This window comes from Solenopsis invicta, chromosome 1, assembly GCF_016802725.1.
Source record: "Solenopsis invicta isolate M01_SB chromosome 1, UNIL_Sinv_3.0, whole genome shotgun sequence".
Taxonomy (NCBI): domain Eukaryota; kingdom Metazoa; phylum Arthropoda; class Insecta; order Hymenoptera; family Formicidae; genus Solenopsis; species Solenopsis invicta.
Genome location: NC_052664.1, coordinates 28,046,001 through 28,622,716, shown reverse-complemented (window position 1 = coordinate 28,622,716; position 576,716 = coordinate 28,046,001). Strand labels below are relative to the sequence as shown.

Below are 576,716 nucleotides of genomic sequence, written 5' to 3'. Positions count from 1 at the left end.
TGGTGCGGTCTAAGTACTACGCGAAACGGCGACTCTGCTTTTACGAGGCAGGCGCATCCGGAGAGCGCAACAATCGCGCCTGGCGAGTATATCGGCGAGCTACCTCGCGGAATCGGTTTGGTATTCGGCGCGAGAGGAGAGCGACCGCGTTTACGAGGACGCGGAGCGAGCGTAGCTGCGGAGAGGCTCTTGGTGCCTTGCTCACTCCGCGCGATAATCGTCGCCGTTCGCTTTCACCGCGGCCTCGGCTCGCACGGCGCGCGGCAGCGGCTGCTGCGAGGTATTCCGTAATAAATCTAATAGCAAGCTCGGAGTAACGGTTTACGACGAATATTATCCGGCGTGAGCGGGACGCGGCGCTCATCAGCGATCCCGCGAGAAGAGCCGGCGAGCAGATTGCGCGTCTTACGAAATTACGCGCGGCGGTAACTCGAGGAGGATTAGCGCGAAGCGAGAGGCGAGCCTGCGCAAGTGGGTCGCGATAGAAATTTATTTTCACAAGAGTTCACGAGGTCCCACGTGAAAAGAGTGACCGACGACGATTGGATCGAATCTCTAATTCGCGCGCTGATCGCAGCGCGAATTCGACTCGTCGACGTTCGAGGAGCAAACACGGAGAAAATCGAATAGGATCCCGACGAAGGAACGAGGCATAGACGATCGCCCGAATGCGCGGCAGGACATTGCCGAGGTTATCATCGCTCGTCGTGTGTACGAACGCGATTTACCCGGTCGATCGATCAGCTCGGCGATAAGAGAGGCGCGAGATTCCACCGGGGTCAACCGCGTCGCTGGCGATGTCACCGGCGGCGGTGTGAAGATACGAGTCGCGAGGATCGCGAGTTGCTGCTGGCACAACGTGTATCGCGCTTGGTCGGCTGACGCATCGCCTCTCTCTCTCTTTCTTTCTCTTTCTCTACCTTCTCTCTTTCTCTCTCTCTCTCTCTCTCTCTCTCTCTCTCTGTCTCTCTCAGAGAAGCCAAGCAGCGCAGTAAAAAGCCGGCAAGCTGGATGCTACAGACGGTGCCTCGCCCCCTCCGCCCCCGCCCGACATTACTGTCACGCAGGATGACCGGTGAGAAACTTTAAATCATCCTTAACGACTCGAACGAAGGTAGCGCGCGCTGGTGCGGCGATTAACGACGTTATTAAAAATGCGTGTACATGACAGGCGAATGATCAATTTTTTTCACACTTTGGAATTAACTACTCGAGAACGTGTGCAACGCGATAAAATAAACGCTGCACATTTATGCAAGCTCAAGGAAAGCTTAAACAAAGAATGTTTAACAAATTTTAATGGTTCCTTTTTTTTCTGTTTGGAAAGTTACATCGCCGTAATTACTTTAATAGTAGGATTAATTTTCGTTATAACGAGCGAGTTTTTTTAATTCATCGATTGATCAATTGCATTATGCGCTAATGCAACTTTGTTTTATAAAAGTTGCATTTGCGTATAATACGATTGATCAATCAATGTGAATTAAAAAACTCGCCCAATATAACAGGTTTGAGGATCATCCGGTGTTAAATTGAAATAGATGTTTTTAGTGCAATTTTTATAATTAAATGCTATAGAGCACAAATAGTACAGTCATCAATCGATTACGTTCCCTTAAAACAGACGCTCAAAATTGTGTTTGATAAAATTAAAATTGCGAACGAAGATAATACGCTATTAAAAATCTGTGAAAATAATATAAAATAAAACATGAGGAAAAAAAGATTGCTTTAATAAAGATAAGGAAAAAAGGTGAGATATGCATTATTATGATGCACGTGTTAAGAATAATATTGATGTAATAATTTGTATATATGTACATACATATACATATGTGTATGTATATACATATATACAAATTATATGTATATTTGAAACTTTAACAATGATTAAAAAATAATTTTTAGTTGATAAAAACTAGTTTTATATGCGAATAAAAGTAAATTAACACGACACACACAAAAATTCATTGGTCGAAGGTGTTTCTTTCGGCAAATTATCCAGAATCACATACCAAATTATTGCCGATTATATCGTAATGCATTCGATTAGTGACTAGAGATGGATATTGGACAGGAATTTTGAGTGAATAATTTGATACGCTCCTTCTGGTTGAGCGGCTTTGATCCACAGGATAATGGGATAGCGATCAATGGGGTTCAGCTGCGATACATTTCTGTCGTTTCGTGGTTAGCTTTCGGACGGGTATTGTTTCGTAACTGTCACGGGTGCGTGCACGTGATATGAAATCGTCAATATCTCGCGTCACGTTTCACTCCCTTTTAGTAAACAGTGTAGTATATCGCGTTACGGTAAGGTTTACAGAACAGAATGGCGCTGATGTGCCGATCAGGGGAGTCACGTTTCGAGTAGGGTGAGAATCTTAGAATTGCGTCTGTTGTATAACGGCGAAGATTCCCAATTATAGAACTTTTCCATCTGCGTTAAAGATTGTGATCGTTTGTTCAAAAAATCTGTTTGCGTAATTTCTAGAAAACTTGAAGCGTTTTTAAGTCTTTCATAGAGAATTAAAAAGTAAAATTAATTACATAGTAAATTGTTAAACAAGGATAGATTAAAATGCACTGTTTGAAACAGTAAGTCCATGTTTTAATGAGGTAAATGTAAAAATATTTGAAATTTTTTGCGCAAATATTAGATAAAATAATTTTTAAAGTTTGTTTTAAAAGAAAGATAATACGCAATTACACGCAATATTTATACGCAATTACATTAGAGAATTAAAAAAATAAAATCCTGATGCAAATCATTTTTTCCATCTGAGTAAGATCGTTTTTGAGGTCAGTATTTTTAAAGTTTTTGCTTTTAATTTTTTTTTTATTTTTTGCTTATCGACAGAATTCATTTGTGGATGTAAATAAATGTACATTCGAAAGTGTCATGTAAAAATATCGTTTTTATCTTGTCACGGCGTTGTAACGAAACATTTATAGCAACAATTGTTACAAAGGGTCAAAGTTCTTCATTGACGTTTAATATTTTTGGAACGAAAGTAGGCTTTCATTCAATTTTAAGAAGATAGATATAAATTCGATTAATTGCTATGCTTGTATTTTCACATATTTCTACCTTTATCGCTGAAAAGTGTTCTATTAAAGATTTCACGGTTTTAGCAACTGGTTTTTCCCACGATGTTCAAATGGAAAATAAGTCGGGTGGGGGATTTTATTGTCGTAAACTTCCGGCGCGATCTTTTTGATATTGCTTGTACAATAATGTATTAATTATTCGGCTGACTGAATATATCACGCTTTTTCTAGCCGTTTCGCCATGATTTCAGAAAAAGATATACAGGACGGAATGACGTTGGATATACCTACGTAGTGGTCGTAAATAAATATGAGTCTTAGGTCGTTCTTCCATAATAGAATTTGCCCCAATTTTTTTTTTTTTATTTAATGAGTAAGAATACTTGGTCCATGGTGAGAATACTTATAACTTGGTCCTTAATTTTATTTATACGAAAGTGATTGGAATATTTTTTAGTACACTGAAAAAAGTTTCAGCGATGTTTCTGCCGATCAAATCGTTTTCTTTGATTTAAATAAATATTAAAATAAATAATATTTTTAAATTTAGGAAATATTATTTTTTTAATCAAAGAAATAATGTTAAAAAAGTACATGCATTTGAAAATGAATGTTTTTTTCAGTGTAATAAAACGCTACTATGTATGTATACATATTTATCTTTTTCTACAACACCCGATGTATTCTGTCTCAATGTGACGCAAGTAAACTAAAGTAATTATTGGCTCTCGCAAAACAATTAGACGGCTTACAATAGTTATCATTGTCATTGTAGTGTACAGTGCGTAATGAACGTTACGTTGGATACGATCTTCTATTGTTACCTGCTCTTTCTATTCGCTCCGCCAACGACTGATACTCGAGGTCGAATTGAATACACAACTCGTTCTATATTCGACAGTACTCGATTTGCATGATTAATGTCCTTCCTACAGCATTCACGTTAATTTGTAGCTCTACTAAATGACATTTGCAGGAAAATAGAGCAATGAAAAATACACAGGTAGTCCTTGCCTCTTTGCATTTTATTTAAATCCAGATTTTCCTAATTTAGAAATCTAGATCCACATTTTCGATATTACAAGAAAAATTATGACGATGGAAAATTCTTTCACTTTCATACATTTAATAGATTCTCCAATGTGAAAACTTTCACAAATCTAATTGAATAGTTTGTATCGAAGTTGAAATGATTTTTGAAAATTTACGATTAAACAGTAAAAAGAAAAACGAATAATAAAATCTTCCTTTTTATTTAATATTATACAATTAACGTAGAAATTGTTCATGAAGATCGTAAAAACGAATCGTTAGAGCGATCACGGTTCGAGATGCGGATCTTCTGAATGAGGTTTCTATCGTCGGTTCGTTTAATGCTCCACTCACTATGCATAGCCCCAACGTCAGCGTCTGTATCGACCGACTTCCAATCTAAGCCGCGGTGGTTTGAGCTCGGTACGAATAGAGCGCAAAGTCGATAACTCGGGCTACGATCTTTGTATCGAAAAAAAATGACAGGGTCCACTGGACGATCTAATAATAGCATGAGCTTTATTGCTCGTGATACGTAAGAGGGTTCGTGGGCACGGATAGATGCGAAACGGGTACGTTGTCGGTGGGTATTTTGTTTGCTAGCGGTACGTGAGACGTTCCGCATCCTATCGATCTCCCAGCCAAATTAAATGCTGCGCTTGCCGTGAGAGAGTTTGATCTCGATTATTCATAACGATCTGCGAAAGGTTTGTCGCACTTCATCATGTATTTTTGACACCTTTTTAATTATCTCATATTTTCTCTTATGAATATATCGAGACGTGATGCATATTAATATTGCCAATTTTTAATAAGATAAACTATATCTTGTTATTAACAAAAAAAAAAACAAGTGCAATTTAATAACAGATTTGATTTGATTTAAGAATGCGCGAGATATTTAAATCACATAAATGTTTAAGAAGAAATAAATATTTATTTTATTTTTTAAATTTTTACTGCGCATTAATAAATATCTACGCTGTGTAAGGTTCTTCTCAAAGACTAAACTTGCAGGAAGAAAAGACGTGAACCTTCTTGCAGAAGGTGCTCGAGATTTCATGGCTCCATGTATACGCGCTCTCGCGCAGAACTTAAACCCGTCTTACGAGCCAAGGTTATCGAGTGCATTCCGCAGGCATGCTTCTTCGGGAAACGATATCTTCTAAGATCCTAATTTCACGAGTGCACTATTCGCATCGGTTGTACATTTTGTTCCTGAAAGAACTTTGAACCTCGATTAAAGTACCAAAATGTAGATGTGAAAAGAATGTGTGAAAACACCAAACCAAAAATTTTTGTCGAGTAAATATTAGAGTATTGCTGTAATTTTTATTAAACAGAAAGTATGTTTAAAAAGATCTATTGACTATTATCATCTGTTTAATTTTGAATAAATAATTGTGTTACTAGTGCTGGAAATATTCAATAACTATGGCAATATTCGTTACAAAAAGTTGTCAGCCTAAACTATATCTTCTCGGATATTTTCCTGACTTTCTAATGCAATCCTAGATTGTTGGAATGTTTGCGGTAACGTGCTGTGATTTCGTAAGAAATCGTTATGCTTTTGTATGCTTGAATGTCATAGTGAAATTCTAAGTGTACGTGAGTAGGATAGAGGATAGACGAAAGAGGAAAAACATAATAAACGAAAGAGGAAAAACATTGAATAAGCTTATTATACGGTGACCGGTGGATCCTCAGCTGATGATGGAAAAATAGAAATTATCTGTTATTACGTTGCATAATATTCTTTCCGCGTTAGCGGCATGTTGAATTAATAATTTCAGTAATTTATCATTTTCAATGCTATCGATTAAATACCGCGTTTCGAGATTTGAATGACATTTTGAGGCTGATACGATGCAACGCGTCATGTTATGCCGTATCGCTTCTATTTACCAACAACAGACGTGGAGATTCGCGTGCATGGCTCACACGTGCTAATTACTGCGAACCCGAGAGAGATAACGATCCGCCATTTTTTCTTTTAGTTCCGGAAAAGTTATAAAATACAATGATTAAATCGCAACCGTTATCCCACTGCGAGAGGTAGCGACAACGAGTAAAGGTATTGAGCGTTCAAACAAAACGCGAGAAAATTGTAGATTTGGAGTGACACTGATGTGTTAAACAGCGGTAATAGCTTGTTCTTTGAAGTACTCAACAATTTTCCGTGAAATCGATTCTAGCTGTACTAGAGAAATACTTACATAAACGGGTTACGGGATTTTCACCTGTTCCTCATATTCTAATAATTATAGAGAACTGTTCTAAAATATTATATATAAGAAATGTCTTTGATTATTCTGGTAAGACATAATAACTGTAAGTCGAAAGTGTATGTGTATATATATATATATATATATATATATATATATATATATATATATATATTTAAAAATATATTGAATTTAATGACATTTGTAACAATGTATATATTTATTTTGAGATTTTGTAAATATATAAATTGTTCTTTTTTTCGAATTAACCCTTAAACACGTAAGTGGATCTGAAAGACTCCATATGAACTTTCGATCGCTTGCTGTGTGAAGACGGAATGAGATAGGAGGTTCGGACCAAGACGTAAAAAAAGTTTGAAATCCCCTCTTTCGATTGATATGGTTGATCAACTTTTTTGGTCAGCTAGAATTCGAACGGCACGGCAGCAAAGTTTTGTTAAGGTCAATGCGATCCATATAGTGAAACTTTTTTTGTGAGTAGTTTACATAAAAAAGCTGGACAAAATACGTTCGAACAGGTCGGTTCACAGATGTTACTCGCATATATTCTGTTTAAAGTTAGAATACTAGAAAATGCTGTAGAAAAGGGAGTTTTTCTGAAATATATCATGAAACACATCAATTTTCAATTTTAGACACGATTTAATCAAAAATATCTCATATTCGTCTTGTTACATAAATACAGTTTTTAATAGAAATGACAATGATTTAAATTTTTTTTTGAAAGTATGAATCTTTAGCTCTGAAACGCCGTATTGTAAAGTCCTTAAAAATTTTTTGTTGCAAAGATATGATTTTTTTTTTAAGTGAATTTTTAGATGCCCAAAAATACCTCATATTCTTCATGTTAAATAATTATACTTTTTAAAAGGAATGACTTTGCCAAATTTTATTTTGAAAGTGTGACTCTTTAGCTTTGAAACGCCGTATTTGAAAGTCCTTTAAAGTTTTTTGTTGCGCAAATATGATTTTTTGAAGGAAAAGTGGTTTTTTGACCAATTTCTCATTTTTGTTTAATGGTTTTTCCTTTATAACTTCACAATAAATTATTTTTCGGCAATGCCGATTGTGCAGTCACACTCCTGAGATTTAGAACTTTTATTTAAAAACAAAAAAAAAATGTAGAAAAATATTGATTGTAACCAAAATTATAGCTTCTCAAAGTTGAAAGTCTTTCAAATCCGAAAATGTGTTTCCGTATTTTACAGGATCGGTGTGTTTAAGAGTTAATTACTGCTTCAACATTTTTATAAAGGTATATATTGAACTAGAAAATTTAATATAAAACAAAGATTAAATTAAATTAATTACAGAAAACTAAAGATCTGTCTAAAAAAACTGACTAAATTCGAAGAAAATTGAATTAGAGAGTTATGAAAAAATGGATGATATGCAAAATTACCTCTGTATTATTTTCGCTTTTGTGAAATTGTTTTTCAAATGATATTGAAATCTAGATGGCTGATGAGATCGAATATTCATTACGTTCAACGATCTCACCGATCCTATCTCGCTGTTATCCACCGCGTGCTTGTTGCACGTGCCGCCGTTGCAATCTTCGGCCCGGTGCATTACCGTGCACGCGCCACGTGCCATGTGAACGCAAAACGCGAGCTTTGTGAAAAATGTCCGTTATGTAAATGTGGCTGGCGAAGTGAAAAAATCTTGCGGCCTAAGCTTTTTGTCTGTTGTTTTGAGTAGCATGTATCGATTTATATGGGCGCGTGCCGGTTACGTTCCTCCCTTTAGAAATTCCCTGCGTTTCTAAGGACCATTGACATTCAATGAAATGTTTAAACATGCTTACGTCGTAAAGAACCCTTCGCGGAATCCCCTTTCTTTCGAGTGTTGAAAACATTTTTGCATGAATTAACAATTGAGATTATTATTATTCGAGTTGTTTTCTTTCTTCTCTAACAATGAGCCTCACGAGGTGCACAGTAGTTCATAATAGTAAAACTCTCGACGATCTGGTCTGTTGTCTCTTTATGAAGGTTGTGGTTTATTATTAAATTCTGCAGTTTATAATATTTCTTAAGAGTAGCAACGTTTGATATTTATGATGATAATATAAATAATATATTAAATTAGTATGTTAAATTATTTAGAAGTAAAATTTATTTTTTTTTACTTGCTTGTGTAACATTTATTATTTTTAATGAATTTGTTTTATTCCAATTTAATTTTTTTGCCGTTATTTGCAACTCTACTGTCACAATAGAATTCGTTATTATTTCTTGAGTAAAATCGATGATTTTATTTCAAAATTTTGCAGTACCACTGTTCATTTCGATACAATAGTTGATAGGACAAAACTAAACTCATTCGGAAACCTTGAATTTTCGTATATTGCGTGCCGTCGAGACGAAACACGATGTTTCTCTCGACATAAGTACGATCGATAGTACGGTGCCGTTCCCCTTGGGAAAAGGAGCGACACGAGTTTCCTCCGACTCGTTTTCCGCATCTGATATACAGGGTGTCAAATAAATCTCGATAGAAGTATTTCAGTCTTTATTTCAGTTTTATATTTGAATCTTATTGAGTTCTGTTCCGTTTGTTTGAAATTTTGGATGACAATAACGGAACAATATATGCAATAAAAAAAGTAACAAAAAAAAATATAAAGAATATCAGCTTTTTAGAATAAAATTTAGAATATAATCCCAAAAGTTTTGAAAGTTTCAATTTTTTTTCTTATCAAAACAAACAATTTCTCTCTCTCTTTCTTTTCCTCTTTCCCTTTTCCTCTTCTTTTTTTGAAAGTAATTTTCGTCTTAAACGAAATCTCGATGAAGTTTACTCTTGCTTGAAATTTTGCAAAAAATATAATTTCATATTCCATATTTATAAGACATCTTGTACGTATCGCACACCGAAGTTTTTCTCAATTTGTGCTGAACGTGGCGGAAAACGAGCCACGAACGAAGTTCAGTGAGACGTAGAAACGAAAAGTTTTTTAATATACGACCCCAGAAATATTTTTTCTTTTTTCTCGTCGTATCCCTTATTTTGCTGTGCGTTCGCGGGAATTTTTTTCTTAATGAAGAGAACGCGATAATCGCTCAAGGAACCGAAGAAAACGAAGGAATGAAGTTAAGATTGGTGGTACATGTAAACTTGAATGGTTCTTTAATGAGGGATTTTTTTTCGGATCGTTACGCACGCTTAAGGTAAATTCTGCTAATACGAATCTTTAATCCCATTTTATTTCTTCGTGAAGACTTCTCGCTGCTGTGCGCACTTCAAGTTTGTTCGAGTTTAAAATCGATTTTCGATTTAATATTATGATATTACTATTCTCGTTCAACTCAGAACTTCTCTCGAGACCGAACAATTTATCGCTGCGCAGTTTGGAGAGTTTGAAAATATATATGTATATATAAAATCGCACAAGAAGTGGCACCAAGATCTAGCTAAGGCCGTTAAAGCTCTTTAATTAGTTGTGCTTTTACATGTCGATCTACGTTCTTTCCAAAGTTTTTAAATTTAAAAGCAATGCTCATTCATCGAATATTCCCAACTTGATTTGCCTCTTTACAGTACCATGTGACGAAAGTGTGAATAGTCGCAAGCAGAGAAAGTCTGCGCAGCAAATTAAATTGTCGTAATCTGCGACTCTCTCTTTGTGACTGATTGTGAAAAAAATGGGTTGATGTACGTTTTCATAAGTTGTCGTCAACATTGCCTTTCCATGTAAATCTTTATTCTACATGTACACAGTAAAAAATACAATGTCCCAGAAAATCCACTCTAAATTTTAAGTTAAAATATCTCTTATTTTAAGTTCTTATTAAGTTCAAATAAGAGTTATTTTAACTTAAAATTTAGAGTGGACTTTCTGGGACATACAAAAGTGTCGATTAGCATTTTATTTTTTACATACGAGCATTATTCGCGAAATCATACTGTTTTTCAAGATCCAGCTTATACAACAACGTGTGCTTTTCATTTGATATCGCGCGCGTTTGCGAGACTTTATTTTATTTTTTCGGAGTCTCGCTCACGTGGCCGTATGGAACAGTAATTCACACGATTCCGCAGAGAGACGGCTGTCTACCTACGTGGCCCACTGTGTTACGACAACGGGAGCATTGTGCACTGGCGCACCGTACAAAGTAAAATGCGCAGCGAGGTGCAGCGAAACGCCCGATTGGCTCCGAAGCCATCGTCGGTGTTTTATAGTGTGTATACACTATATCTCGCGACGACTACGCCTACCATGGCGCTGTTACTATCCCGCTTGGAGCACTAGGCTCCGGTGGCACCATGGTGCAGCAGCCTTTTACCTGCTGACGTTCTCGAGCCGAGAGCGTAATTAGCATGAAACGTGTTGCGTCCTGCAATGTGTAGCTACCGCACGCTCCGACCTCTATTATTTCTTTGTGATTCTGTAAAAGTTCGTATTTTTATATCGGTGAGCTCACGAGTTCTCACGCCTCGGTGGGCCCCGCGCTATGGCGGCGACTATTACGTAATTAAAGTATTTTTAATCGTGCCCTAGGAAGCCAGCCGCCCTTTTGCGAAAGAAACTTTTAGTTATTCTTCGACACGAAGCTGCGTAAACGAGTTTATTTCTATCGTGAGATAGATCTTATCTCGCGGGATACAGTTAGGCTTGCGTATAATCGAACGATTGCGTACTACTTTTCATTTATTGTTAGTGGTATTTAAAAGAGTGAATATTAAGGGAACATTGTTTGGAAACGTCACGCTTTAATTCATCGTTGCTCCTTTCTTCGCTTTTCTCTACTCGCTCTTTTGCAAATCACAAATATGAATTTGCTATAATTTAATCAACAATAAGATTTTTGATCAAATTTCAAATTAATATTCGATTAATTTAAGACATCGAAATTCTTTCCTGTGACAAAAAATTAAAACATTTATAAATTTAATGATTCTTATGAATTATGTCTTGTTTGTTCATTCATGTTAAACAAATTTACATTTTAAACGAATAACAATGGTTATAAAAATTTAAAAAATATCTAAATCTAAAAATCTAAAAAATATATCGCGAGATAAAATCTCGCAATATGTTATACGTAACAATATATGTGCACTTTATCATAAATTTCTCATCATATTGCTATTATGTTAAAAAGGGAGGCAGAATTTATCAAATCACGAAGTAGCATCAAAAAGTATCAAGTGCTGATTACGGAAAGATACAGAAAACGAAGCTAAGCGGGAGATATTATCATAACATGTACGTCGAAAATTAAAATTTCAGGAAAATGTTAAACAAGAAAAATGAAATAGCAATAACTGTGCAAAATAACGGTACATTTTGTAACCGTTAAACTCGCTGAAATAGAGTTCGCATTTTCTTCTACCAATCTCTGTAATAGAACGTGCTGCTTTGATCTGGAGCACTGGTTTCATCCATCTTGTACTCACCTTGAATTACCTTGGAATTACCTTGAAATCTTGGCATTGCCTGTTACCTTAAACGGCGGACGCGAATAACTTATTATTCTTGCATGTCCTATCATTTTTATTTACTAGGATGGTCACTTTAATAGCCACAAATCACTGACAACTCCGGCAAATTCTTGATACTTTCGACTCGATTTTACTATCCTCTTGTTTACTCTAGTTTCGCCAATTAGGTCACGCTGAATGATTTTAAGAGAAATTAGGATTGATTGAATTTCTCATGAGATTTCGTATATTTTTTTATTTATATAAAAATAAACAAATTAATTGTATCAGATTATAACTAGTATTTTGAAAATGATACATCTTTTTTCCTAGTATTTTTTTAATTTAGTAAATGGATCTTGGAAAAAATAAGATTGACTAATATAGAAAAAAATTTTATATATTATTATTTATTTAACATTATGAGAGAGAGAGAGAGAGAGAGAGAAAAAGAGAGAGACTGAGTAAATGAATAAATGCAATGAATTTAACTTAAATGCTCGAGATTGCAATTGCTTTTTTTTAAATTTTAATATGTTTATTTAGAGAACAAATAATTAAATCCAAATTCTACAAGTTTTTGTTTTCTATTTTCAAATATCAAGAGACAACAGAAAAGGTATTTCTTCTTTGATCAGCGCTATTTGTAATCATTTTTCTTTCATAATGTTACATTTTGTCTATGTTTTTTGCAATTTTTATCGTTCTTATTAAATTAAAAACTTTTTTATCCCAGGCATTATATAATCCTTTTTCGTCACAGCCAACGAATTTCATTATTCTGTGTGTGACGGAAAAAAAAGCATGTAACAATACTGAGACATGCGTGCGACGCATTCTATATATACACTATACTGCTTGACGCAGATAACAATATGCGTGTACATGGCGAAAAGTAAAGGAAAGCTTTGGTGAAATCTCGCTTTTTATGTCCGTACTTAGATGAGCGACAGTAGTTACTTGGACATGACATTTCTATCCATCACCGAGCATCATACTTTATTTAAGCAAATTTCTAAATGTCTCTTGGGTCATTACGAAAGTACAGCGATGATTATAAAGTTTTGAGAATAATCTCTTATAGAAAGTTGTATGTTATTATATAGGGATATCCGATGGGATTATAGGAATTAATTAGTTAGATTCAGGATTATCTTGTTCTTGGAAAAATAATTAATGGAGATCTTATATGTATGTTAAAATTATAATTTCTGTTTTGTTACGCGTTATGTGAGTAAAAAATATTTTCATCTCAAAAATATTTATTTAAAAGTGGATTTTACAAAAATTATTTGCTAACATTTCTTTCCTCACTTAAGAGCGTTTCTCATTTCCAAGTAACTTTACCAAACTTTTCATTGATAAGATTCACATTAATGTTACAGGTACATTTTTATTATAATCAAGAATTGAAACTAATGTGCGGAACGCTTTTAAGTAATTAAAATTATAATTAGTTCGCGTAACATGTTAACCGTATATCAGATTATACGCTTGAAATTCCAAAACAGGCAAAAGTTTAAAATTATTTTTGAAAAAATTACGCGCAAGCTTTTTACTGTAATTGAAATTAATGTACTACTAAAAGAAATTTATATATATTTTTAAAACAGTTTAAAACGTTCTCTGATTATTGTGTATACGTTTACATACAAATCAGAAAACGTTAATTAATTTTTAAATACAAAGACAATTTTTTTAAAAAAACAGCATTGATTTTACAAACCATGTATCCATCATTTATATAAAATTTATGTAAATTATTATTTATACATGTATAATATAAATGATGGATACACGGATCATAAAATCGATGCTGCTTTTTTTTAAATTGTCTTTGCATTTAAAAATTGTAACAGAACTGCACTTTCTATTTGCATGACGATAATTTATTTAATTAGAGTGTACTTTACTAAAGAATCATAATTTCCTTTCGGTCATAATCGCTTGGTAATAACCGGTAACTACTTAATTTACATTATAATTATGTGATATTATAAAAAATAGGAGGAAAATGTTACACGTATGTAGAACGTTCGACCTTTTATTTTCAGTGATACAACAACAATGTTCACATTTCAAGATGTTAGTATATACTATATTCATATATATAATATTTTCATATATATTGTGCACGTATATAATATTTTCATTCTCTTTCTGAACAATAAGTTTGCTCTATGCTGTTGCTGGCAAATGAAGAAATAAAAGTATTTAAATTAAAATAGTGACTTGAAGATAAGTCGGGTTTAGGATTTTAATTTCGACGGGAAATATCGTAGTTAGTCATTCATGTCGCATTTTTAACCCAACATGGCCATATCCGTCAATCAAACTGTCGAGATGTGTGCTAAGTTTCTAGAACTGGAAGTGACACTCGTGTGCTCCACTTTGGAGCGAAAGCCCTTGAACTCCATTTTAAGATCCCACACGTGATCGCCTACTATCGAAATTTGCAGGATGTAACGCAAATTACATAAAAGCCACTTTACGTGACTGATGCGAAGTTCTTACGAAGATATTTGCGTTCGGTGTTACTTTTCTTTTAGTTTTCGTATTCAGGTACTTTTCAGATATTCAGAATAAGAGTCATTACGTTGAAAACAATTTTTTTCAAATAAATATATTTTTTAATAATTTTTAATTTTTTGCAATTTCCAAATCAAACTGCACGCCGCATATTCGTCTTGAAACGTCTCACAGTCATGAAGCCGGAATAGTATAATATTAATGCTATAAGAGATATATATAATACCCCCTGGATCCCCTCGGAAAAGTTGTAAATTATTTTATTGCGAAAAAATATCTCAGCCAGGATTCGAACTTGGATCACCCGAATTCCGTGCGGACGTCTTACAACTTGGACCACCGAGGCACCGAGGAGACCGGGCTCTCTCATCTTTATGCTTTTTCTTATTTTACTTTTATTCCGTAACGTATACCTGCTGCTCGTCAAAAGCGGGGAACAGCGGCGAAGATTCCCTTGCGCAGCAGCGAACGCGTGCGAATACACCGTTGAAGCCGCGCGAGAAGAGCGCGGAGGTGCGTTTTGCGGTGCCAGGCCGCGGGCTAGAAAGTAGCTGGCGACTTATTGCGTTTGTTCGGTCCGTCATATGTCGTGTATCTCGTTTTACTGCTTGGAGCCGGTTGCAACGGCATTTGCGTCGGACAGGATCGGTAAGAATCGGATCGCTGTCCGCGCCGCACTATCGCGGGATCGAGATCGATATACTGCCCTCGATATTCCAGTTTTCCTATTTCCCAATTACGTATTAATTAAAAAAATTCGACAAGCTACATTTCACATTCTACCGCTTTATGGATTGTTGCATTTATTATATTAGCTAAAGTTGAGTAATTAGAACAACGTTTTGGAACTATATAATTGTATAAGATAGAATTGTTCTTTCCAAGAGTTGACAATTTCATATTTGATACTATTTGTGAATTCTTACAACTTATAGCGCTTAATAATGTCATATTTTTATGTTTTATTTAACTCAGTAGGATGTGTTCATATTCGAAAAAGTGCAGTTTAAAACCATACTGCTGTTAAACTGCTAGATGCATCATGTGCAAGTTGCAAATTATTCCTTTTAATCTTCCGATACTTTTGATGATTTCGAAAATATCGTGATCTTTCGTAATATAATATAAATTGTTGTGGTGACAATATAAAAATAACATATGTGACATATATAAAAATAAATATAACCTTAAACTAGAACTGATCGATATCAATTAAAGATTCTTCACTTCCTGTCCATTACATCTTGATTCATTTCTGCATTAATCGAAATTGATCGATGACGTTATATCAGGATAGGAAGATATGATTGAGTTGCGATTAGCTGGTACAATAATCTCCAATATTAAGGATTATTTCGTATGGGTTAATTATGCTTTATTTAAGAATTTGACAAGTGCAATTTATAAATACGATTTAAATATATACTTCTATAAATGCGATTTATAAATTGACAAAAAACGAGATTCTAAATACGATAATAACAATAGATTATTTTTAAAAAATTAAAGTTTAGAAATAAAAAATATGAATGTTGTTTTTAATATATCTTGATAAAAAATAAAATTATGTATAATTTTATTCAGATAAATTTTTAGATGTATAATATATTTTATTACATAATAGAATATATATTATCTAAACATTTTATAAAATATAATATATTATATAATATATTTAAATAAATTAATTTGCTCAATAGCAATGTTATCCAAAATTAACAATTTGTAATTTAGCTTATAATCTGAATCTAGTTAATTTTAATTTAGCAAAGCGCAACACTATCAAAAACAATAATTATTATTCGGTTACATTACTATCAATATATTTTTTAATACAAAAACTTACTATTTTTTTAATTTAATTTTATATATTTAATTCTGAGAAAATATTAGATAACGATAAGATATCTTTGAAAATAATTCAAGAAAAAATTGGATAATTTTGATACATATACTGCACTTTAATCGAAACAATCCATATTGTAAGTTTTTTAATTAAATAATTATATAATTGATCAAATACTTGTGCATACTTTTCAGCAACAATTGATTTATTGTATACTTATATAAATTGCCTCGTCGTATTATAATGTATTTATCTCCTGAGCGCGTAAACAACGATCGGTAACGAAACTGTCGATGCAATTTGCCGATGGTAAAGAATGTTTACTATTTTATCGTGTATCGAAAAGGAAGAGAGCTGTGATTCATTCTTGCTAACGAGCTGTCAGATTCCATCAGCTGCTGCCACGTTAAAAGATACATAATACATAAATATTTAAGAAGTAAAGGTCAAAAATAAAAAATAAGTAGAAATGAAAAAGGTATCTGCACATGGAATTCTAGAATAAAAATTATTTTCAAGAGTAAAGTATTAATTATTTCACATTATAAACTTCGACGTGGATTATCATATGACGTAGCTGCGCAAAGTTAAAGTATTTAGCCGAGATCAAATGAGCTCGCTCAAATTCATAGTCGGATATTGGAAGGAGGAAGAAAAAAAACTATGCCGGCTTATTTGCAGGCGAAGCACTTCTCGCCGCGGGCTTCATCGAGCACGTCGTCGAGTACCTTTAGAAATACTTGTGAGTCGCTTCTCCTCTCGTTGCAAAACCGCTTCTCACGGCATGGCGGTTGCCTTCTCTCTCTCATCTTTTTTTTATTCTTTTAATTAAAAAAAAATGAGAAACAAGAAAAGATCGATGGTCTGACGCAGTCACCTTGCGCTTCCCCAGCTACTCAAGATTCTCTTAGAGCCTCTTTATTTTGAGATCCAATACATGGGTCGAGCGAGGAGGAATGTGTACTCGCGATTTATCGATCGCAGAAAGATGTTGACTTTAGATTTGAGAGATGTATTTTTACAAACTAGATATTATGTATGGGATTCTTTAAAACTTATAATCTCTGCATGATTTATTAATTACTGTATAATTGTTGAATGATGAAATATTAGAATGATATAAATAACGATGTATGATTATTGATTTGCAGTTTATTAAATCAATTATAATATTAAAAATGTATACTTTTAATCTATTTATTTAATATATTTACATAAAAACAACGTAATATTTTGCTTTAGTAAAAAACAATAACGTGATTTATTCCGTTTTTTGAAAATATAACAATTTTATATTTTTTATAGAAAAATGCGTATTTAAAAATTGATAAAAAAATATTATTGAGAACCACGATCTTTTTCGACTAATAGCACTTCTTATTTTTTAGGCTATTCACACATCAGTCTAATTCAATTTTTTAAATATATTTCTGTACTGTGTATGCCCATATGTGTGTGTGTGTGTGTGTGTGTGTGTGTATACGTAAAATTTTATTTATATGAATACGTTACACATACAATAATTAAAATTGGAATATTATTAGTTATATAAATACAGCTAATAAAACTAGGAATAATGTGACAAATGTTTTTAATTCACATTTCGAAATTTTGATGGAACATTTACAAAAAATATTTAAGAAGAAATACAGTGGAGAGCTATAAATGGATGACGGTGGATGGAATATTCGATGCGGAGAGTCAGTCTAATCTAATTAGTCGTTCGCTCGAAGTGAATTTCCTTGTCGATCAGCTGTCAGATATGTTCCAACGTCTCATTCTCGAAATACTGCATACTTCAAATCGATTTTACTCCACCCCTTCAAAATCGATCGTTTATTATAATGGAACCACTTTCTGCCTTGATATATACCTTAAATATATTTACTTTGAAATATTCATGAGATCGTTGCTTCCATCCAACGCGCGAGACCTACTATATTCAGCAGCCGCAGGAATCGCGATATCGACCTTGTTTATCCTTTCACATTATATGATAACAACACAAAAAATATCTTGGATAAAAAAAGGATCTGTTTTTCTCGTGGATTCCTCGGCTTTTCCTCCATCTTTTCAGAAAATCCATTCTCCTAACTCACATTCTTTAAGCGAAGCACGTGTTTGCCATATGATATTTTTCGGCAGTCGGCCTTCTACAGGATATGTTTGTAAATCATAGAGGTCTATTTAACCAGGACAGTTCAAGGTTTATACGGATTTTTAAAAAAGTACATCTCGTAACGTTAGCCAGAATAAAAAGCGTTACAGTAAGCTTTTAGGTAAAAATAAAAAATGTATGTATAAACAGATACAAAATAATAATAGATACAACAATAGAATATCGTATTATTTTTATTTTCAAATATTATTTTCATAGAACTTAAATTGATAAGTGCGATGCGTAATTTAATAATGCGTTACATGGACCATGTTTACATTTAACGTTTTGGACTTACAAACTTGACGTAATTTCTAATTATCCTGATATAATTCGTAGAAAAATTTGTCACCTTCATAGCATGCGTTTTTGCAATCATTGAAGCAAACGCGTTTATATGATGTACTGCACTTGTAATAAGTTCGGGAATAATATACTGTAATTACGAGACAAAAAGCCCCCCTCCCTTCATTCACTTGTTTAGGTCGTAATACTTCGTTATATCCGGTTGTGCTGCTAGAAAATCCTGCTACCGCTTCGTCGTCGGTCGGTATTTTTCTTGAAGTGGCTTCGACCTAATAACTTCCACGACCGGAGCGTGCGACGTTCACAAGACTTTATTCTCTGTTCGCTCCTACACATCTTACGTTTCTCTCGAGCTGCTACGCAATTTTTTTTTCCCCCGATTTAGGAAAAATTTCGAACTTTATGGCTCGTGCCGTGTTTAATATTCCATAACCATTCACGGCTATCGTTCATATTTTATTATATCTCTTCGTAGTTTTTTTTTTCTATGTTCTCACGGTTACGTGGTTATTTCGCAATGCTGGTATCGACAGGTTCGGCGTATCGAGAGCAGAGAACGAATTACGTGACGATTTTATAGCTGGACGTATTTCACAGCTACCAATTCACGAGAAAATAGTATGTTGTCGTTTTTGAAATTTCTTCCAACATTCGGGCGATGCAGTATCCGATTTCGGTTGCATAACCAGATTAGATCAAATCCGATTGGGATGTACGCTTAATCAGAGAGACAACGTCGTTCGCTCGTTAACGGAGATTATCCGAAGATCAAAGTCATTTTCAGGAGAATTCGCGAATTAGCGTATACTCCATTAATTATGCAAATGTTCTAGAAGAAAATGGTTTGCAGATCTCGTCAATTATTTTATGCGTTTATTTTAAGTTCAGCGCAATACAAATAGTGCACTGCATTAATTTTATTATAATATGCGTTACAAATAGTAAATATTTTTGTATGATAATCGTACCTTTTGTAAAATTATATTGAAATTTTAACGCTGAAAACATTTTAAAATTATTCGTGAAGCAAAAAATTTTCTGTGTACAGAGTGTCCCAAAGTTTGCGAAGCAAAATACTTCAGCAAGAAAATTTTCAAAAAAAAAAAAAATTGAAAACTCACTCGAAAATTAAACACTCTCACTCACAAATTAACACACAATAAACACGAAAAAATTGTCTTGCAAATACAACCACAATTTTTCCAAAAAATTAACCAAGATAAATAAATGATTAGCAAATATTGTGATATCATATACGTTTGGTACTTAACCAATCCAAATAACAGAGTTTATATCTCAACTGTTTGTGAAATTTAGAAAGAAAATTTTTCTGTGGCGTATGATTGTTCATGTCATGTTATGAACAATCATACTTGTTGTAAAATTTAACTGCTATAATTAGTAATGAGACCTAAAATTTCTAGAAGGATGTTAAAATGTTGTTGCTACAAATTTTATATGTGACAATGTTTTAGCATTTCAGATACAAAAAATAGCGATAAATTTTAGGACATTAAAAATCTATCTACATCAGCAAAACATTTTTTTTTAGTACACCTGGTGCACATTATATACAATATATATACATTTTTCGAATTTTCATAGAATTGTATATTATCTTTCCGCGGCAATATAGAAAATGTCACTTCAACGTTTTTGATGTGTTTTTATGTACATATACGTTTTTACAAATTCATGAGCTCTCGTGCACGTGCGAGTTTCGCCATTCCGCGACATTGTCACGGCGCGGCGGTCGTTTCATTTCACCGTTCTCATCGAGAGGTTCCACGCGCGTACATCGAGGACGAAAAAAAGCGAGCGTCGTAACGGTACCGGAGTCCGTACGTTGCCGGGTCGATCGGCATGGTATTCCGGTGAAGGTCTAGTCTAGACGGCGGCCAGGTCGATATGGCACCACCAGTCCGACCAGGACGAACCGTCGCGAGAGAGGAGGATACCCAATATCAGGAGCAGAATGCGATCATAGTCGAGGAGCGTGGGAGGGAGGGGAAATGACAAGCGGAACATGCACGTGCGGCAGATTGGCAAACGATTTGCGAAAGCTCAAGCACGAGAAGACATCACGGTCGGTACACACGAAAGGGACGCGGTTCCGGCCCCGTTAGCGTGATCGATAGACGACTGGCGTCAAGGAGAGGATGTGCTCTGTGTCGTTGCGTGCGAGAAACATTGAGCCTTTGTCGGATGAGCGTCAGTAATTTCCCTGCATATACAAATGTCGAAATTTGATCGAGTTTTTCAAGTGTTCTCGTTTTGGGACGGCTACAGAGGAATTTATTAAGATTTTACCTGAAAGAAACTGACCTTAATAAATCTCGATTAAAGCTTTCGATGTGATCAATCTGTGAAAGCCTGACTGACGCGATTCGACAACGGATACTGATCGTACGAAGAGTGAAGAATTCACTTCCTTCTAAATTCAATTTTTCACGGACTCGGGAGATTATCGTATTTACCGCGCCGCATTTGCTTTAACACCGTTCTCACGCTGTATCACATCACCGTTACACTTTTCATGCGATGTTGGTGTATTACAAACGCGGGATTCGGGCGCTGTAAGTTACAATTAATGACTGTAACGGAGGCGAAATGAGCCAACTGTTGCTGGCAAATGGAAATGACGCAGAGATGAATAGCCGCCATTGATCGATCGCGACGCTTATCAAGATTAACATGTTGCATCGGAACTTCTTCATTTAGCATCGCGCTATTAATTTAAAGAATCAATAATTTCATATGATGTGGATAATGAATATATATGGTATTATCAATTCACATCTGTACACTGAAAAAAATGTTTTACTATACAACAAGACATTATGCGTGACTGAGTGCGTTTTAGTGAAACCAAACTTTTTGTTTATTATAATAGAACTCGGAATTTTATAATCAGAATGTTTGGCAGACTTTACTACAATCTGGTAATTTTTTATTTGTACGTTTTTAAAAAAATGTAATGGTTGAATTCATCAGATTTCTAAATAATGCAACAAAACTCTTTTTCTCAATGTACGTGTACATTAAATAATACGTATAAGAATGTTCCGAAATTTGTAAATCAAAATATTATATAGAATATATAGCAAAATTCTCGAAAAATTAAGTAAAAAAGTTATTTGTAAATTTCTATTTCAAACTGTAAAATTTTCTAATTATAAGGATTTAAAACTAGCCAATTATAGACTTTATCTGTTTAAACAGACACCTATCGGTGCGTGTGGTAGTATTAACGATTGCATGACCAAACGCAATCTGAGAAACGATACTGTTTGAAATAAAAATTTGTATAAATTAATAATTCATATAAAATACATGTTTTACTTAATTTTTCAGAAACTTTTATATAGTATTTTAATTCGTAAATTTTAGGACATTCTCTCTCTATACATATTTTTTATAGATTCTATACAAGAAAGTTATTTGTAAACTATTGCTATCCGTGAATTGGTACATAGTGCAAAGATTACGCAAAACATTGAGAGATTTGAATAGTTATAAAATTTATGAGAATAGGCGGTTGTCGTCACGTATTTTCGATTTCTCCAGTACTCACGTAGTAAAATGCACGTCGGCGAAACGCTGTTTTCATGTTCCGACGTACTTTCACGATGCCGTAATGTAGGCAAAAGCAGATATCATTCGTATTTTATAACCGGGACATCGTTCGGCATACTTTAGCACGGCGGAGCCAATAATTGCATTAAGAAAGTAGAAACGTTTTTTTGCTCTACGCTCGGCGCTAGCGTGACTCCGGAGTTTAATTAGCTTCTAGCGCGAAAATTGACGTAATTACGGGGCAAAAATTATTTAAACGGATCGCAGATGCGGGAGCAACGTGACGTTGCGAACGGAAATGAAAACGAAACGGTATGTTAAGCTATGCTTTATATCTCGTGAGCATCAATTCCTGGAAATTTCATACAAGGACGACGTGCAATTGTCATTTTGACTGGTCTGTTTAATGGACGTTGCATAAGTTAATGGATTCAGGGAAATTGATGGGAGTAGACGCCAGATAGATGACGTAGTTATTGCCCGATGCACGCACGATTGCTTTTCAATAGAATTCAACAACTTGTCATCAGGAAGTTATTTAAAAAAAGAAAACTTCAGATTTTATTTATTTTTTATTCAAAGGGAAAATAAAAATACGTTCTCTTGAGAAGCAAATAAAATAATTTTGACTTTTGACTTTTGATTATGATTTCCTAACATGTAATTTTTGGTTTTGGTGCAAAGAGATCATCGCTATCGATTTTTGTATCTCTCGATATTTGAAAGTAAATGATCCTAATTCTGTGGGCAATCGACTTTGTGACGACGCGACGGTAAAATAATCCCAGCTAGCTCATTTGCACAGAAGTTGGAGGAAGCGGAACCGGAAGTAACTATCGTTTGGATAAAAAGGCAAACTCGCCTAATTAAGGTTTCATTAATGAGCGAATTGCGATGAGAGTAAAATAACGAGCGTTTTGTACGCAAGTGGAAGAGCAGGAACCATGAAGTGAGTAAAGGCAGAATTTACCGCGAATGATTTTTACGTATTAATTTCGAATTAGACATGTGCGAACAACATCTACGAATACAATCGAATTGAATCAAAGATAAAATTCGATTCGTATCGGATTTGAATCACTTTTAATCGAATCCTGAAAATTCGAACACATTACATGTTAAGAGGTTCGAATACGAATTGAATATTAACAATCTTATAAATCATATATAAAATTACTTTTATCATCTGATCAATATTACTCTTACAATATAGAAGTCTTTGGTCATTATCTATTTTAATTTGATTATTATCTATATTAATGTTGAAGCTAATAATAATTATATTGTTAATTAAAAGTATGTATCAATGATTCGATTCGAAGTCGAAGAAAGAAATTCGATTCGATTAATAAATATTAAAATGCAATTTTTCCTTATAGGTTTACTTAAATATTTTTATTACTTAAAAAAATTAAATTAACGTGGCAAAGATGATTATGTTTTCTAAAAAAAAAATGAATAGGAATACATCTACAGATGTCTTAGCACACAAAAAAAAATAAATTCTTAATTCACGTATATTTTTATTCTTGAATGCTATTTGTTTTCATTTAAGTATGAAATGCTCCCTTCAATTACAACTGTTCACTTGCATCAATAATAAATACATGTGTGCGAAGTATATTTTATTCTTAAGATCGTATTCTTTTTTTTTTTATATCATATTGTTCTCACGACAAGCTCAATCACATTATTTGAAAGCTATTTATGCTTGAATTAAGAATTACATATTTGAAAGTGCGCTCGACCTTTACTCGAAGCTCACTTGTTTCGCGTTCATGAGCAACAGTGTGCAACCCAGTATCAAGCAAGATAATTCACCCTTTGATCGAAAATAAGTTTTGTTATTATTGGTAAAAATAATGCAGTTGACGGAAGTAAAAATTACTGGCGTTGCGTTTTGTTTCTTCCACCATTAAAACCAGTAGACGATCCCAAATAGTCCGAAACGTCATAAACATTTTCAGGTTTAAAATTGTGGACATTTCAACGTTACCGCAAGCTTGTAGTAACATTGCACAATTCTTTTGTAACTTCTATATAATATTACAATGTTTCAATGTAAGGTTTATGCAATGTTTCTTTAATCTTTCAATGCTGGATTATGATTAAATCATTTAAAATTAACTAAGTTAAGTTAAAACTTATTAACTTTATTATTTAATTTTTAATTTTTTAATTACCCCACTCTACAAATGAGTTACGAGAATTTGTAAGACTGTGCGATGCAAGATTTCCCTAAAAGTCGTTGCGGTGGTTTCGCGCAGCGAGAGAAACTCCGCATTACCCGAGCGCACGTGCACACTGTCTCTGTTAAAGTCCCCACTCGGGTCGTTGACCACACGCGGTCCCGCCAGGCAGGCGCACGTGCGTACCATCTGGGCCGCCTCCCCACTCTCCTCGACCGACTGAGAGTGGGGAGGCGGCCCAGACTGCGCGCACGTGCGTTTGTCTGACGGGCCGTGTGCGGTCAACGACCCGAGTGGGGCTTTAATAGAGACGGCGGAGTCTCTCGCTGTGCGAAACTACCGCAATGATTCTTAGGGAAATCTCGCATCGCACCGTCTTACAAATTCTCGTAACTCATTTGTAGGGTTGGGTAATTAAAAAGTTAAATAATAAAGTTAATAACTTTTAACTTAGCGTAGTTAATTTTTAATAATTTAATTTTTAACTTTAACTAGTTATTTTTGAAACATATGAATTTTAATTTATTAACTTTTTACCAAAGTTAAAAATTTATTTATATAAAAAAGATTATAAAAAAAAATTTTTTTAAGAAGGAAAAACAAAGAAAAGAAAGAGTTTCGGACTATTTGGGATCGTCTACTGGTTTTACTGGTGGAAGAAACGAAACGCAACGCCAGTAATTTTCACTTCTGCCAACCGCATTATTTTTACTAGTAATAACGACACCCACTTTTGAACACTGTCAATAATTATGAAATAAGTGAAAATAGTTTTGTAAGTGAAATATTATATTCATTCAAATATTATATTCACAGAGCATGCCTCCAAAATATGATTCAAACTTTTAAAGATAAGTAAAATGTTCAGCTCATCTTACCCAAGCTATGTCCATAATTAACAGACGGCCGACTTTGTCACAGCGATAGAGAAACGCCTTACCTGTACACATAGGCGGATCTGCCGCAGCGGATCTGCTACAAACAACATGAGTGAAATATGTTATGAATCCACCGCAGCAGACCCGCCCGCATTGAAGAAAAAATAATCCTAATACAAACATATTTAATGTTAAACAAACGCAATTCTATTCTTTAAATAAAGTAAAATTTGTTTTCAATGAAAAATATCTTTTTGCTTTATTTCAAGAATAATTTATTCTTAATCGAAGATTATTTATTCTTGGCACCATTCTAAGCATAAAATATTCTTAGATTAAAGCATTTATGCATTTCTTGAAGAGTTCATTTTTTTGTGTGTGAGGAAGGATTATCGCCATATTTGCGATATAACGGAATTAATTCTGCGTACGGTTAATACTGCGGAGAAATTCACTACGATGCAGGGCCTCAGAGGAAAGAGAGGAAGCTTCTGCCTCCGTCCCTACCTCCGTAATCGCTTTTCTAATTGGCACTTGCGGTAGCCTCGTCGTGTCCCGGAAGAACGACGAAGAACCGCGGCTCGTGTACGCGCGGTGCTCATGCGGATTTAAATAAAATAATTAACAAAAAAAAGGAAGAATGGAGGAAGCTTTTTCTGATACGCGCTACAGAATTGTTAAAGCGAGCGAAAGAAATTGCGCATCCGCGTTTCTTCGTATTTGCCCCTCGTACCCTCGACTTCCCGCATCTTCCCTCTCGGCCGGGGATTTAATTTGCCATAGGAAATCTACTCGTTTCCGTGCGCTACGTGGACTATCCCTTTCTGCACCGAGCAAAAATTGCTATATCGCTCGTTTGCTGTAAATCAAAATATCCGTTGGAGCGCCAGCGAGGAATTGCTACTCGAGAACGGGATAGAAAATAGTAAAGTGGAGGAGCGTTTCCCCTTTAACATTACGTCTTCAAGAGCTCGTTTAGAAACGAGGGAAAACATTAATTGAAAACGTAAAGGATAACCTAAGTAATTGCAAAACATTCAGAACCCGTAGGATGTATTTCGTGTGTTATTTTCTGCGAGAGAACGAATTTTTTTCTCGACAACAAGTGATCTCGGTTAAAGTCAGTGGTTATACTGACGAAAATACAAACAGAGAGCCATTTCGGATCGACTTCGATTTAAACAGCCGTAAATTTCAAGATCTTATATGGATAATTTTTATGTATTGTTTTCGTTATGTTTATACTAATCTTTTTCATGTAGACAATACAATGAAAATTATTATAAATTGAACAACATAATACGGAAAAAAGTAATTGAGAAACAAAAATATTAATAGTATTAATAAAATAAAAATCAATATATTCTTTAAAAATAAGAAAACGGAATTTTATTATAAAATCTAAATCTTCTATGAGCTATAGATTATAACATGCGTATGTAAAGTTTTGCGTATTACCTAAAAATTTAATCTTCTTTTTTTAACATCTCTTTATAATACTGAAAGTACTCGTCGGAAAATACAACTGCCTCCTATCGATTGAAGTGATTATCCAACAGCTCTCTGATTATCCAACAATAAGAACCAGTCTCATTATCTTCAATTAGCTCTTGTGATCGAACAATTAAATTTAAAAATAGCCAACTTTAAAAATTGATCATATCTTAATAGACTTAATATTGATTATTTTGTTTTTCTTGTTTATTTTCTAATTATAATTTATAAAAAATATAATATATTTTAAATTAATAATTAAGTAATTTTTTATTAAAATAATTAAAAAATTAAGTCAGGGATCGTCAATTTTAAGTTTTGCAGTTGGCTTTTGTTAAATCGACCGATAAAGCTAATCGGAAATGGTAAGATCGATTCTATGACTCTAAAAGGTGGTATTTATAGTAGATGCTTATATATTTCAGATTGCCTTGTCTTAGGGATGTTTTGGCAGTACCAGATCAAAGTTTACATAGATAAAAATATCACCAACAATTAAAAAAGTTTCATAGATTATTCTATTATTCGTTAGAGTATCTGTGTAAAATCTAAACATGGCTCTCTTATTAGTTTAAAAATTATTTAATTTTTTTTTTTGCTTATTTCTTTATTCTCGTGTAAAATCGCGTTTTGCAATATTTATTCAATCAATCACAGAGTTGTATCAGCATCTTGAAGTAAATAAGAGCCGATTATAAATATCAGCCGAATTAATCGGAGCACTGGACAATCTCGTCGCGTCGTAATTAGTCGGATTGATCCGCGAGGCAAAGTGCCGATGCATCTCCGAATTTACTTTCCAAAGCATCCAGCAGAGCGCGTGAACGAGGAACGAGGGATGGATAGGCGGAAGGACGGACGGGACGAACGTACGTACGTACGTACGTACGTACGTACGGACGGACGGACGGACGGACGGACGGCGTCGCATCGTGGTGCGCGTGAGCGGCGGCGCGCGGGAGCGGCGAGCGCCAGTATACTTTCGGACGTCACGGCGCGTGTCTCGTCGTTGGCTGCGTGGCTCCCGGTTACGAAGAGCCGGGTATCGACGATTCCGCCCGCCTTCTTCTCGTCGATCGCGAGCCGAAACTGGTGGTCGTTGTGCGCGGCAGTGCGCGGCAGGGGAAAATAGTTGGGCGCGTTCTCGACGTTTTCTCTCTCTCTCTCTCTCTCGCTCTCTTGATTTTCGGAGTGTCAATCTTGGAGTTTGAGTGCCGCCAGTGGATTACACGAGCGCGCGGCAGCGGCAGCTGCAGCCGAACAGGACGAGACAGAAGAGGAAGGACGAGATAGGATAGGACAGGACAGGTTGTTTGGGCGGCGGGTAGCCTGCAATATTCCGAGATTCGCGAGCCGGCCTCATCGATCGTATCATTAATCCCGTTCGCGCGCGAGACGTGCTCTCGCGCGCAAAATTTCTATTTATCTTGATTTATTTATATTTCTTTTATTCCAACGTTTACTCGCGATTGTTGTCGCGCAGATCGACGGCGCGTCGTAGTAATTATGAATTTCCGAGGTACAACGCGCGTTATTATGTCGAGGTCCTGGCAGCGTCGATAGCTTTCGATAGCGAGAACGCTATTTACGTGTGCGTGTACGTGTGCGTGTGTGTACGAAGCGCGCGCTTCGTTGTTGTGCTATTAATACAATCTCATTGATGTCGAATTTCAAAATACCGTTGGGAGTATTATTAAAAGCACGAAAGCCACAATTACATTTCCGTGATAATCTTGCCGCTCCGAGAGCGGCACTCGTTATCTAACCGGAACTATGTATGCGCTGGTTTTGAATATAACACTTGGGCTATTTGTTTCCGGTCGATTGTTTCACGTGACTGACATTCGCCGCAATTATTTCTGCATCATTTTCGATTTTTGTTCGCGTGAAATTCAATGGTCAGAGCAGCTTATTTGTCATCGATCCGGCATTGACATAACGAAATTTGGAGAGGAAGTGGATGCGGAATATTTCAAAAATTCCCCTTTTGCTCCGGGATTTTTCTTTGGAAAATTTTTCACTCTGGAAAAAAATTTGCATTTCATTGACGTTTTCCAATTAATAAATTCAATTTAATTGCGCGTGTATTTTTGATTACGAGAAGATGGATTCAATCGATAGCCCGTCGAATATCATTTCATCTCAAGCGGGATGGAGTAGAGCGAAGCATCATAGTAATAAATATGCATAACGAAACATATATATAACATGTATATATGTGTACATGTAACGAATTGAAAGACTCACGGTGGGCAACGCGCGCTTGTAATTAAAAATAAACATGTAACGCGTTAATGTACTACAGGGAAGAGACGTTGAAAATAGTCGCCTAGTTTTATGAATCGAACACACACGTAGTTTTATGAATGAAGGCCGGAAACGTTTGTAACGTGAATGTGGAAGGTCATAGGCGATAAGTTCGAAGATATCGTTGATAGCTCGAGCCGATCTCTGGAGGCAACGCGCCGCACGTATTCCCGGAATGTTAAAAGCGTGCAAGGAAGCTTTTATCTCGCCGATACTCGTCGCTGAGCACACGATAAATTAACCGTGAGCGTATAAAAATTAGTCGCCGATGTGTCTGTATGGGTGTATTGTTGCCGCAACGGGAATTGCGTAACACGCAAAAGGGACGCATCGGTGAGCGCTCATTACGCCACTGTGCTTTATATAATTTCCAGAATACCGAAGATGATTATCCCCCTTGTGCCGCAATCATTTCGTATCTGTTCGAAGAGCAAAACAAAAAGAAAGAAAAAAAAAAGGAAAACCGATCGGAGATACACGTTGTTTTATTCCTTTCGAGAATTCGTTACGCGCAACCTTTGATATTTCACGAAGCTTTCGAGATGCGAGCGGTGAGAGAGGGGAACTGAAAACTTATGCATAATTTCCAGGCAAATCTGATTCCGCGGTTTAACGAATTTACGCGCGCTCGACGTGTGGAATTGTTTAAACGCGCGAGATGTAATTTTACATTGTGGGACTTGCGTGTTTCGCGTGTCGAAAGCGGGTCTCGCATTTCCGCCGGAAGAAAACGTTTACCGCGAGATTTTCTCGCGGATCAAAATGCCATTTCGTGCACGCGTCGGCGGACCTTGACCCAGCTGACGCTGCCGAAACCACGTGCCGTCGCAATGATTTTCGGCAGAAATCGCAGAGTCGCCGCGTCGGGGGCGGCGAGACGGCGCTGACGATGCAAATTTTTCCGCGCTCGCTAACACTCGCGCGCGGAATAATCTGGCGTATCTCCGACGCTTTTGCGCCAGCATTACGCCGTTTTTTTAATTAACGTTACGTTATTGCGCCGCGCGCGTACGTAACACCGGCGAACGGAAATTGCGAGCGATACGAAATATTTGCAAACTTACGTTATTTAGCGTTCCGCACGCTACGCCGGTGCAATCTGCACTTATTTATCCAACACGCCGGACTTGCTTTTCAGAATGACGCGGTCGGCGAAGATTATTGAGGAGAAAAGCGGATCTCCCCTGACGAAACTTTTCCCTTTCGCGGACGAGCGATTCCGTCGAGACCCAATCTCGTTGAAAGCGTCCGAGTTCGTTTGCGCGTACGAGAGTAAACGAATGTCGTTACTCCGATACGAAAATGCATTTTTGCAAATCTGTGGAAGTGGACGCGTCATCGCGTGATTGGAAGAGATGGTTTCGACACGACTCGCAAAGAATTTTTATCAATCGCGCGTATTGTAATTTCATGATTTCATCTGATCTTTTATGTCATTTTATCTAAATATTTAGTTGAATACAGAGCTGAAAATTATTTTGCACCATCAAAATAATTGTGATGGTCGTTCAGGCGTGATGAGCAAGACTGTAAAAAGTTTTGATATTCCAGCAATTCAGTTTGAGAGTCCGGTATAATTATTTTGATGGCCTAACGAATGTATCCAACTAAATTTTTGAGAAACTTTAGCAATACCGTTCTTCCCGTGTATTTTTAGTTCACGTACGACCGATTAAGTATACGACTGAAATAACTATGATAGCAATGGTGCAGGGTCTAGTACTAGAAATGAGAACGAGAGAGGAATCTCAAACTCGAATCTCAATCGATTCGAGTTTTCCGAATTTTTCCATCACATTTGCATTACCATTTTTTAATAGTTTATTCAACAATTTTACTACAAATGATTAATGTTACTGTATTTTCTTAGTTCATACTTATTATTGTTTTCATTACAACTTTGTAATATTATAATACATAGTTGTAGTGCTTTATTTATTCACAAATTTATAGTTGCTGATACGATTTTTTTCTCGGCATAAATGTACACTGAGAAAGAAATTCAAAGTGTTAGCAAGTAAATGTTACTTGTGACGTTTGCCTTGATATTTATTAGTTCTAAAGGAATTAACTGTGATGATGAAATATTCATTTCTGTGAAATATACATATCTCATTTTTTTTATTAATTGATTTATTTGCTAGGAATAAAATTTTATTTTGCCGCATATAAATAAAGATTCGTTTGGATCAAATAAATTTATATTCCGCAAATAAATTTTGAAGTATCTTTTTTTCTCAGTGTAAAAAGGAAAATTCTGTTATGTGTGAGAGAATTGGAAATTTTAACGTACTTTCGGCACGTTTCGTTTTTACACTACCGCCTTTTCTATATTTACCTCCTGCCGATGGCAAACAGGTAGATGGTACGGTTCACCTGAAATGTCTAAAAATCTCCAAAATATCGAGAAGAAGAATTTCAGTCCCGATAAAAGCTCGCGCGCTATTTTCCGTCAGTTTCCCTCGTTAATTTTCAAACGATGATGATCGTTGACGACGCGTCTTCTCCTCTCCGACGTTATTTTCGCGCGCGTTCGTTTCCCGCTGCTTCGATCGGCACATTTGCTGTTCACGTACGCGTTTTGTTACACGTCGTTGCCCCGCTTCCTCGTTTCTCTCGCCGTTTCGACGCTGTTACGAACAAGCGGGAGTTACCGTTTCTACTCCGGTAACGGCGGCAGACGCGTTTGTCGGACAGCAAAGTGAAACAATACGGCTTGTCAGGCAACGATAATTAATCGTTGACGGCGACCAATGAGAATCGCCTGGGAATAGCGACACTCACATCGTGACAATTATTCCGCGTCGGCGTATTCGGTTGATATTAAACATAGATTGGATATTCACTCCCTTGCGAAAGTTTACTCATAGTTGTCGGAAAATTCGGAACTCGAGGTAGAACTCGTCATTTTTTTCACATAATTGTATTGACGTGCAATATACATATGGGACAATCGATTTTACAATATCTTCTCGATTTTAGAAATATCACACATTGTAGACAATTTCGTAAATGACCGTTGCACGAAGAGCAGACATGGGCAAGCCTATTAAAAAAATTAAAATTATAATTTTACACGGAAAGAGAACAATTTCGCTGAAATAATTATGTTGAGCCATTAAAACATTTATATTGGACGTTTAAGCTAGTTGCTACAATGTCAAAACTTTTTGCAGCAGTATCATTATCCTTGAACGTTTTACATAAATTATTTTCTGATCTGTATCTATATAGCTCAATTTTTAAATGCTATGAGAAAATTGTTCTTTCCATGTTCGTAACAAGTTTTGAGTCCCTCGGTTACTTTGAAATACACTGACAAAAAAAAATCAAAATATTAGTAAGCAAATGTTACTTTTTTTTTACGACGTTTTCTTCGATATTTGTTAGATATAAAAAAAATTCGATTGCGATGATAAAGTATATATTTTTGTGAAATATATCTCGTTTTTATTAATTAGTCAATTTGCTAAGAATACGATTTTACTTCGCCATATTTAAACAAATTAAATAAGTTCATGTCCTACAAATGAATCTCAGATATAAAAAAATTTGATTGCGATGGCAAAATATACATTTGTGTGAAACATATCTCGTTTTTATTAATAAATCAATTTGCTAGGAATAAAAATTTACTTTGCCATACTTAAATAAAGATTTCAATTAAATAAGTTCATGTCCTACAAATGAATCTCAAAGTAGCCTTTTCTCAATATACCATAAAAAGCAAGTATCGTTCTGACATGCCTTCGCACACTGCAAGTCTAAAGCGGCAAGTTTTGCTTTCGTATACGATATTTCATTCCGATACGATATTCCATTAACGAGCAACATCACTGAAAACAATTCCATTTGTGATGGCTGCGCCTATTATGATATAATGACAAGTGATTGACGTTTTAGTATATGGTTTTGTGGAAGTTTAATTGTCACGTTTGTATCGCGAAATGATGATCGATGCATCGAACATATATTAAAGTTGCCATGCTTCGATCAGAGATGCAGAAGAAAACTCGCTCACTCGTAATGCTTTTTATTACATCAATTTATATAATTTTTCAATGCGTAATAATTAATTTTAAAGACACCCTCCCGCCGCTTAATTAAATAACTGCAGTCGTTTAAGTGAGATTTATTTTTCACAATAGTATCCTCCAGAAAAATACAACCGCCTGTATTTTCTGAAGACACGTGACTCGCATTAGAGCGAATCCTTCGAAGACGTTGCGTCTGTCAATTAATTGTGAAAGGACACTGTGCGAGGACACACGCGGCGCTTCCTGCCGAAGGACAAACACGTGTCCCAAGTTCTCGAAATCACTTTGAGCTGATGTTCCGATATACTTCCCCTCGAGTCTTACATAAGACAGATGTAACGCTCGTTTCCTCCTTTTCTCATCTTTTTCTTTCGGCTTCTAGGATGTTCAATTGCATCTTGCGCATCCATTTATTTCTTCTGCGATATCCATTATATTTGCTCTTGCTCTTCAAACGTATAATGCAGGAAATAATAATAGAAATGATATTTTTACAAATAACAGTATCAGTAGCCGCCTTATCACCAGCCATTTTAATACTCCCAAAGGGGAAGACGAAGATTAATCGACTAACCGTCTATTACATTGATTGTGCAGCAACATGGCGCTTTATTGAATTAACTCGATATCGATTCGTACGAGGATAATCGTCGGTTTCACTCCTTCTTTTTCCCCCCCGATGTATAATATTCTCCAGAAGAGCAGATATGTGGTTTATAGAGGGTTAACTAGCGATACCACACACATCACATGCCAGCCATATCATCGCATTATCGGATAAATTCCGCTAGCCGATACCGACGCCGCGCCGGTGTGCTGAAACGATTGCGTCATCGATTTTTGCACCTATTTTCCCGTTTCCCTCCCTCCCCTCCCCCCTCACCTCGGTCACTGCCCCACGAAGGGATAGCTTATCCGCGTTCGAGCGTGAAGGATCGATTTGTCGATGCTCTCTGTAAATATTTGCGACCGGCTTGCCGTCCGTGTCGCCGTGATGCACGCGCGTAAAGAAATCGCGACACGAAACCGCACGATATATAAATGTTATCCCGCCGATGCATGACGCGCGCGTTCTTCCTGCACAATGAACTCGCCTCTCGCGCGCGCCTTACGTCGCTTAACACAAAGAAATGGATTATTTCTGACAGCCGCCGAGCTCGTTACGTAGCGAATCATGCAACGCGAGCATTCGCGGTGCGCTTTCTTGGAACGAAGCGTCGAAAACGGTAAACGCTAAAATATTGAAGCACGATGAAAGTAACTTTGAAATTCCACGACGTTTCCGACGATATTTGCTCGGATGTTCGAACGTACGAAATTTCTTTGCGTCGGACGTACGGTATAATTGCTTCCGGAATCAATATCATGTTTGTTGCCGGACAATATCGTTTATGCAGCGCGATTTATTTTGCGCCACGTATTTTCTACTCGTCTCTCTTTTTTTTTTTTTTTTTTCAAACCTGCCTACGCGGATCGTCGCGACTCGGAAGTAACACGAGCCGCTCAAATCGATCGCCGCCGCCGTCACATCGATACACGTAAATGTAACGTGAGCATCGACGGAGAGGCGCGACGACCAGCGACGACGACGTCGACGTCGACGACGATGCGTTTAGACTTTGGACGGGGACTGCGAAAGGGAAAGAGCGAGCGAGCGAGCGAGGCTGCTTTATTGACATTTTTTTCCATCGCCTCTCTTGCGATAGGTACCCCGCCCGCATATCCAGGCGAACGCGATACCTCCGCCTCGATTTATGGTCTCCAGATTGCTCCAAATAGCGGCTGTGCGGCACTTACGCATTACTGTATACACCCACACGCGGTGTCTTCGTTGCGGACACACGTGTTAAGCAGCGCGCATTCTAGCATGCACGCCAGAAGCGATGCGGTGCGCGAATGCACGAGAATGACACACCCAACGGTTTGACCTGTGTTTGGTTTCGGTTCATCCGTTGATTAACTGCGTGCACGCGTCCAGACTTTGCCAAATTGACGATGCAACGCGGATAAGTGCGTGCACGTGCGTGCGTGCGTGCGTGCGTAGGGGACACACGGGAAATTGGATTGTTGTCAAATATGGAAATGCGTACTGTACACTAAGAGAAATATTTGAGATAGACCAAACGTTAGTTAAATAGTGATCATGAATTGTACAGCTATAATTACTAAACGTGCAGTTGGCCAAACAATGTGTACCCTTGACCAAACAATTGTTTTCATGCAACTTGCAACCAAATGTTTCGAGTGTAACCAAGTTTTTCGTATCGGTAATTACAAAATTCATTTGATCACTATTTAACTAAATATTTGGTTAATATTTCTCTCGGTGTATTTACTGCCGTCTGAAAATGACTAGAGCACACCGTGATTTAAAATTGAGACTGTTCGAGCGTAAATATTTTAATAATATTCTATATATTATTCTGCGAAACGAGAAGCATTAGTCACGTTTTTAAAAGGTCATCACGCTTTACATCGATCGATGTAATAACAATTAATAGTTCGAAGAAAATGCAGCACCTTGAGCTAAAATTATTACGTCGTCAATGTCAACCTAACTTAGTCGGGTTAATTGATTAATTACAAAAGTAAAGAAGAATATAATTGCGATACCAAACTTGCGTGTGTGTACATAAATCTCGCACGCGCAAAAGTATTTAACGACATTTAATTACTGCCAAGATTAGAAAATGTTAAAAACGATTTTTTTTTTAATTCACTTTTCAATGAGCGCACTTGTTTTTTTAAGCTCAGATATGGATATTAATAACGAAGTTCACTCTCTCAATTTTATTATCGCGTATTCATTATTCTATCACAGAATTTCAAACAATTTTCTCGTCTCATTTCATAATAAATTGAAATATATTCGAATGAATTTTGCATACTATATAAATATAAATATTTTAAATGTATCCTTTTATCCTTTGTATTAGAAGCTTCCACGTCACGCTTGATCTTTAGAGCTATCTGACAGAAATGCGGTGAGCGTTCAAATACAGTATTTGTGTATGTGCAAAGCTGCATATTTAAGGCTTAAAAGCAGTTTCTCGTGAATACTATACATGACAGGCTGTATGGGGTATTCTATCTCAAGTTCCGTGGCTGCCTATCTAAAAGGTAGTAAAGACGGGACAGATGATACCAGAGGAAGTATCTTGATGTCGAGGAGATTACACGATCAAATTATCTATTTATCTTCTAGATTGAAATCTACAATATTGCTTTTCTGCTTAAAACTTGCGGATGTTCAATCTGGATATAGGATTCTATATATTCGCCATGAATTCATTAGAAGGTAATTTAATTCGCTCGATTTATCGATCCGGTCGTAATCCGGACATTAGAGTCGAGCAGAGACAAAAATAAAAGGCAATTCAGGTAGAGAATAGTGGTCCTCCCGTCTCATTCTCTCTTTCCTTTTCTCCGTTTCTCGATGTCCCTCGAAAGGATAGGGATGTTTCTTTCGTTAGTCATATGTTCTTTTTCTCGTGGCGAATGGTTCCAGCTATTATACCAACACTGAAAAAAAAAGACTTGTAATAACCACCAAATGTATAGTGAAATAGTATCAATTAAATATTTGGTCAATGTAACTAAAAATAATTATATCTTTCTGAATATTTAGTAACTTATACCAGATTTGTCAATACTTATTAAATATTTAGAACAATAAAATTATTTTTGATTATACTGACAAAATATTTAATTGATACTATTTCACTATACAGTGATAACCAGACTTTTTTCAGTGCACTCTCAATCGCGTTTGAATTGAAGGCGTCGGAAAGCATTTATCACGCTCGAGATAAGCATTCGTTATAATATTAACGAATTTATATTCGTGATTAATATAAACACGCGTTATTCTTTCGCTTACGGTTTCGCATTAACGAACAACTCGTGCTCGAATTGATTCCAGCAGTTATGAATGTTCTGCTCATTTATCATCATTACATTCCTTTCTCTCTTCTATTTTCCATATTTATTCACGATATTTTGTGAGAAATTGCGACCGATGTTACAGATATAATAATTTTGCGGATCGGAGGGTGTAATAATTTAAATATCCCATTTAAAAAGAAGTGAAAGAGTTCGGGCAGCTAAATAAAATCGAATTAAAAAAAAGAGAGAGAGAGAGAAGCGAGAGCTGAACGCACTAAAACATAAAATTTTTTCATTATTCCCGGTTACGGTTCTTTCAGCTGGGTTTAGTCGATAGTAAAGTTCGTTGATGATGATGACCGGGCGATGAAATGTGTCGCCTATAAAAATATTCGAGTTTGCAGCCAATTTTCACCGCTAGTGCGCAATAAGAGTGTACAATATACAAGTTTCTAAATACTGTTAAACTCTGCCAGTCTTTATTACGACTTGTAATTCGAAAAATTCAAGAGTCACTTATGCAATGGAAATGCTCGTGGCATTTACTGCGTTAATCCTTTCAAAGGACCGAGTGACATAGACAGGAATTTAAAATTTCATAACACTGTCAAAATTTTATGATTTCCTTGAGTGCTATTTAAAACTTGGTCATAATCGTTACGCGAAAGGAGAGTACTTCATTTTATGGAATACATTACCTGTATCTCCCTTTTTCTCTTCTACGTATTTCTACGTATTTCTGCAGCGAACTACGTAAAATATAATCAACGTAATACGGGTTAAGTACGATATATAAATAAATTTTGCGCAAAGGGAAACTAGACGAGGAATAAAATTGATAAATTCGAGCGGAAGGATTGACTTTCTTGCGAAAGTACTGTCGCTAATTCAATCGAAAAATCGTGCGAATCGCCCGTAAGGTAACAGATTCTAAGCGTAATCGGATCACATTAAACCGATTACTATTGCCGAGCACGATCGATACTTATGGCGCCCTACGGCAGAGCTCCTACGAGAATGGAATTGTGTGCAAGTAATTCCATTAAATCGTATACATCGCATATTCTTTTATCCGATTTTGCGCGATTATTCTTCGATCGTTTCTTCAGAAAATTTGTAATTCGAAATGTCGATTAATTTAAAAATGTTTTACAAGGAGATAACGAAAAAAATTTTTCTCATCCAAAAGAAAAATACTTTCCAGACTTTGCGGAGAACTTCTTTTAAAAAGTTATTTTATGCAACAGTTTTTTTTTAATGCACATTCAAGTTTCAAGCTCCTAAATTAGGTTCATTAACGACATGTCACTTCGTGTCTCTCTGTAATAAATATTGTCTCTTCTCTGTAATAAATATTGCTATTAATTGCAACATGCAATAATATAATTAAACGTCGCTTTGTATATCATTGTAACAACTTCTGTCGGCAATATATTGCAATAAGAATGTTTTTGGCTCCGTACACAAATAGAGATGATAATAGCATCGATCGCATTTAAGATTTTCAATCTCCGTTCGCGCTGCTCGCGCAAGTTTAAAGTCGGCAACACAAATACGGACCCGTTGTTAAGACGGAATCGGTGATCGACTGGCAATTCCATTAGAGCGAGCTACGGCTGCTCCGAGAATACGCATTGAATCGTCTCTCCTCACTTTCATCGCAGGAAGTCTGGTAGTTTCTAAGGCTTTCTACGTCCCAGGTTCGAGTCGAGTAGACTTTTATCAAACATCGACTTTTTTTTCCCGTCTAGCTATTGTACATAGTCTTACGCAAAGTATTTTCGATCAAACGCGCGGGGAAAAATCGAGTCCATTTAGTTTTAAAGCGAGTCGATTTCATATTCGATACACTATTGATTTCGACTTTATTATCTCTCTTTCTCTGGCACAAATTACGTCGTCGTCGAAATTCAAAATGGAAATTTGATATACTTGTAATTGGTTTCTCCAAGCAATTCTATTCTCTTATCAATTAATACGCAGCGAGCGCTTCTTCCACAACTCGTTAATTAGTGCGTCGTCATGTCATAATTAGCAATCATTGTATTACGTAGGGTTCAGAAATGTATAAATAGATGTGGATACTGTAATGGAGCACGGATGTCTGTAAATTAGATGCTTACATCTCAACTTGTACTTAGCGGCGTATAACTACATAATTTAATGACACTTAATGACGAATAATTAAATTGTTTTTCCTTGATGCAATATTTAAATGACGATTCCCAGTGAGCGCCGAGAAAAGATTATTGTTAATCGAAAATTTATCTCACATTCTTCGTGCCTGGCCAATTTATTTGATTCGATTCTTGATCGAGATTACGATCCGCCTATCTGAATCTGTAACTTTTCTCACGTCGCACGAGGAAAATGATCTCGCGGCGTCTGTCCCTCCGAGAGAATTTTAAACGTGCATACCGTCATAAAAACCAATATTCGATTCTCAGCTCTATTTTGCCTTTGGATAGTAAGCGTTGATTATATTTTATATAAAGCCCTAAATGTGAACACGTTGAACTTTTTATGATTGAAATTGTGAAGAGTGCACTTTTTCTTTTGGATGCGGTCGATCGCGCGGTTTAACGGGAACGATAATAAGGCCTAAGCATAAAAAGGATTTCACCGTTACGGTGTCCTTCGCGATCAATTTGCCTTTTCGACGGTCTTTTCGTCGCGCTCTCGTTTCTCTTGCTCTTTTCTTTTTTTTCTTCTCGGATCCGTCCGCATCCATTGTCGTGATCGCCCTCTTTTTCTATCCTTTCCGAGAGCCTCGACGTATTAGAATCAACCCGTGGAAACTACTTCTGCGAACGGTGAATTTCCCTCGGGAATATTCGAGAAATGATCTCCGTTGCGTCGACACTGCGAATAAATGGGAAACCGCGTTAAAATTGTTGCTGTTGCTGCCGCCGCAAGTCGCTATGCTAAGGCGATTCGTTATGCTTAAGTGCCGTCGAGGTTAGTAATAGCGCTTCCAGATGGAGAGTTTTTCCTAGATCTGCCGAATCATCTGCGGGAAGAAAGTGTACACCTGAGAAACGCGTGAGAAACCTTCCTCATCCTTCGCGCGTTCGATTTTGTTCAGCGACGATTCTGACGGGAGAACTTTTTCTGGCAATCTCTCCATTTAATTTAAATCGGAAAACAAAGTTTCTCGCGGAATACCGAGAAACGGACAAATCAATTTTGTTTTCTAATTCGCGTGCACGGAGCAAAAGTGCAAATATTTAATTAGCGTTTCATTTGAAATTTAATTTGCGGAGGCGTCGTTTAATATCGAAAATCAATCGGTTACAACGCGCGCGCAAAGTGGTCTCAAAGATTAAATCTTCACTTCACTTTAAGGGAAAAAAAAAAAAAAGATCTTGAAATCTCACTGGGAATACAAAATACAACATGTATCGCGCGTTTTTACTTTCGTGTATTAAAAGAGAGATAGATTGTTTTTTGTATTCGCGAAGCAACAGATTATCGGTCACAGGATTGTAAACACACAGAGGAGAGAGAGAGAGAGAGGAGGAAGTTCGTTGGTGGCTTAGGTGCGCTGAACTTTGCACCGCGCGCTTCTTCCCTCGTACCTTTCCTTCGTGGATTCGCCGGTGGGAACTCTTCTGACGACTTCGCCTCAATGGAGAGGCCGACTCCCAAGGCGATCCAGGGTCGTTCTCTCACGGTGCGCGCACGTTTTGTGCGTGTGTAAGGCAAAATGGGATCTGCCAGCGACGGACGCGTATGTAACGTGCGCGTCAGCCGCGCGTCCACTTTCACCCACGTTGTGCATTTTAACAGCACACACATCGCCTGCCGTTATCGGCTAACGTTTCGGCTACCTATCCTAGGTTTCGACCAGGTTTAACCGCAGCGCCCGTGATTGACACATAATTTACGAAACCGCGGAACTCGCAGTGGGATCAAATGTAAATCATACGTATCGCATCTGGAAACGGATCAAACGCCAGTGACGATCCATCAGAAAATTTCAAGCACACTTTGAACGTGAAATTACGTACACGGGATATTTCTGAATTGCGATTCTCCTTTGAATTGTTGAAATTTCGCAAAATTTCCTTCGGTTCCATATTTTTCAAATGAAACCGATGATATCGTCCATTGCCACATCTCCATTTTCCGTATATAGAATAGAAGAAAATTATTAGTCACTGTTCATCCTTGCTTCTCGCCTCGTGTTACAAAAATATATTAAAAAAAAATATTCTTTTTACTATTAATTATTTACGAAGCACGTTTAAAAGGAAGCAAAACGCTGCCAGTCAGCGAAGTCTTACAACAGGCGTCTCGTCACAGCGGTCTAATATTAGAGGCACCAGGTCCTCTTGGAGGGCCCCATGGAACATTATCTCATCCCTTTTGAGCGCATCCCGCGCATCTCCCCTTAGCTTTTTTCCCTTTCGCTTCTCCGCAGCTCTTCACATCCATCGCTCCAACAATCTCATAACTGTACCTTTCAGAGCATTACGATGGAATTCGTGGTGAACGAGCCGGGATGATCAAATCATACTGATGTTTCTTATGAAAAGACTCCGAATCTCCACACACGTTTCGTACGATTCCTCTCTCTCTTTTTTTATCTTGCTGTTAAATTCTCCATTAATTAGTAATTAATAATAATTTCCTTGTGTGTCCTTGAATTAATTTAGCTCTTTATTAATACTAATTTAGCTTCCGTCGTCGTCTATTGTAATTCAAAAAAGTGTTAGCTTCTATTCTTTTGTCAAAAATAATTTCTTTTTCATAAAGATAATTGCGTCTTGAAAAATGGGAAGAAATAAAACACAATGAATGCACAACACACGAGAAATACAGCGTAATGAAAATTTTGATATTTCACCTCGATCTCACTAGTCACAATAAAATATAATGACGTAAGGTACTTAGAATCGATTGCTATCGAACGACCTTGGTTAATTAGCTCTGCTATTAGCGATATGATGTCCTTCTATCGTGGCCGTAATGTAATAGTCATCGTAGCAGTAATAGTGATAAATTTATTTAGAATCCGGCACACACGTGCGCACGATTATGAACGCCTGAACGAATGAAAAAGTATAAATTAAATAATTTGAGAGCTTACATATTTGACAAGTCGCTTCGCGCGCGGCATTCTCTGAAATAATGACAGCTTTTTTTCAAGTGAACAAAGAAAAAAGAACTTTCTTTAAACAAATAAAACAATTGAGAGATGAACGCGTATGCGTTTAAACATGCCTGGATGCTTCTGCTCACGTATCGTATATATTTTGTAATGGGTGATGCATCAAGCGAACGATGCGTCGCAGTTGCTGCACGGGTTGCATCGCGCGCAACAGCACGGCGATGCTGAGAAGAGTTGAGAGAGAGAGAGAGAGAGAGAGGAAGAGAGAGACGCACGCGCCGAACATGACACGTATGCGGGCACGCATGCACGCACGCACGTATGTGCACGTGCGCGTGCATATTTATGGTCACGATTCGAATTACGATACGCATTTCCGTTAACGAGAGCGAACGACGAATCCGAGCGGGAGTAGGTCTCTCTTCGAGCGCGGAGAGGTAACGAGAGGAGAGGAGAGACACGCGGATTTCCAGCCTCCGACAAAGGCCGGCTCTAGAGAGAGTTGAAAACCTGGTCAAACGAGGGCGGCCGGCTAGCTTTACGGCTTTACACGGTGGCCAACGCGACGCGCATGCACTTTCCATGCATCTCTGCGTTCGCCGCGCTTCGCGCCTCGATGCTCCCGGCAATCCCTGCACGTTTTAATCATATAAAAAAAAACAGATTTCGAAACAGTTGCATCGGAAGCAGGAATGTGAGATAACACTTTTGCGAGTCAATATTTATTCTTTGTAAAGTACAAAAGTGCGAAAGTTGATTAAAAGTTTTTTGTGACGCGGAAAAAAAATTAGTAACACATCGACAACGTGTGAGCAAGAACGTTGTATAAAATCTTGAAAGAATTTAATAATCTTAAACAGACATAACTTACATGAAGAAATTTTGCTTCTTCGCAAGCAAATTATGTCCGTTCAAAGATTATAAAAAAAATTCTTTTAAGATTTTACATCGTTGCTTATATCTGAGACAACGATTGTTGATTTAATGCAAATTTTTTCCGTGTAGTAATATATTACAAACTTCGTAAAGAGAAAAAAAGTTACGTGAGATTTTTATTAAGATATATTTTTTTCCCCAATTTTAATTTCAGTAAAATATAAAAAGCTGACGTACTTTGCCCGTGATTCGAGAGATACATAGATTAACAGTACACGTTATTCGTATTTGATAAGATTTTCTCACACGTTGCTCGCTAACAGTTCGCTGCAGGCTGTTACTCAGTATGCGTCGCAACGAAGCCTCGAGGCGTATCAGCCGCGCTATCGAAATCCGCGCAAACAGCAGCATAAACATCGATCGAAACGCAAAGCTATGCACTTAACGAGTATCGACGAACATCCTCTCCAAGAACAGCTCTCCAAGAACGACGTCGTGGTAGCGGCGTGGCGAGGACTTATGGGAATAGTGCTCGTTAGTAGAAGCGCAGCGAGAAAGAGAGAGAGAGAGAGAGAGAGAGTCGCGCGCGGGGATCGCTGGGATTAGGGCGTGCAGCAACAATGGACGAGTCTGTCGTCCTTGTATGGCAAGGATCTTCTTCTCTGCCGACTTTCCTCCGTCTCGCTTCATCTCTTCCCCGTTTCCTCTCACCCTTTTCTTCTCGGTGCTCGCCTACTGTTACCGTTTTCTCCGATCTCGCGGCTCTTTTGTTACATGGTGCTGCATTGTCGTCGCGAAGACTATCCGCCATTATCGTCGACAATAGCAACAGGCGATTGTTTCTTAACCCATTGAGCCCGATAATCACTTATTCAGTCGTCCAGAAATAATTATTATATCTCGTAGATGATGGAGTTTGAAGAATCTGCGTGTTCGGAATACCGAGAGAAAGAATCATCTATGACAATTCTCTCCTTGAATTTAAATATATATTTATTTAGGTCTGTGATAAATAATAGTCTTCATTAAATTTGATTCTTCTCATCTTCTCCGTGATATTATAAAATGTAATATTGTTAATATTGTATATTATTATTTTTTGCGTTATAGCGCATAAACTCTGATTGATGTGCTCTCGATCTTAATTAAAAAAAGGGAAGTTGTTAAATCTAATTAGTGTAGCTACATAAAAGCGTGATAGATGAGAAATTTTTACATAAGTGAAAGAAAGCAGGATTCCGTTAAGTAATAAAGTGAATACACACTCGTTTGAAATCCGTTATTTGGTAAATTGATTGCCTTTTCAGCTGACGTAAGTTCGACGAGGATAGGCAGAGGACGTTAGGCAGAGATTAATTTTACAATTACTTCCTAGCTATAGCTTGGAAAGCGTGGCCGTTTTTCCGAATTTTTCCCTCTTTTGCCGGCGCGCGTTGCGAACGTGCGACGCGTTGTTCACAAAGCAGACTTTCGTGGCAGCGAGGCAGAAAGCACGCGGGGTGAATATGTACCAACACATAACTAATAATCGCGCCGCTGGATCGCTGTACCGGAAGGCACGCTCTGCGTGTTCCGCTGGAAATGGAAATTCTTCCTGCCTCCGTTCCATCGCCTCGTTAATTGCCATCTTCGTCGATTAGGTTCACGCGCTTCTTGAGTTTCTCATTTCTCTCACCTTGAGTTTCTCATTTCTCTCCCAGCGTTCGTGCAGTAGAATTTTGATTGACCTTCTGCTACAAGAGTAAATATGCTTTTCTACCATTAACATTGTTTCATAGAATTAGCATATATATTTAGTTCACACATTAATACAAACATTTGATGTTTCGCGCGATCGTCAGAAATTTAGTACACTTAATTGCAGTATTTTTTTTTTTGCAAATTTGATGGAAAAATAGTATTAGCAATTAGATCAAAATTTTTACATATACTAATAAAACTCTAATAAATATTCGTGCAAAAATTCATTTAAATCCATTTATGATTTAAAAGTTGTTTATTTAAAACTGCAGCAAAATATAGTAATTTTTGCGGCAAAAACCATTATAAATCAAATTTTTCATTGTTTTTTTTTGCGTTGCAGCTAGTTTCAGGGCCAAAATTCGGGCATTTGCAACTAAAATTTTTTTTTCTTGATTGGGAAAAAAAGAATAAACCTAGAGAAGTCTTCAGTTTTTAAATGTCGATAAGTTTTAGCTCGTATGTAAAACCAAAACATCCTCCCATTTCACGTAGCAGAAAGTGAAATATAGCTATCGGATGATCTCCGCGTGGAATTAAACGTATGACGTTCCAAGTAGTAAAACTGGAGATTCCCTTGTTACTATTTCCCGTCGAAATGCTAGAAAACGAGCGACCTGAAGCACATTGTCTGTGCCATTAAGACGATTCGTGTCGTTCTCTCACACAAGGATATTTCGCAGAATTTTACTCGTGTGCCCGTAATTGAAGTAGTTTAAAAGGTTATTTCACCGATTTGTTCAATATTGACAACTCCGAGTGATTTCAGCTCCGTCGTTTGCACGTTCGGTGGATAATCTCTTACGTTGCGTAACGTGAGCAAATTGATCAGTCGTGACTTTCGTTCCATCGCGCGATTATACTGGACGATTCTCTCACAGCTTTTTCCCGGGGGCGACGAGAGGAGAAAACGATGAGCCGCTCCTTTTCGAGCGCGTGCTCAAGAGCTTCCGTAAGCTCGCTGAATTTCTACGCCCAATCGGGGAGGCCTATCCAGCAGTGCTCTCCAAACCCATTCTTCCGCCGGGACTTTTTGTGCGCTGGATTGCACGCTGTTACCGGAGATTTTCCCACGACGATACGAAACGTCGGTAAACCTTCGCGAAATCGTTAAGAAGAAAAAAAAAAAGAATTCCAGTAGGTAGGACGCGGCGTAAAAGCGTTCGTGCGCTGCGTATCAGCTTGTTTTATTGGACAGAGGCGGTTCTTTTTTTTTTCTTATTGACGTATCATGACAAATCGTCGTTGGGGTGCGGCCCTTGGCAGATTGTCAGATGAATAATGATGCCTTGAGTGATGCGCGCACGTTGAGCCGCGTTAGGAGGCTCAGAACTTAGAAAGCACGAGCCGTAGAGTTTGGCAAAAACACGTACGAGTGGAAAAGAATTAAGTGGCTTTATCTTTTCCTTCGGTCGCTCTCGATACATTCCCACTTGTAAGCAGATCTGGAATTTGTATCTACGCGAAAATACTAGTATTTATAAATTTAAAACTTTTTTATTTAATACAAGGGCATCATTAAATAAAAATGAGGAAACCTTTTTCATGGCTTTCTAATAAATAATGATCAGAGCCTCATGTTACGTAAGATACATTTCTATAAGGATAATTGTTTCTTCTTATTGGAAAAGAAGAATTTATTGTATGAACTCATTTTCCTGTCCCCTTTCGAGTCTTTAGTCTCTTGACGTTACAAAATTATTCATCAAACTCGAGAATGTTAATAAATAAAGAAATCGTGTGTAGAGATTATATTGCACAATATAAGACTCAATTGCAGTTCCTAACAACGATGGGGAAAAAGCGGACGGGGGTTATTCGCGTTACTTTGTAATGACACGTTGCAATATGGCACTCTGGACGCTCCCGAAATTTGAGGAAGGTGATGCGCCGCGTTTATCGCACTTTGATACGATAGCCCGCAGCTATCGTTGCATCCGCGTGACATTCCATTCCCTTTTATACCTGGATTTTATCGGCGACATAAACCCTTCTCTCCGCTATCGCATTTCCGCGTAAACGTGCAGAGACGTGATAAGGTCAAGAGAAACGGCAGACGACAGCGCGACGCCGCCGCCCGTTAGTCTTCAAGTCGATCGTGTCCCATAAGTCGCGTAGTAAACGTATACGAGCCACGTACGAAAGAGCTACTAAGAATCACTTGACTCTACTCGACCCCCGTCGCCGACTCTTGGTCCAAATATCACGCGTGCGCGCGCGCGCGCGCGCCATGGGAAAAAAATTATTGTGTGGTATTTCTTTATAACTGCGCTCTCTACTTGTGAGAATTGTCTGCTCCTTATGTAGGAAGTGTGTGATTCTTTCCATTCTTCTTTACGTTTTTTTTTCCTTTTTACACATAGAATATTTATAGACAATATTTTTGCACGAAGGGAGAAGAGCGAGATTAGAATTACGTTAATAAATAAAATAAAAATCGAAGACGCGGTGGTCTTATCGTTAGATACAATGCGGCGCAATTGAAACTTGGAAATAAACGATCGATGGCTGGTTCGCTGATCTCCGAATTCGAACGCAATCCTAAGAATCCCGGGTTTACTTTAGAACGCTACTTGTGGAGCTACCAATCCGGCGTAATCCGTTTTAAGAGGACAGGGGCATTAATTTTGAACTCTCGCCTCTCGTGCGCTCGATATTTCCTCAAGTTTCCAAGAGGCTGAAGAGAAAACGATGAAAAGACATCGAGAATATAGTCGATTGACGCGAATGGGTATGGTCACGATATAGACGATGGACGAACCTATCGCGTCCTGGCGAAAAGATCACTGAGAGGATGCACAAGCACACCAGCCAGCTTCGCGGTCCAGGTGGCCATAATGGCGGCTATCACGGCGCTAACAGGGGCCCGGTGAGGAGATGGAACAGCTTTCATGGTGGTGGCGGCGGCGGCGGCGGCGGTGGCGGTGGCACGGGCACGGGCTCGGGCATGAGCAATTTCAACGATGGCGTTGGGAACGGCGGCATAGTCACGAAAGCCTGTCAGGAGCCCTTCAGGGCCGTGCCTAAGGCGGTGCAAGCCCTCAGAAGCGAGTCCGTCGACAGGGCTCATCGAGCTCAGCCGCCGCCACCACCCGCATTTCCCAGGAGGAGATTTTCCGTGTGGTGAGTCCTCGCAGGATTACGTTGAGGAAATTTTCGACTTTCAATTGCGAACATTATTTATTGCTACTATTATTATGATTTTTGTGTGACGAGAAAAAAAACGAATGTAGAATTGTTTCTTAAATTGCATGGAAAGTTAGGAGAAACGAAATTGAATAGTCGCAAGTAGTTTCAGTGTATTAAGATAATTATTCTCACACATTAATGAATTTTCTATTAGCGTTTGTGATATATTTTTTTATTAACTATTGATATACAATTGATGTTACGGAATCAATATGTAAAGTCATACTTGTGTGATTATTAATTATCTATGTTGTACATAAATGTCTGAGTTATCTATTGTTTTCGTATCTGTGAATCGATAAGTAAGTTAAACTGCAATCTTGGTTTAATAATTGTTAAATATCGATAATTTCTTTTATCTTTATTTCTCTCTCTCTCTCTCTCTCTCTCTCTCTCTCTCAATCTTTCTCTCCAATGTGGATACAAATAAAATTTTTCTATGACGTCGTTAGAACTTATTAGGTTTCGTTCTTTTAAATCTTATTCACCGCACTATCAGGCTCCTCTTTCATGCGGCCAAAAGCGCGAAATTGGCCATCAACTACTTTCATTAGGTGGCAAATTAAATATCTTTTTGTAATTCAGCAATGCCCGCTACTTTTTAAAAAATATTTTAAAACGAAAGTTTAAACTAGTAATTTTAAATGAAAAGAAATTATTTTACGCGAATTTAATTCCCACATCAAATATTTTTATTTTGTTCAGGTTTCTAAAAATTTCAAAATTATGAAATAAAAATATTTGATGGTAATAAAATTTGTGTAAAATAAATTCTTTTCGTTTAATATTGCTTTTGCATTCGAGATAATTTTTTTTTTTTTTGAAAGTAGCAGGCGTTGCAATATATTACAAAAAGATATTTAATCTGTCCCTGGCGGAAGTTGTTGATGGCCAATTTCGCGCTTTTGGCCCCGTGAAAGAGGAGCCTAATAGTGCGGTGAATAAGATTAAAAAGAAAGCATAATAGGAAGGGTAATAAGTTCTAACGACGTCATAGAAATATTTCATTACGTTGAGTAGATCCACGTGGCTTAGTGTTGTGAAATGACACGGATAATTTCGCGAAATGGACGTCGTCGAAAAGCGAGAGAGAGAGAGAGAGAGAGAGAGAGAGAGAGAGAGAGGGAAAGCGAGAGAAAGAACGCTTAGACATGCGGGATCGTCGACAATGAGACGGCCGGCTACGTCGTCGGTCTCCGTTAAGATCAGAGCGAATTATAACGAGCGTCCCCTACGGGTGTATTTCGGGAAATGGGAACAGAAAGGCGCGACCGGACAAAAGTTTGCGCCGAGGCTTCACACGCCGTTGTGGAAATAAAGCGGACGCGGCATTCGATGCGACGCGCGCGGCACTTTGATTGTTTCCGTTACGAGCATTGGCGGAAAACAAGTTAAAGGTACGCGGTGAATCGCTCGCTAAATTGTTGAAAATATCTGTACCACTTCTGTTAAGTTGCACTACCTGTGTTCGGTTACCAGTTCTCTTTTTTTTCCCGCGCTCTCTGTGTGCGTGTATAAAAAATATATGTATCCAGCATACACCATCTAGAGAGTTATATTTCCAATTATATCGTTGTATAAAGATCTGTATTTTATATCACGTAACATTTATTATTTTTATAAATATTTTTAAGATTAGACTTGCGATAGAGGCCAGTAATATAAAATACCCATTTTAATATTGGCACACACGTTACTCTTGAGAAACCTGTTAGCTATAACGTCTAATCATTGAAAGTCTCTAAAATTTAAATCTAGTTTCAGTACTAACAAAACAAGTAAAAAGCGTGAAAATGAGAGGAGATTTAATAAAATGAGAATATGTATGATATGGAATACGAATCAAATTTCGGGAACAGTAATAAATAACATTAATTGCAAACTTATTTGTTTATTTATGTAAACTGTTCGAAATATAGTTAGATATATCATATCTTTAATGTACAATGTCACATAAAAAACAAAATACCATTATTGCACATGGACCATAAAAAAATATAAAATTAAATAACATTATTATCTAAAATGAATATTATTATTCACAACCAGAATAAAACTTAACATTTTTATACTTGAGTAATCTAAACTGATAATTTGTATAAATTGAAAACTTTTGCACATGAGAGATAAATTTAAAATATGGAACATTTACGAGATTTTAAAATTATATTTTTTTATAAGAAATAAAAACGTATTCCGTGTTCTCTGTCTTTAAAGTATTTTATATTATCTGCATATTTTGATATGACACATAAAATTTTCTCGTAAAGAAGCCAAGAATCGCAATTAAATAATATAATATTATTCATCCAATATTATTATTTTAAAAGCATCTGTGAAACATAAACATTAAGGCGGAAACGTGTCGGTGCACGTGTGGAAAACGAATGACCTACATGCTTAACGAAATAATTATAATCCTGAGGAAACGGAACGAGCAGTGCGACGTTAACTCGCGATAGGCTTAAGAGATGGAGAAGTCGAGGAACGTCATTCACGTCGAATTCAATTTTGAGTGATATACGAATGCATACACATACACACGCTGCCGTGATGCGTTACGCATGCGTTACGCGTGCGTTACGCATCGCGGCTCCGCTTGGGTGTTTAAGTCGAGGGAGGAGCGGGATAACACGCGGGTCAACAGCCTTCGACAACCTTACGGCCTTCTGCAACCTCTCTTTTCTCCTTCCCTCTATCCACCATCGCGGTTTTCCGATTCTCGGTCGGTCGAGCATCGACGTTCGATTCACGGTCGTCACCGTTAAATTGAGAGGACTTTCCGTGGTAAACGATATCTTCGGGTGTGAAAAACGCTTCGAAAATGAGGAAAGTCTTTTTCTTATCAGCGATATAATTTGTAGGAATGTTCGCTTTTATCTTATAGTATTTCTCCATTAACTCTTTCGGGTCTATAGTGAGACATGTATGTCCCAGTGTTTAAAAAGAAAAATCATATATCTTAGATAAATATTGAGCTATTCATTTTAAATGGGATTTTTTTTAAAATTTAATTGAAAATGTTACATAGAATCATAAAATATAAGAAATTATTTACTCAGTAAGATTGGAAAGTTTTCGTACTAAATGGAAGGTTCGTCATGATGTGTAATATTACTTTCGCATAGCGATTACTCAACTGATGATATAAATTTCTGATGATATTTGTACGATACGTAATGTGTAAGCGCGCATAATTTTTTCATGCCTTTCGCATTTCAACAATAGACATAGTAATCATCTATGAAGAAATGCTATTGATTGATATTTATTATTGTATATATGCGAAAACAAAACGTTCATAATAATGTCATTATCATTTTGTCCAATGAACGTCAAAACACACCTAATTCAAGCGGCAGTAATAAATAATTTTATTAAAATTTAATATTTTATCATTAAATTGAAAATATATGAGCTAATAAAAGAATATCGCGGTTATTGATGCGCAAGTTTAAACAATTTATTTTTCTTCACACAATGTAGAACGTTTCGACTCCGTGAAGAAAAATAACTTGTTTAAACTTGCGCATGAATAACCGCGTTATACTTTTATTAGCTTATATATTTTCAATTTGATGACAATTTGGGAGTACCACATTTTAGTGTTATTTTGATTAATATTTTATTTTTTAGATCATATTAGATCTGTTATTTCGAACTTTTATGTTTCGACATTTTCATAAAAATATCAGTAAAAAACGTCAAACAAATATCAGTAAAAATTTCAATAAAAACTATAAGCAATTTTATTACAATTTAATAATATTTTATTTCTTGGATATATTACATATTAGATTCATTATTTTGATTTTTTATGTTTTCAATTCATTTTTATATTGATTTTCCCCTCCAAATCTTTAAAAATAAGCAGACATTATACGTATTATATTTCTCAAAAAAGTCTGACCTAAAAGAATTAAATAAATAGAAAATTAACATATTTTTTACAATCCACTCTGTACAAATTAATATATGTAAGTTTTTTTGTGATACTAATTTCGAATAAATTGATAGTTACCTTCAATGAAAATTTTATTTCTTAATTCGCTATGGCACTGTAGTTGAACTACGATACAGAGAAGTTTAATGTTGAAATACTTCCCATCGAGAAAAACGATTTCGATTTGGGCAATCACATTTCGACGGCTTCTATTTCATATATAACCGCAGATTTTCGTATATCACCGAAAATTGGTTGCGCTTTTATGGCTAATTTGGGGAGTGCCCTTTTTGACGATGGGAAACATCTGTCGATGGCGTCGTAGGAACCAATATTGGTCGTAGAAGTTAATGCTGGGGCGTAGAATGGCGTCACGGAATAATAGGTGTGTGCACGAGCGTATGAACACCCTCGTATTGTCGTTCGATTCGAAACGATGCGAAATTGAGGGGTTTATGTGATGAATTTTAGTGTCTCCCCTTTTGATCTCCACGAGATCACAATATACAATACCAAAAGAAGACAGACTGTTGACTTTTGACAAAATGCTATTACTCTTATAGTCAGGCACAACATACTTGATTCCCTTCCTATCAGGATTTTTTCTAGAGACGAATAGACATACTATATTTAATTATTAGATTTTGAAAGATTTACTTCGATATTTAATTTATAAATTTTAATGTAACGTGTTCCATTCTGTTATGGAGTTCCTTAAATATAAACGTAAAAATGTATACACAGAAATGATGTAACGATATCTATACAATGCGATCAATTTTTTCATCGAAAAATGTGTTTTTATTGCTGTTACAGCTTCGGGAAGCGGACGGGCGGCAGCGCCAGGCGACCCAACGAATGCTTCGTCCTCGAGCCCTCCGAGATGATTGTCGTGAGTAGATTTTTGTTTCGTATTCGCGCGTAAGACGGTAGAAGAAACGGTAGGAGCGAATGGATCATTAACACTTTCGAGAAAGTTTCACCGCAAAAAGCAACGCTTTATTTCAGTTTTACGAAAGAGCGAGTTACTCACGAGTCTCCGCGCGCACGCACACTCACAAGTTTCAATCAAAACTGGGCGAGCAAGCGTAATGTTTTTTTTTTTCTGGTTGGTTCACCGCGAAACGCGAAGCAGCCACAAGCGTTTACGACAGATATTCTCCGAGTGCCACGCTACGCGAAGTGCCGGTATAAGCGGCGATATCGCGCGGCGAAAAGACAATGCGCTCCGGACGCGCGCGAGACGTAACGTGGCGGACAGTTAATCGATAGTTTCTCTCTCGGTATTATGCTCAGGCTGAGAAGAGTTTTGGAATCCCCCGTCACGCTTCCACAGTTAGCTCGCTTTATTTCGTTTCCAACGAAGTTCAGTCGATTCTCCGTACATACCGAAATTAGGGCAAACTCTTAGACGTGCAGATCTGACGATCACGAACCTTTCGAAAGCTGCTTTTTTTTTCTACAAATCTCAAGGATTAATTATTGGACGTTTCACAGAATTTTCACGATGGAGATGTTGCGATTTTGCTTTCAGTATACTCAATGGTTTCTATCATTTAGTTTGAATAATTAAATTTTCAGTCATAGGAAAGAGACGTCGCTCATTGAGATTAAATTTTAACATAATACGTTTTATATTTCATTATTCATTTTTTAAATAATGTATTTAATGCATTATCTCGCGTTTCACTGATTTTTTTTCTTACTGAATAAATTCTTATTTTTTATTTTACAAAGGTAGATTTGTATTTTATTAAGCCTTGGAAATGAAAGAAGCGAATAATAAATAATTGAAGCGGTGTTGCGATTTTTCCTATAAAGGAAAAGTGGAATACCATTGCAATATGCTACATTTCCTCTTTCGCATCGCTTCGTGCGTTTTTTATTAGATTATTCTGAAAATGTGAAACGATCGCGTAAGCCAGGTTTAATTACGTTTGTAGTCGCAACATTAATTGCAGAGTTGCACGGAATGCACTGATATTGCAGGTGAACTTTATTCGAACATACGAAGTTGTCGGAAGCGTTGGTTTGCGTCTCTAATTACACTGTGTGGACAGAAAATTAAGTTTCTGATTCGAGCTGCCATCTGTTCGAGCGTTCTAAACTGCTTTACCGACAAATTGCATGACACTACTTGCTGATGGTCGATTAAGCCACATTATGACGGCGATAACATTGTTCGGCACGAAAAATAAACCACGAATCAAATTGGTCAGTTTTTACCAAATTTTTTGTTCGCTGAAAACGAATCAGAAAATGAAATTGCTCGATCACGTTACACTTTTGAGAAAATTGGATTTAAAGGTATCGCTTGAATACCTTTGAATTAAACTAAAAAATGTGACGCGATAAAGCAATTTCATTTGCGGATTAATTTTCAGCAATCAAAAATCGATAAAAATCACCTATCATATTAACTGCTTATGTAAAATTTCCACCTATACAATTTAAATAATCATCTAATTTAAATAATCATTTCCTTAAAAATGTGACATGATAGAGCAATTTCGTTTGCGAATTTGTTTTCAGTGACAAAAAATTTATAAGAATTGATCGGTTCATGGTCTAAAAAAAAGAGTTTTGTCAGAGAGTAATAATATTAAAATGTAAGTACAATTATGTACGGAAACGATAATTTTGTTGAATTACAGATTTGAAAATAATTATATTAAATCATTAAAAAATTTATATTGGATATTTAAGCTGGTTGTTAGAATGTCAGAACTTTTTGCAGCAGTATCATCATGTTTGAATATCTTATATAATTATTTTAATAGCATAAACGTAACATAAAATTACTTTTTGATCTGTATCTATTTTAGCTTAATTTTTAATAAAAATTAAAATAAAAATTGTAATAAAATTTAATACAAATTGTAACAAAATTGTTCTTTCCATGCACTAAGGAATAATCGAGAGAAATATTTTGAACTATCTGTACTTGGGATTTATAGCAAAATTATATATATTTTTTAATATTATTTACTATTAATTTTTCTTCTTTCTTTATATACAGATTATCTTATACAAAGCATCATTAATTGTATTACAGCAAATATTTATTAAAAGAAGAAACTTTTTTAGCATAAGATAACTTTTAGAATTAGATTTAAAAAAATTAATATTTTCCAGTCTTTTATTCACGATTTGACGAGTGAAAAAAAATCTATTAATATTTTCTTAAAAAATCCAATTGAACGTTTTTAATTATATAAATCCGTGGAAGTTCAAAGTATTAGCATTGTATTAATTGTATCCAACTTAGTTGTACTAGAAAAACATAAATGCTATAGTCTATCGGATTGAATTGGTTTAGTTCGGTGTTCTATATCAATCAAATTTAGCTTTCAATTACATGCTCGGCTTACTCGAATACAATTTGTATTCGAGCTTTGTATTAATCGCACCCCATTCCTAGTTTTGCTTTACCTAGTATAGTTTACCAATGGTTACATCTCTCGTAATAACTGCGCATATTGTTTTCCGTTCGCATTGAACTTTGAAATTTCGTAGCGCGAAACACTCGTTTTGCAAACTGCTATTTCGAAAACGTTAATTATAAAATTTACTCACCTCCAGCCAACGCGAGCTCGCGGTGAAACATTTTCCACCGATAACGGATGTTTTTCTATTCAATAGGAAAATAACGCAATTTTTTGTTATAGAATTTGAATATAAACACAATACAGGGTGCTTCCTACGTTTACCGGTTGTTATCAATTTTTACAACGCGCGTTTCATTTAATAGAAAGGTCACAGAAATAGTTTATTTAAGTTGTCAGGGAACATAATAAAAAGTGCGAACAAGTTCTTTGATTTATTCAATTTTTTCGCACGCACGCACACACGCGAGGACGCGAGACATCGACGGGAATTTTTATCGTCGAGATAATAGCAACAACATTTATCGGTTTTGACAAGTTCCGGCCGCGTGTTTGCCGATGAGTGGAATTTTTTTTTTCTTTTCACGCAATGTCAGAAAAAATATCGACAGTACGATGGCAGGTGGTGTGTACATGCACGCGATTTCACGTGTGTCCTCGGGCGACTCTGTGACCTGTACGCGAATTGGACGTCTGACCTTTAACCTTCCTCCCGTGCTACCGTGGCACTTTATCCCTGTCGCTTCGCTCATACACGCGCCACCCGAGAGCTCATTGTGTGGGATTCCATCGCCGACGCTTCGGATGAAGATTAATCATCACCATGGAGTCTCCTTGCGGACAAATATCGTACCCTAATGCTAAAAAAAGTACGAATGTATATTTTATGTGGATGTTATGGAAGCTCAGATGTCTCTCTCTCTCTCTCTCTCTCTTCGCTTAGAATCCTTAAATTAATTAGGAGTTATTTTGGACGTGTCGTTTCTTTTAAATGTCAAAGGACCAACAATCCGAGTTTATAAACTGAGGACGAGAAATCTTTCAACGATTCTTCGTGCTATTTTCTTCGCGCCGCTTGTTTTCCTTACTCACCTTTCCAATCAATATTTATTTTTGCAGCTAACGAACGACAGTTATTAGTTTTAGCGCTTTAAGACTAAGGAAACAGAGAGCATGGCTTGGAACGTACTTAAACTGAAGCGTCGCGCAGGATGCGGGCATTAATTGCATAAGCGAGCACGTCCCTCGCGTGCACCCTCTTCGATTCGTTAGCGCGTGCAATTTTCAAGAAGCTTATCTCTCTAGTGGCGAAACAACGTCGGGCGCCTGAATCACATCGGCGCCTGACGCTGCGCGTTTATGATACATAAATCGCCTTTGTTCCTTGTGGAATTCAGATCGCCGCGCGCCAGTTACGATTCATTCGCATGCAACGGAACGAAAGGAACATCGTCAGATTGAAAAACCGCTGATGAATATAACATTGCCGGTGCCTGTTAATATTTTTTTAATTTCATTGGTGGCTCGTTCAATTTTACATATTCCGATGAATTCCGTTTTGCATTTGAATTTTTTTTTTTTAATCAATGTTTCTCGGCTGTCTGTAAATGAATGTAACGTCTTTTTGTAATCGTTAAAAATTCCGATTACGCGCCGTTCGCACATTTGTAAAATATGGAAAAAAAAAACGAACATTCATCATTTTATTAAAGTTATGAGGGCGATGGATCGATACTGCGTATTGTACTCGCAAAAACTGTAGGTCTACGCTTCAGTAGAAGTTACATGAGATTCTCGTTATCGGAAAATAACGATAATTAAAATGAAGCTCCATCGCGGCAATTTTCGTTGTCCGTTGTATCGAGAAAGTAAATTGTCATTTATACGTTCGGGAGGGAGGGGGGGCTTCGACAAAACTTCCAGGAAGATAATACCGCTTTTCATGAGAGCGGAAAGTTATCCCTCAAAGGGAAACCTCCTATTTACGCGGAAAAGTACGCGCGCATCGGCGAGGCTAATTTCCATAGGAAAACCGATAACCGGAGGCGAATCGATCATTACGGCCGCCGTATACGGAACGAACAAATACGGAAACTTCGCTTCCACGGAGACCAACAAGTTGCAGCTGTAATACCGCTGCGCCGCGAATAATCCGCTCAGCAAGCATTACTCCGTTTCCGATCGCGTACATTTCTCTCGTTTTACCGTGCAAACCGTCACCGAGTGCCGGGTTATTCGGTGGAAAAGTATCCTGTGCGCAGTTGCAAAAAAAAGAGGAAAAAAATAGAGGAAAATGCACTGATACAGTCGCAATAATAGACGTGGAAAAAATAATTGCGCGCGATTGCAGTGTTGCTATAATTTCTGTACCGGTCCGTTCCACGCACATGCGCACGTTTCTTGCACTCAATTATACAAATTACGATCTTTGTCCCACGATTATTTCTCACCGACCCAGATGCGAGCGAGTCCGCCGCGCCGAGCCGCCTTTCCTATCCGCGAATAACGCGCGCGGGAGGTAAATCGTACAATTTCCGAGTCCGCGTCCAATAATCGAGCTGTCGCATAGCTGTTCTTGTTTTTTTTTTTCTTTTTTTAGTTTAATAGCGGTTGTATCATAAATATACGATCATGAGAATATTCGATATAAATATAACGCGCGTTTACGTAAGAATTCGCGGCGAAGCATGCCACATCCGCGATACGTAAGTGCCTCTGGATAAGGATTCATTACGAGGATCTCTGCGTACAGGAAGTTTGAGTATGTATAATCGGGGCCGTGACTCGTCATGGTATTACTCAGATTTCAGTTTTATCTCCAGGCTCTTTTAACACCCGCCGCTATCCACGGAGGGACGTTTTTCTGCGGGATATTTATACGCGACGTGTACTTAGCGCTAAATGTAGCCGCTACTTAATATTCATGCCCTGCTGAATGAGATTTTCATATTAAATAAGGAAAACTCGCATTCTAAAGGCGACTTAACTTGATTCTGTAATTTTTTGGTCACTTTTTTCAAATCGCTTTCAAAACTTTAAACAAGTTCGTAATATCGGAATAATTTAATATCTGTATCAATTTTATATTCTATAATATAATCATATTTCATACACATACACGCGCGCGTTTTTTATATCATACATCATATTATATTGTTTTTTTTGTTTTCATATATCACAATGCAACTAAATCCTGAACAGTAGCATTGCCACGATAATTGATTTTCGGTGTAAGATGTGAAGTCCGAGTTCCGAGGTTACGATTTGTTCGGGTATACTCTGACATACTTTGGATGAACTCTGACCGCGCCTTCTGCCCTTTGACATACTTAGTTATATCCAACAGGTCTGACATTGTATTGGAGTTTACTTTAGCTGTTACTGTGAGATATACCAGCGTATTGTAATGCAGTTGATATTTCAATTATGATACATGTTAGATCTCTTTTCTCTTTTTCCTCTGACATTCTTCTCGTTACATATCGCATTATAATTCTTTTCTAAATGTACAGTAAATGTCAATTTTCGTTACACAAATATCTCGCGATTACGTAAGTATTTTGATGCTTGTAATTTTTATAATTTATTCATAACATAATGCACAGTTCCATTAGGTGAGCGTGATACCGGCTCTTGTACTAGAACCTCGTATGGTTTTCATGCGAATTGTGTAGTAGCCATAACTCAATTATAAATTATAATACCGAAGGGAGGATGGAACTCCTTCGTAGTTTATACTTTGTGTAGTTACGGGGGCGAGAGAAAATGTCAAGTAGGGTGACAAAGAGACGCCTGTAACGCCAACCTATTTTGAATAGCAAGCTCGGTTGACATAACCCGACGGTACAAAGGGGGCTCATTAGCCTCGTATCGTAAGGGTTTTGTTCGTTATGGTTAATATTTCTCGGAATTGTGTGGCGCCACGACGACGGATAGAACGCGGGATTTCTCTGACCGATGCTAAATCTCGCGTCGGTTTCGCCAGAGCGGAAAAACGGAAAAAGCGAAAGAAAGCGACCAGATCTACTCCGAAAATAAATCTCCGCCCAGACAACGCGTGTCCTCTCCTTCTTTTCCTTTCCTCTCCCCCTTCTATGTGTGCGTGACCGTGCTACAAGAGCTGCAAGTCTTTTTTTCCCTCGCTTATAAATTCCACTGGATGTCTACGCGATTCTTTACATTTTGTCTGAATGGAAACGCATTTCTGTCGCGTGAACTCTTGATACAAGTTTGACACGTAATATAAGTTTGTTGGCCAAGAGTTTCCGTACATTTCAACATTTGTTTCGATCATTTATTCACGGAGTACTTTGCATAATATATTGCATATGCATTGTCCACGTGCGTAATCGTTTTTTCGATGGAAAAATATCAAAATTTTAACAAATTCTTCATTATAAAAAATTTATTCACTGATTGCTTAAATCGTATCTGTTTTTAGCATGTTGCTAAAATGCTTGTAATAATTTAATTTGTTATTAGTGAAAAGGTTAAATATTGTAGCAATAGATACCTGAAACATCAAGCTATAATTTCCAACGTTCCTTTGCATATAAATTAGAACCGAATGAGAAATATAAAAATTAACTTAAGTGGTACGTATAAGTTCGGTAGCTGTCCCCTATTTTTTAAGCTATCACCTGTTCGATTTAATTTTGTCATGTAACGTAATATATAAATTTGTAATCTAAGATTTGTAATCTAAGATTGACCGACGTACAAATAATTGTTTTACCAGTGAAATTATTAATCAGGTCAATCGGAATTGTCGGTACACTTCGAACCCATTCACCGTGGTCGCGAATATCATATCCTCTGGCCCCTTTTAAACGCGCCTACCAAATCGGCACACTTCCGGCGCAGGATGTGCGCTGTCTCTTTTCATTATTGAGAAACATGTCTTTAATTTCCTCAGTTTAAATCACTCGGATACCACAGAATTATTTCCCGTTATCTTGCGCTCACGTGTCTTGCAACTTCATCGTGCGATTCAGGGAACTCGCAGAGCACACGTGAATATCCGTATTACCGTATTATTCTCACGACGAATAATTTTCCGGAAACGTTGAAATTAGTTTATCGCATAAATGGGAAGTATGAATGAATGTAACGCTTTCAGAAACGAATAATCCACGAACGGAAAGAACAATTTTACCGTAGTATCTAAAAGTTTCTTTTTTAGCTAGTTATAGATCAGAAAATTACTTTATGTTGGGCCATCGAAATAATTATGTAAGACGTTCAAGCATGCTGATACTGCTGTAAACAGTTTTGACATTCCAGCAATCAGTTGAAACGTCCAATGTAAATTTGTCAGTGATTCAATAAAGTTATTTTCAAATCTGTATTAAAATTGTTTTTTCCGTGCGGAAAGAACGATTTTCCTTAAAATACAGATTCGAAAGTATTATTTGTGTTAAACCTTAAAAAAGTTGTGTCAAACGTTTAAGTTGGTTGCTAGAATGTCAGAACTTTTTGCAGTAATATTATTATGCTTGGGTTTCCTGCATAATTATTTTGATGGTCCAACAAAATTTTTTTTATCTGTATCTAGCTAAATTTTTAGATAGTGAATAAAATTATTCTTTCCGTCGACTCTCTTATCCGTGCCATTCATTCGTCTCTATTGATGCCGTGATTTAAACAGCGCCGAGTTCTAAAACTCCAAGTGAAACAACGTGCACTTATTCCTGATACTATAATCCTATGTTGCGTCTGTGCGCCATTTAAGAGCTGCACAAGATCGTTCGGTGATCTTGGAGGCGATGAAGGCAAACCGTGGTCAACGAAGGCATGCGACGTGTCGACGTGACCCAGATCTCTTTTCCCAAGTACCGCTTAGATGCACCTGCAACCTGTCGCCGTTGCCTGCTTACCTGCCTACGTTCCGAGACTATTGACGAGGCACGACCGGTAAGCAATGTTACCGCGGCACGCTCGACCGATTATGGGTTACGATTGGGCTTGCGCTCTGCTGGAAACCGTTGGTACATTGCTCACACATTAACGCGATTGCCCCATGCGACTTCTATGACGCGAGTGGGCGAAGGTAGGACACATGATACGGCTTGACTGGCGGCCACCGATGCATCGACTGTATCGATTCCCCGAAGAGCGGATACGTATATACATAACGTGCGTGCGTATGCACCGTATACGATAGACTTCTCTCATTCATGCCTCACGACCGGACACACGTGTGCGCGAGTATACGTAGAACCGCGTGTGAGCAAAGTAGTCGCGCAGAGTAATTCGGTAACTATTTACACTCTTATGAAAACGTTTTCTTAATCGTTACGATAACACGCGATAACGGTGACGTGTATAAGCAGGAATCGCGTATGAGTTAGGGTGCATTGCTTAATATCTCGTTTCTCTCCGTTGTCCGCTTTGCGGCTTATCTTATTGTATCCTTCTCCTTCTAAACTCAAGAATAACGAGATTCGTTTTTTTTTTTCTTTACTTTTATGACACCGAGAACGTGCTGTGCTTTATCTCTCACTAACAAATCTCATTTCAGATATCGCTCGTTTGCTGCAACAATGACGTACTTGACTCGAAAAATTAAATTTTTTTTTAGTTTGAATGTTTTGAATATAATATTACAGTTTTTTAAATATTATTTTTTAATGTGATTTCGATGAAACAATTCGGTCTATTGATTGTAGACAAACAAAAGTATCGTCAGTTCTTTACTCAATACATTGTGAATTTTTATCAGAATTCTTTTTCTTTTGACAATTAAAAAATTATAATTTTTATGTATCGTTGTACGAAGCACGATGTACATACAGCTTGCACGTAAATAATTCCTTAATTAAAATTCTGCTAAAAACTCGAGTCTACTTGAAGAATCTGATAAAACACACGATTTCGTTATCCGAAGCTCATGTAGTTCGTTAATGAAAGCAGATATGCTAAACAAGCAGGATGTTATAGCTTATAAAAAATTACGACAAATGAACACACGTCGGCAAATTAATGACACGACCGGTCCATTTTAAGCGGGGTGCATAAATCGATGTTGCCTCGGACGATCTCCCCTCGAGCGGTTGACACTGCATTCCCCTGCTGCACGCCTGATAGAACTGTCTCCCGTGCGACGATTGCGCTGGTGATTAAGTGTTCGTGCACGCGACAAAAAATGAACATCCGTGAAGAAGAAGATAGCATGCTTATCGCGTACGCCGGACGAATGTGGCACTCCACACACAGTCGCTTTTCGTGTCTCGTTTCGCGTGGTCGACGACGCGCCGATCGTCAAGTTGTCTGTATCATTTTGGACGTGACATGTAGCAATTGATCGAAAGCACGAAGTGACGGTTGATTGAGCGATTAACGGAGAGAGGCATACGGAGCGTTTTGCAAAAGCCGATTGTGAATCAAGGAGACGAACACTCTGTGGCAATCTCGAGTAGATTTTCGAGGGTGCGGATTGCGGTAGGGTAGAGACCGAGGCGAATCGGGTCACAGAGCGAATCGGATCGTTATAAGTTTTGAGACAGTTATCATTAGTTTTTTATTTCATACGATCTGTTTCACGCTAGTTACTTCCGCACGCTCTCTTTGCAGCGGAAACAATAGACAATAATTTTGTATTGCGTGTGATTCAGGGTCAGTCGATAGGATACAAGTGCGGAGATCGTGAGTGTGCGAAAAAATTTTATCTCATATCAAATCACGGTCCCAATTTTGTGAGTTTGAAACCAAGTGGACTCTTTCGAAAAGTTTATTTATTTATTTTTATTTTTTTTAGATTTTATATTGGCGATCCGCTTCGTCCCCAATGTTGGGGCGAATCGGACAATTTCTTTTTTTATATTTTTTTATTGTATGGTAAAATGGGAAGTACCATACTTATGTAAAAACTCAAGCCAAGGATGTAAAGATTAAGAATTTAAGAATTATTACTAGTTTATTATTATTTTTTTACCTAGGGAGAAAAAATTGATTCGATTCGCCTCGGTCTGCCATAAAAGGATCCGCTTTGGCAATAGCGTTTGTCAGTATCTTGCCGATAGACTCCTTTGGCATCGTGTCGACCATAAACGATTTTTTCGGGGGCCCTTTGAAGCCGTCCTATCGGCCATAGCATTTCCCGGTAGCGCGACAGGGTTTGATAGTTTTCGTCTCTATTCAGCGAACCTTGACCTCTGTGAAGTTAGCATCTGATCTTTCAAAAAATAAATTTTTTGTCATAGTTCTGAAAGCATCCCGAAAAGAGTTCTAAAGTTCCTTTCTAAAAGTAAAAATAATTCCGGCAAAATAAGAAAAAGAAATCAATGAAAAAAATGTGAGGTGCCAACAAAGAAAAACAAAACAAAAAGTTGCGATATCTCCTCAATTGTGAGCATTGATTTTAGAGTTTGGAGTGTTTAAGAACCTTGGAAGATTTTAATGCACCTGGGAAGGAGAGAATTTAACAGGCGCAACGTACGCAAATGACGATCAAGCTTTTAACGATAATTATTCAGCAATTTGTATAATTGGAATTCAGATTGCTTCCGTTCGATACATCTCAATTTCTGTGCAGAAATATCTGTATTTTATCTTTCTCTCTCTCTCTTTCTCGTTATCGCATCACATTGAGATTCCTCGAATCTAGCAATGTTTCGTTCGACGATTTTGTGTATTTTTTTTTAAGGAAATATTTATTTTTTTCCAATTTGTAAAATATTTTTTCCTCCGCTGGTGAAAAATATCTTATCATTTTTTTTCCATCACCATCCCTTGGCTATGAATGATAACTCGTCTGTTTTGGTAATCTTTTCATCCTACATTGGAAATGGAATTTCTTTTTCGATTCTGCGCGCTATGCAAATTTTCGCCTCCCGTTCGATTGGAATGCAGCGCTGCTATTTTTGCCTCTCTCTATGACCAGCCGGCGATGTCTCCTTTTTAATGGATTCCACTGGTGTTTGCATGCACGCCTAGAGTTTTTAGGATCAAGCGTGACGCCAATGGTGCATTGGCAGCGCAGGAAGAACCGAAAATAAAGTAGACAGGCGCCGCGCCGACCCGCGCGCTGCACGAATACCACATCGTGCGTCGCTCGTTCGCGGAGGTCCCGCAGAGAGAAAGAAATTTTTAGCCGGACGCATCCGTGTGTAGCCGCGCCGTAATGCAGACTCCTCGTAGGACACGACTCGGGAGACAGTTTATGCACCCGCGTTCATCAACGCGCCCTTTCTCCGCCCGTGCAACGCGCCGTAATTTATATTTCATCCGACATTCAGCCTCTCGATTTTTTTTTTTTTTTCCATGCATATCGTTGAATCGCGGCCTCAAAATTTGCGGACGGCCTCGCGCACCACGGACATCGCGTATAATTTTTGCAACATTGTCCAACGAGATGCTAAACGATGTATGAATGCTTTATCGACCTCGAATTGGCCAAGAAACACGTCTACGTATCAAGAATAATGCTTTTTCGCGCGACGGCTTTCCGTACAAAATGACGAGATTTCGCAAATAGGAAGCGTCGTATATATGTAAATTAAACCATTTTATGCATCTCTTGAATCTTTTCAGCTGTCGCACCAAGTTCACGAGTTTGACTAATCTGCTCGGAACCCGCCCAAAATCAGTCACAAGATTTTTTTCCAAGAGGCCTCCTCCTCGTCTTTGTTTCACAAGTGGCTTGTCTCCGATTTTAAAATAACACGAGAGTCCCATATATATTTTTTTTAATTATTCGGAGAAGCGGTATTGCCTTCTACATTTAACACGTGTATACGATATTCGATGCCTATTTCTTCAGGCAACACCGGAAGAACGTTATTTCTTTTTTTTTTATTTTTTACGTCACGAAATGTCATAAAGCATTCAACATTATCGTAAAGAAATATTTCTGACGTCTGAAAAACTAAGAATAGCAAATTTTATTATTTATCGAGTTTCCACATAAATACGATAATAAAGTACACTTCGTGAGAAGAGCATTTCTTTCTTTATTATTTAATTTTACCTTTTACACGTATTAAAAGTCAACTATGTCACACTCAATTTATTGAGTATCACATTTACTTCTTAATTCTTAAGACTTCAACGCTCGTTGCTTAACAAATTAAATTCTTTACGATCTCGAGTTATTTGGAATGAAATTTTTTTTATTCTCCATTAATTCCATACGAGATTTTATAAATTTCCAGCGTCGACAGGAAAATTATACGTTGCGACACACGATAAGCCTTTCTACGTTCCTGAGCGCGTAAATCACGTGACCGCAGCAGGTCGGTCTTTGGCCCTCTTCAAGAATCGTGAACGATTCAGTTCTCCACGAGACGCGACGTATGTGGGAGCGTGCGTACATCTAACACGAAACACCAATCCAAGCCTCCATATAATTGCACTTAACAATTTTATGGAGGCTGATTCCGTCGACGTCGACGTCGACCTCGAGATTATAAAGTTTGCAAGGTCTCGCTCGTGAAACGATAGAATCGCCGCGATTCCACGGTAGATGAAGGCGTTTATGTTGGTTCCCGTAAATCCCACACAGTCGTTCATGCGAGATATTATTCGACGTTTACAGCTCAGTGCACGATTTTTGTACGCGGCGCGTACGTGTTCCTGCAAAGTGTTGTCTGGCGAGTGATTAACATGGAAATGTACCGGCAAATTGCTAAAAACGTTGGGAAGTAGATATCGCGTGAGACGTCGAATCTGTTTAGACCATGGTTGATCGGTCTGTTGACACAGTGTGAAATACGATGTCCGCAGATCAATTTACGTAGTGATGGCAGTGAACGAGTCACGTGAACGTGGTGTGCAATTCAGACAGTAATTCTCCGACTAAAATATCCGAGTGTTCGCGATGTTGAAGCACACGAGTAGGACTGGACGGCCTCGGGTCGTTGTGAGAAAACGGAAAGGACGCTCGTTGTCCAGAAGCTGGCCTGGTACACCGAGAACTCTATCGATCGTGTCGTCCGAGGTAAAAGAGGCCCATCTCGTCAGAAAGTTTTGAAAAGTCAATTCATTACGATTAAATTATATGATGAAAGTTTGTTTTAATAATTGCTCGTTATAATTACTTTCTAATTTGAGAACAAAGACGTTTGCGTAATAATTGTAACGACAATAGCTAGTGAAAAGCGTTTTTCCTTTTCGTAGAACGTTTCAAATTAAAATTAAATTGTACAAACGAATCCGTTATATAATTCATTGATTTTTATGCTACTATAATTTTTCCATTTTGATTATTTTCTTTTAATGTAATTTAGATTATTATAATTTGGTCGTACAGACCGAATAAGAACAAATTAATAGTAAGTAAAATTAATTTTTTAAATCGTATTTATTTTTCAAGGTCATCAACATTTTTTTAAATGGAATTATATAATTTTTTTTATATAATATAGTTTACCTCTGATTATTCTGCACATAAAAGTATTAAGATAGAGTTATCGAAAAAATGCGGAATAAAGTATAAAATATCTCTTGTATAATTTTTTGATAACTTTGATACTTTTACATGCAAAGTATCACATTATGTAACATTTATATAATTTCATTTAGAAAAATGACGATAAAAAATTGATTTTATTCGAAAATAATTTTATCATTATTTGTTCAACTGTACAGTTTTTGTATGAAACTTTTTTCTCAAATGTTTTGTTCTTGAGCTATTTTATCGATCTGAAACTTTTTGCTGTATATATGTCGCATTGAATTGCACAAATTCTACGTATGCGTTGCATAAATTGTAATACTCGTTTAAATTAGCGACAATAATACTTAATTTAATTGAAAAAATATATTCACATCACAGAGCATTATCATAAGTATACAAAAGTATATAAAATAAAAATAACTACACTAAGAAAAAAATATTGTTAAATTGACAAAAATTTTTCAACCCGATTAAATTTCTTCAGCTCAAACATTTCTACACTATTTCACCGTAAGATAAAATATTTGAATTTAAAGAAATTTAATCAAGTTGAAAAATTTAGTCAAGTTAACAACTTTTTTCTCAGTGCAGATATTTCTTTCTGTTTTTTTCTTTCTCTATTTCAAGCATCCGGCTGCGGATAGAGCGCGCGATCTTTTATCTTTTGTAATGATTTTAATCGCTGGTTTTATCTTCTTCCGTTGCGGAAGCAGTCGTTTATTTCGTATCAAGTTTCGATTACACAGCGATATCTTGATTCAGGGCGTTTATTCCTCTTGATAACCTTGCGCATTGGGCGATACGCGCGATCGTGTCTACGAACGAGGTCATTAACGCTCGAAATCGATGTGAAAAATAACGAGAAGGTATAAAGCGTAACAAACCGTGTTGACATCTCCTCGCGATCGTACGTCTTGTTCGATCCACACGCGTTTGCGTACATGTAAACGTATGCCGCCTACGCGCGCGGGTCGAAGGTCCCACGCAGAGATTGAGCGCACAATGTAGGAGAACGACAAACGGAATGAATGAGAGCGTATAATTGAGAAAGTATTTCTCATTTAACCGTAGTTAGCCGCTCGTTAAGAATGGATAACGTGGAAGCAAGTAATGTTTTTAACATCTTGAAATAATACTTTCTTCCGTATTTCAGTAATCCTAAAAGATGTGTGTCATTCATTGCATTAATAATTTATATAAATAATTGATGATTAGCTATTTATAAAATTTTTTCTTTACATGCTCTACATAATTTTGAGCTTACATATGAATAAGTAATACCTTTATTTTCTCGGAATTGTTAAAGAACACGATGCCAGTTGAATTACAAGAATAATGCATTTTTTTAAATATTTCTCTTTTTTTATCCTTATAAGAACTTTATTCGTAACAAAATATCGATTTTATCTTTAATTGGACATTTGACTTTTTGCCATTACTTATTATGCATTTGATAAATTTTTATTTTTTTAATCAAGAGGGATTGAGTATATAATATTTGATAAAAACATTATATTTTTCCAACACTTATCGTTTATTTTTTTACAACAACGTCATAATTTAAAAGCAAATTAAGTATTGGAAAACGGTCAAGGAACGAGCTTAAATGAAGGATAAATAAAGTAATTCTTTATTATTTCTCAAATTGATGGAGAATATATAAGCTAAATTGATTTTCAGTTCAAGTCAATACGTTCTCCATCAATTTGAGAATTAATTACTAAAAAATTTACTTTGTTTCTTCTTTACTTAGCTCGTTTTTTAATCGTTTTCCAATACTTAACTTGTATTTGCACAGTTTGAATAAGATAAAAGTATTATATGCTTTCAGTGTATTAAATTTTTATTAGATTTTTTTTTAACAACTCAAAAATGACAATTACGTACAATACGTTGTTGTTGACGAATGAGCGGTATGCGCTGAATGCAGTGTAATTAAACGCATCATAAAACACTTTTGCTTAAATAATTTGCCATTGTTTTGCGTTTGTACTTAATATACGATAATTGTTTACAATTCGCTCGTTACGTCAGAAACTCGCACATATTCTGCAATGGCTTGTTTATATATTGCGTTACAATTGCGTTACGCTTTTGATTGTTGATAATGAATATTACGTGTGCTTTTAAAATCAAGCATTATTAAGCAAGAGGAGGACGGGGACGGATTATAATTGCAAAATGTATTATTTGGTTACAGCTATTGTACGAGAACGTTAATGTTGACATAACATCGGGATTAGTTTGCGATTCTTTGAAGGATTACGTGGCACAAAAATAAATACGTTTGAATCCTCCGGGAAAAATGTGCAAGTAACGTGTTATATCACTTTTTATACGTTATAACGAATAATACGTCGGACTATTTGTATTGAACTTTTTGTATAGTGACGATATATGTGACCGCGCAAAATGCCGAATCAGAAACGTCGTACCGCTCGATCGATCGATCGCCTGTGAAAACTGCACTTTCATCTCGGAATTGGCTAAACATTCGTTATAACAATCGAGTCATGAGGGAGCGGTTCCGTGAATGGAACGTATAACCAGCATATCTACCGGAAGTCCGGCCTACGAGTTCCGGCCCGAAGCGCACTCGGCTCATTGTCTCTCTTTCATCCTCTTTTTTTTCGTTGCTCAGTAACGAATGCTGTTGCCTGTCAACCGAAAAAGACTGTCGCGAAAAGTAAAAAGCAGCTGACAGGGTCGTAACTGGCTGATAATTAAAAGTTTAAAATGATAACTTTTCGATAATACTGTGATATTCAATTAATATCAACGGTTCTCTCATAATAAATTTACGAATTTATTATTAATAAAACAATTATTAGTTTTTTCTTTTTTTATTATTTTTCATCGAGAAATTCGAGAAATAGATCAACAGATGAGTTTAGTAATACTATCATAATGTTTTCTAATTTAGAATTAAAATTGTAGATAAAATATACGTTAGAGTACGTATATTTGTATGGAATGGGATTTGTTAAACATCTGTTGTTAGATAATAAATCTACGAGTATATCGTGCACTCATAATTCAGCTTTTAAATTTATTATGGATACCATCTGCTACTATCATGTTATATTATTTTCTATGCATATTATCTTGTAAAATCTAGGATAATTAAATACTGCAGATTATTGTGCACAATATTAAGTACAGTCTTGTAATTAATTTATTGTATTTTCTATTTGTTAAGTATTTATTTTGGATTGCGTATTATCTGTATTAGGATGAAGATATATCCATGATTAATGTTATAAATATATTGTACCGATGTTATTATTATAAACGTTATTATCTTAAATATCACAACTTAAAAATCTATTTTGTATCATTTTGTGTTGTCACAGAAAAGTTAGATTATATTTAAAGTAGACTATCTAAATTTTATTTTTTCTAAATGTGTATTATTTAAAAACGATTTATAATATACGTATATATGCACGAATTTAAATACTAATAGTTTTTAAATAATTAGATAATTAAAAAGAATCTTTTCGTAAAATTAATTCAATGTTATTCAAATTAATGAAACCATTCTTTAGTCTAATTTTATATTGACTTTACTTTTACAGTTTAAAATTTTAATTTTAATTTAAAATTTGATTATGAAGATAACTGACTGAAAGTAAGCATAAAAATCGTAAAAAATGATAAACTTTAAAATTTGTGTATTGTTGGTAATAAGGTAGCTGCAGCACTCGACAAATTAGTAAAAAAGATAAATGATTAAATAGCAAGCACAAGATGTTTGTATACATTTTATTATCAACATTTTAACTTGAAACAAATATTTTTCGGCTTTATTTATCCCTTTTTAGTGTTTATAATAAATATTCAAAATGTTATTTTATGAATGTTTTTAACAATCGCGAATAATACAAATAATGGTTTTTATTGTATATAAATAAACATTCGGTGAAATTTCATTCATCGAAACAGAGCGATTATTTAATTGAAAGCATTAAATAAATTTGTAGATATATGCGAACTTCACAACATGCGCCAATTGTATAAAAATTGTATATTAGAACGAACAAATAAGAGGTCATGTTGCTAAATGTTGCTAAATTAATTTTCATCTCTAGAGTTTTTTAAATATAATTGTTGAAGTGAGATGTAAAGGTCCTGTGAATCAATTCCATGATCACGATGTAATAAAACATTCTATCGTTAAATGGAAAATTGAGAATTAGTCGGAAGAGAGTCAAATAAACATTTAAAACTGGAAACTTATAGTGTGTAGCAAAACTATGTCGATATAGTCAAAAGCATTGTCTAGGCGTCTTATTTGATTGTATTAAATTGTATGGAAAAACGTCTACAAATTAGATCATCAGCGGGCGTTCGTAGGGAGATATATTAGGCGCTTCATACTAGAAATTATTTATTATTATCTTTATATAAATTGCGATTTATGTTTTATCAACGGTTCTGTACAGTTGAGTATACGGTTCTATGCTTGATTCAGAAAGTAATTACATAAAATTGATACATTAAATATAAAAAATGTAATCATCTTAGGATTGATTGATAGGATTTCATTACTATTATGCTCGCAAGAAACCCTTAGAATATACAGTATTTTTTGAAAATATTGCTATCATTTAAAACCTTTTCCTGAGTTTGCGATGGAACTTTCTATAAAACTATAACAATATTAATAGATAATGGATAATTAGGAAAATGTAGACGATGAATTTTGAGAGCAGAAATAAATATCTAAAATCTTTAATTATTTTTTAATGTAATTTAATTTATGTTTTAACTATCAAGATGTTTAATGAAAATTAAAAGACTGTTTAAATAGATGATTTGCTATCAAATTTGTGTCAAGAGAAAGATCGAAACGTTAGACTAATAAAAACCGTAGGCAACATCTATCTTTGAAATATCGTCATACACAGCACTTGTCTCGGTTATGTTGTCCTAGTTTGTAAACGCGGTATCAGGTTACGCTTGCAAATAGACCATTCCTCGATGATTATTCAAATGCTTCATTAAACACGCGCATAATCGCTTGCTAACCAAGATCAATAGATTGTACGCGCTGTACATAATTTATTTATAGTTCAATTATCAGTTTATTATAAACTGATGTGTCTTTTGCAGATCGACTACCCGGAAGTTCATGGCGGAGGGAGGATGCATCGACCACCGCATCCCCATCCTATAACCGACCACCGTCAGGTCAACCTGGTCTTCGATGACACGGTAAATATTTCTCTACTTTTTATGGCAATTTTTAAGTCTATCTTGCAGTCTTTACTTTTCAATATTTTTTCTTTCACTCATATGAGCAAATAACGTCTAGTAAGCGTTGTTTCAACCTTGCATCGAAATTCGGATACGAGGAAACCATTCTTGTATTTCAAGGAAATCTCGTTGGCTGAATAAATCACTCTTCTCGAGCATTCACGGTTGTGTGTGGCTTCTTTTTCATGAACTATTATTCCATCTGGTTCCGCAGAGCTTGATGAAAACGCATTTTTTCGTTTCTATCTGATATTCAGTTAGGGGACATATGTCAACTAAAATTCGACTAAAATTAAAGAAGAACCTTATTCGGTCATAGCTGGATCTTCGTGTTGATATTTCTATATGATTTTATGTGCCTTTTCAAAGTTCAACTAAAATTATTCGCATAATTGCTGTGATTAGATACCTATAAAAAATTCTATAAAATGTATGCAATAATTTTAAAAAATTATTTTCATTAAAATCAGTGCCGAATGAAAAAAAACTAGTCGGTTCGTTTCCACGTAAATGATCACAAGAGGTTCACGAATGATTTTGGTAATCAGGGTTTCGTCGATCTCTGGCGTCTGAGCGCGTGCGACCGAGTACCTGCAGAACCGCCCTTCCGGCGGGCAAGAAGTTGAATGGGAGAAGCAATTTGGAAAGTAGTGTGTGGCGCGGGACAAAAGGAAAAGTGAGATACACGGACACGAACGACATAACGGGTCGTATAAATCATCCGTCGGGTCGGACAGTGGCCTTTGAGCCGGTTACTATCCGTTGCTGGATGGATGCTTTGAGCGAGCCAGCAGCGGCGCTTCTCTATCCTCTCATCCGCCTGCCTCATCTCCTTCTTTTTCTCCGTCTCTCCCTTTCTCGTTTCGTTTTATTCTCTTTCTCTTTCGCTCCTTTGCAACTCGCTCGACCGTCCGTCGACTCCTTAAGCACATTTCACACGATCGTTCAGCAGTGACTTTCTATAGAGAGGCCTGTAGCTCTTAAGATCAATTCAGGTGTCGTTATTGGCGTCAATTTACGTCATTGTGTGCTTATTGTTCCGCATGGCGATTAAGTAATCGCGAAGGCTGATGAATATTAATTGCGGGAGCATCGGCGCGTTCTTTCTCGATCAGCTTCTCGAGCGTGTTTTGCAATATTCTTATGACGTTGTATCGGCCGCTGACATTCGCGTGGGTATGCAAATCGAAGAAGGCTGCATTACGTGTCAACCTTTATCGTATTTTTTAATCTCAGTTATTTTTGTTACGTCTTATTATATTATCATTATTAATGGAATTTTTATTATACACTCTAAGTAATTGTGAAATTAATTAAAAATTTCTCTTTAATTTCGAATGTCTTTTTCAAATGCTGATCATCGTGTATCAGTGAAATTTGAAACTGGAATTTTGTTAAGGATGGTATCATCCGTGTATAGTCTCTGCAAAGTGATTGGAATTGGATATGTGTCAATATTTGCTCGTATAAAAATAAATGTTATATAAAACTATTCAATAATGTCAATATTTATATTTAACGACACAATTTTAAGTTTATTTTTTTTATTTGTTATAATTTTTTATTTTTATAATACTTTCGAGGGAAAATTTTGCATATAAATACGCCCTGAATCTAAGATATCTTCAAGAAAATAAAATACCAATACAGAAACGTCATTTTTTACAACAGTTGTGTCGAAAATATCGACAAAAGCGTTAAATATTGAAAAATGTATAATACGTAGCAAGATTTACTTTTAAATTTACGAATTTACGATTTAAACTTTATTTATTTACGGAACAACTCAGGATTATAATGAAACTTGACATAAATCATCTTGAGTATTTAAAGAACTTATAAAAAAAGACCAAGAATTTTCTTATCGTATTTTCAATATTTTTCTTTTCGTGTCATATGCTGTAATGTCACATATTCTTAGACATATAGTTCATACAAAATTGGAACAATAAGCACACAATGACGTAAATTGACGTCTTTTGCAAAAATATCTGTAAAACGTCTTTTAAACGTCTGAAGTCCATGTTGTCTAGGTTTCCATTAAAGCATAGGCAAAGACGTAATATTTCTTATTGAAATAACTTTAGATCTAGGTAGAAAATCGCTGCTAAATGTTTTTTATTTTTCAAATTTAATATAGAATAATCTATAAATTTTTTCATAATTTTTAAAATAATTGTACATCATCCTTAACTGCAGTTTTAATTTTCAAACCTATAAACATATGACTCAAATAATTCCATTATTTAATTAAAAACAAGTTGGTGTTTAACTAGTTACGATGACTTTTACATCCAACTTGACATATATATTAAAAAAGTTCAAGTGTGGGAGAGAATTTTATGAGTCACAACCTTTATTCTTTTTTCATGCAAGGTAAACTAATGATTCATAATTATTCATTGTCAAATCGCTTCTAAATCCCATCAAGTAAATCTCCCACGAAATCAGTCGGTTACCATTATTTATATTCTCTTCTCCCCCTGTTGTAACGTAAATTACGTTCAACCTTTTTCTCCCAGCGTACAATAGCTATATACTCGATTGTAAGCATTAATAATTTATTCAGATTATTATTATATAATTTTCACTTGTTTTTAATTTTCGTCTGAAATCCTGTTTTACGTACGGCAACTGTTATAACGAGGTCAGTTCCGTAAAACAATGGTTTTATACACTGTGTTAACAAGGTAGAATGCGTCTTTATAATATAACGGCTGCAATATTGCTGTAAATATTGAGATTATAAAGATGCAAATCCGTGCCGCGTTTACGAGCTACTGCGAAATTACGAATACTGATACTGGATACACCGGAGATACGCGTGTGTATTCGGTGTAACAAAATTTAATTTAATCCCCCAATGCAATATGGATAACGAAATTTCATTAAACTTTAATTATCGCTCCAGCCTTATGTGGTGAAACAGAATTTAATTGAATTTCCAGTTGATATTCAAATAATTTTTAATATAGTGATATTAACTCCGTTTTATTTGATCCTTCCTTTAGTTTCTTTTGATTTATCTCACGAATTAATTAAATGAGTCTGTACAATATTGAAATATATTTCCTTTTATTCTTTGCACACCTATTAAAAAATAAAATCACACGTAGCAATCAAACACAAAACTTTTTGTATTATAAAAAATTATTTCATATAGTAAATTCCAACGGAAAAGCAAATATAATTTGAATCTTTGACACATTGTAAGTCTCTAAAGTTCCGATATCAATTCGATATATCAGGTTTAATCTCCTAACTTTGATCACAATTGTAATCGGAATCACCTGCATATTCATGATCAAAAAGTGATCCCAGAGATTCACATCAAAGATCCGCAAAAGAAAAAAAAAGAAAAAAGAAACGTAGTCGCACGTGGAAGCTACAGGTGGCCCGGCATCCCCTCCATCCCCCGCAGCCGGCGTGGCGCGCCCCCCCCGTTGACACGGACCTGAGGAGCCGTTCACGGCGCGGCGGATCACGTGACTACGCTGCGATCCGCTGGCGAAGGGAATGCCAGCGGCACGGCGCGACGCGATGAGCGTACACGGCGCGACGCGGTGAGCGGTGCGGGTGGCGGTGGGACGAGACGAGGCACGATCCTACGTCCGCTGAGCTGACGAGTACGACTGGCCGCGACGACGGCGACAACAGACGGACGGACGGGGACTGACGGACGGTCGGACGCATCACGAGTTTCGTGCTAAGCCATACAAGGAGGGTCACGCCGCGGCGCGTCGCGTCGCGAGTCCGCGAGTCCGCGAGTCGCGTCCGCTTCTATTCGCGTTGCGGCACGCCAGTGAGAGAGAAACGTTCTCGTCGCGAACGAGGTGGATAAGACCGCGTAGGAAAATGCGGACGCATCCCGTGGCCGCGGACGATTCGTCGACTCAGTCGTGATCGTGTCTCCGCCAACGGGAGAAGACGAGAGAATAGCAACGACGAGGATCGTGGGTTCCGCTGACGCGATGGACGCGTTCGGCGTGTATCAAGTGAGTGCCTCTCCTCTCGGAGATCTACTCAAAATGGCCTTGGCTGTTTCTCTCTCTTCGTCTGCCTCTCTTTCCCTCTCTCGGCCGCCCGTGTCCTGTTGGAAGCGAGCGGCTTCTTCGAGAGCGCGGGACCGTACGCTGCGACTGTCTCTCGTTCGATGACATGACAACACTCGTCGTAGGTGTCCTGTTTGGATGACGAATGCGTGTATGGGCGCGCGCGAGAAGTGCATACATCCGTGCTTCGATGTACAAGCTGCACAGTATACACAGTACATGTATACATGCATGCATGCGTGCGTGATGTCGCTGTGACCTAACCTAACCTAACCGCGAACTAGAGCCTGTCTCCTAATCACGCCCATTCCTGGTATTTCCTACTTTGCGCTGCTGGCGAGCAAGCGGCGTCGTCGTCGTCGTCGTCGTTGAGGATGTTTTTGTTTTTGCATCTGGAGCTATGCAGGTACAGGTTGTCTCTGATGCTCAGGAACAGCATTGCAGATCGTTTTAATAGGTCCTCCTTGCAGATCATCGTTTTGGACAGTTTTTGATTAAGCGCATTCAGCGCATGTTTATTTCAACTGTTTATCATACTCATTACATTGAAAAGAGCTAAAGAAGAGTTAGATTAAATGAGACAGGTGTTGACTTAGTTATTGCTAGTTGTATTTCACGTCAATGTACTTTTTTTTATGATTTATATTATACAACTTGTATAAACTTGCTTGTGTAAGTGACAGATGAATCTTTTTATCAGCTTGTTTTCAAGTCTTGTTCATTCTTGTTTTTCTTATTAGCTTCATTATATCTGTTGAATATACAGGGTGAGTTTTAAGCATGTTTTAAAATTTCATGAGCGTTTTTTGAAGATAAAAGAAGAACAAGGTTGTAAATGCTTTGTCAAAATAATGGACATGAATACAGTAACATTAAATAATACTTAGAGGTCTGCTTCATTGTTAACTGATATTTCATGGATGATAATCTTTAAATGAACATTTAAAGAAATTGATTTATTACTCGGTTATTATTTCAATTCTATTTGTATACAATTATTTTGATAACAAAGCATTTTCAGTCTAATGCTCATAAAAACATTTTTCTTTTTTATAGGAATCTACTCACGAAATTTTAAAACATTTTGATTAAAACAGTTTGATACAAATTATTTCTTATTTATAACAATAATACATGATCTGTAGATCATAACATGATCTAGCAGAAACTACGTATATAAATTTTTAAAAAATTTAGAAATAAATAAGTTGAAAAATTGTGTTTCTTTTGTAGTTCTCCCAGGGCCTTACGGGAAGGCCGGAACTGTATCAGAAATCAAATAGGAGCAGTCATTCAAGTGATACAAGTTCAGCATATAGTGGATCCGACACAATGACATCTGTACAAAGTTCGTTAGACGCGGATCCTGATGAGGTGGATCTGTCAGGTCTTGTGGAATCCATTGTTGATAGCGATGAGGAGGAGGATCTGGCAGAGAGCATGGACGTAAGTATTATGATTTATCTAATTGTTTTTTCAAGAGATACATTAGATGCGATTCTAATTTTTAATTTTATGATATTTTAGAGTTTAACGGTGCGTGATCCCGTACGAGAATGTTTAGAAAAGGATCCTGTTGAGAGAACAGAGGACGACATAGAGACGCTTTTAGAGTTCACGCAACAATTGAAGGCTTTCACAAACATGACTTTGGCTGTCAGAAGAGCGCTGTGTGCTGTCATGGTATTCGCGGTAGTCGATCGTGCCGGCATGGTGGTCTTAAACGACGGTGAGGAACTCGACAGTTGGAGCGTGCTGATCAACGGCGCTGTTGAGATTGAACACAGCAATGGCGAGATTGAACAACTTGGTCTCGGAGATAGTTTTGGTATCTTACCTACTATGGAGAGGCTGTTACATCGTGGAGTTATGAGAACAAAGTTCGTAATGTGATTTTTTCTTCCTTTTGTATAAGTCATGATACCTGGAAAGATATAGAAAAGCAAAAATGGGATTTTCTATCTACAGGTGCGACGATTGCCAATTTGTTTGCGTCACACAAGCAGATTATTTTCGAATACAGCATCAAGGCGAAGAGAACACAAGGAGGCATGAAGAAAATGGAAGGGTAATTCTAGTGACTGAATTGCGGGGAGCGTTGGATGGTGCAGCGCGAAGGGGTCACGTGGTGATTCGAGGAACGCCAGAGCGTTTGATGTTACAGCTCATTGAAGAAAACAGTATTACGGATCCTACTTATGTGGAGGATTTCTTATTGACTCATCGAACGTTCATTGATAGTCCGTTGTTAGTTGCAAGTCAATTGCTGGAGTGGTTTGATCAAGCGCAAGTGCGAGATCGCGTTGCTCGCGTCGTACTCTTATGGGTGAATAATCACTTTACTGATTTTGAGACTGATCCAGCAATGATGGAATTTTTAGAAGCATTTGAAACTGGCTTGGAAAGAGAGAAAATGTTAGGACAACAAAGGTAATTTTCTGTTTTTTTATTTTATTTTTTCAAACACAAATATATTAAAACATTAAGGAAATTAACTATTAACTCATGATCGAAATTTCAGGTTGCTAAATATTGCATGTGCGGCGAAAGCGAGAACACGGAACGTAACGTTAGCTAGGCCAAACAGGGACGAAGTCTTAAATTTTAGCATTTTAGGAGGATTTGAGAGAGGTTTTGGTATATTTATCTCAAAAGTTGATAAGAGATCTAAGGCTGAAGATGTCGGTTTAAAAAGAGGTGATCAGATTTTAGAAGTGAACGGCCAAAGTTTCGAACACGTAAATCATGCAAAAGCTCTCGATATTCTGAGAGCTTCTACACATCTCAGTATAACTGTAAAATCTAATTTGCTTGGTGAGTTTAATTTACAAACTAGAAATAATGATAATCTTTTTTTTTATTTTAAATAATTTGACGATGTTTTATAGCTTTCAAAGAAATGCTTCAAATGCCTGACAATTCTCCGAGACCCCGAGGTAGAACAAATAAGCCGGAAATACCCAGGCTTCCATCGGATCCACGAGTTAGACTGTCAACACACGTAGATCCCATGACTCCTGTGAATCCTTTAAATCCCATGATCGGTGGAGTACCGTTATTAATTCCGGACAACAATGTGTCGCCGTGCAAAGATTCTAAAAAAGAGCACAAGGGATTTATGACTCTTGGACCTAAACGGCGATTACAGAAAGCACTTATGAAAATGAATATACTGCCAAAGAATACGATCAAGTGAGTGCATTGAAGCATGTAGTACAAATAATAATTGAGTGTACATGATCCTTTGCTGATGTAAGATATTTGTTAATTTTAACAGCGACGGTGTACATGTGGATGACCCTCTTGCGCCACCACACACACCACCGGGAACAGGGCTTACGCAAACTACCACTAATCTATACCATTCGAAGAGTAATCCAGATCTTACGTCGCTTTATTGTTACGATGATTTGAGAGCAAACGATTATCCTGAACATGTGCTCAAAGTATATAAAGCTGATCAAACCTGCAAGTATCTCCTTATTCACAAAGAAACGACTGCTCATGAGGTAAATAAATTTATCCTGCTGACATTAACAATTGAAGAAAAATACTTGTGAATTTATATAACGATTCATCAATTTATTATAGGTGGTGATGCTTGCACTTCAAGAATTTGGCATAACAGAGAGCAGTTCAAATTTTTCTTTGGCGGAAGTGAGCGTCGGCGAAGGTGGCATGATCAAACAGCGTAGATTGCCGGATCAGTTGCAGAATCTTGCAGAACGAATCGGATTAAGCTCTCGATACTATTTGAAAACTAACGGGATTTCCGAAACTTTAGTAGCTGACGATCAAGCCCCAGAACTCATTCGAGAGTCCCAAGTACATTTTTTGCAATTGAATGCTGTGGAAGTAGCAATACAACTGACTCTACAAGACTTTAGTATATTCAGGTAATTCGATATTTCATGAAATGTTTAAGTCTGCTTAATACAGATTGAATCTATAATTTCTACTTGATTACATGTTTTGTAATAATAAGCTTATTTTTTATTGCAGACAAATCGAATCCACAGAGTACGTGGATGATTTATTTGAATTGAAAAGTAGGTACGGTGTGCCTATGCTCAGTCAGTTTGCAGAACTAGTCAACAGAGAAATGTTCTGGGTCGTAACAGAAGTTTGTTCCGAACATAATCTCGTACGGCGCAGTAAGATTATAAAGCAATTTATTAAAATAGCGCGTAAGTATTTGGAATCTTTTTTTTTTATTTTACCTCTTATTTACTTTACATCAACAATATTTTTCTGCGTAGGCCAATGCAAGGAGTGCAAAAACTTCAATTCCATGTTTGCGATCGTATCCGGTTTGGGTCATGGTTCGGTATCGAGATTAAGAGCTTCGTGGGAAAAACTGCCAACTAAATATCAAAGATTATTCAGCGATCTACAAGAATTAATGGATCCCAGTCGCAATATGAGTAAATACCGGCAATTGGTGGCGTCTGAACAAACGCAACCACCAATAGTGAGTCATCTCTTTATAACAAAATTATCTTCTATTAATGTTTATTTTTGTACTTTACTGTTTGCTATTTATTTCTATAATATCTATAATTCTATATCTATAATTATCTATAACACTTTTATAATTCAAGCATGCATTATCTATTTCCATTTTTATAGCGAGTTAAATGATTATTTCAGATACCTTTTTATCCGGTCGTAAAGAAGGACTTGACCTTTATACATCTTGGTAATGATTCAAGAGTGGAAAGTTTAGTAAATTTTGAAAAACTCAGGATGATCGCGAAGGAAGTGAGAACATTAACAAACATGTGTTCGTCACCCTATGATTTACTTACTATGCTGGAAAGGGGCGGGCAACCTCCAAGTTCCGCGATGGTAGCTCTGAACCAAATGACCACTGGCAATCAAGGTGAGTTTCTTATATTGTTTTTCTTTCTTTCTCCTCTCTCTTTCTCTCTCTCTCTCTCTCTCTCTCTCTCTCTCTCTCTCTCTTTGGATTTACTTCTAAATACAATATTTTATCTGTTTTATCACGATTTATAGGCGGCCAAACTGCGACGGTGAAACGACGAAAGAAATCTACAGCTGCACCAAATCCGAAGAAAATGTTTGAGGAAGCACAGATGGTTCGAAGGGTGAAGGCCTATCTCGCAAACATGAAAGTGATCACCGATGAAGAACGGTTGCATCAACTTTCTGTCGATTGCGAGCCACATGCAGGAGCCGTTGCAGTTGCAGCTGCAGTACCGCTGGGTGGCAGTCGGGGAAGGAGGCATCCGTCGCCTACTTTGTCGACTACAAGTAGCGCTAGTAGTACCAGTGAAGGCAGGAAGAGTATACAAGGTTGGTGAATCTCTACAGTTGCGCTTAATATAAAAGATTTTGTTATAATTTTTAAATAAAAAAAAATAACACTTTAGTATACAATTCATCCCAAGCTATCTTGATTGAGACTACTTAGAACTTAATCGATTTAGCCATTACTGATAATCTCGAGTGCTCGTTGGCTCGCGTAAAGGAACGCGACTTCTTTCGCTACGCGTTCACTTGGCGCGAGATTTTACCGCATCTCTTGATCAATTATTAATTTGTTAGGTACAAAATTCGGCGCTGCGTCGCCGCAAGCAGTCAGGAAGATGTTGGCTTTGTCCGATCCTCACAAGACACGACCATATCAACCTAAACACTGTCCGCCGCCGCTACCTGTACCGGGATTGGCGCTGCATTCGAGCGGTTTGGAACCTAGTCCAGGTGCACCTAGAAGAGTAGGATCTGGCAGCAGGGTACCGATGCACGAACGGTCTCACAGCGATACTCCTGCCAGCCTACCGCCACCTGTCGACCTCAGTGCGGAGAGTAGTAGTGTAACTAGTTTGAGCAATCTTCAGCCACTGAGGAAAACTTTGACAAGTGGTGAGTACGGTTTTCTTCTACATGATATGGTATGAAGCGAGATGCTGTCCGGTACAGTGATACATTCTTTAAATTTTTCTAAAAGACATATTTAGATGGATTATTCCGTTTAAATATATTTCCAAGTTATTTTATTTTGCGGTAACAGCTTTTCGTTTATAACTTTCTAGACCGTATTGACAGACCGATAGATTAATCAATTAAATATTGACTCAGTAGACACGCATCTCGCGAAGCACCATCACGCACTTTCATTGCTCGTACATACACTGGTCAGGTCTCGCAACAAGGAGTCTCATTATTATGCACGCTGCACAGCCGTTTACGCAATTCATAAATGTTCCATGTTATTTAGTTGATCCATATATACACGACACACACACGCATCTTGTACGCCGATTACTATAGCGCGAGCTTTTCTTTTTGATCAGACATCACGAATACCTCGAACCTAACTCCAAAACGAACTGAGGCTTCGACTCGGAACTCTCATACCATGGGACATACGGAGTCGTACTTTAATAAAATCGATATCTATAGCGCTGCTTTTATGCATTCGAAATAAAAAAATCGATAAAAATTTTGACAATTCGCAAATGTTTTAAAAAATTTAAAGAATAATTTGGTCAGCCGTAATCTAAATTGAACGTTAAATTAATCATTTAAATGATCACAATCTAATTTCTGAACGTCGTATCAATCAAGGGATCAATAAATACCATCAGTTATGACTTTAACATGACGTACAGTCGCGAACAGATAAGATATATTTGTTGATTACGCTCTGTCAATGATAGAATGTAAATGTTTATAAACGGCAAGAAAAAGATATATAGATAGGAACGTGCGAGAGATGTGCAATTAGAACGTGACGAAATGATCAGCTTACATTAGGTTCTCGCGTCGGCTCTCTCTGTGAGACTGTTTACTTTAGAAAGACAAAAAGACACGGATTACGAATGAGAGGCGAATGTGCGTCGCGACTTAGACAGTAGGATCGTTTAGCAATCGTGTCAGGGCGTAATCCCTCGGTTAGAACGTGTGTAGTGATAGAAGTGTCTTGGGAACCTGTGCGTAGGTTCGGTGACGAGCAGTGACAGTGGTCATAGCACTCAACTGGACAGCCACAGCGGGAGCAGCGTGGAAGCGGGCGGCAGCCCACCGCCACCGCAAAGACGGCACTCCGCTCTGCAAGGTACGTAATCAAAAACCACGAGAGTGAAACGAGAGAACGGATTATGACGAAGTGTGCTCGTGTGCTGTTCCTCTTGCCCGATCCGTAGAGACACACCGTAGTAGAGTAGTCGAGACATAGTACTTTTTTTCGCGGTGTCCGGTGCCGTCGGACCGGCAATCGGCATCGAAAATCAAATTTTTCTTGGCGCGCTCACGATGAGAGCTGGACACATTTTTACGATGTGAGATTATACGGTTATTTACAACCCCATTCGCTGCTCGTTTTTACATGATTTTACGTTCGCTTTGAGTTTTTGCATTATTTGTTTTTATGTTGCCAGGTGATTACGTGTCAGTCGTTTTGTGTTGAGTGATAGTACTGTTGATAGTATTTAGAATCGAAATTAGTGTATAATTTTGATGTGTCTAGATTTTAATGCCATAGACATATGAAAGTGATGTTCGTGTTTATGCTGTAGCGTTGAGAAAATTAAATTGATCGAAGTTTCAATGCCTAGTCACGATTTGAGTTTACAAAATCATTTTGTAATAAATACGTATATGATTTTAGTTATTGAGTTTTGAATATATTAGGAATTTTCGTTGATGTATTATATTATTATTTTGCATAATTATTTGCCATTTATGTCGCTGGTTAAATTTCATCGCTAATAAACGTATGTCCCATGGCCACGTACCTTCAAGCGTTAAACAAATTACCGTAAATATACGAGCGCATAAAGAATTAAATATTACTAAACATTGCGTGCCGTATGTTTTCTTTTTTTATTGATATATCGCGTCATCGAGCACTGCGTAAATAATGTATAATAGCTATGCTTTCAGTCGCTTTTTAAGGTTCCGCCGCTTGTAAGATTCGCTTCACAGCTTATTACTATACTCGCTTGATCTCGCAGGCGATATTTCATGCGTTTCTCGTCGTAATCGTATGCTTTTGAAAATATTTGCATCGCATAAAGGCGATTTATTCCGAGAATCTCTTCGCGTTTTCAGTGTCGGTTCAAGTTTGTAGATTTTGTAAAAAAAAATATGTCGTATGTGGCCTCTGTATGGTGCAGGGTCTGTTATAAGAGGCGGAGCACCCCCGTTTCCTCACGCGGTAGCAGTGTTACCTCCGCTTCCTGCCAATCAGAATCAGAATCAGAATCACAACCACAATCATCATCACCACCATCACCACCACCAACATTATCACGATCATCATCTTCATCATCACCAACCCCCAACTCCTCAAGGTGAGTTCGCGACTGTCTGCCTGTTTCGTCTGTCTGGCTTGCACTGACTCATCGCGTTGATCTTGTCTCTGCTGCGAAGCGGAATATATTATTTTGAGGATGCGTATACACAGTATGGCTCATGCATGCGGAACATGTCGAAGTATTGTGAATAGTGGTAGAAAGTAATCTTGTTGGTCTTTGGTATACTTTATACAGCTTGAGCTTTGTCCGAACTTGACAAGGAGATTGTTTCCTCCTCGAGGAAAAGTGACGTATTTGGTTTCTGGTGCGTGACGTTGTCGTGCGTGTGTAACAATCATTTGTCGAGTGGGTCTGCTAGTGCGCACACTGGTGACAAATGTATAGCACTATCGTTCGTTTCTAGTCTGGCCTAGAAAAGCGCAACGCATTGTATTGAGCTTGCTCCATTTGCGTGTACTGTATTAGTATTAGTGGAGATAATTGACTATTCTTTTCAGGATACTAACGTAAAATAATATATGTCTGTGCTTCCTTCCTCTTGGGCAGGTATTGTGGCGGGTAGTGACGAATGTTTTTTGCGGTTTTCATTAAATTCGCGTACCTTTCGTGGATCTCAGCTGTAAGCAAGCGCGACTATTTTATTTCTCCCAATGATAAATTGATTACTGATTAATTTTTTATGCTATTTCTAAAGGATGAAAAAGATAAAAGAAATTTTATTTTATATAATTGGACATACTGAATATTGACAGAAGAGACGATAATAACAATGGTAATGAACAGCAATAATATTATACGTTGCAAAAGTGTAAATAGTAAATATGTAGAGAATGAAGCTTTATGTAGAGTACTATAAAAATAAGATCGTTTTTTACTTTTATATTGCTCTATTTTTTATTTTATTTTTTATGTAATTCATTTTGCAAGGATATAATATATTTAATATCTTATGTATAAGGTATTCAGGTTCTCTTCATGTCAATTTCGTTAATTAAAATTCTATGTAACGAACATAATTAATAGATTAATAAACGGGCATAAGTTTGCGATGATCCTGACACTCTCGCTTACAAACGCTTTATCCGCGGTGGTAGGCGAATTAGTTTGTCGACGAGAGAGAGGAGTGTTGCAAAGGCGGATGTTGAAAGGCGGAACGAAGAGAAAGAGATCGAGAGAGTCGAGGGTTTTCAGGTACTACGGGATTAGGAGTAAACATGGGCCTAGGGATGCCAACCCCGTTGCCACCGCCTGGAGCGGGGACTACGACCATAATGACGACGATGAGTGCCATGGCGGGCAACATGACATCGTCGTCGATGCGATCCGGCATGAGTAGCGTACCGCAATGCCGTCAACCACCGGCGTACAAAGTCGCGCAGCAGATGGCAAGATTGCACAGACTCGGTCGTGCTAACAGCCACGAAGGGGTCACCTATCGGGGCACCGATCACGAAGATGGTACTAGCCAAATCGCTCTACCGTTTACACACGGTTCACACTCACTCTCATACACACGTCTATTCGATTTACGCTCGTTGAGGCGCTTCTTCTTACGTTCTCGTTGTCAACGTTCACGCACGGCGAGGAGTTTCGATTTGTTGACGAAAGCACTCTGTCAGTTCACTACTGTCAGAATAGCTTTCGTAAAAACTGTACCTCTCACGACCATCAATTTGCGCGATATTTTTATTGATTTTTGTCGTCTAATATTTTTTATCATGTTGTTGAAAATGACTCTCTTATCTTGATGCTATGCATTTTCAATTTTTGTGTATTTATTTAAATGATAATGATAATTTTAAAGCTATTGTTTTTTTTTCTGATATGATGCTAGTTTAAAAAATGTTTGCAAGCCATCTTTTTTGAAATAATCTTTTCTATTTCTAAAAGAAACTTGTGGTATGACATAGTTGAAACGAAATTTTGAACATAACAGTAAACACGATTAAGAACACAATTTTAAACACAATATTAAACATAATTATAAACACAGAGACAATATTACCATATTGACAGATGTTATATGATTATAGTACATAGTGTAAATAAATATTATATTTACTTGTAAAATGAAAGAAATGCCTGCAGAACGTGTTTGTAAAGTTTGTGTTTAATCAATGTGCTCGTCATATAGCATTCATTAAGCATAATCATATAATTTTGTAATGCATATTCATATTTGTTTGCATTATATCAATATTTACATTAGTGATCATTGCATAAAACACTAGCTTGCCTATATCATCATTGAATTTTGCAATATTACAACATATTATAAATTTTGCATTTTTTTTGTTTATTTTTTGCGTGATATCAAAGCATGATTTGTTGCTTGTCTATGTCGCACGTTTTACTCTTTTATTTTTTTGCATTAATTGTTCATTTTTTTTAAATTTATCTACTTTAAAATATTTATAATTTTAGAAAAAAATGCAATATGTTATGTTTATAAACATCGCATTAGCGAGAGACTCTAACATGTAAAGATATAAAAAATAAAATTAATTATATATAAAATTAGCTGCATATATATCATATAGCATGGAAGTTTTTACAATAGCTTTTAATTTTTAGCAGAAATACATCTTCTCATTATCGAACATTGTACCATTGTATTGAAATATTTTTGTTTTTGCTCTAGTTTAAACCGATTATTATTAAATGAAACAGAATTGCACGCGTATTGATCCAAATTAGAGTCCCTCGTTCTCCAGTCATCACATTTGGCACTTTAGTGTGCCATTTACTAAGACACATTTTGAAATGTTGCAGATGACGAAGACGCCCAAGTGTCGGCGGTTTAAGTGGTCCACGAGTTTCGCCGTATCGATTACTATTTAGTTAATTTCGTCATACGATTTCAAAAGAGAAATCGTTTCTAGATGATACCATATACGAGTCGTTAAAGAAAAGAGAATGCAAGAAAGATCGACGACGCTCGTAAACTTTCTTCGTGAATATTGTTTTGCATTCGTGATGGTAGCATTCTAATTCGAAAGCTTTTGGTCGTTAATATGTAACATTCTTTCTTGAGGCGCGGGCCAATTTTCGCTTTGGTGGAACCTACTTAGACTTTACTACGTGTAAAGGCGTTTATTCTTATTTAAACAAAACGCTTGTCTTCCAAGGGTCCCCACGGCGAACCTGAAGGAATCACCGAGAATCTCAAGCGTTAAAAATATTTGTACAACGTATATCGTGGAAAGCGACAAATAAATGATAAGCGGGACAAGACGGTAGGAGAATACTTTTCTTTTATTAGACTGAAGAAACGCTTCTCGAATAAGCGCTCGTGAGCTTTCACGAGATGGCGAGAAGCAAATTAGCTGAGAGAGGAGAGAAAACGATCGTAATATTCTATATAAATGTGTAATAAAACCAAGTCCAAAGATGTGTTATATATACTGCGTGTCGCCAGAGAAAGTACGAATATGACAGCGTGTCCTGTAATATATACTTGGTAGGTTAATCTTTAGTGTCCCATAATAGTGTAAGTTGGTGTAAATAGCGTAGTGTTATAGTATTTAGGGAAGAGGAGCAAAGGGACTACGAGAGATGAGACAAAGATTCGTTGTTTAGAATAGTGCGGTCTTGTGTTTAACTCAATGGTTTCACAAGCATTATATATTTAAGAAGTAAAAAGATTCGTCTCTTTATCGGTAAAAAATGGAAACGTCTCATAATCGTTTTAAATTTCGTTTACGCGTTATTCGAAAACGGTTTATTCCATTTTAAGCGCCTTCCTTTTAAATAAAAATTTCTATTGCCAATCTGGCTCTGGTACAGACTATTCAAATTTTAGAAGGAAAATTGTACTTTTACGCTTTTGCTGAATTTTAATGCTGACACCGTAATCAAGTACAAAAGAAAAAGAATTTCTCGACGGCTACGATTGAGATAATTGTTTTTCACAACAGCGCAAACTTTTTTAAGCGTCACTGAGCTTTACACGTTAGGAAACTATAGCTCCATTTATTTTTATAGAACGCATAACGAATTTTAACTTGTAAATAAATTATTTTTCTAATTTCAATCTTTAGTTCGATACTTAATCATCGATGTTATCATCGTGTTTATATTCGTTATTTTATGAATGCCGGGATTATTTGTTTAGTTTTACGGATGTAATAATCCACAATGTGCGAAAAGATCTTCAGATCGTATGCCGTAGAATTCGAGGGCAAACACAAAAGGAAGAAATAACATTTTCGCTACTTTACATGTCGGTACGAGAGAAACGGTTGGCTTTATTATAGTAGATTTATCTATGTATATTATATATACACACAGATACAAACATGAGCGTACACATGCATGAGTGCGTACGCATGCATACACACACATACGCTCTTGTCTATTTACACGAGACTCAAGCCCTTTTACAAGTATTATAAAGAAATTGTAATTCACGTGCACGATATGTATCGATGCGTTAGCAAAGAGGGCCTAATTACCCAGGCACCGTTTTTGCGATTGCCAAGTATGCGGAAATCGAAAAAACGCGCGAGAGAAAATAAGGAAGAATGCAAAAGAGTGTGAATGTGTGAGAAAGATAAAAAGAAAGAATATCGAGGATCAACACAGTACTTTTTTGGATACTTGGATCTCTGTTATTAATTACATTCCAAACTTTGTCTTGCCGTGTTTACATTCATCGATAAATGCTTTCCTCTTCCGATCATCCAAAAAAAGTGAAGTCTCGTTTATTAAAATGCTGTTAAATAGTCATATTATTAATATTAGCATACTAATTTTCTTCTCCTCGAAATCCATAAAGACTGTGTTACTCTTCGACATGGTTAATCCCGAAGGATCGGAAGGGAATGTGTGATCCAGCTCGGTCTTTTGGGACAGGAATTCAATATACTTACACACATACACACTTCATATTCATATATTATATCTCTTTGTACATATCCTAACGACTTTTAAATATTAATATCCAACGTTCTCGAAAAAAATTTTTAAGCGTATTTACCAGTAATTAAGGTTCTTCGTAAAGCAGTATAAAAAAAATTAAATCATTTTCTTTTCTTCAGATTTGACTCGACAAATCTACTTTTATCTTTGTTCTTTCTCTCGTCATCTTTTGCATTTTAGGCGTACCAGGTTTTTATGTCATTCCACGTGCATTTATAATACTCTCAAAAAGAACCGAATTTTTATCGAGAATTCTGGATATCGCGAGAATATTATTTTGCTTACGACGATTGAGATATCAACATGTTTCTAACAATTTTTTTTTTATGCAAGAAGTTTTTGCAAGAGACAAAATTTTTATACAAGAGTGTATAAAATATATACTATTTGCAATACAAATTGGAACGCAGAATTCTCGGTGGAAATTTCAATTTCATATTATTCCAGTAAAATCATGTAAACAACTTTTTAATGGCGTCATAAATTTAGTCTCGAATTAAAAAGGAGTCTGGACGCTTTGTAGTTAACACACACACTTGCTCTTTTCTTTTAATAAAATTCGATAAGAAACAATACAGTGCGAACACGCGAGAATGTTTATTGTTCGAGAAATGTAAGTTAAGACGGGCCGCATTTTCTTCCGTCTCTTTCTTTAATTTTATTTATATCATGCCTCGTTCTGTTGTTTTAATTATTTATAACCCCGAGATATATTCGTCTATATAACGCGGACAGCAAGCAACAGAAAATCTTTTGTATTTAATTTGTTTAATAAAACTTGAATCATAGTACAATGTCTCCCGTCTTTTCAGTTTCGTTCGTTCGTTGTGATCCTATCCCGCACATCGAGATCCATCTTCCACGCTTATTTGTTACCGATTTATAGTAGTACAAAAACCAATACTTTGACAAACAATTCTTCAAGGTTTATACACGTATACACATTTCTACTTCGCGAAATACAACAAAGAAAAAGCATGACAGAGAAGAAGATTTATATTTTAAGAATTAGTTCTCTGTCGATATAGCGCGAAAAGATAGCACACGTCTGAAAGATGTGCTATGAAAAGAAGATTATTGCGTCTCTAAGTAGAGCACTAATCTTATCTTCAAGTCGTATTTTCAGAGTCGTTTAAATGTCATATGTTTTTCTAGAACTCGAAAATTGTTCAAAACAGAGATGTTTGTTCCTCAATCTTGTTTTTCTTTTTATGCTAAAAGGGAGATTATAATATCAACAGGAGATATTTATATGTACGCCTGGGTCGCCTGTGTAACTTTGTACAAGTATCTAAGTTTCGAGATTTACTTTGTATTAACAAAACCACTACGCACGGAATTTTTTTTCAGCGATTTCAGAGGAGGTACATCGAATTTTTTAATTTAATTATCCTCCGGAATGTGTATTCATTAAGAAGCGAAGAGCCAGGAGCTTTTCGAGACACAAAGGACCACAAAACTCGTTAATTTCTCTAGTCGTGAGAATATGTTTCTTAAAATTCTCGCGCGTTCGAAGAGTGAAGCGCTTATAGTACTACGCGACTGAATGTAACCGGTACCATGCGTATAGCGGGTCGTCCGTTGGAACGAAATTGATAAATGATACTACTACTACTATTTTGTACGACACGATGTTTTGTATAATCTGTCTACCGTACGTGTAGAGAGGCGGAGAGAAAAGTCTACCGATCACTATATAAGTGGCAAAATATTATATCGAATGCATATTTAAGATCACCATTTGTAGATTTTGCGCGCATAGGTGTTATGGTCCCATTAATGTAAATCCCTCCCAGCAAAACAATATATGAATAATTAAAGGATTGATAAGGAATCGGCGGGCAAATTTTTTATCATTTCTTTACGTCTCCCCTCCTTGTTCCCGAGATGCATAGACACGAAAAAGTTAGAAACGTTACAAATAAAAACATCGTACTTCTAAAAATATTGAAAGAGTATACCAAAATTTTTTCAGGTTTTTTTTTGAGTTTAAAAACCTTTTGAAAAATAACGTTCCCACATCGACCCACGGTGTGTGGAGGGTTAAAAATATAAATGACTATTCTTTTTGCGACCCAAAAAAATATCGTAACTTGAAATGTAAGAAACGCGTGCTACTTTACGTTCGTGCGGCCAACCACATGGCAGCGGTTGACGAGCACCTGTTGCTTTAGACAGGAACCAACTGACAGTCGGGGGTTAGTCGACTCACTGCGCGTAAAATTGCGACTGCAGTTGTGTACGCTGCATGTAGTATGCTTTTTTCCCAAAATATATTTTGTATTTTTTGTACGTATTATTTCGAGATATTTTTTTTACTTAAAAATATTACTAAATATTTTGATTGGAAATTGCAATCGCGCTTAGTAATTTTTTTTACTTAAAAATATTACTAAATATTTTGATTGGAAATTGCAATCGCGCTACTTAAAATTTTACTTGGTTTGTGATGAACTCGAGTTGAATTAAAGCACACGTTATGTGGTGCATAACTCACAAAAGCGATTAAAAAAAATTCTTGTTTATGAATGAAATGTAAGTCCAAAAATCACACACATATATATTTTTTTTTATTTATTTTTTTTTAAATATTATATGGGGAGATTTTTTCAATCGCTAAAGGAGTTAGTCGTAATTTTAGCAAACAACCCATACAACATAACATTGCAAAATATTGCTGCAATATTTCAGCAACATATATAATATCGTCTCAACGTTGCTGCAATATTGTTGAAATATTGTAGCAATATTTTGCAATATTTTTGCTATGCTACATAGGAAGTGTCCCAATTTTTACGATCCATTTGTCAGATAATTTCTGCTCAATGAACAAAGATAGTTATTAAAAAATCGTTAAAATATAAGTTTCCATAAAAGTGAGGCGGTGAAATTCCACGTGAGAAGTGCCGCCGGTGTGGCGTGGCGGCGAGGTCGACGGAAAACCGATAAAAACGTCGGAGGGTGCTCTCGTCCTTTCTCTCTCGCGACACAACACAGCCACCGGCCGATCTCGATCCACGGGGTCTATCATAGATCCTCGCTCGTATCCCTTCCCCCGCGGCATTTCGCAGCAGCACCTCCACCTTCTCCTACCATGGTTTCGCCATTTCCCTCTCTCTGCGGCGAGCCGATGCACGATGCAGGGGAGAAAGAAACGCCGCCTTCCGACCGGCACGTAGTTGTTCGAAAACCGTTCTTACCTGCGCCGTGTGTGCGCTCGGTTTATCGTGTGTTCCGCGAGCGCCGTGAACGGCTCCGAGAGATCCGGGATCGCGAACGGCGCCGGCGATTTTCCGTCTCGTTAGCGACGACGACGACCCCCGGCGAAAGGGTGTGCGCGCCACCGACCCTCGCGATTTTCGATCGTTCGACGATCCGCTTATCGGGGACATGCGCGCGCCGCCGCGGAAGATCGGCGATCGATCGATCGGATAGATCGTCGCGGAGGAATTGTCAGTGAGACAAAGTGTGTGTGTGTGTGTGTGTGTGTGTGTGAATGTTGCGCGGTGTCGCGAGTTCGGGTAATGTGCAGGATTACTAGTTCGGATAGTGGAGAAGCTACTCGGAGAAATTGCGCGGGGAAACGGACAGCTCGATCGTCGTATTCAAAATTGTTTTGTGTAGTTGGAGACTCGCGGGGAAAACAAAAAAAGAAAAAAGAACGAATTGGTTCGGTCGACCCGTGCACCCGCGATTCCACTCGAAATTAGCGAGATATCAGCGAAAGGCGCGGTACGCGACAACTTTTGCGCCGGCAATCGTTGAGTGACGCGAGTGTGCCATAATCGAATCCCATCCCCCTGGCGCGGTAGGATCTCTTCGGTAGAACGTAATCTCGACTTAATCTGCCTGAATGATTCGACGGGACGAGGTAGTAGCTCTCGCCCGACCAGTCCGCGGCCGCATCCTCGGCAATCTGCCGTCATTGAGAATCTCCGTCTCCTCATCCAGGGCTCATTTTCCTCGTTATTGAAGGCGATCTTCTGTTATTGAAGAGGCTCCGGAGCGAATCACGTGGAAGGGACTCTCGGGGAACGAACGTGCGGAAGTACCGCGTCTCGGGAGTGCGCCTTGGAGGACAAAGTGATCGCCACGTCCTACACGATCTCTCTCGATCTTCTCGCCGCCGGTGATTTCTGCGAGAGAGTGACTCGGATTTATCATCCGTCCCACGTAAGACATTTAAACGAAAAGCTCCTTCGTCGAAGCGAGCTCGCGGAGGAAGTGGTGATTTCCAATTCCTCGCGCGAACCTCCTTGATGCGAATCTCGGTCGGACGTGACGAGGACACGTTTCGCGGAAAGCTCCTTTCTTCCGAGGTGTCTCGCGTGGCACATGGTGTCGGGCCTGGCGTGATCGTCCCCCGGAAATGAAGTGAGACAAATCTAGATCCCGCGCCACCCTTCGACCCCGCTATCGTCAAGAAAATCTTGCAAGAGACGCACGAGACGTGTAGGACCTTCGGATCCCTCTGACCGTTATCGCGCATCTCGGTGATCGTTTCATCGAACCGAGAATCTCCTCGCTCATCGAAGGTCGTGAAGCGAAGCGGGAGAGAAAAAGAGAGGAGAGGGAGAGAAGACCTCGCTCCCTCGCGTGTGAACTTTCGTCGATTGTCGGCCCGGGGGATCAGCCTCCGGCGTGATTCATCGAGGTCGCCGGTTGAGCGGGTCAGGGACGGTGGTGGATCGCGGCTTCAGGTCGACGCGCGACCAACCTGGATTTCCGCGCCATTTACCGCGACAGCGACGGACGGCTTCGGGCACGCTCGGACGCGTCGCTCGCGCTATCTTCATCGTGTCGCGACGATAACGTTTCGCATCGAAAGTACGAAACGATAACGAGGCTGTCGTCGAGCGTCTACGAATAATTATCGTCGCGAGCAGCGCGCGCGTTCTATCGATCGCGCCGCGTTGTCCTTCGCGATCGCCGGCTGCCGATCGGAAAACAGTGCGCCGATTTCTCGAAGGAAAGAAAGAAAGCGGGGAATCCGTCAATAGCGTGTTTTCGTGCGCGAGATATGCAAACGATGCGCGATAATTGATCGTTAAAATTCGCGAACTGTTCGTGCGAAAAAAAAGATAGAAACTTTTTCCGCATAAGATTGTTACGTGATTAATCGAGTAATTGTGATTTATCAGTGATTTATCAGTGTCTCACGGCAAGCCCTCTAAGAACATGCGTTGAGAGAAGAGGTAAAAACGAACACAGCACAAAAATCAAAATTACAAAAAAAAAAACAAGAAAGAGAAGAAAAGAACAATTTCGCCGACAATCGCGTTCGATCGCATCGTTGTCGCTCACCAGCAGTTACGTAAGGACAAAGGATCACTCGCGATTCCTTTCTGCCTGGAACAAATGCACGATGTTTATGCGTCGGTAATTAAAAGATCATTAAGAGCGCACACGCGCGCGCGCGCAATATCGACGCGTAGCGCAATAACGGCGCGCCGTGAGGAGCGAGGAGCGAGGAGCGAAGCGGTGGCAAATCGTTCCCGAGGACACCTTTATTATCTATTGAACAGCGATAACGTCGCGCACGCCGACTGGCAGGTCATTGTCAATTACCTGCACGAGCGCTTATTAAGGCGCTCGGAGGTTCGTTAAAACGGTATCCCGCCGATTAGACTCCGCCGTGGAACAACGTCTGAGCGCGCCTCCGTTTCGTCGTCGTCCCCGCTCTTCTTCGGTTCAACCCTCCGTCACTCTCCGCAGTGTACGTGCGTGTGTGTGTGTGTGTGAGAGAGTGTCCGTGTGTCGTGAGAGATTACTCTTTCCGTCACGCTCTCGTCGCCGATCGTCGCCGATCGTCGCCGCCGAGTCAAAAGGACGACGGATAATAAAGGTGTAAAGACGGACGAAATATCGGGTTGAGGAAATACCGAGGCGACACGCAAAACCGATGCGATACGCGTCTGTGTTTTCTCAGCGTTTCTTCGGTGAATGGTGAACGTGGTCCCCGAGGGAGAGATCTCTTCCTCGTGAAAGGGAAACAAAGCGGAGAGTACGACGTTCGCCGTACTTGCGCCGTTGTGCGCAAGCGAGAGGAAGCGAGCTCGTCGAGGAAGATTTATCGTCCCACGATTCGACGTCTCCGCTGAGAAGACTGCGACGTGCCGTACAGGTAAGCGCGTGCTCGCGAATCCGATATGTTATTTATGCAGAATGCAGATATTTTTACACGCAGATTTTTGCGTTGCCTCAACCATTTTTCTTCGTTATTGTTTCGATTTAATTCAACTTTGATATAATTTGGAAACAAATTGTGAAAGCAGATTTTTTCAGTAAAATTAACATTTGTGATATGTTGACGTGTACATTGGAAAAAAAATTTTATGTTGAAATAAATATATTTATTATTTTATACGTCGTTTTCGTGGTTTAAATAAGTATTAACTAGTATAAAATAACATATTTTTAAACTTGGGAAATATTCATGCATTTACTCATAAATTACTTATAAATTATTTTGATACTAAAAAATGTTGAACATCAATTAAAAAAAAATATTTAAATACTATAATCTCATCATGTTAAATTAGTACTTGAGCATGTTAAAAATTCAACGCGAATATTTTAACGAAGATCGTTTTTAACATAAATATAAAATGTTTTTACTGTGTACTTGCGATTTATTAGCGTTGATATATTCGATTATTAAAAAATCGGTAATCTCTTCGCGTAATGTGGTATATTTTCTCTTATCTGCCTAGATTCTCTTTACTTCTTACACACAGAAAAACATCATTTTTGCACTTAGAAAAGCGATTACACAATTTTTACTTATTTTTCTTTTAATTAACTGTTAATTTTATAAAGAATATTTTCTTAAAAGTCTTAACACATACATTGTTCACCTGAAACAATTAATATTTACTTAAAATAAATTTCTGTGTGTACATAAAAGCATACATACTGTAAATTTAAATGAAGTAAATATTACTTATTTCTTAAGTTCGTATATCCGCAATGTGTCGCGAATTTATCATACGCATTAAAAATTTTATATATTGAATCCTATTAATTTAATATATTTGAATAAAGAATATTAAATTAAAACAAAATTTTGATTTACTCATTATTCTGATCTTTCTTCGATACAATTTTATAACATTCTCAAAAAAATATAAATTCTTTTTTCACGTACATGGAGATGAGTTTCTTCTAAAATTTATGAGCATATTTTAATTGATTAAGAAACTCTTTGTTAAAGATATTTGGCTTATTACGTGCAAAAGTTCTTGGCCAAATTTCTTAAAGAAGAAATTTAATTAATTTGAAAAATTTAGTCAAAAACAATTTTTCTCTCAGTGCAAGAGCAAAACGGATCAAGACTTTTGCGTCGACCCAACAGAAAAAAATAACAAATTGAGTAATCGCTTTTCTTAATAGTAGAATTGATACCTAACTGTGTATAGAATTTGTTAGATTGCGCATTACTAGTGCGATGCCACGTATCCTGCTAATTGCGAAGCAGTGCGTACAAGCGCACAAGCTGGCGTCGTGTCGCGAGCCCCTTTTGAAAATTTGCGAGAGCTACTCGCGGATTAAATGTGCCTCGTTTAGCCGTGCGCGATACGTCCACGCGGTGAAAACGAGCGGCGCATTGTGTGCCATTTGCAGTCGCAAGGTCTAGCTTGCGGAATCGCTCGCGCAGCCAGGCGGGTAAACGCACTCGCTCGTTACGGCCGAGGCGAGCTGCAGACGTAATGGCCCGTTCGTAAAACGCGGACTTTCGTATTCGGTCGTTATTTCCGCATCAGTCGGCCGGATAATCTCCGCGGATGGCGGCCGCCATAAATATCCTACGCGCCCGGCCACATAAATCGCCAGACGCGCGCTATTTTCGCGCGACGAAAATCATGTCCGTCATCGCGGCCATCACTTTCTCTCTCCGGTAACTAACCGAGCGATGAGCTGAGCTCGATGCACATATACTTTGAGGCTTTATTGATCTTCGTGTCCCCTCTCCCCCATCGGCTTCACTTTTCTTCTTTCGCGGATTCCCATGCAAAACGCTCTTGCCTATCCCATTCTGATTCGCGAGGAAAGATTGCGTAAATCGAGGACTATTAGCGTGGGCGAAATGTACATTGGAAAGCATAGAAAGTGCGATATTATCAGATCTGTCGGGGCTGAATCCCATGTGCGCTACAATATTATTTAATGTTAAATAATATTCCTGGAATATTATTTAATATTAATAAAACGTAGTTGTATGTTCTTTCTTGATAATATTATATGAAAAGTAAATAATATTATTTACTTTTCATATAATATTCAAATAATATTGTTTACTTCAATATTTTTAATCATCAAGAATATTACAACTTTTAAATGTAATAATTATAAAGTTTATGAATATTTTATGCATAATAATTCAAATTAATTTTTGAAAAATAATAATATTCATAAAACACTTTTATAATATTCCGAATATTGAAATCATATATCACGAATATTAGATAAAGAGGACGTTAATTCCTATAATATTAAAATAATATTAAAAATATTGAATAATATTCTCGAAATATTATTTTAATTTTTACAATATTTGTACAATATTCTAGCGTTTATAGGAAATGTTCTTCCGACTTAAACACCACGATACGACGTGATGTCTTTGCAAAGAAAAAACAGTTTAGAACCCTGCCCATCGCGATGCGCCCATGCTAATCACGATGATTATGCCGTCCGATAATCGGTTCTGGAGAAAGTATTAACGAGTACAATGAACGGGACAATTATCGTTTGTATTACCCATCGTTGAATCGTTCGCGGCTGTAACAGCAATAATGCGGTACCGCGGGTGTGATTACATAAAAAGTAATTAGCGTCCGTTACGCGGATGTCTGAGCACGGTTGAGTGAGTTATCAACGCCGGCCGATCTTATTCGTATCATTATTAATCATTAACATCGCGTTTATAATACTGTTGCAAGATTCCGCGACTGTAGGTGTGTACCCGACGCAGCGATTTCATTTTGTTAACGGAACTTTTCGTCGCTTCGTTTACTGAAACGTTACTTCTCGCGGTCTGTCCGATGCGCAACGTTAGCACATCGCGAGAAAACGCGATGTTTGGAGCGTGATATGCGAATCAGTTATTACTCTCGAGCTCCATTATCATCGTGTGCCGAGCTCATTATACTCATGGAGATTCGGGACAGCGGTTAAATCTGAAATTAAAATGAAGTGACTGATTGTTACGAATGAGCTCGAGTAACAAATTATAAAATCGTAAATAGTATAGATTGAAATTCCACGAACACCCAGTACACAAGTAAATGCATTTCTTGTAAAAAGAGGGCTTTCACGGTAAGATCGCGTTCGTGGTTCTTGAACTTGCTCGCACGCTCTGCGATTGAATCATCCATTATATTGAATCAGGAAATATTGCAATATCGATGCTGAACTAGCAATCTTGAAAGATTATTAAATTTTTTCTTCCTTATCTTTATTTTTCACTTGCAATTTATAGATATAATGCAAGATAACGTTTAAATATTTTTTTTCAGATTTATAAAATCAATTTTCAACCTCAACAATTTTTGATAATTCACACAGAAAAATACTGTCGCGAAAAAAGAGATTACTTAATTTACTTCTTTTTTCCTTCTAAGTAACAGTTATCTTCGATAAAAAATATTTTCTTGATAATTGTCTTAAAATGTACTCATCACAAATTTTAGAAAAAACTCATTATCGTATATTTGAAAAAAGGATCTATGCTTTTTCGAAGAACATTATAAAGCACAAAAAAAATCAAAATAACGAGCAACTCGATTTTTCGTTTCAACTTAATGTGCTTGATTAAATTATTAGGATTCAGAATATATTTTGAATAAATTTACGGATGAGTTTACGAAATTTTTGAAAGAAGCATTACTTATAATCCAAGTATGCATATTTTTCTGTATGCATTCAGAAGTTTATTTTAAGTGACTATTACTTATTTTAAGTAAATGATAAGTGTATTTTAAGACTGTTATGCAATTATGATGCAAGATGATAAACAAGAATAATAAACTTTTCTCACATATGATATTCCATTATATTTAATTACATTTAAACAAAAACATCAAGATACTTTTGTAGAAATGATTATTTCTCGTATCTCTCTCCTTTCTCACAATTACATTTATTATCTGGTTACTTTCAATACACGTACAAGGTTAACTTCAATCAGTAAGCACACACTCTGAAATTATTTTATTTGAACGTAAAATATTCCGTTCTCGTTAACAAGTAGCATTTTATTGTTGGTACATCATTTTAATAAATTTACATAACTATTATTTGCTGGATCGAAACAAGATCGGGTTTCGCTCGTGTCTGACCAGTGACGGGACGCAATCGTGTGTGAGGCAAGCCACGACGAAGCGGCGCGGCGCGACAGTGGTATTAATACGCACCGCAAGTTACTTAATTTTATCACGCTTTTATAGGCTGAATAATCCATTTGTGTCTCGCTCTGATATTCTCTCTGGATTATCGCGTTGAGAAATGCGCGCGGTTAGGCGCGACCACCCGTTAGACGAACGGGACGAGGACTGTACCATAAAGTAACGCCACAGAAATTCCTCCGCGCGGCACCTGTCGATCGGCCCGCTCGTTTTCCCTTCGAGCGCGCTTCTCTCTCGCTCGATAGTTTACTCTTCCTCTCGTCTTTACTCCTCTCGTTCGTACTGTCGTATCGTATTCGCTTTTATCCTCCCGTGCGTTGTCTGTTACGCTAACGGTGCGCTTTTGTCAGCTCTCATGCCCCGTTCTTTACGTTCTCTTCCTGCCTTCTCGTTCCTCTTTTTATTCAGCATCTTCACACTTCGTGACGCACGCATTTTGCTTGCTCGTTCCTTTCTTTCGTCAGTTCAGTGCGATTCCTATCTTCCTGTTTTCACACATTTATTTTTCTAACACGTGCGTTTATATTGCTGAATTTTTTCCTCAATCTTATACCATTTACAGTGATTTTATATCTGTGCTTTCAGCTCCTACTGTTCGTGTTCCTTGCACGCTCGTTACGTCTGTTTTTTTTTTCTTCTCGCTGCTCGTAATGCTCCTCGCTCTAACGCGGTTTAATTTCTTTCACGTTTTTTTCTCTCTTACTAAGCACTTTCTAATCTTTTTCTTGCTCGCAACCTGTTCGCCACTGTGATTTCTGCAACTACGTGTTTAAAGCGACGTTTCACAATATCGCCATCTTTACGTCCATTCTAATATGGGTTACGGTTGGTCAATAGCGGGCGATAGAGCGAAGCATTGGACGATTAGGATGACGACCCACCGTCCCATTCTTTGCCGTACTGTTTTCATAATCATAAACGTCAGTTTTGTAATACATATGCGCATCGCTTGACGATACGACGGTACGTATCCCTAATACAGAATTATCATTTTCATTGTTGTAACTGAGCTTGCGCTAGATCACATATAATAGCTCATTAAACTCTTAAAGATTTGTTATTGTCGGCGACAGTATTTGATGGGAAGATACCAAGAATTACGCTTTTATGATCCAATAAAAGTTGCGCAAAGTCAGCGAAAACGAAAGCGTCAGCGAAGCTAAATGCAAATGACGTTGCGAAGATAAATAACAAGTGAGAAATAAATTTCTTAATAGGGTCACAAGGTGATCAACTCGGGATTGAACGCTGTCTGGATGTCCATTTATTTGGACAACATATAAATTTAATGATTCAATTTCCGATTATCTCGAGCTTCAAATTTCTCAAGAGAATGAGATAAAAGTGTCGAAGAGAAATCCTTTGCCAAAATGTTTCTCCAGAATCTTAATACGAATTGGAATACTTTTCAGAAATACTGAGAAAATATATAGCTTTTCTCAAAATTTTGTATTATACGTGAATTATAAACTATTCTACAATTATATTTAAAAAATCTAACAAGTTTTCTAAAAAGTTTAAAGTTATACAGAAATTCTATAAAATTCTTAAAATTTACATAAAAGTCTGAAAAATTATATTACGAATTCTAAGAAAAATTTTATAACTGGAGAAAAGATGCAGATTTTCTCATTATTTCTGAAGTGTTCCCATTCGTACACAAGTTCTGAGAAAAATCTTTACCGCGGAATAGAAATATGAGAAGTCCTTAATTTGATTTATAAATGTAATGTTTCAACATGAAACTGTTTCTTTTTTTCAATTATATAAAATTATTACTTTTCATTAATATATAATATATGATGTACAATCTCTACTCAGAAAAAAAAACATTCTTATTTCGAGAATATCTTTATTTTCAAAATGTTAAATATTGAAATAAGATTATAAAGCATTAAATTTACTAGGCATAGCTTGCTTACGTGAAGATTTTATATCACATAAAGAAAAATACATTTTCATTACTTCGTAATAATTCTTATTGAGTTGAGAAGAAAAAGTATCGGATATAAAATAGTAATATCTTCAAAGTCAAGAATTAGAATATTTTAATATTATCATTATTAAAATAATTACATTGTACTCTTTACACGATTATTTTGCTGTAATTCAAAATTGTGAAAATTTTTTAAAGAAGATTGAACTATATATAATAAGATTTTCATTCACACAAGAAATTATATTTTTACCTAAATGAAGCAATTATTGTTGAATACAATTATTCATTAGTTTTAGTTTGATACTGTTTTTTTTGTGTAATATTGAAATGTCGAATGCATTGTCTTCTCAGTTTGCTATAAATCGCGAGGATATTTTTGCAGAAGCGTAAACACGATCAGCTGAATTATATTTTTAAAGTAGCAGATTCAATCGAATTCACATCACTGAATCGTCTGCTTCGCGCGATTCTCGACAGGAAGAATGGAGAGATGAATGGAGAGACGATTCCTTTGCTCGCTCGTGGAGCCCTTTTTATTTTCCATCGACGAATTGCCCGCGCGTGAGATGATTACGCAACAGGTGTTAAGAACAGTACTGCGCGTTGTTGTCGATCATGTAGCGCATAGGCTTGTTGGTAATGACGGTATTATTACGGGAATTAATATAGCGAATGTACATAAATTGAAAGCTGATACGTGCACCTATCGTGGTGAATTATGACGTCAGAAGTGGCGAAATCCACGCAAATCATACTTGCGCACCTTACATTCGCATATACATTTTTCGTTGAAACCGGTTTAGCCCTATAAAACGGGTTTACACGTCAGAGATTCTGTCAGTTTGATATATTACCTGGGTTGACACAATGCCAATTATATATTTTTTATAGTTTTACCAGGCAATTCTCCTGGTAGCTGCAGTTTTTTCCATTTTATAAATCTTTTCATTTTTAATCTTCTATTTTCATATACTTGTATACTTTCTATAGCATAGAGCAAGTTTTATGACTTATTTGTTCGTGCCACAAGATCCTGCTGTTATCACGTTACAGCTTTTTGTTTTTTAAAAAGAATGATTTATTGTAGCTTTTAGTGCATCTATAATATGTGCATAAAGGCCTTTTTTCAAAAATAATCAAGAAAATTTAGTCGTTTCATATTTTATTTCAAGTCTATCCATTGTCGGTAATATTGTGCTAGCGTTGACGGCCGATGGCAACGAAATACATTATTCTCTCAAAAACATTAATTTTTTTACATGTTACACAGACAAGATCGTTATCCATAAGATTATAGAACTCTGTGTGTGATTATCTAAAAAATATTCTAAGAAAGATACATTTATAATATTAAAAACTGCTCGATACACATCGGTTAGAGTTAGGCTTGACTTTTCTTTAATAGACCTTCAAATCGAAACTAGGCCTTGCTCAGTCGATAATTATTACAACATTAGATATTATTTTCATTAAATTTCATTGCGCTGCCTTCTGACATAAATAGATGTACATAAATATACGAATAAGAAGCATTTTAATAAATGTTTTTTTAAGAAACTACGTACTCACTGCATCTATATTTAAAAGAATTGTTAACAAAATAGTAATAATGTAAAATTTGAAAGAAAGGCACTATTATTTTCTATTCGAAAATATAAATTCGATGGTGCAGTAAGATATTTATAGTCGATGCCACGAAAACGTAATATACACCGACAATAAGTTTTATCTAAATGTTCTCTTGGACAAGATCAATTTTAAATTTGTTTTTAACATTAGCGTGGACGTAACTTTGAAATTTTTCTGGAATAATTCTGCGTGTGTTCACACTACATGACGGTTTGTCTTACAGTTCGTATCCGCATTGCTTTACGCAAGCATAGTCGAGGCGCGTGATTCTCTCGCGAATGACAATCTTCTCCCGGAGGAAACCGCCGTTTTACGACGGCCATTCGAGCTTGTATCCTACTGTCCGTCGACGACAATTTATCGTCGATGTTCGTCCCCGCTTTATGACTCCTCCGTTTCCTACGAGCGTTCTTTCACTTTCATTCCAGATATATCTGCCCGTATTGATTATGTCAGTAGTAGTCTAAGCGACGTGTTAGTATCGATCGGCGATATATAGCAGGTGTGGGCGGAACGCGCACGTTCCACTTCTCTCGACCCGAATTGTTCGATTTTTTTAATGTCTATTTAAATGTCACATCGAATTTTTGCGAGCCAGACCGCTGCCGTGACTGCGATCGGTAGCCCAATAAAAGTCGCATTCGCTAGAACTTGATCGGAAATTTTTAAAAAGGATCCAAAAGATTGCCATGCGGTAAAACGTATCTGATTTTTCTGATCGAAATATTTCTTGATTTTTCTTAATACAAAATTACAATTTGCACAGGAAAAAAATTTAATATCAAATCAACAATTCATCGTTTCACATGAAAGCAAGTATATAAAATCTTCTTGGAAAAGTTTATAATCTTAAACAGACATAATTTGCTTACGTGAAGAGAAAAATTGTCTTAATGTAAGCAAATTACGTCTGTTTAAGATTATAAATTCTTCCAAGAAGATTTTATATTCTTGCTTATGTATGAAACAATGAATTGTTGATTTGATACTAAATTCTTTTCTGTGCGAGTACGATTGTATCAAATCGAAAAGATTTCAAAATACAAGACGTAAAAGATTAACAATAACATTAAAAAATAAATATATTTAGTATATTATAAACATCTTCCTTACTTTTATTATGCAACAATACAAAATCTATCGCGATTCTTGAAGCAATTAATTTTCATAGGCTCAAGCAGATTTTAAGTAGATTCCGGTTTTAAAACTTAGTCGTGCTTTATATTGTGTCACAAATTAGTCACAGATTAATCATTCAGATATCTCAATAAACTCATAACACATGATGCAATAAGTGATAATAATTTATCTACAGCGATATACCTTGAAGATAATATCTTTATTCACTTTGCTTTTTTAACAAAAACGTATGTACTTCAGAAAAGATGTTCAAGTGCGCGCGCATTTCTATACTATTTAACTATTTTCTACAATAACGTGCGTATTCAACTTAAAGCAACAGCTTTGTAATTTGTACTCGTTGCACAATTTTTTCTTGTAAAATTCGAATGATTTTTTTTCTGATGGTATACACCTTAATTAACTTGCCAGAAGAATCGCGGTGCACTGGCAGGCAACAGTGCTTCTTCCAAAATCAAGCCGTACCGTCGCCGCGTCGCGTCGCGCTGATAAGGGGGGTGGTGGTATCGGTCGGGGTGGTATCGAGCCTAATGACGACGGCCGCGTCGCGCAGTGCAACCCTTCCTCCCTTCGCGTTCGCGTCGCAGGGGTGGGAGTTGGAGAGGATGGGGGGGCAACGGGGGGACGCTCGAAAAAGGGAGCGCAGTCGCGCGCGGCGAACGAGCACCCCCGCACGCGGCGCGTCAGCCGCCCCGTCGTCAGTTTCGGCCGGTCGACGGCGGCCGAAAGTCGCGGTCGCAGATGGACGAGGGAGAGAGCCAGGGGGCGGCAGACGGACGACGCAGAACGGACGACGAGGAGGAGCGACGAGCGAGAGCCGACGGAATCACCGATAAGCGGGAGAAGAGGAAGCGGCGACCGGCGGCGCGCGCTCGGAAAGGCTGTTCATCGCACAGTGTCGTACGTTGTTTCCGTTTGGGATCGGACGGAACCGAGAGCGGAACACCGCGAGAGAGTCAGAGGCGTCGTCGGGGGGAGGACGAAAGCGGAACCAGACGCGCTTTTTCGTGCTCATTTGTCAGTACGCGCGCCGCGCTCGATCTGTGCGCTGTCGCTGTCGCTGTCGCGTCCGCGTGCTCGAGATATCTCTGCCAGTGCTCATCCCCCGCGTAAGATGGGTGAATCGAAAGGAATTGAGCGTTATGTGAAATTTTATCTAACGCCAGAGAGAGTTTCTCTCCGAACGTTCTCTGTAAATAATCGGCTGCGATGTAGCCGGATTGAAGTTGATTCATCGTTTTTTTTTTGTATATTCTTGCTCAGAAGTTAAATTTATTATATAATCTCCGGTCTGCCTCTGTTAAAAAAAATTAAGATTAAGGAAAAGGAATAGACAGACATTTTTTTAATTTTGTAAGAATACGTTTAATTTTAGAAATTGAGTAGTCCAAGTTTTTATTGCGTCGATCTTTATCAATTCCTTTCAGTTTACCTATCTTTTCGCGAGACTTTCGCGAAACTCGTCAGTCGGCAATTAAACGAGCCTGGAATCCTCATATTTTATCAGTAACAATTAGTTCGTGATTGTTTGCACGTGTATCGGTTTTATCACGGAAAGACAAGCTCGATAAAGTTATCGTATCAAAAACATTTGTAGCGTTTACTCGAAGAAATTTCTTTAAAGTTAGCGCGATTTAATGCTGGCTGCATCGATAAGGTTCGTCATTAATACGAAAATTTTTGCGTTAAGAAATACACTGCGTAAGGATATTTTATGAAACATGAAACGGCCGTTGCGCGAAAAACGTGTGGAAATATCCGTTCTTTTTCCAGGCCATGTGTGTGAGAGAAAAAATTCACGACGACAATCCGCGGGTAACATCATTGCGTCTATCGATTAGTTGGGCAATTAATCGAATTTAATTGTATATATTTTTTTAATTTAAACAATTGAGCTTCATTATGTATTATGTGTTAATGTCCAAGTAGCTTCTCCTATTTTCCTCTACGAAGTGAAGACTAAGTACCAAGAATTCACGGGGAAGAAAGACGATAAAGTAAAAGTCAATATTTCACATGTCGCAGGACAAATTTGTCGGACGCGTTGGCTCGGTGTCAAATGGACCTCGAGAAATTCTTTTGGAAACCACAAGAATTCCTCTAGAGTCTAGAGGTTCGCGAGTTGGACAGCTGAGCGGCGCATCCGGTGAATTTGACGTATGAAACATTAGCCGGTGAAGCGGCACGAGCGCGAAAAGAGGGGCGGCCTCGACACGTGTGATACGCAGACACGTGGTGGACGGACGTTGAGCGTTCGTAACGCCATTCGAGGAAACGCGTACGTAGTTGACGCTCGGCTTCGCCAAAGGCTTGACAAATCGCGTTCGACCGCTCGTAACGGAGAGGCCTCGCGCACGGAATTTAAATTCGACGCCGCTTCGACGCAATTATTATTCCTCTTTCCACGGGGTATTTCTTGAGCGTTATCTGTCTTCACGTATCGAGAGGCCTCCCTTTATATCGCTCCTCCATTTACATAATTCATTTTTGATTGAAATCAGTGTCACGCTTGAAATTCTGCGCTCGTCGTGTTTTGGTACCGCGTATTTCGCCTCGTTTCGCCTTGTTTTCGTGACCAGCTTTTTCGTACGTCCTTATTCCTTCGAATCAAGTTAAAAATTGAAATTAGAGAGATATGTATATATATAGTTAAAATTTTGAAGCTATAAATATGTGAAACTTTTTATTTTACTAACAATGGAAATGGATAAAGACAGTAAGCTGTAAGGTTTGTATTTTTACATGTATAATACAGAAGATAGAAATCTCGTAATAATATCCATTTCCTGATTTCTGATTTCGAGCAACAAGCTACCACTAGCAAAATATGTACCGTATCACTGGCACGGGAAACGAAATGGAAAGTTCTCTGCGGAAAACCAGTTTCTTCGGAATGAGTAATGGATAATAAGGTAATAAGGTCTCTCTTACACCACCAGGTGTTTTGGTTCGACGTCACAGTGAGGAAAGAGTTTACCGACCCCATGGGAAACTCGTGTAACCATTCGATTGACGGTTTAGAATTTCGTTCACCCGGATGCTATTTGTTGCTCCGGAGGGAAAAGAATGGAGACATTCCTGTAATTGTATACAGTATGTATTAGCCACGGCTCGCGAACGGCCTTGATAGAATTGTTGCGATCGAATGGTATCAGATCTAATAGTTATGTAATCGGCTTTTAACGTTGCGACACCGCTGACGTATACAAGCGTTGTCGCGTTCACGGTGCTTTATTTCGTTCGAACGATTTTGTCACCATCACCGAACCGTTTCAGTAATCGAAGACAATTTTGCGCACACTCCTCACATATTTATAGCTTTGTAAACGCAATTTTACTGCAAATCCAAAAAGAATATTTCTCCTAAAACGTCCTCTTCCGTCGCTTGCGATCAATTTCGATCAATTTCGAATTAATTTATCAACTTGCGATAAATTATAATTGTGATAAATTAATAATTTTGAAAATTGCAACATTCGGATTTCACATTTTTGTATGAAACACTCAGGTTCCAGCTCGGCAAAATTGTAGCAGGACACTTTGCATCTCGCATGAAAAAGACAATTGCTGTTTGTACGAAGTCAAGGCTTTCGCGCACGCGAATCTGTAACGTTACATAAGAAACGTCGGTCATGCCAAAAATGGTCGTCGCGAGACCTTGGCCGTTTCTTTCTCCTCTTCCCTCGCTTTGCATCCGTTTCCTTCGCTCAGCGTGCATTACTTGATCGAAATAACATTGCGTTATTCGTAGGCCGCTCTTCCCGCGAATCGCAATGCTCGTGCCGTTTTTACAAATAAACGGCGGCTTCTCGGTAGGATAATATCACGTGTTGTATATAAAACAACGATACTTTATAAGATTGCTAAGCTAAGCGTTGAAAATTATGGCGATCGATCTGCGAGGTGAATCGACGTCGCCGCGAAGGTTCTGGCGGGTCTTGGCACTGGAAGAATTCACAGATGTGCAGTGTGTAATCGTGGATCATCCAATGCCATCACTTGCTGGATACCGGCTCATCGAAGGATCATCGCCCTTCAGCGCAGCGCGATCAGAGATTTCCGACTCTTGGCCATTGCTTCACCTAGGATTTAGCGAGACCGATCTGTGAACCGATGTTGATCCGTGGATCGTCTACCGAATATCTACCGTAGGCCTGTTCTGCAACTATTAATGACAGCTCACAAACAACCACGACTATTTAGCGCTGATATTATATATGGTAAAAAAGTAATGGTTGCGTTAAATAATCGTGGTTATTTGTCGTTAAGAGCTGTCGTTAAGAGTTACAGAATACACCTACTGGAAATCCACGGCGAAAGATGTAATTTGGTTTACAAGCGAATCGTACAATTTGAAAAGACAGGTAACATTATGGAGATCGCAGTCGTTGCACGAACAATTGCCTCTTGTTCGATTTCGTGAGTCGAATCATTCGTCGAGATTCGTGCCTCCGCGGTCCCCCGCGGTCCCCCGCGGTAAGCGAAGCGATCTATAATGGATATCACCAGACGCCATGGATCATTAGTTAGAATCTCTCGAGCGTGTCCTACGCCTGCCCAAGTGAAAGTAGATGCACTCCGTTGGAGCCGTTGCTGTTGCAGCTGCTTCCGTTGCCGTAGTTATTACTCCCGCTGCCGATGCGCCCGATTAAGAACGGACGATACGGTGAACGGTAATCCTTTCCCATCGGGCAGGCAGTGACGACCAATAAATTGCTCGAGGATGGCGAAGCGTTTTCCCGAAGAAGTGGATTATCGACGATTCGTATTGAACCACTCCGGTGGTCCGGCATTACTATTCCGATCACTATTGTTTCTAGGATTCTCGAGGCCCCGAGGCCGATTCGAATCTATTTCGCCAAGTGGAGAAGCAATTCCGGTCCCCCGGAATTGGAATCTACCTGGGCTCGCTGATTTTCAAAGAACCGTTGCTTTCATTGCGCCGAATGACGGGAATTAGTTTCCATAGCTCTGAGGCAAAGTTATCGCGTCACGGCGAACTGTATCAAGATATTCTGCGTGCGTGATTGTATCGATCGTAGCGTTAAAATAGGACTCGCGTAGAGAATGATATATAGCAACGATAACAAAGTGATACCGTAGAAAAATAATGTTTTTTTGCAGCAAAGCGACGATATCTGCGGATAAGATCGAACGATTGTATTTCCTCTCTGAATTGCAGAAATAAACAATAACAAGAAAATACTATTTATTTTTATGTATACAATACGCTACACCTTTATGTGCCCTCGAATTTTTGTTGAAATCGAAAAAAGGCGGAATTTTCTAATTTATTTTACATTTTTTCCCTGCGATAAAGATACTTCAGCATACTTAATTACTCAGATTTTTCACTCGTTTGATATAAAGTATACGTAATATAAATCGTGTGCAAACTCCAATCTCGCGCGCAATTCTTCGCGTTTATCACAGTCGTAATTTAAGACAAATCAGATTTCAGACCAGAGAGCTGGTTCGATACTCGAGATTTGCCGTGCAATTGATCATTTAAATCCGTCGCGCTATGACGTCATACAAAGCCACGATCTCCCTTCAACTTTGTTCGGAGAACGCCTCTTGTGTGGGATTAAAGTTATCGAGGTCGAGGTATCGGATGTTGCCTCGCGCGAACAGAAACGTCCCGAGTGTTCGATTAAAGGAAAAAAAAGAGAGAGAGAGAATCGGTTTATCATGGCGCTACGTGCAGTTTCGCCCACATTTTCTCGTAGCCGCGCACCTGCCACAGATAAGAAGTCCGTATCGCGACAGGTAAATGCGGGATCGCGACGAACAGCGGCGCTTCTTTTCTAAAATCTAGCTTCGATAGTTTCGAGCACGAAATCTACGGAGAAATATGGAAAGTGTCGTGCCAAGGATAAACCAAGAGATTTACGCGATATTTTTATACCTTCGTGACAAAGAATCCCTGCCACTATAGCAGGAATTAGAGCATATTTATTCTTAACTTTTAGCAGCTTTTTATCGATCCGATAAAAATTGCACACGTCATAGGTCATAGGTTTGCCTACGTAATTTTTCAGGGTTGTGAGAGAAGGGGAGAGAGAGATAGAGAGAGAGAGAGAGAGAAGCAGGGGAATATATTTCTTGCGTGAAATTGCGACGTAAAGTGGAAATTACGCTTGCAGCAAAAAGAGTCTTATACTGTGCTATAAAGATCGAAATTGTCGAGGGTATAATCGATTGCACGAAATGATCGAATTTCAACTGATCAAAATGCTAACCAATGGATTTTCGATATCGCGCGAGCAACAAATGGCGCTTATATCACCGCTTAAAATCCAGAGATTCGCTCCCTAAAGGCGAAAAGATGCAACGACGTAATATATTGTATTAGAAGGTTTCCTCGTAAGGAATCCTCGATGACAATCGATCCATCGCTTCCGAGTAGCGCAGGAGCGAGGCGCGAGGCGCGAGGCGCAAAGCGCCCAGCGTCGTTAGCCAGGAAGATCGCGCAAACTCGCCGACGACGAGGTGGTTGGACAACGCGGCGCGGATCGCCATGGTTTCGAAATAACGCGGCCGGAGGGGTCGGCCGGAGCGTTGCGAAGAAACGTGGCGCTAATGCCACGTTAAGGCCGAATTACAGGGCACGCGGGTGGAATGCCGGCGCGCGTTACGACGACGAGCCGGGCACGGCAGCGTCGACGATGAAATCGGAAGTCGGTGCCGTGCCGGGGTATTTATCGACCCCGTTGCCATGCCAGCCCCACGTGTACACAAGACCACCACCCGGCCGTCATTATGGATCACGGTAGTCCGGCCGACCCCGGCCCGCGTGCACACCTGCGCCCGCTACCCGCCTGCGTGCGAGCGTGCGAGCGGCGTGCGTGCCCGCGTGCGTGCCCGCGTGCGTGCGTGCACGCGCGAAATCAGATTGCTTATAGCCCGAGGTAAGAAAAGCGACGATTAATCGCGTCGCTTGCGGAAAGGCCGCCACCGCCACCGCTGCTTTTCCGCGTGCCCGAGATAGCCGAGCGTCGACATCGATTCGTTGCCAAGTCGGCACGCACTCGCGAGAGTGTCCGCAGCAATCGTATCGATACCACTGTACTTTTGTTCATGGAAAGTCTGTTCCGAACTAATTAAGAAATTTGTGGATGAAAGAAGGGGGATCGCAGAGTACCCTATATATGTACGTTCTGCATGCACAAGTTTGGGAGTCAAAGGGGGGCGATCATGTACATTGAGCCATATGGAATGAATTGAGGAAGGTCGTAAATCATTAATGAACAGCAGCGCAATTATTTGCGCTCTTCTTTAATCTTATTTTTGAAACAAACAATATGCACGAGTGCGTTAATTAATTATAAATTTTTAAATGCTGATTTTGACTAAATTTTTGATTATTAGATAAAATTATTATTTTAAAATAATAAGCCTAAATATTAAACCGATTTGCGAGAATTAAGAAGTATCGTTTTTTGCTTGAAGCGGATCTTGCTTAATATTTTTATATCGATTATTAAATATATTTTTTAATTCTACAAACTGCGTGCCTATATACACAGAAAAAAATTAGAATCAAATCAATAATTTATTGTTTCATATATAAGCAAGAATATAAAATCTTCTTGGAAGCATTTATAATTTTAAACAGGCATAATTTACACGGAAAAAATTTTTCTCTTTACGTAAGCAAATTACGTCTGTTTAAGATTATAAATTTTTCCAAGAAGATTTCATATTCTTGCTTATATATGAAACAATGAGTTGTTGATTTGATACTAATTTGTTTTCTGTTGCCAAACTTAATGAATTATAAACTAAAGTTAAAGAAACGTTGTCTCGAATTATATTTGACCGCCAAATTTAATAATTTTTTTCGCAATGAGTTTTTCGCAAATGTTTTAAATTTATTTTTGAGGTGGCCGTATTATCATAATACTTGTTTTTTCAGCCACCCATTACGCAGTGTCGTCACATTTTTATAAATCCTAAACGTCTTAAGTAATAATTATTTCGTAATTTTTAGTCTAGAATCTATTAAACAATAAAAATCTATTAATCGTTCAAGTTTCAGTATAAAATAATGACTGTTAACAAAGTTATTGAAATGTAAATCGATGTCATATTACTACCTTTTCCTCTATGAAAATATTAGTCACCAAGATTCGCTTCGACTGAAAAACGGCACTTTTTATCTTCCGTGTTATTTTTTACGTTACAATAACTATATAAGAGAGGCATAAAAATTCTTGTAGATACTAAACTGGAAGAAAGCATTAGCATTTGATGGCGATCGATTTCATTGGCTACAAAGTGATCGCGTTAATGCTACACGACCTCGGCTAGGCGGCATCCGGAAATGGGAAGTGACGTCAGCAGGTAGAATCGGTGTTTACTGCGGAGGTAATTTGAATCGACGAGCAAACGTGAGAGAAGAGTGACAGCGACTGAGAGATGCAGCGTATAGTGGGGGTGTAGTGGAACAATACCTATTCAAAGATTCAAACTAATCTCCGCTGCAGTGGCGTAGCCAGATATTAACTTTGGGGCTCTGTAAATTTTGATATTGATAATAAAATTGCACGAAATAACGAGAGATTGTGATATATTTTTCCGTTTGTTATTAGATACGCGACGCCTGTAATTATACTTTCTTTTTTTACATTTACATAACGCGTATCTTAACAATGAAAGTTAAAGTTGCGGGCGCTTGGAGGTGCAAATGTATTCTTGTGTCCTCACAGCCCTCTCTTCCGTTTTCCGTTCCGTAGCTGCGTCCTGGTGATATATCTGCCCAAGGCTATAATGAAACTGTTATTTATTCGACTTTCTCTGTCAACAGATTGTAAATGCCAAAGGCGTCATCGTTATTTTTTCTCATTCAATCCATTTATTTAAAGTAAAAAAATAGAGTATTTTGTTCTAGACAAATATTATTTTTAATATCGCTTTTACATACCATCTCTCTTCTCTATATTTAGTTTTAAAATCTTTCCAAACAAAAGTGACACGAGCTTTATTTTAGAAAGCTTACTTTGACAACGGTAACGTTATAAATGCCAGATGATGGTACAAGATATCGACGTCATAACGAAAACTGATGTTAACTGAAATTAATATCGCGGCCAATGACTGTTGAAATTTGAATATTGATATTATGGATCGAATATGCGTTGCAGTCCGATTCCATTATTGCAGAAATACGCAATTTTCATTGCAAGTTAGCTGAAATTCTGTTTATTCATCTCGACCATCAGTTCATTGTCAAGTTAACAGAGAGTAAAGATAATAGAACGATACTATAAAATATAATAGAAAGCATCGGCGACATTTATACGTTCGCCGAGAATCTTTCATTTTGCGTTATAATTTATCGCGCGTCAATTTATCAAAGTGCTTCAGGCTGTGCGAGAAAGTTCGATAACCCGATACGATGTATCTTTTTCCGATAGTAATAACCTGGCTGCCTAGAAATTTTAATCATTTTTATTCAGAACGTTAACAAGAAATTATTTTGTTATCTTTCGTCCGTCGAGGACGAAATCTGTCGTAAATACGGTTCGAAGAGCTCGCAATCGAACGAAGGTGCGAAGGATTGGATAGATGTGAAACGGGAGGTCAACGCGTAAAGCAGGTGGGTCCACTCGCACCTGATGCTTGTGTATCGCTTCCGCCCAGTTGTATTCCAACCGTAAATTTACGATTCTGCGTGTCCGAGGCGTGACCGATTGCACGAAGTATATTCATTTGTAAAACCCACAGGCTTCAGTTGCAATTAAACATCACTGTTATAATTGCATGCCACTAATTACTCGAATAACGTTAGATAGAGTTTAAGAGTGACGGCTGCGTGATGCTGTTACCAAGCGCGGCTAAATCATAAATCAGTTGCTCGGTGTGTGTAAAGCAGCGTGTGTAAGCCGTACGGCGTCGTCGCGCAGCATACAATATTTAGATACGTACATCATATGTAGCGAAACATCCATTGTCTTGGAATTTGATAGTCAAAGTAGAGAGTTCAACCAGTAAGTTATCTTATTAGGCATTATATTTTGCAATGAAATTTGCATTTGTTTGTTTAAAGAAATATTTAAAATGCAGCAAAATTTAACATAATAATTTTATATATATATATAGGTAGGCGTAAATCTCTCCACAACGATCGATTCGTGAAATAAAAGATGCATGTCTCTCGCCGATCCGGTCTGCCGGCTCGAAGCGGCGAATCACGAAAGAACTCACAATTGCACGAAGGAGCGATACGCGTGGGACGGCGTATTACGTGTGGTTCGACGATAGTTTGTAATCGCAAACGCCGTCGCAGGAAATGTTTCGGATGTCGTGCTCGGCGTAGCTGCTAACCCGCTCGCGGAATTATTAATCACCCTCTGGCGTGCATTACGGTATCGCCGTTCTATTGTTCGCTCCGAGCGAATGACGGAAGCGAAGAGAGATGTACGAGAGAGGTACTCGAGAGAGAGAGACGCGAGAGAGACGTTCGACGGCCGGGTAACGTATGAGAGAAGGACGCGGAGGAGGTAAAGTGATGATGAAAATGCAAGAGGAAAAGTTAGGTGCGGTCTATAAGGGCCTATAAAGCAAACGAAGAGACCATTGAATAGGAACAACTGCGTGTAGATTTCATGAAGACAGATCGAGAGAAGGGCAGACGGAGGAGCGAACGTGGAAGCGAGAGCTGAATGAAGTAAGTGCGCACGCGGCCGTGCTTCCGGTTTCTCCTCTTCTGCACCGTCGTCCTCCGTCTCCCTTTCTGTGGCGACTGTTCCTTTTTCTTCTCGTTGTATTCGCATTAATGCGCGTGCAGCAATGCGCCTCTCGTATGCGCACTCTGATAAATTATTATTTCGCTGTCTTACGTTAGGTTGCATTCCTTAAAGCCGCGGTTAGGACCAACATCAGATAATACGAAGGAAGTGCGAGAGGTAGGTGAAGAGAGAGACAAAGAAAATTTATATTCTATACCTCTATTATAGTATGCACGCCTACAAACATATACGAGATAGGCATCACGTACTTTTTGTGGACTATGAATGCCAGCGGTCAAGGACAAATAAATAAAACTCCTATTTCTTGTCTAATTAGACAAAATTTTTGTATGCGATTTTTATTTATTGGGATATTTGTGAGGTTGAAAATTAATTGCGAAGAAAGATGGATTTCTATGCTCTTGTTAAAAGAATTTAACTTTTAAAACTTTGTAAAAAATGCGATTTCTACGATAAATTTTATGTTGTGGTGAGGAATGCCAAAGTGTCTAGATTTATAATATCTTGAAATGCAATTTTATTAAGCGAGGTATTTATGCGTTTTGTTTATTGCTGGAAAAGTATGTTGCCAATTTTACTTTAGAAATTTGTCGGCCGGTTTCCTTGTGACTATAACACTGTAATGATCTCGTCTAGTGGTTCGTACTTGACACGCATGGTCTCGAGTCGCTTGATTTTTCAGGTTTGAGCGTAATCCCGAATTGGAGCACGACGACTCCTAGAAAACGTGTTAACCGAGTTGACCGATCTGTAGGTCGTCGGATCATCGTGTCACGTGAGAATTTAGACTGCGAAAACTATCTTTTTAATTTATCTCTCCTTTCTTTATCTCTTTGGAGCTTCCTGAATTTGGGAGAAATAATACTACAAACTTCCCTTGCTAAACCTAAATGGTTATTTGTTTAAAAAGAGAAAATTTTTATGGCCTAATTTTTATCATACTTAAAAAAAGTCGAAATCTTAGCAAACAATTTTTACTTGTTTGCTTCCTTCGATCGACGTGATGTTTCCTTCGATATTCATTGGTTATTAAAGAATTTGATTGTGATAAAATATATACATTTCTATGACATATTTCTCATTTTTATTTATTTTGTATTGATTTATTTGCTAGGAATAAAATTTTATTTCGCCGTATTAAATAAAGATTTCAATGAAATAAATTTAAATATTCCATAAATAAATTTTTAAATATCTTTTTCTCAGTGTAAGAACGAAGTTGAAATTTATTCTGAGTAATTTTTTTATAACTTTAGGTAAAAAAGATAGATATTAAAAAATGTACAAATACGCTTAAATGTAAATTATAGTGTCTGAAACAATTTTATTTATAGCACATTATTACAAATTAAGTATATTGAAAGAAAAATGGAAATGTTAAAAAGCAAGTGTTACTTGTTATTTTTTTTTTTAGTATTTATTGCTTATAAAAGAATTTGATTACGATAACAGAATATCCATTTCTGTGAAATATATCCCATTTTTCTTATCAATTATCTTATCAATTTTCTTATCAATTATCTATTTATTATGAATAAAATTTTACGTCACCGTATTTAAATAAAGATTTATTTCGATGAAATAAATGTATATCCCATAAATAAATATTTAAGTATGTTTTCTTTAGCGTATACAAAGAAAAAATGCTAAAAAAAAGTTTATATTCAAGTAAATATGTTTATATTTACATCTATTCCCCCTTAGTTTAAAAACAAATTATTTTATACTAGCTAATATTTATTTAAATCAAGGAAATAATTTCAACATTTCCTAGGAAACTTTTTTTCAGTGTAGTTATTACTTATATTTGCAGTATAAATGTTTTAATTGGCAATATAACGTACGACACGTAAAGACAATATTTATGTTTCATTTAGGTTATACATGTACGTTGAAAAATGATTAATAGTCAGAAATAAAACATCACGCGATTAATATTTGGTTATAAATGAGCTTATTTTCACATATATACGCACGCCTTAATACACGCGAATAAATGCATGAGGATAGTAGCGCGCGAGGGTCCGGCCTACGAATCGATATGCCTTTGCCAAGAAAACGTCACGAAAAAGTCCATCAATCATTGCGTACACAACCGTAATGTGGATGAGCGTACAACTCACACGTATGCGCGCTCACTCTCTTTCTCCCTGGATATTCGATACAAGATACCAGAGCGCGGCAATTTATTTATGCTAGATACAACGGAAATCAATGGCGGAGTCAATCGAGCTGGTTGACTAAACGCTACTTTCAGCGATTTTCATGAGACGGTCAAATTATATTGTGGAAATGTTCTTTCTATAATGAGTATAGAATACATACATAATTTCGCAACACGACACGTATATTAGAAAACGTTTAAATACATTTTAATTAATAATATACGCGATTAAAAAAAAATAGCTTAATACGTAAATCAGTCAAAGTAAAAATAAATTGCGAAAATAATTTATAATTATTATTTTTTTTGAGAGAAGAAAAGCCATGCATTTGTGATGCATTAAAGAACATTGTCTTACTGTCATTAAGTATGTATATATATTTTCTAAAGTGTCTGGTATATTTAACACAGTAAAACGGAGCTTTGAATTAGTTATGGGGGATATAATTTACGTTAGCGTCAGGATACGTGACATAAACTCGACATTACAAAATTTCTGACGGAAGGGAGGAGTCTAAAATCCTCTGAAGTGTCAGAGGGCTCGCAAGCTCGTAAGCTCGTACGCACGCCATACGTCCAATAAATGAACGAGTAAAAAGAGTTTCGAGCTTGTCGTGTTTCCAAGAACATTTTGTTCGATCGATACAGCCTGCCATTACTGCTGGTGGATAGGCTGTGCTGTTACGCTCGTCTCCTCTCTTGCATACGTGTATCATCTACATATTCACGCCGCACATGGTATGATAATAACGCTTGTTTTATTATTCTACCGCATTTTGTAACCGATGGAAAAAGAGATTTTCATTCTTTCTGATTACGACATGACATACGACAATAATCGTTATTTGATGTTTTGTAAAGATATCTCGCAATATTTTCATAAAAATAGCGTGTATTGAATTGATAACAATAATGTTATTTGCCAAATGTCATAGGTTTCCTACGATATATGAACAATTGGTTCAATAAAAGTAATATGTTCTTTGGAAAGATATACGTGTATATAATTCTTTTTAACACATATTTCTGACTAATACATTCCCAGAATATCAAGTGTCATGGTAAAATTGAAATAATTGAAGCAAGTTTTTATTAATTTGTACAAGGAAAGAACATTTTTGCTATATCTAAAAATTTAGTTTGATACAGATCTGAAAATAATTTGGTAAGGCCATTGAAATATTTATGTCGGACTGTCAAACTGAATTGCTATAACGACCAAATTTTTTGCAACATGCTCATCATGCTTGAACATCCGTCACAATTATTTTGATGATTCAATAAAATTATTTTCAGATCTGTATCCAGCTAATTATTTAGATACTTCAACAAAATTGTTCTTTCCGCGTATCTTCTATTAAAATCATATGCGTGTTTTATTCCGCAAATCAAGATAGATGAAAAATTATGATATTTATGACTGACAAAAAGATTGCTCCGTAATATTATATGATTAGATACTTGACGACGAACCCATTTGTCCGCACGCACAATACTAGTGAAGAAACGGTAACTACGTTACTTTCCTCGATCAACGTGAATTTATAATCCAGGACAAGTACAGGGGTGGCGGGCCGTACTGGCGCCGGCCATTGCTTGGAAAGAATACCTGCCACATTATTGCCACATAGTTCTTCTACCACTATGAAAATTAGCACAAGAGCTGGGACGATCGATCCGTTTAGTACAGATGTCTACGTACACGCGTAGTTCAAATATTCTTGAGAATTAATCCGACTCTAGTTTGTTTCTTCTTCGTAACTATACTAAAGTGAGTGTAATATTCTCCAATGACTACATTATTTTCAATCTTGTTTTGAATAGTCAATTAAAATTGATTGCCTATTAGCATTTATTTTTATTTACATATAAAGCGGTAAAATATATTTACTCCGTATTTTATATGCATTATCATGTGAAATGTTCTACGCCAGATAGTTTTCAATTTCGAGAAGTTACATTTAAATCAAAACTTTTTATACTTTTTTTTCCAAACTTTATTACGAATATATTTTTGACTAATTTTATAAAAATTTTCTTTTAAATTTTTATGATAAATTATACTTTTTACTGATAACTTGTATTGAAAAAAAACACAACATTTCAGCTTAGGTTATATATATATATTTAATCTCGACGTAATAAGAAATTAAATTTCTTTATCTCGAAGAATATGTATATCCTAGGTTTACCTAGCTTCTTGATATTACAGCTAAGATATAGAAAGAGAATCGCAACTCTGATTTAATAGTTATCTTATATCCAGAATGATTATTATTATTAACATACCGTCAAGACGGAATATACACCAAACTCCGTAAGAATTTGTTTAACACTACCTTTTTACCCTCGACGGTAGAAAACACCGCCCAAACCAGCTCGTAGAAGCCAACTCCTGTTCCTACGTATACGAGTAAACTATTGATCCATGAGTAGTCACGCGATTCTGTCGTATAATGCCACTCAAGCCTTTCCTGAGCCTTATTCCTCCCTAGTCTCCTTTCTTACTTCTTCTCTGTCTTTATATCCTTGAACGTTCGAAATCTTTATGTTTCAGTCGTTCTTAAAAATAGTTTCACCTTTCCTAAAAATCGTACAGTTACCTAAAATTTCGATTGTCAAGTTCTGCGTCACTAAATATTTGTACATAGTGATTGACAATTGTCTGCTTATTATAAATTCCGTTGATAACAAATCGGTGTGTCGTAAAGGCGTAGATCGATCATTCAAATAACGGTGTAGAGACTAAATTATAAAAAATACTGCAAGATTATTGAACTTAATACAAAGACACAAGAGGTTTTCCAATCGCAAAGTCGTCCGGCCGCCTATCGAATTAAGTCTCTCAGAACAGGGAACGTCGAGGTGTGGACAGGGCGCAATATCAAGCCAGAGAAAACCTTTTATTTCATTCACGCATCAACCCTCTCCCTCCGTTTTCCCCCTCGTTGTCACGAAGTCTCGACGAACACCAACCATCGCCGTTACCATCGCTGGCGAACAGCAACGGCTACCTTCGCCAACTCCGTCGACTTCGCCAACGCCATCATCACCTTCTCGTCCTACCTCCACCCTTAACTCACCCCATTTCCCTCGCTTTATCACCTGCCATCACCGACCAGCTCGCGCGCGGTATATACCTACCTACCTACGGCGGCGCGCCTCGGTTAGGTCTTATCGGTAATGGTCCTATTTTTGGAATCTCCGCCCATTCTTTGCGTGACCCACCTCCGCGGCAACCTCCCCCTCGCGTAGTCCGTGCTTTACAACCCCTCGAACGAGGGGTTTAGCCGGATCTCCATGAGTGGTGGCGCGTGAGGAGACCCCGCGGGATGTCCCTTTTCGTGAATTAAAGAGATCGGTGGGGAATGTGCACGTCCGACACATGGGGTCGCTGGAACAAGTCCGTGGCGATCCTATGTAAAATTTGCGATTTCTTCAGATTATTCTACGACACTGGCCGATACGTTGATATTGAGTGGTGATCGATAGCAAATTACGATTCATACCTGGCAATTTCTTTTATCCCTTAGGGAGGTACTGGAAGAATACGCGAGCGGATGCTTGGTCTCTTCGGTTTCCGTGAAAGAAATTTGAATTAACGTTGCTCGAATCTTCGAGGCGAAGGGTCGGTTGGCGTGACTCGGTTCACGGATCGATAAACAGACCGGAGGTTCCCGACTAACCAGTCTCGGGTCACGAGAATATTATTAAGCGCGCCACGCCGGTGCTTTTCCGACGGGCCGAGCGAATCCGACTCTTATCGGTAATTTCGTTTCACATCTCAAGAAAATCGTTAAGACGCGGTATTTTAAGCTGCTTGCGAGTGCATTTGTTTCGCTCAAATTACTTTAAAGTCTTGGCTCTAATTGAAATATTGCGATCATCATAGTTATTATCAGCGTATCTGTTATCAATTTTTAGCAATATCCAAAGTTGATATTGCAGAAAAATCATGAAGAAAGAAAAACGTAGAGATTTCGTTTGCCGCGATAATAAAACATTTTCTAGAGATATGTTGATGAAGTTTAAACAACAGTTAATCTTAACAACTCATTTCTTTTTTTTTTGCTTTTCTTTCTTCAACAAGCAATAAGCTTCAGTTTGATTTTTGCGATAATGATACTTCGATATTCGTTACTTTCCGGAATTACAATTTAATTTTTGAGGGTATCATCGATCACTATTGAGGGGACGTTTCGATCGCGAGCGCATGTCGAGGAAGTAAAAACAAGGGGACGTTCAATCATTTCGATTGCAAAGAAAGTAGGGATGTAGAGAAGTGAAAATATGCACACAGCGTGTGCTTAGGCGCCATATGTCGCGCGGTCATTCATGTCCACGTATGTCTCACGTAACTCTTCCTACGTATGCACTACACGTGGATATACGCGTCAAGCGTTTGAACTGATCTACGTACGTGAACTATCTTTTAATATCGGCTGTAAGCGCGATACCGTGGTTAGGTAGGGTTACCCGTAAGATAGATATTAAAAGGAATATCGTTCTACTCGGCGCTGCTATAACATGTCCACAGTAAATTAAAAAAAAAAAAAAAAACTATTATACAAAACCAACAAGAAGATACACAATATAACTGTATCTTTCATCGAAATGCTTGCTGCAATTCCTATATGTCCCACGTAAGCTTATTTATAACTTCCTACGTAAATCTGGCGAATACAGTGTTTATGTGGAAATTATTATCCACCTTTACTTATCTTACTCGATGTAATCGTTCATTCTGCTTCCGAATTTACGCAGTAAAAGATAACGTAATGCGCTTGATATGGGACAGTGTTGGCTAATTGTTATGCATCACCGCGCTGCTACTATATACGCGCGAAGAGAATAGCGAGGGAAGAGCGCAAAAGAGGGTCGGACAAGAGGGTGGAACCAACCGCTGTGTAATAACCGGCTGTCTTCCTCTCCCCAAACAAAACTTGTTCCTGGCTTCCACCACGTTGTTTCCAAACGGAATATTCGCGGGGTCGAATGATTTCATTTGTTGACCGATGGATGCATTTCTTCTACGAGCAGGCAATAAGGAAATTCAATGATGAAGGAATTTACGAAGCATGACATTTGCTTACTGTGGAAAACGACAGCAATGACAAGCGAAAGGTCTTTCACTCGTTGAATCGATTGCTCAAATTCGCAGAGTTATCGCAGACCAGAAAACCCGGGAAATTTAAATCGATCACAGAAAATCAGGAAAAGTTAAGAAAAGAAACACTGAGAAAAATGTCTGAAATAAACGGATAATCCGTTTAAAAAGTGACGAATAATTATTTTTTAAACAGATTATCCTTTATTTCTGTGCATTCCGATCTAAATAATCGGAAATATCCCTTTGTTACTTTTTAATGGGATAATCCGATCGTTATTCTCCGGACATTTTTCTCGGTGTAGAAATATGTCTGGAATTCAAGCTTTGTTCACAATATCTTTAAATGCTCTTATTCTAAATACGAGTATTCTAAATACGTAGTATTTTTAATATTGTGTCTTACATTTCTTTATAGTCAAATGCGTTTAAAACTATTGCACTTTACAAATCATATCTTACATTAGAGTTGCTCAGAGTCGTGACATATAGAAAAATTTCAACAGTAAAGCGTAAGCAGTAAAAAAAGTAATCACTCAGTCGATTGCTCCTCGACTATAAGAAGATTGGGATGTCGTGTTTATTTCACTGAAAGATTATACAATACTTTTCTCTATTTGGCATTTGAATTTTATGCGGCATATGTGGCACTTGAATTGAATTTTAATATATTTGAATTAAAAAGAAATTATACGTAATGGCATCATTATTTAAATAATATTTTCAAAACGTATAACCAATATATTTTAAGGACAGCTTAATTTTATACACTTTTTTATAGATACTATTATAAAAACTAGTGCTTAACATAGGACTCTTTATGATAATTTTTTTTGTCAAAAGAGATAAAATTTATAATAAGAAATAGTTATGTTGACTTCAATTGGCCAGCATTTTATTTAAATACAATATTTAAAAAAAACGGTGTTAGATTTAGTACTATTAAAATCAAGAACTAAATTTATGTTTCAATTAAGATTAATAAAGATTGTATCATTTTACACTTTGTCCTGTGGAAGTGGTCACCTTAAAGAGCGTTTTTAAAAACATGATTTAGGAAAAAAACTTGAAAGTGACTGCATTTTATATCGTTTTTTTTAAATAAAATTCAAATATCGAGAAAAGTATAATAATCTTTATGTAGAATAAGCATTACGTTTCTATCTTTTTCCGTTTTTCCATAAAAAATTTACAAAGTTAGATCTTGTTTTGACTCGTCTAGGCGTGTATGTCCTCTTAAGATTATATAATGTCATGGAACATTCTTTACTGTCTGGAAAATATGGAGAAGTAAGGGAATTTCAAAATTCATTTCTGTGGTAACCCTGAACTTTAATTAAAGTTAAATTAGAATTTAAATTAAACTTTTATTGTGTGAGCAAAGATATACACACTGCAAAAAAAAACACTGATTTATAATAGCAATAACATTTTATATTTGAATCTATTATAATTTTGAGACAAATTCTTCAGCGATACGTCTCTTTATCGCGACTATCAGAGCAGCACTAGTAAATTGCAACTCATATTTAATAATACTCCGGAACTGATTTCTTTCTAATTATTAATTATCATAAATCATCGCAATGTTACGTCTTGCGTAATGTTATGCCTGCAAACTTATTAGAATGCGGATACTTTTCAATTTATTGATGTAGCGATATCTCCATCAACGATCAGAATTTTTTGCTCGCAAAAATGAAATTATCGCTGTTACACGGTTTCCTTTTATACTTCCAGGAAAAGAAATTATGCGATTGAGTTTCTTCGCAATTGCGGTCACAGAAATGTAATAAAAACAGTCATGGGATTCGCGTAAAAATTGTTCTTAGAAATTTGCGAATTTGTTATGGAATAGATATATAGATATGTCTTATCGCGATATATTTTTTGAGTAGCTTCAATAAATATATTAATAAATAAGCTATAACGCCGGTGTGAAGATGGCATCTCATTCTGAAAAAATAAACATTTTAATCAGAATTCCATTTGCACCCACAATAGTTCTACAGTTCCTGATAGATTAAAACGATCGTTCTGTCGATTTGAACAAAAAAATTCAACTTTAAAGATATGGGATGCCAACTTTGCGTAACCTCCCCGAGTTACGAAAAAAATAAATTAAATCACAAAATCTTATAGTTCTCGAAAAAGTTCTATAGTTTTTGATCAATTTTAAGAATAGTTCCGCATATTTTTTTACAATTTTTTAATTTGATCGCTGACACTCTCTCCTTCGTAGAATGCGGTGCTGACAGTTTCGATCGATTCCTTGGAATTCTCGGTAGTTCCCGCATACGTCCGACAATTTCGAAAAGAATTCTATCGTCGCGGTTATTTATTTCTAGACAATTTTTAAACCCAAGCGTTGGCATCTCGTCACAAGTAAAGTACCATTTTATTGAATGTTTTTACATTTTTTTTTTTTTTTCTTAAAGATTAGCAATTCATTTATATGGATATGTGAATGTTAAAGTAACTTTTCTTCAAAGATAATTTATGCATGTACACACAATTGCGATTTTGTCAAAAGAAAGCATAAATCCTGATCGTGCAACCGATGAAAGAAAATTCCATCCGCAATGCGGTTGACGACGGGCACCTGCGAAATTATGCCTGACGGATCGACGGTTTTTTTGAAGTAGCATGAAAAGTCACGCGATACAACGTTGTGGTCCTCGTGCTTTGAAAGGCCCTTGCGGTTTAATTCAATGCCCGGTACGATGACCGCCATTTTGAAAATTATTTCATACATTTATTCATCATTTGTGTGTGTGTGTTGCATTAAGGTATATTGAACGACTAAAAAATATTCTTAAAATTTTTTACGCGTAAAGTAGTGCGCATGCGCATTACATGGAAAAGGTATATCTCTAATTTTTAAAATTTTATTAACTTTATATTAATTTTTTTTCACTGAAGCACGATGTATTTTCACGATATATATATATTTAATATCACAGACTAAAATACTGAATATTAAAAAGAATTACAAAATTATTTAGTTTTTATTTTTCAAATATAAATAAAATATTAATTTAAAAAAATAATTTTTTGTTCTCAATTACCTTTTTTGAGATTTTTACTTTTGCTTGTAATTTTTAATGTCTCAAAGCAAGTCATAAAAAATTAGTAATAGTACAGTTTATTTTAATCGATGAATTATTTCTCTGATATGTATAATTAGTCATCGATATTATTTCCATCAACGATTAAAAATTCGCCATAATTTCTTTCGATCGAAATCGGATCGGTAACTGAAGTACGAGGCTGATACGGTAAAGACGAGGATGTCGTCGGCGAAGCTTGGTTTCGGTAGTTGGTAGCCGCAGTGCTGGCGCAGCGCCCTGACCTCAAAACACCGGCATGGATCGATAGAAAACTTCCTTCCTACGCTTTGCGCCACGTTCACCATGCAGACTTAACGGACTTCGTGGTAGGCCGAAGGAGGTGCAAGAAGATGAATATTGCGCGGTGAAACTTGAGACGCGCTTGTTTAACCGACAAAGATTAGTGCGATAGAGAAAGTGCCAAGTGGAAACACTATCCACTTTATTTATATGTAACATTAACTCCGTAATCACTGCCGGTGCGCATATAATTTCGCAAATAATTGTGAAGCAGTTCTTTTCTTCTTGATCGCAAATCGCTCGAAAAACAGAAAGAAAATGAAAGAAAGCCAGTAGTTAATAAATTTAAAAGCTGCAGAGAAGAACGCAGGTTTTTAATGATTTAGACTCTTTCAATTGCTTGTCTGTTCGTTGGATGTGGCACAATACATTATCACGTCAAGTCATTCAATTAATTAATTAAATAGAATTAATTATCCTAAGATATCGATCGTATTTTCTTTACTTTCCTAACTGCTGATTTGATCTTTAAATGCAATATCGGTTTTACGTACATAGAAGCGAGACTCGATAAGATTGCCAGTGCGCGATTGACATTGTGGTAATCAACCTTTGATGCGAATCGATGCTTATTCGGACAAGGTCGCGAAGCTCCTCTCAAGGATCATCGACCTCCCTCGTTCTCTTTCCCTCTTATTCACGACGGCCAGCTCTCACGGTCTTTCGATCCTTCCGCGCTCGTTGCCGAAGAGACTCGAAGCGTAACCACGTGTGTTGGCAAGCGAGGCGTGATTCTCCTCCGTTCTTGGTGCTACAGCGACGACGACGGCGAGGTGTCTGCTATTTAAACGCATGCACGTCGTTTTTCTACGTGTTTTCTATGCATTTCTTTTCGCGTACGCTATAAGAGCCCGTGTTCCGGAAGAAACATCGCGAAGACGCAACAGCGATGGCGGTGCGCCGCGTCGAGTCGTTTTATTGCAGCGTGCACGCTCGACAATGAGACGACATTGTTGTTTACGAGGTGCCGATGCTACACCGTGTTCATGTTTCCTCATGTATTTCCTCCTTCCTCCTTTGAACCGCAGTGACCGTTCTCGTCCCTTTCTTCTTATGAAAAACTCTTTCCTATTCCTTTTCTTACGCCTCGTTTTATAGACTGTAACGATCTCTCGTCCAATAAATAAATTAATGAAAGCTTAATATATGATTTATAGCTTCGCTCAGGAAAAAGTATCAAATTACTTCGCTCTAAATGGGATTCAAAGCGACTCGTCGAATCTATTATTAAATTGTCTCAAGCGAATAGAAGAGAATTACGAATGTTTAAATATGCATTGCCGAGAGCAGTGTAAGGCAGTATAAATATTATTATCGGCAATTTTCCTTCCGCGTTACACTCGCCTCTCTACCGTCTATGCCGGATATTATTCCAAGGATGTTTTCGCACAAACTCGCTGCGAAATACGGCTGATCGATATTTTTGTGTGCCCATACACGCGTCGGCGACAGGCGAGCGGTGACAACGGCGAAATATGTTCGTTTTATTAAGGCGCGCGCGTGTAGCGAGAGGTACGACTTCCTCCTGGTTTATGAGGTGTCGATACCGCGTCCCGTGTAAACGCATATAAAGCGGGTTTACTTTGCTAACACACATACATGGATGGGTCCTTACACGATCGAAGAGGCGCATGGACACCAAAGTGGAAAAAGTAAGATATATAGGAGAACGAAAAGACACATACGCACACAAGACCACACTTATCGCTCGCTTATTGCGAGAGACTTTACGACTCACGACTCGACGACGACGACGGCGGCGGCGCTCGCAGATTTTTCGTCTTCCCTGGTTTTCTCACTTGCGGTTCTCGGCTGCAATATTATGGACTACGCCGGAGAACAGTCTTAATATCCGCGCGAGGCACTGTTATCTTTCAATAAAAATTTTAATCGAGGTTTATGGTAAAAGCTCGCAAAAGCTATTTGCTCTGCTTGTTGAAACAGAGTTCAAGATTATGTAACAAAATATAGTAAAGAAATCTATTTACATTCGCGTAAACAGTTCTGCTAGATTATATCTTGATACAAATCGTTATAAAGTGACGTAGGTCACTTTAAATTTCGTGGATAATTTTTATTCAGCAAATAAGGTGATGTCTAATGACGCTAGAGATGTCATTAAGATGTTAATAAAACGTCACTTGACGTCACCTTATTTGCTGGGCAATAAATAATAAAAGAATACACTTCACTTACTTCGACAGAAATTTTAGGAAAGTGTCGTGTAAATGTTATAATAATTGGTTTATTTAAGATGATTGTGTATATACGCCTTATAAATATTAAAGAGGTTAAAAAATAGTTTCTAACTGATGCGGTTAATTTTCATAGATAAATAGTTGAATAGGTGCAAATGTCTTTGCAAATGTCGTTTATATTTAGCCTGAACAAGCAACGCGGTATACGTATGGCCCGGCGTTGGCATTTTAACGAATTGTCAACGATTACCCTTTTGCATTCTATGATCGGGGTTGCTGCTCGTGCCGTTATAAGGGTTCGTTGACATTTAACGGCAATGGAACGTGTCGCAACGTATACGAAATTAACGAAACGAGATTTTACTTGAGGTACTTAATATGGCGTATTTGATGATAAATATTAATATTACTTTTTCTTTTTCGCTTCTTAATTTCTTTTTTCAATTCTTCGCTTCGTTGTTTACGTTCATCTTCGTATAAGAAGAAAAAAGCCTTCAAGCCTTATATAAAATTGATGTTGAGTTGTCATAAAGCTAAAATGAATTTAAATTTTTAATTCTTTATTTCATTTTATGTGAGTTCAGATTTTTCCAAAGAAACTTTTCTCAAATCTTAGTATACAAGTAACAAATACCTGCTGTTTGTTTTGTTTTTTCAATGTTTACATAATACAAAGATACAAAAACAATAAAAATATGTAAGAATTTTGTGGAAACATTTGCCGTTAGATTTACCGTTTATTTAATGCACATCTTTGTTACTTTCTCTTTCCCCTTTACTTCTCGAGAAGTACTGTAATAATGATATATTCGTAAGATACAAGCCTTTGAAGACGTACTATAATAATAAATAATGCCTTGCGCGGAAGAGGGAAGAATTTATGGGCGATTCATAAATGGTATTGTTATATAATGATCATCATATAGCTGTTAAATTCGAAGATATTCTTACTTAGTTTTTATATAATTCAGATGTAAAATGTTTGAAACATTAAGCCCCCTTTTGCACGATTTATAATTTGCGACAGAATTTTATTTATAATTTTATATCAAATTATGTATGGGATATTCAATTGTTTCTTTCATTTACATAGTTAGGTTATTAAAAAATATTACTTGGTTATTAAGAAATACATGTAAATATAATAAAAATACAACATGGAAAATTCTTTACATCAGTTTCAATAATATACAATTATAGCAATAACCGTTCGTAGAAATAAACTTCTTAAATATAGAAGAAATGTTTGGTACAAATTACGACATATCAGAAGAGAGCAAAGTATACTTAAAATGCTACGTAACAAACTTTTAGTCGAAGATCCTATAGCATACCAAAATATTTTAAAATTAAAATTTAATTTTAAATAAATTAAAAAAAATATATTTTTAATTTTTAAAAATAAAAAAAATTTTAAGATTAAAATTTAATCATTAAATAAACAATTTGAAGATTTATTTAAGTAATATTTTAATTTAGCAAGAATCTTTTCTAATGCATTGGCACGTGCATTTAATTTTGTAATTGTTAGATTTTACTACACACAGGCAAGAAGCTTCTTACGTTCAGTTAATTAACAAGTTAATAAACTTGCTTCCGGGATCAAGACATTGTCACGTAAATGTTCAAATATGTCAGTAAGTTAAGTTGTAGTTTATGTAATTTGCAATTCACAGAAAATTATGCACTACGCATATATCATACGTCTTGTTCGTTCACTTATTTTCTGTATAAAATTAAATCCATCTCAAATTCTGTAACAAATTATAGATCGTGTAAAGTGGGCTCTAAAAATAGAAATATATTTGCTAATAAAAAGATTATACCTAAATAATTTATTTTGAATGAAATAAAAAAAAGTATAATATTCATTGAAGATTAAAAAAAGTGTTCCGTTAGTGTGCATTGAATGAGAAAGATCATAAAAAAAATCGGATTTGAAGATTTAAATAGTTCTATTATATAAATTTAATCTATAAATAGTTCTATAAATATTAACATATTAGAATAGAAAAAAATATAAAGTAATTAAGTATTCAATGACGTATTACAAAAAAGTTTGCATGTAGAGTCATACTATCTTTTAATTGTATAACTTTAAATTATATACTATCTTTCATCATTTAACTATCTTTCATCTTTAATACTAATTGAAGTGAAACTTATCAGCATAACATTCATAACAGATACTTTTTCCTTTTTCATACTGTAATTATAATATAGAATTGCATGATATGCTGTACTAGACAATCTCATCACAAACGCATTAAATTAAAATATATGCGGTATACCGATGAAGTACTGAGACAATACCCATCTCTTTGGTATACCAACTTTTACGGTCGTGCATCCTCGTGACATTGCGCTCTGACAAGATCAGGATGAAGAGTAGGTCGGGCCAGGTTAATGTCGAGACGTCTAGGTCAAGGAGTGGTCACTGGTCTCGATCGCTCGTTTGTCTCGACAGTTGCGACCTACTTGGCACTACCGGTAATGCTAATGTCGTCATTTTTCAACGCTGGCATTCGCCACAATGATGCTTCTCTCAATTTTGTGCTCCTCGCTTGTGGCAAATCGAAAGAAGCTATCACGTATCTCGATGAAGCGATCAGACGATTAGACGAAAAACGACCGATCGATTTAACCCCCACCAATCGTTGGAGATCAAAAGAACTGCGTGACCGCTAGTAAAGCCGGGTGACCCTATGTTCTTTGCCTTATCCGATGGTCAACGCGATAGTTTCGTTTCTGTTCACTGGTAAATGCAGAAAATAAATGCAAACCGTGCATTTGCATGGTCTTCTTTAACAAAATCAACTGACTCGCGTGCTAACGGACGTGTGGGCGTTCTCGGAAGCCGGCTACGGACGAGCACGCTAATGCAAGTCCTGCAATTCCATGAAAATATTCTATAAAAATAGTCTCTATTTCTACTAACCTTTCTTGTATTTTCTAAGTTTTCGCATTGTGATAAAATTATTTTTTTTTATTACCGTTATATAATCAAAATTTACCGTTTGTTAAAAAAGAAAAGAAAAAGGAGCGAATAGGTATAGAATTCACAAATTTAGGAAGAAATGTATTACATACAGATCGAAACCAAACCTCTATAAATTAAACTCCCTAATTTCGGAGATTGAAAACTTGTAGACACCGCAGAATAAATTTCTATCGACGTTATTTTTATTCGTCAACTTTTTTTTCGCTAGACGCGAAGGGCTCGAGAGTTTCTATGAAACAAATGCTAATGCCGATCCACCGTGTTGTGCGACATTTACATGCGGCCAAGGGTAAAAGATAAGTGAATGTAAAAGAGGGATGGCAGTTGCAACGATATGGCTCGTCAAGATCGCCAGTTACGATTAGACCCACGGCCATCATGCGCTGGCACATTTAACGTCGCCACCACATTGCTATTACTGCTTATTATTTGTCCATCGTCTGGTAGACGATGCATACGCATCGGAATATGACAATGACAAGGGATGGCGTGTTGTTTACACTGGGGAACGCTGCGTGACACCACAGCGGTAGTCGTAAACTTTAATTATTCTGCCTCTTGAAAAAACATCCTTTCCTATCGATTGGTGGATCCACACGTCGCTAATGATCGTTTCGCGTAATTGGCTGATACTTGAGCGAGAATATAAAGCGAAATATTGTTTACGTTTCCAATGGTCTCTTAGCAATAACTCTTAGTCTCCTTGATGGGCCAAACGAGTTCTCGTAGGGAAGTAGTAGAAGAGAAAATGACGACGCATCGCGGTAAATCGCTATCGCAGTCGTTCGTGTACCTCCGACTTTTTACAGCAGCGGAAATCACGTGACGTTTCACGATGACTCAGGAGACGCTTCGCCGGCGCGGAAATCGAGGGAAGAAGGTTTCTTCCCGTGACGCAGGTGATTTTACAACAAGCGAGCGCGCGCGCGCGCGCGAGCGCGTATTCCTCGCCGCTTCGACGCGGCGCGGCGATGCGCGGTCGCGTTAGAATATGCTCGTTCGTAGATTAAACAGCGCTAATGATCCGTATCGCGATCCCGTTAGGGCTGGCTCGCCTCCTCCAGCGTATACCGCGCGCCGCCGCCGCCGCTTTTAGCTTCCGCTTCTGGTTTCGCGCGCGCGTGGGCACCGTGCGGCTAGGAGAATCCTCTCCGCTACTACGGGATAGCGCTGTAAATCCTTTTATGCACACAGCCCGTACCGTTGATAACCGATGGCTCTAATTCCTATACGCTGCCCTGTCGGAAAGTTTCACTCCTCAATTAACTTGATCGTCATGGGAACTGGAGCAACCAGTACCAATTTGCAGTTGGAAATTACAGAACTACTGGGAGAAGCAGCATTCGAAACAGAACTCCGAAGTGAAGTTTAGCAAAAATTTAAACGAGACTGTTGAATGATGGTGCTATTTTCGAAACTGTCGTTTAGTATTTGCGCTGACTTTACTGACGTCAGCGAATTCAGTTTTAACTCCAAAGGAAGGAAGTAAGTGTGAAAAGGGAAGATTACGTGAGACGTAACAGAGTTATGGCGAATGCAATCATTTTGTAGCGCGAGGTAACACGGCGCGATGTGCTGTTAGGATAAGGCGTGGAACGGGCCAAGATAGTCCAGTAGTCGTTAACTATTAATTATGCACCTAATTACGCGACGCATTAGAACGCTCACAGAAAAGAGATAATAATAATGCAATTACAAATTATATGGAGAAAGCAATTACGTTCGGCGCGCAACGACGTTCGTTACAGCGTTAACAACTGATGTAGTAACGCGATAGACGATAAACCGCCATCCCCGCACCTATCTCTACCTGACGAAGAGGAGGACGCTGATGTCCTGGAGCGTCGGAGCGTCGGAGCGTCGCTCCCGGTCGCGCGCGCGCGCATGCGGTTCTGCGATTAATTACAAATAATTAGCGGATAATTCCGCGGCGAGTGAGATAACGGTACAAGGACGTACGCGCCGCGTATCGTCCATTGTTCGCGCGCGTTACCCAGACGCATTGTTGCGGTGCATCCTGGCTGATGCATTGCCCGCTCCACCCTCCCACAGCCGTGCGCGCATCGATCCTCTTCTTTGAATCAAGACGCTTTTCGTGACTCGTGAAATCACGCGATTTCTGCATGACGCTTTTCTACCGCTGTTGAAATCGCATTCGCCAATCCGCGAACGTTTAAAGGCGCCGAATGATTCACGTCGCGGGAAACTTTGCCAGTATCATATCCGACACAGTCGGTTTTTCTCGCGAGTCGCAGCGCTCTTGGCTTTATTGTTTCCTCGGTGTCGGATTGCCAGACAATGCACCGTGATTCGCACGCTTTGACGACGGCACGGCGCGGCGTCGCGCGCTATTCCCGGCGCTGCGGTAATGACCCTGCTTCGTAATTGTTTTAAATGCCAACGGAGTAATAGCGCTTACGCGAAAGTGTCATGTGTGAAATGAGAGGAAGAGCGTAACATTTATGAGTTGTTTTCACGCTTAGCGGACGAGGGAAAATATGAATTTAAAAATGTAAATTAGCTCTCACACTAATCTTTACATTACAACATAATCAAATAACTTATTATGTAATTATTAATAACGGATACGAGAAACGAGAAATGCCATTTTTCGATCAAAGCGAATCTTATTGATGCTTAAAATATTTTTGTATCAATTATTAACATTTAACAACCAGACTCAATTTACTCGCGAACAAGAAACGAATCAATCACAACTACGTTTTACATATACAGTTTTGACTTATTTTGATTATATTATTGACATTACTTGCAACATGACTTGTTTCTATCTATGTATCAAAACGTTTTTTATACGTCTAAATTATTGAAATATCAATATCTAAGATTTTATTGTTAAATCAATTTATATTATTATAAATACCGAAGAGGACTCTGTGAAGTCGAAACGTCGTACACTATTTATTGTTAAAGATTAAAGACACGTTATTATTTTAACATCTAATTATTTGTTCGTTTTACATTGCCTTTTTATATATCGTTTATTATATTTTTTTTAATTCATACGAGCTGTTATTAAAATTATTAAAATATCGGACTTAAAATGTAAGCATGAACTGAAACTAGAAATAATATCTCAAATTAATTTGATCGTTAAATTTAATAACGATGACATTTTTAAAAAACTGCGAAGAACTTAATTAATAATGAATTTAATAATAAACTTTCTGAAATACACATTTGTTCTTTAACGTTTAAATGGATTAAGATATTTCGTTGTATTGTTATTATATGTACATTGTATAAATTAATTCAATACGTAAATGCTTTTCTACTGTTTTAAATTATACATCATCAATATCTTTTCTGTAGAGGTGTTTAAAAATATCATTATATGTAGGAGCGAGGGAATTTTTTAGCACTCTTAATGTAGCAAAATCGTTGGTAGCTATCTAGTTCTCGTTTCTTTAATTGCTTTTCCATAAAAACAAGATTTGTCTCGGCACACGTCATGCTTGCGGACATTTAAATGCGTTTGTAACTGTTATATGTCTTTCTCCGTCAAATGATTCATGTTTCGCTACAGAATGCTCCGTATATCAAACGCGTCTTGTTTCTGTTATAGTTGGTTTACTTTGCATAGTTTCTCTAAGAAAACTTCTGATTTAGCTTTGCCATATATATCATTTTATGATATATATCATTTTTATGATGCTTAACAGTTTCATAAAAGTCGAAGAAACTAGAAACGGATGTAATATATCATGGTGAGAGAAAAGCATATTTGTTAAACTCAGTCATTGTAACGTTGCTATTTGCGCTATTTTGTTGGCGTCGCAATTAATAATTCATATATCATAGCATTATTCTGACCGAAGAAAAAAGCGTTACTAATCAATGAAAATTTTATAAATATATTTCTTATAGGTACTAATTTTGCAAAGCTGTTGTTGTAATATTGGAACAAACTGATCTCTATTAATATTCTTTTGTCATGTTACAACATCATATTATGTTGTTGATATGATAAGAATAAAAAAATTTCAATCTTAATTGAAGTGCAATTAGACTGAGAATTTTGTCGTATGTTTTCAGTTACCCTAAAGAAATGGGACTGGTAGAACGAGAAGCCGAGATGCAAGAATTGAATGCTCCTAGACCTGGAAGATCGAGAGATCTCTTTGGAGTGCAGTTGGAGGTAAGATTCATGTGGGAAATTTATTCAATTAACTGAAACGTGCAAAGGTTCACACGATAAGCTTCGCGAAACTAAACAAGTTCTAAAATAATTTCTAAGATACACACACTAAGTTTGTTAATACAGAGAGTCCTTGAAAGTCAGAACAATCGGGAAAGAGGAGTGAAGCGTAACTTAATGCGCGATCTCCGGTATCCTTGTCGAGGGTGAGACTACATTCGATCTAGGATTAGCTATCCATTCACCTGAGAGCAGACTGGTTGACTTCAATGGTCACTTTTGCCAGCGATTGTAGTGTAGGCCAGTGAGAGGCTCGACCCAGATAACTCGTATCGGTTCTGGTACGGCGGTCAGCCACCTGAAACCGAAACGACCAAGGAAAGTTCGACCGTTGCACTCTCCTCCCTGTCGCGGTGATCAATCTGCTATACCTTTCTCCGCGTGTGTTTTGGCGGATAGGTCGTACGAGGTACTATTAAAGTCAGATGTGTCTTGTCGATTGCCACTACCTGGTCTTGAGAATTTGTGCCTTGATGAAGAATGCTTTCTAATCACGCTTTCTTGTATTTCACTTTTCCATGTCTATTTCCACTGTCATGTCTATCTTTTTATAACAATAAAATAAATATTCGATTATTGATTTTTTTACAATTCAATAGAAAGCTCAATAATTTATAAATAGCATATAGGAGTATCATTAAAATATTAAATGAATGGGTAAAGTAAAAAAAGATACAAACACACATAGAAGAGAAAATTATCAAATAAAAACTGATTAAACAAATTTGTTAGAGAAGGAGTTAATAATAAAAAATGTTTTTTTGTGATGAAAAAGTTGTGTTTGAGAAGATAAAAAAATTTGAAACATTGCATAAACAAATTTATAGGAGATAGAAATGGAAAGGTGAACAAATGATCAATTTTTCTTTTGCCTTAAGATCTTAATTGTAAAAAATTTCTTATAGATTTTTAGCTGCTAAACATAAATCTGAGCGTAAAATGTCCATCAGGATTCTGAGAAATCTGTTATAAAAGTTGGAAAAAACCGCAATTTTGCTATTTTTCGATAATTAATAACTCTGGAATATGCCATAAACTTCCACAAGAATAGAAACCAAAAATTATTACTATAAGATAGAAAATAGATTAAATAAAGTTTTAAGGTTATATCTAATTTTGTTTAAATTAGCTTTACTTAATTTATAAATCCGTTCACATGTAATTCTAAAAGATTTTTTAATATTTCTACATTGTATTATAGATTCGTCCAGATTCGTGTTTAGCAACGAAAAATACACAAAAAATGATTTAAATCTCAAGATAAATTTCGTATTGCAATGTGTTAGGTAATAATTAACAAAGCTCTACGACCACAAATAAATGACATAATTACTAGGTAGAAGCAGTTATGTGACGACATTTCGTGAATTATCGAACAAAAGTACGTCGGTACAACCATTATTTTAACAGAATTTGATGACAGCAAAGATATGACTTAAGCAACGGCTTCTCGACGTTTCGCCGTCATTAGCAGTGTTTAATGAGCGTCAATTTAATTGATCGATGTGCTCGTAACAAATTGATATATGTATATGAGGTATACATGTATGATGCAAGAAGCGAAGCAAAACCACAATTGAATTTTCGGAGGACATTGCACGCTGCTGAACTCCCGTTTCTCACTATTATACAGAATTATAATTCATACTTGATCGATACTCACATTCGATAACTCGCGAGGTACACGATCTATCTTGCAAAATTACGTACCGGAATATCGTGCCGTTGAAAGCAAAATACGAGCAAGAAAAAAAAAGAAGCTGACACATTTCGTAAGTTTTGCGCACGTGCGTATCATCAACCTAGTTACGGTCCGTGAATCCAGGATTGTTTTCACTTTAGCATTAAGCACGAAGAATCATTGTAAAGGTCAGAGCTCTTCAAAGAGCGAGCGAGTCGTTCGTTTTTCGTGCGTTTCTCTATCCGAACTTAAAGACACATTTTTATGGAGAGAAAAAAATTAATGATTATTTTAAATAAATATGTTATTCGTACTATTCAAGTAACTATTTTATATCAAAATAATACCGTTTATTTCAAACAAGTAACATTTCTTTGATATAAATAAGTTTGAATAGTACTTATTTGAATCGAGCAATCTTTTTTATCAGTATATTAACAGATAAGCTCGAAAAAACTGATTGATTATTTAAATATAATAAGATAAAAATATAGAATATGAAAATTATTACAGCCAGTTATGCTAGTCAATGTTCTGAATACTGCTCTCTCTCCTCTCTCCATTAATTTAACATTAAAACATTTTTAACACATAACACTTTCATTTTATTATAACAATTCACTTTTTAGTCTAATACTACGATTGGAAAAAAAACGACAATAATTGAGATACTGGTAGTAATTGAAATAGTTATCCTAAAATGAATCATTCATGTGAAAACATTATGTGCATATTGCGCACTGTTTCTCAATCTTCTGTTTTTAATAATACGCTTCCAAAGCAGATTAATTTTTGTGGCATGCATAATGCAGATTAAATGTTTAGCAATCCATTTTACCGAGATTAAAAGTAAAGTTTTGTTAATTAAATTTTGATATAATTTTAGTACAATTAAAACTGTTTGCTTTGAAATTTGTTTTGAAAAAAAATGTCATTTCTTCACTTGATAATTTTGTTAATTATAAATTTGCTATCGAATATTCGATGCTCTTGAGACAATTTAATCCATCTTATCGTGACATATAGACGAATAATGGTTCTGCAGACCTGCTCTGTAATTCTTAATGACAGTTTTGTTATCACTACAACGTCGTTACGCAGTTTTTTTTTATCATGTATTATTATATCTGCAATGACGCGGCGACATTATAACGATAACGAAACTATCGTTAAGAGTTACAGAAGCCTGCCAAAGAAAAAAACAAAGGTAGAAAGGAAGAAAGAGTAAATGAGTCATGGGGACTTCCTACGGATGAACGAACAGATCCAATTAGATTAGCCATCATGACATATATTTCAATGTTCTCTTTTCATTGCGGATGTACGTTTCGTTGGCGACATTAATTGTTGGATGTTATTGGACCACCGGTAATATTGTTTAGATACTTGCGCGCGCAAATTACATCCGCGAGTGATTTTACGAGCGAGTAATAAAAAAATTTCGCTCTCTCTTCCTTCGTTGTTCCTTCATGCCAGATTTCTCTGTGGATGTACCAGTTAATTCGCTTCATCACGGATAATATTCTGTTTCAATCGCCGCGTCGTGCAATGTTCCAGCATAATAGAATCGCAATTGAGGAGATCATCAAACTAATCAAAAGCGAAATTAAGGCTCGTGTTCTACCGCTGGTAAAATGAATCAGCGTGAACGCTTGCTTCAATCGAATCAATTATTTCGAGAACATGGGTCAGTAATTTTTAGAAATCAAAGTCGCATAATTTAATACATTATAGAAATGTAAATTTTTCTTTCTCTCTCCCTATATCTAAATATATATAAAATGAAAGAAAGGGGGTGGAACCATTTCGTTTTTTTAAAATAACTTTAAAATATTAACGCGACACAATTCTTATCAATATCAATTTGTTAACCATAGAGTTCTATCAATCACCCTATAGATAGAAGTTCATTGAGTATATAGAACGAACGTAATTTACAATTTACTGAAAAGAGGAAAAAATAATGCGTTTGTGATAGCAAGGGAATCGTGGAATACTAATAACTAAAGTCATAAAAGTCACTCTTAATTATTAAAAAAAATCACTAATTAATGATCCTACGTAGATCTTACACATTAATAAATGCCACGAGGCAAGTTTTTATAAATATATTTAAAAACAATTTTTTTAAATAATTTCTTTGGCTTAAAAAATAACTTTTTGAAATTATTCCTTTGCTGTTAGTAAGCATTATGCAACGTCACTGTGAGGTTGTAAAGTTCGGTTTTACGCTCGTAATGCAAAATTAAGTTAGCTTTATACGTGCTGACTTTTTAGTTTAACATACGTTTAAGAGAGAGTAAAGATATCTGTGAATACCTATCCAAGAATATTATGATCGAGCATCATCGTAAAGATTCTACACGCATAAGTATTCATAAAGATTTTATATAACCGGTGCTACCGAGATTTCACAAATTCTACCGAGATTGCCGGTGCGTATGAATGTTGTGATAAATTATTGATAACAATTTAATTACGTGTAATTAAATGGCTGTGTGCAACGTTTGCCTAAAAGTAATTACTTCTCGATCTCGATCGGCATGGCGTCCGCAAAGTTAGCGAGAATGCGCAATTACGATAGACAGGATAATAGCTCGGTGCACTCATAATCAGCATGATATCGCGGCGATCTTTAATAAGCGGAGCCGGTGCTCCAAGAAGTTACGTAAAGTTTTATTTCGACAGACGGTTGAGCCCATGCATCCCGTCGTATATCCGTTTTACGATGCACCGCGGCGCATCCGTCGCCGGTGCTATTTGGAAAATCTCATAGAAATGTTTCAATAAAATTCGCATTCACTATAAAGAAACTCGCGAAGGCAAAACAACGACATAAAGATTCATTATCGGACGGAGTAGTAAACAATATTTGCGCACTGTGTACACGGAAAGAACGGTTTCTGCTACGAAATTTCATTGGATATATTTCTGAAAGCAATTTTGTTAGACCATAAAAAATTATTATGTTGGACTCTTAAACTGGTTCTCAGAATGTCAAAACTTTTTGCAGCATTGCTCATCATGCTTGAGCATTCGTATAATTATTTTTACGATCGAACAAAATTACACTGATTGTGAGAAAAAAGTTAAAGTATTAGCAAGTAAATGTTACTTGTAATATTTTCTTTGATATTTATTAGTTATAAAAAACATTTGATTGTGATGATGAAATGTATATTTCTGCGAAATATATCTCATTGTTTTTTATTAATTTGTTTATTTGTTAGAAATAAAATTTTATTCCTAATTTCAATGTGAAATAAATTTATATTCCTTAAACAAATATCTTTTTCTCGGTGTATTTTCAGATTTGTAGTCAAGGAAGAATCACGGAAATTATTTAATAAACAATTGGACATAAATATTTTCGAAAACAAGAATAACGCGGCGCTTTTAATCCAGTCTCGTTAAAAATTCCTTTCGGAGCGATTCAAGTCCAACGAAGGAACTTCGCCAATAAAAGTTTGCGCTGACCAAGTCTGATTTGACATCCGTGCTATCGCGAGACCGGTGGTACAATTCAAACTGACTTATCGCTAAACTTCGCTCAAACTAAGATAGTCTGGTCTGCAATAATGAAGCTTTGGCAACGAGCGCTCGCACGCGTTCCGGTTCCGGTGGCGTTCGGAAACTTCCGGTGATCGCGTGAACGTAATCGACACGTTGCGCCGCTGCGATTCTTGACTGATAGCGGATTGAAGGGTTCTCCCGCAGATCCAACTTTCTCAGAAAATATCTCGCAAGGAAGATCGAAACAAAATCTCGTGATCCTCTAGACATCTCCTGTTGAGAGCCATCTCTTTCAGAAACTTCCCAGAGACACTCAGTCGAACAATTGAAAATAGCGGGATGTATCCTGGAGTGGAGCAAACATATCTATCTGCACGTTTGTTGAAATAGACTTTTAAGTTGTAACAAGGCACGTAGACGTGAAACGAAATTTTGCTGCGGAGAAGTTTTCTTTCGAATTCTTTCTACGAATCCGCTATCTGCATTGACGTACACGCGCGATTCCTTATAACGCAATATTCATAACTGACTCAATTTCAAGTTTTCACAATGCTATGAGATTTTATCATGCATCATGTTCCTGATATTTCCTCCATGTATTTTTAAAATTGCTATACTTTGACAACTATTCGAAAGATTCGATATCAAAGGATTCATGTAATAAGCTAACAGAGAAGTCATTTGTATTTTTTTTTATTCTTTAGAGACTATTTTTACTTTCTCTTATTGGGGGGGTTTCTTAAAATATTAATGCGCAAATCAGATGCTACTTCTGTAACGTATGAATGTAGTAATTTCCGTTCTGTCTTTCATCACATTGCAGAGCAAACGAAACACTCGCTTGGACTTGAAGAAATTTTCTTATCGTTTCAGATTATTTTTATTCATCGCGGAACGTTACGCGATGCGCGAACCAAGATAAATTCTAAATCTTTATTATACGCGTAAAAAAAGTGTCGTGATTTATTTATCGTATAAACACTTGGATCAAATTTCCCAGTATCGGCTGCGGCGTGATACAATTTAAATTCCAACTTGGAGCACAACGTTTAACATGCCATGACATGGTCATTAAACGTTGGATGCTTCTAATTCTTTCGCGACCGCTAGTGTCCATACATGGATCTCCGCAATGCAGACATATATGTACAGAATTCTTTTCAACGAAAGTTGTTCTCTCGACGTATTAAAATATGTGAAAAAATATTGAAAGATATAATTAGAGTAAAAAGAATTAAAGAAATTAAAAGTAATAATATTAATAGTAAATAACTAATTATCACTATACCAGTGAATCGATAACCCTGTACAAGATTTCCTATATATGTGTGTGTGTGTGTGTGTGTGTGTGTGTGTGTGTGTGTGTGTGTGTGTGTGTGTGTCAGTTTAATTTTTTTATAACTTTTAATATCGATGAATAGAAGTGAGTGTTAGTATTTATTATATTATTTAAACTGAATTTGAACAATTATTCGACATGACTCGTCCACGTTTCTCAAATGTATCTCTCAGTTTCGGATGGACTATCCATTATATTGTCACTTGGCATTGCAATCGGTGTAGACAAGATGCATCCATCTTCGTGAAGCGAGTCTGTTACTTATTGTTAGTATTAAAAAAAGAATTGCATAAATTACATAAAATATATTTAATGTAGAAAAGAAAAGAGATAAGGAATGTAGAACATCCTGAAGGTATCTCTTGATTTTAATGATTCCTAATGATCTCTTTGTGAAGGTGCTAGTTAGTAGCGGTACCAAAGGAGCAACACACGCATTCATGAGCGCGTATCCACGCGAGTTTTCATTTCTCTTGTAAAATCAGCATAATCTGGCAATAATAAGTATATAATCGTAGGAAGTCCAGTGCTTTCGGCCAATTATTATAGAGTATACACATTCGTACGCGCGATCCTCCGTCGAGCGCAACGAGCTTAGGGGCGAGTCGCCGCGGCTCGCGGCTCGCATCTTCCTGCGTTTATCTATCCAGGTATCTCCTTGCTCACGTGTGTACACGCGTAAATATACGCCCATGCTTGTATCACAAGCGCAAGAACGATTTACATATACGAGCGCGCGCGTGTGTATTTGCACGCGTCGCTGCATACGAGGTACTCGCGCGCGAACTACGATGTGCGCGCGTGAAATCGAAGGTGCGCGCTTGATGCGTATTATACGATTTATCGCGCTCGTGTGGACGCAGCAGGGAAACTGAAATCGTTACGAGATATAAATAAAAACATGAGGTTCTTTTTTACGCTGGCCTCTTTCGAAGCATTTATAAAGAACACGTTTCTTTAACCCATTAATTTTGTTTATGCTCGGAATTGATGGTAGCGTTTTTAGTAGAAAGTGTAATAAGAAAACTACGCCGCGCAAGTAAAGTTTTATAACTTAATATAGCAATCATTATGTTTCTTACTTATAAGAGCGCAAACTTTTACTTAGTGTGTGTGTGTATTCCATTTTTTTTATTTTCATCATTATCTGCAAGATTTTTCTCTTTTGATGTTTGATTTTACAAAAAAATATTCATAATAAAAATTAATTGTTGGAATGTATTCTTGCTGTCATTTAATTAAATAAAATAAATTGGATTTTTTAATAAATTATTATGTATTAAAAACCATTACATTTCTGTATAAATTTTCAACTACACTTACGAGATACACAAATGTATCCATTGCACACAATTACGTAAATATTTCTCGTGGCGCGGAATTGTAGTCTAAGGCTCTGCGCCAATGGAAGAATATTAGATATTAGGAATAAGAAACAAAATTTTAGGATCAGTTTCTTCAACAAATATTAATAAGATGAAACATATATATAAGTGTGTTGTACGAAATACAACATAACTTATTATTTATCCATACTATTTATTGAGGAAACTGATTCTAAAACTTTAATTCTTATTCCTAATATTTTCTTCCATTGTACACGGGGTTTGAGATTATTATTATTTAAAAAAAATTTAGAGTTAACATTGTCAAAAGTTAAAAGAAAATTTGTATTTCTGTTACTTAGAGTCCTATTTTATTTTCGGATATATTTGTAATAAATGATTGTCTTTAAGCTTTAGAAAACGTTTAATTATTACATCAGATTAAAAAAACATCAACTTTTTAAATTTTATTTTAATTAAAACTTTTCTCAAAATTTGGAATTTAAAATTATTTCGCGAGCGTAATTCGGCTAGTGTGTATATTATATTTAAGGGTTAAATATATTTACATATTTATTATATTTTTTTTGTTTCAAAAAATATTGAGGGATAACTAGAATTTGGTAGAGCTCTGTCGATAGACGAAGCATCAAATCTTATATACCAACACACGATTATTGATCAAAGAACTGTATTGCCATCAGCTGATGTATTCTCTAACATTCTCTCCTTTATCATGCGCGTTCTCAAGTTCTCAGGCGGTAAAAGCAACAGTTTCTTCTTTTGCACCTATGGTCTATAACAAAAAGTTATAGACTAATAGGAGAAAATTTGATAAGCTTTTTTTCGTAGAAAGTCATGTTATAAGAATCCTACAATCAACTACTATTTATAATAGAATTAGATCTTTACAGTAATTGAAATTTTAGCACTTTTTAAAGACATTCCCTATCGTAATATTTTAATATGAATGATGGATTTCTTAGAAAAATTTTTTCTTTACATTCTTTTGTATTGTTTTTTGAATAACAATTACGATAATACCACTGCGTTCCAAAATTCACTGTCCTGAAAATCTGTAGTATACGTCGTAACATAAATTACAGATTTTTAGAATTGGCAATGTAATATATCGGAATGCATCTGACAGTCCATCATTGTTAAGTACAATGATGTAAAATAGTTAAATAACCAGTTAAATAAAATTATCTTTTAGCAATCTTCTTTGTTTTTTTTTACTTTTTATTTTGAAATATGTTGCATCAAGAAACCGAAATATGTTTCGCTAAATGTTTAATTACTGCCATCGAACGAAGTAGCAAATAATCTTTATTTTGCTTCAGGTTACTTCATTACTCTTGGAGGGTGAGCGCCGCAAATTGGCAGTCTTGCAAAGGGAATTGCAAGCAGCTCTTGAGGAAGGTGGAAGCGTAAAGGTGAAGGAGAAGCAGCGACAGGAATTGCTGCATGCTATATCGTAAGTTTCCTCTACAAATATCTTTTAGTCGTATAAATATAAATATTGTTGATGTATTATTAAAAGTGAAAATTGTTGAATTAGCATGTGTGAAATTGCAAGTTTTCTTTCAATTTATGGCGTATTTTATTGTCTTATTTATACTGTGCAGTCTTTTATATGTAAATTTTTATGTGCAAGTCAATTTTTTTTATAATAAACACATTGGTTTTTATGAGATTTTAAAAAAAAATTGTTTTACGTAAATTTCTATTCGCAGAGATAGTTCTTGCAAATTTCATATGTGCTAAGATAAGTAATTGCTTGTGTAATAAAGATCTTCGAATAATACATTCACTAAAAGGTAGCTAAAAAATGCGAGATAAACGCAAACTTTATGTTAGGACAGACTCCCATGGGAATGCGAGAGCTTAACTTCTAAAAGATTTAGCGAGGGCGGTCCCGTGACGGAGTAATAATTTTATCGCAGCACTTTTTACTCCCATCGCAGAAAATGTTTCATCGCGTTACCGTCAGCATACTCTGCATAATGCTCAAGCGAACATAACGAGCGAAATTACGTCTTAACGAAGCTTAACTCATTAATATCAAGGTTTAAACTAACTTTTCAGTTTACAGTACGCAGCATCATAAAGTTTCGTAACTTATGCATTATCTTATCGCACCGTGGAGTTCAATTACGTATTTTACCGTAAATACTTCGCGTTGATTTTATAATGAATCGAACTCGGAAATGGAAACGGCAACACAGTTTTCGGGAGCGCATGTTTTATTTAATTTTGCAAGCTCTCTTTCGAAATTATTCCTTCGTCCTTTGCGTTGTACGTGACAAAAAAGGGCGTATACCTTGAGAAGGAGAACGGGTCAGCGAGATACGAGACTCTTTTTCACGCGTACGAACACGAGGCTGTTTGCATAGCTTCATCCCCGTGTACGCGGAGTCTCGCCTCGTGTTTGCACACGGAGTGAATCTCTTGTACTCGGCTCTTTGATTATGCGGCATTGATAAATTTATGATATGATGTTACTCATACAGTGCAAAATTATCTTTCAAAATAAAAAGGTGCTAAGGGTGTGTGTATGTGTGCACTTCTAATCTTTTTTTTTCTCGTAAAACCCAAGTGGTAGTATCTTTAATTTTTTTACAAAACTCAAGTGGTATTATCTTTGTATCTTTATTGAAAAGTTTTCCTATTCAATTCAAGTGGTACGTATAAATCCTCAAAAAAAAAATGATACTACTAAATTGTATAATCTAATTCAACCTAAGTAATGTATATTTTTCAAAAAATGTATAAAATCTTTTAACTGCGCCATTGCAATTACAAAAAAAATATTGTTCTTTAAAATATATGATTATTTTATCACTTTTAACAAATAAAATCTTAAAATTAAAAATATGAGACCAATTGTAAAAGTTTACCCGTAATTTGTATTGTGGGCGCAGACATAAAATACATTAACTTCATTATGGATCCAGATGTATTCAAGTATAACAGAGTTATAAGATAAAAATGATAAATGCAACATAACTTGGTATTGATGAGAGCTTTTACATATTCATTATTCCGCGGTTGCTACAATGATCCCGGCCGAGATACGAGAAATTGTACGCAAAGGGGAAAGATTCCTGATCGTAGAATATCCAGCTACTTTACGGCGGAAATCGAATGGGTAACCTTTACTTAAATCGATTCTGGCGGCGTAGAAAATCTTTTGAAGAGAAAGTCTAGAGCAAAAGCGAATTTCTCGATAACGCTTATGTAAATTTATCCGATGAAATATTACTATATAATATTATTTCGGTATAATATGTTAGCATATATTATGAAACCTATTAAAGGAGGAATTATATCCGTAGTAAATTCTGTTCGCTACATGAAAAGTTACCGGAGATGGAATGAATCTCACATCCCACTGTCGACTATATAATTCAACTGTTTGCTTTGTTCTCAAATCCCTAAACAGTTTTGTTTCTTTGCCATCTTAACACGAGTGTTTATCTTCCAGTATAACACAATGAGCATTATGTCTACTTGAATAGATTTAATTTATTTTGTTCAAATACATTCAACTCGACATTCTATAATATTATTTTCTTTCTTTGAGGATAGGGTGTTATGTATTCCTTATAATTACGTTTGTCTACGTATTTGTATCAATTTACTTAAATGCAAAAATAAATAATAACCGAGCATAAACATTGCTACAAATTTTTAAAAAATTTTTTGTTTGATTATTTGAGATTGTACGTAAATAATAAATCATTATATTTTATTTAATTTGAAATGCTCTATCTCCATGTTTTAAAGGTGTTTTATTATTAAAAGATTATTTTTATTAAATATTATTAGAATAATTAAAATATTTGTATGAGAAAAATCGTGAAACAGATTGAAAGCAAATAAAATAATCAACACGACTAATAAATTGGAAAAAGTTCGGGAACACCTATATATTAATTATAAACTTATTCTCAAATTTGATCAAGTTCTCATATAATACGAAAAGACTATAGAAAACCACTTTATATATCTCAAAATGCCTATAAAGTCATAAAGTATTATATACAATTTTGTTAATATTCCCTTATACCTCTTAAGCAGAGTATTTCGTATACAGTCTACGGACGTTAGCAAAGTCTTTGTAGGCAAGATTAGCATGTTATCGTCGTCGCTCGACGTGTTAAAGCGTCCTGCAACCGCTTTCAAAATCAGCTTAATCGACAAAAAAGCTCATGCGATACCACCCGCCTGCGCAATTAATTCCCTTCTGAACTTTACCGCGCCGTCAACCTCCGGAGAATTCCCCGGATAGATGGAGAACTCCACGGCTTGCTCTTGCACTACTCCGTCATGTGCTCGCGATCACATACGAGTGCACGCGGGTGCATAGGATCACCCTATGCGAAAAGACGTGCGGGAGAGAACCCTAATTTATAAGATTGTTTGCTTTCTCGTAATTACCAAAGTTGCTTCGCGCGAGAAACTTTTTTAGTTTATGTATAAATCACCGGCTAGAAGTCCCTCGAAAAATGTGCCAGTTGGTCGTGAAAGTGCCATCTTGTTCTCGTTACAGCGACTTAGGCTCGTGGCCAAAGAATCTAAGGGTGATAGCCAAACTGCTTTTACACTCCTGTGTTTCACACGAAAGTCGTGCTTGATGGATTCTTTTAGACAGATATTTTCTCAATGTAAAAATTAAAAGAGAATTTTTACTTTTAACAAATTTCATTCATGATTATTTTGGTATATATATATATTGTTTATGCTTCTTTCTCAGCTATTGTGGCAACTTCTATTATAATTTTATCCATTAAGATGCATTATTTAGTAGCTTATAGAAAGCTCGTAGGTATGTTTTGTATCCGCCTTTGTGAGACGCTTTTAAATTAATCTTTCTGCTAAATTCTTTGTCTGCAGGAAAATTCAAGGACAACACGAGCAACTCGACAAAGAGTACAGGATTCACGCTGCCGGCGTTCTCTTATGCAACTCGAGAGGCTCCGGAAAGGTAAGGACAGCAGATGGCCATTATTCTTTCCTTTTTATTCGCAATTCGTAGAAGACAAATGATCTTCTCGATTATTGCAGCGCGACGAATTATCGTCCTCCGTGAAATTCGAGCGCTGTCATTCGTTGACATTTGACGCCCGGGTTTTCTCTGTTGCTCCTTGAATCGGATCGATAATTCCTTCAAGCTAACGATGTCGCACTAATCGACATTTTCATCAAAGTATTCTTGCAAATGCTCTACCTCCATCCAATTTTCATGAATCGGATAATGTAAGATATTTCTAACTAATCATGTTTCCGTTTAATGGCAAACTGTGAATAAGTAATGAACTAACTTTTCAGAGATATATGTATAAATAGAAGACAATGGAAATAAGTTATCGATGAGGTATAAATAAATCCAAATAATCCGTCAAAAGATAACGCGTGATATGAAACGTGATGTAAACGATCACACGTAATGTAAAATATTTTAAAATCAATTTTCATTTTAAAACATTTCAAAATTAATTTTAATTTTCTGGGACGAAGGGGCTAACTCAATAGGTATATGCTATTACTTTCGGTCTTGAAACACAGTTTTTAAAATGGAATCAAAATAGTAATATGGCAATATTAAATTGGCGATCAATTTAATGATACCGATGCTAATATTCATTATATTATATTGTATTAATAAATCTTTCAAAATGACAAAGAATTTATTACGAAAAATCTTGATTGAGATAATTTTCTCCGTAAAAAGTTCTTTCATGAACACTAAGTTCGTGCTATCGTTCGTTAACCTTTTCTCGATTTTAATTGTGCCATACATATCTTACATTTAATGTGCACATATTTTTACAACCATAGCATTTATTTACACAATAAATTGATTTGGTTATTAACCGATATTAATGTTTTCCTCTTTCGTAAAAACTGTTAAAGCTAATTTTTTGAAAATAAAATATTTTTTTATTGGCTATATTACGATGAATATAAATTGCGGTTAATCGAACACCCTTGTAATATCGGGAATCAAGCAAATATTGATACGATTTATCTATATGCTCGTTTTGTACAATTTCCGAATCGTGCCGATTAATTTGAAAAGCTCTTTCAGATTCTTGCGTAATTACAAAGAATCAACGTTCGCAGAAATTACTATAAAAAGAAAGAAGCTCTTTAACAAACTTTTTTTTTTTTAAATCCCATTGGCCCTACCTCTTTGTTGCCACGCTCGATATCTGTAACAATCACTTCGCTTCCAGGAGCTCTCAGGAAGCTTTAGTAAGCTCCGGTAAGCTGTTATTAGACTCGGTACATAATAGACTACCTCCCTCGCTTTCGTTTCGCTTTGCATCGTCGGACCTTCAAACGACGCTCGTGCTGCTTTATTCCTTTCATTAAATAATCTTGACGCATTAATAATCTAACGCAGAAATTCATAAGGGGCCACTAAAGCTAGGAGTGCTCTTTTCTTACTTATTCGTGTCAATAATTGCGTTTTGCGATGCATTAGCATAGTTTCTTATTATGCATTCTTGTCGTCATCATTATAATTACGTTCTTTCTTAAGAGCACGCTTCGGGGAGGCTAACGACACTATGCAGATATAATGAACGATAATGTAACGGTATCTACTTACTAGATTTTGTAAAAATAGCCGCTATTACAGCACATTAATTTTTTATTGTTAACTATTTTGAAGTTTTAAAAATTCTACATATACTTATATACATAGATTTCCAATAATTCTTGAATTTTATCCTCATGTTAAAAAAGTTTCCCTTAAAATTATTACCGCGGAATTTCATTAATGTTCAAGAAGTTTTTGATCAATGTTGCTTTTAGTATCTTAAATATTACATAAATATAAAATAAAAAAGTCTGTGTTTGAAGCAATTATATTATAAATTCAATAATTTTTAATTAACAAACATATACAATTAAATTTAATTATGATATTTACTTCACTTTTATGTGAGATGTTTTACATTCTCTTTAACTCGAATCACATAGTTTACCTCTTCGGGCATATAGAAAGCGCATTTCTATCATTGTAGTCTACTCGTTCTTCATGTTTAGATTTAATTCACTTCCATTTAAAATGTTTTAAATTTGTTTCTTCTTTCAATATTATTCTTTCAGTGAAAAAACAATTGTGGTTTTTTTCTTCCATTTTTGAGAGACCTCGAATATAGTACCAGAACAACTAAAAATGGAAGCTATTTTTTCCAAGCAAACTCGATATGTGTGTATATATGTAATTTTGATTAAACATTGCCGACACTGTAAAAACATTTAAAAAATAATAAACGGTTTACGATATTTACATTATTTTATAGAACTATTCATCTGGAATTTTTCGAATTTAAATTCGATTCAAAATATTGACAAATGTTATGTTACATAACATAATGCATTTTTTTACATTGCAAGACATCTCTGAATTCAAGCGATATTTTCTTAGTGTAGATTTATCCTATATTTGATTCAACATGTTAATGTAACTTCAAGGGCAATTTTTATCTTCAGACATCTTTGCAATAAAGTCCATATGAAGATCACAAATATACATAAGAAAAGAATGTACATTTCTTCCTTTTATCTCGTTACTATTTTCTGGCATATTTATATACATATACAAATTATAACACGTTAAAATTAGATTAAGAAACAATAATTGAGATAAAATCATGATATGTATAACACATTAAAAAAAAGTTCAACGAACGGCAGGATTTTATTGCTCAATGATGCTTTATATACAATATGATTTTATGAGAATTCGAGAAGATGCAACTGTTTTCTTACAAACAATTTATGCAATTACGTTGAAGAATATGCTTTTGTTCAAGTTTATCAAATACAGTTTACATAGAAAGTTATTGAGATTAAAATATTGTTAATAAATGCATATGCATGATACGCATAAAAGTTGCCTGTGAAACAAACAAATTTGCAAATAAAATTTGCGAATGGTTTATTCGTCAGTAATAAACGTTGTATAGCGGGCAATATTCTGTCAAGTTTAAAGGCGATATGAATGCATCGTCTAAGGAGCGAACGAGTTTGCCAAGAAAATCAGTAAGATAGACGACCCAGCGTTATATAGCGACGCTTCAGCCGTAATATATTCAATTTCTATTCCTTCCTGCACCCGAGAGCTCGTCTCACCTTTTAGTAAACGAAGCACTAGTTATCACTGCGCCATAAATCGATGTACCCTCGAACTTTTTAGCCTGTTAATATCAGTTACTTGATTCACTGCAAATACCGTGCAAATATCAATTGAGAGAATCAAGATTTTTCCATATTTATGTACAGTATTTTATAAAGTGGTAAATTGCTCGTAATAAGAGTTATAGAATTGCAAATATAATCGATGATATAAACTCGTTTACTCTTTCCTTAAACGATATCGAAGAAAGGACAATAAAATGGGATAGGATAGACTTTTTATCATTAAATTTGGAATTTTTTTAATAAGAAGTCAATGTGACGTGACGTTGAATCACTCACATTATAACGAACGATCTAATTGAGTTTCTTGTTATCGAAGAGGAAAACGTAATCCAGAAGGATACTTAACTTTCGAGACCATCGGCATGGTACTCGTGTATAAGATAAACCCTGTCGGGATTTCATCGTCGGATCTATCGCGTAATGGATTCAATTTCTTTGGTTCTGTCTATCGCTACCATCCTCTTTGGCTTTTTCTCTCTTTGTCTTCGAGTACAAGTCGGGCATCGTCTTCGGTAAATGAAAGTTTGGTCGGATTATCGCGCTTTCGCGAGAACGAAATATGGCCATGCCGAGTACCATCGCAAACTCTTGAAACGTTCGAGGGTCGTCGATTTTATCTCGAGCTTAGCATCTTCGAGCCGCGAGAGAAACTAAAGCTCCCAGAAGCTGCGGGCTCTGAATCGGAGCACGGCAAAGGACGTTATAGCATCGTACAGCATCGAACGATAAGGTCGTATCCAGGTCATCGCAGTTGGAAGTGGGCAGCGACGCTCTACATTAAAGTAGACGCTGAAGAATAGGGATTGAGTCTGGAAATAGGAAATATACGCCGACAAGATGGGAAGGGCAATGGAAAAGGGGTGAGGTTGGCGGGAAGACAAGTCGAAAAAGTGTGCGCATTGTGGCAGGTGGAACGAACGAAGCGAACGTCGAACGGATGAAAGAAAGGAAACCTCGCGGAAAATAAAAATGGTAACCGTGGAACGGTCGATGTAGATACGAATGGAAACGCAACGGAGTGCATTATGCGGTGAAGAAACCACGTAAAAGCGATGGCTGTTGGACGACGCGCGGTGCTGAAAAAGTCGAGAGAGTGATACTGAACAGAAGTGTCGACAGAGTGTCGAGGGCGAATCGAGATGGAAGGTACCACGGAAGATACCACGGAGGGAGAATAGATCGGTTGTGCGATCAAACTAAATAACGACGCTTACCGCATTGGCACGTGACACCCATTCTCGCGTCTCTCTCTCGCCATCTTCCCTTCGATTTTTCCATGGCTCTTTTACAGTCATCTTATTCCGTTCACGTTCGACGAACGAGGACAGGATGCATTAGCGGTGTCCAATTACAGAGTAGTACTTTGCCTGCGGGTCAGGCGCATTATCTCGTTGTACCCGTAAAGAGAGGTGGCGATACTCGGTTATCCCGAGTGCGAAAATAATAAACTAATTTGCAAGTCAAGGTCCTTACACATAGATTATTACAGCCCGCTTCCTGGAGTTATGCAGGAGCATGCTGTTTCTACATGCGCTGTTAACATATCCTATAACATTGTCTTCATGCATGTTTGCGTATAATGTCATGCACATTGCGCATGTTGATAGAATATTAATTCAACATTTATCATTGTGTTTGCAACAGTACACTAAATTTCATCACTACTATTCTCTTATTGTTTGCAAATGCGAATCTGCATATCTTCCGAAAGAAATGATTAGGACCTTTGTGGTTAATAATTAGAGCTTTTTAGAACATAAATGTACCTAATGTACCTGTGTCATGGTCTACATTATTATTGTGATATCGTTATGTTATACATTGTGTTATTATACATTAAAATTATTATTACATTGTTTGTACGTTGTAATAATACCAAAGAAATAAAAAAAAAATGCATTCTAGTAATGAAACGTCAAACTGTGTGATGAAATTGGACTAACCGATGGAAAGATTAATAATTCGATATCGAATCGCTTTACATCTATGGCTCCGTGCGAGAGAGCTGGATTACTCGACATAGTTTATTAAAATGGGCAGTGAGTGTAAATGGAAAATCCACTTTTCGTGCGCTATTTATCAGAGAGTGGCACATGTACAATATAACGAGCGATGTAACAGGTGATTTTATTACAAAATAAGAGAACAAAAGAGCTTTCCTCCTTCATTAAGAAGGAGAGCTCTTTTGTTTCTTTTTTTTGTATCTGCTGAGTACGGATTTGAATTATTATTATTATTTGGCCTGCACATGATATTACCGTCAAAATATTTGTTTGATTTTTATGAAAAAAATTAATAGAGGAAAGTCGCTGATACTGGTATAGGTATCTTAAAGTTCATCCTCATATTTTATGGTAGCACTGCACTATATGAATATTGATAAAAACATGATTTACTTAGATAATTAACGCGTACATATACTTTTTATAATTGATATATATTAGAATTTATCCTCACCTCCTATATTTCAAAAACAGTTTAAAATTATGAAAAATATGTATTCGATCATTTAAAAAAATTATTCTTTTATGTGAGTTAAAAGGGTAGAATAGCTCCTCGAAACGCACAAACACGTGTTTTGCATAATTTTAAATAGTTTTTTTTTAACATTGAAGGTGGAGACAGACTTTAAAGACACCCTGTATGTACATAATAATAACAACTGCTAATAATATGTATTTCGCACAATTGAAAATCAAGAAATCCCGCTTCTATTTGAAGTAAGAAATGTCATATTTAAAAAGAATACGATCAAGAGAAAATTACCGTCACGTAATTATCATTTCCATTTGAGCTGCACGGAGTTCGTCGCGATATCACGCGAAAATCGATATTTCAGATGGCACTTTGAAGCACACATACGCGCACAACGCCCTTTGTTAGATTGTCTCTGTGATCAAACTTTGCATTTCTACAGTTCACGATGTGGAAATTCACATTCAACATAGCATCGATGACAGTCAGAGACGGTGTTTTATCCCGATTTCGATCAAATTTTCCTCGAACATTTGTCGCGCTCTATTTTTCAATATTTCGCGAATTGGAGAAACAAGTTTCAAATATAGTATATCGATTTGTAAACTCACTTCGATATTCTCGGAATTCAATATTTTCATTAATTGAACGAAAGATATATACGCATTCGTAATTATATTTATGAAAGATATGCTGATAGTTGCATATTTAGAAGTTTCTTTCATCTATAATATAGAAAAAATTAAAAGAATAATTAGTTTCTATGTGTTCAATATCTTAAAAAAAATACAAGTAAAATAATTTTGAAGGTTAGAATTTGTTTACAGATTAAATTTTAAAATAATATAAATATGTAATAAAGAATATTACTCTACATTTTTGAAATAATTTTAATCGTAGTAAAAAATTTTAATTAGAAGATACAAATGTAAAAATATTAAAATTTGATTATCATAAAGACAAAAAGAAAATAAGATCTTCTATAATTAAATTTATGTGAAATAGAAAAATATGAAACTATAAATTACCATGTAATCTCAGTCTATTGAATTGAAATGGAAATTAAACCTTTTGTTGGTGAGATCTCTAAGAAGCAGAGAGAGAGAGAGAGAGAGAGAGAGAGAGAGAGAGAGAGAGATGAAAATAATTATTAAAAAGCATATGCTACATTATACAAATATTTGTATGAAAGAATATTACGTAGTATGATGATTACGCAAAGCAAATTAAAAAAATAGTTGTGTAACATCTCGCATTTTGTGTACAAAAAACAAGTATATGTGCATACGTAAAATTCAAAAATAAAGATGTAAATAATAATGCAAAAAAAAAAAAAAAAACGTAAAGAAATCGAATAATAGAAATTAAAAGTAAATCTCGTAATGATACTTGCTTTACTTTTTTAGAAATTCTTAAAGAGTATTTATAGAATATTGAGTTTCAACTATCACAAGCTGTATAAACAATATTTCTATTTTCTCTATTTATTACTATCATATTTTGAGAAAAAAATTACTTGATATTTTTGTTTTATTTTTCGCAACAAATTCTTTACATTATTTGATCGAGAAAATGTAAGAGATGTTTAGCATCATTATTATTAAATTAATTATTAATTTACTATTACAATGTTACTATTTTCGTTCAACTTAAAACTGAGCTTCATATAAAAAATTAATTTTAAAGAGATTTATAAAATCACAAGAAATATATCACGAAGATTCAGTATGATCAAACACGGCTCATCTTTAATTAGTTGTGTTTTTATATGATGTGTTGCTTCTTTGTTAATTTTTTGCTTTATTTAGAATTTTTTAGCGAAACAGCTAGAGCAAAAAAATTGTAAATAAAACAAAAAATGAGCAAAAAAGAATAGCAAATAATTCGTGTATGAGTCGCATTTGATTGTGCGGATATAGCTGTGCCAGATTAGTAGAAGTATGTACGTTCTTACTGCATTTTAGTTCATTATTTTATAAATAAGAGTAATAAATTCTCTCGGAAATTTAATTTACTTTAATTTAAATTCAAAACTTATAATGTATATACTTGAAAAAAGTGCAGATTATTTTATATAATTATTTTATATATTTTATGTTATATTTTATATGTTATATTATATATTTTATGTATTATTTTAGATAATGAATTTTATTATAAAAAATATCTCATAATATTCTTAATTTTCTGAAAATCTTGGATATAAGCGCTTAAGCGCCAATTGGCAAAAAGTGTATAAGAATATTTTTTTACACGCGTTTGAATATTTATTCTTCAAATTTCAGACGAGTAAAATATAATTTGTGAATTCTACGTTTTCACGTAACATTCATCAATATGCGTTAACAGATTAATGTAACAAGTTTCATTTTATGTACTGAAGTGTATATCTACGTGCAATAATTGGATGGAAATATTTTCAAGGATTAAATGATAACATTAATCTACTAAAGAGCAATGGATCTCTATTGTTATATTCAACAGAGATTCATTAGAATTCACTAGATTAAAATATAATATGTCACTCACCGATACATGATGCGCAGCAGCGGAGTTTTCAACGTCGACCTGTAAAACACAATAAATAAATATTATTCACATTATAGTAGCGTCCGCAGTAATTAATAATGTAAAAACTGATTACGTTACATGCACAATGAGTTTTTACTCATCTCTTTCAAGCACAAATTATTACCTCGTGGTTGCTCCGCTGTTGTCTGGTACCTCCCAGGTTCTCCTCCTCCTCCTCTATTGGTCCTGCTTGTTGCTTTTTTATGGCACTCATAAAAACACTACTACTTAGTTTTAGCAATAATTATCTCGACGATCGCGCGACTTCCTGGACGGCACTCGCGTTGACGGTGCACAACGATCGCGTGACATCCTGGACGACACTCTCGTTAACGGAGCACGACAATCGCGCAACATCACGGACGGAATTCGTGCACGACGCGCAGTTCATTACATTACGACGACGGAAAGTTAACGAGAAAGCGTTATCCACATTCACCCGCCACCCGCGACACCATCGGGGAAGCTAACCCGGCAGACGACCAATCCCGAACGCCAAGAAATCGCGCAGCGTCGCATTCACGGCGTACCGCGCGGCGCAACATAACCTTTTGACCGGCCGCGGCGGCCACGGCTGTTGCTAACAAACGAATACACGGGCGTCTCCGGACGATTGTTATGTCCGCGATGTCACTTACGCTGATAAACGTACGAATGGAGACCGAAAACAAACAGCCGCGGATTGAAAAATGCGATCGACCGACGTGGTGACGCCGTCGCCAGCGCAACGAGCTTCGGTCGAACGGTGTCTCACGAAATTCGCAATCTAACAAGTGCTCGTCCGGTGTACTTGCGAGTACGGCGGTAACCTAACCACTTGGTATGAAGATCGCGCGGCACTCTGTACTTGCACGACACTTTCGATGTGCGCGATGCGCAATTTATTATGTCGCAACAACGCTAAACGGCAAACGAGATGCGATTCGCGTCACTCGGCAGTCTCGGCACCCGACGAGAATGACGTTAGTCGACGGACGACTCTCGAACGATGGGGACGCGCGGACAGCTTCACACGGTTCGTAATCGTCAAACCGTTGGGCCATTGGGCTGGTTAGCCGCAACCGTTGCTAACGCATGCCACACGCGCGTCTCTGGACGATCGTTATGTCCGCGTTCTCACGTATGTTGATAAACATACGAATGAAGACCGAAAACAAACACTCGCGAATCGAAAAATGCGATTGACCGACTGCCAACGCATCACCGACGCCGTCGCTCTCGCAACGAGTTTCAGTCGAACGGAGTCTTACGATACTCGCGGTCTAACAACAGATTGCCGGTACAATGGTGAGTACGACGACAATCTTCTTTATATAAAGATCGCACGGTATTTTGAACGATGCTTCCGATGTCGACCGACGCGCAGTTTATTAGCGCCATTAGCAATCAGTGTGGTCATCTTCACGCGACTAGCGCAACCACCTAGTAACTACTAACTACTTGTTAGTAGGGGGGCGCGCCGAAAGATGACCACACTGATTGCTAATGGCGTTAAATGGCGCTAAATGAACTGCGCGTCGGTCGACATCGGAGGCATAGCGCAAGATACCGTGCGATCTTTATATAAAGATGATTGTCGTCGTACTCACCATTGTACCGGCAATCTGTTGTTAGACCGCGAGTATCGTAAGACTCCGTTCGTCGACTGAAACTCGTTGCGAGAGAGACGGAGTCAGTGATCCGTCGGCAGTCGGTCGATCGCATTTTTCGATCCGCCAGTGTTTGTTTTTAGTCTCAGTTCGCACGTTTATCAACATAGAGAACGCGGACATAATAATTGTCCGGAGACGCGCGTGCGGTATGCGTTAGCAACGGTTTGCGGCTAACCAGCCCAGTGGCCCAACGGTTTGACGATTACGAACCGTGTGAAGCTGTCCGCGCGTCCTCATCGTTCGAGAGTCGTTCGTGCCAACGTCATTCCCGTCGGGTGCCGAGACTGCCGACTGACGCGAATCGCATCTCACTTGCCATTTCGCATTGTTGCGACATAATAAATCGCGCATCGCGCACATCGAAAGTGTCGTGCAAGTACAGAGTACCGCGCGATCTTCATACCAAGTGGTTAGGTTACCGCCGTACTCGCAAGTGCACCGGACGAGCACTTGTTAGATTGCGAATTTCGTGAGACATCGTGCGACCGAAACTCGTTGCGCTGACGACGGCGCCAGCACGTCGGTCGATCGACCGATCGCATTTCTCAATCCGCGGCTGTTTATTTTCGGTCTCCATTCGTATGTTTATCAACGCACGTGAGAACGCGGACATAACAATCGTCCGGAGACACGCTTGTATTTGTGTGTTGACAACGGCCGCGACCAACCGGTCGAAAGGTTAGGTTACGCCGTGCGATGCGACGTGAAGATGACGCTGCGCGATTCCCTGGCGTTCGGGATTCATCGTCTGCCGCGTTAACTTCCCCGATGGTGTCGCGGGTGGCGGGTGAATGCGGACAACGCTTTCGTCGTTTCGCATTAACTTCTCGTTGTCGAAACGTAGTGAGCTGCGCGTCGTGCACGGAAATTCCGTCCAGGATGTCGCGCGATCGTCGTGCTCCGTCAACGAGAGTGTCGTCCAGGATGTTACGCGATCGTTGTGCACCGTCAACGCGAGTGCCGTCTAGGAAGTCGCGCGATCGTTGAGATGATTATCGCTAAAACTAAGTAGTTGTGTTTTTGTGAGTGCCATAAAAAAGCAACAAGCAGGACCAATAGAGGAGGAGGAGGAGAACCTGGGAGGCACCAGACAACGGCGGAGCAACCACGAGGTAATAATTTGTGCTTGAAAAAGATGAGTAAGAATTCATCGTGCATGTAAAGTAATCAGTTTTTGCAATATTAATTACTGCGGACGCTGCTATAATGTGAATAATATTTATATGTGTCTTACAGATCGACGTTGAAAACTCCGCTGCTGCGCATCGTGTGTCGGTGAGTGACAAATTATATTTTAATCTAGTAATGAAGCTCTGTTGAATACACTGATAGAGATCCATTGCTTTTTAATATATTAATATCATCATTTAATCCTGGAAAGTATTTCCATTCAATTTATTGCACGTAGATATACACTTCAGTATGTAAAATGAAACTTGTTACGTTAATCTGTTAGCGCGTATTTTGATGAACGTAACGTGAAAACGTAGAGTTCACAAATCATATTTTACTCGTCTGAAGTTTGAAGAGTAAATATGCAAGCGCGTGTAAAAAAATATTCTTATACACTTTTTGCTAATTGGCGCTTAAGCGTTTACACTTGCAAGGCTTTACAGAAAATTGAGAATATCATGAGATTTTTTTCATGAAAAAATTTATTATCTAAAATAATACATAAAATATAGAAAATAATCTGCCTTTTTTTTTCAAGTACTTACATTATAACTTGTGACTTTATATTAAATTAAATTTCTGAATTTATTACTTCTATTTATAAAACAATGAAATAAAATGGAGTAAGAATGTACATCTATTAATCTGGCATAGCCATCTCCGCACAATCAAATGCACTCATACACGAATTATTTGTTATTTTTTTTTACTAATTTTTGGCTCTGTTTACAACTTTTTGCTTCAGCCGTTTTGCTAAAAATGTGCTAAAATGGCTGTGCCAGCTTAATTGACGTATTTTATATCATACCAATTATATTTACTGTAAAAAAGTAATTATCATTTTTTTTATTTAAATAAAATTATTTCAGTGGTACTAATAACACATTTGTTTGAATCAAATTATCTTGTATCAATGACATATAAGTAAGAGATGTGAAAATAACATTTTAACAATACGCCAACGTTGCAATACAGAAAACAAGAATAATCATCCTCATGTCACTATAACGAGGAATGTAACAATGAGATTGGGAGGGACATCAAGCGAATTTCATTTCATTGTACTCTGTTGAGAAATAAGGAGCGTATCGTCAATTGCTGTTGCAGCATTCTGAAAATCATCAGGCGACGAACGTGGAAAAGCGCTATCGAAAAATGCCGAGAGAAGAAGTTCTAACGACTGAGATTGTATTTTCTACGAGAATGTTTCGTTCCCGTACTTATCTGTGATAGCACTTCTTTTTAATTAAAAATACGTGGCATCTTTCTGAAGTGGCAATTTGAATTCATAGGTTTCCTTGCTATTGCTCGTGCAAATGATTCTATTGTTTGGCATGGAGGGACGGGAACGGAAAACGAAAGTCAAAACGCGTTAACGATAACGATAATCGTTTGCATGCAATGGTATTTTTCTCTTCACTCGACATTTATGAATTTTTTCAAAACATGAAAATGATTTATCTGCTTTCGGGGGGGGGGGCTGCAATGCAAAACGGTGATCTCTAATTGTGTTTTACATGCCTGTTAGATTCGCTTATGTAGATAAGCTGTGGAGTATAACATCTACGATTAGCGCCTTCTCCATTTGTTTTGCATTATCGATAAAAAAACGTGAACGCAATTTTTTTGCAATAAAATTTACTGTTAACAATGCCTATAAATTTATTAATACGTCGTATACATAGCCATTTAATAATTTTTATTTAAAATCATAATTTCTGTCATCAATATTTTTATATGTGTGCTTCGTACACATTTTAACTTTTTGTAACTATTTTTGTAACGTCATGTAACTTTGAGATCACGTACTCTTATATAGCTTTATTTCTTTTAAGTTTTATTTTGTTCTTTCATCATCGTATACCATTGTACTCTAACTCACATTGTGTATCATTCTCTTGCTACTAAATGCAGTCTGCAATTATTAATTCCTTGTTTCACTCCAAAGTAAATTATGTTACAATTATTTTTTTTCTATGTTATTATATCTCAGTTATGAATTTATTACTATATTCGTGTATAACTTTTTATGTGTATATTATTACATATTGTTACGTGTATATTTTTACATGATTAAATACGTTTTTGCAACTTTTATGTTTTATTTTTATGTTGTGGATTATAATGATAAAATATAATACATTTTCAATAAAGTTTTTTTTCTTTATTCGTTCTATAATTTATTCTATATTCAGATTCGAAATGTGTATCATAAACATATTACGAAAAGCCAGAAGCAATTAAGATTAGAAAAATTATTAGTTACAGATCAGATGACAGTTAGATAAATTCTGATGAAGTTCAGAAATTAATCTATTGATTGAAGGAAAAATTAAATTATTGCAGAATAAACAAGCGAAGATGAAATAGTTTATTGGCCAATCTTTTTTGATAAAAAAGAGATGCTGTAAAATAGGGAGGATAAAAGCGTTTCTAAAATGAAATACTCAAAATGTTTAATATTGTATATTTTTGGTTAATTTCAAATGCAAATTGTTTTTTTTATAAACTTCTATATTATGTAAAGATTATGTAAAAATATACAAGTATTGTACTCGTTGATTTCAATTACATTATAATTCCAGAATTTTCTTTTTATAAGGACGCGGAAAGAAAGACAACAAAACTACGACTTACTACTACGCAAGTTTGACACTTATAATTAAACGTATTTAATAAAATACAGCAAAATTAAAAATATTAAACTTATGTAACAAGCATTGCTGTATCAACCAAGCTTTTTTCTCCGTGAAAATATTTATAAAATGAAAATTAATTTTTAATTTATGTTTTAAAATTAATGTGTATATGTTACGTAATTGTATTCAAACGCGTAAAAAGAACTTAAAGTTGTAGAGCATTGATATTCTTTTCTAATTCATGACAATTTTATTTATGATGTGTGTGTGTGTGTGTATGTGTGTGTGTGTATGTGTGTGTGTGTGTGTGTCTTGCTCATAATTTACAAATATTTTTTGAATAAATTTGTTGAGTAAAAAATTAGTATTGTTCCATGAATAATAGAGATGAAAAATTCTACGTATACGCCTACGTACACTTTATTTATTATTTTAAGATTTAATAAAAGTTTTGGTTAAAACTTGGGATTAAATATTACTCCAAAACCATTAATTATTTTATTTAAAATTGTTCATTTAATGCAAGATTAGTTTCTTCGATAATTAAACTGCAGAATAAAAAGTGTTTTCTTTTGCTTACTTGAAATATGAATATTTTTTAGAATTTTTTCTTTTTTTTTGTTTTTATCGCCAATTTCTTCCTGTGGTGTTTCAGCGGGTTCAGTCGACCGCAGGTCGTTCGATTTAATTAAAAATCCCAAGCTCCGCTCACAACGGATACATTATAAATCTCCAAGTGGCAAAACGTGGTGCAACGAAAAAATGCTTTTTGCTTTTAGTCACCCTCTCACACCATGGGTGTGATATATTCATCTTCATATTGTCAATGATGTAAAACTTTACTTTTTTTTTTTTTATTTAATATCTAGCATTACTTTTAATATATCAATTTTCGTGAAAATAGTTAAATATTAAATCGATCTTCAAGATAAACTTTTTAACATTATTTATAGTACGTTATTAATTATTTTATCGTTAATATCAATTATGATTAGTAACTGTTCTAATTCATAATATCACCACGATGAATAAATCTTAGCAAATTTGTAGCAATATTTTATATTGAGAATCTTTCTCTTTAATATTGTTATTGCTTCCTGCAATAAGGGACATTGTGTCTTCTAGTAAATCGCGATGTGCCAAACACAATCGAATCAGTGTAACGATATTAAGCTAATGCTCAGGGAGGAGCAAGTCAGCTTATCGGGTTGATGATTTACCGCGGCTATCGCAGCGCGCGCAAGCAGTTTACACCCTTGGTGGTGGTAGAGCATAGTGGTGCAAGCGGCGTTTAGGAAATAGGGGCGAGAAGGTTGCCGAGGTGCCGGAGCTAGGTTAACCGAATTCAAAATTATTACGGTCTGACTTAACTCTCTCGCGTATCCCTTCGCAGTGGAAACCGACTCCGAGTGACGGCGGGACGAGGTCGGAGGTGCAGCGCGACAGAGACGTGGAATCAGAAACGTGGTAGAACGACGATAAACGGCGGGAAACGGTTATATGAAAGCAAAGCGTAAAGCAGGAAGTAATACAGAGCAATATCGGTAATCGAGACAGAGAATTATTGTGAGTTGATGTGGAAAACGAAAAGTATATGTATTCCACATTGACGTAGTCGAGTGAAAAGTGAACGATAATCCAAAAGCTATAACGTAATCCAAAAGCTATTGAATATTTCTTTTTCATATGCAGGGACATACACTTTTCATATATCATTTTATACTTTCGTAACTGAGGGGCGAACTGACAAAGGGAAAGTAGTAGAAGTAAAATTATTGTCAGATAGTGGTGTAAAAATCAAAATAAAATTTATAAATAATTTTTTATATTAATATAATGGAATATAACATTTTTATTTTGCACCCGTTTAATTATGGATGTTTGTTGTAGCTTTCGAAGGATGCAGACTTTTAAATTAAAATTACACTTTAAAATATTTACATCGCAGTATTAAATGTAATGAATATTTAACATTTGTTAATTGAATATAATATCTTTATTTTACATTCATGTTTTTAGCACCTTTATGTGTGGTCCGTTTTCATACATAGTATTACATTCGCGTAAAATTTATAGGACGAGAGAGACTGGTTCTTTTGCCAATTTTTTTCATGTAGCTTTTAGATATTATTTTAAAAAGTCGAGCCAAATTTAAAATATGAATGAGAAAGAAATTAACAATAACCCGACGTATTTTCATTCCTTTTGCACTCGATCTCGCTCATGCCGCGCTCGCAGAGACCGCACGAATCGCCGTAATTGCCTCGTCTGGTTCTACGTTTGAGTCTGGTTTATGGATCGAGATATCGTATATTGGATTCGAAGTACGAGCTAGGGATCGTATACAAACTTGGTTTACTACCTGCGTGCTGATTGAACTTGTTCGTTGTGGCCGTGTGCCGCCTGATATCGTCGATCCTTCAGCAATCGCTTCGAAACTGACAGACAATTTTCGAAACCGATCACGACATTTACTCGGTAACGAGCCAATTAATGAATATACAGCCCGTTTATTCTTGATGGCAACGCGTTGAGCGTGAAGAGTAAGGATACGTGGCACATTGTCGATAGTGTTATTTCTCTCATGTGATTTTCCAGCTGTGCACATATTCCTGCATCTAATTCAGTCGGTTGCACACGACGCTGCAATGTGCTCTGTGCCGCCGAGTGCACTGAAATCTAGACAGACTGCGAATCGGTTGTTTGTCGAATGAAATCATTCGCGATTAATAAGCAGAACTGCTGACTGGTCGATCGATATCTTCTATCGTGTTGTTCCTCCTGCACAACGAATGTTTCCACTAGTCCCGTTTAGTGCTTTTGTCAAGCACAGGTGATGGCTATTTATTATTGTGAATAATATGAATTTTGTAGAGTGGAACGTATTTTTTGAACGATAACATTGAACTAGCATAACCGAGAGCATAACCAAGCCCATTATATTTAACATGTCTTTTATATACATGTAAAAAAAGATGTTAATATATTCCTGTACATGTTTTTTTATTTAAGTTTATTATATTTAACAAGTTTGTTGGATATAAATAATTATGATATTAATAATATGTTGTTAATAATTTAATATGCGAGAATTATGTATATCCTTATAAATTTAATTTACAAAAGAATTTAAGAGAAATGAAATATGATATAAAGCAGAAATATAAAATAACATCTGAATTTTAAAATGGCTTTTCTCTCTTTTCTGGAAAGAGAGATCTTTATTATTACAATTATTATTATAAAATTTAATTTAATTGTATAAATATCTACCAATATTTACAAATTTTTAGTATAGATAAGTGAAGTAAAAAAACTTTCATTTTACTATTCATAAATGGAAAAGGAAAAAAGCTTACTTTTACCACTGAAAATATTTAAATAGATTATTCCTCGCTTTTTTGATAAACCACGTTTTAATTTTTCTATTTATACTCTCTCCAATTTTTAATTTTAATAGTAATTACCACGGTGTTTACGGAATTCGTCCGAGTTTTTTTAAAAAGGCTATTCCGATGTTAAAAATGCATTTGGTTTATTCGCGCATGGAAGAACGCATATTGTGAAAAAATTTCTTATAATTTATTTTTTCATTGATATTTTTTTACAACGCGATAATGATAATCTGGAATACACTCACGCACACAATATGCAACGTTCTATTAGAGGAGCGACAAAATTATTAAAGAGAAAAACAGCATCTATATGCAGCAGAGAGAATGGAAGGAATTTCAATAGTTCGATGCTCCCAATAAATAGTTGTACGTTGTATTAAGCCGCTTGTATTAACTCTTTGCTCTCGCGGGCGATTTTGCATTATTTCAAATTATAGTTTCAGCGCGCGGTATATTCTCTTTTATGTTATAAATACAAATTCCGAACTTTGACGTACAAAACGGCACTGTTATCGCAGCAGCGAGATCTCGATAACATTATGCGACGAAATACGACAGCGAAGATAATGAGAAGCATAATTGTGACGCTAATGAGTGTTTCATGATAAAATAGAACGTTTTCCCGAGCGCATTTTTACTTTTGGGCACGTTTTTATACTTTTGATCGAGGGGGAATTCACAACCCAAAATTTTGTACACCAATGCCGATTTTTGGCATTGCTGTAAAACACTGCCGACATTTTTGTACATTGCCGACAATGCTTATTGTTAGTCAATGCCTACAATGCCGTCAATCCTATATTAAAATTAAGGCAGTGCCATGCAATTATGAACACTACCGCGTGCCCATTATCATACGCCAATGCCTGCACAAGAATTCTAAAGCTTTCCCGAAGTATTCAAAAATTTTTGTGCTCAACCCCATGATCGAAAAACCGACTCTGAAGTGAGCTCACCACTCCCCAACCACTGACGACAATGCCGTCAATATTATAGGTCACTGCTTACTTTTTTCGGCAGTCCACTGCCGAAATTTTGTACACCAATGCCGGCTGTGAATTTCCCCTCGCTTTTGATGCATTATTTTCGCCTTCTTACAAAATAGTGATTAAGCAAAGAAAATAAATCATTCCTTTCAATTTGCTAATGAGAAATATATCGTACTCTTCTTTTCCATGAATGTGGCTTGCCAAGAATCCAAGAAGAACAAGCAAACGAGACATATTTTCGCTCGTAAAGAATCACAAGTCAACTTTTGTACCGTTGACTGTATAAGACTGTTATGACTATTTTCACATAGATAATTCGATATAATCGTCGTCTGAAAAAATACAAAATTGTTTTAAAAATAGTTGATAACTTGTTCAGGGATAATTTATTCTTGCTTGGAAAAGATACGAGTGCCTGTCCTGGGTTGGAATATATTAACGAAGATGGAAGAGACGTCCTGCATCGGTGAGTGCATGGAGACGATGGATTTTCTTTCCTCTTTAGTTACTTTCGTCGGTTTTCTTCCACACTAGCAACTTCCTTCTTTAGACGCCGACACCACCGGCATACCGAATAGAATAAAATAGCGATTAATCATGGTCGTACGGATGGTGGTGAAAAATTCTCGAAGAATGGAACCGCGACGTTGATTACATCCTGAAACGATGACGAACGAGTTTCGATCGATTCTTTGAGATTTTGTGGTGGGAAAATTATTGAAGAATGTTAAAGAGCATGTCGAGGAGTTTGAGCAGTTTCGAAGTTGGCACTTTGGAGACAGACATATACATATCAATGGATCACCCTGGCGACGATCAGTTTTTGTGGCTGACACGTGAGATTCTGCGTAAGAGAATTCAAATGTCAAGCACATGAAGCATGATCGTAAAAATGTTTTCTTGCAAATCTAGGAAAATGATTTTAAAAATTTCTCGTACAACATTTAAAATTATTAAAACGTGAGAATATTGAAATAAGTGGAATAAGATACTGCTCGGTGGAATGTATGTTATACATTATGAAAAATGTTATCGATCTGTGGAAAAAGTATTATTTCTATCTCGGTGAATCCAATGGATTCGTGGATATAAAATTTTAATCCGATAAGTTAATTGAAAATAATTTAGTTTTTCTACTATATTTTTATTAATTGATTTCTCATAAAATTGTAACTTTTTAAATTAGAAATATACAACTTCAATGCGTGGAAAGAAATTAAATGAGCGAGTTGGACTTTTAATTATCTTTATAATTAAAATATTTACGTAATTTTTATATATTTGTTTAGTTCTTTATTCTTGAATTTTATGGAAGTCTACGCGTATTTTCTTCAAGATCTTACAAATTTCGTATAATATACATTGCGTATATTTTTAAATTATTACTTTATCTTTCTGGCGTTAGGAATTATGATTGTTTGAACTTTTACACTTATTTCTCTTTCTAACGAGACATCAGCTAGGATGCGCGTATTATAAAGTAATAGCCGATAATTATGTTAAGCGCTTCAGGCGTCTGCCGCAATTTACTTTTGCTTATATCCGACCACGATTAATTATATACGTGGATATTAAGAAGTTTGTGTATCGAGCCGCGGTGCACCGCGCCGAGAGCAAGTTTTAATAAGCAACGGGAAATGATTAGTATATTAAATATTAAAGTATAAACGAGTTTTCGTGACCGCACATTTTCCTACCCACGAGGACATATGTTTGTATGCAACGTCTGTTTCGGTTCAAATGCATTCTTGTGGTGATGTACTTGCTTCTCTAAACGGTTCATTAAATATGAAGGACGACATTAATGTTGAACAAAAGGTGGTCACTGAATCGCTGACGTTCGAAGCTGCTTTCTTTGAGGGAGTCACGCAAACTTTGTCGAGAGTTTCTACGAGTTTTACTAAGTATGCTACTGCAAAGCACGCGGCGTAACAATGACGTTGTCGTATAACCAAAACTTTGCGTCCATCCTGACGGACAGGAAATCTCGTTTCTCTTAAAAACGACGCTCTTTTTAAGAGCAATGGCCTAAGGATATTTTTCATGCTCATACTTAAGTAATAACATTGAAAAGTGGTTTTTACAAAAAATTTTCCAACCACTGTGGAGAAAATTATTTTAAAAAACGCGCTGGCACACATTTACTTTCTCTCTCTCTCTCTCTCTCTCTCTCTCTCTCTCTCTCTCTCTCTCTCTGAACATTGCGCAATTGCTGACAAATCATAAAATGTACACTGGAATTTAGTATTTTTATATTTTCAAATGTTATTTTTCCCTGTTATATTTATGCTGTGCAAATAGCTGGTTGTACAGCAGCATTCGCTGTAGCAAATATATTGATATGCACATTGTTGGTCTCTATTTTGTTTAATATACTCAATGGATGGAATATTCGCATCGGTTAGCAGCGTGAAAGATGCAGCGAGAAATGTGGCCACTGAGGTTTATTAGAGCAATGTATGCAGCTTTAAAATTCAATAATATAAGCGCGACAATTTCTACACATTTACTAATATTTTAAAATACGAAAATATACACTATATTAAATTAAATTATTTCTCTTATTTGCATTTGCTTTATTTTATTCAATTATCCCATTGTTTTTGATATTTTGATTTTAAATCACAAGTGAAAAGTTCCCTAGATTCTAAATTAAATTTTGTGGATGTATTACTTTAGAATCAATTCTCTACTGTGGCTTCGCGTGATCCTCTTACTTCCAGCAACTTGCAGAATACCACGATCGATAATATACTTTGAAACGAAAATTAATTTGATGATGATCTATTTTTCCATGTAAAGAATACCTTTTAAACAAGTTGTTCGTATTAATCATATTAATGGAAAAACGACATGAAAAATAATATAAAATTAATAACGAAATAACTAGGTCATCCACGTAATTTTTAATGTGAAATAGACGTCGATTTAAGTAACTTTAATGACATGACAATGTAGCTGATTGTTAAATAAATTTAACTTTAATTGATATATCACTATTTAACAATATTCTCTCCTCTGCCGTTATTCCCGTTTCTCTTCAGCCATTTTTCGTAATTACTCTTTAACGTTTAAAAACTTGGCCGTATCGCTCACTTGAACATTGGATATTTGCCGATCGAAACTCGACGCGGTAAAGTGTCATTCGAGCAGTCGAGCGGCGAACTTTTTGGAGTTCGTGGAGTTCTAGGAGTACTTTACGTGCGAGGTACTTTTAGTCGCTCGAAAGTGGCGTGGAAAAGAGCCTGGTCGGCGGACAGAAACGCGGGGGTTGGAAAGACACGACGAGCTTGACATTCCTCGTCCTCGCGAAAGGATTGGGAACGGCACTTTCCCTTTTTTTCTCTCTCCCAATCTCACCACCTTTGCGTTCTTCCATGTCCGAATTTCTCGCATTGTGCGATACGCCACACGCGTGCCTATCCGCTCTGTCGCGTGCGGAGAAACCATCTTTGTTTCGGTGAACAAAAGGCTACGCAATATGGTAAAGAATAAAGAAAAGGAACGCAACCGCACACTTTCGAAAATGAGAGTCGCGCATTTCGCTCATCTTTGATTTCCTTCCGTCGCTTCGCTCGTTCCTCCTGAGATCCTTTTCCTGTACATCGCATTACGCTTATTTCGATTTTCATGTCGTTCACATGCCACGAACTTGCTTTGCCATAAGAAATATGCCGACGATGCTCTGCATATTACAGCCGAAGTATATGAAACTATATCGCGTTGTATCGCGTTCTTTCGTGCATGTATGTGTATAAGAATAGAGCGCATGCATTCGATCCACGTGACCGCTCGCTCAAAATGCATATCGCTCATACATAAATATCTATCCGTTCGATGATAAAAACGACGTTAATTTATCGACTTAAATTTCTCATTAGTAACTTTGAGATAATTACGAAAGCGTTTCGTGACAGCACATTTTCCTACTTTAGCGTCATCTAACAAACTTCACAGCGTGTATTGCTGCATTTACATAGTGTGCGGAAAGTTGATGCGCACGTGCACGGGGCAGGGCATTCCTGTTTTGCATCATGTTCGTCGTCGCTTCGTCGCGAAGTTTATTAGAAGATGGCTTTTTGCCGGAATGCCTTTATTCACACAGTCTTCGCAGTGAAAACTTCAAGTTAGCCGCGGGACTCGGTGCATTTTTCCTTTTGCTTAAAGGGATATGCCTTTGGCGCGTCCTAAAGATTGCTTCTCCACGATTATCCTTCCCTCGGGGGAGAGCCATCCTCCCGGAAAACTTGTATTTTACAGATTTGCTTATTATTTTCAGCTGTTTGAACCGGCCGCTTCTCGGAGGAGCCTGGACGTCATTGCTACTTAAATATCAAGACGATATAAAACTGACAAAGGATCATAATAATTGTGCATGCGTTTGTAGGAAGCAATAGCGTTAAATTAGAAAAGTTTGGTGAAAATAGAAGAAAAAGCTTTCCGTTTTATAATGAATTCTTTACTTTGCTCGGAGACAGTTTGTCCAAGAGTAAAACAATCAAATTTAATAACTTTTTCCATTAATAGACGATACTTTTGCGAAAGTATAAGGTATACTAATTTGATTTACTAGCATTCTTCTTATATTCGATACTTCGTTACGGTGCCTCCTCGAGGATTACAAGAGTCGCTATGTACCCGAGCTCGTAAGTTTGCAGCTTCCGTTAAAACCCACTTCCGGTATAAGCTCACGAAACGAGACGGTATTCCTCGCTCTAACGAGTTTTCCGCGTCCGTGAATAGTTATTCGTTGCCAAAGGATTTCTCGGGTTTGCTATGACCCCGCTAGATTTCTGCCTTCGGGCACTTACGGAGGTGGCTCTCGTAAGAGCGGAAATGAGATCGATCCTAATGCGGGGGCCACCGGGGTATTAATATCGACACGTGGTTTAACGCTCATGAATGTATCCAGATATTCGATCAATGCGCCGTTACATACTCGGAAATCCCTGTCTTATTTGATATCCTTGCAAACGCGTACTTCCGTTAATAAGATTTTAATGGAGTTTAACCAACGTCTGAAACGAGTCTCTGAGGAAATATACGCATACATTTGTTATTAAAGTAATTGCGTAAGACTGGCAATGCAGCTATTAATATTATTAGATCTATTGGCGTTACTGTAACAAGTTTTCTACACGGAAAGGAAAGAATAGTTGCAGCAGCAAAAATCTGTGTGTGTGGTAGATAAATTTCAGTTGTACATGGTTAAAATTTAACTAGCGCGCGCAGATTTTTAATGCTGCAATTAATTCTTTTTCCGCGTACATAAACGTATATCAATAATTAAAAGTTGCGAGCAACAGCGCCAAGAACACTTTTCTTTTTAATATAATTATTTTCTATAACTCCACTAACTAACTTTCAGCTTGTTAGTGGAGTTAATAATTATAATTTATGATAATACAATATTTATTTAAATATAGGAAATGAGATTAAAATATATTTACTTAATATAAAGGAAAGTTTTTTCAAGGTACATTGCGTAATCATGGAATTATTGGAAGAATATCCAATTAGATATTTGAGATATTTGAGATATTTTAGTTTTTAAGGACACACAAGAATCTCTCTCTATCTTTGAATAAATTGAAAACGTTTTACTTTTGCTGATTTTCTTTCTTTTTCTGTTTTTACAATATATGAAAATTTTGTAATTGAACTTCATGCGCTACGTTCGTTCTTCTATTGCCCGAATAAAATGCTCTCGCGGGAATCGATGATCGCAGAATAAAAAGCGGGCGTGGTCTGCACGTGATGCGAGCCTCGCTAAATTATGCAAGCGCTAAAAGAACATTTGGGACTAACAAGTCGTATTGCAACGTGGAAAACAACGTGCACAAGAAGATGTTGAAGCGAAAGGCAATTTCGATTCGATCCCTGTGAAAAAGAGCTGGAAAGACATCCTCAAAGCGACGGAAGGGGGTATGAGGATCATTGGTGCTCGTCTAGGTGGAGAGTTAAATAGTCCGAAGTCGCTCGTAACCGGGGCATTGAATTGCGAGTGTTGGCTAAATGGTGTGGTCGAAGGTCTAGGACACTCTACATAATCAACTTTGTGACAGTTTAATGATCGATGCATGCATACTCGCCCTCGTAATTAGTCACTTATGCATGTAATGTGAGCATATTGGCAATATTCAATAGTATTATTAACGGTATTAATAATGCTGGATGATAGAAATAATCATTTGCAATGAATGTGCACCTATAAATAAATGTAACCATATTGATATTTATTTTTATATTTTATAAAACGAAATATATATAATATAAATCTTTTAATAAGCATTGATCATAAAAGATTTTTTTTTCCAAAATTTTTATTAAATTTTAATAATTTAATTCAATTTATACTTTTTCAAAAACACTTTTAAATGTATTTAGTTTTATAAACGTTATTATTTTATTTATCTTTTATTTTTGTCAAGTTGTCGATGATTAATTTTTTCTGTCAGTGCGCATAAAAATTTATATGAAGTAAAAATAATTAGAATGTAGCATTATGGAAAGAAGATAAAAAAGATAGAGGCATTAATTAGCAGAAGAGAAGTGTTCGCTAATATTCATCTAGTTGAAAATTAAACGCTTCAAAAAGTTAGTTATGAAAAACCTTTGCTGACCAAAATTCACAAAAAAAAGGATTTGCAAAAATTGAATCTCTAAAAGATGAATTCATATTCGTGTGTACGTGATTTTATGCCGAAATATCTATTTTATGCATTAAAAAAGTTCTATTTATATATCGTTACTATCACATTATACCAATGAAATGCCGATGACTGAAATACGTGTGAAAACTGTACGAAAGATTGATCGAGCTCGCAGCTTCCGATCACACAAGACTTGGCACACGTATATACTATTCTATACAATGGCAATAAACTCTTTGTGATTTTTCTACTACTATATAAGTTAACAGCAAACGAAATTTTGCGTAGTCACTCTGCTCTTTGCACGCAATCGGTCCAAATCCGTCCGATCGAGCAACGACCTGTTCTACTGGCACACACTCTCTGTTCCATTCCACATTCGGCAAAAAAAAACAACGTAAGAGAGTGCGAGAGAGGACGAATAAACAAAGAGAAATACAATCCCGGAGCTTGATTCACTCTGTCACGAATGTGTGTACGCCCAGTATTCCTTTTTCATTAACTTTGCCAATTTACCTTGGCTCCTTTTTTCTTGCTTTTGTTTTTCAGCAAGTACGTGCAATCGTAGTTTCATCGAATTTTCGACATTTTCGGTAAACTTTGTGTCTTTACACGTTTCAAACGAATTAGTATCTTGTCTTACAACTCACTTTTGAGATACATTGAGGAACGTAATGATTTATTACTAATGAAATATACATATTATGTGTATTGCATTAAATATATATATTGCACCAATTTTAATATGCACACACACGCACTTACACACACACACACACACACACACACACACACACACACCACATGTCAGTAAGGCAAAATTGTACATGTATATTTCCATACGGTTCAATATACATGTACATACATAAGATGTTTATGAAGTCTATTTTCACTGTCTATATTTCGGAAACGAAAATTACGAAAAACCGCGAAATACGTATTTAATCATTTCGAGGGGCTACTTTAGTTTCCCAGCCTCTTTAAAACAGTAGCCCCTTGGAATGATCGAACAAGCATTTCGCGGTTTTTCGTAATATTGAACCATTTCCGAAATATAGGCGGTGGGAACAGACATTGTGTGTGTGTGTGTGTGATGTGTCTATGTATATATACATATATATGTTGGATTAGAACAAAAGTTAGCATTTTTCAATATAGGCCTACAGTGGTTTGATGATCACATTGTAACGCTAATTGAAAATAATTGACACAATATGAAGTGGGACATTGCAGAGATACTCTACATATGTCTATGTATTTGTAGATCTCTAAACATTATCTTTAAATTTTATTTTAAAAATGTTACGAACTTTTGTTTCGACCTAACATATATATACTATATATATATATAGTATATATGAAAGGATAAGATAATATATATAAGGATAAGTATATAATATATTCATATATATCTTGTAGATATACTTTTATATTCTATATTTTATCAATTAATAGTTTACCTATAATTACACATCTTTTGCCGAATATCCTGTGAATAAAACTAACTTTTCATCCTTAAAGAAATAAAAAAAATGATTTTGCTGACCTCGCAGGTCACTACTTATAGTATAATCATCTTAAAGTATATTCATCGATTTCTCTGGTCGAAAGTTTTTCGGATCACCGGTCAGGACGACCATAAGGACTTTTTCCTCGGCAGATCGCCGGAAGACACGGAACAACTCTCTCTTACACGAGCGGTTCATCCTCGTCTTCATTCACAAGCTCGCGTAGTGGCAACGTAGCACCGTTGGGGAAGAGGGTCGAGGAAGGTGGAGGGTGGTATGCTAGCGTGGAAGGTTCGGTATTTCCCTCTAGCCTTCACCTGTGCCACCCGGCATGGCCAAGCGACCCTTGGTACTCACGCCTCCCACCCAATTGGGGATTCGATCGACGTCGGGAACTTCCAACCGTGACCACACAACCCCGTGGTGGCACCTCTGTCGCCCCGTAAACATAGCGAGAAGCTGCTAGCAATGGAGGGATGAACGGAGAGAGAGAAAGGCATAGAAGGAGTGAAAGAGAGAGAAGAAGGGTGCAAGGGAGGGAGGAGAAAGAGAGAGAAAGAGAGAGAGAGAGAAAGAGGTGGGGCGAAGAAGGGAAAGAGGGATAACGGGAGAGAAAGGGAAAATAGGAGACGGAGAAATGGGCGGATGTATATATATCGTCGTGATCTCACCCCTACGTTACTACCCTCGTCAACCGTCACGGAGATTCCGACCTGCGCGAAGAGAACCACTGCACGAGAACGCAGGATCTTAACACAAGGACGTTCCTATATCGGTATAGTCGCCGTGCCTTTGTCTTGGTGCTGTATGTAGAGGGAAACGTGCAACGGTGGAAGCTGTATTGGTAGCAGCGAGGACACCGATGGCGATGTTAACGCAGATGTGTGAGAATGTCATAGCGTTCGTGAACGTCTCCACGTTTGCAAAGGTGTCGGTGGATATGACTAGTTATTAGTAGTAGTAACATGTGCGCTATGACGCACACCAGTGGATCTCGCTGATCGAGTACGTGATGGTCCATGATTTTGCAGGAGGTTGCAGCAGCGTGGCTATCTCTGTCTATATTCATAATACATCAACGTTTCGTGTGACGTCGATATCGGACTTCCTGCACGATATCGGTGCGAGACACCAAACATGCTTGATAACGTAACAGCTTGAACGGCGTTGATTTTCAGTTGATATTGACGTTAGGATAATACTGCTACTTAACACAGCGGTCTGTTTCGAATTATAGCTTATTCCGAAATTAACAGAAACATCTTAATAACACAGTCGAAACTCTTGTTAATAATTCGACTGGAGCTCGCGAAATCGTTAACAATGCCAGCGAAGCTTCCGACTAGTGGTAACGCCAAAAGTTTCTCCTACACGCAAACGCCCCTCATGGTTTCTCACGGCGGCTCTCATATACCTTTCGCTCGTTCGCATGTTGAACTCGCTCTTGGTGTAAGGATGTTCGCGACGTTCATGGGGAAGGATCTTCCCACACAGACGCGGCTTCCAACACTATCTTCATCCTTCTCTCTCCTTGCTATGCTCGTGTCGAGGCTTCTACCGGCATTGGAGTCGCTGAGGGTGGTGGTGGATAAAAAGGGAGGTTGGGAGCGCGCCGGTGGAGGTGGGTGACGTCGACAGCTAGCGGCAGTGGTGGTGGTGGTGGTAGTGGCGGCGGCGGCGGCGGCAGCGACGGCAGCGACGGCGGCGGTGGTGGCGGAGGCGGCGGAAGCGGCGGATGGTGGAGGCGGTGATGGTGGTGGTAGTGCAGTGGCGGAAGGTAGTTTCTGGGCGGTGGAGGGCGCGGATCGTCGTCCGCAAAGCCGTGCGTTCACCCCGTGCCGCGACGACAACAGGGCGTCGTTCGTTCTGGTGCGAGCGCCGGGAGTCCGCCGGGGATTTCGCCGTCGAACCTGCGGGTCGAACCGATTGAACCGGTCATCCGGCCGGATGCGCGTACTTGGAATTCTGTGGCCGCGCGCGCGGGGAAGCCGGGCCCCTGCGGACTGCATTTGTGCCGCGTCAAGACGATTCCGTGTTTAGCTCGCGGCGATCGACGTTCGCGATCAGCATCACGTTTCCACCGTCGTGCACCACGTGGCTACCGTCGAACGTGGCGATCCTATCGCGACGCAGCACACCTGGATTCTTGACGTTGGATAGTGGCCGTGTCGCATGTGTCTGTCAGGATTTACGCGAAGACCTGTCCGTGGAAATACGAAAACGGGCGAAAGACCTTGCGGTTAGAGTTTGTCACGGGGTTGTGGTTATGCTCGAGGTTGGATATCGACGAAACAGGCATCTACGCCAAGGGAAACTTGATCAAAGCGCGTCACTTTTGGACGGTGGAAAAGTTCACGCTCAAGGAACAGTGGATGGACAAATTTCGCGTATGACTGATCTCGTATGTCAACGAAGAAAATCGTTACTGTAAAGAACGTCACGTGGTTCTTTGGACGATTTGCGTCAACGAGAGAGAACGTCCGGAAATTACTGAATCATCGTCGCAAATCTATTCGAGCGAAGAATAATTAGACGCAGAATTAACGTGAATGCTAAATCGCTCGGTATCTGATACGATTCTGGGTGTGCACGAATCTAAGTGTACGTCATCGGAGTTACACATTGGAGTTCATTGAAGCGAGTTTCACGTGTCGGCGGAGTGGGTGGATCTGCTAGATGATGACGCGAGGAGCCTTGTGAAGTGAGATATAAGATCATCGGGTTTTGTGAAGTGACGGCAAAATAAGCGCCACAGTGTTAGTGAATCGAGTTTCGACCGTCAGGTCAGTCTCGTCGTCGATTCGCAATTGTCAGGGATTGCCCACGCGATCGACCTATTTTGGATTACCCTGTATAAACGTCGTGGATTCGCGCCCTTCGTCGGTACGACGAGCACGTGAATCGTCCCTTAAAGCGAGAATCGATCGGACCGCTTGCGTACAAAACTTCGTGGACTGGTAAGTTCCACGAAGAGGTCCACGAAAACTCGTTGTGAAGACGAGCGTAAATGGGTCTTACTAATCAGACCCATTTCTCAAGAACTTAACGCGATAAAAAGGAGAGTAATTCTTAAAAAGTTTCTATCTATCTAAAGATTACTAGCTTATCTCTGGAATGAAAACGTTCGTAACATTTTGTTCGCAAACTTTAAGCATAATTGATATTTAAATCTGTTCTGAAGAGGGTTTGATGATATTCTGATTGACAGAATGAAATATTTCTGAAAGACACTTGATAAGTTGACAGTTGAAAAAATGGATAAGGTATAAGTTGTTGAAATTTGAAAGAAGAAATTCTTGAAAGTTTGAGAAAGCACGACTGATACCGTCAATCTGTGTCACTTTTTTCGATGAAGAAGAGGTATTGTTCGCCATCGCTAGTCAGTTATTATTAATGATTGGTACTCGTCAGTATTGTTATCTGCCACGTAATAGAGGCTTGATTAAAACTAATAGCTATGTCATTTGTAGAAGATTTTGATATTTTTCAACATTTACCAATAAACATTTATCAAGTGTGCTATGTGTAAAAGAAAAGTTTTAAATTTCATCTATACATAAATCATTAACATTGATAAGATTTTTTGCTCGATATTATTTTAATTATTGTTTAATCCTCTCATAAGTGGGATTAGAGGTATAGATATATTTTTAGCATAAAATTTAGTTAATTACAATTTTAGCGCTTACAAATTTACGTTTTCACAAAGATATTTTAATGCTATTTTAACTTGTTAAAAATTCTACTGAAATTGAATAAAACATTTTTACTTGTTATACATTATAATTTTTTCGTTATAACTCGTTATAATAAAAAATTAACTTTGTACAAAAAATAATTGCAACATTTAATCTTTAGAGGAAGTTTAACGAACTGTAAGTACAATTTAGAAAATCTATCGCAAACTTTTAATTTTGATTACAATTTTTTATGTTACATATTAGTATAATTAATTAGAAGAACGTTGGCAATGTTATCTTTGCAAATAAATTAGTCGGTATTAGTGAAAATATTGTAACGATTGTCATCACTATAATAGCGATACTGTTGCACACAATGCTTAAACACAATTTCGGGCGTTGAGCCCGCGTATCTCGGGCGAGGGTGAGAAAGCTCTTGTTTACGTGAGCATGGAACCACCTCTGCAAGCATTGACGCGTTCAATTAACTACTCGCTAGGATACTCGTGAGCAGTATCGACTTATGGAGTTTCTTCTCTGTGATGGAAGAATATATACGTGTAAAAAGTTTTTGTCTATAAATAAATCATTTCGGTATCGACATATTGCTTCGAAGAATGTGGATAACGAAAACGGATAATCCGGAGGTAGTTCTTTATGAAAATAATGTATGAGATTGCTGCGAAGTCGGAGACGTAAGAAGGAAAGTTGCGCGAAGAAACATGTGCTTGCAGATTCACTCTGCAGTTGTTTGCTTCAATATTTTCCTCAAGTTGTTCGAATTATTTCGCGCATCGCGAAACATATCCTGGATTATCGCTGTAAACGTCAACGTAATAGAAGTCTGAATTTTGATGAGATGTATGTAGAATGCATCGGAGTTTTGAAGAAAATATTGAGAAACCGCTCGGATATCGTGCAAAATTAACAGCTGTTTTATACCCTTTGCTACATCAAACGGTCGACGTTCTCAATATTAATGATTTTCAAATGAGATATTTTCAAATTAGAGACTAGTTAGCGCTTCATTAAAACTAATAGATTTTTATGTTTTTATTAATTATATATTAATTATTTTCTAATAATTATTTTTCGATGAAGAAAATTCAGATTAGAACGACATTGCAAGCGTAACAGAGAACAATTAATTCATAAAACGGAGTATGAAATATTTATAAAACATTCGTACCTATTTTGTTGAAATGAGTCGAGTTATAATTATTGATTTAGACTTCCAGAATATGCTTACACCGATTGTGAGTGAAATTTGCCTTGTTCAATCGGTCGATTCGCTTTACTTCGGGGTGATTACGCTAAATGCTATCGAGAACAGCAATAAGGATTCAAATTGCTAGGATAAAAAAACACGTCTAATGGCGCGTAATTAACTCATCGAACAAAGCGATTATTAGGCGGGAATTATGCGTTTTGCGAAATAATGATATGCACAAGAATGACAACGAGAAATATAGGTTAAATACAAAATACACATGCGTTAATAGAATGTATTTGCTGTGAATTAATACATATGTGCACATACTATATATACACTCAAAGAAAAAGTATTTAATTTTAAAATGTTTTATTTCTGCCACTGTTTTTTTAAATACTTAAAAATGTTTTAGTTTTAAACGGTATTTAGATTTAAAATACTAAAAGGGCATTTAGATTTAAAACTAAAATCTCTAACAGCTGTAAATGTTTTAGTTTTTTAAATCTAAACACTGTTTGAAATTAAAACATTTTTAAATATTTAAAATATTTAAAAAATGGGCAGAAATCAAATATACATTGTAATCAAATATACTTAAAAATTAAACATTTTTTTTTGTACACGTATGTATAAATAAATAATTAATACAAATGAATAAATAAATAAAAATACATATATGTATATAAAAAGAGGTAGGGGGGGAGGAGAGGAGGGATGGGTGATGGGAGAAAAGAGAAAAAAGGAACGAGGAAAGAGAAATAAAGACAATTGCGTTTGGTTTATCGATCGTACATTTCAGGTGCGTGTGAACTTTCGTGCGAGACACGCTTTATTTAAAATCGTCGCGTGTCATACGCCTTCGGAAAGATTTACACTGTTGTTTCAACGAGGCGGGGCCACTGGGTGTATCCCGTGACGGAAAGGAGCATCCGCGCCTTTAATTAAAGCTGTTCGCGCTCGAAGACGTCGTCGGCGAAATTGATTATCCGTAATTGGGGCTTGACGCGAGGTTCTCCCTCGCACGGAATAGCCGTTGGGCTCACAACAGCAGCAACTCGACAGCCTGTATCGGAAGTCGACGTCAATAAGCCTCAGCGCAGCACGCTGCCATACACAGGCGATCGGACGGATTACAATGGCCGGCCGCACACAAAAAGCGATAGCGAAATAGAAACGTGGAAATCGGATGTGGCTGCCCGGTTATACGCTCGCGAATGTATCGATGTCGTTACGTCGCTTCTATGAATACGCGGTCACGAAAAATTCGACAATCTTCTAACGTCAATATGCCGAGTACTCTTAGATAAGGTTTTACTTTTGACATAAACCAGTATTTTCCCTTTGACTCTTAATGGGCTTTTTAAAACATTTATGCCTTAATTCTGCTTGTTACACAAAAAACGGCATTAATAAGCAAGAGAAATAGTTGTGTGTTTTACAAATATATTTATGACTAATAATTTATTTTGAAGAACACTCAAATATTTTAACGTTCGACACGATTCTGCTGGAACAGATCAATAATTTTGCGTAGATCCGTCGTATCTTTGAATTAAACCGAAAACGTCATTGATTAATTTATTATGTATGCGCTTTAATCGGGTAGGCCACGTCGATGTAATGGCTAAAGAGAAATAACGAGATTTATATCAGTTAATAGTTATCATCAATTTATCGACTTTATCATCGTGGTCAATGTGCGTTCGATATTGAGTTTGCAACAGAGGCTTTTCATCGGTGGGTTTAATTTCGTTGATACTACTGTATCTCGACACGGTCGTCGGTCGCCGGTCGCAACGAGAGCATTCGTACTTCAAAAGCGCGAGAAGATAATGGAAGTACGATTTACGAAAGACGCGATCGTTTTTCGACCGGAAATACGCGCGACATGAATCTAGAGATGAGCATGCTCATGTAGATGGCTTCAGACGTATCTGCATATTTTGCGAATGTATCATAATGTTTGGAAGGAGGGAACAGCGCATTTTATCGGCACTGCTGTGAATCGAGAGGAACATCCGATAAAAAGACGATTCGTGTAACACTCGACAGCACTTAATCGACTACGACGTACTTCCTAATACTTTTATCAGTCAGATGTAGATGTTTTAATTGCACGTGTTCGTACATAACGCAAAAGGAGCTTTCAAAAAGCGTCGATGTTTGCGATTATATTGAAATGTGTTTTTCCTTGATAAAAGAGATTTATTTGACAAAAACAATTGGTTAAAAACAATACGTTCCAACGTATAAACCATCTTGATTTAATTGTATTCATATGGCTTTTATTGCATAGAGTGCGATAAATGTGATAAATATATTGAATTTTTATTATTCTCTGTCGAATACGTAGTATTTGAAATAATGATTTATTAAATTGTTTTGGAGGTAGTGTTCATTACGCAACCTCAAAGGTGAGTCTCTCGGTTTCTAAAAAGGGCGCGCGTTTACAATGGTACAAGAGAGATGACATTCTCTCCCGAAATAAGTTTTCTTCCACGTAATGATGTGTCGTCTACTTTCGACCTGCACATTTTTCTAGTTAAAAGAGGCACTGTTTTAAATTAGCCGAAAGCAGCACAGCTGTCTCTCGCCAAAACGAGATGTCGCGTCGCGAAGTCTGTCGAGAGAAAACGTATTATTTCTCCATTTACTCATGTCGTTGCGTTCTTCGTTTTCTACAACCTTCCAGAAACATTCCAGAAGTTTTGTTCTGCCCTACATGTCCCAATGGAACATTTCCAGCACGTTTCACGGAATTTTGATTATAATGTTGCACAGTTGCTTGACCTGCAAATGAAATTTATTGCCGCGAGCACGGCGTGGCAAGCATCTCACAAAGCTCGCGCGAGATCTTTCAAAAAATACGTGACGATATCTTGGGGGAGAAAATACAGCAGCAATTTTCGCGAATAGATAGCTCCTTTCTCTTTACGACGCTCGCGTTCGATGAAATACTCCGCGATTGTATTTGAACTTACTTAAAAATATCTTGTATCGCAAGCACTGCGTTGCTGTTTTTGTGTCATCTCCAAAATGTTTCGGTCTTTATCATTATTGTATGATAAATTGACCAGCGTATTTATTCGCAAACTTTTAGAGAATTCTTCTTTTGAGAATTATATTTCTTTCTCTCACGAAATGCAATCTGTTGGAAAAAATTACAATTTCTTCTGTCGCTTATTCTATTTTTTTTTTCTTGACACTGTTGCTTGTATTCAACAAGCACCAACAAGTATAGGGAATCTTTTTGCGCTTGTAATATGTATACATAATTTCTAAAGTACATTGTAATAAAGTTATCTCGATGCTTCTCTGAAAATTGGATAACTGAAAATTGCTCGTCTCCCGAGAGACGTTTGCGCACGCAATAAAAAGAAATATCGCGTGTCAAGATGTTCAGAAAATTGCAAATCTTCGTTTACGTGTACAAGGATCCGTTTACATGTCATAGAGTCTTCTCGGTCATGTCTTATTCTCCCGCTCGCTTACTCGCGAGGATTCAATTAGAAGACAAGGCCGACGATTCAATATATACCGTGTTCGAATAGCGTGTAAGCGAAGTTAACCGTTCGCTTGAAAAAAAAATATACGGGGTAATAATCCCGCAGCATTTATCCCTTGTTTCCCCGATGCATTACTTTCTCGTTATGGGAGAAGCCGCTATGCCGTATGTATGTTATATCGCGCGAGAAAAGAAAGTGGGAACGGGCGCGTTTCGTGTAGATTTATATTTCGTTTCTCAGTTGCCCAAGTTTCCTGCGGGCAAAGCGTCTTCCGTTTATTCATAGATGGTGCATTATAAAATGCTTCTACGTAAAAACGTATTCTCTTCGCATAGACTTTTGCTCCAGGCATTATTCAATATACATGTAAATTAAGAATCTAGTTTAATATTATCGAAATTAATTTATTAGATAATGAAGATTAATGATAAAGATTTATCACAGAAAAGTTTAAGCGAGCTTTAAGTCTGCCTTTTAAAGTTTCGAGTAACGTGCTTTATAGATGATTATCGACAAATTAATTTATTCATATAATATATATTTGTATAAATGAATTTTTTTTCCTATGTTTAAACAGTCCTATGTTTAAACGTGTTTTAAAAAACAGCATTTATTTCGTTCATTTTTGATGATTTATTTGAAGCCTAATTTGAATACATTGAATAGCTTTGTAAATTTAAAGGCGTCGTACCTTATAAAGCCCCTCTTTACTGCTAGACATCATAATGATGGTACATCCATCTTACGTGACCGTAAGGAGAAAATTGACTCGAAAATTGACTCGCTTCAACGCGCGAATTGACCCATCTGGTAAATTTGTTATTTAATCTTAACGAGTAATTTATTCAAACGAAAGTTCTCTTTAATACGTTGCAATTTTGCTAAAATTTTGTTACAATACCATGTTTACGCGCTCGTGTTCCACCAAAATTTGACTCGGAAATTGTAAATAAACCACTGTAAACGCTTTATTCGAAATGTTGCGAGCGGAGAGAGATTATTTAACAAGCGTCCTTCTCGAGCATTTTGCAAGTACCGTCACGCGTTGTTACCATGTGTTTACTGTCGCTAAGTGGAAAGTTAGTGAAAACCAAAATCACGTTCCGGTTTTCGCAAAAGTGGAGAGTGTCCACTTTTCGTCTCGTTCGTGCAATTTCAGCAGCTGGGCAACTTGTACAGCTACCGTTGAAATCTGATTTCACGTAGACAGTACGTGTTATACGGGCGTGTGTGTCCGTCTTGTACCCGCGAGACACCATAGCGAGCGCGCGTTACACGTACGCTTTCTGTAAAATGTGAAAAATGCGGGAAGGTGGCGGTTTATATCCTAGCTCGATTATTCGCGATATATCCGGAGTTGCGGAGTGGAAAGCGCTTCATCGATCACTCATCCCGCGGGAAGTCCTACAGAAATTTATACGTACACTCTGGTGCATGCTTTGCCAACTGGCATCTACTAGCGTTGATGTATGCGTTTCGTTCCCTCTTACTTGATTCGTATCGCGCTGCTGCTATTGATATTCGCACAGAATGAAAATATTCAACTTCTTGCAAAAGCAAACGATTATTTCACATCATTTCACGCGCATACATTTTATCTTTATTTTTATATTGATTCATCTTTTGCGATATTCATTTCGCGCTTGTCAACTTTATTCGCTGGCTGGCGTGGATGCGACGTTATCGCGCGACTATCTTGAATTTACTAGAATGCGCGAACTACGTGTTTACGGGGAAAGTTTTCGGCCGGTCAGTTGCCCTGGAATAGCCGAGACACAAGGGTAGACAATTGAGGTCAACGTCTAGTATCAAGCGCCGCATAATATATCGTCACCTCTTTAACAAAGTTTATCATTAAATTTGTGTTTTTCTCACGTAATTAATAAAAATATATAGAATTTGTTTTACATTTACAGAGCGTTCGCATCAGTTTACAATAAAATTTTAGAAATTGTGAAGAACGTTTCCTCGTTATCGCAGTTTCTTAATATTCTGAAATATTATCGATGCTACACGGGAACCATTCCATCTCAAGTTTTGAAATAGCATATCTACAAAAGTAAGGGAGGAAAAGCATATCTTAAGGTAAGAAGAAAAGTACATCCCAGAAGAAAAATCCCTCTTTCTACAAGAAATATAATTCGATTATACAAAACCAAAGCTCATTTTTCTGCAAAGTTTTTTTTTCTGTCTCTTGTACATTTTTAATATTTAGATTCTCGGCATGCTTGAATTACGTTTTATTTTATGTAGTTTTATAAAATAAAAAAAGACAATAGTATGGTTTGCAGAATTAACTTACGTAATGCAATATCACAAAAATTTATAATATTACGCAACACCTCCCCCTATACTTGGGTAAATGCAAAAATACATCACAAGCTGCGCTTGTGTGTGTTCAGTCGATATAACTGTGGCTAATTGATATTTTTTCACGCAATGCAGAAAATTGAATTCTGACTTTAGCAACTTCATCAATATTGCCGTGATTGCATTTGCGATCTTAAAAGGTTTTACTTTTTCTTCAACCTTGCACATCATTATTGTAGTTTTCTCTTCTTATCACGAATATAAAATTTGGGCAATAAAGATTTTCGGAGAAATGTTTTATCGTGCAGTTGCATTTATTATGCATTGGCATATATCGTTACGATAAAGTATCGCAGTTTCAAGGTTACTCAGTGTCAACGTTCTTCCTTTCGCATGCCTATTATCGATGAAACGTATAGAACGAGATGCTTTCACCATAAATTAGCATCCCGAGCTCGATGTAGCGAGGGACATTTTGACGCTGCGACACTTTATTCGGCGCATTATCCGTACGGTGTGGTTTTGCTAGATGTTATCGCGAACGTGTCGCCATTAATTGCCAATAATTGATTCATTGCTCGCGCTAGATATTGCTCTTTCTATTTTCATTAGTTCGAGTTAATTGATTTAATTAATCAGTTAGTAGTTCAAATGAACTGAACTCAGCTGGACTCTCGTCAGTCATTAGACTCACATTAGATAGTTAATTATTGCGTTTCATTGAAAGTGGGAAAATGATCAATTTAGAATGATGCAATTTTGCAGCGCGTTTGCACATCTCGATTTTCTTGCATATGCACCTTTAAAAGTTATTTATAATTTGATTGATGAATTTATTTCGTTCCAAAATTTTTTCATGATTTAGAGAAAATTTACTAAATTTTGGCATTTTGATTCATATTTTGAAAGCGCAGGTTGTCCATAAATGTTATCATTATGATATTACAGTGTATAATACTCTGAAAACAATTTTAGTAATTAATAAACGTCTATTAATTAACAGTAAGCGATAAGCATCACTAAACAAGAATAATTGTATAATATGATACAATTATATATGTATAATTTACATATACAGTGCGTGCGTGCGTAGCTAGGTGCGAGAATTTTGAAAGCATGTAAAATTTATTTACGTTATTCAACTAAACAAAATATCATTATTTGCTGATTGAATCATCGTGCAAAGTCTATAATAACGGAGAATATTAAAATTATCTTTCATAGTATAATTTATCACGAAATGAATGTATTTTCCAAATAAACCGTTGAATGTTCAAGCACTTAAATTTACAATTGATGCAATTATATTACATTGAACGTGACAACATAAAGGATCTCTAATCCTTCACGCCTGGTTTCCATCGCGTCAATCAAACGCGGTTAAAAATTAAATTAAAACCCGCTCGCACTCGCGCTCCGCGAAATTAAGCCAAGTGCGCGCGGAGAGTGCAGTCTGGTTCGTTGTACGTTTCGCAAACGCCGAAACGGAGCGTTTTATCACGGCTCGATGTAACTTTAGCGTGAAACGAGCACGCGCGCCGATTAGGATATTATCACTATGGCGCCGCGTCGCGCTGCGCCACGCTCGCACCACTGAATCACTCAGTTTACACGGTGCAGCCACGTTTTCGCGGAAACTCCACCTATAAATTAATGATATAGCGAGAGAGGCGTCGCGCACATCGATGGAGAGTACTTTTACCGTGCGATATTTTATCGTTGGAATTCGGGTTTGGTCGATCGCCGGCCGGCCGGCTGACCACTCGGCCGGGTGTGAGCTGTCATTGTCGCGGAAGTAACTGACAAGTTAATTACGCCGTTGTCGCGACGTATTTCGAGGGGGAAAAAAAGAGTAAGAGTATATATCGTTGATGGCTCTTTCATCGCAGCCTATTTTTAATTATGGAAAGATCTGGCTAATTGTCGCGATAAATATTAATAGAAATTTGTGGCACTTAATGATCGAATCGAACGACTTTTTCTATTGATTTTTTTTCATTTATTATTTTGCATGCATCATCGACGCGCGCGGGAAGACATATATTATTTTAAATGTAATGAAATATCGATGGACGTTAGAGATATTTTTTTAGAACGGAAAGATGCAAGGATGCATGATTATTGTAAAATATTTGTAATTTTATTTCTTTATCGATAACTGAAGTTATAAGTAAAAAGTGAAGCAGATACAATACGCCAAAATTACACATACATGTGTAAATATACATTAAGCTCGTACGCAATGTTAAATACGAAATAAATGTAAATAATAAATATAAATATAAATAATTAATAAATATAAATGAAATAGTAGCTTTATTGCTTGTTATGTTAACAAATATAACAATATTGTTATATTTTTTAGTTTAATTTCGATCTATATTCGTTGCTTACATTGTGTTACGTTAGCATTAGCTAGTAAACTAAAATTAATGTAAATATTTCGAATTGCTCGCGCGCGCGTAGCAATATTAATAATCATTATAAACTATTTACAGTAATCTTACAAATTGTTTCCGCTCTTTTAAAATAATTACGCAAGTCGTCTGGTTTCTGTTTTCAATAAAATAGTCATCGCTTGGCTGCTTTTTCTTAGTAATCGATAAATAATGAAAAAGCATCATAATTATTGAACTTACGTTTCCACGAAAAATACGTTTGTGTGTATCGATGTATTTGACTTTTCCGCAAACAATAAGCGCGAGCTTTCCTGCAGATTTTAACTGAGGTATTTCGATGCTTCATTCTATCTTCAAGATTTTAAAGCTCTTAGATTGAAATATCGAGACATTTTATTTTTCAAGGTTGAAAAATAACACTCGAAAGAGTATTTCTGTAACGTCGCATGCTATTGCGTGAAATAGAATAAGATAATGATTAAAATAATATAAGAACTGATCCTCGTGAAGTTTTAACAGCAATATAAAACCGAATACACGTAAACTGAAATGCATATTGGTATTAAAGCGCGTGCCCCAAAAATATTTTTCATCTGTATTTCCGGTATACACGTGTTTGCTACGTTCTGTATTTTTAATGCTACGATAAGACCATTTTTCTCTCCGACTATTTTCCGGATCATTAGCTTTACAATCGGCGCCTTTTTTCGCGATGGCGAATCGAGCCGTGTCGCCGATGTAGGTTCGATAGATAAATTTGCGCCGACGGCGCCGGCAATATCGATGGGTTTCGCGTTTTGCTCTGGGCGGATAAGCGGTAACTGCGATTAGGCCAGGGTTACGCACGCGAATTCACCGATATTTCCGATCTGATGCGATTCAATTTGCCGCGCAATCTGCAGGAACGTCCGTTCTGTTTACTCTGGAATGAATGTCCGATCCGTACAGGAAGCTCGGCAGTTTTCTCTCGTGTTCATTAATTATTTTTAGATATCGTTATCTCCTGCGGCGTTAATTTTTAAACAGGTTATCGTAAACATTTCGATCACGTACGAGACGCAACTCTGCCTTCCGAGGAGGGAGTTGCGTCCCGGGGAAATTTATCTGTTTTATAGATTTTCGCTTAGGGAAGAAATACACGTGATATAGATAAGAGTAGTGGTCTGCATCATTTTAAAATGACGAATAAAGTAATTACACTTTTATCTTTACACTCTGGCGAAACGTGTGGAAGTGAAAAAAAAAATGGTGGAAAAATCGTAACTGTTGCCCCATCAAAGATTTTGATGGAGATTTTGATTGTCAATGCTAGTAGATCGGTTTATATTGCGACGTGTACAGCACGTAAAGGGTGAAACGAGGGCATAGTCGGTTTAACTAAACGAGAATAGTGCAGATTCGTGCGCAGCTGGCGTGACTTGATTCGGAAAACATTTGTTTTGTCAATACGACAAGAGCTTGACCGAACGAGAACGACAGGTTACGGAAAGAATGCCGTCAAATAATACTGATGAAAATATCAAAACGCCGATCGATGCACAAACGACATTCGTGCAGCTTCTGTAGCCGGCACATCCCTATCGTGTTCTCGCGCGCTTCTACGGAAAATTAATTGCTTGTAATTTGAACGTTTTGCAGAAATGGAAAAACAGAGATGAGGAAGAATAGAACAACGAGAGAAAGTAACAGAGAAACATTTCTCGGTCGAGGGGTTCTCGGTCAGTTTTTCGACGTCGTTAATTAACCTCAACAGCTCGTTTTTACTGTGTGTGTAACGCAATTTATCATTCTCTGATATCGGGATGCATGAATACTTAAGTTTTAGTTAAATTGGCTATATTGTGATTCTTAAGTTCATATCAAATATGAAAATGGTGATATAGGATAATTAATACAATTTCTTGAGGTCTTTTCTATTTTTGTATGCGTGTAAAAGGAACTTTATTGTAACGTAAAAGACGTATCTTTTCACAAATAAACCATTTTAATTTCAAATCTTTAAAGATATGAAAATATCAAAGAGAAAATATTTTAAAAATCTATTGTATATACAGAAGTAGATTTATGTTCGGAAAGTTTTCTGTAACTTGATCACAGAATATCTTTGTTGTTTTAAATGATACAAAGAAAAAATACCAAGGGAAAATGTTATTTGTTTCAAAAGGGCAAATATTATAATAAACAATTTTTTCCATTCTTATTATTTTACGAACCTTTAAGATTATAAACAATTTTTTTTAAGATGATAACATATTTTCTTTAACGTAGTAATGTAATTTATAAAAAAACAATTTTTAATTATGCAGAACATGTTGACTTTAAGATGACTTTAACATTAAAAAAATTAAAGTGTGATTATATGATTAAATTTTTTTTATTAACTACATTAGTACGTTAACGAAAATATGTTATCTCATTAAAAAAATGTTGATAATTTTTAAATGATTGGGGAAATACTTTGTATATAAATAATTTGTTAAGACACAAAATCTTGACGTTATGATATTAATTGTTAACAAATGAACAAAACGTTAGCGTCAATTTTACATTTTATCGAAATGATATCTAATGACTTTCGTTAAAATACACAGTTTAGGATCAGACATAAACACATTTGGTTCTGAGGAAACATAGGTTGCAGCATGCTGCAAACAAGGGTGTAGCGTTTCGAGAGCACAACGCGTCAGCCGTTATCATTAAATAATCATGTTGGCATAGTCAGATGGCAATGCGATTCCCCTGCTGCTCCGGTAGTAATAGATGTCGGTATAAACTTCCGATGAACTACCTCTGGACCTCTGGTTACTCGCGGACAGAATCGTCTCAGGTTTATAACATATGCAATGGTTATGACTGCACACGAAATATGGTCAGTGCATCCCAGTTGAATAATATCGCAATTTTAACCCTTGCCCGACGAAACTCAACTATAATAAAATTGGCTTCTTCATATATATATATTGCGTAATGTCACTGTATTTAAAATTGTAAGTAGTATAGGCAGTTGCAGGCTGGACGAGATATAAGATTTTCTAAAACCACGATAGATATTACAGAAATTATTTACATTTCATGAAAATACATGCTTTGAGATTTTCACTAGATATGATTTACTTTTTAAAATCAGCAGTATAAAGACGTCGTTGTGTCTCAGTTTATGTCCGAATGCATTTTACTTCTTGACTTTGCATCTGTGTGTATATAAACGTTTTCACAGAACATCATAAATGTAATTTATCTTTTTTTTCCCGGAAATACAAAAGTTGTTACGATATAGCAAATTTAATTATTTTTTGTTGTTACAAAAAATTAATAAAATATATCAAAAATGATTAAAAAGTAAAATTTCAACATCGAGTGTCTACCATAAATGATATTTGGAGTTGGAGCTTTATTTGACATTTTATTCCTCTATACATTTATATAATAAAAGTTATTTCAGAAAAATTAAAATATTTTATATAATGAAAGTGAGTGCGATAAAAAAGTCTTATGCACAAACTTATGCTACATACTTATATAAACTGCTGCTATCGCAATTATTTCATCAAGAATCAAAAGAAATTTTTTAAGTAACATAATATTATTATGCGTCTTTTTTTTCAAAGAACGATTTGCGATAAAATTATTTACTTTCAACTGCTATTCGCAGAACGTGGCGTTAACGATGCAAACAAACTATTCGCGTAGAATTCTTGGAAATGCATCTGTCGCGAGATTGTGGACACACTGAAAATTGGTATTAAGCTGTCCATGCATCAAATTCTGTCTGCAGAATTGAGCTTGACCCGACGTGAATACCAAGTAGACGTGGTCCAGCTACGAAACGGTCAAAGACGGATGTTCGCACGCATTTGTCGTGAATTCCAGGCTTCCCATTTCCCATTCCATCTCAGAATTTGGAGGAAATTCTGTACCTGCCCGTCATAGAGAATAATTGTCTATTATTGTCCTCCGTGAAATTTTCGCGTTTCATAAACTATCTCGTATTTCAATTAATTCTTCTATCATCTATTTTCTCCGGATGATTTGCCAATTGCGACTCTATAATGTTTCGTGGATGCAACGTATGCATTTATGTTTATTGATACTTGTCGATAAAGATGGTTACGGACTACATTAATTTTGCAACAATTAATCAAAATTTTACGGTAAATTGAAGGCTAACGGCGATTAATGCTTTGTTTAATTTTTAATGATTTTCTCTGTTCCTGAACAGTATGTTCCATTATGAACTCGAGAGCGATTTTATAATTAGTGAGGTAAAACGGAAAATGCTGCGCGCGGCGCAAAAATTACGTCGCGCGTGTTCACTCGACAAGATAATAAGGACTGTATGTAATTATACATATGGCACTGCATAAATAATTCATAATAGGATGTACCACATGTATAATTTATTATCACCACGACTAATATCTCACCGTCAACGACTGTGTCGTATTTAATATGAGTGAATATCGATTTATCTGATTAAATGTTCTATTGTAATGCAACAAGCAACCGAAAGAAATGCCTTCACCATATAAAATCAAAAGTTGGAAATCACGTATTGTTTTAATTCGATAATGATACGTATGCTAACCGGAAAGAATAAAAAAGATGGTATATCGTATATTAGGCTTTGCGTATACAGAAATATATATTATGAATAAAAATTACAAGTTTACAGTCAGTTTTTAATTTCTTTAATAAACGTAACGCACAATGGATATAAATAAAATGTAAGGACTAAATGTGTGGTATGAAATACAATGCGAGTTATTATTTATTTCTCTATATAGTGTTTATTGAGGAAACTACTTTTAAAATTTCAATTCTTATTTTAAATATCTAATATTCTTTTATTTTGTGCAGGTCCTTGCTTTATAAATCTTTTCAGATTTCTTTTTCACTCGATTTTAGTCGTTTAGACCTGTTCGGAATAAACACGCGTATCGGTCGTACGCTGTGATATATCAAAGCACGAAATACTTTACGCGTCGATGAATTTTCTTTCTTCTGTTACTTTTGCCTCTCTGTGCTCCTTCATATTCACGGCCTTTTGTCTCAAGTCGGAAACGCAGCCGCGCTTCTGTGATACAAACAGAGAAAAGTCCGACGTAAAACACCCTCCGGATGAGCTTTTATATATACATTTCATCTGAAACTCAGTTCTCATTTCTCTATAAGTGAGTCGTGCGTGTACGTACCACAGTACCAGGATCAGAATAATAACAACAACTAGATCAGGGATTTCGAATAACATTAAGCAAATTTCCACAAATAACAAGTCAAATCATTATTTAACAATTGAGTCATGCTTATAAATATCGATTTATTCAATGAGGGATGTATCAAAGATTTAAAAATTTTATAAATTGTTTTAATTATTGAGTATTCGTGTAAAATTTGAACATAATTTTCTTATTGGTTTATATAAAAGTTATTTAATTCGTTTGTTTATTCTTAGTAAAGCCGTGTTTTATAGTATTTGCTTTGATGAGAAAGTAGCATTAAATAATTTTTTTTGTATATTAATAAAACTGTAATTAATACTTGTACAAAAGTTTACTTGAATCCACTTATTTATTTAAAAGTTATTTATCTAAAAGCAAAATAAGATTGTTTTTGCTACATGAATCATTATAAGTCAAACTTTTTATTTTTTTTACAGCTTGTTTCAGGAATATAAAACTGAATAGTCATGATCAAAATTTTATGTTGAATACGAAAAGAAACGAATAAATTTAAAAAGCCTGTAGTTTTTAAATTTTGATCACTTTTAGCTGGTATTGTAGAGCCAAAACGTCTTTGAGTTTTTTATAATGAAACGAATAATTGGAAGAATGATTGCTAGTTTTACAGAGTGATGCACATTTTTAATGTATGATTTATTAGACTTATCATTGCGACAATAGTTTCATGCTCGTGTTATAAATCACAGAATAATTAAAGGCCATTGACGAGCTAATCAGTTGTTATTTAAATAATTTATCAAAATTTTTAACAAAATTGTTAATGTTACGGCTGAAGAAAGTCAAGTCAGACCGAAACGTAGCGTATCCGCAATTTTATTAAACATTTTAATAAACCATTTAAATGATTAGCTCGTCAATGGCTTTTAATTATTCTGTTATTATTGCGAATTTTGCAAGTTGTATTTTGGTAACGTAATGCATATTAGTACAGAATATAAATAATTGTTCATCATGTATCTATGATGAACGCGGAAAGTTCGACTGACATTAATGCGTTTGGTACCGTACAGTTGAGTTGTTTTGCGAAAAGCAAATGTTTTCCTAGCGGTTCGTTCCTATTCGTCCAACCGTTTTGAGTTCTTTCAAAGAGATTTAACTAACCAAGTTATATCATGTATGATACTGATGTACATACATACATTTATTTAAAAATATCTGATAATGTTGTTTTTCTCTAACGCGAAACTGCATTTTCATGTTTTATAACTTCGAGTCATTATTGCGATGGATAAATATTCTCTTCAAATGGAAGTTGCGCTAACGTATTATGTTCCGATGAAAATTTTATATAAAAAGTTAAATATTTTTTATTTGCATAACTGCATGCTTTGTTATGTGAAAATGTTATGAATTTTTTAAACTTTAGACACACAAAAAATGAATATTATTATAGGATTATTATTAAATAATGCAAATCGAGTTATTTATAGATGCAATTTTTAATTTTGTTTATTATGATGCGATTGAACCTTGACATTTTTTAACTGCTATTGGGATTTGTTGCATACGTAATGACATAATAATTCATGGTATTACGCGTTAAAGACGTAATATACAAGGTGTTCCAAAATTTGTGAATTAAAATATGACAAGAAAATTTTCCAAAAGTTAAGTAAAATGGTTTGCAAAATTTTATTTCAAACAGTTTTTGAGATATAAGGTTTTAAACTGTCCAATCACAAACGACATTTAGACAGTCTTTTGTCTATTAATCGCGCTTGCGGTATTATTAGTGATCGCATAATGGATGACCGTATAAACTCATTTTTGATTAACTATTGGTTTTGGCCCTTATATCTTAAATACTACTAACTGCTTGAAATAAAAAATTATAAATAACCATTTTACTTAATTTTTCAAAAACTTTTCTGCTATAGTATTTTGATTTGCGAATTTCGGGATATAATGACTAAATATAAAATATTGCATAATAGATATTCTGCTTTTGATCCATTATTTATATTCTTGTTTTGAAAATGCGATTTGGAAAACGTTGATAATTATGATGCATGAGGTAGGGAACTGATGAAATCGTGAGGTATGTAGATTATCGGTAGCAAGGCCGACAAGGCCGGTATAATTAGTCCAGTGCCGCTTCGTGTTTCGCTCGGCCCCGTTGTTCTCGCGATGCGATCTTCCATTCTAATCGCATATTCTATCGTGAACATCTATGTCATTTGCTAATAAATATACAGCAACGCGACGCAACGCGACGCGATGCGGGGCAATAGTTGCAGGCTGTAGCGGCAAGCTACCGGATTTGCGATTAACGACCGGCAATGTATCGCGGTGCACAAATATCGCATCTGCCGGGTGGAGATTCTATTAGCGAAACGCCGCGTCGTTGATTAGAAGCAAGGGTTTAAGGCAAAATAATGCACTTGCGCAGACGATTGAGTCCGTCGATTGATTATTCCGAATTAAGTAGCATAAATTTTTCCCTGAATTCAAAGACTGCATAAATCTAAAATTTAAATGCATTAACTTATTCCACGTACTATGTACAATATTTTCAAAAGGGGCATAAGAAAGTCATCACGTTTATTCTTGGAGAGATATAACAATGCAAACTTTCTTTTTATGTTCTTATTCAACTCTCATAAATTATGCTTAAAGTCGAGGCAAGAAAATACCTTAATCTTCATTTTTATTACCTTAACAGAAGTTTTAAAAAAAAAACTGCTCGTTTGCACAAATTTAGTTTGAGAAACAGTTTCACCATAATATTACATATATGTATTACATATTAAAGGCTTGTTACAGAATTCGCAATCAACTTCTTTTTTGTTACGTATGTCCCTACCAAACTATTAAAAATTACTATAATTAAAGAGTAACATTAGAAATATTTGCAACGATCAATTTGGCTTTACAATGATGACTTGAAAGATTACCGCTCAATAATTCGCTTATTATTTCATGTAATGTTTATGTAAAGTGGATAATGCGTTAATGTTATGAGACGACTGTTAGTTATGACCCGCTTGGATAGGTCATGACCGTGATTGGGACTGGTGAATTTATGTCCTACAATTTATCACTTCGTGCAAACATCTGTTTAATATCACCCGCATATGTCAGCCGTCGACAAATTATTTCCCTCGAATTTGCACAAATTATTCTGCGAAATCAAGCTCCGTCCTGAAGTTTAAAACGCGATGCTCACAAAACTCGTGAGTTCGTTAAACGCGAGTTCGAAAAACAATCGTAACAGATAAACAGTCGTAAATTTTGCATTCAACACTTCCCAACGCTGCTGCAACAAAATCCCTTCGTTTAAAATTTATCTTCGCAGTAGTTTGCAGGAAAGATTTATGTTACTATCTCGCGCTTCGCTTTACTCTTCTCTGTTTTAAGAAACGCGCTACCACCGCATAATTAGTCATGTATAATTCTTCGCAATGCTTTCAGAACAGAACAACTGTTTCAGAATCGTGGTAGGTAAACAATTGCGGGTTTATGGAACTATTACATGATATTTTTATGCTATATTAATTTCACGTTACATCACTATTATCCATTCGTAAATGCATTCGTATTGACGTAGTAACCATGCAAAATTTAACGAACCGCGGGATGTAATTACCATTGAATTTGATATGGTCTGCATCTAACGCAGTTCGATAATGAATTAATCAACTCACCGACCAGAATGTCAATTTAAGTTCCGACGTCCTAGATCCGCAATTTTCTTATTCACTGGTAAAAACTGTTTCAGAGTTACGTGCAAACACAATAGCATTAAAATTCAAAGGAATTTTTATTTCCATTTCTAAGGAACTAAAAGAAATTACATTTCTAAAGAATGATTTTCAAATGCGTTTAACTTCTCGGTACATCTTCTATCTCTGACTCAATTCTTGTCGGTAACAACGTTTCTAAGTAATTTTTAATAAAAGAGGAAACGTATTTTTTTATTAGTAAGATTTATTTTTTGATACGTATTGATGACTTACCGACGTTAGCAAAGGGAAAATTTTTGTACGTGAGCAATCGGAGCGAGTAATGGCCAAGAGTGGTAATGCACTCGACAGACACCCACTGCTTCGCATGCAACGTTCCCCTGCGGGGGATTGAGTCTCGCTCAGGGGCGCTGTCCCCTCTAACCCCTTTCGAATCTGCATGAAATTAACGCAAAGTTTACCGACCGAACCCTACTCAGCTCCTAAACAAAGTTTTCGAAGAGCTTACGGGGCTACGAGGATAAGGGTGACTCCGACGTTGCCGCATTCACATATGTATATATACATATATAATCATATACATACATCTAAGAGTTAAATGTAGGAGTGCAATAATCTTGTTAGAGAGTATGTTAGATTCAAGGAGTCATATTGAGGTCCGATTGATGCCGCGAATTGCTGAGATTCCGAATCGTTCAACTCAGACAATGGTGGGCATTTAGACATAATATGAATATAATTTTGTCCATAAATCGGTTAACAATTATTAAGGAACTTTCATTCCACGTACTTACTCTGATCTATCTTATTATTTCGAAAATTTGTGCAATAGGTTTCCGCTTTTGTCGTAAATTTGTAAATTCCAACTTTACTAATTGAATTTTGTCAACTATTTATTCCGAATCATATCAATTCAATTTGTGAATACCATTACAGCATTATGATATTCACATTTCGTTCAGATTAAACACATCACGACTTTTATAATAAAAATATACGCGGTGCACAAACTTATTAGTTATATATCAGTTTATATTATAATCTATTATAATCTTCATTTTCATAAATCTGCATGAAGTTAATGAATATGTTTAATAGAGGAAGACAAATTTCTCGTTGGGCTCCTCGTGTTAACGTTTCTAAATATAGTGAGAGACGTGGTGTCCAAGATCTATTCTACAGTCTCTATACATAGACTAACTTTTCAAGTAGAGAGTTAAATTTCTTTTCAGGAAGTTATAACTTAATTAATTGAACGTAAGCTCGTCATGGATAATCTATTCTTCTCCGAATTGAATAAAATATGACACAAGAAAGAGATAAATTTCTTTTGCTCTTTTATTTTCGTGAAACTATCTTAGAATCGCAAGTGATACTAGTGAATTAATACTAAAATAAATTTATAAAGTGTAACTGCAGGAAACATTTTTCTAGGTGTTATCAGCATTGTTAAAAAAACAACGCTTAAATTACAATTATTTTAATGTATATTAATAAGTTGTAAACGTTATAAATATTATGAATATTATAAGCGATACGCGACTATTAATATAATAAGTTTAAATTGGTCTGCATTCCTGTGTTTCTTGCACATACAATACATAAAGTTTATGTAATATTTTATTTAAAATATTAATTGCGATTACCATGTAACAAACTTTATCAATTAGTTTTTCATAGCTACACATTGTAATTATAAATGTTATTTAACTATATTGTTACTGAGAGATTTGATTGTTCCCAATTTTATTATTATTACATTCTTCTGAATGGAGCTCTATATAACTCTACTATCCACCGCAACTAAGTTATCGCAGGCTCGTAATTTTATTATTACGTGTTATCTATTACTTCTGGGCATTATACTTATTTTTATTTTTTTGATGTTACCTCCAAATTTTATATTTTACATAAATCATTTACTAATATAGCTTTGCTGCATAGCGAAGCTATAGACATTAGGTGAAATAAATGGCAATGTTAATTCTCTTATTTTTTTTATTTAGAAATAGACAAGTTTTTTTTACTTATAAAAGTTACGTGACATGGAGTTCTTTCATATTAAATACTAAATAAACTACAAGATTATTCGAATGCATTGCTTAATCGTGACTGTTTCTACTAGCTAAAGTTTTGACGAAAGCCTGTTGCACATTCTGCAAAATGTAAATTTATTATGAATATTTCGAACATTTGAATATTAAATACTATAAAATATTATACAGAAAATTTTTGTGCGAATAAATTTATCCTTTGTTATAATTGATTTCTAATATGTACATTAATATTGATTGAAAAGTATCAAAGTTTTATGAAAATAGGTGTATTATATTCAAATAAATCCATTTTAATTAATGATCTAATATTAATTAGACGTTAATTAGCTAACACGTTGTAAATATGACGCCTATAGTGTTAAAAGCGTCGAGAGAATGAGTAAGTGGAATTACTAGTACGTTAATTCCTTTATACACGAAATACAATCATCGTGTACATTCATATTTTGGACAGTGTGGCGTAATGGAATTCAATTTTAACAACACGGCAACATATTTCGAAATCCCACGTGACCGCTATGATACTATTAATATCCTTTGAATAATTTCATGTCATGAATTATTAAATTATCGATTAACATTATTAAATAAATTTTGATATAAAAGCTACATTTTCTGATCTTTAAAATTAAATTTTTGAGTATAGTTTGAGAATTTACGTTTTAACTTATATATTTTTTTGTACATTGAATCTTGTTTCTGAATTTTAAATTTTCTGTTTGGGTAAAGTTCTTGTGTTTTATGAAGAACTGTAACTCCGAAAATTGAATTTGTAAATTCTATTTTAATTATTTTACATAAATATACGCATATGCTTATGCTGTAAATTCGTTCCAAGGGAACGAAAATGTCAAATGTCATTCTGTCAAATTGTTTCACCTCGTTGATCACAATTGTCAGAAACATAGCTTTGTGCACAGCCTCTCTATAGCTCAATGCACATAATCGTTTTAGATCATTGCCGTATTAGGTACAATGCTATTGGGCAGTTCAATTCCAGCAGATAATCTACTATGTTGAACTGGAATGCTTTGATGTATTACAGCTTCATTAAAAATACAAAGAATTAGCTTATCTGTAGCCTGAGGCTTAATACGTAAAATTAATTAGTGACCGAATAAAATGTGTCGTGCGAAACAATCACTGTGTTAATTGATTAATTAAATTAATTTCCGTGATTTGTAATACAGAACGTCGTGTAAATTGCAATACCACTGATGATAAAAATTCTTTAACATTTTTAGTAATTGAATATAGTTATCTAAATTAGTTTTAAATTAACTGTTAACATTTGCCATATTATTTCCCAGATATCGCGATATAAAAGAGTAATATTAAATTATAATAAAAATATTAAACTGTTATTGTATAATAAACATAATATTATAGTGAGGCATTTAGGTAAATTAATTAATGTTTGTGTTGCACAACAGACAATGATTATTTTGTCGATTTGAGAAGCTGAATGAGATGTAAACTGAATCTGCTTGCTAAAACGTGCGTTAATGTAATTTGCTTGAAATTTCTGGTTTTCCAATGCATCTGACAGCAAGCACGAGATGGGATGGTGAGCTACCTTGTGCATTAACGTAACGGCGGAGAGCGTACATTGCGGCGCGGTAAATAGACCATGTAAATGGCGAAATTGTATCACAAGCGTGAACATAGAACGAAGCACATATCAGTGAGAGAATTCTGAAAATGTTCGGATATTGTTCTCTCCAAGGCTCCCGATTGATTTCCGATTGACTCCCGATAAATTTTTTTCGAGAGCTTTCATAACCGCATTTTCACATTTATCAGAAAAAGAACTTTATTTACAAACATTTTTAGTAAACTTTTTGTGCTCTTTGGAAAAACTATATCCAATACAACAGTTTAAACTTTAATTTTTGTGGCGATGAGAAGAATGAATTTTTTTTCAAATAACTTTCTTAAATCCCATTAATTTTCTTATAAACATATCTTTAATCATCTTTAAGCAACGATAACGGAAAATCATTTACTTTCTAGCTTAGGATTTGCGCGTTTGTATTTGCACATCTTGACTTGTTTTCTCCGCAAGCAACCCGGGGCAGAGTTTCCAAGTATCTGTCCGAGCTAGTGTGGCCGGATTCCACGACAGTGTCTACGTTACAATTACGCTGAATCCACGATCACGCCGTGAGATAGGTGTTTGAGATTTTGGCGTCCGTCGTATAGCATCGCAGTGGCAACATTGCCATAAGCGACTTTAATCACCTACAATACGTTTGTGATACGTAAATATTTCTAATTTCTCTTTCCACATATGCAAAGTTGTAGAGGCCTACGTCTCCGTTTCAATTTATTCATCTATATTTGGTTTTTTTAAGGATGAGGATGTGTGATCTGAATTTATCTATAAAGAAAAATGTTCAATATCAAGCGTCCAATATGCGCACGCACGCACGCGCATAAATATTGTATTAGATATACAGTTTTTCCAAAGCACACAAGTGAAATAAAGTTTATTAAAAATGTTTGCAAATAGTGTATTTTTTATTAAAAAATGCGCATACACATACGCGCACACATATTACATGAACGCATAGCTGAATTAAACTGTTATTTTATTTCTTTTAGAAAGGACACTAAAAACACTCAACGTTTCTGCTACCTGTTTTGACTAGAGGGACATTGGATTTCTCTTTTCATAGCAATTTCATGTTTTTGGTATGAAAGTGGCTTTCTTTTCCATTTTTCTGTCAAAATTATGCTCTTTAGAAATAACACTTTATGAATTTTAAACTTCATTTTCTTTCTGTTCGCTCTCTCCAGCCATTCTTTTTGCCTATTCTTCCGCGATGATGAATACAGAAATGGCATTATTGCATTGTTTCACGCATATCTTGTCAAACTTTTGTATAACGTTGTGAAGAAAGAAAATTGGTTATTCGCGTTGAACCAACAGATCTGTATTTTCACCTTTCTTATTTATGCTGATCACGATACAAGAAAAATCTCCTTCCACGTATATGTACGTGTAGTCTTTTTTATCAAACTACAGGCGTTTACGGTACACGATAGTGCTATTAATGAACGTTTCGTCAGCGGAACTGTTATTTGTGTCGGGGAAGCTTTTTACAGACACGCATAATCAATCCATCCATTATGATACGCTTGCATTTGCTCGCGCGATTAAAATACATTTATAGTGGCAGTACCTGTCCCAATTACTGCCACTTTTTTTCAATTGTAATGTTAGAATGAAAAATATGAGAACGTTATGCATTAAAAGTGTTTTAAAGTAAACCAAGATTATTATATAAACATGTACCTGTGACAGTCATCGGGGAACAGTATTCACAGAGCACTGACTGGCAGTAATATGTTCCATAGGATATATTTTTATTTATTTGATTATATTTAATTAATCAATTTTCGAACTTATTGCTTTTGCATATATTTGTTACTCAAATAAGGATGACAAAGAATATTTATTATATAAAATACTACAAAATGAGCATGTCAATTGCCACGATGTGCTTAAAGCCGCAGTAATAGGGACAGTCACCCTATTATATATTTTGAACATACCTTTGTTCAAACACGTAGAAGTAAAAAAAAATTATTTAAATGTTGCTGGAACAATACACGTGAATCATGTGTCGTGTAATGTTGCTACAATATACATATATACAGTTTGTCGAATCGTTTATTGCGGTTCGCTGAGCTCAAATATATTTTCGCGCTTGCAGCTCGTAATTTGTTACCAAAGAACAAACGCGCAAAGTTCGATTGAAAATTTCTACTTTCCCGTGGGTGGCAATTACACACCACCGACGAGGGTTCGCAATATTTCCTCGGGCTCGTTATTTTTCCCGTAATCCTGAGAAGTCCACGCACGAACTGGGCAAATTTTCCAGCCGTGCTAATCTTGGCATTTCTTAATGAATCTGTCCGTGCGCTCCAATGGGAGGTTTCCTTTCCGATTCGCTCATCCATTTGTCTTCGCGCTTCATGTATTATCGCGAAAGCCTCGTACCTCGCCAATATTCTTATTCATGAACCACCCGAGCTGGGCTCAGGATATTACTGGGATTAACTTATTGCTGAAACGACGACTAATTACGCAAGCGCAATTATTTATTTGCATACTTTTGAGACGCTGTCAAACGTTTTTTACGATTCGTACATTACATTGAAAATCTTGGATAGTGCTGACCACTTTTTGCCGAGAAATTACATAAATCTGTTATATTAAATCCGTTGGCAAACGTTAAACAGCTTGAAAAGAGCGCAATTACGAAATAATCGGTGTGTTGAATGTTAAAATGTTTCTAACAAGAAACATTACAACTGTCCGAAATTATGTTAATTTTCTTTGAAACGTTATTAAGTTAAAGGCACAAAAATTCAAGAAATTTTTTTAGCACATGCTCAGTTCAAGATTTAAAGGATAAAACAATCTTTCGGAGTTACGACTTATTTTTTGTTCTAAACAATTATTGTCAAAATAGTAACGTATACAAAAATCATTTAGATAAAATTTTTATAGTTTTTTATGTATTTTATAATTATGTATTTAGATTTCTAAAAAAATCTAATATGTTTTAAAATACTTTGAATCTTATTCTTTAATGAAATTATATTTTTTTTAATAAATTTCAAAAATTACAGATAGTGTAAAAATATTTTAGATTTTTTATTTATCAATAATTATTTTGTCTGTACGTCGATTTAGAAAGATTACTTTATTGATATATTTGTGTATATTTAAGCTAGATAAGTAAATAGAGGTTTTGTATTTTTTTTTTAAATAATTCAAGGATTACTTCATTTACGCTGTATACTAACGTTATATTGCAATCCATACTTTTAACATATATTTAAGCAAAATATAGTTTTGTCTGAAAGAAGAATAAGTCAGGAAGAACTAAAAATAATTTTTCATTATGCTATTGCTAAGGGGAATTTAATACATCATAGCTCCGGGCAGTCTCCGAGTACTGTTCATTATATACAACCATGTACTGTATCAAGACATATTATATAAAAGAGAGTAATGCAAGAGAGAGAACGAAAGAACATTTTTCAAACAATTTGCAAGCAGATTGCAAGTGTTATTGTGTTTAAATCAAATTTGCGAAACGCAAGAATCGTTTTTCGTAATTCAATATTCATAATATTTTGATTATTATTATTATTTTTTTTTTATATTATTTCCTATTGATATAATTGAGTCTATATAACTTCAACGTGTCTCTATTTTAAAAAAGCGAAAGAATAAAAGAATTCACAGGAGTGCAACGAGTCATATTCTTTTTTTCAAAACTCTCTCTCTTTTCCAACGAAAATGTTGCAAGATGTGCAAAGCCTCTGCACGAAGAGACCACGTACATCCCATGCATAATAGCTCAACTTGAAACTTACGCGAAAGTATAGGGAATCAAGAATCCATCCACGTCTTTATGCAGTTTTCATTACAGACAGGTAGTTACTGGCAGCGCTGTCTAGTCGTCGTTGAGCCGTACGCTACGCCGTTTCCTTCTTCTTTCGTAACACGCACCACTCGAACTAGCGAAAAAAGAAATCGCTATTATGGTATTCATGTATGCTAACCATAAACGTTAAGCGAGTGTAAGTAATAGCGGACCGATAGTCGATCGATACCGATTCCTTGCCCGAAATAAATTATGAGGCGCGCACGCGGCTCCGAGGATTTGTAATTCCGGAAGGCTAAATTGAACGCAAACGATCGCGAGCGAGATCAAAACATGTTGCCGGATTACCGTGTATATAGCTTAAATTATACAAAATTTTGCAACAATATACCGCCTGTCGTCGCCGTCGCCAGCTCGCCGCCACTGCCGTCGTGTGATCCATGAATCGCTCTGTACTTTTTTTAATCACGGCCGCGTTTGGAATTCCGGACGCGAGATTGAAAGGAAAATCGACGACTTCATTCTGCCGCATGGCCATCGTAAATTTCGCTGCGGGCCCTGCAATTTATAGTTCGATTCATTCGCCATGGGATTCCGGAGCGTTGTGGTCGTGGGTATAAATAAAATGTGCCGTAACGGGAAGAAATTTTCATTGTGATCTATAAAGGGCAAAAATTGTTCTATTAATACCGCAACTGCCGAAAACCTTTGTGACACGCCGACGTTTGTTTTTTACGAATTTCACCGTTATTAACGTTGTTCTGCGGGCAAGTGCTAGCTCCCGTTGAAACGTGGCTATCATGTGCGCGTGCTCGAAACCGACGGTATTGGCAAAATCACATTCAAATTTAAACATTGATTAAATTGGTGTGTGCAAATAAAGAGAATACGTATGGTCGGGGTTTAGCGGAAATCGCATTGGCTAGCTGTCCATGCCCAGGATAATGTGTCTTGATGTAATTCGAGAATATACTATGTTTTAATTCCAAAATTAATGCAACACAATTTGATAAAAAAAAGAAATAATGTTTGTATCGAGGCAAATTGATGAACGAATGTAAATGCGAACTATATAGAATTTTGCGGCTTTGTAATGAAAAAATACAGCGGCTTAAATTTCTGCAGTTGTATTTCCTTGATGTGCGATTACTACAATATATTGAATGGGTGTAAAAATTTTGATGGGTTTTCAGTAGATGTTGTAATCAACGGTTTTTAAATGCCGAAAGGCAATCAATCAACGTTTCATTTATCAGCCGCTTCTTCTATCGAAATTCATGGATTTGTGTCTACTAAATTTCGCACGTTGTCATCGTTATTATTAGACGACCATCTAAAGTGCGTTTTGTTTATGATGTTGAAATCACTTCGTTAAATTCCGCAAGTTGGAATTAAAACAGCATTATTTTTAAATATTTTATGAATGTTTTTGTTTACACTATTTCGAATATTTATTTCTCTCCAAAATTTATCGTTATTAGTGTATGCAATGAAGCCTTTCTTCGTTCGTTGTCATTTTTATTTAAATTATTTAAAAACACGATAACTTACTCGAATTTAGCCAATTTATTTTTTAAATGTCAGATAAGAACAGTGTTGCTTTTTTAATGATATATGATATATTAAATGTTTACCAGTAAAACACGTTGATTATATCTATAGAAAATCCATTTATTAAATTTTTTTCATTTACCCAATACATGTCTTTTCTAAAATAAAATCTGTCTAAATTAAAAGAATGATGCGTAACAATAATTGTATTCGCTAAAAAGAAAAACTTATTGCACAGTGATTAACCAATGAAAATAATTATTTTACTATGAACAGCAAAGATGGAAAGATATTGAATAATTCAATATCTTTATATCTTGAATAATTCAAGATCATCATTGCTTTCTGTTAACAATACAAAAATAAAATAGTAATTACGCAAATCATCGTTTTTGATGTGCGTAATTATTGCAATGTTAAACAGAAAGATTGAAATCATCTATCAATATTAAATTGTTTGGATGCTGCGTGTACTCAATACAAATTGTATTAAAATGCATTGCATACAATTGCTTAAATAACATTAGCTTTTGAATGAAAAATGGTATGTAAAATCGATTTTAGACGATATCCTTTCGATCTGCTGAGATTATCCCTCTGTGAACGATCCTCTTGAAATTGAATTAATCCTTGAAATCGTATCACGAACTGATTTATATTTATCAGATCGTAAACCAGAAATTTAAATATACTTGGCGATTCCATAGAAACGCTGTTACGAACAATATCGGCTTAGTCTCTTTTTCGCGGTGTAATTATGCGATGTAATCCGCAACAGGATGTACAGAAAGATAAATTAGACTAGCACGCGTATACGTGTGCACATGTGTCCGTGACGGAGAAAATTCAGCTAGATGAGAAGGGTGGCGGGTTATATTTTATTCGGCGGTCGTCTCGCAGAATATACGTCTACTTGAGGCACAGCTCACGTATCCCTGTACCAGCTCGGTGGATTTAAGCCGATGTTACGAGACGATTCAGAAACCATTCCCATTCTTGTTCGTAATTATATTTTGTTTCGCCGTCGTGAAGAATTTATCCATGCAAAAGCGCTTTTGACGCCCGACAGAAACGAAGACAAGGAAACTCTTTTTATTTTAAATCTAAATTGCAAGCTTCAACTTTGAATTTCGCAATTTATATGGCAAATTAATAGCGAAAGGCTACAGTGATAATTTAATACGTCCTTTATTTCTTTTCTTTGTCTAACAACTTTGTACTGATAAAATTGATAACGGATATATTACCGTTCTCTTCTTTGTCGATATGCGTACACACACTTGTATAATTCTACTGCATTTGCTTGAGTGACAGGATGGAAATTGGCATAGGATATATTTTCACCGTTAAACAAAAGTATAATAAATTAAAAAGCTAAATTATACGTACTGTTTCCTTCATTAAAGCACAAGCAGCGGTTGCGCAAATCGGAATAATAGATATTTTCCAGTTTACAAATCCTGATGTAATAACTCTAATAACATGATAATAATCATCACTTAGCCGATTGAAATGCGTATAATTATTGTATAATTATAATAATTCCAAGTGTGAGAGAGGAAACGCGCGTTTCATAAAACTATCTAAATATAGAATATATGCTGCGTACAGAATGTACATGGTTACCATTTAACCAATATCACTGCTTTACAGACAACTTGAACCTCGATAAAGTTATCCTACGATCGCTGGATAATTACGTACAATAGTAACATCAATAAGCTTTCGTGCGCAAGATATCCTGTGATTCTTGTTGCCGTAATGGATCGATCACTCTCGAATCAGTTTGTCCACTGCGCCGAGATTGACATTAATTAAAAGTTGCGGAAAATATCGACTGTTCGTGCGCCGCGAAATGAAACATCACTGTTCGTTTCATATTAAGCGACAGCATCCATCATCAAAATCGACGCGGCATTTTTGAGTGTTGAAAATCTTTCTGACGGACTTCTCTTTGTTATTTTACTTTTTATCGACATGAAGAAACGATTTCGATATAACTACAGATTAACTAAATTGAGAGAAGAGTGCGAATATTTAAAATATATATATATATTTTTTTTTTTTATTAAATTTCTTATTTGGTATTGATTTGTACACAAATGAGCATTGAAAATTGTAGCTTAATGTTTTAAGTACCTACAATATTTAATCTTCAATAAATATAACAAATGAATTTATTATAAACCTTTTGCAACATACTGCAAAAGGAACAATTTAGGCAACGTGTTGCCTAAATCATACCTGTAGATTACTCAAGCCACATCTTCTTTAAAAGTATCGAGTTTATGAATTAAATTATTTAAAAATATAAGACACATCAACTACTATTTATAGTATTTATTTAATTTAAATTTAATTTTATAAAAGTATTGTATTAATTTAGTCTTTATAATATTTTCAAACTTGTATACACAATGAATGTAAAATATTCTGTTGACATTAAACTTTTTGTTACATAAATGTAAAATATAAAAATGTAATATAAAATTGCATGAGTATACTATTATCAGCTCTATAAATTGATAAAAATTTGTATTTGAGTTTTAAACGTGAGGTACGCACAAAACAAGTGATCTGTTAAATGTCTGTTCATATTATTTATATGTCATTTATTTCGTATTTCTGTCACTAAATATTTCTGTCACTAAATGTTAAGTAAAAAAAGTTAAATATTGGTTAAATATTGGTGAGGCACGATTTAGGCGATTGAAATTAAATTTCGAATATTGTTAAATTACAAGATAATAACCATTTAAAAAATAATAACCATCATATTATTCTTTACAATAAATAAAAAATGTTGTCAAAACAAAAAAGTTGATTTTGTTATTGAATTACGAAGTAAAATGTATAATAACATGTTAAATGTACAATGAAAAAATGAGCTTTCTATTATTTTTTTTTAATGAAATAGAAAAAGAAAACAAAAAGGAAGTAGGTGAGGAAGAAAGCAGAGAAAAGAAAGCGAATGTAAAATAGCTAACTGAGAGAAAGAAGAACTTGTTTCACTTATTTAGTGGACAGATGAAATCAGCTTGAATAAATAGTCGCACATCTGTGATTCACTTTTCCTTTGTTGCTTTTTTCGCGTAATTTACACTTGAAAACTTCTAATTAACGTTCTACTTTTACACATGCACCGTAGAATAAATAGTCTTGACTCTTATCTCATTGTAATAGTTTTTATTATGAACTTTGCAGGCATTTCTTAGAAAATTTATAAAGTATTAGTCCGTTTAAATGCCAACATTTTGTTCCGTAACATTAATACTGTTTTCACCTTTCTTACTTTTTCTTCTTTACACGCTTACCAGAAGAGCATTCTTTGCACAACGAAGGATTTTACAGTCTCCACGCGCTCACTTCATATATTACGGACCTCTGGGAGTGCTTAGCATTGGAAGAGTAATTTTTTCCAAGTCTTAGAATCCTCTTGGTAGTGCTTTTGGTGAAATTTCTGCATCGATAGCATGGGCAGTTGTGTGACAAAGAATTAAAAATAACAATATTACATTTTATTTAAAGAGTTTATTATTTCATTGATGTTATCCAAAAAGATGATCTTTCACAATTCAACATTTTTTAAATAAAATCTTTTACGTGTTTACTCTGCATCTACGTCAAATAAAAAAATTTTTACTTAATTGCAAAAATGATTTAATTAATACTGTTTTACATTTTCTTCCTTAGAAGATGTATGAAACCATGTACATGTAGCAGTGTCTACAAATAAAATATAACAGCATCGTAATAATTTATCATTCTGATTCCGGCAAGTTTCGCTATAATACGGTCGTGTTCGTTCAGACACATTTAATAACACACAAAACCATATCTTGATTTAACACATAGGATCGCGTATAATCTATTGTCAGACTATAATTAAACGGTGACAGCAGGTTGGAGAAATAACGCTGCCATCCATCCTCCTTAATTTTCACGTAGCGACAGCAGAACAAGACAGTTCCAGCGGCGGAGCTTCCGTTCGCCCAGAGGGAGCGAGTTTCCGAGTTTGGAACCAAGTTAGTGCAGAAAACTTTTGACGCCTTTGATAAATATGGAAATTAGAAAACCTTGGGTTAACTAGGGTCATCTAAAAGAAAAGAAAAATACATAGTAAGGACGGTCGAGACCGTGGTATGCGATTTCTACCGTCACAAAATTAAAGTGGCTGCTTCTCATTTTACGTAAATTGTCCTCTTATAATTTGCATTTACGCATTTACATCTATACTCAATTTATTCACAGGCACACTCAATATTTAGAGGATATTTAACATTTATCAAAGTTTTTTTACTCGAATGTAATGACACGATAAACCGTAGAATATAAAGTGCAATAAAATATATGTGCAGACGAGAAGTCTGTGATGAAGACAGGGAAAAAAGTTATGTGCTTTGTAAATGAACTACGATGGCATCATTATTAGCGGTTTTAATCACATTACAGCTTGTCGAGTGATCCGGTGAAATTTTCCATCTACTAGATTGCTCGACGTATCCGTCTTTTCGGAGAGTGAAGCGTATCTTGCACATGCGAGATGATATACGGGGGATATTGCTTCTATCCGTCTATTCTCTCAGTATGCCTTTTCGCGACTAGATCGAGGCTGTATTCAGAAGACGGCGGACAAAGGAACCCGGTTTTGGCTCACTCAACCGCTCACGTCAAATAAATGTGCGTAATAGCTCCAACCCACATTCCGCCAACTGACAGTGTTACCTTCGGTGTATTTTTTTTTAAACAGCTTTTACGGAAATTAACATTGCAATCGGACCACGTTTGCATAAGCGATTTTCAGTTCGAACCAAATTGGTTCTCCGCCGCTGCATACGATAATTGGCGAAATTTGGTCGCTCGCCAATCGCATTGCTTCGAGGATTCAATTAACCTAGGCGAAATTAAGCCTGCTGGAAAAGTCCGGGATCGCGGTCGGCTTTATACTACAATACGAACTTTCGTATTTAGGTCAGAGACCTAGACTGAGGAAAACTTGAAATTAATCGATGCAAGCAGACGCGGGAAAATGCCAACCGTTGAGAGCAGTACCGGGGAGCAGCAAAGTTTCTTAATTATTACCGCTTTTCCTTATTTTGCTTCTACACGTTATTCTTTTTTTAAGAATGGAGCTTAATTCTAAATTGCATAAAACACTATTTTCCAGCGAATTGTTATCCTTATTAACAAAGTTACAAAACTAATTTAAATATAAGAAGAAAATGAAATATAATTAAACATAGAAAATGTGATTTAATCGACGCATACACACATAGTATGTTTTTTATGTATATTATTGGATAGAAATAATATCAAAGAAATTAGTTTGTTATATTTAATATTTATTAACAAAGATTTATTGTCAAAATATAATAATATATGCTGAATTATTATAATTATTTAAATCAAACACACTTTTGCGCTTCTAAATCTGAATCATGTGTAATATGCCAATGCGTCATTAAATCAAATTTATAGATCCCATTAAGTAGTTCGGAGCAGGCAGTTGGGAGTCGGTCGATCGTTTGTATTTCTCCGAGTACACCAATCGTCGACCTGATTTGGCAATTCGATTTGGACATAAAGTTAGCTTTAGAGTTTGTCCATTAATCTTAGCTGTTGATTTGAATCCGGTGAGTGTGATCTATGCACCGTCAACCATTCCTCTGGGATGGAGGATCTCTATTTCAACTCTAGCACGTATATATTTTCGAACTTTCGTTTGTTGCGCGAAGTTACGGAAACTTTTTTTGATAGATAGAGAGCAACATAGAATTTGAATTATTTACGAATATCAAAACAAGAGATATATGTAACGTTTTCGGTAGCGATACGTGACAAGTATGTAAAAAGTTTTTTAATTCATGCATTTTTAAAATATTTTATAAAGTTATACTAGCGTTTATTTATATAAAAATATTTATTTATTTGTTGCATGAATAAAATCAATATTTTTTATTCATTGTTTAATTTTGAGTTGCTATGTAGAAATGGAATTTGTACTTTGTTATATAGAAGAAAAATGTCAAAACAAACGGAAAGTTGAAAATATAGAAACCACGTGAAAAAGCAGTAATTAAAATTATATAATTTTATAATATTTTGTAATATTTTAACATGATGTATACGAATGTAACAATTTATTAAATATGCCCATAAAATATTTTTCCATGTAATTTAAAATAAAATTAATCGAATACAATGACTGAAATATAATATTTCTTATTAACTACAGTAAAAACTGTGGTACGCTATTGTTTTATTATTTTTCGTATGAACCAGTAAATTCAGTAAATTATTACGGTTGAATTGAATCATAAAATCTTATGCATACTTTATACGTAATGTGAAACGATTTGTTTGAATTGCTTTTGCTGACAATGCGTATTATGTATAAGTCGGAGAACAAATCCGCGATTGTTATCGCTAACTAACAAAAACGAGTTCTCGCAGTAATGCCCGAAGTTACAGCAATTCGACATCGTATTGCAAGTGCTCCTAATACTAGATGAGCATTATTCTTGCCCAAATCTCTTCCAACTCACTAAATTTGTATTTACGTACTGATTTATTCAATTATTTTATTTTATAAGTTCTTTGACTCAATGATTAATTAATTATATAAAATTAATCAAACACGTACAAAAAATAAAAAGTTCAAAATGCAAGTTTCTGAATTGAAACAGATCTTGGAATTGAGTAATACCTATTTCTATATCAATTACGTGCATTTTTAGTTCTATAAACTGCCGTGTGCCGGTAATTCGATCAAAAAGTGGCATTATTTATTTCTTGTTATTTACATATTAGTTTAATATTTTATATATTGTATGTTTATATGTGCGTGTGCAACAATATTGATACAAAGCATAATTACATATAATTATAGTATTTTTTGCGAAATAATGTAAAAAGCATTATTTATTTGTATATACTAAAGTTACAAGAGGCAGACGACAATTTTTAAACTTATATGTCAACAAATCAATTCATGGACACTTGATTTTTCATAAGCACAATGTACGTGGTTCTATAGAAATGTTAAGGAACCTTGAAGAAAGAATAGAACTGCAATTTGAGAGCAAGAACACAGATAGGAATCTGATATCTATAGACAGATTCTATTTCACAAACACTTCAATTTTTGATGCACTAGTAACGTGATGAATGTGGGTAAATACACACATGAAGATGCTCTGATGTAAGTGCACGTAATATGTGCTTTATGTATTTGCAAAAGTAGAACGTGGTAGGAATACGCGCGCGAGAAAGAGAGAGAGAGAGAGGGGGAGAGAGAGAGAGAGAGAGAGAGAGAGAGAGAGAGAGAGAGAGAGAGAGAGAGAGCGAGAAGCAGAAACAATAATTTTACATTTACAAATATAACAAATTGTAAAATACGACATTGTTTACTAGATATCTCTTCATTTTGCAAGCTGTTCTTCTTCTCAGACGTATCTAGGGTAATTTTATTGATCTTTACTGGTATACATATTGTATACAGGGAAGTTTGAAAAAAGTCTAAATATGTAATTATATTAAAAGTATGACTCAGTTGTAAGAGAGATAGAAAAAAGGACGAAAAAGGGAAAAAATGCTAAATGCACACGCACACAAAATTATTAATTTAAAAAAAAATTAACATGATTTTTATTACGCACACACGCACGCACGCACACGCACACGCACACGCACACATACACACACACACATATATATTCTTTATGGTTTATTATATCTTTTAGAAAGCCAATAACATTTATTTCTTAAATAACATAATTAAAAGTTTACGTCAAAATCTATTATTTTTGTATTATAGAGATACATTGAAATGTATTAAATTTAAAAAGCTTGATTTATTGTGTATTATTTATTTTGTATATAATAATATTTCTTGAAGAGAAGAAAGGCAATTAAATTGCTCAATCATTATTCAAATGTTTCTCTATTACTCAAGTCAAAATTAATCTCGAAGTACAGAGATGCGAAATATAAACGTAAGAGCTATCTCATCGTTACTTCACTTCTAAAAAGTAATCCTGGTATTAAATATAAAGCGCAAGTTGTACAAGATTGTTGATTATTCAATATAAGTTGACGAGGGTAAAGAAATTTTCAGCACTTTACTGTTACTAATATTTTATCGGTTAACTGCAAGCCGATGAGAACTTTTCATCACCGCTATTTCCTACAGAACTAACTTTCTGGCAGTGAAAGATGGCCTGTTCGTAGAAAATACGATGATCATGAGACGCTTGGGAAATCGAGGAAACAATTTTCTTTTTTCGGAGTAAAATAAATCATAGAATACAATAACGGCGTAATTAGGTTTTTTTCATGTATCATTAAAAAAATTTTGAATTAGATTTTGTATTGAAACTTTGATTAATAGTTAATAGCTATGATCAATTAAAATGTAAATAAAAAAACTAAGTGAAATTATAAACCTTTGATTGATAGTTAAGCAATAATATATTTAAAAAAAAACTTATATTCTGAATTATGATTCGAAAAAACTTTGAATAATTTTTAATGTTAATGAATTAAAGAATATTACTCTCCTTTTTACGTGAAAATAGACAATAATAATTTTAAAACAAGGGAAGTTTACATTGATTATTGAGGGCGAAAATCCACGACGCGGGTGCATCGAAAGACTTTCGGTGCATTTTGAAATTATGTGTTTTCAGATAAATTGGATTGGATGCAAAGTTTGTGCAAAAATATGCGGAAGCTGGAGAGACATGCAAACTTTATTATTAGTGATAACGGGTACATTAATGAAGCGATGCTTTCATGAAGTTGATAGGATCGGGACAATTTCCTCTTTCTTGCCAAGTTAACGGCTAATTGTGATCGAGGTCGTCAACAAACGAAAACAAAAAGTTTGCTTTTAGAAAGTTTCAAGGGAAATCACAAGACAACTCAATCAAAAGATGTACAGTGGAGGACGGATGAAAGATCAAAGCCAGATTATCGTCTTATATAACGTTTGGAAAAATTTACATACAGCCACAGTGTTTTCACTCAATATCAAGATAATCAAAAGTCTACGTTTATAAACATATTAGTAATATATAGCGCAAATATAGACAGAAGCGTATGTATACGATGTCTTAAGCTGCAAAAGGATGAAGATCGTCACTATTGAAAGAACAACCTGTTTCAGACTGCCATCCTGAAAAGTATCTCTTATAACGGACAAAGTGAGATTGAAGAAAAGAGGATAACTCCCGTATGTAACGACATTGTACGAAGTACCAAGTATTTACGGAAGAGTGGAGACACAACAAGAAAGAGAAACGCTTTACCACTACAATCTCGTTTTGTAGAAAGGCAAAGCGAGCGAATCTACTGCAGCAGGAAATATTAATAGATTCGGCGACTCTCTCCCTTTTATCGATTATTTCCTGTTATCCTACTCAGTAAATAACAATATAAATGAACGAATACCATCAATTACCTCATAATTATTATTTTATGAGAGAGGCAAAATAAACTAAAATATATAATTCTTAAAGAATCAATTAATAACTACCTCCCTTCCCTTCTAAGCAATAGACAAATAATTAATTATCTCAAAAAATAAAAATAAGCTAAAAAAAATCAAAAATTTGTCAGAAAATTGGGAACATTGATAAATTAACGTTTACATGTCTCGAGTTGAATTAGCCCAAATAAAAAGACATAAGAATTGCAGTGGCAGCGTTCAAATTAGTGTTTAGATCTTTTTGGCAACGTCGCTCATTAAGTCGTCACAGTGTGTGGATTGGGGCGAATTCTCGGCTACATCGGCGGAAGACCGTCGGTGGGGGCCACCAATATGTCGCAGTCCGGATCAGGTGGACTGAGCGATGCTCAAGGACAGAGCCAAGCTGGACAAACAACGGACAGTCAACAAACAACTTGCCAGAACGGTCGTGTTGAGCCACTTGCTGACACCACGAAGCAGGATCTATCCAACGGTTTCGAAAATCGAACGTTGGATTACGAGAGATTTACCCAAGAAAGGACACAGCATACTTCAGTTACTGGACAAGTTCAGGATCAGCAGCCACAATCGATCTCACATCAACAGCAGCAGCAGCAATCACAACAACAACAAATTGCTCATCCGATAGCGCAGTATCCGTCAGGAAGAAGGCAATCCGTAGGATTACCGGAAGATAAACATCCTTCAACGGGTCAAGTACCACCCCCGCAGTACGGCCAAGACAAATGTAACGCGGACAGGACTCAGCACGTCTCTCAGACCAGCACTCAGACGGTACCAGTGCAAGTGCAACCACAATTTGCACCTGATTATGATCAAAACCAATATCCGCAGATACGAGGACAATTTGAGGTTAGGTCACAGATCTATCCGCAAACGCAATATTCCGATAGAGCTGGTTATGTGACGAGAGACGTCACTTACCGTGACCCGAATCTCTACGGTCAGAGTGGTACGACGAATCCGATATTCACTGGACAAGGTCAATACGTAACGGTTCAACATGGCTCACAGATACCTTCGAAATCCGCCAGTCCGCAGCCACCTTATTATTCGGGTGTAGTGGTGCCACCACCACCGGCTGGTTATGCTCAATTCGGTACTCAGCCACAATATCCTTACAGTCAATATCCGCAAACAGTTATGAACGCCGTACCGTACAATCCGCACTCTGGTATCTACCCGGCTCAGCAATACCCCAGTCAACAATCACCAAATCCGCAGAGGTTTTCGCAAGAAATCGGCCAGTATCAGACGCAACCGATCATTCAGCCGATTGCTCAGAACGTGACCCACGGAATCGCTATCCAGACGGAGCGGCCTTGCCGAGGACCGAAACCGATGGTACCACCTCGTGGCAATTCCAAGATCACCACTCATGATTCTGGACATAGAAAGTCTGCTAGTGTTGACGTGCCTGCATTGCAAAAGGCAAAATATGAACCAAATCCAACTGCTCAACAGGATTCGATTCATCGTAGCGATGGTGCTATTATTATGACGGGCGCGCCAATCGGCCCGGATGGTCCGGATAGAAGATACTTAACTTCGATTAATCAAAATCCTAGAACGAGACAGGATGGTCTATATGTCGATACTAATGGTGATCAATCGGGAAGAGAGAAACTAGTCGACACAATCGCCACCGACTGCAATTTATACGTATCTAGATCGGAGCACAGGAAATCTGTATCGGTCGACGTTACTACTAGCTTCCAAAGACGCAATGATACGATAACTTTTACGTTTCCTGGTGATGGTAATCAAGAGATTATGTCGGGAAGGAAAGCTACAGCTGTGGTAGACGCCAAGAGAATTGAGAATCAGATGTTCCCCGCTGATCAAAGGAGATTGGATGCTAGTTTGCGTGTATCGCCAATGGCGTTTGACACAAGACAAGAAAACAGGAAGAGCATAGGGGCTGATAGAAAACCAGAATGGGGTAATGTGAGTCCGAATCAAAGGAACGTTATTCCACCAGAGAATAGGCGCTCGGATTATTTTGAAGAACATCGAAGATCACCTATGAATTTGGAAAGCAAAAGAATGGAGGATGTAAGGAGGTCGCCTATGCCATTTGTGCCAATTCGCGAAACATCTGTTGATCGCGCCGGACAGAAAAGTCCTTCTTTCATTAATCAAAACTTTGAGAAGACTAGACAGGAATTAGCAATCTGGGCGGAGCAACGTCAACGGCAGGAACACGACAGAAACATTCAAGGTCCGATATTTACGACAAGTCCTCGTTCTCGTAACCCGTCAGAGGAAAGAAGAGACATCAGACCGATTCATCTACCGGATGATCGTAAAGAATCCAGAATGTCTCAATCGGCTTTTCAACCTCTTCCGAATATCAGTCAAAGCACTATAATGGAACAACGCCGACATCTGAGACACGTTAGTGCTGATCTAACGAAACATATGGAATTATCCAGAAAAGATTTCGACGAACAGCCCATTACTGGTTCCGTAGTGAATCTTGGCTCGGTAGTCAGTACAGCTTCGTCACAGAGAGCCAGTCCAAATCTTTGTCATCAATATCCAGCTCTCAGCGAGGCAAAACTGGACACAAAAACCGTGTTGACTGTGGTAACTGATTTTGGCGAGACGACTAATAGCAAGCCAAATGAGCAAATCGATCATATAATTCACAGTCATCGTAAAAGTCACAATAACTCTAACTTGCTCACTCATAGTAAAAGCCAAACAGAGAGCTTACAGAATACATTGGAGAATCAGAGTGAGAAAACAGATTCTCTGAACGCTCAACAGCAACAATTACAAAATCAACAGAGTCTCGATTTAATTTCCGAAAAGCTAAGTCAGTTCGAACGTCAGCAAAGCGACCTTCAAGCAAAGTTGCAATGTCTTCAGAATCAGAACCAAATTCTGGACAAAGTGGCGCAGATTCAACAGAGCGATTTCCAGGCTCGTTTACAAAGTTTGCAAAATCAAGGTCAATTGAATGATAAGACTCATAAGATATCTAGTGATTTTGCACAACTGCCATTGACAAGTGATACCCATCAGGTTCAAGCGAGTCCTCTTTCGAATCATCAAGAACCCTCGTCAGATAAGTCTTGCTCGGCTCATCAACACGGCCTTCATCAGACACTTTTGACTACGTACCCGCAGACCGCCCTTCAGGCTTGCCAATCATCCATGTGTGAGAAACTGACGTCTCGCGGGCAACTCGACGATCCAAATTCCATTCAGATACCGAACATGTCGCAAATGCCGTTACCATGCCTTCCGCAATTCGATCGTGCCGACATGTCGCGTACTTCGTTTTCCCAGTTTCATCGACTTCAGTGCCAGATCGAGGGCCACGAGAATGCTTCAGCGACGAGTGTCAGTCTACCTGCCAGTTCCTTCACTGGTACATTGAAGAAGATACCACCAGAAAAACCACCGCGGACATCTTTGATAATGCAGTCACCAGAAGCTGAGGTAACATTTGAAAAACAAAAATATTTATAGTTGTCTTTATGGTTTTCGTTGATTACTGCAAGTTTTTTTTTTTTCAAACTTTATGTAGAACGCGCATGTATGATTTTTTATGTTTAAATAAGAAAACAATTGCGCGAATTTACATTGATTATTTTATATTAACATTAGCAACAAAGCAAAATTGAGATTTTGTTAATTAAAATTGCAAAGTCAAAATGTAAATAGCAATTCACTTTAACGTCTTGCTTTTGCACTAGTTAGACTCAAAGTCTTTAGACGAATTGTACATCCAGAATGTTGGAGAATACAAGCTCGACTTGCAGCCGAGAAGATTGTGGTGGGTTGATGGCGACGGGTGGTAGAAGATAGAGATCTCCACTTGCAGTTTTTGTCGCGGCAGCCAAGTGGAATAAACTTGTTAGATATCAGACCTGATGTTGTCTTTGAAAACTTCGTTACGAGCTCTATGTACCTTTCGCTCCATTTTCTGTGTCTGGTTTGTAGTCTCAACATTTCTGTCACAATATAAAATTCAACGCACCAGCAGCGTCTAATAGTAACATTACTTGGTCAATCGCAAATATTTTTTGAATGCCAGATTTTCTCATGTTATTAGTGGGATGTACATGTGAAATCGTTTTAAAGGTTTTTAATCCTGCTTGTCGATATAAAAAACAAAGGTTATTTTATTTTTCCAAAAAAAGTTGTTTAAAAATAGCGTAAACAAATCAGCCATGTACCGCGCAATGTTTTAATAATAGTCGTTATTGATACATGATACATGTATCTCTTTGCAAAACTCAAAATATTATTCGTAACTAAATACTTATTGTTATGAACGAAGCTCTCATTGATTGTTACTGTTGAATATTACTTTTCTAAATAATCAATTGGGGAAAAAATATACCTAGAGAACAAATAAATTTTTTTGTGTACAAATGGAAGATAAAAATATTATGATATTATTTTATCCTTTTTTACATCTGGTAGAACATATATGCCCCGACCATTCAAACATTTATATCTTCCATAAAAATAAAGATTGACTTCTCTTTAAGCTCATTTTAAAGATGAAGGATAAGGTTCTATTCTTCATAAAGAAATCAATACTTTTGTAAGTTTTCTTTATCTCATCATATATTCGTAAAATAAGATACAAATGAGAAATACATATGTCTTTCATAAAAAGTAAGGTAGTGAGTTCTTTCTGAATTTATTTTAAAGATCAACGTCTATTTGAAAAATTGAAGGCTATATGAAAACAAATCGTAATTAAATTTTAAAATGGTGAATTTAATGTAGCAAACAAAATGCTAAATTTTGTTGTATTCATATATAAGTTGGTATATTATACAAGTTTTTGAGAGCGCTGAAATGAAAAATCTACAAAAAATTTCAAAATTTAAAATTTAACATAACAAACCAAAGTTCAAAGTTTAAGTTAAATTTGGTTGAAATTTATTTTGATTCACCAACTTAAATTTTAAAATTTTTATCACAGATTCATAATTAACGACTCTAAAAACTTTTAATAAAACGTAAATTAGATGCTATTGTAATTATAACTAGAAAAAAATTAGACACAAAAGGATTAATCTTATAAAAATGGACAAATAATATTGAACAATAACTGTATATTATATTTTTTTTGTTTTTTTATCGTTTGCCTATTATTACATTATTGATATTATTTACATTACATTGTTATATATTTGTATAACGGCACATGTACAATAACAATTATTACTCATCTACACAAATGTGTTTCATTTCAGAATTATATTATATTATTCGGTAACAGATTTAAAGAACCACAGAAATTACATATAAAATTTGGAGAAAATTTAACTTTAACTTTTGAATATACAATGATGAACTTAATTTCTATTATTTAATTATTACCTATTTATTACGTATACCAAGCATTATGATTCCAAGGTTTTAACATGTTTACAACTAGATGCTCATTTTTGTTAGGTAATATTGAGGACGTATGCGTATCCTCAATATTGAGGTATTCTCTCTCTATCGAATTCCTTCCATACCTTCATTTCTGTCTAACATTCCACCTCACCATATTCTCCCTCTACATGTAGGATGTCAGTGCTCCCTGCTTTCGACCAACGAATGGAAATTCTATACGGCTTGATACATTCATCTCTCGACCAAGCTCGATTCCATGAAAGCATCGTTATCGAGGGGTGGGCTTTTCAAAAATCGTTTCTTCCAGGAATTTATTTACACAGGCTCGTTTCATTCGCTGACATATAAATCTGGTTTTACTGTTCGCCGAATAACATTCGTATATCTATATGTTTGTATTTCACTGTATTTTTACAAAATCACGTAAAATTGCATTCAGATACTGAAACATTTATTTAAGAAACATCTGTAAAGACACACATTCATACTTATTTTTTATTCTTTGAAACCGTAAATTAACCGTAAATTAATAATTTTTAAAATAAATAATGAAAGAATAATTATTTCTTTAAATAAAATACAATCAAATTTATATATAAATTATTTCGCATGCGAGATTAAGAAATGTGATAATGGACTTTAACCGCACAAAAGTTGAAACGAGCGAAATTGTCCCGCCACGCCGTAGACATGTACTTTTCAAATTACGGATTAAATTAAGAGGAAAAAGTGTTATGCGCGCATCATGAATTAAATATGAACAGTATAATCTCACATGTCGTGTACATCAATGAAACGACGTTTTAGGAATAAAAACAGTGTTTGAGGTGCTGAAGATGAAAGGACGAAAAATCAACCGAAAACAGACAATAAACTCTCCGAACACTTCGATATACCCTTTATAACGTACTTCCCTTTACAATAGTATTATTTGGGACTTTATAAGCACCTGCGAACTGGCTAACGTGTATTCTCTGTGTTTCTGAGCTCGTGATTAAAAAAAATCGGGGGAAAGTGCAGCGGATTGTTAAATTACATGGGTCTTTAAAATGTGTCGGCCACGTATAACAATTACAGCACTGCGACCGTATTTATATTCCGAACTATCTTTATCCTGTTTCTCAAACAGAGAACATAGGATTGCGGTAAGCGAAAAACTACGCGGCGTGGAATCAAATTGGATTAACACGCTCGATAGATTGCCGGAATTTCTCGAATTTACACAAAAATTTTGAGCTAACGGCAACCCCGATTTATTCTTGCACCATGCGCGACCATTTATTTTATAGAGTTTTCTGACACCCTGAACTTGTGATGCGTGTCACTCGAAATGGACAGAAATTTTGACGGAAGTCAAACTCTGTTCTTGTAGAGACGCGTTTTCGTCATTTTTGCCAGCGCGTGTGTACAATATTCGTAAACTCCTTTCTGTAAAATTTCAGCATAAAATTTTTGTTTCTTTTTGTCGCGCGAACCGATCTTGTTATTGTTTTTGTTTTCGGGTCTCGCAATCGCTACCAATCGATTGCGCGAGCTTTTACAATTCCGTAATTACGTGCTAGCGAAGTTTTTCGCGGAATTTCGAGCATAACTTTTCATCGCACTTAGCGCAGTGCTTATAAATTGAGACAAACGATCTCGTTTATGTGTCATGGGATATTTACAAGGACATCTCTGCAAGAAAGAGAGAGAGAAAAATGAAAATAGAAAAGCATGTTTTTAATTCACGTATCCGTAGCGAAACATTTTAACTGACTATTCATTTTATTCCAATCTCAGATTACAAATTCGAATGTTTCCGTGTACGCGGATTAGCTTGGATTTCTTCCCTGTGCAATTTCACGGACGACCACGCAAATAATTCGCGCCCTCATCGTAATTGATGTGCGATCCGATATTCGCCGCGTCCTTTATTCTCAACCGCTTCCAGCCCTCTCTCGTTATCGTGCTGATTTTATTTTAATACATATGTTTTAGGAACGCGCGCACGCGATCGTAACCGACGCCAATTCTATGAGAAAATATGTCGTGGTTGTTATACTGAAGCTCTCCTCCTTGTAACAATTTCAACGAAAAACTGTCTTTGAAAAACCGCAAAATCTCTCTAAAGTAGGATAAAATATCACAAAAATATCCTAGTTTTCAGTTCATTGTTGTTTTTTTGAACCAGAAAATACGGATCTACGTTAATATACGTACAAAATGCTGGTTAAGCATAAAGTATTACTGGGATGAGAGTTAAGCAGATTTAACGCGACGTATACAATGATGAAGCTTAGCTTACTGTATACCATGATAAAAGAGAAAGTAATGACACTATGAAACATGCGATATCCAAGAATGACTGATAATACCATAATGTATTGCAGAGAGAATTTAAACAATATCACTTTGAGTTTTTGTTCAATAAATTTATTTTTCTCTGAACTTTATTTTTTCAGTAAATAATACATTTTGTTTTTTGGGTTACAGTTGTTTTCCTAAAACGAAATTAAACAAGAAAAAAATATATTGGATTTTATTAAATTACGGATATTTACTAAAAATATTAACTCTACAGTCTTTTTAGTATAACTTTCTGTTTCTAAAATAATTTATTTATTAATGATTAGCGTAATAGAGGAATATAAAATTTATTTTAGTTATCTATTTGTTTAATTTTGAGATTTAAACAAATTTCAATGTATTGTACATTTTTCTTAACAATTCTAGTATTAATTAAAAATATTTATTATGAATCAAGATAATTGCAATTCAAATGCAATCATTACATATATTCTCGCAGAAATTGAATATTATCACCAGTCGAAAATTTAGTCGTAAATATGTAAAACAAATGAGTTGATTTTTGCTTGTATCAATATTATCACAATTAATGAAACTCAATTTAATGTTGTAAAACAATAATGCAAAAGCTATAAAGCAACACATTTGTTTGCTATAAATTGAAAACTCAAATAATGAAGAACTGTAGTAAATTTCAGAATTCTATCATCAGAAAATCACCAAATGTAATATTAATATTATTACTGTTAGTATTACTGTTATAAATTATTATTATTGATATGATTAAAATGTTTCCAGCTATTATACTCGGGCAATAATATAAATCACCGTAAGTTAATTTATTCGTAAATTTAAAAACATACATGCAATTGACGTATTGTTATATTTAACGAATCGCAGATGTTTTACAATCATCACGTTGCGATAAAATAACACATTTTTAGACAGTCATGTATTAATTAACGAAGTGAGCAATAGTTACAATTTGTCGAATTTACCGGCTAATTTATTTTCTGTATACGCTCTTGGGAAATCGACGATATCACCAGAAATGAGTTGCGTAACGAAAACGCTAATTACAATTACGGAACCACAGTCCGAAACAACAGCTTGGCACGTACAATCGTGAGCATCGAGGCACGTAATGGATTAGTCAGGATTAAAATTTGATCAAAACTAGGGTCAAGCCGACTCACGCGAGGATAATTAATCGTTCGTCTATTATCTTTTGTATATAATAACAATCATTATTTTATCGATTGCCTTTCAAAGTTTCTCATTTTCGTTTAATTACTTTTCTTTTATTGCGGAAAGCGAGAATAGCACGTAATTTAGTAATTGTAACATATATTTTAGAGGTAAAATGTTTTCCGTGACAAATTTGAAAATATTTGCGATTAATGAAGCAAATCTATATGTGTAAAACGCGTTGCTGGAAGCTTTCTCATTATTAATTAATAAACACGCTTAGATTAAATTAAACAGACTTTTATTGATACATTAAAACAAAAACGTTTAATGTATTTTGCAAATCCATTTTGTCATTATCACAGATATTTTCATCTGAATAAATTCATTTATTTTAACACGTACGCAATGCACCAAATAAATGGTATTTCATTACACTTTTACGAACAAGTTAAATATATATAAGAATAGTTTGTAATATGGTGCTATTATGTCATTTTTATAGTTCTACGTTGAAACTGATATACATGAAGAGATATAATACTCGAAAACTTTCAAGATGTTACAAAATAGAATTTAGACTTTCTATCCCATTATATAACACATAGAAGAACAGACGAATATTATTCTATTATGTCTACAAACTCTTGCACTCAAAGTTGAAACTGCAGTTAAAAGTTCTTTAGTACTTTTGTTAGTGTAAGCTTCAAATAGAAGACCGATAATTAAACCGATGTGTGGTACGTATGATTCAAAATTTATCGACACTATTGTAATGAGCAAACGAAAGTGTAGAGTTGTAGTTAAATAGTTAAATGACCGCTAAATTTTTTATCTTGACCGCAAATGTATTTTGGCAGACCAACTTTTTTACTATTATGGAAAAGTAGAACGTTTTTATTTTTAAAATATTAAATATATTAAAGTGAAATTATATATCGTTAAAAATACAATTTGCTTATAAGAAAAAAACTTTGTATAGTTTCATTAAGAAAAATATATTCTTGTTTTTCAATACAATAATTTTCAAGAATTGAAAAACCATGAGATATAGAAAATAATATTCTCAAGAATTATAATTTTTAATACTGTTATTATTAAAACAATTATATTGTGCTTTAGATGATTATTATAATACTGACAAAATTGAGATAAAAATGTAATTGTTATTGTTTAAAAGTATTATAATTTTTTGCTGAAATTTATCAATTTCTTTAAAGAAGATTAAATCATGTGAGCAAATTTATTATATATAATATATATATATATATATATAAGTTTTATATATACATATGTAGAAATATTATTTTTTGCTTATATATGAAATAATAATTTAATACAATGTATATTAGTTTTAATTGAATATGAATGTTTGATACTGTTTTTTTTCTCTGAGAATAGACTATAATTATAATTTTATTATCGGTTTAATAACCGAAGTGTAGTTTGGGTTCTGTAAGAATATACATATAATTAATTGGAAATCGATTGGTTTCCTGCCATTATATAATATACGCGTTTAACGATCTTTTCAATTATTATATGAATTTCTATTTTGTTTCAGCAATAAAAGATTAATTTACAAAAAAATTACTATTGTTTATAATATATTATTTTGCAGAATTTTGTGATTTTATACACATATAAATATACACACACATATGATTAAATTATGAAATTAAATCGTATTATCGTTTTGTGTTAATTAACATTTTCGATATAGAAACTATACATTATTAAAATATTTTACTAAAGAGAACAAAATGTGCAGAATGTGCAGAATGTGTGATAGACAACAAATTGCATTAAGCTAAACCTGCTAAACGAATTGATATTAAACAGTATACGAATATGCGTGAACGCATCTCTCTTATCCAGAATCAAATATCATCCGCTTTCTGCAGTTGTCTAAAGCACTCGCTGTAACCGAATAATTATCCGAACGGCACATCGGAGACGTCAGAAGCTTCCTCCGCGAAATGGAATTCCTGTTTCCTTTGTACGTGACCCGCCGATGGATTTTCCAGAGCGTTTGGATACCCAGAATTCTCGTGCCACATTTCATTCTGATTGATTTGTTTTCAATTTGAACGCTCCTGGCGTTGGTTCAAGGCTGAATTAATCCTAGGCACGATATAGCCTAACCAATTCTTGTCTGCCAATTCGGCAGTGAGTTTTGCTTAGGGTTAATATCGAAGAAATATACGCCGGTAGGAATTTGTTAGATAAATCTATCGCCGCTGATGGAATAATTTACATAAAGATTTTAATCATGCTTGTAATATAGAATTGAATTAATGCAGCATCTCTATTAGATAGTATTGTACCAGTAATCAATATCAGTACCAAAATAATATATAGTAATTGTTCAAAATATTTTAAAATGTACAGGGTATCCCGGATTTACCGTGACACCATTAATGCAGATTTCTGAAATTATTTTGAGACGAATATCGAATATTCTAATACCAAAATGTCGAGGCTGCAAATTTTAAATGTGAGAAGGGTTTAAAGTTTGCAGGAAATCAAATTATTTGAAATAGGCAAGATGTATTCAATATCAATATGAAAAATAAGACTCTTATATTTAAAAACACCTTCACTACTGTGCGATGAGCCATATCTGAACGTGCATTTCGAATAGTTTAAATCTTTTAAATCCTTTTCGTTTAAAAACTATTGCATTCAAAAAAAATTTCTTAAAAAATAAAAATATTTAAAGTAATAGAGAGAGATATTTTGAGCGTTGCTGTATCAATACAAATTGAACAAGAATGTCTTCTACGGTCGCAGCTAGGTCTTCGTGCTTGTATTGTTTGTGCGATTTTATATATTTTTCTCAAGTTCAATGAACTGCGCGCCGAATTAATTTTCAGTCATAACACAATTCGAACAAGATTAAGTAATATCACGTATTATTAAATATTAACCCTTTTTTCCCCCAATTTTTTTACAATAATTTCTTTGCAGTTTTTTCAGGGAGGAAAAAGCTTAATATTTAATAATACGAGATATTACTTAATCTTGTTCAATTTAGAATTGTGTTATGACTGAAAATTAATTCGGCGCGCAGTTCATTGAACTTGAGGAAAGTAGGTATATAAAATCACACAAACAATGCAAGCGCGAAGACCTAGCTGCGACCGTAGAAGGTATTCTTGTTCAATTTAAAAATATTTAATTCAATACGTTCAACTAAACGTTGGGTCAATTCAACAATTATTCAGTTGCACAAAAAGATATTGTTCATTCATGTCATTATTTTTTAAAAATTAACAATTAATTAAACCAGCTGAAATACTTAGTTGAACGCATTGAGCTAAATATTTTAATTATTATATATTTAATTATTAACAATTTTGCTGAAATATCTAAAAATTCAATTGCACACTGCAAATCTGAAAATAATTTTGTTAGACTCCATTAAAATAATTATGTAGGGTACTCAAATTTATTGTTAGAATATTAAAACATTTTGTAGCATTTTTCATCATGTTTGAACGTTCCTCATCATTACTTGATGTATCAACAAAATTATTTTCACATCTGTATCCAGCTGAATTTTTAAATACTTTACAAAAACTGTTTTTTTATGGACTGATATTTTGTAACTCTTTATTTTTATACAATAATAACAACATTGTCATTATTGCTTAATTTTACGATTTAATTTACTCACCCTGCAAATTCACGTATCATTTGAATACATCTAATTTATACATTTCTTTTTTATGAAGCATAATTGATATACGATATTCAGATTAAGTTCACTTTTGAACGTGGCGATAAAAAAAGCATTTGGCGCGAAGCTGTCACGTAGTTTGGGACGCGTTCAAATAGAAAATAATTATACGGCATATCAGGTATCGGCAGGTCGACTTAATGCCATTACGAGTTAATAGACCGCGATGCCGATAAATTCGCCGGTAAGCGCCCGTCGAAACTTCTCGCACGAGGCGGAGACTGCGGGCGAGAAGAAAAAGTTCGGTCAACGGAACTCGACGCGAAATGGTGTTTGGCTGCGCGCTCTTTCGTTAGGCGGCCGCGATATTTCGTCGAAGTTCCCTGTCTTATTGTCTGTCTCCTTTTTATTCCTTCCCGCTTTTATTTATTTATTTTTTGTTCCTTCGGCTTTGTGGTGCTTCGACGTGAGTTGCATCTCGACGGTCAAGTGGATGGGAAAAGGAGAACAAAATGGCGAGGATCGTTGGCGAACGAGAGGAAGTTAAAAAAAAAAAAAAAAAACGGCAACTTAAGAAAACTCGGATGATCCGTATTTGCTCGAAACGAATCGAGTCGGTTTAAAATATTTGCGATGTGACGTGAAGTAAATGCAACGAAGAATAGGATAATTACAAATAGGTAACGATGGCCAGTAACACTGTTCAAATTCATCGTTCGTCGATGCGGCGAAGTACATCGAAGCTCGTCAAGCTTGATTATTTCCACTCGAAAATTTCAGCGTGCACTTATTTTCTCATTTTAGAGAATTCAAGACGCGTGAGCTTACGTCGTAATAAGGCAATAAGCAACCGGCGAGCGCAAATTGCCCCAGCCAAATGTTCATCTCGCGTTAGACGCAAGGAAAATTTGAATTTTCCTGGCAATGGCGCGTAATTTTTGCGAAGGAACGGCTAACGCGAGCATCGACCAGGAAGATTCAAATTTTCCTTGCGTCCTAGGACGAGACGAATATTTGGCTGTGTAATTTGCGCTCGTCGGTCGCTTATTACGTGATAAAATGTAAATGACGGTTTAAATTGGGCAGCGGTTCCAAGTGGAAATGTAACCGGGGAAGTGCTCAAGTCCGGTTCCGTCGGCGTCCTCAGTTTACGAGGCAATTTTCGAGATTCAGAGCGCGCAGCAGAATTCGTGAGCGTCGCAGCTATAAAGGCGATGCAGTTGTCGCGGTTTCGCTGACTGCAATTGCGAGGCCGAAGAGTAGGGCCCTGCCGCTAATGCTACATTGGATAGTCACGGCAATTGGACTAATTGCCAAGCGTAATTATCCGGAATTAATCGAGATAAACCGCTTAATTATCACGTCTCGAACAAAGCTCGTTTGTTTCTCAGTATATCTGTTAGCCGATTTTGGCTAAACGAAATGCCCGCTAAATGCACGTTAATTATCGTCCTGGCGTCGAGGCGTCGAAAACTGACAGGGTGAAGTGTCCCGATTTTCCGCCTCGAACGCCGTAGAAAGTTGCAATCCGTTGATATTTAAATGCAAATGTCAGTGTAATCACCTATGTCTAATGCAAATTACGCTCAGGATTTCTTGGAAGAAAAAAAAATGTTTCGAAGTATATAAAAAAAAAAATATTTTCTCGAGCACCAATGTCTTGAATCCATAAATTCGCGCATAATTTTTTTTTTTTAATTAGAGTATATTTTTTTAATAAACTACACACACATACAAATCATAAACACATTTCAGTAAACATCGAAAGTTCTGTGAGGCACCAATATCTTGAATCTATAAATGCGCATATAATTATGTTTTTAATTAGAGCGTGCTTTTTAATAGAACACGCACGCTTACAGATTGTAAACATGTTTAAATAAACATATAGGTATATAAGTCACATTTTTAAAGATTTATATTTTATTCTTTGTTACGTGAAAATAAAGCCATGCAAAAAAAAAAAACTACGAGAATTTCATAAAAATCAAGGTACAAGTGCTTTGTGCTGTTTCAATGGACATCTGTAAAAAAGATGAAACGGTACATTGCGAATACAGCAGCAATCAGTACGAATTAAAATGCATATCGGCTCCGAAAACAGTTTAATCAACATCGGAATATATGGCGAAACGGGATGGCTTAATTAAATCGCCGCGAGATACGTGACTCTGTTTTGGCTGTTTTGTCATTTTGTTGGGATAAGTTCTTAACGTGAGGTTATTTCGCCCGAGTTATTTTGCCGTTTCATGGCCATTGTTCGTAATAACCGTGAGCGCGACGCGAAAGAAGCGACCGTGTTACGGCAAGCCAATTAAGATTTACGAATTTCCAGGAATGATGGGCGTCCACGACGATACAATTCGGGTCGACGCGACGCTTCGCCACGAATTTATTGTTTTATCGTTTGTAGCGTCGTATCAGGCGATGCGATATCGTGCAAAATGGCGCATCCAAAGCGGATTTATTTGCAACCCGGAAATAGCTACGAGTTTGTATTTTGATGGCACGTTTTACGATAATAATTTATCGCGGTCCGTTTCTTCACTTTCCGGACTAAAAGTATCTGTCGATATGGCGATATAAACGATATGGTTTATTGAATTTAATGTCCGTCATTATAAATTTATTGCCATTCCGTTAACGAGAGCTTTCGTCTTTTCTTACAGAGTAATCGCAGCCAACCGGCCATTGGACTGAAACAGACACCGAAGGCGCGGGTGAGTGCTTTTTATATATGCTTTTTGCATTTAATTTGTAATTATTTCTCGCTTGAATCCGTACAAATTGCTATCTACATTTATATTTACTGCATTATTTTTGTCGTGTATATTGTTGTAACATAGTAAATTTTGTTTTATATATGATAATATACTTCGTTAACTTTGTTAATTGTTATCATAATTAAACTCTGCGCTCTTAAGAAAAATTCTATTAAAAATACATTTGGGAACGAAAACGATGGATAAGAAACTGGCTGGCTGTACAGATCATGGAATTTTCTACAGCAATTTTTATATGAAATGAAATTTAAATATGGAAGTTACAGTTGACAAAAATATACTGATTTTACACATGTATGAATAAGTAGTTTAAAAATGACATATACTCAGCTCGACGATGGGCCGTGGTTACACGTTACGTGAAAGCGCAAGCTTAAGTGCAAATTTAATCTTGACTGAACCTTTTTGCGTGACCGATAAAGAAATAGAAAACAGACATTTACCTGCTTGAGACTATTATTGGAAAGACGAAAGTAGAACGCATTTGATGATAGGCAGATTTTAATTTCAGAGTTTGAGAGAGAAATTAAAATAATAGTCTTGCACATTACATGCATTTGAACCTACATTTTTGTAAATTTTATACGTACAATAAATAGAGGAAAGACGGAGGTCGTAAGTGGAGTACGTGTGGGGTAAGATACCGTTTCCTCTCTTCAGTAAATTGTAAATTACGTTAGTTCTTTATGTCCAATGAACTTTTACTTATAGTGATTGCTAAAACTTTATGGCTAGCAGACTAGTATTGATAAGAATTGTATTGCGTAAATTTACTTAGATATTTAAAAAAAATATATTGTAATAGTATTTTACCGCCCCCTTCTTTTCTCTCTCTCTCTCTCTCTCTCTCTCTCTCTTTTAATTGTTTATTGTATATACAATTATATTACTACATTTAATTACTTTTTATTTTTTTACTGAATTTATTACGAAAAACAGTAATATAGGAAAACAAATTTACGTTTATTTATGTTTCAAGTATTTTTTTAACAGTAATATTTTGTTCCATATAACGAAAATTCAATTGCTTCTGCGAAATAACGAAATATTTATTTATACTAACTAAATAATTTTGTTCGGTACATTTTAACTATTTGTTGTTGCAACATAAAACATTTTTCCTAGTATGAATAAGAGAATCTTTTATTATTTTCTCTCAGTTTCTTCCTAACCCTCTCTTCCTCTTGCTATATATAGATTTTTTTTTTGTCCACTACTCTTTTTCTTATGTACTTTTCCACCCTCTCAACTCATCCTCTTCCGTCAGTCAAATGAAAGTCGAAGGACTCGGAAAAAGGGAACGTTGGGAATGCGAACGGTAATGTCGACGGAACGACGTGAAATCGCGCGGTGCAATTTCGTGAGATTGCTCGCTGAGGCAACTTGCCGAGAGGACTATCTTCGTGGAAAAGAGCTTCTTGGGCGCGCGAGGATGTCCGTATTTTTTTCTTCGCGCGATTTCGAGGTGCGTTTTATTCAGAAAGTAAATACGTGATCGTAGAATTTTATGATAGATCAATTGTTAATGTCGTCAATATAGGGGGCCGTTAAGTACAGTAAAAGATTTTAAAAGGTCATTTTTCACACTAATACAAGACGAAAATTTTACCTCATTCATATGTCAGAAACGGCTTAGTTTCAAAAATACAAGATGTCAAAGCTGAGAAAAAAAATTTTTTTTTTCCAAAAATTTTATAAACTATTTAAATTATTTTTATGTCTTTTAAACAAAACATGAAAATAATCAGAGTAATTTAAAATTTTTTTTAAAAAACAAAATTTTTCCTTTATTATATTTATCTCTATTTTTTTACATCTGAATATATTAATTATAATTAATATTATGTATCGATACTGTTATTTCGATTTTTAAGTATATAAAGTATATGGTATAACCGATTGCACTTTACGAGTTTAAATTCATTCATGTTGCATCGTCGCGATTGGTAACTATCGTAGGTTAGAGGCCAAATCCCGTCGACTAATTTGACTAGTTGGTGGGATAAGATTGTGCCCCGGAGGTTGTATGTATACCATCGGCATATATGAGGCGCTTGCGTATGCATATACGCGTACATAGAGATTGTAAAGTGTATGAAATATTAACGGATTTATGCGTATTCATGCAACCTACTCTGCATCTTATTGTTAATTTACAAGACAATTTTCTACAGAAAATTAATAAAATATAATAAAATATATTTAAAAATTTATATATTATTTTATCATAGATTTTTTGTAAACTTTATAATTTATTTAATACTATTTATTTATTACGGTTGCATAGTGTAATATTATTCAGTAATACTTAAAATTTGTTGAAACATTTTTTTTTAATTTTAATTTTATTTGTTTATGATTAACAGTTTTTCTAAATATAAGTTTATCATTTTCTTGCTTATTTAATTATAACGTTAAATAATTTTGTGCTAATGTTATAACAAATTATAAAATAGATAAAAGTTGAATAAATATTAAGTATTGAAATGAATTGTTTTTAGCGTTAAACATCTTTTTGTAAACTTATTTTGTATAAATGTATTCTAACAACTAATGTTACTTGGTTATTTTTGTTTAAACAGTTATGATAAATTGCTAGTTAGAATTACGACGCATTTTCTTACATTTTTATGATCACTTTTATGATCACTGTATAAACTTGCAATGCAACAATAGTGAATATATACGATAATATTTTTATTTTTTTTTCTCTTATATTCTTGTCTTGTAGTTGAAGAATACTGAAACAGATTAAATTTCACTTGCTATTACAACTCTGATTCTTATTACGTAGGTGCAAAATATAAATCATCAGAAAAACTAGAAATAAAATTTATATTGTAGATAAAACATAAATATTAAAAAATTATGTTAGTTATTTTTGCATGTAGTTTTTGAAATAATTTAGTGTGCAGTATAAATTTCAAGTCTCACACTTTATAGTTTTAGTATTTAAAAAATACTATGTAAAAGGAGTGTTATTTAAGTTAAATAGTAAATGAAAAATGATATTTGTTGTATTCCTCGTTCTTCAAGGATTTATTAGACAAAACTCACAAAATATAGGATCGTTATGTTTATAGTCTCAAAGGACATAAAGTACCAACATACAGGATAACTCGGGAGATAAACTGTGGAAATTAAGAACTGCGGCAGTTAAACGCATACTCGCTAACTCTAGTTTCGTTAACACGTTTTCCTATTTTTTTGTATGATGTGCATCGCAGCCTGTCGCAGTATTTTTTCCCAGATGACAACGGTTGACGTCCTCGAGCTGTCCAGCATGTTTCATGATCCCGTAAATTTATCTCGTTCTATTCTCTGACATCTACCGAGACGCGCTCGACTCAGCTCGTTACGTTCAAATTTCAAAAGCGATTCAGCTTGTTAGTTTGAGACTTTCCGATCTAGAATCGCTTGTCTCATTTCATCGCGACAAAAGGAATTAATCATTTCATTTCTGATATATGAATGAAGATATATATTTTACAAAGAAATTAATCATTATTAATTTCTTTGTAAAATATATATCTTCATTTCTTTAAAATTATATAAATCATATTCTAGACATCTATATTTCTATATTTGCAATTCTTCAACTAATGTGAAAAAATTATTCAATCTTAACTGAAATTTATTGCTGTCATTTTGTACATTTTTATCATATAGCAGTTCTACATATTTGCAATGAATTTAATTCGGAAATATTCTTACATTTTTCATTGTACATAGAGAGATATCAGTTTCCTCATATTTTTACTACGAGAAAATTTGCTGTTGGTTCAGATGTCTTTTGTATGAAGAAAGATACGGAAAACTTAGGCCACCGTGTATGTGTTTAATCTAAAAATATATCTAAAGTCTCTACAAGAAATGTTACCAGGCTTTTGCATTTTCTTGCGTCTCTTTTCCTTGTTCCGTATTTTTCTTCCTCCGTGTCGACGGAGCTACCATGTTCTACTTTCTCGTTATTAGATCTTTCTGTTTCTCATGGCAAGCTGCAATGATTTGTCGCATCAGTGCTTACAATGATTAGTGTTTGCTATGTTTTCTCTTGTTGGATTCCGCGTCCTTCGCAGTTAAATACCATACCGCGCGTCGTATATTTCTTGGTAATGTAATGAATTAGTCGGTCTGCTAATTACAATTACAAATAGCGAGGCGACCCTCTCGCAACCTCGCCGAGTGTTGCTGTAACGATATTTTACGCCCCCTTCCCTCCATTTCTCCGATAATTCACTCTTCCCTTCAAGTACTTGCCTACCTCTTCTACACCCCTTATATTTCCTCACTTCATAACATGCAGGTAGTTAAGTACGTAGGATATAATTTTGAAGCGTGAGAATCGATTGAATTTCCACTATATTATGCTCGAGCTTGTTATACTTGGCGATCGTTCGTACGCGAAGTCACGGCTAGAAGAGAACTTGGAAACTACGAATTTAATCTGGCTGCGGTACATCGACCGACAGAGTTAAGGTGATCGAAAGGTTTCTCGAATGTTTACGTAAAGACGTATCCTCGGCAAGTCATACGTGTACACTCGACGCGCGGAACTTCGTGTGGTATCCGCGAAGGATACGACGTCGCGGAAACCACGAATTGTATTTTGCGTTCGGTTCGCAACTCGACGGATACATGCGCAAATCAGAGTTATTTCCTCGCCCGTGTTCCATGATAAATAAATCGTCGACGGTAACCGCTGTGTTTGTCTCGCGAAATGTCAAATAAAGGTGTTCCATTACGGATCTTACAAACCAGTGTGCTCCAATTTCACGCTGTTACAAAGTAAAGACATAACTTACAATGGAAGTTGGTACATTAGTTAACTTGTACACATGTCTGAACGCACGTAGTATTACAGTTTAAATATTACATTTTGATAATCAACGTATCACGACTCTATCTATTGAATTTTATTATAGAGTTCGCAATTATAATGAATGCTTAAGTTTTTAATTTGCTTTCTTCACGTTACGCAAATTATTCACGCGAGAAATATTTATTGTCTAATATTTGTTTTTCACATTCAAAGTAAAGTCTTCAAAATAAACAACGAACTTAACATTTACGAGAAATATCGTTTCACTTTAGGAACAAAATGCATGCTACTTTATACCATCGTAGAAGAAAGTACTCGCACAAGCAAGCGTTGCGCTATGTTCGTTTTTGCGTCTCTTTCAGCGCATTGCAACAGCTATGAAACATTCAAGAAGCTTAGCTTCTTACTTCACTTTACCGATAGAGTTACTGGAACGAGCGTACAGGAATACATTCTTTAGCGGGATTTGTATCTTTCTGGCGCAAGCTCTATAGCGTTCACCTTCGTAAATCTGTTTGCGCCACAAACAATACATGTCACAATTTTCCCGACACATCGATTTGCAGAATAACATTTTCTCCTCGCGAAAAGTTCTTTCACAGTATATAACATCAATCGTCTATCGACTGTTATATCTCTCCATCTCTACGTATATACTAACAAACGAAAATCTTTACTGTTGTCAAATAATTAAGCGCGTATTATGAAACTGTTTGAAATGGTTTCCGATCGGAAAATTATTCAATTAATTCTTAGATTTTTTGTGTTTTTTAGATGGTTTATAATTCTCTGATCAAAATCCGAACGGTTTTATAATACGTGTCCTGATTTGTACTGTAATTGAATTTTTTACAACAGATTATGCAACTTGGTGCTAAGCAATCTGTTAAAAATAATTAAATTAATAAGACAACCAAGATCGATATGTGAAGATTCAAATACAAATAATTGAGCATTTTTAACGGTTATAGCTAGATCTTAGTGATAATATTTTTGTGTGACTTTACATACCCATTTTAATGTTCACCAAACTGCGCGCCGAATAAATTTTGGACCTCGACGCACAGTTGCAAGTTTAACGAGAATATTACGAGATATTAAATTGATAATCAGTTTAATAATAAATGATGCTAATAAGCATCTAATGTGGCAATTATGTAAACAAGAAAACCTTTTTCCCTTAAGAATAATTGTCTTCAAACAAACTTTTACTGTATTTACTTAATAGTAGCTAAACTTTCAGGTTACTCCTTGCTTTACTTCGTTTTATATCTACATTTGAACTTCGCCACGAGAAAACGTATGTCGTTTTCCGTTAACTTGTCTGATCTTTCTATTCTAGATGACAAGAACTTTAAGAAACGAATTGCGATCTCTTCTTCCTTCCGCGGCGCATTCATTTTGTAACACGCTCGTTCCTTTCGTTGTATTTTGCGGAGTAGCCACAGCTGTCGGCCGGAGGAAAGGCCGATAAATCTCAACCTACAGCGGCAGAGACCGTTGTAATAAACCACCAGAGCGACGAAAGCCGTCGGCACTAGCTCCATTTTCCTTTGCTGGTATTAAGGATGCAAAAACGTATATTTCAAAATTCACGAAACGCTGGCCAAGTTAGAGCGTCACAACACTAGTCGTGTCCCTCGAAACTGCAGAATCTCGGATGACGTAGAGAAAACTTCGGAAATACGTTATACAAACTGAAACTTCTTTCTTGACCGTAGCCAGCAAGATTCCGCGCTTTGTGCAGCGCGAGAGGTACTTTCCGATTACAAGAATTAAAAAACTTTTCCATTACTTTAAAACTCCTCTATCAGTAAAGATCGCGAACTTTATTATCAATCTCGTATTGCGAATACGAATCCGCGAAGAAAAAAATCCGTTTGTGTATTGCGAATTTATTCTTGCACAATAAACTCACACGCGAGAAGTGTAGACAATGCTTTCAAGACGATCCATACATTCGTTATTACCGAATGACACTTTCATCATGTATAGAGTTCAATGCCTTTGTTTGCTCTACGCAGTGTCCTACATTCTCTCTGTAGAACGTCCAGAACGTCCGGAAAAACGTACAATTGAACTTCGTCCTGATTCACCATGAGAAACTTTATTGTGATTGAGGAAATGTATCTTTCTATTCGATTTAATGGCGTAAAAGCGAAAAATATCCTCGCCACTGAAACAAGCTTCAATGGTCACCAACTAATTTTAAGACAATAAAATTTTGCGATCGATAGTAAATTATTTTCTATCATTTATAACTTTTATTCGATAAATTTCCTGCAATTTTTATTATGTTAGGTTAGGGCAATCTTTCTTCCCTCCCCCTCTCCCCCCTTTTGGCAAGAAGATGAATCCATTGATGATGGACATTTTATATTTGTCGTATTATTATTTTTCGATCAAATAGCAAATGATTTATTCAACCGTAATATTGCGAGCATATAAACAAATCGACTACGGTTAGAGTTGAGTTATCATCTTGAAATAAAAGATATTCACGCGCCATTGGGTAGTTTCAAGTTTGTTATTTCCTTCCGCGTATTGTGCAAACTGCTATTCGCGTTGAAAATAAAGGACAATATTTTATCGAGGGAAAAGCAATAAAAATAGAAACGCGGAAAAGAATTTATCGATCACAGCGATCAAGCTACAGGGCAAAAAAAAAAGATGCTAACTTTGTTTGCACAGTATAATCGCAGTATGTCATCGTTGACTTGCAATATGTTATTTGAATGCTTTTAGGAACATGAAATAATGATAAACGACACGGGAAACTGATTAGTAGTTAATGATAAAGGTATGACAGCTGTGTACACTACCGCACAGACGTATAATCTAAGTCGAATTTATGCGAATCATGACGTTATCAATATTTTTTACTTTGAAAAATTTCAATAAATCATTCGTAGATGCGCGTTTCCCATTTGTATATATAATTCCCCAAAGATACATTCGCATGTTATGTAACGCGAGAGTTTAATATTTTATCTTCCTCCATACATGTATACTGAGATAAGAAGCAGTAAATTATCTGTAAAGCAATAAATATATTTTTTTATTAAAAAGTTATCGGGTAGATTATTCCGCAGTTCTACACTTGAGCTGCACTTAAACTTAGCAAATCTATTTATCCGCTTATGCCTGTACGTTGTAGATTAAGCGGAGAAATTTTGTCCAATCTGATATTGGGAATTTATTTTAATCGCTGACAAATATTTTCTGTTGACTCGACGAAGCAGGATTTCCATACAAATACTGAAAATAATCATGAGCTGCACGATCATGAAGACTCATCTAAACTTTCCAATCTAATTTCTTTATGTTGCATAAACGTTTCGTCAAAGTTTAATTAACATAATTTTTAGATTTAATTTTATTTTTAAAATTTTTTATCTCGTAATATGTTTAGTAATATCATGTAATAAATACTGGAGGAAAATTTTTCATGATGAGAAGCATTAATAATAATAATCATAAATAAGAAAACATATTATTTCTACCTCTAATAATATTTGAATTAATTTTAATGTATTTTTATTTTGTACATATAGAATTTAATATTTATTCAAAATATAGAGAAGAATAATTTATGAATTTAACTATTATTATGTACATTATTATTCATATATCTAATAAACATGTAATTGATATTATTATAGTAAGAAGAGAAAAAAAGAGATTTTAAATCTAACATTAAAATTATTATTAAAATATTAATCAACTTTATCTCACATTCAATACTTTTCTTTTATTAAATATTGTAGGATTTTCTTTCTTTTCTCTTTGCTCTTTTTCTATATGCTTTATTTATACAAGTAAAATTAATTTGATTTAAAAAATATATTTGATACTAATAAGAAATCAGAATAAGAATTTTAAAAACTTTTGTGCTTGGGGAAAATAGAAAGAAAATTAGTTTATAAAAAATTCTTTCGCATCGTAAAATTTAGTTCTCGTTTCAGTTCCGCGGTCATCTCTTTTATTGAAGGATTAAATATTTTCTTCTCACGAAGGAATTCTCAACCGTCTTTTCTACGCCATTCTTGTTTCATGTCCTCGAAACGTTTCCTGATCCTCGAATTTCTGGTTTTTCTTTTGCCACGTTCCCAGTTTAGACCCACGTTTTCGTTTCTGTTGTTCTATTTCTCACCTCTTATTCTTCGTTCGTTGACTACCGTTTTCTTTTTCTCTTTTTACTCGTTGCTTTTTCATGAAGGAAGAATTCAAATAGTATCGATTGCGATTCGTTTTCTACCGCATAGTCTTCCTTGGATAGTCGAAAGATACATAATATATCTCTCGACGATGTAATGGTACAGTTTAAATTTCCATTTAAACAATCTTTCTTATCGTCTTTCTTTTCTATCAATTTCACATTGCCCAAACATAATATACGGAATATATTATGATTATAATTTTTCTACGTCCAATATAGTTTTCAAATTTCAAGAATTGTTTTTATTACTCTTTTCTTTGCAATTTTATCTCCAATTTATAATGGCCTTAGGCGTAACGTAATTAGCTAAATTAGCTAAAATTAGCTTGGATAGAAAATGGTAAATTGCAGTGATATATTGTATGAATATAGAACAGGTTTAAGTCAATCAAAGCGCGGCTGAACGGTTAATACTAATTGCGTCGGCTTATGGTAGCTTATTTAAATGCACAAGCATTTGTTGGATATTCGACGTAATCTGTTTTGCTACGAAATTATTGCACAACTTAAGATCTCAATCAGTAGAAGTTTAGAAATAATATTGATTAAATATGTTAGAAATACGTACGGATATCTTCCATTTTAACCTGAAAGTACCTGAAAGTACATATCTACTATAAAATTAATTTATTTTAATGAAATTTGATGGAATAATGAAATTTTTACATTATTTTTAAATAAGAAAAGAAAATTTTTATTGTTGATTCTAATCATGGATAAAAAGTAGGACTAATGTAGAAAATTTGGAAATACTACTTTAAGAGATTTATGTTACTGAAATTTACTCCAATGTAACAATTGTGCATGTGTATCTCTTTGTGAATACAGTTTCGCTTTTGATTATTTGCCAAATTGTTTGACATAAATTTTGTACGGAACGGCAGAATCATCGGACGGCGAAGGGAATTTTCGTCGGACTTTCAAGAATGTCTTTTATACGACCAATTTTCGCGTAAATGGTGGAAGCTCCAGATGGTCCATAGCAATACAAGCAGGTAGCAGGAACTGTTTCTCGCGCGGTGTGCGAATGTCTTCGAATAAACGCATCGCGCCGAAAGGACTGCGGGAAAAATGGTCTTGCTGCCACTTTTGGGTGCGAATGGGTTACGAGAAGAAGAATAGAGGACAGTGTTTTAATTAATTGGCAGTAGTTGTGTATCTTTGCACTTATCGTTAAAACTTTTATTGTAAACGTAGATTACATTGAAAGAAAATTTTATGCATCGCAAGTGGAGTAAAACTAGTAAAACTTGTACATTGATATTGTAGAGAAACAGAAAAATATATTTTCTAGATATTTGTGATTTGTCTTTTAAAACGAAACGTGAGAATTTTTATCAATAAATGCCAATCGATTCATATCAACTGTCAGTTTATTGGAATGCTATTCTCTCTTTACTCTTCTTCTCGTATAATATATGTCTAACTTTACATCTCCTAGTTACTGTAATATTTCAAAAATCTTGATATTCTTTTAAGAATTAATCATTCTTGATATCAACAGTATCACTTATTTTGAAGGCAAACGAAACAAGAGTATCATTTTTCTCACAGACTCTTTTTTTTCTTTCATTATTTTTGTTCTGCGAAAGATGGTGGTGATTAGAAGAATTATTGCAAAAAAAATGAGTAACAGAGAGTGAAGGGATCAAACTAAAGCTTGAAGGCTGAAGATCAAAAGATAGGCGAACACAAAAGACAGCCTACATTATTACGCACAATTGTCGATCCCTTTCACGATATACTACGCAGACTAAAGAGAAAAAAAAAAAAAAAACTTGAATCGCTACAGGGAGCAAAAGAGAAGCAAAAGGATGTGTCATTCGAAAGCTAAGATATCAATTCTGAAGACAGTTTCTTCACTTAATGCAGTATATAAGATAAGATAGTACATTTTCCTCGGCAAGAGAATGACATCTGAAGTTCTTCAGAAACGGATACTCGATCCGGGGTAGAGTTTGAAGAAACCATTAATATCGAAGCTCAAGTTAAAAGCTTTCATGAGGACCATGTTCCAAGAAATACAGAAAAAAATATTTCTGTTTCGGTCCATGTAGTTAATGTCTTTGATGTTATTAAATATTAATTAAACAGTAATTTTATAAATAATTTATATAATACATATGTGAAAAGTTGTGCACGTGTTAGATGATAAGATGATTGGTTGTTGACATTGTTTCACTCTATGCGTTCTGCATGAAAGGAATATGTCAAAGTTATATGAATAATATTTATATATATACTTTTTTCTCAATAATATTCCAGGATTTCATTCTGGAAATTCCGATATTTCATTTTATTTACGCTCTAACGCGTATAAGCGCGTTATTGGTTTCGTATAGGTGGCTGTAAAACGCGCGCGTTATTTCGACAGGAAAACGACGAAACCGGAATTCCATAACCATAAATTTTTGAAATTAATAAATAATTCCAGTTCGTGGTAACGTTGATTATGGTTGCGGACGACAAGATGCAGTTCACCTACATTATGAGCTGTAACTCGAAATAACTTAACTAGTTGCAATGCACGTACGTACATACACCGACTGCACGTGAACTGACTGGCGTGCCGTGGCATGACTGTGGTCAAGATTCGACCTCGTCTCGGAAGAGAATACACCGCGACAGCAAATAGTTCTGGTGTTGTGTGCATGTGAGAAACAATAGTGTTCGGAATAATTTCCATTAAACTGCTTTATCGTGCTGGTGTCTTAAGTATTTAACAAAGGCAGTTGCATTTCGAACACTTCCATTTAATTTTTATTCTATCTTAAACTGACTGCTTTACTTTAACTTTAGATTTGAAACGATTAAATCCAACCCTAATCGAGACGTTTTTATAAGACGTGGAAACAATTAAATATCCGAAAAGTTTTTAAATAAAATTTTTTTTTTTTAACAAGTTCCGATTTAGCCGTATAAAATATTTTACAAGTGCCGATTATTATATATTACTTTTTATAAATTTTTTTTTATTTTCAAATTAATTGAAATTTCTATTTTTTAATATAATAATTAATGTACTGGTACCCTTAACTATGAAAAAACTTATTTCATCTATATTTTGAAAATACATTTGTCATATGATTTATTCGGCATATATATTTGTTAATTTGTTTATACATTACAATGACTCTCTTTCGTGTCTCGTTGAAATCCTCTTATATGGATATTCTGCGAATCAATCGAATCTCCCATTCTATCAATTATTCATTTCCATCACTCACGTCTTCGTAGACTAAGGATTCTGGGCGTAGACTAAGGATTCACCCTCGCACTTGTTTACACTGCGATGGAAAGTTAAGAGGCTTGGATGCTGGCTTTCCGGCCGCTGGGGCGACGAGTAATCAACTTTACTGACCTAGAAAGTCAAAAGGGCTTCGTTTACTTGCCATTTCTCTCGTACTCTTCTTACTATTCATCTCCTTTGCTGATGGGTTCCGTCTTATCCTCGTGGCTCGCCCGAGAATTTCCCTCTTTTTCTTTCCGTCGTCTCTCCGTCGTTTATCCTCCCGTCTTCTCACTATCCCTGCTTATCTCTGTCCGTCCCCCCCATTTTCAGCTTTGCAGCGTCTCCATCCACCGGAACAGCGTCAGGATCCAGCGCGCAGATACGGTGGTATAGTTAAAATCGGGCAGTGACCGAAAACTTCAATATTCCGGTTCTTGCACCGAGAAGAGGAAACCGGAAGCGAATGAAAGATATCGGCAGACGCTAAGAGATCGTATAAATAGAATGGAATCGAAGGTCGTGGAATGCTTTCGATAGTGCAACGTGGATCAGACGTCGGGGAAATGTTATGTGCAGCATTTCAAAGTCATCTAAGTCGTCGAAAGATATCGTACTCTTATTTGAACTGTCGTTGCAAGAAAATACTGGCTTAAATGTGTTCACTTTCCACGATTGCTATCTACCAATTGCCACTCATATAAAATGTTATCGGCACATCGAGTAATCTACAAAAGCTTTACGAAAGTTTTCCCTTTCTCGTTAACAAAAATTGGATCGCGCAAGAATTGAAATTGTTTGAGTATCTCTCTAACATATTAACAATCATAAAGATTACTTGTTGCACATATTAAATCTTGGTCCTTTTATTGGAATTAATAAGGAAATTTCTTTTTCTTTATTGTCATCTTCAACGTCTCGAACGTCTGTGAAAGAACTATCAGCTCGGTTATCATTGCACCATTTCTAAGCGTCATGGGTAGACTTCTGTGTTTTCATTCAACTTTTATGTAAGCATTTGTCTCTCCTTTCATCCTTCAGCATCCTCCATCTTTCTTCTATTCTTCTTCGTGGGGATATGACTTCGGGCAAGTTTCATTTTATCCCTCAGTTCTTCGACTTAATTGCTCGCTTAAGTAGTAACTTTTCATGCTAATCTGTTTGCATTTGACGAAGTGGAAGTGACGTCGGGGGCGAATATAAGAAATTATTCTGACTACTGCTAATTTTAGTCTGACTCGAGCAGCCGCGTTTGTGACTGTAGGAGTTGCATTTAAAGAACGATGTAAAAGATGAAGGTAAAACAATATACAAATATTAAAAATCAACGTTATTAGTATTGTAATAACCAACATATTCGACTGCATGTCTTGTCTTCAAATAAAAAGCGATACTGCGTTTTATTCGCGGCGAACATTGGTCGTAACCGGATTTATACATTCGAATAAGAGTGCTTTTCCTCGTAAACATCAGCTTTTCGAACGTCCAATATTTTACCAGTTGGGAAATATAGCGTTGGCATCGAGCGAAAGTTGGAATAGAAGAAAGTAAATTTTTCGAAGAAAGTCTGTCTGCGAACCTTTAAGAGTTTAATCGTTCTTCTCGTCTGTGTCCGTTGTGATCATAGACGTCTCTGGGGATTTATAGTTAGACCTTTCCGGACTAAAACGGGTCTCGTGCATTACTCGGCGCGATAGACGAGGAGCACGAAGTCAAGGGTCCCGAGCTTAAATCGAGTTTACTCCGATATCGAATTTCGCCGGAAGCAAAGTCTCCGGTGTATTGTCTTAAAAAACCGGAGACAATATCGCTGGAGTTACTGCTTGAAGGAATGTACAGTATAAATTTACTTTACAGTAACCAGCGAAAATTTGTTACCATTTGATACGATCAACGGTGAATTGAACTTTCAAATCAAACTATTTCATAATATTGATTTATCCGTACATTTAGCGTTGCATGAAAATTTAATCCTTTGCATAATGTTCCTCTGAAAGTGACATCTTTCTTTCCGCAGTTTTTTTATATATTTTTATCGTATCTTGTAATTGATTTGTGTTACATATTTGGTATTTGTTGTTACGTTCCTATAATAAGTGTGTGTAAACACGAATAACAAATATATTATTATTTTACTTTACCTATAAGTTATAAACCAAAACAGTCAAAATTAACAAATTTCCTTACAAAAAATTCATGCTGTAATTAAAATCGTAATAAACATCTTCAAACTCTCGATATTAATGTTTTCGAGGTCGTTGATTTCAATTCTGCACTTATAACTGACAAATTTTTAATGGCCGATCCAAAATGACTATAAAGATAATTGACAAATTTTAAATTCTGATTTTAATGAAACTTTACATATACATTGGTGAGGTAAATAAATAAATTTAAAAAATATTGCAGGAAAAGAATGCAACGGTTTTAAAGAATGAACTCAATACCTGTACAGAATGGTTTTCTTAGCTTTTTTTTTCTTTGATGTCTCAAAAACTATTTGAGATATCATCAAAAAATATTTTATATAAAAATTTTATAATAAAAATATCTTTATTAAGTAACATTAACAACGTTAAAAAAAATAATTATTATAAAAAATTCACATCTGCAACCTTATGTGAAAGATTAACTATTGCATATTAATTCGCCGTTTTAATTTTTTTAATTTCAAACGCAGATTCGTAATTAGAGAGCCTCATAAATAAAATATATTCGACAGAAAAAAATTGTGCAACAAAGGGTTAAAAGATATGCAAAACCATAGTTCATCGACAAAGCGTAGAAATCGAATAAAGTGGGATGCAGGGACTTGTTAACGCGGACTTGTTAATGCAATCAGCAATCACGTTTAATTCAATATGAAGTTGAGTAGTGAGCAAACGCTACGTAAGCCAGTTGCGTCATGATTTAGTTTACAGTTTTTTTTAATTTAAAGTTTATCTGTGGAGAGGAGAACGGGAGGTGGAGAAAGAGAACAAAATTTATTTGAATTTATTAGGGGTGAGTTTATACGTGATAAACGAGATTCTTTATGGCGTTGCCATCTCGTGAGTGAGAATAAAGCTGTGGTATGAGTAAACTGCGATTCGTACACGATTGCAGCGAACAGAAACCTTCCGTATCGACATCCAGTGCATTTTCTGATAGAGCAGAGGATGTGCTTCGAGGTGAGAAATACGAGCTTACTTGTGCCGATAATTCAGTTCTCTGAATCATTTAGATCCGCTTGCTTCAAATCGTAATTAGAAGCATGCTCGTTTAGTAGTGTTCGATTAGGCAGAATTTTAGAATGATTTTGCACGTATAGTTTTTTTATTAATTATAAAATTGTTTATTTTTTTCACATATTTTTATTGTTCATGTATGTTTATTTGTATTTATACCTGCGATCATTTTTATGCAAGTCTGTCGCATAGCAGAATGTTATTACTTTCTACTACTCTTATATCATACGATGAAACGTAGACATAATTAATACGTACCACCTGATTCTTGTAGATTATTCGTAACACGCATCGCAACGTAGTCACGTCAAACAAAGTAGAAACGCAAACTGTGTGATTCTTATCACTCTCCTACATCTATTATGCGCATACATTTAAAACTATCTCACTATGTTTATTCTCCTACGCGTAAAAGGCGTAATCGTCCGTTTCCCTATGCTTGTCCTTGAGTCGCGGTTGTAAATTAGTTTACACTGTTTGCACCAAATAAATTTTTCATACGATGAAAAATTCTTACTTGTCATTTATCAATTAAAAAAAAAAATATATATATATATAAAGAAGACAAAATGCGAGTGAATTTGATTTTAAATTGAATTTTTACATCTCGTACGTTTTGCACGACAGTCGTTTTGACACAATTAATAATTGCCACACAATTTGGGAATAACACTTTATATGATAGATATTTTGTGATATTTATCTGATTATCGTGATATCATAATTACTTGTTCATTGCTTTCTTTTATGTAATATAAATGTGAAAATGCTACATATTATTTACATAACAAGTATGCAATGCTTTAGTGCATAAAATTTAAACAATGACACTATATAGGCATTATACAATGAAGTGGTTCATAATAAGATGCTATAAATATGTTATCATCGTTACTTTAAAAAAAAAAGTACAAAATTATAGTATAATTACAACATGGCTGCAACTTTCACGTTATGTAAAATGTGATGCTGAAACTTATAGCCATTATATAGTGAATACATTATTGTGTCGACTAGAATAATATTTGTTACGTTCTAAAGTATTTATTGGCTAGAATTTATGTGAAACGAAATATGTGAAATCTGATTTATGACAAACAGTAAACGTGATTTTTCGCAAAATATTTATCTAAACTTAACAATAATTCAAATAAGCAAACAGGAATCTTTACTATAACTTTGAATCCACATATTCTTTTTACATAATTATTATTTCATTTTTCTGCTGACTGATAATCTAATTTAATAAAAAAGAAATTAATACTTATATACGAAACAAGAGACATAAAAATTATAATTATATGCATCATTTTGTCAAATAGTTGCAAACAATTGAAAAATGAAATAATTAATTTGAAATAATTAATAACACTCACATCCGAACATCTCTTTCTCTTTTTCCTGTAATATATTACTTTTTAAATAATATTTTATAAATTTATTTCACCTTTTTTGCCATTTACATGCTTTCATTACTCGTGTACGAAAAATGAGATGGAAAAATATAAATGTAAATTTTATAAAATCTTTATAATAGCGATTTCTAACAATTTCACATATAAATATTTTCTTCATATAATAATCGTGTCTCATTACTTATATATATATAATATATATATATTTTTTTTTTCAATACAACATATATATTGTTGTATTGAAAATATATTCTGATAAATAAAAATACGAATGAAATACACAGAAGAATATTATTTTAATGCTAAGAAAAGCGATTACTCAATTTTACTTTTCTTCTTTTAACAAGTATCTTTACAGAGAATATTTTTTTATGATAATTCTAAAATATACTCATTATTTATTTAAAATAAATAATATTTGCTTAAAATTATTATCTGTACACACACAAAAATACCTACTGTAAATTACTTCAATTATACGGAAATAAATATTACTTATTTTAAATGTTTCATAAGTTTATGTATCTGCAAATCTATTACAGTTTATCAGTTATTTAAAATATATTTCGAATCCTAGTAATTTAGTCAAAAATATTAAGGGAAATAAAAATTCCATTTGCTTATTATTTTTTCGATAGAATTTTATAATGTTCGGAAGTATATAAATTTTTTTATGTATGATAATGTGTACATGATAATAATTTTTTTTTAATTTGTGACGAGTATATTTTATGATAATTATAAAAAAATATTCTCTGTTAAAGATAATCGTTATTTATTCAAAGAGAAATTGAGTAATCTGTTTTTTAGCAGTAGAATTGACATTTTTCTGTGTGCAGAATTTTCATAGTAAATATAATAGCAAAATGTTTATTATATTTACTATGAAAAATAAACTCGATTCAAATTGAATAAAATTTGAATTAATTAGATAATAAGTAGATAATAAGTAATATTTTGTATAATATTTATCTAGACATAGCAATGCGTTCAAGTATAAGGAAACAAAAATCTTTACTAACTTACATAACTATCTTTGTATTTTTCTGCGGATAGATGTTCTAATTTCATAAGAAAACTTAATATCTATATATAAAATAATAACAGTAAAAATTACAATTCACATGCAATATTTCGTCAAATATTTGCATATTATAATAATTGAAAAATTAATCGAAATAATAATTTTATATCCGAACTTGTCTCTCTCTCTCTCTCCCCTTCCTGCGTACATTACTTTTTCAATATTATTTTGCCCTTTAACTTTTTTCCCTCTCCCTACACACACGTATCACAATAGATCGGAAACGTACGCGTAACAAGCAATCTCTAACACAGTATTTAAATTCCTTTCCATGTAACCTCACCTCATATTCATTATCCATGAATATCATACGCCGCATCCTCCGCTTAAAACGGTAAAGATAATGACGTTTACATATTCCATAAACAAGAGAGATGAATTAAAAGGAGCGAAGCTCCACCACCGCACGCACACACGCACACACGCGGTGGAGGAATTTACGTTCGAGAGTATCCACGGCGCGCGGCGCGACGCGCTCGTACGTTTGGAGCGCAGCGGATGGCCGCGCTCCGCGAGCGAGGAGGCGAGGCGCGACCGTCGGGCAGGCGGGCGGAGAGAGGGCGGTGGGAGCGCGGCGCGTGGGGCTTGGGGCTTGGGGCTGCGCGGGTCACGGCTGTCACTTGTCAGTCCGTCGCGAGCGCTCGCGTCGCGAGGTTCGTGTGTCGCTCAGGTCGCTCCTCTTCCCGTACCCCGTTCCGGCGAGTGCGCATACCTCCGCGAAAACTCATATTAATGTCACGCCCGTGGAGCCTCGGAAAAATCGCGCCGCCGTCGCCGTCGCCGTCGTCGTCGTCGTCGCGACTCGTCGTCGCGGTCCTCGCACGGCCACGCCGGTTCTCGCGCGGCTCCCGTTTTTCGTCCTGTGCGGTATAATCGCCGGCCGTTGCGCGAAGGCGCGCGAGCGCGCGCGCACATCGCGTGTGTTGTGCGTCGATCGTGTGCCCGCGGCGTTTCGGTCCCGAATCTCTGAATCGCGAACGGGTTCTCTGTGTCGGAAATTCGTCGTCCGATTCACGCCGGCCGCTCGTTGATTAAAGTGCCGCGTGTGGTGAGAGAAAAGCGTCGTGTTCTCGTGTTCTCTGTGTGCCACTGCCTGGATTACTGGAAGCGCGTCCGTCGTCAAGTTGGCGCTGAGATTTGAATCCGCAACGCTCCGAAACGCAGGTACTTACGGCCGCGTAATCAGTATACGAGAGGATCGTGAATCTCGCTGGTTGTTTATATCAGTATGCAATGCAAAATGAGAGCGCAGTGGGTGGAGTAAAATTGTGTTTTGGCGAGGCGCGAGTCGCTGCTCCGAAATGGAGTTGTGTTGCTTTCTCTTTCTCTCTCTCTCTCTCTCTCTCTCTCTTTCTCTTTCTCTTTCGCGTCTCGCCTCGCGCTTCAACGTGGGAGTCGCGCGCATCAAAATGCGCGCGAGTTGCGTCGAAGCGTTATTTATACGATTTTATATGACAATATTCACGATTGTCGCATTCGTTCAGAATATTCTATGATATTTTGATAAACACAAGCCGGCAGAATTTACTTCCGCGACTCTCTCTTTCTCTCTCTCTCTCTTTCTCTCTCTCTCGTCGCCATCTTTAACAGCCGTTTTCGTGCGCCGATACTTTTACATTTTTCTGACGTCACCGCCGAAAAAATGGCGATTTTTTTTTTACGATTTTTATGATTTAGCACAATGTATGCAACTGTAGAGTTTTCGTCTAATCACGCGCAAGTTTACACAATACGTTTTCAAGGTTATAAATAACACTTTTGTTATTTTCGTATTGTCGCAACTCCGAACGGCATGATTCCATGTTTATGGCATCACGGTTTTTAATCAATTTTGTTCCGTAGGTATTCCGTATGTGTATTTATACTTAAATATCGACGTACCAGTATTTTTTAAAGGAAAAGGAGTGTATTTCACTCAACTTTAGCAATTTTTGTTAATATCCCTGCGCTTTTCATTCTGCATTGCACATAAAATGTTTGTTTTCGAGACTTGTCGAGCATCTTTTCGATACAATGGTGATTTTATTCTACATCAGTGCATTTACGTATTTCTGAAAGAAGCTGCCGTAATTTACGATTATTCGCGATGGACTTGTAATTCGATACACGTCGAAGCTCCCGGCAAAATTCTCATGACCATCATAAAAAATTAAAACTTTGTCATAGATAAATCCGAAGGGGTTGCCTGTGATATATAGAATTGAATGGGATACCCGAAACGAGAAAAATTACGCTGCCTATGTACCGAAAAAAATTGTATTCTTAGCTTAAGAATTTTTCTTCTGTTTTTAATAGAGTGTCTTTTCTAAAACGGGCACTGAAAGGATTTTCTAAAAGAATTCTGCTAAAGGATAGATTCATTGTTCAAAAGTTCGTCACGAAGAATATATTTTTAGTTTCAGAGATTCTAGAAAAAAAAAAAATATTGCCATCTATCAATAATACGTGTTAAAAGGATTCTAAAGCAAATTATCGATATTTTTTTTATTAGAAATTATCTTTGAATTAGCCTTACAGATTTTCAAATGTTTTTACACGATTAAAATACGTTCAAAAACGAAGAGGATGGAGGGCGATTTTATTAAGAGAGCTAACAAAGAAAAATAAATTCTTTTTAATTTTTTAAAATTTCTAATGTGTTGAAAAAATGTTTTTGTTGTTAGTATGAAATCAATCTTTGTCTTCTTCATTTTTATGCGTACTTTAATTGCGTGAATGAATTTGAAATTCTGTTAATCCAACTTAAAAATATTTTCTAATAAAATCTTTCTTTAATTTAAAATAAATGTTAAAGCGTTAAAAGTTTTTTGTCATCAACTTGAAATCACCTTTGCCCTCTTCATTTTTGCACATATTTTAATTGTGTGAAAAAATTTAAAATTTTGTAAATCCAACTCAAAGGTATTTTCTAATAACTTCTATTTTCATAAAAACAAAAATTTTTAATGTTAAAATTTTTTTGTTATTAACACGAAATCACCCTTCGCCCTCCTCATTTTTCTGCGTGCTTTACTTAAAATAATTGGGAATTCTGTGAAAGCAATACAAACATAATTTCTAATAAAAGAATGTCTGTAAGTTGCTTTAGGATCCTCTTAAGAAGACTTGTAAAGCATACAGTGCTCTCTTTCCGAGAATACAATTTTTTTTCGGTATGTTTAACGTTTCGTCGTATCTTGAGATTTCGCCAAGTTATTTTTTCGCGATTATGGAGCTTCGGCGAAAGAAACGGCGGTTTCTTCTTGGCTCACCTGTCTTGGCAAACGCACCCGCCCGGAAAGTACAACGTCATAGTACACGCGTTCGCGTATCGCTCGCAAATCGCGCGCACCTGTTGTCCGCGTTCCACGCGCGTACGCGCGTCTCAACGTCTCGATCGTCGCGAGGCGTAGACTCGATGCCGCGTGTAAAATTATGCGCGCATGCCTGCGCGCGAGCATATTACCCGTTTAGCTGTTAAGATCCTCTTAACATTCGCGAGCCGTACGAAGGCCTGGAGAGAGACGGGATCCGTCACGAGCCGAACGAGCGACGATGACCTAAATGCAACAAATGGCCGTCAGCTCGCAGCCGCGCGTTCCTCGCGAACGCCTCGAATGCTTTTCGTCTCTAAATTAATCGGCTCCAGCCAATATTGCATTCGCGGACTCTCAAGCGTCTCTCAAGCGTCTTTTACATTGTTTTCATTGTAATGCAAAATGAAAGAGACGTGAAAAATTAACTTTCAGCAAAAATGATAATATTGGGTGATTGCCAAAAGTTTCGATGATCTTGAAGAAACGTTGTAATAAATGTTTTTTTTTTTAAGGCAGTTGATCTCTGTCAACGTTTGATTTATCAGCAACTTTTTCTGTCGAAATTCATAGGTTTGTTTATACTAAACCGCGCATGTTGTATTCGTCAATATCAGAAGACTGTTCAGAGTGTGATTTATTTGTCTTTAAGGTTGAAATCGCTTCGTTAAATTTAGTGAACCATCTTTCGCAAGTTGGAATTGACTAAGCATTCTCTTAGATCACAAATGTATACATATTTTTGAAATATTATTTTGAATATTTTATCTTCTCCAAAATTCATACATTATTACAATACATTATTATTACATAAAGATTTGCTTGTTTTATTTAAAACACCATAACTTATTAGAATTTAGTCAATTTCTTTTCTTAACAACAATTAATATTGGTTATTTTTTTAATGATATCTAAATTTACCTGTCAAGAGTACAGTAATAAAACGTTGATTACATTTATCGAAAATCCATTAAATCTTTTGCACTCACCCAATACGTGTAATCGATAAGCGAGATATAATAATTTTAATTTTTTTAATTTTACACATTTTTGTTCAGAAGTTTTTATTTTATTTACTTGCTTTCGGATGTTTATTTCGGTTATGGCTACGTTGGATTAAATGATAAACGGAAATTACTTATAATTAAAATATCACGCTTTTTACATATAATCTTAATCGTCATAGTCATGACGACGCGACGTTGGTCGCTATCTCGGACGTGCTTTTCAGAGCGGATGTAGCGTCATTTGTCGGTATGTAATTATGGTTAATTATCTTGTAATTTTTTTACGGTATGACGAATGATTCGCGTGATTATTAAAGGCGGGGTTCACGCGTTCATTGTAAACACGTCGTTTGAAGAAAGCGCTCAAAAATGCGCTGTTTGACGCACGTTTTGTAGGAATCATCCTACAGATTTTCAGAAATGCCATTTACTTTTTTTATTATTTTTTTTTATCGTTCTTATATATATTTCTCGAAATTTTGTTCCTTTTTTTCGAAATGCTACATTACTATTCTGAGCAAAGAATACAGCCAAATTACTTAATAAGTATTTGAATCATCTTCGTCTTGAGAAATCGTCCATCGAACAATCGTTGCCAATTGAAACGTAATTCGTCGTTCAAGCTTATAAACTTAATGACCGTGCTGAAAGAGAAAGTCGATCGCGATTCCGTGTCCGTTCACTTTTATTATGGAGCAGCGGAAACGCGATGCTCCGACAATATGTCACGCGAAAATTCGAGTTAATAGTTTTTCCATTCGTTGCCAAAGAAATTATTTCAACTCATTTGTTGTTCGTCGATTAAGTATACTTGTTATTTTGTACAGTCAAATGAGTTTTTTGTGTGAAAAATTATTTTAAGAACGCAAAAGATACGAAGGTATCTGTGTCTTCGAAACATTACCCGGCGTGTGCGTTTGCCAATTATTCCTACACAGAAAAAAAGTTAGTATTTAATCAATAATCATTGTTTCATATATAAGCAAGAATATAAAATCTTCTTGAAAGAATTTATAATCTTAAACATACATTAATTTACTTACATGAAGAAAATTTTTCTCTTCACGTAAGCAAATTACGTCTGTTTAAGATTATAAATTCTTTCAAGATTTTATATTCTTGTTTATATATGAAACAAAGATCGTTAATTTGATACTAATTTTTTGTGTGTGTACATATTGCGAATTATAGATATTTGAAGGGTTAAATGAATAATGTGTGATGATTATTAAAATATCAATTAGTTATTAATAATTAGATTAATTAGACATCTCGTGCGAATTATAGATTAAAACAATTGAATAATTTTCTGTAAACCAATTTAATACGGTTTAATAACATATATACCTTATAAATCGTTTTACGCATATTAAAAGTATAAAACGTTTTTTTCAAACGTTATTTCCGAGGTTATTTCACTTTTACGCAATAGAAGGGATAAAAATTTTGTGTTGAATTTTGCGCTCCTGTGCCAAATTCATACATCCTCTGTATGAATTTAATCAACTAGTTTCCATTGTTGAATTCATTGCGGTAAATTAATTTTTGCCGCTTTTTGAGCTTTGTTCTTTTTCTTTTGTCGTCAGGTATCATCAAATGATATCAAACGTTATTTTAATAATAATAACCGCGGTACCATCGTCACAAAAAACATTCTGACCAACGCGGATGTCATCGGATACATATGATTCACTTGCGATAACATAACGATACGAATTGAGATCAAAGTGCGCTCTCCTTATTCTCTGTATCACGCTCACGTAGCTCGATTTTAAGATCGGACATTCCTCGAAAATTTCTGAGGCATCTTGCAGTCCAGTCGGATCGGCAAAAGACGATAGGCTCTATAGCCGATATTCGTGTCGAAAATTGCCAGTTACATTCACGCTTTTTTTTCCGGGCAAGACCGGCAAGACCGCAGCGATGTAAAAAAATAATGGGTGTAATTTCGCCACGATATATGTGCCACGCTTCCTCTTTCTGAATGACGTGCTCGAAATGGCCCGAAGTACGTACACGCCAGCCAGGGATATCCGGGTGTGCGCGTAGATGTCTGTGCACGGTGAGCATAATTAATAATTTCGGAGCGCGCCGTATGGCTCGGCGAGCAGCCCTTTATATTTTTTTTCTTCGTCCCGCACTTTTGTTCGTCGAATAATACCCGGCGTCAAGATGGAGTCCGCAAATCACCCGGTCGAATTGCGCTGCGTGGGGTTAAGCGCTAGACAACCCGTGTCGTAATTCCCATCTGCTCTCGTATCCCTCCTTTTAAATTCAGCCCTATTCCCCTGCTCTTTCCCCCTGTGTCTCTATCGATTTAAATGAACCTTTGGAAAACGCAGTGGCTAGATTTTCATTTAGGTCGCTCTTATTTTTGTCGCATTGCACGCTTGTGTAAATCACATTTCAGTTTGTAGTGTAAAAAATATTACACACACGCACGCACACGCGGTCATAACAGTACTGGTCATAACAGTAAAGTCACTGAGAAAGGAAAGCAACAATCTCCAATAAAAATATAATAACTTTAAAGACTCGGAAAAAACCGGTTCTTTTCCGCGGATTTTTTTTCAAGAGTAGAAAAACTCACGTATATTCTTACTATATTTGCTTCTTTCCATAAATTGCATACTTTTGACTGAAGTTAAATAAAATTAATATGTTATAACCCAAACGACACAAAACGAAAAGTTTTGTAAGAGGCACACTGTTCGTGCAAGTTCTCGCAATTGCGATTTTTACAAAGGTTTCTCCAAACATCGCTAGAATCGTCAGTCAAACTGTGTATAATAGTTACTATTATTGGCATACTATCTTCGCCGAAATCGATACACGAAAACTCGGGAGGGCTAATCGGAAAGTTTTGATCGGGACATACGATTGTTGCGCGCGCCCAATCATCGGACGGGTCGAGCGAATAGTGTATATGTATACATCATATGCTATTTGGCATTGTTTTTGTTTTTGTGTTGATCTCACACGGTATGATGGAGGTGCATTTGAATTTATCTGGGAGTATGACATCGCCCAGAGCAGAAATGGAATGGAGCGATACGAACGCGGAGAAAATTAGTCAAATCGCCTTTCTCGTGTCCGCCTCTTTGGGGACCAGTTCGATCAATAGCGAAGGAATGGTGTACGTGGATTTATTTAAAATATCTTTGAATCCAATAACTGTATTAAAAACAGATGGAAATTTCGATGCGTTTTTTTTTATAATAAAGATATTCTCTGTGGATTTAATTCTACTATTATTGGATATGAATATATAAGCTGCTTGTTTTGAAAGTGATAAAAATAATGCAGTTTTTAAATATTGCGAATTTTAATGGTAAAATTTGATATAAAATAATAGATTCAGTTTTATGAATGTTTTCTGAAAATTTATATCAGCTTCAGCATTGGACGACAAATGTACAAATGTTAAATGTAATATGCGTGAAATTGACGAGAAATTTTGCGGATTATATTAAAATCATATTATTTTAACGTTTCTCATGAATTTTTTCAAAGAAACTATCCTAATAAATGATACATAGTATTAAATTAATTTTATGATACATTATGTTAAGCCGATTTTTTTCCAGAATAATTTATTTGTTATTGTGTTAAAGTCAAGTAATTGGCAGTTGCGTTTTTTTTAACTGGTCAACATTGTTACTTATTTGCTGCAATAATGACACTAAAAATTGTAATTTTAAAATTGACTGCAAAAAAGAATTTTGATGAAAATTCAATACAGAACAATCTAGAATTAATGAGACTTTTATTCCTCTATAATCAGTAGATTATATGAAACTATTATTTTATATTCAATTTTTATTGAAATTTGCAAATTGTTTTGAAACTAAATTTTTCTGTCACTTTCAAAACAAATCGTTAAATCAAAATCGCATTTAAAAATAGATGCGTAACAAACTTTAATGATTCAATACATTTGTATTGGAAAACGTTTTTTTGAGTTATGTCGTTGTAATAACAAACAAACGACACATCATTTATATCGTATTCGTTTCCCGTTGTACCCACATCGCCCTAATGTTACGCGACGTGTCACGCGAATCTCCCGATTAGCTGAAGTGTTAAGATTATGCTGATGCTTACGCATACGATTTTACGATCGCCATTTGCTTGCAGCTGTGCGATAATCATCGTACGTGACGAGGTAACAACAAGGCACAGACAAGTTTACACAGAGACTCGGTGAAGAATATTTTTTTATCATACTTATCTTAATTTAATAGCATAGGTACTTTGTATTTTTTTTTATTACAAAAAAATTGAATAAATAACAAAAAGAGCAACGATATATAAATATCTCGACCGATTATCTCTATCAATTTTGCCTAAAATGATAACAATGAATCGGTGTCATGAAAGTATCATGTTACGAACTGCCGTGATTAAAGAGCGCGGTATTTATGCTCGTACATTGATTCCATTTGACTCATAATTAGATTGATGAAGGATCGCGCGATTAATATCGTCCGCAAATGTATTGCTGCCGAGCGGTAATGTACTGACAAAGCGGGATTTGTTTTCTAGAAAGACCGCGGCGCACAAATACGATTATGAGTGTTTAGTTCTATGCAGTTTATAGAAGCCGACCTTAATAATCGAGGCTGCCTATGAATATCGCGCGCGTGCAGGAGAGGGATCAAGGTCAATTCCATTTGCGATTGAACGCGGTGGTTATTAAGCCTCAGGATGTTTTCTCAATGATCGTTTAACCATCACAATCTACTTCGTTATTTATAATATATGTACTCTTATTTACGCGAGTCATTCTTATCCTACATGCCACTTTCTCAACTTACTTTACGCTATACGTTTCTTTATCGCGTGTTGGAATCGTCGACTTATCTCTTATCTATTGTTTTAATATAGCTGTATTGATGTGAATTAACGCGCGTTTGTTCAATAGTGGGTGTTTCTGCTTAAAAAAACTTTGATATCTCAATACTCTTCGTGGATCAATAACCTTTCTAAGCGCCTTGGAAGCCTTTAATATACGTTCGGGCAAGATCGCAGTTGACTATAGTTATAAATCTTCTTTCGTGCAAGAGTAAGATTGTAAAGAATTTTCTAGTAAAAGACGGAACGTAATTTTTTATCTTTATCGCACGTATATAGAAAAAGTGCACGCTTTCTACTCTAAAGAGATATTAGAAATTAAATTATTACAAAGCCGTTTTTTTTTTAATTAAAAAAGATTGAAAATTAACGAATTCAACATATCCAGTTCTCAGCGGAAAGAATGAAAGTATATATACACGAACAAGAATATTTTATCATAAAATAATAAATCGTAGAAGAGAGAACGCATTTCATCTGATTAAAGTATTAAAAATTATTAAAATGTATCTTACAGAAATCTCATTTTCAAAGAAACTATAAATCAAGAGAAGCGCGAGATTTCGTCTGCGATTAAGAAAATATTGCACCCATAATTTATGTGTTTTTTTTTTAATATTTATTGGATTACTGCTAACATCTTTTATCGAAAAATAGATACGTGAAATATGAATTTTTATCAGACAAGTATTACTACGCTACAGATTGAAAATGTGGATTCTGTGCGCTGTTTGTGTATCATCCATCTTCTCAAGGAGTTTCGTCATGATCGAACCGCTTTGAATCACGATGCGGATGTACGTGCCGGCCCACGGAGCGTAATTTGTTTGTAATTTAGTAAGGCAGTGGTCGAAAGTTTGGTGCAGAGAATGTAGCGCGGCGCTAATTCGTCACTGCCGTTGGGTACTGCTTTCGAGAAACCCTTTCATGGGGCGCAGAACCGACCCAACCAGTGGTACAGTTTGTTCAGAAAGGAGCCATGTCGAGGAGCATGCGTGGACTCGCCTGTCGATAAACCTTAAAACTGGGTAATATAAAATTATGTGACGTTTATCGCGATATTTTGTATTACAGCTGCGGGAATTACTTGCGAATGTTTCATAAAATTCCTATTTTTCAATAAATATTACTCGTGCCGTATTTTATTTCTCAGTCATTTTACAGTAATCGTTTGATACTTTTACTTATATTGAATACGTTTTTGCCGTGAAAAATACCTGTGTTGGGACTCGTTCTTGATACAAAATTACCTTTTCAAAAACAGATGAAAAAAGGAACGCGTTCATTCGGCGCGAGACACTATCGTGTTTCTTGATATGACTTACATTAATTTTGGAATACTGTCACTCGCAAGACTTATTATGAATGACTTTTTCACATACACTTGTAATTTAATCATGTAAATTGATCCTTTGTCCAAGTAAACCTCATTACACTTACGTTAAAAAAAAAAATTATGGTTCAACAAGCTGTGAAGATAATTTAATCCAAATGATTTAAAAATATTTTATTTTAAAAGATTGCTAGCATTATTTGCTAGCATGTGAAAGCAGAACGGATTTCCTGTTTAATAAATGATATAATATGAATAGCGCGCTTATTTGCACATATTTATCCTCACTGACGTTACATCATTCACGCAGTATAACGCTTAGGGGGGATTACGCAACGCGACGGAGCTGCATGTTAAATTTACGGAAGAAAAAGAGCGTGTTGCGGATATCGCGACGTGCGTGCGGTAAAGTGATGCTAAAAGCGAGTTCACAAAGCGGCGACCTTAACAAACACACAATGAAACAAAATGAAACGAAGTGCCGTGATGAAAATTTCGACGATCGAACCAAAATGTCGACGAGCACTCGACATTGCAAAGCGAATTTACAATGTCTATACACAAGCTCGTATGCAAATCACTGAATTCCCAAACTCGCATGACATTTGTTAAATGAAAACTAACCGAGAATAACTGTCCTGTAATTGAAATTCGACTGTTGCGATGCTAAAAGAGAGAAATGCCAGGAACGTACTATTCATTAAAATTTGTTTAAAATTACGTTTGCTTTAGTCATTTTATTAGTCTTCAAGTCACGTAAGTAGATAAGGAAGAGTGTGTAATGTTTGGTTTGAAATTCTGTTTAAGTTTGAGGAACAAATGCAAATGTTTGTTGATCGTAGAGATGCTGTAGAATATTGGCGAATATGTTACTTTATATTATATCGTACGCATACGCTTGTGTATGTTTGTATTTATGTTGAATTCTATGCAAGTCGTATTAAAACTATCTTTAATTAAAACTAATTAAATTAAATAATATAATTAAATTGACGATTAAATTTTCTAAGTGAAAATGTTGAATTGAGTGAAATGAGAATTTTTCTCACCGCAGAAAACTTCCTAAATAGAATTTAAAGAAAAAAAAATAAAAATTTTTTGTTAATTTTTATTTCGAAATATTCTTAAATAATATTAATTACAGTTTTGTTATTAGAGGAAACTGAATTTATTTTGGATTAAATAAGACAATTTTTTTTATACAATAACTTTGATAATGATCAGTATTTCAAATTGAGGAAACTTAATGTTTACGTTTGTCACTATGTTGTTTAATCGATTTTAGATTTAAAGTTAATAAAATATTTTTTATTGAAGATGTAATTTATAAAAATATCTACTACATAATGGATCGAGGAAAAATAGAAATGGCTTTTTTACTTTAAAATAAATTAAAAAAATTTTATTTAAAAATATAGTATTTTGTTATAAAATTATACAGTTAGTAACAATAAAAAGACAATATTGCAGAATATATGCAAATATGTGTATGTACATATAACCTCTTCCATATAGATTGCATTATTAAAAATATATAATACATGTAATGTAAACTATAGATTAGCAGTAGAATATAATATTAAAACACTTCAAGTCGATTCGCTACTATTTGTCAGAATGCGAAGGATTTAAAAAAAAGAACGCGAGATTTGAACAAATACGTGAATCGGGTCAAGATACTCGGGGTCCTTTGTTTCACGAAATCTTCTTCGTAGTTTTTTCTTTGGCTTACCAGTTACGTTCTTTCTTTGTCCTTCTTGCTTCTACGTCGAAATCATAATTCGTTTCTTTTGTGCCGAGATATCTGCCGCCTCGAACACTCCTTTTCTACCTGGGCTTCGAGCTTCATTAAAAGTCACAATCCTTTTCCTTTTATATAAGAAGAAACTATTGTCTATTCCTGCGAACAGTGAATCGATAATCTTATGAAATACTTTGTGTTGCATATGCATACAAAAATTTCCGAGAAATTTTCAATTATTTATTGAATTGAAACAAAGAAATATCTTTTATTTCCTTTTCGTTTCTATCATATAATGTGCACATATATGTATGTTGTTTCAATTTTATTGTACGTGCTAGAATGTTCTTGCAAACAGTGTACATGCTTTATTTAATGTATTAGCTTTCGTAAAGTATAAGATTTTAGGTTGCCATGTATCAATTTCATTAATCATTTTAATAATTCTTGATCTAATCTAGATAATTGTATGTAATTCTTGGTTTACATCAGTTATTGCACAATTTTCCGCACCTTCGGACGCATTGTTAATGCAGAAATGCATTCACATCGCGCTTCCGTGATGATTAATTTCGACGGCGCGAAAGAACAATTGTTCTGAAAACGAGGCCTCATCGTTTCATATTCTCCGCGCTACAACCTATCTTCCGGGTGCAGTCCGCAGGGGAATTTATCTGACCGCAGTATCGTTCTATTCTGAAGGAAGCGCATCTCGTCGGCATAAATCGTAAAATTTAATTAACCAGTTGGTGGTTCCCAGATAAAGCTAGTGTGTTTCTAGTCAGCTACTATTGAAGATTCATTCATACAATTAATGCGCGTACTAACAGGATGTTTCTTCTGTTTCCTATTAACGATGCCTAAAGTAAATAGGTTTATAGGTTCCTCTTTGCATTGTGATTGTAACGTGTTTTATTTGCGGTTAATTTCCAATTTATTACGTATGCTTACTTTACATGACAAAATTATAATCATCGATTTTTACAAATAGAAAGCCATCTTCCTCTTATACTAGAATTCTTTATCTTAATTTATTACTGTCTATCATTATGTTGTATGGATTCGTGCGATTTGCGACGGTGATATTTGCATTTTTCGTGAAAACTATCATGGAAGTTGAAAAAGAACTCGTGTAACCGCATTGTAACCATACAAGAAAGTCGAAGTTTTGCCCGATCTACTTCTAGCGGTTTGAAGAAAGAGAAGTAGCTCGGTGAACTGGAACGATTTAATTAACGTTTAACGAGGTCCCTTTGGCTTTCTCCCGTGAACGCGGATAGAAATCCTCAGCGAGTAATCGTCGAGTGGACTGCGCGCGAGTTTTACGATTCTCCAGAAACCGCTGTTTCTTCAGTCTAGATATATGTCCGCCAGGATAGACAAACGCTCGAATCTTGCTGTGTGAGCCAAATGGAGAGAGACGCGGCATCTATTTTCGGCGCACTTGTTCGTCGCACTCGTACAAGTTGCACGAGCGTGTATATGCGCAACATTTACATGTTTGCCGTGACTGATTCGTTACTCCGCGTACATCGGGGATCGGCAACCTCTGGAAGCCCACAAGATTATTTATACCGGCCACTTTGGCGCGCCGCATCATTTCAAGTCCGAGGTATTCGATTATTATCGATTATGTGCAATTAACTGGCAGTTCTTAGACGCTGTTCCAGACTGTCGCTCTCAATTTGGCGTCACTTTCTTTTCTCATTCCATCTTGACTTTTTTTTTTTTGTTGTTGAAACTCGATAATATCTTGATAGAATTATCGTCACATTGTAACGGTGCTCGAATTGGCTCTGACTGATAGTCAATGAAGACTCCCCTCGTGAATTCTCCAAGGCTCGGTTTTTCATTAACTGATAGTTAAATTTTACCTGATGTTTTATCCAATGGCCTTCATTCATGATGATGCCACAGGTGAAGCTTATTGGCTAAAACTTCAAGTCAAGCTTACAATTAACCATAAGTTAATTTTGTTTTTACTTATACATATTATATTTTACGTAGGGAATTCTCGAAAAGAAATTTTTAAATCTTAAAAGGTAAATGTTTTAATTTTGACCCTTGGCTTTTCTTGCAAGGTTGTGTGTGAATTCGCCCCCAGTCTCGTGCAAGTTTCACGCGTGAATAAACGACAGCCGTGCGCGAGAACTGTGCCAACTGCCAACTATTACGTAAGGCGACGTGACACCTCCGTCTACTTCCACTGTCTCTTATATTTTCTGCCTCTTCTTTTACTACTTGTATCTTGCATAGTCGCGTGTGTCCCTATTGCGATATTCCAAATGGAATATTCCAACAAGTACTTAAATATGTTTCGTATTAAAAAAAAAGACAAGAGCACAAAGAATTATACAAACGAGAGCTAAATTTTTTTTTTTTTTTTTAGGTAAATGTACAAAATTGCATACATTATGTTTGGATTAAAAATGATCTCCAAAAATAGATAAAGATTTAATTTACTCAGTTCATGTAGAATTTTTAAATTTTTTTATGCAGTTCTTATCTTTGTTTGCTTGAAAATAAAAAGAAACTTACGTTTATTATTATTTAATATGATAAAATATATTTCAAAGTAACGAAGTATAACGCGAAAATTGACAAGTTGCCATTATTTTACGAAATTTTATAAAGTGATATAAATTGTTTATAAAAGAATATTCGAAAAAAGTATATCTATAACTTTTTATATGCGTCACATTTTTATATGTGAAAACATTATATGAATTCACGGTTATGTGACTCAGGGTTACAGTTTTCTTTTATACTAAGAATCGTTCCATATAGAACGTTTATGGACACACGACATGTATGTGTGTGTGCTAAGATCTCGAATTGCCCTGCTGTTCAATGGCTGAACTAACGGTACCTTAGTTCTGCAATTTTTCCCTTTCAAAGAATGTTATGAAATTTCTATTTTCAGAAAAATTCCACTGAATTAAAAAATTTTTATTTATTTTTAGATTTTTAATCTTTTTTTTATTGGTTACGGGATTGGTTACGGGATGTAAAAAAATTAAATAGATAAAATAGAATAGTTGAGGAAGGTTTTATTTCTTAGCAGAAATTTCTTAAATTATTTTGAGCAATGATTGAAAAATTCTAAACTTAAGATATTTTATTGTTTTCAAATCCATTTATTTAGTTAGATCAAGTGTAATAGAAAATAGCGTTTTTTTTACTTTTTTTTACGAACTTTCTTTCTTTTTTTTACGTTATTTTTTTCATTTGAATCAGTGTTGTAATCTGAAAACAAGTTCATTGCCAAGAACCACCGGCAGCGCCATCCAATTTTTTCTTGCATGTGGAAGGATATTGTTGCTCCTACGCAGAAAGGTACAAACGGTAGTTATGCTTCTTTCCTCTGTGCCGTTCTCTAAGAGTATCGACCGCGTCTATACACGCCCACTTGTAGTTCCTAGATATTATAGAAGTTGTTTACCGTTGCGAATTGTTCTTCGCTTTGCCTTTTTGCCAGATCATGACCAGTCTTGTCAACATTACCTCAATTCTGATTACTCAAAAAACTTTTACAATTTTTGCTTCGCTATGCTCACGTAACGTTGTTAAAAATTGTTCTACGGTAAAAGTTAAGATATAAAAAAAAAGTTTGCTCTATATAACTATATCCAAGATTTGAAGCTAATATTTTCGGAAAATTCGGAAAGTATGCTCATTACTTATCGTATTATATAAAGTTCTTAAGCACATATCTTTATTATATATCCTTTATTATATTACCGTATATAATTGTTATACACAAATTGTAAAAATGTTTGAGAGAGGATCGCACAGTACGAATGTAGATTTTTTTTCCTAAATATTTCCTTTTCGCTTATTATTTATTATTTCGCATTGTTGACCATCTGGAGTTGCATTTACGCACGCACCTAGGAAATGAACGGAGAAACTACCGGTTTTAACCACGGGCTCTCTTGTTTGCTCTGTCTCGACGATTCCTTGCCTCGTGGGCGCATAATCGGATCTCAAATCTAGGATGTGTTGTGCACGTGCACGTACACGCGCACAGGTAAGCGAGACGGATCGTCAGGGAGCACGTCGCGCAAACTGGTTTTCGATCAAACGATCGAACCAGTTTAGTAAACTAAAAGAAAACCCTGATCTTTATGTATGTATAAGCTCTACGAAGAAGTGGGACGATAGGTCAGCCTGTCTAGAATTTTCACGTTTTTCTCGATGAATGTTTTTTAGTTTTTTTTATTACACTTTACAGTATCCGTCGCCCTCGTTTCCTATCTTGCTCTTTCGTTTTGTCATTTTGTCTGAAGCGCTCATTTCACGTAGCCGGGAAGTTGTTTTTCCTCGCGGGAAATACATGTAAGTTTTAATGGACATGATTATCTCGAGCGCCAGCCGTGTGAATTTTTAATTTCAATTTTTTTCGTGTCTCTACGTTGTTTTAAGAAACAGAAGACTTGTGTCATTGTTTTCACTTTAACAGATGTTATTACGATATTTTTTTTCCGACGCTTCGTGCACTACGAATTAAAGTGCATACATGTTCTCCACAATTTTATGACTTCGATGGTTTCCTCGCTTATAGACGATAACATGAAGATAAGTTCGTCGTATTTTCGATTCTTCGGAGTATCATAAAGTCAGGTATCAGATATCAGAGAATCAAATAGAACATTTTGGGGTGCGCCAGGTCGAGCTAGGTTTACGTTCGTGTAGATCTTTATATCGAGATCACCTTTATCTGCCGATGCAACACTCATTTATTTGTCTCTATGTGTAATAGAAACAACTCTCTTTCTCTCTCTTTAGTTTTTTTTTCTAACAGATTCCTTTTCGTTACGTTTGCTGTAATTCTTTTTCTTATTCTTTTCTTTTCAAATTTCTTTTGTTATATATTGCGTTATTTGTATTTCTTTCCTTACGGAATTCTTTATATATTTCTGCTTTCGTAATTGCTTTTTATTTTTTATTTTTATTTGTATGTTTGTTTTTTGTATATTCTATTTTCACTTTTATTTAATTAGTGTCGTTAATTTTCTCATACACATATAAATCTTTGTCAACTTGTATTTTTACAGAGCTTGTTCTAGAATATTAATAAATGCTCAGTCAGTCAGTTAGTCTCTCTTAAAAGCTTTAATTTCGCTTCTTGTAACAAAGGCTATTTTCCTTTTGACACTTTTGACACAAATAGACACACGTCGCTTTCCATTTACAATTTAGTTTAAACTCAATCAATTCCGCTCGGGTGAAGAATCGGGAGTGTGTTTTTGACCGATTGAACAATGTTAGAATGCATTCGCGAAACCAGCTACGACCTATTATCGTTAAATCTTTAAAAATCATAAAAAAGCGATTTGTATTTTATTACATTGACTTATAAATATTATTTTTAAAATAAATGTGTTATTAGATTAGATATTAAAAGTCCATACACACGATCTGTGCATATCGTGTTTTCTTTAATAATGTGCTCGAGTGTGTTAATCTGTATCGATTTGTGCCTCCTAAGAGGAAAGCAACCAAAATGTAATAAAACTCGCGGTCACTATTAAATATTAAAGCATCAAGTTAAATTAGCTCCTGTTATATAATATCTTGTTATTTTTTTTACTTCTACGTATCGAAATTTATTATTTGAACACAAAACATGTAGCTAAGAAACAACATCTAATCAACTTATTTTTGTGATTAATTTTAGTTAATCACAATTGATTAATTAAGTAAAAAGAGTATGCATATTAAATTATACCCTTAAGTAAATAATAAACTAAATTTGAATCGAATTTAACATTTCTTGAGTTAAATTGTCCAACTCCATTGTTTTAATTAAATTGACGTATTGAGTAGGAGCAATAGGCGACCTATAGAAATAACTAAAGAGAATTAAAAAATATACTCGTAATACGACATTATGAATTTAACAGCATAAATGTACGATGCAATAAGTAAAGAAAAGACAGAAACAAGTTTGTGCACGCCAACAACGTGATAACTGAAAAGAACATTGCGACTAATGTAAGTTAACTTGTACCTTTTTACGTATAATTTTGCTTTCTAGATAATTTAATTGAAACTGTTGAGATCTTAAAAATACTATAATTTATAATAAACATAATGTAAATTATAGATTTTCATTAATTAATAGTATATATTGGAACACTGCCTGTGTACCAAATAAATAGCAAAATATAATAAAAAAGTTATATAAATAATCCAGATTAGATAGCTACTAGGAAAAGTGGGCGTTTATGCTCGACAGTAGCTATATAAGACTTGCAACTTTTCTGTCTCCTTGATTAGTCGGACATGAAGTTCAATTTCTACTAGGGACAATGTTCAAGTTATTTAAGTACATTACAGAACATTAGCGCAACAAACAAATTTGTGAACATCTTTTCTTATCGAGTCACGTCAATCACGCATAGCATATAGCTAACAAGACGACACGAAATTAGCGGGACCACCGGCATACGTGTTATCGATCGCAAAGCAATTCCCGTCTCGCTTCCTTTATCGTGTCGTGCATTCACCGCGACGGCCATCTCCTCATGTTCCATGTTTATGCTCTTATCGCGCGAGAACATGGTGACATTCGCGAACAAGGCTTAGAATCCGTAACATCGTGTAACCTTGTGAGAGGAAGAGAGACAAAGAGTCTGGGGGTTGTCAAAGTGGAAGAAATTTCCAGGGGAAAATGTACGGGGGGTGCATTTTGCGAATATCATTATACACGTGCACAAAAGCCGTTACATGAAAGCGGAGATACTGCTCTTTATGCAAAGAACCAATCTGCGGCCATCCGACGACGGACAGAAGTTGAATATCTCTGGTGCTGTTCGCGCAACGAGCTTTTCGCGTTACCGTGAAAACCCGAGAGCGGAAGAAACGTCGAGTGAAAGTTAGCTTTTGTCTGGGCACAAGTATAAGATACTGTGTTACACTAGCCATTTTGTTGGCGAGGGCTTACACGTATCGCTGTTGCTTCGAAATAGCCACGTGCTACTCCGATCTAATTCGACGAAAATATTTTTTCGTTACAAGTTAATAGCAAATGCTAATTGGACATACTTCATCCTGATCATTAGTCTGTTTAACAATTAATACAACACGAGAATTTTGATATAAATGATACGTTATAAGATTTTATACGTATGAATTATAAATGAATTATTATGCTAAAGAGTTTAAAGAAACTGAGTTTGTATTTCTTTTAGCGTTATAATAAAAAATAACTTGTAACGGATAAACATATCTGTTTTGATTTAAAAAAAAGGAATAATTAAGATTTTCTGAATATGTAAATATTTATGATGTATTTGTTAAATGATATTTCATAGAGAAACTCTTTAGGTTTAAATAGATGACGTCTAGAGCTATATAATCCCTACTTTCATTACTGTTTAAATGGTATTACGACTTGTTTGGATATTCTTGAAACAGAAGCATTCAGTTTAACAGATGTAAACATTTTCTTTTTTACTTCATTTTTTCTTGCACAAAATTAAGGAAATCTTTTATTAAACGTAATAATATTGTCGGGAATTTATTATAATTGGAATGAGAATGTAAGACGCGATCTTGTTTAACGACGGAAAACGAGCGAACTCGTTTGCTGGAAGCTTCCTACTGATACTACATCATTTCCGCAAACTTGTGCGCAGAACTAACCTCGTATTCGAATTTTCACGACTTTGTCATGGCCACGATTTTTCAGCACAAGTATAATTATCCACTAACGTTGGTAGTAAACTGGAGACCTTGCTCGTATATCTTTTGACACAATGCAGTATACAGAAATGCTTATGTGGCGCCATTATAAAGGGTTTTGGTATCTGATACGTAAAATGATGATTAAAGGTGGAAAATATAAATTTTATAAAACATTAACAACATTAAATTAATAAAATATTAATCATTCTATTAAATGCCGTTAAAACCTCTTGATAGTACGTAATATGAATAATATTAACTAATCTGTAATAATTTTATATAATTATTTTATGGGTAACTTATTAAACATATATTATACTGGATTATTTATTGGATATTAAAAACCTTTTCATAATGAGCGCATTAAAATTTCTGATTTATTAATATTGACTTCGTGAAGTTACCGTGCTTCTAAATTTAATCTTTGTTTTACGTAATACTCTTATCGCGTCTTATGATTATTTTCACAAGCCTTCGAAATCACATGCCCTGCCGCGCTGAAATTTTTACAAGGGAGATGACTCATCTTCACGATCGATTATCTCAACGCGAGAAGGTGGTCAAGGAAACGCAGTCTAGACCCACGCCTTGTTTCCTTCCCTATTATTTACGTGTCTCGAATGAAGAAAAATATCGACATTGAGGAGAAAGGAGCACAATTATGCGATAATTGCACTGCTTTCAAGAAAGCCTCTTTTGTTCGCAATAATTCAACTGCACATCAAGAAGAATATTTTTCTAGCATTATGCAATCTGTCCTTTGTAAGGAGACATCTATGAATTGCGTGTCAATTTTTATAATTGTAATCATTTCTTATAATTGCTTTTCTGAATATTGTCGCTTTTATCTCACGTGATTATAAAATTCTATGGAAAATTCTATTTCATTACATTCGTGATTGCTGATAACGCAAAAAATAAATAAACGTAAGATCGGTAACGAGCTAAAATTAGGTGAATAAATAAATTAATATATTCTAAATTTTAAAATGCAAGTTGAACGTTTCAACTTTACTAATTGTAAGTCCTCTTCAGCACAAAAAGCATTTAAAACTATAAAAATAAATATGAAATAATAAATTAAAAAATTAAAACGTTAAAACGTTAAAAAGTAATGAATTAATATTTTAAGTCCACGTCGTAGATCCAAACGCCATAAAATTTCCATGATAGAAAGAGTAGACGTCAGACTTGTTATATTTGTAACTGACATTCGAGCTTAGATGTATTTATACTTTTGCTGATGATGGTTTATTTGCGCATTAAAAATCTTTCTCTTTCTGTCTCTCTTTTTCGAAATAAATATATTACTGCGTCACGTTAAGCAATCTTGTTTCTGTCAAGCTACTGAATACGTGCGCGTTTCAAAAACATGAAAGGAATGGGAAAAGAGAGGAGAGAGGGAGGGGATGGATATTCATCTCTCTTTGCACTGTTTTTGGAACGTTTCGAAGCTCCGGATATGACGTCACGCCAAGCGTAGAAAATCGTCGAAAGCGTTTTGTCGCTAACAGGAGTCGAGGATTTTACCGAGTTGTGTGGACGAACGAGAGAGTTTGGTCCGGAACAGAGAGGAGAGGCCAAGCTGCGAAGGGGATGTACAAAGGGGTAAAAGCGGGCAGGGGCAGAAGTGAGATCGATACCGCAGGAGAAGTGAGTCTGGCGATTCCCGCCATTTCGTCACGAGTCGCGCGATTTCAATTTGTGATCACCACCATTGCTGGCGGTCTATTGTTGGCAATGTTATTCTTGAAAAAGACAATTAATAAAAATGTTATTAGTTCTTTAATTAGCCATCAAAATTGACAGTATATTCAAATTTTCATTTCTAATTCTATTGGCTAAAAGGTTATTCAAAGAATAATTGATCGTCTGTCTTTCATAAATTATAGAATTACAGACATTAATATGGATAGAATAATAAAGTTTGTTAATTTATAAATGAAATTATTTTAACGCTAAAGCAGCTGATTATAAATCACGTAAGTGTACTGTCAAATCTTAATGCGAGTCATTGTGCAATATTATGAATGTAATCTTTTCTGTATATTTTTTAAAAATTCTTCTCGTAATTACAAGATTTTTTTGAAAAAATTTCAGGTTTTGTCTGCAGCTTTTAGAGTGCATATAATAACTAATTTACAATTGATACTATCGATAGGAACTACATGTATATAGCTACATATATAAAATTTTAAGGAAAGATACAGTCAGATGTTATCAAATGTATTATTTATAAATTTCTTTGCACGTTCCACATTGTGAATGTGAAGAGAGATCTTTTAAGAAAATCTTTTAGAAAGGATCTTCCATTTTCCTAAGGGAAGTCTTTCTCATTTCTTGCCAGGGTATGTTTTATGTTTTATGCGTAGTCTAGTGGTTTGATAAATCATTTATCCCATTATTCCGAGCGCATCGTTGCATCCGATCTCGACTCTGAACTGATAGCGAACAACGACAAGCAGGATATTGAATTTCTCTGTGAGGTTATACCTTCCTCCTCTCGAGAGAGAACATCGTACTCTTGTATCTCCTCGACCACTTATCTTGGAAAGGTTACCTAGAAGTAATCGAAAAATGATAGTTTCTTCCATATTGATAATCTTGAGAAAAGAATTCTGACACGGATGTCCTTTATCGTAATTTCATAATTTAGTCAATCTATAAATGCAAGATCCTTATTATGAGAACCGATCTTTATTATAGGAAGAGCATTGTTGAATTATAATTCTTTTTTAAAACTTGTTACCATATTGTTTATTTGATGCAATTACGTAACTCCAAAAATAAGATGTGAATGTTTTTAATCATCAAAATTTCGCAATATATTTTTGAAATACGCTTCCGATGTAATAACTGTTGTAAAAGTATAATAAAAGTATCATTCAGGGTACAGCTCTTTATTCAGTTATAAATTCTTATCAATGTTGTAGCAAATGAGCGATATCTTTTCAATAGTGTGATAAATAATAATTTATAATTTATAATTATAAATATATAATTAATAATTTGTAAATTATAAACAGGAAAAGGTTGAGAATTCCAATAAATGAATGTTCGGTCGCATATATCGGAGACTCGCGAATAATCCACTAGTTCATGAATATATTATGGAGTAAAGCTGTATCAAGCTGTTTCACGAATAATCTTACTCTAGAACCTGCATCTAATCAAGTAAATACATTAGGGAACAAACTGTGTACAAACCGTTCTCTGCATATTTCCAGATTAAAAATAATAAAAGGATATACATTGTATATGGGATATATATAAACAAGGCTTAAAAGAGTCTGCAAAATTTAAACAAAAATATGATTTATGTATTAAGTACCAATATCTTTATTATTATAATTACTTATCGACATTAGTGTTTATAATTAACATACAAAGAGTACACAATAAATGAAAAGGTTAAAGAAAAATTTTTTTCAGCTGTACCTCTTAAATCGTTAATATTTATTTGTAATTTTAAAACATACTGGGACTATGGAAATATATTGGGAGTTTTGAGACATAATGTCACAAAATTTTAACTTTTGTACGATTGAACAAATCGATGTCACACACAATTGTCTGAAACATGTACATAATCAAATTTGATGGAAGCATTTCCGAAGATACGCGCATATCAATGTGCTGGATAATCGCGAATAATACGAAAGGTCGGATGAATGACGAGACTGCATGATGACTAGGGCGCCTTGATAGAGTGTCATCCCTCTCGGAATAGAGTCTACAGCACGGATTCATCCATCAAACCCATCGCTGACAAACAGCATTCTGCCAGTGCAGGAACGTTCGGTGGATGATCGTGCTTGCTGCCGGTTTGCAGGCGCTCCTCCCACATCACGATCTATCTACATAATTCATGAATCTCTTCGGAAACGCCCGGGGCGATACTCTTCGTGGTGGGTCGCGTAATTTCGGAGAGTGCGGTGCTTTATGTGAAGGTGCAACCGTCTTGGAAAACGCTCAGCGGATAGTCGTCGCAATTCGCCACGATCGAAGGAAAGTCTGAGCATCGATCATCCTCGATCGCTCGTCCATTTTCACAGCGTATTCACGTGTACTTCCCCTTGCGACTTTTTCTTACATTACCGTACATTCGCCTTGATAGCGAATTCTATTTTCTCACCAATATGTGCTCATGTATTATGGGATTATAAATGGAGATCGCGTAAAGATCAGTTATTAATTAGTTAAGTTTTGCAAAGTTTGCTGATTTGGAAGTATTTACTTTAAATTCCAACGTCTCATTATAATTTTTAAGTTTTTTTCGAGAAAAAAAGTTTATCTGTGAATATTCGAGTAACGTGAATTCTAATGATCGCTTACTTTTTACCAGGAAGGGTTGTAAAAAATAAGTAGCGGTAAGGGAATTCGTGCAATTACCAGAACTACCGAGATATGATTACCAGCACCATTATGACCATGGACCCGGATTTGTTAGAAAATTTAATAATTTGTTGGTAGAAATGCTATTAATGCTACGCAGAAAAAAATAAAATTCCATAATTTTTCAAATGATATGATTAAGTTTAAATATATAAAATAATTTTGTATTACTTATCGTATAAAGTCAGCTTAATTTCTAATTAGAAATTCGTATTTAGATTGGAACAAAAGTTCGTAGTGCATTCATAATACATGTAGTTGAATAAATCTTAGTATAAATATTAGTTGTTTATAAACAAATATAAACAACTAAAACAAATAAAAATTATGTACAAATATAAAAATTGCCTTTGATTTTCACTTAAAAAAATGTTACGAATTTTTGTTGCAGCCCATTATAATTCTACATATAATCTTTAGTTATAAAATAAAAAACATTAAATATTAGAGTTAAATATAATAAATTATTAATTTCTAATTTACCATATTGTACATTTATGATTACTTTAGTTAAAAGTTATTGTACTTTTAAATGAATTTTGGTAATACCAAGCCAATTATTTAATAAACGGCTTATGTTAATGACATTATTATAATCGGTTAAAATTATTGTGACATTTCAACAAATGCAACCGGCTGTAAACCACTGTGGTTGCATAATGGTTTTCATACGTGTATAAATGATTTAATCAAAATAGTCATATAAATAATTGATTGACATTACACTGTATGTAATATGTAATACATTTGTCAGTTTGCTGACATTTATGCGACATAACAGTTTTAAAAGTATATTAATAATTTAATAGTTATCAGTATTATTTTTAACAGATAATTTTGATAGTTTAACATCTCTTGTAGAAATATTGGTAAGATTTTAATAAAGACCTGATTAAAATTTGATATAAATATAAATCTGGACCTTATATGGTATGTAAAAAATTATTCACAAGATCCTTATAAAGAAAAGAAAATTTAAAAAATCAGATTTCTGTTGCTTTGTACTTTAAACAATTAAATATTGATCCCATTATAAAATAATATTTAAATAAAAAGTTGTTATTATGCTCTGTAAAGTATTAAATATTTATTTGTCTTACTTTTCTTAATGTCACTCATAAATTTTCTTCTGGTCCTTGTAAGTTAACGCTAATAAATAAGTATTTATGAAGGTATTTAATAAGGAAGCATTCAATGAGAAAGTTAAAACTTTCTTATTAAATTCTGTTAAGAGTTTCATTAGATCAAAATGAGGAAACCTTTCTTGTGGCATCTCTAATAAATAACGATCGGGACCTCATCAAAAAAATTAAAATCTTTTCTTACAACATCCTTTATAAATAACGATCGAATTACTCATGTCACATAAGACCATTTTTAAGAAATTTCTAGATGAGATGTTTGATCGTGAAATAAATTTTCTTGAATAGTAACGTTATTTGTAATATTATACTTACTACTGATTTGATAATCGTAGCCGATTACGTTTTGAACATTTAAATTCGAAAATTTGAATGGCAGCACCTGCATGTAATATTAAATTTGAAACGAGATCATTTGATAACTCTCAGGTCGCACGGGCGTTTTTCAACAAAAAATAAAAATGAGAAGGTTTGTGATTCTCATTGAACAAAATGAATTTATTCCGACATGCCGACATTAATAACGTCCTCGAACGTTTGTCTAATAATCCCGAAACGCATCATCCATTTGCCGGGGTGGCAATTTAATCGATAAACATCTCACGAACTAATGCTCGCGAGCATTCGTCTCGATTCATTAACGAGAAACTGTGTTTAATCACTTTGCGCCACTACACGAATAAACACGGCTCCAGAGAGACTCACACTTACGCGCACTATTCAATTTCGATTCTCGATCAGTTTGTTTGATGAGGTCTGTTGTGTTAAATGACAGTTTGTTTTGTAATAGTCATTCGAAATAATTATACAACCTGGATCGAGTAAACGGTATTTAACTTTTAACAAAGTCAGTTTCGCTATCTGACACGAAAAAGATGCGATACGATACTTACGATGTATGATATGTATTTATCGACTGTATTAATTTATACAATCATCAGAGCTGTAAAAGATTTTTTGACAACAAATCGATGAAAATTTTATTCTTCTTTTCTAAAACATACATGCTTCTTTTCTAAAATATTTATGAAAATATATAATATAAATGCAGCTTTTTTATCAGTACTTTTTTTCATCAGTGTTTTTTTATACGAAGGTTTAAACTTGCTAATACAATCATGAATTAAAAGTGATAGGCACTGAAAAATTTCAGTTTTATCCCTAGCTGTTTTACAATATATAATAATTCATAAAATTACAAAATCATTCCTTATGAAAGGGAGTAACAGTTAGTAGTAAAGAAAATATAAAGTTTACGCTACAAACGTTGCACTAATATCTATGAATGAATATGCCTTATATTACCACCGCACAATGAATGATTTTATTGGCGTGTGAGCAAAAAATCACCGATAGAATGAGAAAGTAGAAAAAGCAGAAGTTTGAAGTACATCCTAGACGGCAAACTATAACTTATGGATTACGTCAGATTTGATGTCAGCAAAAAATCTGAGCCTTGACACAGAGTATAATATATCTTTTTACACATACGAGAATATTATGTGTCCGTTATGCTTACGCGTGCAATATGTGTATACATTTACAGACGTGTTACAGTTTAAGGAAGTACAGAATCGTAGCGAATCGAAAAATAAGGCATTTTGCAACATTATGTAAAACTTTATTTAATTTGTATTAATCGCATTTATTCAATGACTACGAAGGGAATGAAAAAAGTTTGAGATAAAAATATAGAATAGCGTAGAATTGAATTTATATATTACGAGTATAAGCATAGCTTTTTGTTTTTTACAAGATATTCTTTTTTTTATAATATTCTACAGTATTTTGGCATTTACGCTTATATGACACGTAGAGATTGCACGAATTGACGTGAAGTAGATACAATCGAACGACGGTTTGAAACGGAAGGCTGAAACGAAAGTAAAGAAATTCAATTTTCATCCACTCGCTAGAAGCCCGCGACTACGACCTCGAATATTCTCTTCGTAGATTCTTCCTACCGTTGCATATTTTGTTTCATGTACACTGACACGTCAGCACTTCCCCCAATTCATCCATAATCCACTAAGAAATGCAATTTATTTTGTTTTAATATTCGTGAAATGGAATTTTTATGTGAAGAGGAGCATGATGTGCGTTACAAGTGCTATGAAAATTCTACCTTTGATATAAGTAAATGGCAATTCATAGATGGCAATGTGAAGTTGACATTTGCACAAGAAAATACCAAGAAAATTAAATTGTTTGACGCGAATATTTGTTTCGACATTTACTGAAAATTTTCTATTAACAATAGAAATATTTAGACGAAATGCTATGGTACTTAACTAACTGACTTTTTTGAAGTCTTTTACTTTTTCTTGTTACCTTCTAGAAAAATGAAATGCATGTCTAGACATTCAGTAATCTGTGCCAAGTCTGCTAAACCTGTTGCACAACTTTTTCCACTTTGTAAAATTTATAGACCACAAAATCCAAACAGTTCCAGCATTTTTGTTTTTTTTTGTGATTAAAATGTTTTTCGAATTCTATTTTACTGAAATTGTCTTTTGCTTTTTCTCAAACTAATCGACCGAAGCTGCGCATATAAATAGCGAGTATCGTTTTACGAAGACACCCTTTAGTCACAGGAAGGACGAAAACGTTTAAACGACTTCCGGTTTAATACGAATTCTTTGTCGCACATGTCACAGTAATGATGCTCTTTCCAAATATTTCAACATATAACAAATTTTTATATTGTTATTATTATCACTGTAACATATATATCTCACTGTAACATATATTTTATTTAAATGAAGCATATATATATATATATATATATATATATATAAATTTTTATAATTTTAATATTATAATGCGATATTGTCCCAATAAACAGACACTATTTTTTAAATGTTTTTTAATGCTTTTTAAATGAAATTTGAAATAAAATTTTAAATGAAATTTTATTTAAAAACATTTAAAAAATATTGTCTGCTTATTGGGACGAGTTGCTTATTTTATTTATAAAATATGATATATAAACTTTGACCATATTAAAATTTTAATAATTTCAGAAAGTGGTAGTGTAAAACATTACATGCTACAATATGATTTAATATATAATGATAAACTCATGAAATGTGATAATTAAAAGTTATCTGATGATAATCAAAAGTTATCTGATTTGAATTCGACAAACAGGAAAATATCAATTAAGTCGTATTGCACCCTGTCCCATTTTTTGATACTTGATACGATAAATAGACTGGCTAAAGGCTCGTAAAATAGTGGTTACTATTATCATTTATATTTTTAAAGCACAAAATAGGCGATTCTACCGACGTTGCCGCTTTCTTGTCCTGTGAGATACGACTTCGCGTAAAATTTTATAGTAGAAAGCGGAGCTTTTATGAAGCTCTCGAGGTCGACGGATAATACTCTCCACTATGAGGATTGTACCATCCTCCTTTTTGTTATCTTCCTTTAAGTGAATAGCCCCCTATCTTATCCCTCGTTCTCAACCACGCGAACGCATTTCCGGGGTTACTTTTCCACCCTCCTCTATAGAACCACATGTGAGTCATCCAATGGGAAAACGATGAAATTCGTAAAGAACAGAAAGCACGAAGGCATTAATGCGCAAACTGTAGACTAAATGAAAAATATTAGTATCGCGGCTTTGAAGCTCTTTCTTTAGCTTATTCTTACCTGGATTAATATGGAGTAGTTGAATTAAATTATTCTTTGGGGAAATCAATATATCCACGTCATCTTTGTCACAAAAGTTTCCAATTCAATGAATAGAGATAATCGAAAAACGGTACATTTTAGAATATTATATTATATAATATTATACTTTATATTTTATATTATGTAGAATATACATATATATCTGTTGGAAATTATGGATATAGTTAATATAGATTCATATTCTTTGAGGCACAATAAATTGATGATTCTGAATATCGCGCATGGCTTCTATATAAACGGATGACTCGTTTGATGAGTCATGACTGTGTAGGGCGATCTTTCGAGTTAAGCTATGGCATTGGGGAGATTGGCGAGGGTCATGTTACGGAGAACGTGTATTGCGAGACGATACTAATGTTTGGAACACCGAGGAAGTCTGGTATGTAGTTTCTCGACTGATCCAAACAAAGCGTAATGAAAATTAACGATGGTCGTTTCGATGTTTGAAATTACTATAACTTTTCTCGCGTTGAAACGAGCTATTTATTCATTATAGTGAACCATTGTATGAGTTCACTGAAATAAATAATTGTCGTTTGTGTATGTTTTTCTATAGAGAATCGAGTGCCAATACAATTTGCTAAAAATAAAATTAAAAAATTTTCAGGTATTATTGTATTGGATAGGAAATGTTTAGATTATTCTCGATTAATATGTATATGTGCGTTCAGTCATGATATTAATCGAGAATAATCTGAATAAATATTTCCTATCCAGTACGTGATGCCTGGAAATTTTTTATTTTTATTTTTAGCAAATTGTATTGTCACTTGATTCTCTATAAAAAGACATACACAAAAGATGATTATTATGAGAGAGAAGGAACACAACTCAGGTCTCTTTCTTTTCCTTCTAAAGTCTTTTGTTAGAGAGAATAAAAAGACCTGAATTATTTTCTTTCTCATTCTTGTACGTGGATCATTCATAAACCATTGTCTGTGAGATGGTACGCTAGGTCTATTTATACTACGTCTATAGTTATATTAGACGCTGTCTTATAACGCAATTAATCTAGTAGTATTGTTGCAACTGCGACAATACAAGTTAACCTCGGCACATATTCGTTTAATCGACGTGATTGCACTTATGTCACCAACGAATTTGACTACGTCCTCTTCTCTTTTACAGTAATTGCTGTGTTCTCCTTCCTTCCTTTTGTCGCGATTTACGAGGTATAATTACATAAAAGATACGCACAAGCGAACCAACACCGACAGCAGAAGCTCGTGAAAATGAACACTTTAGAAGTCGAGAATGTCCATTTAATTCGGTCAAATTATACCGGAAAACATTTTTACGCGCACCGTTGATCTGTTACAGCTCGGTAATTTTATACTCAATTTTATGCAAAATTTCTCATTATACCAAATATTATTTTTTTCATTGAATATATGCGAAAATGTAACATTATTAACAATATTAATTATTAATGCGTAAATATTTAATGTTTATTAATGAGAAATTATTGATATAAATTTATTAAAAATTAGCACTTTGGAAATTAATTTTTAATCGAATTGTTGAAATTATTTTAAAATATACGATATTTTAAATCTATTTTGCTGTTGGAAATTAATTTTATATTTGTAAATTTTTTTAAATTTAAATTTCCTTTAATGAAATTTTTCTCTGCAATCATTTGCAGAAAATCATTAGAGAGTGCTTTGATGTAGTTTTGGAATGCTTCGATTTTAATTCTGCAGCAAATAGTTCTTGACGATTGGCATTTTTAAATTCCTAAAACGATGCGCTAAGAATTTTAAAACATTCCAAGGATCACCTGTCAGACTACGTGACATCTCATATGCTTTGATCACTGTCTCGTTCAGAATTGCAACGAATCGTTCTCACAATAGTTTGCTTTTCGCTATTGCCGTTTGTCTCATTGCTTCTGAGAAATCGCGGTATAAGTGAATTTCAAAGATCACAGCCGCAGAAACTTATTTTCTTGAGATTGAGACTATGCTATGGACTTGACTAAATATCCGACGAAAGCAAAAGCACTTCATTGCGTTTTGCTTACCTCAGAAGGTGATATTTCAATACTGAATTCCTTATTCCTATTATTAATAATTCTGTATTACTCACAAATATAAGCAAAGGTACAATATTTATATAAAGTTAGTTATCCTATTTATTTTCTTTGTTTATTACTCAAAGGTATCGAAATCTCAATCAGAAGATTAATATATATTATATTATTAGGTGGTTCCAAACGTTCGTTTCCTAATTTGCGCAACATTGTTAAGTAACAGAAGAGCAAATACGGAATTCTGTCGGCTTTTTAATGATGTTTTGCTGGTTTTTTTAGTTTCCTAACGTTTAATTCAATAAACTGTGTCGTTCATGAAGTTTTGCAAACTTAATTTTTAATAAGAAAACGAAAAGAACTTTTGAAACAAATTAAATGCTATATACGGAATATAATTACGAAATAAAATAAAAATGTGTGTGCTCGCATGCGAGAGACGTGCAGCCTTTCTTCAATTGAAATATTTACCTTTGAACAATTTAATAAATGGACTCTTGAGATTTAACAAATAATAAATAAAGGCAAATGAGAGTCCGGCGCGGTTAGCGTTGCACAAATATATTTGTTTTTGCGCAACACTAACCACGCCGAACTCTCATTTGCCTTTACTAATTGATTTATCTTTGGTTTGATTGAATTTTTGTGCAAGCACAGAAACACGGAAAACAAAAAAACGTATGACGGAATGACGCAGACGGGTGAACTGAGGCTTTTGATCGAACATTGTGTTAGTCTTTTCCATCGGACGTTAATTAATGTTATGGTCCCGATGACGTCGAGCTAGAGGCGGCTATAACCAGTGAAATTCCCTTTGTGACCGAAAGCCCGATATTGCGCGGCTTAATCACGCTTAAATACGCCGTCCTAGCTCTCCACCCTTCGGGTAGCGTCGGACGTTCTCTTCCCTATATAGCTTGTGCCATGTTGGTTTCTGTCTCTTGACTGGCTTGTGGTACCTCTCATATCATTATTAACGGACCAATTAGCGCTTTCCGTTAGTGGCAGGGACAGACATAATATTTCTGTACGTTGCATCGCGCAACGATACGTCTTTGCTGACAGCAAATAATTTTTTCAAAGTTTTTTCAGCTGTTTTATTATATTAATATCAGTTTGTGAATTATCTTTCTTATTTTTTCTAATCTTAAAAAATACATAGTGTATTCATTCTTTGTAATCTAATAAGTCAACGATGAACAACGATATATCTCAAAGAATTTTAATAGTGAGAGCTTGTATGTTTTTTTTTACTTTATCAAAGTCTGGCTATATATATAAAAAAAGTTATATTTTAACGCATACTATAATAAATTAATATATTAAAATTAAAATTTATTTGAAATTGATTTTTCCGTGCAAATATTGAAAATTATGATTTGGTTGAAATATTTTATGAAAATATTAAACATTCGATATACAAGAAGATGAAATGATGACAAAGATAAATCATTTTTCAAAATATAATTAACACAATTCTTCGAGAAATTTTATATATTGAGCTGTTACATAAATACAAGTAATAAATTATAATTTTAAAATTTATTTGTCCTTTGATATCAACTACTATTCTACATTGAAATTTATTATTCGCTAAAATAAATTATCGTATGATTATTTCAGAATTTTGTATACAGCCACGTGTCGTGGATGCGCAAACAATACGAAACCACAGATATTGATCCAACCTTCGTTATTTTTCCTTTCAATATCGACTTTACGTAGCGATGTGCGTAAACGCGCGGATGCAATCGCAGTGGACTATGAACGAAGGTTCGCGGTGTTGTGGTCGGCCATTAAATCGTTTTCGACCGCTCCGACCGCCTGTGCGGTCGATCTCTGCGCTCAGCAAATACATTTGCCGTATTTTTGAACGATTTTCGAATGATTTTTTTTTTCTATATTTTGTTTAAGTTCTCAAAACATATATATATATATATATATATACACACAATATCGATGCTGTTTAACATAATTCCTCATGAGATCTTGCAGCTGCGTTTCTAGTGTTTTATTGGTTATCGCACTTTGATTTAATTTAACTTAACTTCGATAATTAATAATAACAATAATAATAATAATAACAATAATAGTCAATTAAATGGAAAATTGCCATCATTTTACGTGATATGCATTTCTGTACTTTGGTTTCAACGATATTTAATCGTGCGCTATTTTCGAATTGGCTTAATTAAGTCGCTTGATTAGTTCCGAGAGAGTTTTTACGCACGCGTGCAGTTCTCATGAATTACGCATTGTTGTTCGGCATCAATGTACGATGACGTATTTACATACTTCGCGGAACTTTGAAATGCATAGCGCAGCATAAGTAGCGACAGCTGCGATTGTCTATCTAACTTTCCTTTTCGCGAAACTCATCTCTCCTAAAACTCATCGAGATCTCCGTCTATTGTGCTGTAAAGAACTTTACGTCGAATGGCGCGTAGACATAAACGCGGATACATCCTTCGTTGGAGAGCTTATTCTTTGGGCTTAATCCAACTTGCATTGTTCGCAGCTGTCTTATAAAAAACAAAAAACCTCTTGCAGTTCACTGTCCGCCGCAGATCGATTTTCTGCCAAGCCTTCCCATTCAGAAAAGCATCCCGGAGTCTTCTGTGTAAATCCTGTTGTTTGCGAAATCGTTTTTTCCGCCTGTTAGCTTAATAAAGTATTATGCTTGTTATCGTACTTGCATTTTATGAATCCCTGAAAATTAGAATAGGATTTTCATGATGTTCGAAGGAGCTATTAAGTCTTCTTTCTCTTTGATAACCAATCGTAATCGATACGTATACAAATTTCTCGAAGGATTGTTTTAATCATATTTTGAAAAATAATTTATCTTTGTCATCACCTTATTTTCTTGTCGAATGCCTGATAATACTTTTACAAAATATTCCAACTTTTTCTTGATTTTTAATATTTGTAAAGAAAATTTGGAAAGATCATTTAAGATTTAAATACAGTATCTAAAAATTGTGTGAAATGTTATACATACAAATTAGAAAATAATTTTATGTTAGATCATCAAAATAATTATGTTGTAAGAGCATGATAATATTGTTGCTAAAGCTTCGATATTCTAGTAACCAGTTGAAACAAATATAATTTTTTTAATGGTTTAACATAATTATTTTTAGATCTGTATTTTAGCAAATTATTCTTTCTATTCATATTTGGAGAATAAAATGGTTACACGTGCTTGGATTCAGTTATACATTTTTAAAATTATTTTTTATATTTTATTTAATTTTATTCTCTTTTACACATATAACAAATTTATATAATTATATTTGTTTTCATCAAACCGACTGACGATTTTCTACTACTTCTTCATTATTTAATCCGGTTTATTTGTTAGATGTCAAAGATGAGTTGAAAATGCTTTGAGAGGAGCTTTCTTCTTTTTTACAACGTAATCATTTGCCTTGAAATGAAAGGTAGCATTTTGAGTTTGTTATTCATTGTTCTTTGAAAATTTTGTTTAGATTTTGTATTATTAGAAACATCTTGAGCTTTAATTGTTGAAGTTCATGATGCAATATGCCATCAATTAGTGCGTTTTTTTCCCAATTAAAGAAAAACATTGCGGAAGAGAACGTGTTTTAAGATCTTATTTGAATTTCCGGAGAGTTATTTCTTGGTTTATTCGGAAGAGCAAGCAAACTACTTCACAAAGGATGAATACACTTTAATCAACCTGTCATTTACTCCGGGTTTTTTTAGTAATCCTTTGAATAGTCTCCGTGGTAATAAAGTAAAATAATTTCTTTTTCACTTCATTTACCTTCATCCTTGACCATCCTTGGCATTGATTGATTTTAATAGTCACTTTTAAGGCACTCTTACTTGCTTAAAAAATATTTTTAGTTTAAGAAATGAAAAGGTTAAGGCTACACATCGCTTTCTTGAGATACGTATTTAAACGTCTAAAAGAACGTCTAATTATCACACGTGTAAATCTGTAAAAATTTATCTTTAATTTCTGAACTTGATCTAATTGCTCGAAAAAATTTTTTACGTACGCGTTTCCTTAGATTAAACTGTCATGTATATTATTTATTTATTTTCTCGTTTATTTAGCCACGTTGGCAAGACTTGATGCGCGCATACGCGATTCCCGTGGGATCGATATCTCCGCCATTCCAGGCGCGTCACAAGCGAAGGCGCGAGTTTTCCAGGAAAATTGAAACACGAGATAAAACGATGCTGCAAATAAATTAAGTTAACGCAGGACTAATTCATTCTTTGTCCCCGAACGACTAATGGGAGTAATCACAGTCGGCTGGCATACGAACACTTACCGAGATTAAAATCCAACTTATTTTAACGTTTTGCGCGACGCGAAGAAATTGTCTTAAGATTAAATAGCTTTTTTTCTTTGGGACGAGTATATTGTGTGTTTAATTACGACCTCGCTTCCGATTATTAGCTTGGTTTTGTATTTGACAAGAAGGTCTTAGCTCGTTAATGGCGTCAGTGAAGTTGGCTCTTGAGATACTCGTTAAGTGCAATTCTACAACATATATACAAGCAGTCACTCTGTTCTATTACGTGTCTAGCACGTAATTTTCTCATGTCACCAAATAATCTATTCATTACGTACTGCTTCAAATGAAAAGAGATTAATTAATTTAAATGTATTGTTGTGGAAACAACATATTCGTGATAAATTTAAACATTTATGCATTTAAAAGAATTTCTTTTACTCCTTCTCTATCGATATTTATATTTCATATTTTTTATTTAATAAAAATTTGACACAATTTCGTTATTATATGCATTACTGTATTTATTATAATATTATAATATTATGCAGCCATATTTATTTACAGTTATATTATTAATTAAATATACAAATTTTTATATATATTAATATGTTCACATAATTTTTATTTTATGAAGTACATTTATAAATTTTGTTTAGTTGCATCTAATACGTTTTTCTACAATCATGTATTATTTGTCGTTTTGTGACATCAATACATATAAATGATAAATATATAACATTACGTATTTCTTGATATTTGGAACGAAACGAGATAACGTTATCGATATTAATAGTCTTCGTTTTTCTCTAGCGTCTCTTATATCGTTGGATCTTATCACGATATACTGTGCAGTAACCCAAGAGAGAAGTTAAGAACTTTGGCTGATAGAAAATTATGAACTAGGCTACTTTCCACTGGTAGCTTATTATAAAATTTGTACGTTAAATTTGTTAGTTTTTACAAACTGAAATAAAATTTTCTCCGAGATATACTAAGCTTTAAATTTTTTAAGAAAAATTTTATAAAACAGATAATGACCAGCAACGCTTCCTTAATTTTTTTATTTAAGTAGTCATAAGTAATTTATTATTGCCATCAATTTAAAATCTAAAAATAATACAAGCGTTATAATTACAAAAGTACGATATATTTATCACAAAAATCTAAAAAATATACTCACTTTTTTAAATATATCTTTTTTCTAGTAGGTTAAATGTTTTTCAATTAAAAATATTTATTTCATTTTTTTCGCGTTTTAACAATGGTTTAATCGAGATAATCATACTTGCCGAGATTCGAATTTGAATTAATCGCTGACATTAATAATGTAGCCTCTTGGTTTCTCGAGTAAGTAATGCCAAAATTACAGGGTATTACTCTTCTATAACGAACATCGTTTCTTCTGTATGATATGCCTGTTCATAAAAGATATCCCCATAATCATGAGAGCAATTACATCAAGAAATTGAATCTTATATTGGCGTAAATTATAAATGATATTTTTCTTTTCATTAATATACGTGATAGCATTTTCGAATTTTTTAAAATTATTAAATAATATTTTTATTTACATATTTATTGTATATTACATAGTATTTATATTATTCTTACTTATTAAACTACAATTTGGCAATTATGTTGTTTGACATTAACAACAACAACAATAGAAATGAACAAAAAGAAAATAGAAAATAGTTGTGACATTTGTTTTCCATATTGTAGCCGCGGCATATGGATTTAAATAACAGTATGCTTTGTCTGTATTCGTGAATTATCTTATATACTAGCTGGTATCATGAACATAACCGTGCGAGTAAATCGAATCACATATCGCATTGGCTAAGCACGAGCCGTCATTACACGAACCTCATAGCGCGATATAACAATAAAGTTTCCTAGTTAGCGAGAATCTCTTTCCGCTCCGTAAACTCTTACCTCTTTTATCGTTCTCTTCCCTCGTGCTCTCTTTCATAAGCTTCAGAGATCAGAACGTTACTAGTCGGATGCTCGAAAAATACGATGTGTTTGTATACCTCTTTTTTTTATTAATTTTATTACAAATCGCGGTGTCAACGTTTAATTTGTTGCTACGCGAGTTTAAAGCCACATAATAAAAACTTCGAAAATGCTGTATAATTTGCAAGTAATTAAATCATGCATAAAATGACATGCAAATAATGACGGAATATTTAACATAGCTTGTAGCATTGCAGCTTATATTAAATTCTCATCTGTCATATATTTAATTTAATGTAACAATTTCCAATTAATTGTAGGAACGGAATATTTTGTTTAGATGATGTATATTTCTCTGTGATGCTTCTCTTTACGCTTGTGAAGAGGGTTTTGCAAATTCTGATTAAAGTTGTGGCCGGAATAGTTGTGATGCGGGTGTGTCACAGGAAACTGCCCATATTGTATTCCTTCTGCCGAGAGCGATTGGTGATTATGCTGTCGAGTCCTTGATCGACGTGTCGGTCCCGATCGACGAGTATCGGTGTAGGATATTGCGAATTCTCTCACTTGATATCGAAATTGATTTCGAAATTAACAACAGCAGCTAGTCACTGTGTCGCTTTGTTCTTTAGAGTGGCATACGATCGTAATTTAATTGCGTGTTTTCGAGCGTGACGACACGCCCAATTGATTTCTCGCCAAAATGTCTCGTGGACCGACGACGGTTCTCCGCGGCACCGTTTACACGACACTGAATCTAACGATCCTTTCAAGTTTAGATTCGAGAACATTGAATAGGTGCTTCTAACGTTAGAACAATTTTTTTTTTAAGCCATGCGTCTTCGCTACACCGAAGCAATATCGGAGCATTTGTGAGATAGTGTTATCAAAGGCGAATGCACAAATAGAGGACTGAGCCTCATTTTTAAATAGATCGTGGGAGACGTTGTGTCACTCCATCGATTTGTGAATCATTGGAAATGCACTCGGTTTATTGTGGTCTCTCTCTCTTTCTCTCTCTCTCTTTCTCTCTCGCGAAATTGGAACGTCTCGCTGTTGCGAAATCATTGCAATTTTCATTGATACCATCTGAGTAACGAGCGTGAAGCCGGGCCCGTTTCCTGTCCGGAGTCAACGGACCGATTTTGGCCGATCGCTGTCAGGCACGTGTGTACTTTACTGCTCGTGCACGCTTTCTTCCTGTACGTTGTTTCAGTTTCTATGCAATGTCCATATCCCTTGCGCAAACTCTTGTGTCAGGCTATCATTTATCGGTAATAGAGCCACGTCAGATTGTGTCGTTTTTAAAATCGGTAAAAATGATAGTATTTAGTTGAACTTCCTGTTCAATCAATAGAGGAAAGGAACTTGTATTAATAATTTGTAGAATCAGGATTCACCAAAGATTAATACAAAGAATTGCTGACCGTTAAAACAGCAGACATTGTATTTTTCTTGCTCAAAAAATTTACAATGCGTTCACCATTTTCACCACTTTTCACTTTTTACTCGTGAAAACATGAGCAGTGTCATCGCTTTATAATTAGTTATCTCCACGATAAGTATTTAAACAAGAATTAACTCTATTTGCAACTATACTTTTATTATACTGATAAAGCGTGACTGCGATTAAAGTTGATATCATTATTACTTCCGTTATGTTGACGTGAAATGTGTTAGGGCGTGCCGATTTGAAGTGTCTCGGGAGAAATGCGAGCGAGCGATAACGATCGTATGTATGAGCAGGAGTATTAACGTAGCTTGCTCGTGGAAGAAAATATGGTCTATCTCGCGACTTCGTACTCAATCGTACTGCACTTTCTAAACCTTGGACCAATTTCAGACTCCGTCTAGGTTGCCAAGGTAAGCTAGAAGATTTCAATGCCAATGATTTCGAGCAAAACAAAGAATTCCGGTAAAAGTATAACGTAACGCGTCGGAAAAATTTATTTTGGCATTATAAAAAAATCGTTATGTATATATTTACTAGATGTTTATTTAATTTTGTTCAAGTTCTCTATTAAAAATTATTATTTTATTAATTTATTTATATCTCATTTATCTTTGTGTAAATGTGCGATATATTCAAGTAGCTGAGATTTCTTTAGAAGAGAACGCGATTGCGAAGAAATATATTTAATTTTAGGATTATGAGAAAATCCCACGCTATTTTCTTTAATTTATCCGCTTGAAGAATTATTTTATGGAAGAGAACTGCAAGAGATTCGGAGAAATTTTCTGGAAAAATGTATAAAGAAAGGAAGGTGCAAACTCTCTTTCCGCATTACTTTGCGAGGAAATTAGTGACGCGTAATTACGTGCTCATAATCCTGGAATATGGGCCACATTTAATTCTCGTCGCGATGCCGCACACCGCCTGCTGTCTTTTGCTTCTTATATCGCGAGAGCCGCGTCGGAACGATTCTCACCCCTGCGCTGTTTTATTTACGCATGGGAAAAACTGCGGCGGGTACAGTGCTCCCGACTAGGGTGTATCGAGGCGGTGCAGCAGAGTTGATGTGCACGCATTACGCGGTTCAATGGTACGTGAAGAGTACGCTAGTAACCAGAGATTTAGACAGCCCAATGAAACTCGTTCGCACGCATACGACTAAAAAATATAAAAACAAGCGAATCTCTTTCTCCCTTTATCTTGTTTTATTATCGAGACAGTAATATCAGCGCGAATAAAGGACTGCCACTAAGTTCATAAGTCCTATGAGTCAACGGCTAATGATAATGTGGAGGTAATTATTCAGTATGAAAGCGTGTAATTGATTTTTAAGTGGCCTCCGGATATGGCTAGTTTATGATAATATTAAAAACAAAATGTTATTAGCGAGGGTAAAATTATTATTGCATAAATGTTGTCATGTACTCTGTTTTTCGAATTAAAAACTGCAGTGCCAAGATTACAAACACGTACGTGTACTTACATTTAAAAACAGCTTGTTTACCTTCGCTTAATTACTTTGCAGCTTTGGCCAAAAGTATTAAGCAACCATATTTTTTCATTTATCTGAAATTTTTTATCTGCTTTATTTTCTATCGGATAATTAAAAGTTAATTATTTGATAGGAAATAATACAGGTCAAAGAGTTTTAGTTAAATAAAAAAAAATATGTATGTATGTCTAACACAATATTAGCCAAGGCTGTATCTGAACATAAATCAAAACGAATTGTATGTTTGTCATTTCGTCTCATTGACGAATGATGGACGACGACGACGACGACGAGTTTCGAGCAAAAAGAAGCGTCGACTATCGATTGCGCGGAAAATAGGCTCGTTAAACAGGCGCAGACTGTATTTGGTAGCGGATATTTCTTGCAGAGACTCGTTTCCGACTTGCCCCCATGTCCCATTGGCTTGGTCAGTAGCGTAGAAATGGTAATATTCGTAGATATCGTCGAGATATCTCTCTGCGCACGCTTCGCTTTCGAGGATTTCTCGCTACCACGGAGGTGATAATTATGATCCTCGACTGCGGTAATTTATCACGGTAATTTGGATGGTTTAACGCTGTACACTGAGATCTCTATTAAATCGGGCTAACCAATAGCGTAGAAGCAGCGATAACTGAGAGTATTGTGAGCGTTCCGCAGGAAACGTATTGCTTCCGCAATTCGATTACTGTCAGCGTAAATTGCCGTAATTACAATATTCACCCGATTACTTATCGTCGGCGATTGGCTCGGTTGCACGTTGAAAATGGCGTCTTTTGTACTTTGACTTAATTGACGACCAAAACCAACGGCATTGAGAAAAGTTAACTGCGGTATTGCACAGCGAGCGGACACAATGATTTATTATATACACATTTATATAAATCATTGTAACAATTAATTTTGTGTGGTTTATTCTATTGTAATTCTTTTGTCGTCGATATTAAACAAACGATGTTACGATCGAAATTAAAATGCAATATTGAGAAAGTTAATAAACGTTTGTAATTTCAGTATAATTGGAATGAAATTACATTCATGCTCTACATTTTTAAATAAATTTTTCTCTTTTTTTCCTCATTCTGTTTTTTGTTTTTTTTTCTTTTTTCTTAGCTTTATTACGTTAAAACCAGTCTAACTTTTGTTCTGGCTATAAATAAGTAATTTAGTTTGAATTAAAGAGTTGGGAATTATGCGGAAGAAAATTTACAATTGAAAATTAGAAGTAGTCGTTTTTTTGATATGACAAACATTTTGACGTTACATGAATTAACGAGTTCCCGTATCTTCTAAAAGTCGTTTCTCGATTTCCACACATACAACATATTGCAATCTTTTCAAACGCCCCCTTACGAATAGTGACACTTTTATCATCGTATACTTATATATTACTCTGAGAAGGGGAGATTTAGGGGTGCATACATAGGGTGCCACTTGCGTAGACTACCATCTTTGTCTGATGTAATGGGGAGCGTTTCCGAGACTATCGATTTAGAAGTTTCAAGCGGTGAAGAGTTACGTCAATACGATTTCATTGTGCGCGCTGTATGTGGAAAATTTGCATGCCTCGGTAGTCGAATTGGTAGAACACCTGCACGGAATGTAGGAAGATCTAGATTTGTATCTTGGTTAAAGTCGTTTTCTGCAATAAATCCTTTATAAAACCTTAACGATGCTTGTTAGTATCAAAGCATTATTAAATTGCTCGTCGATTTAATTCGTCATATTACTCCAGCTTTAATTTGTAATTCTGTTTCAAAGATTGGCAAATAATCGACATAGAGTTTGCTTAAACTGGTAAAATTTGCATAAAAATGTTAGATACCAGGATTTGTTGCTGACGTATAACGGTGCTCTTTTATCTTTATTTTTAATAATTTTATCGGTCTTAGTTTCACTTATCAGTGTTTGAAAATTTAAAAGTATAATATTTTTTTCTTATACAGGTATATTATATATATGTATGTGTATATGAAATATACTTGTAAATAATAAACAATCATTCAAGCAATAGTATTATATCTAAAATTGTATTTAAATATAAGTGCTATTAGTAATATTATGATTGAAAAAAAATTATAAGAAAAAATTATGATATAAAATATGGAATAAAAACCAAATGATGAGATAAACACAGATTGTAAATCTCGTTTTAATTAACTATGTGTTTGTAATTAATTTAATATATTCTCTCTATTATTTTCTATCTCGACATATAATTTATCATCCAATTCAATATTCAATATTCCTAGAAGTACACATTGTATGGTACGCTTATGTATTCTGACGAACTCTATGCTGTACTTTGCCTTGTACTAATTTACCCCCTATTATATATTGTAACATTAAAGATGTTTATCACCTATTATTACTATAACCTGACTGGAATAAATGATAGAAATTATACAATTGTTTAGCTTACGCTGATATCTTCGCTGCAGTGAACGCGGGGAAATCATAAAAACGTTGAAATAAGCTTCCGTACATTGCGATCACGTAGATGCTGTTTGTACTCGCTCCCCTGTTTACGCGATACGCTTGCACGCGCGCACCACCGAATGGTAGTAATGTCGCGTCTGCGCTCTCTGAGAAAGAAGAAATAATGCACAAAAAAATAGATGTTCTTGTTTGAAAAATTTTTCCTCCGCTCGCTGGCGTGTATACATACGAAAATGTTGACAAAAACGAGCCGAAACACAAAAATAAAGGCAATGTTTCTATTTAGGTATTTTTTCCTCTCGTTATGCGTAAAATACGGCATGTGTTTCAACGTGAATTTATAGCATAAAACGGAAAGAAATGTATGATAAAAAATTTTTTGAAACAAAGTTGCAATAAAAGAACTGATGGATAAGAAGCGTATGCGCATGGGAAAAAGTAAATAAAAGGAGAAAGGAAAATGATATCAAACGTACAAAGATTTGAGAAAATATTACATGTATTTTGGAAATCTGTTTAATATTGCGAGAGGAAAGCTTATCAATCTTATCGAATTGCATGCGTCAGAAAAATTTAACGAACACAATGTAATCACATTATTACTTTTATTTTTAATTTAATTAAAAATGTTCTGTAAAATAGAACATAAGACAAATGTCTAATTATTTACAATTTACAATCTTTTGTAATAATTGTTGAAATGGTTATAATAATATTCGCGTACATTTGCATTTTGTCAGTCGAAACATCTCCATTTATAATCTTCGGGCTCGTCAGTATGCAAGAGCTCCCCTCTTGATATTATTCGTGATTATCTTAACTGCCTCAAATGCATTACATCCCGTAAGACGGTTGCTCAAATACATTGCTCCGACAATTTTCATCGCTCGCTCTTGACACCAATTACTTAACGCATTTAAACTTATTTCTCTTATAATTTTAGCGTATTGTTGTATAAATAAGTACGCTTATCGAAAGTTTATATTTATTTTCTATTTATTATATGTATTATATTAACAAAAAAATCAATTTTTATTTGACATTTTGGCATATTCGATTACGCAGAATTTATTTGTGTTTACGTAATTACGCGAAATTGAATCAGCATTCGTAATATAAATTGTTAATCAGAGTGCGAGCAAAATTTGCCTCTTAATCAAGAATACGAGATATACGTATATCATAAATATAATATATTGTAATATATGTTGATTGCATTACTTACACGTTAATGTTTACCAGATTTTCTTTTTTCTGCAATTAGCTTTCACCAATTAATTCTAATTTTCAACGTTAACGCGCGCGAGTGACGAGATTAACACATCATCTACAAAACAAACTTTGCTTAGATAAGAGACTCGGTCGTAATTCGTTGTTTTACAATTTCAAAGACAAATAGCCGCTCTATAAACTTTACTTAACGTCACTGCCCTCACACCTAGGTTTCCTCGTTTGAATGAGTTTCAAACAGTTTAGAATAGTGTTTGCGGTTTCTAAAATAATTGAATTTTGACTTATACATACGCTGGCTTTACAGTTATATACACACATACGTGTAATATGTATGCGCTTCACACATATGTAATATACGTTATATACATATTTATGTATAATGTGAAAATTATCACATGTTTATGACAGAATCTACTATAAATTATAGAAGGAGTACGCTTATAAATTCTGGAACGTTAAGCCGGACATTGATAATATCAGCTGGCGGTTATAAAGGAGAAAATTGTGGAAAAGAACGCAACATTCGAGGCAGAGTGCGGAGCTATGATTCGGACTTAAGATTAACCAAATTAATGTGCAAACGAGGGGTAGGCTTCTGGTCCCTCGGAAATGTGACGATCAGCCTCGTTAACATTGCAAATTTTCCTTGTGGTCTTTTTTTACGTAGCTAATTTCACTCTGCAATGCAAATCTATCCCTTTGCATCCTCCTTAGCTTGACGCTCGACCGTCGCGATGAATTTGCAAGAAAGGGAAGAACGAATTGCTGATAATGTCGGATAGAATGAATATTTTACTTAAGTATTAATTATTAAGCCGCGTGTCTACATCCGATTCGAAGCTAGTTTTTTTTTTTCATCCGCCGTGCATTTGAAATTTGACACAGCATTATAATCTTATTATATTTATGTGTTACAGTTTTACAGTTACTGATTTATCAGTAATTTTGTAATATGAAAAATACGAGTCGAGCGTCAAAAAACTAAACACGATGCGACAGATAACGCGAATGATATGTAAACATTTTCGATGATAGTTACGTATGTTAATTCACGAAATGAACGGCTGAGTTATGCACAGTGTGACGTAGATTAAAGAGATAATACACCGCCAAATTGTGCAATCCTAAATACACGGTTCAAATGGTTACTATCGTTATCTATCCGATTAGTGAAACGCTACGTAGAATCCCCGCCTGTGTGACACGGCAAACGGATTGATGGATGAATGGTGTCGCGCGCGCGCGTGAGTGCGAATGACAACGTATTGCCCCCATTTTTCGTTTTGACAATGTACACCGTTGTTATCAAAATTTAAAGCAGTCCGTGAAATACAACGGGGTAATAAATTTTTGCAATCTGTTTATTTTTAGATTTCTGGAAAGAATTCAGTCAGATTGTGTCAATTTAACTTCAATTTATCATGACGTTATTTATTTATTTATAATTGTGATTTCTCTATATTTTTTTTTTATGGCCTTTATTTTGTATTCTTTATTAAATGTGTAATCAACAAGACGTATCACACTGATTGAATGAACGATGAATTGTCTAGAAGCGAGAAAAAAAGTTTCAAGCAATTAGCGTGGCGTACTAATTAATTTCTGACGAAAGAGTAGGTGCATGTTGCCTCGTCTCAGGCTAGTAATTTTCGCCTTGTGAGCTGCTAGGTGATTCACACAAGTCGTAACTTAGGATCACGCGATTTGCGCAGGCGGTGATATAATTATGTCAAATCATTACGTATAATGACAAAAACATTTCTAACAGACATTTGTTAACGCCGCCTCTTCGTTAAGCAGAGCATTCGGACATTTTGACAAACATATCTCGTGACAGAATGATAAAATGTATTAGTGTTGAGAAGAGCAAGCATTTTTATATAATGTGAAATAATATTCCACCGTGCTATTAAATCAATCTTAAAGCAATCTTTTTAAATATTCATGAACTTTTAAGTGAATTTTATTACCTCTGTATATCTAATGTTTCATTGTTTAATGATTTTGTGTTAAGTGGATTATATCTATATTGCATCAATCTTTTATTTTATTAATATACATATATATAGATGATATATGAAAATAGATAATATATATATAAATATTCTATATATAATATTGACATTGACCGTGAACATTTTTACAACTCCGGTGCAACGTCGTCAGCAGATCTCTTAAATGCGCGTAACATTTTTCGCGTCGCTTTGTGTCTACGTGAGTTTCGTATTAATGTACGCCGTTAGTGATTTACACACAATCTCTGCTTACATGCTCTTTATCAGGAGATCTCGCCGCGCACCGTGCGTGAGCTCGTTTAACTCGTGTTTACGCGACAAAAGTCAGCCGAGCGATTACGATTAAAATGATGACGCCGACTACGATATTGCACGGTGACATTTCGCGCCCGTTTTATGCTTTAATTAGTCCGCTGGAAACTAATTAATTGCTTGACGCCTATGTGTCCAAGTTACTTGCTTGTACAATTTGATTGCACGCGATGCGCGGCGCTGAATTTTAATTAAATCTTTTGCTCGATTAATCTAGTCGGACACATCGAAATCACTTAAATCCCTAAAATTGGTTTCGCCAAAATGGCGAATGAACGATCGGTATTTATAGCGGCGGCGCAAGTAGATTAAAACCGGTTCGCAATTATCGTTCATCGACGCAAGCTCAATTTTACAGTCGCCAAAAGGACGAGTTCTCGTTAATTACTTCAGTCTTGGCTAGAAAAAGTAACATTTTTGTACGGTGGACTTATCTAACGGTGACCGTCAATCAACTTTTTCGCAGGTGACAAACGCGTTATTGTGACGCTCGCTCTTAATCAGCGATGTCAAATCGGCAATTAATTAGCCGCCTCTGCCCGCGACCGAACACATTTCACCCTTCCGGTGTAACGTCCATCTCACTGCTCTCGTATATTTTTCTTCGGTCGTGAGACTACGCTAGTCTCGTTAGAGCTAAAAATAGTGGCGTCGCTGTTTCTATATAGCAATCGAGACGACGTCCGGCACGCAGACTGGAGCACACCTTTGGACAACTACTTCGTTCCGTTTTCCACCTACCCAGATTTAATTAGCTCACTAATTGAATTCATTATGTACGTTCAATGAGCCGGGAGAATGAAGCTGTTCTATACCAACGTAACACGGATGACTCTTGTTCTAATCTGTGATAAATTACTTCAAGTTTCATGCAATGGCTAAAACGTTTTTTATGTAAAACTTTATTTATGAAATATTTTTATCAAACAGAATACTTTGCAGAAATATTCAATCAAACTCGATTTCTTATCTTATAAAACAGATTATATATATATATATCTCCATTGGAGATTAGGATCTTGTTCTTGACCTCGACGATATTCGCATCTTGGCACGAAAAAAATTACTCAATTTAAATGCTAATGTGATCAAAAAATATTATTACGATAAAAGAATAACAATACTTTATACGCCGCTGGTGTGTGTAACTTAATCTTTTTAATACAGGCCTTAAAATAAATAGTAACACATTGTTTTATGTGATATTGATTTGACATTTGATTACTTTTTTTTACTAATAAGAAGAGATTTTTATTAACATTGATATTCAATAAGCGGATTCGACTGAACTGTGCACTAGTGCGCACTGCTGCACATTGAAGCTGTTGCATATTGGTTTAATCTGAATGTAAAAATGCAGTGCAAATAATTCGATTGATAAAATACATTTTATACAAACAGCGCATAAAATATATTGAGGATTCGATGCATTAATATTATGTATTTACATTAAACACGTACCTTTACTCTGATTCGTGCGTATCGGTTTTAATGCGTATCAATGCGCATTGAATGCAATCAAATTCGCAATAGCAGAAGATCGGACTACTATTTTACATCAACAGTTGTCATTAGGCAAAAATTGACCGTCATTACGCAAAAGTATCTCGTTGTACGTATGTCATCGCCTCGGCGTGAAGAATTTCTCATCGCTATAGATGCTCGTTTGGCGCTGCATCGCAAACATTTGCTCGTCTATCGCGAAACCATTGACGTAGTTTACATTGCCGCTCTTGCATCTTCGAACTCCCAGACGGGGAGTCTTCTCCCTCATCTCTGAGTTTCCAGTTAGTCCTGCTCGTATAAAAAATGTACTTAAGAATCAAAACAGAAACGCATTTATAGCTCTGCACACTCATCCGCGCTACGTCTTTCGTCTCGCCCGACATCGTTCTCCTTGAGATGTAAATCATGCAGCGATGCATTTATCTATGCAAGCGCGCGCGAAGCGCGGCGCCGTACCGTGCATTGGAATAATGCATTTCTCGCATCATCGACCAGCGATGTTCTCTACTTTGTTCATGACCTACGTTGCCAGCGAAGTTTTTGATTTATGTCGTAACATGCTTGTTAGCTGATTATCGATCACGCGAGAAAGTATTGCTCGCGCATATGCACGATAAAGGGGGGTAAAAGTATTGAATATCGTTGACGTAGAGAAAATTTATGTTGGCCTGTACCTATATATAATTAGGCAAACATTTAAATTATATAATACACATAATTTATAACCGGGATCAACGTCTGTCATTCCGTCCAACAATTTTAAATGAAGATTAATCTTCACGAGACTAACGTATTCTGAATTATTTATTAATAAGAAAAACGCATCATAAATTATTTTTTAATTCTACAAATCTTTTCAAGTCTAAATTATTTATTAATAAAAAAAAAAAATATACGTCACGTAATGGAGAAGCGATATCCGGCATGTGTTAATGCTTGGCAACTGAAACTTTTAAAAACTATTACTGTATTGCGAAGTTATTTCAATTTAAATTTCAACTGCGAAAGTGAGGATTACGTTAGCTATCGCCTGACTTGAGGAAACTTTTGCCGAAGCACTTTGAAAATCTCTGCAGTACTTCAGAACAACTTCGCCCTACGAGTTGATGCAGGTGCATAGCACCGCCGGTTCCGGGCAGGCAGGTTTCAGTCAAGTTAGGTTAGTTCAGGTGCCCGAATGGCAACGCGCACGTGTGCAGGTACTCTTTTACGATTCTACCTGTGGCTTCACACAAATTGCTGATAGCATAATATTTGTACGATTGACGCTGTCCTCTTTATCGCGTAACGCATACCAAATCTTTCGAACTTCCTCTTGAAATCAGAATTAAAAGACTTTTAATTTTGATTCTAAATAATTCATATATTGAAGCACAATGAACGTATAAATAAAGTTTAAATTATTGTCAAATTCGCACGAGGTGTCAATAATAACAGAAAGAAATATCGTATATGAGAAAGAGCGTTGCTCCATGCATTCTCAGGGATGGATGACCACGAGATTCAATCCACGGTGGAGTCTATACTCGGGCCTGATGTCAAGGTCGTGGACTGCGAGAAAAAGTCCTGCGTGAGAGAAGAGGAAGTCCTGCTGATAAACGGTGTACCTATTCCCCTCGAGGGGCCGGACGGAGTCGCTATACGTGAGGCCATGATAACCGGCCAGGTCCCACCGTGCGATCTTCTCAATCAGATTCTCGTCAAGGCTGGGATTCTAAGGTAGCATTGTGGATCCTTCCCTACCACGCATATTAAATTTGCTTACTTTTTCTTCGGTCGAAAAGGACTAGAATCGAAGCCGTATCTTAATGTTGCAACTTATTTACAACCTCCCTTTTTATTCGTCCTGACCTTTTCAACTTTTTATTATTGCATTGAATTCACTCGTTGTTTAGTATTTTTTTCGATCGAATATACATTGCTCTTAATAATTTTTCATTAGTGTACAATGTACTTTTACTGTTTGTAATTTAAATTTCTTTATCACAAGTTAGGTTTTATTTCAAGATTATAATTCATTACGGTAATTATGACTGTGACTATTATTTTAGTGGCATACACTGATTTCCGCTTAAACTCGCTGTAATTTATTACTCATTACTCCACATATTCCATTCGAAGTGCGCACTTCGTACGAGATCCACAATGCTATCTTGTAAATTGGCTTGGTTCTAAAGGGCCCCAGTGCGACTCGAGACATCCTTAAGCGTAAAATCGTCTATTGTGACGAAGGAAGAGGTCACCGTCGCTCGTGGCGGTAAAGTCGTTGACGAGAGAAGTCGCGAGACCAAGGAAAACAATTATTACGCGTCGTCGACCAGCGAAATATGGGAACCGGTGGGAATCATCCATCGGCCGAGAAACATTAAGCCATTTGACAGCTCGGACGATTCCAGACCGAACTCGAACGCCAGTTCCGACCAAGGTTACACGACTAGCAGTAATCATGTCCTCAGAGACCGAGGCGGCGCCTCCACCGTGGGATGCCCCATCTGCGAGGACAACGATCCCGAATGTGCCAGGAGATGTCTCGGAGGACTCACTGGTCTCGGAAGACAGAAGGTTTCTGGAGTTCGAACAACTACGTCGGTGGTAAGTTAGTAGATTCTATCGAGTCTTAAAGTCAGCACGTTCCAGTGGGCACGAAAAATAAGGGTTTAAGTTCCCGAGCGATTATTTAAAGAATTTGCAAAAATATACGTTTGTAGAAATAATCTTGAGGAGTGAAACGTGAGTGAATAAAGAGTACTTCAAAAAGTCTTTGTTTGGGTTTTAAAGTTGACGTTAGAGACGTCGTTTGCAAAATAATTGCAATGTTGATAAGCCGAATGATGCATCTCCCTTGCCTAATTTGGCAGATTCTTGGGGAGTGAGTAAATGACGCGATAGGAAACTGCTCTCTAGAAACGGGTTATCGTTTAAGCTACCATATAAGCAGCTTTACTAACTGCGACAGCCATTTCAGTACATCTCTGTCAACGTTTTTCTTATTCCATTGTTTTGCTCCCAGAAAATAATAAGAGAGTTAATATATTTGCATTTAAAAAAATTGCTATTATAGGCGAGTTTTTTAATTCATCGATTGAACAATTGCATTATGCGCCAGTGTAGTTTTTACAGAGCAAAAACATTTACATATTGTATAATGTGATTGATCATCAATCGATGAGTTAAAAAACTTAGCTTATGTATCTTGCACTTTTAGTAATTTTTTGTTTTATACACTTTTTATTTAATATGCGTATGCTTGATGTATTTTCTAAAGAGCATAATTTCACGATTTTATGTGAGAGCACGTGGCAAAATGTTACGTTAGAGTAATAACCTCGAAGCTATGAAAAAGTCAATGCACTCGCTTGTCATCCGAGATACGTGTGTGACGGAGCCTTTACGACCCGAGTTTTTTCCCGTGTCGTCAAAGTGCAAAGGTGACTTGATGGTGGGTAAGAGGTAGGTGGCTAGCAAAAAACTGAGCTAGTTCGCATCTTAACGTTATCTCTGTCAAAAAATATCATGGTCGTCGTGAGTGTTCGCGAGTTCGATCAGTTTCGTTGCCAACATCCAAAAGCGTAAAGAAATATTGAAGAAACGTAATTATTTAATTCATAAATCATTCTTTTTAAAACAAATTACCATATTTTTTATTTATAAAAAGTGATTGCATGATACGTGACGATAATATATCTTTATTCTATTTACACACATTTTTAAATACTTTTTAGAATGCATGTTTGTGTACATCCGCTAAATAAGATTTGCATGTTCTGTGATTGAATAGTTACTCATGGTAATTTTGTTGGTGATAGTATTATGTGGTAATATATTGCGACGTAATGAAAAATCTAAGAATTCTTTGCCGCACCTTTTTAATTTGCATAGAATTGATATTTCTTCTCTACTCGCTCCGCGTTACACTTTTTTAGATAATCACCATGTTTGTGTGTAGAATGATACTAACATTTTTTTTTACTAAAAACAGTGTTTTGTAGATTTTTAAGCAACAAGACTACATTAAGTTTTGTATTTAAGTTTTGAAAGCTAATTAAAAAACTCAATAGTTGTTATTTTACATATTATCTATGGAAAAATACTATTGCACTGTCGAACAAATACTATTGAATACTATTGTACTATCGAAAATATTATTGACAAATTTAGAAAAACCAAATTTTCCAATAGTTTTTAATAGTATTTTCGACAGTTCAATGGTATTTTTCCATAAAGGATGTATCTTCCATTTTCTCAATTGATAAGTGATAAACAATGAAAACTTTTATGTCGATATGCAGAAATCTACTTTACCCTTTGTAGCTCTGATAACAACTTGCTGCAGATGGTATTGTACCGACTACTGATAGAACAATTTTATTGATTATGTCTGTCTCTGCTTTATCTTTAATGGATATGGCAGAAATAGTATTTTTGACAATTGTTAAATATGAAATCATCTTTACTCACATCCAAAAATTTAAATGTCTCTTTCACTTCATACTATACTCTAGTTTGAGAATATTTACAAGCTGAGATGTTTGTAAAATTATAAAATATTATATTATCTCTTCCATTTTAAATATGTATATCTCTATTACTTTTTGATTACGTTTAAAAACATTATCCGAATGCTCCTATTTATTATTTTATCCTTGTTTAACATTCGAGAACAAGAATAAAATGATGGGAAATTTAGTTGTGATGTTTCTGAATAATCTTTATAATTATTTAATTATCTAATTTAAACTAGATCAGAATATTAATCTCAAATCAAGATATTTATTTACATTTTAAACGTTTTACTCCAATTTCCACAACTCCATTCGCACACTTATATCATTTTCTATTTGTTCAGTGTACATATACTTTTGTTTCACATCATTATTGATTCTTTCAACGGCACATCGTCTCCACTAAGCAGACGCATCGCGAAAACTACACGTGACAGCTCTCGAATTTCGAACTGTCAGAAACACGACAATGTTTGAAACGTGATCAGCCTTCACGGCGGGCTTATATAGGATTTTCATCTACTTTTTAAGACTGTACGTTACACCCATTTCGATAACTTGACATTCCTTGCATTTTTTTCGAAATATGTGTTCGAGATCACGATATCATCTCATTTACCGTTATTCTGAATCGCTTATTGGTCTTTACCTCATGTAATTTATACAGAAATCGTGTATATGTATACATGATTGCTCGTGACATCTGCAATGTACTCTATTTCTTTTCTTGTATATTCCAGAATCCACAGTGCACTTTTAAAAACAATTTAATGGATTTTACACTTTTATACATTTTTTATGTAGAAAAATATCTTTGATATTGCATTTTGTCAAAGCATATTGTTGCAATAAAATAAAAAAGACGTAACAATGTACAGTGTGTAACATCACTGTCGAAAACTCGCGTTTGCTTTGAATAAATACAAATGACGATTTTTTCAACCGCCATGCGAATGGATTTGATTGAATTTGGGATAGGCTAATCGGCGAACCTAAATCATTTGTAGCACGGTGTGCCAGCTCGGGCTATTGACATGGCTGTCAATGTTTACACGATCTTTATAGGCGCAGTTTATGATCAAGCGAATGGAAAATCATCGGTCATCGGGCTTACGACGGCTCGATGGCGGATTTTCACGCTATCGATAGCAACGGCGTCAACAGATCACCTGCGACGGGACGCTAGCCTCTAATTGTCGGGACGTGCGGGGAATGGGAATGAGAAAACCGATCGATAAATCCAATTAAATTTTGTTATGCCGCCGGTAGTAGCAGCAACAGCAACGACAACGGCGACGGTGGTCACGATGACCTGACATCCGCCAAATTGCATTTTATGCGCAAATGTCGATCTATAAAGCAGAATCTAGAGCAAGATCACCTTTCGGTTATAGAGAATTTAAGGAAATTCCTCTCCCTCGTTCGGTAAGCCGATCATCCGTACAATTTTACATGAATTTGCATTAAAAGTTTGTTTACAAGCTAATTGTTTTTATATAATTTAATGAAATACTGATTGTCAATATTACTAATTACAGTTAATTCATTAGAATAATCTGGTTTACTTTATTATATTTATTTTTATTTTTTTATGATAAAAATGGTATGTCAGTATTATTACCATATTATATTATTACTTCTGTATTATGTGATATATTTTCATTTCTACTTATTTACACATTAAATGTGTATTATTTTTCTGCGCGAACGTGTTGACGCTCTTGGGTAATGAAAAATTTAAATTGAGAAAGCGATCTCTCTCGTGATGGGATTTCCTTTGAATGTCTTGCTGGCTATAGAGTCTGGCAAATACGAGTATGCAATAAATGCGTCGTAAGGTTACGGACATTGAGTTGTTTACAAATGTCTATACACCGCGCCCGTCGTCACCGCGACAAGCAATATGCTCACTTTACGATTGAACTGTCTGGTTCATGGAAAGAGTAGCCACAGCGATAAATGGCTGGGTGGATTGTTTGTTGTAATTGGATTTGAAATTACTATTGGCACATCAATTATTTATTTTTTGTTTTTTTTTTGTTTTTTTTTTGCATGCACGCGTTTATCGATATCCGCTGCAATTATCTCGCTAACTCTAGAATTGAATTTGAATCGTCAGAATTTGGGCAATCTGATGGAGTAATTTGATAATGACAATACGATCGCATCCCATTTTATATTGTAAATCCACATATTTGCTCAGTATTCTGCACGCGGATTGAATTTACGTTATTATTTGTACAAACGTGTTCAAACACATTCTTACGTTTCGCCGAGCCGCGTGATCGATGTGTTTGTAACCTTTTTGGCACTGATCGATACCATCCGTACGTTTGTTAAAGCAAATGAATCGGTCTCGCTAAATCCATCTTGAGTACGAATATCTTGCACGTCCGTCCGCAACCACCATCGGTGTCTGTCTGCGCGTCCGTTCTCTTCGCACATTCTGACCACCCAGATTCCGTTTCTGTCGGACTATTAATACGCGTTTCCGCGTCCAGTGCGTCTGGGAGTAACCAGAAACGCTAGCCAAAACTAGAAACCAGTGGCCGTTCGTGTCTCGTCCAAGGTGGAATTTTGCACCTCGGCTCTTCAACTTCGCGTTTCCCTCGCGAACTCGGTGACGGTGATCGACCGGCGATCGTACGGATACGAAACCTTTCCATTCGTCTCGCTGCCAAGTGAACTTTCAAATGTCGAGAAAGAGAGAGAAAGAGAGAGCTTTTCTTTACGATGTCACCGACGATTCCGCGAGATGGATGCCTGGGGACGACTTCATCGTAGGAAACGAATCGCGGCGTCGTCGTCGGTGTGAAACGGCGCAGATGGGTCATTGCGATTTAATCGGTCTTAATCTTTAACTAGTCTGGCCCGTTTATTTTTAACGCGTCCGTTAATCTTTTGTCCGTTTAATTAACAAGTTGAAAAAAATCTCGAAATTTTTTTATCAAAGTTTGAAATATTAATGAGAAACTCGAAAATTTTTTATAATTTATTAGCAAAATTGTGTAAGTATGTACAAATATATGTGTATATGTATATATTTGTATACTCACACACACACACACACATATATATGTATAAAAATAATTATTTTCTTGCTGCCACTATATTTTATACAATATTATTTTTAATTTATTAAGATAAATTAATTGAAAATTAAGAGAAACTTATAAAATTGTCAGAAATTTACTGATATTCGATTTTCTGATGAAATTGATATTTATGATTAAAATTTTGATAAACGATGGCGGAAAATGTAGATCAAACCTAATTGCGTTTAAATTCTTAATTATTATTATTTTTTTTTGTATCAATATTGTAACTTTTAATCAAGTTTTAAACTTCATGATTGCGAAACGAGATTATGTAAAGAGTTAGTTTCTCGATAATCCGGAAAAAGGTAAAAGTGTAGCAAAAAGTATAGTAATTCGACAACAAAAAAATCGTTCGTTTCACGATCTCAAGTGTATCCCGCGTTAGAAATTGCGTTCGATAGGCAACCACTATAAATCTTTCCCCTGAGAACTCAACGAGAGCCGTCTTGTTTCTTCCTCCGTCGCCTTCTCTGCTTTTCCCCCTTAGCCTCTCTTCCTCCCATTTCCCAGCTCCACTCGTGTTTCCTCGTCGAACGCTTTTCCAGCAAATAGCTGCACCGAGGGCCAGATTTATCGATATATCCTTACCGAACAACAGGCACTCAGGTTCTTATTTACTCTGAGCGAATGTTCCTCCTCGACAAAAGAAATATTCGTGACTAGAACGATCGATTGATCGAAATTAACGCAAGGTGCCTTCCTTTTGTCTCGTTGTGCACGGTTGAGAAAATCAGCATGGAGAAGGGACAATGCGTTCAAGACACTTTACCTACGATGTACGGAATCATGATAGCGTTTCTCACATGTTTGGTCGGTTATGCGTTATGGGTGAGTGTCGTTTATAATAATCTCTTTTTCATCGTGATGTATAACGGTGATTTACAATTCAGAATATTTTCAATAACGTATGTCAGTAACTAACTTACATTATAATATTTAATTTGTGTCTTGATTTTACGCTTTTAATTAACAAATTAAATTAATGCTTAATAATACAAAAATTGATACGATATATTTGTTTATTTTTTGTTTTAGGAATAATACTTTTTATAAGTCCAGATATTTATCATAAAAGTTTCGTTCGTGAAAAATGTCTTTTCTCATGATATTCCTTTTTCCTCACGCTGAAAGTATTTAATATGGCAAAACACGTCACACCAGAAGAACTAAGAAAGTTAATATGCTAGTTTATCTCTTCAAAACATTTAGCATTGTTGTAAGAAAAGAGTTGCGATAATTCTGGCGGAAAAATGCTAATCTTCTTGGAGCGAGGAAGTTCTGAGTAATCAACTTATTTTCGAAAGAGCAGAGGCGCAGGTTTTTGAAGAGAAACATTTTCCTCCAACTGCGCTCTGACAACGAGCAAATTTATTCGCGCAATTAAGCAAGCTTAGCATTGTGTCGCATGCGGATAAGGCATCACCAGAAGACTGTCGCGTAATCGAAAATAAACGATCCGCCGTGTACGTACGTGAACGATAAGTTAACCCGTGGTTATTTCCACGATTTGAAGGCAAAGCGTGGAGACCCGCGTTTCCGCTTATATTAGAGAAATGAGAGCAGCGCGAACGGGTAGAGTTGTCGTGGCACTCGATATCGTCGGCATTGTTTGCCGTAATCGCCGCTCGCAGGACGAACTATAATCCGCAGACTCGCATACATTTCGCATAGGTCGAATGCCTGCTCGAGGACGCCCCGGCTGCTAAATTATGACCGTGTAATTAAGATGCGAGCCGATTGTTTCATACGGAGGACCTAGGCGAAGGGAGACGATGAGCTTAACTTAGCTCGTAATATGGACACCGGAATATTAGCTCGGTTTGTACCGGCGGTATTCATGATTGTCCGATTCGATACATCACAGACGAAATTCCGCATATGTCGTTTGCGTCATCGGCAACGAAGATCGCGAGGTCTTAATTAAATAGCATAAACGTTTCAGAGACACTCTCTCTGTGCTGAAATTACTGGAAAATCATAAATCGTTTTCAGTTCTCAAATACTATTATGCCGTGCAAAAAAATGTATATTGCATTTGTAATAATATTTTTTTAACTATAAACGTGTGCACGTACAATATATATATTTTAATAAATTTGAAAAGAAATAAAATGACAAAAATTTATCGGCACATCACATTGCTGCGCGGAAGCTTCACTTGCAAAAAAAAAACGTTTCGTTGTATTCGAAATGGAATACCGTGTCTCTGCTAACGAATCGTGCAAATTAATGAAAATATCAAACTAACAATAAATCAATTTTTATCGCTACTTCCTAGGTTGCTGACGTAACGTTTTATAACGGAGATTCCATTGCCGTTGACATCGCACATGTGTTATTATATTAGGCGCCTGGGTTGTTACCTTTAATGGTATAATGATGCGATATTAGGGACTGCGCTAGGAATCGATCGTTTGCCAGACGTAATTACAGACCGATGCATTATCAGATGCACACTCAAGATATGATTATTATCGCCCGCTCCCTGCCGCAGGTGTGCACACGGACAAATGTGTAAAGCGTCTCGATAATAGCTGATCCGCAATGGATATGTATCCAGGGTACGGATGCGGGTAAATATATAAATGTGGGCGCAATTTATCTTTCCTCTAGAAATGTAGTTAAGATCAACGTTTTTTTCTCACTTTTTTTCTCGATTAGATTTTTTTATCAAAAGTAAAACTGCGCCGTAAAAATTGTGATTCGTGTTTTCAATGTTGAATGATTTAATTTTTAATCTTAATTTTTTTGCATATCTTTAAGAACCTGTCTAATAATGTACAGCAAAAGAAAAGAATAGTTTCGAATTATTTTTCATCTTTTTGTTAACGACAGTTGCTATCATTAGCACGCTGCACCGCAGCCTACAGCTCAATGACGTTAAATTCTAATTAACCAATGCGTAATAGTCCGCGTCGGTCAACAAGTCAATCGCACGAGATTTGCGCCCTACTCCCATTATAGACCATAATACCGCGAGAATAACGGGGCCGTTGGTGAGCGCGATGTTTGTTTTTCCGAAGCCGATGCCACACCGCAGGAAAATGAGAAACGATCCTTTGCGGTGCAATTATCGCATTAAAACGTAAAAGCGAGTTGTTAATGTCATGCGCTAAGTTGTCATAATTGGCCTGTATGAATAAATAAGCCAGTGGTGGAAACTCTTTTTCTTGCTTTTTTTTTTACAAAAACTCGACGTAATTGCATTTCATACAGGGCAAGCTGAGCAAGGTGTAGGGGAGACCGAAACTCGTTGGCACAGTTTTCACAATCTCGGCATATGACATTTTAAACAACTAATTGTTACAATTGAACTAATGTGATAACGAAAACTTTTCCCTACATTTTTCCGGCGTGAAAATGAATATTGCATCTATTTCGAGGTGAGCTAATCTATCTGTTTCTAAAAAGAAATCACGTCGTGCATGTTAGAAATACATTTTTATCTCTTTTATTTATTTTTATCACGCAATACTTGATGTATTAAAATAGATGCGTTACTTAACTTTTATTTTACCGTTACCGCGAAGTGTGATATATCATGTTTTTTTTTTATTTAATTTAAGGAGAAATACTAGTGAGATGACGGATATGAGATAAGAGGATTAAATAATATTATTGCGGGTGAGATCAAATCTTTTTCAACGAGTTCATGCTCATACTTTGCCGATTTATTCAGAAGTGGCCGTTCTATTTCGCCATCGAGTCTTTCCGGACTGCTGCTTCTCAATTGTAAATAGAATACTCGTAAAGTTCTCGATATTTCAGACATATATCGACAGCGTTATCGACAATCTTTTATAAATGGAATTTAATTATAATGTGTGCATTTTCCTAATATTCTATTAATAACAATGATAAATAACAAACAAAACTACCATTAAATTATCCAAAATTAATAGAATTAATAAAATTATTTTAAATCAATATCTTTCGAATTTTGTGCATACATTTTATTATATTGGTTAATAATAATTTTCTAAATAATAAATATGGCGTGTACAAAAGACACGTCCTCCATATAGTCGGGACATGCAATATTACTTTGCGAATATTTTTGTTGCGCGTAATATGTGTATATAAATTCGTGGGTTAGTCGAACTTCATTCAGACGCAATTGACGAGGCGCGACATAAAACGCGAATCACTAACGTTTAGGTATAGAAAACACATTTTAGGTGGAGTTGCTCTGGCAAAACGCCTCTCTCAACTCCTTCTTTACAATCGAACTTTGACGATCGACGGCACAGGAAGTTTTATTTATTCTATGACGTCGCACGAAGCGATGATTCTTTCGGCGTTTCCACCGACGCTTCATTTAACTCTTTCTCTGCGTTCTACAGCAACAATCCGCTTCGAATAATCTGAATAATTTTTCACATCGAAAATAGCCACGAGTTTCTTCCTCTCATCTGGTTTACTGGGTCATCGTCTGGTTTTGACGGCGTATGATTTAGAATGTTTATCAGTTGCATCACATATATTCTTAGTACATGATAAATCTTGTACTCTTTTTCTTTATACGTAATAGAATTGCAATATTTTGCATCCACGTTACATTTATTATTTTTATTTCAAAATATTTTTTTGCAAGATTGGTTGTGTGTGCTTCTGTTGATTCGTTGAAAAATATTAAGCTAATTAAATTGCTAACACGATTATTAATGCTCGAATGAAAACGTTGTTGAAGTTTTCTTTTCTCTCTTTTTCGAGACAATCTCAATAAGGAATAATAACTTCTCACGTGTGTCCTACGTTCTTTTCTGAGCAATGTAAGATCTCGACGTAAAATAATACTTTTTTTTAAATTTTGATGGTACTTGGTTTCTTGCGGTACGTCAGTCATTGCAGATCTGCAAACATCCGTTAGTTACGACCGAGACGTAAAAAGAGCTTCCGTGTAATTTTAATCGGGGAGCGTTCGGACGATAGCAAGAACTTGTTACCAGAAGACCAAGGGTTTAACCTGCTATCCTAGAATCGCCGATTGCTCTTTTACTCCTTTCATTTTGTCTTATTCACGATCCGTTTCCTTGTTTTTTTATAATTTCGGCCAACGTTCTCTCTTTGGTTGATAGACACATTTAATTAATTTGTCAACTTTTAACATGTTGAAATAATCATTTCACGTGAACTAGGATCTCTAATGTAGTCGATCTTTAGATCTATCATGTTTCTATTCAAACTTGTTTTTTTTTTGTTGTTGTAAAGGAACTTGATGAATGTGGATTAAAATTATATATATATATATATAGCTAGATAGATGAATTAATATATTGCACGCAGTTAATTATAATAGCATTTCAATTTCTAACTAATAATAGGCCGTTCGATTCTGTTAAAAGCTTGAGTAACAGAAATTAAATTGTCATACGTATATTAATATAACTTGTATCATTTGGGTATTTAGATTAATCGATTTTCATGCTGAAGTAGTTGATAATTTTACATGTCAGAATCTATAATACTATTCAATCACTGATCGTATAGCCGATCACTTTTGTTAGTTCACGTAAAAGCCTTGACGTTTGCTCATTTGCAGCCGCAAATTTGTGCTGTTGAATAAAAGATGAATCGCGGTTATATTTTAGAGAATGCAAATTGTAACTGTTAATTTAATATCGATGAATTTATTCCTCTTATTAAGATTTTTAACTTTTCAGTCAAATAATTGTGATTTTTTTAAATTTAAAATAATTATTTTTAATTTTTTTTTACTTTTAATTCTTGCTGTTTTTACGTAAAGATATTATTTCAAAGTTGTTAAAATATTATAATTGTTGAACCTCAAAATTATTATCAGAAAATGAGTTCTTTACAACTTTTGATAATGATTATAATATTATACTTGTATTATAATTATGTGTCAACAGCGTGTCACTAAAATATATAAAATTAATCTTTAATATTAATATTGCCATTACGAATAAATTTATTTAAAGTCGATACGAATTTAAAAATTTTGTATTAGCAAGTTGTTAGAGGAAAAAGTAGCAATATAACACTTATTTACATTTTATTAAATAATTATGTTAATAATGAATTTTATATTGAAACTTGAACGATTATATTCGCCAAAGTGTTGTCTAATAGACTCAAAGTTATGAAATATTTATTACTCAGAATGTGATTTATAAAAATGTGACGACACTGCATAACAGGTGAAAGAGAAAATAGGTGGTAATATGGCCATTTTAATAATAAATTTAAAAAATCGATTTTGTTTAAAAGACAATATTTACAAAATTATTTATATCTAATTTTTCCTTGTTTAAAATTTTCCTGCATTCAAAAACACAAAAGATATCATTTTATTCTTGTTTAACATTAAATAACAAGAATAAAATTAAACGGCTATGCTATTGAATAATTTTGCATAACTTGAAATGTATATAAAATAAAATATTAAATAACAAAAAACACTCGAGTGTACACACATTCATATGATAATACGCTCAAGTTTAAACACAATGAGAAACTATGTGTAATTAAATGTTAAAATGTACCTTGAAAAAATTTCAAAATTCTGAAAATGCCTTATAATAATTATCGATGTATTGGCATATTAAAATGTCACTACATAACGGACTACTAAATAAATGATTAGTAAACAATCGTTAGAATTTGTCACTTAATAACGGAAATAACAGGGGTATAATGTCATAATGTTCGCAGCAGCCATAATACTACCTTCTCCTCTATTAATCACGAAGTTATTCTATATAGACTATTTCATTTCAAGCTTACGGTATAAATTGCTTTGTGATGAGGAAACTTTATTAATACGCATCAAATACTTTGATGAGATCATTCAACATCAAGGACATCTACATATGTTACGCAATGGTCGTAATCGTATTGACAACGAACTAGAAATGTCACTGGTGTTGGCAGAATTTCTGTATCGAGTTTTTGTAAATAATGGTAGAGAATAACATTTTACGATTGACTTTTCTACCTCTTTATGCATATAAATAGCGTTGATTTAAATAACGCTTTTACATTTTCACGAATGAAAATTTTTCGATAATGTAACAAAATTAATAATATTTATACTTTTAATTGCAGCGTATAAAAATTGCTTTATGCATACAATTTTATTTAAAGAATAAAATATATCGTAACATATTTGATATTTTAACGTTTTATTTGATTTAAAAAAATGTACTGTTTATTCTTAAGATTTATCTTCAAAATTTGTAATATTTTTATTAGAATTTTATATACGAGATTAAAATAATTTATTCAAAACATTTTTTTAACGATATTTAAATGCAAATAAAACGCTTGAAATATCGAAAAACATAAAAGAAAAAAATGTATTGATATTTGTATTTTTAAATATTTTAAATATTTGATGAAATTTTGCACATAAAGGAAAACGCACCTAGTAATGGAGGTAAAAGTATTGAACATTAAGTACATAAAATAAAAGCAAGTATTTCTTATGTAATATTTGTTAATAAAATATTTTTAACCGTACGGTTGTACACGATGAAAAATCTAACGATGCAGTCTGTCGCGCGTTTTTAACATTGCAAGCGGATTTATTGCCATGTCCGAGGATTTCTTCCTCGAGGACGATTTCCCTTCTGGAGCTTATCCTAGTGGAATGTCGTTTTACTTCCTGCGTATTTTTCCCCGACGACTTTTATGTTGCCTCCTTGCAACGAAGTGTGTGACGAAAAAAAGTACGCGCAACCGCAAAAAGAAAAGGCAAGCGCTCATCACCGAATAACACGTCAATTTGCACGATTAACACCGTGGATGCATAAACTATGATTGCATGGTCACATAATGTCAAGTCCTAAATTAGATATCATGATATTACGATGTCGCCAGATGTCAACATACTGCTTTAATAGACTGATTATATTAAATTATCGCTGTGTTTAGCAATTACGGGCTCATCATCTCGCATCGAGAAATTCACTCAAATGTGAAATGCAATAATTGTATGTGATTAACTTTCTCTCTCTTTTTCATTATTAGCAATATTGCATGAATTTTTTATTACGTTTTTTTTCATTAATTCTTACATTAACAATAAATATTGAAATTCGTATCTGTCATTTTATCAAAGAAAGCTTATTCAATATTTGTTTTGTGCTTTATTTTCATTATGTGTATGTGTTTATATACACCTGTTATCATTAGTAATAAACCAACTGTTTATCTTACTTAGATGATGAAAATTATAGGTACAGACCATATCAGTATAGCAATTCCTCATTAAATTATATTTTACGATTTCACAAATGTACATTTTTAATATAATTAATAAGAGAAAATTGACTAGCGACGTTCAGGCCAATAAGAGAAACATATTTTTAGTAATGAATATATCATATTTTATTGTAATCTTTAACTAAACATTGAATATTAAAAATACATGATATGTACTTTGTATTGAATATATTAAAAATACATGAAATGTACTTTGTATTTCTAATATATATGGAAAAGTACGAAGAAAATAACGTTTTTTTAGGAAAAATAATAATGCATTTAATACAAATATATTTGCATGTGCATGAGAAACGTTATTATGAAATAAAAACAGTTAATATATTTATCACCTAACAAAAATATCTTTGGTCGACTCTCAACGTGAATAAATAATAATTTATGTGAACCATTATATACAATATTTTTAGACTTTTTAAGCGATTATTACTTGTTTTTTTTTTTAAATAATTAAAAATTGAATAACTACACGGAAAAAACAATTGTGCTGAAATACACATAAAAAAATTATGTTAGACCATTTAAAACATTGTATCGGACGTTTAACTTGTTTGCTAGAATGTCAAAATTTTTTGCAGCAGTATCATCGTGCTTAAATGTCCTGAATGTCTTGCAGAATAATTTTGATAGTCCAATATAAAATGATTTTCTAATCTGTATTTAGCTAAGTTTTTAGGTACCATAATAAAATTGTTTTTTCCGTATAGTTATTCAATTTTCAATTATTTTCTATCACTTTGACAACAACAAAATGAAGTGAATGCAGAGATTAAAGAAAAATATTTTTTTAGATGCGGTATGAATCATATGAAATTCGTCTACGACAGAACGTTATATATATTTTGATAATCCTGCAAGATTATTCAATTTTCAATCATTTTGATAATAACAAAACAAAGTGAATGTAGATTAAAGAAAGATGTTTTTTTTAGATACGTTATGGAACATATGGTATTCGTATATGACAGAAAATTGGTATATGATCGTGCAAGGTACATGACCGCAAAAATTTTAAAAACAAGCTATTAATAATATCAATATTTGTTGGTTCGCTATTCCAATAGCTGAGACCCGAATGTCTGGAATCTCCATAAAGATCGTTTGGAACTTTTCCAAGCAAGGTCCTTGCAAGTTTCTTATTGCACTTGTTAGTCATTAGTTGTTGAATCAGAGCCGTTTGTACATTCTGACGCCTTTGATGAATTGGCGGTCGATCATCGGAAATTTCCTCGTTCGGCCTTGACCCTGTTTCCACAGTGAAGCGTTTGGCTTCGTGTCCCCGATGCATCGAGGAGTCTTCTAAGAATTCTTTCGGAGGTGACACGACGCTCATACCCCATCGACCAAAGAAATGGCTCTTTCCGTCTTTCTCGATATGTTCCTTATTTTTCCGATGCTTCGATCGTCGAGACATATCCTTCAGAAATTCTGCAGGCGGCGATGCGACGTTCATGCCCCATCTACCAGAATGAAATGATCTTTCGTAATTCAGTTTCTCTGTCACATCCTTTCCCTCCGCGCTATCCTTCTCCTTCTTGCCTTTCCACATCACCGATCTCGCTATGGTTTTCTCGTCATCCTTCTTACTGTCCTCGTTGTTTTCTTCGTTGTCATCTTGAGAGGAACTAGATTGTCTGCGATATTTCTTCACAGGAAATTTTAAGGATTTGATCTTAAAATTCAAGCTCTCTTTAGTTTCCAACATTGGTTTAAGATTGTTTGTTAAACTTTTAGGGACATGTGGAGTTTCCGATGGTTGTGAGATTGACTCTTCGAGATGCGAATTTAGGTTACCATTCTTTTTCCTTTTCTGCATTAACAAAATTGCCGTTTTTAGTTCAACTCGCTTATTATCGTTGTTGCTTTCTCGTTTGTTGTTTCGCAGAGAATTAAACTGCCCCGAATCTCTTTTCATAGACGATTCTCTGAAAGCATCTATGTTATGTAAATTTTTGTCATTTTCTGAGAATTTCATGCTCATACTTTTAAGAATATGTTTGAATTGTTGTGACTTTTCAAGAGGTGAATTTATTATGGAACGATCTTCCTCAAGTTCGCTTTTCTCGTAATCGGCAGCAGCATTCTGTTTGAGGAACGACTCTTCCTTTATGTCGGATATTTCGTAGTCCTTGTGTCGCTGATGAGCTGCCGTGATAGATGCCGTGATAGATGCCTTCTGAAGGAATTTTTCAGATGAATTTTTTATATTTGTACTTTGCTCATTGCTCTTGAGTTTTATGTTAGACGTTTCATCGACATTTGTATCCGCGGATTGTTGTGAGTTTGACCAAAAAGAGTTGTCCCTCATCCCCTTGCTGTCTCGACCCATTGATGGATGCCGTACGAGCATTTTTATAGTGGCAGGATCAAACTATTGTATGTAATAAGAAAACATAAAAATTTCTAACTTGACATATTTAAGATTTTTACACATTTATCTACGTTCTTTTTAATTTTCTTAACTCCGTAAAGAAAGATCGTGATTATATAATTATTTCAAAAGTCTTTAGTAAAGATGTTTAATTTATTAAAATATGTATCTATTTTCATATTTTATAGACAAATTTACAAGTGCATATTATATGTTTTAAATATTGATAATTTACGCTAATAATTTTATTAAATAATTAACGAATTTTAAATTGACTTTAGACATTTTAATATATATAACTCTACATGCACCGTGTTTATATCAAAATATCCATAATTGACTTTAATTTAATTTTATATGACTTACTTTCATATTTAGTTTCAATTTAAATCCACTTTTTTCAGCTAATCTTGAAGAAGGTTTCAATCCTTTTATATTTTTATAGTAGTCCCCGCTTTTCGAAAGCACTGGTATCTGTAATAAAATCTACCTCTGTTAAAAGTATATTATATAAAAAATTAAACATATTACATAATACTATCTTATCCTATAATTGTAAGAAATATTAAAGAATAATTTAATCGTAATTTTCTTGGAGATTCTGAACATCGAAATATAACAATGCCAAAAATTCAATGTTCCTCCTAAAAAGAGCAATTTCTGTATGTCTTCACCGTGATCGATTCATCGTTTGTAAGTTTTCCTGCTTTCGTAGTTTCTTCGACATTGTCGAGGGTAAGTTTCACGTTTCTTCTGTACGCTGCCCATTTTTCTCTCTCCTGTCGGCTTATCTCCTGCGTTTTCTTTATCCGCGGATCCGCCGTCCCTTGTTCCGGATCCTCGGGTTTTGTAAATTCCATCCCCAGGTTTTTCTCCGTCGATTCTTTTCTGTTAGAACAGTTGGCTTCGTGTAATCTCGTTTGCAATAATTTGTTTCACGAATTGTACCGCCTAAAGACTTGTTTCATAATTTATAATAAGTCTTTAGACATGTATAAACTTTTGATATTCTTTATTTATATAGAATGAATATGTAGGCTTTTTTGATAATTTGTGCAATTTATTTATTTATAATACTCAAAGAGATTATTTATACTACTGTTTATAATTATAAATTTTTGTTATTAACATTAAGCTAAATGTAAGACGTTTGACGTAAGAGAAGCTGAAACGGAAACTTTATGAACGTCCTGTATTATCAACGCAGTGACTGACTGCGGTTTACCAGAATACCTCGGGCCATAGTACTTGTCAGGTGGTTTCCAGTTGTAATTTGGTAACCACTGAATGTTGTTCCCGTGCCACGAAACCACGGGGTTCTTCTCCAACTGTCTTGAGTCGGTGTAATCTGCAAACGAGACTGATGCTGAATACTCGGTCTTTAAAGACGAGACTTAATCACTACTTGATTACATTTTGAATATGTAATATGAAATAAAATGAAGTACTCTTGAAATTAAGGGTCCTCGTCAAAGAGCTACTTAATGTCTCTCATCGTGCGTTTTCGTTTCTGATTTTCTTGTTTGTCAAACTTTGAGATATATTAGCTTCATGCTGAAGTAGCTACGCAAACGATTATCAAAGTTGCAGTCATTTTCTTAACAAACTTAACAAACACAAATATTCACCCGCGACAGCTGTTGCATTCCCCATTTGTAATTTGTGGAATCGCTACGTATTATTTTAAAAATATTTATCAACGTCTCTCACAAAGCCATTTCTTTTGCCAGATCTCATTTATTATTTCTTCCTTCCAATATTCTACAAAGTTTATTTTATCCGTCTATTATCAATCTGATTTCTCATAAAGACTAATTGATTCGTCCCGATATATCTAACCATTTAAAAATCTCGTTGATCAAATTTGACGGCAATATATAAAATGATCGTTTGCATAGTAAAGCATGAAGGTGATAAATGAAAAGGTATCGGTTCCGCGTAACGCGCGTTAGCTCGTAAACGTACAATGAAACGAGCCGCTTTGGCGACAGTCTAACTGAAGTTGCGCGCTCTTGGCCACAATCGGGAACAATTTAACGATATTTAATTGCCAGCGGGGCACGGACGGTAATTGAAAAGATAAAAGCGTAGTAAAGCGTTACGCGAGAGAGTCGCAGTCGTATCTCGCGTGGAGTCCATTTACCGGTATTTACTTTTGATTCGTCAACTGCCAGGCACCCGCGTATACGCTCGTACGAATGCATGTGTCGTTACCATCGTTATTTTCTGCCGTTTTCTTTTTTATTTTTTTGGGGGGGTTTTTATATGTAGTTTTGCGGGAAAACTCTTCGGCAATCAAGTCACTTTGACGTTATGAAAAAATGTATCTTGGGATAATTGGTTAATTTAAATCCTACATTCAACCAAACCAAATGACACGCTTGATTCTGAAGACCAATATGTTTTGTTTTATAATTAATGTTACGCTTTAAGAGGATATCAAAAGAGGAGAGTGGAAAAATTATAATAAAATGCAAAAAGGTGATTAATAACCATATCCGTGATCCTTTAATTTTCAACGAAATTTAAGCAAAAAGTAATCAACATAATATCGAATGTGATGAATATAGCTTAATATTTTAGAAATGAAAATAGATCAAGATAGTTTGTACAACATAGTTTGTAAAATCTAATTCGTAGAGGGCAAAGAGAAGCGCTATAAAGATTCGTGACAGTAATAAAATGTATTAGTGCTGAACCTGTGCGAATTCGAGGTAAATTAAGAAGAGAAAAGAAATTATTGACATTAACTCGCCAATGGGCAGCACTTTTAGCAGAATTTAATTTATTTTGTGACGCACAGGATGCCCCGCTACTGACGATGGAATTAGATTTTGGGTGCGCCAGCTTTTGTTGGGGGAAAAAGCAACTTTACCCTTTGACGCTGGAGTACGACACGGAGTAAACTGTAATCTACGAAGTTAGCACCGTATTTTGAGCGGATCGATATAACGAGCTGAAAGTATCCGACAGCCTTTATCGCTACACGGAGATTGCATTCGGCCACGACTTTTATGCGAAACGCTCGGCGACTTTAGCCGACGCGTTACGATCGCGATACGATCCGCGCCGGAAATAGAAAATCGATGCCAAACGATTTTGAACGGATTCGAGTTTATCTACGAGATTGACGTCAGGGCTTAACCTAATTGTTCAGAAAGATTTTTGCTGGAAATCAGTGAATATCAAATAAATGAAACTTTTTGATCTAGCAACAAAATTGCCAGACAGACTAATGAGATTAAGAGACTTTATTCATATCCTACGTTCACATCTTACTTACTATTAACGTAATTATATCGCATCTGACTATATTTGTTTCTCTCACGTCGCATATTCCAATTTCTTTCACTTACGAAGCGTTGATTAATGACATCAACTCTTCCCCAAATAAAATTGAACGATCTGTTTTTACCATTCTTTGTAATATTATTATCAAACGTGTTCTACAATTATAAATTCTTACAAAGTAATAAATCTTATAAAATTTTGCAGAGTTCGTTTTAGATTAAAATGAAAATAGAGATGAAATGAAAGACTTCAATGGGAGTGAATAAAATTTCGTAATTCTAATTCTCTTAAATTAGAACGTTAATTCTATATGTTGCACACATGCATGCCGACGTACCGAACGAAAAAGAATAAAGTAGTTCATTCACACAAGAAATTTTTAACGAATTAATCTATGTAATAGAAATGCTGCGAACGCGTATAATAAAGTGCATTAATATAAGCAAGCATTTGAAGAGAGAGCGCAAACCTCGAAGATATATTTAATTTACGACACATTTGCCACGATGATGTACGGGAAAATCGAATAAGTGCACGCGTTTACAATTGCTGTTAGATCAACACGCTTCTCGATAATTACTTTTGTCTGTGAACAATCCGAGACACCGCGCTAGCGTGAGAATGGCGATTTTCAACGGATTCTGATACGATGAGATAAGAGTTAAATTAAATTATCACGAGTCGGATAATCAATGTTATCTCGACGGAGCGCGCCATTCGATGTTCTCAGTCGTATCAAATATGATTCGTCTCGATAACAGTGGCGTAAAAAGACAATGGAAAGAGATCACGGGAATCTCGCCGCGAAGGCGAAAGAAACGCCAGTCCTTTCCAATTTTTTCCTTTTCGAATCGCGATCGTTGGTCGATCCGCTGAAGCGGATAGAGATAAGGTTTCTGGCGTCTTACGCCAGTTATAGAACTCGAATCGATTTTTGTTTTTCTCGTTTGGTTTGTCTAAACCTTACGTCGTAAATTACGATGTAACAGTGACTACGATTACTGCGCAGAAAGAACGCTTTTGCTGAAGTATCTAAAAACTTTGATACAGATCTGAAAATAAATTGGACTTCAAAGTAATGATGTAGGATGTTCAGGCGTATGTGCAGCAGTGATACAAGTTTTGACATTCTAGCAATCAATTTGTAAGCGTCTTGCTTGATTATTTTGATAGTCCAACAAAATCATTTTCAGATGTGTGTCTAACTAAATTTTTAGATGTTTTAACAAAACTGTTTTTTCCATACATAGTAGATCGTATTGTAGCACTTTCATAGTTTCTTCCTTATTTTTACATTCGCGCATTTACGATTCATCAACTTTATTCAGAGTCACGCGGTTGTTCCAGTTCATATTTTTAAAATAATATTTCAACATTTTTTTTTTCTGAAAATTGCAGAACTTGAGATATTTAATAAACATTTCGAAAGTTGTCATCATATAATTACTGGCTTATTTTTAAAATGGAACGAGATGTGCTATTTTTTTTTTACTTTCAATATAGGTACTATTACCGATTGTGTATTTCTCTTTGCAAAGTGAGATAAATGCAGCTTTTTCGTTGAATATTAATTTGCAAAAAATTATATAAAATAGAGAGAGAGAGAGAGAGAGAGAGAGAGAGAGAGCCGGTTGCTTACTGTGTGAATTCGAGGCATGAATGAGTGGCGACAGAAGGCAGAAGACAAATGCCACAGGCACGAACAGGTGGTTACTGTGGCTGATGGCCATTTTGTCCGACAGCATTTGATATAGACATCATGTATGTACATATACTAGTGACTGATTGAAATAGTGGGGATGGATTTATTATTCGCGAACGAACCCCGTTGTAGCAACTCTCTCTTTCTCTCTCTGGCTATAATCATCCTAGAACTTTTTGAAGAAGGATCGCGACATGTATCGATTAACCGCGATAGTTTTCAGTAGAACATCGTGATACCACGAAGAATTGAACTACAAACATTAGTGTAACAGTTTCCAATCAGAGAAAATGATTGTAGACATTATTCTTGAGCAAACGTTACTTTGTACAAAACAGCAGAAATATGCAAGATAAAATACAAATTTGCAAAACTTAATTTACATTCGTGATCAGCATTTATTAGATCTTTTCTTTAAGAATATGACAATGTATCATACGTGCCAATAAATAACATCATGCGATTTTAGAAACGAAATATTCTAGTTTACTAGAGTGGGTCACATATGTTATCGATCGTAGTATTCATATCAATGCAATATGATCTCGCAAATGGTATGGAAAATCGAGAGTGCCGTGTCCGATTTCGACACGCTCGTCGCTTAACCGCAATTTGTTCGTCTTAATAAACTAGATGTTTGATTAAAGTAGTTCGTATGTATTTGTGGTCGATTAATTTTTATTTTTGTTTGCTTGCCTAAGCGAGATAATACGTGAATATGCGTTACCTATATTTGCAGTTGTTATCGAAACATTTATATACATACTATATGTATGCATCGATTCATAGAACATATACATGCATTTATGAATCAATTTTAGTTTTTTTTTCTTTTATCAATGCAACTCGATATCTGTGATATTTGAAAAATAGCAATAAAATATGACATGACGGTAGAAACTAACATAATCAGTTGAGACAGGTAATGCAATATCATGTATATATCGATTTCTTAAATGCAACTTTTATTTATAAAGACAGTTATATTTGTGTTGTAACATTATTTATAACATTATTTATCATTTCTTAATAATGGTTAATATTTTTACTATATTGTAAGAAAGAAAATTAATTATTTATCTTTTAATGTAAGTTTAATTACTCATTTTAATAGTTCCGTTATTTGAATCTTAGATGAATTGCGTGAAGCAGTTCGTGAAGTATTAAATTGTACTGATAGACCCAATCAGGATATTAATTCTTTCTTGAATTTGATTCCTCCCATCAATTTTTATATATTTCGGATCATAAATATTTTTTTTGTCAAAAATACATTATTATTATTATTACTTGTTTAAATCAATTAACGCGTTTGAATATTATTGAAATATTTGTCATATTGTGATATATTCCTTGATCCTTCTCTGTGACGTCTTAGCCTGATCCGCTTATTCAAATTTATATCAGAATTTAAATTTTTATTGGCAAGTGCTTTAAGCAGAGATTCTTCATTTTTATTAATTCTTCTTTAGTTGAGAATCTTGTGTCAGTAAATGATATCAGTATCTGTGTTTATTGTTTCTTTAAAATTGTTGTCACTTTTTATTTTTATATTATCTGCATCCACCTTCTTATCAGAATTAAGTAATTTGTCTAAATCTTTTAAAATGTCTTGATTTAATCAGCTTATTCAAATTTAAATTTTTACCTAAGCATTTTGGAGTGGAGTTTTTCCGTTGATATTTCCGTGACGGAAAATTCCTGTTATATTTTTATGATGACGGATGTTGTAGGTATATTATCGGATATAATTTTAAATGATATTATTATTTATTTATTGTTTCTTCAAAATCGTTATTGTTTATAATTCATTTTTATTCACAGTTACCATTCTGCTAAAGTCGACTTATCTAAATATATCTTTGTTTTTTTTTATATCGATTGAGTATCAAATCTTTATTTCTGTCTTCTTTTTCATCTCTGAATCAAATTTTAAATATTGTATTTTAATTAATATTTCCCATATTTTCTCCAATGTTGACCTAGTTTATGGTGGTTATATCGGTGATATAATTTAAGAGTATTTTTATTGTGTGCCAGTTTTTGCGTATAATTCAAACATTGAAATTTATTGGCAGTCTGGTACGAGTATTTTCTTTCAAAATATCTTTATCTTTCATATGAAGGGCATAAAATCTGTAAAACTATGATTATCCTTTTACTATTCAGTTTTTTTTCTTTCAAAATAATCTGAAGAAATCTCTTCAGATTTTTCAGAAAGTATTCATGATTCCTTCGAAATCACAACATTTGAACATTCGAAATCACAACATGGCATCCAATGAAATTTTCTTCTCTCTGATTTTTCCAAGAATTGTAATAAATATATATTTGATTTTATACAGCATTTATTTTCTTTTCAGTCTCTTTTTTGACAGCTAGATTTTCTTTTTTAGTTTTATTCGTAACAACAGCTTTATTTTCTTTAAAATTAATATTTTTAATTAACTCGTATACGAACTAAATTATATTACAATCTAAATTGTATCGGCGTTATAAGTTTCTCGTCTTATTTGACATTCGAATCTAATGAATCTTTATATGATTTTCTAAAATTTAAACTACCTTTTCTTGGATTCTTTTCTTCATTGGAGGAGGCCTCTTGACTTTGAAGAGAATTCTCTCAATATCTCTCGTGGCAAGTCGATGTGAACTCATGCCTGTCACGACTCCGTTTCTTGTCTTTTGCTATCAGCTTTTCGATTTTGACCGCATCTACCTCGATATCGATAACAATTTCCTTGAGTGAGTTTTTATAGATTCGACAATCCTATAGCGATCTATTTCTGAATTTGATCATTTCGATTTTTGCGACTATCTTTTGAATTTTGAAGATCAGAGAAGCAGTTTTAAAGAAATCATTATTAGATATACCAAATCTAATTCGACGTTATTTCTTACTTGCTAATTCAGTGACCAATAAAAAGAAATAGAGACTGTGAAAAAGAGGTTAAAAAACTTTTTTAATTCCAGAGAACTTGTTTTTTGCAAAAACTGTAGTAAGCTTGTTTTCTGTTCAGACAAAATAAAATTATTGCATTTGAGAAGTAATTATACGAATAGAGTTCAAAGCAAGAAAACAAGAAAACGTTCTATTAAGTTAAATAATAATACTTCAAAATTTTGATATTAAAATGATTTATTTTAGGAAACATTGTTTTTTTGTCTAATATCCAAATATTATCGCACCAAGAATTATTAAACAATTATTTTATTTTTTGTTCTTAACAAAAAATTTTATTATTTTATTTGTTTATTGTCTTGCATATACTCTTTTCTTAATATATTTTTATGTATTTTACTCTTCTTCCTTCTTTCTTTCAATATTTCATTGTTTTTTTTATCTAACTGCATAGCGGTAATTAGCGATTACATATTTATAATATTTACTAAAAAAGAAAAAAAGAAATAATGTTGTATTAAGTAAATCTTTATTTTATATCAAAATTTCAAAATATTATACTTAATCTAAGTTATTAAAAGTTTATATCATTCTTTTGTATATATTTGCTCTTCTTTTTTTATAATTTTTTTATACAAATAAATTTTTAACTTAGGTAAACAATTAACAAATCAAAGTTTATGTGTTTCAAAAATAACTAGTTAAAGTTAAAAATTAAATTATTAAAAATTAACTAAGTCAAGTTAAAATTTATTAACTTTATTATTTAACTTTTAATTTTTTACTCAACCTTGTGTATATGCAAATGAGTTACGAGAGTTTGTTATGCGATGTGATAGAACTCCCTAAAAGTGTTCAAAAGACGTGCCAGTAGACTACTAATCTCGCGGCAACCAAACACAGCGAGAGAGCTTCGTATTATCCGAGGCGCACGTGCCATCGGTTAATGCCCCTCGGGTCGTTGACCGCGCAAGGTCCCGTTGAGTCCCGTAAGGCGGACGCTACGCTGTCTGGACCGCCTCCCCACTCTCCTTGTAAAACAGCTAGGTTTCGCGACGACGTGGTCACCGAACGCAAGGGCTACCTCACTTTCACTTTTGCCAACTTTATTAATAAAATAAATAGCATTATTTTTACTAGTAATAACCAAATCCATTTTCGAACAGACTATACGTAAGATTGAATATTTATAATATTAAATAATTAAGCAAAGAACAGCATTATAAATTATTAAAGTAGCATACAATTTTATCCTTAATTCTAGAAAGTATTTTTAGTTTTACAAAGTAAAATTCTAATTTTAAATCATTTTTTATTACAGTTTAATGATCCCTTGTATAAATTATCACGCAAGTATAATGCGAATAAAACAATAAAATAAATCTTTCTTGAAGTTTTATGAAATAAATTTAATTTCGAGAATAAGCTGTCACAGTTTTTGTTTGATTATTTACTATGGTTGAAGAGAAAACTCCTTGCGCGTGAGGAAGTAATTTTGCTGCCTCGATTTTTTAGTGAGATATTGGAAGTTTCTGCTGCTGCTGCTGCTGTCGGTGACACTCGATTTTGCGGAGGCAAACTTTCTATCTCCGTGATGCAGGAGACCCTGCAAATTTAAATTGGATTTCATTGTAATGACACTCATTGAGCCTAAATAAATTAAAAACATGTAGAGGATAGATGCTTCTAGTAATTTAGTTAAACAAGGGATTAACGTATAATAGATCAGTATACTGCCACGCGTAAATAAACTTCTGTTTATATTTTGTAGAACGGAAATATTAAACGTACAAGATTTCACGATTAAACATGTTCACGTACAATTATTTTATTTAATTTTATTAATTTTTTCTATGAGATTTTCTTAGAAGTTCGACATTTATGATGTACAGCGGAATTGAAACTTTACAATTAATAAAATAAGTAGCAACTAATGAAATATAAAAGAATCTTATTAATGAGAATTATTATACATATCATATTGATTACACTGCTAAATTAGATTGCATTTTATATTCTTTCATAAAATACAATTAATATATTTTATCCTGATGTACAAAAGCGTTTCCGGGATCTGTATTCTTTAAATTCTTTGGAGTGGAATCTCATTCTTTTTAGATTAAGTTTTCACTTTTCAGAGTGAAATTCTACTTCAAAGAATTTAGAGAGTACTGTTCCTTTTCTTTCATTTTCATTGCGCATTTGTAATTTCCTTCTTAAGATATGAATTATAAAACATAGGCTAACTTCACAGTATTTACGCCGCGCGGATTTAAACCTCAAAAAAAATTGGAAAAAATAAAAGGAGTTAATTTGCTTGCAACCAGTTTGTTATATGTCTTTATTTTACATTAGTATTGTGTTATAATTTTAGTCTTTATTATGTATTAACGAAACCATTGAGTTGAATCAATTGTCAATATTATGAGTGGTGCAACATTATATTATAATGTAAAATAATGAAATATTATATAAACATTTTAAGGTTTGATATATGATCTTTTACGTAACATTATTGAAATGTTTTAAAATCATTATCTCCAAGTCATGAAAGTTTATTCACATCGTTGTTGTATACAGTATTAAATACATATTTTAAAACGTTATTAAATACATTTTATTTAATGTCGTAATAATATAACAATAATAATTTTATGTTTACTGAGTCGCTACTTACGTTACCATTTGAAATCGCAGTCATGTCTTGTTACAAGGATACATATTCAAACTGAATTCATAACGAGTGCGTCTATAACAATCGATGTTTAATAATAAAACACTTTGTTTATTGTTATAGATACAAATTAATATAAAGTAATAGCGCACTTTTCTTTATTATTATATAATGTATACGGATATACATATGGATATCTGGTTTAAAGGTGCACGAAGAAACTTGGAGCGTCACTTTGTATGAGCGATTTAATTTCGTTGCAACGAGCGATGCATTAAAACTCGAGGAGAACGGCCATCCGTATCGTCGACCGGGTGTAAAAACTGGCTTTATTTATCAAAGCTGTCGTCGCGTTGACAGTTTTCATTAAGCCTCATAAAATATTGACTGTGGCTCGGCTGATTTGAAATTAAGCGAGTGGATCGGGTAACAGTCAACGGTTTGTTGCCAATGCAGTTCGACGGTAAAATTTGTAAACGATAATCGTATAAAATATGTGGCCCGTTAAACACGTAAATTGTCTAATGGGATCAGATGCAATAATTTACTGAAATTAACGTTGCGAGATGATTCGACCGCGGACGGCCGAATAATCGTGACATGTGTGATATAATTTCAGGAAATTGCAACGTCATTATTACGACGATTTGTTCTAGTATATTGAAAAATTATAGTATCCTTGATACTAAACTTTTAAATATAAACATAATAAAGTAAAGTAACTTATATGCTATAGAAACAAAGCATTATGTATACACACATAAATTGTTCCTGGAAAAAATAGCTTTTTAAAGAGATGTCCTATTTTAATTGCCAACCTCAAATATCTTGTGAATAACGCATTATCGTGGAACATGTTTTAGACAAATTTACTTTATTATGCATGTAGTATATCTTGTATAATCTTATTTATTCTGCTTAGATGTTATGATACGTCGATTGGAATCAGTTAATAACCAATTTGCTACTAGTGAACGAGACATCATCCTTGAATTTACGAGATGTTGTGATTTTACGACGACATTTTGTAATTCGCAGTTTTATGTGGCCGCGTTTTATGTCTGCTGACAATTTCGTACGAAATATGCAACGCTCACCGTCAGTGTCAGACAGTTATCCGTTAGCTATGTCTTTCACTATAAGATGTTGCAATTTATTACGATTATATGTAAAAATTGAATAAAACAAACATTATAAATTTATAAAATTTTAAACAATGTTTCGCGAATGAGGAAAGATAAATTTGCAATAGCTACTGATGACGCGACTGGTTGATCGACTACCGTATTAATTATCGACTGGTGTTTGTATACCTGCTCATTTAAGAAGTCTGGCGGTAAAGATTTTCATCACGAAACACTGCGATTACTTAGATATCATTTGTAATTATCGAAACAGAAGTATTACAGAATAAATTTGATACAAACAATTCAATTTAAATCAACCATTTTTGATAATTTAATACGAATCATATAATTACGTTTGCTATTATTAATTTTGTACTATTATATTATTTTGTTGATTAAAATTTAATTGACTGTAATTCGGTATTTAAACGTATTTATTAAACATGAGTACTTTTTTTTATTTCTTAAATATTATTAATAATATTAATAATTAATACCAAATATTAATAAACTAATTATGAGTTTATAATTATCGTGAACATAGCAATTGCTCTTTTTTTACATTGATTCTTTTTATTGCTGCCAACCAAAGGTTGGTACAATGGAAGGAGTATAAATTTTATGAAGAACGAATCGATTTTTTTTTTTGTTAAATGGCGACTGTATGAATATTCTAATTATTATAAACTAATTATTATATTATCTCTGTTACTTCTATATATTTTTTTAATGTTTATAATATTTTTTACAAAATTATAAAATACTAAGAGTATTATGAATTTTTCTTTTTCAGCCAACCATTTTTGGAACAGTAGCCTCGGACCTAACTCCTAAGGATGGGAACAGCCGGAAGGTGAGTGTTATTTTCAAACTCTTCTTTACTATCCTATCGGCTGCGTAATAACTACTATTCCGGGAGAAAACGATTCAAAGGACGGTAACGGGTTTCTGCGCCAGACAACGTCTTGTCCCGAGAGGGATTTTCATCTTTTCACGCTACATCACCCTGGGGATCTTTCCAGGAGCCGTAATGAGTAAAAATTGCTGCTAAGTCTCTAGCTCCGCTCCGCTAATCGTTTCGAAATAGAGCGGCTGGCTCTAATTAAAAGTAACAGCGCTACCAAGTGGGCCACCCTATCTGCTGGTCCTTTCTCTCTCTCTCTCATGAGGTTCTAACGCATTAAACCGAGCAAACTACCCCTTTTCCGTCCGCTTACACGGCATCTCTCCTGATCATAGAATCATGCATAATAAGCGCGCATAACTATGCTTTTATTAAAATATCTAAGTTAAAGATCTGAGTTAAACAATTTAAACGTATCGCTTAAAAAATTTTTATCACCAAAATAATAATGCAATAATCGTATTCTAGAATTAACTCTATTTATTTACGAATTTATTAACAAATTTCAAATTGATATTTTAATGTAGCAAAATTTGATCGCTTGTACAGGGATGGGTCGCTTGTTTCGTAATTAATGAATATATTTCAAGAAAGAATAGAATTTTTCTTCAAAAAGAAAAGAATAGATATCTTTAGTCGCATTTCTGTGGTATGAGTTATTCATAATAAACAATTTCCGCATGTCGGTTATAATATATTGTCAATTACGTTACGTATAATAACTGTTCATCGAAATGATAATTTAAAGATGAGTAGTAATTTGCGTATGTATTATTAGCTACACATGATAATTAAGTCCATTCTGGACAATAATATTATCAGGTACAGCGAGGTACTATTAATTCTCTACAACGGATTATGCACCTAATACTGCGTTATTAATTAAAATGATTAATCCTGTTTTGTCAATTGTTAGCCACGTTAACTTTATTTTCTGCGATAGCAAATTTAGACTAGCTTTTGAATTTTTCAACGTATCTTCGGATCTTCCCTCGTTAATGTCATACATATGGCTTTATTATAAAAGTCTTTTTAAAACATCTTTTTTAAATGTCTTTTTAAGATTTTTATATATTGAGTTATATAATTGATTTCTGTTTTAAAAAATTTTTCTAAGGTAAAAAGATACAAAGTGGAAAGGTATCTACATGTAGCTGTCCGCAATAGCAATTTACAATTACAAATCACGATCTCTAGAAGCGACAGAAATAAAAATGCTACTACTTAGATTACATCGAAGAATTAATTAAGGCGGGCTTCCAACTGCTATTCATACCCTGGAAATTATTATCCACCGCTTCATTGTGAAGTACATATTAATCGCGCCATTAAACACATCCCAGGCCGACATGCCATATTTCTTTGAAACAAGCCCCGAACATTTCGTGAGCTCCATTGAACGGAGATCATCCGAGATATTCGATTACAGAGCATTAAAGGCGATAGACGTATCTCGAGGAGAGTCCGGAGACGTACGTACGTACGAGAGCGTAAAATAGCAGATTTCATAAAAATGATGACGCGCGGATTTTCTCGCTTTGCGCGTCTTGCTATTAATGCGGCGAATGTGGTTTTGGGTTTACATGTTCACATACTGTGATTACATTCGCGACACAGTAATACACCATTTCGGTGCGATGTGTTCGACGTGATGGAAGAGCAAGCACGTCAGCGGTTAGGCGAACGCGCGCGGCACAACACGATTAATACGACACGCTACCAACTAATTTCGAATTTAGTTAACGCAATCGGACCGTGGTGCGAAAAAATTTCCGCGTGAAAAAAAAAGGGAAACGCGTGAATTACGCTTGACACGTTTGAAAAAGTAATGTCGCTCTATTTTTACTCGCTATTTAATTGTGCGTCCCTCGCGCTACCGCGCGTAAACTCAATTTATTAGCGTGCAGGGAATACTTTGGACTGCTCTGCGCGTCACGGACGGGTAATTAATCGCAGGCTCTGTTAATGTACCTGTATTAATGTGCATGCCAATTAGAATCGGTGGTAGTGGTTCGACATACACACATATATATATGTATATTTGGGAAATAAATTCGCCGTAAGTTATGGAACCTGTGTAATTTTCGATATACTTGTGAACAACTTATGAGCGATACGAATCGATATTTTACGGTCACGTGATTGTAGAAAATTACGCAATTTATTTAGATATGATGAAATAAGACGGTAAAAAAATGTCAAAACACTTTTAACACGAATCTTACATAAGAACAAGAAGGATATTCCAACCAGGTTTTGAAATAATCTCTCTCTCTCTCTCTTTCTCTCTCTCTCTCTCGCTCATTCAAATCCTTACCCGATTAATTATTCAATCTAATTGTATAGGGCGTGCCATTGTTAGAGTATTTCAAACTGCTAGCACTTTGTTCTCATGTGATTGCAATTTTCCCTTTTGTGACCCATGCAGCGAATTTTCGTCGTCGACAATTCATCGTGCGCCGCTCAAAGCGCTTTTCTCTCGCGGTTGCACGAGAGAGTCTCCCATGTCGCGAAAATCACGTCAGTCGCGAGGGATTCTTTTATCCTTGTAGGTATAGGCACGAACAAGATTGTCGCGTGATGTTAGATGAAAATAAGAGCGGGAAGAGTGTCGAGAGAGAAGAACGACGAGAGGGATGAAAAGAAGAATGAAACGCGTGCCGAGTGAAGCAAGGAATTCAATGAAAGATTTCTGTCATGTTTACTGGCGGTAAATATTGCTGATGGCAGGAAAGGAGTACCCAGCGCTTGTTTGGTCATGAATATAAATGTCTCTTTTACTTCGATATCAGATTCATGTGAGAAGCGGAAAACATATTTTCTAACTGTAGCGACGTACAATTACTTTCTCATTTTCCGATGAAATATTAATTCTTTTGGAAGCTGCTGATGGCAAAGAACCATATTTCTTGATGATAAGCATTGCTAGTATCAAATATATTTAGTTTGATAAATTGGAGAATTATGTATTTACAATTAAAAAAAGATATACACTTTTTACAACATACTGGATATTTATTTTTAATATTAATATTTATAATAAATATTTACAAGAGAAAAACCAAATGAAAAGACGTACTGGATTAAAGAGCCGAGAAAAGAAAGGCAGATTGTAAAAATGAAATAAAATATTAATGAAAAATATTATTAGTTTTTAAAAATACACGTATTCCTTCATTCTGCTTTATTGCTATAGTATTTTACAATTATTTTCATATTGTGTTTATTTTTTGTGAATGTTAACGATTTCGTCCAACTCTTTGATGAGAATAAACTCCCACAAAGTCAATTAGTCTTGTTTGACTGCAGCTAGTTATTAGTACTTTCAACAGCACTTTGATATCCATGTAATTACACAGTACGAGCTTATATAGACGGAGCAATTTAGAACTTCAGAGCGTTAGAAAGTCTTTTTAGTAAGTACTATAAAGCATAGATGGATTAAAGCAAGTATCATTATCTTTGTTAATTTTATTTGAACTACTATACGTGACATTAAACTTGCCGAATAAATTGCTGCTTTCGAATTATTCTTTATACTTGATAAAATGTCCAATTAATCGTATTTATAAACCCGTCAATCACACATCAAGTATTAAGACTCACTGTCTATCGTGTACAATTATTCCATCGTTATAATTCGTGATGTGCAAAAAAAATATCGTATTTTTTAAATAGTTTAAATGATTTAAAATGATTTTATTTTTAAAAAATTCGTAACGGTCGATAATCATATATTAGGGGAAAGTGCAGAGCCGAACAATGCCGGAAAAGTGCAAGGCATTTTACAAAGATTCCGATGTAGATAGATCATAAAAGACGCCATTGTCTGCCGGGAGTCCTCCATTCCCGCAACCGCGCGAGCGACTAGCCGAATTATCTTTATCTCTTCCGTCTAATAACGACTCGGTATGCTCCGGAATTAGAATGGTAAATGTTGAGAATGATAAAGAGTGCCTTTAGCGCCGTTAACGAAAAATGCCCGTGGCAGCATCGCTGTGTTATTACGAGGCGCGGGTTACGTTGCCGAACGGCATACGTGGACGGCAACAATAGTACTGTCCCATAACGTTAAGAGCCTTTATGATCCAGAGCGTAGAAATCGGATAAGCTGACATAAAGTAACGAGTTTCCTAAAGTTGCTTCTATGAATGGGATGTCCGCTTACCAACTAACTTATAGAGGATAAAAAGGATAAAGCGATGAAAATAACATCGAAAGTAACATCTTGACTCGGAAGTACAGTCGGTGAAAAAGATAAGTCGCGATTAACTGACGATTTGCGATAGCATTAGACAAAATTAAACAGCATGGAGGACAAAATAGAAACTAGGAGCTTCTCCTCATACATATTGCATGTTTCACGCTTTTATCGCGTAATAAACGGATGAATGAAAGATCGATGCGTCGATATGTTCTCGGTGTTATCGCGCGCGGACAATGGCCAGATTGGGTGAAAAAATATGCAGTCTGCTGGAATAGTCGTGTGCCTGTAAATTTTCGCGCTAGCGGTATAAATTCGCGGGATGTCGAAAGCGGCGCAGCCTCGTCGGCTTTTGTGCGCCTCGTCGATTTTTTATTTAATCTTGATTACCGCGAAAGGCACGTGTGTGTGTGTGTGTGTGTGCGTGTGTGTGCGCGCGCGCGTGTGCGTGTGCGTGCGTGTGTGTGTGCGTGTGTGTATGTGCGTGTGCGTGTGTGTATGTGCGTGTGCGTGTGTGTATGTGCGTGTGCGTGTGTGTATGTGCGTGTGCGTGTGTGTGTGCGCGCTTTTTTGCGCAATTAATTAACTTATTTCGCGGACATTTGTCATCACATTTTGATTTTAACGCGCGTGTCCTACGAGAAAATATCTCCTTCGAATCAGGATTGAACGTTTTTTTTTTAAACAAACACGCATTTTTCGTCAATTCAAAGATGATTGAAGGAAATCGTCCGTGTCATATCTTCGAGCGCATTTGAATGAATGTTGCTCGAAAGGACGAATTACTCGGCCTTTTAACGGCAGTCATTTATTTCGTAAAATCCCGTGACGATCAATTGTAGTTGACCCAGAATCTCAGAAGCCTGTTGGCAAACAACGCGAATATGGACGAACGGCCGCGATCAGTTTTTGACTGGCTATCGGACGGGATACAATCGATATTCCACTTAACGCACTCGTGTCATCGGGCCAACGATAGATTCTCGTTTTGGATTCGTTTCGCGGGACCGAACGGACGAGAGACCGGAAGGTCGTTCGGACTTAATCGCGCAAACATACACCCCGGATAATTCAGCCTCTCCACGTTGTTGCGTTCACGATACGACTGCAAGCGTATGATCATGGCGTCCCAATGGCGATGTGCGCACTGGTTTGGCCAGGAGAAGCGAGATTGTGGGCATGGAGAGAGAGCGGAGCGTCAATCACTGCATTTGATATCATCATTGCCGGCGGCGACCTAGGCGCTAGCCGGCTCATAGATTACAATGCGCCGCACATATTGTAGCGCCGATAGAGAGAACCGGGGTGAGGTCCATGGCGCGATGCTCCGGCCGGAATTGGATGAGAAAGGGGCGAAGAGGGATGTCTGTTCTCTGCGCGCATATTGTACGCGGCACTAATAACACGCGCCTCCCAGGGTCGCGCAGCGTATACATAGCTGACAGGAAAGTTTTAGTTATTATCAGAAAGGGTCCGATGTCCCGTGACTCGAGCACGCTTCTCGTTTGTTAGGGTATTGATCGACAAATCGTGTCGTACACCCAAGAATGACGGTAGCAAAATAAAAAATAAAAAAAACCCCCCCGACAGAAGAAAAAGATCGATGAGACTGTATTTCCGAGCGAGCGTAATGCTATATCACACGTGCTATCATTACCCTTTCATGCGTGGTGAGCGCGATCATTTAACGGACGATTACCTACGGCCTCGTCATTGCGTTGCTCATTTGCGAGTGCTCTTGATGAATCCTACCACGAGCGCGAGTCTACCACGAGCGCGAGTCCAGTTACATTCTTCCTAATTTCCATTATGCGATCCGTCATTTAACCGTGATATCGTGTCCCATCGAATTTCACGGAAAATTTCAAGAATTTTATTTGCAATTCAATTTTTTTTTTTTAATTTGTACACGATGCCAGAGAACCATTTTATTCAAAACAACACAATTTTAAAATTTAAGATACGAATGACTGAAAAAAAAAAGAGAACTCGGCAGTTAAAAAAGCTATTTAGGATTTATTCACACGTAGCCTTTATTTATTACGTACCTTTAAATATCATCGCTACCGCATGCATTTTGGAATTTTAAACATTTTTCTGCCGTGATTACCATCTTTGTATATCTCGCGTATAAAATTTTTTTATTATACACCACTTTTTACGATAGGATCTGCCGTACACCTTTGAGCACCCTCTGTGTGCTAATATCTTCTTCTTAGTTTTATACGGGACGCTTTTGTCTTCAGCAAAGAATATCATTACCGTGTTATCTTATATCGTGTTGTGCTATCGCCAATATTAATAAATTTTTTAACAATTTAATTTCTGCCACACAAACTTCCGAGAAACTAATTCGCAGAACTTTCACGACGTAATCCTTCTTTGCTTTTCGTGCGAGCAAAAATGTTCATTTACCCATAAAGAATTCGTAATGCCCGCACATATACGAGCGCCGACGTGTCCCGCTAGGAAGATAGATTCCGGCAACGATATAACTTTGCCATCCATCCGCTTTGAGAAACGAGTCATCCCTCATCACGCGAGTAATTACGAATAACTAGTCGTAGCAACAGCGGGACTCGATGGCGCGGCGGTACGAGTGAGTGATAAATCGAGCTTGACGGAGAGAGCGGTGTCATACGTTGCGCACTGAAGCGTTCGCCAACTGCGAGGGTGTGCGTTGCGTCAGTAGACGTATGGCGCGTTTATACGGGCCGGAAGCACTCGGCTAGAACGTAGTCATCGTCGAAAGGTTATCGTTAGTCGCGAAAGCCGGTTGGCGCATTTAATGCGACGAAATGCCGACGCAACGATCGGTAGAGCTTACGCCAGCCACGAACGTGCTGCGCGCGATACCGTTGTTGTAACGATCTGTTAAAGCTTTTAGTGCATCGTTAAAAGATATCGACGACACGCTGCGAGCGGTCAGCAGGGTGTGACTGCGGTGGTCTGCGCGAGCGTAGCCACGTGACGACCAGATTTTCTGTACGACGTATTTCTTTTTTTTTTCAATCGATTTTTATAGGTTAATTGTTTCGAGTTAAAGCTCAAAGTTCGAAGCGATTTTCTCCACTGGCTACTCTCTCTTCCCTCGCTGGTGGGTGCGCTCTTGAGCGTTTAGTCGCCTCTTAAATCGTTTCAAGCTCTACCCTTCTTGCGCAGCCATAGAAACTTTTGGCTGCATCGAGAACGTATAAAAGGCGTTACAAGTATCATCCCCGTCTTTTCATACGGAACGCGAGTCTTCCACTTTCCGATGCTATTCTTCCGGGAATTCAATCGTATCGAAGAGACTTCACGATGACCTCTGATCTCGACTCGGTCTTTGACGTTTATCTCTGGTTCAATAAAATTTTACGTCTGCGTTGACCGATTAAAAAAAGGCTGCGTATGTACGATTTTATCGACTTTAAAGCACAATCTGTCATCACGTACAAAGGTAATAAGATTTAAACCTATCGTTACTGCTTCTGGTAAACTTTTCAAGCAGAAGAATATTAGTCATTCAATAACACGTAATTTTTGTTTATATTATGTATTTATCTCAAAATAGACAAACAATTGTGTCGTTTTTTTGTTACACAAAAAAAATTTGAAATAGTTCTAGGAAAAAAACCATTAATTAATATCGTTTGTTTTGACAAATCGTTTATTAAATTGTAAAATCTCAATTTTTGGATAAACGAAAATAATCAGATTTAAATTTCTAACAGATATATTTCTAGAATACAGAATCTGAAAAACTTTGCAATGCACTTTAATTTATTCGACCTGCCGCAGCTCACGTACTTATTACATATTATCTCGTATTTATATCAACATTTATATCGCGCAATTTCTCTTTGATATTTTATTCGCAATTCAATTGAGAAGAGGCAAAAGAAACAACAAGAAGTTTTGCACAAAGATACATTTTAATGAAGAATTTAATAAAAGTTTTAATTATATATATGTAATAAATAGAATGTATATCGTAAATAGAAGTTTATGAAGGCAATTCTCTTATTTGTTTTTTTTTTATGCAGGAAACTGTTCGATACGTATTCAATAAATCCAATAAATAGCTTCTAAATGGATGAAAAATGGCTTGTTCCGTTGGATGATACGCAATTTAGAGAGATATCTTATCTCGTCTAGATTTTATAACTTCGTAACTTTTATTAGTTCCGTGATTATCCATCATTTATTGTGACAAATAGATAAATGTACGGTTGTCTATTTTCTTTTTGCGAACCTTGCTAAAACAATTACCAAAATTGCAATTTGTTAAATTAAATTGAAGTTTTGTCCTTCATATTGCGCGAAGGTATAATACTTTATCTCGCTTTTTTAAACTTGTATTTGAAAAATAAATATTTTTTGCAAGTATATATATAGAGACTCGGATTTGAAAGGGCTCATGTACGAACAGCAGTAAGCCATGGCAATCTCGTCTACCGAATTCATCCGCAGTGCTCGAATCGCTTGACCATCGGCAGAATCGCCGCGTCTCTGTGGAAACGAACATCCGTACGATTCGTTTTTGTTCACGTGTGATATGCGAGCGGGCGGAAGTTCCGTTCGCGAGTTCGTCGTCGGGCCACAGAGGATACGGATGGTACACACCGCAATGGTGGTGCGCCAACTGTATCTGCCAAGCGTGCCGAGCCGCCTGTATCAACTGTATCCGCGACTCGGACGCGGACGTCGCGCGCGCGCTCAGGTAATTTGTCACCACCACCACCACCGTCGCCATCGCCGCCGTTGTTACCCCCGCGGCGACGGTAGTGGTACCGGTAGCCATTCGCCCGATGGGCTTAGATTAATTACCCCTGTCCGGGATGCGCGCATGGTCAGGTGTCACAGCTTACGCACGGCTCGCGCCGAGTTCCGGACCGTTCCTCGCTTAATCGACTCGATAATTTTCGAGAATTTGATGACGACAAGGGAAAGGAAGGGAAGCTGTGGCACACTGTCGAGACATTACGATTGTGATAACGTAAAAAAGAATTACGTGCGTGATGTTATTGCGTTATCTTTTATCGTCGGTTTTTTTATCAATTTTTTGAATAAAAATTGTTGTCAGTATTATAGAAGAGTTTGATCCGTTTGACTGACGAAGTTAAATAACTTCAGTTTCTTCAAATGTATTCTCCAAATAAAAAAAAAATGTTCTTTTAAATAATCGATCACGTCAATAAACAACGTCAATAAACAACAGATCCGACTGTTATATTAGCGACAAAATTTTTATAAAAAAATGTTTGTAAGAAACGCTAACGGTGAAAGATATGTAAATATCGCTCTTGAAGAGTTTGCGCATGCAAACTCAATGCATTTTCATCTATGAAACCTGAAAAATCTAACTAGTAACGTGGCTCTCTTTTTCCCTTTTTTTTCTATCATTCTTTTTTCTCTTTCTCTCTCTTAGTCTATGTCACTACAGTTAAACACAATCTAATTTAATTCTTTTAAACGGTCTAATTCCGGGATGCGGTGGTAAAACCGTTCCAATAAATACACCACGGTAGTTGCACCTATCCCTTCTCTCGGCATCCTGTTCCATCCCTCGTCAACTACCCCACGCTGCTGGTGGACACGGAAATTGCCCGATCTAATTTCCTCTCAAACGTGCTTCCACCTTCCAAAGCTTTTCGACGTGCCGCGGTACGAAACGATTTTCCGCTGGGCCGATAAATAAAGACCGATTCGATGAGCGCTTGCTAACTATCGTGTTAAATGGTCGTCGGAATGCACTTCAGCGAATGATAGACTACAGATTAACGGTACTATTTCTCGTTGATTTTACATTGAGCGAAACTCTTTAGTTGCAATTTTACATTTACAAGATTTTCGCTGCAGCGTATTGCGATTTACGCTCGGTAGTTTTGTAGCAAGTCAATAACGAAACGAGAACCGAAAAATAGTCAAATAGTCAATTCAACAGTTTTAAGTCAATAACGAAAGGAGAACCGAAAAATAATCAAATGGTCAATTTAATAATTTTAAATCTCGTAAGACAAATTAGATGTTATTTTATATAATTTATATAATAAAAGTAAACTCTTTTTATTGAATTCTTCTTTCAATTCTCATCAAATTTTATTTTGATTGTATTTTTAATATACAACTATACTATTCTTAGATACGCCATTATATCTATAGATATGTACATATGTGCTAATTTTATATATATATGTAATTTAATACATGCGTCAATTATCGTGACCCATTATCATGAAAACTTCTTACATGTCTTACGCTTCTCATACAACAACGCAAAACTTTTGCTGAGAATTCGAAACCAAAGTTTCGCCATTGCAAGAGCCAAGATAGCAGAGGCATCTCAGTCCTGCTTCATTATTAACTTCACCGGAGCAAAGTGGCTGAACTCCATTGATCCTTGCACCCTTGCAAGGTGCATTCGGTACTTCTTCTGTCTTTCCTAAGATCGGCAAAAGAAGTAAATAAAAGTTTTAAATTAAGTTTATTTCACAAGAGTTATAAATTATTAAATTTTATATAGAATTTTATATAATATTAACATTTCATGTACAATGATCAAAGAAAAAAAATATTATTTTTGTTGTCGGATAAAACTAAAAATCCCAATTTCTTTATCGTTTTCAAAATAGATTTGCAAGTATTCTTTTAATTCAGTCTCAATACTCATATCTAAAATGGAGACATACAAATATTGTTAAAACATTTTTTATTAAAGCATTTTTTATTAAACCATTTATACCTAAATATTTTTAAGGCGTCTTAATAGCATCTCTAAGACATGTCTCGCGTCTCAATTTTGGACATCATGCTTTTTAGGACAATATCTATGTTCATGATTGCCTGATTTTGAATACGATACCTACGAGCATTCATTTAAAGTACGCGCGTACGCGTCTACAAGATTACCTTGCTTTCAGACGCCATCAAATATTTATATCGATCAGTTTTCCGAAGCGCGGTGTGGCGCAGCGAGTCCGTCATTCGCCTCGTCGTACTTGGTTCTTGGCGGTTGAGACTTTGTTCTTGCAGGCGTTATCGTCTCGTTCTTTTTTTATTCGGAACTCGCTCCGGCGTGGCACCAAGTGGGAGGGTCTGCTTCGCGGTTCCGTGGTGGTTTGCAACTTCGGAATGATGCATGACCGGCTATTGGGAGAATGCAAATTGAAAACCAATATCCCTCAAACCACGAGGTATGAAGGCGTGTGGTGCGAGCGACGACGGTTCCGCAGCTTGAACGGCAAGTAGAACTTTCGAGACAGAAGAAGAACTCCGTGTACTCGCGCGTGTTCTCCGCCGCGCCGGTCGAGAAGAATCTCTCGCATCTGCTCTCTTGCTTCCTCACGTTCCGTCTTCGTGGGGAAGCTTTAACAGATGAAGAGAACTTGCTCTTATTTGTATCAAAGGCATTAGATAAATTAATTGGATTTATTAATTATTTTAACATAATTATGACCCGTGAAACGTTTGCTCGCATTTTTCAGAGAGAATAATACTATTGAGAGATTGCTTTTTACACCATTATATCTAACTTTTATCGTTAAAAGGAAGGGAAACGAACGATTTTCTATTGAGCACGTCCGCGGCTCCATTTTTCTTGGGCAATCAATTAAAGGTTAATTTCTTCTCAATCTCTTTCACAAAATTCCCCTTTTTGTAGCTGCAAATCTCTTTATTATGTATTAATTTCTTAATCTTTCTTTGTGTTGAAACTAATTTATAATGATTTTTCACTATCTATAGTATCACGGCAGCGTAACGTTTAATTCTTGTCCGAGAAGATTATGTGCCCACGAAGTAGTTTTGTTTGTAATTTTATTGCGTACCGTGGAAACGCAATCAAGGTGTGAAGGGTAACAATCGATAGTTAGAGCGAAAGTTTTGAATCAAAAGCGAATTCGATTTGCTCTCGGTACGTAGAACTCTTTATTTCTTTCCGACTCTTTCCTTCCGTTACAATTTCTCTTTCTCGTCATGCTTCCTCGTACTCCTCCTAGTTCGATCACGACTCTTCTTGTTTCACATCGTTACTAAGAAAGAATATAAGTCAAATATAGATCAATTCCTAAAGAACAATTCGATTAAAAGAATACATTACATTTTCCGCCTTTCCGATAGTAACAAACTTTTATACGCCTTGAAAATGATTGAACTAGGAAAAAAAATGATTGGTCGATTTACGGCTACCAGAAAATATTCACTTTGTTATTATTAATTTATAGTTTAATTGTGTTCTCTATAAATTGAATGACATTAAATGATCGATATTATGGTATTTTAAACCTAACTAGAGAATTTTTTAAGCAATTAATTTTTTAATGCAAAATTAATTGATTTTTTATCAAGTGAAGTGTGAAAATTATTAGTTTGTAAAACGTTCTGCATTTCCTCTCTTATGGCTTACTTGTATCATATAATATAGAAGAGTATAAAAACTTTTAAAATCTGGACGGCACTTTATTACAAACTTTTTCATTTATATGCATTGTGCGCTTCAATTAATGAAATGGATACATTTCATAATTTGAATCGTAGATTCAGCTCGACTATTAGATTAAAAATGCAAGTAGCGATAACTATATAACGTGAACACATCCGGAACAAATTAGATCGAAAATCGGGAACGTTGATGGCGCACTTTCAGTCTAATACAAAATTTGGTAATCGTTTCTGCTAGCTCATTACCCTGGCTTTTAGTAAAATTACATTCTCGAGTTTATTAATCGCAGGTCGTCATTTTGAAGTTCCTCTTTCACTATGATTCGCTGGATGTCATCCCTTTCGGCGGTGAACAAATATTGGGACTAATTCGTTTTATGAGGTTTTTATCAATCATTCACAAATTTCTTTTTTACAGCGCAGCCACACCGTTCCGAAAGCTTACAATTGGTTAAATAATACTCTTGTAACTTTTGTAAAACAATATTTTACGAAATGCTTCGTTATATTCTCTTTTATAATGCGACAAATTTTTAATAATCCGGACATGTATTTGTACGCACAAAAAGCTATTGTCGCATGCAAAAGTTGATTTTAGTTTTTCCAACGTTTTCCTTGAATATTGCGCGCAACGTATGGATTATTTTGCGTAGTATTGTTGTAACAGTTATTACTACATTTTTTTCGAATTCTATCAGCGTTAGATTCTATAGCGGTAGTCATTGTCGCTGAATATGCAAGAATCATAGATAACATCACCGATCGAGCTTTTTTTTTTTAAAGAAAACCAGAAGAGCAGACAATGTAATAGAATCATAAACAGGAACGAGGGTTTCGTACCCTTCGTTGTCGCAGTTGTTTATCTCTTTTGTCTCTCTAAACTTAGCCCGAGTGTGCCGTTGTCTCTCTATGCATTAAAATAATCAACTCGAGTTTCTCGAAAAGTTTGCTTTACTGCTAGAATTTTGAGAACTCCCAGTTTCTCTTCGTCCTTTCATGTTGTTTTTCCACCGCATCCTTGGCACCTTGCGATATCTTCGTCATTCGTTATGCAATTATTGCGCTTCGTTAAATGTTGGGTGGATAAATCTAGAGAAAACATGGCGTGCACAATGAACAATACTAGTGGGAAACATTTTTATTCAAATTTAAACGATTGGAAACATCTATTTTGGAATAAGAAGATATTCCCTTTTCTTTAAGAACAAATCATGCAAGCGAGAAAGAATTCTACTCCTATTCAATTCGAATTTCCAATTGAACACAGAGCTTCCAACTAGAAGCACAGTACTTGCAGCAGAGCTCTTCTAACTATGTGGCAATTGTCTTTCAATTGTATGCTAGAAGAAAAACGAAGTAGCATAATTTTGATTTTCTTTGTTCGTTATATCGATCAGAATGACGAGAATAGCAATAACGATTAGGACAATTTAAAATGTCGAAAATGATAGGTTATTAACGAAAAAATATTATTTTTAACAAAGCAAAGTTTCAACAATATGTTTGTATAATATGGTAAATGTACTCGAGGTCTTTGAAATAATTAAACATTATTATTATTTACTGCTTAGTATTTATTTTTTGTGGATTTTATATTATTTATAATAAAACAGTTATTGATGTTATTATTATTTAGAACAATCAGGATTGGATGGAACTATTTAAACAATTAAATAAAATAAAGTTATAAAGTTAATATAATTTTTAACTTCATTAATTTTGTTCATTAAATGAGTTATAATTTTTAATTTTACTGAATTTTTAAAATATATAAACTTTAATCAATGTAACTCATTAATTTTTTTCTAAATTAAAGATTTCTCTAAGTGCCACTATGTTTTTATCTGTTATCTAATTCTTACTACTGTTAATACATAAGTTTCTCATAATTGTAAAAGAAAAAATATGTATTGTCATATAAAAAACAATATTTTTTGGTATTTTTTATAAACTTAATTTACAAATAAAATATTAAATTTATTTAATAATACTTATTGTAATTATTTTGTTATTTTGATCTAAAATGTTTGAATTTTTAAAAAGTATTATTTTATAATTAATATTAATGTGTGTGTATGTGTGTGTGTGTGTGTGTGTGTGTGTGTGTATGTGTGTGTGTGTGTATTACATATGACTTTTAAAAATTTATTTTTAATTTAACTTAATTTAATAATAATTTGAACGCAACTTGTAATTAGGTCATAATAGATTTTTTGTTCATGCAACTTTTAATGTAACTGTTGTAAATGAATTTTATAAGCTAGTAACTTTAGTTAAATTTAGTTTTAAAAAAATATTCTACCCTGACTCAAATTAAAGGATAATATAATCATGTTATAATTATATATTCGCATAAGCAGTAAATTTTGGCGAAAAGATTTATACCGTTATTCGCTCATTCCCACTTTGTTTCCCTATCTCGGTGCATTGGACGTGACGGCGAATCTAGACACAAAATTGCTCCGTTGCACTTTCAGAGGTTCACATTGAGCTTCAGAAATAATTTCATGCCAGAGTACGAAGTAACTTCTCCCGTTTTGCTGGCGTTTCGTACAAGTTTTGCAACTGTTCGCTACGATGTGCGGTGGATATTCCGCGGTCTCGTACATTTGTAGTAGTTACGATAGACAAAATTAATCCGGACTATCCAAGTTATATGAATACGAAAGCACATTTGCCGCAGATAAATATTGTATTTGTCTAATGTACGTTAATAGATATTAAACAGTCGTAGTCATTATGAGGAGTATTTTCTAAATCGGAATCAGTGAGATCCGATTAGTGAGAGTACCCCCTCTTCCCCCACTTAAGCGGAATCGTTAAAGGACGGTGAACAATTACTGATTGATCACAGTTATAAGTACAGCACTATAAACCAGTAGGATTTCATTGATTTAAATTTAAAGAGTATTGAAAAAGAGCAGAATTGAAAATAATGAAATAGAAAGATAATTGAAAGATGTATTTTATGTAAAATGAAAAATATAGCATTTATTTGCGATAAGATTTAAAAATTATTCATTTCTGAACTATATAAATTTTCTTCGTGAATGACCTTTCGTATTTACATATATAGTGTAATTGTGAATTTAGTAATTGTTTGATCTAAGTATATGAGAATAACTTGGACGAATACTTTAAGACACGAAGGCCTCTGGGATACATGAGAGAAGTGAATATAAAGTTTGGCAACGGATGGTCTCGCAGAAATTTCAAATGCTCGAGCTGTTCTCAAGGGACAACAATCTCACCACCGAGGTTCGAGTAAGTTTGTCCATTTTGTCACCAGTTCATGGAAATTCCGTCACAATTTGTGGTGGAATATCATCTCGTCTCCCCCGCATTAATGTATCACGAATATTTTTTGCAAAAAATTGCGAAAAATTTCGATTATTTTTAATTAATTTTTAACTTTTGCATTTATTTACGCTAAACATGAAGATAAATTTTTGCAATTTGTAAAAAAATGCGAAAAATTTCAATTATTTTTAATTAATTTTCAATTTTCGCGTTTATTTACGCTAAACGGTTAAACATGAAGATTATCGTATACAAAATACAAAATAAATACGTCAATTGTCAAATTAATGCTGATAAAATGGACTATAGTTTTATTCTGTATTTTTAAATTTTGCTGGAAAATATGGAATATTTTTAGAATTTTTTAATTAAAAAAATATTCAAGGTTTTTGTATTTTTCGTTCTTGATAAAATTTGTTTTAAAAAGAAATTGTTGAAAAAGTATCCAATTTTTTACATATTTTATTAAATATTAATGTAAACAATTACAAAATTCTTAATAATAATCAATTATTTAAACGAATATTTTTTATTTCAATAAGTGATTTTTTAATTTATTTTTATTTTTTCTTTTATCTTAAAAAGTAATAAGAGTAATATTTTTTTAATACTTTTTATGTTTTTTTAAAATACTAAGCAAATGAAACGTAATAACTAATAAATTATCTATGTGTGTAATATATTTATTTGTCTGGAACAAAAAATTATTTATGTTGAATGAAGTATTTAAATTATATTGATAAAACTTTAATTCATAAAATATTTTGTTATATTATTCTGTAGCATTTTTCTTGTTAAATTTAACAAGATAAAATATTTGAAACGTTTTTCTCGCTTGCACATAAATATATGTACATACGATTCAGCTTGAGCTTTTGAAGATTAAATCGTTAAATGATTTCCAACTTGTAAGGATAAATTTCTGCTCTGCTCGCTCACGGGTTTTTGTCTGCTTTTTATCATCTTGGAATCTCGTCCGTAATAACGTCATTTCGCAACGTGTTTCACAGCCGGAGAAGACCTTGACATCCGCCGAACGTCAAGATGACGGGGATAAAATGCCGAAATTGTTTCGCTTAAACTATCTTAGATGAAGCAGTCGTCGTTTTCACGCGCACGGAGTAGCGCGGACTCATACGTGCGAGGCTCTTCGCGCAGAAAGTAATACCGCGCCGATGTTATATTACGAATCCTTACCTCCCGCGGAGGAGCGATATTTAACTTATGAATATTTGCCGACGTACGATATGAGGTTTGCGCTTTTCAAGCGCTAAGTATGACAGCGTGAAGAGGAACGGTAGATGGAAAGCGGGCTCGAGGAAAGAAGAGCGAAACTTATGTCTTCTGCAAAATGAAAATATATGCGCATCCTGTACCGGATGCAGTGTCTAGCTATTCTTAATATGCGTTTTGAATGTGCTTCGAGCCGACCTCTCGAGTGTTGGTCTTTGCATTTTGGAATTTGATAATATGTATGCTGTAAAATAATCAAACGCTTATTTTTTTGATACTTGATTTTTTTGTGCTATCAAATACAGCATAGATCATAGTAAATTTTCGTATAATATTTAAATATCAAAATATATAAATATATAGATAAAAAAAATTTTGTATGTATAAAATTGTATGAACAGCAATTTTTGAATTCGGCATCTGAGCGACGATCGAGGCAATTACATTTAAGCTTTGGCGCTCTTTTCGAATAAACTATCGTTTTGTTGACCGCGTCAGGAATGAAAGTATTAGAAAAATATTTCACAATTTGAAGAGAGGATCATAATGGATGAAAAAGCACGGCGCAGTGGAAAATCATGTCGCTGATTATCGCGAGCGGTTCTTTGAGTCTGGCATAGCTCTCCATAATCCCTTCAACGCTGAAAATTTCCCCTACCATACCAATTCGGGCTATCTCGCTTCTTCCTTTTTCCATTCCTCTTTCTTTTCCTCTCCTTCTAGAACTTTCTCCTACCACCGTCCGACCGATATGACGCCGCGAACGAAAAGGGTCCTCCTTAATAGAGCTTTTCTTATTTCCTTGCACCCTCTCGCGTTCTCCATTCATCTTCAAATCCCCTCTCCTCCGCCGCTCCATCGTCTTGCGGCTTAACGGTTCGTTCTGCTTTTGTTTCTTCCGCTTTATATACGCCGGGCTTCTGAAAAATTTCACGCTGACTTTCATGCTTGGAAGAAACTTGCGACGCGGTGGGTGGAACTTTTTAAGGAAACTCTGTGGGAGCTTATTGGAGCCAACTCTATAGAATTTTTCATGGATACCTTGTTATATCGATAATTAATGTGTCTATCAATCTTTCTTTTTTTCGTTGTACATTTCAAGACATTTCTATTGTACAATTAATACGTATTTCATTTAAATTTAACGATTGCGCAAACGATAAAGTTAGTAAAAATATTTGTTGTACGCATAGATGCGAGAGAGAAAAAATATATGTTACTGGCAAATCACTCGAAAAAGTTAAACAATTTTCACTTTTTTAAAGTAAAGTTTTACTCTACCTGATTTAAAAACTATATGTGCACTGAAATTAAATTTACAAAAAAATATATAAAGAATTTAAATGGTTTAAAACAGTAAATAATTGTGAATCGTTTTTTAATTACAGTTAGATTTATTTATTTGCGAACATTTTTCAGTTTTCTTGTCATTACATTTATCTACCTGTATCATCTTTTTTGTAATTAAAAGTTGTTTGATTAACGAAATAATGGAAGCCTATCGTTAATTTGCCAACTACGCTGTGAGATATAACAACTTTAAAACCCCGACCTCGACATGTTTCAACCCTTGTCGACTTAAATTAGAATTCCTCTAATTAAAGTTAGACGGATGGGCGTCGCCGTAAAAGCAAGACTTTTTCTAAATATCTTCTCACTCTGTTTCTCAAATTGCTTTATTGTTTTCCCAATTCGCAATTTGAGGTAGAACATTTGTCACACAAATTTTTTTATCATTACGTTTTTATTCTTAGTACGTAATTATTACTCGTTAATTATATGGTGAAAAATCACGAATTTAAAAGTTGAACTTGCGATCTGCAGTTATCTTTCAAAAATTTGATTGACGTCAATATACTTTTTCAGTATTTAAATAAGGGCATACGTACCTGCGCGCGTATGTATATGTGTGTGTGCGTGTGACAGTTTTAATATTTCAGTTAGAAGTATTTGTGAAAAACTGCAAGTGTTTCTAGTCTATCAAGTACAATTACGTGAATATTTTACATTTTTAACTCTCTCGTTTGTTTTGACGTAATATCGATAATGGTTATCGTGCCACTGTTACACAGACTGACCGAATAAAATTCATTTAAATTTTTTGTCAGTACACTTGTATGAAAACGATGCGATTAACTCTTTGATGTATTAACAGTTTATATTTTTTTTCTGACCGTTAATAGTTTAAGGCAATAAAGCCTTAACATTTTTTAAATATTTTATATTGTTTTTTTTTGTTGTTAGCACGCTGTGTAATTAATAATGAGAGATATATGAAAAACTAAATAATAAAGCAAACGTCTAGAGCAATTAAAGTAACGTATATAATAAAAGAGTTCTAGCTTGACTAGCGAAACGTAATCGAAAAGAACACAACATAATTTAAATTTGAAATAAATATCTTTGTATGAATCGATAAAAATTGATAAAAAAAGTAATCACTGTATTTTTAATTAACTTGGCATATAAATTGATACATGTGAAACGTGTAATATTTTTTAATATTTTTTTTTAGCGTTTAATACAAAATTTCCTTTTCAGATTTAACTTTTTATACAAAATTATGCTATTTCTTTTATTTGTTCTTGTGATTTGTTAATGCTTTTTTTATATTATTGCAAAAGCTTTCATGCGTCATCATAACTAACATCTTTTGCTTTATTTGAGCTCCTTTTTAAATTACTATCGATTCCAATGCCTTAGTCGGAATAGTTTGGGTGGCGTTGTTGCTCTACAGGCAATAATAAATGGTATATCAGTCGCACTAGAACAACAGATAACAAGCTCCATTGCAACGAAGCATAGTCAGATTCTCTACCGCGATGCTCCTTCGCTCGTGCGCAATTGCATATACAGCCCCTATGTTCTCACGTGTGTGTTCGCGAGCGCGCACGCGCGTATCCTCCTATGTACAGATAGATAAACGCGGTGCTGATCATGCCAACAGAATCTAGAATCTAGAATGTTCAGGAGTGTATTGTTGATTATAGGCAACGATCGGAAATGAACCGATCGTTCGATGCTCGACGAGCCCACCGTTTGTTCGTGACGTTGCCGTGCCGACAATTGAAATCCACTCCCTTGTTGTCTATCCGTCTTGTACGATACGACTGTTCGATTTATTCTGTTCTTTTTTTCTTTCTTTCTATTCCTTCACTTTCCATCACGTGTTTCTTTCGTCTCTCGGGGTGCAAGAATCTATTCCGGATTATATTTCAAAGTACTCGTGAATGCTAATAATATATTCGGTACGTTATAAATGTTAAGAAAGAAAATCGTATACAATCTATGCGTTAAAATTTCTCAAAGTTAAAACAGGCATCGTTCTCAATTAATTTTGAAATCTAACTGCAACTTTTTTTTAATGATTCGTATCGTATAATTAAAAAGTCTGTATAATAAAATTCAAAATTTGAAACAGATACTTGATACAGATGAAACGCCCAACAGATAAAATATATCAAGATACGATAACGTTACATGAAAATGTTTATCAAGCAATCTCAAAAATAAATATAATTTGTAATAAACTTAATATTCTGTGATGAATTCAATATGCGACGAGCGATACAATTTTTTTCTATATGCTTGTATCTTGATATAATAATTTTCATATTTTATTACGTTGCAAAAACATATATTTTTACCTCATATTTTTATACGATGTTAAAATACGATGCGCGGCTATTCTCCTTCCAATATTTCATTATTATTCTTTATTTATGATAAAATTTTACATAATGATTTGTGTAGCTGTTATACGATAGAATTACGCAAAAACATTCTATTCTTTTTTTTAATATAAGTATTTTTTTATTTATGATAAAATTTCAATATGTATTTAGTTGCACTGTGCTATATGTGTAACGCACGACGACGTGCACAACGCGCAATCTAAATTCGTTAAATTTATTGCCATTTGTCTTTACACAACAATTTCACTATTTGTCTATCTATGCGATAAGAAATGTAATCTTAAGCAATGTAACTACTAGACAATACAGGTTAATGAAGCGATCATGTGGAACACTAGCGACCAACCCCTTTCGGCTCTCTATCTCCCGAAGAAACCTCTCTCTGGGTTTCTCTCCACTTATCTGTCCGCCTCATTCATCTCGTGGGACTGAGTGCAGCCTGAAACCGTCGACCTTCCATTACACCCACGAGCATAATCTTAATCTATTCACCGATAAATACAACTTTGAGGAATACTTCGCGGTGGAGTTTGAGCCAGCCCTCGCGCGCACCACGAGCACGCTTTAACCTTCGTTAATTTATCACGGCTGCGACATTATTCCGTCTCGGTGTTGCATATAGAAACGAAACAGTATTTTATCTTGAATATTTGCCTTGCTAAAACTCGAAACGCTTCACTATTACCGCAAATTTACTTGAGGCACATGGAATACTTGTATCAACTGTTCGCGCATAGCAACTTTATTTGTAAAATATTTTTACGTAACTTATAATAAAAAAGAAATGGTTAAACGGTATAATTCAAGTTTTTCTTTAAATATATATTGTATATAATTTTTTTTTTGAGGCACAAGTGCAGTCTATCGTAAATGAATTCCAAGCGACTGCACCGAGATCAAAATGCAATACTTTCAATTCAATCATTCCTTTTTATCCCGAGGAGAAAATATCCAGCTAAGCTAATAAAGCGATATCGGCTCGCGACTATTCTATTTCTCTTCCGCCATCCATTCGACTACTCTCGATACTGCTTGAACATCCGAGGGAAGGAGAAAAGGGAAATAATTCGCCCACGGCGAGGTTGGATAAAGAAAGTTCGATTGGAAGAGTAACCTCTTATTCTTGTCGCAGCCCCACGGTTGGTCGGCATAGCATGCTGTAGGGAAATAATAAACAAAAGTTTGCGCAAAACTTTGGTTTTAAAATGATATTAGCTGGCGGGTATATCGGATAACTGGCCGTTGCGGAGACGCTGAGTTTTCCGATGTACGAGTACAAAGTAATGATAAACTTTCGAACGCAAGTCCTTTCGCCGACTGCTCGCGAATCCCGCCTGATCTTTTTAAGTCTAGCTTTTCCGTCTGCCTTTTTCTTCATCGTAATTCCTTCTTCTAATCTGTGCAATGTTTCAATCTTTTGTTTCCTCATTTTTCTTTTTAATGTTCCCTTATAGCGTCAAAGTTATCGCAAAATTTTGTTATGTTCGCGGAAATTTGAATATCTTTATGAAAAAAGAAGTATTGTTTTCTTTATACTAATAAAGTAGTTTATCGAAGATTTAATTAATATAAAAGAAAGAAACATCATAGCTGTTTACTGAAATAATTGCTTTAATTTTTAATTTGCGAGAATATTTTTTTTTAAATATATTTGAATTTTTTTTATTAACAAATAAATTTATATTGAATCTATTACCGATAATGCTTTTTCCTTCTATTTTTCTTTTGTTATTTTAATCTTTTTGTTATTTTTATTACCTGTTTTATAAGGAAATAATTTATTTCATAAAAATGATTTATATTTTTCTAACAAAATATATAAACTAGAATTTTGTTAACATTTTTCTATTTTATTTTTTCTTTTTCTTATCGGATTTACAATTTTATGTGAGTCCATGTAAGAAGCACAAGAAGCAAAAATCGCTAATGTCCAAGCTGCTTGACCCTCTCTCTACCTCGACAATAAAAGGAAAAATTCCCTTAATAATAACAACTCTATCGAGATAACAATGAAGAAACTTCGATAATCAGTCGATAACTTTAATATGAGGATAGCAAGATGCATGGAAAACGAATTTTCAAACTTTATGATTGTACAAAGCGATGATAAACTTTCGAGCGCACTTTCCCGTTAACAATCTACGAATTCTATCTAACATCCATCTCTCGTAATTTTCGTCATTTCTTTGTTTCTTGTTTTATTCATCATTGTTTGGAACTTCTCTCTTGGTGACATAACAAAGTTTTTTTGCAGTTTACGACGTTACTCAAATTGGTATTTTCCAACTGGCGTTTCGACGCCAGTCGGATGCTCGTTTGTTAAAAATTTTATCAAATAAGTAATACGGAAGAAAAAACATTGTAGCCATTTATTAAAACAATTGATTTAATCTTCCAATTTCCATGAATATTTATTTTTTCAATATGATGTTTGAGCTATTAGCAGATAAAATCGTATTGAATCGGTGTGCTATTGAAAATTATAAGTCTTAACAAACACGTTTTATTTAAACAAGGCAATCCCGTTTTTTTTTAGCGTGAAATGGATACAATAAACGATTGATGTTAATTAAATACTATTTTTTACTGTATTATCGCAATTTGTACCATTATTTTCACTTATATTTTATTATCTCAAAAGTGCAAACTTACTAAGCATTCCTATTAAAATAAATCTAGTACTTTTTATTCGAAATACAAGCAACGAGAAAAAGTTTGTGCTAAAATCGCTTTATCAAATTTATTTATACTTCAGGAATGTGTGCAGAGAGCTTTTACCTCTTGAAAATCTCACGAGGTGGTCAGTCCTTATAGGATTATTCTTACTGTATCCATTATCACCGTGCTGGGTATTCGAGCGATTCTTCTTGGTAGCTTGGTTGCTCCTCTTTCTCGAAATCCAGTGGCTACTACGGAGAGAGCTCGCTGAATACATTGAATGTTAAACATTTCGTTGTACAGGAAACGTGCATAGTGTTGTATCAATATGAAGCAAACCTTGAATAAATCAAATAAAGCAAATGGAGACTCTGAAAAGTATAAACGGTGATAGCTTGTATAAATATGAGATTGAATAAATATAAGAATTAATGGAGCACCGTGCATAATTAACGAACGGAAATGTAGTTAAGCTCCTTATTGCCGACACGAGTCTCATATTTTATCGCTGGCATTTACGCTAACGAGGTATCTCGGCGACGACGACTATTCCAGACAAAATCCCGTCAGACTTTCAATCATTAGTCGTGCGTATTCGTCGGACGAATGTCGGCGACGTCGACAATATGTAATGAGTAATGTTCCTGGCACTTTGCTAATTGCATTGTACGGGTCGATAGCGGGTACGCTTCCGTCTCACGTAGTCGCACTCGACGTCGCCGTCGTTCTCGCGAAGAACCGGCTGATGCTGTTGGCTTTTCAGCAATGAGTAAACGGATATTTTCAGCGCGACACGCGTTACTTTTCACGGTGTTTCGACGATATTTGAACGGCGGGGTTTTCACGAGGGATTTGCACATGTAAATGCACGAATACAAGCGAAACACGGGCGATTAAACAACGACAATGAAGCTGATTGAAAAAATATAACTATCATCAGCGTGGGGTAAAACGCAATTTCCATTTTGGTACGAACATGATATAACATCGAACGAACTTTGGTAATTGTTTTTCTAATTGGACCAACCACATCGATATAAAACGACTTGATCCTATCAAATTTTGGCGTAATATTTTTTCAACTCATGATTCGTAAATATTTTAACATCTGCTATTTTTAATTGTTTCGTGACTCAAGTTGGATGTTATTTTTTTACACGTATCAATCTATCAAACTTACTCGAGCATTTGTCTCTCTCTCTCTCTCTCTCTCTCTCTCTCTCTTGAGAAATTTCTATGAATTTTAGTTAATTAAAATTTTGGCTTAGCAAAGCAAATATGTTACACGAATTTTCGTGTAAATGATTATTTTATTGAAATAATTATTCAAATAATAAAGTAAAATGATATTAGCAGCTGTGAAAAAGTATCTTTAATTTTCCAAACCCAAATTTACATAAAGCTCGAAAAATATATAATTATTATAAAACAATCATTTCTCTCAGCTCGTTTATTATCAATATCTGATGTGTCAGAGAGCGTTCCCACATTATTATTTTAGTTTCTGTAAACAGAATTATTTTGCTGAGAAATGATAATCGCTTATCGAGAATACCACAATTAGTTTATTCGATCGTTGTATCTCATTGCATTTTACGAAATTGATTTGTTATACAATTTAATAAATTAACAAAAAAGAGCGATAAGATGTTTGTCAATGGCAGCTCGCGCAGCATAATGATGCACGCGATAATCCGATATGACCATGTTTTTCGCTCTGATCAATCAATGCTCCGAAAATGAGTAACTTTGTCTGAAACTTCTGACACCGAATATTGCTACGTGGTTTTGCAAACATCGAGGTAAAGTGAATGGCATGTAAAGGCAATATATACTCAAGGGCACTACTAATTAGGAAACTTGAGTGATTAAACGTGCCTAGGTCGAAGACTGTCTCTAGAGGCGATTCCCCCACGTGATCTCCTTTCGGTCTATCTAACCTATCGTGAACTCGTCCCAGATTCACGCGATCCGTTCGCTTATAATTTTGAATTACGACGTTCCGTGACCGCTACGTGACTGTGAGATTACCCATCATGAATCACCCCCACGGCCCCGCTGCAATTCGCTAACTGCGTTTGAGCGTCGATCAGAATTATTCTGATCGATCTGTAGCGCGAAACTCATGGGGCATCCGTTCCCAACCGCCGAGAGATTTCGTCATGCTTCGAGATTGCGAGCCAGCGAACGAGTTTCGCAAACTCGCGTTCATTTTCGTTCGATGCGACTTTCATGAGTTGCAGTTAATCGTAACGGAGGAAAAGCATCCTTTGGATAAGAGCGTTTAGAGAAATTCTTATTGGAAAGTCGTAGCGGCGATGAAATTTTTCGACGATTCAATTATTAGGAATTTCACGCGGTCGTACGACGGTAGATAGACTTCGAAATTTGTCGTAACTCGAGCCGCAGTTAAGTCTGTCCCAGGTAGCAATCTAAGTTAAAGCCACTTTTAATATTAAAAGGTCTATAAAATGATTATGAAACTGGCTGCGGCCCGCCCGGTCGCCGATTTCATTCTACCCTACCGCGGATCAGTTTCGCGATCGCGCTGCTCCCCGAGAACAATCTAAAATTCAAAACGTTTCTAACTTGCATCGCAAAACCGGGGTATTTTCTTTCGACGGGAGAGAGACGCTCGCAATCTCGAGGCGATCGATCGCCGTGGAGGCTACGAGACGCCGGATTTTACACTTTCTTCGAGATACGCCGGGGCGTAACTTAAATTGCGACACCCGAAATTCTCTCGAGTCTCCCCTGCTATTGCACCTCGGAACTTTCCATCGATCAGCCTTTCGTTCGATGCCGCGTATACGGCACGCCGAGGCGATCATGTCGTCGTCGGTACATAACGGATGGAATTGAATTCCTGAGAAGCGTGACACGACACGACGACGCGCGATGCACCGCGACGCGAGTCGACGCAACGTCTTTGCGCGCGTCGCGCCGCGCCGCGCCGCGTCACTCGACGACGCTCGAATAATATATCAGCGCAAACCTATTGATCGCGCGCGGTCAAAATTGTGAAAGTTTTGCGGTTGCGGTACCGAAACCCACCCGTCCGCTCGTGTGCACGCGCGTTACTTTGCATCGTGCGCGCACAGAGAGGAGCCCACACGTATATCCGCACCTCTGATCGATAGTATATTTCAGGCTGGCACACGGCACCGCTCGTCGACGTGAGGCGTTCCACTTTTCTACGTTTCCCACCAGCGCGAACGATCCCTTTTGCACACCCCAGCCATCCTTCCCGCCAGTTACCACCAAAATTTTCTATGTCGTCTCTTTTTCCCGGCGTTGGCTCACCACGTCGGTTGGATCTCTCTCTCTCTTCTTCTTCAACCATCTCGGCTTCTCTCTCTCTCTCTCTCTCTCTCTCTCTCTTGCATCGTCCGTCTCTTTTTCTCCGTAAGCGGAAAACTTTTTTGCGGCGAGACTGGATTGAACCGATAGAAATGCGGCCGATGCAAGAGATCGATGAGCCTCAAACTCGAGATGGACGGGCGTAAAAAGGAAATTAGTAACGTCTCATTCGGGGCGTTTAATTTCGAGGAACTTTCTTCGATTCCCGCTTTTTCGAGGGTACGGCTTGTTTTTCTTCTCTCCTGCATCTCCGACGGCGATCGGTGGCGATGATTAAATAAGTTTGTCTTTCAGCAGATATTATTTTCGGATCGCGTAATTTGCTGGACGAATAAAACAGATCGATATTGATGAGTTTGTTTAAACATTTCGAATTATTTCGGGCGTGTGCTCTCGCAAGTAGCTACGCCACTGGCCCTATCCTAATGGAGCTATCATCGTCGATGGTGGTCCACCACGTTTATCGGCGCTAATAAATCTCAATGGCGTAAACGTGACAAGACAGCGAATGCAGCTTTCTTGGGCCATCCATTCCGTTTGATTGGAAACTCTAGGGTCAATCGGCAATCTTTCCTTTGTCCGTCAATTCGTTGGTTAATCGATGAAGACGTTAAGGACGCTCCGAGCGTATCTATCTGAGCCAACTTCTCGATGAGATCGTATCGTCTGCGATATCCCGATCGCGTACTCCTTAATTGTTTCGCTCGTCAGTTCTCGGCCAGTGTAATAAGCTTTATGGGGAGTCGCGTCAAGTAGAAGTATTTTCGTACTCTCTCGTATGTCGCGGTGTTTCTTTCATAAAACTAAATAAACTCGTCGTACGTGACAGGACTCAACTATAAGTCTTTCTTGCAAAAAGCTCGCACGAAGAACGGACGGTCTCCTCAACGGACCAGCGAGAACAATATCCGGCACTTGCGATGCGACGTAATTGCGACCTTACGGAGAAAACTAGCTCGCGACTCGCGAGAACGACAGGACTTTAATTAAAAACCTTGCAAAAATGCACTTTTGTTTAAGAGACGAAACTTATAGTTGAGATAAACGTGCAAATTCAGATGACTTTCATTGGAGATATTGTATGGAAAATGTCTCCGAATTTACACGATTAATTATAAGCCAATCATTCGATGTCGCCAATGTTGTTACGCACTGTAGTGAAATTTTTTTTTTTTTTTTATTAAAAATCGATAGCGAGATTTGTAATCGGACGTGTTTCGAGGCTGGGACAATCCAAAGTAGCCGCAACACGGTGGTTGATTCATGATAGGTAGGGCAGGACATTGGTCTACCTGACGCAGATATATCGCACGGCCTACATTTGTATTCTCGGAATTACGTTTCTGCTTGGTTAGCTGCGTTTCCGAAATATGCGATATATGTGCTTAAATTTACGCAAATATATATTCTGCATTGCTTCCAGATAGTAGCGCGTGTAGCTACGTTCTATTCACTTGTACAAAATATATATATATATGTGTATATATATATATATATATATATATATATATGTATATATATATATATACTCGTATTTTTAAACTCATATTATTTTTTGTGAACAATTTAAGATTTTTTTATATATAATATTTATTTAAAAGAAATGAATAAAAATGTAATATTGAAGATAATAATTAAAAAGTTCCTTGAAAAATATTTTGATACAAATGATTTAATTAATTCTAATTTTACGAAAACGTCTTTGTGTTTTAGAAAAATTTATGACATTATGAAAATAAAAAAAAAACAATTATTAAAAAGTGGGTAAAACAAAAAGAGAGATTTGACATATATCACATGAAATGTAAGATTCTGTAATTTAGCAGTTACGAAGGCGAATGATTTAATTCCGGTGGCAAACTCTTTTACTTCATCTTTTCGAAAGTTCAGTGAATCTGGTCGGTAATTGAAAAACAATCGACATAGATTTCAAGCCGGTATTCTGTATCCAACTTCTGACTCGAATACTGGCGAAAGAAAAGAATTATATTTTTTTAATTGTTTTATTTATTATTTATTATAAATAAACTGCATTTACAAAAATTCTAATTATCTTCGACATTTTTTCAACTTTTTAATTAATGTGGAATTATATTCAGAGTTTATTTAATGAAAAAAAATTTTATATTAATGCATCAAAAATGTTAAAATAATTATTACTTTTCAACACGAAATTTGCAAACCTATTAAATTTATAAATTTTTTTTACTAGAATTTTAATTTTAATTTGAAAAATATATCGTTACGTGAATTTCTTTGTAAGTTTTAGAGAAATGTATTGCTTTTTTATTTTTGTTAGTCTGAATTATTAAATATAACTATTTAAATTAGATTTATATAACAAGAATTTTATATAATTTTAATTGTGAATTTTACATTTCTTTAATAATTTTTTAAACTTTTTTCCGTTGTTCTGAGTATTTTTTTTATACAGTCGCTTATCTTTTCCTACTATAAAAATTTTAGAAATGTGTGAACACGATTTTTTTATCTACTAAAGAAATGACAAAAATACGTAGAATACAAAAGTGTCCTTGCGTTCATAAAGTTTATCTCTCACCATATTTCTGATACTTCTCATCACTGTCTTCAGAAAAAGAGCGTATCTTGTATAGTGACTTTAATGTCACACTTTCCTATGAGAGGACAAGACTTTGCACACTTCTCTCTTTTTCATTTCTTCTCATTGTACGTCCTTTCCTTCATAATGATCTTCTTTCTTTTCAATTGGTCCGTCTCTTCTTTCTTTTTTCTTACGGGCCTTCCCTTATCTGAAAAGAAAACGCAACGTGGTTCTCCTTGGCATTTCTTCTTTTTCATCTTCCCCTATGTAGTCTTCCGCACTCATCTATCTCTCTCTTTCTTTCGATGCTTCTCTTCCTCCCCGCACGACTATCTCCTCCTTTCGTAGATGCGCAGTGCAGTCATGCTCTAAATCACGGGTCTGTTCTTGTTGGTCTTCCTCTATCTTCTCCCGGCTTCTGGATCCTGGCGTTCTCTGTAGGATTCCCGTAGAATCGCAGGAAGGGGGACAAAGTAGAAGGACGAAGGCCGAAGGACGTGGCCAGGGAAAACGCAGACCTGTCCTACCTTAACGTTAACGATCCTACGTTTCTCTATTCTTCCTCTTACCTCTCACTAGTCCGTGTCACACAAAGACAGTAAGGTGATTTTCAAAGCCCTTTGTCAAAGAGCTTACGCATGCTGCTCTGTCATATCAAAACCTTGGCTTATCTGCGCTCCTCCCGAAAATTTTTTCCGACTCATTCCCACATATTTTATAATGTATAAAGATTTTGAGTCATTTTTATTATAAGTCTAAGCAGCATACATACCGCGTCTTATGCAGCTTCATATTTTCTCACCAGTTTGTCTCTCGAGCATGTAAGGCGATTTTCTCGACGGGCTTCTTGCCAAGAATTTTGAGCGCTCTGACGATTTTTACGATTAATTATGGGTATTATTTTTACGTGTTCCTATCTTTTTCGAATAAAAACTAACGGCAATCTTTATTTATTTAATATAAACGATAACCAACAAAACCGAGAAGCGTATCAACGCATATAAAATATTTTATTTGTTTATCGGAATGGATTTTTTTTCAATCAGACAAATTACAGTTTGCTTCCGATAACTAGTTTATTGAAACAATTTTTTACTATCTTTTCCACTGGTACATTTTTGTTCAATAACGTTCAGTTTTATCTTGAATAAAGTGTCGCTGTCTAAAATTAATTTCTTAATTATACGCGTCATATTTTATGAGTCTCTCTCGCTATGCGCTGAATAAAACGAATCGCAAAGTTTGCGTATCGGCATAATTAATAGCATAATTTTTACCGTTAAACTTTTGCCGTTTACTATGTATTGTACGTGTAACATAATTTATAGAAAATATTTTAAATAAAATAAAAAGTCTTTTCGCGCACGGGTAGAGGTGCCATTTCAATGGTCTCCGACTTCTGCGATTCCCCATCAGATACGCAGTCGGTTTAAAAGATTAAAACGAGCCCAGGTTTCGGCTAAAAGTTACGATGACGAAGTGACGAACGCCGGAAAAGTTTAATGGAAAATGTCGTTCTCGCTGAAGGCTTCCTTTGCCACCGTCTCTTGCCATCGAAACAGTCTCGGCGAAGAGTTAATTCGACCCAGTGAATGGCCAGTATCTCTTCCACCTTCGAGGGCGGTTAAGTCGTCGATGAGGTTGGGGATTTAACGATCCTACGTACTTGAACCTTCGACTTTTCCGCCTGCGCTGGCTGGATCGATCGTGTTAAACTGGTAGGATTAGTTTCAGACGTTTGATGCATCCCTCTATAGACGAAAGAATCTCGGCAATTAACACCTGTCGTCTTGTACATCTTTCTTTGATACTCGTGTCGAGATTTCACCCAGACAATCCCGACAATACGAACCGTTTCACGAATCGACGTTCTGTACCGTGCTAAATTTTGATATCTCAGTGACGAATAAGGAAATAGTACAATTCTTTTCTATCATCGGTATATAGAAATTTTTTATAATTGTATTAATTATGTAATTTTTTTTTATTATGTCATCTGCACTTTTCTTGATAACAGCAACTAGTTAACAATAGCTTTTAATGATCGTATTCTCGAGATTTTTAATTAGCGGCTGATGACATTGAAACGATACAAGGAATAAGCGTCGCGTTCAATCAAGATAATCGAAGGCGGCAAATACAATTAATTAAGCTCGATTACGCGCCGTTTCGCTAAGTAACGTTACCTAATGGGCGAAATCATTAGCGGCATGAAACAAAGCTCGGTCAGGTTCGCCTCTATCTGTTCCAAATTTGCTATCCCGTCATTTAAGACAGAGCACGTTTATGTCCAGAATTGTGTTCAATTTTTAGATTTTAAATTTCATTGATGTTTGACTATACATGTATGTATAATAAACCATTTGTCTCGTCATCAGACGACGTCGTCATTACGTCACTTACTTAATTGTTTATATTATAACTCGAACTTAACGTTAAGTTAAGCAGCTCGAAAATCCGAGAGATGATTTGAGAAACAGTGTAACTACGTAGAATCTTTCCTTATCCATCTCGATAACGAAGGCTTTTCCATCTTTCACTCGTGAGCTACCTTGTCTATCAAATTCTCATTCATAAATTACAAACTATGTTGTCTAATTTTTTTATCTATAAAAACCTATTGTGACGCTTAGTATCTAAACGAATTTAATCGTAAAAACGAAAAAAACACACACGCACCGGCATTGTAAAATTTATACTCTTAAACATGCGTAGAAATGTAAAGATCGCGAGAGTTTCCCGACATAATAAAGACCGAAGCTAGGGGGAGAAGTTCGTCGCCGATTACGCCCCATCGTTTTGAGAGGTACATAAAAGTCTTTTACGATCCTTTTCTTCGGCACGCGCGCTCCGGAAGTCATTCAACTAGGGCCACCACTTTCGAGCGACTTTCTCTGGAACGATCGCGCGATCTCTGGAACGATCGCGGTTTCGGGTAATGACAATATCAATCATAAATCGATGTTACGGTCTTATGACCTTTCAAAAACCTTATTTTCACGATTTGGGTTATGGCGAGAATAATCTGTAACTGCCGACGGGTTTGTATAAATCAGACAACGTTCAAAGACGTCTTTTCAAATCGCACCGATTCTTAATACTCAAGATGACATATCTCGTTAAAACGATAGTCATGTGTACATATGCATGATAAAATTTTTACGATTTATGGGCAAATTGGCGGTTTAGTTGATCACAAAATACTTTTTTTTTACACTGATTATTAGTTCGAATTTTGACGAGCAATTTTTATATCTATCCATACACCTGTAACCATTGTACTTTTATATCTCTATAATTATGCAACGACAGAGGTTAGTTTGCGATAAATTTACGACCGATAAAGCACGATGTCAACGTCGAAGAGTACGATGGAAGAATTCTCCGAGCGAGACAAAGATCGATCGACCGAGTTCCCCCTCGATAGCTATGCCGCGGTAATCGAATTAACTCGTAACTTCCATAAGTTACCTATCGCGACATCAGGAGGAAACATCTGGATACACAAGGGACTGTTGAGTCTAGATTTATAAACCTATGATAGATTTAGAGTATAATTACTGCCATTAAATGCGATCCGATAAACGATCGGTCATTGAGAAGTTTCTGCCATATTTCTTCTATAAAAAAAGAACAAGGTCTTTATATCGAGGTTTTTTTTTCATCCCTTTGTCGTTTGAAATATTTTCTTCGCGTTATATAGTGCAGAAGTTATGTACTCCTTCGAATTGCGGATAACTTCCTTGCATTCAATGCATTATGACTTCTTGGAGCTATACGAGAATTTGCTTTGGAAATTCCGCGGCGTGCATCGAACCAGAACTCAACCACGAATTACACGTTCAAAGAGCGATGGTTGATTCGAGCAACCTTCCGAAATTCCGAAACATCCTGTGATATAGAACCTCCGGTTAATATCCACCGGGCGTAATCTCCATTGAGGAGCGCAGATATATTGTGAGATGGATGGGAGGTGGCTCACTTTACTACCTCCCGATTTCGTCATGTCACATATAAATCAATGCGCGTTGTCTATTCATTTCACGCAGACACTTCAATATCAGCTTTTAATCTTGATCTGACACACTTTCAATGAGAAACTACCCCGGATCGTCGTTGGATATTTCAACGTTCCGATATTATTATTTTTGTACATTTTATTATTTGTAAAAAAATTTACGGGGCACCTGATCCGAATAAGATCCATTTGATTAATTTTATTTTTTAAAAGCTCTATTTTATTGAGATAAATAAAATCTTTATTTCAGTTGAGATACATTTAATTACTGAATCTGAATTATTTGTAAGAAAACCTGAATCTCCTTTGTCTTTGAAGTCCGTAAATTTTGTACTAAACTTTCGAGGCGTGTTCTTTCATAAATCTGAAGATGATTCATATACTTTAATGGAAATTGGATTTCATGTAGCTTATAAATCTTCAACAAATTTTCAACACACATCTAAATATCTTAGCATACAAAGAAAGTTTGTTGAAATAAAAATCAATTCTTCTATTTGTAGTTTATAAATTTGTTAAAATTATTTAAGCTTTATGTTTCCACGGTTTAGTCAACTTTAATTCTTTTTCTTTTTTTTTTTTGTTAGTAATCTTATTAGAAAGTTCCACTGTGCGAACTATACTATACATTAATTGACATAATGAGAAATGTGAAAAGGTTGGTCGTACCCTAGTGTGTAATTCTAAAGTTAGCACAGTAACTATCTGTGCTTTTTTCCCAAGAGCTCTCAAACTTGCAAAAACGCGATTAAAAATTTCTACAGTGGTGCGTTTGGAGAGTGTGCATTTGCACTGAGTACTCTTCGTTCGATTCGAAATTTATACCGAACAAATTTGTGGTTACATGTTGGAGGAAGTACGGTAACCAAGCAACCGATAGGCACGCGCTCGATCCATGCTCGATTACACAACTCTCTCTCTCTCTCTCCCTTTCTCTTTCTCTCTTGCTTTCGCTTACGCTCTTGCTCTCTCTCTCTCTCTCTCTCTCTCTGTCTGTCTGTCTCTGTCTCTCTCTCCCTCTCTTTCATTCTCACTCTCTCTCGCCCGTTCTCGCAAGTGAAGCGTAGAGTTTACGACACGGTGCTTTTAGCGTCCGGTAACAGTCTGCCAGCAATCACATTAGTCGTCCGGACCGTCCGTTGCCATATTTAACGGTGGACCAAGTTCGAAAGCGACGGATGTCCGGGTCGTTGGACCAATCGCACCATCTTTTCGCCCCAGAGCGAAGATCTAGCTACGTGCAATTTTCGCTCTTCCAGAACACTGTTCGCCTCGACGATTCTCGGTTTCCTTCTTTCTCCTTTTGTTCATTATCCCTGTATTGCGCATCTCGTAAATTTGCTTGGTAAAGTTCCATTGCTACGTACCTCATAAACAAAGAACTATCGTTTTATTATAGTTTTATTAATCGATATCAATTAATTGTAGCAATTAGCAATTTGCAGCTTCTTGTAAGTTCTCGAGGTTGAGAACTTATGTAATTGAGAACTTATATAATGTTAATGCATATATAATTTAGGTTACATATGTAACTATCAACAGATTGTAAAATAAATGAAATAATTATTTAAGTTGTTTTAAATTATAATCGCGCAAACTCTTACTCTACAGACTTATTTAACATCTTTTGGATTTTTTTTAATTACATTTGTATTTTTTACGTAGTTGTTTATTTCTTTAACTGAGAATTTATATCGGGAAATGTCATTACATAATGAGAACACTGGATTATCGGAATGTCATTTAAATCATGGAACGTTTCAGATTTCGTGGAATTTGATTAATGTGTCTTTACATACCCAATTTTGGTTGGCAAATGTCATTTGTGCTTGGAGCACAAGTCTAAACTAATTATGATTTTAATATAAAATTACGCTCACAGATAAATTAATTAAATTTATTATTATTTATCATTTATGTACTTAAAATAGCATAATGTATTATTCAACCATTTTGACACATTAATATTTTTGGTAAAGCAAATGATAAATATGGAAAGATATTTTGTAGAAAAATCACTACCATCTATCACTGGATCTAATATTACTTCTCCTTGCGCAGCTTTATTAAGTTAACATTATTAATTATATCACTATTAAGATTTAAACGTTTCAATATTTATATAAGAATTTATATAAGAAAAACTTTTATGATGCTATTTTGGTACGTATTGAAAATATTATCTTTTGATTACATCAAGTAGAAATTCAATTTGCATATAAAGCGGAAGAAGCTAGAATTTATTGATTCCAAAAGGGATTTAAATTCAATACACTAGCAAATGGTAAGGTGGATAAGAATTGGGGAAAATAGAGTTCCTTTCTCGTCGGCTCGGCTCACCCTCAATACTTTTTCGATGTGACTATCTTTAATGTACGATGAAATTTTGTTACAAAAAAAGAGATAAAATTCAAAATATTTTTTCTGTCGCGAATAAAAGTTTGCGCATCGAAAATTAGTAGCAATCAAAAATAAAAAATGAAATGTTATAAATACGTTCAAAATTATGTTTAATTTAAATGTATTTATATTTAAATATATAATGTTAAATAAATCAGGCAGATGGAATAAGCTGTATGTCACGTAACTCTGTGCCCAGTCAAATAAATTGCGCAATTAAACACGACATAAATTATTTAATGAGGCCGATGGGCATCTCTCGTTGGTGGAAAATGTATTCATAAGGTTAAATGTGATGAGTGAATTTGGCATTAAATGTATTCTAAATTTAAATTTACCTACATTATAAATATATACAAGTTATAATTTAAATTTTGAGGTTAATGTACTCATGCGCTGTCAATAAATAAATTTATATTGCTTTCAAATAATTAAGTATAACAAAATTTATTGTTGAAATTGTCAGTGGAGTTTTCAATGTTTATCGTAATATCTGTTTTTGAAGAATCGATTTAATAAAAAAAATTTTTTTTTTATTTTAACAGATATAAAGAATATATTTTTTTATCTTTGTCAAAAAATGTGTGTGTCTTTATGTTATATCTTTATATTCAACTGACTGTGTATTTGTACATCAAATTAGAAACCTAAGAATGCAAAATTTCACAACCCTGCATATAATACTTGATACATATCTTGTGGATGTTAGGGTGAATACCTGCCGCCGCATATAAATGCATAAATGCAATTCGTCGACCGTCTAATATTTTGATTGTGGCAACGTCGGAAACAATGTAGTACGACATTTCCGGCTGTACCATACTGGGCCATACATGTGTCTTAACTTTGCAGGACAAACACAATTTTTCCCTAGACTGCACTATGCAATGCAACGTAATGTTGCGGCCACAAAAGCACCGTGTGCTATTGTGAATTCCCGTCGCGAATCAAATGTTTGCTCTCTTATTCCCTTGGCTAGCTCTCTCCGCACGCTTTCGACCTTTGCTTACCATGACCTTCCACCTCTAATAGTACTGAGATAGTAGACAACAGAAATGGGAGGGGGGGGGTGGGGGTGTTCTCTTCATTTCATACGTTGCGTGACTAAGCTACTAACTCTATGGCCGACGATTATAATGATTTGACTTGTAATTGAAAAAATGCAGTAAAGCTCATCCATTTCCTGTAATTATTTACAAAGTGTTATAATCATAAAATGTTAGATGCAATACTTGTTGCTGCGAATAAAGTGAAATATGAAACACGAAATCTCTGTAACTTGAAACAGACTTGATGCAGTGTATATAAACTTTTTATAATATTTTTGCTATATTTATTCTTGAAGTTTCGCTTATACATTATTAATACTCTCCCTGTTTTTCTTTCTGCTTGTGCGTGTGGTTTCTTTAAACAATACGAAAATATAACCGTATAAAACGGGTAATACACTATACGCGCACAAAAGTATAGAATAATTTGTAGTAAAACTAAATGCAATTAAAATCTGAAGAATAAGAAATTTTCAGAAAGCGTTGTTATCAACCCCCTGCAATTTGTCCTCGCCAACTTCTAATATTAAAATAAGATAGATCATGAATGTCATAGATGAGATCTTTTAACACATCGCCGTTCGAAAACGCGAGGTGGCTTCGCGGATGTGACTGCTGCCATAAATTCGCCGATAATGATCGCAGTACGTCTGCGTCCATGGGATCTACGGTTCGCTATGGGACCCATAAGTTATCCGTCGTCGTATAGACGCGCCGCATACCGTTCCTGTGTGCACGGTGATAATGTATACGCTGCTATATCCTATATGGAACAAATCCACGACGGATTTATGAAACGAAAACGAATCGAGATGTGTGAGTCATTGACGCACCTCGAACGAGATGAGTGTCGCAAATCTAACGGGAAGAATGCCGTTTGTTTAAATAGAAATCGAATATTTCATGCCTTATCACTGCAAAAAATCTGTTAAAGAATTATTTCACAAGTATGAAAATATGTTTATTAGTTTGTAGATTTGTAAAGAGTATAGTAAAAATAAGTATTGCATTTTTTGCTAATACAACTGTATCTAATCCTTTTTTCTCCTTTACAAATCTACAAAATAAAACCTACATTTTACATCATTAAACAAAAAAAAGTACTTTAATCTATTAGATAAAAAGAATAATTGTGAAATAATAGACGATTTCATACGATTTAATTTCACACAATGACGATAGTGTCATTAAAAAGTGATTTTATAATTTATTACTACGATTCTTCCAGTTTCTGTTATAAGAATTATGAAAAAATTGCTACCGATTTACTTTCTTCATTGTTTGTTAGTAAAAATAAATATTGCATTACTTATATTAACTAACAAACAATGAGCAATTATTTCACAATTATTCTTTTTTATCTAATAGATTAAAATACTTTTTTTTGTTTAATGATGTAAAATGCAGTTATTATTTTTTAAATCCTCATCTCTCAACACCTCTCCCGATACATCATTTTCAAATTTGCTTAATCAATTTGTACGTCGCAAATGTGAAGTGAAAAATACATCAATTTTCGCATTATCTTTTTAGCGTACGTTGCGTTTGCCGCGCAATTAAATCCGCGCATTAAATTGCGGTGAAAATTGCGGCCGACAAATTTCTCATTCCACCAGCGTACCCAAAACCCTTGATATTTCCGAGTATCGCTCTGACAGGTCAAAAGCTGAGTGGCGCATACGTTGTCCAAAGATTGTCTCATCACATGTTGACAAAACGTCCCATGGGAAACGATTCCTTTAGGATTAAAGGATTTCCACTTTTGTGTCACGGATGTTTCTCGCGTTCGACTAGACTGCTTCCTCCAATGATACTTTCACGATTGAAAGACTACGTTTCTATTGCGCCAAGTCCATTAACTGCTTATCCCAAGACTTTTTCCGTCATTAAAGTTTTAACATTGCTGAGTGAAACTTATTTTATTTATTAAAGTTGAGTAAAACCACTCTTTTGTGCATAATAACTGTAACATGCTAGGCTCTGAAAAAGTTACTTTATAAAAGAAAATGGAAAACCTATTAATTTTTTTATATTATTTTTTTTTTATTTGTATTTTTGACGAAGACAAGAGTAAATTACATTAGACGCCCTTCACTCTATAACAAGTGTTACAATTATTAAATCTGTAAATTCACTCATTTTTTTTACTCGTATTTAAACGAAAAATTAAATCTAAACAGAGGAAATTGTTACATATTTTTCTCTTAGCAAAGTTTAACTTACAATAAAGCGAGTTGCTACAGCGCAAGTGCTCAATTCCGGTACGAAAACGGAAAAGTCGAGATTGAACCACAAACTACAAGAAAATATGCGGGGAAATAAAAAAACTTTCTTTCAGAGAAATATGCGTGATTATGAATTTTATTCGGGTTAAATTATAATTAAACTCTTCTTTTAGCACAGAACTTTTCTTTCAACTCAATTTTTTTTGCAGGTAATTTATGAGTACGTAATACGTAGTAATTATAATTGGTGTTTTATAAAAACATCTTTTTGAAGAAAAAGGCAAATAAATAAGATGCGAAGATAGGAAAAGAATTGAAAGAAAGAAAATCTTTATACAAAACGGGAAAATATATTTATGGGATAATATTTAACGTAAAACGATTTTGTATCGATTATCATAATGACATAATTTAGAAAGCAGACCCACGATGCGTAAAACGTATTTGATGTTACGAAGTCAACACATACATTGCTTACGACAATTAACACATTTTAGTGCGTTAATTAAATTCGTTATGTGACCATTAATAATTAACGTGAGCACCATAGTGGAAGATTATAATGTGATTACAATAATCCTCCGCAACTTGTCTTGCATTGTCCGTTGCAAACAGTATGTAATCACGCTTTCCTGATCGGATTACGATTTTATGCGAAAGAGCAGTTTAAAACATTGAGTGTTCAATTTTTCGAACGTTAATTAAATGAAAACAAGATATTTACAAAAATCATTTTTACAACCTTGAGATACTTTGAACAGGTGTAAACTTCTAATTGCATAATACTTACGGTTATTACATATCTTGAGTTTAACTAGAAATCCAAATTGTACGAGAGAGAGAGAGAGAGAGAGAGAGTGCTTTTCAGAAGGTAATTCTATCTTTAAATAGATAAAATTCGCAAATTTTATACTTGCTTGTATGAAACAATCTTTTTAAGTGCTTCGCAAGAGCCACTTGCTTGTTTTTGGATGAATCTATGTATAGCAATGGTATATTTCGCGTGCGCAGCCATCGCGTACACCGTGTGACTCTAAGATCTGAAATTTGGTTTTGCAACGAACTGAAGCATAAAAGCTAAAACGTGTATACCAATGTTGTGTTTAATCTTTTGTTAACTTTATCCTTTTTCTTTTGTTATGGATAGTAAAATTGTAATTTAGAAGAGAAGAGATAGAAAAGGATACAATATATAAAAGGCAATATTTTTGTATTCACCGTAAAATATATTTGAGATAAACAGTTACTTCAGAATTAATCAACGCAGAATTAATTAACTATAGCTAATACCGGCTTATCATATATTTTCTTCCGTAATTCTGTGAAGTTATGAAAGAACACGAATAGCCAACGAAAAGCGGAATACACAACACGCGGGTATAGGGCGCCGTACCCATTGGAATTCACGGCACAACTTCTAATTCATTGCAACAAGCTGTAACGTCGGCATTGCCACTTAGGTAAGCGTAGTTCAGTAATTTTCAGCAACCGTGTTAGCTAGCCACCCGCTTTTGCAGTCAAATTTCGGTCAAGCCACCACTCGTCAACACGAATTGTGGAATTGATTACATTGCTCCCTCGAGATGGAAACACAGGAACCCTTCCTCCGAATTGATGAGCCTTGTACGTCGTCTCATTTATCCTAATCTTACCCGTTTCCGAAAGGTATTAACGATAACTATACCTGTCTTGCGATATAAGTACACAATTATTGCGATAATTAATTTATACCATATAACGCAAGAAAAAATTTTTCAACAGTGCTCGTATAATAAAAAAGCAAGTAATTTTCTCTATAGTATTATGAAAATTGATATAAGTTACTTTTTGCATTATAGTAAACTTTAATCTATTTATAAGAGCAATGTTTATCCATGTATTGGAGCAGCGACGCGCAATCCGCGAGCTGCACGATTGTTGCATGCCGCGGGTTATGCATTGCATATATGTATAAATAATGCATACATACTCGTATGTACCGAAATAGACATCATGTCGCTTTCAAGATTTCACTTGTCTCTGAAAAATGATTGTTTAAAATAGCAGTTTAAAAAGGATTGCTCATCACTTTATTACACTACTAACCATTTGCACAACGATATTATGAATTATTGTTTATCGTTGCTCTAGCAGTTATTTATTTATACGATATTCTTCACTAGCAGTTTGTGCCAAAGTATACTAATATTGAAATAATGGAAGTTACATTGTTAAACATTTTTTTTTTTTTGGAGGTAATCAAGTTTGGTATGAATTCTTTTCTCATGTTAATTTTCACGTAGGATTTTCACACTTGAAATAATTCTCTTGGAATATCTCTTGCTACGTTGATACGCAACATCCGCATCGAGGTTAACGCATAAAAGAAACCTGACAACGTGCCAGTTTCCACAAAACATTCCGTACGTTTTATTGTGTAAATAATCCCGTAAGAGAGTAATACGACTTAAATTGTAGAAAGACCAGAAGCAATGCACATAAATAAAATTTTGTGGTCGATTGCACGATTATCTTTGGCATTTTTCTCCCAGCGCGTTGATTACGAACGGCTTTCTGATGTGCACGTCAAGGGAGCAGGCGTCACGTGATTGGTTCCCTCGTATGGTTACGAAATCGCATTAGCTCGGGGTTAATAACCGCGGATATCGCGGCCTCGGATCACCGGCCAATTATCCCGGTCTCGTCAACGAGCGTCGACGAATCACTGGTGTCGGCGAGGCAAAATTTTCATCCTCGGTTCACGTAGCTTTATCACAATTTTCCACCGCGTAAGAGCGGACCTTCGCACGCAATTTTCCTCTACACAATCCCTTCGCGAATTTTTTTCCATGACAGCGTCGTATCTGCCCCCGCCCGGCAATTAGCTCGATTGACATCGCCATATAAATTAACGTAAAATACCCCAGGCTGCCGTAATTATTCGGCAATATTACGCGGACCCATTTTCACAAACAATATTTTCAAAATACAAATTGGAGTTTAATATTTTTAATATCATTCATGTTATTGCGCGGTTATGTTTCGCGTTTATTTGATGATGCATGAAATTTAATTTAATTTAATAAGCTAATAATGCACATTTACTGTTGACATGTCTCGTTCCTGTGACCACAGATGAAAATTAACATAGTTATCATACTACGTTAATATATTATATGTACAGTTAATTGCAATATTTTATACGCAGTTATGCCGGAGTTACCTACATGTAGACGTAAAACAAAAAATTCAAACCCTTTTACATCTGTATAAATATTTTTATATCGCGTCCGCGCGTTTTTTGCTTCAAAATACTCGCTCCACTTGTTTACTCGCTCTTTTATTTAATCATTTATTACTAATTACTTTGGCTGCAATCGACGCGGGTATCGAAAACGTGGATACTTGGCCAGGAAATTACCGCTTCGATAATTTGTTATGAAAGCCGCGGAAGGAAGTGGAAGACAAACAAAAGCTATTCCAAGCTGTATATCTACTGTTACAACATCTCGGTGCGTGCGCGCATCTATTGCAAGTCGAACGATTTGAGATAAAGGGAAGGAGAGAGAGAGAGAGAGAGAGAGAGAGAGAGAGAGAGAGAGAGAGAGAGAGAGGGAGAGAGTGGGAGGGAGGGACGGGGCTATGTAGGCGACAGGCTATTATTATGCGTTTGTTATGTTAATCGCTCTCTCGTGACAGACCCGTCGTGGTACCGAATGGGTCAACCTGGGTTATGCTAACGCGATGCCGAGAATGCACGTCGCGTGGCTACGAATCTACGCGAAGGACGGCGGTAGAAGCTGGAGCACAACGAATATTAACCCATTGTTACACATATCACGGATGATTCCGCATCGTTTCGTGCATTTCTTAAATTCCGACGCGAGGTGTTGTGTCTCTTTCTCTCTCTCTCTCTTTCTCTGATGAGATCGCTGTTTTCTCCCCCATTCTCATTCATCTCGATAACAGACGAGCTAGGAGAACCTTCCGGCGACTCGTTAAAACATTCCGTGTGGTAAAAATCACTGAGAAATCAGTGACGATTCAGCACCGCGCTATTTTGCCAATCGTTGCTAATTATCTGCGATTTGCGCCCCCAATGGCGGCCACTTAGAGGTACACCACGCGCCTCGGAACACCGAGGATCTCCGCTGGCTAGGCGAACGCCATGAAAAAAATGCAGGTCATTGAACAAAGAGGGACGAAGCAGATCGGTCCCAGGCAGACGCGGGGGCGGGAGAAAGAGAGACACGGAGATGGTTATACGCGCGCAGGAGCGTAACGCAGGCGCGATGGGCCACAGCCCCATTGCGCCGAGGGTGGCAACCCTCCGAACGGGGTGGCCGCGAGGCGCTCAGTTCCGTCTCGCTCTTCTCCGGAGAAAACCGGAAATTATCACCGGCCGTGGTCTTCGCGCGCACTGGCGGGAAAGTCTGCGCGTATTTTCGCCGCGAGTGCGCGAGTCCGTTCGTCGTCCAAGTTTCGCCCTTGCTCTCTCTCTCGATCGCTCGACAACACGATTCTTCGCGCGAATCGCAACTCTGTGTCTGATCGTTTCTCTCGCGTGTATATCGTAAATCGATTCCGAATCGAAAATAATTATCTTATTTTCACAAATAAAGTTCCGGGAAAATCGTGACGGATGCTGAAAAGTGTTCAACGACGTTATCTCTTTTATCTCGGTATACGCCGTTTCCCCTTGGTTAAAACTGAGTCGGAGAGGGCGAGAGCGCAGGATATAGAAACAGATAGATGAAGAAGAGAGGGGCGAAGAAAGAGTTGATAAACAAGTGAAGGGCAGAACAGTGATTTCTCGGTGAAGGTTGGTCCCGTTCCGTGACTAAATTAATTACACAGTCCCGCCGGCGGAATTTAATTTATCGAATGTCACTTTTGTTCAAAGTGTACTAAGCAGTGATTAACAGTGGCGAAAGTAATCTTTCCGACCGAAGCTGTGTTTAGCTTTACGACCGAATATTATGCGACGAGTGTACAAATCTCTCTCCCCTATCGTGCGAGATAAAACGCCAGTATAATAATATACGTGTGCGCATTTCAAAAATCGCCGAAGGCGTAAAATAAATTCGTTTACCATGTAATAGATTCTGATGATGAATACAACGCTGACTGAAATTATTTTCGCCATTCCTTTGGCGCGATCAAACGTAATTTAGCAAACGTAATGAATTCCCTTCATTATACATTATAATTGCCCCTTATATGCTTCGTGAAGACGATGGAAATTCAGACGAAACTTTAAGGAATTATGAACTCGTAAAGACATGGTATAACATAATTTAAATGCACCGTTATATTAGTAATGACGTTGCTAAAAAGCCTCCGACACATGTAGGCTAATTCAATACTCGTATTTGTACGTTTATAATGGAATCGTTTTGAATTTGCGACATGTTTTATCCTAGTTAATTCGTAATTAATTGGTTTAAATATAACGATATTCTATACTTCTATTGCTCAGTAAAGCGTCACGTATAAATAATATAAATAATTAAAAAAGTATTATTTGTTATTTCAAACAAAGTTTTTTAAAATCACGAAAGATTAAATAAACGATTAAAATTATTATAGTCACAAAGGAGTGCACATATAACCATTTTGATAATTAAAACTGGATATTATCTTCACAATCTAATATTTAGTTATTGTGCTTTGTAGCTATTGTAGATAAATTGTAATGTATTTATGTTTGAATCGACTTTTTACGTTGGTGAAAGATTATTTAAAATTTGATTATTAGACTGATTTGACATTGAAACTTAAAGATTTTTACCTAATATATAATTCTGTTCTTTAATCAGCGTCAAACAAACTTTAGTTTAATTTAACTTCTATTCAAAGATTCAAATGCGCTGTGATGTTTTAAAATTTTTGTTGGATTTAAAATTTTAATTGGAATCATTAGTGGTTTTCAATTAAATTTTCGTTAAGGAAATGTCAGTTCTCAGTTGCTTATAGAATTTGCAACTTGAAGGAAATCCGCAACTTTTGATATATTCTATGTTATGCCGGTATACTTAACTCCTGTAACGACATATGTTTGAAGTTGAACTTGCGAAACATACGGTTGCAAGTCGCACATCGATTTATTCCATTCCCGCTCGTTTTAGCAATATTCTCAACAAAAATTGTATTCAAGCATCATCGGATCAATATGGCAATTTGTTTAACCAACTGAAAAAAACATCCATCAATTTTATTCATATCGCTAAATACAAACACAATATCATTTCATAATTTTCCTAGTAGTTTAAAATGCAAAATATTTGCATATCTGCATTAAAAATTAGGACGAAATTGATCGATTGTGTATGTCGCGAGTGCAATATTTCAACAGACTGTCGTACGTTTGAAAATTATTCTGTCGTTTTTATCGAGATATGCTCTCCACCCCAGTCCCTTTGAACTTTCGCGTCGATACGTGATAAAATTCTGATCGATTTAATTGCACGGTATCTTGCAACTGTCATCTCGCAACGCTTCTTGTCGACGCCGACAAATGCGAACGATACGTTCCCGTCATTCGCAGTGTTCACCAGGCATTTTATTAACTTGAGCGTACGCGTTCCAATAAAAACCGAGAATTACACGATAACGATGCAATTGGCGAAGGAGAAGAAATGTTTGTGCGTACAGTGTGTTATAAAAGAAACAAGAGTAGAAAAGGTGAGAACTGAGAGAGGGTGAGAAACCGAGAAAGGAAAAGTCGCGCGATGGCGAGACTTACTACTCGAACAAGAGATCCCGAGGGGAGAGGAGTTAGTCCTGTTTGAAATGCAGCCGACGCCCGTTGGAGAACAAACCTCCTCTTCTTCTCTCTCTCTTTTTCTCCCTCTCTCTTTTTTCCTTTCTCTCTCTCTCTCTCTCTCTCTCTCTTATTCACTCACTCACTGACTTCTTCTCCTTCTTTCTTTCCCTATCATCAGCAGCCATTGTCACTTCAACCCCATCGGTACTCATTCCGATGAATCCCTCCCTCCTCATTGTTTCAAGAAATACAGCATGCAGTTTAAACGACCAGTTGCCTTTACTTGTCTTGGATCTTATTTCTTTCTACTTCTCTCTCTCTTTCTCTGTCTTGGTCGTTTCTCGTCCACTCTTCTAATGTCGATCTTCGTTTGAACCTTCACCGCGCTTTTTATTCGCCTCTTTGTCACCTCTTTTCTTAACAGACTGCATTTCAACACCGTACCGCTGCAATTGCAGCGGCGGTTGGTGACTTGATTGTCGGCTTTAACGAATATCGATTGACCTCTGAAGGCAACCGACGTACTTTAGTCGATAGCTTCCGGATAATGTTTTAATTGCACATCGAACTTTCCTATTTTGTTCGTAAGAACGTCATGCGGTGTTGCCTTCCAAGATTTGACGGTACTTTTCTTCCGATATTACTTTTTCATTTGCAATACAGTGAATAATAATGTTCCTTTACGCTAATATTTGACTTAACGTATATCATTATCTCTTTCTTAAGTTTCATTTTTTTCGATAAGAAATATATGCGCGGAATTTTAAATTAAAATTTTTATCGAAGTGCTTCTTCCGTTAGCATATTTCTCAAATATGTGGAATGTAAAATTATGTTGGCGCAAAATAACAAGAAAGGAAAATAACCTGAGAAAGAGGAAGGTAAAAAGAACTAAATAGGTAGGGAAAGAGAGAGAGAGAGAGAGAGTTAAATATTGTAAATCGATCGACAATTGTAGATTCTCCGCATAAAAATGAAAATGGAATCGTTTTCGCTCCAAACCTACCGAAATCGCGCGACAGACGTGAAAATAACCCCTCATGCTGTATTCGATGCAAAATGCAAATCGTACACAGAAAAAAATTTAGTATCAAATCAACGATCTTTGTTTCATATATAAGCAAGAATATAATATCTTCTGAGAAGAATTTATAATTCTAAACAGATATAATTTGCTTGTATGCAGAAAATTTTTCTCTTCATGTAAGAAAATCGTGTCTGTTTAAGATTATAAATTTTTCGAAGAAGATTTATATTCTTGCTTATATATTAAACAATGATTGTTGATTTGATATTAATTTCTTTTCTTTGTATCTTTGCGAAACGCGAGAGGGTGGAAAAACAATCTACAATGAAGCTCGGCAAACCATAATGGCGTTAACTCGTCACATCTCATGCAATTTGTCTTTGACTTACGGAATCGATTCACGCGTGGTGCCACCGGAAATTTGCATCCCCGTCGGAATCGAGAGGGATTTGACACGTGTGTGTCGCAATGCCGTATACCTACTGCACGCACGTGAAGGCAAACCTGTTTTACGAGCTCGTTTAACGTTCACCGCGGATCGGCTAGGTATTCTGAATAAATTAGCATTAACATATAGCCACTCGTACTTGCGACGTAACCACCTTGCAACCCCAGATGTGACCCTCGCTTCGGTAGATCCCGGGAGGCGCCTACAAGCCAAGGTATCTGACTTGACTCCGAAACTCAACGGAGGAAATAGATTTATACGGACAACTTTACAGATTCTCTCAATAATTAACGACATAGCCTACATTTTATCCGAAAATTATGAGTTACGTCAATATATATCTGTAGAATTTCTTTACGTTCAAAAGACTGAAAATTTTGCTTTCTCGAGATAAAGTGTGTCGGCTTAAACGACTTTGTGTCAAGTTACAAATTTACACAAATATTTCAAAAATAATATTGAAAGTTATATTAGTTTGTCGTAGAAAAATAACTTGCCTGTGTTTTTCATATATAACTGTGCAAATATTTTGTACATATATATATATATATATATATATATATATATATATATATATATATAGAGAGAGAGAGAGAGAGAGAGAGAAAATAATGTTAAAAACAGAAGAAGAGGAGAATTTGATTATAATTCCTTCAAAATTAGCTTCAACATTGGCTTGTAGATATACACAACAATTGTTCCGCATACGCACGTGTTTCAAGCAGATTCAAAGCTTTACCATACGCAGTTGGCTTTATTTTTGTTTTATTTAATCTTTATATAAATTAACATAACGTATGGGGCAAATTGATTCACGTATTCAGCTATGTACGAGTTTATATATTGAAATAACATAACAGAATTTTAGCTACATTTAAGCTACATTATCTTTGTTGATATTAAATCAAGCTGCACACGCATGACAAGAATTATTAATTATTTTATATATATTGATACAGCATTAACAATTATAATATACAGTTCAATATTCGGTATGCTATGTTATGTCATCGCGATAATTAATCTCCATAAACATTGTTTGAAGCGTATTAAAAATTATATTTCAGTAACGTTCCCGATTTTTTGCTTCTCAAATTCCCCCCCTCCCCTCTTCCCCTGTAATTCAAGTTGCATTAAAAATTTTTCCCGATTGAATCGACCGAATGTATAACGTTATCATATTTTACTCTCATTTAATCTTCCCGGAAGTGAAGCATTTCGTTCGTAGCCGCGTATTATCGAGCACCCGTTATCGACAGCATTATTTACTGCTTCGGCCAGTTTGTTTCCATTTAGCACTTCCCAATGCGATATGTCGCGCGTTAAAATAATGTGAGAAAAAAACCCAGTAATTAATATTTGATAAAAAAAAAAACGCTTCACCGCAAATAGAACGTTTGTGACAGTATCTCCGTTACACATCTCTTTGGTTATTAATGTAATCAAATTTGCTCTCAGCAGAAAGTTATTCCAATAATAAATATTAACGCACATCATATCTTTAATGAAACATTTGCGATTGCTAACAGTTACATGTACGATTGAAAAAAAGAGTTATAACTGAAAAGAGGAAAGAAAAGAAAGTGCATCGAACGGCATTGCACAAAGTAATTCTGTGGCACTTTTATATTTCAATATCTAATCGTATCACTTTTTTTAACCGTGATATTTCCAGTAAAAATATTTGCTCGGTCGAGAGACGCTTGATTCGTTTTAAAATGCAAACGAGCGACCTTGTAATTAATGTCTTTTGTTTTACTCGAGTTCGAACATATTGATTTAGTATTCGCTGCGCATTACTGACCATTGCACGGAACTATTTTACGCTGGGAGGGGCGTGAAACCGTTCCTGTTGAGCGAAATAAGATTTTTTTTAAGTACTATTATCCCAGTAGTAAAGCGCGGAATACGACGATTCGTGCGCAAAGAATGCGTGCGAGATCGTTATTGAGGATTACTGGCTACGCTATCGGGCGATTTTAGCGAAGGTGCATAAGGAGCGGTACGTAATATACGCGGCGCGCACCGCGTACACCGCGCGGCAACATTTACGACGCGAATCGATCGTTAAGGTACAGCTTTGGCGACTTTAATTAAAAGTACAGCGAGTTGTGCTCCGGTCAGGTCTACGCGCGACCCGCGGCTTTACAATCTCTCTCTCTTCTCTCTTCTCTCTTTCTCTCTCTCTCTCGCGCGCGCGCGCGCGATGTATTTCGCGATGCGTGCGCAGGTAATGCGTACGATAAGGTACAAATAATGCGGCCGCCCCTCGTAGGGTACGCGCGCGTAAACGCGCGGCGTGATTCGATAAAGCCAGCCCGCCGCCGCCGCTGCCGCCTCACCGCGCTGCTCGCTCGGTTTTTACTATTTTCCTGTTTAGCCGTGGCACTTTATCACGTCACGGACAGCGTTTTACTTTTATTCTACGATATTAATCTTTTTATTAAAGGCCGCTTTCGCGCGCAACGGCCGTAAATGTACGGGTGCATTTATGAAGCAAAGGACGCGTTAGCGCCGATGAGTTTCTTCACGCGGTCGCGTATCCGCGAGTCGTTTACGGCCAATGCGCAATCATCATCGAGAAAGCATTGAGGAAAAAAAAAAAGAAAAAAGAAAGAAAGGAGAGAGAAAGAAACGATATATGATTTGCGTGATACGCACATACATTGTTACTCGGCGTAGCTTTACGGCGTAGCTTTTCTTGATGATGCAATGCAGACGCCAATCTTCCGCTCGCATTGAAATGTCCATTAAAGCAGACAATTGCGTCGAAGCGCAGCCCTTTCTTTTCTGCTCGTAATTCGGTTAATGTCGAGAAGAGAGGCGCCCGGTACAAAGACACGCGCCGCTCGTTTAGAGAGTGCATCTTCAAAATCCCATCTCACGATGAAAACATACTTTAAGGCAGATAATTATCTCGATGGGTACCTTCCCTGCCTTCGCCATCGCGACTCACCGTAATTCCAAGGCGCACCAGATAAGCTCTACTTGCTTTACGGTTAAAGGGCCGGTATGGCTGACGCGACACGATATCAAACCACTGCAAACGAGGCTGCATAGTGACAGTGCACACTCTGCAGGGAGAGAGGCTTTGACAGCACAAACCGCAAAGCGCAGCCTGCAAGGGCAACAGACCGACTGCCTACGCGCGCGTCTTGCTACGGCGCATTCAGCAGAATCGGCGATAGACGATACCTTAACGACCTTGCCAAATCAATCATTGTGGATTTACATACATCTCGTGGAACGGGGATGGGTAGCGGTTGCAGCGCAGTCCGTAATTTTCGCAGTTGTGAAAAGTTTATCGCTCGAATCTGAAAAACTCTTCTTCACTCGGAATAATTTACTCGGAATGAATTACGTGGTCGATGTTGAACAAATTTTGACTTCTCTTATTTATAGTACTTATCGTTTAGAAGGCAGAAGCTCCGTGGATATCCAACGTTGAACGGGCGGAGCTTTTATATTGGCAAAGGTATTATCGACTTGCGAGAATTATGGACGATTGCATAATTTTTACGATTCTGCAGAAATCGTCAGATTTACTAAATGCATGATGCGGCTTTCAGATAAATGGGAATTTGTATATTGCTAAAGAAAACTAAAAAAGTTTGCCATAATAATGCGATTTTCCCGCTACGTAAATTTGAGTAGTTCTTACAAATGAGTGGATAATTTTTTCCGTAACGCTTATGACGGGACAAAATAAAATATTCTACATTTAGAGGAAACTGTAGAAAAAGGAGCAATTTATTGGGATAAAAATTATGGTAATACAATTCTATATTCGTGTATTTTTTATTATACGTGTGCGTCGCACAGTGTTTGTATCATTCGTCTTAATTAACGTATTTGGATAACAAATATCAGCGATAAAACTGTAATAGATTATTTCGCGTTTTTATAATGTAGAATATTGTTATTTTTGCAGTTGCTACAGAAGAAACTCAATCGCGCAGAATAACATCGCATTCTGCCCGAGCCGTTATAAATTTCCAATCTTCCCAAACATCTCGTGTAATCAGTTAAATCAAATATTGAAATGGTGGATCGAAGCGAATTATATAACGGCATTATATTGATGTATGCGATTCCTAGGTACTCTCGCACATATCGATAAATACAAACGTTGTTTGCGTACGCATACGTATAATAGCGCGTGTGTTATCGTTTAGAAGGTAGAAGCCCTGAATATCCAAAATCGAACAGGCGCAGCTTTTATATCGGCAAAGGTATTATCGACTTATGGGAATTACGGACGATTGCATGATTGCTACGATTCCGCGGAAATTGTACGATTTTAAGAAATTTAGTTAATTTGTTAAATGCATGACGCAGTTTTCGGGTGAATGGAGATTTATATATTACTAAAGAGAATTAAAAAAGTATAAATATATATATATATCATTATTTATAAATTACTTGAACGATAATAAATCACATCAGTCGGATAAAATTCCATTAATAAAAGCCGCCCCGTGAAAGAGAAATACAAAGAATATTTTACAATTGGTACGTCATGCTTACAAGCTAATTTTACAGGTAGTTTGAGCCATATTTATAATTACGATTAATAATATGTAGAAACTAATGACATGCGAGGTAATGACATATAGAAAATTTCATGCTGAATTAATAGCGTTGGATAATAATCCGCGTTACATTATAGTTAATCGATACGATTCTTCTGCTATGGCAGTTCCACATTAAAATGCTCTTTGGGAATTTAGCATTTTTATTAATCGTCATATAACATTTTCAATTGTTTTACATATTTATATTGGTGCATTTATATGTGGGCATAATATTGTTGGACGTGCGCTTATTTCTATATTTTTTTTTGTTGATATTGACTGTACCATTAATACAAAATAGCCACGTATCTTTTAAGTCGCATAGCATGTATGGACACCTGCCTGTCTTGGAATGGCTCCAGACTCTCCGGAAGCTGACTGATACATAAGCAACAAGTCTGTTTGTACGAATGGAAATCCGCTTCATCTTCTTGCGCATACGAAAAAATTGCATAGTTAAGGGAAATCGAAACTTCACATTACCTACAAAAACCATCTCTGTTTTTTACGTTGCATTAAAAATTTATAAATTGATTTTGTGCAATGCATTTTCTATATTAAGTTTTTTTGAATATAGATATATATTATATTTGTTGAATATGCCATGTTAATGAAAATTTTAGCGAAAATTTCATGCTTGGTGATGCCATTATAACAGAATTTCATGGATTACGAAGAATGGTAGTTTACGTGCATCGTACTGATGTGCGGAGATTTGCTGGAAAGAGAATAAATTAACTTCAATTGCATAATGTTTGAAGTAGAATCCGCAATAATTAATTGATAATTAGTGTGAATTCAAATGTACATAATTTTTAATTAGCACGCAGTAACGGAACTGTAAAATCAAAATACCATAGCATGCACGTAACGCGAAAAGAATCGCTTTTGATGATCATTTTTTAAAGAATTCTATGCCGTACGAACTATTATTACATAAAATCAAAACGGATAATTTATGGTAGCGAAAAAGCGTATGTAAAATATTGAATAAAAAAAAATGAGACGCGTTTGTGAAGTCGGAACATCGTGACTTGTTTTTATGAGCACTTGCAGTCATGGATCACGTGAAATCATATCAGTTTTGATCTAGTCGATTATATCAACAAAACTGACAAATGTAGAGAACGATAGTGAATTTTCAGCGCGTACAGTAATCGATTGTTCGAGCATGGTTGAACTGAGCCAACGATATTTTCGTCAAAAAGGTGTGCTACTGTAAAAAATAAAAAAATGTTTGCCGTTACATCATGCGTCGCGTATAGATTGCAATTAACGATTAACGTGCTTTTCCGTATCAATATGCAATCCGTTGAATGTGTCCATCTTTCCTGGCAACAGAATTTCCACGTCGATCCAGCGGATGTCTGGAAATTTATTTTCCCCGGGGCGAGGAACGATATTGCGCCAACTTGGAGTGGAAACCAGGCAAGAAGTCTTTGAAGTTTAATGCTGGAAACTCGAAAACATAATACGCTGCCGCTGAAGAAAATTCTACAGTTATCTTTATTCCTGAATCGATTTCTTTCCTGATATCACAGGTTTCTCGCGAATTTTTCAAATTGCATGAAAAGGCATTGTTGGACTTCCATAAAATATAAAATCGCTCTGGTGATTGCACAATTTCAAAAGCAGCTTGTATTTATCATTGGCAACTTGTAAGGCCGCCATAGAACTGAATTAAGAACTAATGTAATAATATAAAAATCCCCTTGTGCTTCTACTGATCAGCAATTATTTAATTCTCTATTAAATGATTTTAATTAACAAAATTTAAAAGGGGTTAAAGGACCAACGAGAGTATACGCACAGTAATTAGTGCGCAAACATTTATTTACTCTCACCCTTTGAATTTCAAATTTTGACAATTTCGAGAGTCTAAAATATTTGCGATTTTAATGAAATGAAATGTCTCCCCCAACTCTCGACGTCACGATGTTGAGACGACGACGCTGTCAAACGACAGATTCTCAGCATTGATTTTACCGTCTGTATTCGCGAGGAAATCGTGCAATTGTCGGGGTATCCTGCATACATAAACTCGAGTAGTTTCACACGGTTCCTCACACGCATATCATATAACACACGAGGGAGGGACGTGAAAACTTGACAGACCCGTAACTAAAATTCACGATAAACGCAGCCGTCGCCGCTGTGTGTTTTATAACAACATGCGGTCCAACAGGCCAAAGGACGGAATATATTACGAAAGGAACGACATAGGCGCACAGTTCGTCGCCATCTGTCGACGTATGCGGATACGGCCGACTGCGCGAAAGTTTGTCTAAACTTTGCCACGTACACGACGCGATACGATATTAATCTCGATTTTGCATTATTTATTACTTCACCGAATCTGTTTTTTTCTTTCTTCTTTTTTCTGTTTGAGTACTGAGAGAATGTCCAAAGCACCAATCGGCGAGCAATTTTTGATTCGCCGGTTGGTGCTTTGAATAAATGCGTACTCCCTTTATTTTCAAGCCAAATGTTCTGCGCACGAAAAATCTCGACAATTCAATCGTTTCGCGATGCAGTTTGTGGAAAGTATTGCAGCAGAATCGAAACAACTGTTCGAAACTGTGAAATTATACTCATGCATATCCGGTATTTCCTATCTGGCTATTCAATGGCGAAAGTCGAACAATAACGTTACGTTCCATCAATGTATCTCATGCGGAAGCACGGCGAAATTAGAAATATCCCGCAATCGCACATTCGCGTAAGTTGAGTTCTTAATAACCATCCAATTGTAGCGCAACGTGCGCGTGAAAATGAAAACAGAGTGGAAATTGTGTTACGAATTTTGAGGCGTAGAATATTAAAAATCGACAATTTAATTCGTCCATACAGCTGCGTACGCGGAAGAAATCTCTTCCATCACTCTATTTCAATAGCCGACCGATATATCTCCACTTCGATTACTTTCATTTTGAATCTGCACAGTCGGTCATGCAATCGTTACTATATATCGAATATTGCATTGAAATTTATTGGAAAGAACATTTTCCACACAAAAATCTCTAAATCATGAATGGCAATTAAAACCGGCATAATTTTAGTAAATCCGATTCTGCAATATGTAATGAAACATGTATGATATGCATCGATTATCGAATTCCTATTACCATACCTAAACAATTTTCATATTTACAATATTGAAATCTCCATTTGAAATTTTACCGTTGATCTCTGAATTACCCAAAGAAATAATCATTTTCGGCAATTGCGGCCACTCAACTCCACGGAAATGATAACGAAGGGATCAAATTTGAGAAAAAGCCTCTGAATGGATCTTAGTGTCCAATGATATTTCTTACGTAAGCACATATATTTTAATCTCTTCCTAAGAGATTCTATAAGCACGAACAATAAAACAAGTTGACTTACTCAATTTGAATGAAATTAAATCTTTATAATGTTACTTATTTTATTACGAAAATTCAATTTGATTCAAATTGAGTAATTTGATGGTAAATTTACATTTCATAATATTTATCCTGTGCATCGTTGCTTTCTAGCCTGAAAGGCAGTTCTAAAATTGGACCAGAATACGCAATATTGAATTAATCAATTTAATAATACTGATGCTAACAAGCATCAATTTTGTGATTAATGAAATTTAATTATTTGCCAATGCGATACTCTTTTGAAATCTCTACAAATTTGTTACTGTAAAAACCATACACGCGTACATTCACTAGCCCCGTGGAGATATCAATTATCGATGCGCTCCCGTATCATAGCTAAATAAACTGGGAATCGATTTGATTGAATCGATAGTAGCCGCTCAGCGAATCCAGGTGAGACGTCAACGGATCAGCCATCGACGCAGCTCTAACTGTTATTCTAGAGTCAGTTGCACCGGATACATAGCCGATGTAGTCTATTCAGCAACGAATCAGTTGTCGATTACGGCATTACCGATATGTTTCTCTCGCAAGAGTTTTTGAAATATTTTATACAATGAAAGAAGTGAAACGGATTCATAAAGCTCGTTGTTTCTGGCTCAAATAACTTAACAAAATTGTATCGCGGGGAAATGCTGCGAGCATGCGGACGTTGCAAAATGCAAGAAGCGCGGAGCGCGGGAAGGGTTGCCCGGCTGTATTGGACAACAATATACTCCAGAGCGTGCAATGACGTCTATTGGGAATGGGTGGAAGTATCGGTTCGATCTCTGTAACCTGCGCCACTTCCTATCCGGAAACGGATGAACGGGTAGACCATCAGCCAGCGTCGTGTTTCCTTTCCGTGAGTGGGAAACTCTATGTTCGAAATTGTAATCTTTCCACTCGCGGCGTGGGTACCACGGCCATATCTTCGGAAACTATGAACTTGGGATCGATTTAATTCCCAGATAAGCTGTAGTAAGGTCGTTATATTAACGTGCGCTGAGCTCTGAATTAATATGATTCGCTTAATGATCGATATTGCAAGTGGTATTATAGAGATTTAATTTGATTTAAATTGAGCAGTTAACGATAGACTTATTGCTTGTACGAGTATTTATAGAATCTTTGGAGAAGATTAAAATTTTTCAAAACTGAATACTTTTTGATCAAATCTGCAAAACTGAACGGAGAAAGCAGCAATATTTTCACGTTTTTATTTTTCTTTATTTGTATAAAAAAAATCAAACACAATATTTGTATATTTCTTTTATTCATTAAATCATTCGTTCTGTCACATAAATTCTGTTATAAATGGATTCGAAGTTATAAAAATTTAATTTTATCTGTTCTCATCAATTTTATCCAAGTTTCCATAAATTTTTTCATGATATTAAAACAGTTGAAATATTTGGAAGATCCGGAATTATAATTTCAGATTTAATCAGACAAGAAATTGGAAGTACATAAAATATTTAAATATCATATTTTAAGACGCTGGGCTAACATACGAAACAGCACCATCGGCATTCGTTATGCAAAAGTACGCCGGCCGGCGTACTCGTTGCTGCTGAGATAGAAGGAGCCAGGCTCAGAGAGCACGAAAGGGAGCAAGGAATGCGGTTGGTGGACTGCTTTGGACGCTAATGGCTTTCCCAACGCAAAGCGTCCATGGCCATACTACGTACAGTCGTCGAGAGCAATGTTAGTTATGTCAGTCCGGGACAACCTGCAGAATTATACCTACCCGGATCCTAAATTCTCCACTTCGTTCTCTCAGGCTCTGGGTCGTGCGTGCATACATATACCGTGCGTATACGCGCGCTCAAACATATACACATACGCGTGGCATGTTTCCTCGAAAGCTCAGAGATCATGGTTGAATTATCGTCACATGAAGTTTTACTGTTCAATGTCGAGCGACACAATTGTTGTGTATATTTTATGATTGATTTCATTAAGAAAACAAATGTTTATTGAATTATCGGTTTAATTGGAATTCTATACGTCGAGTGACACAATTGTTGTGTATATTTTATGTTGTATCATGCGTGCCTTTCGGTTGAATTGTTAGATAAATTTTCAAACCAAGTCATTATTCAGCTACTTGCACAAGTTACATAGCAACTGTGACTTATAGCGAATTCAATTGGACGCACTAATGCACACTGATGCACGTTAAAGCCGTAATGGGCAAATCAAAGTGAAGACGTGTAATTGTGATTTAATGTAAATACAAATTGATTAAACCACGAAATCCTCATTATACTTTTTTGTGCTATTTCGTGAAATATATTTTATTATTCGAAATGTTTACATTTCACTTTTACACTTAAATTGATGTTTAACGTCTTTGATGTCTATTCACTTAGGCATAACCTTGCAGATTAATCTATTCATAGAGGCATAATCTTGCATTTGTAGGACGTATGTAATGATGACTACGCATGATATACTATCCATTTTCACCACGATGATGTAATCTGTCGAAATTTCTGGTATACCAGTGAAAGATGAAAGCAGTCACCAGACAACCAGACACCATATGCTTAAACGCGGTTAGTAAGAGGAAAGAAGGAAAGAGCAAGAGGGGGCAGAGAGGGGGGGGGGGAGATTGCAAGAGGAGATGATTCTGGCCGTTAGTCGTTCATCGAAATTCCGTTTAATCGCTCCACCAACTGCGCCAGCGCGCCTCTATTCTAAGGATGCTTTTCGATGCTCAAATATCCCAGCCGTCAATATTCCAACAGGAATATCGATCCGTCGTCGACCCGATATTATAGTTTCGTCGAATGGCGTCCTATTTCTTGTTATAGTTTGCCTGTGAAGAGATCACACTGCAATATTCAATACGTTCGCAATAATTTTTTTATTTGTTTATTAGAGGACAGACGAGATACGTGTGAGATACGTGTGGGGGTTAAATATCATGATATCTCATACAACTTGCATTGAATTCTAAGAGCAACCGTTAAAATTACTTCGTTGTAGTTTATTTAAACACTGTAGGATGGTTATTGGTCATTAATATTCACTGTGTTTTTATAAAACCTAAATTTCAGTTTTGCAGATAACAGCGATTTTTACAGGTATACGTTCTCGTAATTTTGAGAAGTATGTTAGATATAAATTTTTTAACCTCAGTCTAGCTTGGAAGCCTTGGATGTGGTTTTCAAATAATGTAATAGAATTTAATGTGTGCCGTAATGTGTGCATGAATTTGGCATATAAAATATCATGTAGCGAGAGGGGTCGTGAGATGGTCGTGAGCCATTTGCATTACGAGCGTAAGACCTAACCGTTCTTGCGACTTTACAACCTCATAGTAGACATTGCATAAGGCTCGCTAGCAACAAAAAAAATGTTTAAAAGTTTTTTTTTAAGTCAAAGAAATTATTATAAAAAGTTTTTTTTTTTTTTTAAGTAAAATATATTTTATAAAATGTTCATAAAACCTTGTTTTGTGGCATTTATTAGTGTGCAATGTCTACAAATGATTATTAATTTGTGATTTTTTTATAATTAAAACTGTCTTTGACATTAATATTTAACGAACCCTTGCTGTCTCATAAATGCTTTTTTTCCCCTCTTCAGTAAATTATAAATTATGTTCATGTATATCCGATGAAGTTCTACCTAAGTGATTGATGGAATTCTATTTTACCAACAAACTGGTGTTGATAAAAAGTGTCACGTTAATATATTTAGTGAGTTATTTTAAAAAAACAAAATAGTATAGGACCACTTCCTTTCTGCTTCTACATGCGTGATATTTTTGTAATAATTGTAATACAAGATTGAAAAGTTTCCTAGCTGACCAATAAAACACGAATTTTCGGGGCAAAATAAAATTTATTTTTCAACGTAATCTCCTTTTAACTCGGTACATTTACTTCAACGTTTTTTTAAACGTTTCGGGCATGAGGAAGTTGACTGCGTGATGGGTGCCGCGTTTGCTGATCAAAAACGAGTTTGATTGGATACATCAAAAATGTGTCTTGAGCGTTCTTGTTCTCATTTGAAAAAATGACTCAACGAAAAGAAATTTTTATCGAATTCTAAAGTGCTAAGTGCTACGAATTATTTTTTTAATTTGGAAAAAAGTTTTGTTAAAGACATGATGAAAGATTTAAAAAAAAAAACGTTGGAGTGCATCGAGTTAAAAGGAGATTACGTTGTAAAATAAATTTTATTTTCCCCTCAAATTTCGTGTTTTATTGGTCAGGTCGGAAATTTTTCAATCCACCCTTGTATAGGTATATTATAACACAATATTGTATATTATTACAATATGATATACTATTATATTTCACATTCTATACTATTCCGCTTTCGCGATAGCAAAATTTAATGACACTAAATAATAATTTATTGAAATAGCAATTTAGCAATAATAATTGATCAAAGACTCTGACGTAGCGCGCACTTAATTAATCTATAGCGTTATCATAGGAAACGGAGGCATCGTAATAATAAGTTTAAGATCCCATTTTGCCTGTCGCCACTACATTATGATTTTATGGTTTTACAATTATTCACGAGAAAATTGAAATACGAATCTTGGTATAGACCAAGCAATTTTCTTTTTATCGATCTGCTCAGCAGTCTCGTGATACTCTCAACGCAGAGGAAAACTTTAACATTTTCATAGTGTCGGCTCGTATAAACACAAGAAAAGATAAATCTCTCGGTAAATCCGGCATATCGAAAACTGTGCCAATGTTGGCATACGGTTGTCAAAGTAAATAGATTTTTGATTGCAACTCCATTACGACTTTCGCAAATTATTTATGCTGCCACCGCGTTTTATTACATATATTCAAGAAAATTGCCATCATATAACGTAATATCGTAACAAGATTATCAAGTGGGATGGCGAGAAGTTACTGCAAAGCGCGAATTTGGTTAAATGAGAATTCGTGAAATTCTCGGAATTATTGGCGAGAAGATTCTCAAGATTAGAGCAGTCTGTATATCCCTATTCAACGGTGAAACTACTCGCAGCGAACTTTGGCTGTTTCAGGTAGTAGGCGACTACGACTGACACTTGACCTTCGCTTGCAGGATTCTCGAATATTTGAAGTAACTTAAGTGAAGGTTTGAGTTGTTGCAATCTGAAAATTCCGCGTCTCTCCTGACAAAAAAGCTTATTGGAAAAATGTTCATTCTATAACGAGGATTTTTTTTTAATAAAATCGAATTTGTAATTAATAGAGATCAGATTAATTCTTTATTTTATAAGTGGATGTCTCGAACGTAAAAAGGGACATTCGACGTATTGGAGGAACAAAATTGTTAAAATTTAATTAAATAATCGTTGAATCGCAGTAAAAGGACAAATGACAGGATTTATCTGCTGAAAGCATCATATCGAATCGCGCTTTCCTCACTCGTACACGACATCGCGGTCCAATCACGATGAATATGATTTTAATGTCCCTTTCGACATGAAACCCTCGCACGATTGCATTTCCGACACGTGATACGTTTCTGGGAAGGGATTAATGGATGAATGAGAGGAAGCAACTATTCGCGGATTTTCCAGTTTTTATCACATAGCGTTATTAAAAATGACATAATGTCGTTAAATGCAGGATCTTAACGAAAATAGATTGATATGGGTGAGGCTTTCGAAATACGCGGAAAGAACGATTTTGCTGAAATTCAGATTTGAAAATAATTACATTGGACCATTAAAAAAATGATATTGGACGTTTAAGCTGGAAGTTGCTGGAATGTCAAAACTTTTTGCTGCAATATTATTATGCCTGAACGCCATGCATAATTATTATACTTTGATGGTCCAACATAAAATTACTTTCCGATCTGTATTTAGTTAAATTTTTTAATACTACAGTGAAATTGTTCTTTCCATGCAAAAATTTGCCGATAAACAGTGTTTTATTTAACATATAAAAAGTTTACGAATAAAACTTGATACAAAATGTCTATAAACATTCACGCAGCTAAAAGAGAAAAGCTAACAATAAGATGCGATCGCAAATAAGTTATTAACATTTCAGTTCTGTCACTATACTGTTACATCTAATATTCCTTCGCGTGAAAATTGTTATATCTTTACACTGTTTTGTTATATATACATGTATAAACATTAAAAGTACATTTTTTATTTATCACAATAATATAGCATAAAATAATTTTACAAATTTCCAATTAAGAAACAAAAATAAATAAACTAGAGACATTCGTTATCTACGTATAAAGTAATCGTATTGTACAATAAATATTATCATGATTGGTAAATAGCTATGCTTCTCTTTCGTCCATGAACGGAACGTGTTAACAGTATAAGACATATTAATATTCCTTTGTTAGACATGGCGTCTCCAATTCCGCCGTTTACGTCAGTGGAATGATTGAAAGTATGATAAAAATGTTGACAAGGAAGGAGCGTTCTTGTAACAATAAACGTTTTTACGGTCTCGTAAAAATTTAATGGTGTAGACTCGAGGCTATATTTAACGCACAATGAGCTATTTCAAAGAAGGTTGATACGTTGTTTTTCTCTAACCAGTTTTACAGTTACGAGAAAGAGACAGAAAGAGAAAGAGAGAAATTTATTCAAGTGCATAAATTATATATGTAGATGTGATAGATTTCTATTATATAATACAAAACGAGAAATAGCAAATATCTCATTGTTTTTATTGACGTTAAAAGTCCTTTAACGTTAAACAATATATTTTAAACTGTAAAATGTTATATTGCAAGTTGGATTTTTCGTTAAAAATTATTAGAGTAATTAATTTGTAATTAAAATTTCAAAGAATTTTCCATAAAGGACATAAAATGCAAAATTTTTAATACTCTCAAATGAAATGATAATAATTCTGAACTCATATGTCCTCTTTGGTCCATAATAACTTCGTTGGACTAATGTAATCTGTAAAATCGATAATTTTACTGGTTATTTGTGGCATAATTCACGATTGGAATGGTGGTAGTACTAAAAGCGATACCTTGGAAGAACTTGAGATAGCGGCCGAGCCGCGAACAGGACACGAAACTTCAATATTGACTAAGACAACCCTTCCGTGTTTATTCTCGCCGCCCTTTCCTTTATCGTCGAGGCACGAGTCGCAGGTTTCTCCGGTATTATCCCTCTCATCCAAGATTTCTCTTTAATGTATCTTGCACCATCGTGGATAACCGTTGCGGAGTAATCTCTGCCTCATTTTATTAATCGCGAATCAAAATAATTTGTCATGAAATTGTGTAATTACTGATGAAAATACGTATACAATTGTAAATTGCACAACGAAAGTCAAAGTTACATCGATAATTATTAAACGATATAAAAGCTTAATTTTTAAATTATTTTTAACATACAAAGGTACTTATGATACCTTTTACGTACTTAATGCTAAAATATATAATGTATATTTAATATATTTAATATATTTATTTATCCATAATCCTTGCCTCGCGGCTTAAGAGTCACGTAGTAGCTTCTAGTTTACAATTTACATTTTTATCATACACACTCATATCACTTTTTATCTCGCATAACATAAACTAAATTAAACTTGACTCGAAAAAATGTCTTAAAAATCAAGATTAATTAAAACGTGAAAAATTAACATCTATGCATTGACTAAATCCAATATAACTTATATATTTTTACTTTAAAGAGAAATAAAATTAGATTACATATACTCGTACATAAGAGTGAAACTAAATTTCATTAAATTAAAAATATCTCGAAAAACTGAAATTCTTACCTCACAAATTGAAATCTTCTTTTTTCTTATATTTGTTTTTGCTACTCTCCTCCTCCTCCTCTCTCTCTCTTTCTCTCTCTCTCTCTTTCTCTCTCTCTCTCTCTCTCTCTCTCTCTCTTTCGTATTCTTCTTTAGCCTTTTCTTAATTTCTCTATTTTTTCCATTAATTCTAATCTTTCTTTTTATCCAACAAATTCTATTAATACTTTCGTTACTTCGCATTCTTTCAAAATGAGACATGCGTTTTTTTGCTTCTTTACATATTTTTTATCTTCAATTATCTTCTCCTTTCCAATTCTGGCTCCTTTTTGTCTTGTTCTCACACCTAGCTCTATTAAACTTCTCTCCTTTCTTTTCCTCTTTCCTTCCAAATATTTTGACATTTCCTATGTTATTATATCCTAATTGCTATTATAATTACTATTATGCCTGGATTCATTTATCTTCTGCTGTCTCTCCTCTTCCTCCCATTTTCTTCAAAATGTTCTTTGCTATTTCCTGATTTCTTGCCTTTCTCTCACTTTTTAGCTGCTCTTTTTTTATCCCTATGCTTTCCAACGGTTCTCTCTTCTACTGCGCTGCTGATCATGAACATCTTTATTTTCATCATCTTTGTTTCTTCTAACAATATACAGAGTGGGTATTATTTCAATGAAACTTTGTGTATGTTTGTGAACGACATGAAAATAATCTGTGTATTTTTCGAAATTTTTGAAAAAAAAACAAAATTTTTTCTTCCATTTTGACATCCTGTATCTTTAAAATTCATCTTTAAGGCGTTTTAGGTTTTAGTTATACGGTCATATGAAGTTTTCGTCTTGAATCACCTCCTAACATCTTTTAAAATTCTTAATGAACACCCTATATAATTTGGTGTTTTATTCCAGTTCAAGTTCCGTTTGCATATTTTCTTTTTATTTTATCTAATCTATTTTTTGTTCAGTCATTGTCATATCATATTTCTGCTCCAAACAAAGCTATGCTTCTCTGAACGGGTCAAACATCTTTATTCTTCTTCTTTTTAAATATATTTTCTACCTTATTATACATCACGTTCTTTTCATCGTTGCTCTTTTTACAGCTTTTCTTTTATATACTTCTCGCGTAATTCTTCATTTTTTTTAACTATATAATATATAATCCATCAATTTTTGTGGCTAAAATTTAATCCGTAAAATTTAAGTTTTTCATTCAAATTTGCAAACTCTAAATTTTCTTGTGTGATTTATTGCGGCCGCGATGAGGGGCTCAAGTTTTCCAGTCTTTATGATGAAAAATTTTCGGCACTATTTCATTCATGTCGTCGCGCGCAAACTCACCATTCGTAAGAACGAATTTTTCGTCCACAAGAAATTCTTCTCTCGTCTGTGAAATCTTGTGTCTGGTGAGTTCATTGACCCAGCTTAGTCTTCTAATTTTAATTTATCGCGATAGGTTGTCACCTGGGATACAGTGTAAAAATAATTATGATACGGAATAAATAAATATTTAGAATATAAAATCAATTTGACAGACTTGTTTATTGTTAGTGATGCAGAAACTTTCTAACGCAAAAATTAATTATCATATTGGATATTTAAAAAAAAGTATAAAAACATTATTAAAAAAGGCAATTATTTTATATAATCTTAGATATATTAATATTAAGAAATACTACACATATTATTTCTTAAATTTTTTATAGCCATTATCTTCTGGATATAATTATTACTTCCTGAATAGAATATAAAATTCTAAACTGTTTGAGCAAAAATAAAATACAACTTTTATTTTAAACAAATTTTTTTTTATTTAAATTAAAATACTTAAAATTTCACGCAAACGCAATTAATGATAAATTACATTCCAAATTCGACTTCCTACTTCTATCAGCTCTATAATTTTAATCACAAATAATAATTCAATCATGTTTAATAGTTTGTTAGTGGCATTTATTATTGATATGGATAGAATGGTTGCGACGTAATAACCGAAAGCTGAATAGTATTTGCCGAATTTGTGGTGGAACATAGTCAATCAAAAAGTAATTTACTTTGCAATCAGAGCAAATCAGAGCAAGTTCACCGTGTAATAATTTTATAAGTATGCGCGCATGCACATAAACATATATAGGTACACACATTAATGTACAATATTGTATGTCGATATATGATAATATCACGAGGATTAAATAAACTTCAATTATTCACTAGTTGATTAAAAACCGAAAAAAAAATTATTTTGAGGAAAATACAGATAGTCCACTATTTATTTAATTTAATCGTTTCTTTATGTCAATTTTTTTTGGAGTTTTATACGAATTATTTTATATTTATATATACAAACGTTTTCATTATATAAAAAGTTAAAATTCACTTAAAAAATATATCAAATGTTAAAAATAAAAAGTTTAAAATATTTAATAGACATATATATAAAAAAATATTTGCAATTTGCAGAGAGAGAGAGTTAAAAATCTTTGTATTTTTACATTGTCTATAAGCACTTATATTATTTTAATTTTTACATCAAGATATTTAAAAAAAGAATTTTACAACAATTCCTTTTTTTAATTTTATTTCAATCTCTATTTTAAACAGTTGGTACCATTAATCGTGTATTCTCACAATGCTATAATACAAGGAAATATGATTTTTGAATTTCTCTTATTAACAGAATCTGCATTCGCCAGAGTACATGGTGCACGTACCTTTTATAAAAGACCAGCTAGCATGTTGCGCTGCGGCATCATTATAACTTTCAGTTCGCGCGTCGTTTAGTTGCTTTCCGCATCCAAAATAGCGCAGACCCGCGGTAAAATAAATAAAAGTTTATTACTGCGAATAATATCGGTTTATTAAAGAACCGAGAGCGATAATAAGTATCGTCGCGTGCACACGGGAACGTGCCTGGAACTCGGAATGGCGATCACGCCGCCACTCGTGTTTCCGGCTTTGCAGTCGAATTTCTGGATGTGCACCACGCAATCTGCGTGCTTGGGATCTGGCTTATCCTTTCTCGTTCTCTCCAACCTCCCCCCCCCCCTCTCTTCACCCTTCGCCGCATGTACGTGAGTAATGAATAATACCGACTGGGAGAGATTTCAACGTGTTGCACTAATTAGTAAAATCGAGCGCGCGCACGCATGGACGATCGCTCGTAGTCGCGACGAGGCGTTCGTAAACAGTCAGAGCGCGGCTAATAAATGCGGATACGCATCGCGACTGAATGGATAATTATTACCGCGCGGAGGACTACTTCGATTAATTAATCAACGTCATTAATCGGCGGCGGGACAAGCGGCGACAAAACATTCGCGCGCGTATACGCGCTTTGCGCCTCTGTCTGTCCCTCCTTCGTGCGGTAAGATTAACGTTGGCACGGACGCGAACGCGAAGCGATATCGGAACTCCTCCGGGACGGCGCCGCGTCATTTCAGCTTGTTTTGACATTTATCCGCCTGTATGTCGACATAATTCATGCACTGGCGCGTCGCGTGAATTTGTAACATGGTTAATGCGGTTATTGTTACTGATATCGATCGCGCAATTACTTGGCACCGAGGGGAAATTTGTGCGCGCGTATATCGCACTGCAACTATAACCGTCTGTATCACGATTATCTATTTTTTTTTTCCTCACGCGTACTTTTTTTTTCGGCGCTCGAGTTGGCAAGGAAAGATAACGCGTGATAATTCGAGCCTTCGTCGGTCGCTTTCCACATGAATTATTTTCGCGCTTCATTGCGAGCCTTTAATCGAGATTTAACATAATTTACGTAATTTTTTTTTTCAACCTGCGGTATGGAATTACAGGACCGTGTTGCACATGTGCGAGCTCTACAGGCTCGACGCCCGCAGACATGCTAATTCAACGCTAATTAATAGTAACCTCTCGATAACTCGATGAACCCTCGAATCTCCTTTGAGAGGGTTGGCTAACTCTCGAATCCTCTCGACTACCACTCCTCTCTCTTTGTCCCGCTACGTTACTAAAATCTATGCTGATGTACTAACATCTAATGACAGGCGTCGTACAACTAATATAGAAATTGAACCATCGATAAGTTGCCGATATGGCAACTTGTTCACGGAAAAAACCATTTTGCTGAAATACAGATCTGAAAATAAATATGTTGAACCATTAAAAAAATTTAACTTAGACATTTAAGTTGGTTACTGAAATGTCAAAACTTTTTGCAGCAATATCATCATGCTTGAATGTCCTACATAATAATTTTGATAGAACAACATAAAACTATTTTCTGATCTGTATCTAGCTCAATTTTTAGATACCGCAGTAAAATTGTTTTTTTTCCGTGTTGAGAAGCTAACGAATAATCTATGATAAAACTGCAATCATTTCCCACATTCTCATTATACGTGTGCTATTAATTTTTAAAACATTTTTTATCAGTCTGTGCGTGTTAAATCTCGTACACGTCGAATTATCACTTCATAAAATCTCCATTCTATAGTAATAAGTATTTGCACGAAAGCACCGCGTGTTTCTCCATCAAAATTCTCCGAGAGTAATCTTTCGTCAACGAATCTCTTCTTTCACGTGTTTTTCATTTTTTTTCCCCTCTTTTTTTTCATAATACCAAGCACCAGCCGTGAAAACGCTTGAGCGATTTCGACGCTCATTGTCGCGGTGAATTCTTGCCGTGCGATTTTCAATAACGTGTCTGGCCAGCTACAGTTTTTGCCGAGTTTCCGTATATCCACACATGAACGTGCGCACGTACACATGCACACCCTACCCACGCGTGACGCCAAGCGGACGAGAACGGTTGAATTTCCAGCGACGTTTTAATGCTCGCCGCTTCGTGTGCCTGCAATTCGTTCAACTTTTATAGAAGGGAAGATTTACGAGGATTTCAGCAGTGGACGAAGCCGCGTTCCTACACATGCGTGCGCGGTCCTTGCACACGTAGGCGCACGTAGGTGACGCGACAGAACGCGCGCGGTGGATACGCGTCATAAACAACCCTTTTTCTCCCACCCTGATATCCCGGAAGCCTCCGCGCTTCGACACTCTATTCCGTTACTCTCTTACTGTCACTCCGCTTGTTGTTCGCCGCGAATTTTCTGAACGAGAAACGAACGAACGCTGGCATCTCCGCACGGTCATATCACTAGGTGCGAATGAAAAGGATTTAAATGGAGAAGACTCTGTCACCAAGTTGAATTTTATCCGCGAAGAAAATGAAGGAAGAAATAGAATAAAGAAGCTTCTTTCCTTATCTCTATGATTGCATCCTTAGGGCCATCGAACTTTTCCTTGTCCATATCTTAACTGGGATTTTCTTACTTAAGATCTTTTAAAACTCTCCAGAGGGAGGGAAGGGTTAAAGAATATTTTATGTTAGAGATCGCGCGATCGAAATTATAATATAACCGTTTCCGCATATTTCTGACTTATACCAGATGCCACTACGGATTTGGCAAACCGTTGGTGACCGATGACGGCTAGAATTTTTTACTTTTTATTGACACGCTGTAGATAACTCCAAAACAAGTTCGAAACGTTTGTTTGTAATTTAAAAATAAATAAATAATTTGTATAATATTAATACTTGTGATTGCGCACTTTTACCCGCGCTGTGACTCTCATTAGCCTAATTTCCAATTACTAATTGTTTGTACCAGATATTAATTTTGAATTCAAAATTAACCAAAAAGTATTAGCTGATTAATGCGTTATTTATCTACCGAACATAAATTTTATATTAAATATGATTCTGTATTAAATCTAAATCAAGTTTGCCACGTTTATGTACAATGAAAAAAAAAAAATTGATAAAAGTAAAGAATTGTTCTTACAGGGACACCTTCGTTTATCAAGTAAATAATACGATTAACAAAGTTGTTCTTCTTGAAACAATTCTTTACTTTTATCATTGTACATAAATCTATTATAAATATATATAAAACTATATTAAAATGTTATACCAGTTGTGCCTTTTGAAATCTCACGTGACTGAAATATTCAAGTGAAAATGATTGATGAACTTCATACGTACACGTGTGCTCGGGCTACTTTATTACTGAAGTACTATAACTGAAGTGTCATAACTAATTATATAAGATAAGCTCGCTATTGATATCCATCCGCAATCGTCAATTTTTAAAAGAAGCATTTGAAGAATTAAAGCGCCAGAAGAGTACCATTTACGAAAGTACTTCAACACACACGAGTCTCTCCAAGCATTCTGCCGTTTACAATTGCCGATACCGTCCACGTTCGTCTTAAATTTCAGTGCGCGGAATCTTAGTGCGCGACTGAACGATAAACGATTTAACTTTGTTTTAAAGTTCACGTCGGAGAAAACGCTGATGCTGCTGTCGTAGAAACACCGATGAACTCACCGGTCGATATAGATCTCGCATCCCTGTGATTCGCATTCGACAGTGTTCCGATCTTTCGAGCAGCTATCGCGTTAAACGAACCACCGCGATCGTCATCGCTAACGTCAGTGATGACAGCAGTGAGGTGGCGATCTGGCCGTGGTGTTAAGCTCTCGTCGGATAAATGTGCGCGATGTACTACTACGCCAGCAAGCTGACTGCGGCGGCTTTAAGCGGCGGCGGCCTCATCGGGGGTGGTGGTGGTGGCGGCGGCGGAAATAATAGCGGCAATGGTGGCGGGGTCTGCCGATGCCACGAGGCCCAAAAGGAGCAACGCTCCTCGCCGAGAAGAGCAACGACCCCGCAACCAGCTCAGCCGACGCGGCAACAACAACCGCAACGCGCCTCGCGCGCTTACACCCCTACGCTCGGTCCCACCACCACCGAACACGTCGTCATTGAACATCCTCGGCCCAATCATTACCATCGACATAGAACAAAGCACAAGGTACGTAAACGAATAATTGCGAATGTTTTTCGTAACTGAGATTGCAGGTAGTCTAGCAGGGAAAAATCTGCACAATAACGGATTTAGTACGGAGTATATTAGTACGGAGTATATAAAGATTGAATAAAGTGTCTTTGATGATGGGCAAAAATATCGGATATAAAGTATCTTGAAAACAAAACGTTGGAATTATACGGTTGTTTTTTTACAGACGATTCTTTCGATTACTCCGCATGCGATAATATTAGGATGGAATTATTGAAAAATCAATTTGAGATGTTTTGTACTTTCTTCTGGCATATTTTGATATAGAGTGTAAAATGTCTCGTGAGTTGTTGATTTAGCGATGACTTTATAGTTTTATATGCGGAATATAATTAAGGGAATCAAATTATGTAAAAAAAATTATATAGTTTTATTTTTAAAAAATGACATATTTTTTTCAAATGTCTTGTTTTCGAGATGGCAATCCGATACTTGTCGCTCACTTTGAACGTAATGTTACATACAAAAATGTCCTTTTTGATATTTTTAGCGTGCCTTGATCGTAATGGTGCTATATTAGCATTTACGAAAATATCTATTGGAAAAACATTTAGTTTAATGTTTCAAAGAAGTTTCAGAAGTTTATAAATGAAGTTTAAGAAGAGTTTGTATATCGGAATTTTAATGTTGCTGAAAACTTTTAAATGTAAAGCGTTTAAAGCGAATGTATTACTACAGGTACCAATATTAGTTTGAGCGGGCAATAACTCGTCCGCGGCAGTTAACTCGCTTTGTTAATAATTGTCTTTTCAATAAGATATGGATATTTATGTTCGCGGCGTAGTCAGCTCGTTCCCTCATTTAGTATCACTTCATAAAAGCGTAGCTTCCGTGAGCTCTTGCGCGAGAATTGAATGAGATGCCGAAGCGATCGAATCGTTCTCGCTCTCTCTCTCTCTTTCTCTCTAGCGAAATTTGCGAGCCACGCGCACTATTCAACTAGAATTCGAATAATCTCGAAGAACACCAACGCATTTTGACTCTATAATCTGCAAAGTGCAGTAGAATTCTCCGCACACCTCGCGCAACCAGAGTATCAAGCGCCGGCTATTATCAACAGGCGCGCCGCCGGCCGTCTCGATATCGCATCGCTGATTTCCTAACTCCAAAACGCGCTTCTAATCGGCAAACTTTCGCCGCTACGTCGATCAGAGCACTCGGCAAATTCGAAAGGTTCGATTGTTCGGCTTGATCGAATTTGCGTATAGTTTCATGTCCGTCGAAAAGTTTCCTCGTAATTGCGCTTACCTGACGTGTCTTCGAATTCGATTAGCGGCAAACGTTGATCGCACACTTCGTGGGTACTCTCGCTTTGTACGGCGCAGCTTTCACGAGTGCTCGAGACACGACGGAGATGCAATTATTAAAATGCAGTCGAGAAGGAGGGCGGCGTTGCATTTGAACGCGCTAACATAGTTAGAGAGGCCACTAGACCAAAACTAGAGATTGATCGCCCCTACTAGAGTTAATCTACACCGCGTCACGGACTCTGATAAACTTGGCCCGGAATCCTCGATGGAAATAACACAGATGCTCGGGTGGAAAATTAATCTCTCGGGCGAGGTCAGTGATCGCGAGTCTGAAAGCCGGCAAGACGCCCCCGTAAAGTCGAAATAGGAATTCTGTCAAATTCCGAGCTCATTCCGAAGAGCTGAAGCATCGATATTTCTTGGCACGAAGTTTCTACGGACGTGATAAAGTTACCTTGTCACACGTACACGCGTGTGCCCATTGGACCGATTATTTTTATAATGATGTTTCGAGAGAACAACGTCCACGTGTAATAGAGTTTCCATACATTCCATTGACTCAAACTCTACTTTACGTCTCTTTGTACAATTGTAATCATAAAGTTTATAATTCTTAAAAGTTGATCTGTAATTTTAACACAAAAAATATTTATTGAATTGTCGAGTATGCAATGTAATAATGTAAACGTAGATCAAAATCAAAGGATGAATTTTGAGGGATAAATGGCAGGCATTTGCATCTTGCTATTATAAATTTAACATATATTACATTGCCCAATAGATTATTATACAGGGTACATCGTTCAGAAATGTAAGAGGTATCGTTTGAGGTAACATCTGATCGAGGGGCAAATTTATGTCGCGCGAAATATAAATTGCGCCTCGCGGAACAATACGGAACATTACAATACATTAAACATTGAATGACAGCGTCAAACATCTGTAATTAGCAGATAAACGATATCGATCCTTTGACGTTAACGTGCGCAATAACATCCGCCGGGCATATCGCTCTACATTTTCCTACATTATTGCACATCAAAGCAGACCGAATCTACGCCCACGTGATATATTCAGAATACTACCCGCCTGATGTTGCGGCGAAACTTTTAATTAAACGCCATTTGACACGTTGCATGTCGATGCGTTCGCCATTATTGTCGCTACCTTTGTCGCCATCTTCGCTCATACTACTGGCCTCGCGTTTATAATCATTGTCACGTAAGTTACACGAATACACCGTATGCATCTTCCCGCCCCGTCAATCGCGCTTTCGCCGATTATCCTCATTATATTTTATCGCAAGTTTTTAATGAAGTACCGACAAGACACTTTTTTTGCGACGGTTGCAAGATCGACGGAAAAGTTTTGCGTCTTTCGCGGTCGGGAGAGATGCCTTTTTTGAAAGAATGCGATTAGCGCGGCTCCGAGGCAATTAATTTGAATCGCACCCTCCCAAGACAACCTCCGCTAATTTAATTTTAATTTTCACAGCCCTCGGTGCTCCTTCCCTCGTCCCTCGGGTTGAATGACGTGCAAACAACTGGAAGGATAATAGAAAATTATTGAGCTGAAGATAAAACAGCAAGAATCATTTTATGCGTTACACGACAACGCTTTCTATTATTATTATTATTATTATTTTATTAATAATCCAATTCCTTTGACATCCATCCGTGTAAATTATTTTCGCTATAATTGTACGTGTTTGGAAGAGAAGGCGTTTGAGCAAGCGAAGATAAACGAGCCGAAGAAGAAATTTCTGCGAACGCAGGATTTTCCCAGTACTAAACTTTTATGTTAGGAATCGGTGAACTTTATCCGTGATTCAAATGTAGATTCAAGAGCTGTGATCCTTATCCTATGAATAAACGAACGACACGAGGATATCATTTGTCTTTTCACTTTATTTAACTTGCTAAAAATCACTTCTTACTAAATGCTTTTGATTTTACGGTACAAGAACGTAACTCGATTATAAATACTCGTATATTGCACTTATTTTAGATATATATCTACACGGTCAATAATTCTTCATGCGAATCTCCCGCAAAAATATATATGTAGAATTAAATTAAATTGAATTAAAAATTGTTCTACTTCTCGCAAAAAGTATATTTTCCACACACAGTTAAATAAATAGTTTTAGAGAGAAACTGAATTATAAACGAATTAACATCTGTTTTAACTCTCCGCAGATTATCTTGTTTTTCATTGCTGAATTAGATTACCTGGGTCGCCGCTGAAGGATTGTCTTTTTAAGAGAATTTTTCCTACAAAACCTGAAAAAAATTCTTTCAACATTTACAAATACAATTGTGCAATTATATAATCCATTTTTTTATTTTTGTTTTGTATACATATATCTGAATTTGGGCTGTATCGGCAAAATATATTTTTTTACCGAAAAAATTCACAACTTTTTAATATGTGCATACAAAAAAATTCTTTTAGCTTCAAACTATTCAAGGTTAATACTTGCGAGAAAAAAATATTATTGTAGTGATATTGTAGTGATAATCCTTGCTTTTTACAAAAGTGTTATTTGATGTAATGAAAATTAATAATTTTGGTTTATAGAAAAGAAAAAAAAATATTTTTTACAAAAAGAAATCAGTATTTCAGAAGTGATACTTAAAAATAGTTTGAAGAAAGAAATATATCTGTAATGCATTATATTACATGTGCGATACTATTACATACATTCTTTATAAAAGTGCGTGCGATGTTTTGTTTGTCCTCGCTTTTCCACTGCTTTTTGCGATAAAGTGCAGCAATAAAAAATTTTTCTTATTGCATTTTCAATCGCGCAACGTTTTCTTTTTTCCAACTTGCTAGAGCACGCCGGTACGTCCTCTTCAAGTTGTAAGATTTCACGCATGGTCGATTTGAGTGTTCTATGCAAATTGCCCATGTATGTACGAGCTTACGTGTGAGTTAAACCTCCGCCGGCACCTTTCTTGTCATCTCGCTCATCTTCGACCTCCTCGTCGTCAGTTTCGTTGTCAAAAAATTTACCAAAATAAATCTTCGCTCGGTCGTTGGCGTAAGGAATACATAATTTTCACCACAGAGCACTTTTCTATCTTGAATATGAGTCTGCTCTGAATTTCTATATTTATTAGAATGAAAATTATTTTTTACTTACATTACGTACCAAAATAAAACCTCAAAAAATATGATTCGCTTACTTTGGCAAAAACACTTCTCCAGACTACCTTGATCGTTTTGAGAGCACACGCTTGATTTTTATTCGTCGCTGACATGGAAATACGGCGTCACTTGACTGATAAGTCTTCACTACCAACAACTTTTTTAGGGAGGGAAACCGATCTCTTCAGTTTAACGTCAACCGTTATTATTCGTTCCGAATAATTTGGAATGGAAAAAAAATTATCTGGATCTTCAATTTCCACGCAGTCTGCGGAGGAAATTATGTTAATTATATTAAAAATAACGTTTTTGTCATATTTATAATATAAAGTTACTGTTTTAAATATTTACGTGAAGATATTTACAAACGGGCGTAACAAATAAACTACTATGTAGTTTGTAAGATAAAAAAGAAAAAACGGTAAAGTTAATCTTTCACAGTTTTCTACCGAGATTGATGTACTTAGGTATTCAGGATGCGCAATGACAAATTGAAAGCGTTTCACAAAAATATTTTGAATAGGATCGAAACGACGTTGCGTCGCAATGCGATTAATTTGTAGCCCACTATCATGCTCTGGCAAATCTTTTGTGCCTTTAAACTTTGCGTACGAGCTTCGCTATTGATCGAGAGACGCGCTAGTTGGAAACGTGAAACGTAAAATAAAATCCAATGCAGCCGCGTTTCCCGCAGCACGTCGTATTGAAAAGTCATGCTACGTTGTACGTGGAATGCGTAGCTGCGACGTTGAAAATACGTCGTTAAAACAACACGTCTAATGAACATCGGCTCAGTCGGGCAGAAATACGGCATATTCAAATGCAAGAATAAAAATACAAACTCGTAACAACACAATATTCACATGTAAATGCGTGCATGTGTGGTGTGAAACGTGAATATCGCGTGAAGTGAAATGAAAAAGCTTTTTCTCATTCGGAAAGTTTTAATGTACTAATGTTGTTATCATTACCCGCTCTTTATGAAGAAACCATATAAAATTACACGAAGAAAAAGAATTGTGCTCAGCTGTAACAAAAATATGAAACGGTAGTTTGCAAAAATATTATGCTGTAAGTATCTAACGCTTGATTAAACGCAGTCGATTTATTATCCATTTACACCACTGTAGATTAATTTTAATCGATATGACTCGCTCTTTGTCTTTTTCTAGTTCCAAGAAAAACGTAAAGAGTTAAATCGAAATCAAAGTCAATCTACACTGATGGAAATGGACATAAATGGGTAACAAGGTCTCCAGCAACGTATCAATTGCTTCATTAGCTCTCGAATAATTCTGGCGTGCCACTGCGTCGAATAAATTCTTGAAATTGCAAGTACCAACACACGTATCACCGTTAATTCCAGATTAACCCGGATATCGTATTTTTGAACATTTACATTTAATGTCTCGACATTTCAAATATGGGACGTCATATTCCGTTGGCATCGCGAAACATCAATGCCACGGATCGTTTCGTTAGCGAAGTGTTACGTTCGCGCAAAGTACTCGCCGAAGCCGCTCGAGTACGTCAGACACTGCACAAGTGTGCACACGAAGTGTATAAAAGTTTTAAGCCGAGACAGACAGGTCGGTCGACGGAATATCCGGTCTCTAGCGGCTGCTGCTACCGTACCCTCGTTTCCTCTTCTTTCCTTCGCCGTTTTATCTTTCTCTCTCGTTTTCTCGCAAAAGAACAAAATTTCCGTCCTATACACGTATGTATCTCCATACATATGTCTCTCATATACACGTACGCCCGCACCTTTATGTGCACGATTTTCTACAGAGTGTCTCGAAATTCAATATGATAAAAGAGATTTTTTTTTTAAATGCTCAGTAACGGTATTTTAATATTTTTGAATAATTTTCTTATTTTATTTCTTCCTGCCCCCTCTTGTTCTCCTATGGATTTATTATCGCGAGAAATTAAATTGAGTCTGAAAATGATTTACGACACGCGAAATGGTAATGGACTGGATTCACAATTCCGGGGCTATGTATAAAAGTGGAAACTCGCGGACCACACTATGAAATACCATGGTGCATTTTTGTCGTACTTTCTTCGAAACCAGTTTCCTCACCGGGTAGCGTCGAATCAAAAACATCCCGCATGTGGTGCGCGTACCGGCGCGTGCACTATGCGGAAAAAGCACTGGGAAGATAGACTCATACGAGCTGGAAGCTCGCACAATGGCATCCCACGGGCACAATGGACACAGATCGCGAGAAATCACGTTTCTCGTCGCCGGTTCCTTCGGCGAGCGTACAGCGGATATGTACGGAGTACCAAACCTAGCCGCCACCCAACTTCTCACAGTCAACTGCGCTGTAACTTCTCTTTAGAGAAATTTTGTTGGAAGATGTTCATAGCCATTGTACATCTTTATTTTTCCCAAATTTCAAAATTAAATATATATTTAAATATCGCCTAAGCCTGAAAATAAAATTTTATTGTAACAATATTTAACTGACACCGCCTGCAAAAAGAGAGCAGGGTTTGTACTCTATTTTCATTCTTGCAGCTCAGAAATCTCTCGCAAAATATACCTTTACATCTAATAAGTTTAATATTTAAGCTGATTAATCTTTTACAAACCTTAATAAAACAAGAAGAAGTCATTAATAGTTTCTAGGGAAAAGTTTTATAGGGAATATAAGAAAAACTTGCTTAAATGCAAATTTCTCTTCGTATAAAGTCCAAAGTTATTCGATGAGATAACGTTGCTCCGTGGCGAAAGTTGTTGCGCTTTATTGTACAGTCCGCGTTCACGCGCGTAAAACACGCTCGCATAAGCGAGCACGTACGTGTATGAACGGTATGTATCAGCGGTACCGGGTCGATCGAAACATCGGAGTTAATTGCTGGCTCGTTAATTACTCGTCTGGATTTAGCCAGGAAGTATGACGGTGGATATAGCGCGGGCGCATCAATTCTGCGTCGGAAGATCTAAATTCATTAAGCTCGATTAAAAACGGCGAGAATAAACGGCTATTCCGACCAAATTACGTAAGAGGTAATTAACGCATATGGGCGTCGGCATAGCGCATTTAGGCACTAATCACCGATTCTATTGTTCACGTGCGGATGTTAAGTCTTTAGGTGTATGAACGGAATAATATGGCGCAGGATATAACGTAAATGTTTAATTAATGACACTTAAGCAAGATTTGTATTATTATATCGCGCTGACTGTGCCAACAAAATATTTGTCATTATTCAAACAGTAATACAGGCTAATGAGAGTAATAACGCTGGAAGAGCGCAAATAAGTTATTAAAAACCTTTATTATTTTCACAATTGGTCTTGCGGAATTTGCTCCTCTGGTCTCACATTGATGAATTAATTAGCCTGTATTATCGTTTGAATTTAGAGAGTTCTTGAATTTATTTATTAATTTATTATTGTTATGTTTATACTGATTTTAAGTTGGATGGTGTTATTGTGGCTTAGATAAGTAATGTAAACAAAAATTATAATAATGTCAGAAATAGATAAAAATAATGATAGAGAATGATTGTGTTTTGTTACAATATTTAACTATTTATGTGAAAATAATTTAGCACAATTGTTACACAAAACATAAAAACATATATTTTTATACATTACATACTTGACGTTACACAGAAAAAAATTTAGTATCTAATTAATAATTTATTGTTTCATATATAAGCAAAAATATAAAATCTTCTTGAAAGAATTTATAATCTTAAACAGACATAATTTGCTTACATGAAGAGGAAAATTTTCTTTATGTAAGTAAATTATGTCTGTTTAAGATTATAAATTCTTCCAAGAAGATTTTATATTTCTGCTTATATATGAAACAATGAAGTTGATTTAATACTAATTTTTTGTCTGTGTACTTTGTTTCGGAAAAATAATGCAATGTTATTAAAGAAATAAAACAAATAGACGTAACAACGAAAATGTTTTTGGAATTACTATGAATATTATGTTGCATCAACAACTAATAATACGACATTCTTCAGTTAAATTATTCTTCCAGCAGAATATTTTTTTAAGAGTTGTTAGTGGACGCATAAGAAATAATGGGAAAGAAAATCTGTATTAAATTGTATCTTTATTCTACTCTACAAAAACTGCTCGGAATAACTTAATGATATTTAAGTCAAACAGTTACGCTGGCGAGGAAAAATGTTGATGTTATAAAGAGCAGACAATAATTTTAGAAAAGATTGAGAAGAAAGTTTTTTTTTCAATATCACTTGCATTCTGTATTACCGTTTGAATAATGATAAATATTTTATTGGCACAGCCAGCGCGTTGTAATAATACAAATCTTGCTTAAGTGTCATTAATTAAACATTTACATTATATCCTGCGTTTTTTGTTCAAATAATCAATCAAAATATACTCCGCTAAAAGAACAGTAAATCATTCTATTGATTGTTTAAACATTGTATGATTTTCTAAGGATTCAAATTAAAAACAAGTAGTATATTAATCTCTTATTAACAAAGAGTAATGATTAAAAAAAAATAGTTTTATTGCTTGTAAGTTTTATTTGCTTACATTTGGAGAAATAGTGAAGAGGTGTAATGTGAACATCTATTCTCTAGGTGTTCACATTACTTTGTACATTCTCTGTGTATGTCGAGTAATTGTCAAAAAGAAGAAAAACGATAACTAATGAGAAAGATATCAGAAATGGTACATGTCCGTTTGCCTCGTTATCGTTACTACGCCGATAGCAGAGTGGAATTGAAGTAGTAAGAGGATAATAACGAGTTCTAAAGCCCACCGATAAATCGTCGCGACGTTTCTTACCGTCTCGTCGGCCGCCGGAAAAAGTTTCAGGTCGACGACGATGTCGTCGGCGAAATTCTCCTTCGACGCGGTGCTGAAAGTTGCATGTCGGCCTCCCCAGCTCATGAACCAAAAACTATCCCGGCAATTCCTCCTGGTACCTGTACAAACGGCTCACGTTTCGACAAAAGTTTCGTTGAATAATCATGCGAAAGTTTATTGAATAATGTTCCGGCAACGCGAAACAATATGCTTCGCGAACTTTGCGTGAGAAAAAGTGTCAACGAACTGTAATTGGTTCGTGTTCCTAAGGAGCCTCGTTGTTCGAAACAAAGTAAAAACAAATGTAAAGCGTATACTGGACACGTATCACGTATGATGCAAAAACCAACGTAATAATTACGGTCTGTCTGTTAGCGGAATGTATTCCGAGTGTGTTAAAGTACGTGTAAATGATCTTTCGTCCTCGCTGCAGTAACTTTAATGATAGCTTTTATGCTAAATTTAACATTGACTTTTCCTTGCAAATTTAAACAAAATTTATTATTTTGTATTGTATGCATCTACGTTTCATACAAAATATTACATTAGCAATTTATACTGAAACCAGATTTCTATTAAAAAAAAATATATATATATATTTATTTATTTATTTGGAATTAATAAAAGAAAAGGATTTTCTTTCTTTCTCTCTCTTATTTGCTTGTATTTAAAATTTAGCTCTAACAATAACTAAATGTTTTCTCAATTGAACTATCTATTAAATGATGTCTAATAAAAACCGTCATTGTTATTTGTACATCACATACCGTTTCCTTTGATGATATATGTGTTTGAGAGTGTATGTATAGCTTTATTACAAGTCTCTAGCGTGTTTACTTCATTATCTTTTTATATTCTCTATTCAAAATTATTTTTATTTCTCGTTGATTGTTGTGTACGTAAACACAGCTCTTACGCGGTTTACACTTCTCCGCACCGCCAATGGGTCGCTCTTCAAGCTTCCGTCAAAATGGAAATTTTTATTCCTGTCGCGAATAAATAAAAAAGGAAGAGAACGTTACAAACGGCTGACACGCACACTTTCATTCGTTACGTATTTTTACATCCGAATGTACGACTAAATTAAACACGTAGTTCCCAAATGGGAATGCGCGTATTCCGTTTTCAGGACATACTATGAAAAGCCTTTACAAAGTAAAAGAATATAGAACGACAAAAACAGAGATATTTATTCTTCAATGAGATGTCGTGTATAACAGTACGTACTGTGTAATACAGAAGATGTAAGCTGCGTTCAAAGCATAAAAAGAGAATGTCAAAAAATACAATTATTATAACTCACAAGAGCACAAAAGATGTTAATGATACTATTTAATTAAAGTCATGACAGCAAGAAAATTAACGTTATTCATGTTTCTTTCAACAATTTGCAAACAAATATGTTACTGCAAATGTGATAAAACAAATATACAAAATGTTTTTTTGATATTTAACTGTTTTTCTTGATTGTTCCAACTTTATTTATTAATGTCAAAAGACGGGTGAATGTTTTTCAGTAAAAATAAGTTTTACATGAAAAATATTTACCGTGCAATATGTGACTTATCGTATATTGGAATATGAAATTGCAATGTGTGTCAGACATAAAAGTAACTGAAACACATCTGTAATTTACATGTTGGTTCACAAATATGTATATTTTTATTCTTACAATTGATCTTGAAATTTCAAGTTTGCGCTAATTGTTAATGCTTGCATTGATTATAAAGCTACAAATTTATTTTTACACTCTTACAAATTAACCTAACTGATGACTATACAAAATAATTTGAGGAGTGAGAGAGAGAGAAAGCAATTACTTATGTAATGCAATGAAGTTATCAAGCCCATCTTAGTTGAAAGCCAAAATTCGGTATCTTCTAAATGGACCATTAGCGCGTACGTCCTTGTCAATAATTATATAATGCAGCAGGAAATTTGTCTCAATCTTTCCTCTGGCCTAGAGTGGTTACTTTACTCGTTGCAGAATGGATAATCTCTAATATTCGTCAAATAATTATCTAGGATATACCTTTGTCTTATCCAAAATGATACGGTTCCTTTGAAACGGTTCGGGTTCGACTAAATTCGTTTCTCTTGTGCCCCTCTTTCCTTTCCTCTTTTCACTTTTCCTGTTTCTCTAACCTCTAACTATCCTATATTATACCACATTACTATATACTGATACATACTGTATATACCATTACAAAATATTGATTGTAGTGTTAAAAATGTGCTAAAGAAGAAACCGATTTATCAACGTTTTAGTGACGTTTGAAATAAAAAAAAAATCCATTTGATCCATTACTTTATTGCTTTAATAGAGTCATTTATCTCGATGCACGGATCACGGGATCGCACGTGTGCAACATGCGAGTGATTGCGATAATTGCGTAGGGATATGAACGGTGAGGTTGACGGCGACTGTGGTAGAGATGAGTGGAGGAGGGTTCCTTTGAGAGAGCGTATCGCGCCTGTTCGCAGATACGACGCGGCGACGGTTCTCGGGTAGTCCGCTTTGAAGACAAGTCATTATAATCAAGTCGAGTGCAACTTAGTTAACGGTATCAAACCCTAGTCTCGATGGCGCCTCATATATTGACGCGAGAATGCGATGAACGAGACAACCGATGCGACGTACGTTACGAGCAGCTTCGTCTTACGGCAACGAGGCATCGGTCGCGTGCAAAGTTTCGCCATTATCCCGAAGCACCCTACCTGTGAAGTGTCTGCACAAAACTCGAGCTTGTTATACGTCGATTCTGACACTGGTAGCATCAGATCGCACTGGTAGCATCAGATCGCTGCAGACGAGGCGATCTGATGCTACCAGTACTACAATGGACTTTATTCGAGTTCCAAGTGATCGTCACAAAATTTCTCTTTGCAATATGTAGTTCTTTGGCGATGCGGAAACCTTCCGCGAAATCTGTTTACTTAAACCTATGAAGTAATAGTTTCTCCATGAGTTTCTTCGATATAAGTTTTATTTAACTTGTTGTACTACTCATAATGATAAAATTAAAATAATTGCAACGTAAGATTGAAATATATTAGAAATATCTCTGTCGATGAGAAAAGTTTAAAAAAGTAAGATATTCTTACTTTATTAATCGTAAACTACTTTCAACATTAATTAATATTTTACAATTTGACAAGATGTAATTTATCATATATATTGTCGTAAAATAGTACAGGCAAAACAGTTGAACGGTACAACAATGTCTATTTCTTTATCGACTCACTTTTTTGTAAATGCAACAAGAAAGTATAATTAAAATTTTTTCTTTAATAGAATCATATATTTTTTTGCATAAATAGATTCTTCTGAATATTTTATACATAAAAGTATTAAAGCGTAAAGTGGAAAAAACATTTTACGAGAAACATTTTATTCTGGCATATTTTTTTACATGAATATGAAAATCTCGTAAACTATTAATTTTTTTATAACTGAATTTTTTATTCACAGAATAATGAGATAAATCAATTTTGATATAAAAAAAATAAACACGCAATTGCTTTTCAAAAAACATGTGTAACTATACATTGCAAATTGCATAATTTTCTCTGCCTTAAATTCTCAGATATGGTATCACATTGTTTTTAAGATCTTTATTTACATAAATATGCAAATAAATATTACGAGTTATCCATATCAGAAGAGCAATATACAAGTTATTTGAAAAAATGTTTCAAGTCTTAACTTTAAAGATGAATATCTCAACAGTGAAAAAAGATTGTAAAAAAAAGATTTATAGGAACTAATAGAATTTTTTCATTTGATCTACATGCTTGTGAGAGAAATTGCTAATCTTTTCCTATGGTACTTTGTACATTAATTTTAACAATTAGTATTTTCACAATGCCAATGCGGATATTGATCCATTTGTGCTGCAATTTTTTTTTTATAATCATTGATTTACCCTTTATATTCTCTTTCATTCTTGAGAAAATACTAATAGAGAAAAATCTGTTTTATCCTGTGCCCAAAGGCCAACTTCTTTTCCACTTTGTTTTATCGACGTCGGTACTATTGTGAAAAACGATGCTGCGATGTCAACAGAATTTTTAATCTACCGTCAGCATTCAATTTCAAACATCGATGTCGTAGGTGCAAATTATAAAGGAATGCTTTTTATCATCGATATTATCGTTTGTGTTATTAAGTCACGTAGATGTATTTAGGTTTTATTTTCCAATTTTGCAAATTTTAATCCAATACCAATTTACGGAATATAAAGGAAATTAATTAATAGTTTAATTAAATATTTTGTGAAACTAGAATGCTCTAAAATATTTCACTGAATAGCTACTGTAAAATAATTCTTGTTAATATTTCGTTTTAACGTAACGACTTAATTAAAATTAAGTTTGAATATTTTTTCTCTTGTTAGTTGATTTGTAAAATTGTAGCTTAGGAATTATTTGATTAGACAGAATGCGTTCGTGTCATTGTCTTATTTTCGATGAAAATTGTAAAAGTTAAAAACAACACATTAGTATTACATGGCATCCTACCGGTCCATACGAGCGATGTATGCACAATTTTCTCCGCATAAAATTGAGACCGCGCTATTCATGTTTTATTAATTTATATTGTCCTGAACTGCCGGTGATATTTCGACATATAAATTATTGGATTTACCTTGTTTGGTGGAAATAGCTGAAATCCGAATCGAACATTGTAAATCAATGTGCATGATCGATTGCACGATCTTTCATCGTATAGCGCTGAATTTTGCAATTCATATTTTAACCACCTGCATTTTTTACGACAAAGAGAGTGTGTGTGTGTGTGTGTGTGTGTGTGTGTGTGTGTGTGTGTGTGTGTGTGTGTGTGTGTGTGTGTGTGTGTGTGTGTGTGTGTGTGTGTGTGAGAGAGAGGACGGGGAAAAAAGAAGGAGGGAGAGAAAGTTAGTTTATTGGGCACAGACACAAAAATCACAGCAAAAAAAATCTGTTGCGAGCAACCGCGCGGTGACTAAAATCGAGGACAGTCGATTCTGTCACTGACTACCGGTCGATTTTATGAATCGCGTCGTAAATATTTGTTGTTACACGAAAGCACGACAAAAATACAGGTATACAATTGTTCGAGTACACAAAAAAAACCCCTGACGTTATGTTGCGAAATCGCAAATATTAACTTTCAAAATCTGATGAATATTATTTCATTCAAGTATGACGGGCGCGGCGCCCATTGAAAGACCGACCGGAATAATGAAATGCGAATCATAAATGAAAACTGTCCCGTGCATCCTGAAGTTTACGCTCAATCCCATTAATTTACCGCAATTACTTGCCGAGCTTTTGTTTCATAGAACAAGAACAACCTGCCGTTCAAACAATAACGATGCTTATTATTATTATTCCCGATGCGTCGAGATACATATAATGCACGCCTATGTTAATTAAATATTACGAGTAATTTATATTTATTATTATAATCGATATAGTAATGGCAATACATCACAATGTCACAGTTACGTGAAATATATCACTTTCCCGTGGAATGTATCAACTGTCAATCGTATTTTTACAAGGGTATTTTTCAATAATGCATGTTGACATTATGCCCTTGTCAAATTATCGATATGAAGCTATTTTAAATTAGCATGACCTTCGCGTCACGACGATCGATCGATCTTTCAACTAGACACGACGACAAATGGATGTCTACTCGATAAGATGAGAGGGGAGTGATGATACGTTTGGATCTTTGACATCGCTATTTTAAGACTTTTTCTCTTGAAGGAAATATTGTCCAAAGGACCCAAATGACATTTTTTTTACAATCACCGCTTGTACGACAGGCGGTTTCCACTTTCCATTAAATCGAATGACTCATCCAATTTTTTTTTTACAAATTGAGAAAAATCAAGCTTTAAATGTCAATAACGAGGTGGCCTTCGACTAAGCGTTTTTCCTCTGATAATAAAAAGCGCATGTTTTTACAAATTATTATAAATTTAATAAGTTAATAAATTATTCCTTTCGAATAATTATAATATATAATCAATTTTGAGAATTATTTTACGATAAAATTAATTTGGATGAAATATCAACGTTCACCAACTAGTCCGTTCCCGTAACTACAAGTTTATTTTAGCTGCAAACGCGTACAGCAATGAATTCTTGAGGGAAGAGAGAAGGTCGATCGATAAACGTGCTAGATGAATGCTTTCTACGCGTAGGGCGGCGCCGACTTCTGAATCTCTGATGTAGGTAGTATTCTGGCCGCGAATAAGAAACGGATGACGTGAGCAGGCGATCCATAATGTTATTTCAAGATTGGAAATGCGACATGAAAAAGAAGAAAGTGGCGAATGGTTTGAATACATTTGCGCTTCAAACGCTATTCAAACATGCTGTTGCATTCATAAAATCTGCTGCAAAGTTCTTTAGGAGTTTTTAAGCTTTAAGCTTTCGCTGAAAATTTATGACGAAAAAGACGTCAGACCCTCTGCCAAATGAAACGACGTCTGCGAATATTATTGACGCGACTGATAATCGATATATGTGAAAAGAATAATTCCAACTATACAGTTTTTAATACTACTTAATATAAAGAACGAGAGTTGCGGTGTGTATTAGTTACTATAGTGTAACTACGTGGATGCAATACTGATTTTTATATTTCTACATTTAAATGAGACAGCGTGGCAGAAAGAATATCTCTCTATGCATAACCTTTTACTATTACGTAATTTTGTATTTTTATTTTACAGTACCGAATACTATATGATTTACTAATTTAGCTGAAAGATAAAGTTTGCACGATATTGAGTGAGAAAGCTGAAAATCCGAAGGCAATAATGAGCGGAAAGAGGCAGTTCTCTGCGGACGTCGCCGTAGCGTTTGTTTGCACAACAGAATGATGAGAAAAGTGGTTATTAAGAAGGCAGGAGGATTTTTCGTGGCAGCGGAAAAAGGCTACTGGCGTTACTTATCTATCGAGGGTTGAAACGGCAGATAGGGAGAGAAGGAAAGAGAGACTCTCAGAAATGGATGTCAAAGAAAGACCGTGTGCAGCTATCGGAAATTAGGGTCTGTTGGGGAGGAGAGAGGTTAATAGACACGTCAAACTGCCTGATAAATTGCCGCGGCAAGGGACTTTGTGGCATTCGCACATTCGACATTGTGTCCCCGTGCAGATATAATGCTTTACATAGATAACGAGTGCTCATCAGTCGCGAATATAGCTACTGTTTTATCCGATATTACACTCGATTATTATTAATTATACGACTTATAATTAATCGTGTTTGTTTCTCGATTCGTGCGTTTGTATCAATTTTTTATTACGTTCGACGCGGTCCATTTGCTGATAAACATTACAATTGCATAATGCAATTCCAATACAATTGATAAATACAACATTTATTAAGTTTTTATTTTCATTTTGCTTCTGCTAAAATATGCTAATGCAAATTTATTCTTCTATAAAACGGCAGATTAACTTATCATTGTAACTTGTTAACGCCTATCTTTGCTTATCTTTCACTTAAATTTGCTACTACATTGTAATAGCAAATTCATCGATTTTGAAATTATTTTGTGATCGAGATTAGAAGACAGACAACGGACTAGTCACTGCATGATAAATTACATTTCCCCAACCCCGTACTGCGAATGGCTATTTCGCGTAAAATCGGGTACTTCCAGGATTCAACCTCACTCGTGAAAGCTCTTCGTGTTTAGGTGGTCCCGAGCGAAGTGGTTGGTCATGTCACCCTGTTAACGATTAATAAGACGTTTCACGAAGCGCAACTCTCAAGTGTTTGAACACTGAAGGTCGTATTCTATTTGTAACACATTCTACCAAGTTGTTTAAGTACTTCCACACATTCTACATAATTTTGCAAGTTGCGAAACAAGCCGTTTATTATTCTCACACACGAGATTATTTACAAGCAGGTGATATGGCCTTTGATATAACCGCACCGTTTGAGCACCGCACTTCAATCAGATGGCAACCTCCTTTGGTAATTATAAAAATAAATTTGTAACAAAATTAATTTAAAAATTAATTATTGTTAATTTTAATTAGTACTTTGGATCAATTATGATTTAATGTTTGAATATATATTAAATTAATATTTAGATAATTATATCAAACTTTTATGGAGAAATTTTATTTAGCATTTATTTAATATTAAATTAAATATTCAATATGTTTCACGTTTCAAAGGAACAAAATATAAATTTTTATCATTTAAAAATAAGGTTAAAAAAAAGTAATATTAATATACGAGGACAAGCGTTCATGAATAATTTTTCGAAAAAGTAGAAGAAAATTGTATGCATTGCGCTGATGCAAAAATGATGTCGGTTTTTACTGTTTTGTTGACGGTTAAAAACAGACATTATTTTTGCGTCAACCTAATAAAAGGAAAATAATGGCACCGCCTGCATTTTTGATGCTCTTTGTAAGATTGTGAATTGCTAACGAGTACTATTCAGTTCAACGCTTACAATGCGGTTTATTGTACAAACGTATTTATGTGTAGCTACATAATAAAGAAAAGGAGATCTCTGCCAGATAATTGCGAATCTTAAGCGCCATAAATATGAACAACCTACATCCTTGTTTTAACGACCGCGTAATTTTTTAGTTGAATACCTAAAGATTATTACATTATTATGATGAAAGAGCGCCGTAATACGTAACGTTAATACGTTAATTAGTATATCAATGCGGCATATCCCGTCGCAAGTTTTTTGCGCGCGGTTTTTCGCAAAGAAAACTTCACGATCACAAATGATTCCGACTAGCACCCTTATCGCGCACTCTGGACATTCATTCCTAAGGGATTAATTCATCGAGTCTCTCAAGAGTGCGCCTGGCATGTAGCAGGCGGCAGGCGCAATATACCATTATAGAAAAATATGCGGGTGAATTTGCATAGCGGATCTTTATTGCCCGGGGAACGCCAGGCTTTATTATCGCTATAGGAGCTCGAGGTGCCGTAGCCGCGTCGTACTCTTTTGCCCATTACTCAGACTGTCATAACACAACCGGGGAACAAGTTGAAATATGCGGTCGGTCGCGCCTCGTCCACGTTTCTACGAGATACACGCGACGCCGCAAACGAGGAGATCACCCTTAACAGACCAATTTATTGTCTATACTTCTAGGGATCTTTCCGAGTCAACCACCACCTTTTTCTACTCAATGGACTTAGCGGAGATCATTATTCTCATTGTCTTGTGGAGTACGTTTTACTTGTTTCACAACACGTTCACCCGTGTGCACGTAGTATCATAAATTTGTTTGCGAAATTTATATTTCGCGAACGGTGCTTATTCCAGAAGATAATTAGCTCCCTCATTGTTTTTCTATGCGTTTAATTTCGTTACTATGCATGCAGACGTAACTTTTGTATCATTATTTTCCATAACTCTTTTTTTTCTTTTATTAATAACACCTGCGTACCATTTTGCTAATTATCACATTTTCAATATATATTTTTAAATATATTTTCAGTATTTTTAATTATCATTTGTTTAAAATTTAGAAAGGGGGGGGGGTACAAACGTAAATTAATAGAACACAAAAGTATTAAAACAAACGCATTTTTATTTTATATAAAAATAAAATTTTCTTCGCAACATTAAACTTTTTGGCTTTTTGGCAATTGTTAAATAAACTTTTTGTTTGCAATAAAAACATTGCATAATTTTTATGTTCCTTGTCAAGTGCGATAATGTTTTAAATTATTTTTATTGCTCACTTTAATACGCTCTTTGGATATATTACATTATGCAAGAGCACTTGTCTTTTTATCAAACATATTTGTTATTATATTATACCTTATTATACTTTAAAATTATTTTGCTTCTTAATTTAACGATGGCGTTTTATTTTGTTTTAAAACTTTTCTGACTAACCAATGTTCATCGACCCATAAAATGCGCAGAAAAAAGTAATCTCCAACATGATGAAACAAACCTGTTTTGTTGCATATTATTTTGCCGCGTTAGTACGGACTATTATTTTTGTCGACAGATGCTTACAATTATTATCCAAATGATTTACATATCCACTTGCATAAGATGAATAATTTGAAGATACGTAACATGAAAATTAGTCATTACAAACATTTGTTATCTGAGCGTATAGAAATTAATAGTCTGAAACTATCGTTAGGCAGAAAGTCAGTGACATTCGTGTGAAATTACCGATGTACTCAGGTTTGATATTATCCGACTAATGTGTACTTGGCTCGAATCATATGTGCGATACTCCACGCGGATGCACGCGTAATACCCACTTTAACGTAGACGCATCGTCGAACAACGAGGACCAGTGGGAATCATCTCGTCCAATGGGGATGCTTTCAACCCGATTGGCTCGGCATTTCACGACGCGGGCATTTCAGACGTTCGAGCTACTGAACCGTGATTAATATCGTGTTCCCTCCGCCTCGTTTCGCGAAGATATCGCGAAGAGAAAACTGCTGTCCGGGGAAAACCGACCCTTAGTGACTCAGTCAATTTATATATATTTAAAATGATATAAAGAAAATATTATTTTACTCTGCTGAGAATTTCCTCCACCCCTTCTCGTTTCACGCTCGATTCTTTCTCTTTCGCTTCCTTTTTCTTCCGTTTCTCTCTCGCTCCCTCTTTCTCTCTCCTTCGCTCACTTTTTTGTAGTTTTTTTTAGTTAAGTCTTCTTTTTCTTAATACAGGGCAATGCCGTTACATCGACTGAAAAGAATCTCCGAAATACGATCACGAATTAACGGAAATTAATTAGCATTCGCTCGAATACGGTAATTTGAGAATTTATTTGAGTGAAGAACATTTAACTAGCAATGTTTGTAGCACCACTTGCGAAAAATAGGAAATAGTCTTTTAGAATTGTTCATAATGTGAATTCGATTTAACTCTTTTGTTTATATGATTCTACACTGAGAGAAAAGATTTTGCTAATTCAACAAATGTCTGTACTTCTAACAAATATTTGTACACGTGATTTGTTGTCACTATAGCTACAAATATTTGTTGTAAGTACTGGTATTTGTTGAATTAACAAAGTCTTTTCTCTCAGTGTACTTGCATATTTTCGTTTTATTTTTACGTCACAAATGTGCCATTAAAATTTCGGTCGCGAATGTGGGGCACCCTATATACATTTACATAAAGATTTGGAAGATCTTAACGTACGAGGCGTACAAAGATAATTTCAATTCGATAAACATTGTATCTTCAAATTATTTTTGTTATTACCCTTTTTAGTAGGAAAGTTTGTTTTTCGTATTAACTTTTTTCTTTCTTTCTATTTTATAAAGTTTTTAAGATATGTAATTTTAAATCTTAAAATAGTTTATGTATCCTTTGAGAAATGCAATTGAAATTTTATCATAAAAGAAAGAAAAAATTAAGAATACTTGCATGGGAATTACATTCAAGTTGACTGTATTAAACGTGACGACACAAATAAAAAAATTAGTCCGGCTTAATCGTAATAAAGAGAAGAGAAACGCTTAATCTCTCATCGTAAAATAATTTATCGCGTTCTTCTTTGACTCTACTTTTCATTACTATTGCATGACGTTATTAGCGTTATGTTTGAAAAATAAATTGCGCAAAGAACCTCCTTCCGCTTCGAAAGTGCATTTCATGTCCTTGCAAATTTCTCTATCTTATGAAGAAGGAAGCAGCCGTGCCAGCCGTGGAAGGAATGGGAAAGGGTAATACACGAACGAAGAAAGTTTTTCATCATGGTTTCATGTTGAAAGTAATTCACCTTTTAACTTAATCCGTATATCTTGTACACGCGATATTTCATCTATTACAACATCGCTGCTTTTTCACGTTCCGTTCGGTTTGTTCTCTTCTTGGCTTTGTTGAATACGCCCTTCCGTTTAACCGAAAGCATCCGTTTATGTAGATTTAGCAATTGCTCTCTATTCTTGAATTTGTGAGAATTCAAAATTAATATCGCTTCGTGTTAACTGTCCTATTCGGTTCTCTTAAGGATAATTATAAATAAGTATTCCCTTAGAATCTTCTGATCTGTCCTACGAGTTTATGCAAAGTTTCTCCGAGTTACATTTAACTTTGACATTTAATCTTAATTGGAATAGGGAAGACGCAAAATTGATTTCATATAAATTAATATTTTGTCACACTCATTGCTGGTTTGCCATTCGTGTACTATAATATGTTGAAATCTTTCACTCCCTGTTTTTTTATTTATAAAAAGTTACACAATGCTGATATACGCGAGATAAAAGTATCAGCATGGATTTAACATGATACACGTAATTTCTCGTGCGTGTACTCGCGCGAGGAAATTTCCTTGGTGAAAAAAAAACCGCGAAGGTAAAACACGCAAAGTAGATAGACAAGGAACGAGGCTTTTACGACTCGCGATCATTTAACGTCCTCGTTTAGTCTCGAAGCAAAGGTACCGCGGTACAAGGAAGAAACGAATAAATGGCTTGTTTATGTGCTAGAACGAAGGAAATAGGAAAGACGGGGGAGGATAGATTTATCGCGCCTGAGAAAACTCTAGATATTAGACAAGTTTCGATACTTATTGTTTTGTTCTCTCTCGTGAAACTGATCCGTGCGTTCGAAGTGGTCTTGCGTGAGTTTTTCTTTTTTTACGCGAGGAAAGGGAGTGAACGGCAGACACGGACTGAATACAACGATACACATTTCTAAAATGTATTAAATACAATTTTAATGATATTGAGATTATTTGATCGTAGTTCTAAGACTGAAAAAATCAAGAAATGAAATTTTTTAATGATGAGTGTATGTGTAATATTACAGTAAAATATTTATACATACGTTTATCCTTTAATTTTTTTATGTGTTTTCTCTTTTGGTTAAAGATACCTCGAAGAAATATTTCCAATTATTTATTTATTATTTGATTATTAAAATATTTGCAATATTTTAATAAAATAAGCTAGAAACATATAAGTTTGAATCTATTTCAAAAAAATTTTATGCGTAAATGGAAAAAGAAATGATGTAACTACTATTTGTCGAAATTATTTATCTTCGCGTTATAGACAAAAAATTGTTGAAATTGAAAAATGCTTTAGAGAATTATTCTTTTCTTTTATGTTTATGAGTATAATTAATTTAGTAATATGAATTTCACCGGAATGAAGAAAATTAAAGAAATATAATTATTCTTCAAGCATTAAAAAGATATTAAAATCTTTCCTTAGTCTGATGCGCTTTAATCTTGCCGATGCGATGCATCTCATTTTACTTATTATTCAAATTACGTTGTCTCGTCACAAATGAAACATTTACGAAAAAGGATGCTTGCCATGCAAACTTTAGTGGTAAATTCAACACGTTCAGGTGTAGCTGCAAGTTTTTCGCGCAAGTGTCGTTGTGAGATTTTTACGACTCACGATCGCGCTTAACGTCCCGATCCAGACGGGGAAACGAAAAATTCACGAACAAATGGTACGGCTTTCTTGTATTACAACACGAGGGCCGGGCCGGAAGTTAGTCGAAGAGGTGACGGTGAGAACAGTAATAATATACGAGCCCGGTGTCACCGTGTTTACGAGCTTGGCCGACGCAATCCTATCGGGAAAAACGACGACGGAGTAACGCTGTTAAATGAATTTGTAATTCATAAGTCTTCTCGAGTGGCGAATCCGATGCATCCCCCTTCATATTCCTCCGCGCGAATGGTAAATCGCGCGGAGCGTTCGCGAGAAGGCGAGAATGATAACATCCTCTCGTTTCGCACCGCGCATGTACGCATACGAAGAAGATGTTAGCTTTGTTACGAAAAATTGCATTATGATAATGCCGCGAAAATCCTTCCCTCGCTGCTAAGCGAAAATCGTGCGATTTGCATAGCGACCGCGCTATGTTTCAGCCCCAGACACGTCGTAAGGGGTAATGTGCCACCGTTTTGCATTATCGCAGGCAGGGATCGCAGATTGCATGTATTCGATATAACGCAATGTCATTCTCTTTTTCCTTCTTGTTTCGCAGCGTGGAAATTATGCGGGCGCCGTAATTACATCGAACACGTTGGTATGCACAGCGGTCTTCTTGCACCATTCCGCCGCGCCGCGTCGTTCGAAGTCACGTTCTCGCGTCACGGAAAATCCGGCATTGAATCGTACACCGAGGTGTGACGTGCAAACTTTCCTCGGCGCTAAAACTTGACGCTTTCCAAACATCTGTAATATTAATAAATGCCTCGCGCAGTCCGTTAGACCTTCCGCTGCCGGCTGTCGATTAACGCCCGAAGAGAAATCTTTAGATTTCTTTCGACGTTTTATAAAACGGTAAATATGTGATGGGGGGAACGCATCAGCAAAGAAGTGGCAGCTCTCGAGCTTTGTTTCGCTCACAAAGACTCGCCGTCGAACGAAATAATGAAAGCAACGACGGGAACTCATTATAAACTCACCCCCGATGGAACGATCGCGCGCAATAGCGTTCGTGGAACTTTAATTAAGTCACAAAGAGTTCCGCAGTTGCCGGACGCGAGCGGTTCAATTTTATTACGTCTGACGAAAACTCGAATTACTTATAGCGACTTTAATTCAACGTCTGTGCCAGTAGATGGACAATGGGGGGAGATTCGATGATGCTCCTTAAACCAGACAAAAGTGCATTAAAGAACCGATCGCTCCGAACACCACGACGCGTCGTCGCCTCGCGTCGCCTCGCGTCGCGTCGACTTTCTATGGTGATGAATACACACGGAGTGGAACTCGGAAGCATTAAAGAGCTTTAAAGCTCGTAGCTGGATCGAACTTCATTCCAAGAGAATGAGAGCTAAATTATTTCAACCGACTTTAGGCGAAGGCTCATAGCGGTGCGTTTAACGAGAAAGCGAAGAGGATTGTAGTTTCTGCAGAAACCTTCGCTCGCCGCAAAACCTTAAGTAGATTGGCAAAAGATAACGGAATATCTCGATTTTAGATGATGCAATTTTGTAATCAATTGAATCAATCAAATGATACGGTGTACATATTTATACTCAAAAGATGCACTTCTATGTGCAATAAAATATATTTTTCTCTTTTCTGTTTTGGTAGAAATGGAAATTATCTGAAAACACTTTGCGATGACATGTGACATTTTTCTCATTTGAAAATATCAGCGTAAAAAGTAAAAAGAGAATTGAAAATTAAGTCGTCACCATTACAGTTCTTTTTTTTTTTTTAATAACAGACTAACGGCATAATTATTCTTTTCATACAGATATGTGTGTGCTCAATTTTTAGTCGACAACTATTATTTATATTTAAGGCTGTCTCGAATATAATTTTAAAATATCTTAAATTATTTTAAGCAAAAAAATATTAGAAACATAAATTTTTTATTTAATTTTGTTCGTCATTAAAAAATAATGGAAAAGTAACGATAATAGACTAAGGACGTAATTATTCTTTTCATACCTGTATGCTGTGTTCAATTTTTAGTCGACGACTATTATTTATATTCAAGGCTATCCTGAGTATAATTTTAAAAATCATTTTAACAAAAAAATATATTAGAAAAGTAAATTTTTTATTTAATTTTGTTTGCCATAAAAAAAGTAATAGAAAGTAACAACAATGATAGCAAGTTATTTTTAAAAAGTAATTTTACCAATTCTAGTTTTTTAACATTGTAAAAGTGTCAGTTTATTAAATTATGAATACTTTATGAACCTTTAAATTATTATTTTTTTATTACGCGACGCTAACGAATTTTTTACAAAATAGAATTATTTATTAATAACGTTCTAACTAAATGTTAAAATTTCAATAGTTAAAATATTTGAAAAGATTTAGGTATTTAGAGAGCTTTTTTTAAATATATAGCCAAATGCACAAGCGCTTCTCCTACATGCTTCTCTTACATGCAGGGAGGGCGTAGAAATGAGATGCGTTTAGTGTTTGCACTCTCACCATGATCATGGGGGTGGTAGCGAAAAGCTTGATCACAATGAAATGGTACAAAAGTGTGAGACGAAGAAAAATAGAAAAATACGAGGAGAGAAACCTTATTCGAGTAACGGAGTCTGAGTGTCTGAAAATGCTGACGACACTAGCTCTCTTACCTTTTCGAGAGGTGCCTTTTGCACGTAACGAGAAGAGCATTCTCGAAAAGGGATCGGAACGAAGGAATTCCGGAACACGAAAGGCACTCTTTTCGTCTTCGTGATTTTCTTTCGTTCTTCCTATAATTGCACATCGAGAAGTGCAAATTGTACGCGATTATATATTGCGCAGTGACTGTTCTCATCTATTATAATTGATTTTAGTTATTATAATTGATTCTAGCTATTGATTATACATTGCTTTTTATATTTATTTATCTTCCGCGAATTAATGAAGTAATAAATAAACTATATTTTGCAACAATATGCCAATCAGTTATATTAAATGTGAAATTTTATACATATTATATTTATGAGAAAAGAAAGAGACTCGCAAAATCGATTACCGATCAAACATAATATTGACATGCAGAAATATCTAAATATCTAGAAAACAGACACGGAGCTACGCTGCTAGTTAAGATTTAAAATGGAAACGAAGATCATGAACTTCTTTTTTCTTTTTCCGGCGGACTTCTGCAGTTGGCCGTCACTGCAGCCTCGCGATAACAGTATCTTTAGTACAAATCTTGCGCCTCGACAACATTACGCGCCCGGTATAGTCTTATCATTTTTCCAACGATGTTTTTCCAAGCACGAATTTCCGTTTGAGTAGCCAATCAGCCGTCCCATTGTGCGCTTTATGACGCTTACCGATCGGTAGGTATGTATTGTTATGGCTATGATGCGGTCTCGTTTCATCCCATCGTTCTCCGACCAAGTATCGTTGAATGCTGCGACCTGCCATGAGAAAAATCCTGCTATTTCTTAAAATCGGCACGGGTGCACGGGTGTGTAGGCACTTGGAGAAAGAAAAACGCTGTACCGTGCAAGATCGCGCTCGCAGCACATCGCGAATGGATGCGAGTAATGCGATTGCGTCGCGAGTGCATCCCTTGCTTCGAACGCGCGGGGACAATTCGAAAGAAGATAGAGAAAATCCTGCCCGCGACCTAACCTACGACCTCCAACCTCGGCCAAATAATTCACGTCTCTCGCCATGCCATCCTGGGAACAAATACGCGCCATCGTTTTTCGCCGTTGCTACGTTCTTCTCGCCCAATGGCGCATGAAACTTTCACGGATCGTAGTATATCAAGGCCGGATGAGTCCTGGACGTTTGGAACGATCGTCGAAAATCGCGATGCTTGAAGGAGCACACGACAGGACATCAGTCCACCGAAGGATTACATACACCATGTTTTATTTTGCATGAAAGATTATTTGAGGTGATTCGAAGAATTGTGGTTGAAACCGTGTTTAAAATTTATAATGTAATGTTTATATTTTCCGATGTTTTCCTACGAAAATATCATGTTTAATACAAGATGTGTCATGGGCATATCTAGGAAAATGTACGGATGCAATTTGTATACGCCAAATGTCTGCAGCTTTACACTCTATCCTTGACATAATGCAGCAAACAAATGAGAAATGAAATAAACGTGAGATATTATGGCGAGATATTATATGATACGCAATAACAGATGGTAAAACACAATGTATACATTTGTTTATCATATTAACGAAAGGAGCAACCACTGCACCACTGGAATTAATTTCTACACAGTTTTGCCGAAGAATCGAAAATTTTAACTGTGGATATAAGATGTAAAGATGATTTTGTTAGACCATCCAAATAATTATGAAGGATTATATTCAAGCATGATGAGCACTGCTGTAAAAGGTTTTGACATTCTAGAAATCAGCTTGATAATTCTTTTGATCTAACAAAATTTATTTTTAGATCTGTATTTAGCAAAATTTTTAGATCAACTCGACCAAATCTTTCTTTTTCCCCCATGTAATTACCCTGAATGACTTTTTTCTTCTTACATATTAATTCTTAGATATATATTGTATTTTATACGTAACTATTTCTTTTATCTATATGTATTATGTAAAGCAATATGTTAATTTTAATATCTTTTGTGTCAACATTTTTTTAATTCAATTTTTTTTTATTCCTTTATTAATAATTCAGAATTCTAGTTCAATTTTTGATATTTTTGTCACATCTGAGAAAGAGAAAGAGAGAAATAACGCATAATATTACAATGGATATTTTTAGACGCTGTTGCAATAATAAAAGGTGAAATACGCACACACACAGTGTGTTTAATTAGATATCTCGTATAGTATAGATTTATTTGAATTTTATTCGATGCATATCGCTATCGCATGTGAGCTATCATTAATTTGTATATATGTAAAAGTTAACAGTGCGTCCTCCCTGTTGTCTTCTTAAAGGGACTCATTTCTTTCGATCGATATGCTTTCTATTTTTCACCGTGCACTCCAATTCCGTTCTTTAGTCGCTACTCACGGCATCGAGAAACAAATCGTTCGTGTTATTGAGCAAATTCGTAAGCGCGATACGCTTTGCTTACAGATGTGGTAATAAAATTTGTCTTCTCTTGCCACTGGCGCTTTTTCAATCTTTATTTCACCTTTCTGTGTCTACACCTTCCCTCCTTTTTTTTTCTTCTGATTCGTTGGAAATGTTAGCGCATCTCTTTTTCCCTATCTTTTTTATTCTTCTTTTTTCTTTTCACTTTACCTTGATCTGTCCACGAGTTTTATCTCGAAAGTTCACCAATACAAAAGGTAAAATTAATTGTTTTTCTTCGCGGCAGCCGCGCGATTTTCGGATATCCGTTTTCCACGTTTTGTCTCTTCGTTCTTACTTCTCCGACCGATATTTCCTCTTGTTTAATCAAAATTAATCGTAACCGATCGCAAAAACAATCTGTAAGCGTAAACTTGACCAATGAACTCCGAGACGCATAACGAAGATCACGCAAAAAGAAGATTATCTTTTAAAAGATATAACTAGATATAAGCAGCATTTAAATACCTTTTATCGATGGAATTAAGTATCTATCGCAGTGCGACATATTTGAGAAACTTTAAAATAGTTGATTTAATATTCCATTAATATGTTATAAGACGAAGAATAATATATTAATAAATCTGAACTCATTTGCTAGTTAATAATATATTTAATACTCACCAATTAGTAAATTTTTTACGAAATTTTTTACTAACCATACTACTAAAATAAATAATTGAACCGCGTGTGTCTGTTTGATTATTTAATCCATATTATAAATTCAAACTCCAAATCAATTTTGTCTGTATTAAAAATTCGGTTCGCGTAAATATTGATATATGGACTTGGCGTTAGGTTGTCATTATGTCGCAGGGAAAGATAGCAATTGTCAGAGAGATAAAGACAATGTACTTTTATAAGGTATACGCTACCGTTCATTAGTAATTCTGACCATGAACTGGTTCTGTGAACCACCGTATCCTTTCCATTTGGTTTTTCGACCTCTCTGAACTACGAAGATATCGTCTCTTTAGTTTCTTACCGTTTCTTCTGTTTTATTTTTAACCCATAATGCCGACCTCGATAGAACGGAATCCATTGCGCTCACAGCGATTTGCGGAATTGTTCAAGCGGATTTTTCTCCACCGGCACGGTCCTAAGGGTGATTTTATTATCTTTGAAGTATAACTTTATCGTCCACGAAGCCTATGCCGTCATCGACTAAATCCTGTAGTTTTCCTACGTGACCGGCATTCATTGATTCCACGTGCAGATCTGATGTCTACCTTTCCTTTATCATTTCCCCTCTGTTTCTCTCTCCGTCACTTCTCGCTCAAGAAGTCTCATTCTTCTTCCGCCGAGTATCTATCAAGGTAAACTTACACTGCAAATAGAAGAGTCCCATTTATTTCACAGCTTAAGGAGATATTTTATTTTGTTGGCACGTTTTCTAGAATTTCTTTTATGGAAAAGTATCGAAGCAATTGAGATGTAACTTTTGTAGAAATATTTATTTTATTTTTGTAACTCACGATGGTATTTTTTTTATTATCGGAGATCATCCAGTGGGTGATATATAAGTGGTATTAAATTAGTGACGAGAGCTTTCCTCTACGAGAAAGTAATTGAGAGCGCTGATTGACCTAAAGAAAGAATAACGAGTTTTCTTAATTTATAAAGTCGTGCACTGGCTAAACTGGAATAAGTATTAAACATTGAAAACTGACGAAATGGCTGCCTTTCAAAAATTAAAATAGGATTAAAGTATTTAAAATAATCTTTGGAAAGCCGTCGTTTTGTCAGTTCTCAATTTTTAATATTGGTTCTATCATAGTTCGGTCGATGGACGATTTCGTAAATTGAGAAAATTTTTTGTTTCGGGTCAATCGGTAACTCTCAATCACTACTGCGGAGAGAATCAATTCCCAGTTTAACGTCATCTATATATCATCTACTACAATAATAATAAAAAAAAAAAAAAAACAATTGTAATCTGTAAAAATAGATATTTCTATAAAAGTTGCATCCTAATTGCTTCAATACTTTTTTTATTAAAAAATTTTTGGAAACAAGAGTTCTTTTTTAATCCAAAAAACTAAAATACCCTTTTAAAACTACGAAAGCTATTCTCGATCTACTCGAAACGATATATTTTTATCTCGATTGCACATGATCGTTGTTAGCGTTTATTTATAGGAAACTTGAATTTATCGTACAATATCCAGCAGCAAAGAATGACACCGATAAATAATAACGCAGATTTTCCAATAACATATGTTCCTCGTATAATTCTTTCTTATCGAAATTTATATGTCACACTTTTTATACAGTTTTCAAAAAACAAAACGAATTTATGAACTACGTCAGTTTTGGCTGGTCAAAAGGCTTTCTAACAGATGGCGAATGTCGGCGCGCTATGTTCGAGCGGCAAACTCCATTGCGGCGCTATAACCGCGTTGGACTTCCGTGGAAATTTTAATTCAATTAGGAACATTGTGGTCGAGGGTTAAGGCGAAAGTCGGTATTTAACATGAAATTTAGTTAAGGAGTTTCCTTTAACTCGGTTATAGTTTTCAAGCAGACGCTCGGCGTACTTACTGTTCGCGACATCTCGCACAAAGACGTCCAAAATGCGGACGTCCAAAATGCGCACACGCAGAGAACCCTAACGAATGATATTAATCGCGCGACAGAGATTATCGCGATTCTCATAACTTTAACGAGTAAAAATTGCGCGTTTAAAAAATCAACGACATTTAAAAATTAAAAACTATTATTTTTTTTTAATTGCTGAGATATTTTTAACAAAATAATTCCGATGGTCGCTTCATAATTTTCTACTTTTCTATCGTTTCTTTTTAATATCAGTAATATCTCAATATTTAAAATATATTTTCAAATGTACATTTTTATAAAAGATTATTTATCTCAGATTTTTAATTTATAATATTTGTCTTGAACTTGTGACGATTATTTCTTAATTTAATTGTTATTTGTTACTATAATATTTTACAAATACATTTGATTACAAAAAAAAAACGTTTTTGCACATGTCGAGAATAATTTAATTTGATTTTATCGTTTGAAATTCTGTGGAATAATAACGATCCGATGGTGTATTATATCGGGTTGTTATGAGCGATTCACTGCAAACATAGATCATAAATGAGAGCATCAGAAGGATAAAACAAGGCAGACGTAATGCGCAAGGGGGAATCAAAGTAGCATTGCAGCACGTCAGTATGAAGAACACGAAACAGTGGAAGACAGATCGATAGAGAGTAAGATATACAATATATAACAATGTATATTGTAGAATCGAGAGATTCAAGAGTGATTAGTTACTAGGCATCGCGAATCAGATCTCAATGGCCTTGATCCTGCTTCTGTATCGTCGTAATTCAAACTTGCATACTATCAGAAATGCATTGCATACGGAATCGTACACGCAGTCGAGTCTATCACAATAAAGGAAGGATTTACACAATGACGCTTAGAGCGGAAATGGAAGCGATTCGCGTCTTTGAATTCTGTATGGCATTTGTGATAACGTTATATTACGTTACATCGAAACGTTTCGCAATCTTTACCTGTGCACATGTCACAGAAACGTTTTTCATTGAAATAACTTATATAGAAATTAAATTACGTGAGTTATATATAAAGCAGTTTTCGAAATAAATTTGTCGTTGTACCTGAGATTATCGTATCTGTTTAATTCAGTATACAGATTCAAATTGGTTAATCTGTATTTACGGTGCAAATTTATTCCATTTAACTTTTCAGTACGTAGAATTTATTCCGTAAACTCAAAGGACTCTAAAGACTCTAATGAAGATGCAAAAGTAGAGTAACTGTTAAGCTGATAAATTTGTCCATCGTGTTTATCATAAAAATGCAATAAAAACGCGTTCTACGAAATGTAAAAATGTTCACTAATTAACTATTTGATATATAGATACGCGATGAATAGGATTGCTACAGATCTGGAAAACCATGAAGACCAAGAAAAGGCAGGAGATTAAAAAATTGTGAAAACCCAGAAAAATCAGATTTATTAACAGGAAGCTGTCATAAAGTGAGCGGCACCGACCTTGGATGAGACTTTTATGATTGTAGATGATCTTTAAATCTCGTAGAATGAATTATCAATTTAAAACAGTTAAAATTGAGGGTGTGCAATTTTTTGCTCTACGAGATTTAAAGAATGATCTTTGGAAATGCATACGATAAAATGAAAGATTTATAAAACGTAAAAGTTTTATCTAAATCAGTGGCCCTTTGCGATTTTTCCTTGTTAAAATGTTAAAAGTACTTGTTTTAAATTCTCATTCGAAAATTTCACATTTGTTTAGACAAATACTGTAAATACTTGGTATAATTTTTATAATTTTACAGTGAGCAATTTGCAAGAAGCCATTAATTAAAATTAAAATTAAATGTCATAATATTGAAAGAAAAATATATACAACTGTATATTAAAATACTTTTTTTAAATTCTTTAAAAAATGTAATAAAAGTTTTATTTTATATTTCCATTTATTTTTTTTTGCACATTTTTTTCTTTTTTTAACAAACAAAAGTTTAACCTTTTTTTGTTTTTATTTGGTGTCCTTTTAGTTAGCGAATTTTTTCAAAGTTAGCGAATTTTTTCAAAAAATGATCGGAGAAATTAAAACTAATTATCTGTACGTGTAATTTTTTTAAAACAGTGTATTCTAAATAAAAGCACAAAGAATATACATATAGAATTTCTAAAATATTTTATATTATAACTGATAATCTTTTTAAGAACTACACACGGTGGAAGACTAAGAACTATTGCATTTATTATATATTAAATGCGAATCTTATCCATCATTTACAAGATACATCTTAATGACAAAGTTACCAATTTCTTTGCGATACGACTGAACATAACCATTCGCTCATTCGCTGACATGTCAGATTTCTCGCGTGAATTGCCAATGCTAAATATCGTTTTTGTTTTAACGCCATATCGTGAGCAGATGGATGATGAAGACGCAAAGCGAAATTTTTTCTCACGCTTTGCCATATTCCGCGCTTCTGTCGATCACGTTCACATCAATGAATGAAATAAAATCTTTTTTTTTTGTTTTTAAAGCCTCGCATACGACTCGGTCGCTCGACGATTTCACTAGCCGCGAAACGCATAGTATTTCCAGCTTTTATCTTCTACAAAGGATGGAACACGATCAACTGGTATTTCGTATATTAACTGGATCGCGAAACGCATTGCGGCATTTAATCCTTTAACATAGTATTTGTGCTCAATATAACAGACGGCTACGCACTACTTCACTCGATATAACTAATTTTAAATATAATACAACACTTAAAATATTTAATATCAAACCAATTCTTTTCAAAAAATATCCTGTCTTATTATCATAACGTATATATAATGATTGAACTTGAATTAATCATATTTACACTCGGAGAAAAAAATCATATTAGCAACTAGAAATTTGAGGCTAAATAACGCTCTAATTACACGAAAGAGCAATTTTACTGCAGCGTCTAAAAATTTGTCTAGATACAGATCAGAAAATAATTTTATATTGGGCCATAGAAATATGTAGAACCATGATAATGTTGCTGTAAATAATGTTAACATTCTAACAACCAAGTTAAATATCCAATATAATTTTTTAAATAATTTAACATAATTATTTTTAGATTTAATCTTCAGTAAAATTGTTCTTTCCGTGTATTATAAAATTGTAGGAAGAACAATAAATAAGTTATATGAACAACATGTAATAACCATTTTCCCTCGTTGAATAACTACAAAAAAAAAATAGTAACACACATGTGAGCGATGGAAAAATTGGTCCGACTAAAATTCACCGAACTCGCGATCCTCCGTTCTTACTCCTAGTACTTAGAATGCTACATCACGACTGCTCCACTGCTCTCGTAATTATTCCGGTCGTATGAATACTAATCGGCCTTACGGTCCTATATGCATATACCTACACAAAATAATCCCAATGAAAACTATATAGTGGCAAAAAAAGTATATTGTAGTAAATGATTAATTAGTTATTACAGTTCATTAAAAAAGAATAGTTTAAATTAAAAAGAACATGTATGACGTTTATATAATTCTATAATGTAGCTAAGCCACTACTTCATTATTAACTAACAGTACACATCTATTGTCACAATGACTAGATTTTTTTAGTATCGTGTATGGTTTTTATTTCTCTACATTTTATATAAACCAAATTTAATAAGATAAATTTAACTTTTTGTATTATATTCTAGTTAAAAGATAAAAAAAGTCTTAATTTCTAACTGCACATAAATACCCCAACGTTCAAGCATACGGGTTAACGTATTTTTCTTTATATAGGTATATAAGCGCAGTATAAAACGTTCTGTGGTACGGAAGCATAAATTCCTCGGAAAAACGTTTGTTTCACGAGCGATGCACAAATTTCTCTTGCCCATAGCAACGTTTGTCTTTCACGAAGACTGGAGTTACCATGTTGTCAGATGCTTGAAAATATACTTTCTCAGCGGCTTTATATGAAAATTCCTCTTCCAAATTCGTACATTCTGAAAAAGAATGTCACCAGCATGTGGTTTGAAAAAAAAAAGATAGCAGAGAATTAACACATGATAATGCAAATATTTATTTCGTTTCTCCTTTATTATCGCTTTTACCGACTTTTACTGACTTCTACTTTTATAACAGGGCGTACAAGGGTTTTTTTTTGTTAATCTCGATTTTTTAATTCATAAAATATTTCAGCATTTTTTATTTTTATAAGAAATGTGTTGAAATTAAATTGTATGACAGAATATTTCCGATGTGGCAATTTTGAGAGCAAATATGCTATGCGTTAGGAAAGCCGTTATTATTGTACGTTGCTTTGTGAAGAAATGAATTTCAGAAACTTCGATGGGGTTACTTCGCCAGCTATCTTTTCGGCACCGATATATTTCATCAGGCATAAAGGCTGCTCCCACGATACCGGGTGTCCAGAGCTAGACGATGTGTACGGCCCTGAACGGACAATGGCCTTAGAATCGCAGATTTATGGGGAAACTTTTCCTCTCCGACTGCGAGGGCCGCCATCCCGTTTCCTCTGGTCGGTGGAACTCGTCGCAAAGAAATATTATTATCGGCGCATTGCCTGCGAATATGCCGAAACGTGCTTCCACTTCCGATCATGCGTGTTATCACAACAAAGCGTGCGTTATATCACGGACATTTATTTATTATTGGCCAAGTAGCCCGAGAACGAATAAACCCACTTTTTGCTATGCGTATGTGTGTGTGTATGTGTGTGTATGTGTGTGTGTGTGTGTGAGAGGGAGAGAGAGAACGCGAGATTAAATTCAACCATTCATAATAAATAGCCTAGTTAAATACTCACATTGGAAAAATTATTACGCTCTACCAGATTATCGTGAAATCCTCTTTGCATTTATTTCATTTACCGAATAAAGGGAAATCGTGTATAAAATAACGACTATTATTAATAAAACAATACTATTAGAAGTAATCCTGAACGCATTATGTAATATTCTTTTTTATAATTTTTTTCTATTTTTAGTCGCGATTGTGCAAGCGGCGGTATGCTACGAATACGAAAGGGTTTCGATATGTTAGAAATTAGAAGAGTTTTCTTTTCCTATTATACAATCAAAATTAAAAGCGAAACTTTTATTTTAAGGCCATTTTATTTTTGCTTGTCAGTAACTTTGTATGTCATGAAATGCAGAGTTGTGATATATAATGTAAACTTTTTCTATTTATGTGATAAGCAATTTCTGCTGTTACAAATAAGCTCGAAAAGTAATCTGCAAAATATGCGAAAAGTTGCATCAAAGGCATGGAATCAATAATGTGCTTTAAACTCATCCATTTAAACTGATCCATATTCTCAATTTATTTTTATCCATAAATGTGCGCGTTATTTCTAAAATTTAATGATATATGATAAACTGTATGCATTTATCGATGGAAGCGGGTTAAGAATATGGGTCATAAAATTCACGTTGCCCCATCGTAATTAAGACATTTTAAATCTCGTCACTGCGTCGTATAAAATTTTTCTCGAGCAAAAATTAACGTCGAAGTGTTATTAAAGCTTCGCTCAACTTGTTAAAGGTTTCATTACCTGAAACACTGAAATATTCTTCAGTACGTAAAAGAAAACAAAAGAAGTTTTTGTTTAATTATTTTAGAAGTTTACGTAACACATAAAATTTGAGATTTGAACAAAATTCCGTGTAAAAGTTAAGAACTATGACTAAAACTCAAGACGTTACAAGTTCTCTCAAAACTTTATCAGGAGGCGCGGTCGCGTCTTGCGGTATTTTTTTTTCTTACTTATTTTTATTATCATCATCATCATCATCATCATCATACATATCTCATCTCATTTCCATCATCAGCGAGAGAGACCAGCCTCTTTTACGCGAGTCAGCGAGTTCAAGCATAACGAGATTATCAGATCTCAGTAACGGCTGAACCGATCAAGTTCTGAGTAGTCTCAATCGATAGCTTGTGAAAAATTGCATAATAAAAGTGTTTTTATTTTTTCTCTCCGTGCCCTACGAGCGGAAATATCGCGACGCAAAGTCCAAATCTCGACGATTTACATTTAAGATACGTCATCATTATTATTATCGTCGCCAAGCAAATCTTGTCCAGTACATTTTTTCGACACGAGTAACGAGTGGCGTTCGTTACTACACTATCAGCCCGCATGCAACCATGTGATGCATCACGTGGCCGCAAGTGCCGCGACAATGATTGCCGTGATATCATGGGTTTCCTAACCTGTAACCTGAACTGAATCGGCAATATATCTCGGCAATTTTTTGTAGTTTAAAAATTTTATATTTTAATAAAACTTTCTCATTTCTGTTTTTTCTTTAATTCTTTAAGATTAAATGTTATATATTCCTTTGAAACTTTTTAAAATTAAGTACATCTACTTAGGTTAAAACAGAAAAATTTTTTAATAGAAATACGCCGATAGTATCACTTGAATTTTATTTAGAAAGAAATTATAGCGGAGAAAACATTGCTCGGCCAACAATAAATTTATCTTATTATTAAATTAAATTATATGAGTGAGCTTTTAGTTGAACCAGGTGACGTACGATCGATTGGGACAAATCGTGTACGGATCGGCCCTGTAACCCGAGTTATCATGTCTGTCATAAACCGAAGATCCTTCAAATAATCGACAGGCTCCAGATAAAAATTGTATATCAATGACGCCATTATAGCTTTCATTTCCAACATGGCAAATCGTTGTCCTATTATTCATAAATACATTAGAATAGAATTTGTTGGTACGTGTGCGTGTGTTTGTATATGTAAAACAAGAAATCAGCATCTTATATATTACCTATACAATTTCGTGGTCCTGCGCTAAATGGTAAGTAAGAATAAGGATGACGTTTTTGAATTTTGTCAGGCAAGAATCTATCTGGATCGAATACATCTGGATTTGGCCAGAAATTTGAATCTCGATGAATATCAATGATATTTAAATGCAGTATTGTTCCAGAAGGCACCAAATATGATTCTGAAAGTATAATGTATTACAAAATTTAATTTTTTAAACTATAAATTTAATAAACTAATGAAAACTATACGTGAGCACTTGCGCGCACGCACACACATTCTCTCTTTCTCTCTCTTCTGTTTCTCACTCATGTGTAAACTAATTTATTTGAAATATATTTTTAGCATGCAAATTAATCATCTTGTAAACTGGAAAATCCATACATTAAACTAAATGTAAAATGCTTAGACTTTACAAGTTTTATGTTGGCAATATACGTATGTAAACTTGGAAATATGTGTACAGGAAACAGAAAGAAGACAGAGAGAATGAACTTATAAATAATTATTGAAAAACTTTTGTTTTAAGTTAATTGTAAAATATGAGAATTAAACAAGTTACTTTTGTGTAACACTTTTTCATAGCTTTATGCCTTAAAAAATATATATAATATATAATTTATTGTAATTACTCACGTATTTGTTCATCTTTTGTTAGAACTCGTGAAATTAAGGGAACGCTAGGATACAATCTCAATGATTCTTTCAAACATCTTTCCAAGTATGGCATATCATTTAACATTGACATAGTAAGTTTTCCTCCATTTGCTTCCATAAGTGCACTAATTTCATTTCTAGCACATTCCTATCAGGAAACAAAATTTTATACATTTAGTTCATGTTTCTTTGATTATTAATTGAAAATACTTATGTTTTAATGTATGTATAGGTATAAGATAATCTTTCTCTAAACTATAAATAAAAACATATGTATCTTTATGAGAGAGAGTATCTTTAAACTAAAATTTATAAAATTTATGTAAAAATAATTTTTAAGTACAAATAGAAGGTTTAACAGAACAAAGAATAGATTAAGCAATTATATTTAGTAATTAAATAACTTATTATTAAAACAACCTGGACATCTTTGTGTTCAGCTAGCACTAATATTGCAAAAGTCAAACCCATTGCTACGGTATCGTGCCCCTGAAAATAAAATTTTGTATTTCTGCAAACTATATAATTTAATAATGATGTCCTAACATGAAATTTAGAAAAGAACACAGAGAAATGTAATTGAAAGAGAATAAGTTAAATTATATCGCAGTATAGAATAAAAAATAATTTTTAACGAGTAATCAGTAGTTTTGTGTTACAGTGCTATAATACGAATGATTTGATGATGCGAATGAGTCTAGACATTGTATTCAAAATTTCTGCTTTTAGAAACATTAATGATATGGCTTATATATATTAATAAAATAAAAAAATGTATCATATGCAAATACACAAATATTAAAACTTTTTAGAAAATGTAAAGTGGAAAAATATTAAACTATCTGTTCTATCTTTTTGTATTTTATTTTATAATTTGAACAACGATAATGATTTTTATAGAACACCCATGAAATACAAATGCATACTTCGAACATGAATGTATCGACTTCTTCTCTGATGCCCAAATCATCTATCTGGTTATTACGAGCCTCCGCTATCAAAAGATCCAACATAGCGAGTCGCTTCTTCTTAACTTAAATAGATAAAATAGTTTGAATATAATTCGAACTAATAAAGATGATATTTAGATAGTTTATACACATACTTCCTGTCATTTCTTCATCGTCTAGCATACCAGTATCATTACTAAGATGAGTCAAGAATCGTCCATTAGTATCGTTATGATATTGTTTTCTTTCTTCAATAATCTAAAAACAGCATATACCTTTATTATTTATACTGTTAAAAAATTGTATGAATATTATATAACAAAACTATATTAAATTTACTAGAAATTTTTAGAAAAAGTTTTGATAAATCTAAATAAATAAAATATAACACAATTTTTACTTACTTTGTCAGTGAAACCGTGCAATATTTTCAGATTTTCATTAAACTTTTTACCCATTGACGTTAATGAAAATATCATGTTGGGAAATAACCAGGGTCTCATTGCTCTGCATGTTATTACACATATTTTAATAAATAATTATTTTTTTAAGAAATGTAAATTTATATGGTCTTATAAATTACGTATTTTTTCTTATATACTTATTATGAGCGTTACTTCTTTTACTTAATGTTAAAATAGCCATAACCACATAATAATAACCGATTAAAATTGTTCTATTGAGATTTTAACTCGTGACGTCACATATTCTAAATGGCTTCTTCAATAAAGATATTCCACGCTACGCATTTAATACGATAGTATTATTTGCCGTGTTGTAAAGCTTTCACGATTTGTGGTTAAAATAAATGACGATTTGTGAGCGAGATTTTTATCAAGAACAATAAAAAGTAAAACTTTTTGAAGTGTATGTAGTTGCAATTAGCTTACAATTAGCCTCAAAAGAGCCAATTGTTTGTTTCTGCTATTTTCTTAAACCAAGAAAAACAATGATTAATGTGGAAAATGCATTCGGAAATGTATAAAAACGATATTTGGATGAAATGGAAAAGAGTGCTAAAATGACTATGGAAATAACTGCAAAATATGCTCTTGTGTGGAGTTTGGACTATGAACTATAGCTCCGATTACCCTATTATATTAATGAGCAAAAAATATCATTATTCTAAGTGACAACTTTAATGTTTTCTTCGTATATAATTTTATCAGTAATAATTTTTTTCAAATGATGTTTACTTTCCAAATTTGTAAGCGCTCCTTTTAAAGTGCAAACTGCACACAAAAGTATATTTTGGAATTGTTTTCATTTTCAGCATTCTTTTTTATTCCGGCCAAACATCTCGTTTTTCTTTTCCAAGTACATTTTTCACATTAATCAATTTTTCTTGATTTAGGAAAATAGTGGAAACAAACTATTAGCTCTTTTGTAGTTAAGATATTGCAACTGTACACTGCAATGTTTTACTTCCTGTGGCTCTTGTAGAAAATCTCGCTCACAGCTCGTCATTCATTTTAATTACAAATTGTGAGAACTTTATAATACGGTAATTAATACTGTTATTGTAATAAGTGAATAGCGTGAGGTATCTTTGGATTGAACAAGGACAAATAATGTGTTTGATGCGCAAATTCAAAACGTACTCTTTACTGAGGCGGCCATATTAGGCACGTGACGTCACAAGTTAAAATCCAAATTACCTGTAAATTATAATTTTTCCTACTTCGTGGACTGCTTCACAATATTGGTGCTGGAATTCACCCATTTCATGCAAAGAAGTGCCCATAGCGGTTTCTGCAATTACATAAATGTGAATATTTATTTCCTTAATTTTGCTAGTTTAATTGTAACAATTTGATAAAGTAAAAGTAATTTTTTATTTAAAAATTATACCTTTATTTTTTTTAATAAAATAAGGTCTAAACTTGTAAATTTAATATTAGATTTAATAACATGTAGTTAATAAAAATTATTATGTAAATAACATCGGAGTTTGCTTAATAGAATATCTATATTAATTGTTAGACAATATGTCTCTTTCGTGCTTTATAAATATATATCAATTTACCACATATTGAATTTAATGTATGTTTACTGACAAGAAACATTAAGTCATCAACTAATCCATCCATATCTTTCAAACATTTTGTCATATAATTTCCTTCTTCGATCAGAACTTCAACAAACTGTTTTAATATTTTAAAATGAAATGTAGGTGTTAGCATCTTTCGCCTTTTGTGCCATTTGACCCCTGTAACAAAAGTAAAATAATGAAGGTATACACTATATGCGATTTACATTGTAAACTTTATCCAGTTTTATACTATTTAACTTGATGCAACAGAGATCATATAATTAATTGAGATTAAAATATTGTATCTTTTTCATATTACATATTGTTAATGGCTTTAAATGTATATTTTCTTATCTAAAAATAATATTTAATTCCGCGTTCTAAAATATTGTATAATTGTTTTTAAATATTAATAATATTAAATATATATTTATATTGCATTTATGTTATATTATTTATTAATAATTACAATTTGATACAAAAAATATGTAAAACTATATTTTTTTATATATATAGAATTTTCTATTTATTAGGATTAAGAATTTTTATTAAATTCTTTGTGATACCTTCGCTAATTAGTAATCCAGTCCCTAACCAAGGTTTGAAAATATCATAATGGTAGCCTTTTAAAAGATGCTCCTTTGTGTTGCTTAATATTTTCTAAAATTAGAAACAAAATCAAATTAAATAATAATGATGTTTTTTTACGAATAATGATTTTAAATGTAGTACGATCTTCTGACAAATATATCAAAACATTATTCTTGAACAATCACTATAAATTTTTCGAGAAACAATTTTTCATATTTAGTCACATACAAACTTATAGGTCATCATTCCTAGTTGGTTTTTTACATGTAAGATCATTTTAAGTACTGTCTTATAATATTATAAATCAATCACAAAGCGTTATAATGGCATCTTAAACTTTTGAAGCACTGAAATACGCTTTGATGTATGTATTTTTATAAAATATGTTATTTATTACTATATAATTTATTACTATATAATAAATTTTTACGATCTGTGCAACCTAAAATTACAATTATATTTTATGAATATTTTGATAAATATTTATAAAATATTCAAACAGTTATAAATATTTTGTAAATTTTTTATAAACATGTTGCTGTCTGAGTGTACACGTAAAATCTTTTCACATATATAATAAAATTATCACGTATTATTTGAAATTAATAAATATTAAAGTAATAATAATACAATATTTTTAAGCTATTTGTTATAGCAAGAAAACTGTATATCTATTTTCAAGCTTTGTGTTCATTAAGACTTTTGATCAGTGATTCAAAAAATATAACATACTTCAGTCAATTTCAAAACGTGACTAAAACATACAATATGACATACAATTGTGGGGAACCCGTTACGCATTTGAATTGTTATAAAAAGTACATTAATAATGAATATGAATTGATAAAAGGTATTGATAACTTATTTTTTAATCTTTCTTTTACCTCTACGTCATCTGGATGGTGAACGCTGACAAAAGCAATTGGACCGCACCATAATTTATAAATTGGATAATGAAGTTTACAAGATACACGCTGAACCTTCCAAATATCCTCTAAAATAAAAAATATTAAAAAAAATAAATGACATTAAATTTAATTTTCTGAAATTATTTACGTGTAACTATTTTTATGTATTGTTAATTAAGTCTAAATAAAAGTTTAGTGTTTATTTTAGACGTTTTTTTAAGAAAATTAGTCTAATCTTTAAAAGCATTTTGGTTTACTTGAGTGGAGGACTCAGAGTAAAACCTTATCAATCTCTACAGTTTAATTGTGATTTTTTACGGTTTAAATACATATATTAATTTAAAAAAAAATTAATAAGCATTGATACTTCTCATCTTGTAAAAAAAAAAAAAAAAAAAAAAATGCATTTAGCTAAACCTTGCACAAACCAATTATAACTATTATTTATTAAATGATCTTATTAATAAATATTACTCGTAAACAAAAAAAAATGCAAATGCTAATCAGTAAAATTCAGATTTTTAGATAGTTTTACTTGCCTTGTGAACCCATTAAAGCTAAAGTATGGCCGAGCAATGGGAGTGTCGGTAGACTTGGTATTTTATTAATTAGTTTTACATATTTTCCATATTGAAAAGAATAATATAGTAATACCAAAAAAATAGCACCCAATGTAAATAAAGTGATAATCATTGTTGGTAATTTAAAAGTCTCCAAATTTATTTTATTTCTTGTTCCAAGTTAACACGAGTAATATAGCACACTGTAAGAGATATAAAATAATTTTATTATTTCAATAAAACAGAAAATTACCTAAACAATTTATGTAAGATAAAATTATATATATACATATATATATATAATATATGTATGTATATGTGTATATATATATATATATATATAAATTTATGAATGAAAATTAATGCTATATATGTATATTAGCATTTTGATTCGAAAATTTTAGAACATCGTATGTGTATGTTCACAGAGGATGTTCCGAAATTCGTGAATCAAATACAATAGCAAGAAAGTTCTAGAGAAATTAGATTTATTTGTAGGTTTGATTTGTTTGTGTCTTTTTTTTATTTGTGTGTTTTTATTTCTTGAAGTAGTTTTGAGATATAAAGATTTAAAAAAAAAAGAATTAGCTAATCATAAACTACGTTTAAACAGTCGTATGTTCGAGTTATTAATATTGTCGGTAGATTACATGACAGGTTATCTAAACGTTTGATTGATAACCCAAATAACCGAACGAGCAAGCATATCAGACAAATTAATGCACTGCATGTGTTGTGAACTTGTCGTCAATTTTTTGATATAGAAATTCAATGTGGAATTGAGTTAGCAACAAGAAGGCAAAGATACATTATCGATTAATGAAGACTTTCAAAACAACAGACTGTTTGTGAAAACACCTTATCTTTAAATTCTCGAAATTGATTGCAGCTTGCATAACAGCAAAATAAGAACATGCTGTTTTTATTTGGCTATCTAGAAAGCTTTGATTGATATATAAGCCTATTATCTCAAACACTTCTTAAGATAAAAGCCTAAAAATAATTGCAGACGGCATTATAATTTGAATTTTTTTTTTAGATTCAATCTTATTATGTATTATATTCGTTAAAGATGATTAACATCTAAATCGAAAAGTCTGATCAAAACATTAAAACTTTGTTTTCATTAGGTTTATAGATAGGTTTATAAATGTAAGTTTATAAATTTATTAATATTAACAAGACGATTTAACGTAACTTGTTAGCTCTTGATATATTGTATTAATCTACAAATAGCTATCTTACTTAATTTTTCAAAAACTTTCCTGCTTTAGTATTTTAATTCGCGAATTTTGGACACCCTTTATATACAATCTTATCTTATGCAAGCTGTTACATATGTTATTTACAAGTACGTTTTTCATATTTTTATACGCGATACACACATATAGGTACAGAGAGAGAAAGAATGTCCCGAAATTATCATGTTATTTCTCGTAAATAGAGCGTGTTAAACTAAAGACTCCTTCATTACTTTGCGAGTTTCTCAATAGTTAATAAAAAATTAATATATTCGCAAATTAGCATGCACTTATGTAATTTTGTAAAAAAACAGCTTTCAACAGTCTACTAGTCGTGCGAATGGCAAGTAACACTAGACATTCACATCAAGCTATAATTATTTTTTCTCTTTTTCTTAATGCAGCAATATAATTGTGCAGTATTAAATGTATTATAGCGTCATTTCCATATTGCTTATATGTAGTCATTATTATTTGTGAAGTGCTCTTCTCAATGTCACGCTGCATGTCTATTGAAAACTCAGCTGTCTTTATTTGCAATTACATGTTGAATCAAGGATTTTTATTAATTAATTTCTTATTAATTAAATATTGAAAAAGGTAAAGGAGTTTAATTTTACCAATTTACTTGCCTCTATACATTATAGACTAAAAGCAGATAATAATGGATGTTTATATAACATGTTTACGTTATATTAAATTAAATCATAGTTGAAACAAGTTTATATTTATCCTTCAAGATTATACTTCAATACGATATAAAAAAACAAACAAATAATGTGTGTGTGTGTGTGTGTGTGTGTGTGTGTGTGTGTGTGCGTGTGCGTGTGCGTGTGCGTGTGTGTGTGTGTGTGTGTGTGTGTGTGTAACTTACCTTATTATAGAAAGTATTTCCAAGATTATTATTTTATTTATATATTTTTTATTTCTAGAAAATTTATAAATACTTATAAGCACTTATGTCACGCATTAATTACTGAATTATTAATAAATAATTTTATTAATACGTTTGCAAAATTATACTGATAAGATTATAATTTAAACTTTGTAACTCTTTCAGCTAACGATCATAACAGAATCACTGCTATAACTTCTTTGACTTATTCATCCAAAGTAACGTCATATAAGAGCGATGTGACAGTGATGCTATCTGAATGAATTTAACTCACGAATCAAATATGTCCACGTCATTTAATGAGATAAAGAGTAAAAACGAGATGCTGATTTTTGAAATTACATATTTCATCTGTTGTTGAGCTGTTTATGTTGCGTACTTTATACATTGTGATTGATTAATTATATCACATTGCAAACTTATATAAAATTTTAGTAAGAAGTATTGGATGCAATTTTAATATTTAAGAAATTGAGATCAACATTAATTAAATCAGGAGATAATATTTTGCAGTTTAGACGTAATAATTACAGATAACAAGCTTTATGAAATTTTTCTTCATAAAACGACATTATAACAGTATAAAAATGTTATATGTATACAACTTACATACATTTTTATTTGAATGTAATATTTACAAAACACAATGTGTATTTTATATACGTATGTATTTTTACTGTACAATTTATAAAATAAGTTTTTTAAACATATAATAATCTTTTACGCTCTGCAAATTTATATTCAAATGGTAGAATCATATAATATAGAATACACATGTTTACTTTATGTATATAAAATTATCTAGATAATTGTCTAGATAAAAAAACAATTGTATTTTATATTTACCTGATGGAGAGTATATCGTGTCCCTATTTTTATTTTAAATAAAAAAAGCATTATCTTTTTTAAATTATCTAACAATAAGTACTGTAAACAATAATGAGTAGAAAGTATTTTCCTTAACTTTATTCTCCAAGTTATGATTTATCCTAACAAAGAATTTTTTACAAATAATAACATCAAATTGTATAAATCAGAAAACAGTAGCAAAAATTGAGTAAAAATTGCTCTAAAGTTATAAAAAGCTCGAAAAATTTAAAACAATTTAACAGTCATTATAATGTTAATTATACATATATACCTTCTATATAGTTTTTAACTTTGATTTTGATTTACATCCAAATCATCCAAATCAGAAGGGAAATATTTGTTGTAAATTTGAATTATTTAAAGAATTCTTGTTTCCAAAAAATAAAAATATATTGTTTTTATATCCTAAATTTGTTGTTTAACAGCAATATTATATTAAAATATTTTAGATTAAATATTGATAAATTTGTAAAAATAAACTGGAAAATTGGAGAGTGGCTTGGAGGAATAAAAATTCAAACAATTAAAGAGAGAAGTTATGGCAGCCAAGGTCTTCTGATTAATATCTTATATATATGTTTCAAAAATTTAACTACGTTTTAATCCTAGCGTTGAATCATTTTCAGATCTGCGCAATATTTAACTCATATTGTTTGAAAAATGATGTAAAGTTTAATCAGGTCAATGTTGATAATCGCTATCGCTTGCAAATATCATTAATACGTCAAAAAAGATTCAAATAAGCAATGTATTAAAATTGATTATATGTCTTTATTGTAATGTGACAAAGTTGCAAAACGTAAGTCCATAAGTAGTAGGATATTAAATGAGTTCTGGAAATGATTGATATAGGAAATCGTAAGAGTGTAATTAAATGACCCAGTGATCTAATGGAATCGTATTCAGATTTTATCTGAAATTATTAATAAAATTAATTACCGGAATAACTATAACTAATTATCTTTATCTTATCTAAAATACGTGTAATTTATAATACATGTAACTGATCTTATTTTTATTTAGATAATTTTAAATTATCTAAGCACTGTAAAATACATAATGTAATGTTTTTATTCCATTTGCTTATATAACGTGATTGAATGTATTTGCTTCATATGCGTTTAAAATGTGTTTATTTCAATAAGAGACTAATCTTTCACTGATATTAATTTTACACGAAGTAATTGAATAGGATGAATCGTCAAATCAACCAGAACTCTCTTACATAACTAACAGGTTCTAAATAAAACTAGTATAACTTCTAATGATCATATAATGCGTTAACGATTAACGATAAAATAATGCACTATTTATCTCAAAATATAAGTTTCATGAAAACATTTTGTCATCATATTCGCAAAATAGTATTCTAAACTGATAATAAAATTTAAAAATGTATGATAAGTTACACTGGACTAGACGAAATCAAACATAAGGTTAGCAGATCTATGTCGGTCACAGTAATTTTTATAATACGAGAAAGTGCCGAAAAATATTTAATTTTTACAATCTCCAACTTATTCATACTGCGTGTCTCATATTCGTAGGACTTGAAACATACTCATGAAGCCAAAATATTTAATATTAATGCTTTAAAAGAAGGATCTTATAGATGCTTCTAAAGCATTAATATTAAATATTCTAGCTTTATGACTATGTTTCAAGTTCGACGAATATACAACGCGCAATTTGAATAAATTGGAAATTGTAAAAATTAAAAATTATTATTATTCAGCACTAAAAACCGCTGTGATTGACATAGGTCTACTAATCTTGTTCTAAAACTTGCATTTATACTCATTATTTAACTTTTACGTAAAGAACACATATCATATTTGTTAAAATATTAATTAAGATGTTTTGATTTTAATATTTTTAAACTCCATATTAATGCAAGAAGAAAGATGTCGTATTACTAATCGCAAAATTTAACTAAAAATTTTATCAGAACTATTTAACGTAACATAATTATATTAAATAATAAATTTTATTGTGTATGTATAATTATATACAATTATATATAATTATTATTATATGGACACATTTGATATATAATTTTGTGTAATTGTATACATTTATGTATGTATATTAAATTTGATATGGAAAACTTTTTAGTGAATACATTAATTTATTTATTGTTTACATAATTTGTTATATTGATAAATATCCATATTGTTTAACTGTGGATTTTTTTATAGAATATTTATTAAACATTTTTACAGAAAAGTACATGTAGTATATATAATAAAGAGAATTCTAACAAGTTATCTCTTATATAAGAATTATATGACAAACAATTGCAACTTAAATAGTATCTTATGGAATTAAATATATATGCTAGTAAAATATTTGTTTACAAACTAATAAATTATTGAGTTAAAACAAAATAGAAAATTGCCTCTATAATAAAAGCGAGCATATATTTTTATTTATTTAGTTAACTGAGTAAAAAGGGTGTTTTTAATGCTTTTAATGGATATTACAATTAAACCGCAAACGTTTTGACTTGCAATTTTGAGTTTTTTACAGTACTAAATATTCCGTATAGATTGCATTTTTATTAATATTTTCATATTGCTGATCATGTGAAGAGGTCAAGATTTTTTGACGTCAAGTATTAATTACATAATTAACTAAATACAACATTGTGTCTTCACGTGTCATTTAATGTGCGCAGTCACGATTTCTTGACATCTTTCGTTAATTATAACAAATTTACTTCCATTTTTTACACTCAAATAAAAGAACAAAGTAAAACATAATTTTCTAAAATTAATAACAAAGTAAAACTCAGATAAAACATGAATTAACACAATATCTATAAAATCTGCATTTTATGTAAATCAGTATCAAAGCAGCAACAAAATATTCGATAAAAAATAAGTGCATAATATAATTATAATATTATATTAGTAACATAAATTCTAATATTTAAAAGTTTACTATAAATGACAAACAAGTAATGAACGTGGTATTGTAATATATACGTATTTTTATATATTTTAATATAAAGAAAAACAATAGTTTTTTTTTAGAAGATTTTTTTTATGGTTTACGTTTTTAATCTACTGTTAAAAGAAAATAATGCAAACTTGTAAAAATGATATATTATACATCAATGAATGTATTTTACAGAAATAAGGAAGGAAAGTGTACTCTGAATTTCAAATTGATCAAGTACATTCGTGTCAAGTGCACGACGAAGAATATAATGTAATATCACGGAATCATGCTATTTAACGTACTAAAAAATGTTACCTAACGCTTTGCTGTATATTTGCAACAATCGCACAAGAAAGTTTAATTTCACATAAACCACGTGGATAGACGGTTGAAAGAACCAATAGTAAAATACGTTTTTCTTTTTCGTGAAAACATCGTACGTGCTTCCAGTAAAACTTCAGATTTGTACTTATCAATGTTTCCAATGTACTTATCAATGTTTGTACTTATCGACGCCTCGCATGATTTAACATTTTTTTTACATTTGAAATAATTTCGTTTTTACATCGATGCATAATTATTCAACTCAAATGTAAAAATTCATTAAAAAAAAAAACGCGATATAAATTTCAAAATCCGCCGAAAAGAGGATGACATTTAATAAATAATAAATAATAAATAATTTAATAAATAATAAATAATAAATAATTTTTCGCGCGCGATTACGCGCGTCCACTTAACGACTAGAAGAGAAATAGGGATTAATGACGCCAGCGTGTAACGCGAGGGCGAGCACGAAGAGGAATGAGTATCGTTTGTTTCTGATTATATCCAGAGTACTTGATTCTCCGATGCTCATAATACGTAAACATGTATCGTTTCAATTGATGGTGTTTTTAATATCGCTTATAATGGACGCGCGAGAACTATTAATAACGCTCTTGACATCTATTAATGATGACATTGTAGCGGCGCGCGGTGGTGTAACGGCAACAGCGGACGGTCGATAGCTTTCTAACGAAAAGCAAATACTCGGACGAATAATGAGGGACTTTCGATAAACCCATCGGCATTTTTTATCACCGCATCTGGGTTCGCGTGTGAATCCAGATGCAATAAAAGCAACAAATAAAACTTTATTAAGTGCTCTTTACGGCGTGATAAACGAATCGCAATGCGTTGGTTAATAACGCGACTCGCTTAATCCGTAAATTGATGATAATATTTTTACGATCTTCGATTATTTTGCCGTAACGATGTATCGAAAATGCGCCATCAACAACGGGATAAGGGCTTATTCGAGAGAGGAGAAGTCTATTCCACTTTGATAACCATCGAGTGGCTTTTAGTTCGCGGTGGTTTATGAATCACAAAGCGATTTCGATGGCGTGACCGCTATGCTGCATGATTTTCGTCGTAAAAACACAAACAGTTGTCTGTGATACGCGCGATAAATCACCGGATTGCCGTTCGCCCGACAGCAAATAATCGGTCACCGGCAAGTATGCAAACGCTATTTTGAAAGAACGGTTAAACAATGAAGGACCACATCCTCAACAACTATCCGCGCCCTTTATCATTTTACGAGGCAAAGGCTGGAGAAGGGGATTTATTATGCAACGTCATAACGCTCCAGGTAAACGCGCATCTACGCCGCACGTTTACGAGTTTGAGAAAATTAAACGCAGGCGGCGAATAAGGGCGCAGCTATTTTGTATATCAAATTTTTATAACTCTGATTTATGGCCTGTCTCGTCGGTAGAACGAATTGTAATAGTCTGCGAGAAATTATATTTCTATGGAAATATAATTATATACCTATATTCTTTTTTCTTTTTAGTAAACAAAAGAATTTGGATTTTTGATCAAAAACTTTGAACTTTGAACTTGCAACTCAAATCACACATGCACACGTTTCTAGAAAAATATGTCTGATTTGCTCTATTTTATTTACTCTTTAAATTGGAATTAGTGTATTATTCGCTGAAAAACAGTGAATGGATTGATTTCAGTGTTACACGGAAAAAAGAGGTTATCTATATTAATCAGTTATATGTCTTTTAGTAATAATACGATTCCGATCAATGACAATACCTTTTTCTTAATCCAAATCGCTGAAAGATAGTGAGTAAGCATTGACGACCCTGAAAAAACGATTTTGTTGAAAATACAGACATGAAAATAATTATTTTGGATTATTAAAATAATTACATTACACTGAAAAAAAAAAAGAATTTGCTATTATCAAATTTGGGAAATTTATCAAATTTAGTAATAATTATTACATTCTTTTTTTTAGTGCAATGTAATTAATTTAAATAACGCAACATAATTATTTTTATATCTGTATTTTCAACAAAATCTTATTTTTTCCCATTTCTTTCACTGCAGTTAAATACTGCAAATCAGTAAGATTTCACTGATTTCGATTTAGAGAGTATAATTTCACCTTCATTATTTCCGCAGTGATTAGAAGACATGATTGATAAAGCGAATGCGAAAAGAAAGGTGATGCTCGATCACACGCATCACATACATCACATTTTATCGTAGGCGCATGTTAGATCGTAAAACGTCGTTAAACATTCATTCGTTATTCGCGCTCGATCGGACGGCGCGCATCGATTCCCAATGGCACCGTTTCCTTAATCTTTAAACATCGTTTGTCCGTGAAGAACGACCCATAAAGCGTCGAGGCGCGGGTAACACGTTTTCAACGTGCCTTTTGTGGCCCGTGTGCTTTCCGCACTCTGATATTTCCGGATTGGATATAATCGCGGCTTCGGAATGGGATAATACATACGAAAACGCTGCCTAACGCTGTAAAGGCGAGAGCGGCAGATGTATTTTAAATGTTTCTTATGTAAATATAGTTCGTGAAGTAAGTTATGCTTGTGGAGAAGTACAGGGCTCAACCGTTATTCTCGCCCGCAAGAAATTCAACGCAAGTTGGGGTGGATTTATTAGGGAGAAGGATTCTGTGAGAGAGAATTTCATTTTAATAAATTTCTCTATTAGGTGTACAAATAAATAATTCACTGTGCTTTGTGAATTTCAATATTTATTGTCGAAACATATCGATGTGATTAAAAAAGAAATACGAAAAAGTAAAATCTGCATTATTTTTTCAGTGTTTGTCTCCAGTTTTCAGAGGCAAGTTATAAATTCCTCGATGGACAAACTGGTTTATTTTTGATTGCTTCTTTGGTTTTTATAAATTTTTTGTCATGCGAAACGTGCCGCGTCAAACGGAACAAATGATCTGAAGGTGCTATGTCCAGTGAGTACGCCGGGTGTGATAGAAGCCAGTGATAGGCATCACAGCCAAGTTTTAACAGAGTTAAACTGCAACAGATAAGGTCGACGCTCAATCAGATTGTTGTATCACAATGCTCGGCATCGTGTGGCGAGATTGATCAAAGGTACACGATTGCAACTTGTGGCTGCGATGTTTTACTACACCCGGCACGGCGTACTTATCGGACACGTCGTCTTCAGATTACCGTTCGTTCCGTTCGATGCAGCACGCTTCGTCTGACAAAAAAAATTGATAAAAATCAGAGAGGTAAGAAAATGCTTGATGAGCTCATTGTAGGAAAAATCCAATCTTTCCATCGAGCCGAAATCTATAAGTATTGAAAAATACGAAGATCACTTTCATGATTGAACTATATCAATATATTTCAATAATAAATATTTTTTATAAAAAATTCTGGATTATTTGTTTGTATATCTAATAATATCTTTGATGAATTCTTGGTAAACGTTTTTTCTCTCCTTATTTAATTGTGGCGAAAGTGTGTGGGAGAAAGATGATAAACAATAAATCATAATTATCGAATGATGTCTTATCTACCAAAGTAGAAATTCTATTTTTCTGAAAAACGAAATTTTCTTTTTCAAAGCATATACTTATATATTATCTTAACTAACGGCATCATTAAAAGTTCTCGCTTCATACTTATTACGTTCATTACATTTTACATGGTTAATATTAGCGTTTGACTTTACGGTTAATTACTAATTCTCTTGTCTAATAATTGAGAGAACGGTGTACCCGACAATGTATTAGTATTCAGAATAATTGTACGCATGCACGCGTGTCGCAACATCTATAAATTCATCAGAATTTCCAAACAGTGGCAATATTGTTCAATATGTATTATAACATCGTTAACTTACAAATATGTACGTATAAATATACATTATGCAAACTGTACATAATGTAAATTGGTAATATTGTCAAACCATACTGTTACAAAATTTATATTGTTGTCCTTCGCGTTTTCTTGGCTTTTGTGTACTTGAATCGTGTATACTTTTATACAGTTAATTTTTTTTATTTTATCCTGTTACCACGTAATAAAACTTGTAACATCTTACGATCAAATTTTCTATCTTTATTATATTTTATCTTTCGAGAAAGCGAAAAATTAAAAGAACGCTGCCTTATCTTTTGCTCTTTTAATGGAAGATAAAACAATCTTGCTTTCAAATACAATAAAATGCAAAAAGTGTAAACAATCGATGGATTATACTTTACGATATACAATAACAGTCATTAATAATCATGAGCGCTGACATGAAGAGACAAAGCATTCACGTTCGCACGATATTTATTTAAGAAAGGGAAATGGATCGAGCGGCCTAAATTATCATTTTAATAAAACCTTGTGTGTGTGTGTGTGTGTGTGTGTGTGTGTATCTGCTTGATTAGAATATATATTTATAACTTATAACATTTAAGTATTTATATAAAAATTGTTAAGTGGAATTTTTTTCCAAAATAATCGTTCGTAACCGATTGCCTTTTTTATGTTTCAGGTAAGCTTTATCTTGATCTCTGGGGGTAAAGACATTCTACAACGAGTAAGTGTAATATAGATATTTTAAGACGTTTTATATCAATCTTTGCTTTACGAATTAATATCAAATAAAACAGTAACGATATATTCTTCAAATCTCAAGATCACGGAATATCGCAAATCTTTCATCTCTCAGAAAATAGATTCACGCAATTGTTCATATCGATCTCTGACAGAAGCGAGCACGATTATTTCATATTTCTTACTTCGAAGATTCACTCGTGCTTTATACTCCTTGCCCGTACGGTCTCGTGTTTTGTCTAGAAATTCCTTTATTTCCCGTTTAGATGGAACATGAGTGGAGTAGGTGGATCGATCTCGTTACTCGTTGCCAGGCTTGCCTCGTCATTCCGCTGTCACGGCTGTGCGTTTTGTCGAGACAAGTGTCTCCGCGAAACGTGACTGGACGACAGAAGGAAACGTCCAGGAAATAAAGCTGGCGCGAAGGGTGGACAAAAACAAGTCCAACCTATCTCTCGTCGTTGTCGCTATCGCCTTCATCGTTGTCGTTGTCGTCGTCGTCGTCGTTATCGTCTTTGCCGTCTTCTTCGTTAGTTCGTCTAGTCTCGTAAGGTTAATAAATTCGGCAACGTCTGGATATGTCTATTTTTTCGCTATGCAATTAGAAGTAAAATATGCATTAAAATGCTGTGGTAAAGAAACATTTATATAATAATTAATATTGATGTCGTCTGAAATTGTCTTTAAGAAAGTAAAGAGTACATCGTCCTAGGAAAAAGTTTAAATGCCTTTAGCAAAAACAGTTTAGTTAAGGCATTTTATAATAACCAAATTTCATATGACAAAAAACTTGGTTGCTTCTTCGAAATGCAAGCAAATGAGTGAAATTTTTGTTTGCACTAACTAAAATTTAAAAGTCTTTTTATACTATAATCAAACAAGTAAAAAATACCAAATGAAATTAATTAGTATAAACAGATTTTTTTATTTATCCGTTTGGCAGAATTAACTCAATTTTTTGTTACATAAAACAAAGTATTTGGTTGCTGTTAAAAAATTCTCAACTAAAGCTTTTGCTAAACGCACTCGATTTTATTCCTACTGTGCAGAAATAGGTTTTCTCAAATAATAGAAACGATGATTATTGATACAACATTTATTGTATTTAAAATTTATCAAGTTATAGTTAACTGCAAGTTTAAAAGTATATTTAACGAACAAATACATTTTCCTTGAAATTTTCGATCTTTAATAGAGCCAAAATCTCAGATTTTAATAGTCGAAATGCAATCGAAGATAACTCGATGGAATAATCGAGGTAACTGAAGTGGAAAGATAATTAACACTGCAATTGGATTTTCGATCAGAATTGAATCATGGCTCCTTTATGAGTCTTCTCTGAATTTTTTTTATATGGTTTTTCATTAAGCATTTAAAAATGCAAAATACTATCAACATTTTTAAAAGGATTTCTTTTATAAACTATTTTATTAAATGAGATTTTTCTATATTAAAGTATAATTCCCGAAATAACAATAGTTAACCTTTGTTTATTGTATTCTCACGTTTCAATCATGATGTATTCAACTTTCTCGATATTAATCTAATTAGCGCAAAATTTACACAATATCTTTTCATCACATACGAGTGTGCAAATGCGAAGACGCGAAAATGCCGTTTGCTGTAATAGTCTGAGAAGCCTTTGTAACGAGCTGCTTGCTTTAACCGGACAAGTTGTCTCCGCATTTGCTTAAGTGTTTGTCTGTGTTACAGGACAACGAAGGCTCAGACACAAAATTGGAGACTCAATGTATAACTTGAATCCCTTTGTCGTGTTGAAAGAAAGTAAAATAGCTTGCAGTAAAAAAAATAATAACGCAACACAAATCAAGTCTGCATAATTACGGGTAATTTTTTACAAAATAAAACGCCGTCAATTTCGTACAATTAATCTCGCTCAATTGACAAATAATTTCCTTTCTATTTTAGTTGAATTCCCTAAGTTGCAAGTGTTTCGAATTAATTTTATATTCAATTTAATCTTATGCAATAAAACTCAAGTTACACAGTTATTGCAATAAATTTCTGTAATGCTTGTCGTTTCGAACAATTAAGGGATACAGAGTGAAATACACTTTGCAGCGGGTGCTACAACGAATTATGATTCTCGTATGCATGAAAAAAATTGGCCGATAGAATCGCAGATATCGCAGCGGCGAGTCGAGGCACGTGCTTTTTATTCCGCGACAAACCGTTTTACGCGCGACGTGCTCTTAGAAAATTTACAGTAGGTCGTTTCTTCAATAATGTTAAGAGGAGTGTAAGAGGGTAGGCGACTGCAGGGTCGGCGACGAATCGTTGCGTCGGCAACGAGACTGCGCCCAAGAATTCATAAATTTTCCCAAAGTCTTTTTAGGAGGAGCATTATCGTAACTTCGCTAAAAGATTATCTCAGTTTGACGGAGTGAGGTGGAATTTGTAAATTGATTAAATTTAAAGAACACCGTCGTCTAACGCAAATTACTTTTTTCGATTTAAACGCGACATTTCTATTTCGATTAAGACTCTCCTTTTCTTCCCTTAGTTAACGAAATGATTCTCTCACGGTATGAAATATAACGGTCAGAAGAAAGTGAGAAATTTTTTGAGCTAAAGACGAGGTAATCCGACTCGAAGAGTATTTTGATTTTTCTTTTGCTAAGATACCGAGGTCAACCGAATGAATCTTTTCATTCTCGGGGCATAGTAGGATAGCAAAACCGCAGCAAGCTGCAATGTACGAAGCTCGCGATTTCAGAGGCGCTTTTTCTTTATCGTGAATATTTCAGGAGTTTCGCTCGTTGTGGTGCTCTCGCAGGATACCGGAAGAGCGCGGAATATGCTAGACGTTCGTTCGACGTCAAAGCAGCGAAAGAGTCCTTGACCTCTCCTCCGCGCCGTAGTCTCGTCGGCTTTGATTTTTTATTGCATCGGCTTTGATTTTACTACTTTCGCGCACGGGAATCGGGGACTTTTCGAGCGCTTTGCCTTCGACTTACAGGAAGTATCCGTCCCAGGAAGCCCTCCGTGCAAGCTTCGCGAGGTTTTATTTGCAAGGCAGATGATCCTGCTTAAGAGTCGAAGATTACTCTTAGATAGAATATAAGCTCTCGTATATGAAATCGAAAATAAGAAAAATATATGGACTGTAAGAAAAAGAATATAATTAAATTTCAACACATGTTCTACGGAATAAATGAATAAAACTTACAAAATATCTTGTTTCTGTAAAAAAAAATTAAAACGGAAATATAAATTATAAGCATAGGTAATATACTGAGAGAAAAATTACTAAATTTTATTAAATATTTGAATAGCTGCAATGAAATATTTCATAAATATAAATAAATATTAAAATACAAGAACCACTAATTTAATTTGACTATCATTTTTTTATTAAGTAAATATTTATGTATCGCAATATTTCATTGCAACTATTCAAACAAATATTTATTAAAGTTTAGTAATTTTTTTCTCAGTAAATACATTACAATTCGAAATCTTAATATTTGAAAAAGAATTATAATAGAAAAATATATTTTATAATATTTATTAAAAAACCTCCATTTTCGAATATGGAAATTGAACAAAAAATTGAAAAGAATTAATATTGAACTTTTCTCGCCAAATTTATCTAATTTATTTATTTATCTATTGACTTTATTATTAAATAATTAATATCTATAGTTAGAAATGTTATATGAACGGTTATATGTAGGTCAAACTGACATACTTTTTCATAAAACGATATAGTGTGCTGAATATTATGATCTCCTTTATCATATGACATTTAGCCATAGACTAGGCGGCTGAATGTCACAAGCGACTTAAGGAAACGTCGAGCAATTCAGGGCTTCTCCTTAATACGATCTGCTACTATCCGATCTGCTACTATCAGAGTGGCTAATTCTTGTATCATCCCTCCGCAGCATCACCTAATACTAGCTCTAATTGAATTAGCCAAGAACATTCAGTTAAGCGGCGATATCTTGGAAGAGAAATGCCATTTCCGTAAATCGGTTTAGTTCATTAAAGCATGAGACTATGTGTTACGTTAATGGAAAGAATTTATTCCTTTCTCAAAATATAATAGAAATCACGTACACACACGTTTTTAGATTTTATTGTTATAACTATCAGTTATTACAGTTAATATTTAATATAATTATAATAATTATAAATTGCATTTGATATTACACAACTGCAATCATAATTATCGTTATAAGCATTGCAAGAGCTAGATAAATAAATAATGTGAATATCTAGAAAATACAGTACTTATTTTGTTGATGAGCGATTAATCTATCATTTGTCTTTGATGCAGATTTTATCTTTGGTAAGTCGTACGATGCTCAATAGCCACTAGTATAATTTTATACCACTTTTCTAGCAAAATATTTTCAAGAGACATTAAAGGAGAGAATCTGTTCTTTTACACTTTGTTTTTTGAAAGTGCTCACAATGACTCAATGATATTTAAATCAAGCAGTTACGTTGATCGAGGAAAACGTTGAAGTTTTGAAAAATACAGGGCAATTTTGAAAAATAGTGTGAGAAGCAAATTTCTTCTTCAACTTCACTTATATAATCAATTGAAATATGTTTTGTTAAAAAAAATATATATTTTATTAGTAAATCATTATATGACTTTATTTCAAATGATAAAGTCTGTATTAAAAATAAATAATGGATTAATTTCTTATTAATAAAATAAATATTTCCCAGATGTTCGCGTTATTTTGTCCATCCTCTGTACATAAATATATAAAAGCAATGATATTACATAAAGAGTTACTGTTATGAAATAAACAGAGAAATGACAGATCAAAATATAATAATATTTTGAAAAATAATTCAGAACACGAGACGAAACGTTCTACAAACGAGTACGACAAGCTAAGAAACGTATTGCTATATGATTACGAATGCTGACACGCCGATGTAATTATAAAGTTTTGAAGTTCTTGCGAATAGCGTAAGATTAAAAGTCAGATGGTAATTTCGCGGTGCTTTCATACAAACTTAAGATTAAACGATTCTGCGGTCTAGTGTGCCATTGCAAATCTTAGCTGCAATCCTTTCAGCGTGCAGATATATATTCGCGGGAACACTAAAGACGTGAATAAATCAAATTTCTGTCGAGTTAAGCCACACGTGTTTGAGAGCACCTATAACGATGTGAGGGAATATGTAACTCGCTGCTAAAGTGGTGCCAGCTGTAGCCTAAAGGACATAGTAGCTACTAAAAGGACTGGTTACGTGCATTATGTGTCGAACACAAAGCTTTACTTCATTAAATTGAATACTTGTCCGACGACTATGAAATATGCCGAAATAATTGAAAATTATATTTAAAGTTTTATTGCTAATGATACGATAATATTATTATAAATTATTAAATTAAAATGCTGTCTGATATATCACGAGATTTTCATAATGCACATATTTTTTTGTCAATAATTTACTTATGGACCTCTGTAACTCTGATGGAAAAATGTATATAGTCTGTCATATCCCTCGGATTTCACGTTACACGATATCGGCCTTGCCAGGTTTTTCCCAGAGCGCGGAAGAGAGATTTGTGACCAGCAATATTGAAAAGCGTAGGAGACTTTTAGCCGCAGAAGCTTTTCCCACTTCGTCGCCTACCGCGTTGCCATCCATCCCATTCGTTCTCCTTCTGCATGTATCGGTACACTTAGTTTCGATACACTTTTTCTCTGTGTCCGATCTTTTTCTTGTTTTTCTTCCAAGTGACGAATGCCGATCCTGTCACGACTTAAGAGATTAATCCAAGCGTAATTCCTTTAATTTCTCACGTAATTGTGTGCGCGAGCAATAGAATCATAACAGTCTTCAAATGGTTTTACATGAATTCACGGACATGAGCCATGAGAATTCATAATTTAAAATCGTTGCCATGGTAATCACGTAAATAAATTAACAAAGCTCGATTAAAATTCAAACTCACGAGTTCGAGTTTTGATAAATTCCGTTTACGATGGCGCGTCGTCGCATATTCCGCTGTTATTCTGCGTGATAAAAATTTATAATAAACTGGGACGGTTAATTGCGTCGTGCTCACATATACATCTTAATTAATAAAATTTATTAAAAAAATGAATAAATAATTTTAATGAGTCGGAGCATCCGTATTCCGTAGAAAGTGCTTGCGGCAAAATTGGAAATTTAATACAATTTCATATTTTTTATAAGACATCGCGTTTTTTTTTAGCACTATTATTATCTAAATTTCCAATATTTTCAATAAAATGTATATTGCAGTAGCTTTATATATGCGCGCGCGTTAGAAGCTTTCGAATCCACCATGGCCCGGAGAGAACTCGAGAGAACTGCATAATAAGAACAATATTCCGCTCGTGACGTCATGACCTGCTTTTGGCTAAAGCGCCGCCGGGCATCAATTAATTCATTTCCTTTAGTCAGCATAACAACCGCACTGACCGTTAACGACATTGGGACCAAATCGTTAATCACTTTGGTTCGAGGCAACTCGATTGATCACACATTCCTAGAATCTTCTAGATGAAAATAAAATTTTATAACTACTATAACTTTTATAATTTCGAACTACTATTGTATAATTATGTTCATTAATTTAAATGTAATACAAAAATTTGTTGATATCTACCTATACATCTATGACGTACTTACAATGAAATTATGCATAACTGTGGGTATACGTATACCTTTGAAAGAAATAATTTTCTTCAACTTTTATTTTTATCAATTTTTAAAAATTTACTAGTTAAATAAATGCAGTTGTCTCATTAATATATGTTTTGTTTCTGCTACACAAATAATTAAACCTGCTATATTATCTTACAATCTACACATGTAAGTAAATTGGTATTTTGATTTTACTACGTAATATATTTTATGTTAGTCGCTCACAGTCGAGCAATATGATTATAATACAACTTGTTATCTTATTTTCTTCCCTCCTCCCCCGCCTCATCTCTTATTTATGCATTTACGATCACTTTTACGATCCTCTCAACGTGTCAACGATGCACAGCTGCAACTGTTGCGAGAGGGCCGTAAAAATAAAACAAACGCAAAAAGAATGGCCTGGGTTGACCAGGAAAATCGATAACAGGTGAGAAGTGATAAACCATAGTCGGAGACAAATCACTGGCTCTAGTATATTCGAGTTATTTGTGTTGTGATTGTGAACGAGTGCAGCGTTGCATCATCTCGGACCATAAACAAACATATAAATCAATCTTCTCCGCAAGGATTTTATTTCATTTGCAATTCAACCGCACGTCTTCAAAAAGTTTATATACAATAATTTTGATTTTGGTATTTTGATATTTTTTTTATCTTTCAAAATTAGTAATTTTATAATTAAATGCATATATTACAATATTATTTCAAGCTTCTCTCTCTCTCTCTCTCTCTCTCACTCAATTATAAATACAAAAAATATATTTGAATACATTTACTTTTACACTTATCATTTAATAATATTCATTTGTTTGATTTATTTGTGCCGATTATTTTACAAGTTTTTATTTCATTGCTGAATTTTCACGTCAAGTAATTACAATATACATATATTATACATATTAAAAAAAAATAATTTAAAAATGATATTAACGTCCTCTCTATATTATCACGTTATATTTTTAGATCTCTCGCCACATACTGCACTATCTCCGCTGTATTTGCTTAAGCTCTCGAAATAATAGTTATTTGATATATGTAATCAGCGTCTCGTATTACACGCGCTAATTAAATATTGCAATGTTGAACGAGATAAATTTTGATTTTATTTCAGAGACATAGAATGCAGAATTCTATCCCTCATGAAACTCAAGCGCGTCATAAATAATGCTGTTAGCGAAAGCATTAAATATTTTCGGTAGTCATATGGGCTATACACACGAACGAATAACTTATAAACGAAGCTCGACAGTTTGAAATAATTACGTTAGCTTCTCGACGGTGAAATCGTGCTGACATAAAATATGAATTTGAAGTCCGATAGTTGGCGATGCGAAAAGGCTCCGCCAGAAGTAAAGATTAGCGAATGTCAGGAACAGCAAAGTCACGGCGATACTTGGACAGATTCTCGTCTTCTATCGCATAGTGAGTATTGGAAGCGATTTGGGTCGCTGGCTCGAATCGAATCATAGCACTTCGAGGTTGAATCTGTCAGGTAGTGGCACCGACAGGATCTGTCGACGGTATCATGATGGTTTCCTGTACATGCTCTCGAATAATTACACTCGACTGCACAGAAAGGATTTTCCACTACGATTTTCTTTCTGTTCCTTTTCCTTAAGCTATTTCTTTTTCTAATTTCTTTTCTCGTTCTCTTTCTTTCTCATTCGCGCAACGATGATCGTATTTATATAATAATAAAGTGTCGAAAAATTTGTGTTTTACACTTTTCAATTTTCTTCTCAATCGACAAATTGTAAGTTGAAGTCTGGAAGTACGACACAGCGAGCATAAGTTTAATTCGATGTAACCAGTTTTTAGAATGTTTATCAATGCTTGAAAAGTATCAAGACTCACTCCTGCGTAAAATGATTGAATCATTATTAATCTTTGTACAATGGAAATGCGAAGTCGATTTCTTATATTTTCAAAGTTCTGTTTTTTACATTTTACATTTTTCAAAATTCTTTGAGAGAGAGAGAGAGAAATTGATCAGTTAGCCCGGATTTTTGAGAAGCGGGGATGCTAATCTTATAGAGATGGCACTTTCCTGCACTCCATCAGATGTCGAATATTCTACGAGAAGCGTGGCCCCTGCGCACGGATCACATTAGGAGTCCAATCGCAGCTGGGTGTAGCCAGCCACTTTTGGATGCATAATGCAGTCTCTCCAGTCTCCGGACTATCCCTCCATGGAAACCGCCTCATGCCGCACCTACCCGTGTCGTGACCAGGCTGCGAACTAACAGCCATGGCTTATACGCGCTCTTACTCTTCATTGCACTAACCACCCTTGGGTCTGCTGAGATATCTCGAATCTGCCCTTTATCCTCGGGCATCACCTACAGCCATCGTCATGTCAGTGTTGTATTTCGTAAGATATAAAGATCACGCTGTCCATCAATTTGTTTTTATTTAATGTTATTGGCGCTATCGCGTCGCGCTTGATGAAAGTTTTCAAGACTCTTGTTAATATGTGACTTTAAAGTATTGGTCTGATTCTTTTGAAACGTGATTGGAATTTTTGTATTCTCCGTTTGAAATTATTTTTGCATGTTGTCTGAAATGAAATTTTAAAAAGAAGTATATAAATACTTTGAGATTTTTATTTATATTGTTTACAGGAAATTTTTTATTATATACATCTTTATCAAAATTTTTATCTTTTTAAATACAATTTTTTTATAATTTTTCGCTAATTTTTATAAACAGCAGCATTATTTATTTAATTTTTTTACTTGAATTATTTTTTGTTGTATTTCTATTATAATATTTAGAGTAATAACTGAATAGTATTATTAATCATGTTAAAATCTGATAAGTATTCAATATAGATTTTGAATATTGTGTATGAAGTGTGAAATAATTTATTTCAATCGTACTGAAGTACGTAGAAGATTTAAAAAATGTATACCTCATTTTGTGCATGTTTTCACACGAAATTAATTTGCACCTATCTATTTAGCTGTGTTTGCGCTCTTTCTCTCTCTTTCTCGTACTCTCTCCCTCCTCTGGTTAATACGAAGAATAGAAGCAGTAATGCGTGCATAGCTCGCACATCGATGGCGTACACGTCAGTCTTCATACTGTAATGTCGGCCGTCGATAGGACATGGGAATGAAAAATGACCAAAAGTTCCCTCCAGGCTGAACGATGCAGCAGGGTTGAGGGAATACAGAGGGAGGTGCGCGAAAGAGAGGCGGGTTGTGAGTGCTATTGATTGCCCATCGCCATTGTTGCGGGCCGCGAGGACCAGAAAGGGTAGGAAATAATGCGATATTACCGAGCAGAAAGCGGTGATAAATTGATATCTAAACCGCGGCTTTTATGACACCAGTCGTCCCGTGAAATTTGCATTAAGCCACTGCTGTCAAAAGAGAATCCAGCTTCCACCTGCGAGACGAGGACAGTAAGTCAACATCAATTTTTGGACATGCCCGGCAATTTCCGACCGTAAATATTTAGAGCTTTAAACAACGGCAGCAATTTCTATCATTAAATGTCGTATAGAATTAATGACTTGTTTTGCAACAATGTAATTAATATGAAAGTTCTGTTAAAGCGGGAAGTCTATAGAATAAAGATAGCTAAAACGTTAGAACGATTAACGTCAACGGTAAATATCTGAAATAAATACTTGAATGAGAGAGAGATTCAAATCGAGGAATACACGAGCATTACAGGACGATAAGGATCTTCTTTCTTTGAAGAGACAGAAACGTGAGAATTAATCGATGTTGCTTTATTTTTGTGGGTCGTCAGACACGGAGGCGAGTCTAATGGGTCCGACAAACCTTCTCACTGTCCTCAAGCTGGTTTTATTCTATTACACGAATTCATTCATCTTAGGTTCTTTTCATTTTCTAGAAAAGAACGCGTTCTTTTACACATTTCGAGGCTTCCTACCTCAAGGAGATAAATGATGTTCACTGTTACAATTTGATATGGCACGTGCTCCTATTTCCTGCGAGGTTCCAGTGATTTCATTTCCACCAGCTATCTATATTTTCCATGAAAGTGACTTTTTAAAAGTGATTTTATCTAACAAATTTGATACTTGTATGTAATTCTATTTTGGGACATATATTAATGTGACAACGACGAGTTTATTAACTTTAACGATATTTACAAAATTATTATATTGCGCAAAGAAAAAGAGTACGAAAGATATAATAAATATAATATATATCATATATGAAACTGAAGAAAAACTTGCTACATCGTTTTATTTGTCACACGATATATCCTTTAAAATCTTATTATCATATCAGATATACGATATAACGTGCAGTACGTAATAAAAGCTGAATTTTTACTGAAGTTAATACTTCTGCTGTTGTGTTGCAAAAGTTAACGAGTAATTGCGTTATCTGTTATTACGTGAGAGAATTCGCTCTGCGGCGAACAGGTCTTTGAGTACATTTAAAACTCTGTTGTTCCAGTCTCCAATAACCACCTATAATTTTGTGAAACAAAATAGCTTGAATTAATTCAAACGCGAATTCTTTATTCAACACTGACAGAATACCGTCCTCTCCCATTTCTCTCTCTCTCTTTTTCTCTAATAAAATTGGTTGCAACTCCATTCAATTGTGCAATACGGAATGAAAAAAATTTTCCGATAATTTTGCGAATATTAACGAAATAGAACAACTAAATGTCTGATATTCCGTGCAATGTTGTAGTCATGACATGTTTTTGAATCAAACCCGATTAAAAAAAATACGTTTATTGATACTGTACATAAAGTTTTGACCACTAAATAAAAGATTTGAAAATCGTTCGTATCTACATATTTTATTCGCTTAAATAATTTCTAAAAATCGAACAGCAAATGATATCTTGCACCGTGTGCAATCCACATCTAAACTTGATATTCGACAATGCGACAATGAGATTGCTTAACCGCGAATGATTGCGGTGTCTGATTGCGATGTCTTGTACGTAATATATACGCAAGAACCAATTTTGCTCGTGAATTCCAAACAGCGTGTCGTATACACGACGTCGTTTCAATCACAAGGAAATCACGGAGCAACGGGATGACGCGAGAGGCTCCAATTACAAGGAGATTGCAAGACACGAAGTGGGAAGAAATGGCGCGGCGCGTGCTCGAGCACGCGCGACTTGCCGGAGATATAATCCACGGACAAGACGCATTCTTCGCGTTCGGAAGTGTTGGCAGGTACTCGGGACAGCCTGCAAGGACATGGTTGCTGAAAGAAAGAAAAAAATGAAAGACTCTCGAGTACGCTCAACTAACACAACTCGAAGCTCTTGTGTTACCATCATAAAAAGTTGTTGATTCGAAGAATAATGATTTTGTCAACAACGTTTATAGAATATATATTTGCTTAATCTTGTTATCTTATATACACAAGGAAAAAGAGGGATGAAATCCCGGAAATTTCAAATGCCAAACATAATTCAAAGTGCAACCGAAAATTTTATTCTATTTTAAGACAAATTCGTTGTTCGGAAAAAAAATTGGGCGCAACGAATATTTAGAGCTATTTTCAATGATTACCACAGATTGAAAAACGTGAAAAGCTTTACCGGCACCTGGTGTTATCGACAATATTTTTGGTGATTAAGACGACGCATCCTCCTTTTGCCTCTTTTCTTCAGACTGTCACCTTTCCCTTATCCTCCAGCTAGCTCGTCCGTCTCTCCGCGGGCTCGACCGTATCGTTCTGGTGAACGACGAGAGTGATTCTTGACCTCAACTAAATTGCACCATTAATTGTATCCTGTGCACGTGGTGTGCAACAGCGTTGAATGCAATAGGCTGTCCTTGGCCCAGATACCGATTCTTGGAGACATTGTTCGATACGTTCTGCAGATGCTGAGCTTGTCATTTATCTCGCATCGTTTGCCGAAAAGAGATATTCCGCACAATTAGTTATTCCTGTTTATTCGACGACTTCGACTTAATTCTCTTCTACTATGCTGAGAAAAACACATGTTACTTAAAAAAGCTCGATTAAGCATACTGGGAGAATGAACATTACGTCATGCAAGGCATATGCCTTAGCACTGTGCTTGCCCAAGGGTTCGACTGGTTTGGAACATGAATTGGTCGAGTTTACAAGATTCTCTCCATCATCGACAGCATCGTAACAGCTGGCTGCAGCAGCTGCCTACGTCATTGATTCGCGTCGTACAGCGAAATCTATGAGCAAGCTGTGGTGCTTCCCGTTCTAACGAAGACCGTTACACATATATAACGCTATTCCGAGATATTTATGATCCGTCTCGTAGCAATTTACCTTACCTCCACGGCGAGAGATCCCGTCTCGCCTGCTATTCCATTTACTCGCGCCACACGCTCTCTCCTACGAACATAACGATGCTCCGCATCCTCGTAGTCGCGTTTCCACACATGGAAACGGGACACGTCCACGTGAATCGAACGGGCCACGTGTACACAGGTGACGAACGTGCGTCGTCGCACCCTTGATAGTCGCGACGCGAACCAATTGGATGATCCCACCACACGTTCGCCGTACCGTGCGAAATACATATGCACGTATACTGCAATTCAGCTTACCCATGTCGACGAAATATCCATTCGCGCATGATAGTACGTCCGTCATCGTACGTCCGTCATCGTGTCTGAGTTTATCAGTCACTGACGGCGCACACGCCTGGTTATTCGCTCACCTGTATCTCCCATCGTGATTCGCACGGCTTGGTCTGGCGGGCGCGTTGGCAGAAATATGTTCGTGCAAAGAGATATGATCCAAGACTCATCCAATTTAATGGATTAAGCGAATTTTCGCGGTAGCTCGCTCTCTCACGCGAGCTGTTTTGTTAAGATGTTTCGATGATACTTTGAAATATCTAAATATACGCGGAAAAAGTAATTTTTCTCAATTAAGTATCAAGTAAAAATTCAGATACTGAAAATAATTTTGACAGATCGTCAAAGTAATTATGTAAAACGTTCAACGTCGATGAACAGCTCTGCAAAGAAACTTTGACCTTCTAACAACCAACTTGAATGTACTAAATAATTAACATTGATGGTCTAACAAAATTATTTTCAGATCTGTGTGTAGTTAAATTTTTAGGTATTCTAGCAAAACCGTTCTTTCCTTTCGCGAATTATACACCCGTAATCACGCCGTACCCACACGCCGTACGGCTTCCGTCATCTTCTCCCTCTTCTTGGCAACCTTCTCGCCTCATTTGACTCTCTTGAACCCGCCATTTCGGCTGAGCCGTCGCATTGGTAGGACACCACGATGGGCTTAGTCCCGAAATGAACTTCGATCCCTTGAACGTTTTCATCTCGCTGAAATCACTCGCGGCTGCCTTTGTCCGTGGCTTCCATTTCGGTACAGGCGCCAATTTAAGAAGCTTATAAAAGAAAAGTGCATTCTAACCATGCAATGCAAATTTTTCGAGCACCGAGAAAATTGCACTTCCTTTAAGCTGGTGCATCGAGCGCTCGTTGCTTCGATAAAAGTCGATTGCTTTACTGTATCTAAGCGATACTAATCTTAAATATATGCTAAACTAAACTCAATTATATAATGAGTACGTTACTAATAATTTGTTTTGATGTGCAAAAGGTAGGCGAAATAATTCGAAAAAGAATGTTTTATTTTTTAATTGATTTTTAGAATAAAATTTTCACCAAGTTATTTAAATAAGTGACAGATGAAGATAGCACATTAGAATCGAAAATAATAAGTACACCCAGTCATCGATTCTGTCTCTGAAGAAATTTTACAAACTGACAGTTGCGATCTAGCTTTCAGGTGTCTCTCCTTCGTTTTTGAGGAAATTTTGCATCGGTTTGATTTCAGATAAAATTTTAAATTGAACATTCTACACTCACGGTCATCGATTCTGTCCCTGAGGAAATTTTCCAGACTGAGAAGTCGCCATCTTTCTACATACCCGTAATTTATGATTAATGTGATGATTAAAGCTTATTGGTCGTTACGTTAATCATGAACTGTGAATGTGTAAAAAGATGGCGACTTCTCAGTCTGGAAAATTTCCTCAGGGACAGAATCGATGACCGATGGATGTAAAATGTTCAATTTAAAATTTTATCTGAAATCAAACCGATGCAAAATTTCCTCAAAAACGAAGGAGAGACACGCGAAAGCTAGATCGCAACTCATAACTATTGCAATCTATCACGAATCTCAAACTCATTCGCGAAACTTGAACGTCGAAGGGAAAATCCTCCCGCTGCCCTCTTTTCCTGGCCGTTGCTTGCCGTTGCTCGACTTACAGAACAGTGTTTTGCTAGCATAACCGTATGTAATTTGTTTGTGTACGTAGAGACAAGTGTTCTGCGTCCGTGCCCATTTCGTTTCTCCCGGCGTAGTTTCGGCGCCCGCACAATCGTGGCGGTGAAACTTTCCCGTCTGGCACAATGCCATCCTTATAGTGGACAGTATCCGCATATGTGGGCTATGTTTATGCTGACAATGATTTTCGGACAATGCTGACTAGTGGCCGCTCACTCTTCGTTACGTTCATTGTCTTCTGAAAAATGCAAGATTTGGATTTTTGTTATTATACCATACTTTTTTTTGTTAATATAGGGTTATTGCACCAGTCAATGAACAAACACAAAATAATTTAATACAATTACATTTTCAAATAAAAAACTACATTTTAATAAAATCTACATGAAAATTAGATTTCAACAATATCAATTAATTTTGCAGTTTATTATTTTAAAGTCTTATTATTTTAATAGTTTTTCTAAACAGTCATTTATTGGCGACTGTTCAGCGACTGGTGCAACGACCCTACAAACGATAATAAAACAATACACATCACAGTCAATTTAAAATATTCTTATTGCAACGGCGTTATAATTAAATCATTAAATTGTCCGGTCCATTAAATTGTCAAATATAATTGTCAAATATAATTGTAAAATGTCCGATAAAATATCCGCGTTATAAAATATTAAGTGAAGCCCACGCAAAATGCTTTGTAGAAAGGAAATACGTTGCAAATAAATTAATTGGTTGTCGTCCTTTCTTTTAAAATTAAAAATTAATAACTGTGGATAAATATTCTCATGTAATTCGGAAACGCAAACCAGAAATCTATTTAATTACGAAATGTACACGAGAAATGCAGAATAAAATAACCATAATGAGGATATTCTGTTACCAATCGTAACTAAAATTATTAGTATGTAATGATATTATATATATATAAATTTCGAAAGACAGAACAGATTAATGTATATTAATATTGTAAAATTATATTATAATAATTGTAGAGAAATAATTATTAGAAATAATTTTATGTTTTACATGCATTTCATTTTATAATGTCGATTGTATATTTTTAATGAAACATTAACAAATATAACTGTGAAAATAATGAGGAGAATAACAAAGAACAAAGTTTAAATCCGTGCGCTTTCAGAAAGGCATATTGCCAACTCGGAATTAACATTTCGCCGTTTAACCGATCTTCTCTATTTCCTCTGCTCTTACTATATAATCTCGAAATAGAATGAGAAACTTGTAAAATTTATATAGAACACGTTCGCATACGTTTGGTTAAACACTTTAATTATTTTTGTTACATCTTCGTTACGAGTGATCTCAGGATAGATGGAATTTTGTACATTTGCTAGCGTACTGCGCAAATATATACGCGAGATTGTATTTGTTGATCTTGATAAAACTTGGTGCACGTCAGAATCCAGGCGAAACTAATTTTAGCATTTCTAGCCTTATAAATCAACAAGCGATCTAAATAAATAATTATTTTCTCGCATTTGACGGCTATTTATATTAACGTTTATATAAACTAAATTTATAAATGTAATATATTTTATATAAAATTTATAATGAAAAAAACTATAATTATATTGTTTTGAATAATAATGCATATTGATAATTTGTGTGCAAGGTTTAATGCGTTATTATGTTTTTACCGTTATGTACATTTTATACAATTTAATATGTATTAATCTGAAACGCGTATTGTTTAGATAGAAACATTTACAATTTAAGAAAATATTTATATTCTATTCCCATTTGCCAGAAATGTACTGATATTATACTTAGAACAAAAAGTTTCAGGAAAACTATTTACGTTATAAATAATGACAGCATTCTATTTCTCGTCAGATACAGTATTAAATATGACAGCAATTTTTTATCGACACCCGACGTTGAAGGAGGAAATGACGGCTCGTTCGATTCGGTCCTAACTGGCCGCGCCGTAAACCCACTGAATCGAATTAACGTCTTGACGTTTCCGATTGATTTCTGCGACGCGACGAATACTCGATCTGCCGGAAATCATTCGCCGCGCTAGTTCATGAAAGGAAGGAAGGGTACGTGTGCTGAGACGAAGAGCTTTTAACGTTCTGAAACCCCATTAAGATAGCAAGAGCCGCTTCTGGATCGCAACTCGACGACCTTTCCACTTTCCACTATGATGACCGAATGTATATGCGCGCGCGCGTACGTGTATGTATGTGTACATATCTTTTTATAACATATCAACTTACAAGTAAACTTTTTTTATCATCGACTCGTAGAGTTTAGCTCAGAAATAAAAAAACCGATTTTTTTTTTTAAGAGCATGTTTTATCGCCTTGATGATCGTATGGGCACGTATAAAAAAAAAATATGTCTCTCTTTCTGTCTATCTTTTTCACTCTCTTATTTTAACCTAGATTACAACATATTCAAAGCTTATCAATATTGGAGTGTAATACTTGAGTTTACTCGTTAGATATCTAGGTCAAAGTTGATGATAATGTTCGTTCGTACTTTGCAAGAATCCTGATTTACCAAAATAATCGTGTAGGTATATATCCGAATTCCTTAGATAAATTTTGCAACTATTGTAAAGCATTTCAGCAAAAGATCACACAATTTTTTATTACATGTATTAAAATTATCTTATTTCAATACAAATCAAAATTTTTATCGAATTAGTTTCTCACACATGCTCATTGCTTTATTTTCCGCGTGTCGAGTTCAGAATATATTTCAGATAAATAAAAATAAAATAAATTCGAGTACAGTCTATAGTAAATTAATGGAAATCCATGCGCTTTTGATTCAGAAAGCTGCGCAGACGTTCGCCTTGAACTTTAACTCCTTAATTCGTACCTGCTGCTGCACGATTTCGCATATCGCGGCTTACGGCACGACAGAAGTGTCTTTCTTCGGGGACGAGGGATATTACTCGAGCGAAGCAGTTTCGTATCTGTCTCCAACGAGCGGACGACAAGACGAACGTCTCCCGGCTCTGTTCTGAATTCGCAATGCGATAAACGCACAACACGTAGACCGGGGGGAAATGTATATCGGGATCCATTAATATGGCTGCAATATGTTTCCAAGTTTCTCGTTAAAAGGGCTGCAACGTCAGTAGCCTTAAAATTGTACGAAATGACAACACCGTTCTGCTTAATAATATACATTTCTTAGTGTATTTATAAATACAACATTGGTGAAAGATACTTTTCGCAACAATCTACTTAGTTTATACAATTATTATTTATGAATAGCTTGTTTGATATCAATTCTCTTTTATTTCGAACTTTTAGCCTTTCCACATTTAAGCAAAGCCATTAGCGGTGTAACGTTGGGGTGCGTCTTAATTCTATTAGCAAGAAATGTTCAGCGCCCCACGTATATCATTATAAATAATTATTTCGCGCGACATGCAGTAGTGCATAAAATGTTAGTTCCGGAAATACACAATAGCAAATGGAGACGAGGTAAATCGTGGCATACGCGCAGGACGAAGGGGTGAGGAAGAGATGAATCGAGGAAGAAAATAGGGAGGAGTTGACGGAACACGTAAGAGGGTGGGTACTCGCCGAGGGTGGATAAAGGGAGTAATTTTCGCGGGTACACAAGCTGTAATTATTAATGAAACGGATGGCACAGCCGTTGTACCTCGTCGCACTCGGACTCGGCACAGTTCCGACTGCTTCGTCTTCGGTAACGCGACATGAAGCTTTCCAGCTCCATCTCTTCACAGGACATTTATAAGGACTCATTTTTCATTTCGCGTGCCCGTTGGAATAATATACCACCAAGGTTGCTCTATCGCGCTCACTTAAGGGGCGTCGCCGTTTCTTACTCTTATTCCCGTCGTCGTTCTTTAATCCGCGTCTACGAAAGTATTCTCGTACCCATGACTCGGCGGTTTTACTGTAATTGTCTGTTTTTCAAAGCGCGATCACCGCGAGTAAAATGTTCGTGATGCGAAATTTCATGATCCCCTTGAAACGAGCTGCGGAATTTCAGCAACGCGATGAATCATTCTTTGCGTAAGTTTCTAATTGATCTATAAATCACGCAACTTTTATAAATTGCATGGTACGCACACATTTTTTTTTGTGAGATTGTGTCTTCAACTTTAGTGAGATAAATTTTATCTTCCATTTTATCGCAATTCAAGTTATATGAACTAATTCCATTGGACGGAACATCCGCTTTTGGAAATTAAATTCAGCGAGACGACACCAGACATATTTTGACAGATGGAACTAATTCTGGAGAGTACGTAGCATCGTAATTACAAAGCTTACTTGCGAATCTGTCGTTCCCAGGAATATATGTGTTCTATAACAATCTCTTTCATCTTAGGTTATTTCATTAGAGTAATTTCTTTTCTAGCCGATTGTTTATAACAAATTATTTTACATTTTACAAAATATTTGTTACTTTACTTTGTTATCTACGCGCGCGCGCGCACGCGGGCGCGGTGTGTGTGTGTGTAAATTTTTATTTAAATTAGATTAAATGAAAACACATTTATGTCATTGGATGATTTTATAATATTAATTTTATACTCACTTGATGTGCGTATAATCTTGAGTTGTAGTAATGTTTTAGCTATATTTCGAGATTAATTTTATAATTTTATATATTATGATTTTATATGATCTTAAAAATAACTAAATTTGGTATATAAAATTTCTAATAATTTTCAGTAAAAATTAATATATTACATTACTTAATGAATATATAACACAATGATATATTAATTATAATTGTTAGAAAGTTTGTGTATCTAAATTATTCTTAATTATTCCCATATTTTTGAAATTAACCAAATCATAAAATATAAAACTAAAATAATCTCGAAATACAGCTGGAATATTATCAAAACTTGAGCTTATAAAAAGATATATCAATTGGCAGAAAACTTATGAAAACTTTATTCAATTATAAATTTCTATATTCATTTAATTTTATTTCATTTAATTTTATTATATGTACATAAATAAATGTAGAACTAAAGGCGTACTTATGCCTAAAATAAATGCAATTATAGTGAAAAGAAAAGAAATATTTTGTAACTTTTCTAAAGAAAACATTTCTATGATTTACGGAAAGTGATGAACTCGTCGCCGCGGAGTAAAATAGCTTATGGAACGTTTTGCATAATATACTTGATGTCATTCGTTTATTTTGCGAGTCGGGAGACTTTATCCTTAAATTTAGTTTGTAAACTAAAAGAAGTATGAATCCCTTGTATTGCGGACGTTAAGTAAATTAATGCGCACCATCTTTACCGTCGAGAGTCGAGAATGGCGAAATAGGTGGGAGATGCAAGGTAATAAATATCAACCAACTAAACGTTGCTACCGAACCGTGTCTGTGTAGTTCACGCAACGTTTTATAAATTAAAAACTTTTTTTTTAACTAAAATAATTTAGAAATATTTGAGCGAGAAATAATTTTTAATTTGACGTTCTTGCTTCTGCATAATAATCTCTATTACCGTAACAATTTAATTAGACGGTGTTAAAAGATTTAACGAGAAAAAAATAGAATCGTGATAAAATTATGCTTTGATCACGCATCTCCATTATTTTTTCTTATGATAAGATATTTTCTGGTTTGTAAATAAACTGCCATTCTTTTTGCGTAAAGGTCGTCTTTCACAATTTTTACAATGCTAGTACACAATATAGTACGAAATATCATTTACATCTAATTCTATGAAGGGCCAAATTTACTGCAATAAAAGCGATATCATAATTAGTAATATAAATACAAATAGTTAACGAAAACTTCTTTAGATATTAAAGATGTTACTTTCTGAAGGATATAAGGACAGAATAGCTTTGCTAAAGTACCTAAAAATTTAGCTGGATACGGATTCTAAAAATAATTTTGTTAGATCATCAAAATAATTACATACATATGATGTTCAAGAAAGTTGGTTAAATGTTCAACATTTTTACATCATGCTTGAACATTCTTCATAATTATTATATTTTGATGACTTAACAAAATTATTTTCAGTTCTGTATCAAACTAAATTTTTAGACAATTTGTAAAAAAGTTTTTTTCGCGTAAAGTTTGTTTTTCACAATTTTTACAATGCTAGTACACAATATGAAATACCATTTAAATTTAATTCTATGAAGGGCCAAATCTACTGCAATAAAAGCTATCAGTGATATGGCTGGATCGATTAAAGTTTTATTGGCCATTTGCTATGAGTCCAATAATCCATTTCTAACAATAATTCCCCCATTTAATTTACTTACGATGTTATTGTTAACGTTATTTACTGGCGGGTCACTCCTAATAAAAATTTTAATAAATCAACTATGATATAACCGTTGGATCAATTTTAATGGTTTAAATAGTTCACATTGTTGATTAAACGTTAATCCAAGTTTGTTCGAGAAAAATGCAGGAAGCTTGAAAAGTTGGGGACTTGTTTCTTTTAATATTGGCGTTTTTATTAAGTAACTTATTTGTTACGAACATTAATGCTTATCCGCAGGAGGAATTTCTACCCCCTTGAAGAAATATAATTTCTTTTTGATTACGTCTAGAGAATACGCAGACATTTGGAAAATATCATGAAGATATCTAAATGAAGATAATCAAAAGAAAATATCCCGATATTTATCATTATAAATAATTTAATATTAAAGAAATTAAATGATAAAGATGAAGATTTAGAAAAACTTAAATAGCTTTATTAAAATCTGTGTGTTGTATTGAGCCAAATTATTATTGTGTCACTGAGCTCAGTATGTACTCATGTACAAATCTTTGTTTTTATTTGCATGAGAAAAATGAACAATAAAATATCTAGCAAAAAATGGAATTGTTTTGGTATTTTTGGATTAAAAAAATTAATTTAATCGATATGCTAACGAGATATATGTATAATCTCTTCAATGTATAATCTCTTATTACTCCATAGCTTCAGTATCCTCCGAACCGAGGTAGTAGAAACTTCAAACAAAACAAATGAATGCAGTAATACCTACGGTGGATCCTATTATATCAGTCGTGTGATGATGGAAGACAAAAAAATCAGACTGTAACATATGAATAATTTCCTTTCCCCCAGATGCTTCCAGTGATTTCATGGAAAGTTATTTAATTTCACACAGGCTTTATACATTATTTGATAAAAACAGTTGTCTAACTTTTTTCGTAATGTATCATGCATTTTACTAACTACTAACAATAAAATGCAGACCTGATGTATTTAATGTGCACAACGCATGAATTGTAGTAAAAAAAAACCACTGTAACAAAAAACTAATTAGATTTACAGTATAGTATGTGAAAAATATTTTTACAGGAAACGCGAGTAATGTAATACTCATTGGAGTGTTGGGAGGATTAACGTAAAACGATCTCGAAAGCCCGGAGTGAAGGGCTGATAACGCTCTTCTTACAGCTTGCATCAAGTAAATTCCAGTTTGCGCGTGCATTATCTCGACTGCTTAGCGATAAATATTTCACGTCAGTGTTTCGCTCCGTACTCGTACGGTACATTGGAAAGCCATTATGCTCGGTCTTACCCTTTCTCTTTCTCTCATATGTATCCGTCCTATGTTCGCGATTTACGCACCACTGCATTCTGTCGATGCACAGTAGCTGCATCTAATCCACGTTGCCACCAAATTTGCTGCCTCCTTCGTAATCATTAGTCGTCGGCGAACTAGGTGTGATGGAAAATTATTGTGATTGGAAATTTACCAAAAAAACGATTAAGGATAGAGGCTTTCGCTGTCCGAAATTTATTTTAAATTATGTCGAACGTAAAAGCAAAAATTTCAATTGCAATAATTTCAATGAATTTAGAGTTTGAACATCAACTTGCATATTTATCACGTTCTATTTGCATTTTCTATCAAAAATCGAAATTGTCGAAGTTGGAAAACATTTTTGCAGAACATTTTATTTACTTTTTAACGGCAAACAAAAGTTAATATTTATATTAATTTAAAAATCGTTCAACTCGTTTGATAATTTTGGCACAGATTTCCATTTGGTCGGGGTGCATGAATGCTGTACATAATACTTACATATACTCGTACTATTCCAAAAAACTGAGATGTGCTGGCTGGAATTGCAATCCTGCCACTGCAAATGGAGCTTTGTTACTCGCTGAACCATCGTGACGCTGAATAAGTGATTACGCTTTTGGCAATAGCGCTTTTGTCACAAGGGAAGTTTACTCTGATGGTTAATATTTTTTTACATCTTCTTGCTGTAGAATGTTAGTTATACATCATGTCTTTGAATTTATGTACGAGCGAGATTCGGTATCGCCGTTATAATATATCAACCGCATTTATTACTTCCGAATAAGTTTGTGAAATTATGTTAAAAATTAGCAACGGCCAAAGACTTTCGAAAATTTATTTCTTAAAATTCCATTTTGTTATTACAAAGTTTCCAATCTCTATTAAAAAGAAAAAGAGAGCCGAAGAGATGGTTCGCCTGTTTACAAAATAAACATTCTCTTCACAGAGAAGCGGGTGACTGCATAAAAATCTGACCGCATTTATGATCAAGTCTCCAGTCTCCTTCCGTTGAAACGTCCCTTATCATTATTATCGCTTAATTACATGTGCGACTACCGTTGCGCGAGTTCGGCCGGGGCTTAGGACTAAAATTTATGCGAGTGATTCGCGATGGTACTCTTCGCTTGAGTTCTCTTGCAGCGCGTCGCCCGCGGAGATGCAATTTTGAAGGCAATTTAACTTGAGCCACAGGAGCAAGCGTAAGCTATGGGCAAATGTTTACTGTGAAAATCGTTATAGTCCTTCCGAAAGCTTCCGGATCGTGCTCTCACGAGTGTTCTCTCTCTCTCTCTCACTCTCTCTCTCTCTCTTCCTCTATCTCTTCTTTCTTCCTCTCCCTCCTCCTCCTCTCTTGGAGAACGAAAATGTCTCATACGCATGGTCGCCTAATCCTACTATTCGCTAGCTCTTGTCCTGCTTTTCACTTTGAAATCTTTTTATTCATAAAGTTTTCCTCACACATTCTCTTTCACGTTGTTATAATATGGACAATGCTTACAATATTTTGCCAATATTTTACAGCGAGCAATGTAGTCAGCGTTCACTTGACCGCTACGCAAACGCTACAAACTTTGAAAAATTCTTTGATTGGTCAATTCGTAAAATTCTTTGTTCCGATTGATCAATCAAATGTTTCAAAGCATTCATAACGGCAAACGGATCAAAGCCATAGACAGTCATGAACTTTTTAATCAGCAGCTTTTACCGTAGTTCTTTCGCTTGAAAACTATTACGCATGTGTATAGTATAGCGCTATAAATATATAAACTTGAAACTCAAATTTGTGCATATATACAGTCTTTGTATCAATTTGCAAGCGCATCTAATATGCGCATATAACATGATGCTTATATTGTTACACATTGCGTAAGTTTAGAATTACAGTTTTTAAACTAAAATTATGTGTAACTGAAGTTCTCCTTATTTCAGTTTCCAAGTCAACAATATTATATATTTATATGGCGCGAGTTCTGCACAGACTCTCCCTCCTTTCCCCATTTTCTTCAATGACAAAAGAGTCAAATATCATTGCAAATATCATCCCCTTTCTGAAGAATAAGATGTTACACTAATCGAGCTTGAATTCAGAGCGAGATAAATTCTTCGATATTGTATCATAATAAATATTTCAAGAAAAATGTAGCATAAGAGTCTACATGTGTGAACAAATACAAATAGAAAGTATGAAGAGAAATTAATGAAAATGTATTGAAAATGCTAATTAGCATTTATGACCAAACGATTATTGGAAATATAAATAAATAATAGCTATACGATTATGACTATTGAAAATATAAATAAATAATGGCTAATGTTGGTACGTTTTCTAAAAGCTTTTGCAATTTCTGATGGCGAAACTATGAATAAATATAAGTTTACTGTTTGCTGTTAGGAAATCAATATGCATAATTGCTTAATCAGACGGCACAAATATGTTTTTAATTGCACGGAAAAATATACGTGTTTTATCTTTATTGTAGATATTACTTGTAAATTATTTAGTATAAATAATACGTTAACTCATATTTTGATTTTAAAAACTATATCTTGTTTATAAAATTTGCATTTCCATTATTTGTTTTTTGAGGAAAAATTAATCTATTAATATTTTCTTTATTTCCGCATCTATTCTTTGTATGGGAAATTGGAGTCAAAAGTAACACTAGTTGTGACATATAAAACATGTTATGAACAAGATGTAAAAGCGTAAAAATAAGATAAAAGTTTGTTGTAACGATCATTACAAATTTTTATCTCTCTCTCACACTGTTATCTTGTTCATAACATTTTTTAAATGTAAATGTTACTTTTAACCCCAGTTTCCTTCATATTGATATCAATAACTTCTGCTCAATCAATAAATTGTTGGAGGTCTAATTATTTTTTTTTTCACCGATTCTTTGACTTCTTATTAATTTTATCGTTTCATAATATGTAATATTCGTTCGATTTATTCTACATCATTGGCGAAATACTTCACCTTTTGTCAGAACACGTATTGGGCTTCCTTAAATAATGGAGAAATTCCAGAGTTTCTCGAGTAATAACAGCCGAGCATTCCGACTCTGTAATATCGCCCTTCCTCTCAGCACCTCCCACACTACCTTTACTCGCCTTTACTGTAGCACCTTCGCGTCTTTTGTCAGTATCCTCGGTACTTTCGCGAGTACGCGCGCACCCACCTTCTTTACTTCGTAGTAAAGCCTTTTGAACTCGGTTTACGAGAACGAGTCTTGACAACGCATACAAAATATCGTTTTCCTAGCTTAAACACTTCAGTATATTAAATAATCAATAATGTCACACTTTCCAAAGTCTTCCTGTATGCTTCTTATTCCTGCACCGCTTTTTATTCCTTAATATTTACCTCGTTATTCGGTGAATAAAACACTTCCGGTAAAAATAAAGCTGAGTGTATGTGTACGAAATAAAATGCGATGCGTCTCTCCGTATGGCTTCCATAGTTCGCGTAAACGAGATTTACGACACCGCCTTCTCATTCTCGCCAAATATTGAACCGTCTAAAACAATAAAAACAAGATTTATGACGTACGATAAATTAACCATTTTCACGGGTATGTCACCTCACCTCGAAAACTCTTGTGTATATTCTTAGAAAATATATGACGAAAACTCGCGTTTTATTCTGCCGAAAAAGAAAAAATATGGAAGTGTAAAATTCATAGCATTTTCAATCTTCAGATTCTTTCTTACAAGCTTTGGATATTGCAGATCTATATAGTAAAATGGATATAACTGTAGATGAAATGCTTTAAACATTTTTTAATGAAGTTACTTAATTTATATTTATATTGTAATGCAGAAAATCTATACATATAATTGAATTGTTATTACATATAGCAGAGTGCATTGCCCATTTTCATATTTCCATCGTTAGAATCTGTTTAATTGCATTCTTTTTATATGTGTGCGCGCGTGCATATAAGGAATTATGTATGTAATATATGTAAGTATATGCTGCTGCTACATGTATGCGCGCGCGCGCGCGCGCGTGTGTGTGTGTGTGTGTAGAAGTCTACAAAACTTACAATTAATATTATACATAAACATATTCTAGAAGGAGTATGGCTCCAAAACATTCATGCAGTAGTTCTAATCAATGAATAATCAGACGTCAAGTGATAAGATACTGGATTGATCAAAAAGTCATGTTGTTTTGTTTTCTGTATAAATGAAAATGTTTGCTTTATATGCCTTTTATTTACATATAAAAAAAAACGATACGACTTTTATTACCAACTTAATACAGCTCACTTATACTTTATGTCTGATTACTCGTTGATTAGAATCACTGGATGAATATCTTAAAGCAATTTTTTACCAATGTATAATAAAAAATATTTCTTATTTACATATAAGAAAAACGACATGACGTTTTGCCAACTTAACATATCTCACCTGTACTTTGTGTCTGACTATTTAATGTCTGATTATTCGTTGATTAGAATCACTTGATAAATGTCTTAAAGCAATTCTTTTTTCAATTAATAATAAAGAAATGTCTTTCATTTACATATAAGAAAACCGACATGACGTTTTTGCCAATTTAATATATCTCACCTGTACTTTGTGTCTGATTGCTTGATGGCTGATTATTCGTTGATTTGAATCACTGAACGAATGACTCAAACTACTTAAAGCAATTCTCTTTCTAGTTTATAATGAAAAAACTGCATAATTATAAATAATTAAATGTTACTAATTATATTAATAATTATAAACAATTAAGTTATTATATTTGGAATACAATCGCGCATTCAAAAAGAAACATTTAAAAATGTTTATCATGTAAAAAGTATTTTTAACAAACAGACTCTTCAGCAAATAAATGATTATAAATAATTTTTTTAAGGTCAACAATTTAATTTTTAATTACAAATCTTGTACTCTGTATACATAAGTACAAATAATTATAATTTATTACAAACTATTATAAATTTAACAAATATATTCTCGTAGCTTTCTGCTATTCGCGAGTATTGTAAATTACAATTACCAACTTATGGCAAACTTTTACTATTATCTACCTTTTTATTATTTTTTTCTTATCTTCAAATGCAAAGCCCAATTGACTATTCACCAAGCTATTCTCTTTAGATATCGAAATCCTTTATCTATCTATTCGCATTGTATTTTATTTCTTGCAGAAGTCTTCTTTGCATCTTCAACTGTTCACGAATTCTTCGAACCGAGTTAGTTGCTCTTTTATAGTGCACTTTACGGTCTTTTGGAAGAAATTCAGTTTTACAAGAATAGGGCGTACCGGTGATTGTGCGAAGCATTATCCTTCTTCTCCCTTCCGCTCTTTGCTCATCGATAAAGCCAGCACGAGCGAGATGATTTGCACCGATACAAAATGTCGCGAAGAAGCTGCTCTTTCATTATGCCTTGTACTAAAAGGTTCCTCTAGGGAATTCGAAAATCATGTACCAAAAGATAGATATTAAGTAAGAAACGAGAGAATGTGGTAAAGTCATAATATAGTGAACGGAATAGTAAACGGAATTGAAAAATATTGATATAATTATCTTCAGAAATTATTTAAATTATTAATACAATTTAATTTAACGGTATGAAAATATAATAAATCTAAAATTCCAAAATTTATTACGAAATCTAACAGGACGGATAATATTTATGCTTTTGGTTTACAAGATTAAAAAATTGAAAACTACTTTTTTTCATCATTCTGTTGAATATCAATTATTGTGAAAGAAAAAAATGTAACACGAAGCAAAGAAGTGTGAAGAGTGTGAATACAGAATACTAGATTACAAATGAAAAGTACCTTATGTTAGATTTAGAGTGAAACTATATTTAACTTTTTACCAAACAACACACAGACACGTACAGCTATAGGAGTTCGATTAAAAGTGAACTGACAGTCCGAAACTTATTACGGAATCTAACGAGAACGCCTATATATCGCATCCGCAAGATCGATCAAGAGACGGGAATTACTTTCCCTTTAATCACCGTTCTATCGGCTATGAAAATAAAAATGCTGCGGTCGCAGCGACTGCCTCTCTGGAGAATTTCTGCCTTGCACACACTTTGGCTACTTTTTTTCATCGAGCCGCGCGGAAGCGAGTCGGTTCGAAAGTGTTCGGAAAGGTGAGAGGAACGATGGCGTGCGCGCGCGCGCACTTGCGCGCACTCGCGCCTCAGAGAGTAAGGTGTCCTTATAAAGAGCGGTCGTAAAGTGCTGAACGTCGCTTAAAGGGTCGTCTTCGAGCCGCTATTACTTCGAGAAGAGCACTTTGCGCTATTATCAATACACGAAACATGACGATGCCGACGGGAAATAGAGTCGAAGGGCGGAGACACTAGCTACCTTTAAGTTGGATCTTTCCTAATCGATTTCACGTTCGTAGCTCGTCTGACGAAAAATGTTCTTGTTCCCTGTTTTACTCGCGATCCGCCTACCTTATTCGCCATCCGTACCTTGGCGTACAAAGGCGTCACGCCATAGGAATATCGTGTAATATTATTTCAATAGAGCGTAGAGTTTAGCGAGTTTGATCTTGAAAGCATTTTAATGCAAGCATTTCTTTGATAAAGAAACATAAAGAATAGACCTCTGCTCTCTTTCTTCACGCTTGCTTTTATAATGTAAAATACGATACTTGGACATCGCTTTTATTGTATTTTAACATTATAATTTTGTTTTTCTATAACATGTAACCTTGTTTTGTTTTATTTAAAATCTTTAAAGAAACCAATCTTTTTGTTTTTTAATAAATAAATCTAGTTTATTAATATATTTAGAAAGAAGTTATTGCAAAAATCTATTAAAGTATATATGTATTGAGTAATCTTTTTAATGATTTGACTAGTTTTTAATATGCAACATGACGGAAATGATACTTTATGAATTGAATATCCGAATTCGTTTGGAAGATTGAAATGCGAAAGTTTCACCTTAACGCGTCGACGAATTTTCGGATGGGTAGTCGCGGTTTAAAAAAAAATGAATCAATCTTACTTAGGAAACAATACCGTATATTTTGCCTCGCGAGACACGCCTGGGTAGATTATTCAAAAATTATTGCTTGTCACCGAGAACGTGCATCGACTGGATGCTACGTGAAAGTTTTCACGATGTTTCGCCCTTATCCAGGACGCGGATGGCAGGCGATCAATCCTGATGTCGGAAACTCGAAGAGTTCTATCACGTTGGCGAAATTGATTTAAAGACCGCGTCGTAATCCTTTCGTTGAGAGAGCCGCCCCGCCCCGCCCCGCTTAGTAGCGAGACTTCCATTAATGTGAAATAAGCAAAGTCGGTGCCTGTATATAATGTTGTCGCGCGCACATTTCCCTTGTGCATACAAATTGCTTTGTCCTCGCGGCTATTTTTCTCACCCGCGACCGGGTACGATCGAGGCAAATACGTTCGGCGGAATTTCCCTTTACGACCATCCTTTACACCATCTAATCCTCCTCGTAAAAGCCAGCGCTCGTGGCAAGGCGCGCATCGTCTCTTCGTTTGCTGTAGAACGCCGCGAGGAAGAGCTGGAGAAAAGCTTCGAGACGTTACGAATAAAAGAAGGGATCTCTCTCGCTAAGGTGAAATTGAGACGAGATTTCAGCATGGATTTCGGCGGAAAACAAATCGCGGGCACCGTCGCGTTATCGAGTTCCCAACGGCGACATAAATTCGATAACTCGCTCATCGCGCAGCGGTACAATCATTTTCAAACGAATACAACGAGCAACATGACGAATAATATTTTGAAAATATATATATCGTATCATCAGCTTTTATCTTACTTGCTGCGATAGCGTAAATGACACATTCAACAAATTGAATATTTTCGATATCGCTGAAAAATAAATCCCTTTATTTTGCAGAGCTTACCGCAAACACCAGCCGGCGGTGCTGGTGGAAAAGCAGGCGCGAGTGGTACCGCTTCGAACGCTGGAATGGTCAATGGTGCTGGTGTCGATCATGAAAACATCCGGGACGGTGCTGGCATAGATGCAGAACTCGTAAGTATACAATTCAGTTGATACAATTTCGTGTATTTGTAATTAAATAAACTATACGTAAAAATATATTGTAGTGAAATTTCGTCACATTCAAAACCATACTACGGAATGTCCTAAAATTTGTTAATCAAAATATTATAGCAGAAGAGTTCTTGAAAAATGATGCAAAACAATTATCTGTACATTTTTATTTCGAAAAGTAGTTTTTAAGATGTAAAAGTTTAAAGCTGGGCAAATTATAAACTACAGTCGCGTGTCCATCACGTATAGTATTAGTGACCACATGATGGATTATCATCTAAATGTAATTTTTGATTTACTGAATTGATTAACTTTAAGCTCTTACATCTCAAAAGCCACTGCTTGAAATAAAAATTTACAAATAACAATTTTACTTAATTTTTCGTAAATTTCTTTGTGTATTTTGATTCGCAAATTTTTACGATCCTGTATATAATTTGTTAAAATTACCAAAACAAATTGAAATATAACAAAAAGTCAACAAAAAGAAATATATTGTTCACTTTACGTGTTCAAATCGTGAATAAGATTCCTCGCGCAAAAACCGATTATTTAAACTTTCGTTGCAGTACTAAATGCACTAAATGTTAATAATGATTAGAACTATTTGTATTTCTAAACTTGATTCGACAAGTATCGTTTATTATTCGATTAGGTGGTTAGGTTAATGAGTTTCAGCAGGCAAAACGCCATCGTCGAGTACCGTCGAGTAACTAAATGAAAGTAGAACAAACCATTTCCTTCCTTTGTCGATAACTCGGAAAAGTTTCTCGCAAGTGTGCCACCGCGACAAAAGTTTTATCATGGCAAAAGAACCGACCAACAAAGCGGCTATTCGCTGTGCTAGGTGCTATTGTTTATTTCGTTCTACTTCAAGCGGACCATTTTATTGCCATGTACCAGATAGGGATCTCGGGACCGGTTAGGACGAATAAAAAACACAGAATAAAAAAGACTTGTACCTTGTCATGGGAAATCATTGTGACTATGCTCGATTCAAGGGGATGCTAAAGTCGTCAATTTTCCTGACTGAACAGCGACTCGCACACAGGCATACATTTTACAATACGTACGTACGATTAAAAAAAAAAAGAAAACATCAATACGTCACTACACTTCACTATCTCAATATCGCACGTACATATATACGTATGGATAAATTTTCGTATGAGTTTTTCGTATCGAATTAGGTGTCTAAGCCTAATTCTAAGAAATCGACAGTGTTTCTTCGTATAATCTACGTGTCTGAAGACTCCAATTTTGTAACTAGTCGTACAAACTGCAGAGCTTTTATATCAGACAAATATTCCCACGACTTGACAGCCCTAGATGCAATATTGATTTGAAAAATGGTAAAAAAAGAAGATCCGAATTGAAAAATTTGTCTTGTTTTCTCGACAAAATTGTTACGTTTAATCAATGAAATAAAACGACTTTAGGATTCCTTCAAGTTATTCATAAAAGTAAAATTCTATTTAGCGTTATACGCGCGGATAACACCGGATGTACTTTTGAATCTATTGAATTTATAAATCTTGGATTTTTTAATATTAAAGTTAATAGAAATTCTTTCTGAATTTATATCAGATAACAAAAGCGGAATCGCGCTTTGGTAGTGATGATATTAGCTGTATAAGTCGCTTGCTCAGTTTTTGTCATAAGGGAAGAGATAATCCGTGCGTGAGAGGATTAAAGAATATTACGTTTTCGTGTATAATAAAATAAGTTTAGAAGGGAAAAGGAAAGGGAAACGGCAAGATTCCGGAAAGTATGCAATACGGGATCTAACCAGACAGTAGGAGCTAGCTAGAATTCAGGAATTAAGCGATTACTTCCGAAGTTAACCATTGTTCCCGGCAGTCCATCAATCCGCCTCTCCGACGATCCTCCCTGCCGTTTTTTCGCACGTCGATCCATTCGTACGGAATTAAAACCGTTATCTGCGTCCCTCCACCCGCTTCACCAAGTTCCGAAGAGCAGTGGGATGGGCAGTAAAGACTGGATGAGGGTTGAAATCCATGGGCGAACGTCGGACAAAAGGGGTGCGAACAGAGTTGAAACTGACTGGTCGTCCGCAGATTCTGCGATCTAACGATGTATATGAAATTTCACCGATACATTACTATTGTTGCTATTGTCTTTGTTATCATTATCGTTATTATCATTATTATTATATTTGTTATTTTTTTAATAACATTTTTTATTTTATTATATTTGTTATCTGTACTTATACTGATTTTTCACATAAAATTGAAAAAATAATATTATTTGTTACAATAATGATATAACTTAAAAATTACAATTTTTTGCAGACAAGTTGTCTACAATGAAAAGAGAGACAATGAGGAGCTAATACTTTTACTCCTCTACGATCAATCAATAAATCAAATAGTTACATTAAAATCGCATTTAAAAATTATATTGCAAAATTTTAATAATTCAAAACATTTAACCGGACTTTTTTTTTAATTATGTCTTGTTAAAGTCAATGAGTGATATGTAGTTTGAAGATTTAACACAATCTTGCAAACACAATATTTATTATACAAAAATGTCTTTACCACGATATTTAATTTTTCTAGACGATAAATTAAATATTTGAAATTTAAACTCTCTCTCCCAATTTTGTGCGTTTTAATTATTAACGAAAAATTGTTTAAAGAAATATTATATTACAATGCGTAGGTAATATTTTTATAAAAGAATTCCATTGTTTCAAATATAATGTACATGTGCGTAAGTAAACGATGGTATTTTTGTGAAATCCAAAATAGATTGCCAGGTCGATATTACTCGTCTAGCTTTATATAGGTATTTTTAATCAAACTTGTGCAAAAGCTCACGCCTACCGTGATTTCCCTCCGAAATGTCGGGCGCCAGGATAGGCGTCAACAATTTTTTCATCGCTTTCCCTATTTTCTCCGTACTCTTCCTCTTTTTCCACCTCGGCCGAATTTTTTGCAATTTTTTCTGGTGTCTATCGATTTACATGCGCCAGCAAAATCGACAATGCTTACGTCGTTTGCCGCGCTCGTCTAGCAGTTTATAATCGAAAAGCGGTGGTATACGAGTTTCGGGACGGCAGGCCAGATGAAGTCGGGCACGTTTTATTGTGCTTACTATTCGTTGTCCTGTTTTCTGGATGTTTCGATATATTGAAGCATCTCGCCTCTCGCGGCTATCTTTACGTATTTGCGTATTCATCTCTGCGCACGATCATATGACAGAAGTGAAATTGGAAAACGCGGTATACTGAGATCTACAATATTTATATCTCGCATGTTCTCTCTCATGTCGATATATGTAATACGTAGCATCCAGGAATCGTAATGCATTTTTCTTTATACTCTTCTTCGAGTAAACAAATAAACGCGATATACATATGTACTTGAAACAAAAGCTTATATTTACGCAAAATTTAAAGACTGAAGGAAAGATTAATATCGATAATTAGAGATTTTCAACAACTAATGGAAAGGAAGAAATGTACCATTTTATTTTATAGAAATAACTGAGTAAATATTTATGTGACATGATGAAAAATTATTACAAATAAAATAACATCAATTATGCTATAGGAAGTAAAAATTCTTTGTATAAACAGTGTGAACAGAATTTCCAAATAAAAAGTTGAAACGAGGAAAAAGATAAGGAGGATACAGAATGTCACTAATCAGGATGTTTACTACCGAGAAGAATAAAAAAAATAAAATTTACAAGGGATTTCTTTTTTATCTTTGAAAATCCATAAATTTCATGATTTTACTAATATTCAGGACTTTACAGAATTTTACTTTTAAATTTAAATTACATTTATCTTTTTACGACGAAATTGATTCTTTGATCTTTCTTTTACACTTTTTACATGACATTACTGCAAAAATTCCTTTAAATTTAAATAATGTATATGATTGTGTAAAGTTCTTTGATATAAGCTATCGTTTTACAATACGCAGAGACAGAAAAGGTTCTCTTTAGTTTCGAGTTTTTAAAAAAAAGAATTAATGTTCCTGGATAAGTCGTCCTTTAAATCGAAACTTTTTGTTCTTTTTTTTCCGATTGAAGGATCTCGTGAGCGCATTTAGGAACGACACAGACGAATCACGAGCGTAAAGGTTTATCCTGCGTGTCTTGTAGCAATTCTCTGCAGCAAAGAAACCAATTCCCTTGCCATTATGCCGCCAATTTATTTTCTGTCTTTTACCCCAGGTTATACTAATCTTGAAATCTTTCACAGAAGCAAACATTATCGCTAAAGTTGTATCTAACAATAAGAGAAACAATCATTCATAAATATTGAACGTGGCTTTTTAAATATTGTTTATATTTTGGTTTACATTCTTCCGATTTCATTATAACTCGGGGAAAAAGACAAGGACGGAAAGAAAGGAAGAGAAATTATTACTGTTTTTGTTATATATATATTTGTGCAAGTAAAGTCGAAAAATCTTATGAAGATGCGTACAATACATTCGCTAATGCAGATTGTGCCGGCGCTCGCATATTTGCTTAATTAAAAGGTAGATTAGCGAAATGTCTGGCTGAAGTTGCGAGTAACAATACGCGCGGTATTGTGATTATGCAAATTTCTTTAATTTCTCCGAGCCATCTGCGACGAGCGTTAATGTCGCGTAATAAAGGAACCGAGTTGTGGGGAAGAGTACTTTTTTACATTGCTTGCTTTTACATTGCATCGAGACATCCTTTTTTTCACTAAGAGTTCCGCAACTGTGGACTAATGGACATTCAAAGTACTATGTAAAAACGTAATCAACAATGTTACACAAGACGACAAGATTAACTTAAGATTCGGATAATGACGAGTAGAGATTTTTTGAATCTTAGATAAATGTTTTGTTTACTTCTTTTCTTTTCTTTTTAATAACTCTTGAGGCAATATATTTATTTTCTACAACGCTGGGAAGGGAATGTAAAATTTAAAAATATATTTAATTTTTGTACAAAGTTCGTACGTAAAGCTTTAGTAGTTTGTTTTATACGTTCAGTTTTACTTTTCGAGTTATGTGATCGTAAAGTATCAGTAAACCGATTTACATATCGGAATATAAATTTTTCTACTTCAAAATTATTTGTTGAATAAAATTTTATATTCAAAAGTATTCCGCATATCCCGCACGTCCTTGAAAACTGTAGAAATAAAAGCAATTTTTATCAGTGCTTGATGTAACAATAAAAGAGGTGTCAAACTTTATTAAGTCGGATACGTGGAAACCGCAACCGGCCAATATAGAGGAGTAGAAGCGCGTTTGTCGAAGAAAGAAAAGAATATGATGAAAAGAATGGGAGATAAAAAAAAGAAGGCCCGACGCGGTATAACAAAGAAAACTCTCGGGTACCGCGAGGGCTTTGAATTCACAACCATTCCCTCTGCCTCCTCCGTTATTTTCTATCTGCCCAGCATTATGCATTTTTCTTCGCCTATATCACGAAAAACGTTGGTAAAACGTTTCATACTCGCATTCACAAGTGGCCGCGAATCCGCTTTATTAAACCCTTCAAGCTCTCGGGAGCGCGCACGCGAATTACGGGTATTATAACGCGGTAACATTTGATAGAAGCGATAAATACTTGGATGAAGAACATAATTCTAATTAAGGAATAAATGGCAAGAAGCGGAGCACCGAGCTCTTAGGAGAAAGGAAATTAAAATATAAATCAAATCAATTGTGACGTGTAGATCAAGGAGGTCGCATCTTGTTTATACTTCGAACTGAACATTGGTTATCGCGTTAGGAAACCGTTTTGCCACGTGCAATTTATGCAGTATAAGATCGTGTTTCCTTTCTTTTGATCGATGGAGCTTCCAACTATTTTGAGTCCTTCGTCTCGAGACTACCGGGATTATTCCATAAGACGGTTTACATTCTACAGTCACTGCAAGGGATAACGTTTCAGCGATGTAATACTATGCTAAATACGCTACGTAACGCTCACATAATCTCAGGATATCCAGATCTTGGATAGGAAGAATGTTACATTGCGACGGAGACAAAGCTTTTGTTGCAAGTAATATGCTTGAATCATAAATCAAAGAAGTAAGCCATTTATAAACTCGTCCTTGTTTCATAACTCTTGTCCACATTATTTCAGCACATCCTGTTGGTTCAAAGAAACCAATGATCTTTATAATTTATTTGTTTGACGTAACGCATGTAACATCAGGACTCGTACAAATTCTTTAGGCAGTTTTTCCTCGTTTGCTTCTTCTGCAGAATAAATTTCTCTTCAATATTAATTTTTGAGAAAAGAAACGAATAATAATTGGACGGTTTATCGCTGTGATTAACTTTATTTTAATTTATTTTTATTAAAATTAATTAAATTATTTTTTTGTTTGTGTAAAATTCGCGCATAAATCGCGCGAATAAATCTCCATCAATTTTAAATTTAACTTGTGCTTCGAACTACTTACAGGAGATTAACTTGAAGTTTTATAAAATCAATTAACGAAATGTCTATCTCTTTTTAAACTTAGATATTATATTATCTCTCTATGTAATTCATGAAAGAATATTGGATTATATTTGTTATTAATTGATGTTAGTCGAATTTTATTTTATCAATTACTATTAGTACTTCTTATAATAGTGGTGTGAATATTATTAAAATTAGTTATTGAAACTTGTATGCGATTATATTCTGTGTTTAATTAATTTTAAGAGATACCTTTTACGCGTGCTTCTTACATATTTTATAATAAGTACCGCATTTCGCACATTTCATCATCTCATTAATAAGTCACGTAAAGCGAGCGAAATTGTATCACAGATGTTAAAAGCTTTATTCAAAATACAAAGGAGGCTCTCAGAATGCCATGCGTTCTTTTCGTTTTTTCGTCTGATTAATTCCACTTGCAAAATGTTCCCCGTACTTTGTTCCTTAGGCTCTTGAATTTCTGTCCCGTATGGCCTTAAGAGTTATATTTATTTTTCTTTTTTAAATAAAATTGAGTTTAACTTTCCATCAACCTACGAGAAACTTTACCCTATCCTTTTTGGTCCTTCTAATTTTTCACCAGCCTTATGCTTAGTCTTTACGAGAACAGCGTCGCCATTTTAAAAGAGTGCTCTACTTAATTTTTCACGACTGATTTTTCTGGCGTAAGACCTTTCATTTACGACTTCTCAGTAAGTGGTTACCTATTTACGCCTTCTTACACGATGTATTTTATCGCGGGAGGATTTTTCTAGAAAATTGCCTAATTGTTAAACAATCATTTAATAAATTTTATTGTCATACTTATGAAGAGAAAAGAAAAACCCGATATTTATGTATTTAGTGAACTTTACTTGACAAAAAGATGACAGAGTATTTGAACATTAAATATCAAAAGTTAACATACATACGTACATTTAACTCGTAAAAGAAGATAAGCGAGCGATACAAATAAAAATGCATATAATTGCGATAATTTTAAATTCCGTAGTAGACCGTTATTTTAACGTAGACTGTTATTAATTGCAATATAATTTGTAGAAACGAAGAGAAAGAAATAACTGTATTGCTTGAAGTTGAAGTTGCTTAAAGAGATTACGTAGTTTAATTTCTTTCAGAAAACAAACATAACCCGAATTGGGAACACAGAAAAGAGAAACCAGGAACAACACTGGAGTATTCACTTTGTTACTTGCAGTTACTGGAAAATAGGTGGCACGGATGGAAACGCTTTACGACCTGTGGAAACTTCGTAATAGTACCGTACCGTTACGACCTCCCGCCCTCCGTTTCAATAAACTAATTGAACCTAAAACTTCTCAAAGCCGCGTAAAGTCCTAGTCGAACAATATTCATCCGCCATCATAAAATACCACATCACAAAGTTGAAGTTAAAGCAGCTAGTGACATTTATTAGAAAACGATTATGAATAAAGATTTTAAATAATAGCCGCGCCTTTAGAAAGAATAACGACATTCATAAAAGTTAACAAGAGTTTAAAGAAGCACAATACATCGTGTTAATTACCAAACTATCGAGATAAGAACTAGTCTAGAAAGTCTTGTTGTTCATTAATTTCTATTAACAAACATTTTGAGTAAATTTTATTTAAAATTTTTTTGTTAATATTATAAATTAATATTATAAATTAATATTACTAATTAAATTATTATAAATTTAATATTATAAATTTAACTATTATATTAGTTGTGAATTTTAAATAAGTGTTATTTAATAATGAACAATAGCTTTATTTAAAATAAATTTTATTAAAAATTTTTGTTAATAGCATGGTAATTTAAAAATTTCTGAAATATCAAAAAAAAATATACCTAATAATGTGAGACTGATTCCGTATTTTTTTTTACGAAGATTACGCAATGTTTTGCAGCAAAGTAAAATAATTCTAGCGAGTACGCGCGTTAACTGAAAATATTTTTAACTAAAACAAGTCCGAGAACAAATGCATTATTGAGATAATCAAATAACCTACAGTTAAATCAGTTAAATAGCTTGAGAGAAAGAGAGAGAAATTTAGAATGGGGTGTAGTACATGTGCGGTTGAGGTAGATTTTCACACTTTCGCATTACCCCACGTATTCTAACCGATGTTGAAAGTTTCTATGCCGCTCGCGTGTTGAGGTGAGAACTTTATCTCGTCGATGCATTAACGAAAGTAAAGCTTAAACCACTTAAATTCTTCATGTGGATCATACTAGTCCATATCAGTTACTCGAATGTTTTCAGAACACATTGCAACGGAAAATATATATAAAAATAATGTACGTACTTGCAATAAGTATGAACGAAAATGTAACGTGCAAGAAAGGAAAATTTTCTTTGTCAATTTTGATAATAATCAATTAATAATTAATTATTGATAACGCGTATATAAAACAGTCATCTCATTAACCACACAGTTAATCAATTATCAATATACTTATGGATAATATGATAATGTAATAATATGATGTCCATAATATTTTTATTTATATCTAACGCAATTTCATATATGAAAATTTATATTTGCACATTTCCGGAATGATATTGCCGATTACCGAGGTAATCGGATGCATCGAGAACTTGAACGGTCGTTCACGGTGGAAATATTACCTCGTCAATGTCGCATTAAGACGCGATAAGTTTAAGTTGGAATCCAATTTGAGCACCCGACAGCTTGTTAGAGCTTACCTCGGTTGTGAGTGCAACTTTGACGATGCGCAGATTTAACATTCGCCAACTTTGAAACGAGCTAACTCAAAAGCGCGTTCCGCGGAGGCGTTCGACAGTACCTACCAAGCAAATTCTACATTCCGCACACGTATATTCGTGAAAATCTCGTGTACCATATGCGGCAGAACATAAAATTGCACGATGGAAAAAAACTTAAAAAGTCTTAAAATTATACATACATTACTAGCTTATTACATATGTATCTGTATCAATATAGTATATCGAATAACTTACATTGGCATTAACTATATATATCTGTACACGCTTACACATGTGTACGTGGAAAGAAACTTTCAATTTTTTTTTCTTTTTCTTAAATATAAAAAATCAATGAAGGATAATTCGACATGTGTAACTCGAAGAAGAATTAAAATTATTACGATAATAAATTTATATATCTCTAAGCATAAATTTACGAGAATTAAAACATTCCAATATATACTTTGTACAAATGCTTGTAATAATGGAATAGTACAAAAATAAGTTTATTATTCTATTTGTATTTGTTTAACAATGTATTTTTAAGACTGCGCACGTTCTGCTAAAAAAATAATCTTTACATTAATAGAAAATTTGAAGGCGTCTTTGAACATCACGTAAAACGTTTTAGAATTAAAATATTTGAAAAAAAATAGATGTGTTTTAAATATTTTGTTCTAAGAGATTTAAAAAATTTTTGTATTTTTTCAATTGCACTACTCGTGAATTAATTACATTATTATCATGCTAATTTATTGCGGATGGTGTGCTAAGTGTGCAACATTCTCTGCATTATCACGTTACGTTTACTATACCCAAACCAACCCGTATACTGTTTCAGGCTTTGGTGTATCGAGATGGCAACCTCGTCTCAGGCTCACTCGAGGCGTTAGTACAGCATATGGTACCTACGGAGGAATATTATCCCGATCGGGCGTATCTCTTTGCCTTTTTGCTCAGCGCCAGGCTCTTCATCAAGCCACACGAGCTTTTGGGCGAAGTTTGTGCTCTCTGCGAGCATCAGCAGAATTTGAATGGGGAAGGTGGTAAGGTGAGCATCAATATTCTATCAATATTCTGCGGAACGATACGAAGCTCTCTACTGACATCACGTAACCAGAGCGAAGGCCATGTGTTATTCCCACCTCCTTAATCTTTTCTTCTACCTATCGTGAAGTGTAAAGAACACAGAAAAATTCTATATAGCTCATTTCAAACTTCTCGCTCTTTCTCTATTATTTTACATTTGAGTAAAATAAATTGTTTTGACTTACGGCAAATTAGCACTCATTAAAATCTTTTTTTTCTTTTCAAAATTGAATTGCAAATGTTGAATTATTTTCATAAATAAATATTGCCGCATTATTTTTCTATATGTTTTAATACATTAAATATACAATATTATTTCAAAACTAATCGCTGCTATTTTTCGATCGTAAATATATTTTTTATAATGATAATGCCAGGATTGGAATAGTTATTTTTTACAAGTGTATAACTCATTATGCGTTACTCAATGAAAACAATAATTCATAATGAGCAAACTTTCTAAACATATATCGTTATACGCTACTTTTTTCAGGGAGTAATAATATGTAATGAATTATTTGTCAAAAAATTTGTCTATTTCAATCCTGGTTTTATCATTATCATTATGAAAAATTGCAACGTTGTCATGAAATCGTTATCATAAAGAGGTAACGATAACAACGTTAATCGCAACTCTCGTTACTTTCAATCCCTGCCAGTACTCTGATTTCAGTTTTATCACTTTATTCACATTCCGAAATACATTTTGATCCGTGCAAAAGTCAACAAAAAGTCACCTCCGTCCATTGGAAAACGATAAAGTATCCCATACGTATTTCAGGAACGATTGCATCGCTTCGTGCCGCGGCTGGTACAGCTACTAGCGGAATGGACGGAAACATTCCCATACGACTTCCGGGATGAGAGGGTGATGGGTCACGTTAGGTCCATCACGCAGAAAGTCGCTGCGGTCGACGCCGCGGCCAGGCAGGAAGTTTCAGCGCTGCTGCAAAACTTGCTGCTACGACTGACGGCTCTGGAAAGGTACGAGGAGGGCCTGGCCAGACTGGCGACCGAGGCAGCGACGGAGCAGCTTACACAGGTTCGTGAGTTTCGGTACAAGCGCCCATTTGCGGCCGTCAGCTTGCATTTCGCTGTCCCACCTCGGCTTAGTTAGTGGCTTAGCACGACATTTTCCAAACTACAACGTCGCCAATCTCTCTGAGATTGTACGTACGAAGCTTGTACAGAATAATATTCATGAATTTTTTTTCGTTCAGACGAAAAAGAAGAGTAATATCACAATATTCAGCGACGCACCATCAGTCTAAATAATAGAAATACGATTCGATGATAGCGAAAGCTCTCGTCTCGTAGAGAAATTAATCGCAATAATGCGATTGCGACCCGGGAAAAAATTTTTTATATGTAATTACATATAATTATGTATTAAATATGTCCGTGTGTATTAAAATATATATAATTATACACATTTAATATATATTTATATATATTATATATTATTATATATAATTGTATATAATTATATATAAATTATATATAAAAAATTTGTTCCTGGAAGTTGATGACAAGACATAACTTCACTCATAATTTATAAACCCTATAATTCTGCGATAATAAGATAGTAAAATACAGAACAGTAGGGTCGGTCAATCTCGCATTTACCCGGGAGCCGCATTGTTTTGCAATTTCAATAGATTTTAGTCGCGTAACCGGCTTGCCACGTTGCAAAGCCCGATTACTCGGTTTACCGTAATCGCATCGACCCTTCGAGGACTTTCAGCATAATGAAGCGATAATATTCTCTCCCCCCGGGTAACGCCCCGCCTCTTATGTATTCTCTCTCACTTCCGGCCGTTCCACACATGGATTACTGTATCATGACTGTTATGTTAAACGAGTGTCGGTGTTCCCGTTTATGTATCGCACACGCACGCATCTCGATCGAAACGCATAAACTTGGACGTCCACGTGCGCGTATACGCGTGCACTTTGCGCGGTTAGTCTAACTCTGTTAGTGCAGTTTCCAGGCCGGGAGACGTTAACCATTCCGTTAATTTGATTATCACGTGCCTATCTGCCGCTTGTATCAGCCGCTAATAGGTAATTTGCAGCTACATTAGTTAGTTAAATATACCGGACGGTGTCATGTGTGGCTAATCAGGCAACATACGAAATTATGTGGCTGCACATACCTTTGGATGCTGCGTGGACCGTTTCGCGTAAACGCGCCATGGAAGTCGAACTTTCTGTGAAACAGTAATAATACTTGTACACTGAGAAAACAATTTAATATTTCTAGCTATGATTGCCTGATGAAATCACAGTTGTAACGAATATAATTATTTTTAAACATTTGCTTGTTATTTATAGTAATGATAATTAATAGCTATAATTTATAATTATAGTAAAATTTTTTTATAGTTAGTAAAACTATAAACACGAGGTTATTATTACTTACACTGTAGCAGCAATAACTATAAAAATGGAGCTTTTAATTATTTTATGCAATTACACTAAGAAAAAAAATTGTAAATTGACTCAATTTTTCAGTTTGATTCTTCAATTCAAGCATTTATTAGGGGTGTGCGGGTACTCGAAATTACGGGTACCCGAGCTTTGAGTCGGGTCGGGATTCTTTTTCAGGATCGGTTCGGGGCCCGAAAATTTGTAAAATTCGGGTACCCGAAAAATTTCGAGTACCCGAAACTTACGGGTATCCGAAATCGAGTCGAGACCCGAAATTGAGTCGGAAACCGAAATCGAGTCAGGTCCCGAAATCCTGTCGGAACCCGAAATCGAGACGAAATCCCAAAATTTTGTAAATTTTGAGTACTTGGATTTAAAATCGAGTCAAGAAACGGCCATAGATCTAAATACCTTATACACTAATGTGAGAAAAAAATTACTAAATTTTAATAATTATTTTTTTGAATATTGTCCCAATAAAATTTTTTCCGAACGTAAATATATATTTATTAAGTACAAGGAGTGACCAATTTAATTATCATTTTTTATTGAGTAAATACTTATGTACTGTAAGTAAATATTTTATTGGCAGTATTCAAATTTAGTAATTCAATATAAACGAAATGCTTTACGTAAATTTAGTAATTTTTTCTCACATCAGTGTGTATAAAGTATTTAGATCTCTGACCGCTACTTGATCCGATTTTAGATCCAAGTACTCAAAATTTACAAAATTTTGGGATTTTGTTTCGATTTCGAGTTTCGATCCGGTTTTGGGTCCCGACTTGATTTCGAGTACCCAAGTTTCGGAACAAAAATTTTTTGGGTACCCGAACTTTACAAACTTTCGGGTCTCGACTCAATTCCGAAAGAAATTCTTGACCCGACCCGAACCCGAAATCTCAAGTACCCGCACACTAGCATTTATGTATTTAACTCAAATACATAAAAAGTATTTGAATTTGAATTTAAATATTTATATATTTTATTTAAACATATATATAACTTAAATACTTGAATTGAAAAAATTTATAATTTAAATTGAAATTTTTTTCAAGGTAACAATTCTTTTTCTCAGTGTATAATAACACATAGCACTTTTCTCTCAGTATGTAACTTAAAATTAAATTGCAACAACAGAAACATGATCTTGCACTAATAAAAACAGTAATTGAATCTATCCAATTACTTTACGTCTGTTAAGCCAACACTGCAATTTCAGCACAATTGAATGCCACTTATATAAAAATTAATTACATTTGATTGTGCTGAAATGCTTGTGTCAGCATAATAGATGTAATAATTTTGGAAAAAATTATTGAAAATTGTGCAGAAAACAGTATAACGTTCCAAATATTAAAATTAGTTTTTAAAAGTTGACTAAAATAAATAGCTCTTTTGGTAAAAAAAGTTATTGAATTAATAGAAATGTGCAAACTTTTTAAATTATCATTTGCAAACTTTAGCAATTACCAAATTTTATTTTTAAACATTATTATGAATCAATTTTTTTTATTATATTTCTATACATTAAAAAAGTGAAAAAGTATATCTTATACAGGAAAATACAAGATGTCGATATTAAATTTTAAAATTTATTTTTTATTAAAATTGTATTTTTATGTATCATATAGTATTTGGTAAATAATTCATGAACATGACCAAAAATTACTTCCTATTTTCAATCGGATTATCCGCCAGAATACTGACGCTAACGCCATATAAACGGTGGGTTAAGGGAAATCTATGTTAAACTTACGTACACACAATAATTCTGCCATGAATACGAAATAATTGTTACTTACATGCAGGATAGAGGTAAAGTTATTCATATACTTAAAACGAAAATTTCCATTGAACCTACTAAATAGAATTTTTAGCAAATTTACTTTGAAGAATATTAAGACGGTATTCCTCAATTGTATAATAAACGTCGCAAAATTTTCACAAGAAAATGAAACTCTTTCAAACACAATTTTCCGGATATAAAAATGCAGTTTCTGCTTTCTATAAACCCTTGATCGATATATGCGAAAGATGATCAGACACATCAATTTATGTAAAAGATGCAATAAATATGCAATAATAATAATTTATTTTATCTTTTATAACATTACCTTTTGCTGTGTGTCTACCGAACGCTTTATGTAATTCTTGTTCGTTCCTAACAACGTTTCGTTTATAAAATAGAAAAAAAATATAAACTTGCGATCAAAACGGTCTGAGCAGTTGATTTGTTTTACGAAGATCACATTCGTGAAAATTACTTTGTTTTTGCATCGAAAACTTTGTATGTGAACAAAAGTCGTGTTTTTTTAAACAATATTTAATCGTATTTGCTTTAATATATGTGATTCGTAGTTTGCGCGGATATTACTTATCTCGGGCTCCGAAACAAGCTGGAAAGAAAAGATGAAAGCTCGTGTAAGTAAAAAAGAAAATACTGGTAAGAAGAATACTGGTAAGAGAAGAAGAAAAGACGAGGCGGAGAAAGAGCAGGTCAAGCTCTTGTGAAGCTTCGACTTATTAAACCGCAAATTTGTTTCGGTGCGTTTTTCAACTCGTTTCTATACGTGCCACAGCGACAGTAACTTCACGTGGAAACGAATTACAACTCTCGTGACCAATATCGGCCTTAATATCATATTCTTGTTTTTCTTCTCTCTCTCTCTCTCTCTCTCTCTCTCTCTCTCTCTCTCTCCCAGTCCAATTTTTTATTTTTTTTTCTGAAAATTTTAATCAATTTTTATGTTCTTTCTTCCAGTATTTGTATATATTCCATAAACTTTAACGTAATGCAATACTTATTATCATTAACAAGTAAATGTGTTGTTTTTAATTTAGGAGACGCAAGAAGATACATTAAGCTTACTGTTAGTTCAAAATTTCATAGACTTTTGTAGATTTCGAAATATAATTACATTTTATCCGTCAACATAACGATACAAATAATCCCAAGCATAAAGAGCTGAATTATTAGTTTACCGTACTTTCTCAGCCGTCGTTCGTTACGTGTCACACCGGAGAAAGACCATTTTTTTTTGCTCAAAACGAGAAGTAACTTACGAGACCAATCATGAGTTTTTGATATTTGTTTTCTTTCTATCGAGCAACTTCTCTAAGTGTATCCTATATCGAAAGCTAGCTAGAAACACCCCCGAGCTCACGATTGCATCCCCTTCGGCTTCGTTAGAAATTTCGTTTTAACTTACAATTTATTTTATCCGCCGATTCAGATGAGTTTTGTTCTCTTAAAACGAAACTGCATGAGAAAACGTGGCTTGTGTATCTCATTTTTTGTTACAAGTTATCTACGCGCTTTGCTTTACTTCAAAATTGCTTTCCCTGGGCGTTTTTCTCGTGCAGAACAATTTCTTGGTAGCGAAAAGAACAGAAACGAAAAATAACTTTATAATTGAGTACTTTTCCTTCCTTATTGTATAATGTATTCATGTGTCATCTATGGTCTATTAGCAACAAATTGATCAAATTAATGAAAATTAATTATGCAAATCTTATTTAGAATTCTGTATGTCAAGAGCAAAACTTTATTATGTGTAACAAAGGAAAATTACTGTCTAAAAATAACTCGTGAACAATTTTCAAACTTTCCACCACATTGAGGCGGTCAATATTAATGTATCGTAACTGAGTCAATTTAATTAAAAACAGCTAACATACAGAATGTTTATCTCTGTCCTCTATATTTCGGAAATGGTTCAAAATTATCAGAATAGCTCCTCGAATTAATGATTATTTTGAACTGTTTCCGAAATATAGGAGGTAGACTTTATAGACACCCTGTATATTTGCAATCTCACTGTGCAATTTCCACGATAAAACGGGTGTATCGTTCCAGAGTTAATTATCATTAGCAAAGGCTTCTATTAACAGTGATAAATATCATTTAAATTGCAAAAAGGTTAATATCCTTTCCAATTAGCAATTTATTTCCAGTTTATGTGAATTTTTTATCTCACTAAAATAATGTTGTCGCGATGGGACAACGGTAAAAAAAATCACTACTAATTGTTCAGCGCAAGAAATCACGCGAAGTTCGCTGTGCAATCTTGCGCACACAGAGAGAAGAGAAACTACACTTGCATAATATCTCATAGCTATATTTCTTTGGACATCGCCGCGGGTATAATCGCTCCCTGGCGAATTTCTGAACAACTCACAACTTTACCTCAGTCTGACACACCGATTACGTTAGATCTTTCCAACGACTTTGCCCCAATAAGCTGTCGCAAACTAGCTCTATTTAACTAGCTCTATTTCTATTAATGTCATTATCGTAATTGACGTAAAAGCGAAACAAGAGACTGTTCAATAATTGATGAAAGGTAGAAATGATTTTTAAATATTGAAACACGATTAATAGCAATCAATAGTATCTTGTTATACATCTTTCAACAACGAGCTAATTTGCACAATAACGGAATTAACGTCCAAAATAATCTTTTGATTTTCGTGATTGATTTAGAAAGAAGAAAGAACACAACTAAACTTGTTGGAGTTTTGATCATTTCGTAACTTTTTCGACAAAAACTTTTACGCTTTTTTCCATCGAATTTGCGATGGAATTTAATTCAACTCTTTTAACTACGCACGTTTATTTCTCGTATTTGTTACTACTTATTTTATTAATAAGATGAATTTTGTTGTTGCATATTCAATTACGTCAATGATGAATTTTTGCGGATCACAAAAATTTGTTTTCTTATCTGTCACTCAAAACATTTAACGGCATTTTATTCATGGAAAAATATCATATTTTAATTACTTGAAATATCTGAAAAGAGTTATCTTTTCGATATCTTTTACTCTCCAGAGAGGAGAGAGCATTCCACGAGAAGATTCTTGAATTTTCCCTTTTACAGCCATACTCGTCAAAGCAAGAGTTTTCTTCTTTTTCTTCCAGTTCGTCTCTGTCCACTTCTGTGCCCGGCACTTCGATAATACGATCGGCGATATAATTCAATAAACGGAAGTCCGTCTCGAAGTGCCATTTCCTCCTAAACGGATCATGCAGCCTAGTGATTTTATTCGTCGCCTCTCACGGCGATGTCTCCTCTCAGCCGCAATCGGAAAATATATATACATACATTTATCGCCGTCTATGATCCCTTGCAATCCAAAGCTATTAAAGGATGCATATCCGCGCATAGATAGACTTATAATTAAATAAAGAGTTAGAATGCAAAATATGCGTTCAGAATCTTTCTCCCTTTCTCTCTTGCCAATTTTTAAAATGTTGCAATAAAGAGCATTCTCAATGAATCAAATAAAATAAAGGTACAAATAAAGAAATCAAAGTTCTCAAAGATCGAAATTTTATAAAAACAGGTGGAAAAGTGTACAAGTTAACAGCGACACGATGAACGGTAATACTCATTTTTTAAATGCCTTTGACGAGCTTTCCTTTCTTCGCGTAATGAAAATTTGTCCTGTTGTTTCTTTCGTAAACTTACTGCATTTTCTTTCGATGAGGGCAAGATTTAAAAACAATAAACTTCTTCATACAAATGTATTACATTAATTGCATTGTTTGTAATTAACTTGTACATTTTTATATGAATTTATACACACATTTAGATTAGATCGATTCATTTCACTGATAACATAGATATAAATTTCGAAAATTTAAACAACTAATAAAGCGCGAGTAAAACTTTAACTTAAATATTCTAATTGCAAGTTGAAAGTTTCTCTACAACACGATTTTATCTAGAAATGTTATTTCAAACATATCAATATGAAATTATTATTTCATTGTTTAGGTGGATATCACCGAGCTTTGTCCGTCAGCCACTGTACTGGCACAACAATTGACTCATGTAGAACTTGAAAGACTCTCTTACATCGGGCCCGAGGAATTCGTGCAGGCTTTCGCCAAAGTGAGTTTTATTTTGTAAACAGAATTGCAATTATTTCACACTTGAATTATTTTATAAATACTTTTACAACAGTTTGATAATCATGAATTAATTATATCGCAAACTATATTAAATGCTTGTTGTTTTTATTCTTTTCTCAGGAATCGCCGCATTTAGAAACGTCTTTCAAAGACATGAAAAAGACTCGGAATCTGGAATCATATGTTCAATGGTTTAATAGATTAAGCTACTTCGTTGCGACGGAAGTTTGCAAGGTAAATATTTTCGCTTTGCATTGACATTCTTTGAAATTCTTTTTTATGCATAATTCTTATTGCTTACTTTAAAAAATTCTTTAGAACAAGATAAAAAGATATCTTTCGAATTGCTCAGAAAAATGAACATCCAATAAACCGAAAGTTTCTCCCTGCTTTTCCAGCATGCAAAGAAGAAGCAACGTGTTCGTGTGGTCGAATATTGGATCGAGACTGCTCGAGAATGTTTCAACATTGGCAACTTTAATTCTTTGATGGCGATTATCGCTGGCCTCAACATGTCCCCGATATCTCGCTTGAAGAAGACGGTAAGGAAACAACACTTAAATTGCTTTTCAATTGATAGCATTTATACTAATAACTTGTATTGAGTATTAGAAGAGGAAATAGTAACATACATTTGGGATGTTTTTTATATTTATATTAAACTTTTGTATTTTTATTTTTATATTTCTATTAAACCGCATAATAGACAATTATAAAACAATTTTATGTACATTTCATTTTCAACATTATATTTTTCACGGACCGGCGTATATTGAACAGACGTAATTGTTTCTTTAATATTTTATTAAAATTTTCGCGTAACAAGTCTCGCGAAAATTGCGCCCGGTAAATTAAAAAACTGGCATCGATATATTTTATTCGCTCGGAGATTGAGGACAATGCATGCATATATCTCCGAATTTTTTCGATCACGCCGGCTAGGGCGGATTTGAAGAGTGCGAATATTCGCAGAACGGTCAGCGTCAACGCGTTTTTTTTTTGCGTTGGAACGCAATATTGAAGAGAACGGTAGGAAGGATAATGATGAAATGATACAACCGATGTATCTGCTCGTTTACACCCCTTTGCGAAATTACACGTCGCCGCGTCGGAGCAATAAGCGACCTGTAATAATTCTTATAAATCGAAAATATTATGCTGTGAAAGTTAATATTGAGTATGACAAAATCCCAATAGCCAAAATTTTCCCGAGAAGAAGAAAAGCAAAAATGACTTTGTAATACACACAATTACTTAAACTAAAAAATAACCATCAAATAAACCTTGATATTTTATTTTGAAGAATAAAATCTTTAACTTAATTTTCGTATAATTTATATAAAAATTAGTTCCACGACATTGTTTCTAATACATTACGACTGGAAGGAGACATTAGGCGGTCGCTGTCGACGAAAAGAAAACGAAGGCAGAGCAATGGAATTAGCTTGATTGAATTTTTCCTATCGTGGTTGGTCGCGACGTCACAAAAAAGACCCAAAATGTGGCTTGCGATTTGGGTTAATTAAAAAGTTTCAAATCAAACGGCGTTGCTCGGCAACGTTGTCCTCGCGCCATTGCCGTTCCTTTCGTCTCGTTGGGAATTAGCTAATTGTCCGACCAGCGTTTCACGTCCACGGGGGAGGACTCGCGCTATTACGTATTCTCGATTTCCACGCGGATGCACTCTATCCAGGAATTCCTTTAATCCAGTCGTCGCTCCCGGCGGAACGCTCTCTCGGACAGCGCTTCCGAAAGCTTCCACATATTTAATATTTATCTCAATAATGACGAGACAAAGTGCATTCCCTCACAAAAAGAAATAAATGTTTAGTAATTGAAAAATTGATCGTGAAAGAATATCATCTCATAATAAATATTTTATTACAGAAAATTGTAAGAAAAAATATATATTCAAAAGTATCCACATAAATGTAGACACAAGGTGAAATCTTTTGATAGGTATATCCGAGGGGAAATTCACAGCCGGCATTGGTGTACAAAATTTCGGCAGTGGACTGCCGAAAAAAGTAAGCAGTGACCTATAATATTGACGGCATTGTCGTCAGTGGTTGGGGAGTGGTGAGCTCACTTCAGAGTCGGTTTTTCGATCATGGGGTTGAGCACAAAAATCTGGTCTTGCATATTTCGAAAGCACATAAATAGGAGAATATTTTAAGCCTATAATCAGTTTCAGAATTGCTTTCTTTCTGGTACTTTACTCTTGTACCGTTAATGTGTATTCGTACTTTCGGGACGATTTTCTGGTCGAAGAGATTGAGTACGAACATTTATTTATATATCGTTGGAAAGCACATAAAAAGCACTTAATTCTAGTGTATTTATTTTTTTATTTTATTAATTATTTATATGAGTTGGTGCTGGCTTAACGTTAAGCTGGCACCCTCACCTTTAATCTCATTTTCCTGCTAAACCGCTCGAGCACAAAAATTTCAAATAGGGTACATAATTAGCACATAAAAAGCACTTAATTTTGGCATAAGTGGCGTTTCGATTTTTTGTGGTGGGGGTGCTAACTTAACAGACATTGTTATTTTTAGTATTCTATTGTTTGAAGTTAGGTATACCTATGCATAAGACATCACATAATAATGTGCAATTACAGTAAAATGTATAGAATTTTTAAAGAAGAATGTTTAAAATTTATTTTGATTACAAACAAATACAATATCAAGGTCATTATTTTGATTATTTTTATTATTATTTTTAGTGTTCCATTGTTTGAAGTTATATGCATAAGACAGCACATAATAATGTGCAATTACATTAAAATGTATAGATACAGTTCGTAAATAAAATTTTTGGAAGTTTTTTGTATAATTGTGTAGAATACTTCGGGAAAGCTTTAGAATTCTTGTGCAGGCATTGGCGTATAATAATGGGCACGCGATAGTGTTCATAATTGCATGGCATTGCCTTAATTTTAATATAGGATTGACGGCATCGTAGGCATTGACTAACAATAAGCATTGTCGGCAGTGTACAAAAATGTCGGCAGTGTTTTACAGCAATGCCAAAAATCGGCATTGGTGTACAAAATTTTGGGTTGTGAATTCCCCCTCGGGTATATCAAAATTCTAAAATAGAAAATAAATCATGTAATTTAAATAGCAATACAGATTTAATAAAAAATAAAAATAATTAAAAATCTAAAAATTTAAAAAAGAAAATAATTAAATAATTTTGAATAATAATAGTAATAATATAATATATTTAACATTTGCAGATAGTATCTTTACATTTTAAAAGACAATTTATCATGATTTAAAAGCGATTTATGTTAATCACAGTAAACTAAAATGAATATCAGACTTCTACAGAATTTTACGTAAAAGTAATATATAATTATTATGAAACTTAATTAATTACTCTAATACATTATACCACGTAGCTAATAAGAAGCTAATTAAAGCACAGATTGATTGACTTTAGATTTCACAACAACTTGCAAACGAAGAGAAATTGGAAAAACAATCGTAAATAAATGTTGTTTCTTGCTTTTGCATTACTGTTTGCGCATTGTAATCGCAATTTTATACGTTTTTTTTCACTTCACCGACATATCGTTAAATTTGTATTCGTTTATGCGCAGAAAGTTATTTTATAACTTATCAAGATAGAGAAGAAATAATATTATTCAGTTCGATACAAAACAATATGATGCCGGCGGTGAGAACAAACATATCTGTCGTGCGAGAAAATAGGAGGCCAGAAACAACATGAATTTTACATCTCTCGCATGATGAATAAAAAAAATGATCGATCACATATTATTCGTGAAATTTTTCGTTCGAAAATATCGAGGAAAAGCTCTCTTGACTATTGTTATTATCATGCAACTACTATTCAAATTTATTTTTTTAATTATCCGTATGAAACTTTTTCATATTTCAACAGGAGAAAGTGATTCAAAATACGCATAATTTTATTAAAGTATCATTTTTCTAAATTTACTACGAGTGATGCGGCGTAATAAATTTTGCGTTTCTTTGAGTCAGAATTTATAATTATATATTGTTAAAATTTTAGCACAGATATGGGTATAAAAGATATGGTATTAAAAGATAAATATTTCAATGATAAATAAACAGTTGAATGTTATTTTCAACAAATTTTTAAATTAAAAAATTTAGGAAGAAAATTAAATCAAAGGTTAACATATTTATTCAGTGTTGGATAATTATGATTAATGTTATATATTAATATCTCACACAAGTTTTTTTATTATATACTTTGTATTATATTTACTTTTTATTTGATATCAAAACAGAAGTTTACCAATTGCTGCACACTTTACAGCAAAAAATACGCGTACTCTCTTTTTAGCAATACAATCATACCACGAATCGAATCACGAGAAATATGGAAAGCTTTTTCCTCGTTTTCAATTACAAGTTTAACCAACCATTTTCTTCTTCCTTTTCCCCTCATTCTCTCTCTTTCTCTTTCACACATATGCACACACTAATATGAGCGTCTATTTAAAGCGTTCATTTGACCGGACCAACTGATTTATAAGGTGCGCGAAATAAATGTTGAAACTGTCAACAAACAGTAATGTTGTCAGTAGTGCAGGGGGTTTGCTCGGTAATTTTCGTTAATGAAAATTTAACGCTCTCTACTTTTGTGCGAACGCGAGACTGAAGCTTTATTTCACGAGGCTGGCGTAAAACATATCACCATTGTGATATATTTTGCGGCAGCTAGATCGTCAGTAATTAATTGATCTTTTCATAACAGATAATCGAGGATAACGCAATTTGTACCATAATTATATATTTTCTATCAAACTATCGTACATAAACTATACTTACCTATTATGAAGATTATTTAGAAAAAAAATGTATTTGTCAAGGAAATAATAACGTTTAATCACTATTTAGCTTTCATTTTATGTATTCATATTATCTCGTTTTATTTTATGCCGGACTTACGTTCGTAATTATGATGAAATTTTCGTATTTGCTAAATATTTTTTTATTATCAAATCTTCTTTAACTGTAAAAAGATAACTTAAAATTAAATTTTTGTAAGTTGTAAAAATTTGTATTAATACAGTCTAATGTGAATATAAATATACAAACAGATAAAAATATTACAGACGATTATTTAAATAATAATCAGCAACTAAGAGAATCGTAAAATGTAAAAAGTCTCTTGAATATTGTAATAAACTTATTCTTAATATAGACATTGAACTTGCAATTTTGTGTCTATGTGTATAATGTGTTATATTATAAAATATAAAATCTCATTGTATAACACATAAGATTCTGAGAACGGAAAATTTCAAAATCTTCTTTCGAATAAAATTATGCTTGCTAATCCTTCTTTACGATTCGTTAATTAATCAGATTTTGCGACCTTTGGTTATTCTTATTAAATATAGAAAAAAAGTTATTTCTGAAAGAAATTCTTTGTTACTTGCTCCCCTGTGTCCTATTATTCCTATTATTTTGCCGCTCTTTTTCTGGAAAGTAGTTTCTGTTCCTTTCATGCGATAGTATTCCGACATCCTTTCCGGCGCAACCAGTTTCAATTTACCGGATCTGGCAGGAGTCCCTGATTGCTACTGTTTTTGCTCTAGACGAGCGTTTCCGGTGGAGTCGAATCAAGTCGGGCCAAGAAAAATGGCTCCTACGACAGGCAGGAGAAAATCTCTGGAGATCAAGTATCTGTGAAACAGGATCAAAAGTTAAAGTCTCAGTAGACAAAATAAGATTTTGTGTAGAAAATTATTTATAGGCTAGATAATTTACTAATTTTAACCATGCATTTCAGAAACATGTAATTTAAAAAAAGGAATGTAACTAAAGATTAAAAATTTTTCTCTTTATAAAAATTTCTCTCTTTAAATTCTTTGCTAAAATATGCGACATATAATTTATTTTTCATGATATTTTGAAAGAAAAGGAGTGGAAAAGAAAGAAATTAAATTTATTAAGAGGGTCTTAAGAAATAACGAAGACTAGAATAAATAAAAGCATTAATTATCTTATATTTTAATTCCAAGGCTTGAATCAGGTGCAAATATTATTTATCTGCAGTACCTTTAAATGAATAAAATTTGTACTTTGTATCAGATCAGACTATAGAACAAAATTAAATCGATAATAAAAACTAAATAAATTTAAACCGATATCGACTTAAATGTGTATTTTGCCGAAATTGTCAAATATTAATCGTTATACACACACGCACACACACACACACACACACACAATTATAAATAAAAATCTTTCTTGATTTAAAAAAAAATATCAAACTTTCATATAATAATAAAATACATTTAAAAAATGTCAAAGTTGACTACATAAAAAAAGTGCAATTTTGAGTTTTATAAGTTTTATTTTTTTCTAAATATGGGCCTCCATTAATCTTTCATTTAATTACAATTGCTTTATTTTATAAAAATCAGTCTATATTATAAAGAAACATTTTTATTGCTTTCAGTGGTCAAAGGTACAATCTGCCAAGTTTTCGATTTTGGAGCATCAAATGGATCCGAGCAGCAATTTCAGTAGCTATCGTAGCACGTTAAAGGCCGCAATGTGGCGTAGCGCTGGCGCTACAGATGAACGCCAGCGAATTGTAGTGCCCTTCTTCAGCCTTCTCGTCAAGGACTTATACTTCCTCAACGAGGGTTGCAGTAACAAGTAAGTAATATCACATACATAACATATAACATATTGACAGTCTATTCGAATATAAAATATACATGTATATAGAGAGTGTTTATTGTAATCTTCTACACAATGTTTGAAACACTTACGACAGTCTAAAAGAGAGATTGTAAAGAAAACATTTAATTGCTATATTATTGATATTAAATATCAATAAAAGTGGCATTTCTGGAGTAGTGCATTGAATTCATCTTGATATGTCTTTTATAATATTATTTTAAAAAGTCAAAGTGATTTTAAATTTTTCATTAAAAAAAAGACTTCCGATTTTTTAAATTGCGTGTTGTACTTTACGTATCTATTAATTAAACTTTGACATCGTTACGGATGATGAAGACTGTGTCGATTGAACGTGTTAGATACAATGTTTAAACACGGCGAACTTTCTCTCAGCCAATTAATTCCTGAGAGGCTCAAGTTTCATTATGCATTTTAGACTGCCAAATGGTCACATCAACTTCGAGAAGTTCTGGCAGTTAGCGAAACAGGTAACCGAATTTATCGCGTGGAAACAAGTTGCCTGTCCGTTCGAGAAGAATCCACGCGTCATTGCCTTCCTCCAAGCGAGTCCTGTACTCACGGAAAATAGTAAGTGATATCCATTTCGTTATGGAAATGCAAAAATACGAAATTGTTAAATTTCTGAACTATACTTTCCTTTTCTTTTTCTACAGCACTTGCATTAGCATCTTTCGAATGCGAGCCGCCCGATAATAATCCGGAGAAGGAACGTTATAAAGCTTTAAAGTGAGTATTGCTTCACATTATTGAGACATAATTTTCTTTGAAAATATTTATATATTATAATTATAAAAATATATAAAAAAAATATTTATCAATGAAATTTCGTTATAATCAGTTTTAGTAAAACAAACTTTCCGCTGTACAATAAAATTTTATTATTTCTCTAAACAATATCAATATGTGCCTTAAGAATTTACCTTTAATATAATGTATAATTTCAAAATTGAAAAGGGGACGATATTATATTCAATTCTACAACATATTAATTTCATCTATTATTATTATTATTGTTATACATAATTGTTACGTTGAACGAACGAATCAGCAGAAATTAAGCTAGTATGTATATTATTCGCAATTTTGAAAAACTCGCGTGTACGTACAATATTATATAAGTGAAAAATAATGATATTTTCACAATTATGTGTTAAAGGTCTGAGATGAATGCCCAGTGAAAACGAGCTATGCCGAAATATGCTGAATGGGAACGATATTGATATAAATATACATGAAGATACATTTATAAATATTAATATATTCGTAATCGTAGCTAGTTTATGCGCAAGAATGATAAGAAGAAAAATGAAGAGTGGGTGAAAGAGCAATAGTGAACTAAAGTATTATTGGGGCAACTTACGTGAAATTAGGTACTTCTGTCTTGCGAATTTATGCATCGCCAAAAACAACTCTCAAGGACGATTTGGAATTATCAAGAGTATTATCTAATCGATCAGAACAATTGCATTAACTTTTTTATTGCATTTTTTTTTATTACGTGTTATATTTAGAAAAGAGAAAAGAAAAAGAAAAAAAGGGAAAGAGAGAGAAAACTAATTTAAAAATATTACACGTTCATAATTTTGACTTTAATAGTCAAGCTATTACAACCGTTTTCAATTGTCGAATTACCATGAAGAAACATTATTTCTGCACAGTGCAACCATGATTTCATTTCAAATTCATAGTCAACAAGACTGTGCGAATCAATTGATAGCATTTAAATGATAATTAAAATGCTAATTGTCAATAAATGAGATTGTATAGATCGATTTTGATCAATATTCGTGGGTCGAAAATATCGAAGTCTCGAGCATCTTAGTGACCAAACGTCTTCATAGTCAACGTGGCGTGAACATGGAGTTAAAGACGCCTCGAGGACGACTATGAAATTCGCTCGACAATGTCGCGTAGTAGTAAGTATAGTTCCTAAGCCTTCGACTTGTTCGATACCTTTTCTCTCGAGCGGAAACCGAACTACGACTCTCTTTATATCTCCGGACAAATCTACGCGTGACCCGGAGATTCCTCGGATCCGTTCGAAAGAGACGCGATCGGCGCGTTCAACCTTTTGTACATAGTCCTTTTGATATACACTAACTCCTAGATGTGAGAGATAGGGTTGTTCCTGTAGAGTATAAGTCTACGCGCGATAAATTCGAGAGATATATCGTAAGGATCGTCGTGCACGTACTTAAGAGGATGATGAATTAATCGCGAGGACGGTCAATCGAGGCAAGGACAAATAAAAAAAAGAAAGTCGAAAATTTCGGCTAAATGAACACGGCTCAACTGTGAACTCGGGTTTCATATGTTTGATATATTAATTCCGTAAATAATAATCACGCTTTTCGTTTTTGTGACGCACGCGAGTATATAATCTGCGAATGAAACATTGCGCGAATATATATAGAGCCACACACGATATAAACTGGTAATATAAAGTAAATTTAGTCGCAACAATCGTATGCTTTTTCGTAAAATTGGGCTGCAAATAAAATCGGAGAGACGTACTGAAAGCATTTAACATATTGTGGCCATAAATTATTCTTGTGAATTATAACGTGATGTATTATGCAGACTTACAGAAATGTACGTTTATTTTCCCTCTGGGTATTTATTAATTCGATTTAATTTATAAATGACTAATTGTAAGATGTTATAAATTTAGTAATGAAATATGCTCACGGATCAAAAAGCACATCTGAATGCCACGAAAATTTAATTATTGTCAAAATTGGCTTTTCCCAGGACAAATTGGGTTCGGCATCAATTAACGTAATTAATAAATATAAATGTAGTATGCCGTGCCTTTGATCAAACATAGCGAAAATATATTGAATGCAAAATTTGCAAATTATGAAATAATATGAGATAAAATTATGGAATATTTACTTGTCAAAGATGTGTTTCTAACTCGTGCGTCGCTGTTTGTCGCGAAATTATACACTTCTCCCATTAATGTTTACAGTTATATAAATTCATAATTTATTGGCCGTCGTGCCAATCGAGATTACGGTTCTGCTCTAATATGCCAAATAAAATTTTCATTTCTCTTTCACGTTCAGTCAAACGTTTGCTCAGATAAATTCGAAAAAGAAGAAGACATGTGTTTCCGAACAGTTATAGGGACCAAGAGTTTGTTTCTCCTGGGTACGTAAACATTGTCTACGGCATGACGACAAATGCCGGGAAATTGCGATAATAGGATCGAAGAAGGGAAACAAAACGGACCGTTTCGAATTTCATTCATCGAGTCACGACTTCACAGCCTGAGAGAAAAATTGCATACCAATTGGCACATTTTCCAAATTACGATGTTATTTAATTGGAAGAGATATGTAAGTACAGATTGAATAAAGAAATACAATATTACATTGTTATGTAATAATATTTTACAATTGTATCTTTGAAATGATAATATGTTGCTGCAGGGTAAGACTTCTTTGAGAAGAGTTCTCTTCTATCCTTTTATTTTGTTTCTATTTAATCTTTAACAAGAATTCCATATTTTACTTATTCTCATATCAATAAAATAATCGATATTGATAAAAAATAGATGTGTTCTTTTGTTGACAAGGATATTTTTATTTTATGCATTTTTCATACCCATTATCGGAGAACTAAAGATAATTTTGAGCTTCTTTCTTACATTTCAAGCAATGTATGTTTTTTTACAAAATTCATATTTTTATGGCGTTTTTCTCTCGGCGCATGAAGTAGAAAATAACGAGCAGATACGAAATGCACTTATCGTTAATACCAAGTGTACAGACAGATCGCGTAACAAAGAAAGTATCGTTTATTGATCGAAACGACAAATTATGCGAGCTCTGCGCAAATCAGATCATCGTAAAGAATACTCATCTCGATATATTAATAAAATAGTCATTAATTCATGCCACGTTATTCATAAAGTGCGATTATCTGTATACTTTTCCGCAATCAATGTTTTTATTACATACCTTTTATATGTGTATTTATCGAAAACTTGTTGAGTCATTTTTATGATTGAATGTCCTTATTATAAGCAGAGTTGAACGTACGTTTTTCATTAAGAAATGTTTTTAAAACTTTTTATAGATAATGTAGATTAATATAATAATATATAGATTTAGGTAACAAAGGAAATGCACGCATAAGGATGCGTCAAAACTTGTTGTGTGACAACGTCGTTGTAACAACGTCTTTTTTAACATTTTTACAAATTTACAAGTGACCGATGTAATCCGTCACTGTTTACTTGCCATTTTATAAATATTTGACCGTCTTCGTCCAATATTATTCAATTATTAATAATTCGCGGATATTCGAACGAGATCTGGTTGCGCCACAAGCTCGCGGCAATTTTCCATAAGTGTAACGATCGAATCGACGATTACACATGCACGTTATCGTAAATCAATTATTAATGGTAAGACTAATTATATATTGTACCATCTTAAGCGGCGTGCGTGTTACATTGTCAATATTTATAGCATTATATTGCGGTTGTATGATCATCATGAAGTTCGCGTTCATCAATTTCTATCCCTTTGACTTTTGTTGATATAATCGAAATCACTTCCGTTAAATTCTCGTTCCTTAGATAGCGTCATATCCTCAACAAATTTTCCATTGTGTTATTTTATACGATTTTTAACAACGCAATATGTTTGCAAGTAAGAATGTCACTACGAACATACAGAATGATACCGAGCAAAACATTTTTCAATTTCTCTATTTATTCTCACTATTTCGATCTTCTGTATTCTTTTATCACTACTTTTTTCCTCTTGTCCGACAACACTGATGACATTCTGTAGTTAACGATACTGTACATAAAAAAAATGATCATGTGTGTATATATAATTATATACGTATCTGTACGTTACTTAGATTTAAACTATAGGCCGTAAATCGAATTTAGGAGTCAGCGCAGCAAAAGCAAAAGAATTCACTTTACGTCGAGATTTATGATTGGTATCAACGATCATAATCGCAGATCATCAATCCGAAATTGCCTAACACGACTTTGAAGTATATACGTGCGTTCATCCTCAATTTATAGAGAAACGACGATAACTTTTGCTTAATATCTAGTCACTAGATTAGTTTGACCTGAATTTGTGTCATTAAAAGAACGGACCAATATTTCACAATCTTTTTTTTAATTATTATTATTTGAATTATTATGTATGAAAATACTCTTTTCTCCATTTTTGGAGTAAATATCTAAAGAGATACTTCGAACTCTCCATCAGAGAACACATGTTACACGAATGCGTTGCACGAATCTTTATTTCTACTGCATAATGTTCTAAAGAAGATATTATTTAAATATTTTGATAAATTTTACATTTTACATTTTGTAATTTTATTTTATTTTTATTTTTATTTTTTTTTATACATTATTTTAACGTATTATCCAACGACACAGATTCAGGTCATTTTATGCCTAAATTAAGCGAATTCAAGTTAGATTTAATATTAATTTCCATGCTAAGCGCGCATATTTTTGATCAACATTCCCTTAAGTGATATAAGATCGTAATTGCACCATAAATAGGATATTTCCCTTATAGAATTCTGTGAACAATTCACTCCTTGTTTGTTAATACAACTGATGTATCTAATATTTTCTAATTATCTTTTTTTGCATACGCACTGAAAAATGGTATTATGGTAAATGTCGAGCGGCAAATCTTATTTACAAGATTATTATTTAAGATTACTAATGTCTTGCCAAGAAAAAAATTAACAATCATGTACCTAGTGTGATTTAAAAACTTCCTTTTATTCGCGAACGTTTATAAACACGTCGAAAATCGATGTACGCTATGATATAAATCGATATGACATACGCTAAAGGATAAAAGTTACAGTTTTACAAAGATTGCACCGAAAATTATGATTATCGATGCTATAAAATAACGGTAGCAATGAACATACGAATCCTCTAGCATGGGTGTTGTTAGTCTCGAAGGTAAATATATTTCAAAGCGAAAAACTGAAACAAACTTCCATCGCTGTATGATATCCGAAATATTTGCCTTGGTAAAATATCAATCTAGCTGTATATTTCGCAGAGAAACAAAGAAATGTTTGTAGAATTATTTGTAATATACGTCTTTCCGACTTGTAAATCCTTAGATTTTTTTTTAATTAGCAATCATAATTTTCGGTACAATCTTCGTATTGAAGTATACAAATCTTTCCAAACTTTATCTAGAATCGATATATTGTTTTCTGTCGTAATGTATAATTTATATTTTATGTATTGTGATTACAATGTCCTTTTCGGTTTTCTGTTTATGTGCTTTTTAAGAAAATCACTGTTGCAAGAAGTAATTTAATAAGCGAACAATTATAGTTTTCGTTTGATCAGCTACTCTGATGATAGATCAGTCGTAACAATATAATGTTATTCACAGCTTAAGTTTACATTGGAAACACATTTTTTCCGCGATTGTATATGTACATCTTCTATTTAATTTGTATAAATGCCAAGTTAAATTGTCACCTTGGATTGAATCGGATCAAATATATATATTGGGACTATTGTACATAAAAAATAGGCTCAATCATGTAAAAGCCACAGAAAATCAGCAATTACAATTACTGTAGAAATGAAGATGTCTTATGAAATAAACGGCAAATTAACAGAATTACTTTGACTATTTTATTGTTATTTCTATATTTTGTGACAGATGTACTTACGTTTTATTTTGCAAGTATTTACATCGAAATGCGTGTAAGGATGAATTAATAAAAGGATAGAAAAAATGGATATGACAAAAAAGGTATCTTATTTACAAATGACGCTAGAATATTTATCATTTACAACTAATGTTGTTTTGCGTTTTGAGAAAAATAATAAGAGCAACATAAACGGTTATGTGTAACTTTAAATTTTAATTTCGACACTTTATCTACCTGCTAACGATTCCCTAATTTTTTGATCGATCCAACGACGATAATGCGCTACACGGACGTAAACTCCAGGTCTATTCGCATTGCCGCATTGTTGACCCCAACTAGTTATCCCGTATAAAGTAAAAGCTCCTAATATAAAAAATAATATGAGTTTTAATAGTATATTAACAGCATTATGCAAATATTAATTTAACTCAAAATATAATATTTCTTATTTTAAAATAGAGTTTGCAAGCTTAAATTCTGTTGAGTAAAAAATTATAAATAGTAGCACTTTTCCTAAATATGAAACATTTATAATACTTTCTAAATTTTGCTATTACTTACACGTATATTAATTGTAGATATATTTTTATAATTTTAACTCTATGTTTTCAAAAAAATTCCGTTGTTATAGAATTTTTCATTGTGATTAATTTGATTATTTTAACATTACCATTATGATAGCATGCCAGAGGTCCCCCAGAATCGCCATCGCAAGTATCGATACCTTCATCAAGATATCCAGCGCACATCATTCCATCGCTTATGGCGCCTTCACCATAAACATAACTAGCTCGACAAATTGATTGGTCCAACAAAGGTACCCAGCCGTATCGTAAATCTTTCGATTGCGCTGCAAAAGAATCTGATGCATGCTACGAGATTCAGTTTAAAATATAATCTCTTCAGAATTTCACTTACTCGTCTTCCCCGTTTCAATGCTGCCGAATCCGCTGATCGTGCAATTTAATCCTGGTGGATATTCGGCATTCTCAGGCGGCAAGCAAATTGGCATGATATCTTTGTCAAGCGGAATGCCGAGGCCTTTAAGTAGAACCAAAGCGATGTCATTGTTCATTCTATGGCCTTTACGAAATTCCTCGTGAACGTAATAATCCTCGATATTGGCTTCCACTTCCGTTCCCTCGTTTATCTGGTAACATCAAACATGATAAAGTGTCGTTTGTTTAGCAAATAATCGTTAGAGGTGTGCGAACTGTTCGAATTCGAATCGAAATCAATTACAGTTGATTTAATTTGAATTTGTTTTCGAATCTAACAGAGAATGGTTTGATTTCGAATCGCTTGCCTTTTAAGTATTTGTCAATTTATAAAACCTGCGTACACTTTGCCTGTTATTTATTATAAATTCTCTAAGACTTAACACAGCATTATGCTTATGATTGACATTTCCTCTAAGCAGTATAGATAAATTTTTTCTCCCTTTTAAAAAAAAAAATTTACAATTTATCATTGAAAATATAGAATGTCTTCAAATTAGCAGATAAAGATTTGATTCGAATTCGATTCAATTCATGATATTTGATTCTCACACCTCTTATAAATGCATTCTCCGCTTTCGTAATGATAACTATTTACTTACATCCGTGTTGTAATCTCCCGCTCGCACGAAATAAGTACCTTTGTTGTAACCTTCTAGACAATGTGCCGCTGTTAGCACGTGTACAGGTGATATAATAACAGCGCCGCACCAGTGATTCGATCGACTGTGTCCTCGAACTCGAATACTGGCCTAAATATCATTTATCATCAATGCATATTTGACGCAATATTTATTTTAACGTTAAATAAAAAATAACTAGATTACAGTTCTTCATTGACTATCGCGAAAAAGTTTAAATTTTCCTTGTACAAGTAATTTACCTGCCAGGGATAGGTGCCTCTTGGCGCAATGGAACCATGTATCACTTTCTGAAATATCAAGTCCCTGTCGTCATCGAAATCTTTGGCGCGCTGGCCACAATTTGTCGGAAGTAGCTCGTTAATGCTTCGTTCTGTATGTTCCTCATCGTTTATCCAGTATGGCTGCTTAATAAAAAGGAAAATCAAATAAACAAGCAAATTATACAAATGTTAAGAAATTTCTATTTTGAATGTTGTTACTAGTATTTTTCTGTTATATTATATCAACTTAATTTACAAATACATTTATTTGATGAGCCATACTGTAATTGTTTTATAATTTAGAGTAATTTAATTGTAAAAAATTATGACATTCTAATTTAATATAAATAACGCATTTCAAAATCAACTTTAAATTCAACTTTAATTTAATCTTAACACAACTTTTATCATAACTGAATTAATTTTATAAACTATTAACTTAACATCTTTTTTATTTTAATTTATCCAACTCTAAATTTTATACATGTGTCTATTTACTTCTTTACACAAATATATGAAATCTTAGTATTATTATTTATTTCAAATGCAGAATCTAACAATTAAAATAACTTTTACTCGAGAAATTAAATTATGAAATTATGAATTAAGGTTTATTTTATTTACCTCGGTATTAATATCTCCAGGTGAACAAATTACGCCTGCATCCTCGTTATGGTCGCAATTATGTTGACCCCAATGATTATGTTCGCATCGATATAACTGAGATTCGTTTCCATGGCAGAAAACCTATTTTGCAAAAAGATAAGAAAATTATTTTAGAATGTTAATAAAACAATAGTATAGTGTTATATATTTTTATTGAAATTTATTACTAATAATCAGTCATTATCTTTTTCATATTAAATTAACTGTCTTTGATATTCTTAAATATTTATATAAGAAACAGCTAAATAATTAAGACATTCAAGATATGTTTTAATACTTAAAAAAATATTTAAATAAAATATAAGTAAAAATTTAAAAATTGAAAGAAAGAAAATCTGAAATGTATTAGATATAAGTTAAAAGATCTTTACAGCTTTTTCAGCAACAAATCAAAAATAAAATCATAAACATAATAACACCTCATCGAGCCATATCGGTCCTTGACCAGGCCCAAAGAAACCATTTTTCTTAGCTATCGCGATACCACCATATCCCAAGGATCGACAAATAACTATTGCCGTAGCATTTGTGAAGTCATCGTCGCACACGGTACCCCACACGCCATGATGACGCACTTCCACCCTTCCTTGCATAGGACTACTGCCATTTACCAAGCGCAACTCAAACGGTGCCTGAAATGGAAGTCGTATATACACAAAGGTATCCAAATTTGTTTTTGCTCTTTTCTGTCAACTCTCTTACATCGCAATGTTCTGGACTCTCATCGGAACCATCTGGACAATCGACCACCTCGTCGCAAATAAAGGGAGTCTGTATACAAGCTGGACTATTGTCGCATTTCCAGTAACCTTCCTGACAAGTGTTGACCGCAGTCTTGCACACGATTCCAACAGCCTCTTCCGGTTGACAGTTATGAACGCCCCATCTAATAATAAAAATATAAATAATTCAATTATCAGTTTTAATAGAAGCACTATTTTAAGCAACGTGTATTATAGCGATTGATGTCAATTATAATAAATAGTACATTATAACAAATAAAATGTAATTAATTTTTACCCATTAAAATCGCATTCCCGTAATGTGGTCTCGTCTCCGCGACACTTTAATTGATCCACCATAAATCTCGTGGGTGGATCGAGATTTCCATAAAATCCGCCTGGTCTAACTTCTAAAGCTCCAAGTTCAAAACCAAGCTCTTTGCAAATAACGTCAGCATTGATCATACCAAAGCCGTCGTCGCACACCTGTCCCCAATGTCCTAGAACTGTTCGACAATGTGGATATTGATTAATTTTTTATAAAAAGCATTATTTGTATCAATTTTATTTCTGCACGTAATTACCTACAGAAAAAAAATAGAACAAAAATTTTGTAAAAGTAATTTTTATGCATGTGACACAATAAAAAAAGGAAACATTGAAACTAATATTACTATTAGAAATTGTTAAGAATAAAATTGTTAGAAAGTTTGTTATATTATTCTGAAACATATATTTTTATCTAATTGGTCCACTTTTTTATATGATATTTTTTATACAGTATTCTTACTTGTACACTTATATTTATATAATATTTTTGCTTATATTTACTTACTCTTGACTTCTATTCGACCCTCGAAACTATTATTTGCACCAGCTAAACGGATGCCATAATCAAAATTTTCAGCTGTGCAGATACTCTCATCGCTGCGATCATTGCAATCGTTTTTGCCGTCGCAAACTTGCGTTTGATTTATACATTTGCGATTATTGCAAATGTACATGCCATCGCAGTTTACGCTTCTCTCTCTCAACTCATAGTAATCGAATTCTGTGTCAGATTTGAGTGCACCAGTCAAGCCGATGTTACTATTACTCAATAAACACACGTTGCCATTTGACCTAAAATATGATATCTTTATAAATAATTGTATATCATACAAAGAAAATTATCAATCTCTGTGAACATTGTAAATCCCAAGTAATTTTACTTTATTTTGCTCTTACGCTTTATATAAATTATTATATCTCTTATAAATATATTAAAATATACTAAATATATCGCGGTTTGATTATTATTATTATTATATATTGTTATAAATATTAGTTGCTTGTATTTACTAGTTGAATAAATAATAAGATTGTTTCTCTTAACATAGCTTTTCACGAGCCATGTATGTGTAATTAAATAAATATTTAATAAATAACATTTATTTATAAACAAACTTATGGGTAAATGAGCGGCAGGTGAAATCAGCTTCTTTGCATCTCAAAGCGCATGTTTTTAAAGGTGTGTTCAACCATTTCTCCACATCGTAACCCTCAAGTTTATGTTTTGCAGATTTTTCAAAGAGATTCAGATCCAATATACATTTTCTTTCGTCAGCTCCATTTGTACAATCCTAAGTAACATCACATTACGTTGTAATAATTTACTTGAGTAAAGGAAACAATAGAGTTTTAAAAGTTTAAAAAATTAAAACTTTTTAATACTATTATTTTTTGCCAATTATTTTAACTTATACATAAGTATATTCATTAAAAGTACTTTTGTTAAATATATTTAACATATTAAAAATTTAATAATAAAACATCTTTAGCTTTTCAGTTTTTATAAACAAGAATCTGTTACATACTGTCGAACTTTGTGACGAATGTATATTTCATGAATAATGTGAATATCTATGTCTCTCTCACCTCTTCTCCATCGCAAACCCATGGAGATGGGATGCACTCTCCTGGCGTACATTCAAAATGTTTAGGCTTGCACTGGCCAGTCAACATAGATCGTTTTGAAGCTAAAGAAAAAATAGTTAATTTTTTGTATTAGTACAATTTTTATTTTGTCAAATGCAGTCACTTCCTTCACAATTCATTTAAAAGGATTTAATTAATAAGTGTCAAATATATACCAATATTTCCACATGGAGGAATATCACAATATTCACGTTTTCCATTTTCTACAAAGCACCACGGTCTCGATTCCTTCATTGGATTAGGATTTCTGCAATAGTTATGCATTTCTAGTTTGTCGCGAATTTCTTTATCAATAACCTAACAACATAACAATAATAAAAATTAATAAAAATTAAGTTATACTTTGATTTAATGAATATCTTTAAATGTGCACATACATATATAAAAACAAACTTACAGTTACACGTAATTGATATGCGATTCTTTCATCAGCCCATGGAAGACATTTATTTCCTGATACTGTTACATTGGCTTTGCCAGTGTATTGATTTCCTTTCCCGTAAACGCAACCTAGACAAACGAATAAATTTACAAATTGTTTTTCTGCATTCGAAATATATTCTGTATTTATCGTAATATTAAAAAAATATTATATTACTTTGTCATTTTTGTATTTTTAGAAATTAAGTAAAATTCAATAAAATATAATAAGTTTCAACAAACGGAAATGGATTGAAATGGATAGAAATTAATTCATATGATCATTACCGGATGCAAATTCTTGATTTTTCTTTAAATTTATTTTAATCCAATTAAAGTTTAAAAATTCCTTAAATCGATTTTAATCCATGAAGTAAGATTGAAACTACGGGATTTCTATTCTTTCAATTCAAAATGTAATCCAGTTTCATCCATGAAACGAAATTGAAATGAAGTGATTTCTATTCTTTCGATCCAAAAAATGCTTTTGCGGGTCACGCAATTCATTTTAATTTATGACGTAGGATCAAAATGATGTAATATTCTTTAATCCAAAATGTATTTAACGAATTAAAATAGATTACTAATTTTCAATTCATTTAAATACATTTACTAAAAATATTATTTTTTATAATACACTCGATTAAGGAAATTAAACAAAGAACGTTATTAGAAAATAAAACAAATTACGATATTGTAAAAATTAATGATACAGACTATATGTCTTATAGTCTGTTATCACATGCATATCTTTTATTATATTTTGTTAATATTATATTTATTCAATAACTTTTTCATACCAATATCGTCATAAGGTCTTTTGCAAATAAATGAATGTCCTTTTGCAGAAGTTGCGCAGTCTTCAGTATCCCAAAAGAAATAATCTGTGTCACAAATCGAGTCGGGTCGTTCGTGACATGAAAATTGTCGTTTCATCACGATACAAAGAGGACGAGAACCAACCCGCGGTGGTTCCGTATCGTTCATCCATCCAGGCCACCACTTTGTAAATCTAATAAAACAGTTAATTTTACAAAATCAGATATAAAAAAATGATTTTTTAAATTTATTTATCTCTAACAAAACATAAATAAATTTTTCACTTAATAAAATTGTAATACGCTTAATAAAAAGAAAAGAAAGATATATCAGTAATTTCTATTATTTTATAAAAATACAAAGATTTAGTATAAAAATTAATTATAAGAAAAAATTTAACAAATTAAACAGAGAAATTATGGCTATATTCTGAAAGTCATACTTGAATTTAGCATGAGTAGAATCCGCCCAGAGCCACAAGTTGCGACTCATACTGCTGAAACCAAAACCAGAAGTCATGATCGAGTTAACATCCGGGTATGATTGCAACAGCCACTCCGAAATAAAATTATTTTCCTCCTGACTAGTGATATCGATGAGTCGTGCATTTCTTCGTTTGCAGTGTTCCAATGCTTCAGCATGATTAAGTCCGCTATCAGGATCAGCTAAGTGATAGCACTGTCCATTATGAGATATTTCGTCCTTGCGACAATGCGCGATACGATTGGGAGCACATCGTACACCAATCGCATCTCTATCCACACGGCACTCTTGACTATGTGTGAATCTAAATTATCACAAATAATTATTACGATACATTTTAACGTAACGACTTCGACTACAATTTATTTTGTGTAAAAATACATTGCAAAAAGATGATCATAAACTTGAGAAATGAGAAGACAAAAATAATAATTATAAATATTTTGCTTCTATTACATGTATGAAAAATCTAGATTATTATTGTCTGGCATCTTTATTCAATAAACAAAATATTTATAAATTTCTGATAATTTGTGCCTTACTTGCACGATTGAAATCTGGTTTCATTGCCGAAACATGTTATAGTGTTTGCAGCGATCCAAGTTGGTACACCATTGTCATTATTTCTGCCTTGCCAAGCCATTTCTGCGCCTCTACAATAAACAAAATATACAAATAGTTCATACAATATCATATTATAATGTATCATTAATTTTCTTTATAACCATATAATATTCTGATTAATGAAATTGTAAACATCTACAAATGCACATATATAACAATTTTAAAAAATAATTCCAACACAATTTTTAAGATATAATAAGTAATATATTTTTTTGTTTTATATACCTGATATAACCAAGTTGTCTACATAAAATATGTGCTTCCTTTAAAGTCCAACTATTTCTAGAGTCACATACAATGCCCCAACCAGGCAACGCACCTTGCACCTCAACATAACCATTATTAGGTCCAGTTCCGCCTCTCAAGCGTACAGCCTATTAATAGATTAAATAAATGTTTTTTTTATTATAATTAAAATATTAAATTCTTTCAATTTATCTTTAGATGAATAAATACTCTCACCTGACCAGATATAGGCGTTGGCCGAGAGGACTTCTTCGAATGAGTTATTGGATGCACTGGCTGCACGTAATAAACTGGGAATGTAGGTTCTTCTACAATAAAATTGAATAAATTTTGTGTTTATTAATTTTATTTAACTATAGTTTTATTAAATATAGCTTTATTAAAAATTTTTTACATAAATACGTTTTTATATATTAATGTTTCCACAAAGTTAATAAAAATCATGCAAAGCAACAAAACAGAAACACATGCAAAAGAATAAAACCAATAATTAAGTAAACAAGCTTATAAATAAATATAGGATAACTAATATATATACAAAAGTAATAATATAATAATATAATGTATAAATAGTAGTATATAAACAAAATTTAATAATAAAAATGAGATAGTTACGTTTAAATTTTTAATACTGTATTATATGTATAAATAATTATTTTATAAAATAAGAATATTGGGTAAAAATAAGTATTATAAATATTTGAAAAATATTCTACAATAAATAGCTATCAGTAAATAAAAAAATTTTGAGATGGCTTGCTATTGACTTTAATTTTAAATATATAAATCTCATATGAAAACATTATTCTTTGCGGCAAAAAACAACAATGTTTTGTTAGATCCCTTGTGAAAGCTTAATCCAAAGTATAAAGTTTATTTTATCATTGCCTAATATTTCGAGCGATACGACAATGTGAAGAAAGCATACAACAAAACAATTGAAGAGAAACTTACCAAAAATTTATTTTTCACGCGCGCACACTTTACACATAAAAAACACATAAATTTGTATTAAATGAAATCATCGACTTACTTTCGTGAAACGGGGCTGTTTCAATATTAAAAAGCTCGAGGTCGATATTTTTCGGACTAATTCTCATAATGACTGATGGAGCTGTCGTCGTTTTAGTCTTATTTTCGAAAACCAGCCTAGGCTTCCAAACATTTTTGTCCAACACATCCACATCGTAATCATTTATTTCAGGTTCTGTAATACTTGGTGGTTTTAAATTTACATTACTTATTTTTGTTTCGCTACCGATCCAATCTTCATCTTCACGTTCAATTGAGTCTCTAGGTAAATTGAAATTGTTCGTGTTACTAGAACTGTACAATTCTTCTCTCGTAGTATCTTCAAACTCCCATGCTCCTCTTGACAAATCGGGTTGTTTATTTAAAATTCTTTCTGTTGTCGTTGACATCAGCGTCGTCATAAATGGCACATAGTTACGTTCAGTACCTATTAAAGAAGAAACAATTTTGACTAAAAGTTTGAATGTAAATTGCAAAATTTAAGTGTATAATTGCTATTGGTGCTAACCAAATTATTTTACGGCTTGTAAAAATTAATAAAATACAAATTAATTATACAATTCTAATAAATAACTATTTAAATTTATTTACTATAGTACGTAATAACCTTCAATACACTATATTAATTATACATAATAAGTACCAGTTTTGAATTTAAAAATCAAAGTCAAAGTTTAAATAATAGAGAAAGAGAGAGAGACTTTATAATATACATAAATACTAAATTTGGAAAGTTAAATTAAAAATATTAATATAACAGTAATAAATCAAAATTAATTAATTATGGTAAAATTAAAAAAAGAATCATCAAATAATGTAAATTAACATTTAAGTCTTATAAAAATAGTATAAATTGTTGCAATCAAAAGAAAATATTAATAATATAATAATAAAGATACTATTAAAGATGTTATTCCAGTTGGGTTTTTGAGTACTATTCGATGGATGGATTTTCGAACTTTTTCGATTATCCTCAATTTCTTTCGTGATGTAATGACCTTTTATGCCATTTGCATTGACATATACTCCATTTGGATAAAAGTTTGTCCTTGGATATTGAGTTGAATTTTTAGAGTCTGTGACAAATTGCAAAACGTTAATATTTTGCATATTACATCGTATATATATATATATATATATATATATATATATATATATATATATATATAAAACGTTTGATATGTATTTGTCAAATAAATAACAATAATTTAATGATTATTATAAATCAGAACCTAAGTTTACGAACCTAAGTTTACGTGATTTCTTGAATTTAATAAAACATTTGTTTTTGTTGCCCACTCGGCCATTTTTGAATCCGTCTCTCTATCAACCGTGCTTTGCTGATATACATTATTTCCGAATTGTCGTCGTAATTTATCGTCTTGAGTGTCCATGCCTACATGAAACATTAAACTTTCTTTATCCATACCCAATTATATAATAAGTTCAGTTGTAAAAAAATATTCTCTTTAACACTTAACACACAAGTTATAAATATATTTTATATTTTTATTATCTATATACTTTTAAATTAAAATTTATTACTTATATATAATATTAGATTAATTATATTATAATATATAAATGCTTCATGTATAAAATACAGTATATTATAAATACTTTATGTATAAAATATATATTATATTTAAATATATAATTTATTTATTTACTTATCTTATAATACACATTTTCAATTTTTTAATATTAGTTCACAAAATACATTGCATACAACATAATTTCCATGCATATCATTATATTTCGTGCATCATAAAGAAGCACTTTTATCAATTTGCATATTGTTTCAATGATATCATGCTGGTATAATGAGACTTGTGTATACATTTCCCAAAGTTAATTCATGCAACGTGCAAATATTTGTCAGTAAATTTTGCAACAGCATATTATACTAAATTGCATTATTAATTTACTGTGTACTAATTATAATCAACTTTCAGTTTTACTAAAAATGTTAATAATAAAGATAATAAAATTAACCTAATAAAAATATAACAAAATAAAATATTTTTGTGTAACAGTCGTAATAATTCTAAAATATTAATTGTCATAATTTAATTGTACAAAATGTATTAAACAATTTGAATAAGTTCTGACACTGTTCTATTAAAGATAAAAGAACTCGTTTAAATAATGTAATAATGTTTATTTTTCTACTAACTTTATTTTCGTAAATGCAATTACACTTTTTTATTAAAATTATATATTTCTTTGCATAAATAGACACTTCTGAATATTTTGTGTGTGTATATAAAAGTATTAGGAAAAAGAAATATTTTACTAGATATTTTATATTTTATTTTAGTATATTTTTACATAAAATGTAAAATATCTCGTAAAGTTTTGTTTAATTATATATATTAATCAATAAAAATAGATATCGTATATATCATTTAACTTTGTATCATTTCTTTTCACCTTCAACAAATGCTAAAACTTGTCTCAATTACATGACACACTTTGTCTATTGTACAATTTTATTAATTAAAAAATTATATAAATTTATATTTTATTGAAATAGAAAATTTAATAATAATTTTTGTTTACCTTGGTTCCAAGGACGTGTCTGAATTTCCCTCTGTACTTCTGGATTTTGTTGATCATACCACGTACTCGGCTTGAAACCAAAAGATCCATTTGGCTGATTTCGAACGATATTATCTTGTCCTGCCCAAGGAGGAGATAATCTATCTTGTCGCGATTCACTATAATTCCAATTTTGAGGAAATTTATTGCCACTATTTAATGAAAAATTTCTAGTGGATGGAAAAGTATGATTAAAATTGGGATGATAAAATCTTGGATTCATTCTGTCTTGTCTATTCGGGAGCAAATCATGATCGGTCCTTTGACTAACTGGCAAACCACTGTCAATGCCAAAAGATTTTGTTTCGTTATGTTTACGATGAAAATGACTATTATCTCCATCGTATTCTCCAGAAGAAAAATCTGGTTGAAATTGCCTTTGATCTGTTTCGCTTGATGCAGCGTGTTCAGGATAACGATGATCATGATGACCGGAATTATCATAATGATGGTCGCGATTAGAATGCCAATGACTATCACCGGCGTTTGGTGTATATCCATCGTATCCTTGATCATACTTTCGATCGCCAATAGTAGCAGTAGGATTACTTGGATTCCAACTAGGATTTACTGGTGGATTCGACGTAGGTCCATAATTATGATAATGATGATGATGATGATGATAATGATAACCGGGAAGATGATAATTATGACCATAATTTCCGTGTTCGTATGACCGTGATCCTTCTGGACGGTCGAAAGGATAAGCTCGCTGTGGATTTTGATCAGTTCTATGGCTTTCCACCCATTGCCTGTCTGGATGAAGTTTCTCTTGAAATCCGTAATTTCTGTCAGAAGGTGGTCCCAAATTTTCATTACTTGGTTTCCATTCTGGACGATATGGTCCATAATCTTGATATCGGCTTTGTCCATCTGCATGGCCATGACCATCATGATAATTAACATTGTGTTCAGGACGATCATAAAATGATCTCGGGGTTGTCCGTATTGGTATCCAAGGTAAGTTTGTAGATGTTGTTGGTCTCCAAGTTGGTCTAAATATTGAACTCGTATTATATCCTGGTCGAGAAAGATGACCACGGATGTTGGACGTGTCATTGTAGCGACTTGGATTTGACCACGATGTAGCACCTCGAACTCCAGGAAATGGGGCCCAACCACTACCCTCTGTCCTATGTATTTTATCATCAGGTTTATCTGTAATACAAATTATAAATACAACAATTACAATACTTTTAAAATATATGTTAGAAAGTATTAATTAATAGATCCCATCAAATCGTTTAATTAATTATTGTTCGATTCAATGTCTAATATCAATAGATTGTTAAAATAATATAGAGAATAGACAGGGCTTGTCAATATATCTAAATGTGTTGCACTTACAATTAGTGTTTCTGGAGATAATTATAATAGCAAATTATTTTGCTCAATGCGCTAAATTGTTAAAATTAACAATCTGCAATTTATTATTTATTGCAATCAGTATACCTGCTTTACAGCTGGGTACGTTATGTGGCCAATCACAAAGCGTCGTAAGGGGATTGAAAGCTGTTCCAGGACCACAATCCATCACATAAGTAGCACCATTTGCACATTGAAGAAACTTTTTGCACGTCTCCGGATGCGGTAGTAATCCAGTGAAATCCGCAGGACACGTAATTTTTTTTACTTCGATATATTTTGCCTTATCGTATCCAGAATTTACATTTGGAGGTGTAAGTAATACATCTTCATCAGATTTAAAAACATCTATACAGCAGAATAGATTTTAATAAAAAAAAATTTTATTACGGGATAAAACAAATTATTTTTTTTTAGTAATTGTTTATTGATACCTTCGCAACCCTGTACATTACGCGGCCAATCGCACACACCAATAGCGGAGTTGAAAACTGTTCCAGGACCGCAATTCATAATATAAGTTGCACCGTTCGCGCATTGTAGAAATTTCGTGCAATCTCCAAGATGTGGTAATAAACCGGTTAAATAAGGTGGACATTTTGGTTCCTGTAAGATATCAAATAAATCGGTAAAATAGTGGAGTATATCAATATACAGAATATATCCAAGAATAAATGCCTTGTTTAAATCAGATCACAATATCAAAGTTAAAATAAATTTTAATTTATGATCAATAATTCAATTTTATTATTACTGTGTCAATAATGATGCATTATAAAAAAAAAAACGCACTTGCAATTTCTGTGATTTTCGATTAAGTGCGGATTCAAAATCTGGCTCTTTGAAATATGCGGATTCGTCCTCGTAACATTTCACTTTGTGTGGAAAATCGCATTCCAGAGTATCAGGATTAAAATGAGTGCCTGGAGCGCATGGTTGAACGAATGCACGACCCTTCCAACAATTGACGAAAAATTTACAATCTGGAGGATAAACAAATTGCCCTGTGGAATTGCCGTCGGGGCACTGAACACCCACTCGAGGATCATATCGAGCCACTTTGTGCTGTGATTTTCGTGAAAGTAAATTCTCCTTTCTTGGTTTCTATACATAAAAAAGACAAAACCAATATCATTATAATATGTCTAACGAATGTCATGAAATAAAAATGACATAATTAAAATAAATTTTAAATACTTTCAGAATTTTTAATCTTATTTTGTTCTTTAAACCTTTTTCTTTGAAAACTAAATAGAAAAGGTATTATTGGGCATGCATAAAAGGTCTACTTCAAAAGAGATGATAGAAACTAGGAATTAAGGTAAATAATTTTTTGTAAGTAAATCGTCTAAATTTTTGGATAGCACCTCATATAATAGAAAAAAATATACCGTGCTGTCAGTGGCTACGCCTTCATACAAATCTTCGTTCTCAAATTCCATGTGCGTTTTTTTGGTCTCGTCATTTCTCGATGGATGTTTATGCTCAAAGTCAATCTCGTTCTGCGGCCGATCGCGATTTCCATATTTTGATTCATTCTTAACATGTCCATAATTTTTATCAAAACTAATCGAATCTCCATGTTCAAACGGAAATTTCAAACTTTCTTGTTGTTCCGACTTATCAAAATTGCGCTGTTGTTCTGGAATTTCTTCGGAAGATTGTTCAGAAACTTGCTCAGGAATGTCAATTTGAGTTCTTTGTTCAATTTCACTTCCCAGAGCCTTTCGCCAAGGACTCCAATTCTTCGTGTTAGACTTAGGTGTAACGTTGTCCGATCGATACCATTTTGGAGAAGAAAATGTGGTTTGTACACTCGATTCTTTTTCAGTTGAATGCCAGGGAAGCACCGATTCACGACGTTCTGGCGGTTTTGTAGTTGTTAATCTTGGATCATAGATCTACGATAATAAAAATTAACAAAACGTCAACGGCAGTCTAACTTTTATTGTTAAAATTAATACATTAAAATATATCAACATTTATGTCAAATCATTCTGTTTTATTAATATGAATAAAATATTTATACCTTGGAACTAATAAATATTTTTTTGTATTGGATTACAATGAATGCAAATAGTGAATACAAAGTATATTTGACAATTCTTAAATATTTGCTTTGTTCTACATGTGATTTACAGATACATATAATTTAAAGATTAATCTTCATTTTCGTATTTTTGTTCATATCGACATATACGAGATATTTATGTTATTTTATTTTATTTTATTTTATTATTTATTTTAAATTAATTGTGTATACTTTACAGTAGAAAAAAATTTTAACATAATTTTTGAAAGTTCTATTAAAATTAATAAAAAATCTTTGATTTTTGTATTGAAGAGAACTAAATAAGTCGAAACGATACTTGTATTGTATTGCAAACATAGAAATAAATGTGGAAAATTTCATTTTTTATTGTTTCAATTAATTCTTTTGCTCGTTATTAATCTATTTGTTTTTATTATAAATAAATCAAGCGCACATAAAACGATTATTAATATTGTTAATAAAAAATATTTAAATTAATGTTATTTAAAAGCATAGTTAAATCGAAATTATTGTACATCGCTTTATTGTACATGCATGTACTAAAATACATTACAATATTTTATAACAACAATATTAATGTAACCAATTAATTTATTTGTCTATTTATTTATATGGTACATTTATATGGTATTTATATTTATTTATATTTACAAGATTGATACAGCGAAAAAACTTATTTAATACTTTTAAATTAATAATTTAATAAAAACAAAAGTAAGCTTTGTTTTTTAATCGATGTAATATAATGTATCTTATATATAAATAAAAGAACAAATTAGATTAAAAATATTTTATCTGTTCTGTTCAATCTACTGTTAAATAACGACATAAATTTAAAACGTAATGTGAATTCACTACCAGATATGATAATCAAATAGAGACTAAATTACGTTTAATTATATACACTTTATTAAATGGAGACTGACAATGTGCCATCTATACATTTTTTTTTCTGGTATACTTGTATGAGAAAAAAAATATATCGTGACACATTTTCAGTCTCCATTTAATAAATTACACATTTCCACAGTATGATTGTCATATCTGGTAGTAAATTTACATTACGCTCCAGACTTATGTCGTTATCTAAGCCGATTGAGCAACGCAGATAAAATATTTTTTAATCCATTTTGTTCTGGTTTCTATATACCGTATATTATTACATTGTTATTACGTCGAAAAATAAATCTTACTTTTGTTTTTATTAAATTATTAATTTAAAAGTAAATGAGTTTCCTGGCTCTATCAATCTTGGAAAAAGTGAGAAGTCTAAGGCCAATATTCATAGTCATAAATAATTTTCAATCTTTGATTGAAAGGAAAAAAAAGTAAAAAATTTATGAATAAATCTGTAATTAATTAATCAAAGATTAAAAATTATTTACTACTATAAATACCGACCTAAAAGTGTTGCATTGTAAATTTGTATTTTTGTACGAAATATTAGATAAAGTAAAACATCGATACTTTTGACGATGACAAATTTGCCATATTCTTTTTACTCCAATCTACATCACATTTAGATTATGATTTTAATTACAATCTCTCTTGTGTCAAAAAAAAATTAAATTAAAATAACTACGTGTATCACTAAAAGTCACTTGCAAGCAGACAATTCCATCACATACCGCGGAAGAAAACACAGCTGTGTAAATGAGACAGAGAGCGACGAAGAAATAACTAAAACACTGCGTCATTTTCGATACTTCCACGATACACCGAGCATCGTACTATACTGATCTTCGGCTCTTCCTAAAATCGTGGGGCTGAGCTTAAATGTCGATCGGCACCTCTTTAACCAGAAGCAGATATTGATATACTCAAGGAAACAAGTGTTCTGATTCATGAAACATCGGAGGGTTATCAGAGAGGTCGAAGATCATCTCACAACAAAAGATAATGGAACGGAGAGAGAAGGAGAGAGTTCTCGGTACATGAAGTGTGTACTTATGCACACGCACATGGAATTAGAAAAAAGGGCGCCGCCAAGCATCAGAGTCAGCATGACAAACAACTGCAAACAGAACTATTTGCCAATTGACGGTGCACGAGCAAACTTCTGCTCGTTGATGATTATTACGAGGTAACTTTATAAGAGAAGCAATGTGTAAAAAACTTGAATAACACTGGATAACGAAGGGATAAAGTCGCTGTTTCATGCAAACGTTTCATTGAATTCTTTTGGAATTCCCGTACGGAGGGGAGATACATATAATTATAATATACATATCGATGATCTCAGCATCAAGATTTACAATTTTCGCGCGCGAGAACTTAAAATTGTGGCTGACCCATGTCAATGAGGTAACTGTATCCAAAACGTACGGGACCCTTACAGAAATGAAAACTATTGGAAAACCAATAATCACTATTTGCTTACAATAGTGATTATTGACTTCATAATGAGATTATTTGCAATAATCATTCCCCAATAGTTCTTTTATGGAATAATTATTGATTTTATAATCAGGTTATTTGCAATAATCACTGCTTAATAGTTTTTAACCGTAGTGATTATTAATTTCAAATTAGATTGTTTTCAATAATTATTCCCTAATAGTTCTCTTATAAAATAATTATCAATTCCATTAATCAGATTATTTTCAATAATCACTACAGCACACTACTTTTAATAGTTAATATATAAATGATTATTAGTCGACTATCCACAGTAAAAGATAATACTGAATATTCTATATATCATTAATGATTTTGGTATGACGAAGGAAATATATAATAATAATATGTATTATTTATAATTTTGGGTTTAATATTACACGATTATAAAGTGACTATTAATTTTCAATAATCACACTACACCATTACGAAAATAATAGTGTAGTCGTAATCGTAGTGACTATTGGGTTCAAATAATCTTTTAATAATTCTGTCCCAATAATCCGCGAAAAAATTATGACGAATAATCCAATAGTTTTATTAATAGCTTCACTAATAGTTACAATAGTTTATTTCCGTAAGGGGAGATATCGCGTAAGACTTGTCGCCCTGCGCAAAAATAATAATACACAAAATTCTATAAAATAATAATACATCCACAGAAGATTTCTGGATGTCAATACTCTTCTAGGTATTATTAAATGATGATCAAATGATATTGATATATAGACAATCATAATTGTTGTTAGGAAAAAAATATTTTATTCTTAAATGACAAAATCCTTAAATCAAGAATAAAATGATGCTGTCCTATTAATTTGCTCAAACAGATTTAGATTAGAATATAGAAATTTGTAACAAATTTCATAATAACTTTGAATTTAACAATAAATTAAGCTAAAAAAAATTTGTATGATAGTCTTTCACATTTCATGTATTTCGAAAAACGTCAAGCACTAGATCTATGTTTCAACTATATAAAGTTTGTGCCATTTCTTATTCTGATGAATCCAATGGGAGCAGCAGCGGTCATAGTAATGCCGTTTTTAAAGAACGTGATTTATGAAAACTTGAATAACGACGCTATTTTGTATTATTTTGTATTATTTTTTTAAACAAAGTATAATTTTTACAATTATTAATAAATACAATTCTTCTACCTTTTTCCATTTTTCTACATTTTTCTAAAATTTGCAAAATTAAATTTTGTTTTGATCTATCTAGCTATATATGTATGTACACCCTTAACAAATTAAATTATAAAACATTTAATAAAATAATAAAATGCAACAATTTTTAAATATTTATTTTCACATTCCATGCAGACAACAAAATTAACTTTAATTAATTTCACCACTTCTATTCTCTTTAATTCTCTTGATTGTAGTAATAAAATAACAATAATGCAATAAAAATAAGCAAACGGAACAACGTTCTCATATGATTCTGAAAAACTATTCCAACACAATTATAAGAACATGAATGGAAGATTACAGCAATTTATTACAAATTGCGTCGCTGTTTTGATGTTCGGCTTTGATTCACATGAAAGTTTCTTCAATGTTGATCATTACTGCGGAAACTGCGTTCTTGTTGACGTACATTGTGGAAGAGTTTATCTGAAGCTGTAAAAAGTCAGTTATCGTCTTGAGATGCACGAAGGTCGCATTCACGCGTGTAACATAATTTAATCGTCACCTACAACTACTCCTTACTGCGTTGCATCAGGAGATTTTCTATTGCTTAAGAGAAACGATGATGATTTATCACATGTCGAACCATAATGACCCTAGTGACACAATTCATTGGCCCAATATATCCTCAATGTCAATGTTGGACCAATATGTCTTGCCAATGAATTATGCTACTAGGATTATGCACTTTCGATGAACGCAAAATTCCATTTCTGCAATTCGCCGACATTATCAAACTAAATTCGCAATAAATGATTTATAGTGTACTAAGATGCTTGTGTAACGTTATTATTAAAATTAATAATTAATATACTTTGTGATATTACTTCTACTGATTATGTTTCAAAACCGAGTGTTCGGCGCGCAGCATGTTAAAAATTTTTCATATATATGTACAATATTTATAATTATATACAATTATATATAGTTATTAATTATATATTAAATATGTCTATATATAAAAATATATACATATATATATATATATATATATATATATATATATATATATATATAATATATATTTCAATATATATAAACACATTTGATACATAATTATGTATAACTACATGTAATAATATATAACTATATATATAATTATATATACAAAATTTTTTCCGAGAGTCTATAAAATTGAAAATGTATTTATAAAATTTACATATAAAATACTGTTAAACTTCAAAATCTTGCCTCTACCATAATTGGCTGAGTTGGCGATTCTTTACTTAATTGTGTATGATTAAGTGTCCTAGATTAAATTATTCTAATTAAAATTATTACGATTTACAACATAACTTATTACTTTTTTTTAATTTCTAATCTGTAATCTTATTTTTTAATTATCGGAAGAGGAATTACTTATTGCAATAATGACGGAGTTTCAGTAATGAATAGAACAAACACAATTTAAATGAATATTATAATTTCATTTACATAATGTGATAACAAGTAAACGTTTAAACAGAAATAGAATATTTGACTATTCTGCGTCTTTAGCTTCTTGCGAGCTAAAGTTCTCATCCACGATTATTACAATTTGAACGATCTCTCAGAGGATAATCACAAGCATTTATAGCCGGATTAAATTCTGTTCCTCTACCACAGTTCATCACAAAGCAACCACTTGCATCGCATTGTTGAAACTTGCTGCAATCACCCGGATAAGGCAATACGTAACTCTGTAAGTGAATAAATCATACAATTTCATCTCAACTACAATAAGGGAGAGAAAATAAGTTCTACGAAAAAGATGAATAAAAATAAATAAAAAAGAAGCATGTTCTTCTATAAAAAAAAACCAATGATAAAAGCTATGAAAATAAAAATATATAAATATAAGGAAATACGTATTATCTAGAAATTTTTTGTTAACAGCATAATCACAACTCAATTATATATTTATTATTATTATTTATTTATTTTATATTGCGTACTATTTTAAACTGTACAAAATTCACAAAATATGAATTGTATATAACAATTTTATATACATAATTGATGGATATTTGTCACAGTAAAAAAGACATTGTAAATGGAGTAAATATTTTACTGTACCTAAGAATTGAAATAAATATAAAATGTAAAAGATAATGTACTTTAAATCAAATGATACTAAATTTTGCTAAAAGTATTTGTTTCGCTTTCATTCATATGATCGATTGACTCTTGTTAACATTAATTTTTCTAGACTTTTGATTAAAATTGTTTTCACACATAATACTCACTTGCGTCACCTGTAATTGAGCCATTATAAACGGTGTTACACACAGTATTAGACATAACGAAACTATACGAAATTTCATCTTGAGGATCGCTCCTTGACCGTGTTAATCGACGTTTGAAGCAACTCAATTGCCATTTGCCTTGCTTCTCTAAGAAATCGACCTTATATATAAAACCTTCGATAGATACGATTAAAGAAATATTATATACACTATCACTGAGATGCGTATTTCCTATCACGCTTCTTCGTTATCTTTAGTTCATGCAAAAGGGTAAAGGTGACATAAATCGATATTTCTCAAGTTAACAGCAATATCTAAAGAAGAAAACTGCACCTGTTATCGCAATAAAATTTTACTTGCTGCATTACATTATTAATTAATTATTAATTATTAAAAACATCTTGAGTATTTTATTATAGAATTGTTTCAAGCAATTAACATAATAAATTAGAAATCGTAAAGATTTCCACATAAAAGTCCAAATAATAATAAAATATAAAAAAAATTCTAGTTGGTTTGAAAACTTTAAAAAATCCTACTTGTTTTACATACTTCTTTCAATTTTATAATTTTGCTGGAAAAGAGAGATGTCTCTGTGAGCTAAATATTATTTGTGTATAGAAATAATTTATTTTCCTCAATAGAACAGTAAATGTTTCGACTCGTAATTAGGTCTTTAATACAATAGTGATTACTGGTTAACAGAATATAGAATATCTAAAACATATATGTGATAAACTGTAAAACATTTTTTGGCGGTGTTATGATCAGCACATTTTATACAAATATAATTATTACTGAACAGTATTCAACAATCAGCGTTATACAAATTAATTAAATAACTTGACGGTTATATAATAAATTAAATTATAATAAACTAATAATCATCGGTGTCAACAAAAAATAATACAAGAGAACAACCAAGAAAGAGTATCACAAGAAAAAAAAGAATATTTTTCACAATACACCTTGTACCGAACATTTCGTTAAGGATACAAATTTTTTTCAAAAATTATATAATAGCTCTTACGGAAATGGACTATTGTAACTATTAATAAAGCTATTAATAAAACTATTGGATTATTCGTCATAGTTTTTTCGCGGATTATTGGGACGAACTATTACACAGAACTATTGAAAAATTATTTGAGCCAATTAGTCACTACGATTATAGTCGTATAAAATACGTATTGATAAATCAATAATTTCAAATCAAATAAAAACGTAATAAATTATAGTTTTCAAGAAAATATTTCTTTTTTTTTGTTCAAAAAGATTAAGAACAAATTAAATCTGAATTAAATATTTATGTACAAGATTTAATAACAATATATTGTTATTTACATGTCAGAATACAAAATTTTATGTGGAACAACGTTTCACATACACATCCCATTTGAAAACAAAAAGAGAGCAAACATTCTTTTGGAGGTTTCAATAATCGCTTCCTAAAAATTTTATCAAAGTGCGATTTGGATAAAAATTTGTAATGGCGCCTAGCCTATATATAACGCTTGTGGCCGCACTTGACTCATGAGAAGATCCCTCGCGGCGTGGCCATCTAGCGGAAGCCGCGCAAGCCGTGAAGGCGCAAAGACTGGCGTCGAGAAAAGCTTTGAGACTTAAAACCAAAGCAAATCGCTCGATTTTCGAGAGCACCGTAATATGTTTTTACGTATAAAATAACTATTAATAATGTCTTGGATTTTAACCATATGCGGTATTTCCGAAATGATTCATAAATGTTTTTTATCTCATAAATAATATACGTTTTCAATAAACCTTTAATTAGCTATACCGAATGTAGTATAAAATAGGTTTATTATTTATTTAAATATTGTTGCAGTAAAAACGTATAAATATAATTTACACTCAAACTTTTATTAACATATTTAAAAAGTATATCATACCTGGATATTAAATCTTATTTTTGATACATTATTTAAAGAGACAACTTTTACAAATTATAAACATATTTAAGAAACATTTATTTAATTAATATATGATAGTATTTGATAGTATTTCTATACGTGTTATAAACGTAAATACAATTCTGGCATTTTATAAACCATTTTTCAACGTATAAAATACGTTCCGAATTATATATACGTAATAAAAACGATTATTATAAACGTATATTGCACTAACATTTAAAAACCGTTTTACCTATATACATATCTGTCACATACCTATATCTGTTTTATACCATACTTGCGTTTAATAAATGTATATAAAACGATCCAGTTCTTATTGGGTTTATTGTGAATAGTCAACTAATAATCATTTATATATTAACTATTAAAAGTAGTGTGCTGTTGATTATTGAAAATAATTTTATTAATGGATTCGATAATCATTTCATAAGAGAACTATTGGAGAATGATTATTGCAAACAATCTGATTTGGAATTAATAATCATTACAGTTACAAACTATTGAGCAATGGTTATTGCAAATAACCTGATTATAAAATCAATAATCATTTCATAAAAGAATTATTGGGGAATAATTATTGCAAATAAGAAAAGGACGAAATTTTTGCAACTGTTATTTCACCAATCAGAATGGCACCCTAGAGTTTCTAGGGTTTCATTCTGCACGATGAAACAGAGGATGCAGTCAGGTCTGGTTTGCTCTAATCGGCGCAGTGACCGACACCGCAGTAGATAAGAGTTATGCTTATCATAGGATTTGTTATGCACCTGTTCAGCGTTGAAATTTGTTATTTAGCTTATGTGTTAAAAAAGTGTTAAAAAAGAGGGAATGAAATAATGCGATTTTGTTGTTTGTGCAAAAGAAAAAACACACAGGATAATAAAATTATTTTACTTAAGTTTACTGACAAATGATATGTATTGACAGTATTTTTGCCTCACTGACAGACTGGGCACATTCATAATCTCTCTGCTCACTTTCAAGTCAAAGTATCATTTTGTACCGGTTTTTATAATTTTCTGTAATTAGAGGATCAATGATGACTGAATAAATTTTCAATGAAAAAAGATAGTTAAATACTAATAATTCATCTGTAATATATGTTAAGTTAGTATTACCTGTAACGCATCTCTTCCATTTCTCATAATTTCATTTTTTACATAATTTTATATTTTTTAATTATTATAATTTTTTGTACATTATTTTATATTTTCTTAGAAGAAAAACATTTCATATATATCTATGTGTACTCTATCCAAATATATTAAAATTTATTATATTATTATGATCTCAAAAGGCTGTATTGGTCCTCAATTATGTACTCTATATTATATAGAGATGTGAGTTTCTGAATAAGAAAAAAACATTTTATAAAACTTATGCATACTATTTATTAGATGATTAATTTATAAAATATATATTTATATCTTCGGTGGAGTATCAATTTTTTTTTCAAAACGACATCTAGCTGCTATCTTGTTACGCAATGCCAAATACGGATGCAGCGATTCGGATGTAGTTATAGGCACTTTTGCAAAACGACGTAATTTCGGAGATAACAAAATTAGATTTTGAAATAGACCAAATGCACTGCTAGTTGCCCAGTACAAACTCAAACACTGTAAATAAATATTTCAAATTATTTCTTACATATAACTATTTTTGTACTGTAAAATTATATATTGCAATATTATATAAAATTGTATATTGTATAAATTAAATATTCTAAAAGAATTTTTTTTAAACTTACGGATGGTACAGACATAGCAACAGGGATCATTCCAATTGCAACAACTCTGAAAAAATGGGTCAAATATCTTTGCCATTTTGTTAATTCTTTTACCTTACTCATACAAGTTATCTGTCAAATTATAAAATTAAAATTATACAAGAATCTAAAATATAATTATTCAAATTTTTTATATTATAAATTCCATAATTATAAATAATCATAATATTTATAAAGCAATTAGAGAAATTACGTGTGTATAAGTATATACAAACTATCAAAAACTTACTTCTATAATGGCTAAATTAAATAATCCCATTGCTAAGGGAAGTACAAATGGATCTGGTATAGTTAAATTAGACAGCCAAAGAAATCCATCAGTTGTAAGTTCCTGATAAATGGCATAAGCACCTGGAACACATTAAATATGATATTGATATAGCACTAATCGGTATTTTAAAATATTTTATTTTCATTGTTATACATACTAGAATCTTGTTTAGGTAACATATAACATAAATTTCTAATAGACATTGACAGTGATATCCACATAGGTATCTGCACTAGTACCAATAGACTAGCTTTAAGTGGATGGCAATTTTCCCGCACAATTAATTTATTCCATTGTTTCTTTACCTGCAGCAAAAATGATAAATATTTAAAGATGAAATATTCTAATCAAATTAAATTGCCTTTGTTAATTTAAAAGCTTAAAGTAAATAAGATAAAACATTACCTACAGAGTGATTGTACAAACGTGTAGCATATTTTTTAGACCAATTATATTTATGTGTTCCATAATTTATCTCTTTCTTCATTTCTTTAACTATTTCGTCCATTTCAGTCTTGAGATTTTCCAATTTTCCAAATATATATAGCTAAAAATATTATGATAAAAATTATTTAAAGATCTAAAAATTGCACTTTAATATATAACAATAAATTTAAAAACAAATAATTTTTATTATAATAAATTTTCAATTTTTAACCTTTATTCCATATAATTAGAATTTTCTACAAAGACCAAATTTGAATTTTTAGGAAATAAAAAACTTATCTTTAAATCACTTATTGTATATAATTTTAATAAATGTAATAAATTGTATAAACATAGTAATTATTCTCTGGACATATAATAGATATAATAACAAAATTAAGAACAAATATCTTGAAGATGTATTTAAAAAAAAAAGAAATAAAATATAAACATTTAAATTTGATTTTTGTAGGAATTTTATATTTATTCTATAATATTTATTTTTATTTATATTATTAATAATGATACAAGGTGAAGAAGGAAATATTATTTAAAATATAAAGCAATAATTCTTTCACTTTTTATTTACAAAATTTTATAAGTTACTCTTAACAAAAATATAAATCCTATAATTTTGTTAACCATATGCTTATCTTTTCATATTATATAACATAAATAGGTATACTGTTTACAAATCTACCTGATACAAGGATAATGGTAATGTCACTGTTGTTCTCATAATAATGGTGGTAAGCATAATAACTGACCACCATGGTAAACCTGTATAATCGTGCACCAGCAGCAAATAATCTTGTACGACTTTAATAGGTGCACTTTCTGATATTACTTTGAATATACCACTAAATTGCATTGGAACTTGAGTTTCAGCAATGGAATCAATGCTAGCATTTGAAAGATATCTGACACTGTTATAATATTGACTGCTGTGACAAGTTTTATACCCAATGTGCTTCTCCCCTTTATGTAAAATTAAATGGGAAACAATTCGAGGATGAGACACACACGAAAAGTCATTTTGTATTCTTGGACTAAATTTAACTTTATTTAATTTCTGCTGATTACCAAAGGTCAAATCTCGTGCAATGTTTGTACGAGATGTATTATAGTTATTACAAACAGTATAAGATAAAGTACTTGATGACATGTTAAAACGAGTAACATTTTTAATAGCAAATTTGCTGACTCGTTTGAGCCGCCACGAGAAAACATCCAAGTTTATTATTTTCATAGTGGAGTTTGCTCACAAATAACAGTCAAAAAATCTCAAGTTAGACACATCTAAATATAAGATTAATTTATTATTGACACTACACTTCCTCTTTTTTTACATATTTATTTATTTATTATTTCAAATGTGCATCCAAATATGATTATAATTATGAGAAGTTTCTTGTAACAATGTCAAAACAGAATTACATTCTTTACTGCAAAAGTAAGGTTACGCTGCAGGCTAACTCATCTACACTTAATTCATGGTGCAGGTATATATCTGTACTCCAACATATTTTGTTTTGTAGAAGAAATATTTTGCTATCAAACTTTTTTAGTTTACTTCCTGCGAAGCTACATACATACACTTCTAAAGAGCCAGATTTTGCAATCACGCAGTAATTGTACTTTTTTTTATTTTCTGTAAATGATAATTTGTGTAAAATATGATACTTTTAATTAACAATAATTTTTAATAAAAATAACTATAAAATTAGGTAAATTGTGCGAGAAATTCAGTCCTAAAGTATGAAAAAGTATAAATTTTTAATGATAGCTATCGGTGCAACTTCTGATTGGTTCTAACAAGTTTTGCATTTCCTAATGCAATCGTCTAATGTGAATGCACCCTTAGTCCAACGTGCCCACTGCCCAATGCCGAGGCAACACGACCTGTCAGCTGATTTTCGGAGCGGCTATTATCAGTTGTTGTTTCAAAGGTCTTCACATCATTTACGGTAACAATCACTCTGATGCGTATCAGTGCATTCGCACACCAGTTGCACTCGCACGATATGCGCTGAGACAAGACTAGACTGCCGAGAAGACGTACTAATTGGAAATCAAGCTCGCGAAAACGATATCCGGAGAAAGGCGAACGATGAGTTTGCAGGCGGACGTGAGATCAGGTGAGACGCGGTCACGCGATTGCTTTTTACGAGGGATACGAGTCAGGAAGTGGCGAGTTTAGATTTAGGTGTGATGTGTGAATGTGCACACTTATCAGAAATGGCGCGACGCACTCTCGAAGTGACACGTGTAAAAGCGCGTAAGTAATTCGACAGTGATTCGAATGGAAAACTCAGTGAATCCACGTGGCCCCTTTGTATTTATATAACTTATACTTATATATATAGAAATTTTTATAGATGTTATTTTTAGGTTCTATACTTTCAATATTTTTCGATCCAATGTATTTTTGTTTCTTGTTTGTTTTCTGAAATATAAATATTTTTTCTTGAAAATTTTTTTATGTTTGGTCACTAAAATTGTAATAAATTTAAAACATTAAAAATAAATTTTTTAAATTAAGGTTCAATATATTTATGTCCATTGGCACCATTACAGATTAACTTTGACTTCTAGTTCTAAGGCTTGAAAAAAGAAATTAAAAAGTAAATTAAACCGAGATTAAAGTTAATCTACATTAGTGAAAGTAGACTTTAATGTATTATATAAATGTATATATTCATCTTATATATATTTTATAGGAGCCCCCAAAGCAACTAATAATGAAGTTTCGACAACAAAAGTAATAACTGTTGGACTCATCTTTGTGGCCTCATTAACTGCATTATTTTATGTATACACGAGTTTTCCAGAATTAGAAGAGTAAGAACAGTTATTTGTTAATAATATCGTGTTTCATATATTTTAATATCAGATATAAATGTTTTTTGTATATTTTTTTTTTTATAGAGATGAAAGGCAACATATGAAACTGCCACGTCATATTGAAGATGCCAAGAATCTGGGAAAACTCTTAGAACGATATAAGAATTTATATTACTTCCAAGTACTAGCTGGTCTGTTCATCACTTACATCTTGTATCCTTCAGTACTTTAATCATATATTTTTGTTATCAAACTGTTGCATTAAGAGTTCTACTTTGTTGCACTGATTTTTTGAAAGTTTTTAAACATTTTTTGGAGAAAGTGGATAATTATTTTTCACAATTATTTTGTTCTTTACTTTTTTTAATAAAAAAATATGAATGATTATTTAATAATAGATCCATTTGCTCTCTGATTTATCGGCGATAATTCTTGATCTTACAGTGAACTCAAATTAAAAATTCCGTTATTTTAATCAAAACACTTTTGCGACTATCGTCGAAATTAGAATTTATTTTGCCCAATAAATAAATAAATACCTGTTTTAAAAAAAAATTGATTCTAAAGTTCGGGAAAATTCGACTATCTTTTTTTTTATATTTTATGTACTCCAAAAAAATATAAAAAGTTAAATTTTCAAGATAATTCTAGTTTCAACAATAGCTACAAGTTTTTTATTAAAATGACGTTCAAATTTTTAATTTAAGTCCTTTGAGAGATCCAAAATCGTGGCTTTTATCGATAAATCGTGTAAAGATCAAATTTATCATTTATATTTTTTATAAAATAAAAAGAGAAATTATTCTTTAAACGGTAATAGTTTTGAAAAAATAAATGTGAAAAATATTTCCCCCAAAAAATTCTTAAAAACTTAAAAAATAGACAGTAGTAAAAAAACCTTAAAGTCCACAATATATTCCTTACATCATAACTCAACAGTCTGCAAACATTTGCTATTCCTGGCTCCATTTTTCTTTCAATCCTATCCGGTTTTCTGTTTCGCTTTCCAATCGCGCTGCTACTCGTGTGCACATGTAGCGCGATCGGCGCCTCCCTATGCTATCTTCTGTCCTCGTTACTGCCGGGCAGATGGTTGCTGTATCGATACTTTCCAGAAATGGCAGAGAAATGGACCATCACGGTGACCAAGCATCGCGATAATCTGCTAAACTACATGCTGTTCTTGCGAATCACACCGTTACTGCCAAATTGGTTCATCAATTTAGCCAGCCCAGTTTTCGGTGTGCCGATAATACCGTTTACCGTCGGCACTTTCTTCGGCGTCGCGCCGCCTTCCTTCATCGCCATACAAGCTGGTCAGACGTTGAATAAACTCACATCATCGAGCGACGCGTGGTCGTGGAACAGTGTAATCATATTGTGCGTGTTCGCGTTACTCTCTCTACTACCTGTGCTGTACAAGCAAAAACTCAAGCAGAAGTTCGAGTAAACGCCAGAATGTTCCATTGATGATGTCCTCATGGTAACATTCCGATATTACACGAGAAAAGTTTTCCGATCGCATTCGTGGAGCAAAATACTCTATTATTAATAATCTCTTAGGAAATTGAAGAAAATTATATCAAATGCATATAATATTGGGATTAGGGTCCGCTTTCTTGCACCGTGTATGCAATCGTTTGCATTTGGACACATAAATTATACAAAATAATATGACAAATTCCCGCGAGCACAAATTTCGCATAACTTATTTATTGTTGTTTATAATTTATTTCTACAAGCGTATCTTAGACCATGTGAAGATATTGAAAAAATGTAAATATAGGCGAAGATGAAAATCAATTAATTTTATTGTGTCTCAAGTATACCTATATTTCAGACAATATTATACCAGGGAATGATCTCAGGAAATTCTGTGTTAGTAGGATGCTAAATTTTAGTTTTTTATTTCATGCATTATCAAATCAAATAATACTCGAAGTATCAATCGATAATCCACTTGAAATTTAAATCTGCAAGCAATCTTATACGCGTGGATTATCAATGTTCAAAATTAAAGCAAATAAAAGAAACATGTATAATAGATAAACTCAATATATCAAATTTTATTAAATATGGCTTCTTCATTATTGGCTACATCATTTTGGCACAATTCCACAATTTTTCCTATTGATGATATTAACAAAACGAAGTTAAATAACCAATAGAAAGATCAGTAGCGTTGTATACTGGTAGACTCACAGGTCTCCAATACCACCAATTGTACCATACTTAAAAACATAAAATAAAAAGAAAATAAAATGCATAATATAAATAAAATTAAATAAAAAGAGCATGGATTATTTGTGAGTACTTTCCATTTAGTGACATAAGCCAACACAAATATTGTTCTATCTTTCCTAATGTTTAATAAGTAATGCAGATAGAACGATACTTATATTGACTTCTTGCTAGATTGAAAGCACCCTGAAAAGTGTCTAATACTCACGTGTATGTCCAGCGGATAATAAAATGGTCAAAGATCTACAATGTTGAGTGCACTCTGAGCTCGGTATTAATTTTATCAGTCTTGCACCAGCTGCGCATCGTATCACAATATTGCTGCACTCAGGATTAGGCTAAAAATAGAAAAATAGAAGAGATTGTTATGGCCAAGATGTAACAATGAGTGTTTCACATACCAACGAGTAGGGTGGTGAACCCGATTCGTCGATGAAAATATATTTCTCTGTGCCTTGACTCCACCAATTTGGAGTCTTTGCTGGCTTTGGAAATAACTTTCGGATTAATCTGTTGGGCCTCATACGATTTACTCTCCAAGATATGTGAGTAGTAAGAGAAACAGTGCGAAATACATCCAATCTGTTATCCATAACATCACGGATAGTTCTATACAAGTGTAAGGCACATTGTTTTTAAATGAAATTAGAAATTCTGAGAAGATTGAATTGGCGTGTGTAAAAACTCACTTGAAAGTTTCATTGTTGGAAAAGATTCTTTTGGCATCTTCGTCAAAGATATCTTGATTGGTCCAATATAAATTGACTAGATCTTTCATCTTGATTTTTGTGTTGTTCTCTGCTCTAGTGTATGGTATACCAATGTTGAAGGATCTGCTGATATTATGACCAGTCAAATCTAATACGGAATGGACCACAGTGCAAGGCCAGCAATCCATATCATTAATGTAGAAATATGGATTCTCTATCAAACACCATTCATCGTACAATTCTGAAATATTATTAAAAAAATATTTATACTATTCTATTCATAATGTTCTAATAAAACGGTTAATTAACTATTTGTAGAATACAAACCAGATAACGATGGATACAAGCTGATGAATGGTACAGCCACCTTGCGCAATACATATAAAACAGGATAAATGGAGTTTTGCGAGATCCTTATAAATATAATGTTTAGCCAGTTTTGGCACAAACATGACAATACAATGGCAGTAAGAGCGAGTGATAAGATGATTCGCAGAGATCTCGATGATTTATTCGATTTTTTCGCGTACTTGGCCTCTAATTGTCGAAAGCAAGCTTGAAATATTTCCGACGTTTGCGCCTCCGAAACATCGTGGGCGGCCGCGTATAATTTAATTTGTCGTACACCCTCTCTATATTCGTCCAGATCGACCATAATCGCAAATCTCTCGATCGCGTCGCGTGAAACTCAACTCACGCGTTATTACGTTTTTATTTACATTTTCAATTTACATCTTTACATTCTCTTTGAAGCGCACAGTGCTTCGCGACTGTTGGCACACCTGGCGAAGGGAGCCCCTCCAGGCTTTAAGCCCGTATCAAGCCCGTATCAGACTACGCATTGAAGATTGAGATTGAAGATTAAAGATTAAAATTTGGCCAATCAAAAGAAGGAAATTTTAACTCCTTTTATTTTGATTGGCCAAAGCTCAATCTTTAATCTTCAATCTTCAATTTTCAATGCGTAGTCTGATACGGGCTTTACACGATGCTAGAACTTGGGCCGAAATCTCGAACGGAGAGAGAAATGACCAATCGCATTTGAACAATTAGGCCAATTGATTAATGCGATTGGTCAATTCTCTATCTCGGATTGATTTCTAGTATCGTATACAGTCGTGAGCTAAAAGGTTGCAACCTATTTTCTTTAATGTTTTTTGGAATGTAGACTTGCTCATTGAACGGCGAACATAATTGGTTCTTACCTGTGGATCCAACCAATTACGTTTGCCGATCAATGAGCAAGTCTACATTCCAAAAACCATCGAAGAAAATGTGTTGCAACCTTTTAGCTCACGACTGTACACAAGGCTTTAAGAGGATGCTATAGTGACCGAAGAACTTCCTCGACGTCGGCATTGCAGATTATTTTTCGAGGGAGACCAGGCTATCGCTCTTTGTCCAACGCATAGATCTGTCTTTGTTTTTCGATTATTTCGCCATCTGTGAAAAGACCTATTAACTACAGCCACTGCTCTTCTTGCCATCGTTTACGTACGCTAAGCGAAATTTGGACACGTACAGCTGTTCACCTATTAAACTTTTTTGTTAGGTTGTTGACTGAAACGATACACAGTCAGTGTTGTTTGTTAGAGTTTTCTGAAGTCCGCCCTGGTCTCATTTTATACATACGAGCTACAGAACGTCAGTAAATAACAAAAATTAATCTTGGTTGACAGATCCACGAGTCGAAAATAAATGAATTTTTAACTTTTTGATCGATTTTCTCATAAAATTTACCAGAGCAGACTTTGTTTTGGTGCGTACTTTTATTTTGCAAAAGGATTTTGTGATCTGTAAAGCCAATTCAAAAATTAATGAACACTGTAATGGTCGGTAATTTCCGTCAGTATAGCATCCTCTTAAGGCCGCGACATAAGCTTTCGCATATATGCATAACCGTATGCATAACCGTATAAAGAAATTGATTGGTCCATTTCCTTGTGCATGCGCTAACGGACCAATCAATTTCTTTATGCATACGGTTATGCAGCTATGCAAAAAGCCTGTGCCGCGGCTTTTATGGATTTCATGTAAATTGAACTTAAAATTAGCCGCGCATGCGCCAAACAGAACGACATTACTAGTAACGTATGCTCTTTACGAGAAAAAAATCCCAAAAAATCCTGTCCAATCCTACCGGCATAACAAAATGAAGACGCTCGATCACGTTCGATTCAGCACGTGGTATTCGTGATTATTCTGGAAGATCTAAAGATTTTGGAAATTGATCCGATTTGAGAACATTTAAAATATCATTTAGGTAAGATATATTTACTACGGCAATTTGTCGTCTCGTTCTTCACAAAGTTCGACGTTGGATGAAAGAATAGATAGAGAGATACGAGATTAAGTTAAAGCAAATTGGGAATTTTAACTGGTTGCACGGAAATTGAGTCATGCTTCTTCGTTGGATAATTTTTATAATTCTTTGAATCTATCGATTCTCATACACGTGTTAAAAGTTCCATGAATATTCTTGTTCTGATTTCAGTTTCTGTGTTACTGTCTCTGCCAAAAAAGCATTTTCAACTTGAGGTGAAACAAAAATCCAAAAATTCTCAATAGTTAAATAGAGAGATATGTAGGATTATTTCAAAATATTTATTTTTGTAAAAATGGTAGATGTTTGAAAAAAAAGTACAATTTTCAACCAAAAATTTTTATCTTTAAATGTTAATAGCAAAAAAAATGTTCCAATACATCATAAAAATCTTATTCTCTAAATTAAACATCTGAGAGTAATTTATGCAAATTTCAAGTGAATTGGTTAAGAATTATTAAAGTTAGTGTGTACACCAACTTTGAAAACCTTATTTTGAGAAATATGCTTTTAAAGTTTTTAGTACTAATTTTTGGTCATAAGATTATAAATCAGTATTGTACATTTAGTCTGCAATATCTGCGCCATGCAATTATACAAGTAATAATATCTATAGTTATCTGCCAAAATCTATCTTCTCTTTGTTTTTTTATTTAAGCTTTTTTTATCTGCAGAGCTCTGCTGTATGATATCGCTCGAAACAGACCCAATGGCACAGAGAAACAATGCAAAATATTGGTTTTAATGAAATTAAACAGTTGAGATGCAAACTTAAAAATAAACTATAAACTTAAGCAAAAAAATTTTAATTTTTTTTTAACCTCAGGAGTAGCGTCCCCTCTTACATCAGTTTGATATGAGTTACAAAAGATAAAATGTAAAAATTGACTAAAACTTATCTTTCACAAGATTTATTCTTTTCTGCTACAATTTGTCTTTAATTTAATTTTTTTTTTATATATTTAAAATTAATAAAATTAAAATACTAGCAAGTATTAATTGAGAATTTAATTATTGATTAAGTCAGTCTAAGTCAGAGCTGATCAGAGCCATCTTCCATATTTGTTAATATTTTTAAATGTTATTTGATGTTTTTAGAAATATTTTATTGTAGTAAAAAATTTTCTAGGAAAGAAATAATATTTTTTACAGTTATTAACGTATATCAAAAGTAAAGAAGATTGTTTAAAAGAATCAGTGTATCAAGAATACTAAGCATTACAAAATTACAAACGGACAACTTGGTACTACAATTTACTATTTAAAAAAAAAGAAAAAATATTACCTCACTTGTCAGAATATATAATATATTAGACAATGGACAAAAAACAGGAGTCACGATGGATTATGAAAGAGCATGAAAATGTAAGTTTTTTGGGTAACATTAGTGTTGAGAAGTCATTACTTTACCATTATTTTACTATTACTTTATTGTTAATTTTATTTATTTATTTTTTTATAATAATGATTTGGTGGATAATGTTACAATTTTTTATAACAGCATTGATAATGGTAGAATTGAAGAATAGTCAATTTTGACAAGCAGCTTGTTGTCATTATGCATAACGCATTGAAAAAAAAATTGTTAGTTGACCTAATGAGCAAAAGTAATATGTAGTTATATAACAAGTAAAGTTACAAGTTAGTATTTATTAATGAGTAACGCACGAGTTGATTGTCAAAAGTGACTGTTCCAATCCTGGTCTTACTATTATTATTAGAGAAAATTGTAACATTGTGACCAAATTATAAAAAAATATTAAAAGGTAATGATAATTAATAATTGCGTTACTTATTGTAACTCATTTCCCATTTCTGGGTATCACTAAAAGCATTTTACAATATGTATACTTTACAATATGTATACAACATAAATTTGTTTTAACAGTTTGAGGAATATACATATAATACTTCAGACAAATCAACGGCATTGGAGAAACTTGTAAAGGTAATATTTTGTGAAGCAAATAATATATCTTGCATTAATATATACATAGGAAAGGTTGTGGAATACCATTTTCTTTTTTGACAATAACTCAATAAATATTAACGTGACACAATCAACACCAGTTTATTAGCCATAAAGTTCTACCAATAGATAAAAGTTTAGGTATATAGAAAATGAATGTAATTTACAACTTACTGAAGAAGGAAAGAAGGGTACGTTTGTGAAATAGCAGGAGATTGTGGAATATTAACAATTAATGAGACATTTATTTAAAAAAAACAAATTAATGATCTTTCATTACACATTAAATTCAATAATATTATTTGAGATTCACATTCAGGTCTTTAAGTTAAACTAAAGTTAAAAATTTATAATAATAAATTAATTAAAAAGTTAAAAATATGTAATATATACTTCTCAAAATGGAAGGGTCTCAGTAACAAATAATTTTAACAGCTGCTCTTAGAATTCAACGCAAATTTTGACGAAATATTATGATATTCTATCATCCCAGATATATTCCATGACCGCCATCGTTCCTCTATTAATTTGCGTAAGTAAAAATATTTTTTTTTTAATTTTAGAATCTGAAGATAAATATAGTACAAGAACAAGATAGAGAAATAGAATTTGACATAATTGGCTGTCATACTTCGTTAGCTAATGCATTCCGTAGGATTCTTCTGAGTGAAGTACCAACTATGGCTATTGAAAAAGTTTATATTGTAAATAATACCAGCTTGCTCCAAGACGAGATTCTTGCACATAGGTGAGATGAATGAATATTAATGAGTTTTTCAGTTTTTTTCTGAAAATATTTTTTATGCAACAATATTTGTAATTTGCTTTCAAGATTGGGCCTTATACCTCTTCGCGCGGATCCTAGATTATTTGAATATCCTCCAAGCAATGCAAGAGCGGATGATGAAATCAGTGATCAGGACACTCTAAGATATGAGTTAAAGGTCACATGTACTGTGAATCCGCAAGCTCCGAAAAACTCTCATAATCCGGAGGATATGTACAAGAATAGCAAAGGTACTTGACTGGACGTCTTCCTTTTTTCTTATTAATGAAATTATAATTTACACAGAAGTGATCGAATAAAATCAGATGTTTGATAACATCTAACTTCCTAAATAAGATTGAACTTTCAATTTATATTACATGTTAATTTTAAACACAATATAAAATAAAATAAACAACATATAGCTTTCTTTTTACAGTTTATAGTAAGGACATTAAATGGGTGCCAATAGGCCAACAAGGAGAAATGTTTCCACGCGGAGCAGAAGAGTTTGGTGTTCTAGAAAACGACATATTACTATGTAAAATGCGTCCTGGTCATGAGATTCACTTGTTTATGCATGCAATCAAAAGCATCGGCAAAGATCACGCTAAATTTTCTCCTGTGGGTATGTATGAGTTTTGCGAACAAAACATTTTTATTGCAACTCGTATTTTTATACAAATATCGATTTAACAGATTAACAAATATTCTGTTTCTTAAATTTAAAAATTTGTCAAAGTAATTTGTTTTATGTATATTAATATTGCATAACAACAAAAATGTGTTCAGCCACTGCATCATATCGCCTCTTGCCAGCCATTCGACTAACCAAGCCTGTGAGAGATAAAGATGCGGATCTTCTGCAAAGCTGTTTCAGCCCTGGTGTGATAGAAATTGTAGAACAAGAGACAAATACAGGTCAGAAGTACCGCGAGGCACGTGTTAAAAATGCTCGCTATGATAGCTGTTCCAGAAATGTTCATCGTTACGATCAATTAAAGAATTGCGTGGAACTGAGTCGAGTAAAAGATCATTTTATTTGTAAGTACAAATAATTTATAATAGAAATAATAGAAATTATTAAAAAAACTTGAATCAATTAAAGTTTTAAGTCACAGTCATTAAATAGTTTTTTTCTTGAGCGTAAGATGTTGAAAATATTGCTGTTGAAAATACACAACAGCTGGAAAGTTTATATTATATACAAATAAATACACAACTGATTTGTGTATTCTTGATTTCTAGTTACCATAGAGTCTGTAGGAATATTACCACCAGCCGTGTTATTCGCGGAAGCCGTTAAAGTACTCAAGAATAAGTGCAGAACATTTCTCGCGGAGCTAGAAAACGCAGGAACATAAATTTAAGCAAAATGATCTCGGTGAGGCTAACGTCATCAAAAATTTATCAGACAGTTGACCATACGTTTTGTAAACAGTAATAATAAGATCGTTCAAGTAAATCGGTATCAATATATATTAGTTTAGCTATTTATTTTTAATTGAATAATAAAATTATTTTACTTAATCTTTTAAATTACTGCCTTTTATTAATTAATAAAATAACCTAATTAATTATTAAACGTCAATCATAAATGGTCTTTATAATTTACTTATAATTAATTTCTTTATTAGAACTTATCTTAAAACTACCTTAATATTATAAATTTGTGAAAAATCTTATCATTTAATCTTAACTTTTAATCAGTTATATGTATGATTCATATGTGCGTATGTATGTGTATGTGTGTATACACACACGCGCGCGTACAAAAATAAATGATATACATGTATAAATATATATATTATATATATTTATATGTATATGTATATCATTTATTTCGTTTTTCCCCCCCGAATGGGTTCCCACCTTGAAGTGGTGGAGGGGCTTACGGTTACATTCAGGGGCACCCGCTCAGGGGTGTAACTGAGTATAACCAACAAAGAGGAACCCCCCAAGCCAAGGTGTAAGCTTTACCGTGCCGAGGGCTGCATGGCGCAGGGGGAGCTGCGTCGCGAACGGTGCCTCCCGGAAACCGGACGCCCTCCGGGAGTAAGAGTCAAGCCCTGGGCATTCGCGGCTCTGCCTGGGTGAAATCGCGCGACCGCGGTACTCGTGGGAATAAAATGGAATCGAAAAATATAAATACAAACATAGATAAACTTCTTTTAGTTCCTTCAAGGAACGGACAATCACAGAACCTCGCAATGGCGGAATCGGGTCTAATCAAGCCCCGAATTCGCTATAGCGGCGCTGCCAGACGACGGTATAAAAAAATGAAAGAAAGAGGAGAACTATTTGAAAATATCCAAAATTCTCCCTCTCCGATTGTGTCGAGATCGGTGAACAAGGAAGATGCTCCAATTAACAGTCAAAAACGTGTTATGCCGGAGCAGAGTCCTTGCGATTCACCGAACAGTCATCAGAATAAGAAACCCAAGATCACCGACGAAAAGCCGACACATGCCCAAGCGGTGGCAAGAACCAAGATAGCCTTTGTTCCAGAGGGCTATCCTGATAAAAGGCTGAGTGCTGATGAGGGAGGTGTGGTCAAGAAATTGATCAGAGAACGTATTCTCCAACTTCCTGAGGATGCGGTGGTCCCTACCTTTATCGGTACTTGGGAAAGAGATGGCGCAGTTATTTTCAACTGCGCCAACGAAGCCTCAATGGACTGGCTGAAAAGCCTTTCCACTGAAATAAAAGTAGAAGACACTCCTTTGTATGTGCTACCAGCCGATGAGCTACCTAAGCGTCATTGGATAGTAGTGCATTCGGAGGAATCAGATTTAACTGCCGAGGAAGTTATCAAGCTCCTTGACAAACAAAACGTGGGTCTAGTCGCCAAGGAATGGATCATTGTAAAGGGAAGCGAAAGCAAGAGTGTTAAAAGCACCCACTTTGCTGCCTTGATCACTGATTTATCCCTGGAGGGTCTAAAAGCCTGCGGTTACAAGCCTTTCTGCGGACTAGGTCGAGCAACTGTAAAGTTGCTTGAAAAAGGACGTGGAGAGGGTACAGAACAGACCACACATAGGGTAACAGAGACTGTTTAAAAAATAGCAGACTACTACATGTCTGGTGGTACAGATTAAATTGCATCATAGCAAAAGCGCCTCAGCGATTCTAGCTAGGAGCATGGCTATGATGCAGACAGTAACAATTTATCTAAAAGTAGATTAATTTTGATCTTAATTTAACTTAATTTTTATGTTTTTCGAATTCTTAGAACTAGAAAAAGATAAAATGTTAAACCGAGATCAAAATTAATCTACATTAATGGAAATGGACATTAAAATTATGATTAATTGAGACACCATGATTAAAACGCACACTCGGATAAGGATTTATAATTTTAGAACAAGATTGAATCATAAAGAATAAATGTTACAATTCAGATGTCAATTACAGTCATTTAATTGTGAGATCAACTAACTAGTTACTGTTATTTTACAAAGATTCAACCTCAAGTTAAAAGCAAATACATGTGCTGGTAAAAACGGTGTGCATGATCTGTAAATTAATAATTAAAGTTAAAAATTTTGCCCAAATATTTAGGTATGAGTTGCTGGTGTCGGTTGTGGACTATCTCTGAAGTATACATCCTATACTTTTACCAGATTTTTGTAATATTAAGATAATAATAGTAAAATTTAAAGTAATTGTGATTTATACACCAAAATATGAGATCAGTGTACAAAAAATATATTAAAGATTATAATGCCCACAAAAAATTGCTTTTATATTATTTATATCATGTATCATGTTGATCTTTTGAGGAAAACTATTAAAATGCAAATGTGTAATAAGAAAAACGAATTTAAAAAATCAAGCGTAAAAATAAAATTTTAAATTTTATAGCTTTTAACGAGATTTTAATGTAATTTTATTTTATATTGAATTCTTGTACTTTTTTTTTCATGAGTTCTTGTTCTAACAGATTCCTGCAATTAGCATTTAATTATAATTAATCAAAATTCTTTATTTGTATGATTCATGAATTTATAATAACTGTCACTTCTCGCCTTTGATACATAGATAATAGAAACATGCAAAAGTTACGTAAATATATGAAATATCGTTATTCTCACTTTTCTTCTATAGTAATACAATATTTTTACACTAAAAAGCGGAAACAAAAGTATAGTAATATAAGTAAAATTAGCTTTATCACACTACATTATTTACAACTCAATTAAGAGCATTTACGCTTAATATAACAGTAATTATCACTGAAAAATTCTACTTATTACCCTAATTATTGTGCATTATTACAAATATCCACTTCAAAATTAAGGAAATTGTAGATTAACCACATATCAATTATTGTCGCTATTTAATATTTTTATTAATCTGAAATTTGATACATTTGAATATTTAATTAATAAAATAATGAATTAATATAAAAAAAAATTAATAAAATCACCGCTAGAATTAATTAAATGAAGTGTTCCATGATCGTCAAAAACATGCTGCCGTTGCAAAGGAATGTGTACTCGAGCACATTATTGATACATCTACAGTGAAATATGAAACACTGTAAATGCAGTTCAGCCGGTGTTTTCCATATCTTGACGACGATTCTGTTATCATTACAACCTTGTTGCACAGATATATGACAACTTAAAAGCTACACAACTATTATTTGAACGATAATTGACGATTTATCTCTAAATGTTACATATGATTTGGTGGTTATTAAAAATGAGAAAATTAGAAGACAGCGCGGAAAGAATTAAGTGCAAGTGGAACGAGCAGTTTAATATGCAGACTAGTATTAAACTATTTCGAAGATCAAGAAATTTATGTATTAAAGATTAAAGAATTGAAATCAAGAAAAGGTTAATAGTGCAGCAAACACCAATTTACATTTATATAAATGTCAATTGTAATTTCCTACTCAACAACATGTAACTGTTATATAACACGCTCGTTATTTATATAAATTGTAACATGGTGTTTACTGGTAACAATTATAGCAAATTTTGCTACTCGATTAATGATAAGTTTCATGGATGATTTTATATCAAAGTTGAGTAGTTAAAAAGTTAATAACTTAACTTAAGTAATTTTTAATGATTTAATGTTTAACTTTAGTTACTTTTTAAACAAACTTTATTTACTTTTTCCCAAGTTAAAAATTTATATTAAAGAAGCCAAATTAAAAGAAAAAATGTTCCAACTTTGATAATACGTTCCAACATAATATTAAATTAACAATGTAATACTGAAGCTAAAAAGCATCTATAAGATCTTTCCATCTCGAAAAACTAACGAATTTGCAACAGAATTAAGAAAAGAAATGAATATTCTATACATAATTGTAAGTCAAATTATGGTTTGTAAAATACAATTTTTTTTATTTGTAATTTAATATACAAATAGAATTCTGTCGCAAATTATACATAGATCGTGTAAAGCCCACTTTACACGATCTATATATATATATGTATATTAATTAATCAAAATTGAAATTCTCGATCAATCGAACCGTGGCGGATCGGTCCCACCATTTCCAAGTAGCTAATCAGTCGATTAAATTTAAATTAACACTAATCAGCTGTAAAACTTGAAATTGATTGTATTATCTTGTTTTCTTGTCCATTTTCTACAACTTGTAATTTATATAAATTAAATATTAAAATATACTTTAAATTAATAATTTTTTAATTAAAATTATTAAAAAATTTAAGATAGGGACTATCAGTTAAAAATTTTGCAGTTGGCAATTCACGAATTTAATCGACCGATTAAACTAATCGGAATTTGTGAGAGCGGAGATCAAACTTGAACGTGATTGGTCGAAATCTACTCCGATCCTCAATGCGCGCTCCGATAGGGGCTCGCGTCGCTGCGTACGATGATGCTGCGAAAAAATGCGGAAAACGTAAAAGAAAAAAAAGGAGAGGAATGTCCGATTCGATTACGCGGTGACCGTACATCCCGTTGACACGCGTGACGCGTGACGCGCCGAGAGTGAGTATTCGAGGCTCGCGAATTGATCGGCCGGAACGCCGCGTCGCTTCGCAGGCGTCTCGACGTGTCGCGTCGCTATGTCGGACGTCGCCGCCGGCGCGTCTGACACTAGAAAACGTTGCGTCAGCCCGCGCTAACGAGGCCGCCGTCGCCGTCGTCGTCGCCGTCGCCGTCGTCGTCGCCGTCGTCGTCGCCGCCGACGCCGCTGCCGCGCGGAGAGTCGCACGCCTCTCGCCGCAGCAACAGCTGGGCAGCGATGGGGTTAGGCTTCCGATGGCGCCTCGTGTTCATACTGCTCCTCGGTCTGCTACTCTGGCAGACCTCGAAGATCTGGCTCACGTTCCTGCAGGACGGCCCTGCCACGCCAGGTATCGAAAACACACCGCACGCTCTTTCTCTCTCTCCGCGAGTCACGCGTCACACCTGTAGTGGCTGTAGTCGTCGCACCTGCCGCCGGAGAGACGATCGACAGCCTGTCGCGCGCGCTTGTCTCCACCTTTTCGCGAGTTCGATTTTTTTTCCGCGCGACGGACGTCAGCGGCGCGCGTTGATCCTCGCTGACGTTTCACGAGAAATCGTTGTCGATCAGTGAATTTTAACGCTCCTGAAAATCATATTTTCCGGAAAATCGACGAATCGATCGTTACATTCGCAATGATACGCACTGGCTCCATATCGTAGGTGCTTTTTTTTTTCAACGGTTTAATAACGGCATACTTTGATGGAAGTCGCAACTTGATGATATTTCTGGTCGGATTCTTGTGTTTCAGCGATTACTCGCGCAATTTGCTGAGCGCATCGTTATCTGATAATACTTTTGAAACGGCCTCGATCTCTTTTCATTCGACGCGTGAACGTAACAAGCAATCTCCGATTTGTTGAGCTTTGATGAGAAACAGTTTGAATGTAACATCTGTCAAGTCACAGTCGCCGAGAGCTCCGATAATCGATTGCGGGAATCCTCGCGATCGGAGCTTCGGAGGTTCAGCAATCGCGATTCAACATTTCATTGTACGCACCAAGAATCGGCAAAAAAATCGATGTAATAGAAGCGTAACGGATTGGAAAAATCATTGTACTGTACACGATGATCATACGGTTCGTATTGACGAACAAAAAAAAAACGAATTTGCCATTTATCAGTGTCTACGTCACAAGATAAGCAATTCACGGAATTGCGGTTTCCTGTCAGAAATTATATGTAAAAAAAACTCACGATGTTTCCTCTTGCGTAAAATTATCCCGGATACCATGGACTTGAGGTAATCGTATTTTGTTTTAATAATGATAGACTGATTATTAAAAATTAAAGAATGTACTGTAATTTATATACAATAAATATCATTTATACTTTATATTTTTAAATCAAGATTAATGAAATTGCTAACTTCAATCGTGCTATCACAGATGTTTTTAGAATAATAGAATTTTATGTAAAATTTAAAATTTTTATAAAAATTTACGACTTCTCGCGAAAAATAATCCCAGATAATCGAAGTAATAATTGTTCATTTAATAAGTAATAAAAATAGAATATTAAAAATTGGAGAATCTTGAAAATACTAAAATTTATTTTTTTTATAATTTATACATTTGTATGCACACGTGTCATTTATAAAAAAAAATGTACTATTTTTCACGAAAAATAATCTCAAATAACGATTCTCGATTTAAGGTCAGATATTCCATCTTCGGATAAACTATGTGGTAAATTATTTAATGAATGTCTGTCTACACACGTATACACACACGCACACACACACACACACACACACACACACACACACACACACACACACACAATCATATAATGGATGTGTAAACACAGACATTTATCCATTAGATAAATTGCCGTATAGTTTATCCGAAGATGAAACAACCAACCTTTTATATTAATAAAAATGAAATCCTAAACATTGAAGAATTCTGAAAACATAATTTATATTCTCAGTCATATTTTCAAAATTAATCAGAATTAATGAAAGATGAATATAAATATTTTCTAATAGTGCCGTCTTAAACGTCTCTCGAATACTGAAATTTTATATAGAAAATTGTAAAAAAAAATTTAAATTTCTCTCGCAAAAGATAATTCTAGACGATTGTTTTTATATGAACGTTTTTTAACTTCGTTGATTTTTTTCTCAACTTTATTTATTTAGAACTTCAAGTGGACCAAGCGGCGACACCATTGAGTGAAAAGGATGACCCGGCTTCTCAGAAAGTGCACGTGGCTGTGTATTACGAAGCGTTGTGCCCGGACTCGCGCAGTTTCATTTTAAAGCAATTAGGTCCAACGTATCAGACACTCTCGACAAACATAGAGGTTGAACTGGTGCCGTATGGTAAGGCGACGGTAAGAAAATTCGTCGTGATCAATTCCTATTGCTGTTATTTAATTATATTGCATTATGTTGTCAAATTAGAATAGAATTTTATTTCGTTCGCTTACAAAGCCGAAAAAGAGTTATATTGTTATGTCAATGTGACTAAACAGAGTTGGAAAGTAACGCATTACTTGTAACGTCGTTACCATTACTTTTTGTTTGTAACGATTCCACAGCTGGAGATGTAAATGACGGGGAAAAAAGTAGAAACTTTTCCTCGCGCGAGTAAAAAACTTCTCAAGGCCAGAGCAAAAAACTGTTATACTGAGTTTTTTTACACAAAGTTTCTAGTTCTCTTCTATTTACATCTATACATAACAGCACAGAATATAACTTTTCTGTCTTGTTGCAGAAACATTGCAAAGTTGCTGCAACATTGAAATATTCTGTACTGTATGAGATCGTTATTTTTTTTCTATCTATAACGGTAAACGTCGTTACACTTTTACAGCAACGGTTTCTACGGCAACGAATTTTATCGTTGCTTTACAAATGTGTACATGCTTGGACTATGTTGCGATTAGCCAAAACTATTTGTTTCTCATTGAACTGATCGAATAGTGACTTAGACAATTAGATACCACTCTAAAATAAAAGATCAAAATTTAATGAATATAACGGTAACAAGTTACTTTTATAAAGTAACATTTCCAACCCTGTGACTAAATATACCGCGAGGAAGAAATCGTCAATCAAGACAATTAGATCAGTGGATCAAGTTAAACGGCGAGCTTCCTCAAGTTACATGTTCGATTTCCAACACAGACGACAAAGCGGCACGATGAGTACCAGTTCACATGCCAGCACGGACCGATCGAGTGTCAGGCGAACATCATACACGCTTGCTCCATCGACGTCATTAAGGACCCATCGGTACAATTGCAATTTGTGTCTTGCATGATCGAGAATAACATTGACCCGGTAGGGATAATGAATATGTGCGCCAAACGAATACCCGTCGACCTGGAATCTATAAAGAAATGTTCGAACACGGAAAAGGGGAGGAGCCTTTTGGCAAAGTACGGCGAAATGACAAATTCTCTCACGCCGCGGGTGTCTTTCATACCGACGATTACTCTCGACAGGGTGAGTGTCGCTTCGTGACGCTAAATAAAACATAATGCAACGATATACGTCGTACTGAACGCGTGATATGCTCTTTTTCCAGAGTTCTGAAAACCAGGTGAAGATATTGAAAAATTTGCTGAAGGAGGTGTGCCTGCATTTCAAAGTGACACCAAAAGAGTGTAAATCGTGAGAGCACGCATCGTCCGCCGCTAGCAAAGCATATCTGCGTAATCATCGAATTTTTGTTATTATATTACACAAGTTTAAAAAAATATACGAAAAATACAGTATTTTTTAAAAAAAAAGAAAAGATTGTTGCCCCGTTTTTTTTCGACAAGACAGCATGCTGGTAAATTCGTTAATCGCTGGAGCGTAATCGGACGAAAATAATACGCAATTTATCTCTCAATGTATGCGCGTAATTGCACAGAATGACGCAGTTGTGTAAGATTCATCAGCAGCATGTGTCATAAGAGATATCCCGCACTTTTTTTGCTCACCAGTTGTTTTCTTTTGTTCAAATATACTTTTTTTCGGGGAGATAAAATCGCTTGTATTATAGATAAACACCAGTTTGCTCCCATATAAGTATATAGGAACAATTTATTAACTTAATATCAACACTTTATACAAACTGTGCCGCTTTATTTATGTACGACAAGAAGTGAAGAACGCCTTTGAGATACGGCAGAGAATATACTTACATACACTAGAAACAATTTTCGAATTAGAAGTCTCAAAAATCAAGGAGCGTTAAAATCATTTAACTACAATCGTTCAAAGTAATAAAAAAAAAGAGCTCTGAGTCTATGCTCGAAATAATTCAATAATAAAAGAATCTCCTCATTTTGCAACGTACAACGTTCTCACCTTGTTTATAGCGCAACGTACTTGCTCGTTTTAAAAATTGCGATTAGCATAATCGAACGAAAACTCACTTCGTCGATCAATTTCACGTTCGTATGTACACATCGAAATAAATACAACGTTCGATAGAAGCAGGATCGTGTCTTGGTACCTCCGCAAATACGGTATAAACGATTTTTTTTAAGAACAACAACGTGTATTTCAATAACAAAGATCGAGGGGACGCTAAAATTAAATATTAGAAGAGCTAACGCTTCAATATTATTCGGTAAAGATTTGGCATTGCCTCGATGTTAACGTTCACAACAAGAGCTTCCATGCGCCACTCTTTCTTTCTCTCTCGCTCTCTATCTATCCTCGGCGCGCGAAAATTCTTTCAATAAATAGATTTTGCGATACGGATATAAAATTACTATTATATTAAATACTGGAATAGAGTCTTTGTAACGTAAGAGACTTAATCGCTAGGTATCGGTGTTCGATGAAACGAAGCGGATTTGGAAGCATTTAGATACAGATGCCTGTCGAATACTAACGACCACTTTTACAAAACGAGTGTGTTGTTGACAATTCTTTTTCATTCTTAATAAAGTATAAGTGTGGAAATATACCTCGGACACAGAATAACCACAGTTTACAAATAGACCCAATGTGTGCTTCTTTTTTCCCTCCCCCTATTTTTCTTCGGATGTTTAAACGGGGAGCGAGATTTCCTAATTACAATTAATACCGTACTTTCTTGTAACCTATATCTATTCTTCTCAAAAAGTTTTTCGAGGGTAGCGAGAAAAGTCAGAGATATGTAAAGTGGATCCTGTTCACAGAGACACAATGAAATATTCTCATAGCAAAGTATCTAGATGCCATCGAACACAAAAAGAGATGATTTGCTGAAACGAGAGGTCCATTAGTAATGAAGGAAACAAATCGAACTGTGACCTAAAAATGAGGATACATTTATTTTGTCTTTTTTACTTTTTTTATCTTTTTTTTACTTATTTTTTTGTTTAATGATCAATGCGATCTAGGTCACCAGAAATACAAGTACTTCTCATTTTGTTCACTTCAATATTAAATAATAAAGGACTGTGGAGGAATTATCTCTTTCATCTTTTTTTGTTTTAATTTCTTCGTAAATTATTTTTTATATATATATATATATATTACATATATATTATGACTGAACCACCGACACGCATGATGTTTACGCTGTACGGCATTTATGTTCTTTGCTCTCGAGTTCTTAAGTAACATTATATTGTACGGATCGCACAAAAATCACACCAGTTTCTCCGGTCTGGTTGGCTCCGTTTTTACGAGACTGGCACGCACCCCTGGGCGAAGAAAAGTAATGCACCGATCTCACTGTGGTCTTTACTTCCTTTAATCCCCCATCCCTATTTTATTTCTCCATAGATTTACATATCAACAAAAGTGGTGTCGACGTTATTTCTCCTTTTTTTTCACTTTTTTTGTATCTTTTTTGCGCGCATGTATGTAAGGCTTTCCTTAGAGTGGAAGGCAAGTTTACAAATAGGAGATTAAAATGGAACTGGAGGCAAAACGCACTTCGTGAATATAATATTATAGTGTTTCTCTTTTTTTTTGCTCTGTGTATAATCTTTCGTGTGTATAGTTTCTCGCGTAAGTATAGTTCGTAAAACGTACGTGTACGTGTGAGTCCCGTGTGCACGAGCACGAGAGGCTAGATGATGTTGATTGAAAGCGTAAGGAAGAGACTTTTTTTTTCTTTTTTTTCAAATAGGAATGTCGAGACTTCGGATCCTGGAGCTTTCTAACGATCGCGTCGCGACTCGTCCGCGTTCGCACGACGAGATCATATCTCGTCCCGCGAGACGCGACGCGCGCGAAAGCACTAGGTCTGAGCTCCTCGAAGCTCCTCCTCCAATTCTTTCCTCTATTTCATCTCGCTCTCTTTCTCTTTTTTTTAGAAATTTTCTCGCTCGTTACTTATATAAATTAAGTTATTCGTTTGTGAGGCATCGAGGGGTCCAGCACAGCTTTTGCATTTAAAGTCGTCATCAATAACCCAGAGGCCGAAGCGCATCGTATTTATATTCTCTCTCTCTCTCTCGTTCGCTCTCTTTCTCTCTTTGTCTGGAAAACGATCGGTCCAGGCCGAATTCTCTCTCACAGAGACAAACAAACATTTGTACATGTGCATGCATTTTTAACGGTAGAGACATCATCATCTATTTAGCAGCTACATATCCTAATGTCATCATTCACTATACACGTATCTCGTTTATTAAAAAAATGAACGAAGGAATTCTCGAGATGAATCTTTCTCTCTCGATTGGCAAATAAATCTTTGCTGCTTTTAATATTATCTTACATCGGATTTATACTTTGTCCCTTAACACACACGTTTCCTCTCCCTTTGTAAAAAGAAATTACAATTCTTCGACATGCCTTTCTCATAAAAAAACTTCCGAGGAAATGAAGGACAAGGGCAAAGGCGAGGGGAGGGGGAAGTGGTGCCGGAGGACGCGACAAGAGGAGAGGGAAGGGCAGGGGGCAGTCGAGAAAGAGAGGAAAGTGGAAAATGCACTTTTTTTTTTCTTTGTCGTTGGTGCACATGCGCGCGCAATTGTGGCGTCTTCGCGTTATATCTCACTTCCAAACTTGCTTTATCCAATGGAAATAAGACATCCGAGTGAATGTGTATGTGTGTGTACGTGTATACTCTTCGAGCGTGTTGCGTTCGTATCGTGTATCGGTGTGACGAGTTGTTATTGTTATGTGTGTACGTGTACACGCGTAAATATTTGTGTTTTGAGAGATAATGATTTTAGTGGTATAACTCTTTAATTAAACAATTAATTGCCCTGTATTACTTATCGTTAAACGATGATTTTTTTTAACGCGGTATCGGACGTTGACTCTTCGCGCTTTTATAGACATCTTCGTATCCTGATACAAGATCACTTTCTGGTTGATTCTCGTTTTGTTACATATGTTTTTTTTCTCTGTTTCTTGATTTATTTAATACGTCAACACCACTCCGAGTCGCGAGTTCTTCCGTTACACAGGTTGCATTCACTTTGATGTCATCATTGTGACGAATTCTGGAAAATACAATGGAAAAAATGTCACATTAGTATGCATTAGTTTACGTTATGCCTAAGCTAGCAAAATATGACGCTTTCGCTAAAATGCAAAGTTAACTGCTGTGAGATATCTCTTATCATAACGTCAAAAGTGAAGAAAATTACATGTGAATCAAGTGCGTAATCTGTTTTATTAAGATTCACATTAATTTGCAAAATTACAATGATTTCGTCGACGAAGTCATTTACGTGAATGTAACAATTGCTCGCGTACATATCATTGAACATTTCATTCGCTTTTCACGTCACAATTCAAGGTATCTGTACGACAGAAATTTTAATTAAATTTATAGATTAAATACATTACAGTAGCTATTAATCTTTCAATAACGTATCGCAAAATGACGTACACTTGAAGGACTCTACAAGCGATACCTCGACAATCTTATTTTACGCTAATTAACAGATCAAGCAATGCAATACCTTCATAATTAACTTGGCCGTCGCCGTCGATATCGGCCTCCCGTATCATTTCATCAACTTCCTCATCAGTGAGTTTCTCGCCCAGATTTGTCATGACGTGTCTAAGTTCCGCCGCGGATATGAAACCATTTCCATCCTTATCGAACACTCTGAAGGCCTCTCTAATCTCTTCCTCGCTATCCGTGTCCTTCATTTTACGCGCCATCATGGTCAAGAACTCCGGGAAGTCGATTGTGCCGTTACCTAGAATTTTAGAATTTTTACAACATCGATTCTATCGAGTTCATTACTTTCTTACTTTAATACGTAAAAAAAAAGATACAATGAAATTAGTAGGAAAGTTTGAGTATGCTTGGAATGAAAAAAATAACTTGTTCCAAAAATATTAAGAGTGATATTTTCGTCAGAAATAAACAATCGTAAGCGAAAACAAAAAAAAAATCGATTTATATGCACAAATTCATAATGCAAATTACACAATTTGCATGCAATTTGCAGGAAGTTACATAAGATAAGATAAATACCATCTGCGTCTACTTCGTTAATCATGTCCTGTAATTCGGCTTCTGTGGGATTTTGACCAAGGGACCGCATGACCGTGCCCAATTCTTTGGTGGTTATAGTACCATCGCCGTCTTTATCGAATAGCGAGAACGCCTCTTTAAACTCTGCGATCTGTTCCTCTGTGAGCTGGTCAGCCTTTAAATAACAAAAAACGGCACGTTTAGCTCTTTGAATATTAAATGAGTTACAAATGTACAACCAATACGTCTCAAAATAATTAAATGCGTAAAATAATTATTGCTTAAGTAAATATGAATTTTTAAATACTGTATCTTAATCCTAAATTTAATCATCAAAACATTTTTCGCAGACGGCAGTTTACGGTCATCCAAATGTTAAGCAAGACAATTAAATTGCTTTGAAAAAGTAACACACAACAAAAATTAGTATCAAATCGACAATTCATTGTTTCATGTATAATTAAGAATATAAAATCTTGTTGAAAAAATTAATTACATATAATTACACAAACAAACAAAATTTTTTCATATAATATCCATTGTCATCAACGTAGATTAACTTTGATTTTAGTTTAATTTACTCTATCCTTTTCTAGTTCTAGAAATGAGAAAAAGATAAAGAGTAAGTTAAACTAATTGTGAGATCAAAGTTAATCTACACTAATGAAAACGGACATATGCAAATTATGTCCGTTTAATCAAATTCTTTCAAGATTTTATATTCTTACTATATATATATATATATATATATATATATATATATATATATATATATAAAACAATGAATTTTTAATTTAATATTAATTTCTGTGCAATCAATTTTTGTCGAAATTGAGATATTTGAAAAAAATTAAGTATCTACCTTTCCTAACACCTTAATTTTGACAGAAATTGGCCTGTGTTATTTTTCAAATCATCAATTCAATTTCCAGAGAATCATTGAGACGCACGCTCAATCCTCTTCTTAGTTAACGTAACAAAAACAAGATAATTACTCTCCGACTTTGCTGTCGGGATTATCACCGGAAATCTCCGTGATTGCACAAGTTTCGTAAACGTCTCTTCGCGGCGAAACGCGCCGAATAATGCGCGGGATGCCACGATAATGCCGGCAGAAATAGCACGATGATGCATTCGTGCGGTTTAATTACCGCCGCATAAATAAGGAATTCTCGGGCTTCGTTCAAGAATCCCGTTGAATATTAATGAGGTAACCGCGCGTTCGCGTAATTCATCGCAAACGCGCCGCGTTTCGCGAAGATGATACGCGCGTATCATCATCATCAACATCATTATCATCATCAACAACCCGTGTGGCTATACATCACGCGCGCGTGGGGCAAAAATAAATTTTGATTCTTCTCCAAAAGTGCGTGCGCGTATTTAACGCAAGAATCTTTATTGTAACGAGAAACTGTCATGGCGATTCTTTCTTCTTCATTTATTTTTTTTTTAATCAAACCAAATCAATCGACTTCGGAGAGAACGCACGCGGGTTGTTTCGCTCGTAAATTCGCAGACCGGATATAAATCGCGAGGCGGCGGCGGTAGCGGCTCTTAAAAACGTCTCCGGAAAATTGTGACAACGCGGGACCTTTAGAAGTAACGTGGAGCGAGCTATTCTCGGACGTTAATTACAGACAGGTGCTGATTTAGCACTCGTTTGCCGCAAAGTTGAAGCAAAGTGGTCATACGGCGTATCGATTTCTCGGCGCGCGGCAGTCGTAAATCGTGAACCATCGCGAAGCTCGAGGAGCAAGACTTTATTGCACACGTTTTTCCCAGAGCTATCTTTATCACCGTCGTTTCTCGGTAAATTTCGAGGGCACGCGATAAGTATCGCGAAAACGTGTGCAGTTATAGTCTCTAATTAGTCAGTAGTTAAAATCGTCGTTGAGGATTCCGAGTTTTCCGACGGAAATGTGGAAATTCCATTCGAGGGACGTAAGGGAAAATCGCCTGCTCCGCGCGCAGTGAAGATAACCTCACTTTTCGAGATTGCGTCGCGCGAGGAAATATGGCTCCGGCGGCCGCGTCGCGTCGGGCAGGGCGAGTTTTCACGTTTGTGGGAAGGGAAGGGCCGCGCGGCAACGGACGAAATACGAATCGCGTCGGACGTCGCCACGACGAGAGACAGAGAAAACGGCCCGTCGGAGACGTGGGGGGGGGGACGGGAGAAAGAAGCGAAGCTGGCGTAACGGGTTACGGCGGGCGTGCAGGGAACGTAAAAGGAGCGACGGCGAGGGAGCGCGAAAATCAATAGTCGAGCAACGAGATGTATCGCCCGTAACGTTTGATCGCCAAACGGGATCGAGGCGCGATATATCGTGTCGCACGCATCGCGTGAAAAAAAGCAGAGAAAGAGAGAGAAAAAAAGGAAAAATAGGAGCGGAGATATACACGCGGTACGCACGCGTTAGAGCCGGCAGCGCCCTTAAAGATGAGTATCGGGTAACCCGTATGGATTATGCAAAAGGAGCGGTTGGGCGTTCGTGTCCGCTCGCTCGCTCTGCTCGTATATTTCGTGCTCCGATAGATATCTATCTCCGCCCGCGATCGAAGTAAAAGAAGAGATCCCGGCGCGTGATAACGACGGCGACGGCGACGGCGACGGCGACGGCGACGTCGCCGCCACATCGTCGCCGAGGTCGCGGAGCGACGACGAGAGTGGACAACGCGTCATCGATCGAGAATGACGCGAAGGATCGGCGGATATAGTCCTTTCATCGACTGGGAAGGATAGGCAGAAAAAGGTCTGCTCCGTTCGTCCGTAAATGCGATTCCAAGCGCTTCAAAGACGGGAACGAAAAATTTTGCAAACTGACCGATTGAAAAATGCATTTATAACGTCAGGCTGGCGTTCTAGATTTTTCAATTAGAAAAGAAAAAAAATGTGAATGTATGAACGTAAAGCCATTTCGTCGCGACAAGTGCAGAAAGTGCAGCTGCGTGCGGATCGCAGGGATAGGCAAGTTGGCGGCGGCGCGGCATTTCGATCTCGGGCGCGAAGGCCGTGAATTTAGCAACGTACGAACGAACGAGTAAACGAACGAACGAACGAACGAACGAACAGACGGACGGACGGAAGAAGGGAGGAGCGGACGGAGGAAGGGACGGACGAACACGGACAGACGGACGGACGAGTGGCGAGAAGATAACCGTCGCGCGGCGCCCGTCGATTATCTCGACGAGTCCAAGAGGGCACGCGATTGCAGGAGCGAGCGACGACGGCAACGTCAAGCGGAGCGACGCGGCGGGCGTGCGAGAAGCGGCGAAATTAGCTTCGCTCCGCTTCGCGGCGAGCCGTCGTCGCCCACCTGTCTCGTTCCCCGTAACGTACGGCCGGCTGCTAGCCGGTCGTAAACTCGAGAGATACGCCCGAGAAACTCGCGCGAGATCCGTAGTATAGAAATACCCGCGTTCCTTCGCGAATATTTCGTAGAACGACACGAGAGGGAAAAGAAAGGTCGGAGCATTTTCGACAGCCTCTCTCTCTCTCTGTCTTTTTCTATCTATCTTCGCTCACGCTCTGCATGTCTCTCTCTCTCTCTCTCTGTCTTTCTCCCTACACAGCGACAATCGATCGGCAGTTACTTCCGCTCGCGCGGATGCAGATTTTCCTCGTTGCGGCGGAAGAAACTCGGCATGGAGGAGCACGGAGAAGTATAGACGGCCATGCCGGATCGATAATCGCGGGGAGTCGGGGCAGTCTCCGGGGCGGCATGAGCGAAGTACGCTTCGACCGACGAGGCTGACAATGAACGGTGGACGAAGAGAGGGAGAAGGATGTATAGATAGCAAGAAAAAGAAAGACAGAGAGAGAAAGAGAGAGAACGAGGCTCCCGCCGATCCTTCCAGAAAAGGAAATCCGTTCTGCCGGCGGGATACGAATGGCGAAAAATGGAACGTGGCGGACGAGGGCGAGTTCAAACGCGTAACCTCGCACCCGCAAATTGCGCATCTCGTTAACGGTTTACGCTCGTCGCACGTGCGCTCGGCGACGCGTCAATGCGGCGAGAGACAGAGAGCACAGCTCTCGGCCGTATCAGCGACGGCAACGACGGTTGACGACGACGATGATGATGATGATGATTATGATTATGATGACGACGACGAGTTTACGCGTACAGCAAACGCGAGAAACGAGGCACGTAACGTCACGCGCGGCGTAATTTTCGCGTTCATCTCGAGTCGCGACACCAGACGATCAAGTACTTACCATCGTGGCCCTTCTTTTTTTTTCACGTCCCGGTCACGCACGAGAAGGCTCGACCCGCGTTAACACACGCGTTTACCCCGCACACTGGAGACAACAAGAGTGTGTATTCTCAATCACAACCTCCGACACGTCGGTCGGTCGATTGGTTGGCTGGCTGGCTGGCTGGTTGGTCGCTCGCTCGCTCGTTCGTGAGATACAAACGGCTCACCGCGTTCGGGAGAATCAACTTCCTTGTAACGTGCACGAGCGCGGACCAACAGACACGCAGTAACGACGGCGGGCAACACCGAGTCCGGCGAGAAACGCACTCGGGACAGCAATGGAGTCCACCGTGTCTTTCTCGGTCTGCGAGGCTCTCCGTGGGCCGCTGCTGGTTTCGCAGCCCGGATATCACTACGCCGTCCCCTCACGGGCTGCGCGACGGCCAATCGGCGCGCGCCGCCGCGCCGGCGGGGCGTGGGGAGGACAGAGCGCGCGGCGGCCGCCTACGCGGCCGCGAGCTAGGCCCGCGCGCGCCGCGCGGCCTCCCCCGTATATTGCCGAAAGGTGCGGAAAAAAAGGCCCGTGGCGGTTTTAATCGCTCGCGGACGGCGCGAGCTGCGAAGGAAAGAGCGAGAGAGAGAGGGAGAGAGCGTGATAGCGCGCGATCCGCCGCGCGAGATGAGGCGAGAATGCGCCGCGGCGCGCCGCGCCGCGCCGCGCGACGACGTGGCCGCGGACCGCGGGCCGGCACGGCGTACCCGCGACCGCCCCGTATAACAAATCCGTTTTACACGGCGGGGTGGGTGCGGTCGTGTTTACAGGACGAGTCCGGGCGAACTAACCGGGCCTGTGATTGGCCGGCGCGCACCTGCAATGCGTCAGGCAGCCGCGCGGACTGTGCCGTGTCGCGCCGGCTACCGGGTCAAAGCCGGGCTTCCCTGCCTGCCGCTCTGCGAGAGAAGAGCCGCTCCGAATGCAACGGACGCGTTTTTCGGCTATACGATCGGCGCTCTCCCTCTCGCCTGCGCCTACCTGCCTCTTGTACCTATCTGCCCTGCCTTCCTGCTTGCTTGCTTGCCTGCTTGCCTGCCTGCCTGCTTGCCTGCCTGCTTGCCTGCCTGCCTCCCGCCCCCCGCCTTCCTCCCTTTCGCCCTTTCCCCGCCGGTTTTCCCGCGAACTCCCTTCTTTCCGCGATGCTCGAACACGTTCGCTTTTTCGTCTCCCCCGATCGACGCGACCGCTCTCGGAGCCCGCTCTGCCGATCCCGCTCGCTACCCACACCCTCTCTATTTCTCGTATACCGCGAATCGCCGGCGGCTCATTTTTTTTCGTCTCCCGATCGCTCGCCCTGCTTTGCCGTTGTTTCGTCGCACTCATTGTCGACCTCGTCCGACGACGATCGGCGTCACCAATTCTTCTCTCCTCTCACACCTCTCGTACCTTCTCTCAGTTTTCATTGCGGGACGGAGCCCTTTAAACCAAATTGCGCGGTGTCGCGAAATCGGCAACGAAAGCAACGGCTCCGATTTTGTGCCAAACGATTTTTCTTCAGATTTATCGCGTAACGCAAACCGATCCTACTCTTGTCATGGTATTTCACCCTTATTGATTGTCTCCATTTTTTCTTCTCTTTTTTTTAATAGAATGAGAACCTTTTAGTGTAGAAACCGCGCCATAGAAGAAACCTATCGCTCTCGTGGACGACGACACAAATTGGATCTGCTCGAGGCGAGACGGTTGGAGAGAAGAGACAGAGAAAGAGAGAGAGAGAGAGAGAGAGAGAGAGAGAGAGAGGGAGAGAGAGTCGCTGTAATTTTCTCACGTTTTTCGTTTCTCCTTATCTCCGTCTCTCCCGTCTGCCCTTTTCTTCTTCCAAGTATTGATTTGGATCAATTTTACGTTATTCTAGGCGCGAGCGCTCCTAAGTACAGATTCCTACCTTCTCGAGGAATTTACAGCGGGTGTAAAGCGGGTGAAAATTTATCGTACCTGGCTGTACCATCGTCGTCGTCGCCCTTGTCCTCCGCGCTCCTTTCCATGACTTTTTGTCTTACTTCTATTTTGTCTTTCCTTCCCTATCTTTCTCTCTCTTTCTCTCTTGTGCCTGCAAGTCGCTCTCGCAATGCCCGTTTCGCTCCTTTCCCCTCCTCCGTCCCTCTCTGCCACCTCTTCCCTGCCGCTTTGCCTATATACTATTTCCACTTTCCCGGTATGTGTGTCAGTGCGGCAATTTGACAGTGGTGTCAGATAACGTGTAATCGCGCGACGGATCGGAATGATTACATCCTGAGAGTTCGGGACGATAAACGTGCTGTTTATTGATAAAATGACATTGTACAGCTTGATTATTTTCCTGTACATAGACATCTGTATAGATAAGGGCACAGAACACGCGAAAAGCTCCCTGCAATTCCTCTCTCTTTCGTACTCCCGTCTCCTCCTCCTCCTTCCCTTCCTCCCACCCTTTCTACCCTCCCCCCCTCTCGCTCTCCCTCCCCCCTTGTCCGTCTCTTTTCTCCCTTTCTCACTCGCTCGCACTCGCCGCGTGCTCCACTTCGTATCGCACGTATAGATTATATATTCCCCAAAAGTTCTGCAATGCGTTTCCCCTGTAGGTGTATACGTGACAAAGAACGCGCTCGCCGATAAGAGACTCCACTTTGAAGAATCGTGAGATTATCGGTTTCGCGGTCGTTGATTAATTGCATTATCGCCGGTGTGCGCGCGCGCGCACGCGCCTGGTCACAATAATGCAATTTTGCGCCGGGTGCTGCTTCACTTCCCGGTGGCGAAACGCAGAGCGGGAAACCGCGCCTCCCGCCGTGAATTCGGCGTAGGGATTATTTTAGCGCGTCCGTGTCGCCGACAAAGAAATATCGCGTCGTAGTAATTCGGGGCCAAACTTCGTATTTATACTCGATTTGTGAATTCCCGTTATCGACGTTCGTCATTGTCAAAAAGAGAGATAGGCGGCCGTTGCGGCCTGTTGCCATCAGTTTTACGAATCATATATATGTGTATATATATATATATATATATATATATATATATATATATAAATACCTCGCTGGATCGTTATATATCGTTATATATATATGTATATTTGTTTATTCTGCTTTTGCTTATTTATCTTATTGGACAGCTCTCTCTCTCTCTCTCTCTCTCTCTCTCTCTCTCTCTCTCTCTCTTTCTCTATGTATCTATCTGTCCATCTCTATCTCTATATCTCTCAAGTGGCTTTTCTAGATGTCCAATAGGAACTAAGGAATACTGTACAACATTCCTCTAGACAATAGCAAAACAAACTTAAATATCCCATACAGCACATAATATTTATGATAAATATTTATAAATATTTATTACCATCCATTTTTTTAAACAAAGAAAAAAATCATAAAATATATTTATAGAAAATGTTATTAAAATGTAAATTACACATTTTATACAATATTTATGGTAAGTAAAAAATAAATATAGTAATATTTTATATATATTAATTATAAATCTTTTTATGTGATATTTACAATAAATCTTTATAATCTGTTTAATCTAAGATTACAAAAAATGTTTATGAAATATTTTTGTAAATATTTATAAAATACTCAAATAGTTATTACAAATATTTTGTAAATCTTTTAGAAATATTGTGTACTGTTTGGGATAGCCTCCAATTCATGATCAATAAATTGTGCAACAATATTGAGCGTCTAGAGACCAATTTTAGGTCCAAATGTAAATTAATTTTAATTTAAGTTTAACTTAAACATCCTCTAGCTCAATATTATTGCACAATATTATTGATCGTACGGAGGCTAAATTGAGTTTGTTTCGCATTGTCTCGAGGAATATTGTATAAGATTCTTGAGCATCTCGAGCAGCCCGCTTAACTCTATCATTTTCTAGTTTCTAAGAATTAGAAAAGGATAGAAAGTAAGTTAAACCGGGATTAAAGTTAATCTACGTTGGTGCAAGCGGACCTTACTCGAGTTCGTGTACTTGGCACTTCAAACCGTACTCTATTTCGCTATATTGGAACGGACTGTTATAATCTACATAATACCACGTATTCATGAGGTTCTTGCGCTTCAAGGGAAATTATTTCAGAGCTAGCTGTTAATAAATACCGATTCTCTCTCTCTCTCTCTCGCTCACGATTAACAATACGTATTCCGGTGTCGCGTACCGCCCTAGTCTGTCCGGCGAGAACCTGAAATCTTTACGAATGTGGTTACAGAGAGGATGGTCTACGCAAGTCGTGGTGCGCGCTACACGAATAATTCAGTACGCCTCTCTGCGAAGCCGGCCGGCCGGCCTTTCTAGCTGGAAATCGGTAGTCATAGATACTTAAGCAGCTGCGACGAGGCGAAAAGGAGGAATGCGTCATGATCGCTGGAAGCCGACCTCTCCGAGAAAGCGTCATCGCCGTTTGCTCGGAAATAAGAGAGAGCGAAAGAGAAAGAGAAAGAGAGAGAGAGAGAGAGAGAGAGAAAGAATTACGGGCGACAGGTGTGCGAGAACATGACGACGCGGAGCGGTCTCGGGGCGTTTCAAGTCGCGACACGCCACGTTCTCGGGGCATTTCTATATTCAGGATGACGCTATATATTCGGAGGGAAAATCGATTGCGGGACCAACACCTCTAGCTGCGATAAGAACAGGAAATTGCCGCAATTTCGACGTGAGCTCGATCTTCGGCGCCTTCCCTTACGCGCGCCGATGAATTGACTTTCCTTCCCGTGCCGGTACGAAGAGATCGTTTTCACGCGCTTGTACTTCCGAGCTCATCGCGATGTATCGAGGAAAGCCGATTCGATCATTCACGATCGTAACCAATCTTCCTCTTTTGCGCAAGCAGCGCGAGATATCCCGTGTAGAAATATTGATGGGATTTTAATAAGAATCTGAACTGGCCTTTAGGATAAAATGATGAGGCCCTCATATGGCATGTAACAAATTGTTCACAACGACTTTATATGGAAGATTTTTCGATACTTATTAAAATGCCTTATTTCGATAATCATAATTCATGCTTGATCTTAATTAAGATCTTTCAGAGGAAATTTTTTTAAATCTCTATTAAAATTTTAATAACAATAATTACACTTTTTTGTTCCCAAAGTATTGTTAAATACCCTTTAGCATATGTATTTTACAAGTTACTTCGTTTGCAATTTCCTTTCAAATTGCAGAAAAAGAATGTTTTCTTTGTTATGTCCTTCATTTCAAAGGTAAAGTAACTAATACGATTTATTTAAATTAAAAAATATATAATAAATTCCAGAAACTTATTTAAAATATAAAAAGAAAAAATAGGTCGTAAGAAGTTATTTTTAAAAAAAGTAAATACTAAATATTTTATTTTATTTCCTTATTATACTCTACAAAGTATGCCTCATTGAATCCTTATTTTTTTGCATGTGGTGTCATTCATAAATCTTTTTCTAGCCCTTATAAGTTAACCTTAATGAATAATTATTTATGAAGTTAAAACTTCCTTATTAAATTCTAATAAGGGTCTCATTAAATAAAAATAAGGAAACCATCCTGGGCAACCCTAATAAGTAATGACCGCAACCTCATTAAATAAAAATAAGAAAAACTTTCTTATGACATCCCTAATAAATAATGATTAGGGATTTATTTCGATCACAATCACAATTCATTCTTGATCTTATCTTTCAGAGAAAATTTTATTAAATCTTTATTAAATATTTTAATAAATATAACACGTATATAAAAATTACAAGTTTTTTGTTCTCATGATATTACTAAATATCTTTTAACGTACGTTTCTTACAAGTTACTTCGTTTAGATAATTTCTTTTCGAATTACAGAAAAAGAATGTTTTCTTTGTTATGCCGTTACTTCATTTCAGGGGTCGGTAAAATAACTGATACGACTTATTTAAAAGAAAAATAAAATAAAATAGATCCGAGAAACTTAATGTTTAAAATATAAAATAAGAAATAGGTCATGAGAAGTTATTTAAAATATTAAATACAACTGAACAACCATTTTATTTTATTTTAAATACAACCGACTCTGCTTCATTTATAAGCTTAATCATCCATATTATGAAAAACTTAATCCTAAGTTTAGTAAGTGGATCTCATTATAAAATACAATTTAAATGAAAAGTTTTTATTATGTCCAAAATAGACCTCATTAAATTCTTATTTTTCTTACATGTAGTGTCATTCATAAATTATTTTCTGATTCTTATAAGCTAACCCTGATAAATAAATATTTATAAAGTTAAAACTTTCTTATTAAATTCTGATAAGGTCTTAGATAAAAATAGAGGGAATGCCTTTCTCATGGCATCTCTAATAATTAATGATCGGGACCTCATTAGGTTAAAGGTTAACATAAGAAAATCTTTCTTATGGCATGCTAATAATTATGGAGATCTTATTTTGACCACAAATGCAATTTATGCTTAATCTTCAAAATTTTATTAAATTTCTATTAAAATTTTAAGAAATAAGTATATAACAATAAAGATTATATGTTTGTATTTAATTTTGTTTTCACCGTATTGTTAAATACCTTTTAGCGTATGTATCGTATAAATTATTTCGTGTAGTTTTGTAAATATTGTGTTATATAATATATTAAAATTATCTTTAATAAATTTCTATAGAGGATAGGCGAGTACAATGGGGGAAACTAACGGGCGGCGACCTGGCGTTCTCTCTCACTCTCGGAGGGGCGGATGAGCGCTCGCGCGTTCGCCGAGAGGAATACCGAACTTCTTTTCTCGTAAAAGCGTATAGCGCGCGGCGCATATCGATCGCTCCGGCGCGCTCCAGCCAGGAACACGGCGACGCGACGGCCAGGAACACCACCTCTGCCGTCCGCACCGTTTCGCCGTGTGTACATATATATATATATACATATGTGTGTGTGTGTGTGTGTGTGTGTGTGTGTGTGTGTGTGTGTGCGTGTGTGTGTGTGCGTGTGTGTGTGTGTGTGTGTGTGTGTGTGTATGTGTGCGTGTCGTCCCGATGAATTGTTAACCGCTCCGTCGTTGTGACCGTGACCGATATATCCCGGAGACGCGCGACTCAGCGGTTATACGCGCGGCTCTCGGCGGCGGCGGTGGCGGACGCGCCCGGCGCGTTGTCGATAAGGCTAATTAGAACGACGGCGTGCGCGCGTATGCAGAAAAGATTATAGACGTTATTCCCGTCCTCTCCACTCCCCCTCCTTATTATTAATCCCGCGCGGCCCTTCGTCGCCCGTCATTTCCGCTCCGCGAAAGGGGGCAGAGAAAGAGAAGCGCTTCGAGAGCTCCGAGAAGAAAACGAGACGAAAGGGAGGAACGAGACGTGGAGGCTGCGACGATACCGGTCGATCGTACCTTTTCACGCGCGGCCGTACGCCACCCTATAGCCGCGTTATGCGTAATGGGCTAACGAGCGATGCGATATTGCATTACGCGCCGTACGTGCACGGGGTGTGTACGTGTATGTATTATACACATACGTGAACGGTGTGGGACGCGCTTCGCGGAAACGCTACCGCGGCAAAAATCGATGCGGCGCCGAACCGAGTCGAGTCGAGTATAGGTAGGTAGGTAGGTAGGTAGATAGGTAGGTAGGTAGGTAGGTAGGTAGGTAGATAGGTAGATAGGTACGTCGTGCCGCGCGCGCTGCTGCGTACCTGCTCCGCCGTCGTCGTCGCCGTCGCCGTCGCCGGCGCTTTGCGGGACGACGGCGACGGAGCGCGTCGTCAAAGGCTAACGTCATTGACGTAGTTCCATAGGGCCACCGAGCCGCCGCGCCGCGTCGAGGGGGTCCACCCGCCGCTACCGCTCTCGGGGAAAAGTCTTGGTGCCGCCGCATATGACGACGCGGCACCGTGCGGCACGGCGCGCCGCGCCGCGCCGCGCCGCGTTGCCGTGCGTCGGGCCTGCGCACGCTAGGACGCGCAATGCGACACGCGATAGAACGGGACGGCGAAACGGTACGACCGCGGTAATCTCGTTACGGGACGACGGGGCGGCGAGGGGGTGAACAGAGAGAAAGAGAGTGAGGAGGGTGCGCGCGAGCGAGAGAACGAGGGCGTCGAGAGTCGGGGACGCTCCGTACCCGGGGTGGGTTTTCTCAGGGTAGGTAGGTGGTTGGGTGGGTGGGTAAGCTGGTTAGCTCTCTCTAGCTGGCTGGCTGGCTGGCTGGTTGGTTGGCAGGCAAGCAGGCAGGCAGGCAGGCAGGCAGGCAGGTGGAGGCAGGGAATTTAATAGGAGAGCCGCAGTAAAGAATGTTAATTTTACCGTAATGGCATCGGTCTCTCGCACGGTCACGCTATCGCCCGTTAAAAATTGATATTCCTCGCGTCCTTGCGCGAAAGAGCGGTGAGCGGAGAGGGGGGGGGGCGGAGGGTGTGGAACGGCGACGCAACGGGGATAGAGAGGGAAAATGGAATTCCGTTTGTTGCGCAATATATCCCAATACCAAGGCGCGGTAAGGGAAAAAAATGGGAAGCGGGAAGGTAATTTCTGCGATATTCGTATCGTGCGCGATACTCGCTCGGTGATAAGAAGCGCCCTTTCCGCGTCGAATATCCGACCTCGAAACGGAAGCGTATACCGTCGAAATTTCAAATTGTTCCGATCTCCGGTTAAATGCGACGTTCGACCGAGGGTGTGGGACGTGAGCTGCACGTTCTAGACGTCGAATGGGAGAAAAAGGAAGAGAAAGAGGGAGCGTATACGAGAGAAAAGGCTGCGCAGTACACAACAGAACGCAACGTACACATACACACACACACACACACACACACATGCGTCCTACAGACTCCATAGTATTCTTTATTTAAAGAATACTTGCAATGTGGGTTAGTATGGGGTAGAGAATGGATATGGGCTTTAAACGTACAAATGCGGAGGAGAGCCTGAATATAATAAAGCCGCGTCCGCGTCTCGCCGCGTGTAGCTCGAACGCGATGTGTAATATGCATTTTCATTGCAATGCGTATTTAAAACGTCCGTCTTCCGTGTCCCGTGTAATATAAATTCGCGCCTGGGGGCCCGCTATCGCGCTTTCCTCCAGACTCGCCCTTATTAAATACGATCGCGTGACGTCTAACGGTCAACGTGGAATTCACATTACGCACATTATGCCCCGCGACAGTCCCTTTTTCTCAAGAACAAAAAAATCACCACATCAAAAAATATGTGAAAATATTTTGAAAGTAATTATTAAATATCACTTTTTGATTGGTAACAATTTACTCTAATTGTCACTTCGACATTATTGTTCCGCTTGGAATCATATTATGAGCGTACTTAGAATTTCAGTTGGGGGAGAGCCAGAGCCAAAAAATGTATTTTCACGCAAAATTTATTAAGATACTTAT

The 576,716-nt window shown here is 34.8% G+C and overlaps 14 protein-coding genes across 36 annotated transcripts in view; 7 read left to right on the top strand and 7 right to left on the bottom strand.

The window, feature by feature from the left end:
• The window catches only part of LOC105203629 (rap guanine nucleotide exchange factor 2), a 140,179-nt gene extending 49,229 nt beyond the window's left edge, over window positions 1–90,950 (top strand). The window contains exons 1-20 of one of the 14 annotated variants that reach the window (XM_039456566.1): window positions 27,714–28,040; window positions 47,256–47,813; window positions 52,639–52,714; window positions 71,719–71,820; window positions 77,148–77,360; window positions 77,442–77,794; window positions 77,883–78,344; window positions 78,436–78,728; window positions 78,803–79,106; window positions 79,192–79,423; window positions 79,506–79,810; window positions 79,917–80,101; window positions 80,174–80,385; window positions 80,565–80,796; window positions 80,931–81,230; window positions 81,483–81,800; window positions 82,879–82,995; window positions 84,056–84,232; window positions 85,388–85,654; window positions 86,969–90,950. In XM_039456566.1, the coding sequence (XP_039312500.1) occupies window positions 47,485–47,813; window positions 52,639–52,714; window positions 71,719–71,820; window positions 77,148–77,360; window positions 77,442–77,794; window positions 77,883–78,344; window positions 78,436–78,728; window positions 78,803–79,106; window positions 79,192–79,423; window positions 79,506–79,810; window positions 79,917–80,101; window positions 80,174–80,385; window positions 80,565–80,796; window positions 80,931–81,230; window positions 81,483–81,800; window positions 82,879–82,995; window positions 84,056–84,232; window positions 85,388–85,654; window positions 86,969–87,000 (4,509 nt within the window). In that variant the 5' untranslated portion in view covers window positions 27,714–28,040; window positions 47,256–47,484 and the 3' untranslated portion in view covers window positions 87,001–90,950. Of the gene's footprint in view, window positions 1,076–27,712; window positions 28,041–47,007; window positions 47,814–52,638; window positions 52,715–64,479; window positions 66,145–71,718; window positions 71,821–75,403; window positions 75,858–77,147; window positions 77,361–77,441; window positions 77,795–77,882; window positions 78,345–78,435; window positions 78,729–78,802; window positions 79,107–79,191; window positions 79,424–79,505; window positions 79,811–79,916; window positions 80,102–80,173; window positions 80,386–80,564; window positions 80,797–80,930; window positions 81,231–81,482; window positions 81,801–82,878; window positions 82,996–84,055; window positions 84,233–85,387 lie in introns of those variants that run through there. The other 13 variants (XM_026134203.2, XM_026134201.2, XM_039456612.1 and 10 more) reach the window with 13 other exon arrangements.
• A 530-nt stretch (window positions 90,951–91,480) lies between these two features.
• LOC120359390 lies at window positions 91,481–172,276 on the top strand. The gene is made up of 5 exons (XM_039456713.1): window positions 91,481–95,240; window positions 134,921–135,023; window positions 144,285–144,418; window positions 147,841–147,931; window positions 170,335–172,276. Exons 2-5 carry the CDS (start codon window positions 134,934–134,936, stop codon window positions 170,383–170,385), a joined length of 366 nt encoding a protein of 121 aa, XP_039312647.1. The 5' UTR covers window positions 91,481–95,240; window positions 134,921–134,933; the 3' UTR covers window positions 170,386–172,276.
• Window positions 172,277–175,982: 3,706 nt separating this feature from the next.
• On the top strand, window positions 175,983–512,743 carry LOC105203624. 2 transcript variants are annotated; one of them, XM_039456623.1, is made up of 14 exons: window positions 175,983–176,999; window positions 213,948–218,200; window positions 229,949–229,999; window positions 326,631–326,690; window positions 480,608–480,745; window positions 490,777–490,986; window positions 491,806–492,066; window positions 499,238–499,354; window positions 499,495–499,608; window positions 499,773–499,916; window positions 505,846–506,048; window positions 506,512–506,663; window positions 506,750–506,822; window positions 507,253–512,743. In XM_039456623.1, the coding sequence occupies exons 2-14, from the start codon at window positions 215,081–215,083 to the stop codon at window positions 507,272–507,274; spliced, it is 4,665 nt and encodes a 1,554-aa protein (XP_039312557.1). In that variant the 5' UTR covers window positions 175,983–176,999; window positions 213,948–215,080; the 3' UTR covers window positions 507,275–512,743. The 2 variants fall into 2 exon arrangements, with proteins under 2 accessions (XP_039312557.1, XP_025989948.2); XM_026134163.2 differs by having other exon boundaries at window positions 175,983–177,173.
• On the bottom strand, window positions 314,718–315,001 carry LOC120359398. The gene has a single exon (XM_039456735.1). It carries the CDS (start codon window positions 314,999–315,001, stop codon window positions 314,786–314,788), a length of 216 nt encoding a protein of 71 aa, XP_039312669.1. The 3' UTR covers window positions 314,718–314,785.
• On the bottom strand, window positions 430,640–441,716 carry LOC105203884 (cytochrome P450 4C1). Of its 2 annotated transcripts, none has more exons than XM_039456650.1 (13): window positions 441,528–441,716; window positions 439,392–439,617; window positions 438,829–438,938; window positions 437,920–438,013; window positions 437,348–437,530; window positions 436,980–437,073; window positions 435,726–435,828; window positions 435,477–435,579; window positions 435,298–435,404; window positions 434,792–434,860; window positions 434,351–434,519; window positions 433,716–433,895; window positions 430,640–430,902 (listed from the first exon to the last, which is right to left on the bottom strand). In XM_039456650.1, the coding sequence occupies exons 2-13, from the start codon at window positions 439,543–439,545 to the stop codon at window positions 430,763–430,765; spliced, it is 1,506 nt and encodes a 501-aa protein (XP_039312584.1). In that variant the 5' UTR covers window positions 439,546–439,617; window positions 441,528–441,716; the 3' UTR covers window positions 430,640–430,762. The 2 variants fall into 2 exon arrangements, with proteins under 2 accessions (XP_039312584.1, XP_039312577.1); XM_039456643.1 differs by lacking the exon at window positions 430,640–430,902 and adding an exon at window positions 433,338–433,623 and having other exon boundaries at window positions 441,528–441,707.
• Window positions 511,854–529,507, bottom strand: LOC105203625. 4 transcript variants are annotated; one of them, XM_039456536.1, is made up of 28 exons: window positions 529,316–529,507; window positions 527,026–527,535; window positions 526,427–526,738; window positions 526,069–526,240; window positions 525,722–525,982; window positions 524,231–525,427; window positions 522,915–523,064; window positions 522,568–522,744; window positions 521,670–522,095; window positions 520,853–520,944; window positions 520,616–520,764; window positions 520,309–520,419; window positions 519,726–520,070; window positions 519,265–519,476; window positions 518,442–518,554; window positions 518,200–518,341; window positions 517,985–518,085; window positions 517,514–517,689; window positions 516,903–517,189; window positions 516,366–516,573; window positions 516,048–516,231; window positions 515,765–515,977; window positions 515,304–515,426; window positions 514,659–514,823; window positions 514,378–514,527; window positions 513,696–513,927; window positions 513,448–513,627; window positions 511,854–513,140 (listed from the first exon to the last, which is right to left on the bottom strand). In XM_039456536.1, the coding sequence occupies exons 1-28, from the start codon at window positions 529,382–529,384 to the stop codon at window positions 513,004–513,006; spliced, it is 6,594 nt and encodes a 2,197-aa protein (XP_039312470.1). In that variant the 5' UTR covers window positions 529,385–529,507; the 3' UTR covers window positions 511,854–513,003. The 4 variants fall into 4 exon arrangements, with proteins under 4 accessions (XP_039312470.1, XP_039312475.1, XP_039312478.1 ...); XM_039456541.1 differs by having other exon boundaries at window positions 514,659–514,820; XM_039456544.1 differs by having other exon boundaries at window positions 522,667–522,744.
• Window positions 529,508–532,681: 3,174 nt separating this feature from the next.
• LOC105194147 lies at window positions 532,682–533,688 on the bottom strand. The gene is made up of 2 exons (XM_011158897.3): window positions 533,503–533,688; window positions 532,682–532,956 (listed from the first exon to the last, which is right to left on the bottom strand). Exons 1-2 carry the CDS (start codon window positions 533,578–533,580, stop codon window positions 532,795–532,797), a joined length of 240 nt encoding a protein of 79 aa, XP_011157199.1. The 5' UTR covers window positions 533,581–533,688; the 3' UTR covers window positions 532,682–532,794.
• Window positions 533,689–536,311: 2,623 nt separating this feature from the next.
• LOC105203620 (cytochrome c oxidase assembly protein COX18, mitochondrial) lies at window positions 536,312–539,554 on the bottom strand. 3 transcript variants are annotated; one of them, XR_005574436.1, is made up of 7 exons: window positions 538,623–539,550; window positions 537,906–538,043; window positions 537,654–537,801; window positions 537,455–537,576; window positions 537,187–537,297; window positions 536,555–537,055; window positions 536,312–536,455 (listed from the first exon to the last, which is right to left on the bottom strand). XR_005574436.1 is itself a non-coding variant. In XM_039447653.1 (6 exons), the coding sequence occupies exons 1-6, from the start codon at window positions 539,169–539,171 to the stop codon at window positions 537,030–537,032; spliced, it is 1,029 nt and encodes a 342-aa protein (XP_039303587.1). In that variant the 5' UTR covers window positions 539,172–539,554; the 3' UTR covers window positions 536,312–537,029. The 3 variants fall into 3 exon arrangements, 2 of the variants coding, with proteins under 2 accessions (XP_039303587.1, XP_039303585.1); XM_039447653.1 differs by having other exon boundaries at window positions 536,312–537,055; window positions 537,187–537,232; window positions 538,623–539,554; XM_039447651.1 differs by having other exon boundaries at window positions 536,312–537,055.
• Window positions 539,555–539,813: 259 nt separating this feature from the next.
• On the top strand, window positions 539,814–542,836 carry LOC105203621 (transmembrane protein 41 homolog). 2 transcript variants are annotated; one of them, XM_011172467.3, is made up of 4 exons: window positions 539,814–540,060; window positions 540,643–540,763; window positions 540,851–540,979; window positions 541,706–542,836. In XM_011172467.3, exons 1-4 carry the CDS (start codon window positions 540,033–540,035, stop codon window positions 542,214–542,216), a joined length of 789 nt encoding a protein of 262 aa, XP_011170769.1. In that variant the 5' UTR covers window positions 539,814–540,032; the 3' UTR covers window positions 542,217–542,836. The 2 variants fall into 2 exon arrangements, with proteins under 2 accessions (XP_011170769.1, XP_011170768.1); XM_011172466.3 differs by lacking the exon at window positions 539,814–540,060 and adding an exon at window positions 540,067–540,200.
• Window positions 542,809–544,520, bottom strand: LOC105203622. The gene is made up of 5 exons (XM_011172468.3): window positions 544,045–544,520; window positions 543,697–543,958; window positions 543,409–543,616; window positions 543,216–543,345; window positions 542,809–542,997 (listed from the first exon to the last, which is right to left on the bottom strand). The coding sequence occupies exons 1-5, from the start codon at window positions 544,370–544,372 to the stop codon at window positions 542,906–542,908; spliced, it is 1,020 nt and encodes a 339-aa protein (XP_011170770.1). The 5' UTR covers window positions 544,373–544,520; the 3' UTR covers window positions 542,809–542,905.
• A 1,276-nt stretch (window positions 544,521–545,796) lies between these two features.
• On the top strand, window positions 545,797–550,314 carry LOC105203619 (DNA-directed RNA polymerases I and III subunit RPAC1). Of its 2 annotated transcripts, XM_026134192.2 has the most exons (9): window positions 545,797–545,980; window positions 546,212–546,255; window positions 547,193–547,405; window positions 547,929–547,988; window positions 548,573–548,757; window positions 548,842–549,026; window positions 549,215–549,403; window positions 549,568–549,819; window positions 550,024–550,314. In XM_026134192.2, exons 3-9 carry the CDS (start codon window positions 547,358–547,360, stop codon window positions 550,137–550,139), a joined length of 1,035 nt encoding a protein of 344 aa, XP_025989977.1. In that variant the 5' UTR covers window positions 545,797–545,980; window positions 546,212–546,255; window positions 547,193–547,357; the 3' UTR covers window positions 550,140–550,314. The 2 variants fall into 2 exon arrangements, with proteins under 2 accessions (XP_025989977.1, XP_011170765.1); XM_011172463.3 differs by lacking the exon at window positions 546,212–546,255.
• Window positions 550,315–550,609: 295 nt separating this feature from the next.
• LOC105203618 lies at window positions 550,610–552,624 on the top strand. Its single transcript, XM_039454167.1, has 2 exons — window positions 550,610–551,940; window positions 552,044–552,624. The coding sequence occupies exon 1, from the start codon at window positions 550,905–550,907 to the stop codon at window positions 551,832–551,834; it is 930 nt and encodes a 309-aa protein (XP_039310101.1). The 5' UTR covers window positions 550,610–550,904; the 3' UTR covers window positions 551,835–551,940; window positions 552,044–552,624.
• A 1,911-nt stretch (window positions 552,625–554,535) lies between these two features.
• On the top strand, window positions 554,536–560,123 carry LOC105203617 (GILT-like protein C02D5.2). Its single transcript, XM_011172460.3, has 4 exons — window positions 554,536–555,122; window positions 556,917–557,110; window positions 557,907–558,227; window positions 558,310–560,123. The coding sequence occupies exons 1-4, from the start codon at window positions 555,011–555,013 to the stop codon at window positions 558,397–558,399; spliced, it is 717 nt and encodes a 238-aa protein (XP_011170762.1). The 5' UTR covers window positions 554,536–555,010; the 3' UTR covers window positions 558,400–560,123.
• A 420-nt stretch (window positions 560,124–560,543) lies between these two features.
• On the bottom strand, window positions 560,544–567,737 carry LOC105203669 (calmodulin). The gene is made up of 4 exons (XM_026134222.2): window positions 567,374–567,737; window positions 563,155–563,329; window positions 562,631–562,873; window positions 560,544–562,165 (listed from the first exon to the last, which is right to left on the bottom strand). The coding sequence occupies exons 1-4, from the start codon at window positions 567,374–567,376 to the stop codon at window positions 562,137–562,139; spliced, it is 450 nt and encodes a 149-aa protein (XP_025990007.1). The 5' UTR covers window positions 567,377–567,737; the 3' UTR covers window positions 560,544–562,136.
• Window positions 567,738–576,716: the final 8,979 nt, after the last annotated feature.

Coding starts and splice junctions, on each gene's coding strand:
- LOC105203619 (XM_011172463.3), top strand. CDS start 547,358: ATGGACAAAAAACAGGAGTCACGATGGATTATGAAAGAGCATGAAAAT. Junction 547,406..547,928: donor TTATGAAAGAGCATGAAAAT/GTAAGTTTTTTG, acceptor TTGTTTTAACAG/TTTGAGGAATATACATATAA. Junction 549,404..549,567: donor CGCTAAATTTTCTCCTGTGG/GTATGTATGAGT, acceptor AAATGTGTTCAG/CCACTGCATCATATCGCCTC.
- LOC105203618 (XM_039454167.1), top strand. CDS start 550,905: ATGGAATCGAAAAATATAAATACAAACATAGATAAACTTCTTTTAGTT.
- LOC120359398 (XM_039456735.1), bottom strand. CDS start 315,001: ATGGAATTTACAAAACCCGAGGATCCGGAACAAGGGACGGCGGATCCG.
- LOC105203625 (XM_039456536.1), bottom strand. CDS start 529,384: ATGACGCAGTGTTTTAGTTATTTCTTCGTCGCTCTCTGTCTCATTTAC. Junction 526,739..527,025: donor GCGTAGCCACTGACAGCACG/GTATATTTTTTT, acceptor TTTTATGTATAG/AAACCAAGAAAGGAGAATTT. Junction 515,978..516,047: donor AGAGTCCAGAACATTGCGAT/GTAAGAGAGTTG, acceptor CTTCCATTTCAG/GCACCGTTTGAGTTGCGCTT.
- LOC105203624 (XM_039456623.1), top strand. CDS start 215,081: ATGTCGCAGTCCGGATCAGGTGGACTGAGCGATGCTCAAGGACAGAGC. Junction 499,917..505,845: donor TATCTCGCTTGAAGAAGACG/GTAAGGAAACAA, acceptor TATTGCTTTCAG/TGGTCAAAGGTACAATCTGC. Junction 506,664..506,749: donor TCCTGTACTCACGGAAAATA/GTAAGTGATATC, acceptor CTTTTTCTACAG/CACTTGCATTAGCATCTTTC.
- LOC105203620 (XM_039447651.1), bottom strand. CDS start 539,171: ATGAAAATAATAAACTTGGATGTTTTCTCGTGGCGGCTCAAACGAGTC. Junction 538,044..538,622: donor TACCATTATCCTTGTATCAG/GTAGATTTGTAA, acceptor TAATATTTTTAG/CTATATATATTTGGAAAATT. Junction 537,577..537,653: donor GTTACCTAAACAAGATTCTA/GTATGTATAACA, acceptor AATGTGTTCCAG/GTGCTTATGCCATTTATCAG.
- LOC120359390 (XM_039456713.1), top strand. CDS start 134,934: ATGGGACTGGTAGAACGAGAAGCCGAGATGCAAGAATTGAATGCTCCT. Junction 135,024..144,284: donor TCTTTGGAGTGCAGTTGGAG/GTAAGATTCATG, acceptor ATTTTGCTTCAG/GTTACTTCATTACTCTTGGA. Junction 147,932..170,334: donor ACTCGAGAGGCTCCGGAAAG/GTAAGGACAGCA, acceptor TATTATTTTCAG/CTGTTTGAACCGGCCGCTTC.
- LOC105203669 (XM_026134222.2), bottom strand. Junction 562,874..563,154: donor TAACGAAGTAGACGCAGATG/GTATTTATCTTA, acceptor CTAAAATTCTAG/GTAACGGCACAATCGACTTC. Junction 562,166..562,630: donor CGGCCAAGTTAATTATGAAG/GTATTGCATTGC, acceptor TGTATTTTCCAG/AATTCGTCACAATGATGACA.
- LOC105203622 (XM_011172468.3), bottom strand. CDS start 544,372: ATGGTCGATCTGGACGAATATAGAGAGGGTGTACGACAAATTAAATTA. Junction 543,346..543,408: donor GTTCACCACCCTACTCGTTG/GTATGTGAAACA, acceptor TTCTATTTTTAG/CCTAATCCTGAGTGCAGCAA. Junction 542,998..543,215: donor ATTATCCGCTGGACATACAC/GTGAGTATTAGA, acceptor TATGTTTTTAAG/TATGGTACAATTGGTGGTAT.
- LOC105203884 (XM_039456643.1), bottom strand. CDS start 439,545: ATGATTATCACTTTATTTACATTGGGTGCTATTTTTTTGGTATTACTA. Junction 435,580..435,725: donor TGCACGGTTTCACTGACAAA/GTAAGTAAAAAT, acceptor TGCTGTTTTTAG/ATTATTGAAGAAAGAAAACA. Junction 433,896..434,350: donor AACAAAAGATGAACAAATAC/GTGAGTAATTAC, acceptor TTATACTTTCAG/AATCATATTTGGTGCCTTCT.
- LOC105203617 (XM_011172460.3), top strand. CDS start 555,011: ATGGGGTTAGGCTTCCGATGGCGCCTCGTGTTCATACTGCTCCTCGGT. Junction 557,111..557,906: donor TGCCGTATGGTAAGGCGACG/GTAAGAAAATTC, acceptor TTTCCAACACAG/ACGACAAAGCGGCACGATGA. Junction 558,228..558,309: donor CGACGATTACTCTCGACAGG/GTGAGTGTCGCT, acceptor CTCTTTTTCCAG/AGTTCTGAAAACCAGGTGAA.
- LOC105194147 (XM_011158897.3), bottom strand. CDS start 533,580: ATGAAATTTCGTATAGTTTCGTTATGTCTAATACTGTGTGTAACACCG. Junction 532,957..533,502: donor CTCAATTACAGGTGACGCAA/GTGAGTATTATG, acceptor ATTCACTTACAG/AGTTACGTATTGCCTTATCC.
- LOC105203621 (XM_011172466.3), top strand. CDS start 540,134: ATGTGTGAATGTGCACACTTATCAGAAATGGCGCGACGCACTCTCGAA. Junction 540,201..540,642: donor AGTGACACGTGTAAAAGCGC/GTAAGTAATTCG, acceptor TATATTTTATAG/GAGCCCCCAAAGCAACTAAT. Junction 540,980..541,705: donor CTGTTCATCACTTACATCTT/GTATCCTTCAGT, acceptor ATAACTCAACAG/TCTGCAAACATTTGCTATTC.